The sequence below is a fragment of the Geotrypetes seraphini genome, chromosome 4, assembly GCF_902459505.1.
Source record: "Geotrypetes seraphini chromosome 4, aGeoSer1.1, whole genome shotgun sequence".
NCBI lineage: Eukaryota > Metazoa > Chordata > Amphibia > Gymnophiona > Dermophiidae > Geotrypetes > Geotrypetes seraphini.
The window spans coordinates 325,591,345-326,016,549 of record NC_047087.1 but is presented as its reverse complement, the minus strand read 5'-3'; the positions used below and the strand labels follow the sequence as shown (position 1 = coordinate 326,016,549).

The 425,205-nt window shown below is 44.9% G+C and overlaps 1 protein-coding gene across 3 annotated transcripts; it reads right to left on the bottom strand.

Annotated features, from left to right (window-relative positions):
- Positions 1–49,447: 49,447 nt before the first annotated feature.
- ZRANB1 (zinc finger RANBP2-type containing 1) lies at positions 49,448–383,135 on the bottom strand. 3 transcript variants are annotated; one of them, XM_033941145.1, is made up of 11 exons: positions 382,961–383,135; positions 346,075–346,168; positions 340,635–341,488; positions 297,639–297,826; positions 278,787–278,940; positions 249,221–249,292; positions 134,608–134,806; positions 92,681–92,801; positions 78,137–78,266; positions 61,390–61,619; positions 49,448–50,311 (listed from the first exon to the last, which is right to left on the bottom strand). In XM_033941145.1, the coding sequence occupies exons 3-11, from the start codon at positions 341,449–341,451 to the stop codon at positions 50,093–50,095; spliced, it is 2,130 nt and encodes a 709-aa protein (XP_033797036.1). In that variant the 5' UTR covers positions 341,452–341,488; positions 346,075–346,168; positions 382,961–383,135; the 3' UTR covers positions 49,448–50,092. The 3 variants fall into 3 exon arrangements, with proteins under 3 accessions (XP_033797036.1, XP_033797035.1, XP_033797037.1); XM_033941144.1 differs by lacking the exon at positions 346,075–346,168; XM_033941146.1 differs by lacking the exons at positions 346,075–346,168; positions 382,961–383,135 and adding an exon at positions 342,938–342,961.
- Between the last annotated feature and the right edge of the window lie 42,070 nt (positions 383,136–425,205).

Genomic DNA, 425,205 nt, shown 5'->3' with positions numbered 1-425,205 from the left:
TCTCTATCATATCCCCTCTAAGTCTCCTCTTCTCCAGGGAAAAGAGTCCCAGTTTCTCCAATCTTTCTCTATCTATCTATCTCTCTCTCCCTTTCTCTCCCTCTCTCTATTTCTGTCTCTCCCTTTCTCTCTCTCTCTCTCTCTATTTCTCTCTGTCTCCCTTTCTCTCTCTCTTTCTGTCCCTCTCTACTCTCTCTATGCCCTTCATTATCTTGTAAGTCTCTATCATATCCCCTCTAAGTCTTCTCTTCTCCAGGGAAAAGAGACCCAGTTTCTCCAATCTCTCAGCGTATGAAAGGTTTTCCATCCCCTTAATCAGTCGTGTCGCTCTCCTCTGAACTCTCTCGAGTAACACCATATCCTCCTATGAAAATTATTCTCGAAGAAATAATTTAAGGGTCTTAGGAATTAAGGAAGGGGCTGAGGGAAAAGACTGTATTTCCTTTCTTGAAAACTTGATTCCTAAATTACTCCCCCTTTCAGCTGGGCACCCAATAGAAAGTGCCCATAGGATTCCTACACATCATATACCTAACGGTCAGACAAGACCCAGACCTTTAATATTTCGTGTGCTCTGCTTTCAAAAGGCACTTGAGATCCTGCAACTTGCTAAATCAAACAGGCAATTAAAGTTTCAGGGATCCAATATAATCTTTGTGCCAGATTTTGCAAGAAAAACTGCTAAACTACGTAAGGAATTTTTATCACTTCGCCCACAGCTTAAGGAAATGGGAGCTACTTATGGACTTTTTTACCCAGCGATCGTGAGGGTAACTCATGAAAACCGGAATGTAAAATATGAAGACCCAAATAAACAAAAACGTTACATTTCTCAGCAAACTGAACCCATGTGTTAAAAGTTAAATGTCTCCTGTGCAGATCTGTTTCAAGCAGTAACGGCTACAGGGAATGTTGCAGTTTAATAGTATGGCATGAGCTGCTGTTATATTTGAAACTGAATTGGTAGCTTTCCTTCTTCATATATCATTTGAAATACTGGTGTCTTATTAATAGAAGGACTGATGTTGTTCGCTGTACGCTAATCCTGCCTCTTTTGGCTGTCATGTTCTGCGCTTAGCAGTTTAATCTTTACTATTTAATATGCATCTTGAGTTTTTTGACATCTTGTCACATTTTTCTACAGCTGACTTTGATATAGCCTCAGAATCCATTACAGTGGTTTTATGTTTATTTTTCTTGTTTACAAAATGGAGAACAGCTTTTTGTGACGAATTGGGTTGGAAAGCCTGTATAACTCGGACAACATCAGGTTTCCTTCAAGTTCACATACTTAGCTTTCTTATACAGATTGTACAGAGGTTACTGAACTTTGAAAAATTTGAAAAGATCTTTGCTTCCATACAGAATAATTGAAAGTTACTCTTACAATGAAAAACTTTGGAGTGGTACATTGGAGACAATTTTGCTACAGCAATCTTGGAGGTTCTAGTGTTTGAGCTCTGAAACATGCTTGTGGGATTCTGACATAAGATCTGGAAGATAGACTTGTTTGCATTCCATTCAAGACCTTTTTATCTCTGTGGATTTATTGTATATTTGAGCTAATGGCATCCCAGTGTCTGAATCTGAGAAAGTTTTTTGCAACTTTTCAAAGAGTGTAATTAGTAACAGCAAGATTGATTAGAATGTTAGATATATTTAGATTCATAACGGAAGTAATAGAAGGAACATGACAGTACTAACTTAAATCAGATGTTTTTTTAGATGGTTTATAACAAGTATACACCAATAATTCCCTGATATTATATATTAATATACAGGATGGGTACAGCAATTGATTTCTGTAGTTGGACAGTGGTCTAGCGTTTCAGACTATATTTGTTAGATGCCTTACAATACAATTGCTTAATTTGGTATAATGCTTCAATTGATTTTAGATAAATTTAGATGAATTTACTAATATGTGTTATTTTAAACTATTTAAAAAAAAAGTTTTAGGAAGAAGTTTGAGTTTCATAATATATTATATGATAAAAGACATTTTTTCATGATGACAGTAGTTTATGAGGATTGGGGGGATATTATAAAATGATTAGCAAATGAATTTTTAAAGATTGATATAATGGGTAGGATTTTATTAGATTAAATTTGCCTGCACCGAGAGCCAGCAGGAAGGCAGGAAAAAAAACAGAGAGAGGAGCCCAATCCTGCGGGGGAGCGCGAGGCAGTACGCCCCTCCCCTGAAACCAGCGGGGTCTCCTTGATTTAGAGCCCTCCAACGGCGCACTGCCTTGCCTGCACCGAGAGCCAGCAGGAAGGCAGGAAAAAAAACAGAGAGAGGAGCCCGATCCTGCGGGGGAGCGCGAGGCAGTACGCCCCTCCCCCGAAACCAGCGGGGTCTCCTTGATTTAGAGCCCTCCAATGGCGCACTGCCTTGCCTGCACCGAGAGCCAGCAGGAAGGCAGGAAAAAAACAGAGAGAGGAGCCCGATCCTGCGGGGAAGCGCGAGGCAGTCCACCCCTCCCCCGAAACCAGTGGGGTCTCCTTACATTTTGAACCCTCCAACGGCGCACTGCCTTGCCTGCAGTATACCTTGTTATTCTTAATAGTTGTTCAGTATACCTTGCCTGCAGTATACCTTATTATTCTTAATAGTTAGAATACCTGCAGTATACCTTGTTAATCTTAATAGTTGTTCAGTATACCTTGCCTGCAGTATACCTTGTTATTCATAATAGTTGGTATACCTTGTTATACCTTGTTATACTTAACTGCTGGCTATATCTAACCGTTGGTATACCTTGTTTTATTTAACTACTAGCTGATGCCCCGGCGTTGCACGGGTATTTAATTATAGCAATAACACTGTAAATGGATTCAAATAAAGATACTTTATAGTGGTGAAAGAAATTATTTTTTTACAGCTTTATAAAAAGTACAATATTCAAATAATAATGTGAAATATTTGACAAAATGAATACAATACAACTAACACAAAACTTGATTATAAACAACATTTTTAGTTTCACCTCCAGGAGCAAGAACATATACATTCTTGGGAGAACCCACCCTTGAGCAAGCAACATAGAGTTGTCCATGGGAAAAACAGGGGGATCTTAAATCCACTCCACAGTATGCAATAGTCTGTCCTTGTGATTTGTTGATTGTGATAGAGAATGCAAGTCTCACTGGAATTTGCAATCTCTTAAACTGAAAAGGAAGATCTGTTGGAATAAGTGGTATCCGCGGGATAAATACGGTTTCACCTTGTCCCTTTCCGGTTAAGATAGTCGCTTCAATTACATTGGACAGTAACCTCTTTACACAAAGCCTTGTGCCATTGCAAAGTTTTGGTGGGTCAAGGTTGCTAAGTAAAATAACTGGAGATCCCACAGCTTTTTACATTTTTTCCATTGACATGAATGGGTGAAATATGATTTTATGTTTGTAGCTCCGCCCACGTGTGCAGGTGGGCCGCGAGACCCCCAGAACATATCACCCCAGGTAGTGAGGGATCTGCATATCAAGTTTCGTTCAAATCGGTCCCACAGCTTTTTACATTTTTCCCATTGACTTGAATGGGTGAAATCTGATTTTCTGTTTGTAGCTCCGCCCACGTGTGCAGGTGGGCAGCGAGACCCCCAGAACATATCACCCCAGGTAGTGAGGGATCTGCATACCAAGTTTCGTTCAAATCGGTCCCAGAGCTTTTTACATTTTTTCCATTGACATGAATGGGTGAAATCTGATTTTCTGTTTGTAGCTCCGCCCACATGTGCAGGTGGGCTGCGAGACCCCCAGAACATATCACCCCAGGTAGTGAGGGATCTGCATACCAATTTGCGTTCAAATCGGTCCCACAGCTTTTTACATTTTTTCCACTGACTTGAATGGGTGAAATCTGATTTTCTACTTGTAGCTCCGCCCACGTGTGCAGGTGGGCAGCGAGACCCCCAGAACATATCACCCCAGGTAGTGAGGGATCTGCATACCAAGTTTCGTTCAAATCGGTCCCACAGCTTTTTACATTTTTTCCATTGACTTGAATGGGTGAAATCTGATTTTCTGTTTGTAGCTCCGCCCACGTGTGCAGGTGGGCAGCGAGACCCCCAGAACATATCACCCCAGGTAGTGAGGGATCTGCATACCAAGTTTCGTTCAAATCGGTCCCAGAGCTTTTTACATTTTTTCCATTGACATGAATGGGTGAAATCTGATTTTCTGTTTGTAGCTCCGCCCACATGTGCAGGTGGGCTGCGAGACCCCCAGAACATATCACCCCAGGTAGTGAGGGATCTGCATACCAATTTGCGTTCAAATCGGTCCCACAGCTTTTTACATTTTTTCCATTGACTTGAATGGGTGAAATATGATTTTCTGTTTGTAGCTCCGCCCATGTGTGCAGGTGGGCCACGAGACCCCCAGAACATATCACCCCAGGTAGTGAGGGATCTGCATACCAAGTTTCGTTCAAATAGGTCCCACAGCTTTTTACATTTTTTCCATTGACTTGAATGGGTGAAATCAGATTTTCTGTTTGTAGCTCCGCCCACGTGTGCAGGTGGGCTGCGAGACCCACAGAACATATCACCCCAGGTAGTGAGGAATCAGCATACCAAGTTTCGTTCAAATCGGGCAAGCCGTTTTTGCGTGATCGCGGCACATACACACATACACACACACACATACATACCTCCGATTTTATATATATAGATTGAATATATTTAATGGTTGATAGACAACGTGTTGATAGACATCCTGCCCTATCCTATTTAAACATACATTAGCACCTAGAACAAGTCCCAACACCCACTCACACATCTTCTCAAAACTCCCACACGAACCCTACTTATAGGCATAGGCCCTCCAAAAAGACAGCTAACACCTACAGAGCAAAGAACTCCAGAACCAATTCCCCTATTCACGCATAAAAAAATGGCAACACTCACAACCAAATTCTGCCTAGTCCTACTACTGCTCTCCCTTCTCACAGATAAATGGAAAACAGCAGGATACCACACTCATTCTATACCCATCCTCACAACAACACACAGACTGGTTCTACCCAATAGGAAACTTCAAACCCCCAGAACCCTAATACCTTGTCCATCATCCAATCACGAAAATATTCCCGCAATTTGGGGAAAAAGACCACCAACAAAAACTAAGGCAAGCTCTCAAAAACATCAAACACCATCCAGAACACTTATCAATACACACACTACTCACTCCCCCACTAAACTCACATCAATTGCATGCGCATATTTGAATATACGATCTATCAGCCCAAAGACAGAATTAATCAAAGACTGGCTGATCAAAGATAATTTAGGCTGCCTCTTCCTAGACGACTCAGATCCTCGCATTACTGAATTCTGCCCAAACAGATACAAACTAGAGCTAGTTTGCAGAGAAAACAGAAGAGGTGGAGGTCTAGCAATCATTGTAAAAAACAACCTCAACATTAAAGTCCTAACCAAGCACTCCACCCCTCACCTAGACCTTCTAGCCTGCCAACTCTCTGCCAACTCTCTCACAGGAACTCTCAACTGCCTTCTATGCTATGTCACACCAGGAAAATGGAACACCTCCAAACAAGAACTTGAAGAATTTATCTTCTAGAATTCCCTATCTTCCACACATAACCTGATCCTAGGAGACATTAATCTCCACCTAGAAGACCACACCTCCAAACAAGTAGCAGATATTCTTTCATTCCTCAACACCCTATCTTACCAGATACTCAATCCTGAACCCACGCATGAAAAGGGCCATCAACTTGATATTGCCGCTTACACATCTCCCAACCTCAACACACAAAACATCCACATCACCAACGGCTCTTGGCAGCCTACCTTATGGTCCGACCACTACAAGTACACCTTCACCATCAACTGGGAGCATAATAACATCAAACCTATTCCAAGCATAACTAGCTTCAAGTCCAGACAGAAAATCAAACCTACCACCTTCTGGGACACAGTAGACCCAGCAATAGATTTAAACAACCCCAAGGAATTCATAAACACATGGCGTTCCATTAGTGAATCCACTTTGAACAAACTAGCACCACTAAAAACAAAGAACAAAATATGCAGACCATCAGACAAATGGTTTGACGCCGAACTCCTACACCTAAAAAGGCAATGCAGACAACTAGAAAGGACATGGAAAAAAACAGAAACAAGACCACAATAAAACAGAATGGAGATCCCAAATCAAACAATACAAAATCAAACTGAAGGAAAAAAGAAAAGACTACTACTCCAAACTCATTGGCACCGAAAAACAGACACCAAAAAACTTTTCGACATTGTAAAAAACCTCACAGATACCAAACCCTTCCTTGCCACCCAAGGAACCCAGACTCCAACAGCTTCACAACTATCGGACCACTTCAAAAATAAAATCATCACAATCAGAGCCACATTCAACAACTCACAAAATATCATAGAAGAGATACTAATAAAACCCACAATAGACGAAGCCATCTCAGCAGATAGGACCTGGACCAACTTCCCAATGACACAATGGTCAGACCTGGACCGGCTGTACAAAAAATACAGCAAATCCTCCTGTGATTTGAACAACTGTCCTCCTTACCTTCTAGCTACAGCATCCACTAAATTCATAGCTTGTCTCACGCTATGGTTGCAAACCACCCTCAGGGAAGGTCAGTTCCCTCTGGAACTTGGTGAAATCATAATCACCCCCATACTAAAAGACCCCAAAGGCCCAATAGACAACCCAACAAATTATAGACCAATTGCTTCTATCCCACTATACATCAAACTCACAGAGGGTCTAGTAGCACAATATCTATCCAATTACCTAGAAGACCACCACATTCTGCATCCAACTCAATCTGGTTTCAGAGCTAATCACAGCACAGAAACACTACTGGTATCTTTACTAGACATAGCCCGACAGCACCTTAACAAAGGAAACAAGTTACTAATCATCCAACTCGATCTCTCAGCAGCATTTGATTTTGCAGACCATCCCATACTACTCCAGATACTAGATGCCATAGGAATATCAGGTAAAGTTCACAACTGGTTCCAAGGATTCCTTCAAACAAGATCATACAGAGTTAAGTTAAAAGATCTTTTATCCGACCCTTGGACAAACCCCTGCGGAGTACCACAAGGATCCCCACTATCGCCCATACTATTTAACCTCTTCATAGCTTCCTTAGGCACTGCCCTAGACGCCCTAAATATAACTTCTTTCAGCTACGCAGATGACATAACCATCATCCTCCCCTTTGACATCCAAGACCCCATCTCCAATGGACGCCTGAAAACAACACTGGAAACTGTGGAAAAATGGATGATGAACCATAAGCTGAAACTGAATGCGAAGAAAACCAAATTCCTACTACTAGAGAAGGAACAAAAACCATCACTAACAGAACTGGAAGTAAACGCAATCAAATATCCTATAAAGAGCACTCTCAAAATTCTGGGAATACAATTAGACAGACGCTGCACAATGCAGACACAAATACACAAAATCATACAAAAAGCATTCTTCACCATGCAAAACCTAAGAAAAATAAGAAAATTCTTTACCAAAGAATTTTACACTATAAGATCATTGTACAATCCCTCACACTCAGTACCTTAGATTACTGCAACAGCCTCTACCTACCATGCCCAAACAACATGATAAAACAACTACAGACCGTTCAGAACACAGCCATCAGACTCATCTACTGTCTCAGCAAATTTGACCACATCACCCCCGCCTATGTAGACTCTCACTGGCTTCCGATAAAAGCAAGAACTCAATTCAAGTTCTATTGTCTACTATTTAAAGTAACCCATGGTACTGCCCCCTGTTACCTAAACAACCGCCTATACCGCTACCATTCACCCAGAGCAAGGAGAACTCAAAACCTATTCACCTTCCCCCCTCATAATGGTACCCGACGAAAGAAACTATACGACAGCCTTCTAGTGACACAGGCAGTGAAAATTGACCCCACCATCACCAAACTGATGATCAAAACAACAGACATCAAAGTGTTTCGAAAAGAAATCAAAACATTTCTATTCAAAAAACACGTCCCCACTAACTAATCTCCTCCCCTTCGCACAAGCTCTCCCTCTTGTGAATCAGTCAGCTCCTAGAACCTCATCTTCCAAAATTATTCTTTCATTGTTTGGTAATCTTTCTTCTGTAACCCGTATATACTGATATTCTCCACTGTATCCTGTTATCACTTGATTCTCTGCTATGTAATTCTTTTGGAAAAATCCAGATATCTTATAATTTATAATCCTCTACCAGACCATGTAAAGTACATGAATCACTGTTATGTAATTCTCTCGGTAATCATTGTTACATAATTCTCTCGGTAATAATTGTTACATAATTTTTTTGAATATAGTGACGTCTTTTTCGTTTCTAATATATTGTGGCAGGGCATTCCACCATTGAGGTCCCATCACAGAGAACATGTCAGATCTTCTTGTTCCAATAATTTTCAGAAAGGGAACTGTAAGGAGATTTTGACCAGATGAACGGAGTGGGCGTTGAGTACTGTGTGGTATTAATAATCTAGATATAAATTGAGGTTCATTGAAGGCTAGAGTTTTAAAGATAAGCAACATTATTTTAAAAGTGATCCTATGACCAATTGGAAGCCAATGGCCGTCTATTAACAATGGTGAAACATGGTCGTATTTCCTAGCATTGTATATTAATTTAATAGCAGTGTTTTGTATCAACTGAAGTCTCCTTTTTTCTTTCTGAGTAAATGTTAAGGAGAAATGCATTGCAGTAGTTGAGTTTTGCTATGATTAAAGAATGAATTAGTATCTTGATAGAATTAGAACTCAGAAATTTGGCGATTCCTTGAGTTTTGCCAGGTATTTGTGACATGGACTGGCTACCGTGAGGATGGGCTACTGGGCTAGATGGACCACCATCTGATCCAGTAAGGTTATTCTTATGTTTATTAAAAACTTTAACGTTACTCATTTGTTAAGAAACAGGAGCAAAACGTAAAGGGCCCCCTGTTAAGTCTGGGAATAGAACAGGATGGTCAGTTAGAGAAATCCAATGTAAAAGGTAACAAAACTGTCACAGCTATACTTTAATTGTTACCAAGCCAATACGTGGAAGGAACCAACCCGGCCCATGTGCCTAAGGCCCCTCCCACAGGAGGGGCCTAAGGTAACTGGGCCAATTCTGGATGGCCCAGATGCCTCAGGCCCCACATGTGGGTGGGGTTTGAGGTGCCTGGGCCAATCGGGTCCTAAGGCCCACCATTCGATGGATGGTGGGCCTGCCGGATGGGCTTGGGACCCGTCCGTCCATCCGTTTTTACAGGTATGGGGAGGGGGGTGTGCCGAGGGCAGGTGGACCTGGGTTCCTCCTGCCCGGATCTTAGTGGGGGTGGGGGGGTCGCCTGGGAAGGAGGGCTTGGGCTCCCTCCTGGCCCGATCGTAGTCGGCGGGGTGGGGGTGTCGGCAGCCTAAAAGCCCTTGTTTGGGACTTAGGCTTTTTTAGGTTGATTATATGGTGTAAGTTTAGTGGTGGTCTGGGGTTTAAATAGCTGAACATAAAGGCAGACCATTCTCAAAACAAACCTCATTTTGGACATTTGTTTTGAAAATGGATATTTTTCCTGCTTATACTTTCAGGCCCTGATTCTGTATAGGATGCCCAGGAGAGGTGTCCTATACAGAATTGGTCCTACACTAAACCCCGATTCTGTAACCGGCGTCCATGGTACAGACGCCGGTTAGAGAATCAGGTTAAATTAGACGCGGACGCTATACTTATGGCAGCAAGGGATCTCCCCTCCCCCCCAAACTGGTAATCGCCGGCAGGAGGATGCCCAATCCTCCTGCCGGAAAGCCCGACAACCCCCCCCCAAACTAACCTCCCTCCAACTAACCTTTAAATGTTGGTCGGCTGGACAGGTCTTGCTGCCGTCCAGCCGACAGGCCCGCCTCGTGGAAATGAGATGGACCCGCCCCTTCCCGGCTAAATCTAAGGCCTGATTGGCCCAGGCTCTAGAAGCCTGGACCAATCAGGCCTTAGGCATAGCGGGCCGCCCATCCCCACTAATCCTAAGGCCTGATTGGCCCAGGCTAAGCACTTGGATCAATTAGGCCTTAGGACTAGTGGCCCGCTATGCCTAAGGCCTGATTGGTCCAGGCTTCTGGAGCTTGGGCCAATCGGGCCTTAGATTTAGCGGGGATGGGCCAGGAAGGGGCGTGCCCGTCTCATTTCCACGAGGCGGGTTTGTCGGCTGGACGGCAGCAAGACCCGTCCAGCCGACCAACATTTAAAGGTTAGTTGGGGGAGGGAGGTTAGTTTGGGGGGGGGTCGTCGGGCTTTCTGGCAGGAGGATTGGGCATCCTCCTGCCGGTGATTACCAGTTTGGGGGGAGGGGGGTTCCGGCAGGAGGATTGGGCATCCTCCTGCCGGCAATAGGACAGGCGGCCGCAGCCGCGGCCACTATACTTATTGCAGCAGGGAGATCCCTTGCTGCCATAAGTATAGTGGCCGCGTCTATTTACAATGTAGACCAGCATTTTGCTGGCCTACATTTTAAGCATTTCTTCCTCTACTAGGAAGACGCGTAGGGCCGCCTAGGTTCGCCTAAGGCCCTTAGGCGAGCTTAGGCATCTTGCGGACCTCCCTAGGCTCCCGGAGGCGCCTTCAATATAGGCGGCCTGCCTGGGGAGCATTTTTAAAAAAAACGTGCATCCCGATTGGCTGCTTAGACAGCTGTAGGACGCCTACAGCTGCCTAAAATCGGGATGCACTTTGTAGAATCAGGGCCTCAATGTTTAGGCCTTAAATGTTTTTTTTTATTATGCCCCTCCATGCATATGCATGATCAGTTGCAGCACGGTAGGTCAGATATCCATTGTTTCAAGACTTCTGATCTTGATTTAGTAGTTGTGACCAGAAGGTGTGTGCATCTTCATACAATATATGGTAGCTTGATATACTCGTTGAAGACTCATAAGACTCCTGAGGCAGGCCAGGTAGGCCAAAACATGTGCATGTCGGGTCATAGAGTCACTAGATGAATTTATGAGAGTTTGGAAGAATAAAGGCATTTGAATCTATCAGATGAGTTGAAGGACACTTTTTTGGTGCGCACCATTCTGATTAGGACAATTCCACTTTGTTTTTGTGCTTTTGTACTATGTGGTTTTGTTTCCCCTGTTCTATTCAGTGACTACTTGCGTCACAATACTATTGCTGTTCATGCAATTTTGAGGAAGCTTATTCTGCATCTGAAGGAAGTCTTGTCTGTCTTAAGCCATATTCACTACTTTAGTGATGGTTCTGCTGCACAATATAAAATCTTCAAGAATTTCATTAACCTCTACAGCCATGATACTGACTTTCAAATTACTGCTGAATGGAACTTTATTGGCACCAGCCATGGCAAATATCCATGTGATGGGATTGGGGGAACAGCCAAGCATTTAGCACCCCATGCTAGCTTACAACGCCCTCTCAATAACCAAATTTTGACACCAAGGGATCTATTTGAATTCTGTGATAAATCTGTCTTGGGAATCAAATTTTTCTTCATTGCTAAGGAAGATATTGAAGCAACAAGAGGAAATCACTACTTTAAGCCCATAGACACTGCTAAACTCTGCATTAGCAAAATTTCAAGTAACACCAGCTCATTCATTGCCAGTGTCTTAGGGTCTGATACTTATCTTGAACATGTCCCTACCTTTCAAGCATCCAGCTTTCAACCTGGACAATACTTAGCTTGCATATATGACAATTCTTGGTGAATTGGTCATGTATGTGAAATTTCAATGGAAGAATGCGACATCCTGGTTAATTTTTTGCATCCACAAGATCCTGCACGATCATTTCACTGGCCTCCCTGCAGAGACATATGCTGGACCCCTGAACAGCATATTATTGCAGACCTTAATGCACCTATGACCACTTCATCAGGCAGACAGTACACTTATCCACAAGCTATTTTGGCAAACATTGACCAGACTTTCAAAACCATGCACAAGAAACTGAGTTAAAAGTTGAATTTATGTGATTTCCTGATTTTTGTCAGTATGTATAATAATAATAACTTTATTTTTCTATACCGCCATAGTCAAACTGACTTCTAGGTGTTTCACATAGAAAGAAGGCTGGACAATCAGCGAATTGCAAAATGCAAGAAGAAGGATGTTACATAGTAAATTGGAGAAGCATGAATATATGAGAGAAGAAAGATGATACATAATACATTGGGGAAGAAATGGGGAAGAATACCTGAGAGAGGTCATCTGATTAAGCAAGGAGTTTGCCAAATAGAGCGGTTTTAATTGATTTTCGGAATGTGTTGTAGGTCTGTCTGGCTTTATTTATGTGGTTTCCCAGCCATGATTTCTGTCTGTTTGCTTGGAACATGAAGGTTCTGTCTAGGAAGGATTTGTATTTGTAGCCTGTGATCTTTGGGTATGCAAAGATATTTTTGTTTCTGGTTGTTCGTGTGGGGTTGTGTAGAGTGAAGTGAGTTTGCAGGTAGGAAGGTGCAAGGCCCCAGACTTGTTTGTAGCAGATACAGGCGAATTTGAACAGTATTCGCGCCTCCACAGGCAGCCAGTGTAATTTCTTGTAATAGGGGCTAATGTGGTCTTTTTTTCTCAGTCCGAAGATCAAGCGAACTGCAGAGTTTTGCACTAATCTTAATTTTTGTACTGTTTTATTTGGGATACCCAGGTAGGCGATGTTGCAGTAATCTAGTGTGGATAGGATCAGCGACTGCACCAGTAATCTGAAGGATGTTGTGTCAAAGTATTTTCTTATAGTCCTTAGCTTCCACAGCGTGTAAAAACATTTCTTCACCAGTAGGTTTGTGTGGTCAGCCATGGTTAAGTGAGTATCTAGAGTGATGCCCAGTATTTTTATGGTTTTGGCGATTGGATATTCATGGCCGTTTATTTTTATTGATGTTTTAGTTATTTTGTTGTTGGGGCTTGCCAAAAAGACTTTGTTTTCTCTGCGTTTAGTTTTAGTTTGAAGTTGGTGGTCCAATTTTCAATTTCTGTCATTGTGTGTGAGAGGTTATCTGTAGTTTCATTTGTGATGTCATTTAAGGGGATTAGGATGGATATATCATCTGCGTATATATAGTGTATTAAGTTTAATTTTTGTAATAGGTGACCTAGGGATGCGAGGTAGATGCTGAATAATGTGGGAGAAAGAGGGGAGCCTTGGGGCACCCCTGACGGGGTTTTTGCATGTTTCTTTTTTGTCTTTAATAAAGCTTAGAAATTTATATGGTATTATCTGACTATTGGGAATGTCTTTCAGACAATGTTTCAATAACTGATAAATATGTGATCTCTGTGTACTCTGTGTATAATATACTTGTCATGATCTTCACGACCAGTGGCAGTGGGTATATGAAAATGCATGGATACAGGGAAGGGGATCATAAAACAGTAACAATCTGAATTTAACTGTGAAACTTCATGTACCTTGTTCATTTGCATACAACAAGGTTTGTGTTAAACATGCCTCTTTTCAATATTAAACATTCGTGCGCATATCAGTGGCGTACCTAGGGTATGTGGCACCCGGGGCCCATCATTTTTTGACACCCCCCCCCCCCCCTCATGTAAAATTTTTTTTTTTTTTTTTTTTTTTGCAATAACCATGAAATGGAATAAATGGTCAGAATAGAAACAGGCAGTGAAAATTTTCTTTTTTTTATTTTTTTTTTTTTCCAAAGTATTTTTATTGAGAATGGCAAAAGGTCCAGACAAGCAACCATGGTCTGTACAGAAACTTATACATTATCAAAAAGAACACAGAATGAGAGTAACAGCAACAACAAGCATGAACAAGCCTCTCCCAAGAGAAAATTGCCAATGAGAGGCATAGCAATACACAACAAAAGGCCAAAACTTGGGGCAAGCAAACAAATCCCACCCCAGAACCCACAAGAATAATAAGCCGGACTAGACCCTCAGCCATATTTTATAATGAAAAAAACCCCCACAAGCAACAACACCCAGACCGCTCACCAGACACACCAATCCGCACAACAAGCACCCAAGAAACACCCAGCCACCACCCAGACAAAACTACCAGACACACCTACCCCACCAAGCCCAGACCCAACCCCCCCTCCCCAGAGAGTGCAAGCGCAAAGTGGACCGTGAAAAGGGCAGCTGCAGAAGTGGAAAGCCCCAGATAAGTAGGTTAGCTAAAGAAAGCCCACAGATAGAAGAAATCAGGATAACAGAAGTTCCAACAAATGCTCCCACAGAAAATTTTCTTTTATTGAACCTCATTTATGTAACCATTATTCCAAACATAACATAACATAAATTATGTCTGAATTGTCATGACATCAGAAGTACATATGGAGTAGTTGCAGTTGATGCTTGGGACAGTTCTGATTATGTTAGTTTGGTTTTATGTGTTTTTTTAATAGAAGGGTTTTTATTTCTTTTTTTAAGGTTTTGTAGTTTGTGGTCGAGGTCAATAGGTTGTAGAGTTGGGGGTCAAGTGTTGCAGCTCGAATGGCTAGGAGGTTGTCGAACAGTTTTTTTCTTTTGACGTTTTTGGTTGGAGGGTGTGTGAATGGTGCGTGAGTTCTCCTATGTCTGTTTGAAGTGGATTGAATTATTTAGCTGAAGAAATTAGTTACCCCCCCCCATTCCACACACATTAATTCTCTTCCATTTTTGTTCCCATTATAAAAAAAACACTGATAAGTTCCCAGGAAAAAAATACATTAAAATAAGAAGTGAAAACAAAGGCCCCTACAGATGAGAACATAACATAAGAATAGCCTAACTGGGTCACACCAATGGTCCATCATGCCCAGTAGCCCATTCTCATGGTAGCCAATAGTGCTGCCCGATTCAGAGAAAAATATTTCATTCGATCCGATTCACCCTGTTGAATCGATTTTTCGATTAGATTCACTGTTAATGACACCGCTTTTTAAGTTTAAACAAAGTATAACAATAAATTTCACAACAACAATAAATTTCACAAAGTACTTAAAAAAAAAAAAAATCACATTTTTCCATTAAAGCAGTTCTGGAGACATTTGCTTGAACAGTCTTTTTTCCCAGTCCATAAGCAAGCAATATGAAAAAGATTTCCTTAATTATCTACTCAAACATTTTTGCTATTTACTTTCATTGTACCTATACTATTATTCAGTAGAAAAAATGGACTTAACTGTGCAGGAAATGAATCTCCTCATACACCCACCATATAGTGCAAAAATGTGCAAAGGTCTGTTTTTTTCTTTCGATCACTACATAGCCTAATGCCACACAAGCAGCGCTGTTACAAACATATTCTGAAGGTCAATGCTAAGGTTGACAAAGTTTCCTTCCTTGGACCAGAAGGAGATACTGACAAACCACTGGAAGAGATTCTAAAACAACTACCCAGAAATAACACCCAAAGACCCACTCAGTGTGTGAACCAGTTGAGTGGAGTGGACTAACTGGGGGTGGAAATGGGCCCAGAGTTTGCTCAGCAGAATTTCCCAGACTACCTCTTCCTCTCAACACACTGACATGCTACCACCACCACCAACACTAGGAACACCTCACCGAGTATGCCAGCAATGCTTATAAACTTTATAAAACACATTATTATATTTTCTTATAAAGCATATATTTTAACTGAACTCAGCCTTGCCATTCACAAAAATAGAAAAGTTCCCATTTCAAGCTGTCTCATGTACACTTTTCAAATCTAACATATTGTAATCACAAAACAGAAAATAAAATTATTTTTTCTACTTTTTGTTCTCTGATCAATATTCAAATCTTGTTGGTCCCAGGCTCTTGTTGTCTTGCTTGCCAGGGTCTCCTTTCTCCGTGCTAACCATCCGTCTGCCATCTCTGTTCTCCCCTTCCGTTTCCCTTCCCTCTCCCGGAGATCTGGCATCTTTCCTTTTTTTTGTCTCCATCCACAGATTCACCTTTTCTCAACTCCCCACCACCCCAGGATCCACCATCTCTCCCTTTCTGTTCCCAACTATCCTCCTATCCAGTATCTCTATCCCCCCTCCACACCATCCCCTGTTTCCAAGTTCTCTCCCTTTCTGTTCCTTCCCTCCCTAAATCCCATTATGCACCATCTCTCTCCCACTCCTCTGTTTTTAGACCCATTATTTCTAACCCCCAAAGTCTGGCATATGCATGTATCTTTGAACCCCCCCTTCCCTCTCTCCCTCTGTGTACTTTTACACCAAGACCCCCCTCCCCCGAAGGTCTGTCCCCCCTCCGAAGGGCTACACCCCACCCCTGAAGACCTGCACCCCCCGAAGGACTTTACCTCCCACCCGAAGGTCTGTCCCCCTCTGAAGGCCTAAACCCCACCCCTGAAGGACTGCACCCCCCCCCGAAGGCCTGCACTCCCTTGAAGGTCTGCACCCCCCCCGAAGGCCTGTCCCCCCCCTTGAAGGCCTGTCCCACCCCCTTGTAGGCCTGTCCCCCCTTTAAGGCCTGCCTGCCTGCCTTTCCCCCCCTTGAAGGCCTGCACCCCCCTTGAAGGCCTGCACCCCCCCTTGAAGGCCTGCACCCCCCCTTGAAGGCCTGTCCCCCCCCCTTGTAGGCCTGCCCCCCCCTTGTAGGCCTGTCCCCCCCCTTGTAGGCCTGTCCCCCCCCCCTTGTAGGCCTGTCCCCCCCCCTTGAAGGCCTGCCTGCCTTTCCCCCCTTGAAGGCCTGCACCCCCCTTGAAGGCCTGCACCCCCCCTTGAAGGCCTGCACCCCCCCTTGTAGGCCTGCCCCCCCCCCTTGTAGGCCTGTCCCCCCCCTTGAAGGCCTGCCTGCCTTTCCCCCCTTGAAGGCCTGCACCCCCCTTGAAGGCCTGCACCCCCCCTTGAAGGCCTGCACCCCCCCTTGAAGGCCTGCCTGCCTTTCCCCCCTTGAAGGCCTGCACCCCCTTGAAGGTCTGCACCCCCCCAAAGGCCTACACCCCCCCCCGAAGGTCTGCACCCCCCTGAAGGCCTGCCTGCCCCCCTTGAAGGCCTGCACCCCTTGAATGTCTGCACCCCCCCCCGAAGGCCTGTCCCCCCTTGAAGGCCTGCCTGCCTGCCTGTCACCCCCTCCCCCTTGAAAGCCTGCTTGCCTGCCCGCCCGCCCCACCCTGAAGGCCTGATGCCCCGACCCACCCCGAAGGACCGCTCGCCCCCCTGGCCTCCCCGCACCACCTATGAACAGCCGCAGCAGGATCGCGAAGTCAGCGTCGGGTACCAGCCCTAAGGGGGTGTTCCCGGTCTTGCCGTTCAGTCCCCCGCCACCCCCGAAGGACCGCTCGCCCCCCTGGCCTCCCCGCACCACCTATGAACAGCCGCAGCAGGATCGCGAAGTCAGCGTCAGCGATCCCTGCTGCTTCCTGCGCCACGGTCCCCGCCCCTCCTCTGACGTCAGAGGAGGGGCGGGATCGCGTCGTAGGAAGCAGCGCAGGGATGCTGACGCTGACTTCGCGATCCTGCTGCGGCTGTTCATAGGTGGTGCGGGGAGGCCAGGGGGGCGAGCGGTCCTTCGGGGGTGGCGGGGGACTGAACGGCAAGGCCGGGAACACCCCCTTAGGGCTGGTACCCGGGGCGGCCCGCCCCCCCCGCCCCCCCCCTAGGTACGCCACTGGCGCATATACAACTAATGCTTATCTTTGAAGCTTTAATTCTCACCAAAGAAAGGTCGGGTCCAAGATGAAACAGGATAGCTTCTGTAGCAAAAAAACATAGTAATATAGTAGATGACGTCAGATAAAGACCCGAATGGTCCATCCAGTCTGCCCAACCTGATTCAATTTTAATTTTTTAATTTTTTTCTTCTTAGCTATTTCTGGGCAAGAATCCAAAGCTTTACCCTGTACTGTGCTTGGGTTCCAACTGCCGAAATCTCTGTTAAGACTTACTCCAGCCCATCTACACCCCCTCAGCCATTGAAGCCCTCCCCTGCCCATCCTCCACCAAACGGCCATACACAGACACAGACCGTGCAAGTCTGCCCAGTAACTGGCCTAGTTCAATATTTAATATTATTTTCTGATTCTAAATCTTCTGTGTTCATCCCACGCTTCTTTGAACTCAGTCACAGTTTTACACAGTTTTACACCACCTCTCTCGGGAGCGCATTCCAGGCATCCACTACTCTCTCCGTAAAGTAGAATTTCCTAACATTGCCCCTGAATCTACCACCCCTCAACCTCAAATTATGTCCTCTGGTTTTACCATTTTCCTTTTTCTGGAAAAGATTTTGTTCTACGTTAATACCCTTCAAGTATTTGAACGTCTGAATCATATCTCCCCTGTCTCTCCTTTCCTCTAGGGTATACATATTCAGGGCTTCCAGTCTCTCCTCATACGTCTTCTGGCGCAAGCCTCCTATCATTTTCGTCACCCTCCTCTGGACCGCCTCAAGTCTTCTTACGTCTTTTGCCAGATACGGTCTCCAAAACTGAACTCAATACTCCAAGTGGGGCCTCACCAATGACCTGTACAGGGACATCAAAACCTTCTTCCTTCTACTGACTACGCCTCTCTTTATACAGCCCAGCATCCTTCTGGCAGTAGCCACTGCCTTGTCACACTGTTTTTTCGCCTTTAGATCTTCGGACACTATCACCCCAAGGTCCCTCTCCCCGTCCGTGCATATCAGCTTCTCTCCTCCCAGCATATACGGTTCCTTCCTATTATTAATCCCCAAATGCATTACTCTGCATTTCTTTGCATTGAATTTTAGTTGCCAGGCATTAGACCATTCCTCTAACTTTTGCAGATCCTTTTTCATATTTTCCACTCCCTCTTCGGTGTCTACTCTGTTACAAATCTTGGTATCATCTGCAAAAAGACACTTTTCCTGCTAACCCTTCAGCAATGTCACTCACATACATATTGAACAGGATTGGCCCCAGCACCGAACCCTGAGGGACTCCACTAGTCACCTTTCCTTCCTTCGAGCGACTTCCATTAACCACCACCCTCTGGCGTCTGTCCGACAGCCAGTTTCTGACCCAGTTCACCACTTTGGGTCCTAACTTCAGCCCTTCAAGTTTGTTCAACAGCCTCCTATGAGGAACTGTATCAAAGGCTTTGCTGAAATCCAAGTAAATTACATCTAGCATATGTCCTCGATCCAGCTCTCTGGTCACCCAATCAATAAATTCAATCAGGTTCGTTTGGCACGATTTACCTTTTGTAAAGCCATGTTGCCTCGGATCCTTTAACCCATTAGATTCAAGGAAGTACACTATCCTTTCTTTCAGCAACACTTCCATTATTTTTCCAACAACTGAAATGAGGCTCACCGGCCTGTAGTTTCCTGCTTCATCCCTGTGACCACTTTTATGAATAGGGACCACATCCGCTCTTCTCCAATCCCCAGGAATCACTCCCGTCTCCAGAGATTTGTTGAACAAGTCTTTAATGGGACTCGCCAGAACCTCTCTGAGCTCCCTTAGTATCCTGGGATGGATCCTATCTGGTCCCATCGCTTTGTCCACCTTCAGTTTTTCAAGTTGCTCATAAACACCCTCCTCCGTGAACGGCACAGAATCTACTCCATTTTCTCGTGTAACTTTGCCAGAAAATCTCGGTCCTTCTCCAGGATTTTCTTCTGTGAACACAGAACAGAAGTATTTGTTTAGCACATTTGCTTTCTCCTCATCACTCTCCACATATTTGTTCCCAGCATCTTTTAGCCTAGCAATTCCATTTTTTATCTTCCTCCTTTCACTAATATATCTGAAAAGATTTTTATCTCCCTTTTTTACATTTTTAGCCATTTGTTCTTCCGCCTGTGCCTTCGCCAAACATACCTCTCTCTTGGCTTCTTTCAGTTTCACCCTGTAGTCCTTTCTGCTCTCCTCTTCTTGGGTTTTTTTATATTTCATGAACATCAACTCTTTCGCCAACTCTTGAACGCCATGAACATCATTGAAAGAGCATGTTTTTTTAGCTACAGAAGCTATCCTGTTTCATATTGGACCAGATATTTCTTTGATGAGAATTGATGGTTTAAAGATAAGCATTACTTGCTTGCATAAACATGTTTCAAGTTCAAGTTTCAAGTTTATTAGGTTTTAATATACCGACCATCAAATAAATATCTGGCCGGTTTACATTACAATAAAAAAAATATAGGTAAGAAAGAAAAATTAATATAATAAATATTTAGAAGTACGTATAGTGTATATTAAAACGTAAACAAGACAAACTTGATAGTGAGGAGAGAGGTTGATGGGAGGGTAAAGTTACATTGTAGAGAGAAAAGGGAGAAAGAGGGAATGGGAATGTTATGTTGAAGGGTCATTGGCACTTCATTATGAATGTGCAGTGGAACTATATTGATTTGAAAACTCATAACTAAGCTTTGCCAATATAAGTGCTCATCTTGCACTATGCTCAGTGTTTGACAAACTTACTGTGCACTTTTGCAAGATGACAGTCAAAACATGCATTGGCGTGCACAAACTACTTATTGCGTGCAAGCTCAAACGTATAATCATGTGATTCACAAGAATGTACGCATAGCTGTAGTAGTATGTCTGATACATGGAGCTTTACTGAACATGTTCTGACTTGCAACTATCACAGCACAGTGGTTGTATGAACAAGTCTGGCTTTAAGGTTCATCATGACCTTATAACACACCATGCGCGCCTTTGTGTAGCGACTGGCTGAAATGACAGATTTATCCTCTAAGTCAGGACTGGAAGATTGGACATTTGTTCCAGTGGCTTAGTTGTATTACCTGGTCTTGGCCTCGCAGACTGGGCTTACAGACTGATAAGTATTTTGAACTCTCTTCCATTTTACTTTAGACTGTTATGAACTTTACATTATGGTTAAGACCTATTAATGGATTTAAATTTGCTGATAGATATGAATTAGTGATGGAAATGAAGCTTCCGATGGATAAGTATTTAAGTATTGGATATGAAGTTATTTTTGAATTTTTAGTGGATACATAGGTATCAGTGTGTATGAATTTATGATTTTAATTGATGGACTATTATAGATTAATTCATTCTTAAACTAATTGGTAATTTTAGTCAATATTTTAACTTTTTAACTGAAGGAATTGCATCATGGCCCTGCCAAACTCTCAATTTTACTTGATTAGTTCTAGAAGTTGTGCAATCAATTCATTTTATTCTGCTCCAATCCCAGTTCATTATTCTACATTTAGTACAGTGAAGACAATATTTTCAACAATTTCACACCGTGTTTTATATGATTACATGGAGACTGGTCCATTCCCAATACCAATTTACCACCTTTGCGTAGACTAACTAAGCCTTACATTAAAAAAACAACGTTCACTAAAAAATTTATCCTACTCCTATTATTTTCCAATTGATCCTTCTAGCTACCAGAATTTATATGGTTTCTATTTAAATGTAAGATCCATGAGGAACAAGTCTAGATTGATTAAGGACTGGTTGAAAGAAATTAACCCTGACTTTGTTCTACTCACAGAAACATGGTTATCATCAGATAATGATATTATTATCCATGACTGCCTTCCCCCAGGTTTTAAAATTCTATCATTAACAAGAGCTTGGGGAAGGGGGGGAGGACTAGCAATAATTTTTAGAGACTACTTAAATTGTTCAATCTTAAACTCTAGATCTACTTCCAATCTAGAAATTCTATCACTTACATTAACATCTAAAGCCCTAGCGGCTGCCTTAACAACTATTCTGTTTTATGTTCCACCAAAAAATGGAATTTAGCCAAGGAGGACTTTTCTGAATTTTTCTAACTAATTCGTTATTAGGTCCATACAACTTATTATGTGGGGATATTAACATCCATCTTGAACAAGTAGACCAACCAGAAATTAACGAATTCTGGTCTCTCATCTCTCTATTAGGTTATTTTAAACCTTCTCCAGTTAAAACCCATCAAAGAGGTCACCAATTAGATCTAATTATGTTCTCTTCTAGAGAATTGACTAATTAAAAAATTAATTGGAAACAAGAAACAGGACAGATTCTTTATGGTCTGATCATAGACTATGCAATTTTGAAACTGACTGGCAACTAAAGACAACTAAATCAATAAATAAAAACCACAAAACAAGAAACAAAAAATTTCATGCTAGTAGAGGTAAAATAAATCCTGTAGAATTTTGGTCTCATTATGAGATAGTTTCAAAACAAAACGAAGAAACTGAACAATTTATGGATTCTTGGATTAATGACAGCACATATATTTTAAATGAGATGGCTCCCATTAAAACTCGTAGAAAGAGACTTAGAAATTTAGAGGGATGGTTTAATACAGAGCTGCTAATGGTAAAGAGGGATCTAAGAAAATCGGAAAGACAATGGTTAAAATCAGGAACTCAAGAGCATAGAGCTGCTTGGAGATTAAAATTGAAAAACTATAAAATTTTGTCTAAGGAAAAACGTAAAAATTTCTACGCCCAAAAAATTGGTAATGTATCAAATAGCAGCAGCCTTTTTAAATTGATTAATGATTTATATGATATAGAGACATTCACTGACACCCTTGAAGACTCTACTTTAAGTGCAAATAGTTTGGCTGACTTTTTTAATTCCAAAATACAAAAATTAAGATCTTCGTTAATTGTACTTGCCAAGCCTCATTGGTGTTATCCTATTCGGCAGGATTTTGACAATTCCAGAGTTGATCTGAGTTGAAATAAATTTACAACCATAGACTGGCAAACATTCAGTAAATTTTATTTATTTATTTATTTAGATTTTTATCCCGTCCTCCCAGTAGCTCAGAACGGTTTACAAGTAAACATTTACAATGGAGTGAATTGGACATACAAGATTATACAGTAGATTTAAATATTTGGACATACAAGACTGTGCAGCAGTTTAGATATAGGGACTATACAGCAAATTAAGAACAGTAGTTTAAATATAAGTAGTTTAGTTTAGATACAAGTTATTTGAGTATAGGCTGAGAGTGGACTATACAGAAATTTAGGCAGATTAGAATGAAGAAAGAAGGGTAGAGGTGGGGTTTAAGGGGGTTGGGTGTAGACTGAGGATGACCTTTAGTTGAAGAGGAGGGTCTTTACCATTTTCTGGAATGTCATTACTGAGTTCTGTAGTCTGAGTTGAGGGGGGAGTTGGTTCCAGAGTTGGGGAATGAAGTGGCTGTAGGAGCGTTTGCGGGCGGTTTCTGAGAGGAGGGACCTTCCGGGGGGAATGCATAGGTGTATCTCCGTTTCTGAGCGGAGGGTGCGGGTGGGGATATAGATGGGTAGCTTGGATTTTATGTAGGAGGGGGTGGTGGCATAAATTCTTTTGTGTGCTATTGCCAGGGCCTTGAATGCACAGCGTTGGTTAATTGGGAGCCAGTGTTCAGCGCGGAGTGCTGGGTAGATGGGATCATGGTAGTTGAAGCTGTGTAGGAGGCGGATAGCTGCATTTTGGACCCGTTGGAGGCACTTGAGATCTTTTTTGGTTATTCCATTAAATAGGGAGTTGCAGTAATCCATTCTGGAGAGGACATATGCGTAGAGGAGTTGGGCTAGGTCAGGTGTGGAGATGTAGGGTTTGATCCTTCTCAGTTGGCGGAGGTAGTAGAAGGAGGTAGAGACTACTTGGGATATGTGGGTGGATAGGGATAGGTGTCATAAGAACATAAGAACATAAGCAGTGCCTCCGCTGGGTCAGACCACAGGTCCATCTTGCCCAGCAGTCCGCTCCCGCGGCGGCCCGAACAGGTCACGGCCTGTCTAAGTCACCAGAAGGGGCCCCCTTGCCACCTTGGTTTCCCATTGAGTCTTATCTTCCCATCGAAGTCCTAACCCTCTGGTCTTGCACATGCACGACCTGGTTGGATTTCTATACTTATTACTTGGTTTGCTTTCTATACCTGTGTTACATCTATACCTGTGTCCATCTAAGGTTACTCCTAGGCTGTGTTCTTGATCTGTTGCTGTTAGTAGAGTGTAGTCCCATGATAGTGTTGGGCTTGCGTATTTGGTGGTTTTTTCCCTGATCCATAAGAGTTTGATCTTAGAGGCGTTCAGTTGTAGTTTGTTGTTTGTCATCCAGGTTTTCATGTCAGAGAGGCAGTGTTGGAGGTTAGCAATTTGGGACGATCGGTTTTCGCCTAGAGGGAGGAGCAGCTGGATGTCATCGGCATAGGAGTGGATTTTAATGTTGTACTTCTGCGCTATATCAATGACAGGTCTGATATAGAGGTTGAATAGGAGGGGGGATAGAAGGGCGCCTTGGGGAACGCCATATTTGATAGGCTTAGGGTTAGATTTGTGCGTCCCTAGTAGGACAGTTTGGGTCCTTTGGTGGAGGAAGGAGGTGAACCATTGGAGGGCAGAGTCCTTGATTCCAAGGTCATAGAGTCTGGATATGAGGAGCTGGTGGTCGACCGTGTCAAAGGCAGCACTGAGGTCAAGTAGGACTAGTAGGGCATTGCTGCCTTTGTCGAGTATTGACCAGCTGTCATCAATGATATCTAGGAGTACTGACTCTGTGCTGTGGCCTGTTCGGAAGCTGGAATGAGCAGGGGACAGGGCCGCTTGTTCTTCTATGAAAAGGTGTAGTCGGTGGAGCACAATTCGTTCTAGGAGTTTGGAGACAAATGGGAGGTTGGAGACCGGGTGATAGTTGCCGGGTTCGTTAGGATCAAGGGTGGGTTTTTTGAGAGTGGGTTTGATAATAGCTGATTTCCAGCTGAGGATAACTGACCCTGTGGAGAGGGAGGTGTTAATGATGGAGAGGATGGATTCTGCCATGGTGTCTTCTGTGGACAGCAGGAGGCTGGATGCGCAGGGATCGAGGATGGTGTTGGAGGGTTTGAGTTCTCAGGGTTTCGAGAACCTTGGCATGGGTGGCCATATCAAATTGGGGGAGAGTGGTAGAGGATGGGGTATTTGGGTTAGGCTGGGGGTGTGCAGGAGTGGGGTTGGTGTTGGTGTCAAGATTGTTGCGAATGGTTTGTACTTTTGACTGGAAGAAGTTCGAGAGAGTCTCACTATCAAGTTCTGTTTGGTTGTTGTGGCTTTTTCCTTGGGTACTGGTGAAGAGTTGGTTTGTGAGGGTGAATAGTTGTTTGGATCTAGCAAGGGCTAATTGTAGGAGGCGAGAGTAGTAGGCTTTCTTCGCTTCTAGGATAGCAGCTTTGTAGGTGATGGGTGTGCTTTTCCAGAGGGCTTTGGTTTCTGAATTTGGGTGTTTGATTCAATTCCTTTCTGCTTTCCTCAGAGATTGTTTTATGGATCGGAGGTCACTGGTATACCAGGGAGCAGGTGTTTTATTTGTGGTTATTCGAGTTGTTTTTGTCTGGGCAAGGCTGTTATAGAGGGATTGGATGTTGGAGTGCCACGTGGAGGTTGCTAGGTCGATGGAGTGGGGATGTTGGGTGCAAGTTTCATTCAGGATGCGAATGCCTGCGGCCATGGCTGGAGGGCTGACTGAGTTAGGGAGTTGGCGTAGGGTGGTAGGGTTAGGGTCTTTACGCGGGGCTAGGGTAGTTTTGAGAGTGAGTTGGAATTCAATGAGGTGGTGGTCTGACCATGGGACAGGTGTGGTGGTGTAGATTGTTTGTTGGTGCTCTGCAGTTGGGCCTCTGAGGGTGATTAAGTCTAAGATGTTGCCTGCTGAGTGTGTAGGGGAGGTTATAGCTTGATGAAATCCCAGGTCGGTGAGGGAGGAGAGGAAGCTGTCTCTTTGTCCTGAGGTATTGGGGTAGTCTGAAAAATTGAAATCTCTCAGGATGGTCACGTTTGTGGGAAATGGAGAGTTTGGTGATGAATTCGAGGAGGGTCTCTAGGGTATCTTTTGGGGAGTTGGGGGCTCTGTAGAGGAGTATGAGGGCGATTTTGTGTCTGTGGCCTATGGTGAAGGCAAGAGCTTCTAGGGAGGGAATGTTGATAGAGTTTATCAGTTTTGATGTGGTACTGTCTTGATGATGGTAGTCACTCCACCTCCTTTCCCAGAGGTATGTGAGCAGGTTAGGGCCTGGTAGCCTGGAGGACATAGTTCACCTAGTGCTATCCCATCATTGTCTTGGAGCCAGGTTTCAGTGATCATGAGGGCATCCCAAGTCTTGTTACGGATGAGGTCGTGTAGGAGGAAGGTCTTGTTAACTGATCTTGCATTGATGAGTGCCAGTTTGAGAGTATTGCTGGTGGGGGCTGGTGGGGAGGGTAGAATGGGGATGAGGTTGTCAGGGTTCCTGGTGTGGTTTTTTGTGCTGGGAGGTAAGATCACCGTATCTGCCTTGGCCTGTAATGATGGGGATGGTGAAGTATAGTGTCGTAAGGAGTGTTGGGGATGTGGTAGGAATGGAGGCGGGGAAGAGGGTGGTTTGAAAAGTGGTGGGAAAGGGGGTGGCTTGGAGAGTTGGGGGCATGATAGGATGGGGGAATTGAGGAGCTGGGCTGGAAGAGTTTCAAGAGGGTCTCACTATCAGGTCCTGGGCAGTCCTACCGTTGCAGCTGGAGCCTAATTGAGGGTCAAGTATGACAGAGCTAAGATGGGAGCTTGGTGCCAAATTGCTACTAGTGAGACAACTGGAGGAGAGAAAAGAAATCCCCCTCCAGAAAACAAGCAAGCTAGGTTGGATGAAGACTGAGCACCAATTGCTGCTAGTGAGATAAGAGCAAAGAGGGGTTAGACAATTACTTTCAGTTTAACAGCTTAACAGGTGTTAGTTTCATGCAAAACTTGGTTAGAGGTAGACAATAGTTTCTAGTGTTGTCTTTTTTTTTTTTTTGTTCCAAGTGCTGCTGAGATGTCAGGAGGCAGAGTTCGTCTCCCACACCGTCCCGATTGAGATCCCTGCAGTGAGGAGGTGTGCTGAGGCGTCAGGCAGCTCCCGTTGGTAGTGGAACTGTTCTGAAGCAGGAGATTCAAGTTTAGAGTCCTGCTAGGGATGTCAGGAGGCAGAGTTCATCTCCCACACCGTCCCGATTGAGATCCCTGCAGTGAGGAGGTGTGCTGAGGTGTCAGGCAGCTCCCGTTGGTAGTGGAACTGTTCTGAAGCAGGAGATTCAAGTTTAGAGTCCTGCTAGGGATGTCAGGAGGCAGAGTTCGTCTCCCACACCGTCCCGATTCAGATCCCTGCAGTGAGGAGGTGTGCTGAGGCGTCGGGCAGCTCCCGTTGGCAGTGGAGCTGCCCAACGTAAATCCTACTGCAGACTGGACACTTGCTCTCCAAATGTCATGAAAACCACCCCGATCAATTTTAAGGTTAAGCTGTTGACTTGGGTAAATTTTTATTATCTGTAGGAAAGTTCCCAGTGGAATAAGGTCATATTATGATTACAACAATCAAAAAAACGCAAAAGAACCATCTAATATTGCATCTAATTTTAGACCTATCGCCAGTATCCCTTTGGCCACTAAATTAGCAGGAGTGGCAAATGCTGAACTTACTACATATTTGGAGAAAATTAACATTTTACATGACAACCAATCTGGCTTTCGGTCAGGTTACAGTACCCAAACAATCATAGCTTCATTGTTTGATTACCTGCACTTACTTTTCAGCCAAGGTTCAAGTGCTATGATTTTGCAATTTAATCTGAATAGTGCATTCGATTTGATCATACCATTCTTCTGGATTGTTTGGAATCCATTGGAATCTCAGGTTATGTCCTGAATTGGTTCTGTGGGTTCCTGGGAAATAGATCCTATAAGGTGTTTAAGGATGATACTTTCTCCTATGGTTGGGGCAATTCTTGTGGGGTTCCACAGGGCTCCTCTTTGTCCCCCACCCTATTTAACATCTATCTTGTTTCCTTAGGTAATCTCTTGCAGAGTTTAAAGCTCAAATTTTTTATCTATGCAGATGACATTACTATAGTCATTCCGCTAACTTGTTTTACATCAGAGTTTACAAATTCTCTTATCAATTATTTTAAATCAAGTTTAACTTTGGATGTCTGCTTTTAGATTAAAGTTAAACTCAGAAAAAACTAAATTTTTCTTAGCAGCTCCTAATGATAAAATCAAGGAAACTATGATACATATGAATGGAATGGATTATTATATTTAACAATCCTTAAAAATATTAGGAGTATCTCGGTGCTTTTGGAAACTCCACACCATAAAAAAGTACTTTGACAATGCCTCCTTTCGTCTGTTAGTACAATCTTCCATTCTGAGTATTCTTGATTACTGCAACATCATATATCTGGGCGCTTTTAAGAAAATTATCAGGAAATTGAGGATGGTTCAGAATACGGCCGTCTTGTCTTATTTTCGGCATGAAGAAATGGGAACATGTTACCCCTTTTTATCAAAAGCTACATTGGCTGCCATTGGAATTCAGATTTCTGTTCAAGTTCTCATGCATCTGCTACAAAACAGTATTTAGTATGTTACCGGGTTATCTCAACCCCCACTTTACTTTGAGTTATAACAATAAGAGCTCTCGAAGAATACACTTGTTTGCTTTTCCCTCATTAAAATTATGTCATTATAAAAGGTTCTTTGAAAGAACCTTTTCTTTTCAGTCGGCCAAACTGAATTCATGGCTTGCCAAAATTGTGCTGGATGCCTCTTCTTATCTTGATTTTAGAAAGCAGATAAAAACTCAATTATTTAACAGGCTGGCTTCTTAACATATTTTATCATTATAACTTTTTTATTCTTCTTTAAGATTGTTGTACCCTTTTTATGTGGCATGTATGTATTTTTCTCAACGATTTGCATTGTTTGTATTACAATTAACTGTTATGAACCGCCTAGAACTTTTTGGGTATGGCGGTATATAAAATTAAATTATTATTATATGACTTCATTATTTGACAACCTTGCCTTTGGCGTGTTGCTTTCCGTCTATTCTTTCTGTGCAGCATCGGGTTCTTTCTCTAATAATAACAACAATAATAACAGTTTAAATACCGCAGGACTGTGAAGTTCTATGCAGTTTACAATGATTAATAGGTATTACAGATTGAGTGGAATGAACATAGTTCAGAGTTTGTGATTAACAGTTCTAAAGATCATTTGTTGTGGACTAAGATTGTATAGGTCAGTTACCTAAGTACTTCAGGAACAGATGTGTTTTTAGGCGTTTCCTGAATTCCCTATAAGAACATAAGAACTGCCATCTCCGGATCAGACCCATGGTCCATCGAGTCCGGCGATCCGCACACGTGGAGGCCCAGTCAGGTATACACCTGATGTAGTTTTAGTCACCCATATCCCTCTATGCCTCTCGTAAGGAGATGTGCATCTAATTTGCCTTTGAATCCTAGCACAGTGGATTCCTTAATAACCTCCTTTGGGAGAGCATTCCAGGCGTCTACCACTCGCTGTGTAAAGCAGAACTTCCTGACATTTGTCCTGGACTTGTCCCCCCTTAGCTTCAAACCATGTCCTCTTGTCCGTGTCGCGTTGGACAATGTAAATAATTTATTTTCCTGCTCTATTTTATCGATGCCTTTCAGCATTTTGAACATCTCGATCATGTCCCCTCGCAGCCTCCTCTTCTCAAGGGAGAACAGTCCCAGTTTCTTGAGTCATTCCTCATATTCCAAGTTCTCCATACCTCTTACTATCTTCGTTGCTCGTCTCTGCACCCTCTCCAGCAGTTTTATATCCTTCTTTAGGTAGGGAGACCAATGTTGGACACAGTATTCCAAGTGTGGTCTGACCATTGCTCTATAAAGCGGCATTATGACTTTCTCCGATCTACTCGTGATTCCTTTCTTTATCATGCCTAACATTCTGTTTGCTTTCTTTGCTGCTGCCACGCATTGTGCCGACGGCTTCAGGGTCCTATCTATCAGTACACCCAGGTCCTTTTCTTGTTCGCTCTTACCCAGAGTTGCGCCTGACATTCTATACTCATGTTCCTTATTCTTACTACCTAAATGCATTACTTTGCATTTCTCCACGTTGAACTTCATCTGCCATTGCTCTGCCCATTTCTCTAACTGATACAAGTCACTCTGGAGTTCCTCGCTATCCTCCTGCGATCTGATTGCCCGGCATAGCTTTGTGTCGTCTGCAAACTTAATGATCTCACTGGATACTCCTTCTTCCAGGTCATTGATGTAAATATTAAATAGGATCGGCCCAAGAACTGAGCCCTGGGGCACACCACTAGTCACTTTCTCCCAGTCTGAGAACTTCCCATTAATGCCCACTCTCTGCTTTCTGTTTTCCAGCCATTTGCCTATCCACCTGTGTATATCTCCCTCTATTCCATGGCTTTGTAGTTTGCTGAGAAGTCTTTCATGTGGAACTTTGTCGAACGCACGAGCAGTTGTTCCAGGTCTTTACCCCATAATGCTGCTTGATGTGAGAAAAGATGTTGGTGAAGACTTTTAAATTTACAACCTTTAACTGGCGGAGATACAAAGTTAGTGTGTGAGCTTCTCCTATGTCGGTTGGTTGGTTGGAAAAGAGAAAAGGTCTGTTATATATTTAGGGGCTAAGCCATAAAGTACCTTGAAGCAAAAACAACCAAACTTAAATTTCACAAGTGCCTCCATCGGCAGCCAGTGTAGAAGTCGATAGGAAGGTGTTACATGATCAAACTTCTGCAGTCCACAAAGTAGTCTAACCGCTGCATTTTGTACCAGTTGCAATCACCGCATATTCTTCTGGGAGAGTGCCAAGTAGGCGATGTTAGAGTAATCAAGTTGACTCAGTATAAGTGATTGTACCAGGATTCTAAATGATGGGATATCAAAATAAGCTTTAATGGACCAAAGCTTCCAAAGGGTAAGAAAAATCTTTCTAATCAAGGAGTCTACCTGGTCTTTCATGGTCAGACTCTGGTCCAGTGTTACTACCAATACCTTCATAGTGGGTTGAATGGGATAACTAAGGTTATCGATGCACACTGATGCTTTAGTATTAAGTGGGTGTGGCGATGCTATAAAAATTTTGTTTTCTCTGAGTTTAGCTTCAATTTGAATTCATTCATCCATTGCTCCATCCGATTTAGAACTTCTGTTGCTTTGGGGGTGACTTCTGAGATAGAGGTAGTAAATGGGATAATTATTGTGATGTCATCAGCGTAGCTGAATAGTTTTATCCCCCAGCTGGGACAATTGCGCACCCAATGAGGACATGTAAACATTGAAGAGCAGAGGGGATAATGGTGACCCCTGTGGCACGCCAGATGAGTTGCACCATATATCAGAGAGATCGTAATTAAAACAGACTTGGTAGGTGCAGGATATAAGGAAACATCAAAACCAGTTAACTACCTCTCCTCTGATTCCAATTGCATCTAGGCATTGTAACGGTTTCCCATGGTCCACCAAGTCAAAGGCAGAGCTCATGTCGAATTGCATGATCAGGGCATTGAGGCTTTTACTAAACAAGTAGCGCAGGTTATCCAGGATAGCAGCAATTACTGTCTTTGTGCTAAACAGAGGTCTAAAACCAGATTGAGTTTCATGCAAAAGAGAGAACTGGTCGAGATATTCCATCAGTTGGGTGTGTACCAATCCTTCCATGATTTTTACAATGAATGGGATGGAAGCTACTGGTCTATAGTTGGTTACTGATGTTGGTGATTCTTTGCGGTTTTTTGGAATTGGGGTTATTATGAGGTGACCATTATTAGTGAGGAATTTTCCATTGGTTAGGTTATTGGTTAAATAATTCAACAAAGATAGTTTAAAGTCAAGTGGAGCTGCTTTCAAAATTTCTGGGGGGCATGAGTCCAGGACACAGTATGATTTAGAGTATTTGTTATATAACTTGATGTAGTTATTCCATTCTAAATTATGGAAGGAACTCCAAATCATGTTCGCTGGTATTTCATTTCCATCTATATCAATTGATTGATGTTTGTGTGTGACAATTGTCGAGTAGTTATTTCCTAGGTTTTTAATTTTTGAATCGAAATGTTGTGCTAGATCATTTGGTGAGGGTAGCTTGATATTCTGCATGGGTTGAGTGTGGCATGTGGTGTCAAATAAATTTGTAACTATGTTAAACAGTTCTTTTGTATTAGCTCCTTTTGAGCTAGTGTCTGACGAGTTAATTTTGGATGAGTAAAATGTTTTAAGTTTTTCTTTTATTTGTTGTTAGTAGAGTTTCATGTTGGATCTCCAGTTGTTTCGGTCTGACAGTTTTCCCGTTCTTTTCCAGATTCTTTCTAATCTTCTTACTGATTGTTTCATTGTTATGAGTTCGATGTCGAACCATCTGTTGTATTTATTTGAGCAGCTTATACTCTTTCGTTTAGGGGCAATTTTATCTAAAATGGATGTGCTAGTTTTCATCCAGTGATCATAGAAATCAACTCCTTCTTCTATCTTCGCTTGTAAATCATACTGTGACCAATATTCCTCTGGATTGATATGGCCCCTTGTAAGGTGTTCTCTTTTTGTCCGTGGATGAGTCTTACATTATAGCTGAATCCAGGTTAGATTGAAATAAGTGAAATGGTCAGACCAGATATCGTGACACCAGGTACCATCCGAAAGAGAGATGGGTGGGTCTAAGAGCTCTTTTATGGACATCGCTACTACATCTAGATAATGGCTTTTTTCACGTGTTTGTGTGGGTAAAGGGAGATTGTAATTGAGTAGAGATAGAAAGTTTTTAAAGTCTTTTGCTTCTGGATTGTCCACTTCATCTAACTGTAGGTGTATGTATTCTGCAATTAAATTATGAGATGAAGTGATTGAGTTATGTAGGACAAATTCGCAAAAGTCCTCTTTAGCTTTTGACCAGTTTTTTGGCGGAACATAGAATAATATACAAGAAAGGAAATCTTCTAGTTCCTTATTGCTAATATTTCTAAATGATTGGTCATTTTGGAATCCAATAATTCTACTACAAATCCTTCCTTAGAAACAATTGCTAATCCTCCCCCTCTTCTTTCATCCCAATTTAGCATGTGAATTTTAAAATTATCTGGTAGGAGATCATTTATTATTGGGTCATCTTCAGTTAGTAGCCATGTTTCCATTAGGAAAAGACACACTATTTGCTTGGTGATGATCCAATCTTTAATTAAAAATGCTTTATTCCTGACAGATCTGGTGTTAAGGTATGCACAGGGAATAGAAGTGAATGTGATAGGTTTGGTAAATGTAGTGGTTCTGATAGGTTTTATTTCCCTTATCCTCTTTTTTTTTTTTTTAAGGGTATGTTGATGTCTACCGTTGCTCGAGATTACATTAATATGGTTTGCTCTGTCTTCCTGTTGGTTAATTATAAGCCTGAAGGGTAGGTCAGGATAATGGGTTGAGAGTAGTTGTGGATTGAATGACTTAACATCCTTAATGTTGTCGCATATTAAATAGATTAGTAAAATCAGTAGGAAATTCATGCTTGCTGATTGGAATACATAGTAACATAATAGATGACGGCAGATAAAGACCCGAATGGTCCATCCAGTCTGCCCAACCTGATTCAATTTAAATTTTTTCTTCTATTTCTGGGCAAGAATCCAAAGCTTTACCCGGTACTGTGCTTGGGTTCCAACTGCCGAAATCTCTGTTCAGACTTACTCCAGTCCATCTACACCCTCCCAGCCATTGAAGACCTCCCCAGCCCATCCTTCACCAAACGGCCATCTACAGACACAGACCGTGCAAGTCTGCCCAGTACTGGCCTTAGTTCAATATTTATTATTTTCTGATTCTAAATCCTCTGTGTTCATCCCACGCTTCTTTGAACTCAGTCACAGTTTTACTCTCCACCACCTCTCTCGGGAGCGCATTCCAGGCATCCACTACTCTCTCCGTAAAGTAGAATTTCCTAACATTGCCCCTGAATTTACCACCCCTCAACCTCAAATTATGTCCTCTGGTTTTACCATTTTCCTTTCTCTGGAAAAGATTTTGTTCTACGTTAATACCTTCACGTCTGAATCATATCTCCCCTGTCTCTCCTTTCCTCTAAGGTATACATATTCAGGGCTTCCAGTCTCTCCTCAAACGTCTTCTGGCGTAAGCCTCCTATCATTTTCATCGCCCTCCTCTGGACCGTCTCAAGTCTTCTTATGTCCTTCGCCAGATACGGTCTCCAAAACTGAACACAATACTCCAAGTGGGGCCTTACCAATGACCTGTAAAGGGCCATCAACACCTTCTTCTTTCTACTGACTATGCCTCTCTTTATACAGCCCAGCATCCTTCTGGCAGCAGCCACTGCATTGTCACACTGTTTTTTCGCCTTTAGATCTTCGGACACTATCACCCCAAGGTCCCTCTCTCCGTCTGTACATATCAGCTTCTCTCCTCCCAGCATATATGGTTCCTTCCTATTATTAATTCACAAATGCATTTCTTTGCATTGAATTTTAGTTGCCAGGCATTAGACCATTCCTCTAACTTTTGCAGATCCTTTTTCATATTTTCCATTCCCTCTTCGGTGTCTACTCTGTTACAAATATTGGTTTCATCTGCAAAGAAGGCACACTTTTCCTTCTAACCCTTCAGCAATGTCACTCACAAACATATTGAACAGGACTGGCCCCAGCACCGAACCCTGAGGGACTCCACTACTCACCTTTCCTTCCTTCGAGCGACTTCCATTAATCACCACCCTCTGGCGTCTGTCCGACAGCCAGTTTCTGACCCAGTTCACCACTTTGGGTCCTAACTTCAGCCCTTCAAGTTTGTTCAACAGCTTTTGTTCAACAGGAAACAGAGGGTTGGAGTAAAGGGTCATTACTCAGACTGGCAATGGGTCATGAGTGGAGTTCCACAGGGGTCGGTGCTGGGACCGCTCCTGTTCAATATATTTATTAATGACCTGGAGGCAGGAACAAAATGTGAGGTTATTAAATTTGCGGATGACACCAAACTATACAGCAGGGTTGAAAACACGGAGGACTGCAAAGATCTCCAACAAGATCTGACAGCGCTGGAAGAGTGGGCCAAAAAGTGGCAAATGAGCTTCAACATAGAGAAATGCAAGGTCATGCATGTAGGAAAAAAGAACCCGATGTTCACTTACCAAATGGGGGATCACCGCTAGGGGTGAGTAACCTTGAAAGAGACCTGGGAGTGATGGTAGACACATCATTGAAGGCGTCGGCGCAGTGCGCCACAGCCTCAAGGAAGGCAAACAAAATGTTGGGCATCATTAAGAAGGGTATCACGACCAGGACGAAGGAAGTCATCCTGCCACTGTATCGTGCAATGGTGCGCCCGCACCTGGAGTACTGTGTCCAATACCGGTCGCCGTACCTCAAGAAGGACATGGCGGTACTTGAGGGAGTCCAGAGAAGAGCAACTAAGCTAATAAAGGGTATGGAGGACCTCTCATATACTGACAGACTGAAAAAGCTGGGGCTTTTCTCCCTGGAAAAGCGGAGACTTAGAGGAGACATGATAGAAACCTTCAAGATCATAAAGGACATCGAAAGAGTAGACAGGGACAGATTTTTCCAATTATGGGGAACCACAAGTACAAGGGGGCACTCAGAGAAATCGAAAGAGAGGTGTAGTCAGTAGAAGGAAGAAGGTGTTGATGCCCCTGTACAGGTCATTGGTGAGGCCCCACTTGGAGTATTGTGTTCAGTTTTGGAGACCGTATCTGGCGAAAGACGTAAGAAGACTTGAGGCGGTCCAGAGGAGGGCGACGAAAATGATAGGAGGCTTGCGCCAGAAGACGTATGAGGAGAGACTGGAAGCCCTGAATATGTATACCCTAGAGGAAAGGAGAGACAGGGGAGATATGATTCAGACGTTCAAATACTTAAAGGGTATTAACGTAGAACAAAATCTTTTCCAGAGAAAGGAAAATGGTAAAACCAGAGGACATAATTTGAGGTTGAGGGGTGGTAGATTCAGGGGCAATGTTAGGAAATTCTACTTTACGGAGAGGGTGGTGGATGCCTGGAATGCGCTCCCGAGAGAGGTGGTGGAGAGTAAAACTGTGACTGAGTTCAAAGAAGCGTGGGATGAACACAGAAGATTTAGAATCAGAAAATAATATTAAAGATTGAACTAGGCCAGTTACTGGGCAGACTTGTACGGTCTGTGTCTGTGCATGGCCGTTTGGAGGAGGATGGGCAGGAGAGGGCTTCTATGGCTGGGAGGGTGTAGATGGGCTGGGGTAAGTCTTAACAGAGATTTCGGCAGTTGGAACCCAAGCACAGTACCGGGTAAAGCTTTGGATTCTCGCCTAGAAATAGCTAAGAAGAAAAAAATAAAAAAAATTTAAATTGAATCAGGTTGGGCAGACTGGATGGACCATTCGGGTCTTATCTGCCGTCATCTACTATGTTACTATGTTACTATGAAAGGGGGAAGGTTTAGAACAAACGCCAGGAAGTTCTTTTTCACCCAGAGGGTGGTGGATACATGGAACGCGCTACCGGAGGATGTGATAAGCAGGAGCACGATACAGGGCTTCAAAGAAGGGTTGGATAGGTACCTGGAGGACAAAGGGATTGAGGGGTACAGATAGGAGTAGAGGTAGGTTATAGGGATAGGATTAGAGGCAGTTACAAAATTAGTCAGGGACACTGTTCAGGCAATTAGGCCTGATTGGGCGCCGGGGGAGCGGACCGCTGGGCAGGATGGACCTCTGGTCTGCCTCAGCGGAGGCAACTTCTTATGTTCCTATGAGGAACTGTATCAAAGGCTTTGCTGAAATCCAAGTAAATTACATCTAGCATATGTCCTCGATCCAGCTCTCTGGTCACCCAATCAAAAAATTCAATCAGGTTCGTTTGGCACGATTTACCTTTTGTAAAGCCATGTTGCCTCGGATCCTGTAACCCATTAGATTCAAGGAAGTACACTATCCTTTCTTTCAGCAACACTTCCATTATTTTTCCAACAACTGAAGTGAGGCTCACTGGCCTGTAGTTTCCTGCTTCACCCCTGTGACTTTTATGAATAGGGACCACATCCGCTCTTCTCCAATCCCCAGGAATCACTCCCGTCTCCAGAGATTTGTTGAACAAGTCTTTAATAGGACTCGCTAGAACCTCTTTGAGCTCCCTTAGTATCCTGGGATGGATCCCGTCTGGTCCCATCGCTTTGTCCACCTTCAGTTTTTCAAGTTGCTCATAAACACCCTCCTCCGTGAACGGCGCAGAATCTACTCCATTTTCTCGTGTAATTTTGCCAGACAATCTCGGTCCTTCTCCAGGATTTTCTTCTGTGAACACAGAACAGAAGTATTTGTTTAGCACATTTGCTTCCTCCTCATCACTCTCCTCATATTGGTTCCCATCATCTTTTAGCCTAGGAATTCCATTTTTAATCTTCCTCCTTTCACTAATATATCTGAAAAAATTTTTGTCTCCCTTTTTTACATTTTTAGCCATTTGTTCTTCCGCCTGTGCTTTAATCAGACGTATCTCTCTCTTGGCTTCTTTCAGTTTCACCCTGTAGTCCTATCTGCTCTTCTCTTCTTGTGTGTTTTTATATTTCACGAACGACAACTCTTTCGCCTTTATTTTCTCAGCCACTATGTTGGAGAACCATATCGTCTTCCTTTTTCTCTTGTTTTTATTGATTTTCTTCACATAAAGGTCCTTAGCCATTTTTTATCGCTCCTTTCAGCTTAGACCACTGTCTTTCCACTTCTCTTATGTCCTCCTATCCTAACAGCTCTTTCTTCAGGTACTCTCCCATTGCATTAAAGTGTGTACGTTTGAAATCTAGGACTTTAAGTATCGTGCGGCCGCTCTCCACTTTAGCCATTATATCAAACCAAATCGTTTGATGATCGCTACTTCCCAGGTGAGCACCCACTCGAACATTAGAGATACTCTCTCCGTTTGTGAGGACCAGATCCAATATCGCTTTTTCCCTTGTGGGTTCCTTCACCATTTGTCTGAGCAGAGCCTCTTGAAAGGCACCCACAATCTCCCTACTTCTTTCCGATTCCACAGACGGAACATTCCAGTCCGCAACAGCAGAACCTCCTCTTTCCTTCCAAACTTTTGGATATCCACAATCAGATCCTTATCAATTTGCTGCGATTGAGTCGGAGGTCTGTAGACTACACCCATGTAGATAGAAGTTCCATCTTCTCTTTTTAGAGCGATCCATATCGCTTCTTCCTCTCCCCAGGTCCCTTGCATTTCAGTCGCTTGGATATTGATCTTTACATCTCTGTCCTTCCTAAAAAGATTATATCCTGGTATGTTTGCATCCCATCCATGTGATTCACTGAACCATATCTCTGTGATAGCGACAATATCTAGATCTGCCTCTAGCATCAGGGCTTGCAGATCATGAACTTTGTTGCTTAGACTGCGAGCATTTGTGGTCATCGCTTTCCAGCTATTTTTCAGCGATAATCTCCTTTTTCGTATAGATTTTTGTGTCGTTTCACTTTCCGTTGCAATACTAAGAAATGAGTTGCTGATATTGCTTATGTTGCAGCCTTTACTACTATCACATCTTTTCTTTTGCCGGGGGTGGTCTCTATAATTGTCCTTCGTACATACACCACCCCCACCTTCTAGTTTAAATATTGTCTAAATTTCTCTGCAAGGTTTCTTTTTCCTGCTGTAGTAATATGTAGCCCATCAGTGCAATATAGCTTCTTGTCCTTCCATGTATTTCCCCATCCTCCTATGTACCTGAAGCCTTCTTGATGACACCAGGCTTTGAGCCATCTATTAAAGGCCTCTGTGTTTTTCATTCTTTGCTCTCCCTTTACATATGCAGGCAGTATTTCAGAAAAAGCTAAAGTCTTTACAAAAGGTTTCACGCCCTCACCAAGCTCTCGAAAAGCTTTCTGTGCTGCAAGTGTGGAGTTGTTGGCCAGGTCATTTGTTCCCAGATGGATAACATCAGTATTAAAATCCTTAGTTTCTTCCTTAATTATAGTCTGTATTTGCCTGGAAGTCCTGATAGCTGAGGATCCTGGAAAACATTTCACTATTTTGGTCTCCTCGCCTTGTGTTCCAAGGTTAATGCCTCTGATGATGGAATCCCCCAACAGTAATAGTTTTCTGTTTTTGGCTTTTTTATTTGTGCTTAAGGTGTGCATTAGAGAATGACACGGGGAAAAAATCTGTCCCCGTCACCGCCCCACCATCCTCTGCACCGCCCCGTCACCGCCGTTCCCTTCACCGCCCCGTCACCGTCACCGCCATCCCTTTCACCGCCACTGCCATCCCATTCACCGCCCCGTCACCATCCCTGCTGCATCCATATAAGCCTTAGTACTGTAATATTTAGCTTATTCCTTTCTTATAAATCAAAGTTCCTGCTGCTGAACTAGAGAAAGAGATGTTCAGCTGGCAGGGCTTTGTTTATAAATTTTTATCAACACAACTAAAGCAAAAAATAAATAGAATTTTTTTTCTACCTTTGTTGTCTGGTTTCTGCTTTCCACATCTTCTCATTCAATTCCTTCCATCCACTGTGTGTCTTCTCTCTGCGTCTTCCATTTGCTGTTACTGTGCCTCTCCCTTCACTCCCCCCCCCCAATTGGTCTAGCACCCATCTTCTTCCCTCCGCTCCCCCATAGTCTGGCATCTGTCTTCTTCCCATTCTGTCTTCCACATTTCCCTTCAGGGTCTGTTCCTCTCCACCCTCCTTCAATGTCTGTCCTATTCCTTTCCACCACCACCCTTCCCTCCCTCCTTTACCATCTGTTCCTTTCTACCACCCTTCAGCTCCTCTCGCGTGGCCTATCTATCTACCTTCCTCCCTCTTATTTTCATGGCACGTTACAATGTAATTTGTGCAAGCCACTGGAGCCTGCGAGCTCGGTCCCTGTCCCATCCCCACAAACCATCTCGCTTCTGTGCTCCTATTTTCCCCATTTCTAATATCTCCCCTATGTATCTGCCATTGCCCCCCCCCCCCTGTGTCCATATACCATCCCCATGGCATGTCCCCTTTATGTCTCTGTCCCTATGCCCCATGCACATAATTTCCCCTCTTTCTGTTACCTTCCTGTGTCCAGATTTCCCCTATCTTCCTCTTCCATACCAGTGTGTCTCTTCTTTTCAACCCCATCTAGCTTTTTTCCCTCTTTCTTCCCCCCCCCTGCTTCTAGCATCTGGCTCACCTGCCAGTCCTTCCCTTTCTTTCCTGCTGTGGATTTTTCTTCCGTTTTCATCCCCTTGGCCCAGAATCCTTTTCCCTTTCACTCCCTCCTTCCAATTTGAGCCGGGAACACTAGCGATCACACGGTCCCCGCAGCCACTACCTGCCTGCCCAATCGATCCTAGTGTTTAGCCAGCTCTCTCCCTTCTCCTCACCTTAGTTTGTAGATTTTCTTTTTTGGCGACCCGCACGCGCGGCTGCTCAGTGTTCAATCTTCTGCTCTGCTGCAACTTCCTGTTTCCGGTTGCATCAGAGCAGAAGATTGAACACTAAGCAGCCGCGCGTGCGCGGCTCTCTGATAGCGTGCGGGTCGCCGAAAAAGAAAATCTACAAACTAAGGTGAGGAAAAGGGAGAGAGCTGGCTAAACACTAGAATCGATTGGGCAGGTGGGTGTGAGCTGCGGGGACCGCGCGATCCTTCATGCCTCACTGCGGGGGACAAGACCATTCACCGCCCCGCGGGCGGTGAATGGCCTTGTCCCCGTCGCCGCAGCGACTGCTAGTTTTCTTCCCCGTTTTCGGCGGGTGACCCGCGGCTAAAATGCGGTGGCCGCGGGTAAACCGCCACCGTGTCATTCTCTAGTGTGCATGTTCTCTTGAGTTACCTTCATTGGTTCCAGTCCCACCTCCCTTCTGTTTTCTTGAGTATCGCAGTGCATTAGTGGAGCGAAGGAATGACTCCTTCTTGTCCTAGTGGATGTTTGGTGTTTTAGTTACTCCCAATTTCTAGATTAATTAATTAGCAGTGAACCAGATAGAAAGACAGCAGTTAAATAATCAGTTAAATTAATAGTTAAGTTAGCGATGTCAGCCCTAGCATTGCTAGCAATCAGCAGTTTTGGTTGCCCTAACCAATGTCAGCAAAGGCCTATGGGAAATTATATCAATCTGACTCTGGAATGTTGATGCAGAATTCTTTGCTCCTGCATAGAATTCACATACATTAAGCATCCAGCAGACTGGATTGTTTTATCAAGAGGATAGGCTGCTTGAATGGGACAAAGAAGCCAGAGACTAATCCCATCTACCACACCTACAAGTATCACAACTTCCTTAATCATTGTTTCAAACAGTTTACAAATTCTAAGAAAGATACTGGGAAATACAATAGTTTCTATATTTAAAATAAGATTCCAGGCTATAAAAGGCTCCTCTCTACAACACCCCCCTCTCTTGCTCCTCTTGCTCTGTCTATCTCTGGGACCCGAAGCTTAGACCATCACCCCCCATCCTCCTTTCTCTCTCTGCCTCTCCCTGGAACTTCATGCTTCTCTCTTGACTCTGTAAGGCAGGGAAGATGCTTTGCTCTCTCCTTAATTGTAATGCTTATATTACTTTTCTGTAAGCCTATTTCTATAAAATATTCTTTATGCAATCACCTCTGGCTGTGCTCCTCATTTGAGTCTACTTCCTTGTGAATCTTCTGTGAAGGTATTGAACTCGGGACCTGGCGTTTGTAAGGGCGCCTAACATAACCCCTACAACCTAACATTGTGGGGGCGCTACAATCCTTACAAACAGTAAATTAGATAGCACTAAATTGGATTCAATAGCAGATAAATCAACAGTTAAATTAGCAGTAAATCAGGTGGCACTAAATCAGATTTAGTGGCAGCGGGTTAAAAGTTAACTATCCTTACAAGCATAATTCTTCAATGAAAAGGTCTCTACCCTGAGATGTTCCTTCCCACCTTCAGTCTCCTACAACTCTCTGATACCCACCGACCCCAATTCTTCCCAAACGGTCTCCAACCCTATCCCAGTCGACAGATCTTGACCACCTTTGAGCACGTATCTGAATCCCTGGTTTTCAAACTGAAATCCTGTAACTGTTCCTTGGACCCATTCCCCTCCTACCTATACGATAAAATTCCCACACCGGCCATCTGTGCTATTACCAAACTAATAAACTCCGCCCTACATTCGGGCCTTTTTTCCCCTGAAATGGGTCATAGTGCCCTGACCCCACTGTTGAAAAAATCTGACCTAGACCCTTCCACACCATCCAGCTATCGCCCAATAGCAAATATCCCTCTCTTAACCAAGATGCTAGAGTCTATCATATCTACCCAACTCTCATCATACTTAGATAGATTCTCTATTCTTCTTCCCTAACAATTTGGCTTTCGTCCCAACTTCAGCACCGAATCCCTATTGACCTCCTTGATCTCAAAGGTTCAACAACTTCATTCTCGAAATAAGTTTGCCGTCCTTCTACAATTCGACCTTTCCGCCGCTTTCGACGTTGTCCATTATGATATTCTCTTTAACCAACTCTCTGAGATAGACATTAACTCCACAGTCCTAGACTGGTTCTCAAAATTCCTACGTTCTCGTTCTTACTCTGTCAACATGAATGGCACCTCATCCTCCCCCTGGAAACCGATATGCAGAGTCCCGCAAGGCTCACCTCTATCCCCCATCCTTTTCAACATTTATATGACCTCCCTAAAACTTCTCCGCCTATCCCCCCTTGAAGCAATCTACACTTATGCTGATGACATCCTCATCCTCCTCGAGACTGATTCGAACCTCTTCAACCTTTCAGAGAACATAGCCTCCTGTATAATGAACCTTCAATCCTGGGCCCACATTGTTCAAATGAAACTAAATGAGTCCAAAACAAGATTCCTTTGGCTTGGTCCAAAACTAGACCAACTACCCTCCTCCATCTCTCTGCCCTCTTGCTCCACTTTGCAGCTTGAGTTCTCAAGCAAAGTTCTGGGGCGTCATTATTGATTCTACACTGTCCTTCAACGACCTCAATTCCCTGGTAAAAAAATGCTTTTTTCAGCCTTCACATGCTGAGGAAAGTTAGATCATGTTTCCATCAAAATCATTTTACCGTCCTTGTCCAATCCATCATCCTTTCCAGATTGGACTATTGCAATTCTATCTACTTAAGCCTAAGAAAAACCTTCATAGACTCCAGCGAATACAGAATGCCGCGGCCAAGCTGATTTTTGGAAAAAGTAAATTTGACCATGTCTCTCCGCTTCTGTCCAAGCTTCACTGGCTACCAATAATTGCCAGGGTCCACTTCAAATGCGCCTGTCTAGCTTTCAAAATCCTACATGGAATCCTCCTCCATGTATCCCTCTTTCTTGGAACTCCTCAAACCCTAATACCACCAGATCCACCCACAAATTAAAACTATCCTTCCCCTCATTAAGAGGTATTTCCCATAAAGGAAAACTAGGGATCTCCCTTCCCTTCAGAATCACCGAGCTCTGGAATAACCTTTCCTCCCCTCTTCGGAATCTGAGCTCTCTCCAACTTTTCCGGAAACATCTGAAGACCTGGCTATTCTCAAAAATCTGATACTTACTCCATCTCTGGCATTCTAAGCCCTCTAAAAACTCTTCATACTTGGATCTCTAACCCCTCATTGTAGTTCCTTTCTATCCCATCTCCTGAAAACCTCTACCTTTCATTGTAGTTCCTTTCCATCCCATCTCCTGTAAACCGTGCCGAGCTCTACGAATGTGGAGATGATGCGGTATACAAACCTAAGATTTAGTTTAGTTTAGTTTAAATAGGCTATGCCTGTGTGGATTTTGGAAACTTACTCTGCACTTGTTGACATGTCCAACTTGCTTTGCTCTATTTTCATTGTGTTCTCACACTATTTTTCTCCTTACTTTTATTCTGTATTTTTAGGTGACTCTTATCTTATGGAGATTAATAATAAGCTAGAGCCCTGCAGTATTGGAATCTATGATAGTTCTGAGTGCCAGAAACCATCTACTTTCTATTCTGGAGAAAGCTGCTTGAAGCTTATTTCTGATTTCTCTTTGCCTGACCAAGAATTAATTAAAAGATGCTCTGGATTGTCTACTTTGTCTGTGGAATCTAATATCTGTATTCATCATGAAGTCTTGATTCTGACTAACTTTGAATTTCAACCAACACAAAAGAGGACTAAAACAGAAGTCAATCCTTGCTGGTTATAATACCGCTCTCAGAAATCTGTGCTGTCCTCACACTACAGTGTTCGGGACCATTCTCACAGGTAAGAGATATCTTTCATTGAGTCGGTATTTTTTATGCAAAAACCATAGCCACGCAAGCTCATATAAAGTGCTGAGTGCAATAAATAAATGACTTATTTTAAAAATAGATATCAAAAAACTTTATGCACTTATCTTATAAAGAGCTGGCTTGTGGTTCTTGGTTGTTCATTATATGGCTGAACGCCATATGAAAGATATCTCTTACCTGTGAGAATGGTCCCAAACACTGTAGTGTGAGGACAGCACAGATTTCTGAGAGCGGTATTATAACCAGCAAGGATTGACTTGTTTTAGTCCTCTTTTGTGTTGGTTGGATTTGATTTTCATTTGAGGACTTGTTTGCCTATTATAGTGATTGAGTACAATAACTTTGAATTTCAACAGAAAAACTGCTGTACTCCATTCAGAAAACAGAATCACAGCAATATGAAAGGTCTATGCCCAACTGATCTTCCTTCAGCTAATCATTTAAAAGCTATCACAAAACACAAGTTTAAACCAGGCCAAAAGCTTTGCCCAAGATGCAGGCAAGACGTGTGTCAAACTGCAAGATCTAAGTAGCCCTAAGTTTGATTCTGACAGTGATGACCCTACCAATGCATCTGAAAACCTCAATGCCAGCTTTTCACCACTAGGAATCTCTCCTCTAAAGATTCAACGGATTAGCAAGAAAAATTGCTTAAATTATGCTAAACGCAAACTCTCTGAAGCCCATTTGGAAACTCCGTACTAAGAAATATTACCTCGATTTTTCTTCTTTCAAATTATTGGTTCAATCTCTGATCTTAAGTATCTTAGATTATTGTAATATTACATATCTGGGATCTTTCAAGAAAACCATCAAGCGACTGAGAATTGTTCACAATGCAGCAGTCCGTCTCTTTTTTGGCCTGAAAAAAATCTGACCTTGTAAGTCCTTACTATAAAAAAAATTTACACTAGCTACCTGTGGAAGCAAGGCTCATTTTTAAATTTGTTCACTTTTTCTTCAAAACTATAATAGGATAATCTCTAATTTATCTTTCATATCATTTTGATTTTGCCGGTACTACTCATACACGTAGTGCTTATCCGTATTCTTTTCCTTCTTTGAAGGGTTGTATGTATAAGAGATTCCTAGATAAACATTATCATTCCAAGCTGGTAAATGGAATAAATGTTTAACTGAGTATATCTCAAATGTAGTTTCTTACCAAACCTTTAGAAAGTAAATTAAAACTTACCTTTTTAATGAATTTGTTTGATTATATATCTACAATGATGTTTTTCTGAACTTTTCCTGATGTATTTGTCTGAATCCTATTATGTTGTCATAATTTTGGAAATCTTTGTAATATTGCTGTCTGTATACAGTCTCTTCCTTTGTAAACTGCTTAGAACTGTTTGTGTAATTGCGGTATACAAAAATGTTATTAAAAACTGAGATACAGGCAGACCATTCTTCAATTGAACAGGGTGCATGCTGGAGTAATCAAGCAGAGCATTTCTATCAGTAGGTTTGGTGTAAACTGTGGTGTGAAATTGTCTTCTCTTTATAACTGTAACGTCCAAAAATTAATAGTAGTCACATTATCTGTGTAAATCGGATGTTTGGACTGTAAGGAAACAAGGGCGGGTAGGACATTTCTGTTGTAGCACGTGTGATATTATGCAAGAAGGAATTGAAGTGTAGATAGACTGGGCAGCTAAATCCTTTACCACATGCACTTCCACAAATATAATTTTTCTTTTAGTATGTCCCTGTCAACTTTGTTATGTGGGTCATACTTTGAGACCGTTGAAAATGCAGCTTTATAAACATCACAATAACACTGAGCATAGGCAGAAAGTGGATCCTCTTACTCAACATTGTACCAATAAAAAACTCTTTTTAAAGACTTTTATTGCACTTAGACTGTTTGCCATTATCTCCATGTCAAGGTAATAAGCAGACTAAATCAACTGGAACAGAAATGGAATTGCTCTTTAAATACAATACGACCTTTTGAATCAAAAAGTAGAATGGTTCGCTTTCTTTTAAAACATGGTGCATTTGGGGACTTTTCAGGGTATGGTGCATTCTGGGAACTTCCTGATGTGAAGTAGATCCCCTGGAAGAAAATACAATGGTGTTCTTTTTATGGCTTGCCATACTGAGTGCCATTAGTGCACGAATTTGAATGATTTTCCCTGATGCAGCCAGGTAATTTGACGAAACAAGGACCCTTGTCAGGATTATATAATTTCCTGCTGGAGAATGAAGATGTTGAGTTTTGGAATAAATGGAGGCTTCTCTGAAGAATTTGTGAACAATTGGGGACTATCAGGGCAGGATTAATTCTTCGAGGCCCCCTAGGTACCCAAGTACACTGGGCCCCCATGGCCTTGCCCCGCCCCTACCCTACCCATGTCCCGCCCCCATTTATCTGTTTTCTTATTTACTTCTTTATTTCCACTTGTATTTTTTTTTTAATTCAAAACAATTATTAGCATACCAGTGCACAGTTTTTCTTCTATGCAACCCCCAAACATCTCTGAACAAATCCCCCTTCCTTCCCTTCCGACCTACTTACCCAGGACTTTAACTCGGAACCCTTTCCATGCATATATAAAAGTGTTCAAATATTTGTAAAGCAGTAATACTATCCAAAATATAAGTCTATATTAATAACCAAGTTTACAATGCCTCTCAACTGCCTCACTCTACATCAACTTACTGTAACCCATATGTATAAACAACCAAATCAGTAACTCCTATAGTACGTTCCACTCCATGTATGTTAACTTGCAATGAAACAAGGCAAGCAGTCCAGCAAAGAATCCAACATGAAACAAAAGAAGATTGGCAGAAAATAAGGAGATTCAAAGCAGGTTAATTCAAGGTGCTCCCAAGAACCATGCCTGATGCATTTCGCCAAACAAGGCTAGTCAACGCTAACAAAAACAATGTCTTTCATACAAACAGAACACAGAAAACACCTTCACCTAGTATGGAATATGTAATCACAAACTAACCTCTCCCCCTTTTACAAAACTGTAGTATGGATTTTAGTCACGGCCAGCGCTAAAAAATGCTCTACAGTTTTGTAAAAGTGGGGATAAAATAGAAATATATAGACAAAGGTTAAATAAGACCACCAAGAAGCTGGACTCTGCATACAATACAACACCACGGAAACAGTGATGTATGTCCCCTAAAGCAAAATAATAAATATATTAAAAAATTTTTCTACGTTTGTCTTCTCTGGTTTCTGCTCTCCTCATCTTCTTGTCACTCTCTTCCTTTCATCTTCTGTCCTGTGCCTCTTCCAGCAATTGTCTGCCTCTCCCTTCCATCTCTTCTTTCCTCCCCCCCATTGGTGTGGCATCTATCATCTTCCCTTCCCTCCTCCAATGATCTGGCATCTCTCTCCTCTGCTCTCCTCCCCTTCCCTCTCCCACACCCCCATGGTCGGGCATTTCACTCTCTCCTCTCCCTTCCTCCCACTTCCATCAGCATCTGCCCCCTTTCTCTCCCTCCAACCCAATTCCATCCAGGATCCTTCCACCATATGTCTCTCTCCCCTTTCCTTGCACCCCAATTCCATCAGCATCTGCCCCCTTTCTTTCCCAATTCCATCCAGTATCCTTCCCCTTATATCTCTCTCCTTCCCCTGCACACCAATTCCAACAGTCCCTTTCTCTCCTTCCACCACCCTTCCATACCACCCTGCCCCCTTTCTCTTTCTCCACCGCCCTTCCATACCATCCTTCTCACAACCCTTCCATACCACCCTGCCCCCTTTCTCTCCCTCCACCACCCTTCCATGCTCCTTTCTCTCTCCACCTCCAAACATTGCAGCTGCTGGCTCTGCCCACTGAGCTCCTTTGCCCAAAAGCAGCATTAGACGTTCAAATATATCACGGGCTGTATCGAGGTGGAAGATGATATCTTTTTTCTTAAAGGACCCACGGCCAAAAGAGGGCATCCGCTGAAAATCAGGGGTGGGAAATTTCATGGCGACACCAGGAAGTATTTCTTCACCGAAAGGTTGGTTGATCATTGGAATGAACTTCCACTGCAGGTAATTGAGGCCAGCAGCATGCCAGATTTTAAGAAAAAATGGGATAGGCATGTGGGATCTCTTAGGGGAAGAAGTTACGGGGTGAGTCATTAGAGTGGGCAGACTTGATGGGCCGTGGCCCTTTTCTGCCATCATTTTCTATGTTTCTAGAACAGCTGATAGCAATGCCCCCTTCCCCTCTTCTTAAGTGGCCTTGGTCCCTCTACTATCATTGATAACCATCAGTACCACTTTTTTCTTTCCTCAACTAGTCTTTCTGTACCTCCTTCTCCTCTTCAAATCTAATTTGCTTTTCCAGTAGATGGACTTATTCAGTAGGCCAGTAATAAGGGCAAAGAAGGTAAACAAAGTGGGACAAAAACTCTTAGATGTCCAGTTGCGTGAGAGCCTAAAAATTGGTCTTGACTTAGGAACTTCTGCAGCAGGCTTGGGGCTGTTCTTAACCTTACAGAAAAGCAATAGGGAGCCAGATTATACAACAACAAAAAAATCTAAAAGTAAAACAAGCATGAAATACAGGAGAGCTAAAAGGGGAAAAAAATTGAGGATTTCCCCTTTATATGTTACCCCCCCCCCCCCCACAGCAACGGCAACGGGCACCCCGCAGCAACGTGACCGAATCTGTTACAGGAAGGTCCCGCTATGATTGCCAGTCCATCCCCCTCCAATGTCACTTACTTGCTCCAGAAGAAGTGACGTCGGAGGGGGATGGAACAGCAGAAGCAGTCATCGCAGGACCTTCCTGTAACAGATTCGGTTGCGATGCTGTTGCTGCGGGGTGGGGGCCCGTTGCCGTTGCTGTGGGGGGGAGGGGTCATTGGCATTGCTGCGGGGGGGGGGGGGGGCCCATTGCCATTGATGCCCAGAGGGGGATGCTGCTGTTTTAAAAAATATCAAGGTGAGTCATCCTCCTTCAGCAGGCTCCCCCTCACAGTTTCGGGTCCTAGGCACCTGCCTACTGTGCCTATTGATTAATCCGGCCCTGGGGACTATAGACTGTGTGATTGTTTCTCCAGTTAAAGATAAGTGATATACGAGTTTATTATCCTGCGCACAGACAGTGGTTTGGATCTTTTTGGGACATTTGGAGCAAGTTTCATATGCCAGTGATAAAATTAAAGGCTGCTACTTAAGTTTGAGGCTTTTTTCTCCACATGTTTGTGACTCCTGGAAACTCTGTAGTTTCCTTCCACAGACTGGTTTGGTAACAATTAAGAGTTAGAGAAATATCATTGCAGAGTACACCACCATTCTGTCAAAGGGATTGAGGGGTACAGATAGCAGCAGAGGTAGGTTATAGAAGTAGAGGTAGATTATAAAGGTCAAGAATTCACTTCACAGGTCAAGGACCTGGTGGGCCGCTGCGGGAGCGGGCTGCTGGGCGAGATGGACCTCCGGTCTGACCCAGTGGAGGCAACTTCTTATGTTCTAAGAAAATAGTTTATATAAGGAAAAAATGCAACCACCTTCCATTGTTTGTTCCTTAAAGATTTGATTTTATTATAATGGGCACAACATAAGATAAAATATTTATAAAGTAAGGAACCCATTCATACTGGCAAACGCAACTACTCTGTGCAAATAAAACAGAAGAGAGTTCAGTGCCCTATCCCTCACCTCAGGGCTGCAGTGCATGAGATAAGCACCATACTGTATGGGCAAATGTCAGGAGATGCAAAAGGTGCTGGAGAATTCCATGTTCTGCAAAAAAAAAAAAAAATAATAAATCTGAAAGGAACAAACCTCCACTGAATGTGTGCTTCTGGAAGTGCCCTATTTCTGTCAATAATTGTATGATGCTGGTATACTTGCTTTCTTATTATACAATGTCTTGCACAGCCACATGCACTATGTTTATAGACAGATTTTCAATTGGAAAGAAAAAACAACAAACTGTATCTGTCTTGATATTAAGATTAGCTTTGAACAGACTGGAGAGCAGTCAGCAGCACTTTTCACATTGCAGCAAACATCCTCTTCATGCTGCTCTGGTGAATCAAGTTCGTGGGTCAGTTCTTACAGGAAGCAGGCCACGTCCATACACCAAGCCTTACTGCAATACCACTTCGGGGGTTGCAGGTATTGTGCATTGCTAGCTTTTCTTTCAAATCCATCACTCATCGTCCTCATCCTCATCTTCTTCACCGTCAGAAAGTGATGTGCAAGCCCGGATCTGGCGGTAACGATCAAGCCACTTCTCTACCATTTGTGTAACAAGAGGGTGATTGCGACGTCGAGAACTTTTCTGCATAGCAACTAAGACACCTCCTTCTGTCACACAGCAGTCCAGCCATGCCCGCAACAATTTCTCCTGCTGCTCCTCGTTACCCATCTGTTAAGAGATAGCAGAATAGTGAACAATTCAAAGAAATACACTAATGAAAAACAAGGCACAAAGTTTCACAAGTTTACACTGAACCAAGACACATGCTCTTTGATCATGCCCTACTCCCATAAACAAAGACTGAACAAAGGGGCACAGATCATATACAGTATATTTATGGATACCGAACAGAGGAACACCTCCTTTCCCTTATAAAAAACATCACAGAACAAGTTAGGAATGCTCTTTCATCACAAGTGCACTGTGGTGAGATGGATATGATTCCTCTTAGACACATGCTCCCATTCCTTATATGAAGACTGCACTTAAGTCTGAGGAATTCTTCCCCTCTCCCTTACACAGTGATTGAGGGCACAGCTCTCTCCCTAAAGATCTGTGTTTGGATAGAGATCGACTAGTGGCCTACTCTCCTCTTATACAGAAAGCATTATACTCACCCCAAACATAGGCATGCACTACACCAAGGCATGTCCCCCAATCCCTTCCTCACAAAGTGGCATCGAGGCATGTTCCACCACCTTAAACATATACTTTACTTATACATAAGTTGGACAGAACCATACTCCCTGCTATATAAATACTGTACCATGGCCAAAGGACATACTATTCCTTAAAAACACAATGAAGTGAAGCATCCTTCCATTATATATTGGATACTGACAGACCTTCTTTAAAGAAGTACTGCACGGAGGCACACACTGAAACTATGACCAACAACTCTCATCCTCTACACCAGAGGTGTCAAACTCAAATCACATAAGGGGCCGAAATCTAAAATGCAGGCTAAGTCGTGGGCCAGATTTTTTATTAAGATACTTGCCCCCTTCTTTGCTGATGTGCAGTGTGGGCCCCAGCGCCGGTGGTGGCTCCGATGCTCACAGGACTTCTGTGAGCGTTGGATCAATCACTGGCACCAAAAAGTACTGTTACTTACCGTAACAGGTGTTATCCAGGGACAGCAGGCAGATATTCTCACATGTGGGTGACGTCATCCACGGAGCCCCGACGCGGACAGCTTTTCAATTAAACTTGATTGAAGATTTCAAGTTTGCTAATGCTGCACCACGCATGTGTGTGCCTTCCTGTTCCACTAGAGGGCGCATACCCTCCACATGGTCCTCAGTTCAGATAGCTAGCAAAGAAACCAACCTCGGGGAGGCGGGCGGGTTGTGAGAATATCTGCCTGCTGTCCCTGGATAACACCTGTTACGGTAAGTAACAGTGCTTTATCCCAGGACAAGCAGGCAGCATATTCTCACATGTGGGTGACCTCCAAGCTAACCAAAAAAGGGATGGAGGGAAGTTGGCAATTCAAGAAAACAGATTACTCAAAACCGACTGGCCCAACTGGCCATCGCTCCTGGACAGAGTATCCAGGCAGTAGTGGGAGGTGACAGTATGAACCGAAGACCAAGGGGCAGCCTTGCAAATCTCCTCGATAGGCGTCGACCTGAGGAAAGCTACAGAAGCCGCCATCGCTCGGACATACATCCCGCAACTTGACCATGCAGCGCGAGACCAGCCTGAGCGTAGCAAAAGGAAATACAAGCAGCCAACCAGTTGGACAAGTTGCGCTTGGAAACTGGGCGTCCCAACCGATTAGGGTCGAGGGACAAAAACAATTGAGGAACCGTCTGAGGAGACTGAGCGCGTTGAAGATAAAAAGTCAACGCCCTCTTTACAGTCAAGTGTGAAAAGCGCCACCTCGCCCGAAGGTGAGTGGGGCTACAGGAAAGAGACCAAAAGAACAATGAAATGAGGGAGAGGAAAGTCCGAAACCACCTTGGGCAAGAACTGGGGTTGAGTACACAGGACCACCGTGCATGAAAAAATACAGGAAAAGACGGGTCCGCAAGCAAAGCTTGTAGCTCACTGACTCGCGAGCAGACCAGGAATACCACCTGCCTGGTGAAATAATTCAAAGAGCTCTAGCAATGGAATCAATAGAGGTAGCACCAATTGAGTCAGGACACACAAAGATCCCAAACCACCGGAGGAGCTTTGAGCGGAGGATGTACATTGAAGAGATCCTTCATAAAGCGGGGAACCGTCGGATGGACGGAGAGCAGCGTCCCATCAAGCGGCCGATGACCGGCAGCAAAAGCACAGAGGTGGGCTCGAATAGATGTCGATTCGAGACCAGACCGAGACAAGTGAAACAGATAAACCAGCACTGAAGGCAAGGAGACAAAGAGCGGATCCATGCGGTGCTCAGCACACCACGCAGCAAATCAGGACCATTTCTGGGAATAGCATTGCCGAGTGGAGATCTTTCGAGAGGCCTCGAAAACACCCCCACCGACTTGAAACAGAAGGAGGGAGGCACGTTGCGAGGAACGAAGCTGATAAGAGTAGAGACTGCAGAATGGAATGCAATAGAAACCTCAACTCTGAGACAGCAGAGAAGGGAGCAGAGGTAGGAACAGAGGCTCCCTGACATGCTGGAGGAGCCGGGAGAACCGCAGCTGCCAGGGCCACCGAGGAGCCCTCAAGATCATGGTGGCGCAGACCGACAGGAGGAGTAACAAAGACCTGAGAATCAGAGTAAGGGAAGGGAACACATAGAGGAACCTGCCCATCCAATCGAGAAGGAAAGCATCCACCTCGATGCGAACCCTGGGAGAACATCCTCGAGCAAGATCGAGGCAACCAGTGAGTGAGGGGCAAAGCGAACAGAACTACCTGTGGGGTTCCCCACCAGGCAACCACATGCCGCAGAGTCTGAGAATGGAGCGACCATTCATGCGGCTAAAAGGGGTGACGCAACGTGTCCACCAGACAATTCTGCACGCCCCGGAAACACACCGCCCAAAGAAAGAAGTAGCGGGGTGACGCTCCCTGCCAAAGACGAAGGGCTCGCCTGCAAAGTAACAGGGAACCTTGTCCACCCTGGCTTGGTCACAGAATACATCGCCCCCGGGATGACGGGACTCACCAGGACCCCGCAATCCATTGACCAATAACGAAAATCCGTCCCGGCATTGGAAATGGCCCGGAGCTGCAGCAGATTGATGCGGCTGCGACGGTCCGCACCCGACCAAAGAAGCCGAGTCCGAAGGCCGTAGTGTCGCGCCCCTAAGTCGATGCCGAGGAGTCCATCGGCAGAACCTCCCGATGCAGGGATACGAAGAGGTGGCCCACCAACGAAACCCGCACACCACCCAAGCGCTGGGAAGCGGGATCCCTATCCTGCCATCACTGAAATGCTCGGGTGCAGTGGGGAACAGAAAGAGGAAACCAGGCGAACATCGGGACATGAACCGTGGAGACCCAAGATCCCAAAGCATCAGCTTGGCCGAGGTCGAAAACCGCTGAGTCACCAGCTGCCGAGGCAGTGGCCGAAAAGACCGGAGGCGGACCGAGGACAGAGGGGCCATCGTCCGGTATAAACAGACAAGGCCCTCTCCCTGAGGTCGAGACAAGAAGGAGCGCAGACAAACTGGGTCCAGGTCCGCCCAGACGGACTCCCGAGACTGGGGCGGACAGAGACTGAAACGCTCCCAGATTAGAAACTAGTGCAGGTCCCGAAGGGCCCGGACCAGACGTAGCCCGGAGGATGGGAAAGCCCAACCGACAGAGGCGAGGCTAAACTCCCAGTGCGGAGACACGGTGACACCCCTCCCGAAGGGAGGGGAGGAATCCCCAGAAGAGAGCAGCCCGGAGGCTATGCGAGAATAGTCAAAAAAACGGCCAGGAGTCGCCGAAGCCGGCTGGACCCCAACCCGGAGCTGCTGCAGCTATAGCGACTGCTGCGCAGGAGGCCGAGATAACCCAAGAAAGGTATCCGGAGGGCCCCTCCGGAGAAGGAGTCAAAACCATCAAGGCAGAAGGGATTCAGCTGAAGGCGTCCCGATAGGCGAAGGACCGGTCGCGGTCTGAAAGGTGGTTAGTGGCTGCCGCCAGAGAGGCCTCAAGCAACGCAGTACTCACGCAAGGAAAGGTGGTGAGACGAACCTGGAGGGTCAGGTCCCCAGCCCCACACTGCCCCAAGCGAGATGACGCATGGCGGGAGCAATAGAGCGGGAGCAGGGAGAGAGTCTCCTCCAGGAAACCAAACTCCGCACCACAACCAAATAGGAGCCGGAGACGCCGAGGCACAGAGCCACAGACGAAGTCGAGGCACGAAGCCCCCGTCGAAACCGGGGCGCAAACCCGCAGTCTACGCCGAGGCCCAAAACCCCAGTCGACTCCGAGGCACAAGGCCACAGTCAACCCAAGGGCACAACGCCCCAAGCGACGCCCAGTCACAAAGCTTCAGTTAACGGCGAGGCACGAAGCCTCGGTCGACGCCGAGGCACAGAGCTCCAGCCGACGATGAGGCCCCCCAGCCTCAGTCGACGTCGAAGCACAAGCATCAGGCGACGTCGCGCCGGCGCACAAGCCTCCGACGACGCCGAGATACAAAGCCTCAGACGACGTCGAGGCACCAAGCCTCAGACGACTTAGAGGCACAAAGCCTCAGTTGACGCCGAGGCACCAAGCCTCAGTCGACGCCGAGGCACCCAGCCTCAGTCGACGGTGAGGCACAAAGCCTCAGTCGACCTCGAGGCACAAGCCTCAGGAGACGTCGAGGCAGAAAGCCTTAGTCGACGGTGAGGCACAAAGCCTCAGTCGACCTCGAGGCACAAGCCTCAGGCGATGTCGAGGCAGAAAGCCTCAGTCGACGTCGAGGCACAAAGCCTCAGTCGACGTCGAGGCACAAAGCCTCAGACGACGTCGGGGCACAAAGCCTCAGACGACGTCGGGGCACCAAGCCTCAGTCGACGTCCAGGCACAAGGCCTCCGTCGACGTCGAGGCACACGGCCTCAGACGACGTCGAGGCACAAAGCCTCAGTCGACGTCGAGGCAGAAGACTCAGTCGACGTCGAGGCACAAAGCCTCCGTCGACGTCGAGGCACAAAGCCTCCGTCGACGTCGAGGCACAAAGCCCCAGTCGACGTCTAGGCACAAAGCCCCAGTCGACGTAGCGGCAAAAAGCCTCAGCCGACGTCGAGGCACAAAGCCTCGGTCGACGTCGCGGCACAAAGCCTCGGTCGACGTCGCGGCACAAAGCCTCCGTCGACGTCGAGGCACAAAGCCCCCGTCGACGTCGAGGCACAAAGCCGACGTCGACGTCGAGGCAGAAAGACTCAGTCGACGTCGAGGCACAAAGCCTCAGTCGACGTCGAGGCACAAAGCCTCAGTCGACGTCGAGGCACAAGGCCCCAGTCGACGTCTAGGCACAAAGCCGCAGCCGACGCCGAGGCACGAAGCCTCAGTCTACGTCGAGGCACGAAGCCTCAGTCGACGTCGAGGCACAAAGCCTCCGTCGACGTCGAGGCACAAAGCCTCCGTCGACGTCGAGGCACAAAGCCTCCGTCGACGTCGAGGCACAAAGCCTCCGTCGACGTCGAGGCACAAAGCCTCCGTCGACGTCGAGGCACAAAGCCTCCGTCGACGTCGAGGCACAAAGCCTCCGTCGACATCGAGGCACAAAGCCTCCGTCGACGTACGCAGCCTCAGTCGACGTCGAGGCACGAAGCCCCCGTCGACGTCGAGGCACACCGAAGTCGAGGTTCAGAAGTCGGCACCGTACCAATGAAACTGGTAAGAAAGGTGCAGCAGTACACTCCATAAGGGCAACCTCGTGAAGAGTATTCCCATGAAAGGAGGCACGCATCGGAGGTCTCGTAGAGGCGGGCACGATCGCACTCGATGCCTGGAATGCCTGAGACTCAGCCGGTGGCGTTACCAAGGTAACGCACCTAGAAGAAGGAAAGAAAGAAAAACTTACCGGGGATCGAAGCTGCACAGTCCGATTCCAACGAAGGAAGAGGGTCCCGGCCATTCTGCTCACACGAGGTGAGCCCAGAGAGAGGCCAGGGAAGAAGAAAATACAGCTGCAGGCAAATGAGGCCTAGCCACATGGCTGAGGCCCAAGAAAGGCCTGCCGGAGGAAAAACACAATAAAAAGTCCTTTTTTTTTTAAAACAAAGAAATACACGATCAATTAACAAACGCACAGCGACTCCCTAACAAAATAAAGAAGCCGCGGTGCCAGAAAGGCACTTAGAAGAATGCAGAGAAGAGAGACAGGGTCTTTCTGGCTCAGCGGAAAACTAAGAACTGAGGACCATGTGGAGGGTATGCGCCCTCTAGTGGATCAGGAAGGCACACACATGCGTGGTGCAGCATTAGCAAACTTGAAATCTTCAATCAAGTTTGCTTGAAAAGCTTTCCGCGTCGGGGCTCCGTGGATGACGTCACTCACATGTGAGAATATGCTGCCTGCTTGTCCTGGGATAACCTATGCTGTGTGCCAGCAAAGGAGGGGGTTAGTCTTAATAGAAGTATAGGGATGCAACCTCTCCAACCCCATGCCAGCTACAAAATAAATAAAAAAGACTTTTCCTCTCTTTTGGGTCCTAGTTCACACTTGGTGTCTAACACCAGTTCTGGCAGGATACATATTTCAAATCTGACATATTGCAATCACAAAATAGAAAATAAAATTATTTTTCTACCTTTTGTTGTCTGGTCGTTTTGCTTTTGGTCCCAGTTTCTCTTTCTGATTTTGTCTATCTTCTAATTCTCTTTCCAGTGTCAGCTATCCATTTTTTTCTCCCCTTCTCTCTTGCTTCAGTCCCTGTCTCCAACATATTGATTTTTCCTTTTCAACTTTTCTCTTTTCTGCCTCTGTCCATTCAAATCTTTCCCTCTTTCTCATCCTTCTCCTTTTTAAATTTTCAGCTACTTATCAATTTTCCATCTTCTTTTATTCTGTAGCTCTCCTATTTCCCATCCCACTCCTTTCCTAGCCTATTTGGTGGTGACACCAGGAAGTATTTCTTTACAGAAAGGGTGGTGGATCACTGGAACAAACTACCGGTGCAAGTGATCAAGGCCACTAGCGTGCTCGACTTTAAGAATAAATGGGACATCCACGTGGGATCTCTACGTGGGTCAAGCAGCACTCTGACTTAATGGGGTGGGACAGTAGAGTGGGCAGACTTGATGGGCTATAGCCCTTTTCTGCCGTCATCTTTCTATGTTTCTATTTCCTTCTATCTCTCCTCCTCTCTCCTCTTGGTCCAACATTTTGCTCCATCTCTTTCCTGTTGTTCTTCTTCCCCTCCCCCTTGATGCTGAACAATGAGATGGAAGGGAAAAAAAAAGAGATGCTACATCTCTCTCTCCCTTCCACCCCCAGGCCTATAACATTTCTCCATCCCCTTCCATCTCCAGATTCAACTTCTCTCCCTTTCTCTTCCCAACTGCCCCCATCCCATCTCTCCCCCTGTCTGCCTGCCTGCCTCCCTCCCCCCAGGTCCACCATTTCTCTTTTTCTCTTTCCAATGGTTCTCCCTGTTTCTCCACACTACCCCAGGTCTAACCTCTCTCCCTTCATCTCACTCTCTTCACAGCCCATCGTGCCTTTCCCTCCGGCACCGGTCCAATGTCGCTGCCAGGTCGGGAAATCTGCTGGCCTCGGCAATTCAGGAGTGCTGCGCGTGGCTCCTCCTCCTGCTTTTTGCCTGCCGCAGTCTGTCTCCAATGACACTCAACTTCCTGTTACCGCCCAAAGTCCCGCTCTTCTGTCGTGCACATAAGTTCTTCACCCCCTAAACTGTACCGTTCCCTCTGGTTTATGCAGCCCAAATGCATGTAACATTAAGGAATACTCACAACCACCAAGGCATCGAGCAGTGTTGAGCAGTAATATATTACTGGAAATAACCATAATATATTACATTTTTCAGTATTGAGCAATATATCTAGTTACTTTATACAGTTATTTTTTAGTGACATCCATCCAATTTTCTTTGTTTCATTAGGCTACTTCTGGATTCCAGAAAACTTCCTTTTGAGTGAAATTGTTCAAGTGTACAGCACAAGGTGATAAAGAAGGCTGGGTCTTTTATGTTTAAACACTCCATGTCAAATTTGTCAATTTTGTAAGAGAAAGATAAAATTTATGTTAGGTGCAAGTTTCTTTATTTTTGATATACCGTTTATCATACAGGTATCTAAACAGTTTACTATAAAATGAAATATATATTTAAAAAATATTAAAAAATTAAAAACTTATCTAAACTAAGAAAAAGGGAAGCATTTAAGCATTGACATACATGATATATTATGAGAGAATGGGAAGGAGATATTAATAAATACATCGAGAGGAAAATAAAAATAATAAGAGGAAAATGGGAAAGGGAAGTACAATTAGGATGGGGAGATCGCTTCAAAAGAAGGGTTTTGTTTGTTTTAAGATTTCTGCAAAAGATGACCAGTTCTCATAGATGAAAGAGTTTACAGTGTGAAGGTGTCTTTAAAGAGGAACGTTTTAAGTTTGGATTTAAATCTATCTAAAGAGTTTTCTAAATGAAGATCAGTGGGAAGGGCATTCCACAGTGTGGGAGCTGTGACAGAGAAGATGGATTTGTGAGTGGTAAGCCACAAACTTGAGAGCGATGAAGTAATGTCAATGCTAGCAAAGAAATATTAACTGTTGATTTTAACCAGACAGTATGAAGTCATTTTTCTGGGCAAATACTGCTGTCATTTGAATACACTAGCAGGTGCTCTAGAGTCTAGACATCCTTCAAAGTGAAGCTACCGTATTTTTCGCTCCATAAGATGCACTTTCCTCCCCCCCCAAAAAAAGTGGGTGGAAATAAGGGTGTGTCTTATGGAGTGAAACCCCCCCCGGTACCTTTAAAAAAATCCTGCCGTCCAGTGCTGTATGGCAGGAGCTTTCAGCGCTCCTGCCCTTCCCTCCGCGGGAGCCGAACTACCTGAGTATGGAGAGCAAACCGAGTGCGCGGGGTTCCCCCCCTCTTTGAGAGAGAGCGGTCCCAACCCCCTTGGCAAGTCTGGGAGGCAAGACATGAACGGATTCAGCACGGAATAGAACAGCCGGGATGGGCCACCCGCTGCCGCCGCCACCACTGCCATAGCCCCGTCAGCTCCCTCTGCGTCCTTCTTCAGCCAGAGCTGCTGCCTGATTGACGATGTGGAATGCAGCTTGCGGCTGGCCAGCAACGCGTCCTTCAGCACACGCATCCAGAAGAGCATCTCTCAGAAGCTGAAGCTCGACATCGACAAGAGTGTGAGTGGGGTGGAAGGAGGGGGGAATTGGAAATGTTTATTACATATTTGTGAACTCCAACCGACCTGCTCTGATTGTCTACGGGGGAGGGGGAGGGCGCGGCTGTTTCAAATTGAGATCCAGCGTGGCCAGTGCTAACAACTTTCAGTTTCAAATGTTTATTAAATTCTAAGTAGTTGTCTTAAAAAAAAATAAAAAAAAAGACTCCTAAACAGAGAGAGAACAATGAACCTAGAACAATTATCCTTTATTACCTGGAAGCATGTATAAAGACTTCTATTTTATAATTCTTAGTAATTTGAAGAATTGTAAGAAAGATTATCTTTATACTTTTGTTATGTATCTATATATAACAGAACCCAATTCCAGCACCTTTCAGTGGCAATCTGCATGCTGGGCCTGCGAGAGTTTGGAAGTCAGCTGAGGGAAGGACAGGAGCACTGAAAGCTCCTGCCATACAGCACTGGAAAGCAAGATTTTTAAAAATGTACGGGTGGCCTGCCTGCTTGCTTGCCTTGGGGTGGGGGGCCCTGTCTGTCTGCCACTAGGCCTGCATGCCCTGTCCCAGCCTGCCACTAGACCTGCTCTGTGTCTTGTCCCTGCCTACCACTAGACCACCAGAGGGGGGACAGGGTACAGGGCAGGGCGGTGGGACAGGGTACAATATTTGGTTCAAAATTTTTTTTTCTTGGATTTTCCTCCTCTAAATGTAGGTACGTCTTATGGTCAGGTGCGTCTAATAGAGCGAAAAATACGGTAAATGTTATTTACCACTTTGGTCCTGTTGCAAATGAAGCAAATTAAAGTTGGTACAGACCTTAAATGTGCCTCACTGTGGGCTTGATGAATATTGGGTCATTATCTTGACAGCAATTTGATTCTGGCTGCAGTTATGCCGCCCTAGTTTCATCTCCATTAGGTTGAAGGCAATGAATGCAGATGAAATACATAGACCTGAATCATCTTCATCCATTATTGATTGCGGTGATGAAGATGACTTCTGTTTTCAGAATGTTGATGGCAGTGACAGAAGTGATATTGTTGTTGGATTGGAGCTATTTCTAAATGACAATTCTCGTGAAGTAATCAGTGTATCACAGTTTCCTAATATCAAGACACTGTTTTTGAAATAAAATGGGCCTGCCTTCAAGTGCTTTTGTTGAAAGGCTTTTCAGCTTGGATAGACAAATGACTCCAAAAAGATGCAGAATTAGTGAAACATTTTGAAATGCAATTGCTCCTTCATTGTAATGGGAATTGTTTAGCTGAAGCATTAGCAAGTGTATACTTTAAAAAGAGTGCTCTCTTATGAGGAAACTGTCATTAAACCTATTTCTACTATTAATGACACTTCAAACCTAGAAGTCCTATGATCAACTATTCTGACTGAACAAGTTTTTTGTTTCTTTGCTGGAACTGACACCAGAAAGTAAGGCCTGATGCTGCCTTACCAAAGACTCCTGAATATAGATAATGTTTGATTTCTGTACTGCTCATATGCTAGCTCACTGGTTCACAAACTTGTCCTGTTTGTCCCAGCCAGTTGGGTTTTCAAGATTTCCCTAATGACTATGTATGAGAGAGATCTGCATATAATGAAAGTGGGAGGCATGCAAATCTGTCTCATACATATTCATTAGGGATAATCTGAAAACCCGACTGGCTGGGGGTCCCTCACTGTGCTATTTTCATTGTTTTTTCTCTTATTTGATTTACATATCTAATTGTATTGGATATTTGAGGGGCTTGAGCATTTTCTGTTTTCTTTGATAACGGATGAATTTTCAATTGCTAGAATTAATCTTATGTAATGCCAAACAACTGTTTATATCTAAGAATTTAAAAGTTAACTAAAAGTAGCATATTACTTTCATTATACAAGTAACTTGTCTAACACTGGCATCAAGCTATACTCTTTCATCCTTTCTTACACACTGTGCCAAAATCCAGCGTATGAGCCCTTTCCCAATTCCTCACCTCCTGTGCAGAAAGGAAGTGAATGTGCAGCAGCTTCCTTTCACTGTCCACTAATGGTAAAAAGGTTATAGTCACATCATCATCTGTGTTGAGGTTAGCACCAGCACCACGATTGTCAAAGCCATCATTCTCCATAGCAACCAGAGCTGAGAAATGACCCCTTGTATATCCCAAAGCTATGGGACTCTTCCAGCAAAAGGTCTGTTCCCAAAGCAGAGGCAAATAGACACCTACAAAAGCAGAGAAGGGAAAGAGCACATCAAATCTGTACATATATGATTCCTTATCTAATCCATGCCAAGATTTTGCCATCTTTTTCCATCAGATGGACTTTTTTTTTTTTGACAAACATGTAAAACAAACTCTTAATAGTCTCAGCTTTCTCTCTCATACCACTTTCCTCCAGACAGGCTTCCTAGTAATTGGTGCCTTGGTGCCCTCAACAGAACTGTTCTTTTAGTCACTAATTATGCTACATACAGAAGAGGAGCTGAGTATTATTAGCAAGGAGAACCTGTAAATGAGAAATTATACTCTTCAGTAGCTTCTAAAACTGAACATGTCTGCTAAAGGAACTGATGCAGAGTTATAAAGTTTCTCATCTTTAGGTCTGAGTTTCAAAATTTGGCTGAAGTTGGTATTTAACACACATTATTATGTGAAATGAACAAGAAATGTCATGCAAGCTACCAAGTGGCACTAGAAATTGACAGAAAAAAAAGACCTAACAACCCAGTCTGCCCAGTTTTCTCACTTGCACTTCTAAGGATATATCCCACTTGCCAAACATAGCGTGGGAAACCAACAGCAAAGGTCCAACTGTTCCACAGCGATGAAGGCAAATCAAAGCAAAAAGGAAATTGTGGATTGCAATGTATCTTGAAATATGTTTACTGGTAATTGAGAACGATGAATGATGTCAAATCAAACACATCCACGTGTAAGGGTGCTGACCCTATCCGGGTGCAATAGACCCAAAACAGTTTATGTTTCGGCTAAAACAAGCCTTCCTCAGGGGTCCAGGTCAGTTTCAACAACTAAAGATACCTGGATGATGGATTTCAAAGCTAAAACACTGCTTACTTAAGTTTCAAGTTCAAGTTTATTAGGATTTTATATACCGCCTATCAAGGTTATCTAAGCGGTTTTTACAATCAGGTACTCAAGCATTTTCCCTCTCTGTCCCGGTGGGCTCACAATCTATCTAACGTACCTGGGGCTATGGAGGATTAAGCGACTTGCCCAGGAAATCAACTGAAAAGCAACGTTCTCCTGCGCAGCTACTGTGGAAGTACTTGATTTGTTCTCAATTAAACACTTGTAGAACCTTCACTCTTCCTCATTTGTACAATACCGTCTTTAACAGATAAATATAAGAATCTTATTTAGGACACATCCAGAAACTTTTTGATAACCTAAAGAGCTACCAATACTATTACAGATATTCCCCTGCACAGGTCGACAGCAGCTGCATTTCAGCTAGGAGACAACATGCCCTCTATGCTTCTGACAAAACGTCTAATACAGTGCTGGAAATTCCAGCCTTCAAAGGCCAGAAACTGGTCATTTTTTCAAGATATCTAAACCAAATATGCATCTGCATACACTTTCTCCACTATATATATATATACATCTCATAAATTTCATTTGATAAATTTGGCAATTTGCCTTTTCATTTTCTTCTAAGCATATTCATTGTGGAAAGAAAAGCAAAAGAGCAACCAAACCATAGGAAACAAAATAAAAGCAGTAGCCAAAATTAAAACCAGGAATGAGAGCACATGTTATTCAAACTTAATAAATATAAAAATATACTATTTTTATAGAAAAATCTAACCTCCCCTTTTATGAAGCTGCGTTAGGCTTTTAAAAATTTTTTATTGCCGGCTGTGGTGGTATTATATCCGACGCTCATAGAATTTCTATGAGCTTCGGAGCTAATATCACCACAGCAGTTGATAAAAAAAAAAAAAAAAAAGCTTAACGTGGCATTGTATAAGATTTTTATCCTAGCTATAAGGCAAACTAATGTATCTAAATCACACTTTGTAAAAGGTTTAGGTATGACAAGGCTGACTGCTCCATCTGCCTCCTTGATTCTCCCTCTACATTCTAATGCTCTGACCAGTTGCAGAGCCAGGATTGAGGACCAGGGCTTCCAGGTGTTGCATCCAGTACAACAAAGTATGTAGAGCTCTAGGCCATGCAAACCCTCCAGATCATGTTGGATCCTGCCTCTCCAGAACAGGTGGGATGTGGCAATCCAATACAATCTTTAGTTTTATATATCGCTTCATCCCTTACAAGAAGGGCTCGACTTGGTTAACAAATTTCCTAAATTCAACTAGAGAGTAAAGATAATTTCTACTCCAAATATTAACTTGGAACAGAAGAATCGATCAGAGATTTTTGAAATAAATGGGTTTTTACCATTTTCTGAAATTGAGAAAGTAACATAATCTCAGATGGAAGCTCATTCCAAATTTTTGCTGATAGAAAAGCAAAAGATTTGCAAAAATTGGATATAGTTTTGATTCTCTTAACAGATGGAAAGCTGAGTTTATATTTCTGAATATTTCTTGAATGAGATGGTAAACAGGAGAACATAAGAGCATAAGAATTGCCGCTGCTGGGTCAGACCAATGGTCCATCGTGCCCAGCAGTCCGCTCCCGTGGTGGCCCTTAGGTCAAAGACCATTGCCCTAACAGACTAGCCTTACCTGCGTATGTTCCGATTTAGCAGGAACTTGTCTAACCTTGTCTTGAATCCCTGGAGGGTGTTTTCCCCTATAACAGCCTTAAAAACTTTTCAATTTCTCTCATGATGTTGCTTGCAAGTAGCCTTGTTCCATCTCTGCAGAGGTGGAGTCCATCCTTCCTGAATAGCTTGCTCTTCCCCCAGAACATAGTAGATGACGGCAGATAAAGACCCGAATGGTCCATCCAGTCTGCCCAACCTGATTCAATTTAAATTTTTTAATTTTTTCTTTTTAGCTATTTCTGAGCAAGAATCCAAAGCTTTACCCGGTACTGTGCTTGGGTTCCAACTGCCGAAATCTCTGTTAAGAGTTACTCCAGCCCATCTACACCCTCCCAGCCATTGAAGCCCTCCCCAGCCCATCCTCCACCAAACGGCCATATACAGACACAGACCGTGCAAGTCTGCCCAGTATTGGCCCTAGTTCAATATTTAATCTTATTTTCTGATTCTAGATCCTTTGTGTTCATCCCACGCTTCTTTGAACTCAGTCACAGTTTTACTCTCCCGGGAGCACATTCCAGGCATCCACCACCCTCTCCGTAAAGTAGAATTTCCTAACATTGCCTTTGAATCTACCACCCCTCAACCTCAAATTATGTCCTCTGGTTTTACCATTTTCCTTTCTCTTGAAAAGATTTTGTTCTACGTTAATACCCTTCAAGTATTTGAACATCTGAATCATATCTCCCCTGTCTGTCCTTTCCTCTAGGGTATACATATTCAGGGCTTCCAGTCTCTCCTCATACGTCTTCTGGTGCAAGCCTTCTATCATTTTCATCGCCCTCCTCTGGACTGCCTCAAATCTTCTTACATCCTTCGCCAGATACGGTCTCCAAAACTGAACACAATACTCCAAGTGGGGCCTTACCAATGACCTGTACAGGGGCATCAACACCTTCTTCATTCTACTGACTACGCCTCTCTTTATACAGCCCAGCATCCTTCTGGCAGCAGCCACTGTCTTGTCACACTGTTTTTTCACCTTTAGATCTTCGGACACTATCACCCCAAGGTCCCTCTCCCCGTCCGTGCATATCAGCTTCTCTCCTCCCAGCATATACGGTTCCTTCCTATTATTAATCCCCAAATGCATTACTCTGCATTTCTTTGCATTGAATTTTAGTTGCCAGGCATTAGTCCCACACTTATAACAATAACTACAAAGGGATTATGTACTTACCCTGGTAAGCTCTTTTCCAGTAGATAAGTGAGACATTCTAGAGACAGATGGGATGTACAAAAGTAGTTCCCAAAAAAGCTAGAGCAAGCTAGCTGCACCAGCCCATAAGACCAAGGACCCAAAGGCAGAGTCCTGTCTTCCCACCATATCCATTCTATAGAGAGGACCACATTACCACACTGCAGATCTCCTGAGGGGATAGAGTTCTAGCTTTGGCCCACAAAGAAGCCACACTCCTGGTAGAATGTGCCTTGATAGAAACGGGAGACTGTTTCCCAGAAAAAAATATAGGTTGACAAAATGACCCTATAGGTCCATCTGGAAATTGTGGTCTTGGAAGTGGGAGCACCTCACTTAATAAAATGAGTCAGCACAAAAAGATGGTCAGAGAGACAAAATTAATTAGTGACTTCCAGGTAGCAAAGAAGCACTCTGCACACATCAAGTTTCTTCAAAAGGTGATCTTGTGTTCTGGAACCAGTAGGCTGAAAAACAGACAGACACACTTCCTGATTAACATGGAAAGCTGAAATCAACTTCGGCAGGAAGGAAGGAACCATACGTAGGGAAATCCCCATCTTCGAGATGAAGAGGAATGGTAGGGAAATCCCCATCTTCGAGATGAAGAGGAATGGTTCCCTACATGAAAGAGCCTGGAGCTCTGAGATATGCCGCGCTGAGGTAACAGCGACCAGAAATACGATCTTGAGTGTCAAGTCCAAGAGGGAAGCATCCCAAAGGGATTCAAAGGGAGCCTTGGTGAAGTTAGATAGCACCAGGTTGAGGTCCCAGGAAGGGAATGGTGACTTAACTGGTGGTCTGATGCGAAGAGCCCCCTTCAGAAATCAAGCAACAACAGGATGAGACACCAAAGAGGAACGACGATCTTGGGCTATATAACAGGAGAGCGCAGCTACCTGGACCTGGAGATATTACAGTGAGGCCTTTATCAAGTCCATCCTGAAGAAAGGCAAGAATCACCAAGATCGGAGCCAAATAAGGGTCTACCTGGTACTGAGTGCACCGGTACCACAATACTTTATCCTGAAAAATTAGATAAATTTTTTTTTCTACCTTTATGTATTGGCCATTCACTTTTCTGGTTTCTGCTTTCCTCCGTCTTAAGTCTCTTTCCAGGATTTTTCTTTCCAACTTTTCCTTTCGACTTTCTTCTATATATATTTCTACCTATATATCCAGGTTTAACTCACTCTTACTAGTCTTCCAAGATCTCTCCTTTTTACAGTCTACTGGCAACTTTCCATCTCTTTCCCTCACCCTGGCTCTCCTATTTTGCTTCCCCTTATTCCCAGTATTTCACTATCTCTGTCCTCTTTCTTTCTCCCTTCTAAACAGTGTTTGCCCCTAAATCTGCCCTTTCTTTCCCCTCCCATCATTATCTTCCTCCTTTCTGTCTCTCCCCTCCCAAATATCTGCTCATTTTTCTTCCCTCTTCCATCAAGCATCTACCCCCTTCTATAAAGTGTCTGTCGCCTCTCCCCCTTTCCAGCGTCTCCACACTCTCTCTCCCTTTCCATCAGTATCTCCCTCAATTGTCTCCTCCCCCTTCCAGTTTGCTCCCCCTCTTCCCTTTCACTTCCACTTTCCATCATCTCCCTCCTGTCTCTCCCCTCTTTTACTCAGGCTTCAGTCTCCCTCCTTGCAATGAAGCTAAGTAGTAGATTTAAAACAAACTGGAGTCATTATTTCTTCATACAACGTGTAATTAGATTCTGGAATTCGTTGTCGGAGAACGTGGTGAAATCAGTTAGCTTAGCAGAGTTTTAAAAAGGTTTGGATAAATTACTAACAGAGAAGTCCATAGGACATTATTGAGATGGCTTGGAGAAATTCACTGGTTATTCTTAGGATAAGAAGCATAAAATCCGGTTTATTATTTGGGACCTGGGTTGGCCACTGTTGGAAATAGAATACTGGGCTTGATAGACCTTCGGTCTGCCCAGTATGCCAATTCTTATTTTCCAATGTTGGAAAGCCTTCCACGCATTAGCGTAAGCAAACACTGTACATAAGAACAGCCTTACTGGGTCAGTCCATCAAGCCCAGTAGTCTGTTCTCACGGTGGCCAATCTAGGTCCCTAGAACCTGGCCAAACACAACAAGTAGCAACATTCCATGTTACCGATCCAGGATAAGCAGTGTGGCTTCCCCCAGGTCTTTCTTAATAACAGACTATTGACTTTTCCTCCAGGAAATTGTCCAAAGTTTCAAGTTTATTAAAAGTTTGTTATACATGCAATATCGAATCATTTCAATGCGTATGACAATAAAAATTTTTGGGAGACAAAATAAAACAATTTGTACAAGTAAACATACAATGTATGTACACAAATAATTAGTGATACATAAGGGAAGAGGGGTGAACTACAATTTTTATGGAAAGTAAAGATACATTTAAGGAAAAAACAACATCAAGAAGGTAATGAAAAAATGTTTACAAATATGGCTAAGCCTAAAAAGAGAATGGGGGAGGTTGTGACCTATACATAAGATCTGGTTAAATTTAGGTATTTGAGCCTGGGTTTGATGATAGAAGAATTATCCAAACCTTTCTTAAAACCAGCTATGCTATCCGCTCTTACCACAACCTCTGACAACGTGTTCCAGAGCTTAACAATTCTCTGAGTGAAAAAATATTTCCTCCTATTGGTTTTAAAACTATTTCCCTGTAACTTCATCGAGGGTCCTCTAGTCTTCGTAATTTTTGATGGAGTGAAAAATTGATTCACTTGTACTCGTTCTACTCCACTCAGGATTTTGTAGACTTCAATCATATCTCCCATCAGCCGTCTCTTTCCAAGCTGAAGAGCCCTAACTTTTTAAATCTTTCCTCATATGAGAGGAATTCCATTCCTTTTATCATCTTGGTCACTCTTCTTTCAACCTTTTCTAGTGCCACTATATCTTTCTTGAGATAAGGAGACCAGAATTGAATGCAGATGAGGTCACACCATGGAGCGATACAGGGGCATTATAACATTCTTAGTCTTGCTAACCATCCCTTATTAAATAATTCCTAGCATCCTTGTTTGCTTTTTTTGGCCGCAGCCGCACATTGGGCAGGTTTCATCGTATTGTCTAGATCCTTTTCTCGGGCGCTAACCCCCAAGGTGGACCCTAGCATCCGGTAACTATGATCTGGGTTATTCTTCCCAATGTGCATCACTTTGCATTTGTCCACATTAAATTTCATCTGCCACTTGGATGCTCAGTCATTCAATTTCCTAAGGTCTGCCTGCAATTTTTCACAATCCGTATGCGTTTTAACAACTTTGAACAGTTTAGTGTCATCTGAAAATTTAATCACCTCACTCGTCGTTCCAATTTCCAGATCATTTATAAATAAGTTAAATAGCACCAGTCCCAGTACAGACCCCTGCAGCACTCCACTGTTTACTCTCCTCCATTGAGAAAAATGACCCTTTAACCCTACCCTCTGTTTTCTATCTGATAACCAATTCCTAATCCACAACTGAACTTTGCCACCTATCCCATGACTCTTTAATTTTCTCAGGAGCCTCTCATGAGGAACTTTATCAAAAGCTTTCTGAAAATCGTGATACACTACATCAACTGGCTCACCTTTATCCACATGTTTATTCACACCTTCAAAGAAGTAAAGCAAATTAGTGAGGCAAGATCTCCTTCGGCTGAACCCATGCTGACCCTGTCTCATTAAATTATGTCTGTCTATGTGTTTCACAATTTTATTTTTTATAATTGCTCAGCACTGAAGTGAGGTTTACCAGTCTTCAATTTCCCAAATGTCCCCTGGAGCCCTTTTTTAAAATCAGTGTAACATTGACCACCTTCCAATCTTCTTCAGGTACTATAGATGATTTTAGAGACAGGTTACAGATCACTAACAGCAGGTCAGCAATTTCATGTTTGAGTTCTTTTAGTACCTTGGGATGTATACCATTTGGTCCAGGTAATTTATCACTTTTTAACTTGTCGATTTGGCTTAGTACATATTCCAGATTTACCAAGATTTCTTTCAGTTCCTCCGCATCATCACCCTTGAAAACCATATCCGGTTCAGGTAGATCTTTTACATCTTCTTCCATAAAGACTAAAGCAAAAAATTCATTCAGTCTTTCCACTGTGGCCTTATCCTCCCTGAGCGCCCCTTTTGCTCCTTGATGATCTAACGGTCCCACAGATTCCCCTCACAAGTTTTCTACTTCTGATGTACCTAAAAAAAATTGTTATGTTTTTGCCTCTTTTGCAAGTTTCTCTTCATATTCTTTCTTATCTGAGCTTATCAATGCTATGCATCTAACTTGCCAGTGCTTGTGTTTCTTATTTTCTTCATTTAGATCCTTTTTCCATTCTTCAAAGGATGTTTTTTTTGGCTCTAATAGACTCTTTCACTTCACCTTTTAGCCACGCCGGCTCTTGTTTCCTCTTCTTTCCACCTTTGCTGATACGTGGAATACATCTGGTTTGGGCTTTCACGATGGTAGTTTTAAATAACATCCATGCCTGATTTACAATCCTAACCTTTCCAAATGATCCTGTTAACTTCTTTTTAACCATTTTCCTCATTTTATCATAGTGTCCCTTTCGAAAATTAAACACCTCTACAGTAGATTTCTTTTGCGACGTCACTCCTGATATAAGCTCAAATTTGATCATGTTATGATCACTGTTTCCCAGCAGACCCAACACAGTTAACTCCTGTACTATGCCTTGCATTCCACTAAGGACCAAATTCTAAGGCTATGTGGTGCCCTTAAGGGGAAAATCACACAGAACTACAGTAGCTGTTTCTCTGTCTCCATCCACTAGTCAACTGATATAACCCAGAGGATATGATCTGGTTTGGTCAGGATGCTAAGGAAATTCTTTTTCATAGGAGAGGAGAGTGGATGCTTGAATACTCTCTTGATGGGAGGTAGTAAGGACAAATATAGTAAAAGAATTCAAAAATGATAGAGAAAGCAGATGGATCAAAACAGAACTTAAATGACCTGGTGTGTTATGATGGGCAGGATGGGCAGGAGTGGTGCTTAGATGGTGTTAGGCCTAGGGCCCGGGGGTAAATAAACTTAGCATACATGTCTCCTCAAGTCTGTTTACCTAACCTCCTTAACCTTAGTGTTACCTTGACAACATCAAAAGGATAGTAAAGACAGATGGCCTCTGTAACACCTTCTTGATAGCATCAAAGAGACAGTGCAACACCTATCCTGACTTCCTTTATTTGAGTAACAACTGGATAGCATCAAAGAGACAATAGATCCTGACCTCTTTGACCTCCTTGCCGCTCAAATAACATCAGTAAAGACAGATGGGAAACTACATCAAAAAGAAAGGGACGATGACAAGTATTTGCTATCTTGACCTCTTTTGATCTGGGTGTTGTCAAAACAGATAACAAAAGAGGCCCGTAACATCAAAAGAACTGAGATCTGCTATCTTGACCTCTTTGACCTAAATATTGTCCAAACAACTTCAAAGGGACCGACAAAGGACGCTGTTACTGCAGGACCAGCTGTTTAACTCAGCAGCTTATAAGGACGGAATTCTGCTCCTAGAATCCAGAATCCTAGCCGGCTACAGGAACAGAAGCCACGAGGCTAAAGGGTCAGTCTCCCGTGTCCACTCACCTATCAATTGTATGGATTCTCCAATTGGGAAGGGAGTGTTTGCTTGGGATACGGTGAAGGTATTTAATTCTTATCATATATATATATGTATAATAAAGTGTTATTGTTTATGCTTTATATTGTCTGGGTGCTTTCCTGAGTGTTACTGATCATCCCACCTGTCAGAAATTAGTGGCAGAACAAATTGGTACCAGGAGTGGGGTAATCATGTGGTCAGGAAAGCTAACTAGAAAACAAGGGGTGGAGGAGCAGGCTCCCAATCCCTCCATTCCAAATGGGAATGAAATTATGGGAAAATTAATGGCCACTGAGTGGTCTGTAGAAGCAGGATTGTGTGAATTCTGTACTTTTGGAAGTGGGGATCCACATGAATTATGTGCCTCCTTACAAAAGGTGAAAATCTCAAAAGGAGAAGAGCAAGAAGTAATTTCTAGACAAGGAAGGATGATTTTGTCAGACTGGAGGAATTTGCATGAAGCTAAACAGGAATTACAATTGAAATTAGAAGAGCTGGAAAAGAAAAGGAATAAACAACAACATGCCATTACAATGCTACAATGTCAGAATGAGTTGTTAATGGATAAGGTAGAAACCTATCAAAATGTAATAGAACAGTCAGCTATGCAATATGCACGATATAAATACAAGAAACACAGGTGGAAAGTGAGTTACAGAAAAGTTAAAATCTTAATTTATCATCTGCCGAATGATTGGAATCCAAACAAACGGGATGGGAATATTTGGGATTCAAATTCTAATAACAGTGAGGAGGATATATGTGTTAAAGGAGAACAGGCAGAAAGTTTAGAAGCAGAGCCTGTGAGGAGACAAAGATTACAGGGAAATCTGCAAACAGGAGAAAATCTAGTTAGGGAGGATGTTACTCCACATGAAATCATGGATATGATGGCACGCTTTACACAGCAGCCTGGGGAACCACTAATACAGTGGGTAGTTCGGGTGCAGGAGCTGGGTGCAGCAGGGATTATGTTAGATGCCACAGATGCCCCTAAATTTGTTCAAATTAGTCAAGAAGTAGCAATGCAACATGCGTTGCGGGAGGATCCTTATCCTGCAAAAAATGCCCAATGGTCTTTATTAGAGATAATTAGTAGGGGTGTCACGAGGCGATATCCACTTGAATCTGATTGGCCCTCAAATGATAAAATTTGGTATACATTAAAAGATGCTCAAATGAGAATTAAGGAGGAGTCTATGAAGGCAGCCTTAGTAATAGGTCACGCTGACACATATATGTCATTACCTTTTACTGAGTCCATGAGAAATAAAATTATTAAGCATGCTGCACCGGCATACAAACAGATAATGATAACTTTGTTGATCAATCAAATAGACAGGACTATTTTGGAAGCCTTAGAAGCGGTCCGACAGTTAGGAGATCGGGGGGACTGGGGACCTCAAAATACTTTTGACAAAAAGAGAACAGGACAATCCAATTCAAACAGGGCTAAGAGGGTGTCTCGGAGGAATATGTTTTTGGCATTAATAAAAGATGGTGTAAAGAGGGAAGAAATAGATGGAAAAGATACAAGGACATTATGGGGAATGTACAAAAGTAGAGGACTGGGAAAGAAATCTATGCCTCAAGCACAAGTGAACAAAGGAGAGAGGGTGCCAACGGCTCCCCCTGAGGAAACTGCTTCCATTCTTTATCCTGATTTAAAAGGATGGAAGTGTTGGGATGATCAATAATGTGAATGCCGAGCCTCAGTGTGTGCCTGGACCAAATTAGAACAGTGTCCGCAGGTAGAGATAAATATTTAGTAGAAACCTGGGGAGCAACAGGTACAAGCTGTAGTGGACGCTGGGGTGTAGGAATATAAATATCAGGATTGGGGGGGAAATTATACAAGCAGGAAGAAAAAATTTTACAAATTTTAAAATTGGACAATTACCAATTTGGGATTAATCTATGGGATTCCTTGCCAGATATCCAAAAAGGGTTAACATGACAGCTTTCCGATGGAAACATGAACCAATGCATTTTTACTATCCCTATAGTGGAGCAATGTCCAGAACAATTTGCATTCACTTGGCAAGGGAGGCAATATACATATACCAGACTACCACAAAAATACTTACATAGTCCCACTTTCTATCACAAGATTAAAGCAGAAAATGGGCAAAAGGATGCCGAGAGGTGATAGGGAAAGCTAAACTTCTCTTCTCCCCAAAATAAAAAAAACAGACTTGGGCCTTTTTGGATTTTGGAGGCAACATATTTCACATCTGGGGTAACATATGGGGTAGGTTGGACAATAAAAAAGTAGAAGTTGGACAATAAAAAAGTAGACCTTTATAATGAATAAAGTTTTGTAAGATAGTATAAGGAAGTTGCACTCCAAGTAATTTTGCAAATGTGTCTTTTACCTCAAACACTAACATTGTGAACCACTGTACCTGCACGTAAACCTCTCTTATATGTTTTATAGATTAAAGCGTCCCTGCTTGAATTTTTATGAATGTGTGACAGAACTTTGAAATGGAAGAAAATAGAAAAGAAGACCAGTAAAACTATATAGAGCAATTAACTTAAATTTCTATCTCTCTTTCTTTTAGAAGCTTATTATCTAGACATGGTCCGGAGAACCAATTTCACTGTGCCACATTTAAAATACTTCCAGCAATGTGACCTGATAGTGGGAATCCAATGGATACCACATTTGTTTGTGACTCTTTTGATTAATAGTGTGCTTATTTACAGATTAAATTCAACCCTGAATCATTTCTGATGGAAGAAAGCATGCCGGAGCTCTGTGTTTGTCTGTTTCTGTTATGTGTTGTCTGTTTTAGCTTATGGGGTACCCCAACATTGCACATTGGCCATTTCCAGAGTTTATTCCACCCCTTCTATTAGTCCAAATGGTACCATATCCCTTTCCAAAAAAGATTCCCCCACATACCAGAAAGTATCTTATGAAAACCATGCTCACAATGATTTTATGCTAGGGCTCACAGGTAATCGAGGCCAGCAGCGTGCCAGATTTTAGGAATAAAGGGGACGCCCATCTGGGATCCCTACGTGGGTCAGGGCAAAGGGTCTATAGAGTGGGCAGACTTGATGGGCCTTGGCCCTTTTCTGCCGTCATCTTTCTATACAGCCCAACGATAATTTAATTAGCGGTTATATTATAAAAGGATATCTGAAGAGAAATAATTAGAAAGCTTTATACCTGGTAAAATGGTGTTCATTGGTATTTGATATTTGCTAAATAAAATAAAAAATGGTCTCTCTTTATTTAACTTACCAAGTATAAACAGTGCAGTGCACATCTCTGACATAAGTTATTTTGGTATCACATTCTGTACGTGTGTATGGTCTCTCTTAAATGACATAATAATTATGTCCAGAACATAAAAAGGTGTATTTTCTGAATGTCCTACAGAATACCTTTAAGTGCATTAGTGTTGTTTCTCTTATCTCACACAAATACTACCTTACACACAAGTATTGTGTCAAATGTTATCACATTCTGTACATGTGTATGGTCTCTCTTAAATGACATAATAATTATGTCCAGAACATAAAAAGGTGTATTTTCTGAATGTCCTACAGAATACCTTTAAGTGCATTAGTGTTGTTTCTCTTATCTCACACAAATACTACCTTACACACAAGTATTGTGTCAAATGTTATCACATTCTGTACGTGTGTATGGTCTCTCTTAACCCTTTCAGGACCATAAGGATCGTAGGCCAATTTTTGTGGTTTTGACGACATTTTTATGGTAAAAGGGGCTTGCAGATGCCAAAAAGTTGATTTTTTTTGTGAAATATCATTTTTTAAAAAAAAAAATCACACTTCTGGCTTATGGACAGTGTGGCAAGTGAATCTTCTCGTCAATCTGGCAACGACGCTAATGAATGAATGTCGGAACCAGTTTGTTTACATAAAGGCAGTATCCTATGGAATCCGTACATATCAAATTTAGAACTGTAGACTATCCCAATCAAAATTTATAGGATTTTAAAGTTATGGGACAAATATGTCCCTTGGTCCTGAAAGGGTTAAATGACATAATAATTATGTCCAGAACATAAAAAGGTGTATTTTCTGAATGTCCTACAGAATACCTTTAAGTGCATTAGTGTTGTTTCTCTTATCTCACACAAATACTACCTTACACACAATATTGTGTCAAATGTTATCACCTTCTGTACAGAAAGTGGTTTTTCTCCTTTTTCTCTTATACTCTCTTTTACCACTAGGGGGGTTTAATGTAACTAAAGCATTGAAGTTAAACAGTCATGAGGAAATATTTTCCTTGAAAAATCACGTACTGGGAAATGTTATTCCATATAGACTTTCATCCTTTTGTGATAAAATTGGTCAGCTCTGCTCTCTCATTCTGATGATTTAGCTAACATGCTGGGTTAAGAGAAAATTTCACCAGACCGAGAAGATGATGACGCAACCAGACATACAGTGCCGTGCCATGAGGCTGTTATGTGGCACCAACTGGGGAATAGAAGTGAGCCTATATCCTGCCACTTCACATTAGGGCTGGTCTCTGGAGGTGGTGCCTGAGACTTACATGAGTGAAGGCATGTGAGTGGCATAGCAAGCCTATTGAAACCGGAGCATAGCCAGACCCTAACCAAAGATGCTAAGAAAAACGGGATACCAGATAACTGCGGTGATCGATGGTGAATATGAAGCTACCCTAAATGTATGCCATGAGTAAGAGCACAAATATAATATTAATAAGATTATTAATTTTCATGATTCCCGATACATGATACTTTCAAGTGAAAGGCCTAATTAGCAAGAAATATTAGGGAATGAAAGAATACCACATAAGGAAATAATTTATGAAGGGAAAAATAATTTTCCCATTTTAATAAATACTATTGTTTCTGAAATACTGGCTGGCAAACAAGCATATTTTGGCTCCAGAGTAGCAGATGTATTTAGATGGGAAGGTGAATGGGTGCCAAATGCTGTACATAATTATGAACTAACGCTACGATATGATCAGTTAATGTTACATGTCGTTAATGATATCACAAAAAATTAACTTTATCGCATTGATTTAAAACCACATCACATTCTGTAAATGAAACAATGTGTCCTTTTACGGTGATGCCTTTGGTATTAGGACCCCAATTATGGTTTCCTACTTACTATGGGCAACAAATAGATGATCTATGAACCATGTTCTCTACAACATACCTACAATCTGTGCCAATGGACCGTTCAACCTCAAGGTTACACTTTTATACAAGAAATATTACATAAATATGTCTGTGTTGCTAGCAATACTGTTGAACTTGTGATTCCTGCTATTCAAGCTCCCTTTTCAGTATGTTTACAGAATGTTAGTGTGTTGCAGTGGGCAAATAATGCAACTTATCATTTTTATGAACCCTGGATATCAAATGTATATCCTTATGTTAACATTTCTTAATTGTGGATTTACCTATTGTGTATACAAACGAACACTCTCTCCCTCTATTCGGATGACTTCTTATTCGGAAATACAAACTTGAGGATCCAGGGGTGGAATGTTAGGCCTAGGGCCCGGGGGTAAATAAACTTAGCATACATGTCTCCTCAAGTCTGTTTACCTAACCTCCTTAACCTTAGTGTTACCTTGACAACACCAAAAGGATAGTAAAGACAGATGGCCTCTGTAACACCTTCTTGATAGCATCAAAGAGACAGTGCAACACCTATCCTGACTTCCTTTATTTGAGTAACAACTGGATAGCATCAAAGAGACAATAGATCCTGACCTCTTTGACCTCCTTGCCGCTCAAATAACATCAGTAAAGACAGATGGGAAACTACATCAAAAAGATAGGGACGATGACAAGTATTTGCTATCTTGACCTCTTTTGATCTGGGTGTTGTCAAAACAGATAACAAAAGAGGCCCGTAACATCAAAAGAACTGAGATCTGCTATCTTGACCTCTTTGACCTAAATATTGTCCAAACAACTTCAAAGGGACCGACAAAGGACGCTGTTACTGCAGGACCAGCTGTTTAACTCAGCAGCTTATAAGGACGGAATTCTGCTCCTAGAATCCAGAATCCTAGCCGGCTACAGGAACAGAAGCCACGAGGCTAAAGGGTCAGTCTCCCGTGTCCACTCACCTATCAATTGTATGGATTCTCCAATTGGGAAGGGAGTGTTTGCTTGGGATACGGTGAAAGTATTTAATTCTTATCATATATATATATGTATAATAAAGTGTTATTGTTTATGCTTTATATTGTCTGGGTGCTTTCCTGAGTGTTACTGATCATCCCACCTGTCAGAAATTAGTGGCAGAACAGATGGCAACTCCAGTACTTCTACAGATTATGTTCTATAAATGGCAAAGACAAATCAGGATCAAATATGAGAATTATTTTTATCACACGCATATCATATGCTATGAGTAAGGGTCTTTTATAATAAGGTTAAAACTTACTCCCTCCTTTACAAAGCTGCGCTAGTGTTTTTAACACCGGCTGTGGCAGTAACAGCTCAGATGCTCAAAGGAATTCTATGAGTGTTGGAGCTGTTACCTTGGCAGCCAGTGCTAAAAACACTAGTGCGGCTTTGTAAAGGACGGGGTTAGTGACTAAAATGGAAAGATTAGGTCCTTACCTCAGTAATCTTCTTTCTAGTAGACGGGCATATTATTCCTGAACCTGTGGGTAGTCAATCTTTTCCCACTGGTGTTCAAATCCCATTGGCACAACGTTTTAACCTTTTGTAAGTCACTGAAGTTGATACCACCTCAGGTATAAATTTAGACTAGCACAATGGAGACAGGGAATGAGGAACTATAGTACTTTCAACTCACCTTTATCTACTACTGAAAAAGTGGGAAATAAATCCTAAATGCCAGAAATATTTAAGTCCTTAAGTCTCAACTTGAAGAGCTTTTGGTGTAGTATCTGCAAGTTCCTCAGGTTCTTCAATGCCTTAGAAACTTAGAGTGACTCAATTTCTTATGTGAAAACAGATTTCAGTTTTGTTCCCGTCACCTGCTCCATGAAGTTAAGTGTGAGAAAATATTGCAGCTGATAGCATTTTAACTATAGTATCAGAGGGGTTCTTGCTCTATCAGCTAACGCAGAGAAGGTAATGAGCTCCCCATTTTTATCAGGAGATACTGCTCACACATCCTAGACAAAAAAGGCTATGCAAGCATTTTACCTTGAAAACGTGTGTATCCTAATGTTTCTCCACGAAAACTCTTGTAATATTTTACACCGTAAACTATAATTGGTCTCCTAAGAATATGTGCAAGCACAAAAATGTGAGTCTGCTCCAAACTGGCTCCTGGCTGTAAGAAAACAAAAACAAAAAGTTATCTTAATACACCAAAAAATGTGACCAGCTGAGCAAAAATGTAGCAAAAGTAGGGCACATGACTTATTTCTACCACAAGATAGAGGGATATCAGCTGCAAAATCCCAGCCACACATATGGACTATTTACATCTTTAAAAAATGAGAAATGTGTATCAATAAAAAAGTAACTAACCCCAGAAATCACATACCCCACGTTAAGTATCTGCAGTTTAGGCAGTACAATACAAAAAATGTCAGAGTAGAGGAAAAATGGCATTGTCCCATTCTACTGATCCTACAGCAGTACATAAAACTTTAAAAAATTTTGAAAGTTGCCCCTCCAAACTTTTATAGCCTTTATCTCAGTGTATCGCAAACTGAGTGCCACACACTGGGGACGAGGAGAGGTGTCGGCGCTGGCTGACTGCCTACAGGACGTGCCTCTCACGGCAATTGGCTGGCGCCAGTGCCTCTTTGGCCCTGCATATAGTACAGCCAGACAGAACTACATGCAGTGGTTTCTCCACCCATTTTTGCTTTGGCTATGATTGCTGTGTGTGGATCCAATCAGTAGGCTATTCAGTCATGATTGGCCCCGCCCCCAACATTGAAGAACACTGAGACGCCATGTTTAGAGTGTCTTTGTGGGATACAGAGAATTTGCACATTGAACTGTGGACCTGAGTACAGTTTATTTTTTGTAGGTTATGGTGCTATTTGCACGAGGATGGCCCTGAGGAAGTAGTGTCTAGGCTAGAAAATTATTGTAGGCTGACTTGTGACAGATAATTTCATGTGCTACTTTTTTGTGTGCGGATTAGAAACATGTTGTTCCTCTGGTTTTGGATTTAAACATAATGAAAGATTAGGTTTCTTACCTCTGCTAATCTTCCTTCTTGTATAGCTGCTCGGGATGCTGAATGGATGGGATCTTGTATCTCTATTAGCTTTAGATGCAGGGCAACTAAAAGATCCCTCCCCTTTGGGCTACCTGCCCGGGAGCTTCCTGTCTTGCTTCAGTTAGTTGAAAAGCCACATAGACCTATGACAACAGGAAACAGAAGAAAAGAGAGAGGGCGCGGGAACTCCCGCTACCAGTTAAATTCTGCTCAATATTGTATAATACCAAAAACTATGGCCAACTGGAAACAAACAGAGAATGCAAACAACATAAACTGCAAAACCCAGGAAAATCCTAGAACAGGGACAGCCTGAAGATCAGAAGGGGCACCTTCCCTCCGGCAAACCCCCACCTACTCATAGTCAAAGACAGAAATCCAGCTTACCAGGTACTGAAGAGGCGACCTGCGAATCGGACAAAAAAACAGAAGGGAGGGTGTTCAGCATCCCAAGCAGATATACAAGAAGGAAGATTAGCAGAGATAAGAAACCTAATCTTTCATTCTTGTACAAGCTCTCGGAATGCTGAACAGATGGGACGTATCAAAGCTGTCCTAAAACTCAGGGAGGGCCCAATGAGCCCACCGCAAGAACAGAAACGCCAAAGACCATATCACCCATAGCCACCACATCAAGCCTGGAAACCCTGCAAAAGGTATAAGGGAAGCCCACAGGGCCTCCTGACAAGTCTCCACAGGCGAGACCGCGTGAGATTCAGCCCACAAGGAAGCCATTCCTCAGGAGAGTGAGCCTCCACCTCAAGGGGAGGCTTCTTCTGTATCGCCACATAGGCTGAGGAGTTAGCCACTTGCATCCATAGAAACATAGAAAATGACGGCAGAAAAAGGGCCACAGCACATCCAGTCTGCCCACACTAATGACCCATCCCATAACTACCTCCACGAAGAGATCCCACATACCTATCGCATCTTTTCTTAAAATCAGGCATGCTGCTGGCCTCAATTACCTGTTGTGGAAGATTATTCCATTGGTCAACCACCCTTTCGTTGAAGAAATATTTTCTGGAGTCGCCATGAAATTTCCCACCCCTGATTTTCAGTGGATGCCCTCTTGTTGCTGTGGGACCTTTAAGAAGAAAGAGATCTTCTAGCCCCTCGATACGGCCCGTGACGTATTTGAACGTCTCGATCATGTCTCCCCTCTCTCTGCATTCTTCGAGTGAGTATAGCTGCAACTTACCCAGCCGTTCCTCATATGGGAGATCCTTGAGTCCTGAGACCATCCTGGTGACCATTCGCTGAACCAACTCAACTCTTTGCACGTCTTTTTGATAATGCGGCATCAAGAATTGCACACAGTATTCCAGATGGGGCCTCACCATGGATCTGTACAACAGCATTATGACCTCGGGCTTATGGCTGATGAAACTTCTGCAGATACAGCCCATGATTTGTCTAGCCCTGGATGAAGCTTTTTCCACTTGGTTGGCAGTCTACATGTCTTCGTTAATGATAATAATAATAACTTTATTCTTCTATACCGCCACAATCTTGCGACTTCTAGGCGGTTTACAATCAAGAGTGCTGGACATTCAGCGAAATACAATACGTAGATATTCAGAGGAAATACAGAGATCAGAGACCTCAGGAGGCAATAGTATAGAAATACAATTTGCTGAGCGAAAATGTAATACGTACATTTTAGTAGGTAATGTCCGACAGGACCTGTTGGGGATAAAAGCAACGTAAAATTACGATAAGATGAAGATAACAGATTATATTTATAACAGTGCTATAAGTTCAGGTGGAATAGGGAGGGGGGAGAGAGAGGGAGAGCGGGTCAATTGTTTAGGTATTTCTGGAACAGGTATGTTTTTAGGCGTTTCCTGAATTCCCCGTATGTAGTGGGCGAAAGTCACGTTCTACTACAGTCCTATCTAGGATCTCACCATTTAGGGTGTAAGTCCTGCATGGATTTTTGCCGCCAAGGTGGATGACCTTACATTTTTTAGCATTAAAACTTAGTTGCCAAGTCTTCGACCAATGCTCCAGCAGGAGAAGGTCCTGCATCATACTGTCGGGCACTGAGCTTTTGTCGGGTACTGTGTTTTCATCTGTTGTGCTTTCGCCTACTATGTTGCATAGGTTGGCGTCATCGGCGAATAATGTAACTTTACCTTGAAGCCCTTCTGCCAAGTCCCTTATGAAGATGTTAAATAGGATCGGTCCCAAGACCGAGCCCTGCGGCACTCCGCTGATCACCTCCGTCACATCGGAGAGGGTACCGTTCACCACGACCCTCTGAAGTCTACCACTAAGCCAGTCCTTAATCCATGCGGTTAATGTTTCACCCAGTCCCATCGAACCCATCTTGTTCAATAACCTGCGGTGTGGGACGCTATCAAACACTTTGCTGAAGTCCAAGTACACAACGTCCAGGGACTCCCCTACATCCAGCTTCCTTGTTACCCAGTCAAAGAAGCTGATCAGATTCGATTGGCAGGACCTTCCCTTTGTAAAACCATGTGGATGGGGATCACGTAGATCCTTCTCATTCAGGATTATATCCAGTTGGTGTTTGATTAGTGTTTCCATAAGTTTACTCACTATCGATGTGAGACTCACCGGTCTATAATTCGCAGCCTCCGTCCTGCATCCCTTTTTGTGGAGTGGAATAACGTTAGCCGTTTTCCAATCCAACGGGACTCTTTCTGTACTCAGGGAAAGATTGAAGAGTGTGGATTACGGTTCCGCCAAGACGTCACTCAACTCCCTGAGCACCGTGGGGTGTGGTTTGTCCGGTCCCATAGCTTTGTTCACCTTGAGTCTTGATAGCTCATCATAGACACTGCTGGGCGTAAACTCGAAATTTTGAAATGGGTCTTCCGAGCTTTCCCTGGTCGACAGCTGAGGGCCGGATCCCGGAGCCTCGCAAGTGAAGACCGAGCAGAAATATTCATTTAAAAGTTTGGCTTTATTGGAGTCCGATTCTGCATAGTTCCCGTCGGGTTTCCTAAGGCGTACTAATCCATCTGTGTTTCTTTTTCTGTCACTAATGTACCTGAAGAAGGATTTATCGCCCTTCTTGATGCTTTTTGCAAGGTTCTCCTCCATTCGGAGTTTGGCCTCCCTGACTGCCGTTTTGACCGCTTTTGACTTGGCCAGATAGTCTTCCTTGGATTCTTGCTTCCCTGATTGCTTGTAGAAGATGAACGCTCTTTTCTTCTTTTTTATGAGGTCTGAGATCTCCCAAGAAAACCACTGTGGTCCATCCATGCGAAAGAGAAGTCTCAGAAGCAGGCCGACCCCAACGTGCGGGGCCCACCAGGACAAACAGATGTAAGTCAGTAGTGGCCCCAAGGTATCTCAAAAGACGATGCCAGATAGCCAGAGACCGCAGAACATGGACCAGAGACGTGGAATCTGAAGGAATAGAAGGCCGGCAACCGAACTCCACTTTCGGAAGAAAAGAAGGCACAGTCCTCAAAATCACCGCCGACTCTGCGATGTGGAGAAAAGGATCTCTGCATGACAAAGCCAGAAGCTCCGACACTCGCTATGCAGAAGTGACGCCACCAGGAAGACTGTCTTAATGGTAAGATCTTTCAGAGAGATCTCATCCAGGGGTTCATAGGGCGGACGAGTCAGGGAGCGTAGGACCGAATTCAGACTCGACGGCAAGGCCATCGTAAGGGAGGCCCCAGCCTCCCTGCCCCCCGCAAGAACCGGACAACAGCCGGGTGAGAAGCTAGAGAACCCCTGAATGAAGAGGGACCCAAACAGAAGAGGCCCACAAACTGAACACGTAGAAGGAGAATGTCAGACCCTTCCTGAGGCCAGCCTACAGGAAGTCCAGAACCGGAGCCACCGAAGGAACCCAAAGGGTCCACCTGGAGCCCCGCACGCCAAGCCGAAAACACCCCCAGGCGTTCGTGTAGGCCGAGACCGGCGACTTCCGCTTGCATTGCAGGAACATGACAATAACCGCAGAGGACTAACCCCTTGTCATTAAGGCTGCCCACTCAAGCGCTAGACCGCAGGACCAAAGTGGTCCAGATCTTGAAGTGCCACCCATGGAAAGAGCATCCGAGCCTCCAATCCCAGTCGGGGACTCTTCGCACTCCCTGAAGGCAGACATAGGCAACAGCCGTTGCATTGGCTGAGAACACACAAACAGCCATCCTGTGGAAATACACTTGGAACCGTAGCGGAGCTAACCAATCGCTCGTAGCTCCAGCCGATCGATCGACCATCGGCTCTCTCTGACTCAGACCTGTACCGGGATGGACATGCAAACTGCTCCCCAACTGGAGAGACTCTTGACCTTAGTTAGGGTCACCCAATCCAAGACCTGAAGAGGAAGCCCTGTAAACAGAGTGACTGGGTTCAACCACCACAGCATACTGCTGTGCGCCAACCCAGGCAGCAGCATCCCCATCGCAGCTCTCAGAGGATTCCACTTTTACAGAAGAGAAAACTGAAGAGGACGCAGGCGAGCTCTCACCCACGGATGGCGTCCATGGTTGCCACCATGAGACCCAACACCTGCAGGTACCGCCAGGCCGGCAGAGCCGGGACCGCCAAAATGTTCTGAATCGCACTCTAGAGGTTCAGAATTTGGGATTCTGAAAGAAACGCCCGGTTCAACCCTGTGTTGAACCAGATACCTAGGTACTCCAATACCTAGGTTGGCACGAAGCGACCTTCTTCAGATAGATCACGTTCCAGCCAAGACACCATTAGGCGAACCACCAAGTGGCCCTGCTCCCATGAGGGAGCTCTGACCAGCCAGTCGGTGAGGAATGGATGCACTAACACACCCAGAGATCGCAGAAGGGCAGCCACCACCACCATGAACTAGGTAAAGGTTCAGGGCGCCGATGCCAAACCGAAAGGGAGCACAGCCAACTGGAAATGCCTCCCTTGGAACACGAAACCCACAGGAATCTCCGATGTTCTGGGAAAATCGGGATGTGTAGATACCCTTCCGTGAGACCCAAGGAAGCCAAAAACTCCTTGGGTGCCACCGCTGTAAACACAGCATGCAACGATACTATCCGGAAACGTGGAACTCGCAAGAATGCATGCACCTCCATGAGGTCCAGAATTGGTCTGCAATCGATGGAGTCCTTCTTTGGCACAACAAAGTAAATCGAGTATCTCCAGAGCCCAAGTCGCCCTGTGGAACCGGCTCTATAGCCGCCAGATCCAGCAACTGGCGCACCCAGTCCGGTTTGTCCTCAGGAGAGGACATGAAGAAGACCGCTGCCAGCCAGAAGAAAGGCAGTGGAAGACCTTCGCTGAGTACCTCCAGAACCCACTGGTCCGAGGTTATATTCAGCCATTCCAGAAGGAAGGCCGACAACCGCCCCGCGATCCGGGGAGGCCTTGCCAGAACCTTGGCATCATAATTCTCTTTTGGAAAGCACCGAAGGTCGAGAGTTGGGAGACTGCGGGTGCACTGTACCTCCAAGCGAGGCCTGTAGGAGGCTCTGAAACGCCATCCCACCACAGAGGATACAGCGTACTGCGAGGTACTCCTGAAATGAAAAAATTAAGCCGTCCTAGCCTCCTGGGCGGACAAGAACCAGGGCCAGGAAGCACCTGAGGCTAACGGTCTTGCACACTTGCCATAAGGTCATCCAAACCCTGGCTAAATAAAAGCAAACCTTTGAATGGCAGCTTGATCAGAGTAGCCTTGAATGAAGAATCCCCCGACCACTGGGAAAGTCATAACAATCTCTTAGCAGAAACTGAATAAGCTCCCAGCGTAGCGAAAACCGTCAAAATATGACAGAGGTTTAGTATGACATGCCCGGGCCACAAAGGAAGCGTCCGCTGCAGCTCGCACCCCTGTTGCAGCAGAATCAAAAGGGTACTTCAAGACAAAATCCAGCTTATGGTCCTAAACATCCGGCAGGACCATCCCTCCATCTGAGGGCAAGAAGGTACGTTTGGGGACCTGAGCCACCGCCGAATCCACCCATGGCGGGACTAGGAGCATGGAAAATGCCGAAGCCATGGGATACAATTTAGCCATGGCTCTAGCGTACTTCAGGAGACCCTCAAGGGCATCCCAACCTCCAAGAGCATTTCTGCTGAGTCCTCTTGATCCGGAAATTCAGCGAAAACGGGCATGTGGAACACATGATCTAACACTCCGCCTGAACTGCAGTCGGAATCAAGTCCCAATGTCTGCAGGGATTCAGAGATAAAATCAGGAAGGCAACTGGACTTAGCCTGCGCACCATTTGATACTCTCCCACAGCGTGAGAATTAGTGTTCTGGGAATCCCCAAGATCCGCTAGGCTAGTCACGCAGCGGGACCCGCTGAGAGAAAGCAACAGCTTAGAAAGTGATGCAGGTACCATGACAATAGCGGGAAGTTGCTGCTGATGTTCAGGCATACCAGCAAGGATCAGAATGACATGCTGGAATCCAAAGGCTGTACAGACTGCCGCACCGCAGTCTGAAAGGGAGACACAGGCATAGCCCACTTTCTCATGAAGGCCTGAGACAACATATCCACAATTTCCGGCTGAAAATAGTCCTTGGTGGCCTGAGCCGATCAACAGGACTCAGATTTGAAATTGTCTAAAGATCGATGAGACTTTCCCTGGAACTGCGCCTGCATTTATGCGAAAACGTCCTCCTCGCACAATTGCGGCATCCCGGATGCTGGAATTGCAACTCTGGCGGCAACGGAGGAAAGCAGGTCCTCTCCAGAGGAGGAAAGTGCAGAATCCACACACCAGATACGTCCCCGACGGGCTGCGGCACATAGAATACGCGGCTATGCAACCGCAAGCCATCTGCCAGATTTACGACATGAATCCATGCCATCCTGTCCTGAGGTGGCCATCTGTGAAGTTTGGAGCAAAAACGAAGCTTCTAAGTCCAAAAAATAAAGTTTTAAAAACTTTAAAGAAAATCCAAGATGGCCGCCACAGGTGCCGATTTTGACATAAAAACGGCCGTTAAAAACGTAGGAAAATGCTAAAAACTGTGATTTTAGGATTTTACTGGTGGGGGACCAGGGCATACAGGGAAACCTCCTAAAACCCCGAATTGAGAACCCCCCAAAATCGGTAAACTCTATGACTCACCTACCCCACAGATACATGTGCTGCAATGTATTTCAATGGCAGCCAGCATTACACAGTGCAAGCAAAGGGAGATCATACCTCAGGAGCTGATTAAACTGGATATTTCAGATCTTCTGGCTGCCTCAACTTCCCTGCCACCTCAGACCCCGCAGGGAAATCAGGGAAGACACGCGGCACGGTTGCGATCCCGGCGTACCTCCTTAGAACCACAGCAGCCTGCATTCTACCCCTTTGCGGACGAACCAGGGGAGAGATGGCTCCCGAACATGGAGACCCGATTCAATCCGCAGGCTGTCCAGAGGGCTTACTGCAGTTTCAGGCTTACAGAGCACCCTCCAGAAGCAGACAAACGTTAACATGTCTGCGATCTCCCGCCAAAGGATCACTCGCAAGGAGTTGATCCGCAGCACGTGGGCAAACCCACAAAAAAATCAAAATAAGACTAGAAAGTGAAAATAAATCACGAGCAGAATTAAACTGAAGCAAGACAGGAATCCCAAAGGGGAGGGATCTTTTAGTTGCCCTGCAGCTGAAGCTAATAGGGATACAAGATCCCATCCGTTCAGCATCCCGAGAGCTTGTACAAGAAGTATATTTTGCAGAGGATGGATGGATGGTGGAGAGGGTTACCCCACCTATATAACTGAGGCTTTTTCTTTCGTTTTGCTAAGAAATCAGCACTGCCCTGGTAGCTTGTGTGCTTGGTAGTTCCTAATATTCCTGGTGGGAGTTTTAGTTTTGTTTGGATGGTATTTATTACCCCCAGCCTCTTTTTTCAATATTATTGTAGATCACAAATAATCAATACATCTCATTGTGTACTTAAACCCCAGAAATAATCTCTACATTTTATTTTAAAAATCCTGCTGGATTCTCCAGCGTTAATATGAGCATCTCCCACTATCTGATGCACCCGTCTCACACAAAAAACACTGTCTTTCTGCTTTCCCTGACCCTGATCTATTTAAAATTTGATATACACGCATTGTCAAAATTTCAAAGCTTATTACAATCTAAAATAGGGAAAACAATACTATTCATAGACACCATATTAGACAAACATGTAAGTGGCAGGACTGCTACAAAATGGAAGAGGGGAGGAACTACAATAGTTATAGTAAAGAAAGAACATACTGTATAAGGAAAAACATAACCGGGTTGTTTGAGGGTAAGATTAAAAAAGCAAAGAGCCTGATAGTTTTCAGTGACAAATACTTCCAAAATATTTGACTACTGGAGCTTCACTATTGAGATTGTAGCTCCTGTTAAAAGTAAAGTAATGAGATCTACTAAATTTAATCCTTGGTATATTGAACAGCTATGAAAAGAAAACAACATTCTAGACAATAAAGGGATGATTCTATAAATGGGCATCCTGTCTGCAGGTGGTGGTAGGCGTCCTACCACCGTCTGTCAGCCAATTGGGATGCTTATTTACCCCCCTCCCCCCCCCCCCCGAGAAAGGCCGCCTACACAGTAGGTGTTTGTCACGGGTGCAGAGAGAGGCCTAGGGACACTTAAGCTCACGACTTTCAGAACTATAGACATAATAAATAGTAGTAGTAGTACTTTTTAAAAGAAGACTTAATATCGTTATTAAAAAAGTTTTCTTCTAAAAATTGTCATTCATCTCTTTTTGTTTCTACAAAAATGGGCAATATTTTTATTATGCCTATTCCAAAACAACAAAACAGTGATCTTTCTCAACCATCTAATTTTAGACCGGTAGCCAATATTCATCTGTTAACTAACCCCACCCCCCCCTTTTATAAAACTGTAGCATGGTTTTTAGCGCCAGCTATGGCGGTAATAGCTCCAACACTCTCAGAATTCCTATGAGCATCAGAGCTGTTACAGTCGTGGCTGTACCCGGTTTTGTAAAAAAAAAAAAAAAAAAAGGGGGGGGGAGGGGGTAAAATTACTAGAGTGTCTGGTAAATAAACAGCTAACAGAATACATACAACAATTCTCTTGTTTATAATAATAATAATAACTTTATTTTTCTATACCGCCATAGTCAGGTGACTTCTAGGCGGTTCACACTGTAAGAAGGCTGGACATTCAGCGAATAACAAGGTCACAATACAATACAATAAGTCAACATACAATACAAGACAAAACAAAACAATACAATACAATACAATGAGTGTATACAACACCGTATAATATAATACAACGAGTCTAAATATAATACAATACAATAAGTCTAAAGACAACACCATATATAAGTCTAATACAGTATCGTACAATGAGTCTAAATATAATACAATAGTGAAGAGGGGAAAGTTACAGATTGGGGTTCAATGGGTAATGAGTAACTGAGTATTTCTTTAGAACTTCCATTTGAATTGGAGTACTATGGATAGCGAATATCTGAGTACATGAGGGGCATCTTGAGAAAGAAAGAAAGGCGTTTAAAGGGAGGGGAGTCCTAGTGTGGGAGGGGACGATTTTAGTCCGTGAATTTTTCGAATAGGGCGGTTTTGATCGATTTGCGGAATGCACTGTAAGACAGGTTGGGTTCGTTTATGTAGTTTTTCAGCCAAACTTGCTGTCTGTTCGCTTGGAACTTAAAGGTTCTATCCAGGAATGATTTGTATCTGCAGCCCGTAATCTTTGGGTATGCAAATATGTTTTTGTTTCTGGTCGCTCGTGTGGGGTTGTGTAGGATGAAGTGAGTTTGTAGGTATGAAGGTGCTAGTCCCCAGACTTGCTTGAAACAGGTGCAAGCAAATTTGAATAGTATTCGCGCTTCAATTGGAAGCCAGTGCAGCTTTTTATAGTAGGGGCTGATGTGGTCGTTTTTTCTTAGTCCGAAGATTAGTCGAACGGCGGTGTTTTGTATTAATCTCAGTTTTTTTATTGTTTTTTGTGGGATGCCCAGGTAGATGATGTTGCAGTAGTCAAGAATGGATAAGATCAGTGCCTGTACCAGTAACCTGAATGATGTTGGGTCAAAGTATTTTTTTATGGTCCTTAGTTTCCATAGCGTGTAAAAACATTTTTTCACTAGTGAGTTTGTGTGGTCAGTCATAGTTAGGTGTGTGTCTAGGGTGATACCAAGTATTTTTATGTTATTAGAAATTGGGTATTCGTGATTGTTTATTTTTATCGATGTTCTCGTAATTTTGTCATTAGGACTAGCCAGAAAGACTTTTGTTTTTTCTGCGTTTAATTTTAGTTTGAAATTGGTGGTCCATTTATCGATTTCGGTCATTACGTTTGAGAGATTGTCTACAATTTCTTTTGTGATGTCGTTTAAGGGGATTAGGATGGATATGTCGTCTGCGTAAATGTAGTGTATTAAGTTTAGTTTTTGTAGGAGGTGGCCTAAGGAGGCGATATAGATGTTGAAAAGTGTGGGCGATAGGGGGGAACCTTGAGGCACGCCTGATGGGTTTTTCCATGGTTTGGAATAATTTCCATTGCTGATTACTCGGTAGGATCTGTTTGATAGAAATTCTTGGAACCATTTCTTTGCCTTTCCAGAAATTCCTATTATTTCAAGGCACAGTAGCATGATATCATGGTCTACCAGGTCGAACGCGCTGCTGAGGTCTAATTGTAGAATTAGTGCGCTTTTGCCTTTGCTAAAGAGATCATAAAGGTGGTTTAGTAGGGAGGCTAAGACAGTTTCTGTGTTGTATCCTTTCCTGAATCCTGATTGGTGTTCACTAAGGATGTTAAATTTGTCCAGGTAGTTTACTAGTTGAAGGTTGACCAATCCTTCTTGTAACTTTGTGAAAAGGGGAATGTTTGCTATGGGTCTGAAATTGGATGTCAGAGCAGAAGAGGTTTTCTGATCTTTGGGGATTGGAGTGATTAGTATGTGTCCCAATTTTTTGTTTAGTGTTCCGCTTGTGAGGGCGGATGTTAGCCATTCAAATAGTTCTTTTTTAAATTCTAGAGGGGCAGCTGACATGATTTTAGGGGGACATGCATCAAGTAGACAGTTAGATTTGGTGTATTTGTTGAAGAGATTTAGGAATTGATGCCAATTTGGATATTCGAGGTGGTCCCATATCATGTCTACTCTGGTGTCTTGGTCGTGAGGTTCGAGGTATTGAAGAGCATTTGTTATGGTAGTGGGTTTCGACCTAAACACATTACTGAATTGTTATTGTTAACGTTAACATCAAGATTAAAATATTTGGTTGAGATTGGGTCAATCTATATTACTACAATTTGATTCAGTAGATCATTCACTATTAATAAGTAGATTAAGTGATTTGGGTTTGTGTGGATGAGTTATTAAATAGTTTAAGGAATTTCTTACAAATCGGAGCTAATGCGTAATCAAGAATGGAATTTACTTTAAAATTGGAGTTCCACAGGGGTCTTCTATTTCTCCTGTACTTTTTAATATCTTTATGAATTCTGTGCAGACATTGGCTCTGTCGGGTGAAAATCCTGGGATATTGGAAATTTATTTATTTAGTCATTCAATTTTTTATACTGTTCTCCCAAGCGAGCTCAGAACAGTTTACATGAATTTATTCAGGTACTCAAAAAATGTCAATATTAAAATCAAGGATTGTATTGAATAAAAGGATGTCATGGATACAGTTAAGGGGAATGGTTAATCTGATGGCTGGGTTGATGGGCAGTGGAGAGCAGGGTTATGGACTGAAGACTATATCAAAAAGGTGGGTTTTCAGTCTGCTTTTAAACAAGGGAAGGGAAGGAGGGACTTGGCGGACAAACTCGGGTAATTTATTTCAGGAATAGGGGCAGCTAGAGGAAAGGAACGAAGTCTGGAATTGGCAGTGGAGGAGAAGGGTACAGCTAAGAGCAGTTTATCTGAGGAACGGAGTTCTCAGGGAGGTTTATAAGGAGAGAGAAGAGAGGAGAGATATTGAGAGGCAGCAGAATGAACACACTTGTAGGTCAGAAATAGGACATAGGATATAGCAACACTAGAAAAGATTCAAAGAGCTACTAAGATGATAAAAGGGATGGAACTCCTCTTGTGTGAGGAAAAACTAAAGAGGTTAGGGCTCTTCAGCTTGGAAAAGAGACAGCTGAGGGGAAGTATGATTGAAGTCTACAAAATCCTGAGTGGTGTAGAATGGGTACAAGTGGATTGATTTTTTTACTGCATCAATATTTACAAAGACTAGGGAACACTCAAAAGTAACAGAGAAATACTTTTTCACTCAGAGAACACATTGCTAAAAGATGTGGTAAGAGCAGTTAATGTAGCTAGTTTTGAAAAAGATTTGAACAATTCCTAGAGGAAAAGTCCATTGTCTGCTGTTGAGATAGACTTGAGGGAAGACACTGCTTGCCCTGGATGGAATGCTGATACTATTTGGGGTTTTCCCAGCTGCTTCCGACCTGGATTGGCCTAAGTGAAGATGAAATACTGGGCTGGATTGTCCATTGGTCTGACACAGTAAAGCTATTCTTATGTTCCTAAGTTCTTACCTGATAGACCCAATGAATCCAGACAGTGCAATAAAATACAGTGAACAATTAAATCAAAGGCACAACTCTAATCTAATTGTAAAACCAAGGCATTTCATCTCTAAGATAGAAAACATACAAACATGATGGCAGATAAAGGCCAAATGGCACATCCAGTCTGCCCATCCGCAGTAACCATTATCTCATCCTTTCTCTAAGATAGTGTTTCTCAACATGTGGTAAGCGTACCCTTGGGGGAACACGCCTGTTGGGATATGTGGCCTGTCAAAGTACCCCAAAAGGCTCGCCAAATGCGTTTAAATTGACGCCCCTGGGGAGAGTCCAAATCCTGTACGTGCAGACATTCCAGCTTGAGCAACGTAAACATTTGCATTCTCCATTGAGAAAGGAAGGGGGAATTCTGAGAAAGCCGATTAAGTAAGATAACTTTTTCCCCCATCAATACTGTATGTTGCAAAAAGGAATGGTAGCCACGAAGAACAGTGAATAAAAATCAAAGGATCTAGTTTTAGTCCACAAGTCCAGATGGAAGATACAAAAGTAAGTAGACCTCTCCAAAAAACATATGACCCAAAGTGGCCAGAACAGATCCACATTTAGGGTATGCTCCAGTCGGAGAAAGTACACGGATAACTTATAGCAACAAGCTACTATTTACAGCTTGCTGGCATTTTTCAAACTCAGCTTCAACATATAGGTCTCCTTTTACAAAGCCGCGCTAGGGCCTTAATGTGCAGAATAGAGCGCACTAAATTGCCGCACACACTAGTCTTTGGAACATGCGGTAGATTTCTGGCTAGCGTGCTTTAATCCGGTGCGTGTGTTAAAACTGCTAGCGTGGCTTTGTAAAAGGAGCCCATAGTCTAGTTGAAAATTTGCTTAAGGTATTACTATGTATTGATGATTCCACTGAATATATATTGGTCTCTCTAATTTTTAATATAATTTAAAAACATATTCAAATGCTATTTAACCATCATTGGCATACTAAAACAAAATTTTAATGCAGGTTACCTGACTAGCCAGTGAGAGTATAAATGCCCAGTCTTCCTGCCATTGTTCTTCCCGCAAAGAGAAATGCAAACCAAAGCTCTGGGAGTACCAGGACTCCCACTCTTTCCAGCGAGTGTAGAACCTGTGCAAAGATGAGAAATTCATTAAATTTTAAGAAAAGACTCCAGGAACCACACTAACTGCACAGTAAAAGAGGGAAACCAGCAAGAAGACAAGTGATCCATTATGAAGCTTAAGAATTATGGAAAATTTATGTTTCTTACCTGATAATTCTTTTTCCTTTACAGTGTTCTCCCTAGCGTGTTTTAGCCGGACGCTCTGCCCGGCTAATTTAGGTGAGCGCCCGGCTGTCATCTTGCATCTGCAGATTTACAAGCATTCCTGCTCATCCCACCATCAGCATCGAAGCTGCGTGCCAACCCTCTTCCCTGCCCCTACTCCTTCACCGTAAGTAGGGAGGGATAATTTAAATAGCGTTTGTGGTGCACGGCCTCGAACGCTATGCAAATTACCCCTCCCTGCTGACAGTGAAGGAGTAGGGGTGGGGAAGCAGCGGAGGTAAGGCCCCGCCCATTGCGAGGGCCCCGTGTGGAATAATGCTCTGGTCTAGTACAAATGGGAAGCTCAGCAAAACAGATTTTCAAGTTTTCAGCAATATCATTAGGATTCAGCATTCTGGAGGGCACAATTAGCCTCTGCGTTAACATTTGTGAATCCCAGAGCCTATAAAAGTAGAGAATGGGAAATGCACCAGGAAGATGGATATGTAGGGAATGTTCATCTTAAACCATTAAACTGGATTTGACAAAAAAAGCACAATTCTTCCTGATACATTGTGAAACGGTATTGGCGCAAGTAATTAACCCTTTTGCATTTATTGGTCTACAAGAGAGACTACTGTGATTGTGAGTATAGCGCTCCCCCAAAATAAAAAATCAATCAAAAGCTATCAAATGGAAAACTCATAGAGACACTGGATCTGGACACCAGGGGCAGGGACAGAAATTGACCTTGAGGAATGGTGGGAAAGCAGACTTGAAACAATAGGGAGGAGGACGACAGGGCAGATGCTGGACCAGAGGGGGTAGAGAGTGGAAACACCCTGAACCGAGGAGAGAGAGATGCCAGGCCCTGAGGAGGAGGAAGACAGAGAGTGAGAGAGACAGAAAGACCTGGATCAAAGGTGGGAGGACTCAAATGTTAGCAGAAGAAAGATAGAAAGGAGAGGCAGAAGAGAGGGGGCGGATGTTGGACTTGGGGGTGTATAGAAGGAAGAGAAAGAGAGACAGAGACTGCAGAGAGGTGAAAAGATTCTGGACAAGAAAGGGAGAAAGAGAGAGGTAGAGAAAGACCTGGAAGAAAGGAGAACAAATGCTGAACATGGGATGGGGGAGGGGGAAGTTGTAAGCAGAAGAAAGGCAGAAAGAGAGAGGCCTGGACCAAAGGGGAAAGACAGGAGGCAGATGCTGGACTATGGGAGGTGCAGACTGAAGAGGCAGGCGGGGGAGAGAGATCCTTGCAGGAGAGAACGATCCTGAGGAAGAACAGAGAAATGCAAGATCATAACAGAGGAGGGAGAGAGGAGACATGTTGCCAATAAGGGTGGAGAAGAGAGGAAGAAAAGTTGAACTCATGGAGGGACAGAGAGAGATGTTGGTTGAAGAAGGGAATGAGGTCTGGAGGAGAGGAAACATGCAAGAAAAAAATGTTGGATGCACAGTCAGAAGAAAGTCCAACCAGAAATTAATTAAATCACCAGACAACAAAGGTAGGAAAAATTATTTTATTTTCTATCTAGTGATCAAAATGTGTCAGTTTTGAGAATTTATAATCTGCTGTCTATAATTTGCACTATATTTATCTACTTTTCTAAACTAAACCAAAACATAGCCTTATATACCGGGTTTTCAACCATGGGAAGCTCGACACAGTTAACAATAAGTTAATTTAAAAAAATGCTAAAGTAAACAAAGATTAATTTTCAAAGTGTTTAGCAAATAGAAAAGTTTTCAAGGATTTATGAAAAAATTGGAAGGAACTGAGACACCTCAAAAATAAAGGAAGATCATTCCATAATTGGGAAAATTTTAAAGCCAAAGAAAGGCTGAAATTCTTGACTCCTTTAATTCCTTTCTTGGAAGTTCTACAGTTGTTACTGAGGTGACATTGCATACTTTACAGTCATCTGCCTTGACCTCTTTGAAAAATAAAACAAATATAAATGACAATTAACATTTTCTCTGCATACAGTGTGTTTTTAAAAAAAATTTTGTGCTTACCATTATGAATTAATAAGAAATTGCATTACAATTACTACTATTATAATGGGAGTGGCGTCAGGGATGGAGCTTGAGCTGGGATACTCAGTTGGTATTTGTTAGACTTAGGGGGATGTTGGCTTGAAGAAGTTGAAAAACATTGGTCTCTAGGTGACTATGGAGTTCACTCAGTAAGGGTCCCTTTTACAAAGCCACAGTGGTGATTCTCCCATGGCAAATGCACCAAAGTCCATTCAATTCCTATGGGCTTCAGTGTATTTGCTGTGGCAGAATTGCTATCACAGCTTTGTATAAGGAGCCCTAAGGCAGGAACTACTGTGTCTGTGCTATGTCTTGAAAAACAGATTGCCGGGGATGCAAACATGAGTTTGAAGTTGGTTGAATACCACTCTCTCAAGTACAGTAGTTTTGAAAGAAATGGAAGGTTTGATACTGGCCAATAGTTATTTGGAATAAGGATCTGCATTACATTTTATCAAGGGTGGCTTAAATGCTACTGGAACACTGCCTAAGTGTCAAACCTTAAAAAAAGAAAGTCATATTGAGCATTGGAAAATAATTAATTACAATTAACTAAATTAGTGCACATTTAGGGATCTTTTTACTAAGGCGTGCCAGCCGTTTTAGCGCATGCTAAACGCTAACGTGTCCATAGACTATAATGGACACGTTAGCGTTTAGAATGCACTAAAATGGCTAGCACGCCTTAGTAAAAGGACCTTTTCATTTTCCCCACCACCAAATTTCCCCGGCTGGAAAAATTTCTGGGAGAACACTGCTTTAGTCCCAAAAGATCTGTCAAGAACGTGTGGGTTAAGTCTATTGACCAGTGGATGGAGAAAGAGAATGAAAGTAGTTCCTTGTGATTTGCTCCAAGACTATCATGAACTCTGGAACTTTCAATATTTCACATGTCAAAACATACAGAAAAGAAAGCATGTAATAAGCCTTGAAAAAATAAAGAGCTGCCTAATTCTTGTGAAGCACCTGTTCAAAGTACAGAAGATGAAGCCGGGGAAAAAGAGGATTGGCACCTTATACACTATTTTAGAGTGTATATTTTCTACAACTACTGGCCACAGGTAAGGTAGCAGGAATAAAACCCATTAATAAGATGGTCTAAGCAACAGCTGAAGAAAGGTCAGATATGAGGTGTTCAGTTGTGAGAAGGTACTAGGGTCTGCAAATCATTTTCCATGATGTAGAGAAGTTGTAACCAAGGTGAGAAATATATTAAACTAGTCTTTAAGCCCGTTACATTAACTGGTGCTAGAATATGTGTGTGTGTCTGAATTTATTTATTTCTCTCTCTCTCCTTAGCCTATTTCTGTATTTCTTTCTTTCTGTCTTTATTTTTCCTCAGCTGTCCACCACCACCCCTTGTCTGCTCCCGCTGTCCATTCTCCCTTCCTTTTTCTTCCCCTGTGTCCACCACCACCCCTTCACTGCTCCCTTATCCAGCAGCAGCGCTTCTCTCTTTGTTTAACTCCCCCCGTCCAGCAGCACCTCTTTCCTGCTCCCCTTGTCCAGCAGTAGGCCTCCCTTCCTTTTTCTGCCGCCACTGTCCATCAGCACCTCTTTTCTACTCCCCCTGTCCAGCAGTAGGCCTCCCTTCCTTTTTTTGCCTCCCTCCGTCCATCAGCACCTCTTCCCCTGTCCAGCAGTACCTCTTTTCTGTTCCCCCGCTCAGCAGTAGGCCTCCCTTCCTTTTTTTGCCCCCCTGTCCATCAGCACCTCTTCCCCTGTCCAGCAGTACCTCTTTTCTTCTCCCCCTGTCCAGCAGTAGGCCTCCCTTCCTTTTTTTGCCCCCCCCATCCATCAGCCCCTCTTCCCCTGTCCAGCAGTACCTCTTTTCTACTTCCCCTGTCCAGCAGTAGGCCTCTCTTCCTCTTCCCCCCCATCCATCAGCACCTCTTCCCCTGTCCAACAGTACCTCTTTTCTACTTCTCCTGTCCAGCAGTAGGCCTCTCTTCCTCTTCCCCCCCATCCATCAGCACCTCTTCCCCTGTCCAGCAGTACCTCTTTTCTGTTCCCCCTGTCCAGCAGTAGGCCCCCCTGTCCAGCAGTAGGCCTCCCTTCCTTTTTTTGCCCCCCCCGTCCATCAGCATCTCTTCCTCTGTCCAGCAGTACCTCTTTTCTACTTCCCCTGTCCAGCAGTAGGCCTCCCTTCCTTTTTTTGCCCCCCCCCCATCCATCAGCACCTCTTCCTCTGTCTAGCAGTACCTCTTTTCTACTTCCCCTGTCCAGCAGTAGGCCTTTCTTCCTTCCCCCCCCGGTCCATCAGTACCTCTTCCCCTGTCCAGCAGTACCTCTTTTATATTCTCCCTGTCCAGCAGTAGGCCTCCCTGTCCAGCAGTACCTCTTTTCTACTTCCCCTGTCCAGCAGGCCTCCCTTCCTTTTTTTGTCCCCCTTCCCGTCCATCAGCACCTCTTCCCCTGTCCAGAAATACCTCTTTTCTACTTCCCCTGTCCAGCAGGCCTCCCTTCCTTTTTTTGCCCCCCCATCCATCAGCACCTCTTCCCCTGTCCAGCAGTACCTCTTTTCTGTTCCCCCTGTCCAGCAGTAGGCCCCCCTTCCTTTATCTGCCCCCCCTGTCCAGCAGCACCTCTTTTCTTCTCCCCCTGTCCAGTAGGCCTCCCTTCCTTTTTTTGCCCCCCCCATCCATCAGCACCTCTTCCCCTGTCCAGCAGCAACCCTTACCTCCACTGACATCCGCTTGAAGCCGCGGCCTGCAGGCACCGACAGTTTCTGCGGCCTGCTCCGACTCCCTCCTCGCTTGCCATCCCCCCCTCCCACCCGGGGAAGATTGATGCGTTTCGGCAGCCTCCTGTCTGTGAGCCGCCCGCCCGTGGTCCCCGGCCCGTTCGAGAGAGGAGCTGCGGCGGGCGGGTGAGCAGGCAAGAAGGTAGATCCTGGCAGGTGAGCCTGTGCCCCCCCTCTCCGAATCAGCGGCAGCAGTGAGGAACTCTGGCGGTGAGTGACAGCGAGGGGGGAGTTGCTCCGTGTTCTGGCCTGCCTTCGTGTTCGAAAATTGAATTCGGCACGGAGGCACACCTCACGGCGCCAGGAATCACGGAGTTTCAAGAGAGCATGCGCGCTCTAGGGTTTTATTATTTAAGATTCCTGTAAACCAATGAAGGACGTGTGGTTTTAGATCCATGAGGTCTGTCAGGGTCCATGAGGTCCGTGTTTTATCCCTTCCCAAATAAGACAGTCATAACTAGGTTTCGAATAACATAGCTGGTTTGATCTCCTCTAGAACTGATTTGTTAGTTCTTCTGGTGGTTCAAGGCACACATAAAATCCTTCTCCAACACCAAAGCTCAAATGAATCAATCTTCTTTCTGTCTTGTTTACTTAGTGTCCAGCTTTCGCATCCGTAAATGACTACTGAGAAAATGAGTGCATGGACAAGTCTGATCTTCATTTGGAGTGTTATTTCCTTGCCTTTGAATACTTTGTCTAGAGCAGTGGTTCCCAACCCTGTCTTGGAGGATCACCAGGCCAATCGGGTTTTCAGGATAGCCCTAATGAATATGCATGGAGCAGGTTTGCATGCCTGTCACTTCCATTATATGCAAATCTCTCTCATGCATATTTATTAGGGCTATCCTGAAAACCTGATTGGCCTGGTGGTCCTCCAGGACAGGGTTGGGAACCACTGGTCTAGAGCATATGTGTCAAACAGAAGGCCCGCGGTGCAAATGCGGCCCTCAGTGACTGTGTGCCTTATACTAGACCAGGGGTGTCCAACCCGCGGACCGCAGGCGGCTGGCTTGAGGGCTAAGCAGCGCTTTGCTAATTGTCGCCCCCAGGTATTTACCTTAAGAACATAAGAAGTTGCCTCCGCTGAGTCAGACCAGGGGTCCATCGTGTCCAGCAATCCGCTCCCGCGGCGGCCCATCAGGTCCATGACCTGTAAGTGATCCTTTGTCTAAAACCTTCAGGCGGCTCCCTCCTCCACACTGCCGCAGTCATTTCTGTGAAATAAAAGGGACAGGCTAAGTGACTGTCCATTTTGTTTCACTGTCTTCAGTGAGTAGATTCAAGCGTGCTTTTTGCTTTTATTTATCTTCAAGAACTCTTAATGTAACATCATGTTGAGTGCATTCAATTTACACGATAACACTAGGGCTGCTGAACAAGATATTGACTTCTGTTAAGACTCCTGATGCAGGCTGTATATGCTGAGACACATATGTGTTGAGTCTTCGTGTGAATAAAATCTGTAGAACATAGAGTCCGCCTTCGCTGTTTTTTCTTTCTTCTCAATTGTCAGAAGGGTTTTTCTCCTGCATTTGTTTTTTTCTATATAAAACAATTTATCATGATCTTACTTATCATTTCTGAGATATTGAACCTAAAGTTCACCAGCACTTTCCTCATTAGGTTCCAACTACAGGAGTTGCCATTGAAGCCCACTCCAGACCATATGAATCTATCTTGTAATTTGTGGGACACAGAATGTAAAAGTTTGCTCAGCACTATCCTCATGTTCAAGTTACTGGAGTTGCTATCAAAGCCCTCTCAAGCCCATCCTAAAATGGACTGCCATATACAAAGCACAGAATGTATAACTCTGTCTAGCACTGGCCTTAGTTAAGAACATAAGAATCGCCATACTGGGACAGACTAAAGGTCAATCAAGCCCAGTATCCTGTTTCCAATAGTGACCAACCCAGGTTCCAAGTACCTACCTAAATTCTAAATAGTAAAACAGATTTTAAGCTGCTTATCCTAGGAATAAGAAGTGGATTTCCCCAAACCATCTCAATAATGGCCTATGGACTACTCTTTTAGGAAATTATCCAAACCTTTTTTAAACCCCGCTAAGCTAACTAATTTCACCACAGAATGGGTTCAGCCGGGTGAGAGCTTGCCTCACTAATTTGCTTGACTTCTTTGAAGGTATGAACAAACATGTGGATAAAGGTGAGCAGGTTGATATAGTATATCTAGATTTTCAGAAAGCTTTTGATAAAGTTCCTCACGAAAAGCTCCTGAGAAAATTAAAGTGTCATGGGATAGGTGGCAAAGTTAAGATGTGGATTAGAAATTGGTTATCGGATAGAAAACAGAGGATAGGGATAAATAGGAATAGGGATTTTTCTCAATGGAGGAGAGTAAACAGTAGAGTGCCGCAGGGGTCTGTACTGGGACCGGTGCTATTTAACTTATTTATAAATGATCTGGAAATTGGAACGATGAGTGAGGTGATTAAAGTTTCAGATGACACTAAACTGTTCAAAGTTGTTAAAACGCATGCAGATTGTGAAAAATTGCAGGCAGACCTTAGGAAATTGAAAGACTGCATGTCCAAATGACAGATGAAATTTAATGTGGACAAATGCAAAGTGATGCACATTGGGAAGAATAACCTGAATCACAGTTACCAGATGCTAAGGTCTACCTTGGGGATTAGCGCCCAAGAAAAGGATCTGGGTGTCATCGTAGACAATACGATGAAATCTTCCACCCAATGTGCGGTGATGGCCAAAAAAGCAAATAGGATGCTAGGAATATTAAAAAAGGGATGGTTAACAAAACCGGTTAGAGGTTGTAAATTTAAAAGTCATCACCAATATCTTTTCTCACATCAAGCAGCACTATGGGGTAAAGACCTAGAACAATTACTTGTGCCTATTACCTATAGGGAATTCAGGAAACGCCTAAAAACACATCTGTTCCTGAAATACTTAGGAAATCAACCTATACAATCTTAGTCCTCAACAAACGATCTCTTGAACTATCAATCACTAAGTCTGTACTTTGTTTATTCCATTCAATCTGTAACATTTCTAATCATTGTAAACCGCATAGAACTTCACGGGCCTGCGGTATATAAATTGTTATTATTATTCAGTGTTCTCCCCAGAAATTTTTTCCAGCCGGGTGGCATGAAAAAGTAGCTGGGTGGGGCGGGATGGGGAAATTTGGTGGTGGGGAAAATTAACCCCCTCTTTTACTAAGGTGCGCTAGCATTTTTAGTGCGCGCAAACCCCTGCGCTATGTGGGAAAACTAACACCAACTCAATGCTGGCGTTAGCATCTAGCGCGCATGGCAATTCCTCCGCGCGCTAAGCGAACACTAAAACCACTATCGTAACTTAGTAAATGGAACCCTAAATGTGTAATATTTTTATTAGTTAATTATTATTATTATTTTCCAATGCTCAATATGACTTCCTTTTTTAACGTTTGACACTTGTGCCAGAATATTTTTACTAAATTTAAGAAGTATTTGCCCTCTTTCAAATGGTATAGAGGTTTAAAAAAGGGAAAGGCATTAATTGAAGTCATTAGGTTCAATCTAGCCATTTATTTCTGCATGAATTTAAACAACTAAAATAAAGATAAATATAGCTCATCCAGTCATACAAGAAAAGGCTCTACAGCAGGGGTGCCCATACTTTTTGGGCTTGCATGCTACTTTAAAATGACCAAGTCAAAATGATCTACCATCAATAAAAATGTTTTAAAAACACAAAGCACACTGTACGCAGAGAAAATGTTCATTATCATTTATATTCTGCACGTTTTCAAAGAGGTCAAGGCAGACGATTCTATGCAATGTCACCTCAGGAACAACTATACAAAAATAGACAAATATACCCCCTCCCTTTTTACTAAATCACAATACTGGTTTTTAGAGCAGGGAGATGCACTGAATGCCCTGCACTGCTCTCGATGCTCATAGGCTCCCTGCGCTAAAAACCGCTATTGCGGTTTAGTAAAAGGGGGCCATAGTGCAAAATATAGACAGTGGATATAAATTCTTAAAACAGACACATTTTGATCACTAAACTGAAAATAAAATCATTTTTCCTACCTTTTTATCTAGTGATTTCATGAGTCTGTTTGCACTTCCTTCTTCTGACTATAAATCCAATATTTTTTCTTTCTGCCCCTCCCCTTTTCTTTCTGTCTCTCTTTCTTTCTCTCTCCCCCTGCCTCCCCAAGCCATCGCGCCAATTTCTCCACTTCCCCAATTCTTTCCCTACCCCCTAAGCCACCATGCCAATTTCTCTCTGCTTCCACGAGCCAGGCTAGGAATGTACAAGCGCCGGACTCAAGACTTCACCTCTGATGTCAATTCTTACGTCGGAGAGGAAGTTCCAGGCCAGCCAGGCAGCGATTGGCTGGCCCAAAACTTCGTCTCTGACGTCAAAATTGATGTCGGAGGTGAAATCTTGTGAATCCGGCGCTTGTACGCGCCTGGCCAGGCTCCGGGAGGCAGGAAGAAAAAGACTGCCAAGGCAACGCGATCAACTCACATTGCTTTTGCGATCTACTGGTCGATCGCGCTCGACCATTTGGGCACCCCTGCTGTTATGGTATCCTGTCCTGACCTGAGGAAAGGGGTTTAGTCCCCAAAACACTGCCTTATTTCCATTTCCTATTTATAAACTTTAATCAATAGATAGAATACTACTTGATTCTACATAAAGCAACAAAAAAATTTTTTTCTACCTTTTGTCTTTTCTGCTTTAATCATCTTGTCTTCACTCTTCTTTCTAGCCAGCATCTGTCCACTCTGTCTTCCATGCAGCATCAGCCCCTTCCATCCACTGTCCGCCCTCTCCCTGTTCCATATGGCATCTTCCCTCTTTTTATGCTCCTTCAATAAACTGTCTATCCTGTGCCTTCTCTTCTCCTTTGTATATGTTTGATTTCAGCTCTGCCACCTCTCCATTTTTCTCTCTCTGTCAACACCCAGTCCCCTATGCTCTGGCAACTCTCTCTTCTCCTTTCTTTCCTTCGCACCCGACAGTACTGTTCATGTAAACAATGTAACCTCTTAACATAAGAACATAAGAACATAAGAACTGCCATCTCCGGATCAGACCTTTGGTCCATCAAGTCCGGCGATCCGCGCACGCGGAGGCCCTGCCAGGTGTACCCTGGTGTAATTTATAGTCCATCATATCTTTATATGCCTCTCTTAAGGAGATATGCATCTAGTTTGCTCTTGAAGCCTAGGACGGTCGATTCCGCAATAATCTCCTCTGGGAGGGCATTCCAGGCGTCAACCACTCTCTGAGTGAAGCAGAACTTCCTGACATTAGTCCTGAACCTGTCCCCCCTTAGCTTCATTTCATGTCCTCTAGTCCGTGTCAAATTGGACAATGTAAATAATCTTCTCTGCTCTATTTTGTCGATTCCTTTCAGTATTTTGAAGGTCTCGATCATATCCCCACGCAGTCTCCTTTTCTCTAGGGAGAACAATCCTAGTGTTATAAGTCTATCCTCGTATTCCAGTTTCTCCATACCCTTCACCAGTTTTGTTGCTCGTCTCTGCACCCTCTCCAGCAGTTTTATATCCTTCTTTAGGTAGGGAGACCAATGTTGGACGCAGTATTCCAAGTGTGGTCTGACCATTGCCCTATAAAGCGGCATTATAACTTTCTCCGATCTACTCGAGATTCCTTTCTTTATCATGCCCAACATTCTATTTGCCTTCTTTGCCGCTGCCGCGCATTGTGCCGACGGCTTCAGGGTCCTATCTATCAGTACACCCAGGTCCTTTTCTTGTTCACTCTTCCCCAGAGTTGCACCTGACATTGTATACTCGTATTCCTTATTCTTATTGCCTAAATGCATTACCTTGCATTTCTCCACATTGAAGTTCATCTGCCATTTCTCCGCCCATGTTTCTAACCGACACAAGTCGCTCTGGAGTTCCTCTCTATCCTCCTGCGATCTGATTGCCCGGCATAGTTTTGTATCATCTGCAAACTTGATGATCTCACTGGTTGTTCCTTCCTCCAGGTCATTGATATAAATATTAAAAAGGATCGGCCCAAGTACCGAGCCCTGTGGTACACCACTAGTCACTTTCTCCCAGTCGGAGAACTTCCCATTTATGCCCACTCTCTGCTTTCGGTTTTCCAGCCATTTGCCTATCCACCTTTGTATATCCCCCTCTATGCCATGGCTTTGTAGTTTCCTGAGAAGTCTTTCATGTGGAACTTTGTCGAACGCTTTCTGGAAGTCCAAGTATATTATGTCCACCGGCTTCCCACTATCAATTTGCTCGTTCACAGTCTCAAAAAATTGGAGTAAATTCGTCAAACATGATTTCCCTTTCCTGAATCCATGTTGACTGGGTTTCATCAAGTCGTGTGCGTCCAAGTGCCAGACTATGCTATCCTTGATCAGTGCTTCAACCATCTTGCCGGGGACAGACGTAAGACTCACAGGCCTATAGTTGCCCGGTTCCCCTCTCGATCCTTTTTTAAAAATTGGCGTGACGTTCGCTATCCTCCAGTCGTCCGGTATCTGTCCAGTTCTGATTGTCAGGTTTGCAAGTTTTTGCAATAACTCTCCGATTTCAACCTTCAATTCCTTTAAGACTCTCGGGTGAATTCCATCCGGTCCAGGGGATTTGTCACTTTTAAGTTTGTCGATCTGATAGTATATCTGGTCTAAGTCCACTTCAACTGTGGTGAGGCTGTCTTCTATTTCTCCTGCAAACACTTTCTCCGCTTCAGGTATTGTTGAGGTGTCCTCCTTCGTAAAGACGGACGCAAAGAAGGAATTTAGTTTGTCTGTGGTACGAAAAGCCAAAAGAGAGTATGAAGAGACACTAGCCAGGGAAGCACGAAATTTCAAACCGTTCTTTAGATATGTTAAAGGGAAACAGCCGGCTAGGGAGGAGGTGGGACAACTGGATGACGGAGACAGGAAGGGAGCGGTGAAGGAAGAGAAAGAGGTCGCAGAAAGACTTAACATGTTCTTTTCATCTGTATTCACAAACGAAGACACAACCAACATACCGGAACCTGAGCAATTCTTCAATGGAAATCAAGCACAAAAGTTAACATCCATAGAAGTGAGCCTTGATGATGTGCGCAGACAGATAGAAAAACTAAAAACTGACAAATCCCCGGGTCCGGATGGAATCCATCCAAGGGTCCTGCTCCTTTATGCGCTCCTTTATGCGCTCCTTCATGCAGCTACTTCATTACTTCAATAAAATCTCTCCCTTTAACACACTTTATCATTTTATCCTTATTTCTATACTATCACTACTGCTATTTACTTATATCCTCTCAACTTCCTCTACCTCTCTTAATTACTCCACACTCCAATTTCCTAACTTCACAACTATGTCTTCAATTTCTACTATTTGGGGGCGTCGACCTCCTAAGATAAACCCTTCTCCATCTACTTCTGAACCTAAAGCTAGATTTTATATTACTATCCCAACCCTCCCCTCTTCCTCTTTATTCTCCACTCCAATTCATTCTTCCTTACAACTAAACATTGGTTTACTTAACGTACGATCACTTAAAAATAAACATCATCTCATACAAGACACTATTACTCAACAAAAACTTCAGATCCTCTGTCTTACAGAAATTTGGCTATCATCTGGGGAAGAAGCTTACCTAACCCAAGCCTGCCCTCCTAACTTCAAAGCTTTCTTTCACCCACGCTCAGGGAAAAGAGGAGGAGGTTTAGCTGTTATTTTTCACACTTCTATTCTTTGCCAAGCAAACACTTCAAACTCGCCCCCCACCTCCTCTGTCGAAACCTTTCAATTTTGCATTAAATCCCCTTCCTCTATTAACTATAACTTTCTTCTTGTCTATCTTCCACCTCCCGTATCAAAAACTTCACTCTCAAACCTAATTTCCATTATATCTGACTTCAACATAACGTATCCCGACTCCATAATACTCGGTGATTTTAATATCCACTTCAATTCCCCTAACCATCATAACACCTCTGAACTTTTAACACTGATTTCTGATCTTTCATTAACCTCTCTCATTTCTTCGCCTACCCATGAAGCCGGTAATACCTTAGATATGATCTTCTGCCCTATCTCCGCTACCCATCTTTTCAAAAACTTTCAGTTTCATCCACTACCCTGGTCTGACCACTTTCTAATTAGTTGGTACTTCGAATCCCCCTCTAAACCATTAAATCTCCAAAAACAAAACATAAAAAATACTCACTTTACTCGCAATATCCAAAAAATTACTCTTACAGATATTCAGAACTCCTTCAACTTAAACCTTACAGACTTTTCTTCCCTCTCTCTTGACGAACAAACCTCTCTCTGGAACACTTCTACAACATCCCTCTTAAACTCCCTGGCACCCCAACAGGAAAAAAAGAAATCCAGTCCAAACCTAACCCCCAAAAATAAACAACAACCATGGTATAACGAGAATCTCATTCTTCTTCGCAAACAACTACGCTCTACAGAACAAAAATGGCGAAAAACACCCTCTAACAATCTTCTTATTCTATACAAAGAAAATGCAACTCATTATAAAAACGCAATTCAACAAGCAAAAAAAGACTATTACACTAAACTTATTTCAACCACCCGTAACTCTTCCACTCTCTTTAATCTTGCTCAATCCCTCTCTAAATACTCAAAAAAAAAACTACCCATAACTTCCACTCCTTCAGCTAACGAATTAATTCTTTTTTTCGATACAAAAATTAAAGATATCAGAACTCTTCTCGGACCAACCCCCCCCCCTCTCTCAACCCATACACAAAATGATTCTTTACATCTCCCATTTAGCTCGATTTCAACCTTTAAAATGCCATCTCTAACAAACTTACTCCTCATCCTGCAATCTTTAAATACTTCTAATACTCCTCTAGAGAGTATTCCTCCCTTTCTTCTTAAAAAATTTTTTTCCCACTTTGGGCCATATATCTGGGAAATGATTTCTAAATCTCTCTCTGACTGTTCTGTTCCTTCGGGTTGGAAAGCTGCTCTTGTCTTTCCAAAAATTAAACAACATAACTCTGATTCCTCTCTTCCCGCAAATTATCGTCCAATTGCTAATCTTCCGTTATTATCGAAGCTAACAGAAAAAATCGTTCATACTCAACTATCTGACTTCATCGAAAAAACTCACGCTTTACACCCCTGTCAAACCGGTTTTCGCTCATCACATTCAACTGAACTGTCACTGCTAGGCCTCATATCAACTATACACTACTATCACGAACACCAAAAATCTGTCCTTCTTATATCTCTCGACCTCTCAGCAGCCTTTGATACTATTGACCATTCTCTCCTTCTAAATAGACTTAAAAACTGCGGTATTTCTGGATCTGCACTTTCATGGTTTATATCTTACTTCACAGAACGCAGCTTCAAAGTTCAGGCAATGAACGAAACTTCAACTTCTTTAGTTCAAACCTATGGGGTTCCACAAGGTTCTATCCTATCACCTTTACTATTTAATATCTTTCTATCTCCACTTCTAACTATAGCTCAATCTATTGGATTTACTATTTTCGCCTATGCAGATGACATTCAACTCCTTCATCCAATTGACACTTCTAATACTTCTGACATTAAAAATATCAACAATAAACTGGATTCCATAAACGACTGGCTCTACACTAACAAACTTTCTCTTAATGTTAACAAATCTCGTGGACTTATATTCTCAACTAAAAATTTTGAAACCTTACCTGAAAAAATAGCCATCAAATCTGTTCCAATCCAAATGGAAACAAAAATAAAACTTCTAGGGGTTATTATCGATAAAGATCTGTCATTTCACGATCACATCAGTTCCATAGTAAAAACTTGTTTCTTTAAACTTCGTATCATCCGCTCTTTGACTTCAATCCTACCGACCGAATCTATTACAATTCTAGTCCATTCCTTGATCATTTCTCACCTTGACTACTGTAATTCCCTCTTTAACGGTCTTCCACAAAAAGAAATCCGACGTCTTCAATTGATTCAAAATACAGCAATAAAACTCATTTATAAATTAGGAAAATATGATCACGTTACCCCAATTCTGAAAGATGCCCACTGGCTTCCTGTGGCCCATCGAATTACTTACAAAATTATCCTCCTGACCTTCAAAATAAAATCCTCCCATCTGCCTTCATTTCTACATAAACTTCTCATCCCTCAATGTTCATCTCGTACCTTAAGATCCACAAATCAAAATCTTCTTCTGATCCCCTCCATCAAAAGTTATTATTACACACGGAAAATAAATTTCTCTGTTACTGCCCCAATGCTATGGAATTCTTTACCACAACTTCTTCGTGATGAACAACAATTAGATAAATTTAAAACAGGCTTAAAGACTTTCCTATTCCGTGATGCTTTTATTTCTGTTTAGTAGCTAACTCTCAGTCATCTTCACTCGCTCCACATCACAAATTTTATTCTAATGACTTTTCCCTTTCCAAATGTTGTTTTCCCATCCCCTCTTTCTCCCATTTCTCTCTACATTGTAACTTTACCCCTCCCTAAACCTCTTCCCTCACAATCAAGTTTGTCTAGTCTATGTCTTAACATACACTACTTGTACCTCTAAATGTAGAATATTTTAACTCCCCTTCCCTATTTAATTTATATTTTTATTGTAATGTACACCGGCCAGATATTTATTTGATGGTCGGTATAGTAAAACCAAATAAACTTGAAACTTGAAACTTGAAGGAACTAAAAGAGGAAATAGCGGAACTACTACAGCAAATTTGCAACCTGTCTCTGAAAACAGGTGTGATTCCGGAGGATTGGAAGATAGCCAACGTTACGCCCATCTTTAAAAAGGGATCAAGAGGAGACCCGGGAAACTACAGACCGCTGAGTCTGACCTCTGTTCCGGGGAAAATGGCGGAAGCACTAATAAAAGAAAAAATTGATGAACATTTTGAAAAACACGAACTTCTGATAACCAGCCAACATGGTTTCTGCAGGGGGAGATCGTGTCTGACCAACTTATTGCACTTCTTCGAGGGAATTAACAAACAGATGGACAAAGGAGACCCCATAGACATCATATACCTAGATTTCCAGAAAGCCTTTGACAAGGTGCCTCATGAACGTCTACTCCGGAAACTGAAGAACCATGGGGTGGACGGAGCCGTGCATAGATGGATCAGAAACTGGTTAGCGGGTAGGAAACAGAGGGTAGGGGTGAAGGGACACTACTCAGACTGGAGGAAAGTCACGAGTGGTGTCCCGCAGGGCTCAGTGCTCGGGCCACTGCTATTTAATATATTCATAAATGATCTAGAAACAGGAACAAAGAGTGAGATAATAAAATTTGCGGATGACACCAAACTATTTAGTGGAGCTCGGACAAAGGAAGATTGTGAAAAATTGCAAAGGGACTTGGACAAATTGGGAGAATGGGCAGAGAGATGGCAGATGAAGTTCAATGTTGAGAAATGTAAAGTATTGCATGTGGGAATCAGAAACCCGAGGCACAGCTATACGATGGGAGGGATGTTATTGAATGAGAGTACCCAAGAAAGGGACTTGGGGGTAATGGTGGACATGACAATGAAGCCGACGGCACAGTGCGCAGCGGCCGCCAAGAGAGCGAATAAAATGCTGGGGATAATCAAGAAGGGTATTACAACAAGAACGAAAGAAGTTATCCTGCCGCTGTACCGGGCGATGGTGCGTCCGCATCTTGAGTACTGCGTCCAGTATTGGTCACCATACCTTAAGAAGGATATGGTGTTACTCGAGAGAGTTCAGAGGAGAGCGACACGACTGATTAAGGGGATGGAAAACCTTTCATACGCTGAGAGATTGGAGAAACTGGGTCTCTTTTCCCTGGAGAAGAGAAGACTTAGAGGGGATATGATAGAGACTTACAAGATCATGAAGGGCATAGAGAGAGTAGAGAGGGACAGATTCTTCAAACTTTCAGAACATAAAAAAACAAGAGGGCATTCGGAAAAGTTGAAAGGGGACAGATTCAAAACAAATGCTAGGAAGTTCTTCTTTACCCAACGTGTGGTGGACACCTGGAATGCGCTTCCAGAGGACGTTATAGGGCAGCGAACGGTACTGGGGTTTAAGAAAGGATTGGACAATTTCCTGCTGGAAAAGGAGATAGAGGGGTATAGATAAAAGATTACTGCACAGGTCCTGGACCTGATGGGCCGCCGCGTGAGCGGACTGCTGGGCGCGATGGACCTTAGGTCTGACCCAGCGGAGGCATTTCTTATGTTCTTATGTTCTTATGTCTGCGATTTGTTTATCTTCCTTGATGTACCCTTTTCTTCCCTGGTCGTCCAGGGGTCCCACTGCCTCTTTTGCAGGTTTTTTCCCTTTCACGTATCTAAAGAAGGGCTTGAAGTTTTTGGCCTCCTGGGCTATTTTTTCCTCATACTCCTGTTTGGCATCCCTCACCGCCTTGTGACATTTCTTCTGATCATCTTTATGTTTGTTCCAGGCTTCGGTTGTCTTTATGCATTTCCATTTTTTGAAAGAGTCCTTCTTTTCTTTTATGGCTTCCTTCACCTGTATGGTAAGCCATGCCGGTTCTCTTTTGCTCTTTGTTCTCCGATCTTTGGAAATCCTCGGAATGTAGAGATCTTGTGCTTCTGTGATAGTATTTTTCAGTAGGGACCATGCCTGATCTACCGTTTCAAGTTTGTCCACCATCTTCTCGAGTCGTTTTTCTACCATGGCTCTCATGCGATCGTATTTACCCTTTTTAAAGTTTAAGGTGGTGGTTAAGGTTTTGGCATGTTTCCCTTTCCTGATGTCAAGTTTAAAGTTGATTACATTGTGATCACTCGTTCCCAGTGGAACCACGACTTCCACTTCTGTTATCGGTCCCGTGAGGCCATTTAGGACCAAATCCAAGGTGGCGTTGCCTCTTGTCGGCTCTTTTACCATTTGTTCCAGGAAGCAATCCCCTAGCACCTCCAGGAACTTGGCCTCCTTGCCGCAGTTGGAGGTTGCTAGTTTCCAGTCTATCCCTGGGAAATTGAAGTCTCCCAATATAATTACATTTCCTGTCTTGCATTCTTGTTTGATTTCCTCCATCATTTCTGAGTCAGTTTCCTCCGCCTGTCCTGGGGGACGATAGTAAAGGCCAATTTTCGTATCTGCGCCATATTGACCAGGAATTTTGATCCAGAGTGACTCAAGCTTCTCTTTCATTTCTGTTGTAACCATTTCAACAGAATCTATTCCCTCCTTAACATATAGAGCAATACCTCCACCTTTCTGCCCTACTCGATCTCTTCTATACAGTTTGTATCCTTGTAGTACTGTGTCCCATTTGTTTTCTTCATTCCACCATGTTTCTGTTATGCCAATGATATCCAATATGTCATGTCTTGCTATTGTCTCTAGTTCTCCCATTTTGTTACCTAGACTTCTAGCATTCGTATACATACATCTAAGTTCCCTTCGTGTTACCTTTTTGGACCTTCTACTCTTCAACTACAACCCATTCTTACGGTGTCCCCCAAGGTTCGATCCTATCCCCCTTATTATTTAATATCTTTCTTTCTCCTCTTCTAACATTAGCCCAATCTATCGGATTTACAATCTTCGCATACGCAGACGACATACAACTTCTTCATCCAGTTAACACATCAAACATTACCGACATAAAAGATATAAATAACAAACTGGACATTATAAATGATTGGCTGTTTACAAATAAACTCTCCCTCAACTTAGATAAATCCCGAGGCCTCCTCCTTCCAATCAAAACTTCAGAATCCTTACTGGAAAAAATTTCAATTAAATCTATCCCAATTCAAATGGAAACAAAAATAAAACTACTAGGCATCATTATTGATAGGGATCTTACCTTCCACGATCATATAAGTTCAGTTGTAAAAATCTGTTTTTTCAAACTACGTATCATCCGGTCCTTACTTGCTGTCCTGGAGACCGATTCAATCATTATTCTGATACACTCCTTAGTTATCTCACATTTAGATTATTGCAACTCACTTTTCAATGGTCTCCCCCAAAAGGAAATTCGACGCCTACAACTAATACAAAACTCTGCAATAAAACTCATTTATAAAATAGGTAAAATACGATCATGTCACTCCTCTTCTAAAAAGAGCACATTGGCTCCCCATCACACACCGTATTACCTATAAAATCATTTTACTTTCCTTTAAAATAAAACTCTCTCACCAGCCCTCCTTTCTTGATAAACTTCTTATACCCCAATGTTCCCCACGCACTTTAAGGTCAACTGATCAAAAACTTCTTTTTATTCCCTCCATAAAAGATTTTTACTATACACGAAAAGTAAATTTTGCAGTAACTGCTCCATCTTTATGGAACTCTCTACCACAGCAACTCCGCGATGAACAACGCCTAGATAAATTTAAGATAGGCTTAAAAACCTTCTTATTTCGTGACGCATTTGTCAGTGCTTAGACTTATTCTCTCTCCTCTTCTCTCTAAGCAACCAACCGCTTTAATAAAGCGACCCCACCCCATATGTTTTATCCCAATCCCTCTTATCTCCTATTTCTTCTTAAATATGTAACCTTTCCCCTCCCTCCCCATTTATCTTCACTCTCTAGTTTGTCCTGTCAATATTATCTATGTCAATACCATATATTTAATGCACCAATTATTATACCTTCAAGTTCTTAGTCTTCCTATCTTTTAAATTTTATTGTTAACTGGCCAGATATTTGTTTGATGGTCGGTATATTAAAACTAATAAACTTGAAACTTCCCTTCCCTAATTCTCTGGTATCTCACTCCTTTCCTTTTCTTCCATCTCTCACTCCCCCTCCATGCTCTGATATCTTCTCCTTCCTTTCCCCCTGGTCTGGCATACTTTCCTCCTTCCCTCAAATCCCTGGCATCTCGTTTCATTCCCTCCCTCATCTTCTTTCTCCCTCCAGTTGGGTGCAACAAGTCTCTCCCCCTCTGCTCCCTTTCCTCCTTCTGTCAACCAAGGTCTGGCATCATGAACTTCTTCAGGCAACAGCATTCACAATTCGCTGCTGTTGCCAGCTTCGGGCCTTCTTCTCTGTCGGGTCCTGCCTTCATGGAAACAGAAGTAGGCAGGACCCGGCAGAGAGGAAGGCCTGAAGCTGTGAATTGTAAATGCTGTTGCTAGCCGAAGAATTTCATGACACCAGTCCAAGCACCCAGGGAAGACTGCTACTATCCCCCCCGACCCTCCTATCTCTCCCACCCTCCCATGACGAGACTCTAAACAGCACTGCTCTACTCTAAGCAGGCTGCTTCAGGACTTTCTCCTGCCGTGATTCCCTTTGGCACGTCACTGATGAGGGAAGGAGGGAGAGATAGGAGGGTCAGATCGGGTTGGGGGGGGCGCCCGGGATGATGATGAGGCTGCTGCTGCCAGCGAATCCAGCAAGGGTGAGGCCCCAAAGCACAGCACTGGTGGGCCCCCCCTGACCATTTCAGGACCTAGGCCTGTGCCTACTGGGTCTATCCTTTAATCCGGCCCTGCTTCCCCCCCCATATGCCCTGACATCTCTCTCTTCCACTCCATGGTATGGTATCTCCTTTCCCTCCCTCCCATGGTCTTTGTATCTCTTTCCTCCTTTTCCTGATCTTCCTTCTCCTTCCTTCCCTCTCTCTCCTCAGTTGGGTGCAGCAGCATTTCTCTTCCCCCTTCCCCATCCCCTCTCACTCTCCTCCTCCACTACTCTTCCCCTTCCCCTATCCACTCTCCTCCTCCACTGCTCTTCCCTCAGTCCTGCTGCAGCTTTCCCTCTTCCATTTTAAATCCAGCAGCACTCTCTTCTGTCCCCAATCCAGCAGCACCTCTCCCTCTCACCTCCGTCCACCACTCAGCTCCAATAGCACCTCTCCCTCCCCTCTACTTCCGTTTCCCCCACTGACTAGCTGCAGCACCTCTCCTTTCCACCCCCAGGGCCAGCAGCACCTCTCCTCTCTGACTAGCAGGGCTACTCTCCCTTCCCTTACCCACTCACCTCCCAGGTCTCCCTCCTCTCCTCTTTTCCTCTCCTTCTATCAGTATCCCTCCCTCTTATCTCCCAGGTCCATTGGCACCACTCCCCCCTCCCGATTAACAGGCTCTCTATTGTAGCTTTAGCGAGTAAATTTCCTCCAGCAGCCTCGGGGCCTCCGAGGAAGAGTTACATCATTGGAGGTGGAGCGGCCTAGCAAAATCCCCGAGGCTGCAGAAGGGAATCGATTCAATAACACTACTACAGCTGTCAGGCAAATAAAGGAGAGAGCGGTGCTGCTGCTAGTCAGTACTGCTATAGAGAATAGAAAATGACAGCGGCAGCAGAAAGGCAGGAAGCATGCCGGCGCTGCGTTTCCCCAAAGCAATTTTTTACCTCCCCAGGCCCGTCTTCCTGATCGGAAAGCCGCCCATCGCATACACACACCAAATACAAATTGCAGGCTAGTGCCGCCTTAGCCCATAGTGAACGCATACTCCGGGGCTCTAACATGTGCGTGCTGGCTTCCCTTCTCTCTCCCCCCCCCCCCCCCCGGGACATAACTTCCGGTTTCGGAGGGAAGAGAAAGGAAGCCGGCACGCACACATTAGAGCCCCAGAGCATAAATTCGCTATGGGCTAAGGCGTCAAATCTCAAAGCCGGGTTTTTTTGCTTTGGGTTTTTTTTTAATGTTGAGCAGCAGGCAGCAGCAGAATTCACCAGCGGATGATAGCTGGGCGGTCATCTAAATTAGCTGGGCGGACCGCCCAGTTAAAAGGCCCTAGGGAGAACACTGTTATTATTATTATAATGCCCCTGTATCGCTCCTTGGTGCGACCTAATCTGGAGTATTGTGTTCAATTCTGGTCTCCTTATCTTAAGGAAGATATAGAGGCGCTAGAAAAGGTTCAAAGAGCGACCAAGATGGTAAAGGGGATGGAACGCCTATCATATGAGGAAAGATTAAAATGGTTTGGGCTCTTTAGCTTGGAAATGAGACGGCTGAGGGGAGATATGATTGAAGTCTACAAAATCCTGAGTGGAGTAGAACTGGTATAAGTGGATGCTCTTGCCTGGCTTTTAAGATTATTCACGGCATCCTTCCTTCCCTAATCCCACTTTCCTTCAACTCCTCATGCCCTGACTCCACCAGGACCGCCCATAAATTAAAACTATCCTTCCCCTCACTACATGGTATTCTCCACGCAGGTAAACTGGGAAAATCACTTCTATTCAAAATCACAGGTCTCTGGAATGACCTTACTATCCCGCTGCGGAACCTGTGCTCCCTCCATTTATTCCGCAAGCAACTAAAAACCTGGCTCTTCTCTAACATGTAATTTCTTTTTTCCCTTACTTTTCCACTCGATTTATAAACTTATGTAAACCTTTCCCTACCCTTTCTCATTTTTAAGTTCTATTTCCGTGGAGATGATGTGGTATATAAACTTAAGGTTTAGTTTAGTTTAGATTGATTTTTCACTCCGTCAAAAATTACAAAGACTAGGGGACACTTGACGTTACAGGGAAATACTTTTAAAACCAATTGGAGGAAATGTTTTTTCACTCAGAGAATAGTTAAGCTCTGGAACGCATTGCTTGCACAGAAAAATTGCTGATTCCAAGCATTTACAGAGAAAATTGCTGATTCCCAGCACTTTCTTCACCGTGTTTTGCCTCTCCTTCAGAACAGGCCAGGTCTCCCACCATGTTATTCGCAGTTTCACCATATTCACAATGGTTTTTAATAGAAAACAGCGAATAACATATGAAAAAGTTATTCGCGGGTTTTCTGTATTCACGGGTCTGTTAATTCCCTATCACAGCGAATACAGAGGGAGAAGTGTAAATACTGGCAGCACGCATCTGCACTACCAGATGAATCGGCTAGAAAAGAAGAGACAGTGATGCTGAAACTGAGGATAGTTGGCCAATATCACGAGTCATGCCAGAACAAGCTTATGCAGGTCAGATTAAAACAGCTAACGAAGGGTCTAACATCTATACAAAGAAATAGAGCCAGTTGTTGGCAGAATTTAGCAGCAAATTTAAAGGCCAGGTAAATCCATGGCCACGAACAAGTTCTTTATTTGAATACTGCTAGATTGTTAATAAGGCAGAAATATGCTAATCCACAATGGAACTTTGAGTACATGAATAATAGTTTGGATGTGTGGGAGAAATATGGGGGCATAATATTTCTAGTCCAATAATAAAAGCTTTTTCATTAATGTGTAATACAAAAGGAAATGCAAAGTATGTGCCCTGGAGTTTTATGGATATGAATACAGTGTTAGGACAGTTACCACCTCTGTCCTGAGGAGCAAGAGGTTGGATAACTTTGAAAAAAATCACAGCAGGAATGACTCTGTTTAGGTGATATTAAAGCACTTTTGGCTAGAAGTATTGGAATGGAGGCTTGTAATCAATTATTTGGTGATGCAGGTATTGGTAGGGTAACCGCTACCTCCTCCGATTATGATGAAGTGTCCTTTAATAGATGCAGAGCTGCATAGGGGCTTCTTTGAAAAGATATGAATGGACTTATGGCAATCAGATTTAAAGATAGTGAAGACATTTTTGCTTATCTTACTAAGTTTCAGGAGAAGTGGGAACAGCAGACTGAAAAGCAGTTTGATGAGCCAACTATGTTTGTTTATTTTATTTATTTATACCCGCCCTTATCCAGGGCGAGTTACACACTTACATACAAAAATGTAAAATTACATATAACAGACAAGTCGAATAAACGGCAAACAAAACAGGAAGAACAAGCCAGACAATAAAATACATCAGTGACCAGCACCCTACTATTATCAATCTCTAATCTTCCTCATTCATTCAATCTCAGACCCGTTATATGTTGCTGTTATATTTTAACGCACTAAAACAGACATTACCTATGTCAGTGCAAACTAAGCTAGATGCAGTTGTGGGACTTGAAGGTCGTACTTGGTCTGCTATTCAAACTCATTTGTTGCATTATATGCGTCAATGAGGAAGATAAGAGGAGAGAGAAAAAACATTTGCAAAATAAATTAATGGGACTGCAAGTTAAAATTTTTTAGATGATAAAGACAAATTGCCCAATGAGAAAGAGAAAGCTTCAGAGACAAAGACTGTCTCTGGGAAAAAGACATTTAAACTAGTGCTTAAGGATGGAGACCAGGATTTAGGCAAATTAGATGAGGAAATGTTTCGCTGTGAATACTGGCCAGAAATAAAAGATATATTTTATTCATGGCAATCACAGGACCCACGTAACAGGGGATATGGCATAGGGGCTTCTAGAGGTACAGGTTATGGACAAGGCAGAGGCTTACGGATCTGATCTGTTGGACCTGTAATCATGTATGTCAGGGGTATCAAAGTCCCTCCTCGAGGGCTGCAATCCAGTGGGATTTTCAGGATTTCCTCAGTGAATATGCATGAGATCTATTTGCATGCACTGCTTTCACTGTATGCTAATAGATCTCATGCATATTCTATTGGGGAAATCCTGAAAATCTGACTGGATTGCGGCCCTCGAGGACGGACTTTGACACCCCTGGTGTAGAAACATAGAAATAGACGGCAGATAAGGGCCACGGCCCATCAAGTCTGCCCACTCCAGTGACCCTCCCTATCTATCTTTGCGGATGGATCCCACATGTCTATCCCATATGGCCTTAAAATCCGGCACACTGCTGGCTTCAATAACCTGAAGTGGAAGACTATTCCAGCAATCAACCACCCTTTCAGTGAAGAAGAACTTCCTAGTGTCACTGTGCAGTTTCTCACCCCTGATTTTCCATGAATGCCCCCTTGTTGCCGCGGGACCCTTGAAGAAGAAGATGTCTTCTTCCACCCTGATGCGGCCCGTGAGATATTTGAATGTCTCGATCATATCTCCCCTCTCTCGACGTTCCTCGAGTGAGTAGAGCTGCAATTTCCCCAACCGCTCCTCGTACGGGAGCTCCTTGAGTCCCGAGACCATCCTGGTGGCCATTCTCTGGACCGATTCCAGTCTCAGCACATCCTTGCGGTAATGCGGCCTCCAGAATTGCACACAGTACTCCAGGTGCGGTCTCACCATGGATCTATACAGTGGCATAATGACTTCAGGTTTATGGCTGACGAAACTCCTGCGTATGCAACCTATGATTTGCCTTGCTTTGGATGAAGCTTGCTCCACTTGGTTTGCAGACTTCATGTCTTCCCTGACAATCACCCCTAAGTCTCTTTCTGCTTCAGTTCTTGTCAGGATCTCGCCATTTAGGGTGTAAATCTTGCATGGATTTTGGCTTCCCAGGTGCATGACTTTGCATTTTTTGGCATTGAAACTGAGTTGCCAGGACCTAGACCAGTGCTCCAGCAGAAGTAAGTCATGCACCATATCGTCTGCCATTGCAGTTTTTTCTGTTGTGCTTTTGCTCACTACATTGCTCAGTTTGGCATCATCGGCGAATAATGTTATTCTACCTCGGAGCCCTTCTGTCAAGTCTCTTATATAGATGCTGAACAAGATCAGGCCCAGGACAGAGCCTTGTGGCACTCCACTTATCACCTCTGACATTTCGGAGGGGGTGCCTTCACCATCACCCTCTGAAGCCTACCTCCAAGCCAGTTCCCAACCCATTTGGTTAATGTGTCGCCCAAACCTAAAGAACTCATCTTGTTCAGCAACCTGCGGTGTGGCACGCTATCAAATGCTTTGCTGAAATCCAGGTAGACGATGTCCAGGGACTCACCAACATCCAGCTTCCTCGTCACCCAGTCAAAGAAGCTGATCAGGTTGGATTGGCAGGATCTCCCCTTAGTAAATCCATGTTGGCGGGGATCCTGTAGATTCTCCTCGTCCATGATCCTATCCAATTGGCGTTTGATTAGGGTTTCCATTAGTTTGCTCACTATTGAAGTGAGACTCACTGGTCTGTAGTTTGCCATCTCCATCCTGGAGCCTTTCTTGTGTAGTGGAATGACGTTAGCCGTCTTCCAGCCAATCGGGACGTTACCTGTACTAAGGGAGAGATTGAAGAGCGCGGATAGTGGTTCTGCCAAGACATCACCCAACTCCCTGAGTACCCTAGGGTGTAGGTTGTCAGGCCCCATTGCCTTGTTGACCTTGATTTTTGACAGCTCGCAGTAGACGCTGCTGGGTGTAAATTTGAAATTACTAAACGGGTCTACTGATTTAATCCTTGTCTGTGGCTGAGGGCCGATTCCCGGCGCCTCGCGGGTGAAGACTGAACAGAAGTATTCATTTAACAGTTGGGCTTTTTCCGAGTCCGTCTCTACATAGTCTCCATCTGGTTTTCTGAGTCGTACTATCCCGCCCGAGTTCTTTTTTCTGTCACTAATATACCTGAAGAAGGATTTATCTCCCTTCTGGATGTTCTTTGCTAGAGACTCCTCCATGTGGAATTTGGCCTCTCTAACTGCCGCTTTGACGGCTCTTGATTTGGTCAGATAATCTACTCTGGAGTCCTGTGTCCCTGATTGTTTGAAGAGATGAATGCTTTTTTCTTCTCTTTGATGAGGTCCGAGATCTCCATAGAGAACCACTGTGGCTTGTTGTTCCTACTCCGTCATTATTCCCGAAATTGCAGACAAAGGCAACAGATGAGATTTTCACAGGAACTCCAGTGTTTTCCCGTCGGGCAGCCCAGATCCCAAAATCCATTTGAAAATATCCAGTGATTGCCGCTGGTAGCTTTAGAAGCTTGGTTAGGCAAATATGAACCACATGTAAACATTAAAGTGAATGATTATCCAATTGAATATCTCATAGATACAGGTGCCACATGCACAGTATTTAAAAAATTGCCTCCAGGAGTGAAATTATCCCCAGATTCACTACATTCACAACTGGGTTTGATGGTACTACCAGGAAAACTCAGATGACATATCAGGGATCTCAAAGTCCCTCCTCGAGGGCCGCAATCCAGTCGGGTTTTCAGGATTTCCCCAGTGAAAGCAGTGCTTGCACATAGATCTCATGCATATTCATTGGGGAAATCCTGAAAACCCGACTGGATTGCGGCCCTCAAGGAGGGACTTCGAGACCCCTGACTTATATGCACCACAATGTCCAGTAAACCTTTTAGGCAAAGATCCGATGTCCCAAATGGAGTTGAGAATTAATTTTTCTTAAGAATACCTGTTAGTTACTGAAGAAAATGAACCATCACCTTTCGAATTACAATCCTTACCAGATACTGTCTGGGCCAAACCGGATGATCCCTATGGTCTTATTTTTACTAGCTTGCCAGTTAAAGTACAAACGCCTCTTTCTGACCTACAAATACACTCACTCAGCTGCCCCTCACTATCTCTCTTCACTTATCTCCCCCTATGATTCCACCCCCCCATGAGATCCGCTCATCAGGTAAGTCCCTCTTATCTGTCCCCTTCTCTTCAACTGCCATCTCCAGACTCCGTTCTTTCTGCCTTGCTGAACCATATCCTTAGAACAAGCTGCCCGAATCCCTACGGCAGGCTATGTGTCTGGCAGTGTTCAAGGCCCAGTTAAAAGCCCACCTCTTTGAGAGTGCTTTCAACTCCTAATTCCTTTCACCTTAGGTTCTGCATCTCCAACCCTATATGTCATGTCTGTCTGTCCAAATTAGATTGTAAGCTCTTCCAAGCAAGGTGTACCGTGCTGCGTATGCCTTTCAGCGCTATATAAGTGATAAGTAGTAGTTGCTTAAAGGGTGGAGATACTTTGCATCCTTTACTCTGCTCTCCCCTAAAGCACCCTGGCTTCCTTTCATCATTGCTGAAATCTCTCTATTGGGATTCCCTAAATGTCTGAGTTCAATGGTATCCCTTCAAGGATACCCCACACCGAACCAAGCACTCCTGAGTGACTGTTGGTGCACCCCCCCCCCTACCATTTTAAATTTAAAAGCTGCTCTATCTTTTTTTTAAATGTTAGTGCCAGCAGCCTGGTTCCATCCCAGTTAAGTAGAATTCATCTTTTCAGAAGAGGATCCCCTTTCCCAGAATGCTGACCAGTTCCTAACAAATCTAAATCTCTCATTCTTGCATTATTGTCTCAACCATGCACTGAGACTAAACTCTGCCTGCCTCTTGGGATCTGCACATGGAATGGGAAGCACTTCCAAAAACCCTGGAGAATCTAGATTTCAGCTTTCTACTTAAGAGACTAAATTTTTCTTCCACATTTTACTGTCATTGGTACCCATATCTACTAAGACAACAGGCTCCTCCCTAGCACTATCTAAAATCCTATTCAGGTGATGAAGTGAGTTCTGTCACTTTCACGCATTCTTCATGCCCATCATCTACCCAGCTATCCACATGCCTAGTGATTGAATCACCAGCTACAACAGCTGTCCTAATCCTTTTTTCATAGGCAGAATCCACTGAAGACATCCTCAGTGGAAGAGGATATTGCATCCACTGGTGAACAAGTCACAGCTACAGGATTACTTCCTACTTTACCATGAGGAGATTTTTCATTAGATTCATTGCTTGCTGAAAAGCAAACACTAAATAAATTGCACAATATACCATACAATCTTAAGCTTTTTATATTAGTCTAATACTGTAACAAGACTTCAATAAATTACCACTGGAAGAGCAAACCCTTTAGGACTCATACCTCCAGTTACTTATAGACACATGTTTTGCATCTGTATTTACCAAAGAGGATATACACAACATACCAGAACCCATCAGGCTATATGCTGGAAAAAAAGATGGGAAATTGACAGGGTTGATGAGATATGCAGGCAGATTGATAGGCTTAAGAGCAATAAATCCTCGGGACTGAATGGCATCCATCCAAGGGTCATCAAGGAACTGAAAGGGATTATAGCTGAACTGCTTCAACTAATAGCCAATCTGTCGATCAAACTGGGAAAGGTTCCAGAAGACTGGAAGGTGGCGAATGTTACGCCGATCTTCAAAAAAGGTTCGAGGGGAGATCCGGGAAACTACAGATCAGTGAGTCTGATTTCGGTACCGGAAAAGATAGTAGAGGCGCTGATAAAGGACCGCATCATTGACCACCTTGATGGACACGATCTGATGAGGACCAGCCAGCACGGCTTCAGCAAAGGCAGATCCTGTTTGACGAACTTGCTGCACTTCTTCGAGGGAGTAAACAGGCAGATAGACAAGGATGACCTGGTCAACATTGTATATCTGGATTTTCAGAAGGCATTTGACAAGGTTCCACATGAACGATTACTTCAGAAAATTGCGAGCCATGGAATCGAGGGTGAAGTACTCACATGGATTAAAAGGAAGAAGGTGTTGATGCCCCTGTACAGGTCATTGGTAAGGCCCCACTTGGAATATTGTGTTCAGTTTTGGAGACCGTATCTGGCGAAGGACGTAAGAAGACTTGAGGCAGTCCAGAGTAGGGCGACGAAAATGATAGGAGGTTTGCGCCAGAAGACGTATGAGGAGAGACTGGAAGCCCTGAATATGTATACCCTAGAGCACAGTTCTTCAACCTCCGGTCCACGGACCGGTGCCGGTCCGCAGAAAATTCCTGCCGGTCCGCACAGGACCGGCGAGATGGACGCCGTTAAATTTCCTGCCCCGGTGGTGTTCGCAGAAATCTTCTGTTCCTCCCAGCCTCGGGCGATCAAGACAGGCTGCCGACATCGGCCATTCCCTCTATGAGTCTCGCCTATGCAGAAACAGGAAGTTGAAACAAAATAGGCGGAACTCAGAGAGGGAAGGTCCCGACGTTGGCAGCCTATCTTGATCGCTGCCCCTGCTGAGTCACCGAAGAGGGCCGCGGGGAAAGTGCAGGCGGAGAGGAGATGGTCAGCGTGCGCGGGGAGGTCAGCGTGTCGATTGGGGCCATCAGCAGCGTTTGTGCTGAGAGTCTGCCCACGTTCAGGATGCGGTGGGTAGGGGCCTCCGGCTTGTCTTGGGTGGCAGGGCCTGCGGTGCAAAGCTGTTTTTGCCGGCTTGGGGGGGGGGTCGCGAATGTGCAGGGCATAGCAGGAGTAAGATCATGGGGAGCCTTCAACAGTGGCTGTCTCCTCTCCTAGCAGCTCTGTACTTACCAGGGCAGTGATTCACTTTGGCAACTTCCCCTTTCCTCAGAGGCGGCAACGGACCCAAGGCTGCCTAAGGAAATCACTGCTGCAGGCAAGTACTGAGAGCTGCTGGAAGGAGAGGAAGCCACTGTTGGAGGCTGGGAAGCTGCTGGATAAAGGGAGAGCTGCTACTGCACCTGGAGGGAGGTAGAAAAAGAGATGCTGCTGGGAGGGAAAGAGATGGGAAGAGAGCTACTGTTGGATAGGGGGGAGGAGGGAAGGGAGAAGGTAAAAAGGAAGGAAACAGCTGGCAGGGAGATTAGAGGAGGGAAAGGGGAGAGACAGGAATGAGAAAGTACAGAGAGATTGATGCTGGAAAGGGGGTCAGCAGAGAAATGAGAGAGGGATAAAGATGCTAGATCTGGTGTAGGAGAGATAAAAATGAAGAAAGCCGTGAAACTGGAATGAATAATGTAAAAAGGAGAGAGGAGGCACAGATTGGATGGAAAGGGGAGAGGGGCATAGAAAGAAGTCAGATACATATGGAAGGGGGAGAGGCCAGACAGTGGATGGAATGGGCAGATGCTGGTAGGAAGAGTGGAAAGACGATGAAATCAGAGACCACAAAAGGTAGAAAAAAATCATTTTATTTCTATTTTGTCATTACAATATATCAGATTTGAAATATATATGCTGCTAGAGACATAACTGGGGACTGCAAAGCCTAACACTATTCCTATCATGTGTGACTGCAGTATTCTGTTAGCATGATATTTCTGTGTAGCATTCTGTAATAATTTGGCTTGTTCAGTTTTCTTGATAGTAGAGGGGATATATGTGAAGGGGAGGGGAGACAGGGGTTTTGTTGGTCCTTGCTCTGAATATTTATATTTATAAAATGACAATTGTACAGAATATTGTTTCTTTTTATACTTTAATAAAATACGTTCAATATAAAATCATAACTGAGGCTTGTGCAGATGGGATCAGATGGTTTGTGGGGACCGAGCTTGCGGAGATGGGGCGAAAATGTGTTTTTTTATTTCGGTCTTAGTAGTTTGCCGGTCCACGGGTGTAAAAAGGTTGAAGAACACTGCCCTAGAGAAAAGGAGAGACAGGGGAGATATGATTCAGACGTTCAAATACTTGAAGGGTATTAACTTAGAACAAAAACTTTTCCAGAGAAAGGAAAATGGTAAAACCAGAGGACATAATTTGAGGTTGAGGGGTGGTAGATTCAAGGGCAATGTTAGGAAATTCTACTTTACGGAGAGGGGTAGTGGATGCCTGGAATACGCTCCCGAGAGAGGTGGTGGAGAGTAAAACTGTGACTGAATTCAAAAAGCGTGGGATGAACACAGAGGATTTAGAATCAGAAAATAATATTAAATATTGAACTAAGGCCAGTACTGGGCAGACTTGCACGGTTTGTGTCTGTATATGGCCATTTGGTGGAGGATGGGCTGGGGAGGGCTTCAATGGCTGGGAGGGTGTAGATGGGCTGGAGTAAGTCTTAACAGAGATTTTGGCAGTTGGAACCCAAGCACAGTACCGGGTAAAGCTTTGGATTCTTGCCCAGAAATAGCTAAGAAGAAAAAATTAAAAAATTTAAATTGAATCAGGTTGGGCAGACTGGATGGACCATTTGGGTCTTTATCTGCCGTCATCTACTATGTTACTATGTAAAAACTGGCTGGAGGATAGGAAACAGAGAGTGGAGGTAAATGGATAATACTCAGACTGGAACAGAGTTACCAGTGGGGTGCTGCAGGGCTCAGTGCTTGGACTTGTGCTCTTCAACATCTTTATAAATGACCTGGACATTGGTATGAGCGAGGTGATTAAATTTGCGGATGATACGAAGTTATTCAGAGTAGTGAAGACACAGGGGAATTGCAAAGATCTGCAATGTGACATAATCAAGCTTGAGAAATGGGCAGCAACATGGCAAATGAGGTTCAACGTGGATAAGTGTAAAGTGATGCATGTCGGTAACAAAAATCTCATGCAAGAATACAGGATATCCGGGGAGGTACTTGGAGAGACCTCCCAGGAAAGAGACTTGGGAGTTCTGATCGACAAATTGATTAAGCCGTCTGCGCAATGTGCGGTGGCGATGAAAAGGGCGAACAGAATGCTAGGAATGATTGAGAAGGGGATCACGAACAGATTGGAGAAGGTTATCATGCTGCTGTACCGGGCCATGGTGCGCCCTCACCTGAAGTACTGCGTCCAGCACTGGTCGCCATACATGAAGAAGGACACAGTACTACTCGAAAGGGTCCAGAGGAGAGCGACTAAAATGGTTAAGGGCTGGAGGAGTTGCCATACAGTGAGAGATTGGAGAAACTGGGCCTCTTCTCCCTTGAAAAGAGGAGACTGAGAGGGGACATGATCAAAACATCCAAAATACTGAAGGGAATAGACTTAGTAGATAAAGACCCTCTCCAACGTAGGGAGAATGAGAGGGCACTTTCTAAAGTTAAAGGGGATAGATTCCGTACAAACATAAGAAAATTCTTCTTCACCCAGAGAGTGGTGGAAAACTGGAACACTCTTCCGGAGTCTGTTATAGGGGAAAACACCCTCCAGGGATTCAAGACAAAGTTGGACAAGTTCCTGCTAAACCGGAACGTTCACAGGTAAGGCTGGACTCATTTAGAGCACTGGTCTTTGACTAAAGGGCCACGTGTGAGCAGACTGCTGGGCATGATGGACCACTGGTCTGACCCTGCAGCGGCAATTCTTATGTTTCTAGCCCCTCTACTACTCGCTCAATATCAACCAAAAAGCAGAGAGAGTCATGGCTCAGACCAGAGCAACTGTTAAATAACAACACCTACGTAACACAGAATGTAAATGGAGGCGATGCCACACATACTCCATATACTCATTCTATAAAACCTGCACCTCTCAACAGACACTTGTTTCAGACAGCTAAGAAGAAATCTTACACCAATTGTATTACAAAGACCAGTACTCCTCTACCTTATACTCGATTCTTAAATCCCTCACTACTTCATCACATTCATCGGATCAAACACCATTTGAACAAGATTTAACCAATTCTTTTACTGACAAAACTGTTTCCATCCACGTGATCTTCCCTAGCACCAATACCGTCTCTCCCTTCCAACCCCCAGGTATTGAGCACATACAGTCATGTGAAAAAAATTAGGATACCCCATGAAATATTCAGTTCTTTCATAAGTAATGTTCACATATCTATGTCAAATCCTTTTTTTTTTTTTTAATCTCTGGAAAAGAAAGTGATATAATTGCAGTTAAACAACAAAACGTTTCCTTGATTTACTCATAAAACAAGAGATATCCACAAAAATGTATATTCTAACTGAGGAATAAATTAGGACAGCCTATACCCTATTAGCTGAAATAACTGCAGCAAGACGCTTCTTGTAGCCATCTACCAGTCTCTGACATCGGTCTGAGGAAAGTTTAGCCTACTCCTCATGCAGAATTCTTCCAGCTGTGAGATGTTTGAGGGGTTTCTTGTATGTACAGCCCGTTTCAAATCACCCACAGCATTTCAATGGGATGAGTGGGGGAGAGTGTGGCGCAGTGGTTAAAGTTACAGCTTCAGCACTCTGATGTTGTGGGTTCAAACCCATGCTGCTCCTTGTGACCTTGGGCAATTTACCTAATCCCCCCATTGCCCACAGGTACATTAGATAGATTGTGAGCCCACCACAACAGACAAGGAAAAATGCTTGAGTACCTAAATAAATTCATGTAAATCATTCTGAGCTCCCCTGGGAGAATGATAGACAGTACTCCCCTGAAATTTGCGGGGGTTCCGTTCCAGGAGCACCTGTAAATTTTGAAAAACCGCAAATGCGGTTTAGGAGCAGATCGGAGGCGGGAAAGGGCTGCAGGGGCGGCAGGTGCTGAAAACAAGGCTGATGTCCTGCAGGATCGTTCTTAGTGTTTTCTGACTGCCTCTTCCGGGAACTAAAGTCAGGCTACAACAATCAGGAGCTGCTTTGACAAGCTATCTGGCACGTCAAACCAGCTCCTGATTGGTGTAGCCTGACTTTAGTTCCTGGAAGAGGCGGTCAAAAAATACCACGAATGACTGATTCTGTGATTTGCGAACCATGAATTTGCAGGGGTTTACTGTAGACAATTGACTAAATAAATTAAAATCAGGGCTTTGACTCGGCCACTCCAAGACTCTCCATTTCTTAGTTTTCAGCCAGACTTTAGTGGATTTACTGGTATGTTTTGGGTCACTGTCGTGTTGCAGTTGCAGTTCTGCTTTAGCTTTAATTTTCTTACAGATGGTCTCACATGTTCCTCAAGAACCTTATGATACACGGTAGAATTCATGGTGGATTCTATGATGGTGAGCTGGCCAGGTCCTGCTGCAACAAAGCATCCCCAAACTATGACACTTCCACTTCCATGCTTCACAGTTGGTATGAGGTTCTTTTCTTGGAATGCTGTATTTGGTGTACGCCAATCATGTCCTCTTCTGGTGTCTAAATATTTCAATTTTAGACTCATCTGTCCTTAGAACACTATTCCAGAAGCCCTGGTGTTTGTCTACGTTTTCTCTGGCAAACTTTAGTCTGGCCTTAATGTTTCTTTTAGAGAGCAAAGGTTTCCTCCTTGCACACCTCCTATGCAAGTTAAATTTGTGCAGTCTCTTTCTGTTTGTAGAGGCATACACTTTCACATCAACAATAGCAAGAGCCTGCTGTAGGTCCCGTGATGACATTTTAGGGTTTTTGGAGACTTCTTTTAGCATTTTGTGGTCTGCTCTGGGGGGTCACCTTGCTTGGACAGCCAAACCTGGGCATGTTGGCAGCAGTGTTCCCTCTAAGCGGGCGGGTGTTGTGAGCAAACTTTTTTCACCGTGAGCCAAAAATATCGGGCGCCAGCAAGTTATGAGCCAACTCGCCCGATTCTCCTCTCGCCGCCCTGCCATCTGCCGTACGCCTCTTCCGATCGTGCGCTGTGACGAGAAACGTGTGCGCTGCGATGTAATATTTTGTGCGCCAGCGCACGCCAGCGCAGCTTAGCGGGAACACTGGTTCAAATGGTTTTATTTATTTCCCCAAATTTATTTTTGTTATACGCATTGAAAATATTTGATATTGCGTTTAAATCAAAATCTCAATAAACTTGAAACGAGTGCCCGTGAGATTGTGGGAGGGTTAAATACTCAAAACTTAGAAGTTTTTGCTACGCCAGCTTTCTGGTATCTTTACATACAGTGGCGTACCTAGCATATGTAACATCCGGGGCCCATCATTTTTTGGCACCCCCCCCATCTGTAAGAAAAACATGATTTTTAGTAACAAACCACACGTCACACATGAGTACCTAGGAAAAGGCAGCATCTTACATATTGCAGTGAGCAGTACATCAATACACCCATTGTAAAACTAAACAAGCCAGACCAGCACAGATCAATCCTACACCGTCAATCCTAACAGAAAACCATGTCTTTCGAACACACAGAACACAGAAAACACCTTCGCCTAGTAAGGAATATGTAATCACATACTAACCCCTCCCTCTTTTACAAAACTGTAGTGTGGATTTTAGCTACGGAGGTAACAGCTCTGATGCTCATAAAATTCTGAGCATCAGAGCTGCTACCACCAAGGCTGGTGCTAAAAACGCTTCACAGTTTTGTAAAAGGGGGGATAAAATAAAAATACATAGACAAAGGTTAAATTGAACCAGCAAGAAGCTGGACTCTGCATACAATGCTTCACAGAAACAGTGACACATGTCTCCTAAAGCAATAAATAAATAGAAATTTTTTTCTACCTTTGTCTTCTGTGGTTTCTCCTTTCCTCATCTTCTTGTAACTCTCTTCCTTCCATTCACTGTCTGCCGTCTCTCTTCCCCTATATGGCATCTTCTCTCCTTCTATGCCCCTTCCAGAAACTGTATGCCTCCCCCTTCCATCTCTCCTTTCACCCCATTGGTCTGGCATCTCTCTCCTCGCCTTCCCTCTCCCACACCTCTCCTCATAGTCTGGTATCTCCCCTTCCCTGATTCTCTGGCATCTCTCTCCTTTCCTTTTCTTCCATCTTTCGTTCCCCCTCCATGCTCTCACATCTCCCCCTTCCTTTTCCCTTAGACTGGCATACCTTCCTCCTATGCTCCAAGCCCTGGCATCTCCTTTAATTCCCTCCCTCATCTTCCTTCTCCCTCCAGCTGGGTACCGCAACACTCTTCCCTGCAGCTCTGCACTTCCCCACAATTGCCATGCTTCGGTTCCTCTTCTTCCTTCCTTCCTCCCCCCCCCCCCCCCCCGCGGGACCCTGCGGCACCATCAACTCTTACTCCCTCTAATGTCGGCCCTGCAGCTCCAGACTTCCTCGCACCTTCTCCCCTCCCCCTTTGGATCGCTATTATTTTAAATGTTATAGCCGCGGAGCTGTATCCATCAGTGGAGATGTCTAACCTCGGCCTGCCCCGGAACTCTTACTGCAACAGTGACTTCCTGTTCCTGCCTAGACGGGCGGCTGCTGCAGTAAGAGTTCCGGGGCAGGCCGAGGTTAGACATCTCCACTGATGGATACAGCTCCGCGGCTATAACATTTAAAATAATAGCGATCCAAAGGGGGAGGGGAGAAGGTGCGAGGAAGTCTGGAGCTGCAGGGCCGACATTAGAGGGAGTAAGAGTTGATGGTGCCGCAGGGTCCCGCGGGGGGGGGGGGGGGGGGGAGGAAGGAAGGAAGAAGAGGAACCGAAGCATGGCAATTGTGGGGAAGTGCAATCCCCCCAATGCGTCCCCTTACCTTACCTCCCCTTACCTTTGCGACGCGTGTGTGCGCTGTGAAGAGAAACTTTGCGCTGCGATGTAATATTTTGTGCGCGCGCGCAGGCCAGCGCACCTTAGCGGGAACACTGGTTGGCAGTTGTCTGCAAAGTCCTCCACTTGTACACTATTTTCCAGACAGTGGAATGGCTAATGTCAAATTATTTCGAGATCTTTTTAAATCCCTTACCAGACTTATAAGCTGCTACAATCTTCTTTCTGAAGGCCTCAGACAGCTCTTGTGATCTACTCTCACTGCAGCAGTGATGAGCACACTAAACTAAGGGTCTGATTCTCCAAAGTGCGTCCCGATTTTAGGCAGCTGTAGACGTCCTACAGCTGTCTAATCAGCCAATTGGGATGCACGTTTTTTTAAAAAAATGCTCCCCAGGCAGGCCGCCTATATTGAAGGCGAGGCCCGCAAGACACCTAGGCCCTGATTCTGTATAGGACGCCCGGGAGAGGCGTCCTATTCAGAATCGGCCTACACTAAACACCGATTCTGTAACCGGCGACCATGTTACAGACGCTGGTTAGAGAATCGAGTTAAATTAGACACGGCCCGCTACACTTATCGCGGCAAGGGATCTCTCTGCCGTTATAAGTATAGCGGGCCGCGGCCTGTCCGATCGCTGGCAGGAAGGGTGCCCAATCCCTCCTGTCCGAAGACGCAATCAGGCCAATCAGGCCTTAGATTAAGTGGGGATGGGCGGACCCTCTATGCCTAAAGCCTGATTGGTCCAGGCTTCTAGAGCCTGGGCCAATCAGGCCTTAGACTTCGGCGGGATGGGCCGGGACCGCCTCATTTCGACCAGGCGTGCCTGCCGGCTGGACGGACAAGTCCCATCTGGCTGTAAGAACAGGTTAGTTTGGTGGGGTGGAGGCTTGGGGGTTGTTAGCGCCGGGGGGGAGGGGAGGGTGCGTCTTCAGGCAGGAGGGATTGGGCACCCTCCTGCCAGCGATTGATATTGTCGGGGGGGGAGGGTGCGTCTTCGGGCAGGAGGGATTGGGCACCCTCCTGCCAGCGATCGATATTGTCGGGGGGGGGAGGGTGCGTCTTCGGGCAGGAGGGATTGGGCACCCTTCCTGCCAGCGATCAGACAGACCGCGGCCCGCTATACTTATCGCGGCAGAGAGATCCCTTGCCGCGATAAGTATAGCGGCCGCGTCTACTTACAATGTAGACCAGCATTTTGCTGGCCTACATTTTAAGCTTCTCCTCTACTAGGGAGACGCGTAGGGCCGCCTAGGTTCGCCTAAGGCCCTTAGGTGAGCTTAGGCATCTTGCGGGTCTCCCTAGGCTCCCGGAGGTGGCTTCAGGCCTGCCTGGGGAGCATTTTTTTTTAAAAAAACGTGCATCCCGATTGGCTGATTAGACAGCTGTAGGACGCCTACAGCTGCCTAAAATCGGGACACACTTTGGAGAATCAGGGCCTAAATGTCTGCAATTTTTTCTGTTAGCTCCCCCTCTCTTTGGAACAGTATTCCAAACTACCTACGCGAAAAACTTACACTAACAGACTTTAAGTCAAAATTAAAGACATTTCTTTCCTGATAAAGGTGAATGGGTTGGATTACAATATAGAACAATCCACAAAAATATTGGGGGTAACATTGGATAAACACCTTACATTGGAAAAACATACTGATCTATTGATTAAGAAATGTTTTTCGGAGCTCTGGAAGCTTAGTACCATCAAGAAGTATTTTGATGAAGCCTCTTTTCGGTTGTTGGTGCAATCTTCCATTTTAAGTATTCTGGACTACTGTAACATTGTATATGTAGGGGCTTATATGGAAATTCTAAAGAGATTAAGGGTAGTCCAGAATACTGCTGTTCGCCTCATTTTTTTTTTTAAACCAAAGGGAGCATATTACCCCTTTCTATCACAAACAGCATTGGTTGCCGGTGAAGTCTAGAGTACTGTTTAAGTTTTCTTGCATCTGTTACAAAGTTACTTTTGGTCTGTCACCAGGTTATCTTACTCATTTTTCTTGGAGTCATTCTAATAAAAATACACGGAAAAAGCAGTTATTTACATATCCTTCCATAAAATACTGCCTTTATAAGAAGTTCCTTGAGAAAACCTTTTCTTTTCAGGCTGCCAAATTGAATATATAACTCAGAAAAATGATGTTAGAAGCTTCTTCTTACTTAGATTTTAGGAAATTACTAAAGACTCATTTATTTAACAGGCTGGTATCGTAATGTTTTTTTCTCTTAATTTTAACTATGTTTGCATTTTATCCTCACGTTTTTACTCACACGGTCTGCACTTTCATTTTGATCAATTCTACTGAAATGTAGGCACTTCCATTTTGATCAATCTTATTGAAATGTATGTACTACCTTTTTTTTTTGCTGTATTTTATCAAGATGTTTTTTATTGAAATGTATGTATTATTCTTCATGCTGTGAGCCGCTTAGAACCTCCCTGGTATGGCGGCATATAAATTATTATTATTATTATTCCTTGATGCTTTTGAAATCTAACTGTCTTTTTAAGGACGACCTAGTACCTGGAAGGATGCTTAATACCTGCTCTCCTCCCTATTGTTTTTTTCCCCTTACATGTTCTTACTGTGGACCTCAAAACTCAAATTAAAATTGAACTCTGAAAAAACCAAAATCTTCCTAGCGAGTCCCAACCATAAATTAACAAACACTTCCCTCAGATTGAATGGGCTAGATTACCCTATCCTACCCACCATAAAAATCCTTGGAGTCATCCTGGACCGCACCCTGACCTTCGATGACCATACCAGTGCCCAGGTGAAAAAATGTTTCTGTACCCTCTGGAAACTGCGCACCATCAAACGTTACTTCAACCACCAAGCCTTCCGCCTACTCGTTCAATCTCTGGTATTAAGCATATTAGACTACTGCAACATTATTTACCTGGGATCCTATAAAATACCATCAAACGTCTTAGAACAGTCCAAAATGCGGCCGTCCGCCTCATCTATGATCTCAAAAAATACGACCATGTTAGCCCCTACTACACCAAACTCCATTGGCTCCCAGTAGAGGCAAGGATCATCTTTAAGTTCGCCTGCCTCTGTTTCAAAACTCTAACAGGATCTTCCCCAATCTACTTGTCTGAGCACCTTGAAATAGCAGGCCCCTCTCGCACACGAAATGACCACTTATTCACCTTTCCCTCCCTAAAAGGCTGCCTCTACAAGAGATTCATTGATAGAACCCTAGCATTCCAAGCGGGCAAATGGAACAATTGCCTTACCGCCCTCATCTCCAACTCCCCGCCCTACCACCTGTTTAGGAAGTCACTAAAAACCTACCTCTTCGACAAATTCCGCTAACGCTGCCTTCCCTCCTTCCCTGCACCCTCCTGACCTCGATATGCCTCCATTCCCACTGAATTTGCCCCCCTCCCAAGCCACTATGGCCTCTCTTACTCAATCTCTGTCTTATCTAATTGCCCTGCCTTTTCATAGCCTCATATTTAACATCTCTGTAAATGTATCACCGCTACAACATGTAACATCGCTGTATACGTACAGTCTCTCCTTTAGTATATGCCTTTTTATTACTGCCATTTATGTAACATCTCTGTAAATGTAACAACACTGTAATATGTATCATCGCTGTAAATGTACAGTCTCTTCTATTGTTAACCGCATTGAACTTCCATGGTATTGCGGTATACAAGAATAAAGTTATTATTATTATTATTATTATTCTCTTTTGTAAAAGATTTTTTTTAAAAAGTTTATTAGTCTTTTAAAGTTAGTATTTGCCCTAGTGTTGTTGTGTGTTTTTAAACTGTATTTTAGTTAATAGACGGTTTTAACATTATTGTACACCGCCTAGAAGGTTTGATTAGGCGGTATAAGAAATTTTAAATAAACTTGAAACTTGAGAAGATGCTGAAGGGAAAAAATGGGGAAGGCAGAGTGGGGAGAAGATGCTGAAGGGAAATGGGGAACAGAGAGTGGGGAAAAGATGCTGAAGGGAAATGGGGAACAGAGAGTGGGGAGAAGGCGCTGGAAGGGAAGAAGACAGAGATGCCAGACTATGGGGGGAGCAGAGGGAAGAATATGGGTGCCAGACCAATTGGGGGGGGGGGTGAAGGGAGAGGCACAGTAACAGAGCAAATGGAAGACACAGAGAGAAGACAGACAGTGGACAGAAGGAACTGAATGAGAAGATGAAGAGATGAAGAAAGCAGAAACCAGACAACAAAGGTAGAAAAAAAATTATATTTATTTCCTTTTTTTCTTGCTTTAGTATAAAGTAGTATATTAGTTGTGTTGATAAAAATTTATAAACAAAGCCCTGCCAACTGAACATCTCTTTCTCTAGTTCAGCAGCCAGAACTTTGATTTATAAGGAAGGAATAAAGCTAAATATTGCAGTATTGAGGCTTGTATGGATGCTGCGGAGATAGTAATCGCAGGGACAGTGGTTGCGGGGATGGGGACGGGGCGGTGACAGGAATGGTGGTCGCGGGGACGGGGCCAAATTTCTTCCCCGTGTTATTCTCTATTGGCCACTGTTAGGAACAGGATACTGGGCTTGATGTATCTTTGGTCTTTCCCAGTGTGGTAATTCTTATGTTATTAAGGAGTGGAATCTGATTTTGAATTCTTGCCTGAAATCAGTAAGCCAACAACGATAGGTAAGATTGAGAACAAAAATAAAAGCGCCAGTTTGCCCTGGTTCAGTAGCATGGAATGTTGCTACTGCTTGGGTTTTGGCCAGGTACTAGTGACCTGGATTGGCCAGAGTGAGAACGGGCTACTTGGCTTGATGGACCTTTGGGTCTAACCCAGTAAGGCTATTCTTATGTTCTCATAATTACAGTAATTGAAGGAATCTTACTAAGGATTTCAAGAGCCATGGGATTACGTGTCTATGCTCTTCAGAACTTACCAGTGCCAATTCTCTTTTAGCCTTCTTTACCAATGCTTTCCATTTATCTTGCCAGTGCTTATCTTCCTACTTGTGGGGTTTTTTTTCATTTTAATCATTTTTCAATTTTTGGAAGTAAATTCTTTTGGCTTTAAATAGCCTCTTTCACCTTATCTTTTAACCATTTATGTAAGCAAACATCTATGTATGATAGTCAACATGCAAAGTTCTACATTACCATAATAAAAGACATCTACCACTCCTCAATACATTAGTGACAGATACTCACCAGTGAGAACAGTCATGCAAGCAGTCGTGTAGTGCCTTCCGCAGAACTGAGTCTTTGTCATAAATACCCCAGGTGGCTTGTAGTACTGAATCGAGGAGGCAGTCTCCAGCTGTCCGATTCCAAAGTGCATAAAGTCTGCTGTCCAAACGTGTGCCTAACTCCAAAGACCAGTTTATAATTGGAGATTCCTCTTCCAGTTCTGGAATGGAAAGATGTATAAACTGTCAAATTAATTCTTTAGATGCAGAAATGTTTAATTTCAAAAGTCAGTGGAAATTTAATAGGACATTCCAATAAAAAATTTTTTATTAAAATTATCTTGTACTTCACCTAAAGCAAGTTAGAGACCAAAATATCAACAAAACACAGGTCTTCCTTCATATTTGTAGGGGTTAGGGGTAAAGCTCCCTTGTGAATATTAAAAAACCGTGATTAATTTAGAGCCCCACCCTGACTCTTTCTCACCCCAGGGACCCCTTCACAGCTTAACTTTAAAGCCCTGGTGGTTTAGTGGTGAAGTGGGACAAGAGTGATCTTCCTATACTCCTGTCCTGTGCAGATCTACTATCAAAAATGGCTGCCTCAAGTTATCACAGCAGTCTCACGAGACCGTGAGAACTTGCAGCAGCCGGTTTTGATCATGGATCTTCACAGGGCAAGAGGATCTTCACAGGGATGATCACTCTTGCCCCACTTCACTGCAACACCACCAGGGCTTTAAAGGCAAACTGTGGAGGCGGGAGAGGAGGCTGCTTGTTTGGAGACTTACAAATAACTGAATTTGTGAATCCCAAAACCATGAATATGGAAAGAGACCTGTACAGTTTTCACCCAAACACCATCACAAGTATGTTTATGAAGCTAAATCAAATAAATCACAATTTCCAAAATCCAGGGCCTCAAAACTACAATTTATAGTTATTCCTTAATGGTGGGTCACATGACCATGCACAAGATGGGGTGGGTCACGTGACCGTGCACAAGATGGCAGCCTAGCTAACTCCTCTGCTCCAGCCTTCTTCTAAAACCTTGATTTCAATCCGTTCAAACCGTCTAAGAGGTCAGTACTTATATCTAGCACGATCGCTATGTCTTCTCCATCTAATAAACCTGACGGTTCACCGCCAACTACTACCACCGCTACGCATAATGCGTCAAAGCGCTCCAAACATGAACCTCCGTCACCTGAAAAGGCGTGCTCAGCCGCTACTAAAGATCAGGGAGCTTCGATCGCTGCTGACTTACAAATCTTGCGTATCCTCATGTAGGATAATCTTGCGGCTACCGAAGACATCCGATCGGAAATTAACAATCTTACCCTTCAGCTCAAACAATATAGCGCTCACCTAGACCTCACCGAGGAGCACATGGCGGCTCACGATATTCAACTTCAGGAACGGGGCCTACACAAGATTGATCTTATTCAGCGCGACATTGAAGACATGTCTAACCGTATGCACAGAAATAACGTGCGCCTTATTGGCCTACCTGAAACCTTGGAGGGTAAGGATATTATCTTATATTTACAAGATTTCCTTCTGAAAATATTAAATATACAATTTTCACCGCCTCTGGAGATAGAAAGGGCCCATCAGGTACCTTCTGGCCCTCCATATCAATTTAAATATGCAAGACCAATAGTTATGAAGATCCTTCGATACCAAAAAACCTTACAAATATTGCAAATTGCAAAATCTAAACCCCCCCTGTTGGTGGAGACTACAAAAGTTTTGTTCGTTCCAGATTTATTGAAATCCTCTGCTCAAAAAAGGAAAACTTTCCTCTCCATGCGCTCTCATCTCAAAAGTATTGGCGCACAATATGGCCTATTCTATCCAGCCAAAATGAGAGTAACTTACCGCAACACCACCAAAAACTTTGAAGATCCTAAAGATCTGCAAAAATTCTTGGATGAAAACGTCTGTGAAATGACCTAAATCTCTTACTGAACTGTTCATATTTACGGATTGATCTCACCTTTGCCTCTCTCTTATGATAGCTTCTTTTGGGCCGAGGAGCTGTATGCTGGGCACATTTTGTCGGCCTGCAACCCTATCACTGGTCTTCTTTTTCCACCTTCTTCGTATTTGGCACCATCATGAGTCATGTTTATTTTTCTTTTTGTTTTTTCCCATCTTCAAAAATTTGCTTGTGCTTTTTTCACGTTTTTCTTTCACATTACTCTCTCTCAAGCTGGAGGCCGATCTTACCGGATATCCCAGCGCAGTATAAGTCCAGTAGCAGTTTTTTCCATAAGGATCCTCTACATATTTTCTTCCCATGACTTCTAATGACTAGAATTAACTCAGTTTCTTTGAATGTTAAAGACATCTCAAACCCTATTAAACGAAAAAAAAAATCCTTCAATATTTCAAACATCTGAATGCTGATATATGCCTGATTCAAGAATCCCATCTAACTATTGCAGAAGCTCAAAAATTATCTGGTGGTTGGATCCAACATTGTTTTGCAGCTCTGGCCGATGGTAAAAAAAATGGAACCATTATTCTCATCAGCAAAAACATCAATTTTCAACTTTCTCTTCATAAATTTGATCCCACTGGTCGCTGGTCATATATTGAGGGGACCATTGATGGTATGCCACTAAATTTACTGAACATATATGCCCCTAATTCAGATGATCTGGATTTTTTTCAGTTCTTTCAATACTATAACCATCTCCTCTCTTATCTGAACACACCATTATTGCTGGGGACTTCAACTTTCCTATTGATTCTTTCATAGATAGATCATCTCTCTGTCGTCCCTCCAAACTTCGTTCCAGATCTACACTTTCCAGTGCAATGAACAATTATGGATGGTCTGACATTTTGAGAATATTATACCCCACTACAAAAGATTTCACATTTTACTCTGCTCCTCATAAAACCTATTCCAGAATCGACTATATCCTAGGGTCCAAAGACATTCTTAATATGACTGAAACTGCTAAAATTCATGATATTTGTCATCTCAGACCATGCCACTGTTTCCTGCTCTCTCCTGTGGATGTCACCAAAGACAAAATTTTGGAGAATGAATAATATTCTGCTACATGACGAAGATTTTTTTATCTCATCTTACTCATGAATCTAAAATGTTCTTCACCACTAACCAGAATTCAGTTACTGACTACTCTATCTTATGGGAAGCCTACAAAGCATGGATACGTGGTGAAACGATTAGCTATTCCGCATTTCGTCTCAAGCAAAAAAAGGCTGACTTACTTTGGCTAGAAGCAGAAATCCACTCTCATGAAACCAGTCTGTATGACAAATTTGATCCACACCTCTACAAAACCTTGCAAACTCTCAAATTTCAATACAATGAAATATTTAGCAACTTTGCCTCCCATTCAATGTTTAGACAATCTACCATGTACTATGCTCACTCGAATAAGGCTGGTCGTCTCTTGGCTTTCTACTTGAAAGGCCGCAGAATGAAGCATAGAATGTCTCATATAACTTCCTCCTCTGGAACCATTCATACCACTACCAAAGACATTCTTGAAGATTTCCGTGTCTTCTATGAATCCCTGTATGCTTCTGAAATATCCTGCCCGGACCTTCAAATATTGGAATTTCTACAATCCTTAACCCTACCCTCTGTGACTGAATATCAGCGTGACTCTCTACAACACCCTAGTTCACCGGAAGAGATTACCAAAGCCATTTCCTCCATGGCCTCAGCCAAAGCACCTGGACCGGATGGCCTTTCATCTGAATTCTACAAATCATTATCTTCTTTTTTGACTCCACATCTCCTTGCTTATTACCAATCTCTCATTTCTTCCCCGAGCAACCTCCATCGTTTTCATGAAGCTAATATCGTACTCCCAAAACCGAACAGAGATACTTATCTGGTAAAAAACTACCGCCCCATATCTCTATTGAACTTGGACTATAAGATCTTTGCTAAAATACTTTTGTTTCGCTTAGAGAAGATCATGCCATGTTCAATTCACAGGGATCAGGTTGGATTTCTCAAGGGCCAGTATGGAGCAGACAATACCAGGTTACTTTGTCATGTACTCCACTCTGCCCTGTCTGATTAGCATCCTCTGATGATAGCTTCTCTTGATGCGGAGAAGGCTTTTGACAGGGTAGAGTGGAGATACTTATTCAAGGTACTTGCTCATTTTGGCCTTCCTGCAGAATTTATTCATATGGTGTCACTTTTATATAATGATCCCATTGCCAAATTAGTAGTTAATGATGAAATTTCCCATCCCTTTACACTCCAGAGGCACTAGGCAGGGATGCCCTATGTCCCCACTTCTATTTAATTTAGCCCTTGAACCATTATTATCCGCTGTTAGACAATCCAACTCCATCGAAGGTATTACTATTGCTAACATTGAATTCAAATTATAAGTCTATGCAGATGACATATTACTTTACCTATCGAATCCACAATCTTCTCTCATGTCCCTGGTCAATCTTATTTCATCATTCTCCAACATGTCAGGTTACAGAGTAAATTGGGATAAAATAGAGCTTATGCCACTTAACGAAGCCTGCATTCCCTTCCACATTCCCCTTTATCCATTCACATGGGTTAGTTCAGGTATGAAATACTTAGGCATACCTTTTGATAGAGATATTAAATCTACAGCAGCCTTGCTTATCGCTAAATCTGTCTCCACAACTAAAAATATTCTATCCTCCTGGTCTCTCTTACACCTCTCCTGGTGGGGTAGACTTGATACCTTAAAAATGATGGTAGTCCCTAAACTAACATACATGCTAAACATGTTTCCAATAATGCTTCCTCCTTTTACCGTCAATTGGAAACTTTGATGCTTAACTTCCTTTGGAACAATAAACCTCATCGTATATCGCTCCAAAAATTAAAAGCTCCCAAACTTTTAGGAGGGGTTAATTTCCCAGACCTTAGTCTCTACCATAGGGCTTCATAAAACGGAACTAGATGATATCCCCAATTGGTTATGCTTAGAAATCTCGCTTATGCTGGGCTCATCTTATTTACAATCTTGCCTTGGCAATCCATTAATACGCACTACTCATAAAACATTGATGGATCTAGATAAATGTTTAGAGCACCCTTGGCTTCAGTCTACCTTTTGCCCTATATGGCATAACCGCCTATTTCAGATTGGAAAGAAACACATTTCCTGGCCATTATGGCAACGTCAACAACTTTGGGATACTGCATCCCTATGTCATTCTGATGGATCGTGGAATACCTTTAGAGCTACAAACTAAATTCTCCATTCCTGATGCCCAATTTTATCAATGGCTGCAGCTTCATTCCTCAATTAGAAAATTTGGCTTCAATACAACATTTGCTACTCACGTCCCCACTCTCTATATCCTCTCTAAACACTTTTTAATTTTAGGCCACACAGCTTCAAAATTCTATAATTTTTTTAAACAACTTCCCTCTACTCTAACCTCTACTCTGAAAAAGACATGGGAAGAAAACCTTGGCATATCCATTTCTGATACTGATTGGGATACTGTTCTAAAATCCACTTTTCGCACTTTTAGATCTGCCTCCCTTACGCAAAGTCTTTATTTTCTCCTACGTCGAGCACAGGAAAAAGGTCTGGACAAGGGTAGCGAGGACACCCTTACGATTTCTAGAGGAACGGAAGCAGAGATAAGGGGCAATCGCACACCAGAAGCAAGAGGGAGACTGCGGGGGGACGTCCCCCCACCCAAAGAACAGAAAGCAGCCTCACGAGTACCACAGGAGGAAGATTGGTCCTATACCATGGATGTCAACCTATGACCCCTCAAGGAACCTGCGAATAAAGAAGATGGGGATCATCGTGAGAGACTCCATCGTACGTCATGTGGACAGCCACACCGCAGGAGGGAGAGAGGATAGAATCGTTACCTGCCTGCCTGGAGAAAGAGTGAAGGATGTGGCCAACAGGATCTCCAGGATCATAGACAAGGCTGAGGGAGAGGACACTGCTGTGCTTATCCACGTGGGAACCAACGATGTGAGCGGACGGGAAGTATGACAGGGAAGAGATGAAGGGACAGCTCCGCTCACTCGGAAGAAAATTGAAGATCAGGGAGGTGAAGGTGGCCTTCTCCAAGATCCTCTCGGTACCAAGAGAGCATGCAAAGAGACAGGGGGAGCTGCAAGAAATCAATGCCTGGATGAGACAATGGTGCGCAGAGGAACACTTTGACTTCGTGCGCAAATGGATGGCGTTCTGGGGAAAAAAGCAAGTACTGCAGAAAAGACGGACTGCACCTCAACAAGGAAGGAGTGAGAGTACTGGCAGGCAACATGAAGAGGGCCATAGAGAAGGCTTTAAACTGAAGGATAGGGGAAAGCTGACAGTCGATCACCAGTCGATGGCCCAGGCGAAAGGATGCTCCGTAGAAGGAACTACAGGAAACGATTTAGACACGGGAGGGGTCAACCACAGAACGAATGAGGGAGACAACACAGCAGCAGAGAAGGATACCGTGTAAGGAACAATAGATACTGCTAGGCCTAGAAAGTCCAAGAAGGTAACACAAGGAGAACTCAAATGTATGTATACCAATGCTAGAAGTCTAGGGAACAAGATAGGAGAGTTAGAAGCAATAGCGAAAAACGATGAACTGGAAATCATTGGCATAACAGAAACATGGTGGAATGACGAAAACAACTGGGACACAGTACTGCAGGGATACAAACTGTACAGAAAGGATAGAGTGGGGCAGAAAGATGGAGGCATTGGATTCGGTGAGAGAAGCTATGACGGAAGAGAAGGAGAAGCTGGAATCCCTCTGGATCAGAATTCCCAGACACAACGATGCTGACATAAAGATTGGCCTTTACTACCGACCGCCGGGACAGAGGGAGGAGACTGACTCGGAAATGATAGAAGAAATTAAACAAAAATGTAAGACAGGTAATGTCATAATCTTGGGGGACTTCAATTTCCCAGGAATAGACTGGGACCTAGAAACCTCTAGCTGTGGCACAGAGGCAAAATTCCTGGAAGTGCTAGGGGACTGCTTCCTGGAACAGATGGTAGGAGAACCGATGAGAGGAAACACCACCTTGGACTTGATCATAACTGGCATTATGGGTCCAGCAAAGGAAATACAAGTCACAGTCCCACTGGGGACGAGCGATCACAACATGATCAACTTCAAACTTGATGCCCGAAAAGGGAAAAGTACCAAAACCTCAACCATGACTTTAAACTTTAAAAAGGGAAGATACAACAGCATGAGAGCCATGGTAAAAGGGCGGATCAAGAAAAAATTGGGCAAAGTCACAACGGTGGAACAGGCACGGTCCCTACTGAAAAATACTATCACGGAAGCACAAAACCTCTACATTCCGCAGATGTCCAAAGTCAAGAAAACCAAAGGCAAAAGAGAACCGGCGTGGCTTACCAAAGAGGTGAAGGAAGCCATAAATGAAAAGAAGGACTCGTTTAAGACGTGGAAACACACAAGAACATCTGAAGCTTGGATCAAACAGAGATGATCAGAAAAAATGTCACAAGTCGGTGAGGGTTGCCAAAAAGGTCTACGAGGAGAAAATAGCGCAAGAGGCCAAAACTTTTAAGCTCTTTTTTAGATACATAAAAGGGAAAAAACCTGCACGGGAGGCGGTGGGACCGCTGGACGACCTGGGAGAAAAAAGGTGCGTCAAGGATGACAAATTGCAGACAGACTGAATTCCTTCTTTGCGTCTGTCTTTACAAAGGAAGACACCGCAACAATACCGGACACAGTGAAAGTGTTCAAGGGAGTTGCAGAACACTTTCACTGCGACTCACCACAGCAGAAGTGGATTTGGACCAGATTTACCACCAGATAGACAAACTTAAAAGTGATAAATCTCCTGGACCGGACGGAATTCATCCAAGAGTCCTAAAAGAAGTGAAATTTGAAATCGGAGAACTATTGCAAAAACTTGCCAACTTATCAATCAAAACAGGACAAATACTTGACGACTGGAAGATAGCGAACGTTACGCCAATATTTAAGAAAGGATCAAGAGGTGTGCCAGGCAACTACAGAACTGTGAGCCTCATGTCTGTCCATGGAAAGATGGTTGAGGCGCTGATCAAAGATAGCATAGTCCGGCATCTAGACACACACGACCTGATGGGAGCCAGTCAACATGGGTCCAGGAAAGGGAAATCATGTTTGACGAACCTACTCCAATTTTTTGAGACAGTGAACAGACAAATTGATAGTGGAGAACCGGTGGATATTGTATACTTGGACTTTCAGAAAGCGTTCGACAATGTTCCACATGTAAGACTTCTCAGGAAACTACAAGGCCATGGAATAGGGGGAGATGTACTAAGATGGATAGGCAAATGGCTGGAGAACAGAAAACAGAGAGTGGGCATAAATGGGAAGTTCTCAGAATGGGAAAAAGTGACTAGTGGTGTACCTCAGGGCTCAGTGCTTGGACCCATCTTATTTAATATTTTCATAAATGACCTAGAAGAAGGAATATCCAGTGAAATCATCAAGTTCGCAGACGACACAAAGCTATGCCAGGCAATCAGATCACAGAAAGACAGCAAAGAACTCCAGAGCGACTTAAATCAATTGGAGAAGTGGGCAGACAAAGTTTAGTGTGGAAAAATGCAAAGTGATGCATCTGGGCAGAAAAAATAAAGATCACAAGTATAGTATGTCAGGTGTAACCCTGGAAAAGACCGAACAGGAAAGGGACCTGGGTGTACTGATAGATAGGACCCTGAAGCCGTCGGCGCAATGTGTGGCGGCAGTGAAGAAAGCAAATAGAATGCTAGGCGTGATAAAGAAGGGTATCACAAGGAGATCAGAGAAAGTTATAGTACCGCTCTACAGAGCCATGGTCAGACCGCACCTGGAATACTGCATCCAGCATTGGTCCCCATACCTAAAGAAGGATATAAAACTGCTAGAGAGGGTGCAGAGATGAGCAACAAATCTAGTGAATGGTATGGAGAACCTGAACTACGAGGAATGACTTAGGAGACTGGGATTGTTCTCCCTCGAGAAGAGGAGACTGCGAGGGGATCTGAACGAGACCTTCAAAATACTGAAAGGATTCAACATAATAGAGCAGGGTAAGCAGCTATTTACAATGTCCAATGTGACACAGACTGAAGCTAAGGGGAGACAGGTCCAGGATGAATATCAGGAAGTTCTGTTACACACAGCGAGTGGTGGACGCCTGGATATGCTCTCCCGGAGGAAATAATTGCAGAATCCACTGTTCTAGGATTTAAGGGTAAACTAGATGCACATCTTCCTAGGAGTGGCATAAAGTCTTCCTTGTATGTCCCTTTAACTTTTAAATAATTTGTAGTTCTTATCCCTTCCCTCCCTTATGTTCTTAGTTCTGTTAAGTTTGTCAATAGTCCTGTTGGACCTTGTTTTTGTTATCCATTGTATTGTTCCCCATACTTTGTGATTTTATTATTATGTGCATCGCTTAGAATTGTGATTAAGCGATTAATCAAATCTCTATTAAACTTCAAACTTGATATTAGGTGCACATCTCCCTTGGAAAGCATACAGTGACATGGGGACTTAATCTGACGTAGGCAGCTGTCCAGGCCTACCTCGGTAATGAGACCTCGCACGCTATATACTGGTTTCAATAAGTATATATTTATTTAGTCAATCAGTAACAACCCTTTTCAAACCTGGCTACACTAATCGCTGTTACCACATCCTCTGATGAGGTCCAAAGCTTAACTATTCTTTGAGTGAAAAATATTTCCTCCTAGAAAGAGAAAGGTGCTCATATTAGTTGTCTGTGCAAGACCACATCAAAGGCTTCGCTAAAATGAGCATTCCACATCTAGAACGCTAGTGAAATATTGCTGCCTCTGGTCCTGCAATCCAGTGGATACCAGAAAATTCACTAGTCTGTTTAAAAAGTATTTTCATTAATTTACTGAGTAAAAGAGCCAGACTTATCAGTCTGTAGGTTCCAGATTTGGGGGAAGGCTATGAGATTGCTCATTTGTGTGAAGAGCGCTGGGAGATGTGTTAAATTGGGTTAATATAGGTGGAATTGTTAATTGGAATAAATGGTTTTCTGTAGGTAGTTTATTTAAATTTCTTATATACAACATGCTCACTCAAACGCTATCATAGTTATATAGTAAATGATGGCCAATGTCTGTCCAATAGTCATACTCCTTATTAATTCATGATTAAATTGTATTTTCTTTGGCATTTCTGGGACATAAAATCCGCTAGGAACTGTCCTTAGGTTTTAACTACTAGAGTTGTTGTCAAAGCCCACTCCAGTCTATCTAAACCACCTTACCATTTGCGGGGCACTGTCCTCACATTCTAAATTATTAGAGTTTTCACTGAAGCCCTCTCCAGATCATCCTAAACTAAATTGCCATACATATACCATGTAGATGCTTCAATACTTTAGAGTATACTTAAACACTGTATCTGGGACTCCCCGGGCAGTTTGTATAGACTTATATGGGACAGATTTTTACAATCTGTGTCCTGCAAACGGCAAAAGACAGATGAAGATTTGCCAACTCTAGTAGTCTGAAAGTAAGACCAGACTTCTATGGTTATGTGTCCAAATAGTCAAGTTTGCATATTGTATTAACATTTTATCATTGTTTGATGTAAGTGAGGGTGCTCAAGAGGAAGGGGTTGAAATTAGCAATTAAATACTGCTAGCAATACTTTTGGTTTTATCATATGTGGTTGTAAGCCAGTGTTTCATCATGAATGACTATGACTTGCGCATACAATAGCGACAGGTGCACTTCTGGCCGCTTTGTCAGGCAGACTGGATGGACCATGAAGGTCTTTATGTGCTGTCATATACTGTGTTCTTATATATAACCAGAATATCACTACGCCTTCACAGAGAAGTCTGCTAAATAGGATGGATGATGTGCTTGAAGGTGTGTAAATTTCCAACTTATTTTTATATAAAGCGTGCTTAACAGCAAAGCTGTGTATTTTGCTGCAAAGGATCGCACAAGGTTTTTGTGCATGGAAAAGAATGTCTCTTGAACATGAAGTATATTGTCTAAGATGTGCTTTGTTATATAAATTTGTTATATAAATTTTTTTTTTTTTTTTTTTTTGGAGGGGGTAGGAGATCAGGGTAGGAGAGAGAACTTTATGGGGAAAACTGATGTCACTCATGTTTCATTTCTGTTCAATGGACAAATCATTAATATTTTTATATACAGTAATGTGAAAAAATTAGGACACCCCATGAAATATTCATTTCTTTCTTAAGAAATGTTCACTAGGATGGATGTCAAATCTTTTTTTTTATTTTTCTCTGGAAAAGGAAGTGATGTAATTGCAGGTAAACAACAAAAATTTTCCTTGATTTAGTCATGAAACAAAAGATATCCACAAAAATGTGTATTCTAAACAAGGAATAAATTAGGACCACCCCCCCACACACACATATATCCTCCCACTTAAAGTGTCTCAAAAAAAATCACACTCAGGTGTATCACAGTTGCACATAATTAGATCATTACTCAGCATTTTGAAGCAGATTTGTCCTACTTAAACCTCAGACATTTAGGCCTAGATTCACTAAGCAAACCGATCGTATACCGATCGGTTTGCGACCCCTTAGCGACCAAATTCCCTCCGGCCTGATTCACTAACCTCTCCTATGATCCGCTTCCAATCCGTGCATGCAAATGAGGGGACGCGATTCAATAAACAAATTTCCTATCCAACTAGGCTGGCCAATCAACTCCAAAAGCGACTGCTGGGGACCAGTCGTTCAGTGGTTTCCAACTGCATATCCTGCTCTCTGCCCCGAAGTTCTGCCGCCCTGCACTGCCCCGAAGTCCTGCTCGCTGCCCCAAAGTCCTGCTGCCCTGCACTGCCCCGAAGTCCTGCTGCCCTGCACTGCCCCGAATCTCCCTGAAGTCCTGCCACCCTGCACTGCCATTCCCCACCCTGCGAGCCTTGGTTTTAACCCACGAGTTTAAAGCTACTAAAAACTACTTTAAAAAAAAAGAAACTACTTTGCCTAAGGCCCAGGCAGACGCGTCGCTGGATCCGGAGGAGCAGGAGGAACTGAGCACTCCTCCTGCTCACAACTTGGAGGTGGGGGAGGGGAGGGGGGGGGGCGGGTTGGGCCCGGCCAAGGGGTTGGTGAGCCTAAGAAGCAGGAGGGACTGAGCACCCCTCCTGCTCCCAACTTGGATGTCGGGGGGGGGGGGGGGGGGTCGGGCAGGGCCGGTGTGTGGGGCTAGTGTAAGTTCTCCTGCCTGCCCTGATCTCTCCTGCCTGCTCACTGGACTTTCCTGCTCTCTGCTGTATTTCCCCGCAGTGCAGGCCTGCTTTAAAACCACGGGCTTGCACTGCAGGGAACGGCGGCAGAGAGCAGGAGAGTCCGGCGAGCAGGCAAGAGATATCAGGGCAGAGCAGGGCAGGCAAGAGAGATTGGGGCTGAGCCCTGACAACAGTGACAGGAGGCTGCTTCTCCTGTCACTACTGTCAGGGTTTGTGCATGAGCGGGGATCGCTCTCTAGTGATCCTGGCCGTGGGTAGGGGGCGTGTTAACGATCGTCCCCATTTGCATGCAGGCCTTTAGTGAATTCGTCGGCCTGCATGCAAACGGAAACGGATCACACACGGATTGGGAGGGTTAGTGAATCTAGGCCTAAAAGAAGTCTCCAAAACCCCTAAAATGTCATCACGGGACCTACAGCAGACTCTTGCTATTGTTGGTGTGAAAGTGCATGCCTCTACAATCAGAAAGAGACTGCACAAATTTAAATTGCATAGGAGGTGTGTAAGGAGGAAACCTTTGCTCTCTAAGAGAAAAATCAAGGCCTGACTGAAGTTTGCCAGAGAGAACGTAGACAAACACCAGGACTTCTGGAATAGTGTTCTATGGACAGATGAGTCTAAAATTGAATTATCTGGACACCAGAAAAGAGGACATGTTTGGCATACACCAAATACAGCATTCCAGGAAAAGAACCTCATACCAACTGTAAAGCATGGAGATGGAAGTGTCATGGTTTGGGAATGCTTTGCTGCAGCAGGACCTGGCCAGCTCACCTTCATAGAATCCACCATGAATTTTACTGTGTATCAGAGGATGCTTGAGGAACATGTGAGACCGTCCTGATTGCAGAAGTTGTCCTGCTGTGGAGACCAAGCTGCCTTAATGACAGATTTTAAATTACTCCCCGTTATCTTTCTATTATACTTGTTTTTGTTATTATTGATTGATTGATCTGTTCAGTTTATGAGAAAATCTTATTAATATTTTATTTATTTATTTATTTTTCCCTACGCTCTGATTCTCTTTCTGCTCTTCTGCTCCTCTCTTTCTTTCAATTTGAACTCAAGATTGTCTGCTCTTGATTGTCTGTTCTTTTTTCTCTTATTTGTACAAAGTTCTCATTATTGTTATTATTATTTAATATAATTTAGAATGTAAACCGCTGAAGTCTCTAATATGGTGATTGCGGTATAACAAATGATAAAAAACAAAAAAAAATTGCACTGGCTACCAATAGAAGCGCAAATACTATTCAAATTTGCATGTATCTGTTTCAAACAAGTCTGGGAGCTAGCACCTTCCTACCTGCAAACTCACTTCATTCTGCATAACCCCACACGAACGACCAGAAACAAAAATATCTTTGCATACCCAAAGATCACAGGCTGCAGATACAAATCCTTCCTGGACTTCAGTCTTGACTGTTTTGTTTTTATTTTTCACTTTCTTTTTAGTTTATGATATTTTTTTTTTAAATCTCATTCATTGTTTTGCCACTTGTTTTTTTTTGGTTTTTATTTTAATATTTAAATTTCATTTAAATTTCCCCAGAATTCTATAGTTTCAACGGTTCTCCCTTCTGCATCTATTTCCTATCTCCCCTCTTTTTTTTTTTTTTTCAACCTTTCAAAGTCCTTTAGATCATTGTAGTCTTATTAGAATGTTTATTTTCTTATTTTTCTCATCTATCTCTATTTTATTTCTTCATTACTCTACTAATTGTCATTTTTCCAGGTACTTTAGTTAGATTGTGAGCCTTCGGGACAGTAAGGGAATTTCTAAGTACCTATATTATTTATAATTTTAATGCACCCTATTGTCTAGTTTCTGTAAACCGCTTAGAATCCTAACGGAATTTAGCGGTATATCTAATATAATAAAATGGTAAGCTGCGCATGCGCACTTCCTATGTATGCGCCGGTTTTCTGTGAGCTGTAGCGACACATAGGTATGCGCGGCTTACGGTTCTTTGCAAGACGCGGCGGTGGCTCCTCTCACGATCCCCCGCCGCGTCATTCAACAACAACAACAAAAATGTCAAGACGGATGTCGCCGCCGCGACTGTCGGCGGCTGCAGGCTGCGAAAGCTGTAGCCCGCCGCGGCCGAGCACGGAGACGGGCCGAAGTTTTTTTCAACTTCAGAGACGCTGCAGCGGCTCTCTCTATATCCGGTCGTCGGCGTCGTCTTTGTTCATCTCCCCGGCACACCCGAACCCCTGTTCAGCCTCCCATCCGACCCTCCCTTCGGCTCCCTTAGTTCCTTGCCACCGCTCCTCTTCTCTTCCCGCCCCGCGGTCCCAACAAACGTCCTTACTCCAGCAGGGGCCGCAGCACTCTAAACACGCTGCTTCGCGGCCTGCTACTGCCCTGATTTGCTCTGCCCGACACAGGCAGAGCAAATCAGGGCAGTAGCAGGCCGCGAAGCAGCGTGTTTAGAGTGCTGTGGCCCTTGCTGGAGTAAGGACGTTTGTTGGGACTGCGGGAAAGGGGCGGCAAGGGACTGCTGGCCGGTAGTACTGTTTTTCCGTGATGGAGGAACACGCGAAAAGAAAAGAAAACAAAATAAAGAAAACGTTGGCCCCCGCCGAAGAAGCGGAAGGTGGAGGAGGGGCGTGAGGAGCCGGAGAGCTTTATGTAAGTGTGTGTGTGCGTGTGTATAGCCGAGGAGGAAGTGCAGCAAGAGCAAGGAGATGGGGAGAGTGGATTTCCCCTATTTGGATGTCAGACATCAAGAGGATTGGAGTAAAAGCTTTGGTCCTGTGATCCTCACTCTTTTCCTGGGGCTACTGCTGGACAGGGGGGGGAGCAGGACATAAAGGAGAAGAGCTACTGCTGGACAGGGGGAGGAGGGAATGGGAGGGGTGCTGCTGGACAGGGGGAGATAAAAGGAGAAGGGCTACTGCTATATGGGGGGAGCAGGGAAAGGGGGAGAGGTGTTGCTGGACAGGGAGGAGGTAAAAATAAGGGAGAAGGGCTGCTAGCACCCGTTAATGTAACAGGATAAACAACTAGTAAGAAATAAATTACATTACATTACATTTATGTTCCAAGCAAATAGACAGCAAGTCTGGCTGAGAAGCTGCATAAATGAACTCAAACTGACTTACAATACATTCTTAAAATCTATTAAAACCGCCCTATTCGACAAATTCATTGACTAAAACAGACCACCCTCTCTCACTATGATACTCCCCTCTATAAACGCTATTTCAATCTCTCAGGAAGCTCCAATTTTCATGTATTCTTTACCCATGGAACTCCTATTAATATGTATCTTTTCTATTCCAGCCTTCTTTCAATGTGAACCGCCTAGAAGTCGCTGACTATGGCGGTATAGAAAAATAAAGTTATTATTATTATAAAATTAAAACTGAAGCGGAACTAGACCCTGTAACACAATAATAATAATAATATTTTATTTTGTATACTGCCATACCCAGGGAGTTCAAGGCGGTTCACAACAGATAGATGAATTACATACAGTGCGATTAGAAAAAAGAAGAACATAACAAAGCAATCGTAGGGTCAAACTCGTTTACATTAACAATTTAGATGAGGGAAGGGCCAAATATGGGGTACATACAGAGTGTGCTGTAGTAGGATACAATTAAGTTTAAGAGAGGGGGGGAACAAAGCATATTAGCTGGAAAAAAAGGGAGGGGGGGAGCAACAAACTTAGAAGGGGGGCGGGCGGAAAAGTAAGGAAGAGGAGAGGGGGGGTGAGATGGGGGGAAGGGGGGCATTGAGGGGTAGGTCTGTTGCAAAGAGGGGTTTTAATCTGTTTTCTAAGGTGGAGAAGGGGAAACGTTATGGCGGAAGAGGGGAGCGTTAGGGATTTGGTCCGTTAAATGACCCAAAGCATACCAAAAAACTAAGAAATGGAGAGTCCTGGAGTGGCCAAGTCAAAGCCCTGATATTAATCCCACTGAGATACTGTGGGGTGATTTGAAACAGGATGTACATGCAAGAAACCCCTCAAACATCTCACACCTGAAAGAATTCTGCATTGAGGAGTGGGATAAACTTTCCTCAGACCGATGTCAGAGATTGGTAGAAAGCTACAAGAAGCATCTCACTGCAGTTATTTCAGCCAAAGGGGGTAACACTAGATATTAGGGTATAGGGCATCTTAATTTATTCCTCAGTTAGAATACACATTTTTGTGGATATCTTTTGTTTCATGAGTAAATCAAGGAAAATTTTTATTGTTTACCTGCAATTACATCACTTTTTCCCCCAAGATAAATAAATAAATAAATAAAAAAAGATTTTACACTGATATGTGAACATTTCTTAAGAAAGAACTGAATATTTCATGGGGTGTCCTAATTTTTTCACATGACTGTAGTTGCAAAGTTGTGTGACTTAAGAGATATTTTCCATAAAATACACAGATAGGGAAGTTATATTTATCAGCGGCCAAAAATTTTTCTAATCAATCTACCACTATCCATACATTGAAGGGGCAGATGGATGGCAGAGAGATTATATGGAAAGTGGATGTGAAGTGCCATTTTCCAGATAATCTACAAGACAATCTATAATCCCATATACTGTACATTCACTTTAGGCCTGCTGAAGAGAACAAACAGCATGACTCAACTAAATAGATAGCAGCAAATAGCCAATATGAACATTCAGCACCATTCAGGCACAGAGGTTAGAGCTGCTCCTTGTGACCCTGGGCAAGTCACTTAATCCTCCCTTGCTCCAGGTACATAAGATAGATTGTGAGCCCACCAGAAGCCCAAGGAAAAATGCTTGAGTATCTGAATAATTCAAGTAAACCGTTCAACGTTCCCCTGGGAGAATGGTATAGAAAATTGAATAAATAAATATATTTGCACTAAATATGCATGTGAATTAAAAGGCTGCCACAAATTAAGCTGCTTGCCACTCACACTGAAAATTACCCATACACAGCAATATGCATGCACACGCAGGCCTCAGCTGCCTTTTTAGTCAAACTTGGTTCTCTACCACCTTTGCGTTTCCTGAACCCACTGAGTTTATTACTCTTCAAACCCAGACTGGTCCTGATTGTCAACATTTTGTGTGTCCAGTTGCACCCCCTAGGCACTGACCTTGTGCAGCCATGGCCTGGTGGATGCCAACACCTTAGCGCTCAACCCAAGGAGAAGGTGGCTGTGTCAGGGGGAGGGGGGCCTGTCCTTTGGTTCTTCCTGCCTCATCCTTTGACTTCGGCCAGTTGCCAAGCCCAGGATCCTTCCTATTAAAAAAAATTGTCACATCAGACTTTGGCTAAATGGATAACACCAAGCTGACTAAGGTCCTAACTGCTCAGAGCATCAGGGACAGATCAATGCATTTATTTTGATCCTCACACTAGATGCACCTGTTGAATTACAGCTACAATAATTAGCTTCTATAGCTTTCATGCCTGCAGCAATATTGTGTTTTACTGGAATCAAATTCTTTCAAGGGTTTTAAACTAATGCTCAATTTTATTTACCCTACAACCACAAATCCATGGTGGTTCACATTATCTTTCCTATTTGAAGTAAAGATCCTGTTGTCTTAAGTTATGGTGCCACACATACCTTTTAAGCATGTATCTGGCTACTAAAGCCATTTGGCTTCAGCATTCTTTGTAGTATACTTTGAATAAAATGGGCTTATGGGGCCAGAATGCTATGACGTTTTGAAACATCTCTCAAAGATGGACTGTAACAATGAGGCTTTAATGGCTGCCTTTTTGGTCTGTCAAACTGGATTAGGATCTGGCAAGATTTGCCTCTGGAATTTGATTCTTATTTGTTTATACCTGAATGCTTGTATCCAGGAATATCCGTTTGAGCTCCACCTCTTCCTAGGACTTCCATTCCTACCTTTTAATCCCTTGCCTGCTTGCTTCTTTTTGGGCCATGAATTCTGTGCAGGTGGGCCATACTGGACTTAGATTGTCTCTAATGAAGAAAGACCAAACAAGGAACCTGGGTTATGGTGTTGCTGTGAATTGCCTTCATAATCTTAAGTCTAGTACTGTGAATGCCCCAACAGAGAACAATCTTCTGGGTCTCAGTAATTCATGAAGTGTGTCTGAATCAGGAGTTATAGGAAACTTTAACCACCATGATTTTTTCACACACATGAGATAACCCTTAAACCTAAAATCTTGCCACTTCTCACTGTGGATACCGTTTGCCAACCTCTAGGCCAAAGGACATGGAAGAAGCTATGGTAGATGTGAGTTTAAACTGTGGGCACTGGCATTCAAAGACCATTTCTTTTGGATCCTTAAGGTTCTGTCTTGCAGTCATAGGAATAGCTTTACTGGGTCAAACTAATGGTTCTCACGGTAGCCAATCTAGGTCACTAGTACCTGGCCAAAACCCAAGGAGTAGCAATATTCCATGCTACTGATTCAGGGCAAGCAGTGGCTTCCCCCATAACAGACTATGGACTTTTCCTCCAGGAAATTGTCCAAACCTTTCTTAAAACCAGCTACTCTATCCGCTCTTACCACAACCTCTGGCAATGTGTTCTCGAGCTTAACTTTCTCTGAGTGAAAACATTTTTCCTCCTATTGGTTTTAAAAGTATTTCCCTGTAACTTCATCGAATGTCCTCTTGTCTTTGTAATTTTAGACAGAGTGAAAAATCGATCCACTTATACCCATTCTACTCCATTCAGGATTTTGTAGATTTTAATCATATCTTCCCTCAGCCGTCTCTTCCAAGCTGAAGAGCCCTAACCGTTTAAGTCTTTCCTCATACGAGAGGAGTTCCATCCCCTTTATCATCTTGGTCGCTCTTCTTTAAACATTTTCTAGTGCCACTATATCTTTCTTCAGATAAGGAGGCTAGAATTGAACGCAGTACTCCAGATGAGGTCAAACCATGGAGCGATAGAGGGGCATTATAACATTCTTAGTCTTGTTAACCATCCCTTTTTTAATAATTCTTAGCATCCTGTTTGTTTTTTGGCCGCCACTGCACATTGTCTATGATGACACCCAGATCCTTTTCTTGGGCGCTTGTTTTGGGTTTTAGATTTGCCTTATGATCTGAGCTCAAAGTAAGCAAGTATATGGTTAATTCCCTGTTTAAGTAGATTTACAATCTAATTTGTACTTGAGGCAATGGAATGTAAAGTGACTAGCTCAAGGTCACAAAGAACATCAATGGGAGAAGCAGAATTTTGAACTTGGCTTCTCTGGTTCTCAACCTGCTACTCTAACTATTACACTATCCCAACCCTCCTTTCACAACAGTCTCTCTTATTTGACTGACAGTAGGACAAATCATTTCCAATTCTCCTTCATGCTTTTGTCTGGAGTGATCTCATAGCCTCCGCTTAAAAGGTTCCCCAGCAGAAAACCATTCATTTACTGATTTTTCTGTAAGAAAACAGACTGAAACATTTCCTAGGTATAGTTACCTAGGTACCTGCTGCCTTGGAGTCATATCTGCTAACTCTAACTGAAACCAAGGCCATGTCTGAACACATTAAAAATAATCTAGCATAAAGACAATTTACTCCTAATAGGCCTTGTACTGGATTGGTAGCATGGAATGTTGCTACTATTTGGGTTTTTGCAGGTACTTGTGACCTGGATTGGTCACTGTTGGAAACAGGTTACTGGGCTAGATGGACCACTTGTCTGACCCAATAAGGCTATTCTTATGTAATATTAAGATCAGACAAAGAAGAGCAAGTTATTTAATGGGTATAACTAAAGGGCAGACTGGATGGACCATTTAGGTCTTTATCTGACGTCATTTACTAAATTACTATATTCTGTCCGATATGCTCTAAGTTGTCTACTATCCACTAAGTCAATCTTCTTGGAGCCTACAACCTTGCACTCGTTGCTATGTTTGATGGAAACAGAAAATTGACTTCAATATTATGGATGGATACTATGAGTAAACAGTAATTGCTTTTTGATTTCTGCAATGATCCGACCATCTTCGGAGCCTTTGTAAATGATTTTTCCCAAGAACCATTTTCACAATACACAACTCTATGCTTGCTATGCTCAAACTATGCCCTAGAATACCTATGAACAGAAAATCCATATGTTATAGGGAGTAAAGGTGAGGATTGAGAAGAGACATTAAGATTCTAACAAAAATTAAAGGTAGCTAATAAATTTGGTACTCAACACATATATCCCCTAGATCTTCTTAATTTAATTTTTTAATTTTTTAAATCTCTTAGATCCTCAGCAGACTCATTTATAAATTTTTTGATGGTAAAATGTTTACCACATCAACTCCATTTGTCATCAGATGTGTTTTTAACTTTTTTTCAAAATTTCACTATTTAATACTTTCATAAGAACATAAGAATAGCCTTACTGGGTCAGACCAATGGTCCATCAAGCCCAGTAGCCCATTCTCACGGTGGCCAATCCAGGTCACTAGTAACTGGCCAAAACCCAAGGAGTAGCAATATTCCATGTTACCGATCCAGGACAAGCAGTGGCTTCCCTTTCTCAATAACAGACTATGGACTTTTTCTCCATGAACTTAGTAATTATTTATAACACTGTATAATAAAAGCCAATTATCTACTCAGGCTCAATGAAAGGAGCGCCACTCTCGACACGATCATGTTTCAATTTAAACTTCCTCAGGGTCGAGACTCCTCCATTGTTACAGAAAATAATGTAGTTTAAAATTCATGCCATGTCCCAAGATCAAATAATTTTAATACATCTTCTTACATGCTATCCCAAGAGATATTATCATATTTAATTTTATACTAATTTCCAAAAACACTTTTCATTTGTGTTTTTTCTGCTTTCCAATGTCTTGGTAATTTAAACCACACTCCACAGTATCTATCAGTATCCATTCCTTCATTCAGTGGTGTCTGACGTCAGATCCTTTTTGTATTTTCCTTCAATGGCATGCACCGATCAGATACTGAATTCCATTTGGTCAGAATTTCCCACCTTGGGAGTTCAATCTTTGGCACAGTTATTCTTAAGCTGCTGCAAACTATTCATTACATTAGTGCATGTTCACCCCTGATCCACTGGGGAAGATACAGCAGGGTTTAACAGTACACTTCTCCCTCTGTATTCGCGGGGGATACGTTCCAGCTATATGAATTGCATATGTTAATTGCGTATATGAATTGCATATGTTAATTACCACGAATATGAATTGCATATGTTAATTTGTAAACGACAGCGGTTTTGTTATTAAAACCACGAATAACATAAAATTCATATTCGCGATTTATGGAAAGGACTACAACTAAATACTATACAGTAAATATTCACAATGTTGGTGGAATAATGATACAGTACTGTATGTATTAACTGTATTTATTGAATAATGTAACAATATTTATTGAACAATACAAGTATTGTAATAATCTCAGGGTAAACAAAAAAGTTCAATACATTACAGTACTGCTTTCCCAACAAGGAAAAAAAAAGAAATGTTCAATACTTAAAGTGCAATACTGGAATACCTGTACAATACTGTACAGTAATTAGGCAGTGTCTTCATCCTCATCGTCCTGTACAACTACCGCAGGAGAAGGAGACAAAGCTGATAATTGTGCAACAGGGGCAGTGTCTTCATCCTCATCGTCCAATACAAGCACTGCAGGAGGAGGAGACGAAGAGGGTAAGCAAGCACCAGGGGCCTCCTCAGGCAGTGGAAGTGGGTCTTCAGTATGAGGAAGACGAAGAGACGAAGGTGATGCCTCCTCATAGGTGGAAGAGGTGGATTGTGAGGTAGTGGATGGAGAGGCATTCCCTCTCGGTATCTTTTGAAAATACATTGTGATTTCCGTCTGGCTTTCTCCTTAAGCATTTCTTTATATATATTTTTGTATGTCAAAATCGTCGCTTCTGCTAACTCCCTCACCTTTAACGCACGTACCATGGATGGGTCAATGTCATAGAATAAGTCAATAGCACCATTAAACCTGCGTATGCCCTCTGCAATATTATCAAGTGTAAACTTGTCTTTAGGCACCTCTTCTTCTACTCCTCTCTTCCTCTTCATCTGGTATTGCCTCTCCTTCAGGAGCGGTCAGGTCAATGAGATCATCTTCCGTTAGTTCATTTGATCTGGTGTCTATTAAGTCTTGAATATCCTCCATATGCATATCTTCAAAGCCTTCCCCACCCACCTGCTTTGCCAAGTTAATGATGCCTTCCATAATTTCTTGGCCTGGCTCTGTGATATTTACATTGATATCCCTTTTTACACATTCAGGCCAAAGATTCTTCCAAAACAAGTTCACTGTCTCTGGCTTGACAGCTTTACCGCTCTTTCAATAATATTGATTGCATCCGCAATAGTGAATTCCTTCCAATTTTTCATGATGTTCTCAACGTTGTGGCCTTCATCCATAGTGTGGACAATCCTCTCTAATGAATACCGTGTTTAGTGTGCTTTGAAGGTCCTTATTACCCCCCTGGTTGAGAGGCTGGATGACAGATGTTGTGTTGGGGGGCAAGTAGACGATCTCAACACCCTCTATGTGGAACTCATGTGAGTCTGGGTGTCCAGGGGCATTGTCCAATGCCAACAGAACCTTAAATTCCATTCCTTTATTGGCCAGGTATTTTTTTTACTTCTGGCACAAAACACTGATGAAACCACTCTAGGAACAGAGCTCTTGTTGTCCAAGTCTTCTTGTTGCTCATCCAGTAAACAGGCAGCTGGAACTTATCGTTTTCCTTCAAGGCTCGGGGGTTTGCGGCTTTATAAATCAGGGTTGGCTTTATCATATGGCCTACTGCATTTGCGCAAAGCAGCATGGTCAATCTATCCCTTGCAGCCTTGAAACCTGGTGCTCGCTTATCCTCTTTGCTAATGAAAGTCCTCTGTGGCATTTTCTTCCAAAAGAGAGCAGTTTCATCTGCATTGAATGTCTGCTCAGGTTCATATCCCTTATCTTCAATAATTTGCTTAAAGGTAGCAGGGAACTCTCTAGCTGCCTCCTGGTTGGCAGATGCTGCTTCTCCTGTCACTCTAACATTACGTAGGCCATACCTGTGACGGAATTTATCAAACCACCCTTTACTGGCCAGAAAGTCGGTGGATTGTGACATTCCACCTTCCCTGCTCTTCAAGTTTTCATACAAAGACCTTGCCTTTCCTCTTATCATCACAGAGTCTATCGGTATTCTCTTTTTGTAGCAATCCTGCACCCACAGAAATGTTCCAGCTTCCGTGCAAGAGAGATTGGCATCTCGCACAACATGTAATCTCTTTGCACCTGCTGGTGCAGCTGCCGCAACAGCTTCATGGATTTGTTTTTCATTCTTTTTTATGTACCTAACGGTTGACTCATTAATGCCATAGTGTCGAGCAACAGCGGAGGAGGACTTTACTCTGTGAAGCATATCCAATAATTCTACCTTTTCTTGTAAGGTTTTCACCTTTTTCTCCCTTTTGGGAGCACTTTCAGTAGCACTTGAACTTTTGCGCTTTGTAGCCATGGTGGGAGACCTGACCTGTTCCTGAAGGAGAGGCAATATCCCAGATATATTTTTGGCAGGCAAGCAGCGATTCAACAATGCTTTTGGACAGGCAAGCAGAAATTCAGAATGCTTAGGGCAGGCAAGCAGCGATTCAGAAAGCTTTTGGGCAGGCAAGCAGCGATTCACAATGCTTTTAAGCAGGCAAGTGATTTTCTCTATGCATGCTGGGAAGCAGCATTTCACTCTATGGATGCTGGGAAGCAGCATTTTTCTCTGTGCACGATGTGAACCGGCGATTTTCAGGGTGAAAGTTTTGAAACTTCTATTTTGTAGGAGAAACATGGAAGCAGAGTGAATATTGGTAAAAGTTAAACTTTTTTACATTACAGCAAAAAGAAAGGAACATTTTGGGGGGCAGAATCACCCGTTGAAAAATTGCGATTCTATGAAACCGCGAATACGGAGGGAGAAGTGTATTACCGCTATATGCAAAGACCTAATCATAGCACATAACCTCAAAAAATAATCATATAATAGACATCCAGTCTATTTCTTCATTTAAGCCTTCAGGGGCCATTGAATTTAATCTAAATATCCACTGTTGTTCTTTAAGATTCAGGAGTTTAAAAAAAAATAATTTCCGCCCTCCCTCCCTACTTGTACGGTATCTATAACCCTCCAATTGATGTCCAGCAAAGTATGGCCCATCCTCTTCCAATGATTGACAATAGGGGCTGTATCAGTTTCAGTATTGACTCTTGATTTGTGCTCTGTCAGTCGAATTTTAATGGAACAAAATGTATGTCCCACATACGGACACTGTATAAGGCATGTTTAGAAAATTACTTAAGCCGCAGTTATTTGTAGATGCCTTTTTCTAGCCAATAATTTCCTCTCTGGCAGAGCTGATGAATTATTCAAGATCTTACTATGCAAGCTATGGTATTTTGTAGAAATGATTTCTGAGGATTGTTTGTATGTTTAGTTTATCATGTTTTTGTTTTAAAATTATGTATGTAAACTATATAAACCGTTTAGTTTTAAACGGTATAGAAATTTTTTAAATAAATAAGTATATTACATTCATTGTAGTACAAGATGTATCTTCCCAAGCATAGATTTGTTGACCTGTCTTCAGGTGACTCCATACTTTGCCAGTCATTGCCAAAGGACATCATTGGCACTGTCCACATTCTCAATGACATCGTTTGTTCTCACAATCAGACATTTTCAGCATTTCACCAATATTTTGATTCCTCTGATAAGCAAACATCATTCGTTCAGGCATAACTTCAAACAATTGTATTACGTGTCAATGGTGTAAAATTATTCATGTGATTTTCTTAGATAGGGGGGGGGATAACCTTGTACATACGTATATTAACCCCTGTTCTTTCTCCCTCTGATATGAGATTAATAATAATTCCTGTTGGGCATATTTAGCTCTTACGTAAGCTAAATGAACATAAGAACATAAGCAGTGCCTCCGCCGGGTCAGACCATAGGTCCATCCTGCCCAGCAGTCCGCTCCCGCGGCGGCCCAAACAGGTCACGACCTGTCTGAATCTCCAGAAGGGGTCCCCTTGCCACCTTGGTTTCCCATTTAAGTCCTAGCTTCCCATCGAAGTCCTAACCCTCCGGTCTTGCACATGCACGACCTGGTTGGGTTTCTATACTTATTACCTGGTTAGCTTTCTATACCTGTGATACATCCCAGCACCTCTCTCAGTATCCCACGATCCCTTTATCCCTCAGGAATCAGTCCAATCCCTGTTTGAATCCCTGTACTGTACTCTGCCTGATCACTTCCTCCGGTAGCGCATTCCAAGTGTCCACGACCCTTTGGTGAAAAAAAACTTCCTTGCATTTGTTTTGAACCTATCTCCCTTCAGTTTCTCCGAATGCCCCCTCGTACCTGTTGTCCCCTTCAGTCTGAAGAATCTGTCCCTATCCACCCTCTCCATGCCCCTCATGATCTTGAAGGTCTCTATCATATCTCCCCTGAGCCTCCTTTTTTCCAGAGAGAAGAGCCCCAGCCTATCCAACCTCTCGGCGTATGGGCAGAGTTCCAGCCCTCTTACCAGTTTAGTTGCTCTCCTTTGGACTCTCTCAAGTACCGCCATGTCCTTCTTGAGATACGGCGACCAATATTGAATGCAGTATTCCAGATGTGGATGCACCATCGCTCGATACAATGGCATGATGACTTCCCGCGTCCTGGTTGTTATGCCCCTCTTTATGATGCCCAGCATCCTGTTGGCTCTCTTCGAGGCTGCCGCGCACTGTGCAGATGGCTTCAGTGATGCATCCACCAGCACACCCAAGTCCCTCTCAAGACCGCTGTCTCCCAACAATGCCCCCCCCAATTTGTAGTTGAACAACGGATTCTTTTTCCCTATATGCATGACCTTACATTTTTCCACGTTAAAGCGCATTTGCCATTTGTTTGCCCAGTCTTCCAGCTTGTCCAGGTCCCTTTGCAGGTCCTCACACTCCTCCCTGGACCTAACTCTGCCACACAGTTTGGTATCGTCTGCAAATTTTATAACCTCGCACTTTGCCTCCTTTTCTAGGTCATTGATGAATATGTTGAAGAGTAACGGCCCCAGCACCGATCCCTGTGGCACACTGCTCGTGACTCCCCACCAGTCAGAATATTGGCCCTTTACTCCGACCCTCTGCAGTCTACCCGACAACCAGTGCTTGATCCATCTGTGCACATCCCCTCCCACCCCGTGGTTCCACAGCTTCCTAAGCAGCCTTTCATGTGGCACCTTGTCGAAAGCCTTTTGAAAATCGAGGTAAATGATGTCTATGGGTTCCCCATTGACATTATATGACATTATATGATTAGGATATCCCCTCTGTTTAAAACTCCCTTTAAGTATTTTCGCCTGTTTTTTTAAATCCTTTGTGGAGGAACAGAGTCTCCCTTAGGGGGAGAAACTGACTCTCCCTTAGGGGGAGAAACTGACTAATGGGGAAACTTTCTTTAAGGTGATATGGGTGGAAGCTATGGAAGCAAAGAAAACTTGTTCTATCAGTTAATTTCTGAAATAAAGATACTTGGAGCTGATTCCCATCTTTGGTAATATGGGAGGATGTGATAAGCAGGAGCACGCTACAGGGCTTCAAAGAAGGTTTGGATAGGTACCTGGAAGACAAAGGGATTGAGGGGTACAGATAGGAGTAGAGGTAGGAGTAGAGGTAGATTATAGGGATGGGATTAGAGGTAAGTTATAAAATTAATCAGGGACCACTGTTCAGGCACTAGGCCTGATGGGCCGCCGCAGGAGCGGACCGCTGAGCAAGATGGACCTCTGACTCAGCGGGGGCAACTTCTTATGTTCTTAATATGAGGCAGTGAATTGTATGCATATATCCACGGTATTTAACCATTGTATAAATTCCAGAAGATCTTGTTCAGAAGCTGACCAATAGTACAGTATTACCGTAACGGGTGTTATCCAGGGACAGCAGACAGATATTCTTACACATGAATTACGTCACCAACGGAGCCCCGGTACGGACATTTTTAAAAGTACTTCGCCACTTTAAGACTTTCAAAAAGTTCACGATAGCCCGCACTGCACATGTGCCTTCCCGCCCAACGCCGGCAAGCAGTCCCTCAGTTCAGACAAGCCAGCTAAAAAGCCAACCCAGGGAGGTGGATGGGTTGTGAGAATATCTGCCTGCTGTCCCTGGATAACACCCACTATGGTAACTACTTTATCCCAGGACAAGCAGGCAGCATATTCTCACACATGGGTGACCTCCAAGCTAACCAGAATGGCATAGTGAGAGTGTTGGCTTTTAAGAAAATAAATTTTGTAAAACTGACTGGCTGAAGTGCCCATCTCTTGTGGAAAAAGTTTCCAGTCAGTAATACGAAGTGAATGTATGAACCGAGGATCAGGTGGCAGCTTTACAGATTTCCTCAATAGGAGTAGATCTGAGGAAACCTACAGAAGCTGCCATAGCTCGGATTTTGTGGGATGTGACACGACTCTCCAGTTGCAGTCCAGTCTGAGCATAACAGAACAATATACAGGCAGCCAACCAGTTGGAAATTGTTCTCTTGGAAACAGGATGCCCCAACTTATTAGGATCAAAGTTGGGGAGATGTTTGGTGGGGCTTTGTCCTGTCGATGTAATAGGCCAAAGCACATTTACAGTCCAGAGTGTGAAGTGCTGTTTCTCCTGTATGAGAATGAGGCTTAGGGAAAAAAACTGGAAGAACAATTGACTGAGATAAAACTCAGTAATAACTTTCGGCAGAAACTTTGGATGTGTGCGCAGAACCACTTTGTCATGGTGAAAAACTGTGAACGGTGGATCTGCCACTAACTCTTGCAGCTCACTGACTCTCCTTACAGAAGTGAGAGAGATGAGAAAAACAACTTTTCAAGTGAGACACTTGAGATGAACCATGGCCATTGGTTCAAAAGGAGGTTTCATTAACCTGGAAAGAACCATATTAAGGTCCCAGACTACTGGAGGAGGCTTGGTAGATGGTTTCACATTGAAAAGTCCCTTCATGAATCTGGAGACCAAACGATAAGCAGTGAGAGGTTTACCCTGGCCTGGAAGGTGAAAAGCTGTACTAGAACTAAGATGGACTCTAATAGATGTAAATTTGAGTTCAGAGTCAGACAGATGAAATAGATAATCCAACACGAGCTCCACTGACAAGGAAGTTGGATCGTAATGTTGAAGACACCAGGAAAAAAACCAAGTCCACTTTTGATAACATTGTTGAGTGGCTGGTTTCCTGGAGGCATCAATAATAATGCAGACAGGCTGAGAGAGATGTAATTCAGATGGATTCAGCCTGAGAGAAACCAAGCTGTCAGGTGTAATGATTGCAGGTTGGGATGTAGCAGAGATCCATGATTCTGTGTGAGCAGAGTAGGAAAGATTGGTAGAGGTATTGGCTCCCTGGTACTGAGCTGAAGTAGAAGGGGGAACCAATGAAGTCTGGGACACCGAGGAGCTATGAGAATCATGATGGCTGACTCTTGTTTGAGTTTGAAAAGATTCTTCAGCATGAGAGGAGTAAGAGGAAATGCATAAAGAAACAGGTTGTCCAGTCCAAAAGAAACACATCAGCTTCCAGATGGTGAGGTGAGTAAAGTCTGGAGCAGAACTGGGGCAACTTGTGATTGTGGGGAGCTGCAAACAAGTCCATTTGTGGAGTGCCCCATTGTACAAAAATGGGATGAAAAGCTGCAGAGCTGATTGTCCACTCGTGAGGTTGAAGAATTCTGCTGAGGTTGTCTGCCAAGGAATTCTGCTCCCCTTGAATGTAGACTGCCTTCAAGAAAATGTTGTGGGTGGTCACCCAAAGCCAGATTTTCTGGACTTCTTGACAAAACGTGAGAGATTCCGTGTCTCCTTGCTTGTTGATGTAGTACATTGCTACTTGATTGTCCGTGCAAAGGAGGAGAACTTGAGGGCTCAAGAGATGTTTGAAAGCTTTGAGGTCATAATACATTGTTCTGAGCTCAGGTTTATGTGAAGTTTGCACTCTCTGTATGACCAATGACCTAGTGTTTGAAGACCATCCAGACGTGTTCCCCAGGCATAAGGAAACGCGTCTGTTGTGAAAAAGAAGACCTCTGGATAGATCGGAGGTCATCCACCAATGAAGCGACTGTAGAAGAGACAAAGTTACAGAAATATGCTATGAGAGCTGATCTGTTGCTTGAGACCACTGAGAAGCGAGAGTCCATTGAGGCATGCGAAGATGTAGCCTGGCCAGTGGTGTAACATGGACTGTGGAAACAAAGTGGCCGAGAATAATAATAATAATAACTTTATTTTTGTATACCGCCATACCCAAGGAGTTCTAGGCGGTTTACATTTGATTAACAAAAAAAATTACAAGTGGTTTAAAAACAATTGAACACTATTGGAAGCAAGCAATAAATTATAAGTGGTTCGAAACAATTGAACAATATTAGGAGCAAGGAAGTAGTTGAAGTTAGAGAGAGAGGGGGGAGTGTAGGTCAGGGGGGGTTGGAGGTGGGTAGGTTGGGAAAAGAGAGGTGGAAGGGGGCAGGAGGAGATTGTTGTTCATTGGAGAGGGACCATTATGCACCTCGCTGATATTGTCTTGAGGTGAAACAGCTGCTGACACAGGTGAAGAAGAACAGGTTGACGATCCTGAGGGAGAAATTGCAGGCATTGAGTCGGAAGGAGGTTGGATTTTGGAAAATTGATATCGAAGCCAAAGGCTTGAAGAAAACAGATAGTATGAGTCGTCGCCAGAGCAACAGCCTGAGACGAATGAGCCTTGCTTAACCAATCATCCTGATAAGGGAAAACTTGAAGACCATGAGATCGTAAAGCTGCCGCTACTACAATCAGGCACTTTGTGAAGACTCTTGGAGAAGAAGCCAGGCCGAACAGTAGTACTCTGTTTATAATGACGGCGATTTACTTGGAAGCTGAGATACTTGTGGTAAGCCAGATGAATCGGTATATGAGTATAGGCTTCTTTTAGATCCAGAGAACATAGCCATTCATTCTGAGCGAGGAGGAGGATAGAGGAAGGATAGAGAAAGCATTCAAAAATTTCTCTTTGACTAAAAATTTGTTGAGGGCTTTTAGATCCAAAATTGGGTGGTCCTCTTGTCTTCTTTGGAATTAAAAAGTAGCGGGAGTAAAATCCCTGATTTTGCTGAGAGGAAGGAACTTCCATGATCGCATTGAGGAGAAGGAGGGATTGGACCTCCTGAAAAGGAGGAGAATGCGCAGGGTTGGAAGCAGACTCTTGGAGGATGATCTGGAGGAAGGGTGTTGATATGAAGAATGTAACCCTGACAAATGATGTTTAACACCCAGAGATTGGAGGTGATGAGCTCCCAATGATTGATATAATACTGAAACCTGCCTCCTATAGGCTGAGGAAGAGATTGTAGCAGTGGTACTATGGCTATGCTCTGGAGAAACATGTTAAAAGGACTGGGCCGGTTTTTGTTGTGGGGCCGCTTGGGTGCTTGCTGGAGGACGAGAGGGAGCAGAAATCTTGGCCCTCTCATTCTCCCTACTTTGGAGAGGGTGAACAACAGACCGGTGAGTTTGACTTCAGTGCCAGGCAAGATGGTAGAAGCAATATAAAAGACAGTATCTGTGAGCATATAGAAAGAAATGGGCTAATGAAAGCGAGCCAACATGGCTTCCGCAAAGGAAGATCATGCCAAACGAACTTATTACACTTCTTTGAAGGGATAAACAACCAGATGGACAAAGGGGACCCCATTGATATCATATATCTCGACTTCCAAAAAGCCTTTGACAAGGCACATAGAAACATAGAAAAAAGCAGCAGAAAAGGGCTATAGCCCACCAAGTCTGCCCATTCCAAGTATCCCCTCCCCTGAATTTACTCCCTTAAAGATCCCACGTGAGTATCCCATTTTCTCTTAAAATCCGTCACGCTGCTGGCCTTTATCACCTGGAGTGGGAGTCTGTTCCAATGATCCACTACTCTTTCGGTGAAGAAGTACTTCCTGGAGTCGCCATGAAACTTCCCTCCCCTGATTTTCAGCGGATGCCCTCTGGTGGTCGAGGGTCCCATGAGCCAGAAGATATCATCTTCTGACTCGATGCGTCCCGTGATGTACTTATATGTTTCAATCATATCTCCCCGTGAGTACAGCCGCAATTTTTTAAATCTTTCTTCATATGTGAGATCCTTGAGCCCCAAGACCATCCTGGTGGCCGTTCGCTGAACCGACTCTATCCTCAGCACGTCCTTTCGGTAGTGTGGTCTCCAAAACTGAACACAGTACTCCAAGTGAGGTACCTCATGAGCGGCTACTTAAGAAACTGTGGAACCACAGGGTGGGAGGGGACGTACATAGATGGATTAAACACTGGTTGGCAGGCAGAAAGCAGAGGGTTGCAGTGAAGGGCCACTACTCGGGCTGGAGAAGAGTAACGAGTGGTGTCCCACAGGGGTCTGTGCTCGGGCCGCTGCTGTTCAATGTGTTTATAAATGACCTGGAAGTGGGGACAAAGTGCGAAGTTATAAAGTTTGCAGACGACAATAAACTCTGTAGTAGGGATAAAACTATAGGGGAATGTGAAGAACTGCAAAGAGACCTGACAACATTGGAGGAGTGGGCGAATAAATGGCAGATGAACTTCAATACAGAAAAAAACAAGGTCATGCACATAGGGAAAAAGAACCCGATGTTCAGCTACAAAATGGGGGGATTGGCTCTGGGGGTAAGTAACCTCGAAAAGGACTTGGGAGTGTTGGTGGATACAACAATGAAACCAACGGCGCAATGCGTGGCAGCCTCAAAGAAAACGAACAGAATGTTGGGTACTATCAAGAAGGGTATTACAACAAGAACAAAAGAAGTTATCCTGCCGTTGTATCGGGCAATGGTGCACCCGCATCTGGAGTACTGTGTCCAGTATTGATCACCGTACCTTAAGAAGGATATGGCAATACTTGAGAGGGTCCAGAGAAGACCGACACGAATGATTAAGGGCATGGAAAACCTTTCATACACTGAAAGGTTGGAGAGATTGGGGCTCTTCTCCTTGGAAAAGCGGAGACTCAGAGGAGACATGATAGAGACCTACAAGATCATGAAGGGCATAGAGAGAGTAGAGAGGGACAGGTTCTTCAAACTTTCAAAACATAAAAGAACAAGAGGGCATTCGAAAAAGTTGAAAGGGGACAGATTCAAAACGAATGCTAGGAAGTTTTTCTTTACCCAGCGTGTGGTGGACACCTGGAATGCGCTTCCAGAGGGCATAATAGGGCAGAGTACAGTACTGAGGTTCAAGAAAGGATTGAACAATTTCCTGCTGGAAAAAGGGATAGAGGGGTATAGATAGAGGGTTACTGCACAGGTCCTGGACCTGTTGGGCCACCGCGTGAACGGACTGCTGGGCACGATGGAACTCAGGTCTGACCCAGTGGAGGCATTGCTTATGTTCTTATGTTTATCTACTAACTCTATTCCCTTCAGTATTTTAAATGTTTCGACCATGTTCCCTCTCAGTCTCTTTTCAAGGGAGAAGAGGCCCAGTTTCTCCAATCTCTCACTGAACGGCAACTCCTCTAGCCCCTTAACCATTTTAGTCGCTCTTCTCTGGACCCTTTCAAGTAGTACTGTATCTTTCTTCATGTACGGCGACCAGTGCTGGAGGCAGTACTCCAGGTGAAGGAGCACCAAGGCCCAGTACAGCGGGCCATGGTGATCCCCTTCTTAATAATTCCTAGCATTCTGTTTGCCTTTTTTGCTGCCGCCACGCATTGCGCGGACGGCTTCATCGACTTGTCGATCAAAACTCCCAAGTTTCTTTCCTGCCCCGGACATCCTGTATTCGTATATGAGATTTTTGTTAGCAACCTGCATCACTTTACTCTTACCATGTTGAACTTCATTTGCCATGTCGCTGCCCATTTCTCGAGCTTGATTATGTCACGTTGCAGATCTTCGCAATCCCCCTGTATCTTCACTACTCTGAATAACTTCGTATCGTCCGCACATTTAATCACCTCACTCGTCGTACCAATGTCCCGATCGTTTATAAATATGTAGAAGTGCATGGGTCCAAGCACCGAGCCCTGCGTTACCCCACTGGTGACGCTCTTCCAGTCCGAGTATTGTCCATTTACCCCCACTCTCTTTTCCTATCCTCCAGTCAGTTTTTAATCCACGTGAGTATTTCACCCTCGATTCCATGGCTCGCAATTTTCCGAAGTAGTCATTCATGCGGAACCTTGTCGAACACCTTCTGGAAATCCAGATATACAATGTTGACCGGGTCACCCCTGTCTATCTGCCTGTTTACTCCCTCAAAGAAGTACAGCAAGTTCGTCGAACAGGATCTGCATTTGCTGAAGCCGTGCTGGCTGGTCCTCATCAGATCGTGTCCGTCAAGGTGATCAATGATGCGGTCCTTTATCAGTGCCTCTACCATCTTTCCCGGTACTGAGGTCAGATTTACCGGTCTGTAATTTCCAGGATCCCCCCTCGAATCTCTTTTGAAGATCGGCGTAACATTTGCCACCTTCCAGTCTTCCGGAATCTTTCCCGATTTGATCGACAGATTGGCTATTAGTTGAAGCAGTTCAGCTATAGTCCCTTTCAGTTCCTTGATGACCCTAAGATGGATGCCATCCGGTCCCGGGGATTTATCGCTCTTAAGCCTATCAATCTGCCTGCATACCTCTTCTAGACTGGCCGACCCTGTCAGTTTCCCGTCTTCATTTCCAAATTTATCCATGGTGCATCCCTCTCTGCCCGGAGGGATGGATGCATAAACACTTGTGGAGGATGATTTTTTCCAAAGTGGATTCCACCACAAGAGATTCATGAGGCAACTGAGGTTTGTCAAAACCAGGAAGTGCCACTATTTTGTAAAGATACTCAAGGTTCTTAGGTGCCATTGGAATAAAAAGTGAAGTCTCGAAGTTCTTATAAAAAGTCTCCCTCAAAATGCCATGGAGTAGTAACTTAAACATAGAAACATAGAATATGATGGCAGAAAAAGGCCACGGCCCATCAAGTCTGCCCAATCTAATGACCCTCCCCCCTAAGTTCTTCCTTGAAGTGATCTCACATGCTTATCCCATTTTCTTAAAATCTAGCACGCTGTTGGCCTCAATTACCTACAGTGGAAGATCATTCCAATGATCAAACACCCTTTCGGTGAAGAAATACTTCCTGGTGTCGCTATGAAATCTCCCACCCTGATTTTCAACGGGTGCCCTCTTGTTGCCGTAGGTCCTTTAAGGAAAAAGATATCTTCTTCTACCTCAATTTGGCCCATGACATAGTTGAATGTCTCAATCATGTCTCCCCTCTCTCTGCGTTCCTCAAGTGAGTATAGCTGTAACTCATCTAGCCGTTCCTCATATGGGAGATCCTTGAGTCCTGAGACCATCCTGGTGGCCATTCGTTGAACCAACTCAACTCTCAGAACATCTTTTTGATAATGTGGCCTCCAGAATTGTACACAATATTCCAGATGAGGTCTCACCATGGATCTGTACAATGGCATTATAACTTTGGGCTTACGGCTGACGAAACTTCTTCGGATACAACCCATCATTTGTCTAGCCTTGGATGAAGCTTTCTCCACTTGATTGGCAGTCTTCATATCTTCACTAATGATCACTCCTAAGTCCCTTTCTGCTGCAGTTCTTGCTAAGGTCTCACCATGTAGGGTATAAGTTCTGCATGGATTTCTGCTGCCAAGGTGCATGACCTTACACTTTTTGGCATTAAAACTTAGTTGCCAAGTTGTGGACCGATGTTCCAGTAAGAGTATGTCCTGAGCCATACTGTCGGGCACTGTTCTTTTGCCTACTATGTTGCATAGTTTAGCGTCATCGGCGAATAATGTAATTTTACCTCAAAGCCCCTGAGCCAGGTCCCTTACTGAAGTCTAAGTACACGACGTCCAGGGACTCTCCCATATCCAGCTTTTTCATTACCCAGTCAAAGAAACTGATTAGACTGGATTGGCAGGACCTTCCCTTTGTGAATCCATGTTGATGGGGATCTCGTAGATTCTCATCATTCAGGATCGTCTCTAATTTGTGTTTGATTAGCGTTTCCATAAGTTTACTCACTATCGATGTGAGAATTACCGGTCTGTAATTTGCAGCCTCTGTCCTGCAACCCTTTTTGTGGAGTGGAATAACGTTAGCTGTTTTCCAGTCCAAAGGGACTCTTCCTGTACTTAGGAAAGAGGTTGCTCAGCCTAAAGTTTCCAAAAATTCTTTACTGTATTTGGAATCAGCCTCCAGAGGGATGGAAAGATCTTTCTCCATCTGACAAATAAATTTTGAAAATGAAATACGTTCTGACAGAGAGGAAGCTCTGGTAGGAGACCGATGTGGAGAGGCTGAGGCAGAAGAGGTCGCTTCAGTAGAAGATGGTGATGGAGGGTCAGAATCCCCAAACAGATCTGAATCCTGTAGCAGTGAAGAAGAGTGGTGCTGACAATCCAGTCAAAGTCTCAAGGTGTTTACTCTTATGTGAGATCTTTTGAGATGGTACCGGAATCACTAGTCTGGAAGACAAACAAACTACAAACTGCAGCTGAACGCCTCCAAGACCGAACTTTTATGGATCAGGAAAAAAAGTACCAAATACACACATCCAACACTATCTTGGGACTCCACCTTACTAACTGCAGCAGATCAAATACGCAGCCTAGGAGTAACGTTAGATGGCCACCTGTCCCTGTCCACCCACATATCTCAAGTAGTCTCTGCCTCCTTCTACTACCTCTGCTAACTGAGAAGGATAAAACCTTACATCTCCACACCTGACCTAGCCCAACTCCTCTACGCCTATGTCCTCTCCAGGATGGATTACTGCAACCCCCTATTTAATGGAGTAGCCAAAAAAGATCTCAAGCACCTTCAGCGGGTACAAAATGCAGCAATCTGCCTCCTACACAGCCTCAACTACCATGATCCCATCTCCCCAGCCCTCTGCGCTGAACACTGGCTTCCAATTAACCAACGCTGTGCATTCAAGGCCCTGGTAACAGCGCATAAAATAATTTACGCCACCACCCCTACCTACATAAAATCCAAGTTAACCCTGTACACCCCCACCTGCCCCCTCCGCTCAGAAATGGAGAAACACCCAGGAAGGTACCTTCTGTCAGAAACTGCCCGCAAACGCTCCTACAGCCACTTCATCCCCCAACTCTGGAACCAACTCCCTCCACAAGTCAGACTACAGAACTCATTGATGACCTTCTGGAAAGCGGTAAAGACCCTCCTCTTCAACTAAAATTCAACCACAGTCTACGCCTCACCCCCTTAAACCCCCCCCCTCTACCCTCTCTTCTCCATTCGAAACTTCTATTTAAATTACTGTACAGTCCATTCTTAACCTGTACTTAAATTACTGTATAGTCCTTGTATTTAAACTACTGTATAGTCTTTGTATTGTCCAAATGTATTCCACTGTTAATGTTTGCTTGTAGACCGTTCTGAGCTACTGGGAGGAAGGGATAAAAATCTAAATAAATAAATAAGAGAGAGAGACCGGTGCCGGAAAGACATATGCTTCGACCCCTGTGTCAAAGACCTGGAACGTCAATCCTTAGTGCAAAACCGGTGTTTCAGAGGTACGTGGAGTTGGTTTTGAGAGATACTCAGTCTGGACCTGCACCAGGAGAGTCAGTGTCGACACTGGAACCAATTGTGTCAGTGTTAGTAATTGAAGATGCTCCCCCAATTCGCCCCGAAGCAGGGCATCAATCTTTTGCTTCAGGGACAGCACTGGTACCTTAGGTTTCTTAGCCGGTACCATGGGTATAGTGACATGGACCGGTGAGGTGGATGCCAATGAAGAGGCACTCACTGAAATTGGGACCGTGCACTTTCGGGACTTGTGCGAGGTCAACATGACTTGGCTCAATGCAGATTTGACCTATGTCCCTGAGGGGGTAAGGGAAGGCTTCTTAGCTGGCTTACCTAAGGGCAAGGAATGTGCCAGAGTCAACACTGCCGCTTCCGTCATCGATACCGGAGCCTTCAGTGCCGAGGCCACAGCCGATGTTGACGATGGTTCTGCTTCCATAGTAGCACTGAACAGTTTCTGATACTGAAGAAGGCAATTTCAAAGAGTTCTTCTCTGTAAGGAAGAGCAGCACCTGCACTTCTCGATACAGTGCTTGGGCCTGAGACACTTTAGGCACCAAGAATGGGGGTCTGAAACCGAAATGGGCAGAGCACAGCGACCACACTTTTTAAAACCCATCAGCGGGCATGACATGGATGGAAATATCGCTTGGACAAAATCAGATTCGATAAGGAAGTGGCAAGGAGAACCTGCTGGGCCAAAAATCCCGCAGATGATAAAAATAATTTAAAAAAAAAAAGAAAAGAAAAGAAAAGAAACGGAAATAAAAAAGAATATGACTAAAAAGTCACAAACTGCAAGGGCGGGAAGGCAGCAAAAAAATTCAACAGCTGTTGAACGTGTCTTCTTAGCTCTGTGGAAACTAAGGGACCGTGCACTAGCATCAGGCGGTAAGGCACTCGCTCATGTGCAGTGCGAGCTAACACAAACTTTCTGAAAGTCTTAAAGTGGCAATGCACTTTTAAAGTGTCCGTATCAGGGCTCCGTCGGTGACGTCACTCATGTGTGAAAATATGCTGCCTGTTTGTCCTGGGATAAGAACAAGATATCATCCAGGAACCGCTTCCAAAATTTCACGTTAAAATTGAGAGCTAACATAAATAAATCGCTCTTCCATGATGGCAACATATATAGTAGCCAAAGAAGGTGCTAAAGATATTCCCATTGCTATCCCATAGGTCTGTAGAAAATAATGTCCATTGAACCAAAATAAATTTTTCTGTAGAAGATTGGCAGCTAATTCCATTAGAAAAGTTTGTGTTATTCTTGGTACTATGTTCTCCCAACTCGAACGTTTCAGCTAATATTAATAATGCTTTTTCCACAGGAATCATCGTATACAGCGATGTAATATCCATTGGTCACAAATCAATCTTCATCTCCTAACTCCTCAATGTCATTCAATAAGTTCAGGTACTAGTGACCTGGATTGGTCACCATGAGAACAGGCTACTGGGCTTGATGGACCATTGGTTTGACCCAGTAAGGCTATTCTTATGTTCAATATATATAAGGCTATTCTTATGTTCAATATATATAAGATTTTACCTTTCTTGCAGCTTTTTAAATAAAAATATCCAAATATTTTGATAGAGGTTCCAGTAAAGACACTATAGGTCGTCTTGGCGGGTGGGTTCAGCTCTAGTGATGATTAAATTTGGATTCTGACATAACGCGCGGAGAGCTTTCCATTGAGAGAATGTCATGTTATAACTAGTTTTGAGGTCAACTTTTTCCATCGTCTACAAATCATTCAATACTAAATCTCAACATACAGATATGTTTTGATGCATGGGGCCTGGTGGGCACCATATCAATTTCAAAGAGATAAGGGAGCCATCCGAAGGATACTGATGTTCTCTAAAATAGATTCTAAGTTGTAATTTACATAAGAATTTATACAATTCCCTATGGGTCTGAAATGGACCATATTTTGGCGTAGGCACAAATCCAAGACCAAACTTCAATACTTGTAACTGCTCATCTGTTAATTCAATTGTAGATATATCGATTACAGAAGGGTCCATTATTATTGCTAGGATCGTGTGTTCAGATGGTTGTTTTCCTATTGTTTCACTTGGAACCCTACTCTGTTTGTACCTCTTTGTCTGTATCTGCCTCTCTGACTTCAGTTTAAAAAACTCCCTGGAGATCTATTTCTTCCTTGTAAACCACCATCACTCCTCGAGCTTGAATCTGTAACAGAAGAATCATCCTCAAATGGTTTATTAACTTGATTTTTGATTGAACCTAGTACGTTTAAATGTGCAAGTATATATTTTATTTTGACTATAGTCTTGCTCGTCCCGTTTTAGTTTTTTTTAATTTTTGTTTAACTGAATCATGGAATGCATCCAATCTCTGTTGTACCTCATCTTTCAATTTGGGTAAATTTAAATTGAAAGATGATCGTGTCAGAAGAGGCGCTCCTTTCATTGAGCCTGAGTATTTATGTGGCCCTACATGGGCTATGTTTCAGCAACAGAATTGCCTTCCTCAGGGGTCCTTGGGAAGAACATAAATAAGATATAAATAGAATGAAGACTGGCAATAAACTGGCAATGGTTCCGTAGAAATTTTAGAAGCTCCTATTCCAACCTAGAGCCTCAAGCAAAGGTTGCCAGCTCTATGTCGGAACAAGAGCTTCTAAAATTTCTATGGAACCATTGTCAATTTGTTGTCAGATAAAGTCTTCATTCTGTTTATGTCTTTTATTTCTGTTCTTCCCAAGGATCCCTGAGGAAGGCAATTCCTTTGCCGAAACACAACCACTGTAGGGTCCAGGTTCCAGTTTGTGTGTATTGCTCATTGTACTGCTTGATTGAGATTGTTGAACTTTATATTAAACAAACATTATTTCATAATTCATCTCCTGGGTCCAGGGACTGGTCCCACTTGTGTCTCAATAATAGACTATGGACTTTTCCTCCAGGAAATTGTCCAAACCTTTCTTAAAACCAGCTATGCTATCCACTCTTACCACAACCTCTAGCAACATGTTCCAGAGTTTAACTAACATAAATACTCGAATATAAACTGAGGTATCCTTTTCTCCCTCCAAAAAGGGGGGGGAAAAGGTTGACTTGAATATAAACCAAGGTTAGAAATTTGGATTATCAAATCTACAAAGCCTGTTCAACCTCCTTCTCCATCAGCTATCTCATAAGTCACTAAACAGAATACAAATATCTGTGATGCATATATCTCAAAGCTCACAATATTATAATTATTCCAAGTGTACACCACTTTATTTCAACTTATGAACATATAACTTCGGGCCTCAGCACCACCATTCCACCGCTCTAATAATTTTGCATAGCGGGAAGAATTACGTGTAAAATAGTCATTGGTCCTTTGATTTTAAACTTTTCATAAAACTTACTTTTCTAAATGTGTATTTCAATGATTAAATCATGTATGTCAATATTATTTTAAAGCCACTTATCTTTTTTAGCTAATTTGACCCGAGAGAGGTAGACCCAACATATTTTGCAACAAATGCTGTTTCAGGGGTCCCCCTATAAAAAAGAGAAACACTAGAAATAACCTTCTTATCAAACGTTCCTCCCTCTAAACAGTAAAGGTAAGAACGAACTTACAGTGGCCGCTTTAGTCATCAGACTCCCATAAATTTAAAGAGCAAGATAGCGGTGGCATTTTAACCAGCCCTTAAATATTCAAATTTCATAACATAGCTGACTTCCCCTGTGCCTCATTGGGTTAATGCTATCAAATCAAGAGAAGCCCACTTACCTCTGCATCCAACCCCCTTGGTTCTACGATGTCCAGCTGATCATCTTAAAGAACAATATTGGTCGCTGTACCTAAAGAAGGATATGGCGATACTCGAGAGTGTTCAGAGGAGAGCGACACGTTTGATAAATGGTATGGAAAACCTTTCATATACTGAAAGACTGGAGAAACTGGGGCTCTTTTCCCTGGAGAAGAGGAGAATTAGAGGGGATATGATAAAGACTTACAAGATCATGAAGGGCATAGAGAAAGTGGAGAGGGACAGATTCTTTAAACTTTCAAAAACTACAAGAACGAGAGGACATTCGGAAAAGTTGAAAAGGGATAGATTCAAAACCAATGCTAGGAAGTTTTTCTTCACCCAACGCCCTATCACCAGAGGGCGTGATAGGACAGAGTACGGTATTAGGGTTCAAGAAGGGATTGGACAATTTTCTGAAGGAAAAGGGAATAGAGGGGTTTAGATAAGAAGAAGAAGAAGTTGCCCCCGCTGAGTCAGACCAGAGGTCCATCTTGCTCAGCGGTCCGCTCCCGCAGCGGCCCATCAGGCCTAGTGCCTGAACAGTGGTCCCTGATTAATTTTGTAACTTACCTCTAATCCCATCCCTATAATCTACCTTTACTCTTATCTGTACCCCTCAATCCTTTTGTCTTCCAAGTACAATCCCTTTGTCTTCCAAGTACAATCCCTTTGTCTTCCAGGACTACTACACAGGTTTCCCACTTCAATCTGGCAAATTATCTTAGGCCCACACGAAGAATTCATCTGTTCACCTATCCGACAATAAAAGCCTGCCACTACAAAAGATTCTTGGACAGAACTCTTGCCTTTCAGGCAGGCAAATGGAACGACTGGCTTAGTAACGTTTTCGCGCACTCTTCATCCTACTTCAATTTTAGAAAACTATTCAAAACAAGTCTGTTCAATCAATTTGTTAACTAAGTATCTAATCACCACTTCTTATTCAATCCTGTAACCCTATGAACCTTTTAGCTTTCATATTCTTTATTATGTAAGATTGTATTGCTGACTTTGATTGTAACCTCTTCGCTGATTGTCCAGTGCCTCTTGCTGTAAACTGCCTCGAACTTATATGGCTTTGGCGGTATATAAGAATAAAATTATTATTTTTATTATTACTATTAACAACAATGGATATAAGTGCCTTCTTTAAATTTCCACCCACCCTCCCTTGCTCAAGATTATCAATAATTCACCACCATAACTCTCCTATCACATGATGTTTGGAAACCCAAATCTGCACCAATTTGCAACATTGGGTTTCCAAACATCATAGAAGATGACGGCAGAAAAGGACAAAGCCCATCAAATCTGCCCACTCTGCTTACCCACCCCCTGTCTAGGCCCTAATGATCCAATTTCCTTATCTTGACCCTCGTAGGGATCCCACATGGGTATCCCATTTATTCTTAAAGTCTGGCACGCTGTCTGCCTCGATCACCTGCACTGGAAGCTTGTTCCAATGATCAACCACTCTCTCTGTGAAGAAATACTTTCTGGTGTCGCCATGAAATTTTCCGCCCCTGAGTTTGAGCGGGTGCCCTCTTGTGGCCGAGGGTCCCTTGAGAAAGAAAATATCATCTTCCACTTCGACACGTCCCGTGAGGTACTTAAATGTTTCAATCATGTCTCCCCTCTCCCTACGTTCCTCGAGAGTGTAGAGCTGCAATTTGTTCAGTCTCTCTTCATACGAGAGACCCTTGAGCCCCGAGATCATCCTGGTGGCTGTCCGCTAAACCAATTCAATTCTGCGCACATCTTTACTGTAATGTGGCCTCCAGAATTGCACACAGTACTCCAGATGAGGTCTCACCATGGCCCTGTACAACGGTATTATTGTGATAGAGTTACGGTGGCAAATTATTGATAATCTTGAGCAAGGGAGGGTGGGTGGAAATTTAGAGAAGGCACTTAATCTTAAAGAACAACGGTAGATTTATCAGCTGGACACCGTAGAACCAAGGGGGTTGAATGTGGAGGTAGAGTGGGCTTCTCTGATTTGATAGTTTTAAACCCAATGAGACGCAGAGGAAGTCAGCTGTGTTATGAAATTTGAATATTTAAGGGCTGGTTAAAACGCCGCCGCTATCTTGCTCTTTAAATTTATGGAAGTTGGATGACAAAAGCGGCCGCGATAAGTTTGTTCTTACCTTTTCTGTTTAGAGGGAGGAACGTTTTGATAAGAAGGTTATTTCTAATGTTTCCCTTTTTTATAGGGGGGACCCTTAATATAGCATTTGTTGTGAAACATATCGGGTCTACCTCTCCCAAGTCAAATTAGCTAAAAAAGCTTAGTGGCTTTAAAATAATATTGAAATGCATGATTTAATCACTGAAATACACATTTAGAAAAGTAAGTTTTATAAGAAGTTTAAAATCAAAGGGCCAGTGACATTTTTACACGTAATTCTTCCCGCTATGCAAAATTATTGGAGTGGTAGAATTTATGGGAGTCGGACGACAAAAGCAGCCACAGTAAGTTTGTGCTGAGGCCCGAAATTATATGTTCACTACTGAAGTAAAGTGGTGAAAGTTTGTGCTGAGGCCTGAAGTTATATGTTCACAAGCTGAAATAAAGTGGTATACACTTGGAATAATTATAATATTGTGATATTTGGTAGATTTCCAAGTACAGTGGAACCTTGGTTTATGAGCATAATTCATTCCAGAAGCATGCTCGTAAACCAAAGTGCTCGTATATCAAAGCGAGTTTCCCCATAGGAAGTAAGGGAAACTCAATTGATTTGTTCCCCCTCTCCCGCCGAGGCCACTGGCGCTGCTCCACCTCACCCCCCCACCCCCCTGGTCACCAGCGCTGCTCCACCTCACCCCGCCCCCCCCCCCAAGGCCACTGGTGCGCTCCCCCCCCCCATGAGAACCGGCATCATCCTCCCCGCTCAAACACCCCCCCCTGAACCTGCATCCCTCGCCCGCCCAAACAAAAGCCCTTAACCCGATCTGGCACCGGCACGCAGCACCAACCCACAGAACGTGCCAGTGCCCGAAGATCCTGCCTCTTGCCTGGGCTGGGCCTTGAGCATCTGTGCATGCTGGCTCCCGCTCTCTCCGGAGCCAGAAGGCCTTGAGCATGCGCAGATGCTCAAGGCCCAGCCCAGGCAAGAGGCAGGATCTTCGGGCACCGGCACATCCTGCTTGTTGGTGCTGCGTGCTAATGCCAGATCGTGGTAAGGGCTTATGTTTGGGCGGGTGGGGGATGCCGGTTCTCCAGGGGGGGAGGGGCAATGCCCGCAAATCGAGTCAACGCCCGGTTTGCAAAGCACAATTTGCTCAAGTGTTTTGCTTTTCTTGCAAAACACTTGCAAACCGAGGTTTTTATTGTATATCTAAAAATAAAATCATTACTTTGGAGTTACTGTATATCTCAAAGCTAACATATTCACAACCCTACATAGTTAAAACACAAATACAAGTAACCACAAACTTAAATGTAGACAAAAATCAGATTTAAACCTCAAGAAGTCATATGCAGCTTGACACCAGAGAAAGAGAAACAGCACTATACACTTTGGAATATAAAAAGCAGTGCAAATTTACAGCAACCTGCATTTTCTCTACCTTTGTTGTCTGCCCATTTTAGTCATGTTTATCCCAGTTTCTGCTTTCTTCTATCTTTTCTTAATTTTCTTTCCAGTGTCTGCAGTCTATCTGCCTCTTCTTTCATTCCTGTCTTCACTTCCTCTCCTACATCCAATCTCTGATTTTAACCTTTTCCTTTCAGTTTTCCTACATTTATTTTTCTGCATCTCTATTTATTTCTTACTTTTTCCTCTCATCCCCCTTCCAGCATTTTCTCTCTCTCTTTCCCCTTTATTTTTACTCTTCTAACCAGTATCTACTGTCTTGCCCCCTCCATCCCTCTATTCCTATTTAGAATGGTGGGTAATCAGGTTGAAAGTCTATTGGGGTCAATTGACCTCTATATGAAGTTAAAATTTTTTTGTGCAGATGTACCCTCAGTGCAAAGAGTCAAAGCTACCAGGACTCAGGGAAACCCAGAGTTCTAGGTTTAAACCTATATTTTGGAGGCTCTATCTCAAGCCTCTCTAGCACCATCATGGAGGTACATTACATTACATTAGTGATTTCTATTCCGCCATTACCTTGCGGTTCAAGGCAGATTATATAAGAATTGTCATGAAGTTACAAGATATATAGGCGGATTACATAAGAATTGTCGAGAAATTAAGGTAATACATGTTGGGTAATTTGAACATTTTAGATTTGATAGGAGTAGACAGTGTGATAGGTGGAGCTTGGGAAGGAACTTGTCGTGTTAAATAGGTTTAATGTATTTTTTGAAAAGTAGAGTTTTTGTTTCTTTTTTGAAGGTTTTGTAGTCTGTGCTCGAAGACAGCAGATTGGTGATTTGTCTGTCTAGTTTTGCTATCTGGTAGCCATTAGGTTGTCATATAGTTTTCTTCATTTGACATTTTTGGTTGGCGGGTGTGTGAATAGTGAGTGGGTTCTTCTGTGTCTGGTTGAGGTGGCTTGAACTAGTTGGGTGTTCCAGTAGGTTGGGCTGTCTCCGTTAATAGCTTTGAATAGTAAGCAGTAGAATTTGAAGTGTACTCTTGCTTGTTTTGGGAGCCAGTGTGAGTCGTGGTATGCCTCTGTGATGTGGTCACATTTTTTCAATGAGTAGATGAGTCTTAGGGCTGTATTTTGTATTGTCTGTAGTTGCTTTATCATGGCCGCTAGGCAGAGGAGGTATAATATGTTGTAGTAGTCTATTAGTCCAAGGATAAGAAATTGTACCAAAAGATGGAATTGTTTCCTGTCGAAGAATTTTCAAATTTGTCTTAGGTTTCTCATAGTTGCGAATGATGCTTTTATTATTTTGTGCTACAAATAATATAGTGAACCCACTAATAAGTGTTTCAGTGATTTAATAACCATACATGAAATCCACCAAACTAAATAAGTGCTCAAACCAGCGAATTCATAGTACTTATCTCAGGCATTCCTCAAATTAATGGCGTTCTTTAAATGGAGACTTTTCCTGTGCTTGTACTTTTTCCTGGCCTAAGTAGCAGCCAGGAGCTGTGGCTCTACTGTGCCCTGTTTCAGGATGATTCCCTTCTTCAAGAGCCTCTACAGGAACAACTGAGGAAGGAGTGCCTCAGAGAAAATCGGTGGCACCGCCAGCGAGTCAGGGCGGCAGAGACACAATCGCATTATAACAGCAAGACCAAATGCTGATGTAAGACGCCTGACATATGGATCTAAATAACTTTATCAAAAGCAGGACACAAACACACAACTAGAAACTGGATGACAGGGCTGCTCTCATAATAAAGCATTCCATTCTAGATAATCGTTGAGTCCCCCAGGTACTATAGTGTCCAGTTCGAGGAATGCCTAAAATAAGTACTATGAATTTGTTGGTTTGAGCACTTATTTAGTTTGGTGGATTTCAATTCTGTATGGTTATTAAATCACTGAAACACTTATTAGTGGGTTCACTATATTATTTGTAGCACAAGATGTACTCCATGATGGTGCTAGAGCAGCGATGGCGAACCTATGGCACGCGTGCCAGCTGTGGCACGCGAAGGCCTTGCAGCTGGCACGCGGGAAGGTCCGCAATAGAGAGCAGCACGGGACGCCCCCTAGGGTCGCAGGAATCCCATGGGGACGCCCTCTAGGGTCGCAGGGATCCCATGGGGACGCCTCCGAGGGTCATGGGGTTCCTGCGGGGCTGGATGTACTAAGTCGCGCGGCTTTTCTCCCTACCTGCTCTGCTTGTAGCACAGAGCCGAACGGAAGTCTTGCTGACGTCGGGAAGACTTCCGTTCGGCTCTGTGCTGCAGGCAGGGTAGGTAAGGAGGAGTAGCCTCGCGGCTCCAGTGGCTACCAAGGGAGGGGGGCGGTCCGCCCTGCCCCACCCCGGGTGCAGCACAGCCGGCCAGTTCCCCTTACTTTTGTGGCGCTAACCCAACCGACCGACAACAACCCTGGTCCGACAAACCTCCCTGCCCTTAAACGCGAATCTAAATTACCTTCTTACAGCAGCTGTAAGAAGGAAATTTAGATTCGCGGTTAAGGGCAGGGAGGTTTGTCAGACCGGGGCTGTTGTCGGTCTGTCGGTCGGGGAAGCCCCACAAAAGTAAGGGGACCTGGCCGGCTGTGCTGCACCCGGGGCGGGAGAGGAGGGGGGAGAAGGACGCTGAAAGCACTGGGGAAGACAAAGGGGTGGAGAAGGACGCTGAAAGGCCATGGGGAAGACGGGGTGGGGGGGGGGAAGGGCACTGAAAGCATTTGTGGAAGACAGAAGGGGGAGAAGGACGCTGACAGGACATGGGGAAGACGGTGGGGGGGGAGAAGGACGCTGAAAGGACATGGGGAAGACGGGGGGGGTGGAGAAGGACGCTGAAAGGCCATGGGGAAGACAGAAGGGGGAGAAGGACGCTGACAGGACATGGGGAAGATGGGGGGGGAGAAGGATGCTGAAAGGAAATGGGGAAGAGAGAGTGGGGAGAAGACGCTGGCAGGGAAGAAGACAGAGATGCCAGACTATGGGGGGAGCGGAGGGAAGAAGATGGGTGCCAGACCAATTTGGAAGGGGGGAGACAGGGAGAGGCACAGTAACAGAGCAAATGGAAGACGCAGAAGGAAGAGAGACAGTGGATGGAAGGAACTGAATGAGAACATGAGGAAAGCAGAAACCAGGCAGCAAAGGTAGGAAAACAATTCTATTTCTTTTTTTCTGCTTCAGGATAAAGTAGTATATTAGTTGTGTTGATAAAAATTTATAAACAAAAGAGGCTCTGGTAGAAACCCGTTTACAAATTGTGTATTCTTCCCAATTAATATTTCCAAATTAATAAAGTCTTTTTGCTTATTTGTAAATGGGTTTCTACCAGAGCCTTTAATTCAGTAGCATAATTAAATGAAATAACTATTTCTGAAGTTTATAGGGACGGGCGGGGACGGAGGACATTCCTCGGGGGAACGGGTGGGGACGGAGGGATTCCTCACGGGGACGGGTGGGATTCCTCATGGGGACGGGTGTGGACGGGTGAGACTTTGGCGGGGACGGGTGGGATTTCTGTCCCCGCGCAACTCTCTAGTCCGCAATTAAGATATGCGGCGCGGCAGGAGGCGAGTGTGCCGGTGTCTGCTTTGCAGCTCACCTGGCAACAAGGCCGGACTAGCCATTGGGAGGACCGGGCCGCGGCCCATCCTCCTGTGCTGGCTGCAGTCCTGTGAGTGGATGTTTAGCCTGCCTGTCTTCCCCTTAGTATCCTATGAGCCAGGCAGTGTGTGAGGGGGAAGTGGGGGGAGGAAGAGAAGCTTCACACTGAGTCTGTCACAGGAACTCAGTGAGGCTGTAGTGTGACTCCACATGTGACATCTGTAATCAGGAACAGTTCCTAGTGCTCCCATGCTAGAGAGGTGAGGATATGGGGGGATGTTAATGTGTCTAATAATGTGCTCCTCTGTAAAAACCTCTGTATCTTCCATGGGGGACATGCTAAATTCAAGGAAATAAAAAAGCTGCTTATGATGATTGCATAGAGAAGTTCAGTAAGCTGAGAGGAGGGCTGGGCTCTCTGTAAACAACCAACACACTAATCCTCTGCGCTGTACCTTATGGAAAACTCAATATAGCAAAAAACAGTAAAGTGTATATGTGGCCCTTCACAGTGCTTTTGTAAACATCATAATAAAATAACAAAGGCTCCAATAATGAAAAATAAAAGTCCTTTTCCCATACACTCAGGTTGCACAAGTCCGGTTTTCACCCGGACAGTATATTTTTTGACCAAAACGGATGTCTACAATTAGTAAAATTCCCCAATCACATATTTTTTTTATGGGGACGGATTTGTATACAGCACTTCATTAGATTTTTTTTTTTATTATACAAATTTTATCTTTTTGTAGACTTGAAGTCTTGAACAAAGAAAATGAGTACAGCAAAAAAAGCAAAAACAGATAGTGGAAGACCATTCCAAGAGGCCTGGACAGAGACATATGGAGTGATTGAACGCAGTGGGAAAGCATTGTGTATTATGTGTAATGAAAGTGTTGTGTCTCGCACATCAAGTGTCAAACGTCACTTTGAGACCAACCATAACAGTGTTGCTGAACTTGGTTTAGCTCAAAGAAAAGAGTTCCTTGTAGGAAAATTAAAGAAATATCACTCCCAGTCTCTTAGTTTTAGCAACTATCTTTCAAAAACTAATCATCTTACAGTTGCCAGCTTTCAAATTTCACTGTGCATGGCAAAACATGGTAAGCCCCTCTCTGATGGAGATTTTATCAAAAAGGCAATTTTGGCTGGGATTTCCAAAACAAGGATAAAATTGTGCAGCGCATCTCTGAGATGCCGCTAAGCAGAAATACTGCAAAAGATAGGGTTCTGCGAATGGTTGCTGATGTTAGTCAACAGCTTACTTGCGACTTACAAAAAGCTTGGATGAAAGTACAGATATTACTAACCATGCAAGACTAGCGCTCATTTTGCGTTATGCTACTGGTGACATCATGAGAGAAGAGCTGGTAAAACTGCTGTCTTTGCCTGGAAGAACACAAGGGATAGATATCCACAATGCTGTGATGGAGGCTTTTTCATCACTAGACATAAGTCCAGAAAAAGTGGTTTCAGTTACTAGCGATGGAGCACCTAGCATGGTGGGGACAACATCAGGATTCATTCATTTCTTTGCTAAGGAAGCAAACATCCACTGATTCAATTTCACTGCATAATACATCAAGAGGCTTTCTGCGCCAAAGAAAGCAGCAAAAAACTTGACGATGTCCTCAAAGATGTAACAAAAATGGTGAACTTCATCATGGCGCGTGCTCTTAATTTTCGACAATTTCAAGCCCTTCTTGATGAGGTTCAGGCACAATATAACACTTTACTGATGTACAATAATGTCCGGTGGCTGAGCAGAGGACGAGTGTTAGAGAGATTTGTGGCCTGCTTGGAAGAAGTTAGGCTATTTATGAACGAAAAGGGGGAAGACTATCCTCAACTCACCAACATGGCCTGGCTTACCAACCTCATGTTCTTTACAGATTTTACTAACCACTTTAATGTACTAAACAAAAAATTACAAGGCATGGGAAAAACAGCAGAAAGCATGTTTAGTGACATCAAAGCTTTTGAGAGAAAATTGTATGTTTTTGAAAAAGACCTTGAGAGTGGACAGCTAAAATATTTTCCCAACCTAAAAATACATTTGGATAATTCTACAACATTTGTGGACAGTCATAAAAAACACCAGGAAATCCACAAAGCATATTCCACCATTGTAGCCAAAGCAAAGGAGAATTTTAGTAAAAGATTTTCTCAGTTCCGTAAGATGGAGACAACCCTTTCATTTATAACTTCCCCAGAAAAGTCCACATTTGAAGATCTTGATCTTTCCTGCTTACAGTGGTTGGATAGTCAAAATTTGGAAATGGAGATACTGGAATTTCAAGAAAGCTCTATCTGGAAAAGTAAATTCAATGACCTGCGTGCGGCTCTTGAACGTATTGAGTGTGAAAGGGTGACAAATGAAATCACTGCTAGCAGTTCTGAAAATGAAATCCTAAAAGCGTGGAATTCTCTGCCAGACAATTTTAAGTCCATGAAAGCACTTGGGATTGCTCTTCTTACTTTGTTTGGGTCATCCTATGCTTGTGAGCAGCTGTTTTCGGCTTTGAATCATATAAAATCTGATGCTAGAAACAGATTAACGGATGACATGAGTGCTGCATGTGTTGCTCTGAAATTAACGCACTATGAGCCAAGGATTGACAAGTTATCAGCATGCATGCAACAACAAAAATCACATTAATTTTTTTCAGAGCATGCCCAATGCATATGTTTACATGAAGCAGTGTTTTCAGTTTGCAGTTAAGACACTTTCTAAGTTATTTAAATATTATTTAAAGATGTTATTTAAAAAAGGGACTTTACATGGCCCTGTTGTATTCCAATCTGGAATTTCCAATAAAAACGGTTGGTTTAATTGAAAGCTCTTTTGTTTTCTTTACATCATATTATTAGAAATGTAATGATTTAACTATTTTCTAATTTGATTGTAAATTTTACAAAAAAACATGTATAGACTCTTTGGGAATACACACCGAGTCTTGACACAGTTAACAGTTTTAAGAAGTTTATCTTTTTTTTTACTCAGGATACATTTGACATGTTATGTGAATAATACATTTAAAATATATTGTGTAACTGAATCAAATTCTTCCTAAATTCATTAAATTGAATGAAATCATTAAAACATTATAAATTGCCAATAAATTGAAATGAAAACCAAAGGATTGTGAATCAAATTGATTCTCTGACAATACAAAGATTCCAACCTTTAAAAATGATGTTACATAGTTCAGGCAACTTTATAAAGAGTTTTTAGATACTAAAATCTTGTTATTAAGGTTTAATTGACGTGCTGGCACTTTGAGGAAATTCTTTGGTTTTGTGCGGCAGTTTGGGCACTCGGGCTCAAAAAGGTTAGCCATCACTGTGCTAGAGGCTTGAGATAGAGCCTCCGAAATATAGGTTTAAGCCTGGAACTCTGGGTTTCCCTGAGTCCCGTTAGCTTTGACTCTATGCACTGAGGGTACATCTACACAAAAAAATTTTAACTTCATATAGGGGGTCAATTGACCCCGATAGACTTTCAACTTTGTTACCCACCATTCTAAATAGGAATAGAGGAATTGTTTTTGTTTTATTGATTTATTACCCTCTGGGATTTTGGTATTGGTGTGAAATTACCCCCTCCATTCAGCATATCCTCTCCCCTCTTTCCTCCAGCACCTCATCTCTCTCTCTCTCTCCACCTACATCCAAGATCTTTCCCCATCACCTTTTACCCTTTGCATCTTCCAAAATAGTCATGGATCAGAGGCAGGCCCAAAATGTGAGGCAGACAGCTGATTCCTCCTGGCAGTGGCCCCTGCAGTCCTCCATGCTGCTTGCAGGCAGCCGGGAGGAGGGGAAGTGAGTCAGCAGCACATTCGGATTGTGAACAGCCCTGCTTTTGGTCCTGTCCTGGTCCCGCTAAACTGGTTGTCAATAATTAAGCCAGATGTCGGGAGTGCCTTCCCTCTTGCTAAATTATTATACGCTCTGCCGGTCTCAATCCTGCCCCTCAGGAAGTAACTTCAGATGGGGGCGGGATCAACACCGATTTGGTAAGAGGGAAGGCCCCTGTGGCAACTAGCTTCACTATTACCAGCCATTTTAGGACTGAAGGCAAGAGATGCTCACAATCTAGATGTGCCGCTGACTCCTCACTCCCCCCTCCTCCTGGTGGCTGGCAAACAGCATGGAGGACTGCCATAGCCAGTGATGGAAGGAATCTGTCTGCCTCACATGCTGGGCCTGCCCCTGCCCTGCAACTCCATTCCCCACAGCCCGTTAGGCTTAAATTTGGATTTATTTATTTTTAAACTATGGTAGTAGATTCACATATAAACTGAGACCCCCATTTTTGTGCCTTTTTTTGGCCCCAAAATCTCGGTTTATATTCGAGTATATACGGTATTCTCTGAGTGAAAAATATTTCCTCCTATTGATTTTAAAAGTATTTCCCTGTAACTTCATTGAGTGCCCCCTAGTCTTTGTAAATTTTTTTTCCACATTCCATACAGAATACTGGATATGGAAATCCAAAAGAAATGAATACAATGGAAAATATCTCTAAATAATACAGTATTCCATCAAGTCTACATCTAGAGAGGTGGTAAACCTAAAGGAAAATAATTGGAAATAAATCCCAATATACCGCAGTGTTCTCCCTAGCATGTTTTTGCCGGGCGCTCCGCCCGGCTACTTTAGGTGAGCACCCAGCTGTCATCTCACATGACATTGCGAAATGACAACCACAGATCTACCTTTTCCACTCTCTGTAGGCTAGATTGCATGGAGACAGGAAGGCCGGTTTGCTAAGGGACTTGGTGATTGCTGAGTTTTTCTCTCCGATCCTAGGCTAATGGATTTCCTGTTTCCAACCACTTCGTGTGAAAGTCCATTCTGACCGTGCGTGGGTAGGCAAGCCCACGCAGGAGGTTCGGTGTGCGCAGTCGCAGTGCTCTTTATTTATTAGTATGCGGGAGCCGCACAGATGGCGGCGTCCTCGCTGGAGCAGCAAACTTTCCACCTGGAGGCGAAGCTGAAACAGGAGAACCGCGAGGATCAACCTGAACCTGGAGATCAGCCCACAACGACCCCGGCCTAGTAAGGAAGGAGGAGCCGGGAGGCCCCAGAGTGGGGGAGGGGAGGAGGAAGGAAAGAATGTTGGAGGCTTCATTTACTTCCTGTCATGGCACGTATACAGATGCCTTGGGGAGAGCTGGAGGCAAGGTGTGAAGAGCTGCCAAGGTCTCCCAGGTCCAGGGGGTGGGGGAAATGGCCTGTGCCTAGTTTTCACTCCAGAGCACCCCCGGGGAGGTGTTCTCGTGCCTCTGGAGCACATAGTGCAGCAGGCAAGGGGTTCGGGGCATTCAGAAGTTTTCTAAGTTCTCCTCTCTGCAACTGGGGGGCTTGGCCTTGTTACAGTCGGAGAAGTGTTTAAATGCCTCCCCCCCCCCCGCAAAGATTTTAGAAAGGTGGCTTTTTATAAAAATTCCTTTCTGCTGTATTTGTGGAGGGGGGCTGTTTGGGGTGGGAGTGCAGTGGGAATGGAGAGGGACAGTGTTAATGGGAATGGATAGCTCCTTCCTTTTTGGGACCCACACACAAAATATTTCTGATGACCGGTGCAGTTCACTTTTGTATAGTGTGATGATGTCTGTTTTCTGCTCACTTTGATGGTTTTGTATCTTTGCTTTGGTTATCAATAAAAAAATGTTCAGTGGGGGTAAGTGGCTTCTGGCCATGGATGTGTCTAACTGCCAGAAAGAAGAACAGAATGCTCAAATATACCTGTCAAATGTGAAACTTCTACCAGTCCCTAAACAATCCAACCAAATAGCCATCTTGTAATCTTACTGGATATGACCACAATGCCTCTTTTGTAATCTGCCTAGAACCGCAAGGTATTGGCGAAATAAGACGCCAATGTAATAATGTAATGTAATACTGTGTGTCTTGGCTTCTTGGGTAAGGGAAAAGTGTCCACGAAATCTCCTCTGGGGGTAGCAATATAGATGCCTCAAGTGGTGGCATTCTCTGATTTTTTCCTTGTGTCCTGTATGGCCGGGTTTATGGTGGTCTCGGCCTCCATAAAGTGGTCAGATTCAGGGTGTTGGGTATGTTGGGTTTAATATTTGGCCACCTCTCCCTTGGGGTGAGGGAAGGGGGGAACTTGATACCATGATACGCATATGGTATTATCCTGTTCCAGTCTTGATTAGCCAGAAGCATTTTATTAAGGTGTAGAGAAGCCCTCCCTATTGTATCTCAACGGAGATAAGAGCTACAAGGAAATGCGAGCTAAATCTACAAGCGGTTCATTGCCAGGGTTAAAAATGAGTCTTGAGAGAAACTTTATAGGTATGATACTTACCCCCTCCTTTACGAACCCATAGTATGGGTTTTAGCGCCGGCAGCAGTGGTAACTGCTCTGATGCTCATAGGAATTCTAAAACCCACACTAAGGGTTCGCAAAGGAGGAGGGTAGTGTATATGTCACTAACGTAATACATAAAAAGAGTTAAAATCAAACAAAAATAATTTGCCAACTTTGATGGTTGGTTACAGGCTTTAGGGATATTTACTTCAATTGAGCATTGGAAAATAATTAATAATTAACTAATAAAAATAGTGCACATTTAATTTTTCCCATCACCAAATTTCCCCATTTCGCCCCACCCGGCTACTTTTTCATGCCACCCGGCTGGAAAAAATTTCTGGGGAGAACACTGTACCTTATATACTGGAGTATAAATCGAGGTAACCATTTTCCACAAAAAAAATGAGGAAAAAAGGGTTTACTTGAATATAAACAGGGCGGGGGGGGGTGTTTAATATTCAAGTGCCTTGCCTTGCCCTCATCCTGTTTCCCCTCCCTCGCTACTCTGCATCCAGCCCCCTCATTCCTTTCCCTGCCCTGCCAGTCTTTGCACCCAGCCCCCTCCCTCCCTGGTTTTGGACCCTTTTCCCCCTCCCTCCCGATGTCTTGCAGGCCTCCACCGAGCCTGCAGTGAGACCAGATAGTCCTGCAGTGGCCAGGACAGAAGGGATCCCTCCCACCTCCTGTCCCAGCCCGATAATAATTATTTTTATCTCCCTCCCGCCTCCCCCACATACCTTAAGTATCCTTGGTGGTCCAGCAGTGAATTGCAACAGGAGCGATCTTCCCATGCTCCTGCCCATGCAGGGCCACTAGCTGATTGGCTGCTGTGAACTCGCAGCAGCCAATCAGCTAGCGGCTCTAAACAGGCAGAAGTGACCTTCCTTCGCTCCTGCCTGTGCAGAGCCGCTAGCTGATTGGATGCTACAAGTTCTTGCAGTCCCGCAAGAACGTGCGGCAGCCAATTCGGTAGCAGCTCTGCACGTGCAGAAGCAAAGGAAGGCTGCAATTCATCGCTGGACCACCAGGCAAGAGGGAGATAAAAATAATTAGAATCGGGCTGGGACAGGAGGGATCCTATTAAATTGGGAGGCGGCCAAAGCGGTCTTGAGAGGGGAAACCCTTGCTTTTTCCAGCAGAAAAAAGAAAAAGAGGGACTGTCAGTTGTTACATTTGGAGCGTCAGGTTCAGGAAGATCGTAAACGGTACGGGGGATCACCCCACTGGTGTTAACAAAGCCCTATGGTTAGTGTCCCAACAGGCACTACAAGAATTTTTTAATGAACGCACTGTAAAATCTATGGCATTCTATAAGTATCAATTATATTTACATGATAATAATAATAATAAAAAATTTATTTTTATATAACGCCATACTCGAGAGTTCTAGGCAGTTCACAACAATTAAGCATGATACAGACAATGCAAGTCATTTAAGATTCAGCAAATTAAAATGCATACAGAAGGAAGAAATATATACAATGTAAAAGAATGCAAACAATTTTAAAAAGAATAAAAGATTAAAACTATAAAAAAAAAATTTAAGACCCTAGCCTATTAAATAATTGAGTTTTTATCTGTTTTCTAAACTCGACATAAGAAGGGGCTTCTAACACAAATTTGGCGAGCAATGTGTTCGATTTAGCCACCTGAAATGAAAAGGCTTTTTCAAAGAACCTTTTATACTGGCATAATTTTATTGAGGGATACACAAACAAATGTATTCTTCGAGAACTCTTATTAGTATAATTCAGAGTAAAATGAGGGTTAAGGTAACTCGGTAACATACCAAATACTGTTTTGTAACAAAAACATGAAAACTGAAAACGTCCTCCATGGACGAGATCCAAGATGGCTGCGAGTTGCTGAGGGTGTGTGAGACGCCAGCAAAAATTCGGCAATAATTACTTGCTAACTTTTTCCGATGCTGAAGAGGAGAGGGAAAGGTGCCTCTGGAGCCTCGAGGCGCCTGGAGACTCCTCTCCAGACGACCATGGAGGACTTTTTGCTGCGCCTAAGGCAAGGGTCAGTTTCATCGGGGAATCGCCCGCTGGAACCGCTAGCAATGAGTGAGGCTGCAGCGAGTTTCCTTGGGCTAGAGTCGACGCTGAGCCCCGACGCCAGGACCCCCCCCCCTCAACCGCAGTGTGCTAGCTCTCCACAGGAAAGTAGCTAGTCCGAAGAGGCAGACTCAGTTTCTCGGGAGGCTGAAGTGGGCAAAGCACTCGAGGAGAACGAATCTGTGGTGGCACACAAATTGGAGCAAAGCTTACAGGGAGAGAGGATCGCTAAACCTGTGGAAGCTGGAACAATACCTGCAACTATATTCTCTGTTCCTAAACCTATTAATGTCACCCTAGGCTCCATATGGGATTTGGTAGTTACTCTGGGACAGACATTGTCATCACAAATTAAGGACTTAGAAAAGAAATTTTTAGAACAAAGAGATGAATTAAATGGACTTAAACAGGAAAATTGTTTGGTAAAAACTAATGTGGAAATAATTGAAAAAAAGATAATTGAAGTAAATCAAGTGCAAACTACATTGATTAGAGATAATCTTAATCTAAGGAGAAAGATGGAAATGATGGAAAATAATATGGGGTTCATAATAATAAATAAAATAAAAAAGTCTAAAAAGTGTCCTAAATGGCTACTTGGACGATCAAAAAGCCTGATCGTCCAAGTACCCATAACCAAAGCTGTTTTTTAGATGTATCTAAAACCAGCTTGGGCCTTTCCCCTGCCTCTAAACGCACAGAGAGAAAATAGGCATGTTTAGAGGAGGGGAAAGGGCGGGCGGTGGGCAGGAGGTGGGCCGACCTACAACTAGGCGTGCAGTAAGTATAACCAAAACCTTAGGCAGGTTGCCTACTCGGCACTTATACCTTTTTGACTTAGACGAAGTCAAACCAGCTCTAAGTGCCGAAAAAGGGGTCGTTGAGCCGATGGCCACTAGTGCGATCAGTTCAGCGGCCCAGCAACCTACCCACCCACTGCAACCATTGCGGTAGGAAAGATGGCTCATCTCCCCTACCGCGATGCCATCACTCCTCTACCCGAAGTGCCGCAACTCACGGCAGGAGAGATACCCTATCTCTCCTGCTGCGGGTCGCAGCAGTTCGGGTAGAGGAGTGATGGCATCGCGGTAGGGGAGAGGAGGCATCTCTCCTGCCGCGATACATCACCCCCCCCCCCCCCCCGACAACCACGGGGCAAGAGGGAGCCCAAGCCCTCCTGCCCCGGCGATCGTGCCCTCCCCCCCGCCAAGTACGATCGGGCCAGGAGGGAGCAAAGCCCTCCTGGCCCCGGCGACACCCCCCGGACTCGATATGGCCAGGAGGGAACCCAAGCCCTCCTAGCCCCGGCGACCCTCTACCCCCCACTACAATACGGGCAGGAGGGATCCCAGGCCCTCCTGCCCTCAACATAACCCCCCTCCCCACAATGACCGCCCCCCCTGAACCCCTGATCGCCCCCCCCCCGACAAACTACGACCCCCTGGCTGACCCCACGACCCCCCACCTTCCCCGTACCTTCAACGTTGGCCAGACAGACGGGTGCCAAGCCCGCCCGTCCGGCAGGCCAGCCGGGTCCAGAATGGGGCCGGATTGGCCCAGGCAGCAGAAACTCCACCCACAGGTGGGGCCTGAGGCGCCTGGGCCAATCAGAATAGGCCCTGGAGCCTTAGGCTCCTCCTGTGGGTGGGGCCTTAAGCACATGGGCCGGGTTGGGCCCATGTGCCTAAGGGGGGAGGGCGGTCATTGGGGGGAGGGGGGTTGTGTTGAGGGCAGGAGGGCCTGGGATCCCTCCTGCCCGTATTATAGTGGGGGGGTCGCCGGGGCCAGGAGGGCTTGGGCTCCCTCCTGGCCATATCAAGTCGGGGGGGGGGGGGGGTGCTGGGGCCAGGAGGGCTTGGGCTCCCTCCTGGCCCGATCGTACTCGGCGGGGGGGGGAGGGGTACGTTCTCCGGGGCAAGAGGGCTTGGGCTCCCCTCTTGCCCCGATATCGTCAGGGGTGCCGCGGCTGCCGCAGGGCAGGAGGGCTTGGGTTCCCTCCTGCCCAGATGTTGTGTGTGTGTGTGTGGGGGGGGGGAGATTGGTGTGGATTCTGTAACCGGTGTTATTTTTGACAGACACCGGTTACAAAATTCAGCTTTTAGGCGAAGGACCGGCTCCTCCTTTGCCTAAAAGCCTTGTGTTGGACGTTTGGGGCTTAGGCGTTTTTTTGGTTTATTATGGGGTATAAGTGTAGACGTCGTTTGGGTACAAGTGTAGACGTAGTGGTTGGCTGGGCGTTTAAACAGCTGAATGTAGAGGCAGGCCATTATCAAAACAAGGACGTCTGTTTTGGTTATGGACACTTTCCCTGCTTCTGCTTTCAACGTTTAAGGCCTTAGGCCCAAAAGGGACTTAGACGGTTTTTTTTGATTATGCCCCTCCACGCGTCTAAATAATCTTAGATTTTTGAACTTCCCAAAAATACCTTCACTATCAGCAAAAGAAGTCCTAAAAAAAAATATTTTCTTGAAGTTCTTAATGTTCCACATGATACCTTCCCCCCTTTCTCAAAAATATATTATTTACCAACAAAAAGATTGGAAGAACAATATCTATCAGAACAACAAGGACAGGGTGAACAGATGGACTTAACAATGATGTTGGAATCTTCAATGAAAGAGATATACTCCAGCTACCTTATTAGCTACGGTGGTTTTATCACCGGATAAGAATTGGATATTAAAGTTGTACTTCAAGAATAGACAAAGAATTTCTTCGACTCAAAGTTCAAATATTTCCTGATGTGACAAAAGAATCTCAGAAACGAAGGAAAGAATTTTTGCTTCTTAATCCAGGGGTCACTGCAATGGGGGCATTATTTTTATTACGATACCCTTGCAAATGTATTGTAAAGTATAAGTCCTGTACCTATATTTTCTTTGAACCTTCTCAATTGATGGGATTTCCCTCCAGGAAACACCTTGAAGGGGAGATAGTAACAACTTAATTTACCAGATTACTCTTGTATCATTCTCAGCTAACCACCTAATTGGTAATTCAATATTCTTTTTTTCTTTATTTTGTTTTCTCACTCATGATTGCATCTTGGATCTCTATATTTGGGACTTTAAAATGATTAAGTGAATAGTCTTGTATTTAATTATTATTTTCTTTGGTTGATATTAATGATGTCTTAATCATATTCTGTACAAGAAGTTTATACTTGATAATTTGTTTAAATAAAAATAAATAATTAAAAAAAAAACAAAAAACTCTAGATTCCAATGGCAGCCAGTGAAGTTTTTGATAAGAGGGAGTAACACGTTTCCATTTCTTTAGGCCAAAAATAAGACGAACGGCTGTATTCTGGACCACCCTCAATTTTCTGATAGTTTTCTTATAGGCGCCTAAATATATAATGTTGCAATAATCAAGGATACTCAGAATGGAGGACTGTACTAGCAGACAAAAAGAAGCTTCGTCAAAGTACTTTTTAATAGTGCGTAATTTCCAAAGCACTGAAATACTTTTCTTAAACACTAAGTCAGAATGTTTTTCCAGTGTGAGATGTTTGTCCAAAGTTACTCCCAATATTTTTAAAGATTGTTCAATATTATAGTCCATCCCATTCACATGTATCATAGTTTGTGATACATGTGAATGGGATGGACTATAATATTGAACAATCTTTAAAAATACTGGGAGTAACTTTGAACAAACATCTCACACTGGAAAAACATTCTGACTTGGTGTAATAAGAGTAGGAAGCTGATGGCAAATTTGGTTCGGCGGGCGAAAGAGTTTTCACCTATACTCCAACTGTGGGCAGATGGTGGGAAGACAGTACGTCAGGACAATGAGATGGCTGCTGCTTTCCAGCAATATTATCAGGCTCTTTACGCTGCTCCGCATGTTCCACCGATGGTGGGAGATATGTATTTGGATCAAATTGATCACCCTGTGATACCACCAGAGCAATATACCCAGTTGCACTCCCCTTTTATAAGAACATAAGAACATAAGAAGTTGCCTCCACTGGGTCAGACCAGAGGTCCATCGCGCCCAGTGGTCCGCTGTGACCTGTGAAGTGGTTTCTGACTATTTCTTTAACCTATGGAAGAGGAACTTGCATATGTTATTGGACAGACTCCACTTGGCAAGGCCGCAGGGCCTGATGGGTTCAGGAATGAGTTTTACGGATTCTGCAGCCTGACATAACGGCTGCACTGATGAACATGTTCAATCAGATAGTAGAAGAGGAGTCCCTTCCCTTCTCGCTACAAATGGCTCAGACCATGGTGTTACTTAAACTGGGGAAGGACCCTCTATTGCCTTCTTCATATAGGCCCATTTCGTTGTTGATTGCAGAGGCGAAGCTCTTTGCTAAATTATTAGCTAATCGCCTTGCTCGTATTCTACCTTTGTTGATAGAGGCCACACAGATGGGCTTTGTCAAGAGCCAGACTACGACTAGGAATCTGCGTACTATTTTGACATCTTTAGAGTGGGTGGAGCAGGAAAGTATCCCTTCCTTACTTGTAAGCTTCGATGCAAATAAGGCCTTTGACAGAGTGAAGTGGGCTTTTTTGTTCAGAATCTTACAGCACTATGAATTGCGTGGTTTTTTTTTCAGCAAAGCTGTGGCGGCGTTATATAGTCAGCCTCAGGCTACAGTACTAGTTAATGGTGTTCATTCTTCGGCCTTTCCCATTTGGTGGGGTATGTGGCAAGGCTGTCCTCTATCGCCTCTTCTTTTCATGTTAGATCCTTTGATGTGAGAAATTACATCTAATTCGGAGGTTTGGGGTGTACTAATTAGAGGACACGACTTTAAAATCTCGGTCTTCGCAGACAACTTACTAGTACATTTAACAACGTCTTGGGACTCCTTCCTGGTTCTCTTGTCGCTTATAGAGGAATATGGAGACTTTTCTGGTTTCCGGATTAACTATGATGAATCTTTGGCTATGGCAACTGCAGCCTCTGTTAGACTGGAGTGGCCTGGGGACTTCCCATTATGTTAGGTGGATGATTTGTTCCGATATCTGGGGGGGGGGGGGGGGGGGGGCGGGTTTGCACACTTGCTCTGTTGGGTCACTTCAAAGAACCAATGTTAATGCGTTACTGGCCTCAACAAAACAATGTCTGGTGCAATGGATGAATTTGCCTATTTCTTTTTATGGCAGGGTCCAATTGTATAAAATTATTATTTTTCTCCGGTGGCTCTATATGCTCCACTACTGCCTTTATGTCTTCGGCGAGTGAATGTCCGTTTCCTGTGGCAGGGGAAGAAATTTAAGATCTCACTCAAATTCTTGCTTGGCCCCTTGCGGTTCAGGGGTTTGGGCCTCCCAAATATCGACAAATGCAATGTGGCATGCTTGCTCCATTATTTGGGTGACTGGTATTTGTTGAGTGAAGATTATACTTATTAGGCTTTCGAGTGCCTTTTTTCATCCGTGGCATCTTTCCTCCCTGCTACAGATACCTGTGAGATTGTTACCATCTGCCTTGAAATCAAGTATTGTTCTTCTATCATGGCGTATTAGCTGGAGGGAGTTGGTCAGTTTACTAGGGGGAGATTTTCGGGAGTCAGATCAGTTGTCTATTCAAGGTAATCCCCAATTTCAATCTGGACTTGATAACCCTTATTTTGTACTCTGGACCCAGATAGGGCTGCTTCTTCTCGAACATCTCCTGGATTTGAATGGAAGCTCAAACTCTGGGCTTCTTTACCAGAATTACACAGCTCCAGCGAGGGAGGGATATTCACTTACAAACAGATTCAACATTATGTGGGTTCTTTATCGCCAAACGACCTGAAGTTTCAGATGGGTCATAAGCTACGTATATTATTTAATAGTTCCAGGATGGAGGGCTGTCGGTATCTGCGTTGCATGGCGCTATGAGTGTCTTATACCCCGTTGGGTCCTACAAGGCTTTGGGTCCACGATGGGGAGAGACCTGGATATATCTATTGAATCTCTGGATTTTTCTTCTCTTATTAACCGTGTCTTGAATATTTCTCTCAGGGCCCACCTGGAATACTGTGTGCAATTCTGGAGGCCGCATTATCGCAAGGATGTGCTGAGACTGGAGTCGGTGCAAAGAATGGCCACCCAGATGGTCTCAGGACTCAAGGATCTACCATACGAAAAACGGCTTGACAAATTACAGCTATACTCGCTCGAGGAGCGCAGAGAGAGGGGGGACATGATCGAGACGTTCAAGTATCTTACGGGCCGCATAGAAGCGGAGGAAGATATCTTCTTTTTCAAGGGTCCCACGACAACAAGAGGGCATCCGTTGAAAATCAGGGGCGGGAAACTACGAGGTGACACCAGGAAATTCTTTTTCACTGAAAGAGTGGTTGATCGCTGGAATAGTCTTCCACTACAGGTGATTGATGCCAGCAGCGTGCCTGATTTTAAGGCCAAATGGGATCGGCACATGGGATCTATTCACAGGGCAAAGGTAGGGGAGGGACATTAAGGTGGGCAGACTAGATGGGCCGTGGGCCCTTATCTGCCGTCTATTTCTATGTTTCTATGTTTATCACACTTATTTTTCTCAAGAGCAAGTATATAAGGCAGGAGGTTTCCTTCTCCGGTTTGCCCTAAGTGCCAACAGGGTGTTAACTCATTTTTTTCATACTTTTTGGGCTTGCCTGAAGGTAAAAGCTTTTTGGAGAGCTATCCTTAGATTTTTAGAGCGCTTCTTTGGACAATCTCTTCCGATGTCCCAGGTGGGGTTCCTTCTGGACCGCTACAAATCTTTTCACATATCTAATAGGGGACATTGGATGTTGACAGAGAAGGCTGCAGTGCTGGGTAAGCAAACTATTCTCAATGTTTGGATGCAATCGACCACACCTGCTTTCTGGGTCTGGCGAAATCGTTTCCATGGGTTAATGACCTTAGAACAAAGACATGCACGTCTTACCTTTAAACGAAAACATAGACATCATACATCTAGATTTCCAAAAAGCCTTTGACAAGGTGCCCCATGAACGCCTACTCCGGAAAATGAAGAACCATGGGGTGGAAGGAAACTTACATAGATGGATTAGAAACTGGTTGGCGGATAGGAAACAGAGGGTAGGAGTGAAGGGCCACTACTCGGACTGGAGGAGGGTCACGAGTGGGGTCCCGCAGGGCTCAGTGCTTGGGCCGCTGCTATTTAATATATTCATAAATGATCTAGAAACAGGGACGAAGTGTGAGATAATAAAATTTGTGGACGACACCAAACTATTTAGTGGAGCTCGGACTAAAGAGGACTGCAAAGGGACTTGAACAAACTAGGGGAATGGGCGACAAGATGGCAGATGAAGTTCAACGTTGAGAAATGTAAAGTATTACATGTGGGAAACAGAAACCTGAGGTACAACTATATGATGGGAGGGATGTTATTGAATGAGAATATCCAAGAAAGGGACTTGGGGGTAATGGTGGACATGACAATGAAGCCGATGGCACAGTGCACAGCGGCCGCTAAGAAGGCAAAGAGAATGCTAGGCATAATCAAGAAGGGTATTACAACCAGAACGAAAGAAGTTATCCTGCCATTGTATCAGGAGATGGTGCGTCCGCATCTGGAGTACTGCGTCCAATATTGGTCACCTTACCTTAAGAAGGATATGGCGATACTCGAGAGGGTTCAGAGGAGAGCGACACGTCTGATAAAAGGTTTGGAAAACCTTTCATACGCTGAGAGATTGGGAAAACTGGGACTCTTTTCCCTGAAGAAGAGGAGTCTTAGAGGGGATATGATAGAGACTTACAAGATCATGAAGGGCATAGAGAGAGTAGAGAGGGACAGGTTCTTCAAACTTTCGAAAAATAAAAGAACAAGAAGGCATTCGGAAAAGTTGAAAGGGGACAGATTCAAAACAAATGCTAGGAAGTTCTTCTTTACCCAACGTGTGGTGGACACGTGGAATGCGCTTCCAGAGGGCGTAATAGGGCAGAGTATAGTACTGGGGTTCAAGAAAGGATTAGACAATTTCCTGTTGGAAAAGGGGATAGAGGGGTATAGATAGAGGATTACTGCACAGGTCCTGGACCTGTTGGACCACCGCGTGAGCGGACTGTTGGGCACGATGGACCTCAGGTCTGACCCAGCAGAGGCATTGCTTATGTTCTTAGATCTGGGATGCTTATATTCAGTCCTTGTCATCTAGGGCTAGGAGTTTAGTTCTGAATTCATTATAATTTGGCTCTTTTCTTTGAATTTTGGGTACTCACCTTGGTTTGTTTGTTTGTATGTGGATATGGTATGGGTGATGGTGTATGTCTGTTGGTGTGCATGGATTTTTTGGGGGGATGGGGTAGGGGGAGATTTGGAATTTGGGTGAGGGGAGGTAGTTATCTACTGTTATTTGGGGGGGAGGAAGGTTGGTATTTGACTGTTGGATATTGGAGAGTATAAGAATACAGCTCTCTGACATCTATATCTGTTTCGCTTCCTTGCTATTTAGGGCTGCGAGTTTGGGGAGAGGGGGTGATTAGATTTGGGAAGGACTGTTTGTCATCAGAAACCCCTCATATCTATTGAAGGATTGTAGTACAGAGCAAATATTTGTTATTTTTTTCTATTTAGTGCTTTCCTATAATGGAGTTCCTTTCATAATTTAATTGTATTTTACTGTAAACCGCTTAGGTCTGTAATATGCTGATGTGGTATAACAAATGCTAATAAAACAAACAGAGATTTATGCAGTATAGCAAAATGAAACTACTGATGGGGAAGGGGTTGGGGGGACTGGGGAGATGTAATTACTTTATGGGAACTTGATGACATTCTGGCTGTTGTATCTCTATGTATATTGTACTACACCTCTTGTGTATTCACTGTATTATGGTTTTGGAGGGTTTTCTGTCATCAATAAAAAATGATTTAAACTAAATCAGTTTTCAACAACCAACCATATAAAATTTAAACTGTATACAATACACATAATACAAAAATATGATAATACAAAATATTATAAACAAAATAAATAAACAAAAAGGCCTAAAAACTTGAAATACTACAAACTCTGAAAAATAGAGTCCAATTAAACAAATTAAGCAACAATTAAAACAAAGTTTCTCACAACCTTGGGGTAAGCTTTGATTCCTCTCTCTCCTCCACTCAGATTCAACAAACTGCTAAAGCCTGTTGCGGATATCGAAAAGTTTGGAAAGAATGAGGAGGTGCTGCTGTTGGGAGATTGCAACCTGCCGGATAAAGACTGAAAATTTCCATCTGCGGAATCGGAAAGAAGTAGGGAGATTGTGGATGCTTTTCAAGAGGCTCTGCTCAGACAAATGGTGACAGAACCCACGAGGGAAAAAGCGATATTGGAACTGGTCCTCACAAATGGGGAGAGTATGTCTAATGTATGAGTGAGTGCTCACCTGGGAAGTAGCAATCATCAAATGGTTTGGTTTGATATAACAACTAAAGTGGAGGGCGGCCGCACAATACTAAAATTCCGAGATTTCAAACATACGAACTTTAATAAAATGGGAGAGCACCTGAAGAAAGAGATGTTAGGATGGGAGGACATAAGAGAAGTGGAAAAACAGTGGTCTAGGCTGAAAGGAGCAATAAAAATAGCTACGGAATTTTATGTGAAGAAAATAAATAAAACCAAGAGAAAAAGGAAACTGACATGGTTCTCCAAACTAGTGGCGGAGAAAATAAAGGTAAAAGAGTTGGCGTTCCTGAAATATTAAAAAACCCATGAAGAGGAGTGCAGAAAGGACTACCGGGTAAAACTGAAAGAAGCCAAGAGAGAGATATGTCAGGCGAAAGCGCAGGTGGAAGAGCAAGTGGCTAAAATGTAAAAAAAGGAGACAAAAATTTTTTCAGATATATCAGTGAAAGAAGGAAGATGAAAAATGGAATTGCTAAACTAAAAAATACTAGGAACCGATGGCAAACATGCTAAACAAATACTTCTGTTCTATGTTCACAGAAGAAAATCCTGGAGAAGGACCAAGGTTGTCCGGCAAAGTTACATGGGAAAATGGAGTAGATTTACATGGCTTTACAAAAGGTAAATCGTGCCAAACGAACCTGATTGAATTTTTTGATTGGGTGACCAGAGAGCTGGATTGAGGACATATGCTAGATGTAATTTAATTGGATTTCAGCAAAGCCTTTGATACAGTTCATCATAGGAGGCTGTTGAACAAACTTGAAGGGCTGAAGTTAGGACCCATAGTGGTGAACTGGGTCAGAAACTGGCTGTCGGACAGACGCCAGAGGGTGGTGGTTAATGGAAGTCGCTCGAAGGAAGGAAAGGTGACTAGTGGAGTCCCTCAGGGTTCGGTGCTGGGGCCAATCCTGTTCAATATGTATGTAAGTGACATTGCTGAAGGGTTAGAAGGAAAAGTGTGCCTTTTTGCAGATGATACCAAGATTTGTAACAGAGTAGACACCGAAGAGGGAGTGGAAAATATGAAAAAGGATCTGCAAAAGTTAGAGGAATGGTCTAATGCCTGGCAACTAAAATTCAATGCAAAGAAATGCAGAGTAATGCATTTGGGGATTAATAATAGGAAGGAACCGTATATGCTGGGAGGAGAGAAGCTGATATGCACGGACGGGGAGAGGGACCTTGGGGTGATAGTGTCCGAAGATCTAAAGGCGAAAAAACAGTGTGACAAGGCAGTGGCTGCTGCCAGAAGGATTCTGGGCTGTATAAAGAGAGGCGTAGTCAGTAGAAGGAAGAAGGTGTTGATGCCCCTGTACAGGTCATTGGTGAGGTCCCACTTGGAGTATTGTGTTCAGTTTTGGAGACCGTATCTGGCGAAAGACATAAGAAGACTTGAGGTGGTCCAGAGGAGGGCGACGAAAATGATAGGAGGCTTGCGCCAGAAGAAGTATGAGGAGAGACTGGAAGCCCTGAATATGTATACCCTAGAGGAAAGGAGAGACAGGGGAGATATGATTCAGACGTTCAAATACTTAAAGGGTATTAACGTAGAACAAAATCTTTTCCAGAGAAAGGAAAATGGTAAAACCAGAGGACATAATTTGAGGTTGAGGGGTGGTAGATTCAGGGGCAATGTTAGGAAATTCTACTTTACGGAGAGGGTGGTGGATGCCTGGAATGCGCTCCCGAGAGAGGTGGTGGAGAGTAAAACTGTGACTGAGTTCAAAGAAGCGTGGGATGAACACAGAAGATTTAGAATCAGAAAATAATATTAAAGATTGAACTAGGCCAGTTACTGGGCAGACTTGTACGGTCTGCGTCTGTGTATGGCCATTTGGAGGAGGATGGGCAGGGGAGGGCTTCAATGGCTGGGAGGGTGTAGATGGGCTGGAGTAAGTCTTAACAGAGATTTCGGCAGTTGGAACCCAAGCACAGTACCGGGTAAAGCTTTGGATTCTCGCCCAGAAATAGCTAAGAAGAAAAAAAAAAGTCAGGTTGGGCAGACTGGATGGACCATTCGGGTCTTTATCTGCCGTCATCTACTATGTTACTATATTCTGCGCCGTTCATGGAGGAAAGTGTTTATGAACAACTGAAGGTAGACAAAGCGATGGGACCGGAAGGGATCCATCCCAGGATACTGAGGAAGCTCAGAGAGGTTCTGGTGGGTCCTATTAAGACTTGTTCAACAAATCTCTGGAGACGGGAGTGGTTCCTAGAGATTGGAGAAGAGCGGATATTGTCCCTATTCATAAAAGTAATCACAGAGCTGAATCAGGAAACTACAAGCCGGTAAGCCTCACTTCTGTTGTTGGAAAAATAATGGAAGTATTGCTGAAAGAAATGACAGTGAACTTCCTAGAATCTAATGAGTTACAAGATCCAAGGAAACATGGCTTTACTAAAGGTAAATCATGTTAAATTAACCTGATTTAATTTTTTGATTGGGTGTCCAAAGAGCTGGATCGAGGATATATGCTAGATGTCATTTATTTAGATTTCAGCAAAGCCTTTGACACAGTTCCTCATAGGAGGCTCATGAACAAACTTGAATGGCTGAAGAGAAGGCGGTAGCGGCTAGCACGGCCAGCGGTTTAGCACGCACTATTATGCGCATTAAACCGCTAGCGCAGCTTTGTAAAAGGAGCCCAAAATTTATTACAAGCCATTCTCCAAGTGTAAAACATGCCTTAAACAAAGAAAACATGTGATAAAATTATTGGAAAAATATGCACATAGATAGATATAAAGGTAGATATAGATATATTACATAGTAACATAGTAACCTAGTTTAGGGGTCCTTTTACTAAGGCATGCTAAAGATTAGCGTGTGCTACATGCTAAGGCACCCATAGAATATAATGGCCACCTGGAGTACTGCGTCCAGCACTGGTCGCCATACATGAAGGACACAGTACTACTCGAAAGGGTCCAGAGAAGAGTGACTAAGATGGTTCAGGTGTTAGAGGAGCTGCCGTACAGCGAAAGATTAGTGAAACTGGGCCTCTTCTCCCTCAAACAGAGGAGATTGAGAGGGGACATGATCAAAACATTCAAGGTACTGAAGGGGATAGACTTAGTAGACAAGGACAGGTTGTTCACCCTCTCCAAGGTAGGGAGAATGAGAGGGCACTCTCTAAAATTGAAAGGGGATAGATTCCATACGAACGAAAGAAAGTTCTTCTTCACCCAAAGAGTGGTAGAAACCTGGAACGCTCTTCCGGAGGCTGTTATAGGGGAAAACACCCTCCAGGGATTCAAGACGAAGTTAGACAAGTTCCTGCTGAACAAGAACGGGCGCAGGTAGGGCTAGTCTCGGTTAGGGTGCTGGTCTTTGATCAGAAGGCCACCGTGTGAGCGGACTGCTGGGCAGGATGGACCACTGGTCTGACCCAGCAGCGACAATTCTTATGTTCTTAAGTTAGGACTCAAAGTGGTGAAATGGATTAGAAACTGGTTGATGGACAGATGTAGTTAATGGAAATCGCTCGGAGGAAGGAAAGGTGGGTAGCTGAGTCCCTCAGGGTTTGGTGCTGGGGCCGATCCTGTTCAATATGTTTGTGAGTGACATTGCTGAAGGGTTAGAAGGAAAGGTTGGACTTTTTTCTGATGATACACTACATTACATTAGAGATTTCTATTCCGCCATTGCCTTGCGGTTCAAGGCGGATTACAAAAGAATTACTAAAAAGGTATTACATGAAGAAGATATCTGGTAATTTCTAGAGGAGATACGGAGTAGATGAGGTTGCTTTGGAGAATCGGGAAGGTATTAGGGAGTGGTATTGGGAAGTGGGAAGGAGCTAACGGTATTAAGTCGTTTGCAGGAATTTGTAACAGAGTAGACACCGAGGAGGGAGTGGAAAACATGAAAAATGATCTACAAAAGTTAGAGGAATGGTCTTATATCTGGCAACTAAAACGTAATGCAAAGAAATGCAGAGTAATGCATTTGGGGATTAATAATCGGAAGAAGCTATATATGCAGGGAGGGGAGAGGCTGATATGCACGGACGGGGAGAGGGACATTGGGGTGATAGTGTCTGAAGTTCTAAAGGTGAAAAAACAGTGCGACAAGGTGGTGGCTGCTGCCAGAAGGATGCTAGGCTGTATACATTGAAGCCGGCAGCACAATGTGCAGCGGCCTCAAAAAAAGCGAACAGAATGTTGGGCATTATCAAAAAAGGTATCACTACCAGAACAAAAGTAGTTATCCTGCCACTGTATCGAGCAATGGTGCGCCCACATCTGGAATACTGCGTCCAATACTGGTCGCCATACCTCAAGAAGGACATGGCAATACTCGAGAGGGTCCAGAGGAGGGCAACGAGGATGATAAAGGGTATGGAGAACCTTTCATATGCCGAACGGTTAGACAGGCTGGAGCTCTTTACCTGGAGAAGCGGAGACTGAGAGGGGACATGATAGAAACTTATAAAATCATGAAAGGCATAGAGAAGGTGGAGAGGGACAGATTCTTTAGACTAGCAGGGACAACTAAAACAAGAGGTCATTCAGAAAAACTGAGAGGAGACAGATTCATAACGAATGCAAGGAGGTTCTTCTTCACTCAGAGGGTGGTGGACACCTGGAACGCGCTTCCCGGAGAGGTAATAAGACAGAGTACAATTCTGGGGTTCAAAAAGGGACTGGATGACTTCCTGGAAGCGAAGGGGATAACAGGGTACAGATAGAGGTTTACCTTACAGGACATTGAGCGAATAGGGTATGGATATTTTAGGTTAGGTAGGGAACACTTTCAGGTCATGGACCTGGGGGGCCGCCGCGGGAGCAGACTGCCGGGCACGATGGACCCCTGGTCTGACCCGGCAGAGGCAACGCTTATGTTCTTATAAAGAGAGGAGTAGCCAGTAGAAGGAAGGAGGTGTTGATGCCCCTGTACAGGTCATTGGTGAGGCCCCACTTGGAGTATTTTGTTCAGTTTTGGAGACCGTATCTGGCGAAGGATGTAAGAAGACTTGAAGCTGTCCAGAGGAGGGTGATGAAAATGATAGGAGGCTTGCGCCAGAAGACGTATGAGGAGAGACTGGAAGCCCTGAATATGTATACCCTAGAGGAAAGGAGGGACAGGGGAGATATGATTCAGACGTTCAAATACTTGAAGGGTATTAACGTAGAACAAAATCTTTTCCAGAGAAAGGAAAATGGTAAAACCAGAGGACATAATTTAAGGTTGAGAGTGGTAGATTCAAGAGCAATGTTAGGAAATTCTATTTTACAGAGAGGGTGGTGGATGCCTGGAATGTGCTCCCAAAAGAGGTGGTGGAGATGAAAACAATAGTAAGAATTATTAATAGAAGAACTAAGGTCAGTACTGGGAAGACCTGCACGGCCTATGTCTGTACATGGCCTTTTGGTGGAGGATGGGCTGGGGAGGGCTTCAATGGCTGGGATAGTGTAGATCAGGGGTGTCCAATGTCGGTCCTCGAGGGCCGCAATCCAGTCGGGTTTTCAGGATTTCCCCAATGAATATGCACGAGATCTATTAGCATACAATGAAAGCAGTGCATGCAAATAGATCTCATGAATATTCATTGGGGAAATCTTGAAAACCCGACTGGACTGCGGCCCTCGAGGACCGACATTGGACACCCCTGGTGTAGATGGACTGGAGTGAGCTTTGACGGAGACTTCTGTAGTTGGAACCATAAGAACTGTACTGGGCAGAGCTTTGGATTCTTGCCCAGAAATAGCTAAGAAGAAGAACACCCCTCCAACAAATTTTTAGATTGAATCAGGTTGGGCAGACTGGATGGACCATTCGGGTCTTTATCTGCTATCATCTACTATGTTACTATGTTCTTCCTCTATAATAGTATCAAAATCTGACCTCTCCCTTCTGAGCACATTACCAAACCTGTGCTCTTATCATCTCTTGATTAGACTATTGCAACACACATCGCATGTCTTCCGCTCATCCATCTCTCTCTTTCAATCCATTCAAAATGCTGCTGCATGACTCATATTCCGTGAGAGTTGCCATACTCAGATTTCCCTTCCCCTCAAGTCACTTCATTGGCTCCCTATCCGTTTCCAAATACAGTTCAAACTCCTCTTATTAACTCCTTCTGCATTCACTCTGTAGCCCCTCAATCTCTCTCCTCACTTATAACAAATATTTAGTTATATATATCACAAAAGCTTTTCGGTTCTACGCAGTTTACAAAAGAGAAAAGACTGACTAAAGAGCTTGGCAAAGCGGTTACCAATGGAGTTTACAAGGAGGTAGCAATTGGAGATTTACAAAGAGGTAGAAACTGGCCAATTTTAGTGTATCTCATAGCTTGGCATGAGTGGTTGAATAAGAGAAATTTACAAAGAGGTAAAACTGATTAGTATCAATCAAATCCAAGGTGTCTTAGGAAGGACTGCTGAATTTAGAAAAGAAGTGGGTTTTTAGGAGCTTTCTAAAGTGCTTGTAAGAGGCTGATACTTTAACCAGTTGGTTCAATTCTGGGTCTCTGGAAGTCTTTTAATGAATCTTTTCTGAGTGCAGCCTTTGACTGAGGGGAAGGTGAAGAATGATTAATGATGTGTGGATTGGCCAGGTCTGGGGAATAGGAAATGGTTAGTAAGGTATTAATTTCCCCTCCCAGGAACTTGGCAGAAGGGCTCCGAGGTAAAATAACATTATTCGCCGATGACGCCAAACTAAGCAATGTAGTGGCCAAGAGTACAACAGACAAAAATTCAATGCCCGACAACATGATGCACGACCTACTACTACTGGAGCGCTGGTCTAGGTCCTGGCAACTCAGCTTCAATGCCAAAAAATGCAAAGTCATGCACCTGGGCAGCCAAAATCCATGCAAGACTTACACCCTAAATGGCGAGATCCTAACAAGAACTGAAGCAGAACGTGACTTAGGGGTGATAATCAGTGAGGACATGAAGGCTGCCAATCAAGTGGAGCAAGCTTCCTCCAAAGCAAGGGAAATCATAGGTTGCATACGCAGGAGTTTCTTCAGCCGTAAGCCTGAAGTCATTATGCCATTGTATAGATCCATGGTGAGACCACACCTGGAGTACTGTGTGCAATTCTGGAGGCTGCATTACCGAAAGGATGTGCTGAGACTAGAGTCGGTCCAGAGAATGGCCACCTGGATGATCGCGGGTCTCAAGGATCTCCCGTACGAGGAAAGGCTGGATAAATTACAGCTCTACTCACTCAAGGAACGCAGAGAGGGGAGACATGATCGAGACGTTCAAGTATCTCACGGGCCGCATCAAAGTGGAAGAAGATATCTTCCTTCTCAAGGGTCCCACGGCAACTAGGGGGCACCCGTGGAAAATCAGGGGAGGGAAACTGCACGGTGACACCAGGAAATTCTTTTTCACTGAAAGAGTGGTTGACCGCTGGAATAGTCTTCCACTACAGGTCACTGAAGCCAGCAGCGTGCCTGATTTTAAGGCCAAATGGGATAGACACGTGAGATCTATTCACTGAGTTAGGTGGGGGAGGGTCATTGCGGTGGGCAGACTAGATGGGCCGTGGCCCTTATCTGCCGTCTATTTCTATGTTACCTGGAGATGTCCATGAGGGTCTAAGGGGAAATTGGTCAGGTATGAAGTATACATTACCACGAGGCTGCTGCTAGAGGTTGCAACAGTCATTTTGGAATGGAGGCCAAAGCCTAGTAGGAGAAACCGGGCATTTCTCTTGCCTTATTTCCCCCTGGACCAGAAGGGACTTCTCCAGGTAGGCCTGGGGATAGGGACTTGGAAAGCCTTCTATTTCTTTCAGGGAGTGGGAGGATGAGTTGCAAGGGGTGGAGGGTCTGCCAGACCCTAAGCGAGTTTAACCAGGCACTCACCAATAATCAGACAGGTGCCTGGTTAAACTTGATGCATAAAGTAAGGGCTGGTTTTTTTTTTTCTATCCTAATTTTCTGTGATTTCCTAGCTGGTTGCTTTCCTAACTGTTTCCGCTAACTAGCTAGGTCCATATTTCACCGTGTCTGCTTCTCCCCATCCCTAACCTTGCTGATTATGTGTTGGCTGTTCAGCAGCAATATCCATGACATCCTGTTTGTCTGTCTTGTCTGTTTAGATTGTAAGCTCTTTTGAGCAGGGACTGTCTTTGTGACTCTGTACAGCACTGTGCATGTCTGGTAGCGCTATAGAAATAGTAGTAGGCCATGTAATGTCTTATAAAAGAGACAGCCGAATTTGAAAAGCACTCTTCCCTCTATCGTCTCCCCTTATGCTCATCCGTGTGAACTCTGTTCACTGGGTAAGTACCTCTTAGCTGTACCCTTCTCCTCCACTGCCAAACTCCAAACTCCAACCCTTCTTTCTTGCCACACCATATGTCTGGAACAGGCTACTAGAGTCAATATGTCATGCTCCGTCTCTTGCAGTATTCATATCCAAGCTTTCAACTCTTACCTTCCAATCACTGTCAGATACCTATACCCATTGTATTATTCCTTCTACCAGAAATTCCCCAACTCTGAGATGTCCTGTCTGTCCAAATTAGATTGCAAACTCTTCTGAGCAGGGACCATCTATTGAATGTTAAATGTAAAGCACTGTGTACACCCTTCAGCACTATAGAAATGATAAATAGTAGTAGTAGTAAATAACAAGGTCTTTAGGGATTTATGAAACTCTGCTTAAGTAGGAATACTCCTAAATTCAGCTGGCAAAGAGTTAGATCCATAAAGATGATCCAATGTAACAAAACACTCTGTTTCTGATAGATGTTAATGTAACTAAGCCGAAAGAAGAAAGTTGAAGCAAACAATGCTGAAATTATAGACTATGTAGTTAACATTTATGTACTCAAGTATTTCCCCCTATCGGTCTTGGTGGGCTCACAATCTGACGATTGATAGAGTGTAGATTGGGGGAGGATTGTTGGAGTGGGCAGACTTGATGGGCTATGGCCCTTTTCTGCCGTCATTTTCTATGTTTCTAATGTACCTGGGGCAATGAAGTGTTACGTGACTTGCCCAGGGTCACAAGGAGCAGCACAGATTTTGAACCTGCAGCCCTAATCACTAGGCCACTCCTCCACTTCATGCAATGAGCATTGAGATACTCAGTGTTCTCCCTAGTGTCTTTTAGCAGGGCACTCCTCCCGGCTAATATAGGTTTGCGCCCGGCTGTCATCTCGCATGACATTGTGAGATGACAGCCACAGATCTACAGACACAGGCAGATCTAATGATTTGCAGAGATGGCAAGGGACAAGCGGGCGGGTGTGCAAATATTTTAGAAACAGGATCGCAAGTGGCAAGGGAAGAGGCGGGGCGGGATGTTGCCAATCACTGGATGCTGAACAAGCTAATAGCGGGGACGAGGTGGAGCAAAGTTCACAAGCAAAGAGGGAGTGGAGGACTGCTGTGATATGTTAATAGCAGGTGTTACAAACCTATAACATCTTCTATTAGCATTCAGGATTACAGTGTATGCAGAGTCAGTGTAAATAATAAAATAAAAAAAGACTAGTGGAACCAGCCTATCAGATATCAGAAAAAGGGTGTCAGGAAATGATGTCCCTGTTCTCAGTGTAGAGGTGCTAGGCATACAGCTACTCTCTTCTTGTTCAGTACATAGCAAACCGATATATATACAGCTGTTTAAGCATTAGGTGTGTTCTGTGTGCAAAAATCCTTATAGAACTCACTGTGGTTCCTGTTAAAGTGACCCCATCTGCTGTTCTTATATTTGGACCTGCGTCCATATTGCAAGTGTGCAGAAACTCTTGCAGCACATACTGTGTCCTGAGCAAAAGTTTTGTCACTGAATTGCTGAGGGTTTTGTAAAAGTGACCCATCTGCCATTCCTTTTTTTGTTCTTATCTTGCCCTGCCATACTGCAAGTGCGCATTGAATATTCAACAGGCTCCTACTTTCCCACTCAAAAGTCTTATTCATAGGTATTTTTAATTTTTTCCAAATGTTTTACCAACATGAGTAAAAAAAAGTGTTCATAAAAACAACATTGCACAGTTATTTCAGAAAAGAGACGCCACAACCTAATGAAGGTACAGCATCAACTCCTGATGTTGCATTTCAGACAAAGACATTACAGAGGCTGGTCCACCAGGGGAAATCTCTTCATCACACACTCTGCCAATTGATAAATCTAAGCACCGCTTATCTGGCATAAACAAACAAGTGAGTCTGCTGAAATTCTTTTCGATCATTACACCAAAAAATTGTAGCCCTTCAATTTTAAAATATGAAAGTAGCAGGCAAGAATGGACAGAAGTCAATCATACAAAGACTTCAGTCCAAAACAGATTTTACTAAAAATGGCAACAACATCAGAGCTCAAAGAGTCGTTTCCAAATTTAGCCAAACTAGCTCATATTGGGCTAGTGATCCCAGTGAGAACAACTGAATGTGAAAGGAGTTTTTTCTGCCATTAAAAGGATCAAGACATGTTTGAGAAATTGTATGAATCAAAGCACGCTAAATAATCTCATGCTGATTTCCTTGGAGGGCCCAGATCATGGGGACTTTGATTATGGGACAGCTGCAGACAACTGGGCTTCTAGGAAGAAAAGAAAAATAAATACAGTGGTACCTTGGTTTACGAGCATTATTCGTTCCAGAAGCATGCTCGTAAACCAAAATACTCGTATATCAAAGCGAGTTTCCCCATAGGAAATAATGGAAACTCGCTTTGATACGTTCCCACCCCCCGAGGCAAGCGGCGCTGCTCTATCCCCCCCCTCGAAAACCGGCATTGCTCCCCCCGAAGGCCCCCCCCCCCCGCGATCCGGCACCCTCCCCCCCGCCGCGGCCTGAAGTCCCCCAGACCCATCCGAACCCGCTTCTTACTTTCATTTCGGCCTCGGCACTGGCACCGGCATGTCCTGTGCGAGTTCTTGCTCTCTCCAAGATTCTCGGAGATCTCGGAGAGAACGTGAATTCGCAGGCCTTGAGCATGCGCAGATGCTCAAGGCCCAGCACAGAAGAAGAGGCCGATCTTCAGGCACCGGAACCAATGCACAGGGCATGCTGGTGCCGAGGCCGAGATGAAAGTAAGAAGCGGGTTCGAGTGGGTCTAGGGGTCTTCAGGTTGCTGCGGGGTGCTACCGGATCGCGGCGGGGTGGTGCCTGATCACGGGGGAGAGGGTGCTGGATCGCGGGAAAGAGGGTGCCGGATCACGGGGAGACGCTCGTAAATCGAGGCACGCTCGGTTTCCGAGGCGCTGATTTTGCGAATGTTTTGCTCGTCTTGCAAAACACTCGCAAACCCTTGTAAACCAAGGTACCACTGTATTTAACTGAAGACACCTTCTGCATATGCAAGTTGGCTTTGAAGAATTTTTTTATTTTTCTTCATTAGGTTTCCCAATCCTTTTTTTCCCTAATGTTTTCACTTTTCTTCCCGACAGCAACAAAACTTGTACCTCTTGGTTTATATCAGAACAATACCACTGCAGTCTCCAGCTGATCGCGTCAAACACTGCCACGGAGGTACACATCATGGAGGCAGGGATCACGCCGATGTAAGTGTGTATGTGCACTTAGGGTTTTATTATAGAGGATTATTTTCCAGTGCTCAATATGATTTCCTTTTTTAAGGTTTGACACTTGTGCCAGCATATTTTTATTAAATTTAAGAAATATCCAATTCAGGATCCTGCAACCTTAACAAAAATTGTAAATAACATTGTGTGTGGGGGACCCTTTTCTTTTGGTTTCATTTCGGAGGGCAGCAGTGGACCGGGGGGGGGGGGTGTTTGAAGCGGCAGTAGGCCAGATGGTAGGTAGCAGCAGCGGGGGCTGGTACGGGAGGGGGGGGGGGCTGGAGGGAGGCAGGTAGGCTTTAGCGCAGCAGATAGGGAGGGAAGTAGGCTGGCTAGCTTTGGGGGAGGGGTTGGGACAAAGGCTGGAAGACAGTGAGGGGGGACATAGGAAATAGCACTGGGGGCACTAAGGATATGGGAAGGGGCACAGGGGACACTAAAGACATGGGAAGGGGCACTAAGGATATAGAAGGAGGCACTGGGGCACTAAGGACATGGGAAGGGACACTAAGGACATAGGAAGAAGGCACTGGGGCACTAAGGACATGGGAAGGGGCACCAAGGACATAGGAAGGAGGCACTGGGGGCACTAAGCACATGGGAAGGGGCACTAAGGACATAGGAAGGAGGCACTGGGGGCACTAAGGACATAGGAAGGAGGCACTGGGGCACTAAGGACATGGGAAGGAGGGGAAGGAGGCACTGGGGGCACTAAGGACATAGGAAGGGGCACTGGGGGCATTAAGGACATAGAAAGGAAGGAGGGAGGGAATAGAAAGGGATAATTGTTCAGCCTGAGTGTAGAAAGTGGCCAAGGGGAGAGAGAGACAGAAAGAAAGACGGACAGCGGAAAAGGAGAGAGAAAGAAAGACAGACAGACACATCTACTCTAGCACCCATTAATGTAACGGGCTTAAACACTTGTTAATAATAATTAACTAATAAAAATAGTGCACATTTAATTTTCCCACCACCAAATTTCCCGTCCCGCCCGGCTACTTTTTCATGCCACCTGGCTGGAAAAAATTTCAGGGGAGAGCACCAATACTGTATGCCTGTGTAACTTGTCTAAAAAATATTTTAGGGTGCCCTTACAGAAAGCTTTATAAATAAGAAACTGTAAATTAAAAGTAATTCTTGCAGTAATACAATAACAATTATTTATTATTTCTATAGTGCTACCGGGCGTACGCAGGGCTTTACATTGCACATGCAAGTAATAGGCAACCAATACATGTTAGCAGAATGGAAAATGTGTTCAAACTTATTCCCCCCTGTTATTAGATGAGCTGTACTGTTTTGTACCAGTTGTAATCTCTTCAGATTGACCTAAGTCAATCCCTGAAAGAGTAAATTACAGTGGTGACAAAAGCATGCACAAATTGACAAATCATACAAATTAGAAAAGAATAAGTGTGTGGCAGAGTGGTTAGAGCTACAGCCTCGGTACCCTGAGGTTGTAGGTTCAAATTCCATGCTGCTTCTTGTCACTTAATCCCCATTGCCCCAGGTACATCAGATAAGAGTGTGAGCCCACCGGGACAGATAGGGAAAAATGTATATCACTTAGGCTATAACTGGTATATAAATACTAAAATAAACAAACATTTTCAATTTGTAAATCAAACCTCAATTATTATAGTGAAGACCAAGTCACCCTTTCATGATATTAAATGGGGGAGGGGGGGTTATTGTACACCACTCTGATTTTATTTTGAAAAGGGTAGTATATCAAAACAAACTAAACTAAACCCTGTACTTCAAGGTTTAATAGACAGAGACTGATTTATGTGACAGTCACATAGCAGAGAATTTTTCCAACATTCAAATTTAAAGCATGACTTTGAAGCCAAGCATTTAACATGTTTACGTTTCTAAATAAAGTCAGGCAAGACATCAAGTGGGTCATCAACCAAATGAAAAAAAGAAAAGAAAATTAACATTTCAAGTTTCCAACAATCCAGCCAATAGTGCTAGATACAAGTTAAAAAGCATTGATGAAAGAAGTGACCCTTGCCTCACGATTCTGGCACACAAACTGCATATGGTTTGAGAGAGAGGAATTGAACAAATTCAAAACAGTGGAATCAATGCTTTGCAACTGATCAAGCAGTCTTGAATGAGATAATTTCATAATTTCAAAAACAGAAGTTAAATCTAACTGAACCCATTGTGCATCAAAACTGAATTTGTCTAAAAAAATAAGGCAGATAATTGCTGATAACCGTCATTGGAAGATTAGGTTTATGCCTTCGATAATCTTCTTTCTGTTAGTCCCTGGAGGATTCCATACGTTAGGTGTTCAATCCCAACCTGCAGTCCAGGTGTTGCAGAAATCTACATCTTTTCTGACACATGCTGCACTCCTCCTAATGAGAGAATCAGTTCAGTCTCAAAGCCAAGCATATACATGTACCTGCAAATCCAGGGGGTAAGGGGGAGAATCTCCATCAACATAACTCACAAACTGGTCTGCTCTGCAAAATATTAACAAGTAATAAACAGGCACAATGGCAACTCAGAAAAACATTGAGGAACAATGCTGTACTAACCTGCTGTGTGCAATGAGCACCCCAAGAAAGGCCTTCGGTAATATGTATACTCAGAGAAACTCACCCCAGGATCTGGCAACTGGCTGGAAAATCTTCAAGCCTGCAATGAGAGTAACCGAGGCTACTCCAAACTGAGGACAGGATTCTCAAAAACCCGCGTGAAAAAGTGACTGTCTGCTAATGCAGCAGTTTTGATAGCGAATTGCAAAAAGCAAGACATTCTTAAAAAAAAAAAAAATCACACATGCAAATGAGGTTGGTGGACAGCAGCGAAGATTCACTAAATTTGCATGTGCTCAATACTGGTGATAGCAATGGGCACATGCACAAAAAAAATACTGTCAAGAAAACAAAAAACATAACAACAGTGGAAGAGATGCCCACACTGTCCCGCTGCCCTGAAATCCCAGCCACCTGCCACCCCTTTAACCCTCACACCAAGAATTCCCGGCCGCATACCTCCCCCGCAGCAGGAGAGATGCCCACTCTCTCCCGATGCCAAAAAACCCGGCCGTGCACCCCACCCCACAGTGGGAGAGATGTCCACTCTCCCCTGCTGGCAAATAACACCCACCCCCGGCCATAGAACACCTATCCCCATCTTTGATGCCCCTAGAGAATGACACGGGGAAAAAATCTGTCCCCGTCACTGCACCGTCCCCGGCCCACCATCCTCTGCACCGCCCCGTCACCGCCATTCACTTCACCGCCCCCGCCATCCCGTTCACCGCCCCCTCACCGCCACTGCCATCCCATTCACCGCCCCGTCTAGCACCCATCTTCTTCCCTCCACTCCCCCATAGTCTGGCATCTGTCTTCTTCCCTTCCAGCGTCTTCTCCCCACTCTGCCTTCCACATTTCTTTTCAGGGTCTGTTCCTCTCTACCCTCTTTCAATGTCTGTTCTATTCCTTTCTACCATCCTTCTTTCATATCTTCTATCAGTCTCCCCACCATCACTTGCAGTCTCTCTTCTCCCTTACCATGAGCAAATAGAACTTCTGAAAATTGTATTGCTGAGGCATTATTTCTAGTACGCCTTTTTTTCCAGATGGATAATGACATCAATTTTATAATTCTTACTGTCTGCTCTGATTTCATTCACAATTTGGTTTGTGTTTTGTACCTGAGGATTCCATGAGGCATTTAACCTTTTCCTGTCTCTTCTGTGATTTCAAGTTGATTCCTTCAATAATGGAGTCTCAAGGCAGTAGCAGTTTTCTATTTTGGGCTCTTTTGACATTGTTTAAGGGATTTCTTGTACATTTAGTGCTGGTCTTCTTTGATGAGGTCACTTCAGAATCTATTTCCAAGGAAGAGAAACTTTTTCCCTTTCACCCCCTCCTTCCTTGTGTGAGCCGGAACACGCGGTCCCCGCAAGCAAGTAATTTTATATCATTTTCATTCTATTCATTCATAGAAATTAAAGTCTAGATAATGCCAGTCACATAACAAAACATGATTTTACAAAAATAATTCCCTGCACAGTCAAGCCTGCAAGGACTACTAGATGTCTTTCAGCAGCTCCCCTCCCTCCCTCCCCCTTACCTTTGTGGCCAAGTCAAAATGATCTACCAACAATAAAATTTTAAAAACACAAACCACGCCATACGCAGAGAAAATGTTAATTATCATTTATATTCCGCGGGTTTTCAAAGAGGTCAAGGCAGATGACTTTATGCAATGTCACCTCAGTAACAACTATACAAAAATAGACAAATATTCCCCCTCCCTTTTTACTAAACTGCGATAGCGGTTTTTAGTGCAGGGAGCTGCGCTGAATGCCCCACGCTGCTCTTGACGCTCATAGGCTCCCTGCGCTAAAAACCGCTATTGCGTTTTAGTAAAAGGGGGCCATACTGCAAAATATAGACAGCAGATATAAATTCTCAAAACGGACACATTTTGATCACTAAGTTGAAAATAAAATAATTTTTCCTACCTTTTTGTCTGGTGATTTCATGAGTCTCTGGTCCTTCTTCTGATCCTTCTTCTTTCTTCTCCTGCCCCCCCCCCTCTTTCTTTCTCTCTCCCCCTGGCTCCCCTCTTTATTTCTGCCTTTCTTTCTCTCTCCCCCTGACCCCTCTTTATTTCTGCCTTTCTTTCTCTCTCCCCCTGCCCCCCCTCTTTATTTTTTCCTTTCTTTCTCTCTCCCCCTAGCCCCCACAAAGCCATCGTGCCAATTTCTCCACTTCCACGATTCTTTCCCTACCCTCACCCCCAAGCCAGCAGCCGATTTCTCCCTGCTCCTTCCCCGATGTCCTGAACTTCATCGGGCAGCAGCAACATTCACAATTCACTGCTGTTGCCCACTTCAGGCCTTCCTCTCTGTCGGGTCCTGTCTTCATGAAAACAGGAAGTAGGCAGGACCCGGCAGAGAACAAGGCCTGAAGCCGGCAACAGCAGCGAATTGTAAATGCTGCTGCTGCCCGAAGAAGGTAATGGAGCACCGAGGCAGACCGATTCTCCCCCCTCCCAGCCGAACCCCCGCTGACCCTCCTATCTCCCCCCCCGTGAACCTTTCCGACCCTCCCAGCGAGAGCAGTAAACCTCCTTCGCGGCTTTCTCCTCCCTCTGCCGCGTCACTGATGACATCATCAGTGATGCGGCAGAGGGAGGAGAAAGCCGACGCTACTGGAGGGAGGTTTGCTGCTTTCGCTGGGAGGGTCGGAAAGGTTCAGGGGGGGAGTTGGAGGGTCAGCGGGGGTTTGGCTGGGAGGGGGGAAAAACGGTCTGCCTCGGTGCTCCAAGGCCTGGCGCCATTACCTTTTTCGCCCCTCCCCCCCCCCCCCCTTGGTACGCTACTGCTCTCCAGCTCTCCTTAGTTTGCCGGTTTTCTTTTTCGGCGACCGGCACGCTTTTAAAGAGCCGCACGCGCGGCTGCTCAAAGTTCAATCTTTTGCTCTGCTGCAACTTCCTGTTTCCGGTTGGGTCAGAGCAGAAGATTGAATACTGAGCAGCCGCGCGTGCGCGGCTCTTTTGAAAGCGTTCCGGTCGCCGAAAAAGAAAGCCGGCAAACTAAGGTGAGGTGGAGAGAGGAAGCTGGTTAAACAATCGAGCCGACGTGCGGGTGGGCGCTGCGGGGACCGCACGATCCTTTATGCCTCACTGCGGTGACAAGACCATTCACCGCTCCACGGGGCGGTGATGGCCTTGTCCCCGTCCCCGCAGAGGCTGCTAATTTTCATTCCCCGATTTTGGCGGGTTACCCGCAGCTAAACGCAGTAGCCGCGGGTAAACCGCCACCGTGTCATTCTCTAGATGCCCCTTTCCCTTACTTCCATATTGATGCACAGAGGGACGTATACTTCCTCCTCCCATAAGTCCTGTGTCTTCGAAAATGGGCCTTTCCCTTCCCTGTGCATCTTGGGAGGGCCTAAGGCTCTGATTAGCCTAGACGCCCCACAGGAGGGGCCTTAGGGCCTTCCCGGTGCATCTGGTGTACAGCTGGGATTTCTTGACAGTGGGAGAGTATGGGCATCTCTCACACTTCAGGAAGGGGTGTTGGTGTTGTTCTGGGGGGGGGGGGGGGGTTGTCGCCACTGCAGGGGAGAGGTGTTGTGGTGTAGTGGGAGAGAATGGGCATCTCTCTTGCTGCATCACAACACAGGCTTCCTAGCAGTCTCTGACACCGACCGGCACCCCTGAATCAGTCGCTTATTTTTGTTGCCAAAAGCTGATGCTGCTTTTAGAAAATGGCATTTTTAAATCGCTTTTTGACTTTATTTAGAATATTCTTTTAATGTGTTGTTTTGAATAAAGCATTAATTCGTTTAATTTTTTCTTTTCAGAATCTCCCATCGCATGAGTGTTTCTCTTTATATTTTTCCTGTGTGTTCCCTGAGGCAGGACCGAAACATGCATGTCGGAACTCGCAAGCTGCAAGCTATGTTTGCCTAAGTTCTTTGACTATAAGCTATAGTAAACCGTAGTTTTTTCACAATGTAAAAACATATATGAATTGATATAACCTCTGGTTTACTTGTCCATGCGATGATTGGGCTGTGAGGTGGTTTTTCCTCTGGGGTTCGCCCCAGTTTTCCTCTCCATGATTCTGAGCAAGCCTGTGAACTCTGTTATATCATTCATATAATACTTTGAACAGGTCCACGGAGTGATTTTCCTTCAGTTCAACATTTAGAAAATGGCTCAGCATTTTTAAAGAATCCACCGGAGGGCTCATTTCAATGTTGAAGAGCCCATTTGCATGTCATTGTCAGAGACTGCTAGAAAGCTCACTATTGACAGAGATAATCTAAAATAGTCTAAAATCGACTTTTGCAATTCTCTATTTAAAGGAATTGCTTTACATGAAATAAAACGTCTTCAAATTATACAAAATGCATCAATTAAACTAATAACCAAATCCAGAAAATTTGACCATGTAACACCACTTCTTAAAAATGCTCACTGGCTTCCAGTTATTCACAGAATAACTTATAAACTTTGTATAATCACCTTCAAAACCCTATATAATATGACCCCCGCTTTTTTATTTAAGTTATTAATTCCATATTCTGCAAGGAGAATTTTAAGATCTAACAAACAAAACTTATTGTCTATTCCTTCGCTGAAAATTATAAACACGAGACGACAATTTATTTTTTCATGTACTGCGCCACAGACTTGGAATGCCCTCCCTATTTCTTTAAGGGAGGAGAAGGAATTTGGAAAATTTAAAAGTAACTTAAAAACTTTTCTTTTTAAAGATGCCTTTGCAAACTAATTTTATTATCTTACTACTCCACTTTACTTTATTATATTTTTTATTTATTACCCTCTTGTATTTTCCCTTAATGTCTCTTCTTTACTTTAATGAATTGTATTTCATCCCTCCTTACCTAATGTTAAGAATATGTTAAACAGAGTGTAATTTAGTCTTTTTTAAGTATTCGTATGTATTGTACTGTCACCTAACAAATGTAAATTTTAATGTGTACATCGCTTAGAAGTTTGATTAAGCGATTAATCAAGACACCTAATAAACTTGAATCCGTTTTGATAATCCGCCAGTAAAATACTTACAGGCTAAACCATTGGTAAACAGTTTAGCAACAGTGTTAAAGTTTTTAGAATCTGGCCCTGAGTGAATACAGAGAGGGCGGGTCATATGGAATCCTCCAGGGACAAACAGAAAGAAGATTATTGAAGGTATAAACCTAATCTTCCATTCTCTTATGTCCCTTCCGGATTCCATATGCTAGGTGACGTACAAAAGCCACAGTAGCTAGGGAGGGACAGAAGAGCCTGCCAACAAAACCAAGGTCCCAAAAAGTGGTATCAGAACGTGCCGCCACATCCATTCGGTAAAACCAGGTAAAAGTATGAAGAGAGGACTAAGTAGCTGCCCTGCAAATTTCATCAGGATGAATCGTGCAAGATACTGCCCACGCCATGGCCCCACTTCTCGTCAAAAGTGCAGTAAGCGAAATTAGCAGCTGCATGCCAAGGGCGATATACTTCATGGAAATAGCCCTTCAAATCCACTGAGTGATCGAGGACTTGGACATCAGCCTACCATGGTGAGGCGCAGCAGTGAGAACAAAGAAAGTGATCAGACAGCCCAGAACTCAAGTAATTTGTTCCAAATAAAGGAGCAAGATCCTCTGGACATCTACTTTGCGGAAGATCTGATCTTCACACTCCGAATCTGCTGTATGAAATGCAGGCAATCTAACCTCCTGATTGACTCAGAAAGCCGAGACCACTGTCAACCAGAAGGAAGGTACAGTACAGAGGAAAACACTCGCGTCTGTAATACGGAAAAAAGGTTCTCTGCACGAAATAGCAGAAACCCCAAAAAGCAGTTACTTACCGTAACAGGTGTTATTCAGGGACAGCAGGCAGATATTCTCTACATGTGGGTGACGTCACCGACGGAGCCCCCTAGCGGACGTTTTCGCAAGCAGACTTGCTTGAAGACCTTCAAGCTTGCGAATGTACCGCGCATACGCAAGTGCCCCTCCCGCCCGACTTGAGGGACTGACCCCGAGCAACCGCGGGGGAACGCCCAAACTGGTCATACAGAGGCCGGGCTGAGGACGGAGCTAGTTGACACAGAACCCAGGAAATCTGCGTCGTAAGGATAGCCTTAAGCATGTCCTCGAACATAGGCACCGAAACCATAGGATGCTGGAGTTGAGGTGCAGCAGTGCGCTCCTTCAGGGGCGACTTCGAGGAAGAGTATTCCCTATGTGAGGAGGCACGCTTTGAATGATGTCTCGACGAGGCATTCGCAAGAGACTCCAAGGTTGGCTTCTTCGCCGGCACACCTGAGGAGGGAAGGAGACTTAACCGAAGCCGAGGCGGCAGGTCAACGTCTTCGAGGTCGAGGGAGACTACATCGAGGTCGAGGCCTTCGAAGCCGAGGCCCCGACAACCAGGGCCGAGGTCGACCCCTCGGGTTCCATGGGGCCAAAAAATTGAAGAATCTTGGCCACACGCCGACAAAGAGCCTGCGGTTGAAGGGTAGCACAACGCGGGCAAGACTCGGCTCGATGTTCAGCACCCAGGCACTCCACGCACCAACGATGGGGGTCGGTGATGGAGATCACCCGGTTGCACTTAGTGCAGTTCTTAAACCCGGTGAGAGGCCGGGACATAGGACAAAATACAGCCGTGGCCCCGCAAGGCCAGGCAGCCTGACAAAAACTGACAAAACAAAGACGCGCAGCACAGCGACTCACCTGAAAACAAAAAAGCAAGCCGCAGTGCAAAGAGGCACTACGAATTCGCGCAGAGCAAGGGAGCAGGGCTTCTGGCTCAGCGGAAAACTTAGAATTGAGGACATGCTGAGGAGACACATGCCCTGAGTCGGGCGGGATGGGCATTCGCAAGCTTGAAGATCTTCAAGCAAGTTTGCTTGCGAAAACGTCCGCTAGGGGGCTCCGTCACCCACATGTAGAGAATTTGCTGCCTGCTTGTCCTGGGATAATACACTGTGTTGAGACAACAGTGACCAGAAAAACCATTGTGAATGCCAGGACCAGAAGAAATACATGCTATAGTGGTTCAAAGGGAGCCTCTTCAAGACCCTGTAAAATGACGTCAAGAGTCCACAAAGGGAAAGGAGGACTAAGAGAGGACACGGATGAAGCGTCCCCCTCATACACCTGGTCAGATCTGAAAGAGCAGTAAACGAACTAGCTCCTCTACACGCTCAAAAACACGTAAAGCCTGAAACCTGAACTTTCAGAGAGGCCACTGACCGACTTCTGACTAAAACCTCCTGAAGGAAAACCAGACTACCTAACTGGTAGGTTGCTCCTGATCCACCTAATTCCTAGCACCCCCCTGCTAGGCTTTAGCAGAAGAAGCCAAAGTAGAGGGTACTTCGAGTACAAAAGTGTCAAGATAACTACCTCCAAATAACTGCTCAGCATCAAGGCTGAGTGCTCAAGAGCCATGCCATAAGATCAAACGCTGGGAGTTCTCCATGGACACCAGTCCCTGACAGAGAAGATATTGATAAAAAGGGAACTGGAGCTTCATGTCCTGCTAAAGACATACAAGAACTGCATACCATGGGCGACGAGGCCAATCCGGAGCAACTAAAAACACCAAGCTAGGATGTCACTACCCGGTGGATGACCCGACCAACCAGAGGCTCTGGGGGGAATATCATACAGGAACCCATGAGCCAGCCTGGGCCAAACCAAGACAACCAGCCCTATGTTCCTCACTGTTTGTCCACTGAAAAGGAGAATTCGCAAGAAGTGGGTGACTGACTGTAGAACCAGAATATGTCTCCAAATCTCTGTCCTTCTGGCACAAGGAAGTATAAGGAGCATCCGCCTAAGCCCCCATTTGTGGACAGGAACAGGTTCAAGCATCCCAAAGACTAAGAGGCGCTGCAGAATATCGTAGACAGTGGACTCTTGCTGTTGACTTGCCGGAGTTCAGAAACAAAGCTGGAGGCAGGCAAAGTAGGATTAACAAGTGTCCGATGAAAGTCGAGTCCACTCCTGACAAAACAGTAGAAGACAGACTGTGAGTGAGGAAGTCCCGCCCGCCCCAGGTAACATCGGAGCTTTCTTCTTTTTTGTGTGTGGCATAGCCACTGCACAGAAACCTGAGGACACCTGGAATCAGAACCGTGGTAACGGAGGTGTAGCCCTGGGAATGTCTCTAGGAGGAAAAATCTGAATACCCCTGACGACACCTGTGGGAGGAATGAAGAGAACTACCAGGATCTGGATTACAGGTACTTCTAGCTTATCTACTGAAGCTCCCACTTCACAATCAACCAATTCAACTTCTGGAAAATATGAGATATTTGGGATGTTTCTCTATCGTTCAAATTTCAGTTAACTTCTGTCGCCAGGTCTTGTTTTGCATTGTTACATCAAATTCGACTGATACATCCTTACATAGACAGAACTTGCTGTGAATCTTTGATACAAACTTTGGTTATCTAAAAACTGGATTACTGCAATATTATTTAAACTGGTCTTCCGAAAATAGCTCTTAAATTGCAGACTATCCAAAATACTGCCATTAGAGTATTAACAAACGCCTGTAGATATGACCACATCACTCTGCTTCTGAAAGATTTTCATTGGCTTCCAATAAAGTCAAGATTAATGCATAAAGTTTTGACTCTAACTTTCAAAGCATTATGGACAGGGCAACCAGAATATTTAGCTAATCTTTTGATCTCATATAGACCAGGCAGAAACTTACATTCAACTAATGGTCATCAACATCCCCCAAGTTGAAGCCTACAGAACAGGCACACTGAATAGAGCAGGGGTCTCAAAGTCCCTCCTTGAGGGCCGCAATCCAGTCAGATTTTCAGGATTTCCCCAATGAGTATGCATGAGATCAATGTGCATGCACTGCTTTTAATGCATATTCATTGGGGAAATCCTGAAGACCCGACTGGATGGCGGCCCTCAAGGAGGGACTTTAAGATCCCTGGTATAGAGAATCCCCAATTTTTTCATCGTCACATTAGCCACTTTTGCACTCACCCAGAATTACTTTATCTTTCAGGATCAGTTCTACCAACAAATAAAAGGAACTGCCATGGAGGCAACAATGGCACCTGATGTCGCTAATCTGTACGTTGCACGCTTTGAACAGCAGCAGCTTGATAATTCACATCCATAAGCAGTCAATAAGCCTTTTGCTATGGGAGGGCAAAATTGTGGAACTGGAACACTTCTTTGCATGATTAAACACCAGAGATGAGAATCTGTCTTTTAAAATTTCATATGATCCTGTAGACATCAACCTTTTGGATCTTCATATAAGCAAGTCCGGCAACACAGTTAGCACCAAAGTGTACAAGAAACCCACTGACAGGAATTCTTATTTAGATTTTAGTAGTCATCATCCACGTTCTCTCAAAGAAAATTTGACTTACAACCAATTCATCCGCACAAAACGCATCTGTACAAATGATAGTGAACAATCCAAACAGTTGGCTAGAAAATTCATCCATCGAGGATATCTGAGAAGATCTAATCTAATCTAAACCTTAAGTTTATATACCGCATCATCTCCATGAGAATGGAGCTCGACACGGTTTACAAGAACTTAAAATAGTGGATAGAGAAGAAGAAAAAGGATTACATGAACTTATGTGTAGAAGGGGGGAGAGAAAGGGGGGAAGGATAGAGCTACAATTTGCTGAAAAGCCAGGTTTTCAGTTGTTTGTGGAATAACTGAAGGGAGCTCAGGTTCCGCAGCGGGGTGGTGAGGTCGTTCCAAAGACCTGTGATTTTGAAGAGAAGGGATTTTCCCAGTTTGCCTGAATAGTGGATGCCGCATGGAGAGGGGAAGGCTAGTTTAAGCCTTTGGGCAGTTCTGGAGGAGTTGGGACTGGAGGAGTTGAAAGACAGTGGGATAAGAGGAGGCAGGATTCCGTGAATGATCTTGAAAGCCAGGCAGGAACATTTGAAATGGATTCTGGAGATTATTGGGAGCCAATGAAGTTTGGCAAGGAGTGGGGAGGCATGGTCAGACTTGCGTTTTGAGAAGATCAGTTTGGCTGCAGTATTCTGGATTAGCTGGAGTCTTAGAATACTTTTTTTTGATAGATTTAAGTAGATGGCGTTGCAGTAATCTAGTTTGGAGAGGATGATGGATTGGATGTATCCAGAAGGGTTTTCAGAAAGCTGATTCCCATGCGACAACAGATTTGTTACAATCCAGAAAAGATAAGGACACACCTAATCTTGTCTGCACTTTGAGATATTCCTTTATGGCATATGACATAAGGAAGATTATCAGTACCCACTGGCATATACTTGAAAAGCATTCATGTTTTAGAAGTATACATCCAACAATAGCCTTCAGTAGAAACAGAAATCTGAAAGAGAAACTTGTTCTATCCTTTCTGGGCCCCATTCCCCCACAGTATCCTCCACATATGAAGGACACCGGATGTCTGGTGCGGTGCTCTGAGAGACCTCCCAGGAAAGAGACCTGGGAGTACTGGTTGACAAGTCGATGAAGTCATCAGCGCAATGTGCAGCGGTGGTGAAAAGGGCGAACAGAATGCTAAGAAGATTAAGAAGAGGATCACGAGCAGATCAGAGAAGGTTATCATTCCGCTGTACCAGGCAATGGTACGCCCCCACCTGGAATACTGTGTCCAGCACTGGTCACCGTACATGAAGGACACGGTACTACTCGAAAGGGTCCAGAGAAGAGCGACTAAAATGGTTAAAGGGCTGGAGGAGCTGCCGTATAGTGAGAGATTAGAGAAACTGTGCCTCTTCTCCCTTGAAAAGCGGAGACTGAGATGGGGACATGATCGAAACATTTAAGATAATGAAGGGAATAGACTTAGTTGATAGAAAGATTGTTCACCCTCTCTAAGGTAGAGAGAATGAGAGGGCACTCTCTAAAGTTAAAAGGAGATAAATTCCGTACAAATGTAAGGAAGTTCTTCTTCACCCAGAGAGTGGTGGAAAACTGGAATGCTCTTCCGGAGGCTTTCATATGAGAAAACCCCCTCCAGGGATTCAAAATAAAGTTAGACAAGTACACAGGTAAAACTAGGCTCGGTTAGGGCACTGGTCTATAAACCAAGGGCCGTCATGTGTGCGGACTACTGGGCATGATGGACCACTGGTCTGATCCAGCAGCAGCGTTTCTTATGTTCTTATGCTATAATCACAGACCATTTCATAAATCCTAGAAATGGACACAATTTTTTTCTTAAACCACAACTCTAACTGCAACTCAACCCATGAGGTGTACCTAATAAAGTGTCCATGTAACAAGATCTATATAGAAAAAAGAAATATACGTATTAGAATGATCGAACATAGAAGTTGTTTAAATAGAGGCACTATTTCTGCACATCTAGTACAACAGTGGCAGGAAATGGTCCACACCACTGGAGATCTGAAGTTTTCTGTACTCAAATTGTTTATACCAAGTATAAGTGGTGGTGATATTGATAATGCTCTGGTCCACAGTTCTTCAACCGCTGGTCCGCGGACCGGTGCCAGTCCGCAGGAAATTTTTGCCGGTCCATGCAGGGCCGGCAAGATTGACTCACTTCAACTTCCTGCCGGTCCGCGCAGGGCCGGCAAGATCAACATGTGAAGCGTGCGCTGGGCCGGACCGATCTTGGGGAGCCTCCGACAGTGGCTTTCTCCCCTCTCTGCAGTTCTCCTTTACTTCCCAGCGCAGCGATTAACAAAGGCAGCCTCGGAGCTTTTGCTGAGTCGCGGCTGCCTCTGATGATGCAACTTCCTCTTTCCTCAGAGGCGGCGCGACCCAACAAAGGACCCGAGGCTGCCTTCGTGAATCATTGCGCTGGGAAGTAAGAAGAGCTGCTGGGAGGGGAGAAAACCACTATCAGAGTCTGGGAAGCTGCTGGGCAGGGGAAAAAAGGGACAGCTGCTACTGGAGAGGGAGAAGTAGAGATGCTGCTGGGAGGGGAGGAGGGAAAGGAATCTGGGAAGCTGCTGGGCAAAGAAAAAAAGGAACAGCTGCTACTGGAGAGGGAGAAGGAGAGATGCTGCTGGGAGGGGAGGAGGGAAAGGAATCTGGGAAGCTGCTGGGCAAGGAAAAAAAGGAACAGCTGCTACTGGAGAGGGAGAAGGAGAGATGCTGCTGGGAGGGGAGGAGGGAAAGGAATCTGGGAAGCTGCTGGGCAAGGAAAAAAAGGGACAGCTGCTACTGGAGAGGGAGAAGGAGAGATGCTGCTGGGAGGGGAGGAGGGAAAGGAATCTGGGAAGCTGCTGGGCAAGGAAAAAAAGGAACAGCTGCTATTGGAGAGGGAGAAGGAGAGATGCTGCTGGGAGGGGAGGAGGGAAATGAATCTGGGAAGCTGCTGGGCAAGGAAAAAAGGGACAGCTGCTACTGGAGAGGGAGAAGGAGAGATGCTTCTGGGTGGGGAGGAGGGAAAGGAATCTGGGAAGTTGCTGGGCAAGGAAAAAAAGGGACAGCTGCTACTGGAGAGGGAGAAGGAGAGATGCTGCTGGGAGGGGAGGAGGGAAATGAATCTGGGAAGCTGCTGGGCAAAGAAAAAAGGGACAGCTGCTACTGGAGAGGGAGAAGGAGAGATGCTTCTGGGTGGGGAGGAGGAAAAGGAATCTGGGAAGTTGCTGGGCAAGGAAAAAAAAGGGACAGCTGCTACTGGAGAGGGAGAAGGAGAGATGCTGCTGGGAGGGGAGGGAAGAGAATTACTGCTGGACAGGAGGAGGAGGAGGGAAGGGAGAATGAAAAAAGGAAGGAAACAGCTGGCAGAGAGATTAGAGGAGGGGAAGGGGAGACAGTAGAGAGATTGATGATAGGAAGGGTCAGCAGAAAAATAAGCAGAGAGGGACAGCGATGATAGATCTGGTGTAGGATAGATAAAAATGAAGAGAGCAGTGAAGCTGAAATGAATCATGTAAAAAGGAGAGAGGGGGCACAAGCTGGATGGAAAGGGGAGAGGGGCATAGAAAGAAGACAGATACCATATGGGAGGGGGAGAGGACAGACAGTGGATGGAAGGGGCAGATGCTGGATTGAAGAGACAGAGAGGGCAGATGCTGGAAGGAAGAGAGTGAAAAGAAGATTGAAAGCAGAAACCAGAGACGACAAAAGCTAGAAAAAAATAATTTTATTTCTATTTTGTGATTAGAATATATCAGATTTGAAACATATATCTTGCTAGAGCTGGTGTTAGACTTAACTGGTGACTGCAAAGCCCAGGCAGTGCTTCTTTAGCTTCCAGCTGGCTTAGGGCGCTCTCTGACCAGGGGGCAGTTGCCCTAGTTGCACTCCCCTAAAACTATTCCTGTCATGTGTTAGCATGATATTTCCGTGTAGCGTTCTGTAATAATTTGGCTTGTTCAGTTTTCTTGATAGTAGAGGGGATATATGTGAAGGGGAGGGGAGACAGGGGTTTTGTTGATCCTGCTCTGAATTATTTGTATTTATAAAATGACAATTGTACAGAATATTGTTTCTTTTTATACTTTAATAAAATACATTCAATATAAAATCATAACTGAGGCTTGTGTGGATGGGATCAGATGATTTGTGGGGACCGACTCGCGGAGATGGGGCGGAAATGGGGTTTTTAAATTTTAGTCCTAGTAGTTTGCTGGTCCACAAAATAGTTCAAGATTCTGGGAAGGAAGTTGAAGATGAGGACTCAGAAGATTGCATTTTCGGAGATCCTACCAGTACCAAGGGCAGATGTGAAGAGGCAGACGGAACTACAATCAATAAATGCATGGATGAGGAGATGGTGCGAGGAAGAGGGGTTCCACTTCGTGAGGAACTGGACAACGTTTTGGGGAAAGAGCAAGCTCTTCAGGAGAGATGGACTGCACCTGAGCGCTGCGGGAACAAGACCTCTAGCAAACAACGTGAGGAGAGGAATAGAGCAGGCTTTAAACTAAGAAGAAGAGGAAAGCCGACAGTCGACCAAGTGTTGACGATTCGGAAGAAGATATCCCATGAAGATACTAAATGGATAAAATGCTGGGAAGAAACAACAGGCAATACGGAGGAGTTGACTAATCCAGAAGAGGAGGATAAGAGGATCGTAGCACAGGAGAAGAAAACAAAGATCGAAGCACAGGGAAAGGAAATGAAGATGAAAAAATACCAGGACTTAAATTGCAAGGAGCCTAAGGAACAAAATAGGGGAATTAGAAGTCATGGCCAAAACTGAGAACTTAGACATCATTGGAGTATCCGAAACATGGTGGAATAAAGAAAACAAATGAGACATAGCACTGCCGGGTTACAAATTCTATCGTGAAGACAGGTCAGGTCAGAAAGGAGGAGGAATAGCCCTATACGTAAAAGAAAGCATACACTCGATCAGAGTGGACACAGCAGAGACGACCAACAAACTGGAATCACTATGGATTAAAATACCGGGAAGGAAAGAGTCCGAGATAAAGATGGGCCTGTACTATCGCACACCTGGGCAAACTGAAGCTGCTGATGAAGAAATGGAAGCCGAGATGAAACGGGAATGCAAAAGCGGTAGCATGATTATTATGGGAGACTTCAACTATCCTGGGATAGACTGGAGTCTTGGAAACTCAAAATGCGCTAGGGAGACCAGATTCCTGGAGGACTGCTTCATGGATCAGCTTGTCAGAGAACTGACAAGAGGGAATGCCACTCTGGATCTAATCCTCAATGGGCTAAGAGGACCTGCAAAGGAAGTGAAAGTAGTGGGTCCATTGGTAAACAGCGACCACAATATAATCAAGTTCAAAGTTGAACTAGGAATATCAAAGGGAAAGAGAACCACAGCGACAACTCTTAACTTCAAGAAAGGTAACTACAAAGCGATGAGGGTAATGATAAGGAAGAAACTTACGTACAGCTCAAAGAGATAGAAGACTGTAGAGCAAGCCTGGTCTTTATTCAAGGATACGGTGAGCGAGGCGCAAAATCTGTATATTCCCAGATTCAGAAAAGGGTGCAAAAAGAGCCGGACGAAAGACCCAGCGTGGATAACTAAAGAAGTGAAGAAAGCGATAGATGATAAGAATTCTTTCAAGAAATGGAAAAAGGGTAAAACTGAAGAGAACTGGAAAGAACACATGAAGTATCAAAAAGAATGTCACCTTGTAGTTAGAAAAGCAAAAAGAGAATATGAAGAGAGGCTAGCCAGGGAAGAACAAAATTTCAAACCGTTCTTTAGGTACGTTAAAGGGAAGCAGCCGGCTAAGGATGAGGTGGGACGGTTGGATAATGGAGATAGGAAGGGTGTGGTGAAGGAGGAGAAAGAAGTGGCAGAAAGATTAAACACGTTCTTTTCGTCAGTATTTACAAATGAGGACACATCTAACATACCGGAATCTGAACAATTCTTCAAAGGAGAACAAAAAGAAAAATTAACATCCATGGAAGTAAACTTTGAAGACGTACACAGGCAGTTAGAAAAATTAAAAACTGACAAATCACCAGGCCCAGACGGAATCCACCCTAGGGTGCTGAAAGAGCTTAAGGAGGAAATAGCGGAACTACTACAGCAAGTTTGTAATCTATACCTGAAAACAGGCATGATCCCGGAGGATTGGAAGATAGCCAACGTTACGCCCATCTTTAAAAAGGGATCAAGAGGTGACCCGGGGAACTACAGACCAGTAAGTCTGAACTCGGTTCCGGGGAAAATGGCGGAAGCACTGATAAAAGATACCATCGAGGAGCATCTAGAAAGGAATAAACTTATGAAAACAAGCCAACATGGCTTCTGCAAGGGAAGGTCGTGCCTGACGAATTTATTGCACTTCTTCGAAGGAATTAACAAATGGATGGACAAAGGGGACCCCATTGACATCGTATACTTAGACTTCCAAAAAGCCTTTGACAAGGTACCCCATGAACGCCTACTTCGGAAATTGAAGAGCCATGGGGTGGAAGGAGATGTACACAGGTGGATCAAGAATTGGTTGGCAGGTAGGAAACAGAGGGTAGGAGTGAAGGGCCACTATTTGGACTGGAGGAGTGTCACGAGTAGTGTTCCGCAGGGTGCTCGGACCGCTGCTACTCAATGTATTCATAAATGATCTAGAAACAGGGACGAAGTGCGAAGTAATAAAATTTGCAGACGACACCAAACTATTTAGTGGGGCTAGGACTATAGAGGACTGCGAAGGCCTACAAAGGGACCTAAACGAACTAGGGGAGTAGGCGATGAGATGGCAGATGAAGTTCAATGTAGAGAAATGTAAAGTCCTGCACATAGGAAATAGAAACCCGAGATACATCTACACAATGGGAGGGCTGTTATTGAGTGAGAGTACCCAAGAAAAGGACTTGGGAGTAATAGTGGATAAGACAATGAAGCCGTCGGCGCAATGCACAGTGGCCACTAAGAAAGCAAATAGAATGCTAGGTATAATCAAGAAGGGTATTACAACCAGAACGAAAGAAGTTATCCTGCCGTTGTATCGGGCGATGGTGCGCCCGCATCTGGAGTACTGCGTCCAATATTGGTCGCCATACCTAAAGAAGGATATGGCGATACTCGAGAGGTTTCAGAAGAGAGTGATACGTTTGATAAAAGGTATGGAAAACCTTTCATACGCTGAAAGATTGGAGAAACTGGGGCTCTTTTCCCTGGAGAAGCGAAGACTTAGAAGGGACATGATAGAGACTTACAAGATCATGAAGAGCATAGAGAAAGTGGAGAGGGACAGATTCTTCAAACTTTCAAAAACTACAAGAACGAGAGGCCATTCAGAAAAATTAAGAGGGGACAGATTCAGAACCAATGCTAGGAAGTTCTTCTTCACCCAAAGGGTGGTGGACACCTGGAATGCGCTTCCAGAGGGTGTGATAGGGCAACGTACGGTATTGGAGTTCAAGAAGGATTTGGACAATTTTCTGAAGGAAAAGGGGATAGAGGGGTATAGGTAGAGGATTACTATACAGGTCCTGGACCTGGTGGGCCCCCGCGTGAGCGGACTGCTGAGCATGATGGACCTCTGGTCTGACCCAGCAGAGGCACTTCTTATGTTACTGCGCATGGGCAGACTAGATGGACCGTTTAGCCTTCATCTGCCTTCATGTTTCTATGTTCCTAAATAATACAGGTACTCACAGTATCTGCAGTGCTTTTACCTGTCAGCATTTTTAAAGCAGCTCAGTGGAGAAAATAACTTTCTGCCTCAGAAACAGCTCCAAATTCACTTGAATTGAAGATCTTCGGACTGCCAGTCAGCCAGAGACCGACTACACCCTCCATCCTCACGGATCATCTGCCACGCACTGCGCCTTGAAACCAGGGCTGTGGAGTCGGTAGATAAATGTTCCGACTCCTCAGTTTTTTGTACTTCAGACTCCGACTCCAGGTACCTGAAATTTCCTCCGACTCCGACTCCACAGCACTGGTTAATTTTCAGATCATTAAAATGGAATGTCAAGTTGAGAGAAATGAGCATTTTCGACACCACCTTCTTTTTGCTTTTAATCAAGGTTCTAAGGCCGCAGAAGCTGCTCACAACATTTGTGCTGTGTATATAGTGGGTGCTATAGCTGAAAGAATCGCTCGTGATTGGTATGCTAAGTTCAAAAATGGAGTCGGTAGATAAATGTTCCGACTCCGACTCCTCAGTTTTTTGTACTTCTGACTCCGACTCCAGGTACCCGAAATTTCCTCCGACTCCTTGACTCCGACTCCACAGCCCTGCTTGAAACCCAGGTGGGTTTTTGTCCAGACAAACACAGCCTGCACTTGGAACCTGTGACAGGGTCACCAGCAGGCAAACTCCATGGGAAGGGACCCCAGGTACTTCCAGAAGGTGGCACACAACAGGCTGGCTTCACAGATCCACCAGAGTTTCTCTGTGAAGCTGCAGACCAGCAATGCAGGACTGTGTCCTTTTCTCAAACAGTGTACAACCAGGGAGGAGTCTCAAGGCACTGAAACCACCAAGAAACAAAGTTTAAGCAAAAAAGTAAGAAACAGAAGCAGTGCAACAGCAAAAGACTTCTGCTCGGACTGCTTGCAGAAATTGAAACTGATTCTAACACTAGTGGGAATGCAACATGTGTTCACAAAAGATGTAGAATTCTGCAACACCTGGACTGCGGGTTGGGACTGAACACCTGGTGTATGGAATCTGGAAGGGAGAAACAGAATCAAAATTAACTCTTATTCAAAAATGAAGTAATAATACCCTTTGAGATTATTATGGACATTTCCACTGGGAAGAAATAGATTAATCAAGCAAATCAATGGTTCCCATGAATCATGAAGATTAACAGAATAGCATCAGCATTACATGTTCAAATAAATCCACAATCACAACATTTGGAAAAATAGATTTTTCAAAAGAACTAAAAAGAAAATCAGCAAAACCAGTGCAAGTTAATAACTTAGAGAAAACAGAATATTAAGATGAGAGAGAAAAATGAAGACAGATAAAGACCATATAACCTATCCAGTTTGCCCAACCATGCCATATACTCTCCTTTTCACTTCCTTAGAGAATATACTCATCCCCTAGGTTTTCTGAATTCAGATATAGTTCTCGTCTTCACTCCCTCCACCAGGAGGAAGTTCAACAAATTCACTACACTTTCTGTGAAGTAGTATTTCCTCAGGATACTTCTGAGTCTATTCCCCTTTCATCTTCATCCTATTAACTCTCACTCCAGAGCTTCCTTAAAGATTAGTCTCTTGCGAATTTAGGTCATGTAGTTATTTAAACGTCTGAAATCCAGAACCACCAGGGTAGAATTTTCAGAAGTGCTTCCTATTCTATGGATAAGAACATAAGAATTCCCATACAGGGACAGAATGAAGGTCCATTAAGCCCAGTATCCTGTTTTCAACAGTGGCCAAGCACCTAAAAATGATGCAGGGAGGAAGGTTTTAGATTTGTTAGGAATAACGATGCCGTTAGATAATGTCTTCTTGAAACATGTTTACATTACATTACATTAGTGATTTCTATTGCACCATTACCTTGCGGTTCAAGGCGGATTACATAAGAATTGTTGTGAAATTAGGTAATACATGTTGGGTAATTTGAACATTTTAGATTTGATAAGAAATAGACAATGTAGTAGGTGGAGTTTGGGAAGGAACTGGTAGTGTTAAATAGGTTTTATGTATTTTTTGAAGAGCATAGTTTTAGCATTTCTTAATTATGTATGCATGTAATTTTGTAAACCGCATAATTATTATGCAGTATAAAAATTTTAATAAATAAATAAATTCTGGGTAATGGGGAGCCTATTCCAACAAGATGGGCTCCACCATAACCATGGTGGAAACTGGCTGCTGGCATTTAAAAAGGAAATAGAGCAGCTTTTAAACTAGAAACTGGAGGAAGGCCGACAGTTGCTCAAAAGTGCATCGCTTGGGACAAGATATCTTTAAAAGATATCACCAAAACAGGGAAGTTAGGTCATCTCATTAGCAAGATTACAATAGAGAAAATAGTTCACCAGATGTCCTTAAATACAGAGCAGATAGATTTTAAAGATTGCAAATTATCCACGTCAACTACTAAGCAAGTTGTAAATAGGAATGACAAACATTGTTTGAAATATCTATATATAAATGCCAGAAGCCCAGAAACAAGATGGGAGAGTTAGAATATATTGCACTAAGTGAAAGGACAGACATAATAGGCACCTCTGAGACCTGGAAGGAAGATGACCAATGGAAACACTTACCAGGGTGCAAATTATATCACAATGACAGCAGGAGGATTGCGAAGATCTGAAACATGACAAACACGCTCGAGAAATGGGCCGCGACATAGCAAATGAGGTTCAACGTGGATAAGTGTAAGGTGATGCATGTCGGTAACAAAAATCTTATACACTAATACAGGATGTCCGGGGCGGTTCTCAGAGAGACTCCCCAGGAAAGAGACTTGGGAGTACTGGTCAACAAGTTGATGAAGCTGTCCGCGCAATGTGCGGTGACAGCAAAAAGGGCTAACAGAACGCTAGGAATGATTAAGAAGGGGATCACGAACAGATCGGAGAAGGATATCATGCCGCTGTACCGGGCCATGGTACGCCCTCATCTGGAATACTGCGTCCAGCACTGGTCACCATACATGAAGAAGGACATGGTACTACTCAAAAGGGTCCAGAGAAGAGCGACTAAAATGGTTAAGTGGCTGGAGGAGTTGCCGTATAGCGAGAGATTAGAGAAACTGAGCCTCTTCTCCCTTGAAAAGAGGAGACTGAGAGGGGACATGATAGAAACATTCAAGATACTGAAAGGAATAGACTTAGTAGATAAAGACAGGTTGTTCACCCTCTCCAAGATAGGGAGAATGAGAGGGCACTCTCTAAAGTTAAAAGGGAATAGATTCCGTACAAACATAAGGAAGTTCTTCTTCACCCAGAGTGGTGGAAAATTGGAACGCTCTTCCGGAAGCTGTTATAGAGGAAATCACCCCCCCCCCCAGGGATTCAAGACAAAGTTAGACAAGTTCTTGCTGAACCAGAACGTATGCAGGTAGGGCTGGTCTCAGTTAGGGCACTGGTCTTTGACCAAGGGCCACCGCAGGAGCAGACTGCTGGGCACGATGGACCACTGGTCTGACCCAGCAGCGGTAATTCTTATTTTCTTAGATCTTTTTGCGCAAACCACCTACCATTTTCATCGCCTTTCTCTGGACCGCTTCAAGTCTTCTTATATCGTATGCCAAATACGCTCTCCAAAATTGAACACAATACTACAAGTGGGGCCTCACCTGTATAGGTTCATCAACACCTTCTTTCTTCTACTGGTTATGCCTCTCTCTATATAGCCTAGCATACTTCTGGCAACAGCCACTGCCATGTCACACTATTTCTTTGCCTTTAGATCTTCATACACTATCAACCCAAGGTCCCTCTGCCCATCTTTGCATATCTGTGCATATCAGCCTCTCACCTCCCAGCACATATACCTCCTTCTGATTTCTAATCCCCAAATGCATTACTCTGCACTTCTTTGCATTGAATTTTAGTTAAGCGAACAAAAAAGAGGCACTGGAGATGTCAAATTCAACCTACGGTGACAAATGCTTTATTGACAATTCGTATCAAAGTTCAATATTGAGTTCAATAAATACTACTACTATCAAAGTCCCGACAAAGATCCTAATTTCGGCGATTCCTTCGCCTTCTTCTGGGGACAACTGAATACTAAAAAATGTTAAAAGTAGATATTACCAAGTAATATTGCAACATGTAAACATTTTGACATCAATATTACAAAAACTTGTGCATTTGCATACATAAATTAATAAATACACTGGAATAACGAAAAGGAAAATAAAAAGGATGTGGGAAGAATAAGACAACAGAAATTTGGACATGTGATTAATAAAAGAAGAAGAGATTCCAATTAGTGAAGATTGCTCTTGGCAATGCCACCTTTCTGCCAATATAAAGCCTTTTTAAAGAATGGTCTAAAAAAATTTTGAAAACCAATTATGGCTACATGACAAACCACATCAGAACTGTGAAAAGTGATACATGTATGTCAAATAATCTGTGGAATACATCATCAATATGCCAATGACGATGTCCTAATAAAAAGTATCTTAAAAACCAGACGGCAAAAAGTAAAAGAAATAACAAAAATAGATCTGTATTTACAACAAACTCAAAGACTAAGGGGCTCATTAAAAAAAAAATAAATAGATAAAAAAAACGCCTCAAAAAGTGGCCTAAATGGGTACTTGGACGATCAAAAAGCCTGATCGTCCAAGTACCCATAATCAAAGCTGGTTTTAGACGCATAGAGCGAAAAGAGGCACTTTTAGAGGAGGGGAAAGGGCGGGAGGTAGGCCGACCTAGACCTAGGTGTGCAGCAGGTATAACCAAAACTTTAGGCAGGTTGCCTAGTCGGCACTTATACGTTTTGACTTAGACCAAGTCAAAACAGATATAAGTGCTGAAAAGGGGCCGCTGAGCTGATCGAGAGACTACGGAAACTCCCCACAGTCATTTCCTAATGGCTATCTGCACGGGGCAGGAGCATAGGAAGATCGCTCCAGCCCCGAAAACCAGCACTCCCAAACGGCAAAGCGCACTATCCCGCAGGCTGGAATTCAGCTCCTGCGCACTACTACGGACAGGCGCACGCCTGATGCCCAAACTCAAACGCCCAGAAAACAATTGCTCCCTCATTCCCCGTGCCGCCGATGCCTCTGTGTCTACAGCGGAGTGACTGTCCCAAACAACGAGGCCTGCACAAAATGGAACATAAAGCCCAAATGACTCATCCAGCTATCCTGCACGACACAGCCAGGTAAGGCCGGGATGCTGGGGGGAAGACAAAAATATGTTGTTGTTGTTTTCCTCCTCCCCCTCTCCCCCCAAAAAAAAATCGTGATTATGTGAAATCGCGAGTAGGGAAACCGCAAATGGTGAGGGGGAAGTGTATTCCTTTCTGAGCATACCACCAAAACCCTCACTAATATCTTTATCATCTTTCGCCTAGACTATGTGTGTGCTCACTGCAAAGAGCTCCTAGCTCTCTGAGAATGAGTATGTTCCCTTGAGGCTAGAGTATCAGACTTGGAGGAACTGAGGGAGACAGAGAAGTATATAGAAAAGACCTACAGGGATGTTGTAGAGAAGTCCTACCTCCAGTCTGGTAGCCCCTGTGCTGTCTTGGAGAAGAGAGGTCTCCTAAATAATCCTGTAGCTAGGACCTGCCCACCAGGGGGATGCAATATCCTCTCACACCGAGGATGTGTCTCCAGGGGCTTCTACCCAGAGGTAAATGTTAGGACAGTGGTTGTAGTTGGTGATTCGATTATTGGGCATGTAGATAGCTGGGTGGTGTGAGGATCACCTGGTTACTTGCCTGCCTGATGAGAAAGTGGTGGACCTCACGCGTCACAGATAGGATTTTAGATAAAGCACAGTTACTTACCGTAACAGGTGTTATCCAGGGACAGCAGGCATATATTCTCACATGTGGGTGACGTCATCTACAGAGCCTCAGCGCGGACAGCTTTTCAAGCAAACTTGATTGAAGTTTCAAGTTTGCACACTGCACCACGCATGTGCATGCCTTCTCGCCCACTAGAGGGCGCATCCCACCTCGTGGTCCTCAGTTCCATCACTAGCAAAGAAGCCATCCCCGGGGAGGCGGGCGGGTTGTGAGAATATATGCCTGCTGTCCCTGGATAACACCTGTTACGGTAAGTAACTGTGCTTTATCCCAGGACAAGCAGGCATGATATTCTCACATGTGGGTGATCTCCAAGCCAACCAAAAAAGAGCAGGTGGGAGGATGGCAATTTAGGAAAACAGGTTACGTAACACCGACTGGCCAAACCGGCCGTCACTTCTGGACAAAGTATCCAGACAGTAGTGGGAGGTGAACGTATGAACCGAAGACCAAGTGGCAGCCTTGCATATGTCCTCCACAGGTGTAGAACGGAGGAAAGCCACAGAGGCTGCCATCGCTCTGACCTTATGCCCCGTGACTCGACCCGGGGGCGGAAGACCAGCCTGAGCATAGCAAAATGAAATACAAGCAGCCAACCAGTTGGACAAGGTGCGCTTGGAAACAGGATGTCCCAACCGATTAGGATCAAAGGACAAAAACAATTGAGGAACCTTCCGATGAGACCTGGTGCGTTGGAGGTAAAAAGCTAACGCCCTCTTACAGTCAAGCGTGTGAAGCGCCGTCTCGCCAGGATGGGAGTGGGGCTTCGGAAAGAACACAGGAAGGACAATGGACTGATTGAGGTGAAAATCAGACACAACCTTTGGTAAAAATTTCGGATGGGTGCGGAGAACCACCTTATCATGATGAAACACAGTAAAAGGGGGGTCCGCCACCAAAGCTTGCAACTCACCAATCCGTCGTGCGGATGTGAGAGCAATCAGAAAAATTACCTTCCAAGTCAGAAATTTCAAAAGAGATTTGTCGATTGGCTCAAAGGGAGGTTTCATCAGTTGAGCCAAAACCACATTCAGATCCCACACGACGGGAGGAGGTTTCAGAGGGGGACAAACCCTGAGTAGTCCTTTCATGAAGCGTGTCACCAAAGGATGGAGCGAAAGAGCGCGTCCATCCAGGTGTCGATGGAAGGCCGAAATGGCACTGAGATGAACACGCACAGATGTCGTCTTCAGACCAGAATTAGACAGGTGCAACAAGTAATCCAGAACCGAGGACACCGGAACCGAAACAGGATCCAGGTGAGAAGATGAACACCAGGAGGAAAACCTGGTCCATTTCTGAGAATAACAAAGCCTGGTCGAAATCTTGCGGGAGGCTTCCAACACTTCCCTCACGGATTGAGAAACCCGGGGCGAAGTCAAGGGGCAAGGAACCAAGCGGACAGGTGTAACGACTGAAGATTGGGATGCAACATCGAACCCTGACTCTGAAACAGCAGAGAAGGAAACACAGGCAGAAGTAGAGGCTCCCTGGTACTGAGTTGAAGCAGCAGGGAGAACCAGTGCTGACGCGGCCACCGAGGCGCAATGAGAATCATAGTGGCTGTGGATGATTTGAGACGCACCAACGTTCTCATGATCAGAGGAAAAGGAGGGAACGCATACAGGAACCTCCCTCCCCAGTCGAGAAGGAAGGCATCTGCTTCTAGACGGTCCAGGGAGTACATCCGAGAACAATACAGGGGCAGTTTGCGAATTTCCGGAGAGGCAAACAGATCCACCTGCGGGGTCCCCCAGCGATCGAAGACTTCGCGCAGGACTCTGGCGTTGAGCGACCACTCGTGCGGCTGCAGAAGCCGACTGAGCTTGTCTGCTAAGCAGTTCTGTTCTCCCTGAATATAGACCGCCTGTAGGAAGATGTTCCGGGAGATCGCCCACTCCCAAAGGCGAAGTGCCTCCGAGCAGAGGGGCCAAGAACCCGTCCCACCTTGCTTGTTCACATAGTACATCGCCACTTGGTTGTCCGTGCGTACGAGGACTACCTGATCTTGGAGTAAGTGGTCGAACGCTCGAATCGCCAGAAAGATGGCACGAAGTTCCAGCACGTTGATGTGACAGCGACGGTCTTCCGCCGACCACAGACCCTGTGTCCGTAGACCGTCGAGGTGGGCCCCCCACGCGTACTCCGAGGAGTCCGTGGTCAGAACCTTGCGATATGGAGGGACGAGAAATAGCAAACCCCCGGAAAGATTGGAAGAGTTGGTCCACCAACGGAGCGATCGTCGCAAAGAAGGAGTCACCGTAATGAGACGAGACACCGGATCGCAATCTTGGCGCCACTGAGAGGCCAGGGTCCACTGAGGAATTCTCAGGTGTAGCCTGGCGAATGGAGTGACGTGGACCGTCGATGCCATGTGGCCCAGAAGCATCATCATGCGCTGGGCCGACACCACAGGAAGTTGAGAGACCAGACGGCCCAGCCGAACCAAGGCTTCCAACCGAGGAGGCGGGAGGTACGAACGTAGGCGCACAGTGTCCAGCACTGCGCCTATAAACTGAAGTGACTGGGCCGGGGACAACTGCGACTTGGGAAAATTTACTTCGAACCCCAGTCTTTGCAGGAAGATGATAGACTGTCGGGTCGCTGAGATAACCCCCTCCCTGGTCGGGGCTTTGATCAGCCAATCGTCCAGGTACGGGAAAACATGAAGCCCACGAGATCTCAGGGCTGCCGCGACCACTACCATACACTTCGTGAAGACTCGAGGGGACGAGGCCAGGCCGAAGGGTAGGACCCTGTACTGAAGGTGCAGATCTCCCACCTGGAACCGTAAAAATTTCCGGAAGGCGGGATGCACCGGCACATGGGTGTATGCGTCCTTCAGGTCGAGGGAGCACATCCAGTCCCCTTCCTCCAAGAGAGGATATAAAATCGGGAGAGACAGCATTCGGAACTTCTCCCGGACCAGGAATTTGTTGAGCTTCCTGAGGTCCAGTATGGGGCGTAAGTCCCCGGTCTTTTTTGGGACCAAAAAGTAACGGGAATAAAAACCCGTCCCCAGCTGATCTTTGGGGACCCGTTCCACCGCCCGTAGCTTCAGCAGGGCCCTGGCTTCGGCCAGAAGGATGGGAAGTTGTGCCCGATTGTAAGAGGAAGCCCCCGGAAGTTGATCCGGCGGCGCTGACAAAAAGTTGAGCGAGTAGCCCTCGGAGACGGTCCGGAGCACCCAAGCGTCTGATGTTATCTCGGTCCAAGCCGCATAGAAGGACCGGAGACGCCCCCCTATGGGAAGAGGTTCCTGTGAGATCGCGGAGGGGAACCTGCCCCATCCGCTCAGCCCGTCAAAAGGAGGGCGCGGGTTTGGAAGGACCCTGCGCCGGGGCTTGCGTCTGTCCCCCTCTGCCTCGCTGAGATGGGCGCCTAGGCGGCGGCCTAGAAAAAGCCGGGGTAGACTTCTGGGGATACCGCCTCGGAGGAGGACGGAAGGGTTTCTGTGGCGGGGGCCTAGGTTTGGGACGGACCAAGGAGGCCAACGAGCGCTCCTGTTCCGACAACCGTTTGGTCGCCGCCTCTAAAAACTCGTCAAACAACTCGGACCCCACACAAGGCAAGTCTGCAAGACGTTCCTGCAGGTTTGGGTCCATATCGAGGGTGCGAAGCCAGGCCAGACGGCGCATGGCCACTGCGAAGGCCGACACCCTCGAAACCAGCTCAAATGCATCGTACACAGCATGGAAAAGGTACAACCGCAGTTGAGACAGGTTGGACATAAATTTGTCAAATCCAGCCTTTTGGGAGTCCGGTAAGGAGTCACGATATTGAGGGAGGTCCTTCACCATGCCACGCAGATATGAGGAGAAGGTGAAGGCATAATTTAGCACCCTGGTGGCCATCAGGGAATTAGAGTAGAGGCGACGGCCAAACTTGTCCAGGGTCCGACCCTCCCTGCCTGGTGGAACCGCCGCAGAAACCCGGGAGGGTTGTGTCTTTTTCAGGGCAGATTCAACCAGTAAGGACTGGTGGGAGAGTTGCGCCTTCTCAAACCCCTTGGGAGGCACCGTCCTGTATTTCGCCTCCATCTTGGACGGGACAGACGTGACTGTAAGAGGGTTAGCCAGATTTTTCAACCAGGTCTGCAAAAGGATTTTATTTAAGGGGAGTCGAGGGGACTCCCTAGGTGGAGTGGGGAGGTCCTGCTCCTCCAGGAATTCCTGCGAATACTGGGAACCCGCCATGAGGTCCAATCCCAGGGCTCGGGCCATGTCCTGAACAAAGGTAGAAAAAGAGGACGGCCTGGCAGGCGGTGAAGGGGTTCTCGACCTCACCGCCGAGGAAAGGGGAGAAGCCTCGTGAGAATACTGGGGTTCCCTGCCGGACCCCGAGCCCCACGAATCCAGCTCCAAAGGCCTCGAGGGAGTAGGAGAACGTCTCCGCCTCGAAGAGCCTCTAGGCGAGGAACCCGGAGTCCGGGGAAGGAGGGCACTCTCCCTTTTCCTCGGCGAGGAGTCACGGGAAACCTTTGTAGCAGGGGACCGGAGAAGCCTCGGGTTATCGAGGCACAACTCCGACACCTGCAATGCCTCGCCCCCGAGCGGCGAGGAACGATCACGCCGCCGAGGAGAGCCCCGCGAACGCTTCGGCTTCCTCGGCCGGCACCTCGTCCGAGGTCGCGTCGAGGGCGAGGAGCCCCGGGAGGACCTCGAGGAGGAGGAGGAGGAAATGCGTCGCACCCGCCGCATCTTGTCCCGGGGCCGCACGCTGCACTCAGGCGGTGCCCCCGAGGTCGAGGTCGAGGGTAAGACCGAGGCCGAGGTCGGTGGAGCCCCGATACCCGAGGCCGAGGTCGCCGAGGTCGGGGCCTCCGATGTCGAAGCAGTCGGGGTCGAAGCCCGCTGCAGCTGTTCCAGGGCCCCCGACAGCTCCGAAGAAATTAGAGCTCGGAGGAGGTCCTGAAAGGCCGGGATCCCGACGAAAGTCGGGAGGTCCGAGTCCGGGGCATGCTCCCTGGAGGGCGACCTCGGTCTCGAGTATTCCCTCGGGGCGTGCGAGGTCGGAGCCTTAGGCGGGGCCGAGGACGACCCACCCGCCTTGGCCGGAGCAGAGGATGGCTTCTTAGCAGACCCTGTAGGGGATGGAAAGGAGGACTTACCCGAGGCAGGTTTTGTTCCCGAGGTCGCCGAGGCCGAGGTCAAGGCCGGGGCCGAAGCCGAGGCCGACGTCGAAGCCTTCACAGGCGTGGGGTCAACGACAAACAACTCCGCCATTCTCGCCCGTCGGCGGCAGAGAGCTCTGGGCTGGAAGGTGGAACAGCGGTCACAAGAGGCCGTAGGATGATCTGGGCCCAGGCAAATTATGCACCACCGGTGGGGGTCAGTTATGGAGAGCAACCTCTCACACCGGCTGCATTTTTTAAAACCTGTCACAGGACGGGACATGTACAATGAAACAGGCCGGGAACGAGCGACGTCCCACGGCCACGGCTGCCGGGAGCCCCCGGAGCCCAACGAAAAGAAAAATATATATATTTTTTTTTTTTATAAAAAACGAATCAATACGACACGAAAAACAAAAATAGAGAGCACAGCGACCGAATGGAATCCAGACGCGGTGCAGAAAGGCAGGCAAAGGGAGCTCAAAATCCACAGGACCACGAGGTGGGATGCGCCCTCTAGTGGGCGAGAAGGCATGCACATGCGTGTGCAGTGTGCAAACTTGAAACTTCAATCAAGTTTGCTTGAAAAGCTGTCCGCGCTGGGGCTCCGTAGATGACGTCACCCACATGTGAGAATATCATGCCTGCTTGTCCTGGGATAATGCTGGGGAGGAGTCAGCTATCCTTGTACATGAGATAACAATGACATAGGAAAATGTGGGAGGGAGATTCTGGAAGCCAAATTTAGGCTCTAAGGTAGAAAGTTGAAATTAAGATCCTCCAGGATTGCATTTTCAGAAATGCTCCCAGTTCCACGTGCACGACCCAAGAGGCAGGTAGAGCTCCAAAGTCTCAATGCTTGGTTGAGACGATGGTGCAAGGATGAGGGATTTAGATTTGTTAGGAACTGGACAACCTTCTGGGAAAGGGGGATGCAACCAGGCTGCTGGCGCTAACATTTAAAAAGGAGATAGAGCAGCTTTTAAACTGAGTTGTGGGGGAAAGCCAACAGTCGCCCAGCAGCAGATGGTTCGGTGTGAGGTATCCTTGAAGGATACTATTGAAAACAGGATATTTAGGGAGTCCCAGTAGAGAGGTTCCAATAATGATGAAAGAAAGACAGGAGGGTTTAAGAAGAAGGCAGAGTAAAAGACTCAAATTTTCCCTGTCTCCTCAGCAGCCTATAGCTGCAAGGAAAACATACAATTTGAAGTGTCTGTATACAAATGATAGAAGCCTAAATAATTAAATAGGAGAGTTAGAATATATAGCACTGAATGACGAGATAGATATAATAGGCATCTCAGAGACCTGGTAGAAGTAGGACAATCAATGGGACACTACGTTACCTGGGTACAAATTATATCGCAAGGATAAAGTAGATCAAATTGGAAGCTGGGGGGGGAAGAAGTTGTGCTATATGTTAAAGAGGGAACTGAATCAAATAAAATAAACATTCTGCATGACATAGATAGCAGTGTGGAATCCTTATGGATAGAAATTCTATGTGTGAAGGAAAGGAATATAAAGGTAGGGTTATACTACCGTCCCCTGGGACACAATGAGCAGACAGATGAAGAAATGTTTTCCGAGATTAGGAAAGCTGGAGAAATGGGCAACAGTATAACAGGTGATTTAAATTACTTTAGAAAATTGAGAGGCATATGGTGTTCCACTCAAACATATTTCAAAAATCATATGCTAGACACAACACAGTATTGATATAACACAGTGAAGATATAACAATACTTTCCAACTCAGAGGAGCACCCAAAGAAATAAATTTTTGGAGAAAAAGAGTTGAAAGGGTGCTACCACTTTTGGAGTTTTTTTAGACCCATGAAGCCTTTCAACTGAGGTCTTTTTTTTCTCCAAAAATGTATTTCTTTGGATGCTCCTCTGAGTTGGAAAGTATTGTTATAGCTTTGAAATAATTTTCTTGTCCCTCTGGGGATTATACTTACCAGTTAGACTATGTTGTGCCTCTAGTGCAGGGGTATCAAAAGTCCCTCATCGAGGGCCACAATCCAGTTGGATTTTCACAATGAATATGCATGAGATCTATTTGCATACACTGTTTTCAATACATATTCAGTGGGGAAATCCTGAAAACCCGATTGGATTGCAGCCCTCAAGGACCGACACATGTGCTCTAGCATATGATTTTTGATTTATGTATGATTTCAATTACTCCAACATTGACTGGTTAAATGTTACATCGGGGAGTGCTAGGGAGGTAAAATTCCTAGATGTCATAAATCTAATCTAATCTAATCTAATCCTTAGGTTTGTATACCGCATCATCTCCACGTTCGTAGAGCTCGACGCGGTTTACAGTAGGAGAAATAGGAAGGAACTACAACAGAGGGTTAGAGGTCGAAGTGTGAAGAAAATTTAGAGGACTTGGGATGCCAAGATATAAGAGTTTCCTTGATTCCTAAGTTGGAGGGAGACTTACATTTTTTGAGAAAAGCCAGGTTTTCAGATGTTTGCGGAAAACTTGGAGAGAGCTCAAGTTCCGAAGAGGGGAGGTAAGGATGTTCCAGAGCTCAGTGATTTTGAAGTGGAGGGAGGTCCCTAGCTTTCCTGTGTGGGAAATGCCTTTTAGCGAGGGGAAGGATAGTTTTAATCCCCTTTTACTAAATGACTGCTTCTTGGAGCAACTAATCTGGGAACCGACAAGAGGGGGTGCTATTTTAGATTTGGTACTTAGTAGAATGCAAGACATAGTACAGGAGTTAACTGTGTTGGGTCCGCTGGGAAACAGTGATCATAACACGATCAAATTTGTGCCGATGCCAGGAGTAACGTCGCAAAAGAAATCTACTGTAGGGGTGTTTAATTTTCAAAAGGGTGACTATGATAAAATGAGGAAAATTATTAAAAAGAAGCTAAAAGGATCAGTTGCAAAGGTTAGGACTGTAAACCAGACATGAATGTTATTTAAAAATAACATCGTGGAAGTCCAGACCAGATGTATTCCACATATCAGCAAAAGTGGAAAGAGGAAAGAAGAGCCGGCGTGGTTAAAAGGTGAAGTGAAAGAGGCTATAGAGCCAAAAAAACATCCTTTAAAGAATGGAAAAAGGATCTGAATGAAGAAATAAGAAGAAACATCAACACTTCTCTCATCCACAAACTACAACTCATCCAAAACACAGCAGTTAGACTAATCTACAAATTAAAGAAATTTGACTCAATCACAACCTTCATCAGGCAATTGCATGGTTGGCTAGGTTGGAGTGAGCTTGGACAGCAACTTCAGCATTTGGAACCTAGGACAATACCAGGTGGACTTTACAGTCTGTGACCCAGAAATATCAAAGAAGAGCAAGTTAAATTAATCATGTATTTAATGGGTATAACTAACGGGCAGACTAGATGGACTGTTTAGGTCTTTATCTGTCATCATTTACTATGTTACTATGTTACATTGGCTCCCAATATCATCCCGAATAATTTTCAAATCGTCTTGAATCCTACACCAGATCCTATACGGAAGCTCAGCAGCTCCTCTCATCCAATTATTATCTAATGTTTGATCGACATCAAAAAGAATCCTTAAGATTCCAACTAAATTTAGCATCCACAAAAAACCTCCACTACAAGCAAATTTTCCACTCTATGCTATTTATCTGGGTGTAAAAACCTGGAATGACCTACCAGAAAAAAATCTGAAGACTCACCTCTTTGACATTTAACATTCTTAGTTTCTGTATAACTCCCCTAACTTCTGGGTCCCTTCTCTTATTTCGCCATACCCCCTTCCCTACTACTTTCCCCCTTCCCTCCTTGATCTGTCGCTTTGAGCCTGTATAGGTATGTATGACACACAAATGGAAGTTTAGATTAGATATAGAAACACAAGAACTGGCAAGTCAGATGCAAAGCATTGATAAAGATAGCCAAGAAAGAATATGAAGAGAAACTTGCAAAAGAGGCAAAAACTCATAACAATTTTTTTTAAGTACATAAGAAGCAGAAAACTTATGAGGGAATCTGTGGGACCATTGGATGATCAAGGAGCAAAAGGAGCACTCAGGAAGGATAAGGCCATAGTGGAAAGACTGAATGAATTCTTTGCTTCGGTCTTTATGGAAGAAGATGTAAAAGATCTACCTGAACCGGATATGGTTTTCAAGGTTGATGATGCGGAGGAACTGAAAGAAATCTTGGTGAATCTGGAAGAAGTACTAAGTCAAATCGACAAGTTAAAAAGTGATAAATTGCCTGGACCAGATGGTATACATCCCAGGGTACTAAAAGAACTCAAACATGAAATTGCTGACCTGCTGTTAGTGATCTGTAACCTGTCATTAAAAATCGTCTCTAGTACCTGAAGATTGGAAGGTGGCCAATGTTACGCCAATTTTAAAAAAGGGCTTCGGGGAGATTCGGGAAATTATAGATCAGTAAGCCTCACTTTAGTGCCGGGCAAAATAGTAGAAGCAATTATAAAAAATAAAATTGTGGAACACATAGACAAACATGATTTAATGTGACGGAGTCAGCATGGGTTCAGCCGAGGGAGATCTTGCCTCACAAATTTGCTTGACTTCTTTGAAGGTGTGAATAAACATGTGGATAAAGGTGAGCCAGTTGATATAGCTTTTGATAAAGTTTCTCACGAGAGGCTCCTGAGAAAATTGAAGTGTTTTGGGATAGGTGGCAAAGCTCAGTTGTGGATTAAGAATTGGTTATTGGATAGAAAACAGAGGGTAGGGATAAATGGTCATTTTTCTCAATGGAGGAGAGTAAACAGTGGAGTGCCGCAGGGGTCTGTACTGGGACCGGTGCTATTTAACTTATTTATAAATGATCTGGAAACTGGAACGACAAGTGAAGTGATTAAATTTGCAGATGACACTAAACTGTTCAAAGTTGTTAAAACGCATGCGGATTGTGAAAAATTGCAGGTGGACCTTAGGAAATTGGGCGTTCAAATGACAGATGAAATTTAATGTGGGAAAATGCAAAGTGATGCACATTGGGAAGAATAATCTGAATTACAGTTATCAGTTACCTGATGGGCCGCCGCGGGAGCGGACCGCTGGGCAATATGGACCTCTGGTCTGCCTCAGCGGAGGCAACTTCTTATGTTCTTATGTTAGGGTCCACCTTGGGGATTAGCATTCAAGAAAAGGATCTGGGAATCATCATAGACAATACGATGAAACCTTCTGCCCAATGTGTGGTGGCAGCCAAGAAAGCAAACAGGATGCTGGGAATTATTTAAAAAAGGGATGGTTAACAAGACTAAGAATGTTATAATGCCCCTGGTTCGTTCCATGGTGCGACCTCTTCTGGAGTACTGCGTTCAATTCTGGTCTCCTTATCTCAAGAAAGACATAGAGGCGCTAGAAAAGGTTCAAAGAAGAGCAACCAAGATGATAAAGGGGATGGAACTCCTCTCATTTGAGGTTAGGGCTCTTCAGCTTGGAAAAGAGACGGCTGAGGGGAGATATGACTGAAGTCTACAATATCCTGAGTGGAGTATAACGGGTACAAGTGGATTGATTTTTCACTCCATTAAAAATTACAAAGACTAGGGGACACTGGATGAAGTTACAGGGAAATACTTTTAAAACCAATAGGAGGAAATTTTTTTTCACTCAGAGAATAGTTAAGCTCTGGAACGCATTGCCAGAGGTTGTGGTAAGAACTGATAGCATAGCTGGTTTTAAGAAAGGTCTGGACAAATTCCTGGAGGAAAAGTCCATAGTCTGTTATTAAGACATGGGGGAAGCCACTGCTTACCCGAATTAGTACATGGAATATTGCTACTCCTTGAATTTTGGCCAGGTACTAGTGACCTGGATTGGTACTAGTGAACTGGCTTGATGCTCCATTGGTCTGACCCAGTAAGCCTATTCTTATGTTCTTATGACTACTGCAACTTGCTTCTCACATGTCTCCCGATAACATAACATAAGAACATAAGCAATGCCTCTGCTGGGTCAGACCTGAGGTCCATCGTGCCCAGCAGTCCGCTCACGCAGCAGCCCAACAGGTCCAGAACCTGTGTAGTAATCCTCTATCTATACCCCTCTATCCCCTTTTTCAGCAGGAAATTGTCCAATCCTTTCTTAAACTCCAGTACCGTACTCTGCCCTATTACGTCTCTGGAAGCGCATTCCAGGTGTCCACCACACGTTGGGTAAAGAAGAACTTTCTAGCATTCGTTTTGAATCTGTTCCCTTTCAACTTTTCCGAATGCCCTCTTGTTCTTTTATTTTTTGAAAGTTTGAAGATAAACCACCTCTCTCTCCTTCAATTCATTGAAAATGCTGCTGCACGCTTTATATTCTCTCATATCATCCCCCTCCTCAAGCCACTTCATTGGCTCACCAGTTCAAACTTCTCTTATTGACCTAAAAGTGCATTTACACTGTAGCTCCTCAACCTCTCTCCTCCCTTATCTCTCCCTATACGCCTCCCACGGAACTACAATCATCGAGCAAGTCTCTCTCCTCCACTACTAACTCCAGACTACATCCCTTCTCTCTTGCTGTGCATTACGCCTTGAACAGACTGCTTGAGTCGGTATGTCAAGCCCCATCCCTGGCAGTAATCAAGTCCAGACTAAAAGCCCACTTTTTCAAGGTTGCTTTTAACTTTTAACACCCTCATCCTAAAGCAAGCACCCACTGTAGCCTCCTTGTGACCCTGTGCAGGCCACTTGGCACTCCATTGCCCACCTGTTAGGGACAGAGATAGTACCTGCATATAATGTGTACAGCTCTGCGTATGCCTAGTAGTGCTGTAGAAATGATGACTAGTAATAGTAGTAGAGCCTCATAACAAAAATAGCTATAAAGCAAAAAATATTTGTGAAAAAGACAAGAGAAACGCAAACAGGGGAAAAAACCCCCAGACTGAAGAAAGGCTTGTATAATGTTGATAACACACACCTTTCTGCATATTGTAAAAGAGAATACATATTTAGTTCTATAAACATCAAAAGAAAAATATCTTTCTTGAAGCTCCACTGGCAACATTGCCGACTTATGGGGATTGCTATCCTGCTTGTTCTTGGAGAACAACAATGAAGACTAAGGCGAGCAAGCTATGTAAAATCCAACACTTACCTTTTTGAACATCCCTATCAAGAACCTCATCAAACAGCTTTTCTTGGACAGCTGGAGGTAAATCTTCAATATCTGCAAAATCAAAACCAAAACACTGTCACTCTTCTCACAGTGATGCTGTATACGCAGTGTCTTTCACAACACAAGAAAATTAATGATGTCAAAAATATTCAGAAACCTCTTCCACATTGCCTTAATCTTAACCCTGACTTTGACAGAAGCAAGGCTTACAGGCCCATAGTGTAATTAGATTTGGCCCGTGAGAAAATACCCTTTCTGTTCCTTCCCTCCCTCCATCCCATTGTCCACTATCTCTTTCCCGGCTTCACCTTCAAAGCAGCCTGCAGAGGATCACCGGTCGGCTGTAATGATCCTAGGAGGCTGCCGTCGGCCTCCGCAGCACGCTTCCTCTGCCGTGGTCCCGTACGTCAGAGGAGGGGCGGGACCGCAGCAGAGGAACATGATGCGGAGACCGATGGCAGCCTGCTAGGATCGTTACAGCACTGGCAATCCTCTGCAGGTTGCTTTGAAGGTGAGACCGGGAAGCTGGAAGATGCAAGAAAGAAGGGGGGAAACATGCAGGCCTTCGAGGGGGGACTAAGCCCTCATGTAAAAGTACATGGAGGGAAGGGACAGTCCAAAGAGATGTACATATGCTGGACAGAGGGTGGGGTAAGGGATGAAATAATGAGTCTAAAAACAGAGGAGAGGGGAGGAAGTGACGTCATCTAACTCAATGGCAGTTTGAATCGAGAGCTCTCCAGGACTCCTTTCTAAATAGCCTATTTTCACTTGTTTCTCAGTGGAGTTTGGCGATTGAAATGCTTTATAAAAGTGGTTCTCAGCAGAATTTGGCGAAGGAAATGAAAAAGAAAAGCTCGGGGCGAGCGGATTTAACCGCTTTTGCTTACCACCCTGTAGCGCCACGGCTCCGAATAATATGGCGGCGGTTCCCGTATCTGCGACTCACATTTTGCAGGAAGAACCCGAGGCATCAGTGATTACTGTAGTGGATCCGATGCTGGCCTTTCGCTCACTGTTGGAAGAGATTAAAAGTGATCTGAAGGCAGTGCATTCGGACCTGACCACACTAGCTAGCGATCTACGGAGAAAAATCTCTGAATTAGGGAATCGCCTGATGGAATCGGAATCAAGGTTGGATGAACACCATGAGGCCATTACTGCGCTCGAGGGTTCTCTTCAGCAACAAAGTGGATCATAATTATTTGATTGATAAACTGGAGGATCTCGAGAATAGATCACGCAGGAATAATCTCCAATTTCGTAGCATCCCTGAGACACATAAGAACATAAGAAGTTGCCTCCGCTGAGTTAGACCAGGGGTCCATCGTGCCCAGCAGTCCGCTCCCGCGGCGCCCCATCAGGTCCATGACCTGTAAGTGATCCTTTGTCTAAAACATTTCAATCCCCATTTTTCTTCTATCTATACCCTTCCATAATCCTATCTCTATCTCTATCCCTCAATCCCCTTATCCTTCAGGAACTTGTCTAATCCCTCTTTGAATCCCCTTAATGTACTCTGACCTAACACATCCTCCGGAAGCGCATTCCAGATGTCCACCACCCTCTGAGTGAAGAAAAATTTCCTAGCATTGGTTCTAAACCTGTCCCCTTTCAATTTCTCAGAGTGCCCCCTTGTTCTTGTAGTTCCCAATAGGCTGAAGAACCTGTCCCTTTCCACCTTCTCTATGCCCTTCATGATCTTGTAAGTCTCTATCGTGTCTCCTCTGAGTCTCCGCTTCTCTAGGGTGAAGAGCCCCAGCCTTTCCAGCCTGTCTACATATGAAAGGTTTTCCATACCTTTTATCATTTTTGTTGCTCTTCTCTGAACCCTCTCAAGTATCTCCATGTCCTTCTTTAGGTACGGCGACCAATATTGGACACAGTATTCCAGATGCTGGCGCACCATCGCGCAATACAGCGGCATGATGACTTCCTTCGTTCTGGCTGTAATACCCTTCTTAATTATACCCAACATTCTGTTTGCTTTCTTTGAGGCTGCTGCGCATTGTGCTGTTGACTTCATTGTTGTGTCCACCAGCACACCCAAGTCCTTTTCAAGGTTACTTGCCTCTAGTATTAATCCCCCCATTTGGTAGCTGAACATTGGGTTCTTTTTCCCTTGACCTTGCATTTCCCTACATTGAAGTTCATTTGCCATTTAATCACCCACTCCTCCAATTTGTTCAGGTCCCTTTGTAGGTCCTCACATTCTTTCACAGTTCTAACCCTGCTACAGAGTTTAGTGTCATCCGCAAATTTTATAACTTCACACTTCGTCCCTGTTTCTAGGTCGTTGATAAATATATTGAACAGCAGCGGTCCGAGTTCCGACCCCTGCGGAACTCTGCTCGTGACCCTCCTCCAGTCCGAGTAGTGGCCCTTCACTCCAACCCTTTGCTTCCTGTCTGCCAACCAGTGTTTAACCCATCTGTGTATGTCCCCTTCCACCCCGTGGTTCCAGAGCTTCCTAAGTAGCCGCTCATAGGGTACCTTGTCAAAGGCTTTTTGGAAGTCGAGATAAATGATGTCTATGGGTTCCCCTTTGTCCATCTGGCTGTTTACCCCCTCAAAGAAGTGCAGTAAGTTTGTTTGGCACGATCTTCCTTTGCAGAAGCCATGTTGGCTCGCTTTCATTAGTCCATTTTTTTCAATGTCCTTTATCAGTGCCTCTACCATCTTGCCCGGAACCGATGTCAAACTTACCGGCCTGTAGTTTCCCGGGTCACCTCTCGATCCCTTTTTAAAGATAGGTGTAACATTTGCTATCCTCCAGTCCTCCGGGATCTCACCAGTTTTCAAGGATAGGTTGCAAACTCGGAGTATTTCCGCTATTTCATTTCTTAGTTCTTATAGTGGGTGGATTCCATCCAGGCCTGGTGATTTGTCGCTCTTCAATCTATCTATCTGTTGCAGGACATTCTCATGGCTCACCTCTATTGTCGACAGTTTTTCTTCTTGGAGAGAACGTGAACTTGCAGGCCTTGAGCATGCGCAGATGCTCAAGGCCCAGCAAGAAGAGGAGGCCGATCTTCGGACACGGGCACCAACGCACAGGACATACAGGTGCCGGTGCCGAGGCCGAGGCCCAGATGACAGTCAGAAGCGGCGGGGAGGGGGGGGTGCCAGATCGCAGGGGGGGCCTTCGGGGGGAACATATCAAAGCGAGTTTCCATTATTTCCTATGGGGAAACTTGCTTTGATATACGAGTATTTTGGTTTACCTTCAACGCAGCTAACACTAACAAACAGGCCACCGCCAAAAAGGAAAAACAGCCTGGAGAAGAACCACCGACAGCGCAGGAAAAGAAGCGCACGGCTCCCGTGCACAGGAAATAACCGTGCCTTCCACTCTCCGGTAAATACATCCTCAGAGCTCCCGCAGCAAACATGCACCTGAATTTACAAATTGTGAGCAATCCATACAAAAACTGGTGAGCGATTTATTACATGATCAAGACCAGGCCCTTCAGCCCAAAGCTATTCTGATTAAGCGGGCTCCACGAGATGTAGCAGTATGTTTTGCAACCTACAAATTAAATGAACTTATATTTGCAGCAGCTCAGAAGAAAGCGCCTTTTGTATGGGATTCTTTTTTTTTTTAAGTTCAATAATTTTTATTAAGTATTTTAAAGGATACAAGAATCATTTAAAGTACATAGAAACAAAATAAAGCTTTCTGTATATAAAATATATAAATCTATGTTTAACTGTATAGGAGCAAAGGCTCCAATTATTAAAAATGTATGTAAGGGATATATAAGATAAAGATGAGAGAGAGCAGTAAAGAAAAAGGAAAGAGAGAAGAGAGGAGAAGAAAAGGATAACAGGAGTGTCTAAGAAGATGAGCGTACATAGGAATCTAAGAATGACCATGGAGATTTGTTGTATTTCAAGTTCATGCAGGTTCGGAATGTAACTCTCTTCTCATATGCGTAGGATTCAAATCTATGATACATACTCAGAGAGTTCCACCAAAAGGTATAATCTAATAGCGAGGGTGATTTCCAATTTTTTAGAATGTGCATGAGGGCAGTCACCAACATGGTATCAATGAGTTTAGGTGGACAATTTGATTGTGTGAAACATGGGTGTTGAGAGCGAAGGATTACAATGTCTATAGAGATTTCTTCTGAGCAGTTAGTAATAGATTGTATGGTGTTCCAGACGTAGATCCAAAAAGAGCAGACTAGAGTACAATGAAATAACATATGATCAAGAGTTCCTTCCTCTTTCAAACAGTTCCAACAAACAGTCTTGCTTTAAGTTAGCTTTCCACATGCGAAGTGGGGTCCATATTGCCTGCCACATAAGGAAGTACATTGATTGTGATACTCTAGAAGATAAAAGCGGGCGATTTGTTGATGACCAGAAAAGCTCCCAATCAATGTCAGAAAGCGGAGTGGTAAGTATAGCGTCCCAGTGCTTCATAGATTGAGGTGAAAAAGTGAAGGAGTGATCTCTTAAAATACTGTAGAAGGATGATATCGCCTTGCCTTTTAGTAGAGACAGAGAAGACCAGTTGTAAATAGTATTTTTGGAAGTCATATAGTCAAATCGTATATGTAAAGACGGCAACACTCCAGTGAGAGAACGCCATTGTGAATAAGTAGAAGAAGGCAGCGAGTATGTAGAGCACAGTATATCGAATGGAATTAACGAGTTGAGGGTAGACAATTTATGGACAAACTGCCACCTTTTCCATGATAGAGATTTGTCGTGATTTTGAATTTTGGGATTGTTCCAAAGGGACATGAGTGGACTAACCTTAACTGAGATTTCAGTCAATGTATCTATAAGAAAAAGAGCATGCTGCGTTGCACCCAATAAAGAGTATCTCTTTAAGTGCCTTGGTTTGTATGGGATTCTTATACCGTGGAAATCTATCAGAATTGAGGTGAAGGGGGGAGCTTAAACCGTGTACATCAAATACAAATGGCTATACCCTTTTGCCTTGGTCTTTTATCTGGATGGCAAGTTGTGGTGCTGTTCCCAGGCTGCTGTTGCGAATCCAGTGGTCACCCAAACATCGGGATCACAGCCCCAGAGATTGTTTTCCCATCGAATGAAGTGGCAACGGGTCACCAAGGGCAAAGGAATGTCTTACCCGACAATCGTTGGCTGGTCCAGGTCCTGGGGGATCTTCTGTGGATAAGGGTTGATTCTGGTGGCCTTTATTTTGGTGATCTTCTTTTGCCTACCCTTGGCATGTTCAGGGACTGTAGGCCTGCAGGAGTCCATAGGTGACTTTCTAGGAATATGCTTCTGGGGCATAGACTGTTTATTTTCTATGGTTCTGGAAAGTTTATGCATTTTTTTGTATTTGTTATATTATATCTCACTATCATATTATATTATTCTTGCAGGGCGTTTGAAAATGAGTCCCGGGCTCCGGGTTCCACTTTGGGACACCCTTGATGGGAGTTTCCTTTTTCATTTGGGGGAGAGGGAGGTTTTTATTTTTTCTTATGGGGTGTCCTCTTTTTGAGTAAGACACGTCCCCCTCATGATGTAGAGAAGGGGGTGCAGAGGTCATTCTGGGAGATTGCTACTGAAGTTAGTGGGTTCTACAGGTAGTTTGGGGACAGGGGAAGAGTGTGATAGATAGGGGAAGAATGAGAGGGGAGAGAGTTCGGGTTTATGTATTAAGTTTTTTTAGGGGATATGGGAGTAGGGAGGGAGGTTTGGCGTTTGTGTTTTATATTAGCTGTTTTTAACTTAATCACTTTGTCCCTGGCTCAAGACTGATTAGGCTGGTTTTCTCTTATTTGATTATGGTGTGATGTCAACTTTAAAAATCATGTTCTTGAATGTGAGAGGGTTGAACATGTCTGTGAAACACCACATATTATTTCATGAGGCCTCTCGTTTGAAGACTGATGTTATTTTCATTCAGGAATCCCACTTGCTACCTCGCCATAATAAATTGCTTACCCATAAGCGTTTTTCTCATATTCGTTTGGCATCTAATCGGGGGGGGGGGGCAGTTTCGCTTTTACGAGAAGATAGCGTCCTTCCTTATCAACACAAACTTGTAGGATCTGCCAAGGGTGTTTTCCAGAAAACAGAATCCCAACCCTCTAGTCTTGGCTCCCCCCCCCCCCCCCCGATTGGATGCCTTGTCTCCCTAGTTAAGGGAGGGAACGCGAGTAGTCATGATCGCGTGCAGCCCCCTCCCTCCTTCCTAATGATCACCGCCGCTGCCGGGGTCCTGAGGTCGCGTGTGGCTGTCGGAAAGTTCTCCTCTGATGCAACTTCCTGTTTCCAGTTGCGTCGGAGAACTTCCCGACAGCCGCATGTGACTTCGAGGCTCTGGCGGATGCTTGTCAGAAAATTAAACATCGGCATGAAGGTAAGGGGAAAGGAGGGAGAGAGAATAGATTGGTTAGTAACTGTTGAAACCCAATTAGCAATGTCACTTACCGTAACAGTTGTTATCCAGGGACAGCAGGCAGCTATTCTCACTAGTGGGTGATGTCATCCAACAGAGCCCCGATGCGGACATCTCACAAGCATACTTGCTTGAAGAAACTTCAGAAGTTTCGAGATGCCCGCACCACACATGCGCGAGTGCCTTCCCGCCCGATGCACCAGGCGTGTCTCCTCAGTTCAGGTAGCTAGCAGAGAAGCCAACCCAGGGGAGGTGGGTGGGATGTGAGAATAGCTGCCTGCTGTCCCTGGATAACAACTGTTACGGTAAGTAACATTGCTTTATCCCAGGACAAGCAGGTAGGTATTCTCACTAGTGGGTGACCTCCAAGCTAACCTCAATGGGATGGTGGGAGAGTTGGCAACTTAGGAGAATAAATTTTGTAAAACTGTTTGGCCAAACTGTCCATCCCGTCTGGAGAAAGTATCCAGACAATAATGAGAGGTGAACCGAGGACCAAGTGGCAGCCTTACAAATCTCCCCAATCGGTTTCGATCTGAGGAAGGCTACAGAGGCCGCCATTGCTCTGACCTTATGGGTTGTGACCTTACAGGGAAGGGGTAATCCAGCCTGGGCATAGTAGAAAGAGATGCAAGCCACCATCCAGTTGGAGATGGTACGCTTCGAGACAGGGCGTCCCAACTTGTTCGGATCAAAGGAGACGAAAAGTTCTGTGTGGTTTGGTGCAATCCAGGTAGAAATCCAAAGCACGTTTACAGTCCAGAGTGTGAAGAGCTGATTCTACAGGATGAGAATGAGGCTTTGGAAAAAACACAGGGAGAACTATGGATTGGTTGAGATGAAATTCAGAGACCACTTTAGGCAGGAATTTCGGATGAGTGCGAAGGACCACCTTGTCATGATGGAATACTGTGAAAGGTGGGTCCGCCACTAAGGCCTGAAGCTCACTGACTCTGCGGGCAGAAGTGAGGGCAACAAGAAAAAACACTTTCCAAGTGAGAAACTTCAGCGGAGCCTTGTTGAGAGGCTCAAAAGGAGGTTTCATAAGTTGGGAAAGGACAACATTGAGGTCCCAAACCACTGGAGGAGGTTTGAGAGGAGGATTGACATGGAAAAGTCCTTTCATAAATCTGGAAACCACAGGATGAGCAGAGAGAGGTTTCCCTTGCAGAGGCTGATGAAAAGCCGCAATTGCACTCAGATGGACTCGTAGCGATGTAGACTTGAGGCCAGAATGAGATAGGTGCAGAATATAGTTCAAAACAGAAGATAGGGAGGCTCGTTGAGGCTCCTTACGATTAGAAATTTACCAGGTAGAAAATCTAGTCCATTTTTGGGAGTAGCATTGTCTAGTAGCAGGCTTCCTGGAAGCCTCCAACATATCCCTCACCGCTTTGGAAAACTGGCGGGGAGTCACATTGAGAGGAACCAAGCTGTCAGGTGGAGAGACTTCAGGTTGGGATGGAGCAGAGATCCTTGATGCTGAGTAAGCAGTGAAGGAAACACTGGAAGAAGGAATGGCTCCCTGCTGCTGAGTTGAAGTAGAAGGGAGTACCAAGGTTGTCTGGGCCACCGAGGAGCTATCAGAATCATGGTGGAATGGTCTGACTTCAGCTTGACGAGAGTCTTTTGAATGAGAGGAAACGGAGGAAATGCATATAGAAAGAGATTCCTCCAATCCACAAGAAAGGCATCTGCCTCGAGGCGATGAGGAGTGTAGATCCTGGAGCAGAATTAAGGCAGTTTGAAGTTGTGGGGAGCTGCAAAGAGGTCGATCTGAGGCGTCCCCCACTGAGAGAAGATCTGATGAAGGGGCTTGGAATGGAGAGTCCATTCGTGAGGCTGGAGGAGACGACTTAAGTTGTCCGCCAAGGCATTGTCTGCCCCCTGAATGTAGGCAGCTTTGAGGAAGGTGTTGTGGCGAATCGCCCAATCCCAGACTCTGAGAGCTTCCTGGCAGAGGGAGGCCGATCCCGTGCCCCCCTGCTTGTTGACATAATACATTGCGACCTGATTGTCCGTGCGAATGAGGTCGTGAAGCATATGTTGAAAAGCCTGAAGAGCATTGAAAATCGCCCTGAGTTCCAGAAGATTGATATGGCACAGCCGGTCCGCACTGGTCCAGAAGCCTTGAGTGCGAAGACTGTCCAGATGAGCCCCCCATGCATAGGTCGAGGAATCGGTCGTGAGAACCTTCTAGTGGGGAGGAGTGTGAAACAGCAAACCTCTGTATAGATTTGAAGAGATCATCCACCAATGTAGAGTCTGCTGAAGAGCAGGAGTGACCAGGATGTGACAAGTCAAAGGGTCTGACACCTGTGTCCATTGAGAAGCCAGGGTCCACTGAGGAATTCTGAGGTGAAGTCTGGCAAAAGGAGTCACATGAACTGTAGAGGCCATGTGGCCCAGAAGAACCATCATGTGTCTCGCTGAGATGGACTGGCGAGAAGACACTGACTGGCAGAGATGAAGTAGAGCATCCAGGTGCTGAGGAGGAAGGAATGCTCTGAGCTGAATAGTATCGAGAACCGTCCCAATGAAGGGCAGAGACTGGGTCGGTTGCAGATGAGATTTTGGGAGGTTGATCTCGAACCCCAAACTCTGCAGGAACCAAATAGTCCTTTGGGTTGCCAAGATGACCCCTGGAGCCGAGGCGGCTTTGATGAGCCAGTCGTCGAGGTAGGGAAACACCTGAAGACCATGGTTCCGGAGTGCAGCGGCCACCACCACCAGACACTTTGTGAAGACTCTGGGAGACGAGGACAGGCCGAAGGGAAGCACTCGATACTGCAGATGCAGATGTCCCACCTGAAATCTGAGGAATTTGCGAGAGGCCGGATGAATGGGAATGTGAGTGTAGGCCTCCTTGAGATCCAGAGAGCATAACCAGTCATTCTGCTCGAGGAGGAGGTAGAGAGAAGCTAGGGTCAGCATGCAAAATCTCTCCTTGACCAGGAACTTGTTGAGGACCCTGAGGTCCAGAATAGGACGCAGGTCGCCCGTCTTCTTCGGAACAAGGAAGTACCAGGAGTAAAACCCCCGGTTGTGTTGGTCCACAGGGACCGGCTCGACGGCCCGAAGCCGGAGCAAAGCCTGAGCTTCCTGAAGAAGAAGGGCGGTCTGGGTCAAGCTGGAAGGATACTCTCTTGGAGGGTGGTCCGGGGGGACCCAATGGAACTGAAGAGAATATCCTTCCCTGATGATGGTAAGGACCCAAAGGTCGGTAGTAATAGCCATCCATCGATGATAAAAATGATGGAGGCGATCCCCAATTGGAAAAACAGGGGATAGCAGAACGGTGTTGGTTATGCTCCCTACCAGAGAGTCAAAAAGGCTGAGGAGCCTTGGAAACAGCAGAAGGCTGAGGTTTTTGTTGAGCCTTCTGTGGCGGCTGTCTCTTCGCTGGTTGTCTCGCAGCAGGAGCCTGCCTGGGAGTATAACACCGCTGATAGATCAAGGGCGGTCGAGAAGGTCGAGACTGAGCAAGTTTAGGCTTGGGACGAAGGATGGACTGGAAAGATTTTTCATGGTCCGACAGCTTCTTCGTCACGGTCTCAATAGATTCATCAAACAAATCTGCACCCGCACAGGGGACATTGGCAAGCCTGTCCTGGAGGTTCGGGTCCATGTCAATGGTTCGAAGCCAGGCTAAGCGACGCATGGCCACGGAACAGGCGGCAGCTCGTGCCGAGAGCTCAAAGGCATCATAGGAGGATTGCATCAGTTGAAGATGCAGCTGGGACAGCGAGGCGACGACCTCCTCGAATTCAAAACGAGCTTGAGATTCGATATAAGGTGTAAACTTCCGAAGCACAGGCAGGAAGAACTCCAAATAGGTGGCAAAATGGAAGGTGTAATTGAGAACTCGGGACGCCATCATCAGGAGACTTAAGTAGGCACCGGAGCAGGAGGCGGGGTCGAAGCCGGGACGAAGGAGGCCGGCTTCAAAAGACCCGATGCAGCAGGAGTAGAAGACGACTTCGCAGGTATAGGCGAAGCACTTGTCGAAGTTGAAGCCGAAGGATCCTTAGAAGCTTCCATCTTGAACATCGACTCCCACAGGATACAGCGACACTTAAAAGCACGTGCTGTTAGAGTGGAACAAGGCCGGCACGATTTCGGAAGATGTTCTGGACTAAGACACTGCAGACAGCGTCGATGTGGGTCCGTCAACGAAATCGCATGCTGGCACTTGATACACTTTTTAAAACCGGTAATCGGCCGGGACATAGGCCGAAAAAGCTCCGCCGCTAGATTGAAGGAGCGGGGCCTCAGCCACGAGGCCGACCCGGTCGAATCTCCGGAAGAAATTTTTTTTTTTTTTAAATAATAAAACAACAGAATGAAAACACACGATTACGAGAAAACAAACTCAAAACCGTGGTACTAGAAGGCAAGAACACGGGTTCACTCAGCGCAGAGAGTTGAAGCAAACTTCTCAGCTCCGCGGAAAGAAAAGAACTGAGGAGACACGCCCGGTGCATCGGGCGGGAAGGCACTCGCGCATGCGCGGTGCGGGCATCTCGAAACTTCTGAAGTTTCTTCAAGCAAGTATGCTTGTGAGACGTCCGCATCGGGGCTCTGTTGGATGACATCACCCACTAGTGAGAATACCTGTCTGCTTGTCCTGGGATAAATACAAATTATAATCATGCTCGTTAATCAAAAGCAAAAAAGGAAAAAAAAGTTGAGCATGCTCTCCATCATTACAGGCAGCCAAGAAAAAATACTATGCTAACCATATAGCTACTGCAAAAAACTCCTCAGCATTATATACCATTGTTTGCTCACTCTCTCCTTACATCAAAAGACCTGGCTCTACCTCAAACCAACCTACAGCTCAAGCCCTTGCCGAACATTTTGACCAAAAGATTAAAAGTGTACGAACAACACTTGTTAGCACTTCAATATCTAACTCACCTATTTCCCCTTTACCCAAATACTCACTTCCTTTCAGTTCACTCTCTGCTTTCTGTCTACCCACATTAGATTAACTGCAGGCCATAACTCAGAGCCTGAATCCAAGGAATAGCTCTTTAGAAAATCTGCCCCCTACCATTCTTAGAAATCACTTCAGCATCTTCAGTCCATTCCTACTTGACATGATCATCAAAAGCCTCTCTACCGGCAACATACCATCTTCTTGGAAATCCGCTATTGTATTCCCAAAACTTAAACAAATAAACATATCTGAAAAACAAATCAATAACTACCGTCCCATCGCTAACTTGCCCTTCCTAGCAAAAATAATTGAAAAACTGGTTTTTAATCAACTATCCAATTTTGCTGAAAAAACTAATGCCTTACCAAACAGGTTTTCGGAAAAATTACTCCACTGAACTCTTGCTCATTGGACTAACTACTTCAATTCATTATTTTAAAGATCACCGTAAATCCTCTGTTCTAATTTCTTTAGATCTCACTTCTGCTTTTGACACAATTGATCATTCTCTATTTCTTACACGACTAGAATCTATCAATATTTTTGGTACAGTTTTGCAATGGTTCTCTTCTTACTTTCAGGATCGAAACTATAAAATCAATTTCAATGACTATCTCCTCCACTATTTATCAAAACTATGGGATCCCTTAGGACTCGATTCTTTCTCCTCTTCTCTTTAATATATTTCTGGCACCACTACTCATTCTGGCTCAATCTATAGGTTTCACTGTATTTACATATGCCGATGATATCCAATTACTTCACCCCTTAAATCCTACATCCCCTGAAGAAATGACTGAAATTAATCAAAAACGTAATGAAATCAGTCTGGCTTCGGCATAATAAACTTCCACTAAACATTCTAAAAACTACTTGTGTCCTTTTCGCGCCCTCTCCAGATGAACACTTATGTCTACCCATCTGTATCGACTTCTCGCCAATTCAAACAGATAGTAAAGTTAAATTTCTCGGAGTCATTCTAGACAAGGACCTCACTTTCATCAACAAGTTAGTGCAGTTATGCAGAAATGTTTTCATAAGCTTAGGCTCATCCGTTCTATCTCTTCTTTCCTTGATCCCTCCTCAATTAATATCCTGATTCACATAAGAACATAAGAAACGCCTTCACCGGATCAGACCGAGGTCCATCTAGTCCGGTGATCCGCACACGCGGAGGCCCATTTAGGTGCTCCTTTTTGGAGACCCGGATTTCCCGTATCCTTCAATATGATCTGCAAGAAGGTGTGCATCCAACTTGCGTTTGAAACCCAGCACAGTATTTTCTGCCACCACCTCCTCCGGGAGAGCATTCCAAGCGCCCACCATTCTCTGTGTGAAACAGAACTTCCTGACATCTGTCCTGAACCTGCTGCCATTCAGTTTTAGGCTATGACCTCTTGTCCGTGTCACATCTGAAAATGTCAGTAATGCTGCTTCCTGGTCAATTTGATCAAATCCCTTTAATATTTTAAAAGTCTCTATTAGATCCCCACGCAGTCTTCTCTTTTCGAGGGTGAACAGTCCCAGTTTTCCGAGGCGTTCCATGTAGCTTAAATTCTCCATGCCTTTGACTAATTTCGTGGCTTGCCTCTGTACCCTTTCCAACAGAATTTTATCCTTCTTAAGGTATGGAGACCAGTGTTGGACACAGTATTCTAAGTGTGGTCTGACCATTGTTCTGTAAAGTGGCATTATAACATCTTTCGACCTACTCGTGATCCCCTTCTTAATCATGCCCAACATCCTATTTGCTTTCTTCGCTGCCGCCGCACATTGAGCCGATGGCTTTAGGGTTCTGTCTATCAGCAACCCAAATCCCTTTCTTGTTCGCATTTGGCTAATGTCACCCCCGACATCTTGTAATTTATACTATAGATTACTGTAATGCCCTTTATCACGGCATAACCCGGAAAGAAATCCGTCGCCTACAACTATTGCAAAATATTGCTGTTAAACTAATCTATCATGCAAAAAAATTTGAGTATGTCACACCTCTCCTCCGCAAAGCGCATTGACTACCTATTACTCATCGTCTCTCCTATAAAATACTCCTCCTCACTTTTAAAACAAACAACTCTAACCAACCGGTGTTCATAAATAAACTTTTGATCCCTTATTCATTATCAAGGACCCTCCAATCAAATAATCAAAATCTACTCTCCATACCATCAATATAGGAGCTATTTTACGATACTACTCGCAAAACCATCTTTTCAGTTACTGCCCCCTCTCTGTGGAATGCGCTCCCATTAGACGTTCGATTAGAGAACTCGCCTGAAAAATTTTAATCCAAACTTAAAACCTTCTTTTTTAAAGATGCCTTTAATCTTTAGTATCAGCTTCAGTCTCTCAGTTTCTTCATTCATGTGAAGCTATGAAACATCTAATACTTCTTTTGAAATGATTCCCCTCCCAATGTTTTTTCCACTTCCAATTCCCGTCCTTGAGTACCTGATTGTAAAAACCGCTTAGATAACCTTGATAGGCGGTATATAAAATCCTAATAATAATAAACTTGAAACTAATTTTACTTCGATGTATTTTAAATATCCTTGCCCTCCCCTACTCTCCTTCCGTCTCATGTATGTTAATCCGAATCCGTCTAATATTTTTTTTAATATATGAAAATATTTATTTATTTTAACTGTCCCTCATAATCTTTTTATATTGTACACCGTCTAGACATTTGTTTTGATAGATGGTATATCAAAAATAAAGAAACTTGAATAGAAGTTCAAGGCTACTGTGACCCGCTGAAAGCAATGAGAAGAATGCTATATCAAAGCTAAAGGTGGTCAAACTCTTTTTTTAGGTCTAAGTTGTAGAGTTGTTTTATATAACTGTATTTTTAAAGCTGCTTAGAAAACTATGAAAGCATACAGTTCTCTGCCAGTACAAAACAGCTTTAAAAATACAGTTTTAGTTCATTATAGAAAACTAGCTTTATAGCCCGTTACATTAACGGGTGCTAGAATATATGCGTGTGTCTGTCTTTATTTCTTTCTCTCTCTGTCTCCTTAGCCGCTTTCTGTATTTCTGTCTTTCTTTGTTTTGGCTTCCACCACCACCCCTTGCGTGTTCCCCCTGTCCTTTCTCCCTTCTTTTTACCTCCCCTGTGTCCATCACCACCCCTTCACTGCTCCCCTTATCCAGCAGCAGCCCTTCTCCCTTTGTTTTACCTCCTCCCTGTCCATCAGCACCTCTTCCTGCTCCCCCTGTCCAGCAGTAGGCCTCCCTTCATTTCCCCCCCTGTCCATCAGCACCTCTTCCTGCTCCCCCTGTCAAGCAGTAGGCCTCCCTTCCTTTTTTCCCCCCTGTCCATCAGCACCTCTTCCTGCTCCCTCTGCCAAGCAGTATGCCTGCCTTCATTTTTTTCCTCCCCTATCAGAGGATCCTAGCATCTGCCAGCTATGATTTGGATTTTTCTTCCCACTTTGCATTTGTCCACAGTGTTCTCCCCAGAAATTTTTCCAGCCGGGTGACACGAAAAAGTAGCCGGGTAGGGCGGGACGGGGAAATTTGGTGGTTCAAATTTGGTTCTATGCAAATTACCCCTCTCTGCTTATGGTGAAGGAGTAGGAGTGGGGAATAGGGTTGGTGCATGGCCTGGAACACTTTGAAAATTACCTCTCCCTGCTCATGGTGAAGGAATAGGGCAGCAGTGTCCAACCTTTTGGCTTCCCTGGGTCACATGGGACGAAAAAAATCTGGGGCCGTACAAACACTAACACTAGCTGATGAGCCAAAAAAAAAAAAAAAAAAAGGCTGAGCAGGTCCCAAATTTGCAATCATTAATATAGAAGATGTACGTATCTAATAATAAACCTTCATTAAAGGGACACTGTGGAGAGGAACCCAAAAAAGCAATAATGCTTACCCTGACTGAGTGATCCTCCATGTGCACCGCTGATAGTGGGGGCAGCCACAGGCTTCCGCATCCCGACTCTAATGAACAGGGATGCCTGCTCGTGGTTTTCCTATTCACTTCTATTACAGCTACGGTGAACCTCTTCAGAGCGGGGATTCTACATCAGTTGTCAGCGGTGCAGGTGGAGGATCGTTCAGTCAGGGTAAATATTACTGCTTTTTTGGGCCTCCCACTTTGAGCTTAGGCTCCCTCAAAATGAACATCTCCCTGCTATAGCTAGTAGAGATCCCCAAGCCTCACCAACTGATGGCCACCTCCTCCCCTCCAACTTCCCAAGTTCTGCAGCTGGCAGCAATATTGCAGAGCTGCTGCCTTCCCTCCTCCCTGCCCTCCCCCCATCACCTTGGCTTTCCTGCATGCATAAAAGCAGTGGCAGCTTGAGGATATTGCCATTGGCTGCAAAGCTTGGAGATTTTGGGTTGCCAGACTGGAAGAAGATGTCTTCAGGTGGCAGGGCTTGGGAATCCCCAATAGCTCAAGTATTTGTAAATTGCACTCAGGTGGGAAGAAACTTTGGTGCCCATCCACTAATTTTGGGCTCCAATCCCTCCCCCAAATCAGCTGTATATGACTACAAGTTTCAAGTTTAATATTTTTCTTGATTGATCGCTTAATCGAATTCTAAGCGATGAACAGATTAAAATACATTCAAAATAGAGGCAAAACAGTACAAACTTTAAATAATAACATTGGGTAGATAACTAGTACATTATTCTCATTACATAAGGTAAGATAGGGGTTTGAAATACAATTAATAAAGAAAAGCAAAACAAAGGAAAAGCACAGTAGGGAAACAAACAACAACAAAACATAATAAAATAAAATAAAATCACTGGTCTAAGAATTGTTAAATTAAATATTAAAAGCATCTTTAAAAAGAAATGTTTTTAGATTACTTTTAAATTTTCCTAAGTCCTGCTCATTTCGTAAGTAAATTGGGAGAGCGTTCCAAGTCTGAGGAGCAGTTACCGAAAAGATAAACTGCCGTCTAGTTGACCATTCCTTAAGTGAAGGAATGGTCAACAAATTTTGCTCATTGCCACTGACTACAAAAATAATTGTGATGCACATATCACAAAGCTAACATATTCTAGTTAATAAATTCAAAATAAAACAATTTTTTCCATCTTGTCTGGATATTTTGTTTTTCATCATCTTGGTCCCAGTTTCTCTTTTTGCTTTTTGTCTATCTTCAACTACCGTATTTTCACGCAAATAACGCGCACCCGTATAAAACGCGCACACGGGTATAGCGCGCAGAAATCACGATGATATGTACAAAAACTTTGGTATACCACGCTCACGGGTATACCGCGCATGCTGCCCGACGCTCCTTTCGCCCGCCCTGACTTTCCGACTCTCCGTTCACCCCCCCTGACTTCCGTGCACTGTCCCCCCTTGAAGGTCTGTCCCCATCCTGAAAGCCTGATGCCCCCCCCCCCCCGACGTCCGATACATCCCTCCCCCCGAAGGACCGCCGACTCCCCAACAATATCGGGCCAGGAGGGAGCCCAAATCCTCCTGGCCACGGCGACCCCCTAACCCCACCCCGCACTACATTACGGGCAGGAGGGATCCCAGGCCCTCCTGCCCTCGACGCAAACCCCCCTCCCCCCAACGACCGCCCCCCCCCCCAAGAACCTCCGACCGCCCCCCCAGCCGACCCGCGACCCCCCCTGGCGACCCCCACGACCCCCCCACCCCCCTTCCCCGTACCTTTGGTAGTTGGGCCAGAAGGGAGCCCAAACCCTCCTGGCCACGGCGACCCCCTAACCCCACCCCGCACTACATTACGGGCAGGAGGGATCCCAGGTCCTCCTGCCCTCGACGCAAACCCCCCTCCCCCCCAATGACCGCCCCCCCCAAAAACCTCCGACCGCTCCCCCAGCCGACCCGCGACCCCCCTGGCGACCCCCACGACCCCCCCACCCCCCTTCCCCGTACCTTTGGTAGTTGGCCGGACAGACGGGAGCCAAACCCGCCTGTCCGGCAGGCAGCCAACGAAGGAATGAGGCCGGATTGGCCCATCCATCCTAAAGCTCCGCCTACTGGTGGGGCCTAAGGCGCGTGGGCCAATCAGAATAGGCCCTGGAGCCTTAGGTCCCACCTGGGGGCGCGGCCTGAGGCACATGGTCGGGTTGGGCCCATGTGCCTCAGGCCGCGCCCCCAGGTGGGACCTAAGGCTCCAGGGCCTATTCTGATTGGCCCACGCGCCTTAGGCCCCACCAGTAGGCGGAGCTTTAGGATGGATGGGCCAATCCGGCCTCATTCCTTCGTTGGCTGCCTGCCGGACAGGCGGGTTTGGCTCCCGTCTGTCCGGCCAACTACCAAAGGTACGGGGAAGGGGGGTGGGGGGGTCGTGGGGGTCGCCAGGGGGATCGCGGGTCGGCTGGGGGGCGGTCGGAGGTTCTTGGGGGGGGGGGCGGTCGTTGGGGGGGAGGGGGGTTTGCGTCGAGGGCAGGAGGGCCTGGGATCCCTCCTGCCCGTAATGTAGTGCGGGGTGGGGTTAGGGGGTCGCCGTGGCCAGGAGGGTTTGGGCTCCCTTCTGGCCCGATATTGTCGGGAAGTCGGCAGTCCTTCGGGGTGGGGGTGCGAGTGGTCCTGCCGGGGGGGGGATGTATCGGACGTCGGGGAGTCGGCCGGGCAAGAGGGCTTGGGCTCCCTCTTGCTCCGATCGTGGATGCGTGTGCGAGCGCGTGTGAGCGGTCGTTCGGGGTGGGGGTGCGAGTGGTCCTGCCGGGGGGGGGGATGTATCGGACGTCGGGGAGTCGGCCGGGCAAGAGGGCTTGGGCTCCCTCTTGCTCCGATCGTGGATGCGGGTGCGGGTGGGAGCGCGTGCGAGCGGTCGTTCGGGGTGGGGGTGCGAGCGGTCCTGCTGGGGGGGGTGAATCGGGCGTCGGGCGGGGTGGGAACTATGTTTTAAAACTTTTGTATACCGCGCTCACGCATATAACGCGCGAGGGGTATGCGCGGTAGGTAAATACGCGTATAACGCGCGCGTTATATGCGTGAAAATACGGTAATTCTCTTTCCAGTGGCTGCTGTTCAATTTTTTTCTCCTCTTGTTCCATTTCCTCCTTAAGCTTGTCTCCAACATATTGATTTTCCCTTTCAGCTTTAACTTTCTCTTTTCTTTTTTGCCTCTGTCCATTCAAATTTTGCTTTCTTTCTCACCCTTCTTCTTTTTAAATGTTCAGCTACCTCTCAATTCTCAATCTTCTCTGTCCCTAGCTCTCCTATTTCCCATCTCACTCCTTTCCCAGCCTCTTATTTCCTGCTATCTACTCCCCATTACATTTCTACTACGTACTCACTTCTCTCTCACTCATCTTGTCATCATCTTTCTTTTGACCTCATTCACGTGGTTCACCACTTTCAGAATCCCCTTCCCTCTCTCTACTGGTCAGGCTATAACTCCCTGTCCCTTTCTTTCCATCCCCTTTCTTATCCTAGCTCTCTTCCCTCCTGCCCTCCCATGGGTCCATCTTTCTTCCTTATCCCCATGGTCCAACATTTTGCTCCCTCTCTTTTCTGTTTTTCTTCTTCCCTCCCCCTTGATGCTGAACAATGAAATGAAGGGGGGTCATTCCATGTCAAGTGATCAGATTCTTGGAAAGTGCCCTGCATGACCATCACGGATTTTGATGAAACTTCATATGCAGAGTCCACCATGTCTCAAACGAACTTTGGTAAAGTTTTAGTTTCGCCTGTGGAATATTTGTGGAGATATAGCCATTTGTTTGACCCCATACCACAATGAAATACAGTACGACAATGACATTCTGACAACTTTGAGACACAATATCTCCCGAGCTGTGTTTCCAAAAAAACTGAAACTTAGCTACCCTGCACAACTTTTTGAGCTCTGTTCATTGCTACCAATAACAATTTTTGCCGAGCACTGATTGAATGCCTGAATTACAGTAAACTTGGCCGAAAAAATTAGTGCTCCAAAAAAAGTCAAAGTTTGACATTACTTAGCTCCTACAATAATTGAGTAATAAATGCGAAATTTGGCGCATGTCTCAGTACAACGTTGCTTTCAAAAGTACAATTTCAACCTCCAAGCTCTTTCCATTAGTTTACAAATTAAGTGTAAAGTTGCTAATTTGTGTAAAAAGGCCCAAAATAGGGTATTTTCAGCCTGCTTTTACAGAAAAATACCTTTTAGAAACTCTTTCAAATCAGTCTCATTAGAAAGAGCATATTTCAAACCCCCTAGAAAAGTGTGCGTGCCGGCTTCCCTTCTCTTCCCCTCCCCCCGGACATAACTTCCAGTTTCGGAGGGAAGAGAAGGGAAGCTGGCAAGCACACTTTACAGCCTCGGAGCACGAGTTTGCTACGGGCTAAAGTGGGAATATTCAAGCCGGTGAGGTTTTTTTAATTTTTTTTAAGTTGAGCAGCAGCTGGATTCGCGATCGGATGACAGCTGGGCGGTCATCTAAATTAGCTGGGCAGAGCGCCCAGCTAAAAGGCCCTAGGGATAACACTGTGTCCACATTAAATTTTAACTTGAATTTGGATGCCCAGTCTTCCCATTTCCTAAGATCGTCGTGCAATTTTTCATATGCCACATTCGTTTTAAGAACTTTGAATAGTTTTTTTTTTCATTTAGTTCTTTACTTTTTTATGGCCAGACGCGATGAGGGAGCTGGATGCGCGACAGAAGGCCGGGGCTCGCTACGCCCTCTTTTTCTCTCACCACTGAGGGCGCCGGGGGCTCGGAGGAGAAACGCTAGCAGGTAATGTACTCCTGCTGCTGGGGGTTTGTCAGCGGCAGCGGGGGACAACTTCCCTCAGACAGCGCTCGCACCTTACCGCACGTGCACCGCCGCCGCACACGCTCTCTGCCATTCACGTGTTCAAGTATGGCTCTGGAGAGTTTGCAGCAGTTTTGTCGCGAGCGTGGGTTCTGGGGAAGGACAGCAACGGCGGCGGCAAACTTACAGGTTTATCCTTGAGATGGCAAGAGCCGCAGCAGCCGACAGCCTCCATGCCCCTAGAAGTCAAAATGAGATCTTAAGTGCTTGAATCGGCGGCTCCTCTCAAGATCTCCGACTGCATCGGACTTCCGACGCAGGTGGGGATCCTGAGAAGAGCTGCTGGCAAGGAGCAGGGCATATCGAAGAACAGCAAGGCTGACAGCCGCCGCGTCCGACATCCTCCTCGGGGGAGGAGAGAGAGTGTTTCGCGCGCATGCACATTCCTATCTGTGGTGCCCTACAGCGCATGGAAAATGGAACACACGATGGGAATGCGCATGCGCAGCTTAGCCTTTTATTATATTAGATGCAAAACTAGGCGCTAAAAGTTATTTTAAGACATGTGGTTTCCTCTGTGTTTGGAGGCAGGGGTGGAGGGGGCAGAATTGTTAGGCACTGCTTGGACCGCGGGAAGGGTGCTGAAGGGAAATGGGGACGAGAGAGAGGGGGAGAAGACGCTGAAGGGAAATGGTGACGAGAGAGAGGGGGAAGAAGACGCTGAAGGGAAATGGAGACGAGAGAGGGGGAAAAGATGCTGGGGAGAAACGCCGAAATGAAATGGAGACGAGAGAGAGGAGGAAGAAGACGCTGAAGGGAAATGGAGACGGGAGAAGGGAAGAAGACGCTGAAGGGAAATGGGGACGAGAGAGGGGGAGAAGACACTGAAGGGAAATGGGGACAGGGAGAAGATGCTGAAGGGAAATGGAGATGAGAGAGGGGGGAGAAGACGCTGAAGGGAAATGGGGACGAGAGAGAGGGGGGGAGAAGACGCTGAAGGAAAATGGGGACGAGAGAGAGGGGGGAGAAGACGCTGAAGGGAAATGGGGACGGAGAGAATATGCTGAAGGGAAATGGAGATGAGAGAGAGGGGGGAGAAGACGCTGAAGGGAAATGGGGACGAGAGAGAGGGGGAAGAAAACACTGAAGGAAAATGGGGACGAGAGAGAGTGGGAAGAAGACGCTGAAGGAAAATAGGGATGAGAGAGAGTGGAAAGAAGACGCTGAAGGAAAATGGGGACGAGAGAGAGTGGGAAAAAGACGCTGAAGGAAAATGGGGACGAGAGAGAGTGGGAAGAAGACGCTGAAGGGAAATGGGGACAAGAGAGAGGGTGAAGAAGACGCTGAAGGGAAATGGGGACGAGAGAGAGGGTGAAGAAGACGCTGAAGGGAAATGGGGACAAGAGAGAGGGTGAAGAAGACGCTGAAGGGAAATGGGGACAAGAGAGAGGGGGGAGAAGATGCTGAAGGGAAATGGGAACAAGAGAGAGGGGGAGAAGACGCTGAAGGGGACAAGAGAGAGGGGGAAGAAGACAAAGGGAAATGGGGACGAGAGAGAGGGGAGAGAAGACGCTGAAGGGAAATGGGGACGAAAGAGAGGGGGGAGAAGACGATGAAGGGAAATGGGGACCAGAGAGAGGGAGAAGACGCTGAAGCGAAATGGAGGAGATAGAGAGAGAGGGGGGGGGAGAAGACGCTGAAGTGAAATGTGGACAAGAGGTGGGAAGAAGACGCTGAAGGGAAATGGGGACGAGAAAGAGGGGGAAGAAGACGCTGAAGTGAAATGGGGATGAGAGAGAGGGGGAAGAAGACGCTGAAGTGAAATGGGGACAAGAGAGAGGGGGAGAAGACGCTGAAGGGAAATGGGGACAATAGAGAGGGGGGATAAGACGCTGAAGGGAAATGGGGACAAGAAAGAGGGGGGAGAAGATGCTGAAGGGAAATGGGGACAAGAGAGAGGGGGGAAGAAGACATTGAAGGGAAATGGGGACAAGAGAGAGGGGGAAGAAGACATTGAAGGGAAATGGGGACAAGAGAGAGGGAGAAGACATTGAAGGGAAATGGGGACGAGAGAGGGGGGAAGAAAATGCTGAAGGGAAATGCGAACGAGAGAGAGGGGGAGAAGACGCTGAAGGGAAATGGGGACGAGAGAGAGGGGGAGAAGACGCTGAAGGAAATGGGGAAGACAGAGAGGGGGGAGAAGACACTGAAGGAAATGGGGAAGACAGAGAGGGGGGAGAAGACACTGAAGGAAATGGGGAAGACAGAGAGGGGGGAGAAGACACTGAAGGAAATGGGGAAGACAGAGAGGGGGAGAAGACGCTGAAGGAAATGGGGAAGACAGAGAGGGGGAGAAGACGCTGACAGAAAGGGGAAGACAGAGATGGGGGAGAAGACACTGAAGGAAATGGAGAAGACAGAGAGGGGGCAGAAGACACTTAAGGAAATGGGGAAGACAGAGAGGGGGGTGAAGGCACTGAAGGAAATGGGGAAGACAAAGAGGGGGGAGAAGACACTGAAGGAAATGGGGAAGACAGAGAAGGGGGAGAAGACGCTGAAGGGAACTGGATGGAGGAGGGGATAAAGAAAAAAAAGAAAACACATGCTAGATTGAGGAGACAGATCTGAGGGGAGAAAAGGAGGAGAGAGATGCTAAAAACCACCTGAGGGAGCGAAGGAAAGATGGAAGTGAAGAAGACAGAGATGCCAGACTATGGAGGGAGCGGAAGGAAGAAGATGGGTGCCAGACCAATTGGGGGAGGGGGAGAGAGATGGAAGGGAGAGGCACAGTAACGGAGCAGGCAAAGAGAAAACAAACAATGGATGGAAGGAACTGAATGAGGAAAGTAGAAACTAACCAAAAGTAGAAAAAAAAAATTCTATTTCTTTTCTTTTTTTTGCTTTAGGATAAAGTAGTTTATTAGTTGTGTTGATAAACATTTATAAATAAGCCCTGCCAGCTGAAGATTTCTTTATTTAGGTCAGAAGCCAGAATTTTGATTTATAAAATGACAATTGTACAGAATATTGTTTCTTTTTATCTATAATAATAAAATGCTAAGTGCGCATGCGCTCTCTCGCCGCGTGTTCCCTGAGATCTGATCTGTCGGGATGTGGCTGGTAGGAGTGCGCATGCGCGCTAGACAAGTCTGCCTGCAAGACACAGACCAGAACGAAGCTCCGATACCAGCAGCGCCACTGCCCACCCACCACCGCCCCCTCCTACAGCTCACACGGCAGCTCCAGCTCCAGCAGTCCCCGGTGATTCGTGTAGCTGCCCGCCTCGCACAGTCCATCCGCGGACGTCTCGGTTCTCTGCCCCCAGCAGCTCAGCGTCGACCGACCGTGCCAGGAGGGCAGGGCCGCGTTCAGGAGCTGCCTTAGGGCGCCCGGCAGCTTCGCCCCCGGGAGGCTGCCGGGCTGGAGCGACATCGGCCAGGTCAGAGCTGCTGGGCGGAATCCGGGGGCCGCTCGGAGTTCCGGATGCTCATCCTCAGCTCCCTGCCAGCCAGTGATAGGTGTATGTGAGGGATGATCCTGGATGGCGGCTCCGGGTAGCTCTCGCGGCTGCCAACGCTAGAGGGAGCTTTGTTGTTAAGGCCTGGCTTTTTCGGGCAGCAGCAGCATTTGAAATTCGCTGCTGTTGCCAGCTTCAGGCCTTCCTCTCTCTGGCGGGTCCTGCTTACTTCCTGTTTTCATTAAAACAGGACCCGCTAGAGAGGAAGACCTGAAGCCGGCAACAGCAATTAATTGCGAATGCTGCTGCCCGAACGGCCTAACACACACAGGAAAAAAACAAACACACATACAGCGGGCAAAGAGACAAACACCAAAACAAACACAGACAGACCACATGGAAGTGGGGGGGGGGGAGGGAAATGCTGAAGCACAGGGAAATGGAGGGGGAGGGAATGCTGATGTAGCTACTGCACAGGGAAGTGGAGGGGGGAGAGAAATGCTGCTGCATAGGGGACAGGGAGAGAGACAGATAGAAAGAAAGATAGATAGTGGGAGGGAGGGAGACAGAAAGAAAAGAAGAAAGAGACAGGGGCAGGGAGAGAGACAGAAAGAAAGACAGCGGCAGAGAGAGACAGAAATAAAAAAAGACAGACAAATATATATTCTAGCACACGTTAATGTAACAGGCTTAAAGATTAGTACTTTAATAAAATAAGTTCAGTAAAAAACTCTTTGAGGCTTGTGTGGATGGGATCAGATGGTTTACGGGGACAGAGACAGGGACCAATTTTCCCCTCTGTTTCATTCTCTACCATGAGATATTGCGGTATATAAATAAATGTATTATTAATAAATGTAGTTTGTGACATTCTCTTTTTAAGTTTTTAAGGTCTGCAGAGAACCATGGTTATATTTTAAAAAGTGCTTGCTTTGTGTAAAAGAAACCTTTCTAATAAATGAATAAGTACAAAAATATGGAATTTATTACTCAAGTTGTACTTCTTGTTCATTGGATTCCTCTCCAATTATATAAACTTTGCTATCTCAAGGGTGACAAACTTAAACCTTTATTTTATGGCTGATACTAGTCTTTAAGCCCGTTACATTAATGGGTGCTAGAATAGATGTGTGTCTCTGTATTTCTTTTTTTCTTTTCTTGGCTGCTTTCTTTCTGTCTCTCTCTCTTTCCTTGGCTGTCCACCACCACCCCTTGCCTCTCCCCCTGTCCAGCAGTAGCCCTTCTTCCTTCCTTTTACCTCCCCCTTCCCCCTGTTCAGCAGTAGGCCTCCCTGCCTGTTACCTTCCACCCCATCCCCGTCTAACAGCACCTCTTCCCTGCTCCCCCTGTCCAGCAGTAGGCCTCCCTTCCTGTTACTTCCCCGTCTAACAGCACTTCTTCTCTGCTCCCCCTGCCCAGCAGTAAGCCTCCCTTCCTGTTACCTCCCACCTCCTGTCTAACAGCACTTCTTCCCTGCTCCCCCTGTCCAGCAGTAGGACTCCCTGCCTCTTACCTCCCCCCTGTCTAACAGCACCTTTTCCCTGCTCCCCCTGTCCAGCAGTAGGTCTCCCTGCCTGTTACCTTCCCACCCACCTGTCTAACAGCACCTCATCCCTGCTCCCCCTGTCCAGCAGTAGGCCTCGCTGCCTGTTCTGTCCCCCCTGTCTAACAGCACCTCTTCCCTGCTCCCCCTGTCTAGCAGTAGGCCTCCCTGCCTGTTACGTCCCCCCCTGTCTAACAGCACCTCTTCTCTGCTCCCCCTGTCCAGCAGCAGGTCTCCCTGCCTGTTATCTCCCCCGTCTAACAGTACCTCTTCCCTGTTCCCCTGTCCAGCAGGCCTCCCTGCTTGCTACTTCCCCCATCTAACAGTACCTCTTCCCTGCTCCCCCTGTCCAGCAGTAGGCCTCCCTGCCTCTTCCGTCTCCCCTGTCTGACAGCACCTCTTCCCTGCTCCCCGTGTCCAGCAGTAGGCCTCCCTGCCTGTTACCTACTGCCCAATCTAACAGCACCTCTCCCTGCTCCCCCTGTCCAGCAGTAGATCTCCCTTCCTGTTACCTCCCCCCCACCCGTCTAACAGAACCTCTTCCCTGCTCCCCCTGTCCAGCAGTAGGCCTCCCTGCCTGTTCTGTCCCCCCTGTTTAACAGCACCTCTTCCCTGCTCCCCCTGTCCAGCAGTAGGCCTCCCTGCCTGTTACCTTCCCACCCCCGTCTAACAGCACCTCTTCCCTGCTCCCCCTGTCCAGCAGTAAGCATCCCTGACTGTTACATCCCCCCCGTCTAACAGCACCTCATCCCTGCTCCCCCTGTCTAGCAGTAGGCCTCCCTGCCTGTTACCTCCCCCCTGTCTAACAGCACCTCTTCCCTGCTCCCCCTGTCCAGCAGTAGGTCTCCCTGTCTATTACGTGTCCAGCCCCCCCGTCTAACAGCACCTCTTCCCTGCTCCCCCTGTCCAGCAGTAGGCCTCCCTGCCTGTTACCTCCCCCGTCTAACAGCACCTCTTCCCTTCTCCCCCTATCCAGCAGTAGGCCTCCCTTCCTTTTACCTCCACCCAACTGTCTAACAGCACCTCTTCCCTGCTCCCACTGTCCAGCAGTAGGCCTCCCTTCCTGTTACCTCCCCCCGTCTAACAGCACCTCTTCCTTGCTCCCCCTGTCCAGCAGTAGGCCTCCCTGCCTGTTAGATTCCCCCCATCTAACAGCACCTCTTCCCTGCTCCCCCTGTCCAGCAGTAGGCCTCCCTTCCTGTTACCTCCCACCCCTGTCTAACAGCACCTCTTCTCTGCTCCCCCTGTCCAGCAGCAGGCCTCCCTGCCTGTTATCTCCCCCATCTAACAGTACCTCTTCCCTGCTCCCCTGTCCAGCAGAAGGCCTCCCTGCTTGCTACTTCCCCCATCTAACAGTACCTCTTCCCTACTCCCCCTGTCCAGCAGTAGGCCTCCCTGCCTGTTACCTCACCCCCATCTAATAGCACCTCTTCCCTGCTCCCCCTGTCCAGCAGTAGGCCTCCCTGCCTGTTACGTCCGCCCCCCCCATCTAACAACACCACTTTCCTGCTCCCCCTGTCCAGCAGTAGACCTCCCTTCCTGTTACCACCCCCCTATCTAAGAGCATCTCTTCCCTGCTCCCCCTGTCCAGCAATAGGCCTCCCTGCCTGATACCTCCCCCCCGTCTAACAGCACCTCTTCCCTGCTCCCCCTGTCCAGCAATAGGCCTCCCTGCCTGTTACCTCCCCCCCTTGTCTAACAGCACTTCTTCCCTGCTCCTCCTGTCCAACAGTAGGCCTCCCTGCCTGTTACGTCCTCCCCTGTCTAACAGCACCTCTTCTCTGCTTCCTTCTGTCCAGCAGTAGGCCTCCCTACCTGTTACCTCCCCCGTCTAACAGCACCTCTTCCCTGCTCTCCCTGTCCAGCAGTAGGCCTCCCTGCCTGTTACGTCCTCCCCTGTCTAACAGCACCTCTTCTCTGCTTCCTTCTGTCCAGCAGTAGGCCTCCCTACCTGGTACCTCCCCCGTCTAACAGCACCTCTTCCCTGCTCTCCCTGTCCAGCAGTAGGCCTCCCTGCCTGTTATGTCCCCCCCTGTCTAACAGCACCTCTTCTCTGCTTCCTCCTGTCCAGCAGTAGGCCTCCCTACCTGTTACCTCCCCCGTCTAACAGTACCTCTTCCCTGCTCCTCCTGTCCAGCAGTGGGCCTCCCTGCCTGTTACGTCCCCCGTCCCCCCCCCCCGTCTAACAGCACCTCTTCCCTGCTCCCCCTGTCAAGCAGTAGGCCTCCCTCTGTGCCTGTTATGTCCCCGTCCCCCCGTCTAACAGCCCTTTTCCCTTCTTCCCCTGTCCAGCAGTAGGCCTCCCTGCCTGTTACCTCCCCCCCTGTCTAACAGCACTTCTTCCCTACTCTCCCTGTCCAGCAGTAGGCCTCCCTGCCTGTTACATCCCCCCCCCCCGTCTAACAGCACCTCTTCCCTGCTCCCCCTGTCCAGCAGTAGACCTCCATTCCTGTTACCTCCCCCCCTGTCTAACATCACCTCTTCTCTGCTCCCCCTGTCCAGCAGTAGGCTTCCCTTCCTGTTACCTCCCCCCCTTGTCTAACAGCAACTCTTCCCTGCTCTCCCTGTCCAGCAGTAGGCCTCCCTTCCTGTTACCTCCCCCCCTGTCTAATAGCACTTCGTTCTTTCTCCCCCTGTTCAGCTTCTGGCTGTTTAGAAGAGGAAGGCAGACAGAAGAGCAGCAGAGGGCCTTACAGTGCTCATTGGCTATGGAGAGGTCTGCAGCTGCCTGGAGGAGCTGAAGAGCAGGAAGGCCTGCGCTTAGAGGGTGCTCGGGTGCATGGAAAGCTGCTTTGCGGGCTAATTGGGTGTGAGGATCTGCCGGGATCGCAAGAAATGCCCGACGTTCTGTTGCCGACCATTTAGTTCTGAGTCGGAGGTATTTTTAAGTTTAAAGCTGCCGCCGCGGTTCCTCTCCCAATCCCCGCCTGCGTCGGAAGCCTTCTCCGACGCAAGTGCGGCTCATGAGAAGAGCCGCGGCGGCGGCTTTGAACTTAATAATAACTTTGGCCATAACTTACCGCTGAACATAAAAATTACTACGGCGAGAACATCCTTGGAGTCCGCGAGTGTGGTGCCGTTTTTCCTCCCAAGCTCATAGAACCGTAAGTGTGCATGTGCACTCCTTCCTGCCATGGACATACGGATCACTGAACACGCAGGTTGGAGTGCGCATGTGGGCTTAACATTTTATTATAGTAGATTAATTTTCATTTAGACCTTGCATTGTGATGCCTGCACTATGGTCAGCATAAAGTGCGTCTTGGATTTGACGGAGAATTCCATGGAGGAAGAGACTTTATGAACTTTTTTGCTAACCTTTCTGCTGGAATCTGATCAAATTAGAACATAAGAATAACCATACTGGGTCAGAAGAGTGGTCAATCTAGCCCAGTTTCCTATTTCCATTAGTGGCCAATTTAAGTCACAAGTACCTGGCAGAAACACAAATAGTAGCAACATTCCAGCAGTGGCTTCCCCCATGTCTGTCTCAACACTAGACTTTGGCTTTTCCTCCAAGAATTTGTTTAAACCTTTCTTAAAACCCAGCTACGCTTGTCATAGTGTAGAAAGTAGTGTTTGGACAGAAAGCCCTACATCTATTTTCCAAGGCTCCTTTCCGAGCACACTAACAAAATCTCTTATCACCTCTTGCTTCTCCCAGGTCTTCTGCTCAACCATCTCTTTCCCCTCCAATCTGTGCAAAATTCTGCTGTATGACTTACATTCCATGAAAGCCTCCATACTCACCTTATCCCTCTTCTAAAGTTACTTCATTGGCTCCCCATCCATTTCCAAACACAATTCAAACTCCTCTTACTGACCTACAAGTGCATTCACTCTCCTCACTTATCTCTCCCCTATGTTGCTCCCCCCTCCAATTAACACTGTTCATCAGGCAAGTCCCTCCTATCCACATCCTTCTCCTCCAATGCTAAATTAAGACTCTGTCCCTTCTATCTTGCTGTGCTGTATGCATGGAACAGACTGCCCAAGTCATTACATCAGGTTCCGTCTCTAGCAGTACTCAAATCCAAGCTAAAAGCCCACTCTTTTGAGGCTGCTTTCTCTTAACTCTCACTCACTATAAAATGATCTATAATCATACTATCCTTATCTCTGCAAGAAACTCCCCAACCTTATATGTCATGTCCTTCTGTCCAAATTAGATTGTAAGCTCTTCAAAGCAGGGACTGTCTATTACATGTCAAATGTGCAGCGCTACGCATGTCTTTCAGCACTATAGAAATGATAACAGTAGTAGTAGTAGTAGTAGTAGTAGTAGTAGTACTGACATTGTCCATCAAGCCTGCTCAAGAAAGTTGCTGGGGTTGTACCTCCCACACAGTGCAGATTATTACCCCACAATTTCTTACAAATGCAAAATGTAATATTCATAGACAAAGTGCTCTGTGCTCGATTTATTCTCTTGCCTTATCACTAAATTTAATGTTGGATTGAAAAGAAACCAGCATAACTTACAAAGAAGCTATCTTGGTAAATTCATGTCATTTCTGCACTGACCTGCAGGCAAAGTGAAGGTTACGAGATCTGTCAGGAAATAACAAGCAAAATCTCCTTTGCGTTGATGGATGGAGGCAGCAATCTCCCGGCGAATCTGCTCCGTAAGTTCTGGACATGCCATGGCAGGAATGCATTTTGCTGCATGCTGGGATACCTACCAGAAAATATATAATTTATTTTTCTCGAGGGATTTCACTATTATATTCCATATTAACATTTTTTTCTCTAGCATGTGATAGTCAATTAAAAATCACAGAAATAGATCAAACTATGTTATTCAGCTTCATGCCACTGGCTACAAAAAGCAAACAGAAAATAACTTCTCAATTGTATACATTAACAGAAAAGAGTAAAGCAAACTCTTATGTAATAGTTATTACACACAGTTCTCCAAGGACAGCCCAAGTGGTACATTAAGCACAGTTACTTACCGTAACAGGTGTTATCCAGGGACAGCAGGCAGATATTCTTGACTGATGGGTGACGGCACCGACGGAGCCCCGGTACGGACAATTTTAGAGTGATTGCACTCTAAGAACTTAGAAAGTTCCAGTAGGCCGCACCGCGCACGCGCGAGTGCCTTCCCGCCCGACAGAGGCGCGCGGTCCCCAGTTAAGATAAGCCAGCTAAGAAGCCAACCCGGGGAGGTGGGTGGGACGCAAGAATATCTGCCTGCTGTCCCTGGATAACACCTGTTACGGTAAGTAACTGTGCTTTATCCCAGGACAAGCAGGCAGCATATTCTTGACTGATGGGTGACCTCCAAGCTAACAAAAAGAGGGATGGAGGGAAGGTTGGCCATTAGGAAAATAAATTTTGCAAAACAGATTGGCCGAAGTGTCCATCCCGTCTGGAGAATGCATCCAGACAATAATGAGATGTAAAAGTATGAACTGAGGACCAAGTAGCAGCCTTGCAGATTTCCTCAATAGGAGTGGAACGGAGGAAAGCTACAGATGCTGCCATTGCTCGGACTCTATGGGCCGTGACAGAACCTTCCAGTGTCAGTCCGGTCTGAGCATAACAGAATGAAATGCACGCTGCCAGCCAATTAGACAACGTACGTTTAGAAACAGGACGTCCCAATTTATTCGGATCAAAGGACAGAAAGAGTTGGGGAACTGATCTGTGGGGTTTCGTACGCTCTAGATAGTAAGCTAGAGCCCTTTTACAATCCAAAGTATGCAGAGCTTGTTCCCCAGAATGAGAATGAGGTTTTGGAAAGAAAACAGGCAGAACAATGGATTGGTTGAGATGGAATTCAGAGACAACCTTAGGGAGAAACTTTGGATGTGTACGCAGAACCACCTTGTCATGGTGAAAGACAGTAAAAGGTGGATCTGCAACCAGTGCATGAAGCTCACTGACCCTCCTGGCAGAGGTAAGAGCAATAAGGAAAAGTACCTTCCAAGTGAGAAACTTGAAAGGAGAGGTAGCCAAAGGTTCAAATGGAGGCTTCATTAAGACGGAAAGAACCACATTGAGATCCCAGATAACAGGAGGGGCTTTAAGAGGTGGTTTCACATTGAAAAGACCCCGCATGAACCTGGACACCAGGGGATGAGCTGAGAGAAGTTTTCCATGGACCGGCTCATGAAAAGCAGCAATGGCACTGAGGTGGACTCTGATGGAAGAAGACTTAAGGCCAGAGTCAGACAAGGAAAGCAAATAATCCAACAACGTCTCCACTGCCAGGGAAGTGGGATCAAGATGATGAAGAAGACACCAGGAAGAAAATCTCGTCCACTTCTGATGGTAACATTGCAGAGTGGCTGGTTTCCTGGAGGCATCTAGAATGGAACAAACAGGCTGAGACAAAAGAGTATCATGAGATGTCAGCCCGAGAGATACATTACATTACATTACATTACGGATTTCTATTCCGCCTATACCTTGCAGTTCAAGGCGGATTACAAAAGATTTGACTGGACATTTTTTTTTTTTTTTTTTTTTCTTGGGGATCTTATGGGTTGGATAGAAAACTGAACAGTGCCTAGCAGTGTGATATTAGCAAATGGAAATGGGACACAGTTAGAGTAGGCAAGATTACAATCTTTTTATGGTCTGTTTATATGAAGGGTGATTAGGTGTGATATTTGGGGGAGGATTGTCTGGTGGTAGATGAGTTCAGTCGAGGTAGGTGAATTTTCTGGAGGTAGGTGAACTTGGCTGGAGGTAGGTGAAGTGGTTTAAGGTTTTTGGATGAATTTTTTAAAAAGCAGGGTTTTGATTTCTTTACGGAATGTTTTGAAGTCGTCCGATGTTGTCAGCAGGTTGGAGATGGAATGGTTGAGTTTTGCTGCTTGTGTTGCCAGAAGGTTGTCAAACATTTTCTTGCGTTGTGTGCCTTTGAGTGGAGGGAAGGCAAAAGGATTTGGGGTTCTTCTTTGTCTTGTGGTGGAGATCTGGTTTAAGCGATTGTTTAGGTAGGATGGGGAAGAGCCTTGTATTGCTTTGAATAATAGGCAAAGGAATTTGAATTGAATTCGTGCTTGTATGGGTAGCCAGTGGGAGTCTAAGAAGGCGGTTGTTATGTGATCATATTTTCTAAGTGAGTAGATCAGTCTGAGGGCGGTGTTTTGTATGGTCTGGAGTTGCTTTATCATAATGGCTGGACAAGGAAGATATAGGGAGTTGCAATAGTCCAGCAGACCTAAGACTAGGGATTGTACGACTAGTCTGAATTGTGTTTGGTTGAAGAATTTTCTGATTTTGCGTAGGTTTCTCATGGTTAGGAAAGCTTTCTGGGTCGTCTTGTTGATTTGGGACTGCATTGTGCAACATCTGTCTATGGTGACTCCTAGTAGTTTTAGTTCGGGTTGTATTGGGTATTTGGTATTTTTGATTGTCAGTTCTGTGATGGTAGGAGATTTGGCTTTTTCGAGCAGGAGGAATTTTGTTTTTTCTGAGTTTAGTTTTAGTTTATGATCCATCATCCATTTTTCTACTGTATCTAGGGTTGTTTCCAGTTTTGCGGTGGTGGTGGGCTCTGAAGGGTCGAAGGGGAGGAGTATGGTGATGTCGTCTGCGTAGCTAAAGGATGTGACATTTAGGTTATCTAAGGTGGCTCCTAGGGAGGAGATAAAGAGGTTGAAGAGTGTAGGTGAGAGAGGTGATCCTTGTGGAACTCCGCAGGGATTTGCCCATGGCTCTGATTTGATATCATTGTATTTTACCCTATAGGTTCTTGATTTGAGGAACCCTTGAAACCAGTTGTAAACTTTGCCAGAGATCCCTATGGCGTCGAGTATCTGTAGTAATATGGTGTGGTCAACTAGGTCAAATGCAGCAGAGAGGTCAAGTTGTATTAGTATCATCTTTTTTCCTTTACTGATGTGTTGCCGGGCTGTATCTAGAAGAGAGACAAGTAGTGTTTCTGTACTATGGTTGGTTCGAAATCCTGATTGTGAGGGGTGGAGTAGGTTATGTTTTTCCAGGTAGATTGTGAGGTATTGTGTGACTAGGCCTTCTATTATTTTGACGTATATTGGAATTGAAGCGATAGGTCTGTAGTTGGAGGGGCTATCTATTGGGCCTTTGTGATCTTTCATGATTGGGGTGATTAAGATCTCTCCTAAGTCCTGTGGGAATTGGCCTTCTGTTAGTGTGGTTTGAATCCATAACATAAAGTTGGTTTTGAATGTGGTGGAGGCGTTTGATAACAGGTAGGTGGGGCAATTATTTAGTTCGCTGGAGGCATGGCTGTATTTGTTGTAGAGTCGGTTCATATCCGACCAAAGTAGGATTGGGAAGTTGGACCAGCTTCTGTCTGCTACGATGGCTTCGCCTGTTATTGGGTTTGTTGTTATCTTTTCGAGATGGGTGGGTGTATCGATGAATGCGGTTCTGATATTGGTGATTTTGTTTTTGAAGTTTTTGAAGATACCAAGCTGTCAGGTGCAGAGACTGTAGGTTGGGATGTAGAAGGGTCTCCTGATGCTGTGTAAGCAGAGAAGGAAACAGAGGAAGAAGAAAAGGTTCCCTGGAACTGAGTTGAAGTAGAAGGGAGAACCAATGTTGCCTGGGCCACCTCGGAGCAATTAGAATCATGGTGGCTCGTTCCCTCTTGAGCTTGAACAAGGTTCTCAACATGAGAGGCAGAGGAGGGAAAGCGTACAGGAACAGATTGGACCAGTCGAGGAGAAATGCATCCGCTGCCAGACGGTGAGGAGAGTAGAGTCTGGAGCAGAATAGGGGCAGCTGGTGATTGTGAGGAGCTGCAAAGAGGTCTATCTGAGGAGTGCCCCATTGAGTGAAGATAGACTGTAGAGTTACAGGATCGAGTGTCCACTCGTGAGGCTGGAGAATTCTGCTGAGTTTGTCTGCTAAGGAATTCTGTTCTCCCTGAATGTAGATAGCTTTCAGGAAGAGATGGTGATCTATGGCCCAAGTCCAGATCTTCTGGGCTTCTTGGCATAAGAGGCGAGAGCCTGTCCCACCTTGTTTGTTGATGTAGTACATCGCAACTTGATTGTCTGTGCACAGCAGAAGGACCTGAGGAAAGAGAAGATGTTGGAAGGCCTTGAGGGCATAAAACATCGCTCTGAGTTCCAGGAAATTGATGTGATGCTTCTTTTCCTGGGCTGTCCAAAGACCTTGAGTCTGGAACTCGTTCAAATGAGCTCCCCATGCATAAGGAGAGGCGTCGGTGGTGATGACTAGTTGATGAGGAGGTTGATGGAACAGAAGACCTCTGGATAGATTTGAGGATACCAACCACCATTGTAGAGACTGACGAAGAGATGATGTCACAGATATGTGTCGTGAGCAAGGATCCGTCGCTTGGGACCACTGAGTAGCAAGGGTCCATTGAGGAGTGCGCAGGTGAAGACGTGCGAGGGGTGTGACATGAACTGTGGATGCCATGTGACCCAAGAGTACCATCATTTGTCTGGCTGAGATGGAATGTTGTGGAAGCACCTGCTGACATAGAGACTGAAGGGTCTGAAGACGATTGGATGGTAGGAATGCTCTCATGAGGAGTGTGTCCAGCATCGCTCCAATGAATTGAAGTCTCTGAGTGGGGATGAGATGAGATTTGGGTAGATTGATCTCGAATCCCAGTATTCGTAGAAACAGGATGGTTTGGTTGGTGGCCAGGAGAACTGCTTGAGCGGATGTGGCCTTGATTAACCAGTCGTCCAGGTAAGGGAATACCTGAAGGTGGTGAGAGCGTAGAAATGCAGCTACCACAATAAGACATTTGGTGAACACCCTTGGAGAGGAGGCAAGACCGAAGGGCAGCACCTTGTATTGGTAATGACAATGATTGATCATGAATCGGAGATACCGTCTGGAGGTTATATTGACTGGTATGTGAGTGTATGCCTCTTTGAGATCGAGGGAGCATAGCCAGTCGTCTTGATTGAGAAGAGGATAAAGGATGGATAAGGAAAGCATCTTGAATTTTTCCTTTACCAGATGTTTGTTGAGATCTCGAAGATCCAGAATTGGTCTGAGATCTCCTGTTTTTTTGGGAACTAGAAAATAACGGGAGTAGAACCCCTGCCCCTTTTGATCTAAAGGAACTTCTTCTATAGCGTTCAGAAGGAGGAGGGATTGGACTTCCTGAATAAGAAGGGCAGATTGAGGACTGTTCTGAAAGTTGAGAGAGTAGCCGTGGCGGATGATGTTGAGGACCCATTGGTCCGAAGTGATAACTTCCCACCGGCTGAGGAACAGAGAAAGACGACCTCCTATAGGTTGAGGCAGGAAAGCAGATATAGGAGTACTGGCTATACTTTGGAGAAGTAAGTCAAAAGGGCTGTGTCTTTTGCTGTGGAGGTGGCTTCACAGGCTGCTGTTGCTGCTGTTGTCTGGGAGGCTGACGTTGTTGCTGCCGCTGACGCCTGGGTTGCTGAGCTGTTGTTGGCAATGGCCGAGCTGTGAAGCGGCGTTGATAGGCTGACTGTTGTCTAAAAGGCCTTGTTGGGGGAGGCTTTTTCTTATTTTTAAGTAGGGTATCCCAACGTGTCTCATGAGCAGATAGCTTTTGAGTAGTCGAGTCCATGGATTCCCCAAAAAGCTCATCCCCTAGGCACGGGGCGTTGGCTAACCGATCTTGATGATTAACATCAAGTTCAGATACCCGAAGCCAGGCCAGGCGACGCATTGCCACAGACATTGCTGTCGCTCTGGATGTAAGTTCGAAGGTGTCGTAAATGGACCTAACCATGAACTTACGCAGCTGAAACAGAGATGACAAGCAATGGTGGAAAGATTGTTGTTTCCGTTGAGGAAGGTACTTCTCAAATGAAGCCATGTTGGTAAGGAGATGTTTAAGGTAGAAAGAAAAATGAAAAGCATAATTACCAGCTCTATTTGCCAACATTGCATTTTGGTAGAGCCTCTTACCAAATTTGTCCATGGCTTTACCCTCTCTACCAGGAGGTACAGAAGCATATACTGACTCCTGAAGATTTTTTAAGGGTGGATTCGACAAGTACAGATTCGTGTGGAAGTTGAGGTTTGTCGAACCCAGGAATGGGAATTACTTTATATAGAGAGTCTAACTTACGTGGGGCCCCTGGAACCGTTAAGGGAGTCTCTAAATTCTTGTAGAAAGTCTCCCTCAAGATGTCGTGAAGAGGGAGCTTCAAAAATTCCTTTGGAGGTTGGTCAAAGTCAAGGGCATCCAAAAAAGCTTTAGACTTTTTGGACTCAGCCTCCAAAGGAATGGACAAAGAATCACACATATCTTTCAGGAAACTGGAGAAAGATGAAGTGTCATGTCTAGAGGACGGGTCATGTACAGCAGACTCCTCCTCATCTGAGGAACATTCTCCTTCAGAGAGAAAGGGTTCCTCTGAATCTCCCCACAGATCAGGATCCCTGACATGGGGAGAACGGTCCCGAGACTCTGGGGTAGATGGTTCTACATGTCGGGTTTTGCGCACCGATTTACCCGATCTCATCGATACCGAACCAGGCGATGTAATCGGTGGCACCGGTGCCGAAGTCTGCACCGACTGATGTTGAGCTCTCGGCTCCGGTGCAAGGACTGGCATCGATACCGATGAGGTGGAGTGAATCGGTACCGAGGGAGTGGATACCGACAGCACAGGTTGTTCCACTATCGGTACCAGCTCAGTGCGGACCGGCACCGGAAGGTTCGGTGCCAGGATAGCTGGAAGGAGTTGTTGTAATTGCTCCTTGAGCTGTGCCTGGAGAATGGCCGTAATACGGTCATCAAGGGATGGCACCGGTACCGCTTTTTTCTTCTGCGGTACCTGCGGTGCCGCTCGACGCCCCGGAGATGAGGAGCCCGATGTCGAGGGACTCACCTCGATAGGGGCGGAGCGCTTCCGCTGGCGCCTCACAGTCGGCAGGATTGGACTCACTGCACTCGAGACCGGAGGACGCTCCAGCGGGGAAGGCTTCTTAGCCGGCTTACCTGCATGCTGGGACGCCGGTGCGGTGTCGAAGAAGAGGGTGCCAACTGAATCGGTGCCGAAGCCGGAGTCGATGGAACGGGATCGGACATCTCGGCACCGAACAATAATCGCTGTTGTATTTGGCGATTTTTTAATGTTCTTTTTTTAAGTGTGGCACAGCGGGTGCAGGTGGAGGCCTGATGCTCAGGACCCAAACACTGTAAGCACCAGTTGTGTGGGTCCGTGAGAGATATAGGCCGAGCACACCGCTGGCACTTTTTAAACCCTGGCTGAGGGGGCATGAACGTGAAGACGGCTTCAGCCAAATCGAAGGCCGAGGCCTCGATGGTGGCAGAAGGCCCCGCAGGGGAAAAGCCAAATTGACTAAAAAAGAAAAGTTTTTTTTTTTTTTTTTTTTACACAAAAAGAAAAGAAAAAGGAAACAGGCAAAAGCCAAAAAGGTTTACGCGAGCGGGAAGGCAAGTCAAAAAAATTTTCAACAGCCGTTGAAAAAACGTGTCTTCTTAGCTCCGCGGAAACTAAGAAACTGGGGACCGCGCGCCTCTGTCGGGCGGGAAGGCACTCGCGCGTGCGCGGTGCGGCATGCCAGAACTTTCCAAGTTCTTAGAGTGCAATCACTCTAAAATTGTCCGTACCGGGGCTCCGTCGGTGCCGTCACCCATCAGTCAAGAATATGCTGCCTGCTTGTCCTGGGATAATACTCTTTATGTCCCCTCATTAAAAATTATTGGGACACGCCGCACTTCCATTTTTTCAGTTACATCTCCTACTATTTGGAATTCCCTTCCATTACACATTAGAGCAGAAAAAAATCTAGATAAATTTGAGGGCAATTTAAAATGATTTTTTTCTTTATAGATGCTTACGAGTGAGCTACCATTTGGATATTTTATCACTTTTTAACTTACCTCCCTCCCTCCTTGATGTTCCTTTTTTGTTCTCTTTTCTTTAATTAATGGAGTTCTCCCCCTTTCCTCTTGTTTGTACTAAGTCATGTTTGTTTTAATATTAATTCCCCCATTTATTTTAATGTACAACGCTTTGAATTCTATGTTTAGCATTCAATCAAAATTTTAATAAACTATGAAACTATTCTCAAAAAGTGGAGTTTACACATCTTAAAACTTATTTTAAAAATACCCTCCCCCTCCCCCCTTTTACAAAACTGCACAAGAGGTTTTTAGCGCCAGCCAGCACACTGAATGCTCTGATGCTCATAGGAACTCTATGACTGTTGGAGCAGCGCTAAAAACCTTTTATGCGGTTCTGTAAAGGGGGGGAAAGTTGAGGCAGCTAAAAGATGGCCTTATTTTACATTTTGTATAGAGGCAGGATACATTCAGAAGCTGTTAGGATATCAGATCATCAATTTGATGCTGTTAAAACAGAATCTAGTTTTAAATATGTGAATATTGTTTGTTAATTTTATCTTGAATATGTTTTATATATCTTATATAAAGCATTTTTCAAATGCAGAATTTGATACATTTACAGGGAAATTCTTGAATGAAACCCCCCAATAAGCTGAGTCGGCAGGCCTCCCTGAAGCCAGTATCCCCCCAGCATAGATAGGCGCTGGAAATGTAGACCAGGGTTTTCCAGGCCTACATTTCTGGCACCTATCTTTGTATGAATTGTGCCTACTTAGGCACTTGAGGCATGATTCTCTAACCTGCACTGTCAAGTGATTGACACGTGATCAGCGATTAGAGAATCTAGGCATTTTTGTTTTATATATTGTTCTATGCTTTAGGCATCTGATGGTCCCAGATAGCAGTTACTTACTGTAACAGGTATTATCCAGGGACAGCAGGCAGATATTCTCACATGTAGGTGGCATCATCCTAAGAGCCTGATATGGGCAGTGGTAAAAGTGTATTGCCACTTTAAGTTTTTAGAAACTTCACGAATGCCCGTAAGCAAGCTAAGCAGCCAACCAGAAGAGGTGGGAGGGAAACAGACAGCATATTCTCACATGTGGGACTCCCTAGCTTACTGCAATGGAATGGAGGGAAAGTTGGTCATTAAAAAGATAATAAATTCTGTAATACTGCTTGGCCAAAATGGACAAGATATCTTTAAAAGATATCACCAAAACAGTGAAGATAGATCATCTCATTAGTAAGGTTACAATAGAGAAAATAGTTCACCAGATGTCCTTAAATACAAAGCAGATAGATTTTAAAGATTGCAAATTATTCACGTCAACTACTAAGCAAATTGTAAATAGGATTGACAAACATTGTTTGAAATATCTGTATGTAAATGCCAGAAGCCCAGAAACAAGATGGGAGAGTTAGAATATATTGCACTAAGTGAAAGGATAGACATAATAGGCACCTCTGAGACCTGGAAGGAAGATAACCAATGGAAACACTTACCAGGGTGCAAATTATATTACAATGACAGCAGGAGGATTGCGAAGATCTGAAACATGACAAACACGCTCGAGAAATGGGTCGCGACATAGCAAATGAGGTTCAACGTGGATAAGTGTAAGGTGATGCATGTTGGTAACAAAAATCTTATACACGAATACAGGATGTCCGGGGCGGTACTCAGAGAGACTCCCCCAGGAAAGAGACTTGGGAGTACAGAAACTACTAGTCGACAAGTCGATAAAGCTGTCCGCACAATGTGCGGTGACGACAAAAAGGGCGAACAGAATGCTAGAAATGATTAAGAAGGGGAACACGAACAGATCGGAGGTTATTATGCCGCTGTACTGGGCCATGGAATAGGATTCTAGACAGTAGTGAGATATGAATGTGTGAACTGAGGACCAAGTAGCTGCTATGCAAATTTCATCAACGGGAGTGGAACGTAAGAAAGCCACGGATGCTGCCATAGATCGGACCTAGAGTGCTGTAACACATCCCTAAAGCTGCAGCCCAGCCTGAACATAGCACAAGGAAATACAGGCCACTAGCCATGTGGAAATAGTTCTCTTGATTACAGGCTGGCCCAATCTATTAGGATCAGATTATTCAAGTCTGCCCAGTACTAGCCTTAGTGCTTCAATATATACCATTATTTTCTGATTAGAGATCCTCTGTGTTCATCCCATGCTTATTCTTCCTCACTGTCTTCACTAGACCTCTCAGCTGCTTTCAACACCGTGAACCACCAACTTCTACTCAATAGACTAACATCCATGGGAGTAACCGACACTGTCCTGGAATGGTTTACATCCTTCTTCTGTAACTGAACTTACAATGTGCATACTAACCAAACCAAATCTGAGAAACTTCAAACTAGATCATGGCATACCACAAGGATCGATTCTGTCTCCCCTTCTCTTTAATATTATCACCTCTCCGTTACTCACAATTGCTCAAACAATCGGTTTCACAGTATATGAGTACAGTTATGCTGACGATATCCAACTAAAGCACCCAATTGGTTCAAATGACCCCAAAGATATTCATCAACAACAAACTAGAAAAAATTACTCACTGGCTCACCACAAACATGTTATTCTTAAACCCATCCAAATCAAATGAAATGACCTTCTCTGAGTATAATAATAAAAACCTAGCCTCCCCCATTTCTAAGTATTTCAGAAATAAATGTGTTTCCAGGTGTTTCCTGAATTCTCCCATAGGTAGTAGGAACAAGCAATTGTTCAAGGTCTTTACCCCATAATCAAGTTTCAAGTTTAATAGATCTCTTGATTGATCGCTTAGTCAAATTTCAAAGCGATGAACAATTTAAAATACATTCATTAAAAAATACAGAATGAACAATACAATACAAACTTAAATAATAACATTGGGTTAAAAACTAAGACATCATTGAAGGAACATAGGGAAGGAAGGGATTTCAAAATACAACTAGGAATAGTAAAGCAATACAAAGGAAAAGTACAATAGGAAGACAAATTAAAACATAGTTTAATAATATGTAATCTATGGCCTAGGAGTTACTAAAAGCATCTTTAAAAAGAACGGTTTTTAAATTACTTTTAAATTTTCCTAGGTCCTGCTCCATTCGTAAATAAATTGGGAGGGAATTCCAAGTCTGTGGGGCGGTCACAGAAAAGATGAACTGCCATCTAGTATTAATGATCTTAAGCGAGGGAATGGTTAAAAGATGTTGTTCATTGGATCTTAATGTTCTAGATGGATGAAACGGAATTAATGATTTATATATAAATGCTGGGGTTTTGTTCAAAAGAGTTTTAAAGGTAAGTAAACAGAGTTTGTATGTTATCCGGTGAATAACTGGGAGCCAATGCGCATTTTTCAAAAGTGGTGTAACGTGGTCAAATTTTCTCGATTTGGTTATGAGTTTAATGGAGATATTTTGGATAATTTGGAGACGTTTAATTTCGTTTAATGATATTCCTTTAAAGAGAGAATTACAATAATCTATTTTTGAAATTACCAAAGAATGGATAAGAATATTTAGTGATTTTGGGCATAAGAATTTTGAAATAGATCGAATCCTACGTAATCTATAAAAAGTAGATTTAACAATATTACTGATGTGATAATGCTGCTTGATGTGCGAGAAGATGTTGATGATGACTTTTAAATTTACAACCTCTAACCGGTGGAGAAACAAAGTTCAGGTGTGAGCTTCACTTGTGTTTGTTGGTTGAGAAAGAGAAAAAGTCTGTTATGTATTTAGGGGCTAAGCCATAGAGTACCTTGAAGCAAAAACAACCAAACTTGAATTTCCATCGGTAGCCAGTGTAAAAGTCGATAGGAAGGTGTCGCATGATCAAACTTCTTCAATCCACAAAGTAGTCTAACCGCTGTATTTTGAACCAGTTGCAATCGCCGCATGTATTTCTGGGGGAGTGCCAAGTAGGCAATGTTACAATAATCGAGTTGACTCAGAATAAGGGATTGTACTAGAATTCGAAATGATGAGGCATCGAAGTAAGCTCTGATGGACCGAAGTTTCCAGAGGGTATGAAAGATTTTTCTGATCAAGGAGTCCACCTGGTCTTTCATGGTTAGGTTTTGGTCCAGTGTTACACCCAGTATCTTCATAGTGGGTTGAATTGGATAGCTGAGGTTGTTGATGCACATTGGTGCTTTAGTGTCGAGTGGGTATGGCGCTGCTATGAAAAATTTTGTTTTCTCTGAGTTTAGTTTTAGTCTGAATTTGGTCATCCATTGCTCCATCCGATTTAATACTTCTGTTGCTTTGGGGGTGACTTCCGAGACAGAGTTGGTGAATGGGATGATTATCGTGAAGTCGTCAGCGTAGCTAAATAGTTTTATCCCCAGCTGGGATAGTTGTGCACCCAGTGAGGACATGTAAACTTTGAAGAGCAAAGGGGATAGCAGTGATCCTTGTGGCATGCCAGATGGATTGCTCCATGTATCTGAGAGATCGTGATTAAAACGGACTTGGTATGTGCGTGATATAAGGAAACCTCGAAACCAGTTCAGTACTTCTCCTCTGATTCCGATTGCGTCTAGGCATTGTAACAGTTTTCCATGGTCCACCAAGTCAAAGGCGGAACTCATGTCAAATTGCATGATTAGGGCATTGAGGCCCTTACTGAACAAGTAGCACAAATTGTCCAAAATGGCCGCAATTAGCGTTTCAGTGCTAAATAGAGGCCTAAAACCAGATTGAGTTTCGTGCAGGAGGGAGAATTGATCAAGGTATTTCATTAGTTGGGTGTGTACCAGTCCTTCCATGATTTTTACCATAAATGGAATAGATGCTACAGGTCTATAGTTGGTTATTGATGTTGCTGGTTCTTTACAATTTTTTGGGATTGGGGTTATTATAATATGAACATTGTTGGTGAGGAAATTTCCATTATATAGGTTATTGGTTAGATAATTCAATAGGAATAATTTAAAGCCTAATGGAGCTGCTTTCATAATCTCTGGGGGACATGAGTCCAAGACACAGTATGAATTAGAGTATTTGTTATATAATTTGATGTAGTTGTTCCAATCTGAGTTGTGGAAGGAACTCCAGATCATATCCGCTGGTATTTCATTTCTTGGTATATCAATTGATTAATGTTCGTAGAGAATCCAGAATCTCCCTACTTCTAAAAGACACCGCAACAGGGATTTCCCAATCAACATCCGATAAGTTAAAATCACCTATTAGTAATACTTCCCCTTTTTTACATATATTCTGAATGTCTACTATTAAATCTCTATCTACTTCTTCCGCCTGTGAAGGAGGCCTGTATATCACACCAATGTAAATATATTCACCATTCTCTCTTTCTAAATTGATCCACTGTGCCTCTTCCTTGCCCTGCAGATCCTGCAATTGTGTGGCTTTAATATGATCTTTAACATATAACGCTACTCCCCCTCCTTTTCTTCCTACGCTGTCTTTCCTGAACAGATTATAGCCCAGTATAACTACACCCCAGTCATTGTTCTCTGTGAACCATGTCTCTGTGATCACCACTATATCTTACTCCTCTTCTTCCATCACAGCTTCTTGATCCAGAATCTTGTTTCCCATACTTCGAGCATTAGTATATACTGCTTTACAGATATTTCCCCCTTTTTCCATCTGTGTAGAGGTATTCAGTGATTTACCTGAGGGCTTATACTCACCCTGGAGTTTTGATCACCCTGCCCCATCACTTCTAGTTTAAAGCCCTCTTCAGTAGATTAGCCAGCCTGCTGGCGAAGACGCTTCTTTCCTTTGATAGATGCACACCATCTCTGCTCAGTAGCCCATGGAAAATCATCCCATGGTCCAGGAAGCCAAAACGCTCTCGATAACACCATCCATGCTTATGTTCTTATAAATACCTTCTTTTTCCTACTAGCCATACCTCTCCCTATGCACCCTAACATCTTTCTAGCTTTTGCTGTCATCTTTTCAACCTGTTTGGCCACCTTAAGATTATCTTTATAATAAATTTTTGCATTGAATAATTGCATATCAGGCTGATAGTTGGGATTCGGAAACATAGAAACATAGAAATAGACGGCAGATAAGGGCCCACGGCCCATCTAGTCTGCCCACCTTAATGTCCCTCCCCTACCTTTGCCCTGTGAATAGATCCCATGTACCGATCCCATTTGGCCTTAAAATCAGGCACGCTGCTGGCCTCAATCACCTGTAGTGGAAGACTATTCCAGCGATCAACCACTCTTTCAGTGAAAAAGAATTTCCTGGTGTCACCTCGTAGTTTCCCGCCCCTGATTTTCAACGGATGCCCTCTTGTTGTCGTGGGACCCTTGAAAAAGAAGATATCTTCCTCCGCCTCGATGCGGCCCGTAAGATACTTGAACGTCTCAATCATGTCCCCCCTCTCTCTGCGCTCCTCGAGCGAGTATAGCTGTAATTTGTCAAGACGTTTTTCGTATGGTAGATCCTTGAGTCCCGAGACCATCCGGGTGGCCATTCTTTGCACCGACTCCAGTCTCAGCACATCCTTGCGATAATGCGGCCTCCAGAATTGCACACAGTATTCCAGGTGGGGCCTCACCATGGATCTATACAATGGCATAATGACTTCCGCCTTACGACTGATGAAACCCCTTCGTATGCAGCCCATGATTTGTCTTGCCTTGGACGAAGCCTGCTCCACTTGATTGGCAGACTTCATGTCCTCACTGACGATTACCCCCAAGTCTCGTTCTGCTACCGTTTTTGCTAGGATCTCGCCATTAAGGGTATAAGACTTGCATGGATTCTGGCTGCCCAGGTGCATAACTTTACATTTTTTGGCATTGAAGTTGAGTTGCCATGTCCTAGACCATCGCTCCAGTAGGAGTAGGTCGTGCATCATGTTGTCGGGCACTGAATCTTCGTCTGTTGTGCATTTGCCCACTACATTACAAAGTTTGGCGTCATCGGCGAATAATGTTATTTTACCTCGAAGCCCTTCTGCCAAGTCTCTTATAAAGATGTTGAATAGGATTGGGCCCAAGACTGAGCCCTGTGGTACTCCACTAATCACCTCCGTCATTTCGGAGGGGGTGCCGTTCACCACCACCCTTTGGAGCCTACCTCCAAGCCAGCTCCCAACCCATTTCGTCAATGTGTTACCTAATCCTATAGAACTCATCTCAGTAACCTGCGGTGTGGTACGCTATCGAATGCTTTGCTAAAGTCCAGGTACACGATATTCAGGGACTCCCCAATATCCAGCTTCCCCGTTACCCAGTCAAAGAAGCTGATCAGGTTGGATTGGCAGCACGAGGAAGATGGATGTTGGTGAGTCCCTGGACATCGTCTACCTGGATTTCAGCAAAGCATTTGATAGCGTACCACACCGCAGGTTGCTAAGCAAGATGAGTTCTTTAGGTTTGGGCGACACATTGACCAATTGGGTTGGGAACTGGCTTGGAGGTAGGCTTCAGAGGGTAGTGGTGAATGGCACCCCCTCCGAAATGTCAGAGGTGATAAGTGGAGTGCCACAGGGCTCCATCCTGGGCCCGATCTTGTTCAACATCTACATAAGAGACTTGACAGAAGGGCTCCGAGGAAGAATAACATTATTCGCCGATGATGCCAAACTAAGCAATGTAGTGAACAAAAGCACAACAGACAAAAATTCAATGGCAGACGATATGATGCATGACCTACTTCTACTGGAGCACTGGTCTAGGTCCTGGCAACTCAGTTTCAATGCCAAAAAATGCAAAGTCATGCACCTGGGAAGCCGAAATCCATGCAGGATTTACAACCTAAATGGCGAGATCTTGACAAAAACTGAAACAGAAAGAGACTTAGGGGTGATTGTCAGGGAAGACATGAAGTCTGCAAATCAAGTATAGCAAGCTTCATCCAAAGCAAGGCAAATCATAGGTTGCATACGCAGGAGTTTCGTCAGCCGTAAACCTGAAGTCATTATGCCACTGTATAGATCCATGGTGAGACCGCACCTGGAGTACTGTGTGCAATTTTGGAGGCCACATTACCGCAAAGATGTGCTGAGACTGGAATCGGTCCAGAGAATGGCCACCAGGATGGTCTCGGGACTCAAGGAGCTCCAATACGAGGAGCGGTTAGGGAAGTTGCAGCTCTACTCACTCGAGGAACGTAGAGAGAGGGGAGATATGATCGAGACATTCAAGTACCTCACAGGTCGCATCGAGGTGGAAGAGGATATCTTCTTTTTCAAGGGTCCCGCGGCAACAAGGGGGCATCAGTGGAAAATCAGGGGCGGGAAACTGCACGGTGACACTAGGAAGTTTTTCTTCACCGAAAGGGTGGTTGATCGCTGGAATAGTCTTCCACTTCAGGTTATTGAGGCCAGCAGCGTGCCAGATTTTAAGGCCAGATGGGACAGACATGTGGGATCTATCCACAAAGATAGATAGGGAGGGTCATTGGAGTGGGAAGACTTGATGGGCCGTAGCCCTTATCTGCTGTCTATTTCTATGTTTCTAAGGTTTCTGTACCTTCAACGTGGCCAACACTAACAAACAGGCCACCGCCAAAAAGGAAAAACAGCCTGGAGAAGAACCGCCGACAGCGTAGGAAAAGAAGCGCACGGCTCCCGCGCAAGGGAAATAACCGTGCCTTCCACTCTCCAGTAAATACATCCCCAGAGCTCCCGCAGCAAACATGCACTGCCCTGACAACATAGGCCGCCGCAAAAGTGGAGGAAAAACAGCCTGGGGGAGAATTGCTTGAACGCTGCAGCATTGCCGACAGCGCAAGAAAGAATAATGTACAAACTTTGTCTGCTCACATTTAAATCTCTTCTGTTTAAAACTCCGGCCTTTATTCATAAACTATTAATTCCTTATTCCTCCAATAGAACCCTAAGATCTGACCAACAGCATTTATTAATGATTCCCTCATTAAAAATAATAAATACGCGCCGTCAGTATATTTTCTCGGTGACGGCACCCCAAACTTGGAATTCTCTCCCCATCTATTTACGTGAAGAAATCAATCTAGACAAATTTAAAAATAAACTGAAAACTTTCTTATTTAACGATGCATTTGTTATCTGATTTTATTGGTTTCTTTTAATCAATATTCAACAAAATTTTGATTCTAATTCTCTTTTCTTCACACATTCAACCATTTTTTATCCCATCCTTTTGTGTTTTCCTTATTTGGCTTCCCACTCTGCTCAATTACATTGTAACTTCTTCCCCTACCTTCCTCTTGTTTCCAGTTTGTCTAGTTATCGTCTGTGTCTAGTTAGTTTTTAATTATTTTAAAATTCTTTTCATTTTGTAACTTTTATCCATGTGTAAATCGCCTTGAATATTGATAAGGCGATTAATCAAATAAATATTAAACTTGAAACTTGAACTTGAAGCGCACGGCTCCAGCGCGCAGGAAATAACCGTTGCTTCCATGCTCTGGTAAATACATACCCGTAGCTCCCCACAGCAAATAGACACTCCTGTACCGAAAATAGGTAGGCATTGAATACCACCCAAAACCCGGCCTCACAACGTATGCAGCTAGAAATAAAATTGCTCACATCAAAGTCACTCACCCATGCCGCCGGAACCCATAGAGTAAAGGTTCCACAAACACGCACCCGCAGCGAACAAGAAGCCTAACTAAAACAAACTTTGAGTTTGGGCTTGCAGATGACGGCAAGTGCCGGTTGCTCAGCACTAGCAGGGCAAATATGGTATATATTTTTTTAAATTAGAGAGAGAGAGAGAGATACCCAGTCAGACCCTGTATCACTGGAGGGAGGGTGAGGCAGGGACCTGGGGGCCCAGGTGTAACCCCTAAAGCCAGCACCGTTCAGCTGGACACCCCTGTCTCACTGAAGAGAAAACCTCAACAGGAGAAATAAGGTTCCAGACACAGCCAGAATCCAGAGATGACTGGGAACTAATGTGATTTTCCTTAGCACCAGCAGCAGATGAATCCAGAGATCAGTGGAATAGCACACATCTATCAGCAGGTGGAGATAGAGAAACTGATTAACAGGTGGTCCAATTGGCTGGCATGCCTCTTGCATCTTCAGTATGCTCTATCTCCCAGCAGGTGATGGCCGCTATTCAACTAGCTCCTGGATTCTAGTTGAATAGCGGCCATCACCTGCTGGGAGATAGAGCATACTGAAGATGCAAGAGGCATGCCAGCCAATTGGACCACCTGTTAATCAGTTTCTCTATCTCCACCTGCTGATAGATGTGTGCTATTCCACTGATCTCTGGATTCATCTGCTGCTGGTGCTAAGGAAAATCACATTAGTTCCCAGTCATCTCTGAACATTTGAACAATGCACAATAAATCATTAAGCCTAATTTCAGCTGTAACACAGTTATGCATTTTAACTTCTTTTCATATGCATTTGCTCATAATTCAGGTTTAGATGGAAAATTAATATTCTGTACTTGCATTTTTATGTATTAAATTAATAATCATTGAGTGACCTCTAAATATTCACCAAAAGGCTTATAATTTGACATAATTAACAGCGGCCAGACATAGAACAGACAGACTTGTGGAGGTCATGTTCCATGAACTTGATTTTTTTGAACCACACTAGTGGACAAAGTCCTAAACAGATAGAACTCACCTCTGTGAGAAGTACTGTCAGCATATCCTGTCTCTGAAAGCGTATAGCCAGATGTACCAAAGTGTAACCAATATCAAACGCAGAAGGACGATTCAGCAAGCGAACTTCATCTGTAGTTAGCTGGCGAGCAATGTCACCTCCTGAAGACTTGTATGCTTCAACTGCAGACAAATCTCCTTCTACAACACCTAACATAGAAAACATAGATGGTATATTAAGAATTTCTATAAAAAAGAGATTACGTACTTACCCTGGTAAGCTCTTTTCCAGTAGACAGGAGAGACATTCAAGACAGCTGGGTTACTTCCCCATACCTACATGCTGCAGAAGGAATCCACACCGGATTGTTCACTCTACCTCTGGTCTACATCACTTTGCAGTTTAACACTCTCTATAGTTAGTACCCAAGCACTGAGAAGCATGAGGTAGAGGCACCTGTAGCAACAGGAGAAACAAATTGTTCTGCTCAAATTAACTAAATGGTACAACAACCCCACGAGATGTTCCAATGACTATCACAGGAGAAGAGCGTTCTTTGGGAAGACACCTGAATTAACTGGACGAGGAAGGATGTACCTGAGTCCCCCTTTTGCGATGAAATGCCACAACCACTACCATCACTTTTGAACCGGTTCTTGGAGCCATGGCTAGGACAAATGATATCTGCTGAAAGTGATATTGCCTGGCCAAGGGTGTCAAAGCGAAGATACCGCTGATGCGGTGCCCAAATGGGAATATGTAAGCAATCTTATTTGAGATTGAGCGTTGGAAAGAACTCCCCCAGTTGAACCAATGGATGAACCTCAAAATATACGGTGCCCCCAGAAAAGAATCTGTAAGAGGAAAAGAGGATTCAAAGCAGCTATCATCCTGAATAATGTCCAAAGTCCATTTTTGAGAAGTCCTAAGGAGCTAGCAGAAGGAGACAAGAAAATAACTCTCCTGCGCAAAATATAGCTTTAGCAGTGAAAGAATTGATACAACTAGGAGAATAAAATGGCCTACCCGGTCTATACCTAACGTGACCATTTATTTTTTTCATCAAAAAGGGACATCTATTAATTGTCAGTCCCGCCCCAATCCAGCCCTAGCCCCGCCTCAACCCTGCCCTAGCCCTGCCCCCAATCCCGCCCCAAATTTCTTCCATTCATTTTTCATGTACACATATCTTCATATTAATTCATAATGGTAACCTCAAAATTAAAAAAAACTACAAAGCACACTATACGCAGAGAAAATGTTAATTATCATTTGGGGTTTTCAAAGATGTCAAGGCAAATGACTTTAAAATATGCAATGTCACCTCAGTAACTATAGAAAAATAGACAAATATAGTGCAAAATATAGACAGCAGATATAAATTCTCAAAACTGACAGGTTTTGATCACTAAAGGAAAAATTATGTTCTTACCTGTTAATTTTCTTTCCCTTAGATGCAGCAGATGAATCCAGAGACCAATGGGATAGCACACATCTACCAGCAGGCGGAGATAGAGAAACTGATTAACAGGTGGTCCTATTGGCTGGCACTCCTCATGTATCTCCAGTATAGCTCCTTGCCCAAGCATCCATAGCCATCAATAGAAACATAGAAAGTGACGGCAGAAAAAAGCCGAGGCCCATCGAGTCTGCCCACTCCATTGACCCACCCCACTAGATAATTGCTCTCTGATGACCTTTCCCTCGCAGAGATTCGACATGAGCATCCCATCTGTTCTTAAAATCTGGCACGCTGCTGGCCTCGATCACCTGTACCGGGAGCTTATTCCAGCTGTCAACCATTGTTTGCTTTCCTTGAGGCTGTGGCGCACTGTGCCGACGCCTTCAATGTTGTGTCTACCATCATTCCCAGGTCTCTTTCAAGGTTACTTACCCCTAGCAGTGATCCCCCCATTTTGTAAGTGAACATTGGGTTCTTTTTCCCTACATGCATGACCTTGCATTTCCCTATGTTGAAGCTCATTTGCCACTTTTTGGCCCATTCTTCCAGTGTCGTCAGATCCTTTTGGAGATCTTCGCAGTCTGCCGTGGTTTTAACTCTGCTGTATAGTTTAGTGTCATCTGCAAATTTAATGACCTCACATTTTGTTCCCGCCTCCAGGTCGTTAATGAATATATTGAACAGGAGCGGTCCCAGCACCGACCCCTGCGGAACTCCGCTCGTGACCCATTGCCAGTCTGAGTAATGGCCCTTTACTCCAACCCTCTGTTTCCTGTCTGCCAGCCAGTTTTTGATCCATCGGTGGACCTCCCCTTGCACCCCGTGGTTCCATAGCTTCTTAAGCAGTCTTTCGTGTGGTACCTTGTCGAAGGCTTTTTGGAAGTCAAGGTAAATGATGTCTATGGATTCCCCTTTATCCACCTGGCTGTTTACCCCCTCAAAGAAGTACAATAAGTTTGTGAGGCATGACCTACCCTTGCAGAAGCCATGCTGACTCGACTTTAGCTGTCCATTGTTTTCGATGTGTTCACAGATGCTGTCCTTAATCAGCGCTTCCATCATCTTTCCCGGGACCGAGGTCAAGCTCACCGACCTGTAGTTTCCTGGGTCACCCCTTGAACCTTTCTTGAAGATGGGCGTGACATTTGCTATTTTCCAGTCCTCCGGGATCTCTCCAGTTTTTAACGATAGGTTGCATATTTGTCGAAGTGGCTCTGCTATTTCGTTCCTTAGTTTCTTGAGTACCCTTGGGTGAATGCCGTCTGGACCTGGCGATATGTCGCTCTTTAACCTGTCTATCTGCCTGAGGACATTCTCTTGGCTTACCTCTAGTTGGACCAGCTTATCATCCTGATCTCCATTTACGATCTCTTCGGGTTCCGGAATGTTTGTTGTGTCTTCCCTCGTGAAGACTAACGTGAAGAACTCATTTAACTTGTCAACTATCTCTTTTTCCTCTTTTACCACTCCCTTTCTGTCTCCATCATCCAAGGGTCCCACTTCCTCCCTTGCTGGTTGCTTCCCCTTAACGTACCTGAAGAATGATTTGAAGTTTGTTGCTTCCCCCGCCAGTCTCTCTTCATATTCTCTTTTTGCTTTCCTAACCACTCGGTGACACTCCCTTTGGTGTTCTTTGTTCTCCTTTTGGTTGTCCTTTGTTTGGTCCTTTTTCCATTTTTTGAACGATGCTTTCTTGTCATTTATTGCCTTTTTCACTGCATTTGCTATCCACACTGGGTTTTTTGTTCTATTTTTTTTGCACCCTTTCCTGAACTTGGGGACGCACAGGTTCTGTGCTTCGTGCACAGTGCCCTTGAGTAGGGTCCAGGCTTTTTCTACGGACTCCATCTTCCTTGTGTTGCCATTGAGTTTCTTTCTCACCATTTTCCTCATGGCATCATAATTCCCTTTTTTGAAGTTGAGTGCCGTCGTTGTGGTTCTTTTCACCTTTGATAATCCAATTTCTAGCCTGCACTGGATCGTGTTGTGATCGCTGTTTCCTAGTGGGGCTAGTACTGCCACCTCCTTTGCTGGTCCCCCTAGTCCATTGAACATTAGGTCAAGAGTGGCATCTCCCCGTGTTGGTTCCGTGACCAGCTGTTCCATGAAACAGTCCCTTGTGCCTCCAGGAATTTGGTCTCCCTCGTGCAGTTTGAGTGCCCGATATTCCAGTCTATCCCAGGGTAGTTGAAGTCCCCCATCACCACCACACTTCCACTTTTGCATACCTGCCTCAGTTCAGCCTCCAGGTCCTGGTCGATTTCTTCCGGTTGTCCAGGTGGGCGATAGTACAGACCCAATTTTATGTCTGCTCCAGTTCCTCCCGGTAGCTTAATCCATAGTGATTCCAAGCCATCCGCCCTTACTGTTGTTTCCATCCTGGTTGAGGGTATGGAGTCTTTTATATATAGCGCTATTCCTCCACCCTTTTTGTGTGTCCTGTCTCTCCTGTAGAGTTTGTACCCTGGTATGGCCACATCCCATTTATTGTCATCAGTCCACCACGTTTCTGTGACTCCAATTATGTCTAGGTCCTTTTTTGCTGGCTATGACTTCCAGCTCTCCCATTTTGGCCCTTAGGCTCCTAGCATTAGTGTATAGGCAATGTAAGTCCCGGTTGTTTGCCCTCTCTGCTGGTTTTCCTCGTGGTTTGGCACTCCTGCCGACCCCCTCATGGGTTGCCAGTCCCCGAGTCTCATCTCGGTCATCCTCCTCCTGCGGTGTGTCTGTTTCGTCCTCAGCCTGTTTCCCCATTTTTGGTTTCTCCTCTGGCTCCCGTTGTTCTCTGTTGATCCTGCTTGCTAGTTTCATTTGTGCTCTGGGCCCCTGCATTGCATCCTTAGGTCCTTTTTCCAAAAATTCCCACTCAGTCCCGAGCCCACTTTTACAATGTCCTTGCCCCTCTGGCTCTCGTTGTTCTCTGTTGATCCTGCTTGCTAGTTTCATTTGTGCCCTGGGCCCCTGCATTGCGTCCTTAGGTCCTTTTTCCAAAAATTCCCACTCAGTCCCGAGCCCTCTTTTACAATGTCCTTGCTCAGTATCCTTATTTGATACTATTGTCCGATGTGTCGAGGTCAGATCGACTATCGGCTTTCCCCTTCTCCTCCTGCCCATTTCCACCAGAATCTCCTCCATGCCCAACCATCCCCTTGAGGAATCCCTCTGTCCTCCCATAAAAATTACCTGCTCCACAAAAAGCAGCAATTACTTCTGATAGTTTTGATTTTAGTTTTGAGTTTTACAGAAAATTCAAAACAACGTCAGACATCTGCCAGAACAGGCATAAAACCAATACCCCTTCTCCCTCCCTCTCCCCAGTCGAGTGGGATTGGCATATCAACAAAATGCTATCCCAAAGAAGTAGATTTAAGGCAGAATTTGATGAATAGAAATATGCCCAGTGCAGCAATTCTCTCCCCCTCTGCTCTTCTTTATTTTTATTAAAGTTATATATTTAACATTGGTACCTGCTGGGCTGAAGCAGTTTAATGTAGGGTAGTCTGGCTCTGGAGCTGCACAGTTATGCTGCGGAGGGCACTTGGGTGAGGCTGGGCACCTGGGTGCGGGACTTGATTATTACTTGCTGTATGTTGCACTTGTTAGAGGCTCCTGGGTGACAGCACACTCCGTATTGTTTCCTGGAACGTGTCTGGGATTACATCCCCGGTTAAACATTCAAAGCTGCTAAAACAGTTGAAACACCATCGAGCTGATTTAGCTTGCTTGCAGGAAACTAAATTGACCATTGAGGAGCATAAAAACTACAGCGGGGATGGGTTGGATCTGTGTTTTATGCCTCTTTTTCGGGCAAAAGGGCTGGGGTATGCTTGCTGATCCGAAAGGGTCTGAAGTGTGTTGTTACAGTTTGTCATCAGGACCCTCAGGGTAGAAACTTATTGTTGCATATATCTTTGCAGGGTACGGAATTCCGCTTATTGATTACCTATGGGCCTAATTTCTATTCTCAATCCTATTTTAATACTCTGGTCTCTTTGGGCCTCTTGGATTCTTCCTTTCCCCTTATTGTGGCTGGGGACCTTAACCAAGTGTTAGATGCATCTCTTGATCGATCTACTGTCTCACCCTCACCAGCCAGTGCCTCTACCAAGGGAGTGTCATTTCTTTGTAAGTCCCTGGGTTTGGTCGATCCCTGGTGGCTTCTCCACCCTTTTGAGAGGGACTATACTCACCAGTCTAGAGCACATGGGTCTTTTTCTCGCTTAGATTATCTTTTGGTTTCGGAACCCTTCTTCTCTCGTGTCACTGAAGCCACTATCGGGCCCTTGGAGGTATCTGACCACTGCCCTATATGGATAGATGTGGCTTGGGGTGTTCCTCCCCTGGGATCCCTCCGGTGGCGCTTTCCTTCTTATTTACAGGACGATCCTGACTTTTTGACCTATTTACGTAATCGATGAGACGACTTTCTAATTACTAATGGTCAGCATCAATCTACCCCTGACCTCTTTTGGGAGACGGCCAAAGTAGTTCTTCGGGGGGAAATTATATCGTATGTCACAGCTCGTCATAAACGGATTTCGTCTGGCATCCTCCGATTGGAAAAGCAGTATTCCCAATTGAAAGCTAAATACATACATCACCACACGTGCACTACGGGAGGAACTCCACGCAGCTCAGGTGGCCCTCAATGCTTTATTGCACGCTCGTACCAAACGTTCGCTCTTTTATAGGAAATATCGGTTTTATCGGTATGGTAATCGGACGGGTAAAATGTTAGCTACCCTGACTAAGAATTGGCAGGATGATCGCTATATCTCTAAGATTAGGACGGACAACGGTTCTTATCATACCAAGACAGCGGATATAGCGGACGCCTTTTACCGGCATTTCTCCACTTTCTATGCCAGTCCTGGACCCTATAGTGGTCCCGATATCCTTGATTATTTAGAGGACGCTGGTATGCCTCAGTTCACTGATCTGCAGAGGTCTGCTTTGAGTGGACCCTTTCGGGGCACGGAGATCCAAAAAGCGATCAAAAACTTGCGCTCTTGCATGGCTCCGGGCCCCGATGGGTTCTCCTCCGAATTTTATAAGATGTTATCTCTGCAGGTGTGTGAGCCTCTTTTAGGTTATTTTGTCACAGCGTTGGAAAAAGGAGCGTTTCCTTCCCGTACTAATTCTGCCACTATTACTTTATTGCCAAAACCGGGTAAGCCGCGGGATGAAGTCGACTCCTACCGTCCAATTTCCCTTATTAATGTTGATTTGAAGATTTTGGCTCGTCTGCTAGCAAATCGGCTGACCCCTCTCTTGCCCCATGTGATCTCTTCGGCGCAGGTGGGGTTTGTGCAGGGACGACACTCTGTGGTTAACGTTTGAAGGGTGTTGTTGGCTGTTTCCAGAGCTCAGCCTACTTCTACGCTAGGTCTTTTGGTGAGCCTGGATGCAGCCAAGGCTTTTGATCAAGTCCGTTGGCCATATCTTTTCCAGGTCCTAGATCATGTAGATTTGGGGGGCTGGTTCTGGTCTGCCTTGCGAGCGCTCTATTCTGCACCATCAGCTACAGTTTTAGTCAATGGGATTCTAACCAATTCCTTTGAAGTGGGTCGAGGGACTCGTCAGGGTTGCCCTCTTTCCCCATTGCTTTTCCTTCTTTATTTAGAATCCCTGCTTCGCACGATTCAAAGAGATGATGAGCTGGTTGGCTTGCCAGAGGGCTCTTCTCAATTACGTGTTGGCTTTTGCTGATGATTTGTTGTTTACCCTGGCTCACCCGCACCGTTCTCTGGTGCGCGCTCTGGAGCTCTTAGATGAGTTTCATTTGTTCTCTGGGTTGACTCTAAATAAGCAGAAGTCTTTAGTGCTACCCTTGCAGCTCTCAGTCCGTGAATCCTGGACGGGTACCTTTCCTTTAGTATGGGCTGACTCCTCGATTCGATATTTAGGTATTCTTATACCCAGGGACCTGGCTACGCTTTACTCTATCAATGTATTTCCTTTGTTGGCTGGGACCGAATGGTGGCTGCGGGCTTGGCACTCTTATCCGTTATCCCTTCTGGGGAAAATTGCCTTGTACAACATGATGGTGGTCCCCCAGTGGTTTTACCTTTTTCAGACTTTACCTCTTCTTTTACAGCGTTGTCACTTGCGGCTGCATCATCGTTCCCTCCGTTCTTTTTTGTGGGGAGGCAAGCGGTCTCGCATTCCCTTACATTCTTTATCTTTACCTACTACACAGGGGGGTCTCGGACTGTTACACTTGGGTAGATTTAATGTGGCTTGTCAACTTCGGCATTTGAATGATTGGTTCTGTGCTACTTTTCTGCTGCAGGGGTGGAATGCATTTCCTTTGCTCCTTACCATTTTAGTTATTTACTTCATGTGAAATGCTTACTCTCCCGGAAGCAATCTTATGGGGATTATTTCTTCTCCCCTTATGAAAAATTTGGAAGCAGCTTTGCACTCAATTGGCTCTTCGGTTTGATGTGACACCGTGCTTACCTATTACTGGCAATGGAGACTTTCTCCCTGGTATGGGCTTGGACGCTCATCCCAGGTGGCCGGGGAGGGGAATGCATTACTTATTTCATATTTTACAATCTGATGGCACTCTCCAGCCTTTCCAGACGCTTTGTGATTCCTCTGCCTTGGTGGCTGGGGATTGGTTTTCCTATGGACAATTGCAACATTATGTTCATTCCCTTACGCACAGGAAAAGTCCCCTTGGACTGGAAAACCGCCAACGTAATCCCACTCCACAAAAAAGGCTGCAAAACAGAGACAGCAAACTACAGGCCAGTGAGTCTCACGTCTATAGTGTGTAAGCTCATGGAAACTCTGATCAAACAGAATCTTGACATAATCCTGGATGAAGGAAACCTACGTGATCCCCACCAACACGGGTTCACCCAGGGTAGATCCTGCCAGTCCAAACTCATTAGCTTTTTTGACTGGGTTACTAGACAACTGGATGCCGGAGAGTCACTGGACGTGGTATATTTGGACTTCAGCAAAGCATTTGATAGCGTCCCACATCGAAGGTTATTGAACAAGCTGAAATCGACAGGATCGGGGGACACTCTAACTACATGGGTTGGAGACTGGCTAAGAGGGGGTGGTGAACGGTACCCCATCAGAAGCGTCGGGTGTCCTCAGTGGAGTGCCGCAGGGCTCGGTCTTGGGCCCGATTCTATTCAACTTATTCATAAGTGATATGACGCATGGACTTAGAGGAAAGGTATCACTGTTCGACGCCGCCGCCAAAATTTGCAACATAGTAGGCAAAAGCTTGTTACCTGATAATATGACACAGGACCTACTGCTGCTGGAACGATGGTCAACGACTTGGCAGCTGGGCTTCAATGCTAAAAAATGCAAGGTAATGCACCTGGGCAAGAGAAATCCACACAGAACTTATGCACTAAATGGTGAGACCTTAGCTGCGACCACGGCAGAGCGTGATCTAGGGGTGATCATTAGTGACGACTTGAAAGCTGCCAATCAGGTGGAGAAGGCTTCCTCCAAGGCAAGACAAATGATGGGTTGTATCCGTAGAGGTTTTGTCAGCAGGAGACCTGAAGTCATCATGCCGTTATACAGATCCATGGTGCGGCCTCACTTGGAGTACTGTGTCCATTTCTGGAGACCACACTACCATAAGGACATACTGAGGATCGAGTCGGTTCAGCGAATGGCCACCAGGATGGTCTTGGGACTCAAGGATCTGACATACGAAGAAAGACTAAAAGAATTGCGGCTGTACTCACTTGAGGAACGAAGAGAGAGGGGAGATATGATTGAAACGTTCAAGTACATCACGGGTCGCATCGAGTCGGAAGATGATATCTTCTGTCTCGTGGGACCCTTGACCACCAGAGGGCACCCGCTGAAAATCAGGGGAGGGAAGTTTCATAGCGACTCCAGAAAGTACTTCTTCACCGAAAGAGTGGTGGATCATTGGAACAGACTCCCACGGCAGGTAATTGAGGCAAGCAGCGTGACGGATTTTAAGAGAAAATGGGATGCTCACGTGGGATCTTTAGGGGAGTAAATTCAGGGGGGGGCGGGTACTTGGAATGGGCAGACTCGATGGGCTATGGCCCTTTTCTGCCACCATTTTCTATGTTTCTATGTTTCCTTGTTCGGCCCTGCGAGGGGATGTTCAGGAGAAGCTGTCCGAGGCATTCAGTCTCACTGCTCAGGTGCTCATCCCTCTGCGTTTTCATCATCGCTCTCTACAGGAGATGGCTGGAGAATTGGACTATGCAGCTCTGGCTACTAAGTGGTCCTCGGACTTACAGTTTCCCATCTCTGCGGATATGTTAAAGCGGAGCATCCTTCAAGGGACGAAATCCTTGGTTGCTGCGACAGAAAGAGAGCGTTATTATAAATTTTTAGTCCGGGCCTACTTTGCTCCTATCAGAGCCTTTCATGAACACATCTGTTTAACTGATGCTTGCCCCAAGTGTGCGGCTCCTCGAGCTTCATTGGGTCATATGTTCTGGTTATGTCCAGGAATTCGGGCTTTTTGGAAACATCTTTGTCTCCATCTTGCAACTTTCTGGAATTGTACCTGGTTACCTACGAACACCTTTCTTTTCACCTTGAAGTTATCTCTGCATCCGATTCGTCCTGGCGCAGCGGCGTTTGATCGGAAGGCCATCCTGGTGGGTATCAAAATCATCCTTCAGTGCTGGCTGTCACCTCACACGCCTACCGTTTCGCATTGGCGAACCCAGATGATCCAACTTGCGGGATGTGAACGTTTAGACATTTCTGATATGGACTCTAGACGTGGTGCCCTGCATCTCAGATGTTGGTTGCCCTTTTGTTCTACTTTAACACCGATGGTGTGCAGCAGACTGTTGAACTGATATGTTGGAATTTGGAGTAGCTGTTCCCATGGGGGGGGTAAGTTGGGGGGGTGGGATTCTGTTGGGAACTCTTGATTGTATTTGGTGGATGTTTTTTCTTGTATTTTAGAAAACTAATAAACAGATTTAAACATATTGTAATTCCCAATTATTGACACTGTCATTCACTTTACGGATGGAAAGAACATAAGAATGATATACCCACTTAGTTAAAACAAAGCCCAAGTCATCTCTCCAGGCCTGGGATGATAATGCAGTTCAACTGTGGACACTTGCAGTTCTTTGTGATGGTAGGATAGGGGCACCCTGTTTTGCACTCCCAAAGTATAAAAAGATGCCAACTTTTCTGGCATTTTAAAGTACAGTACAAAAATACAAACTGGGCCAGTCGGGATTTTCTGGATTCTGAGTCAGTGCTTTGATTTATAGGCTCTCCAACCAACAAGGAACAGGAAATTAATTTGGTAGGATTTTTCTGCCCTTTCTTTTTTTTTTCTTCCAGGTGTAAGTACTCTGCACTACAGTATGGCTGGGAAACATCTTATCACCAAAGCTGCTGCTCCGGTTACAACTTCTGTCTCTGTGCAGACAGACAGTGTTACCCAGGCAGAGGGAGTAGTTCCATGTACAAGCTGTCTTCAGCTTGAATTTCTCATGAAGGAAGTAAAAGAACAGAGAGGAGATGGCAAGACTAAGAAGCATCCACGAGAATGAGAGGTACATCAATGAAATGGTTCATGAGGTGTCAAAAATTTCCAGCAGTGGGGAAGAGGCTGTGCTGAGGGAAGGCAGCTGGATTCAGATTACGGAACACTACAAGATTGGTACTGTGACTCCTCCTGCCCTTGAACTGAAGAACTGGTATGCTGTCCTGGAAGTGGAGGAGATGAGAGCATCCCAAGGAAAGGAAGGACCAAAGCTTGAGATCCCCAAAATTACTGGATCTTTGACCACTAGGAGGTGTAAGGTAGTTGTAGTTGGCGATTCCCTTCTAAGAGGTACAGAAGAATCCATCTGCAGACTAGACAAGATGTCACAAGAGGTATGCTGGTGCCAAAATCCAAGATGTTACGGAGAGCTTGTCGAGACTCATCAAGCCTGATGACTCTACTATCTGATGCTGCTCATCCACATTGGCAATAACGATACTGCCAGGTACCCCTGAGAACGTGGACCTAAGCACTGCCTTTGACACCATTGTACCAAACTGATATGACTCACTTCAAGTTATAAATAAGTATCCAAAATAATAAATACGCCCAAAACAACTTGTACAATCCAATGGGAATTCTGATTCCACTTCCTCAAAACGAGTCAGTGGTGTTGGAATTCTTCATCATTCCCAATAACTGGAAAGTACTCAAAATATAGAATAAACGTTTATAAAACTTTTTAAAAAGATATATTTTGAGTACTTTCTAGTTATTGGGAATGATGAAGAATTCTAACACCACTGACTCGTTTTGAAGACGTGGAATCAGAATTCCCATTGGATTGTACGAGTTGTTTTGAGCGTATTTATTATTTTGACACCATTGACCATCAACTCCTATTGCACAGGCTCTAGGAATCAAGGACTCCACACTTCAATGGGTCACCTCCTTCCTTCAACAGACAACTCAATCAGTACTACTAGGCCCAAAAAAATCAGAACCCAAACCCATCAAATATGGAGTCCCCCAGGGTGCCCTGTCTTTTCTCCTCTTCAACCTATACATTAGACCAGTTATCGACATCACCCAAAAATACATCATCAAAATCCACTCCTATGCGGATGACACTCAGCTTCTCCTCCCACTAGATAAAGACCGATCTACCCAACCCAACAACCTTCAACACTGCCTCACTGACATGAAGAACTGGATGACAGACAACTCCAGCTGAATGCTGCCAAAACTGAGCTACTTTGGATCACGAAGAAGGAAAAATTATGTTCTTACCTGTTAATTTTCTTTCCTTTAGACTCAGCAGATGAATCCAGAGACCAATCGGATAGCACACATCTACCAGTAGGCGGAGATAGAGAAACTGATTAACAGGTGGTCCCAGTGTTCTCCCTAGGGCCTTTTAGCTGGGCGGTCCGCCCAGCTAATTTAGACAAGCGCCTGGCTATCATCTGCTGCTGCCGCCGCTGCTGAACATTAAAAAAACAAACAAAAAAAAACCGGCTTGGAGGTTTCAGCCCGTAGCGAGCTTATGCTCCGGGGCTCTATTGGGCGAAATGCTGCCGGGTCCTGCCTTCGCGGAAACCGAAAGTAGGCAGGACCTGGCAGCAAGAAGAGCAAATGCTTCACTAACCTGTCTCCCGCCTTAGCCCATAGTGAACGCTTGCTTCAGGGCTCTCAACATGTGCGTGCCGGCTTCCCTTCTCTTCCCTCCGAAACCGGAAGTTATGTCCGGGGAGGGGAGGGGGGAAGAGAAGGGAAACCGGCACACACGTCAGAGCCCTGGAGCATGAGTTCGCTACGGGCTAAGGCGGGAAACTTACAATTTGTTGCTCTTGCTGCTGGGTCCTGCCTACTTTCTGTTTCCGCGAAGGCAGGACCCGGTAGCATTTCTCTACATCATTCTAACCTCCATCCTACTCGCACATGCATACTCCATCATAAATACCACCCCTTTAGTATTTCCTAGCCAAATCTTCAAACCTTACCCCCAAAATCATGATCAGAAACATAAACAATCTATCTCCAAATGTAACCAGACTATTTCTCCCTTCAACGCTATGTAAGCAACCTCCATCTGTAACCAGAATGTTTCTTCCCTCAACGTTATGTAATAATCTTCCTAACCTGAATGTATTGCTATTCTTACCAAATATGTAAACTTGATATGTAAACTTGTTATGTACCTGACATGTAAACTTCCTGGAAATGTCCAGTTTTCTTCTAATTTGTAATCCGCTTAGAACCGCAAGGCACAGGCGGAATAGAAATCTCTAATGTAATGTAACAAACTGGACTTTGGTGAGACCGGCGTGCTCAATCACTTCTACAACGCAGGTGCACGGGAAGCGCGAGAGTGGGGGTAGAAAGTGGCCAGAGTGAGAAGGTATCAGGCCCCGTGAGGTTGTTGGGGGTGTATATGGGGTTTTTATTACTTATAACCAGCTGAATTTCAAAATAAAAGTGTGAGCAGAGTGGCTGTATTGCTATAAATAATTCGTTTAAAAAGTGCACTAACGAATTGCCATCTTAATGGAAATTCTTGCAAGCCCCCTTGTTAATACTGCTGTTTTCTTGGTAGTTATTTCAGCTGGGGTTTTTTTTTTGGCAGCTCAGAAGAGCCAAACTGAGCAGTCTTTTACCTCTCCTTTACTGTCACTACAGAATTTGCTTTTTCTTCATTGTCATTTTCAGAGCCCCCCCACTCCCTTTTTCCTGCTCCTCCTTTTCACAGCTGGGCCTTCCTCCCACAAAAGGACAAACGGTGAGTGAGAAGTGTCACCATCACATTGTCCTGTCCAAGAAGGCTGAGCCAATCTTCCATGTCTGCTTTCAAAGGCTGTTCAGAAAAATCTAAAGTTGGAAAAACTGAATTGAAGTTTTCCCCATGAATTTGATTGTACTTGATCAGAAAATAATTTTTTTTTTTAATTTGAAAGCCTTTCCTGGGGTCCCTCAAAGTCACTGATTACAAAGCTCCATTTTTCTTAAAATTTGCTATTATTTTTTATTAATGAAGCAATTTTCTTGGTATTATAGCTATAACTGTTTAGATTGCTGCAGCTGCCAATGCTCCTGGAGGGAGGTTTGTCGGTCATCTCACGGTGGGGTTCGCATGGAAGGGAGAGATAGGAGGGTCAGCGGGGTGGGGGGGGGGGAGAAGTGGGCTGCTCTGGTTGCTCCAAGGCCTAGCGTCATTAACTTCTTTGGGCAGTGTTTACAATTTGCTGCTGTTGCCAACTTCAGGCCTTCCTCTCTGCCGAGTCCTGCCTAATTCCTGTTTCCATGAAAGCAGAATCCAACAGAGAAGGCCCGAAGCCAGCAACAGCAGCAAATTGTGAATGCTGCTGCTGCTGCCCGAAGAAGTTCATGACCGGGGATGGGGTGACAGGAGAAAAGGGAGCAGAGGGTGGAGAGAATTGCTGCACGCAACTGGAGGGAGAAAGAAAGGGAGAAGGAAGATGGGGGAGGGTGGGAAAGGAAGGAATGAAAGGAGATGCCAGGGCATGGAGGGGGAGGGAGAGATGGAAAAAAAGGAGAGAGATGCCAGGGAATCAGGGAAGGGAAGGAGACAGAGATGCCAGTCCGTGGGATGGGAAGGAAAGAAAGGAGAAGAGAGAGATGCCAGAGGAGGTGGTGACAGAGAGAAAAATGGAGAGCTGGCAGAGCTGAAATCAATCATGTACAAAGGAGAGATGGGGCACAGGATAGACAGTTTATGGAAGGAGCATAGAAAGAGGGAAGATACCATATGGAACAGGGAGAGGGCAGACAGTGAATGGAAAGGGCTGATGCTGCATGGAAGACAGAGAGAGGACAGATGCTGGCTAGAAAGAAGAGAGTGAAGACAAGATGATTAAAGCAGAAACGACAAAAGATAGAAAAAAGATTTTTTGTTGCTTTAGAATAAAATAATATTGTAGTTGTATTGATAAAACTTTTAGAAACAGAAAATAAGGTAATCTTTTTACTGGACTTATTTTAATACATTTTTTACTAACTTTTAGAGACCAAAACCCCCTTTCTCAGGTCAGGACAGTATAATGTAACAGCAGTATATTATATTGACCTGAAGAAGGAGGCTGTGGCCTCTGAAAGTTAATTGATTAGCCCAATAAAATGGTATATTCTTATCTTCAATTTATGTTTTATTTTTATTTGTTAATTTGTAAAGTGGTGATTGTTATGTATCAGTTTTTTCAAATTTACATTTACTGTCTTTATATTTTGCACAGTATTAGGGGACAAGTGTCACTGTTTCTGGGGTGGCAGATTCTGGTTTCTTGGTGGTTCAGTTTAATTTTTGTCTACATATTTTTATTTTTAGTTTGTGATTATTCCATATTGGGCAAGGGTGTATCTGTGTGCTGTGTGTATGAAAAGGACATGGTTTTCTGTTAGCATCGACTGTACAGGATCAATTGATTGTGCAGGATCTGGTTTGTTTAGTTTTACAGTGTGTGTGTTGGTGTTCTAGTGCTCACTGCAGTGTTAAGATGCTGCCTTGTCCTAGGTGTACCCTTGTGTGACTCATGGATTATTACTAAAAAATAACTTTTTTATATAGAGGAGAGGGTTGTTAAAATGATTAGCACTGGCTGTCATATATACTAGGTATGCCACTGGATTTAATGACCCAATTCTAACCACCAAATTTCCCCGTCCCGCCCCACCCGACGACTTTTTCATGCCACCCGGCTGAAAAAAATTTCTGGGGAGAACACTGGGTGGTCCTATTGGCTGACACTCCTCCTGTATCTTCAGTATAGCTCCTTGCCCAAGCATCCATAACCATCAATAGGCATGTAAAAAATCTTCTTTCCCATAACAAATCTCAAAAGGCAATAATACAGAATACAACCATCAATAATAACAAACTTCGAAAGTTGCCAAAGAAAAAACCGACAGACAATATCCAGAAAGGGTGGAGCTCTGGATTCATCTGCTGCGTCTAAAGCAGGGGTCTCAAAGTCCCTCCATGAGGGCTGCAATCCAGTCGGGTTTTCAGGATTTCCCCAATGAATATGCATTGACAGCAGTGCATGCACAGAGATCTCATGCATATTCATTGGGGAAATCCTGAAAACCCGACTGGATTGCGGCCCTCAAGGAGGGACTTTGAGATCCCTGGTCTAAAGGAAAGAAAATTAACAGGTAAGAACGTCATTTTTCCTTCCTTAGCAACAGCAGCAGATGAATCCAGAGACCAATGGATGTGTGCAAAAATGGCATTGTGAGACTCAAAGGTGAAGAGGAGGAATATGTAGAAGCTGATAAAGAAAAGGCCGAATTGCTTAACAAATATTTCTATTCTGTGTTCACAGCTGAAGTGCCCAGGAGCGAGACCGCAAAAGACAAACGTGACTAGGGATGGAGGAGTAATAGACCCTGATCAATTTTCAGAGGGTTGTGTTCATGAGGAGCTAGCTAAAATAAAGGTAGACAGAGCGATGGGGCCAGATGGTGTACATCTGAGGGTGCTGGAGGAACTTAGGGAAGTTCTGGCAGCTCCGCTGACTGACCTTTTCAACGAGTCTCTAGAGTCTGGAGTGGTACCGAAGGATTGGAGAAGGGTGGATGTGGCCCCTTCCACAAAAGTGGAAGTAAGGAAGAAGTAGGGAATTACAGGCCAGTAAGTCTGACTTCTGTGGTAAGCAAATTAATGGAAACGCTTTTAAAACAGAGAATAGTCAAGTTTCTGGAATCCTGTGGATAATAATATGCTAGATGCCATAGGAATATCAGGTAATGTTCTCAACTGGTTCCAAGGATTCCTCAAAACAAGATCATACAGAGTCAAGTCAAATGATCTTCTATCCGACTCATGGTCAAACCCCTGCGGAGTTCCACAAGGATCCCCTCTATCGCCCATACTTTTCAACCTCTTCATAGCATCCCTAGGCACGGCCCTAGACGCCCTAAACATTACATCCTTCAGCTACGCGGATGATATAACCATCCTCCTCCCCTTCGACATCCAAGACCCCACCTCCAACGGACGCCTGAAAACAACATTGGAAACTGTAGAAAAATGGATGACGAACCACAAGTTAAAACTGAATGCGGAGAAAACCAAATTCCTACTACTAGAGAAGGAACAAAAACCATCCCTAATAGAACTAGATGTAAACACAATCAAATATCCAATACAGAATACTCTAAAAATTCTGGGAACACACCTAGACAGAGGCTGCACAATGCAAACACAAATACACAAAACCATAAAAAAAGCATTCTTCACCATGCGAAACCTAAGAAAAATAAGAAAATTCTTTTCCAAAGAACACTTCAAGATCATTGTACAATCCCTCATACTCAGCTCCTTAGATTACTGCAACAGCCTCTACCTACCTTGCCCAAATACTATGATAAAACAACTACAGACCGTTCAGATCACAGCTATCAGACTCATCTACTCGCTCAGCAAATTCAACCACGTCACACCCGCCTATGTAGACTCTCACTGGCTTCCGATAAAAGCAAGAACTCAATTCAAACTCTACTGCTTACTTTTCAAAGTAACCCATGGTATGGCCCCCAATTACCTGAACAACCGTCTTTGCCGCTACCGACTACCCAGATCAAGAAGAACTCAGAATCTTTTCACCTTCCCCCCTCATAATGATACCCGACGTAAGAAACTTTACGACAGCCTTCTAGCAACTCAGGCAGCGAAAATTGACCCCACCATCACCAAACTGATGATCAAAACAACAGACATCAAAGTGTTTCGGAAAGAAATAAAACATTTCTTTTCAAAAAACACGTCCTTACTTAATATTCCCCTCCCCAATCGCACATGCACTCTCCCCAGCAAATAACACACTAGTCATCCCCTTGAACCTCATTTACGAAAACTATCCAAACTCCTAAATAAGCATCTCCCTTAGGTATCCATTTAACCTTCTCCTAAATAAGCATCTCCCTTAGGTATCCACTTAACTGATTCCTTCAAAGTTAGGTATCTTTCTTCAGTTGCCTATATTGTTTTCCCCACTGAACCTTGTAACTACTTGAACCCTGTCAAGTTATTCTATCGATAAATCCAGATATCTTATACTTGTATTTCTATACCACAACATGTAATTTACTTAAATCGTTGTAATGTAATTCTCTCGGTAATGTCCTGATCTCTTTTAACTGTAATCCGCTTAGAACCGCAAGGCACAGGCGGAATAGAAATCACAAATGTAATGTAATGTAATGTAATAATAATAATTTTATTCTTATATACCGCCATACCGAAAAAGTTCTAGGCGGTTCACAACAAGGTGAGCTAATACATGGGATCAAGTTCAAGTTCATTAATATTTGATGAATCGCTTAATCGGTTTACTAAGCGATGTACAAATTTATAAAAAAAAGAATAGAAATACAAGAAAGGACAAACCAAATGACAAATGTTTAACAATAAGACAAATTACAAATATTTAACAAGACAAACTTGAGTTGGGAGGAGAGAGGTGGAAAGTTACAAGTTTTTCATTGTGAAGAAAAAACAAAGAAGGAGAAAAACAGAGGGGACGGGGGAGTTAAAAATCAAAGTATAAAAAAGAGGTCTAAAATTTAAATGTTAAAAGAATCTTTAAAAAGATGAGTTTTTAGACATTTTTTAAAAGAAGTGGGGTCTTTATCATTTTTAATATATTGTGGTAATGAATTCCACCATTGGGGACCTATTGTAAGTTAGGGTTTTAAATGTTAAAAATATGACTTTAAAGAAGATGCGGTGACAGATGGGAAGCCAGTGCGAGTCGATCAAGAGTGGCGTAACGTGGTCATATTTTTTGGCGTTATGGATTAATTTTATGGCTGTGTTTTGGATAATTTGAAGTCTTCTTTTTTCTTTTAGAGAGATATTAAGGAAAAATTATGTTAGGAGGAGGAGTGTGGCGCAGTGGTTGGATCTACAGCCTCAGCACCCTGGGGTTGTGGGTTCAAACCCCGCGCTGCTCCTTGTGACCCTGGGAAAGTCACTTAATCCTCCATAACCCCAGGTACGTTAGATAGATTGTGAGCCCACCGGGACAGAGAGGGAAAATGCTTGAGTACCTGATTGTAAAAACCGCTTAGATAACCTCGATAGGCGGTATATAAAATCCTAATAAACTTGAAACTTCTTACCTGTTAATTTTCTTTCCTTTAGACGCAGCAGATGAATCCAGAGACCAATGGGATAGCACACATCTACCAGCAGGCGTAGATAGAGAAACTGATTAACAGGTGGTCCTATTGGCTAGCACTCCTCCTGTATCTCCAGTATAGCTCCTTGCCCAAGCATCCGGAACCATCAATAGGCACAGCATGTAAAAAACTTCTTTCCCATAACAAATCTCAAAAGGCAATAATACAGAATACAACCATCAATAATAACAAAGTTGGAAAAGAAAAACCGACAGACAATATCCAGAAAGGGTGGGGCTCTGGATTCATCTGCTGTGTCTAAAGGAAAGAAAATTAACAGGTAAGAACATAATTTTTCCTTCCTTAGCAACAGCAGCAGATGAATCCAGAGACCAATGGGATGTAGCAAAGCAATCCTCAATCTGGGTGGGAAGCAAACGCCGCCTCCGCAACAACCGAAGCACTAAATGCATCTACTGCATGTGCCCCCACATCCAACCAGTAATGCTGAGAGAAAGCACTCTCGGAAGACCAAGTAGCCGCGAGACAAAACTCCTCCAAGGAAAAAACCTCTGGACCGAGTCCAAAAAGTAGCCATCACTCTGGCGGAATGGTCATGAAGTTCTTTCGCCAATCGCTTTTCTGCCATCAAGCAAGCGTAAAGAATGTCCTCCTGGACCCATCGAGCGATGACGGCTTTGGACGCCGTCATACGTTTGAGGCGTCCCGTGAAGAATACAAAAAGGTGATCTAAACAACTAAAAGTCGTTAGAAACCTAGCTCGCAGAGAACGCTACGCACTTTCAAAAAAATGCACTGAATAAAGCACGTCTCTCCATTTCTCCTCCCAGGAAGAAGGAAGGAAAAGTGAGAGTGTCATAAATGAAAGGATGTGGAGGAGTGTGTGGCGCAGTGGTTGGATCTACAGCCTCAGCACCCTGGGGTTGTGGGTTCAAACCCCGCGCTGCTCCTTGTGACCCTGGGCAAGTCACTTAATCCTCCATACCCCCAGGTACGTTAGATAGATTGTGAGCCCACCGGGACAGAGAGGGAAAAATGCTTGAGTACCTGATTGTAAAAACCGCTTAGATAACCTTGATAGGCGGTATATAAAATCCTAATAAAACTTGATAAACTTGATGACACCTCCTTAGAAAGAAATCGCGTTACCGTCCGAATTGACATCCCTGATTTTGTAAATCAGAAATAGGAATCCCCACCAAACAAGGCCTGCAACTCAGAAAACCACCAGGCTGAAGCCATGGCCACAGGAAACCCTGTGTTCAACGACACAGCCCCTTCGAGTCTCAAAAGACAAGGATGAAATGAAGCCATCGGTTAACTGCAAAGAAGTACCTTAAGTCTGTACTCTGGACAGGGCTTTCTAAGAGGTATACGAATATACCATACTCCGTTTAGGAACCAAACTACAGTGGACCGATAAGCAAGACATAGAAGCATAGAAGAAGTATAGAAGGGCTAAATACCAGGAGAACTGCCTAGGACTCAAAAGAGCCTCTCCAGATACAAGCGTAAGCCGCAGATACAGACATCAGGTTCGCCTGGAGCAAAGGAGAAATAATTTGTATGCCTCTGCTGAGACGAAGAGCTAAGCCTGAACAAATGGTCATGTCGATGAATCCCTGGGTAAACAAATCCGAAGATACTGAGAACTACAACGGCTCGCTCACCAACAAACCCCTCCGACCTGCATACCAATGACGGCGTGGCAAAACCGGAGCTACGAATATCAACATGTCGTGAAAGCGAGCCATGAAAAGGAAGTATGCAAGCATTGTTCAAGGGAAACACGTAAAGAAGAGTACCCACAGGTCAGAAAAGAGCAAACGCAGCTACGCACTCCGACTCCCTTGGACTCCCACTCACTGAGCCCGCTGAAGAAGTGAAAAGCTGGCAGTTCAATATAAGGTGAGGAAGTATAGCTCAAGGAGGTGTCATCTCTACACAAGAAGCTGGAGCTCCTGAGCGGAAAGATCGCAAAGTCCGGGATGTAGAAGACCCTTACTGAGTAAGTATGTGTAACATGTGGGTTTGTTTGTTTTTGTTTTTTTTTATCTCGCAATGTGAGTCACTGAGAGAAGAGAAAGATAAGGTACCATCTACCGAAACAGGATCATTGCTTTGACCAGCAACCGAAGGATCCGCACACCTCTGCGGCGGCTGAAAAAAAAAAAAAAAAAAATGCAACCGCCAAGACGCTATCCTACAATTCCCTCATTGAAGGATGACCTGAAACTCCGGAAATGCTAGACTGAACGTCCACAACTTCTGAAGAGCTAGCGAACACTGAGCTTCTTACTGAGACCAGATGCCTAACGCTGAGCCAGGAAGAAAGCGAGCCTCCTAACCACCAAGACTGAAAACCTTGGCAACTAAAAGAGGGCCCATTGATAATTGTGGCACGCTTTTGAAAAAAATCATTTTGCCACCCACTTATATTGAACTATGGATAAGGAGTCCATTAGACACTATGGGTGCAGCCTCCTACACCGGGCACTATCGGCACAGAAGCCACAGCTGCAGCATGCTGACGTGAAATCCAAAAACGCCACCATGGATTCCAGAACCTGCATATAAACCTACACTCCCGGTCTGAGTGACTGAAGAAAAAAGACAAACCTGAGACTGGAAGTGGTCACCCTGCATGTTGAACAACCCTACGAGATGGTCCAATGACTACCAGAGGTCAAGAGAGTTCTGTAGGGAATCCAAAGATTGAAATAGATAAATCACTCGTATGTGTCACCGCCAAACTGACACGCCAGGAAGGTACCTGAATTAACGGGACGATGAAGGATGAAAGATGTATTTGAGTCCCCTGGTTGCGACGAAACGCCACAATCACTACCAGGAGCCATTGCTATGACAAATGGCATCCACCGAAAGCAATACAGCCTGGCCAAGGGGTTCAAAGCGAAGATACCGCAGATACGGCGACCACACAGGAATATGGAAACAATCTTACTTGAGACTGAGTGTTGAAGAGAACTCTCCCAGTTGAACCAATGTAGGAATCTTGAAAGATAACAAATGTCTTGAATAGAAACCGGAAAAGAGGCCATCCGGGACACCGCTACAATGACAGGTTGTCCAGAGTGAGGCGTTATCAATCCAATGGAGATATATCGAATACAATATTCGTCAGCAATGCCACTAGACCGTCCCACTTATGGGCCAGATTTGAAAAGAGAGCCTGCATGCTGCTCGGATACAGAAAGAATCGGAGCGGAGTAGCCTTTACCATGAAATAGGGGAACGCCGGAAAGGCCTGTTCAACAGCGTAGAAACATGAAAAGCATAGGAAAGGAAAAAAGGTATTCCCCCTACCATAAGCGGACAAGTTCCGCCAGGGCACCTTGCACTGCCGCCCCAAAACTGTTCCAATCCCAAACTCCTACTAGTACCACTAGTAACTAAGTCTATAGCGCCACCAGACCCATGCAGTGCTGCACAAATGCACAAAGAAGCATGAAAATATGCAATGCTGTATATCCTCGCCATGCATGGACCCCGGGAGGGAGGAAGAGATACCCCTGAATAGAAGACACGCTTACCTCTGATCGCACTCTGCAGCGCTCAGCCTTCTACTGACACAGTCCAGAATAAGCAGTAACTGGAAGCAGGGAACAATACCGAGTTCTCCTCTAAAACGCCCTCATGCAGATCAGAATGGGCCACAATGAAGAGGAAGTGGCTGCAACTCAAATGCCAACTCATGAGAACCAAAGAACCCACAGAGTCCGCCTGCAGCACGAACAGCAAAGCCTTCCCGATTGATTACAACAAGAGGGACGCGAGAGATCCCGCGGTACCCTGAACCAAGGCCGCGCTAGAGAAGAAGAAGAAGAAGAGCGCCAATGCAACGGCATTCTGCAGGGAAATAACACCCTGCGCACCTCCCGCACGTGGGTAAGGCCCAGGGCTGCCGATCCTGTGCCAAAAGAGCCGCGGATCAGCCAAAACACACTGCCCCAAAGTGCAGATGTCTGTAACTACAGCGCCCCGCCTCACATGAAGAGGAGCTGGGTGGTGCGGACAGTTGTGCGGGAAAAGGCAGCAGCAACGGCCGAGACTAGAAATATCTACCCCGTAGATGTTGTTCAACGGCCCGCATGGAGGTCAGAAGGTGTTCAGTGCCTCCCACAGCACGAACACCCTTGTACTACCTCTGCTGCCTTGATTACAACTTAAACTTGCACAGCCCACATAAAGCGCCCCACTAAAAAGATAACATCCTTCTGCCCTGAAATCTGACCCACAAAGGAAGGAGCCGAAGCAAAACCGCTGACCGCTGGCGTGGCTGCCGACGTGCAACCGAAGCGGAATGGCAGCTGCCGCAAGCACGGGAGAAGCAGGCCCAACTTCAATAGCGCGGGAAACTACCAACGCATCCGGCGCGATCTGCACGTTCTTTCAACCCGCTGAACATAGGCCCGCCGGTGTTCGCCGCTTCCCACAGCGGGAACATTTCTGAACCGCCCTGCTGCCATTACACACCAGCCGAGCAACCTCTAAAATGAAAACCCCCGCGGCACAAAAGCCCAGCGACCAAATGGCAGATCTAAGAAGCAACCACAAGCAAAAACTAAATAAAGCAAATGCACTCTCACCCAAGTCCACCGCTTGCTAAGGCTGGTAGTTGTTGGCTGGGACTGATAGCAAAGCACTGTCCCACAGCAGCACAGTGGTCTTTTTTTATTTTTATTTTTTTTTAAGTCTTGTTCAGGGAAAGAAGAAAATGCAGACCAATAAGAAATCTCAATCCACTGGAGAGGAGGGTGGAGCAGGGACCTGGGGGGGGCCATGTGTGACTCCCAAAGTTGGCACCGCTCAGCCAAGCACCCCAATCTAACTGAAGAGAAAAATTCTCAACAGTAGAAGAAATAGAAAACCAGCTAGAATCCAGGAGCTCGTGAAACAGCGACCATCACCTGCTGGGAGATAGAGAATACTGGAGATACAGGAGGAGTGCTAGCCAATAGGACCACCTGTTAATCAGTTTCTCTATCTCCGCCTGCTGGTAGATGTGTGCTATCCCATTGGTCTCTGGATTCATCTGCTGTTGTTGCTAAGGAAATACAAATTAGAATAATGGACTTAAAAACAGATAAAGACAGAAAGCATTTACAATATAATGCAGAAAATACCGGCATGGCAGGGAAAGAAGTAATACATAGAACAGATAAAATACATCAAGTTGAATATGGAAAAATTATGTTCTTACCTGTTAATTTTCTTTCCCTTAGACGCAGCAAATGAATCCAGAGACCAATGGGATAGCTCACATCTACCAGCAGGCAGAGATAGAGAAACTGATTAACAGGTGGTCCTATTGGCTGGCACTCCTCCTATTTATCCAGTATAGCTCCTTGCTCAAGCATCCGTAACCATCAATAGGCATAGCATGTAAAAAACTTCTTTCCCAGGAGATCACGTGATGCTGTGAGCTGAGCGGCTGCACTTCCGTTCGGCTCCGGAGCCCTGCGCTTCATGCCGCTAAAATTTGAACATCGGCACGAGTATTTTTGACCCCCCCTTACCAGCGGAAATAGCGCTCCTTGTATGGACAGGTTTCTCGCTCACTCGGCACCTCAAATGGCTTCAAAATCAGCGAAGAAAGACCGGGAGAAGGTGCGGCCCAGCGAAGACAAAATGGCGGCTGCACCTCAAGTGGACGCTCCGGCAACAGCATTTACTCCTGACATGATCACGGAGCTGCAACAGGTGATATTGCAGGCGTTGGGGCCGCGCATGGAAACTATTTCCAAACAGCTGACTAAACTAGAATCTTTATTAGAGGACAATGCAAAACGAGTGACGGAGTTGGAGGGACGGGTTTCGGCAGTGGAAGACGGGGCTACGGCGATAGATTCCACAGTGTCCACCTTAACTACCTAGCTCCGCTTTTGTCAAGACAAAATTGAAGATTTGGAAAATAGGTCTCGTCGAGGAAACCTGCGCTTCATTGGCTTACCTGAGACCATTTCTGACTCGGTACTTCTATCGGTGGTGGAATCCTGGCTGGCAAGTGAGCTCCCTATGCCGTCCTCTTTGGGCCCAGCTCGTTTTGAGCGCGTACACAGAGTGGGCCCTCGCACAGGTTCTGATCAGAGACCCAGTTGTAATTGGTAAACTTCATAATTACAGACATAAAGTAGAGCTGCTGTGGGCATTTCGCTCCAAAAGAGAGCCTCTGACATATGAAACTTTACCAGTACGCATAGGTCAGGATTACTCTGCAGCACTGACCAAAAAGCGTAAGATTTTCTATCCTCTCTGCTCTAAACTCGTGGACCAAAAGAGAAGGTTTATGTTTCTTTATCCTGCAGTCCTCAAAATACATCATAATGGGAAGTGGCATGTATTTGATTCTGCGGACTCAGCGGGAGAGTTTATTAATCGTTCTGAATTTCCTTCTGGAGCTACTTGACTAACATGACTGGCTGTTACTGTATAGCTGGTATTGGGGGTTTCTCCTTTAAGATTAAGAGTTGAAAGTTGTATGTGCATCTATTATACCAAGATTAAAGAAGGCAGGGTTCTGATAGCCTCTAAGATGTGATCTGCTTTCCTAGAACCTGAAGGGTTTTAGGTCAGTGTAGTTTCTAGATGGGTGGGGATTAGAGGGGGAAGGGGATAGTAGGGGGGTTGGGGCAGATTGGGTAGGGGTAGAGGGGATTGGGGGTTTGATGCTGAGAAACTGGGATTATTTGTATTCTTTTATGTTTTTCCTTCCAGTGTAGTCTCTGAGCTTGTTACATGTGAACCTTTCTGTTTAGCATTTCTGCCTTGTTTATTTGCTACTTCTCCCCGGTATGGCTGGGAGCCGGGGGGTATGTGTCAGAGGTATTATGCAATGTACAGTTTGAATGTTTCCACGTGAGCCCTAAAACTTTCCGTATTTTATCCTGGAATGTATGTGGGATTACCTCTCCTGTCAAGCGCAGTAAAATTCTACAGCGTCTTCAACACCACAAAGCTGATTTGGCCTGTCTTCAGGAGACTAGACTTTCGGATGTTGAACAAGCTAAGCTCTTGCGAGGTTGGGTGGGTCAGGTTTGTTATTCCTCTTCCTCTAATGGGAAGGCGGTTGTGGTTCTGTTGGTTAGAAGGGGATTTCCGGGAAAAGTAGAACAAATCTACAAGGATACTTTGGGGAGGACATTACTGTGTAAGGTTACCATGTCGGGCTCTATATTTAACTTGCTAATGATTTATGCTCCCAACCAATATGATCACACATTTTTTACCACATTGGCGGGGCTAGGTGTCTGGGATTCCACCAACCCTTTGATACTTTTGGGAGATTTTAACCAGGTGCTGGACCCTAGCATGGACAGAACGGGCCCGGGTCCTTCTCAGTCTTTTGGTCCTACTAAGGGTATACCCTATTTATGTGATACTTTAGATCTTATTGATCCTTGGCATCTGTTGCACCCTACGGACCGGGACTTTACACAACAATCTCGCGCACATCAAACATTTTCTCGCATAGATTACATATTGACATCGTCTGCTTATTTACCTAAAATTCAGGTTTCAGAGGTGGGTCCTCTTTCTGTGTCTGATCACTATCCTATTTGGCTTGACATTTTGACTGGTACTGACTCAGTGCCTGGGGGAGCTTGGAGGTTTCCGTCCTATTTATTTAATAATTTGAATTTTCAGAAATATCTTACACAGAAATGGGACGATTACGTGGCTTTCAACTCTCAGCATCAGGCTCAACCATTATTATTTTGGGAGGCGGCTAAGTCAGTGCTTAGGGGGGATATTATTTCCTATGTCAGTGCACACAGAACCCGTCTCTCTCGGGGAATTTTACATTTGGAGAGTGAATATAAACGTCTTAAGAGGGCTCATATTGCACATCCGTCACCACGGTCGCAGGAGGCCTTGGCGGCAGCACAGCACGCCTTAAATACTTTATTACATGAACGCACCCAACATTATTTTCATTATTGCAGGTTTAAATTTTACAGATTTGGGAATAGAGCAGGGCCTCTGTTAGCTAACTTGACCAAACCCAACCGTTCAAATCGTCACATTTCCCGTATTCTACTTAGTTCTGGTAAGGAACTCACCACCACGCCTGATATCGTGGATAGTTTTCTACAGTACTATAAAGACTTTTATGCTTCAAGAGATGGCCAGGGGGGGCCTGAGGTGGAGGATTATTTGATGGATGCAGGGGTGCCCAGATTAACATCACCAGATCGTTTACTATTGAATCGTCCCATTCAGGGTAAGGAACTGCAGGGAGCGGTTAACCAGCTTAAGGGGGGTACATCACCGGGTCCTGATGGATTTTCCCCGGAGTTCTATAAACTTCTTTTTCCATCCCTTTGTGGACCTCTGGAGGCATACTATAACGCTGCTCTAGAGGGTGGCTCTTTCTCCCAGGGGGCTAATCAGGCCTTCATAACTTTACTACCTAAACCGGGACATTGAATCCTATAGGCCAATATCCTTAATTAATGTGGATATCAAAATTTTGGACAAAATATTGGCTAATAGACTGGCTACTTTATTGCCCCATCTGATAGTACTGGAACAAGTTGGCTTTGTACAACATCGTCATTCAGTTCTCAATGTTCGCAGACTACTCACCGCACTACAGCGTTCTAAAGACTCTGCATATCCGGGGATATTGATGGGATTGGATGCAGCCAAGGCCTTTGACCAAGTTAATTGGGAGTACCTTTTTCACGTGCTTACATACATGGGTTTTGAAGGGTGGTTCCTTGATATGCTTCACTTGCTATATAATGATCCCACGGCTTGTATTTTGGTTAACGGTACACGTTCCTCTGTATTTCAGATAGCGCGTGGGACGCGACAGGGCAGCCCGCTTTCCCCTCTCCTTTTTTTACTGTATTTGGACCCCTTCCTGCGCACCATAATGCAGGATGATATACTAACAGGACTACCGGAAAGGGATTCCCACTTACGAGTATTGGCTTAAGCAGATGACCTTTTATTAACTTTGGGATTTCCTGCAATCTCTCTCCCTAGGGCCCTAGAGTTGTTGGATGAATTCAGTATATATTCGGGAATGATGTTGAACAAATCAAAATCCATGGTATTGCCTTTGACCCTGGAGGTGCAGACGCAATGGCAGGGTACTTTTCCTCTTGTTTGGGCGTCGGGTCACCTTAAATATTTGGGTATCATTATCTCTCCTGATCCTGCAGAATTGTATACACTTAACATAAACCCTCTGGTTCTTACTACGGTCCAAAAATTGGAGAATTGGAGGGTTTATCCACTCTCTTTAATGGGTAAAATAGCATTGTATAACATGGTGCTGGTGCCTCAATGGCTTTATGTATTTCAAATGATCCCTGTTTTATTAACTGCACGGCATGACAAACAACTTGGGCGAAGCATATAACGCTTCCTGTGGAATGGGAAGAGAGCACGAATAACTTTGTCTGGATTGGCACGTCCTAGAGATCGCGGTGGCTTTGGTCTCCGTAATCTCCGCCTGCTGTCTTGGGCATGTCAGATGAGACATTTGAATGACTGGTTCAGGGGCACAAGACCATTTTTCGGCATCCTCTCAGAAACTCTTACTTTGTTCTCCATATCATTTTAGCTATTTACTCCATGTTCCACATTTGCCACGAAAAACTTCCTCTGCAAGGGACTTATTTTTAATGCCTTTACGACGTCTCTGGAAGTTACTATGTAATCAACTTCATATCTCCTTCAAGGCGACTCCTTATTTGCCACTGCGAGGCAATGGTGCCTTTACAGCGGGACTGGACCCGGTGTCCTCTGAGGTGTGGAACTTACAAACTAATCAATACATGTTTCAACTAGTACATTCCTCAGGCGCACTGAAGACGTTTGAGGAACTGCAACGTGATCATGGTTGGCGACCTACTGACTGGCTCTCTTACCTTCAACTGTCCTCCTATGTGAACTCTTTACCCCGCGACTCTATCACTGACCGCTGTATGGAGTCCCTTTCGGACGCGTTGAGTTTAACGGCTCAAGTTCAGATTCCATTGCGATTTCATCATCGTCACCTTCAGGAACATTTGGGAGAGCCCCCTTATGATACTATTACTCTTAAATGGACTCAGGAACTTTCCTGCAAGGTGACTTCCTTCATGATACGTAGGGGCGCCTTTCGGGCGTCTCGGGTGACACATAGTGTGACACTGATTGAAATGAACTACAAATTTCTACACCGGCTCTACAGGTCTACTTCTTACCAGTTTCAGGCAAAAATGTGTCCGTCTGACCAATGCCTCAAATGTTCTCACTCTCCATCTACATTGGGTCATCAGTTCTGGACATGCACTAGGATCTCTACCTTTTGGCAGCAGCTTTGCACTCATATTCAAACCATGTGGAATTACAAATTTACACTGAATCCGGTGATGCTGTTTACATTGAATCATATTCCTTTGTCTGCACCGAAGGGATTTCGTAGCTTCCTGTCTAGAGCGGTGTTGATAGGGAAGAAGGCAATATTGCTCTGCTGGATCTCTGCTGCGTCCCCGACGCTATCTCGGTGGCGAACGTTGATGATTCACCAAGCCTCCATGGAGAGACTGTGTTTTTCTTCCTTGGACTCTGTACAGGGCCGATTATTTTGTCTTTGCTGGACACCATTTTGTGACACTTTAACGCATAGAGCTCGTAGCAACTTATTGAATGTCTGAGATTCATGTAGAGACTGCACTGGAATGGACTTTGTGTTTTTCTTATGGTTTGGTTGAGGTTGGGGAAGGGGGGTGGGGGTGAGGGGGGGATTTTTCAGATGTTAGGTGAAGTTGAGATGTGTTTTGGTGCTCATTCTTTCTGATGTACACCTTGCATTCTGGAATGTTTGTACTATTTTCTGAAAATGCAATAAAACATATTATTTAAAAAAAAAAAAAAAAACTTCTTTCCCATAACAAATCTCAAAATGCAATAATACAGAAAACAACCTGCCATAATAACAAACTGCGAAAGTTGCAAAAGAAAAAACCAAGAGACAATATTCAGAAAGGGTGGGGCTCTGGATTCATCTGCTGCGTCTAAGGGAAAGAAAATTAACAGGTAAGAACATAATTTTTTCTTCCCTAGCAACAGCAGCAGATGAATCCAGAGACCAATGGAATGTAGCAAAGCAATCCTCAATCTGGGTGGGAAACAAACACCGCCTCTGCAACAACCGAAGCACAAAACGCCCCTACCACATGCGCCCACACATCCAAGCAGAAATGCAAAGAGAAAGCACTCTCGGAAGACCAAGTAGCTGTAAGACAAATCTCCTCTAAGGAAAAATCCTCTGGGCCGAGCCCAAAAAGTAGCCATCGCTCCAGTGGAATGGTCATGAAGTTCTTTCGCCAACCGCTTCCCTGCCAGCAAGCAAGCATAAAGAATGTCCTTCTGGACCCATCGAGCGATGGATGCTTCAGACGCCGCCATACGTTTGAGGCGTCCCTTGAAGAATACAAAAAGGAGATATAGACAACTAAAAGTCGTTAGAACCCGAGCTCGCGGATGCTACATACATACCAAAAAATGCAGTGAATAAAAGCACTGCTCCCAAGTTCTCCTCCCAGGAAGAAGGAAGGAAAAGTGAGCGTGACATAAAAGAAAGGATGACACCCCCCCTAGAAGGAAAAGTGTTACCATCCGAACTGATACCTCATATTTCAGAAATCAGAAATAGGAATTCCCGCTGAACAAGGCCTGCAACATAGAAAACCACAGAGCTGAAGCCATGGCCACAAGAAACCCCGTATTCAACGGCACAGCCCTTCAGAGTCCCAAAAGACAAGGATGAAATGAAGCCTTCGGTAAATTGAAAAGTACGTGAAGATTGTACTCCAAACCGTGCTTTCCAAGAGGTGCATGAATATACCGCACTCTGTGTAGGAACTGAACCACATGAAGCTGAGAAGTAAGCGAAGAGCAATATACCTAGCCCTCGTAACAAGCCACGAATGGCACTAGAAGCTGAAGGGAACTGAACGCTAAGCCCTCGGCAATACACTCGTGCCCAAAAAGGAACTCTGGAGTGGTTCAAACGCTAAGAAGCACCCAAGAAAGGAAAAACCTCCAAAAGGAAGCAGAAGCCACAGGAGAAGATGTCCGTAGCACCTGGATAAAAGAAGAAACAACCTGCTTCGCATAACCCTTACACGTCAGCCAAGACCTTTCCCAAAAGCTAGGTCGTAATACTAAAGTAGTACAAATATGTAGATCGGACCCTAGGCGAGCAAAGCCAGAGATACCAGGAAACTTCTTAGTCCGGCTGTCGAAAGACTCATCAAATCCGTATAGTAAGGATGGCACCGCCAATCCAGAGATTCTACAAATACTGTGCCCGGAAGGCGAACTCGAGATGGCAAATCCAAGCCATCATCAGCCAGCGGAAAATACTGAAAAGGAGAAGGCAAAGGCGAAAAAGGAGCCACGCAGCAACCCCCTCTAACTCCCACTCCCTGGACCCGCTGAAGAAGCTAGGAAGCTTAGAATTGAGAGGCGAGGCCATGAGGTCTAGTTCCAGGAGATCTCACGTCCATAAAAAGAGCTAGAACGCCTGAGCCACAAATCTCAACATCCAGGATGCAGAAGATTACACTATTACTAACATGCACACTTTCCCGAGCGCATACAGCACTGTACACTGTTAACATACAAGAAATGGGCCATGCTCAGATTCCGCGGAGAGAAAGTCTAGCCAAACTCACATCCTGATCCATAAAAGGATCTGCCAACAGAAGATGAAGATGAGATGGCCATTGAAGTAGAACAACTTCACCTGCCAACTGAGTACAACACCTACTGCCCAAGCTGTAGAGAAATACCCCCATCCTAATAATGACCAAAATGACCCTCAGCGGCATTCCGGAAGTATGATCTGAAGCTCCAGAAAGGTAGCCTGACCCTGCTCAAGAGTAGAAGAATGAACAAGAACTGAGTTGCCTCTGAAGACCAGACTCCTGGAGCTGAGGATGGAAGCTATTGAGCCCCCAACCAGACAGCCCGGGATGTTTGGTGGCCACGAGCTAGTCCAGCAAGGACCGAGGCATGCTTTTGAAAAGAGAAATCTCGTTGAGTCACCAAATCATACAGAGCGATGCATGAGGAGCCTACCAAATAATTGGAGCCCTGAGGTACCAGGAACCACCGGAACAAAAGCGACTGCTGTAGCATAATAATGGGAAAGCAAGCCGAAGTTCCCCGTGGAGTCAGCAACAGGGATCCTGTAACCTGTACAGAATCCCATACTCTTGGTCATGATGACTGAAGAAGAAAGCAAACCTGAGACTGAGACCCATCGCCCTAGTCTCTGGGCAGAAACACATTTCTCTCCTATAGGAATAAAAACATCTCCCCGATATACCTATAAACAGCACAGGAGAAAAGAGCGCTGTGCAAATTCGAAGAGCCATGTCCAAAGAACTGAGGAAAGGAAACCACCCTTTTCGTGTCAGTCAAATGGCCCGACCAGAAGACGTCCGAATCAATCAGTCAGTCAAGTAGAAATTAGGTGAATCACCTGGTAGCGCCAAAACGGTACCCCTGCCCACAATTTCCAAAAAGTCCTTGAAGCCTTGGGTAGATGAAATGGCATGTGCCAAAACCAAAAGCGCAGCTCAAAGAGAGGCAAGCAAACCTAGTGCCGATTCGGAGTCCATAGGGACAATGTAAATATTCTCCCAGGTTTTCCGCAGAATGTGTAACCCAAAGAAACTAATTCAGCAGAATGGGATCCAGCCTGCCCAAAGCCCCTGGGCACCATGCAGTATGTGGAACCACGTCCCTTAGTTCCCGAAGAACTAGAAGAACTGCCCTGAGGACCAGTAACACTGAAAAGGGAAACCCAAAACACAAAGACCCCAAGAACGAATGGAAACCGGAGGAGGATGCAAAGTTGCAAGCATCCAGAAAAATCATCACAGTCCCCTGACCTGACATTATAGCGTCTTCTCACTCAGGAGAAAGCCTGAAGAGTCATTGGAAGAAGTCAAGATCCCCTCAGAATGAAGAGCAAAAGGTCAGGGAATGCAGGATGAGAACTGTAGGAACTGCAAGAAGAAATAAAGTCTCCTAGGAAAAATCCAGTTTCGCAATGTAAAGAGAAGTATACTGGAACCATGAAAGCAGTACTAACTAAAAGAACTGTCCCGAGAAAACTCCAGTATGGCCGGGCAAAAAAGAAGAGAAAAAGGAAGCAAACGGCCAATTTGTACCCCACAGAGTTGAATTCTGAAAACAGGGTCGTGACGGCCAGGAGTGTAAACAATTCCACATAAGCTTCACTTCAATACCCTAAGGGAAAAGTAGGAACCAAATAAAGTGCCCTTTGGCAAAGTACATGAACCTGGCTGACAGAAAGATCAGACATCCAGTCCAAAAGAGAAACTGCAGGGAAGATGCAAACCTACATATAGCCACATAGCCGCCCAGTGCATGGCTACAAGGGAACTGAACCCACGCATAACAATGCGAACAAGGAAAAATATGGGGGCTGCTTATCATACATCTGGAAAAGACGGTAGCCTCATAAATCTATGGAGTGTCCCAGAAAATAGAACCTAGTCCAGCCCGCTGATAAAGGCAAGATGCCCCCAGGCAACCCTAGTCTACCATCAGAGTGCAGCCCCAACAGGAAATCTAGCACCCTAGGACAATGAAAAAATGCTATAGCAGTATCCCACACCAGCAGCGCAGCCCCAGGGCACAAGAAGGGGAAAAAAACAGACAAAGGCAAAAAACTTCATCATATGGGGATCCCGGAAGGTAGCAGGAGAGATCCGAACCAAGACCCGGGTAGCTCCCCCCCCCCCCCCCCCCGCAGCGGTAATGTGCCCTCTGCTGACATTGTGCCTGAAAAACCGCAACGGAGGAACTAAGCCCATAATGGTCTGCAAGTCAGGACGGCCCCCGTGTGTGTCCAAACAACAGCCCCGGGAGCGAGTCTCACCACTGAGAGAGAGGTCACTGCAGCTGCAACTCACAGACGCAGCTATGACTATAACAGGGAGACCGCGGCAGGCACAGGAATAAGGCAGGTGCCGAAACAGACTCCAATAACGCTGCGGGGCTCCCGCCAGCGTCGGTGTACGAGCGCGCGCCTCCTAGCTTGCGGAGAGGCACAGGCACCACAAACAGCGTCCCTCTTGGCAACGTGGACACCGCCACGGCACACGCTGTACCAAGGGCAGCCTCAGCGAACAGGCCGCAAACAGTAGGACTCTCCCGCCCACGCATCAGAAGACGCTTGCGCTTCCCGCACGCGGGAAAGCACAGATTCATTCAACCGCGCCCAAATACCGAGCAGGAGCCCTCCAGAGAAACATTCATACATTCCACAATTGTTTTTGGGTTGTTTTTTTTATACTTCAATAATTCCATAACCTAACACCGTTTAGCAGTTAAGAAATAATCATCTAGCAGGTGAAGCACGCGACCGGGGTGCAAGGGGAGGTCTACCGATGGATCAAAAACTGGCTGGCGGACAGGAAACAGAGGGTTGGAGAAAAAGACCATTACTCAGACTGGCAATGGGTCAAGAGCGGAGTTCCACAGGGGTCGGTGCTGGGACCGCTCCTGTTCAATATATTTATTAACGACCTAGAGGCAGGAACAAAATGTGAGGTTATTAAATTTGCGGATGACACCAAACTATACAGCAGGGTTGGAAACACGGAGGACTGCAAAGATCTCCAAAAGGATCTAACAGCGCTGGAAGAGTGGGCCAAAAAGTGGCAAATGAGCTTCAACATAGGGAAATGCAAAGTCATGCATGTAGGGAAAAAGAACCCGATGTTCACTTACAAAATGGGGGGATCACCGCTAGGGGTGAGTAACCTTTTTTTTTTTTTTTTTTTTAATCAATAAATGTTTATTGAAAAGTTTTGAAAATATACAAACCATACCATGAATATCATAGACAACAGAACATACAGCCATCAATCAGAGAGCACTGCAATCAATGTACAAATCACAGAAGTACCCCCACCAATACAGTTAAGCCCCTGATACCCAGCAACAACCAGAACTCCACAATTCCCTCCCTCCCACCCCCAAGCTTTACCACCAGCAAAGAGGGCCCCCAGTTGGTTCTTCAGGAGAGCCCCCTCAGTCCTCAACCCCCCCCCTCCACAGAAATAAGCTCAAGACAAAGATGTAATTTTATCAAGGATTCGTGTCCAAGTCCGGGTATAAGTATAATAATAACCATGACGCTTTGCTATAGACAGTTCCATATTACAAATAAACTGAAGTTTAACAGTCCATTCCAATTGGGTGGGCGCTTGCCCCTGTTTCCAACGAGCAGCTATCAAGCATTTAGCCGCTGCCAGGCCCCAACGTCTGATCTTAGTTTGCCATGAATATAAACATACATTGTAAAGGCCTAGCAAGCACCCCTGCGGAGAAAAAGGTAACAATATTTGTAACAATTGTGATAAACACCCCACCACCTGCCTCCACAAAGGCTGTAGGATGGGACAGGCCCACCAGATATGCAAAAAGGTCCCCAAGGCTAACCCACATCTCCAACACAAAGCTGAAACCCCGGGATACATACGGTGAAGACGTTCCGGCGTATAGTACCACCTCATAACCACTTTGTAAGCATTTTCCTTAATGAGAGCACACGAGGTGGCCTTGCCTACCTCAGTGGTGATCCGGGCCCACTCCTGAACAGAAAATGTACAATTGAAATCCAACTCCCAAGCTCGCTGATAAAGAGACGGAAAGGAATAGGAGCCTCGAATATATTGGTAAAGAGCAGAGATAGGCTTAGGAAGGCTCCTAAGAGTGAACCACATGTGAGCAAAGGGATCAGTAGACTGAAAGGATCCCCGATCCCACTCCCGAGAATGAAGAAAATGACGTATTTGAGAATAGGCTAGAAAGTCTCCTCTGGGCAAGGCAGCACTAAGCCGGAAGGTCTCAAAAGACATCAGGACCCCTTTTTGAAGCACATCCCGAAAAGTATGCATCCCTAAATGTGCCCACCTCACAAATGCAGAACTCTCCCTTCCAACAGGGAACAGGGGCTCCTCCCGCACCGCCACCAACATCGACGGAACCACCCCCCCCCCCAACGGCGACGGGAATCACACCACACTTTCAAAAGGTGTACCAGAAATGGGTTTCCCGGAACCTCGAACCTCCTAGTACCAATAGAAGATGACCAAAGTAAATGTTTCAAACAGGGGCACCCCACAAAGTGTTGTTCCAGACGGACCGCCAATTTATAATCTGCAATCTCCCAATCCAATAAAAGTCGCAATTGAGCTGCTCGAAAATACCAAAATTAATTCGGTACCGCCCGCCCCCCACTAGCCCTGGCCGCCCACAGCGCTGCCCTAGAGATACGAGAAGGCCGCCCCTGCCAAATAAAGCGAAAAAACAGAGTATGCAACTGTTTCAAAACTAGAGTAGGGACCGAAATCGGCAATGTTTGGAAAAGAAAAAGCAAGCGGGGCAAAACATTCATTTTAAGAACTGCTATGCGACCCCACCATGACAACCAAAACCCATTCCAGCGTTGAATATCGGTCCTAATCTGTTGTATAAGCCGCGCATAATTAACAGTAAACAATTGGGATAAGTCCGCAGGTAACCGAATCTCCAAATAACGAATAACCCCGGGCGCCCAGCGGAAAGGAAACTGAGCAGCCAAACGACGTTGGTCTTCTTCACCCAAGGTAACACTCAACAGTTCAGATTTATCCATATTCACCGTAAATCCCGAAACCCTCCCATACTCCAAGAAAAGGGCAACAAGAATCGGCAATGAAACCTCCGGGTCCCGAACATACAACAACACATTGTCGGCAAACAGTGCTAAACGATGTTCAAGATCTCCCACCTTCACCCCCAATAAATCCCCATGCTCCCGTATGCGAATGGCTAAGGGTTCCATAGAGAGAGCAAACAACAAGGGAGATAAAGGACAGCCCTGTCGAGTGCCTCTCCCTATGGAAAAGAAATCACTATAAATCCCATTAATACGCACAGTAGCCTTAGGAGCCCTATAAAAGGCTTGCACCCAAGCCAAAAAGAAAGAGCCCAGCCCCATCCGATGCATCACCTGCCATAAAAATTCCCACGCCACTTGATCGAAAGCCTTTTCCGCATCAATCGCCAAAAAGACAACTTTTGCCGAAGTCCGTTGTGCCGCCCACAAAAGATGCAACGTTCGTCTAATATTATCACAAACCTGTCTCTTTTGAACAAAACCAGATTGATCCAAATGTACCAGAGAGGGTAGAACCTTTCCCAGACGAAGAGCCAAAACTTTCGCTAAAATTTTTGCATCAGTATTTAATAACGAAATCGGTCTATACGACCCGCACCCAATAGGATCTCTGCCCGGCTTGAGCAAGACCGAAATCCCTGCCTCCCCCATTGAATTGGGCAACGGGGAACCTCCCCGTACTCCATTCGCTACGCGGACCAATAATGGAGCCAAAATCTCCCGAAAAAGTTTATAAAATTGATTAGTATACCCATCTAGCCCAGGCGATTTACCCAACTTCAAATTAGCTATGACTCCCAGAATTTCCCCTAATTCAATAGGCTCATTAAGCAAATCTCTATCAGCGTCCGAAAGCTGCGGCAGCCGCAACTCAGAAAGTTACCCCTCAATGGCAGTGGAATCGTGCCCTCCCGATGGCCGATACAAGTCTGAATAAAAATCGAGGAACACAGCACTAATAGCCGAATCGGTACGATGCTCAGTGCCCGCGGTATCCCTAATCTTTGTAATATTCGCTCTCGCCTGCTTCAGCTTAATAAGTCGAGCTAAGCGAGATCCAGGTGTGTTATTATACTCATAAACAGTGTGGCGTAGGCACAACCTCAAGAACTCGTACTCCTCCATCTGTAGTAAGGAGAGCTCCGCACGAACCCTAACAAGATGGTCATATACTAAGGGGTCCTGATGTCTCTGATGCAACTTCGTCAATCGCTCCAGCTGTTCATGAAGCGCTAAAGAACGCTGCGCCCGCAAACGCTTTCGGCGAGCACCCCATTTAATAAAAACGCCCCGCACCACCACCTTCAGTGCATCCCACAGAGTCGCATCAGTGACCGTATTGTTATCATTATGTTGAAGGTACTGGGCCACGGTCGCACCCACCTCTCGAATTACAGCTGGATCTTTCAATAAAGACTCATTAAGTCGCCAAAAACGACGTCCCACCCCCTCCCAATAACCCGCGCAGGCTACCCACACTGGCGCGTGATCAGAAATTTGGATAGCTCCAATTTCAGCCTGTCGAATCCCACCCCAGGAATTACGATGAACCCAAACCCCATCAATACGCGCATACGATCTATGCGCATGAGAGTAGTGAGTATAAGAGTGCTGCGCAGGGTGAGACAACCTCCAACTGTCTACCAAGCCCAGAGAAGAAAACAAAGATAGAAGAGCCTTTCTAGCGGTCCTAGTCGGAGAACGAGTCCCTCCCACAGAGTGATCCAGATGAACATCCGGGGTAACATTAAAATCTCCACCCAGATACACAGAGCCTTTCACAAAACCCACCAATTCAGTTCTAAGGGACCCAAAATATGCTGCTTGACCAGTGTTGGGACCATACAGATTTATAATAGTGATAGAACGGCCCTGTAAGGTAGCCACTAGAGCCAAACATCTCCCTGCCCCATCCCGAAAGACTTGTTGAACCTCTAGACCCAGTCCCTTTCTAACCAAAATGGCCACCCCTCCCACCCTCTTCCCCGGCACCGACCCCTGGTGGGTCCAGATTTGATCAAAATATGGAGATTGTAGGACTGCTACATCTCGAGGCCTTAAATGTGTTTCTTGGAGTAAACAAACATCCCATTGCAAGCGTGTCAACTCTTTAAATACAATACTGCGCTTACCCGGACTATTAAGTCCATTAACATTCCACGAACCTATAATGAAAAGCTTATCACCCTCCTTCCCTGCCCTTCTTCCCCCCCTAGCCCCCCCCAGAGCCCTCCCCCCTCCCCCCACCCCTTTGCTGATTCGAATCCCGAGCCTCAGGATTCGCCAGCGTGTAGAAAGTGCAATCCTCCCCCAAAGGCAATCATCCCTCATCCATAAAGTCAATGAAACTTCCAGCAAATGAATACCCCCACTGTCACTATATGCCACTCCACCCCTCTCCATCCTGCACTCATCCACCAAGCACTCCCCCAACCTCACACACCCCATACGTGCAAACACCGAACCCCCCGGATCCCAGACCCCACCAACCAGAGAACCATCCAACTTCAAACTTACACTATGAGAACAGTACATAATAATGAACCACCAAGCCCCATTCAAAGGGAGCAGTGTCAAACCAATGTCTCCAAGTCTCCCCCCCAGTTCCAAGGGCCTGCGCTAAACAAGTCCAGGCAAAGCCCCGCAACGAGGCAGATCAAAATGGTTTTACCAGTGTCCAAACATGTTCAGGTCTGGGATTTTGCAGATTTCTTGCCAGAACGCAACGCTGTTCTCCAAGGCTCACTTTGCGCAGAAGTAGATGCTATTGCCGGAGGTCTGTCCCCTTCCATCGGAATCCCGCAGCCCAGAGCTCTCATCTCCGCCCAAGCTTCAGACACTGTAGTTACTCGACGAGATGTGCCGTTAATGGTCATCCATATGCCAAAGGGGAATAGCCATCGATATTTATGGCCCCCAGAGCGCAGCGCTTGTGTGACATCTTTAAACGCTCTGCGCTTCTGCAAAGTAGACCACGCCAAATCTTGGAAAACCCCCACTGCCAGATCTTTCCATCGGAGAGCTGCTTGTCTGCGGCCAGCCAATAAAATACGTTCCTTCAATGTAAACTCTCCAAAGCAGGCTATTATATCTCGTGTGCCATGGGCCCTGGGAGCTCCCAGACTGCGGTGGGCCCGTACCAAAACGATAGACTCAGGAACTTCAGCTCCATCAGCCCTCAATAGATGTGCACAAAAGGCTCTCACCACCTCTTTACTGTCCCGAAATGCTTCCGTTTCCGGAATACCTTTGAACCGCAGGTTGCATCTCCGAGAGCGGTTCTCCAAGTCTTCAACTTGTGCCTGTAAGTCCCGGAGTTCAGATGATAGGCGACCTGTAACATCAGAGGTAGTGGAGACAGTGGTAGTTAGAGCCGCCACGGTGTCTTCGGAAGCCGAAACCCGAGCTCCCAGCTCACTGACCTCCGTACGGAGCTCTGCAATCGCCGCCCGCACATCTCCCCTCACTCCAATTATTTCAGCCTTCAGCTCTGTAAACCAGGCAGCCATCGATTTTTTCGGTGCCTCTCCAGCCTCCCCCCGCTGGTCAGAGATGCCTTCATCCTCCGACTCAGACTGAGTCGCCGGCCCGGCCGCCATCTTTTTTTTCTCTCCCATGCCACTCACCACCTCCGGGCCTGATTTTTCCGGCGGATCACCGAAAAATTTAAACTTGTCCAGGCGTTTTCGAGTCGCCATCAGCAGGGGAACCCCGGCAGCCAAAAATAACGGCGAAGAAACAACGCTGTGGAAGCGCCACTCGCAAATTTTCACAAAAGCCCGACGGAGCTTCTGCTTCACGCTGCCATTCAGCGAGGTGACGTCACTTCCTCCTAGGGGTGAGTAACCTTGAAAGAGACCTGGGAGTGATGGTAGACACATCATTGAAGGCGTCGGCGCAGTGCGCAACAGCTTCAAGGAAGGCAAACAAAATGTTGGGCATCATTAAGAAAGGTATAACGTCCAGGACGAAGGAAGTCATCCTGCCACTGTACCGTGCAATGGTACGCCTGCACCTGGAGTACTGCGTCCAATACTGGTCGCCGTACCTCAAGAAGGACATGGCGGTACTTGAGAGAGTCCAGAGAAGAGCAACTAAGCTAATAAAGGGTATGGAGGACCTCTCATATGCTGACAGACTGAAGAAGCTGGGGCTTTTCTCCCTGGAAAAGCGGAGACTTAGAGGGGACATGATAGAAACCTTCAAGATCATGAAGGGCATAGAAAAGAGTGGACAGGGACAGATTTTTTAAATTATGGGGAACCACAAGTACAAGGGGGCACTCGGAGAAATTGAAAGGGGGAAGGTTTAGAACAAACGCCAGGAAGTTCTTTTTCACCCAGAGGGTGGTGGACACATGGAACGCGCTACTGGAAGAAGTGATAAGCAGGAGCATTCTACAGGGCTTCAAAGAAGGTTTGGATAGGTACCTGGAGGACAAAGGGATAGAGGGGTACAGATAGGAGTAGAAGTAGGTTATAAGGATAGGATTAGAGGCAGTTACAAAATTAGTCAGGGGCACTGCTCAGGCAATTAAGCCTGATGGGCCGCCACGGGTGCGGACCGCTGGGCAAGATGGACCTCTGGTCTGCCTCAGCGGAGGCAACTTCTTATGTTCTTATGCAGGTTCCTCAGACTGAGGAAACATAATACCATTAACAAACCCCGCAGTCCTAAGACAACTCCAAACCAAAATCCACAGCTCCAACACCACTAGAAAACATAACCGCAGATGCAATGTAAAAAAGGAATACTCACAACCTGGCTGACAGAGCTGACAGACGCCGGTATGCACCAGTGGAGCACCCCTGATAGGGCACAAGCAGAAATAGCCAGTAAGGGCTCTGGTTTTTTTTTGTTGTTTTTTTTAAGAGAAAGAAGAAAAACTAGAGACCCAGTTAGACCCTCTATCACTGGAGGGAGGGTGAGGCAGGGACCTGGAGGAGCCCAGGTGTAACCCCTAAAGCCGGCACCGTTCAGCTGAACACTGAAGAGAAAATCTCAACAGGAGAAATAGCACTGCCAGCTCACTGAAGAGAAACCTCAACAGGAGAAAATAATTTTCCAGTCACAGCCAGAATTCAAGAACTAGTTGAACAGCGACCTTTTCCTGCTGGGAGATAGAGAATACTGGATAAACAGGAGGAGTGCCAGCCAATAGGACCACCTGTTAATCAGTTTCTCTATCTCCGCCTGCTGGTAGATGTGGGCTATCCCATTGGTCTCTGGATTCATCTGCTGCTGTTGCTAGAGAAAAGAAATTTGACCATGTCTCACCACTCCTGTCCAAGCTTCACTGGCTTCCAGTAATCTCCAGGGTCCACTTTAAATGTGCCTGCCTAACTTTCAAGATCCTAAACGGCATCCTTCCTCCCTTTATTCCACTTTCTTGGAATTCCTCAAATCCTAATACCAACAGATCCACCCAAAAATTAAAACTATCCTTCCCCTCATTAAAAGGCATTTCCCATGCAGGAAAACTAGGGACCTCCCTCCCCTTCAAAATCACTGAGCTCTGGAACAACCTTACCTCCCCACTTCGGAATCTGAGCTCTCTCCAACTTTTCTGTAAACATCTGAAAACTTGGCTATTCTCAAAAATGTAATACTTCCTTCCTCTCTAAGCCCCTATAAACATTCTTTATACCAAGGCCTATAACCCTTCATTAGAGTTCCTTTTCTATCCCAGCTCCTGTAAACCGTGACGAGCTCTACGATTGTGGAGAGGATGCGGTATACAAACCTAAGGTTTAGTTTAGTTTAAAACTCCCAACATCTCTACAAACATACTTCAGCTTCTGGAAGACACTTAAGACATATCTTCTCCTTATAGATAAGATAACCCTAGCCAATACATCTGTCTCTACTGATCTCTCTTACCTCATTCACTGTTCCTATTGTAACACTGTACAAAATCTTTTGTTAGCTGCATTGAATCCTTATTGAAAAATTGCGGGATATAAGACCTGTATAGTACATTATAGTTTTAGTTATCTGACCACCTGTCAGTCTTGTATGTATTGGATAAATTGAAATTAGCATAGATCACATACAAATAATCTCAAATCAGTAGAAGACATGCAAAGCAGAGTTAAAAATTAGGTGGGCAGTTGAATAAGATAATTAACACTGCCAATATGCTTCAGCAATAAGGAGGATATGTAAAAAAACACGACTTACCCACACATGCATTCAGGAAGAGCCAATCTCTCTTTCGCAAGCGATTTTTTATTTGCTTTAATTTTTTTAAATCAACTTCAAGTTCCTCTTTGCTACCAACAGCACCAGCCAGTTCAATCCTTTGAAAATCCAATTTCATTTCTGATTCATGTTTAGAGGTGGTAGGTGATCTTCTTTGGCTGTTGCTACTGCTAGAGCTACCCCTCCAGCGAGCACGATCTTGCTCATTAATAATTGAGGAAGCTTCCTGAGTCTCAGCCAGTTCAATAGCCTCCAAATTGTTGGGCCTGGGATGATCACATACCATACATTTTTTGGCCTTGACCCAGTTTTCATATGTGCAAGCAGAGCAAGTCCAGTGCTGGGCTTTAGTGTTGAGTTTATTTCTATCATTGTATTCCTCACAAGGGTCAACAGGAAAAGAGGAAGGTCTAGAACCAGATCCTGAGGACTGAGGCAATTCTGTGGGGCTCCTGGTGCGGCGCTGGGACAAACACTGAGTACAACGGATTGCCCTTGGCCAGTTCAAGTATGTGCACATGTGGCATGACCACTTACTTGTACCCTCCACACCAAAAGATGATTTAACTCTAGGCCTAGCACTGGAATCCGGGCATATTAAGGGACTACTGCCGCCACTCTCCACACCTGTGGGATCCCAATCACGGCCCACGTCATTTGAGCCGCTTTTGAAGGGCTCCTCGGTGATGATAGCTCCACTTGGTTTCTGTGCACGGCACATAGTACACTTAATGGCAGATGGCCAGTTCTCATAGGTACAATATTCACAGGCCCATTTAATTCCATGTTCTGTCATTGTGAACCTCTTGGAATGAGTCACATCAGGCAGAAAGCTAGAAGCAATAAGACAGACATTAGTACTGGAATATCAAAACCACAAGTTTGCTTTCTACTACATCAACACTTACCACCAACTGTGCTACCACTTCACTAGGGTTGCTATAACAATTGATACTTAGCACCCTAATATTTCATCTTATCTCTAGATGATCTGCCATTATCCCCATATCACATTGTTGCTTTCTCAACATACGAATTTGTCTTTACAAACATATATAGCACATAAAAATAAAACTCACCATCACTTCTTGGTTGTAATCTTATTTTGTCCATTTTCACTACTATATAACTGAGTAGTCACTCCTTAGTGGTCTAAGACCCAACATGTTTCACTATTTAATCGTCATCTTCACCATCCACAACGGATGCAACATATGTAAGGATTAGATTCTTACCTTGATAACCCTCTTTCTTATAGAACAGCATATGATTCCTTACAGATGAGTTATACACCCAAACTCGCGAGTTACTTGCAGAAGACAACAATTATTTTCTTCTCTCCACCCCCTTGTCTCTCTGGGCAGTGCCCCCTCCCCTCAGTCTGTACCAAAGCAAGTGAGAACCTCTAGGAGAGGAAATGCAAAATGGGGGACTCGGGGAACTCCCCAATCCAAACAAGTTTGATCCACTCTGCAATGGTAAACAAGGGTTAGTATACAACTACCCGAAAGGTCAACAAACAATAGTGGAGAAAGAAACCACCTACCTGTGTCCACACGGCACTAACCCTTATACAGCTCTTAGCAAAACAAAATGTACTGATATCGATTTTGGCACTAATATGCCAGCATTCAAAGAACTCTGTTTTTCTTCCTTGGCTGTCTCAAGCCAAGCCACTGAATACTCTTCCAAGCCTACAAGTCAACACAAGCATAACAGACATCTGACAGGGCAGGATGTTAACGAATCGTATGCTTTTCTACAGGAAAAGAGGATTTCCAGTTCAAAGTTTCTCTCATTCCAGTGCCTGTCTACATCTCCCACATATTTTAACATCAAACGCAGGTTGAAACCTTGGTGAACTTTCAGGCCTATTTTAAGCTATTAGGAATAGCGGGTCAAAAATGTGGCTTGGTGAATTTTGTAGCCAAAGAGTTGCTCTTTTGGATGGTGCAAGAAAGGAGATTGCAGAATGTATTGTTGAGATATACAATATTAAATACAGCTAAAAAAATTGCATACATTTTTTCATCAATCTTAAAGATTTATCTCAGAAAAGTGCAGTGCACCTAAAAGTTCACTGACAGTATCTGGCCATAATCTCTTCCAGTTCCTAAAATCTGAGCCCTATTGTGCTTTCTGTTCAGCAGCTATGCTGTGTCAAATATTTGTCTGTGCATTCCACGACAAGCTTTTCATCAACTTTGAGGTCCCCCAGTGAGGTCCCAACAGTGAGGTCCACCAATGATCTGAGTGGTACAATGGAAAAATTATGTTCTTACCTGTTAATTTTCTTTCCTTTAGACACAGCAGATGAATCCAGAGACCAATGGGATAGCACACATCTACCAGCAGGTGGAGATAGAGAAACTGATTAACAGGTGGTCCTATTGGCTGGCACACCTCCTGCATCTTCAGTTTTGATCCTTGCCCAAGCATCTGTAATCATTAACATGATTAGCATGTAAAAAACTTATTTCCCATAACAAATTTCAAAAGGTAATAATACAGAATACAACTATCAATAATAACAGACTTCGAAAGTTGCAAAAGAAAAAAAACGGCAGTCAATATCCAGAAAGGGTGGGGCTCTGGATTCTTCTGCTGCGTCTAAAGGAAAGAAAATTAACAGGTAAGAACATAATTTTTCCTTCCTAAGCAACAGCAGCAGATGAACCCATAGACCAATGGGATGTAGCAAAGCAATCCTCAATCTGGGTGGGAAGCAAACGCCGCCTCTGCAACAACTGAAGCAGTAAACACAGCCTCCGCATGCGCCCCCACATTCAATCGGTAGTGGGTTATTTATTCCATGTCAAGTGATCAAGGGCTCCCTGCATGACCATCACGGATTTTGATAAAACTTTATGCACAAAGTCCCACATGTATCAAATGAACTTTGGTAAAGTTTTAGTTTCGCCTGTGGAATATTCATGGAGATATAGCCATTTGTTTGACCCCCATACTGCAATGACATACAGTACGACAGTGACATTCTGACAACTTTGAGACACAATATCTCACGAGCTATGTTTCCAAAAAAACTGAAACTTAGCTACCCTGCACAACTTTTGGAGCTCTATTCAGTGCTACCAATAATAATTTTTGTCGAGCACTGAGTGAATGACTGAATTACAGTAAACTTGGCCGAAAAAATTAGTGCTCCAAAAAAAGTCAAAGTTTGACATTACTTAGCTCCCACAATAATTGAGTAATAAATGCGAAATTTGGCGCATGTCTCAGTACAACGTTGTTTTCAAAAGTACAATTTCAACCTCCAAGCTCTTTCCATTAGTTTACAAATTAAGTGTAAAGTTGCTAATTTGTGTAAAAAGGCCAAAAATAGGGTATTTTCAGCCTGCTTTTACAGAAAAATACCTTTCAGAAACTCTTTCAAATCAGTCTCATTAGAAAGAGCATATTTCAAACCCCCTAGAAAAGTGGGCTTCATTTTTCAACGCAGGTTAACAATGCCCGAAAAAGGGGGACAAAGTTGGGAGATGTCACCATGGCAACGGCCTACGTTTCAACTTACAATTATGTCACTTTTCACACTGTTTTTCCCTGTTTATTTTTACTCAAGCTTTGGGTACAATTATAGTGTTCTTAATTAATGATTATTCCTAACTAGAAATTGAGGTGATAATTTTGTTGCATGCAGATCACAAATTACAACTTGTTTTCTTTTTCAGATCCACATTATTATTAATTCAGTTTAAAATGGATACCAACGAATCGATGCCAACAAAGTGGACTTCACTTCGGCTTGGGAACTATATAAGATACCCAATTTAGGCTTGGGAACCTAGGATAAGACACCCTAATCATTGGCTTTGGAACCAGAAAGATACCAACAAAAGGCTTTGGAACCTTGACAAAGAAACCAAATGCGAGGCTTGGGAACCTGGACGAAGTGGCCCACCCGTGGCTGGTATTGCACAGCTATCGGGCGTGACCCCTATGGCGATGGGGTTGCCAGTTCAAACTCTTGAACTGGTAGTGACAATGTCACCATGGACCAACGCAATAGAGTAGTAGTAATACTATGTCAATACAAAACTGTAACTTTAAAAATGACAGAACTATGTTGAAATAGAGGTTGTTGCCGTGGCAACGTCTCCCAACTTTGTCCCCCTTTTTCAGCCATTGTTAACCTGCGTTGAAAAATGAAGTCCACTTTTCTAGGGGGTTTGAAATATGCTCTTTCTAATGAGACTGATTTGAAAGAGTTTCTAAAAGGTATTTTTCTGTAAAAGCAGGCTGAAAATACCCTATTTTTGGCCTTTTTACACAAATTAGCAACTTTACACTTAATTTGTAAACTAATGGAAAGAGCTTGGAGGTTGAAATTGTACTTTTGAAAACAACGTACTGAGACATTATGCACCAAATTTCGCATTTATTACTCAATTATTGTGGGAGCTAAGTAATGTCAAACTTTGACTTTTTTTGGAGCACTAATTTTTTCGGCCAAGTTTACTGTAATTCAGCCATTCACTCAGTGCTCAACAAAAATTATTATTGGTAGCACTGAATAGAGCTCCAAAAGTTGTGCAGGGTAGCTAAGTTTCAGTTTTTTTGGAAACATAGCTCGTGAGATATTGTGTCTCAAAGTTGTCAGAATGTCATCGTCGTACTGTATTTCATTGTGGTATGGGGTCAAACAAATGGCTATATCTCCACAAATATTCCACAGGCGAAACTAAAACTTTACCAAAGTTCGTTTGAGACATGGTGGACTCTGCATATGAAGTTTCATCAAAATCCGCGAAGGTCATGCAGGGCACTTTCCAAGAATCTGATCACTTGACATGGAATGACCCTAATGCTGAAATAAAGAATTCTTGGAAGACCAAGTAGCCGCATGACAAAACTCCTTTAAGGAAAAAACCTCTGGACTGAGTCCAAGAAGTAGCCATCGCTCTGGCTGAATGGTCATGAAGTTCTTCCGCCAGCCGCTTCCCTGCCATCAAGTAAGCGTAAAGAAAGTCCTCCTGGACACTTTGAGCAATGAAGGCTTTGGACGCTGCCATACGTTTGTCTCGTCCCTTGAAGAATACAAAGCCCAAACCACTGTTCATCAACCGCTGGTCCGTGGACTGGTGCCGATCCGCAGAAAATTTCTGCTGGTCTATGCAGGGCCAGAGAGATTGATGGTCTTTACAGGTATGGTGCAGAAAATCTGTTGCTTTTACACTGGTGCCGAGTTAAATTCAGCTGGTGGCAGCAGAGCAGACCCCTTCCTAACCCTCACCCAGCCTTATAGAGAGAGTTGGAGTAGATCGATAAGGCATAGAACCTGGGGGTTTTTTTTTTGGGGGGGGGGAGTGGGGAAATCAAGGGGCCCATAGTAGTTTTCTGGTTAATAACACCACACATTGCACTGCTGATTACAGCAAAGGCAGTAGGAATCACTTACACAGGGTGCAGGTTGATGAAGGGGCTACCATCGTATCGCCTCTTGACCCCTCGGCTAGACCCGGCGCTGGGAGGCTGCGATCCACTGGACAGGACTGGAGAGAGAGGGACAGCAATGAAACAAAGCCAGATAGCACGAGTACGAGAAGCAGGTCATGGCTGGCTTGGCAGGCAACTTTGGTTATTTTTGGTGCAGAGAGGAAGGATCTGGATGACCATATAACTGAAAGTGGAAGGCTGGGGAGAGGGTGCTGCCCTCCTGCCTCCCCCTAGGGGAATGCTCCCAGCAGTGCCCCGGGAAGAGGACCTGAGCTTTTAGGATGCTGCTAAATGAGCGTAGGGCTCTCTCTGGGCTTCAGAAAGAGAGACCTCGCAGCTTACACCTTGACGAAAATCCTTAAGCCAAAAGACACTTTCTTTGAACAAGGAGCCCTTCTAGATTACCCATCACAAGGTGCACGAGACCAGGGGGGGGGGTGCCTCTCTACCCCACCCCTAGCAATAGGAGGAATTTCTGAAGAACACCCGAATCCCCCTTTGAATCCTCACGAGCAGGCTATTCTGCGCGTCAGCCTCATCCCTCCTTCTGATATCACTTCTTTTTTGCGGGACCAGGAAGTGATATTAGAAGGAAGGCGCAGCCAACGCGAGCTGCGGCTAGGATAATCTGTACGTTGGTGGCGAAGAGGTTCAGGTACGGGGGATGCCTGGTATCTGCATTAACCTGTGGTGCTTTTCAAAAATATTTAATTACTGCCTCAGTTTTGGAAACCGGGCCTGATGAAAAGTTTTCAGCGTAGTTTCCTGAGCTCGACTTTGATGCGGCCAAATTAGAAGGGAAGGGAAGAGAATTACATAAGAAATTGCCTCCGCTGGGTCAGATCAGAGGTCCATCGCGCCCAGCAGTCCGCACCCGCGGCAGCCCATCAGGTCCATGACCTGTCAAGTGGTCCCTGAACTCATCCTATAACCTATCACTACTTCTATCCGTACCCCTCAATCCCCTTATCCTTCAGGAATTTATCCAAACCCGCTTTGAATCCCTGTATTGTGTTCTGTCCAATCACAACCTCCGGGAGTGCGTTCCATGTGTTCACTACTCTCTGGGTGAAGAAGAACTTCCTGGCATTGGTTCTAAACCTGTCCCCTTTCAGTTTCTCCGAGTGCCCCCTTGTACTTGCTGTTCCCCACAGTCTGAAGAATCTGTCCCTGTCTACCTTATCTTTGCCTTTCAGGATCTTAAAAGTTTCTATCATGTCTCCTCTAAGTCTCCGCTTTTCCAGGGAGAACAGCCCCAGATGGACAGGAGGAGGAGGGAAGGGAGAAGGAAAAAAAGAAGGAAACAGCTGGCAAGGAAATTAGAGGATGGGAAGGGGAGAGACAGACATGGGAAAGTAGAGAGATTGATGATGGGAAGGGGGTCAGCAGAGAAGGACAAAGATGCCAGATGTGGTGTAGGAGAGATAAAAATGGAGAGCAGTGAAGCTGGAATGAATCATGTAAAAAAGAGAGAGATGTGAGCGCAGGCTGGATGGAAAGAAGAGAGGAGCATAGAAAGAAGACAGATACCATAAGGAAGGGGGAGTTGCTGGATTGAAGAGACAGAGAAGGCAGATGCTGGAAGGAAGAGAGTGATAAGAAGATGAAAGCAGAAACGAGAGATGACAAAAGGTAGAAAAAAATAATTTTATTTCTATTTTGCGATTGGAATACATCAGATTTAAAATATGTATCCTGCTAGAGCTGGTGTTCGACATAACTGGGGACTGCAAAGCCGAGGCTGTGCTTCTTTAGCTTCCAACTGGCTTAGGGGTCTCTCTGACTAGGGGGCAGTTATCCTAGTTCACTCCCCTAACACTATTCCTGTCATGTGTGACTGCAGTATTCTGTTAGCATGATATTTCTGTGTAGCATTCTGTAATAATTTGGCTTATTCCGTTTTCTTGATAGTAGAGGGGATATATGTGAAGGGGAGGGGAGACAGGAGTTTTGTTGATCCTGCTCTGAATTATTTGTATTTATAAAATGACAATTGTACAGAATATTGTTTCTTTTTATACTTTAATAAAATATATTCAATATAAAATTATAACTGAGGCTTGTGCGGATGGGATCAGATGGTTTGCGGGGACCAAGCTCGCAGAGACGGGGTTGAAACGGGGTTTTTAAATTTCAGTCCTAGTAGTTTGCCGGTCCACAAAATTATTATTTTATTTCCGCCAGTCCATAGGTGTAAAAAGGTTGAAGAACACTGATCTAAACAACTAAAAGTTGTTAAAAACCTACAGATTGCGGAGAACACAGTGAAGAAAAGCTCGCCTCCCCATTCCTCCTACCAGGAAGAAGGAATTAACTGACACCCCAGAATTTGTAAATCAGAAATAAGAATCCCCGGCGTACAACTCAGAAAACCGCTGCAACTCAGAAAACCGCTGAGCTGAAGCCATTGCCACAAAAAACACCGTATTCAACGTCACAGCCTTTTAGAGTCTCAAAAGACAAGGTTGAAACTGAGCCTTCTGTAAACTGCAAAGAAGTACCTTAACACTGTACTCCAGACAGGGCTTCTTAAGAGGTGTAAAAATATACTGTACTCCTTTTAAGAACTGAACTACGTGAAGCTGAGAAGTAAGCGAAGAGCGAGAAACCTAGCCTAGTCCAGGGATTCAAGACAAAGTTAGACAAGTTCCTGCTTAACAGGAACATGCGCTGTTAGGACTAGTCTCGGTTAGGGTGCTGGTCTTTGACCAGAGGGCCGCTGCGTGAGCGGACTGCTGGGCATGATGGACCACTGGTCTGACCCAGCAGTGGCAATTCTTATGTTCTTATGTTGTAACAAGCTATGATTGCCATTTGAAGCTGAAGGTACTTAAACGCTAAGCCCCTGGCAATATGCTTGTGCCAAAAAAGAAAGAATATAAAACATAGAAGTCTGGAAGGGTGCCAATGTTGAGAAGTACCCAAGAAAGTAAAAGCCTCCAAATGGTAGCATAAGCCACAGGTGAAGACGTCTGTTTCGTCTGGAGAAGAGAAGAAATAACCTGCTTCGCATAACCCTTACATGTCAGTCATGTCCTAGCCAGTTTTTCTCCCCACGATCAAAGCTACCACACCTCATCCGAATTCTTTATTCCTCATAATAGGAACCCTATATTCTCTGTCTGCTATAATGTCCTCCTTACAATTGTACCCAGCTTCCCGCTGGTGCCCGATCATTTTCAATGTAATATGAAAATAAGTTAATTCTTATTCTGTAACCTATGTATATTTTTCTTCTAACCATTTTGCACCTTGTAATCTCTGACCGCTCAATGTTCTCTTATCTATTTAAACACTGTAATTCACTGACTGTACAGCTTTTCTTCATTGTGAACCGCCTAGAAGTCGCAAGACTATGGCGGTATAGAAAAATAAAGTTATTATTATTATTTTCAAAAGCTAGGTCGTAATATCAAAGTAGGACGAATATCCATGTTGATTGGACCCTAGGTGAGTAAAGAAAGAGCTCTTGGAAATTTGAAGATTCACATCCAAAGAATTGAAGAGAAGAAGTTCAAATAAAAGAAATCACCCGTTTGTGTCTGACAAATTGACCTTGCTGGAAGACATCTGAATCAAGCAGTCATCTAAGAAAGAATCTCCTGTTTGCGCCAAAACGCCACTACTGCCCTCATTTTCTAAATTGTTCATGGAGTTGTGGCTAGGCCAAATGGCATCTGCCAAAACTGATAGTGCTGCTCAATGTGAGCCAAGCGAAGATAGTGCTAATTCAGAGTCCATAGGGAAATTGTAAATTTTTCTCCGGAAATGTCTAACTCTGAGAAACTAATTTACCAGAAAGAGATCCAGCTCCCATCTGAACAATTTCCCCATCTTAGGCACTATGAAGTAAATGGAATAACTTCCCTTAGTTCCGGAAGAACTAAAACTATTGCCCCGAGTACCAGTAACACTTAAAAGGGGTCTTGCACGAATGTAACCTTTGGAAGCTTAATACATGGCAACTCCAAGAAAGAATCTGAAATGGGAGGAGGATTCAAAGTTGCAAGCATCCTAAAAAATGCCCAAAGCCCTCTGACCTGACATCATAACGTCTCCTCCCTCACGAGAAAGCATAAAGAGTTACCAGAGGAAGTGAAGACCCCTTCAGAATGAAGAGCAGACAGTCGGGGAACAGCTGGACCAGAGCTGTAACTTCTGGAAGAAGAAAGGAACTTTCCCACAAAAAGTATGTTGGAATTCTGAAAACAGTACAAACTCTATGCAATGTTAGCCAAAAACTTACTGCCTTTAAAGTGAAGATGTACTAGACGTAATCTAGAAGCTGCATTGACCAACCCATGGTGAACAATCTGCACCCTAATTGTTATCAGACAATCACATAGTGTTTGCTATTCTGTGGGTTTGGGAGAATAGGTAACTTGTCCTTGGTTAGAAGGAGCCACACAGCTCTTCCTGCCGGTGTGAGGGACTGTCTAGCAGGTGCCATGAAAAGATGGCGACATGAGAAATCTGTGCGAGAAGCTTTGAAACTTACAGTCCCTGGCACCCTAGAAATAGAAAAGACAGTTCTGCCCACAGAAAGATGTGAAGTGCCATTATGACCCTAGACACTGTCCCAATTCGTAATTTATTCGTACTACGTTCAGGAATCAATTCTATAGAGCTACCAGACACACATAGCGCTTTAGTGCTACCAGACACACACAGCACTGCAGAGAGGCACAAAGAATAAGAAAACCTCTAATCCTCCATAGACTCACCCTTCAGGGACCCTGAGAGAGACCAGAAGATACCCATATGAAACACAGGGAACTCTCATGCCGCTGATATCACTATACAGCAATTTGCCTTCTGCCGACCCATAACGGCAAAAAAACGAAGATTGGGCGACTGATAACAGGGCAGAATCTCTTTCTTAAGCACCGTGAGGCATAACAGTACAGTCCCAATTAAAGTACCGTATTTTCACGCATATAATGCGCGCGTTATACACGATTTTACAAACCGTGCATAACCATGCGCGTTATAGGCGTGAGCGCGTTTTACAACTTTTTTTTACATAGTTCCCCCCCCCCCAGACATCCGATTCACCCCACAGGACCGCTCGCACCCCCACCCCGAAGGACCGCTCGCACTCCGAAGGACCGCTCGCACCCCCACAGCCTCCCCACCCACCCCCATCATGGAGAAGCTCCTACCGTTGTCCTGCTGCTTCCTCTGCCAGCGGTCCCGGCCCTTCTGTGAGCCCTGCGTCTGCTGCTTCTTCTTCCGGCGGTCCCGGCCCTTCTGTGAGCCCTGCGTCTGCTGCTTCCTCTTCCGGCGGTCCCGGCCCTTCTGTGAGCCCTGCGCCTGCGCTGCTTCTTCTTCCGGCGGTCCCGCCCTTTCTCTGACGTTCCCAGTGGAGTCAGCAATATGGATCCTAGAAACTTTACAGAATCCCATACTCATGGTCATGGTAAGCGAAGAAGAATGCCAATCTGAAACCGAGACCCCACACCCAAGTCTCCAGAAAGAAACACCTTTGTCTCCTATATGAATAAAAACATCACCCCGATATACATATCAATAGTACAGGAGAAAAGAGCGCTGCAAATTCGAAGATGCATGTGTAAAGAACTGAGGAAAAGAAACCACCCTTTTTGTGTCAGTCAAATGGCCCGACTGGAAATCGTCCGAAACAAACAGGCAGTCAAAAAGAAATTAGATGAATCGCCTGGTAGCACCAAAACGGTACCACCGCCCACCTCAACTAAACGTTCGTGAAGCCTCGGGTAGGCGAAAAGGCATGTGCCAAAACCGAAAGCACTGCTCCAAGAGAGGTAGGCAAACCTAGTGCCGATTCGGAGTTCATAGAGAAAAGGTAAATAGACTCCCAGGTAGTCAGCAGAAATGTGTAACCCTGAGAAACTAATTCAGCAGAATGGGATCCAGCCTGCCCAATGCCCCCGTCTTGGCCACCATGCAGGAAGTAGTTCCCCAAGAACTACAAGAACTGTCCTGAGGACCAGTAACACTTCAAAGAGAAACACAAAACATAGAGACTCCATGAACGAACAGGAAACCTGAGGAGGAGGCAAAGGTGCAAGCATCCTGAAAAATGTACACAGCCTGACCTGGCAGGATAGCGACTACTCCCCCATGAGAAAGCCTGTGAAGGCCTTGGAAGAAGTCAAAATCCCCTCAGAATGCAGTGCAAAAGATCAGTAAACGGCAGGATGAGCAATGGAGAAACTTTAAGAAGAAAGAAATTCTCCTAGGAAAAAAATCAAGGTTCGTAATGTAACCCATGAAAACAGTACTAACTCCATGCAACGTGAGCGAAATATATATGGCCTTTAACGGGAATATGTACTAGATGCAATCAAGATGCTGTATCTACCGCCCTTTGAAAAACAACAGCATCGTAACAGGTATCAGACAAAAGCGTCGTGACCTGCCCATATGACAGCTCCTTGTCCACGAGAAAGCTTAAAGAGCTGACAGCGGAAGAAAGGATCCTCACAAAGTGCAGCGGCGGTCATAAAAACGAGCTGGAGGACAAACACAATTTCAGCAAAGAAGAAAGGAACATTCCTGAAACCCAACTGTACTTGCAATGTATCAATGACCAAGACGGAAGACTGAAAAATAATAGGAAACTGCGGCAGCCTGCAGTAACTTAAACTGCATGCAAGGTGCTCCAAAAACCAACCGCACCCAAAGGGCAACCTTGTTTTGGGTGGGTTTTTTTTGTTTTTTGTGGGGGTTTTTTTCCACAGTAACCAAGGCGGCTCATGCCCCTAGAACCACACCATAGGGACAGAAAGCAGTTCCGCAGCACTACCAGACACACTGCGCTCCCAAACTGCACCCCAACAGATAAACTTAACAGCAGATCCGGAATGAATGCTATAATGCAACCACACACACAAAGCACTGCACAGGGAAGCGAAAAGAAAACATACAAGTATGCATATGCTCTCTTTAAGGAGATCCAAAGAGAAAGAAAGAAAGAGAAACCCCCACCAAGTGCCGGGTAATCTCAAGCTGCAAACAGCATCCTGCAGCAATGCACCTTCTGGCCCCCCTGTGCAGTGAAAGCTGAACTAGGCAGAGGAGCAGAAACTGAAGTCTCCCTTCAATATGCTCCCAGGCCTAAGATGCATGGTCACCCAGTAACTAGAAGTGCAGCAAATAAACACTCATCAAGGCCCCAAGCGCTGCATCACATCCAATGGGGCTGCATCACCTCCATGTGTGAAATTCAAACACTAGGGAGGCCTTGTGAAAGAAGAGACTACACGCTGCAGCGCAGCTGATAACGGGGAGGCTGCGGCACCCGCTCAAAGCAGTCAGGAAAAATAACAGGCGACCCGCTGTGGCGCCGCCAACAATGGAGGACTCCAAGTGCGCTTCACCCGAGCGTGGGAAAACTGATCCCCTCAACTGTCGGAAAATTACATATCCAGCGCCCCGCCACCTCCAGAACACAACAGAAACCGCGGCGGAGCTTCCCCAGCAGAAGAAAACACGCTTGCGTCTAACTTCTGCAAACTGAAAACCCTTTTACCTTCAGAGCCAATGTGAGAGCCGCAACCACCGCGAAGCCACCGCCCGGGGAACCAACCAACAAGCACGCCTTCCTCGAGCGGGAATGGCCTAGGTCCTCCGACCCTATTCACTCTCCAACTTAGAGGTGCCTCCACCAGCGCCAAGGAAAAAGTGTGTGCCCCTAGCACGCGGTAAAAGCATAGCCACTACTACCTCCAGCCACACACCCGGAGGATCCCGAGCTACTGTAAATTCCCGTTCCAAAAATAGCATGGAGGTCACCAGCACCCGAACACAGCCTCACCACCGCGACAGCTCACAAGCCCCAGCGCGCCAAATAAAAATATCACCGCACAGGACACCAAACGTCCCTAACAAACACACATCCGCGACTGAAGCACCCCCAAACCAAAAGAAGCATACTCACATACAGTGGTCAGAGCCCGTAAGTGCTGGTATATGCCGGTTGCTCAGCATCATGAGGACAGAATAACCATTCAGAAACTGTAGAGTCCTTTTTTTTTTTTAAGGGAAAGAAGAAAAATAGGGACTCGGTCAAACCCTCTATCATCGGAGGGAGGGTGAGGCAGGGACCTGGGGAGCCCAGGTGTAACCCCTAAAGCCGGCACCGTTCAGCTGGACACCCCTGTCTCACTGAAGAGGAAATCTCAACAGGAGAAAAAAAGCACTGATAACTCACTGAAGAGAAAATCTCAACAGGAGAAATAAGATTTCAGTCACAGCCAGAATCCAGGAGCTAGGTGAATAGCGACCTTCCCCTGCTGGGAGATAGAGCATACTGGATAAACAGGAGGCGCCAATAGGACCACCTGTTAATCAGTTTCTCTATCTCCGCCTGCTGGTAGATGTGGGATATCCCATTGGTCCCTGGATTCATCTGCTGCTGTTGCTAGGGAATGAATTCTTTGCTTCAGTCTTTACGGAAGAAGATCTACCTGAACTGGAAATGGTTTTCAAGGGTGATGATGCGGAGGAACTGAAAGAAATCTTGGTGAATCTGGAAGATGTACTAAGCCAAATCGACAAGTTAAAATCGTCTGGACCAGATAGTATACATCCCATTGTACAAAAAACTTAAACATGAAATTGCTGACATGCTATTAACCTGTCACTAAAATCATCTGTAGCACCTGAAGACTAGAGGGTGGCCAATGTTACGCCGATTTTTAAAAAGGGTTCCAGGGGAGATTCAGGAAATTACAGACCGGTAAGCCTGACTTCACTGTGGCAAAATGGTGGAAACAAATATAAAAAATAACATTGTGGAACATGTAGACAAACATGATTTAATGAGACGGAGTCAGCATGGGTTTAGCAGAGGGAGATCTTGCCTCACCAAGTTGCTTGACTTCTTTGAAGGTGTGAATAAACATGCAGATAAAGGTGAGCCGGTTGATGTAGTGTATCTAGATTTTCAGAGTTACCAGTGGGTATGTTACCAGTGTTTTTTCAGGGGTCTTTTTACAAGAAATTAAATAGTATCCTTATCAAATTTGTCTGGCTGGGTAAAACTGCAAGAATTGCTTTAGTATCTTTACAAAATCCAATTGCGGCAGGTGGGGTATCATCAGGTCTATATATTGCGTCAGGGCATGTATTGGATCCTTCCTGAGCTCAAGGAACATCTCCCCGATTGGTTCTATTTAGAGTGGCAACTTATGTCCCCATTACGTTTGTTTCATGTGTTGAGTATCAAGTTACCTAGATATGTTACGGACAATAGTATTTTATTCGATACTTGGAAAACCTTGAAATTTATTAACAAATTAACAGATATCCCAATAAAGAAATCCACTTATCGATCCTTATGGCTAAACTCCAAGATTCAAATTGGCAAGTCTGGGATCTTCTGGAAGCAATGGATGCAGGCGGGTATATGCACATTAGATGATGTTTTATCAAATGGGAAAATGCTTGATTTTTCACAACTGCAACAATCATTCGGTATTTTAAAGTCTCAAAATTATAAGTGGCTGCATATGAAGCAGGCCATTCAGAAGGGGTTTCCTGATTGGTGAAATCAAAAAAATCATTATAGCTTGCAGGTCCTATGCTTCCAGACAGATTTGCTAGGACATCAGGCTGCCTGGTGGTATAAATTAATATCTGAATTTTTGAATAAAAAAAACAAAATCTAGTCTTAGAGAAATTTGGAGCATTGAGATAAAGCAGTACATTTCTGCGTCTCAATGGCCACAAATTTGGTCTTGGAGGATGAGATGTACAGCGTTAGCATCTATGAGACAAACAGCACAGTTACTTACTGTAACAGGTGTTATCCAGGGACAGCAGGCATATATTCTCACATGTGGGTGACGTCATCTATGGAGCCCCGATGCGGAAGCATTTTCAAGCAAACTTGATTGAAGATTTAAGTTTGTTCTGCTGCTCCACGCATGCGTGTCTTCCTGCTCCACTAGGGGGCGCATCCCCTCGTGGTCTCCAGTTCACTTAACTAGCAAAGAAGCCAACCTCGGGGAGGTGGGCGGGTTGTGAGAATATATGCCTGCTGTCCCTGGATAACACCTGTTATGGTAAGTAACTGTGCTTTATCCCAGGACAAGCAGGCATGATATTCTCACATGTGGGTGACCTCCAAGCTAACTGAAAAGGGATGGAGGGAAGTTGGCAATTTAAGCAAATAGATTTCGCAATACCGATTGGCCGAACCAGCCATCGCTTCTGGACAGTGAGTCCAGACAGTAGTGGGAGGTGAAAGTATGAACCGAAGACCACGTGGCAGCCTTGCAGACTTCCTCAATAGGTGTGGACCTGAGTAACGTTACGGAGGCTGCCATCGCTCGGACCTTGTATCCCGTTACTCGACCATGCAGCGCGAGACCAGCCTGAGCGTAGCAAAAGGTGATGCAATCGGCCAACCAGTTGGACAAGGTGCGCTTGGAAACTGGGAGGCCTAACCGGTTTGGGTCGAAGGACAAAAACAATTGTGGGACTTTCCGGTGTGGTTGAGTGCGTTGGAGGTAAAAGGCCAACGCTCTTTTACAGTCAAGAGTGTGAAGCGCCACCTCTCCGGGGTGAGAGTGGGGCTTGGGAAAAAACACGGGCAAGACGATGGACTGATTGAGGTGAAAATCAGACACTACTTTAGGCAAGAACTTTGGATGTGTGCGGAGTACCACCTTGTCATGGTGGAATACAGTGAAGGGTGGGTCCACTACCAAAGCCTGTAGCTCACTAACTCGCCGAGCGGAAGTGAGTGCAAGCAGGAAAATCACCTTCCAAGTGAGGAATTTAGGATGGCATTTGTCTAGGGGCTCAAATGGAGGTTTCATTAGTTGAGCCAGAACCACGTTAAGGTCCCAAACCACCGGAGGGGGTTTGAGAGAAGGGTGGACATTCAGAAGACCCTTCATGAAGCGAGAGACTAAGGGGTGGAGCGAGAGGGCTTTTCCTTCCTGGGGCTGATGAAAGGCCGCAATCGCACTGAGATGTACTCGAATGGAGTTGGTCTTTAGGCCGGAGTGAGATAATTGAAGTAAATAGTCAAGGACCAGAGGGACGGGGACCGACACCGGGTCCTGGTTGTGAGAGGAGCACCAGGCTGAGAATCTGGTCCACTTTTGGGAATAGCAGGTTCTCGTCAAGGTCTTTCTAGAGGCCTCCAATATCTCCTTGACTGATTGAGACACGGGGAGAGAAGTCAGCGGAAAGAAACCAAGCATTCAGATGAAGAGATTGAAGATTGGGATGTAACAGCGAACCCTGACTCTGTGATAGTAGAGAGGGAAACCGAGGCAGAGGCAGTGGATCTCTGACACTGAGTTGAAGTAGAAGGGAAAACCAAGGCTGGCATGGCCAGCGAGGAGCAATCAGGATCAGGGTGGCTTTCACCGTTTTCAGGTGGACCAGCGTCCGCAGGATCAGAGGAAACGGCGGAAACGCGTACAGAAACCTTCCCTCCCAGTCGAGGAGGAAGGCGTCGGCCTCGAGTCGGTCCGGGGAGTGTATCCGGGAGCAGAAGAGGGGCACTTTGTGATTGTGGAGGGATGCGAACAGATCTATTTGAGGCGTCCCCCACTTTTCGAACACCTGTCGTAGGGTCTGAGTGCAGTGACCATTCGTGTGGCTGGAGGAGGCGGCTGAGTCTGTCCGCCAGACAGTTTTGTTCTCCTCGTATGTACACCGCTCGAAGGAAGGTGTTGTTGGAGATTGCCCATTTCCAGAGGCACATGGCTTCCCGACAGAGGGACCAAGACCCTGTCCCCCCTTGTTTGTTTACGTAGTACATTGCTACCTGGTTGTCGGTTCGGATGAGGACCACCCGGTCGTGAAGCAGATGTTGAAAGGCTACAGCTGCGAGATAGATGGCCCGGAGCTCTAGCACGTTGATGTGACAGCGGCGGTCTTCTGCTGACCACATCCCCTGAGTGCAGAGGCCGTCCAGGTGGGCTCACCAAGCGTACTCCGACGAGTCCGTGGTGAGTACCTTGCTGTGAGGAGGGGCGAGGAAGAGCAAACCTTTGGAAAGATTTGAAGAGTCGGCCCACCAGCGGAGCGATCGTTGCAAGGAAGGAGTCACTGTCACGGGACGATCGATCAGGTCCCGGTCTTGACGCCATTGAGAGGCCAGGGTCCATTGAGGGATTCTCAGATGGAGACGGGCGAACGGTGTGACATGGACGGTGGAGGCCATATGGCCCAGGAGAGTCATCATCTGTCGAGCTGATACCGAGGTCAGCCGTGAGATCCTTCGGCTCAGACTTACTAACGCCTCTAGACGCGGAGGGGGGAGGAAGGAACGGAGGCGAACCGTGTCCAGCGTGGCCCCGATGAATTATAGGGACTGCGAGGGGCGTAGTTGGGATTTTGGGAAGTTTATCTCGAACCCCAGACTCTGTAGGTAGATAATAGTCTGTTGGGTCGCTGAGATAACCCCTTCCCTGGACGGGGCTTTGATCAGCCAGTCGTCCAGGTAGGGGAATACCTGAAGACCTTGGGAGCGTAAGGTAGTTGCGACCACCACGAGGCACTTGGTGAAGACCCGAGGTGACGATGCTAGGCCGAAGGGGAGGACTCGGTATTGCAGGTGCAGGTCTCCCACCTGAAAACGCAAGAACTTGCGGTGAGCGGGGTGCACTGGAACATGTGTGTACGCCTCCTTCAGATCGAGGGAGCAGAGCCAGTCGCCCTCGTCGATCAGGGGGTAGAGGGTCGGTAGGGAAAGCATCCAAAATTTTTCCCGTACCAGAAATTTGTTGAGGTGTCTCAAATCTAGTATTGGGCGAAGGTCTCCCGTTTTTTTCAGTACCAGGAAGTAACGGGAGTAGAAGCCCTTCCCCCATTGGCCGGGGGGAACCTCCTCCACTGCTCTCAGGTGAAGCAGATCTCGAGCTTCGGAGAGGAGTAGGGGTAGCTGCGTCCGGTTGGGAGGGCAATTCCTTGGGGGGTTGTCTGGAGGAATGGCCCGAAAGTTGAGAGAGTATCCTGATGAGATCACGCCAAGGACCCATGCGTCCGACGTGACTTGTTCCCAGCGAGGGTAAAAGGCTTTGAGGCGACCTCCGATGGGAAGGAGGCCTGGGACTATGGCGGAGGGGGCCCGCCCCCTTCCGCGTATCCCGTCAAAAGGACGGAGATGGTTTGGTAGTCGCAGGCAGTTGGGACTTGGGCAGAGCCCGATGGTGGGCTTGCGGACGCCTGGGCGGAGGCCGCGAGAAGGCAGGAGTGGATTTTTGTAGGTAGCGGCGCGGAGGGGCCCTGAACGGCCTGGACGCAGGCGGTTTAGGCTTTTGCCGCACGAGGGAGGCAAACGAGCGTTCGTGTTCGGAGAGGCGTTTTGTAGTCACCTCGATAGTGTCATCGAACAGTTCTTTACCCACGCAGGGGAGGTTAGCCAACCGGTCCTGTAAGTTGGGGTCCATGTCGACCAGGCGCAGCCAAGCTAGTCAGCGCATGGCGATAGCAAAGGCTGCCTCTCTGGAGGAGAGTTCGAAGCCATTGTAGGCCGCGTGGAATAGATGGAGGCGTAGGTTGGAGAGGGACTCTGAAAGCAGGCTAAACGCTCCTTGGTGGGAGGCCGGTAAGTCAGTCTCAAAGGCTCTCAGTAGTCCAATGAGGTGTTTGAGGTAGGATGTGAAGGTGAAAGTGTAGCTTTGCACCCTAGAGGCCATCATCGCATTTTGATATAGTCTCCTGCCGAACTTGTCCAGGGTTCGGCCTTCTCGGCCTGGGGGGACCGCCGCTGAGACCCTGGAGGGGTAAGCCTTTTTCAAGGAGGATTCTACTAACAGCGATTGGTGGGAGAGCTGCGGTTGTTCAAATCCCGGGAAGGGTACTGTACGGTACTTGGCCTCCATTTTGGAGGGTACTGCTGTGACCATATAGGGGGTCTCCAGGTTCCTGAAGAAAGCCTGTTGGAGTACCGGGTTAGGCGGTAAGCGAAGGGACTCTCTGGGCAGTGATGGCATATCTAGCTCCGCTAGGTACTCCTTAGAGTATCTGGAGTCGGACTGGAGGTCTAAGTCCAAAGCGTGGCCCATGTCTTGGACAAAGCGAGAGAAGGACGGGCGGGATGTTCCCGAGGCCCCGTGCAGGGTCGGTGAACGAGACCTCCGTCGGGTGGAGAAGGATGGGGAGGCTTCCCTCGAGTATCAAGGTTCCTGCTCCGATCTACGTTCCGAGACCGATGAAGCACTGTGAAAGTGTTCCGGGGTCGTGGATCTCCGACGTCTCGAGGAGCCCCTCGGAGACGATGCCGGGGTTCGGGGTACCGATCGATGTCGAATCGGTGACCTCGACCCGGATTCCCTCGGTGAAAGCCTGAAACCTCGGATCGGAGCCCCGGTCCGAGGGGGAGTTCGGAGGATGCGCGGGTTGGAGAGTGATAGCTCTGTCACCCTCAGCGGTCCCGTACGAGGTGTAGGTGAACGGCCTCGTAGAGTGGGGGAACCCCGGGCCTTCTTGGAGGTACGGCGGTTCGAGGTTTCCGTCGGTTTAGCACGACATTTTGCCCTGCGGCGGTCTGTGGAGGGAGAGCGCCTCGGGTGTCTCGGCGAGGAGTCCGAGGAGGATGGGATAGAAACATAGAAACACTAGTGTTTAAGCCCGTTACATTAACGGGTGCTAGAATATATGGCTGGCTGTCTTTCTTTCTTTATGTCTCTCTCCCTGCTCCTGTTTCTTTCTTCCTTTCTTTCTGTCTTTCTCCCTCCTGCAATTTTTTTCTCTCTCTCCCTGGCACCCTTTGCCTGTCTGTCTTTATTTCTGTGTCTCTCTGGTCCCCTGTCTGTCTTTATTTCTGTCTGTCTCTCTCCCTAGCCTCCTTTGTCTGTCTGTATTTCTTTCTGTGTCTCCCCCCCCCCACTTTCCTTTGCAGAAGCAGCAGTGCTATTTCCCTTCCCCTCCAGATCCCTGTGAAGTAGTAGCAGCATTTCCCCCTACCCACCCCCATTCCCTTCCCTCCCCCCCCCACTTTCCTTTGCAGAAGCAGCAGCGGTATTTCTCTTTCCCTCCAGGTCCTTGCTGAAGCAGTAGCAGCATTTTCCCCCACCCCCCATTCCCTTCTCTCCCCCCCACTTTATTTTGCAGAAGCAGCTGTGATATTTCCCTTCCCCTCCAGATCTCTGAGAAGTAGTAGCAGCATTTTCCCCCACCCACCCCCCATTCCCTTCTCTCCCCTACCACCACTTTCCTTTGCAGAAGCAGCAGCGGTTTTCCCTTCCCCTCCAGGTCCCTGCTGAGTAGTAGAAACATTTTCCCCCACCCCCCATTCCCTTCTTACCTTGAGCTGCCTTGCTCCGTTCGGCCCCTCCCCCTTCCCTTCCCGTGTGCTGGCCTGCTGCGGCTGAAGGTTTTTTTCGGCGACTCCTCCTGTTAAAACTCCCCCCCCCTCCCTCCCGCAACCGCTCCTGTTCAAAACGGCCTGCTGAGGTTCGCGGCCGCTGTAACGAACCTCGCAGGCCGCTCTCCAACTCGGTAGCATGTTCCCTCTGACGCGATTGCGTCAGAGGGAACGTGCTACCATGTGGAGAGCGGCCTGCGAGGTTCGTTACAGCGGCCGCGAACCTCAGCAGGCCGCTTTGAACAGGAGCGGTAGCGGCTGTTGCAGGAGGATTGGGGGGGGGGGGAATTCGTGAGCGGCGGCAGGACCATGAGGCGGGATTGAGTTTTTCGGCTTCCCCTATCTGGGGAAACCGCCGTGCCGAACTGAGCTGCGCGTGGGGCCGTAGTAAGCGCGGGGCATGCTGCAGTCTTGGCGGCCACGGACATACGGATCATGGAAGCACGCTGATAAGACTGCGCATGCGCCGCCTACGGTTTTATTATATAGATAGAAAAAAGCAGCAGAAAAGGGCTATAGCCCACCAAGTCTGCCCATTCCAAGTATCCCCTCTCCTGAATTTACTCCCTTAAAGATCCCACGTGAGTATCCCATTTTCTCTTAAAATCCGTCACGCTGCTGGCCTTTATCACCTGGAGTGGGAGTCTGTTCCAATGATCCACTACTCTTTCGGTGAAGAAGTACTTCCTGGAGTCGCCATGAAACTTCCCTCCCCTGATTTTCAGCGGATGTACTTATATGTTTCAATCATATCTCCCCGTTCTCTTCTTTCCTCAAGTGAGTACAGCCGCAATTTTTTAAATCTTTCTTCATACGTGAGATCCTTGAGCCCCAAGACCATCCTGGTGGCCGTTCGCTGAACCGACTCGATCCTCAGCACGTCCTTTCGGTAGTGTGGTCTCCAAAACTGAACACAGTACTCCAAGTGAGGCCTCACCATGGCTCTGTACAACGGCATCATAACTTCAGGTCTCCTGCTGACGAAACCTCTGCGGATACACCCCATCATTTGTCTTGCCCTGGAGGAAGCCTTCTCCACTTGATTGGCAACCTTCATGTCCTCACTAATGATCACCCCTAGGTCGCGTTCCGCCGTGGTCCTAACCAAGGTCTCACCATTTAGTACATAAGTTCTACGCGGGTTTCTCTTACCCAGATGCATTATCTTGCATTTTTTAGCATTGAAGCCTAGGTGCCAAGTAGTTGACCATTGTTCCAGCAACAGTAGGTCGTGTGTCATATTATCAGGTAATAAGCTTTTGCCTACTATGATGCGGCGAAGCTTGCGCGCTTTTCCCCGAGGTGGCTTGACGCGAGGCTCAGGCTGGTCTGGCACATGCGGGGTCGAGGTCGAGGCCGGTTGTAGATGGGCCATTGCAGCGGACAGCTCAGACGAGATCATTGCTCGGAGTAGGTCCTGGAAGACAGGCACGGACAGCATCGAAGGCATGTCCACTGCCTCGGTGCACTCCACCGGGGGAGACCTCGTATCAGAGTATTCCCGTGTGGTGGAGGCACGGCCCGAAGGCTTGGAGGGCTTCGCCGGGGCTGTAAGCATGGGGCTTCCGCCATGCGTCGCCGGTGTCCCCGAGGTTGGTTTCTTTGCTGGTAAAGAACCTGAAGAGAGAAGAGGGGACTTACCCGGAGCCGAGGCTTTCTGTTGTCCCGAGGACTTCGGAGTCGAGTCTCGAGGCGATGTCGAGGTATTCAGGGCCGAGGTCAAGGCCGGGGCCGACCTCGAGGCCGAGGTAGAGGGTTGGTCTGGGGCAAAAAGATCCGCCATGCGGGCTTTCCTTCGACAGAGGGCCCGGTTCTGGAAGGTAGCGCACTGGGAGCAGGAGTCGGTTGGATGAGCGGCCCCCAGGCAGAGGATGCACCGGCGATGCGGGTCTGTGATGGAAAGAAGCCGCTCGCACCGGGTGCACTTTTTAAAGCCGGTCAAAGGCCGGGACATAGAATCGAAAGTGGCCGCGGCTCGAGTAGCCACGCGGCCACGGGGACCCAGAAGCTTCCGGGTCGGTCAAAAACGAAGCAGGAATCAAGTTGAAAAGGAAAAATTCGCGCACAGCGACTTAATCAAGAAAAAACAAGAAAAAATCGCGGTGCTAGAAGGCAGTTGGGGCAGAGCCTGAAAAAACACGACTTCTAGGCTCAGCGGAAAATTTTGAACTGGAGACCACTAGGGGATGCGCCCCCTAGTGGAGCAGGAAGGCACGCATGCGTGGAGCAGCAGAGCAAACTTAAATCTTCAATCAAGTTTGCTTGAAAATGCTTCCGCATCGGGGCTCCGTAGATGACGTCACCCACATGTGAGAATATCATGCCTGCTTGCCTGGGATAATGACCATTGTTTCAAACTGTAGACATGTGCAATGGCAAGGAGACTACCTCTTCAAGTTAGTGGATCCATCCACTAATGACTACCTTACAGGTATATACATGTACCTACATTTTCTCCACCCAGTCTGCTGAATAGCAGTGGATGGAGTCTTTATTTAAGTAAGCAGATTGGCTTAGAAGCCCAACTTTGGAAAAAGTTATCTTGCTCAGGACATTTTTTTATAAGACTTAGGATAGTGTATTTTAGGTTGGAGTTATTTTTTGCAGGCTTTTTACATTGGTCTGCTAAATATGTTATGTAAGATAGGGCTTATGGGTATTTAATGGGACCAAAAATCGATACTGGCAAAATTTTGAAAATTTTTGCCCCTCTTTTTACAAAAAAAAAAGTCGAGACAACAATGAATACATTTTTCCTACAAATTCTTTTTTTGTTTTAATTTTGTCTAAAATACACTATTTATTTTTTTTACTTGCACTTTACCATATTCTACTGAAAATGTTGTAGAGTAGATGTTCAACTTCCTAGTTGCATATGTTGATTTGCGATCCATAAAGGCACTAATTGTTTTACTCTTCTGACCGAAAGATTTAACCAAATGACTCTTAATTATTGAAGAGAGCTGTTATATGGTAGGATTAGAGAGAGAGAAGTAGGCTACGCTGCTACTCAATAGAATAGCAATATCCCTTTTTTTTCAGATGTGTAGTTTTTTCTGATATATTTATTAAGCTTACAGTATTTATAAAAACACATTTAATACTTGTTACAAAAAATATTGTGCAATTGTGATCTACTTCTGGCCTACAAAGGTCAAAAGAAATCCTTAACTGAGATTTTACATTCAAAAGTGAATTATAGCTACTAGCACTATTATTTATTAGTTATTTATTATGCAGATGTTTGTTAGTTTGTTATTAGTTCAGTATTAGACATATGTTAGTTTAGAATAGATAGGTATAGATTAGTTTAGTTTAGGTTAGGTTAGGGCCCTGCTGAAAGAGTCTACCTTGACGCGGTTGCAGGCTTACAAATCTTTTGGTCAAAGAGTGCGGCGACAGAGAAAAGTATGTGTGTATTCGGCCCATGGAAGAAGGGGGGGGCGTCGGGGGGGGGAAGGGGTGCGTGGGGGGGACCAATAGGATTGCTCAGTAAGGGGCCCAGAAATTTCTGATGGCAGCCCTGCTTGGAGGACCAAGGGCCTACCCCACTCCCCGAGCTTGCTCCCTAAGCCTGTGGAGGAGCCGGGGAACTTGCTGCAAGGGAATGCAAGGACCCACCACCTGGAGTACCCATCTCCTTGGGAATGAATGGACCCCCTGGTGGGCCCACAACACCCTGGAAGGGAGCCCCAGGCCTTTCTGACCATAAAGAACCAGAACTCCCGGCCCGAAAGCTCACCACAGGGACGCCCAGAAAGAATCTGCGCCTGGAAAAAAAGCAATCTCAACCATGACCTTCGCTCTCTACACAGAAGACCTCCGAGCCTTATGGAAGCTTGGCCCATTCCGCCAGTAATGAGGCCAGATACCCTCTCATTCACTTGACGGAAGGAGCCAAAACTCTGTCATTGTGGAGGGTGTGAGGACTGAGGAGGATCCTCCCTCAAGGCCGAGGATTTGGCAGGGCGAGAATGTCGCCGCTGCATAACCCTGGACCTGGCACTATAAGCTGCTGAATAGGAGGCCCTATATGCTGATTTCTCCAGGCTATACCTCCTGGTATCCCGAAAACGCAGTCTAGATAAGGGAGACCTATGTGCCCCTCTGGACCTATCCTCTGGCAACCTTTGAGACTTAAGTCTCCAAATTCCTTCACCAGTTTTTCCAAATCATCCCCAAACAGCAACCTGGTCCCTAAAGAGAAGACGCACCAGGCGCAATTTGGAGGCGGCTTTCGCTGCCCAATGCCGCAGCCATAGGTGCAGCCTAGAAACTACTGCCAGAGCTATCTGCTTAGCTGAAGCTCTAATCATATCATACAAGGCATCCACCAGATACACTAGCCTTTATTTCACATCTGGAAAATCTGGGGGCAGAGCCCCACCGGCCTCCACCACCCCATCAGTAAATAGCTAGATCCACTGAAGACAGGCACATGCTGCATAAGAACTGCAGATCGCCCCTTGCAGAATCAGGGCTGCCACATCAAATGAAGACCTTAAAGAAGGACTCTTATCTTCCTATCCTGAGGGTCTTTCAGATTAACACCTCCCTCAATCGGAAGAGTAGTCTTCCTAGTAACTGCTGCTACTAAGGCGTCTACCTTAGGAAGCTTAAACTTATCCTGCTCCTCAAGCACCACTGGTTACAATGAACGCATAGCCCGTGCCACCTTTGAGGCCAGACTCAGGCGTAGTCCATTGCTCAGAAATCAACTCCTGCATGGCCTCATGAACAGGAAAAGTCTTAGGTGGCTGCCTAGTGCCCACCAAAGGGGATTGGACACCGCCCCCCCCCCTTCTGTATCTGCCAGGGAAATGTGCAGACATTCAATAGCTTTAGAAATGAAGGCCGCCAGTTCCTCCCTATGAAATAGGCATAGCGCTGAGGGATCATCCCTACCAGCCTCTTCTATATCCATGTCCAGCACCCCGGCCTCCTCCCCCAGAACTGAACACAGCTAGAGGGCTCTCTGGGTAGGCCAAAACCTCAGCCTCAGTCACCCTGCGCCTCTTGGCCCCTTTGAGACCCAATTGTGGCTGAAAAGCCACCCCCTGGGCTAGGCCACCCTCACAAAACCCTCTCCCTACGTCCTGGCTTGTCTTCTGAGCAGAAAAAGCAGCACTGCGAAAACACCTTGTGCAGCAGAAGCACAAACTCCGGCGAAAGGAAACCGAAGGCCACAAGTCCTTCTGGTGCTGCTGCTCCTGGCAGTAGAATGTCCCCTGCCACCGCAGCTAATGTGCTCGGCCGCACCTCCAAAGCCGCAGTAAATCCAGTTCTGCCTTCTTCTTTCCAAGTGCCTCTGGCGCAGGGAGGAGGCACACTTTCCAGTGCAAAAACTCCCAGTAAGGAAACACAGGGGTACTCATGTGCTCCTGTCCCGAAAGACCAACTCCAGCACAAATCCCCAACGCTGTGCCGGTAAACTTGGTCCAAAGCAAAACAGCAAGGTTTTCTTTTTTTTTCTTCTTATGGGAAAGAAGCCCTCCAGACCAGGAAACTATCTTCACGGGCGGTGAGGGTGGGGAAGGGACCAACTGAAACCTGTCAACACCCCTAAGCTCAAATGGAGCCGAAGCAGCAGGAGCAACAGCCTTCTACACAGGAGCCTCAGAGATCCAGGAACTATCGGAACAGCAATCATCCAACCTGCTGGAGATAGAGCATGCTGGCTGGCAAGAGGGACTCCATCTAAGATATACACCTGAGAATCAGTTCTCTATCTCCACCTGCTGGTAGATGTGTGCTATCCCACTAGTCTCTGGATTCATCTGCTGACGGCGCTAAGGAAGGGATGGTTAACAAGACTAAGAATGTTATAATGCCTCTGTATCACTCCATGGTGCAACCTCATCTGGAGTATTGCATTCAATTCTGGTCTCCTTATCTCAAGAAAGATATAGTCGCGCCAGAAAAGGTTCAAAGAAGAGCAACCAAGATGATAAAGGGAATGGAACACCTCTTGTATGAGGAAAGACAAAAAAAAAGTTAGGGTTCTTCAGCTTGGAAAAGAGATGGCTGAGGGGAGATATGATTGAAGTCTACAAAACCCTGAGTGGAGTAGAACGGGTACAAGTAGATCGATTTTTCACTCTGTCAAAAATTAAAGACTAGGGGACCCTCAATGAAGCTAGGATCTAGTGCCTTGGTGATGCAATTTGATATGTGCTCTGCTTTTAATTAATACATTAAGAACAACTGTCCTGACATCCAAAAACTTCAACACTTTGTCCTGTCTCTTCTTGCTAGTGAGCTGATAGGCGAGAGGCCACACTTCTTGGTTGACCTGAAATGTCGAAACCATCTTTGACAGAAAGAAGGCGCGGTGTACAAAAAACATGAGAACATAAGAATAGCCTTACTAGGTCAGACCAATGGCACACTAACCCGTTCTCACAGTGGCCAATCCAGGTCCCTAGAACATGGCCAAAACCCAAGAAGTAGCTACATTCAAGCAGTGGCTTCCCCCACATCTTTCTCAATAACAGACTATGAACTTTTCCTCCAGGAAATTGTCTAAACCTTTCTTAAAACCAGCTACGCTATCCACTCTTACCACATCCTCTGGCAACGCATTCCAGAACTTAACTATTCTCTGAGTGAAAAAAAATTTCCTCCTATTGGTTTTAAAAGTATTCCCCTGTAACTTCGAATATCCCCTAGTCTTTGTAATTTTTGACGGAGTGAAAAATTGATCCACTTGTACCCGTTCTACTTCACTCAGGATTTTGTAGACTTAAATCATATCTCCCCTCAGCCGTCTCGTTTCCAAGCTGAAGAGCTCTAATCATTTTAGTCTTTCCTCATATGAGAGGAGTTCCATCCCCTTTACGATCTTGGTCGCTCTTCTTTTAACCTTTTCTAGTGCCACTATATCTTTCTTGAGATATGGAGACCAGAACTAAACGCAATACTCCAAATGAGGTTGCACCATGGAGCGATACAGGGGCATTATGACATTCTTAGTCTTGTTAACCATCCCTTTTTTAATAATTCCCAGCATCCTGTTTGCTTTTTTGGCCACCGTCGCACATTGGGCGGAAGGTTTCATCGTATTGTCTAAAATAATACCCAGATTCATTTCTTGGGCGCTAACCCCCAAGGTGGACCCTAGCATCTGGTAACTGTGATTCAGGTTATTCTTCCCAATGTGCATCACTTTGCATTTGTCCACATTAAATTTCATCTGCCTCTTGGACGCCCAGTCTTATTTCCTAAGGTCCGCCTACAATTTTTCACAATCTGCATGCATTTTAACAACTTTGAACAGTTTAGTGTCATCTGCAAATTTAATCACCTCACTCGTCGTTCCAATTTCCAGATCATTTATAAATAAGTTAAATAAATAGCACTGGGCCCAGTACAGACCCCTGCGCACTCCATTGTTTACTCTCCTCCATTGAGAAAAATGACCATTTAACCCTACCCTCTGTATTCTATCCAATAACCAATTCCTTATGCACAACTTTCTGCCTCTAGACCTCATTCCATTCCCCAACCAACATCTCTCTCTGTCCCTCCATGAGTCCAACTTTTTCTTTCTCTCTTCCTGTCCCTTCCCCTTTCGTTCTTTTTTTAATTTTTATTTTAACAAGTTTTATTGAATTTTCACAATGGCAAATACACCAAATAGTCAAATCCCCACCCCAAAACATAAACAGTCATACTGGTACTCTTCAATATAAAGCAATACTATCCAACCCAAAATTTCCCCCTCCCTCTTTCTTTCTTTCACTGTCTCCCTGCCCCCTCCTTTCTTTCTCTCTCCCTACCCCCTCTTTCTTTCTGTCTTTCTTTCTCTCTCCCTGCTCCCAAGCCACCACCGCCGATTTCTCTCTGCTTCTCCGATGCCAGGCCAGGCGCATACAAGCGCCAGGCTCATAGCCTTCCCTCCCCCCCCCCCCCGATGTCAATTCTGACGTTGGAGATGAAGTTCCGGGGGGAAGGCTGTGGGCCCGGCGCTTGTATATGCCGGGCCTGGTGTCGGGGAAGCAAGAACAGAACGCAAAGGCAATGCGAGTCTATTGTGGAGCCCAGGATGGGCTCCGCGATTGATTTGCGTTGCCTTTGCGATCTACTGGTCAATCGCGATTGACCTTTTGAGCACCTCTGCTATACGCCATATTTACCATACTGTGTCTGCCACACTATGTCTGCCATGCCACGATCTTTCATGCCATGTTTTGTCACACAATGTTTGGTGTTCCATGACTTCCATGCTGTTTTGTCATTTTGCCAAGTCGTGTCATAGTACATTAACCATGCTTTGTAATATTATGTTTGCTGTGCTGTTTTGCCGTATTATACTCACCATGCTATAATAATAATAATAACAGCTTATATACCGCAATACCGTGTAGTTCTAAGCGGTTTACAAAGATTAAGCAAAGGTACAAATTGATTGACTTTAAGAGGGGAGGAAGAAAGAGGGTTAATAGGATAGGAAATCCATTTTTGAGGAGAGAGTGATCAATAGAACAAGTTAATCGCTGTAGAGGGGAGAGAGAAGAGAGGATCAGTTGTCTAGATATTTTAGGAACAGGTGTGTTTTCAGACGTTTCCTAAATTCCTCATAAGTCTCACCATATCACGTTTTATCATATTATGTTTTACCATTCTTTGTTAGCTGTGTTTTGCCATCTCTGTCAATGTTTGCCATGCTATCTTTTACCATACTATGAGAATGTAGCACCATGGTTAGAGCTGCAGCCTCAGTACCCTAAAACTGTCACAAGCCCACGCTGCTCCTTATGACCCTGGGCAAGTCACCTGCTCCCCTATTGCCCCAGGTACATTAGATAAGACTGTGAGCCAACCAGGACGGGATAAAATACTGCTTGAGTATCTGAATAAATTCATGCAAACCATTCTGAGCTCCCCTGGGAGAACAGTATAGAAAACTGAATAAATAAGTTAGTAAGATAGATCTATCAACTTCTTAGGAGGGAGATCTAAGGTTAGAGTTAGATTGTCAACAGCCCTGTCTAATACATTGAGGACTAACAGTACTGACTGCAATGGAAAAATTCCAGCATCACAAATAAAATACTGCTTTGGAATGTAAGTTTAAAAGCAAAATTGGCCAAAAGTTTCCATCGCAAAACTGGGAAAATCAGGCTGTTTGAAGAAGGGTCAAGGGACAGTTGTGTCTAGGGATTAGGGTGTAGCTTAGGATGGGGAGGGGAGGAGGGGTATCAAGATCATGGGGATGGGAAGAGGGATTCACTTCAGTGAGAGGATGGAGAGAAAAACAGTGTGCAAAATAATTAAGGAGGTGGTGTGGTTTGGGGCTACATACAAAGGTCATAGGGAGGGAGAAGGATTAAGGCCAGTGATGGAATAGGGAGAGGTATCAAGGGATAGGGATGGGAAGAGTTGGCAACAGGGATTATGATCCATGGAAGAATGGAAAAAGTATAAGGATATGGATAAAGTGAGAGGGGAAGGTAAGGTATTAACTTTGGTGGAGGAATGGGAGAAGAAATGACTGGGAAAAAGTATCAAGGTCTTAAGGATGGGAAGGGATGTGGAGAGGAATAAAGATTGTGAGAATGAGTATAAAGTTGGGGTGAGGGATGAAGGAAATGGAGATAGGGAAGAGTTAAAGTTAGTGAAGGAGAGAGGGATAATATGGGGAAGGGATAGCTGAGAAGAGAGGTGGAGAATGTGGATGTTTATTAAAGTCAGTGAAGTGATGTGGTGATGGATAAAAGTGGGGGAGGAATAGAACAAGAGATCTCATCTCTATCTCAATAGACACCCTTGATGGTGTGAATAACGTGAAGATGGATCTAGAGAAGCTTGAAGAAAGTTCTGAAATTTGACAGTTAACATTTAATGCTAAGAAAAGCAAGGTTATAAGCTGCAAAAACCAAAGAGAACAGTGAGATCCTTATAAGTTAAGGAGAATCTAGGGGTTGGGGTATTATACTGGATTGTGGTTTGATTTTTCAGAACCAAGTTAATGAATTACGAGGGATTTTTTCCCCCAATTACGTCAACTATGTGAAATATGTTCTATCCTTTCTACTAATAGTTTTCAAACAACAGTCAGGGCAATTTTACCCCGGTTAGATTATCGTAATTCACTGTATTGTAGTATTACATTGAAGTTGAAATATAGGTTGCAATTGCTTGAGAACACAGGGCGCGTCTGATATTCAAAGCTAAGAAATATGATCGGGTGACTCCATTTTTAAACCAACTGCATTGGTTGATGATTGAGAAGAGAATACCGTATTTTTCGCTCCATAAGACGTACTCTAAATTTAGAGGAGGAAGACAAGAAAAAAAACATTCTGAACCAAATTCTCCCTGCCAGGCTCTACACCCAACCCCACACTCCTTGCCAGGCTCTGCACACTGCCCTCCCTCCTTTCAAGGCTTTGTACCCTGTCCCCCCTCTGGTGGTCTAGTGGTAGACAGGGACAGGGCACAGATGTCAAGGTAGATGATTTTTTACAATATGCAATGCCACCTCAGTAACAACTATAGAAAAATAGGCAAATAGAAACACAGAAATAGACGGCAGATAAGGGCCACGGCCCATCTAGTCTGCCCACCCCAATGACCCTCCCCTACCTTTCTCTGTGAATAGATCCCACATGTCTATCCCATTTGGCCTTAAAATCAGGCACGCTGCTGGCCTCAATAACCTGAAGTGGAAGACTATTCCAGCGATCAACCACCCTTTCAGTGAAAAAGAATTTCCTGGTGTCCCCGTGCAGTTTCCCACCCCTGATTTTCCACAGATGCCCCCTTGTTGCCGCGGGACCCTTGAAAAAGAAGATATCTTCTTCCACCTCGATGCGGCCCGTGAAATACTTGAATGTCTCGATCATGTCACCCCTCTCTCTGCGTTCCTCGAGTGAGTACAGCTGCAACTTATCTAGCCGTTCCTCGTATGGGAGATCCTTGAGTCCCGAGACCATCCGGGTGGCCATTCTCTGGACCGACTCCAGTCTCAGCACAATCTTACGGTAATGCGGCCTCCAGAATTGCACACAGTATTCCAGGTGGGGCCTCACCATGGATCTATACAATGGCATAATGACTTCAGGCTTACAGCTGACGAAACTCCTGCGTATGCAACCTATGATTTGCCTTGCCTTGGATGAAGCTTGCTCCACTTGATTGGCAGTCTTCATGTTCTCACTGACGATCACCCCTAAGTCTCGTTCTGCTTCAGTTTTTGTTAGGATCTCGCCATTAAGGGTGTAAGTCTTGCATGGATTTTGGCTGCCCAGGTGCATGACTTTGCATTTTTTGGCATTGAAGTTGCCAGGACCTAGACCAGCGCTCCAGTAGGAGTAGGTCGTGCATCATGTTGTCGGACATTGAATTTATGTCTGTTGTGTTTTTGCCCACTACATTGCTTAGTTTGGCGTCATCAGTGAATAATGTTATTTTACCTCGCAGCCCTTCTGCCAAGTCTCTTATAAAGATGTTGAATGATGGTCACGTGATGTCATGAGCGTGTGAGGATGTCTCCTTGCTCGCTCCGGGGCTGCCCTGCAGAGTTTGTGCCGATTGTTGACATTTAACCCACCTTTTTAGCGGGCTCACTGCCGATTGGGACTCTTCACTTGCATGGACAGATATATCACCCGGTCCCGGGATCTCATGCAGGCAAAACCGGCGCGTAAGGAGCGAGAGCGGGCGCGGCCTGGTGATCTCAAAATGGCGACGAGCCCCGCGGCGGCGGTCTCGCACTTAACTGAGACCGCACTGAGCGACATCAAAGACGCCCTCGCCCAGGTACTGGGACCTAAACTAGAAGTGCTAACGGCACAAATTACTAACATTGAGACGTTGTTAGCGGCGGCGGCGGCGCGCACGACTGAACTAGAACAACGAGTCTCCACGTTGGAGGATGCAAGCACGACCCAGGGTGCTGATATAACTGCATTACAAGCGCAGGTTCGAGCTCAAGCTGACAAGTTGGATGATTTGGAAAACCATTCTCGTCGCTCGAACCTGCACTTGATGGGCGTCCCGGAAACGATAACAGACCGTTTATTGCTGGAGGTGCTGGAGCGTTGGCTACGAGAGGAATTGCCGCTCCCTTCTTCTATGGGGCCCCTGCGCATAGAACGGGCACATCGTTTGGGCCCTCGCCCTGGCCTGGAAACACAACCACGGGTGGTCATTTTAAAACTCTTAAATTTCAGGCATAAAGTGGAGATCTTACAACAATATAGAGTTAAGAAGGATGCTTTGAAATATAATGGCTCATTGATTCGCATTAGCCAGGATTTTTCTATGGCTCTGCAGGAGAGGAGGAGGCCCTTTTACCCTCTTTGTGCGCAACTATCTGAGCTCAAGCAAAGATTTCAATTCAACTACCCAGCTCTATTGCGGATCCAACGTAATGGAGTTTGGAAATCCTTTCAATCTCCTGAAGCGGCGGCTGACTTTATCCAGCTTCTTGGTAAACCCAATCCGGGAGAGGACTGATTAAGCAGACTTTACCTATTTTATGAGGCTTGATCCTGATACCTGTATATTGTTGTTTTCTACTTACAGGGGGAAAATGTCTTATGGGCTCTTAGGGGCTTGATATTTTCGTGGGTCAGGGTGGCCCTGGACGAGGCGTCTTAAGTGACCTTTTTGCTCCCACATGTGGGGGAATTTTGGGGCTGTTTGGGGGAATTGGGGGGACGGGGGGTGCCTGAGTGGCAACAGTGGCATTATTGGGGCAGTATGTGTTTTTCTTTAGGGGTTGTCTGGGGTTCATTTTTTTGAGGTTGGTTACATTGTTTGTATGGAGTATGTATGTGGAGTCTTGGGGTGAGGCTGGGCGCCCTGGGACATTGTTTACTGGAGAGTTTAATTGCTGTGGTGTGAATGGTAGGGGTCCCTATGGGTGACCGGAAGCTACGTATACTCTCCTGGAATGTATCGGGAATTACATCCCCTGCTAAACGCACAAAAATCTTGTCCCAATTGAAACATCATTCGGCTGATATAGCTTGCTTACAGGAGACTAGACTTACGGATTTAGAACACCAGAAATTGTGACGAGGTTGGGTTGGGGATTTACATTTCGCTTCTTCCCCGGGAAGGAGGGCGGGGGTGGCCATCTTAATCTGTAAGGGTCTGCAGTGTTCGGTCCAGGTTCTGAGGCGTGACCCACAGGGCCGCTATCTCTTGGTGAAGGTGGACGGACCGGGGGGGCCCTTTAGGTTATTAGTGGGTTATGGCCCTAATGGCTATCAGCATTCATTTTTTCAGAACTTGGTTAATATCTGCCTACAGGACTCGGATTGTCCCCTAATTCTAGTGGGTGATTTGAATCAAGTATTGGATTCGGGCATGGACCGTTCTGGGGGATCCGGGGTGGCGTCTGTGAAACAAACTAAGGGTATTCCCTATCTTTGTCGAGCCCTGGGGCTGGTGGATCCTTGGAGGTTACTCCACCCCACTGAGAGAGATTACACGCACCAGTCTAGGGCTCATGGCTCTTTCTCCAGAATTGATTATACGTTAGTATCTGAGACGATATTTGCTCGGGTCTCGGAGGCGACCATAGGCCCTCTTGAGGTATCGGACCATCATATGATCTGGTTAGATGTTGCAGTGGGGGGTCCTGTAAGCCCGGGGACAGGATGGAGATTTCCCGCGTATCTGCATGAGGACGTACATTTTCAGGAATTTTTATTGAATAAATGGGATGCTTATTGTTCTTTTAATGCACAACATACAGATCAACCTATACTATTTTGGGACACAGCAAAAGCAGTGTTACGCGGGGATATTATTGCTTATGTTGCTTCTAGGACCAGACGCATAGCGCATCGTATAGTACAACTTGAACGTCAATCGATGCAGTTAAAACGTGATTTGTTGAACTCCCCATCAGTGGCTGCTAAAGACATGTATAAAACGGTTTTGGCCGAGTTAAATTCCCTTATATATGAACGTACAAAAAAATTGCTATTTTATAGGAAGTTTCGATTTTACAAATTTGGTAATAAGGCGGGGAAATTGTTAGTGTCTGTAACTAAGAGCTGGACGGGATCTAGATATATTCCTATGATACGAGAGAATTCGGGAAAGATATTGACTTCTGCGGTGGATATTGCGGAATGTTTTAAAAATTATTTTGAGGCTTTTTATGCTTCACCGGGTCCTTATATGGGTCCTGATGTGGACTATTTAGAGGATGCGGGGATGCCCTGATTATCGACAGCCCAGGTATCCCGTTTAGATAGGCCTTTGCAATTACAAGAGGTGTTACAGGCGATACAGAACTTGAAGTCCTGTACAGCCCCTGGGCCGGATGGTTATTCTCCGGAGTTTTTTAAGATCTTATCTTCCGTCATAGGGGGGCCCCTCCTGGATTACTATACGGCAGTTCAGACCCGCGGTGCATTCCCCCGCTATGCGAATGATGCCCTGATTACCTTGATTCCGAAACCATCTAAATCGCCCACTGACATCGAATCTTATCGGCCGATATCCTTACTGAATGTGGATATAAAAATTTTGGCTCGTGTGTTGGCGGACAGGCTGGCGCCCTTGTTGCCCACCATTATTGTGCCCGAGCAGGTGGGCTTTGTTCGGACGCGGCATTCTGTACTTAATGTTCGAAGAGTGTTGATGGCATTTTCCCGGGCACAGCAGACTCAATATCCTGGTTTATTAGTTGGGTTGGACGCGGCAAAAGCTTTTGACAAGGTTCATTGGCATTATTTGTTTCAGGTATTACAGCATATAGGGCTTCCAGATAGTTATTTGGCTTTAATTCGTACACTTTACTCGGGACCCACTGCCTCGGTATTGGTTAATGGGGTGAGATCTCCCGCTTTTCCCGTGGGCAGGGGAACACGACAGGGATGCCTGCTATCCCCCTTACTTTTTCTGTTGTATTTGGACCCATTGTTACGCACCCTTCAGAGAGATGATGAGATTGTGGGATTGCCGGAAGGTTCTTCTCAGTTGCGGGTACTGGCATTTGCGGACGATCTTTTACTAACTTTGGGTAACCCTCGCCGGTCCCTGTCCCGAGCCTTGGACCTTCTAGACGAGTTCCATCTATACTCGGGTTTAGTTCTTAATAAGCAGAAATCTTTGACACTACCGACTTCGTATGAGGTACGTCAGAATTGGCTGGGGGATTTTCCTGTACAGTGGGCCTCCTCTTACTTGCTTTATTTAGGGGTGGTTATCCCTCAGAATCTGGGCCGGCTCTACACTGCAAATGTTTTACCTTTACTCCACCGTACAGCGACTACTCTTTCTAATTGGCGGAGATTCCCCCTGTCCCTTTCTGGTCGCATTGCCCTTTATAATATGATGATACTACCTCAATGGCTTTATATACTGCAAATGCTTCCTATAATGTTGACTCCCACTCATTTATCTCAACATAATTCACATCTTTCTGCATATTTATGGCAGGGGAAGCGGGCTAGGATTTCTTTATTTAAGTTGCAGTTACCACGTACGCAAGGGGGGTTGGGTCTTTTGAGTGTTTCTAGATTTAATCTTGCATGTCAGTTACGACATATACATGATTGGTTTTGTAATACTAATTGTTTTTCTTTACCTGAGATTGAATGTTTTCATTTTAGACCATACCATTTTAGCTACTTATTACATGCTCTCCATTTGCCGGACTTGCCTCTGCTTCACTCACATCCCCTTTTACCTGCCATGCGCAGGGCTTGGAAATTGCTGTGTAAGATGTTGAAGATCTCATCCAGGGTAACGCCATACTTACCCATTGCTGGTAATGGAGAATTCTTACCTGGCTTGGACTCTGGGCCCTTTCGCCATTGGATTTCAGTGGGGCTTCAATACATTTCACAAGCGGTACTTCACACGGGATTTCCTGTTCCCTTTGCTGAACTACAAGCACAGTTTCATCTCACCGCTGCAGATTGGTTTGCGTACAGGCAACTTCAGCATTACTTGCGGATCTTGACTCCGGTGGTGCTGAGAGAGGATGTTCAAACTAGACTACAAGAAGTTCTTGGACTTACAGCACAGGAACCCATACCGTTGAAAATCTATCATGGGTTGTTACAAAACCTTTTGGGAGAAATAGACTTTTCTACTTTGGCCCGGAAATGGTCGGTCGACCTACAGGTGCCTATCTCTGAAGATATGATCCGTAAAGGAATTCGCCTGGGGAATGCTTTGCGTTTATCGTCGGTGGAGAAGGAGCGTAATTATAAGTTTCTCCTGCGAGCCTTTTATCCACCTAAGAGAGCTCATGTGATGGGGATTAGTACGGACCATGGCTGTGGCAAATGTAAGCAACCTATGGCATCTTTTGGACATATGTTTTGGACTTGCCCACTGGTGTCCGTCTTTTGGTTACAACTGGTGTCTGCTGTGGCTCAGATTTGGGGTTGTTCCTGGAGATTGCATCCAAGTTTTCTCATCACTTTACAGATTCGTTTTCATCCACCCAGACCAGGCTGTGCGGCCTTCCTCAAGAGAACCATATTACTGGGTAGGAAATGTGTTCTGTTGCAGTGGCTCTCATCTCAACCTCCTTCTATCCAGCAGTGGAGAGCATTGATGTTGCAGCAAATGTTGCTGGAACGTAAGGACATAGTGGACATGTCTGCTAAGGCAGGTCGATTATTTCGTCAATGTTGGTATTCTTTTAGTTTGACCTTTGCTTCTTTTGTTCACAGACAACTCTGGGATACTTGATTTACTCACTGTCCATATATTGCTTGTGTTTCTCATTGGGAATATGTCACCGCTGCTGCTGCCCGGGAGGGGTGGGTGGGGGGGATAGGGGTTTGTAGTGGTATTGTGAAAACAGTTACGACTTTCTGTATGCTGTGTGATTTTTCACTGGTTTAATAAACATGATTTACACATAAAGATGTTGAATAGGATCGGGCTCAGGACCGAGCCCTGCAGCACTCCACTGATTACCTCCGTCATTTCGGAGGGGGTGCTGTTCACCACTACCCTCTGAAGCCTACCTCCAAGCCAGTCCCCAACCCATTTCGTCAATATGTCGACCAATCCTATAGAACTCATCTTGCTCAGCAACCTTCGGTGTGGTACGCTATCGAATGCTTTACTGAAGTCCAGGTATATGATGTCCAGGGACTCCCCAACATCCAGCTTCCTCATCACCCAGTCAAAGAAGCTGATCAGGTTGGATTTGCAGGATCCCCCCTTAGTAAATCCATGTTGACAGGGATCCCATAGATTCTCCTCGTTCAGGATCGTATCCAATTGGCGTTTGATTAGAGTTTCCATTAGTTTGCACACTATTGATGTGAGACTCACCGGTCTGTAGTTTGCTGTCTCCATCTTGGAGCCTTTCTTGTGGAGTGGAATGACGTTAGCCGTCTTCCAGTCCAACGGGACGTTACCCGTACTAAGGGAGAGATTGAAGAGCGCAGATAGCGGTTCCGCCAAGACATCACACAACTCCCTGAGCACCCTGGGGTGTAGGTTGTCAGGCCCCATTGCCTTGTTAACCTTAAGCTTTGACAGCTCGCAGTAAACACCGCTGGGTGTAAACTCGAAATTACTAAACGGGTCATCTGCGTCAACCCTTGTCTGTAGCTGAGGGCCGAGTCCTGGCGCCTCACGGGTGAAGACTGAGCAGAAGTATTCATTTAACAGTTGGGCTTTTTCCGAGTCCGCTTCTACATAGTCTCCGTCTGGTTTCCTAAGACGTACTATCCCGCCTGAGTTCTTATTTCTGTCACTGATATACCTTCCTCTCTTCCTTCTATGTTCCCCTCACAGCCTTCCAGCCTTTGTCCTCTTTTCCCCCCCACTCAGGCCCAACAATTACCGGTATCCCTTCCTCCCTCCCTCCTATGTTTCCTTCACTGCTTTCCAGCCTTTGTCCTCTTTCTCTCCCCCAACCCCACCAACTCAGGCCCAACAATTATCGGTATTCCTTCCTCCCTCCCTCCTGTTTCCCTTGCTACCTTCCAGCCTTTGACCTCTTCTGCCACCCCCAAGCCCGCCCACTGAATTCAATTACTTCCCGCTGCTGCCGCTGTGAGGATACATCAACAAAGCAGCAGCAGCGGGGGGTTTGGACTCCTGACTCAACAGCGGATCGAGGGAGCCGGCACGGAGCTAATCCTCATATTAGTACAGTTGTTCAGAAATACTTCTATCGACTAAGAACGATACGTTCTCTCGCCAAGTTACTAGAACCGGCCTCCCTTAATACATTAATTCACTCCTTGGTAATTTCCTGCATAGATTACTGTAACGCCCTCTACAAGGGCATCACAAAAAAAGAAATAAGACGGCTTCAGATTGTGCAAAACACGGCTATTAAGATCATTTGCGGTGCAAAAAAATATGATCACATTTCTCCCCTTTTGTTTAACGCACATTGGTAACCAGTAGAACACAGAATTAGTTACAAAATTTTACTTCTAACACTCACAACGAAACTAAATAATCAACCAGATTTTATCAACAAACTCTTAATTCCATATAACACATCAAAAACTCTTCGTTCAACTTCTCAGAATCTCTTAGTTGTACCCTCTTTAAAATCGATTAATACATTACGTTCTAATAATTTTGCCGTTACTGCCCCCACTCTATGGAACTTGTTGCCTAATTATCTGCGCTATGAATCCGATATAAAACAATTTAAAGCTAAACTAAAGACATTTTTGTTTCAAGACGCCATTTGTTAACAATTGTCTTTCTAAGGGCTAAATCTAAATCTTATAATTTAAACTACTGCCGTTTTAATCCTAACCTATTGTTTTACCCTTTTATGTTTTATCTTTTCTATAATTATTGTAGTTCTTCCCCACTATCCTCGTTCTTCCCCACTATCCATGTTCAGATCAAAATTGTTTGTTACGTTTGGTTGTTATTTGTACCCCCCCATTTTACGTGTTTTTATGTACTTTTATAATCAGTTTTTATGTAATTTTATATTGTAAACCGCTTAGAAATTTGAATAGGCGGTCTAAAAAATCTTTTAATAAACTAATAATAAACTTGATAAAGGCCAGGCAGGTGCAGCAATTGCACGCGCCACCGGCCCAGAAGTCTTACCCCTGATGTGAATTCCGACGTCGGACTGAAGGTCCGGGCCAGCCATTCACTGGTCCGGACCTTCAGTCCGACATCAGAATTTAAGTCGGGGATAAGGCTTCTGGGCCGGCGGCGTTTAATCGCTGCATCCGCCTGGCCTTTTCTCTACTTATGCGAGCAGAGGCAGGAGCAGAGCCCAGGAGCAGCAGCATCCTGTGGCGGTCAAAACATGGTAACAGCCACAGGGGGGGGTGTATTCACTCCATATGAAGCACCTTTTTTCCACCCACTTTTTTGGGGGGAAAAAGTGCGACCTATGGAGCGAAAAATACGGTACATTTTAAAGCAGTTACATCGATATATAAAATGTTATATGGTAGGGGACCTGACTGTTTATTAAGATATTTATCCTTTCCAGTAAGTAGGATTGCTTCTCATTTCCAGCATTCTTTGAAGCTCAGTTATTCAACAAGTAAATACTGTATATTCGTTTAAAGTCTTTGATGAGTAAATCTTTTGAATGTGTAGGAACCAAACTTTAGAACGATCTTCCTACTGAATTATGGAAAGTTTCTTCCTATCATATCTTTTGAAAACTTTTAAAATTTATAATTTTTATTGATTTATTGTAAATTTGCTGAGAATTTTGATGTATTATTTTTAAATATTGTTATCTGTCCAGATGTAGCTTTTTGTGGTGCAGTGGTTAAAGCTAAAGCCTCAGCACCCTGAGATTGTGGGTTCAAGTCTCACACTGCTCCTTGTGACCCTGGGCAAGTCACTTAATCCTCCACTATCACAGGTACATTAGATAGATTGTAAGCCCATCAGGACAGATAGGGAAAATGCTCGAGTACCAATATGTAAACTGTTTTAAACGTAGTTGTGTAACTAAAAAAAGTTGGTATTCAAGTCCCTATCCCTTTTAAATATTGTTATCTGCCTAGAATCTGATTGGAGATTAATGGCCTCTTTTACAAAGCCACGCTAGCGGCTGCTGCGCAGCAACAGCCCCAAAGCCCTTTAAATCTCTATGGGCTTCGGGGTCGTTAGCACAGCGCAGCCGCTAGTGCGGCTTTGTAAAAGAGGCCACAAGAGTGGACTATAAATGTTATAGAGAATAGAATAATTTAGGTAGTGAAGAACTTTTGTGCACGAGAGAGGAACGGGGCTTGGGTGTGATAGTATTTGATGATCTTAAGGTGGCCAAACAGGTTGAAAAGGTGACAGTCAAAGCTAGAAGGATGCTAGAGTGCATAGGGAGAGATATGGTCAGTAGTTAAAAGGCGGTATTGATGCCCCTACATAAGACTCTGGTGAGACATTTAGAAAATTGTGTCTAATTTTGGAGGCTGCACCTTCAAAAAGCTATAAAAAGGATGGAGTCGGTCCACAGGAAGGCTACTAAAATGGTGTGTGGTCTTCGTCATATGGTGTAAGGGGACAGACTTAAAGATCTCAATGTTTATACTTTGGAGGAAAGGCGGAAGAGGAGAGATATGATAGAGATATTTAAAGATCTACGTGGTGTAAATGTGCACGAGTCGAGTCTCTTTCATTTGAAAGGAAGCTCTGGAATGAGAGGATGATGTTAAAAGGTGATAAACTCAGGAGTAATCTACAGGAAATATTTTTTTACAGAAAGGGTGGTAGATGCATAGAATAGTCACCCAGAAGAGGTGGTGGAGAAAGAGACTGTGTCTGAATTCAAGAAAGTCTGGAATAGGCATGTGGCATCTAAGAAGAGGAGATAGTGGATGCTGCTGAAGGACAGACTGGATGGGCCATTTGGTCTTGCTATCATGTTTCTATGAAAAGATGAGGAGAAGGATAACGGTTAAGGAAGGACCAACTGGGTAAAGAATAGTGTCTGTGAAGAGAGAAATGACAGTGGGGAAGGGGAACTATTATGATTGTTATCTTGCGCACATTTGACCTGTCACCGATCTCCTCTCCTATGAGCAAAAAATAAAAATCAGTGGAGGAATGGAGAGAGGGATAAGACTGGGGACAACTGGCAGTAAGAAATATTAAGGTCAAGGGGATAGGGCGAAGGATAAAGGAGTGGGGGGATTAAAATCAGCGGGGCAGAGGCATTAAGGTCCCAGGAATGGAGAGAAAGAGAAGGAGAAGAGAGAGGAAAAGATTCAAGTGATGGACACATGAAGAAAGATGAAAAATCTGTGGAAGAATTGGGGGGGGCAGTTAAGATTGGGGGAGATATTAAGGTCGCAGGAAAGGGACGAAGGATAAAGCAAGGGTTATATTAAAATGAATAGAGAGGAGAAATAAGACGGGGGGGGGGGGGCGAGAAAGGTCGCCGGGATCGGGAGGAGAAGAGATTAAAATCAGTGGAGGAATGGAGCGAGGGATAAGACAGGGGCATAGGCAAGGAGTAGGAAGAGAGGAAGAAGGCTGGGGCCAAGGGATTAAGGTCACAGGGAAGAGAGAGGGATTGAAATCGGAGGAGGCCTGGAGAGAGGGGAGAGCAATTCGTGCCAGCGAGCAGGTCCCTCGTGCCCAGTACCTGCAGCAGTGGCCGCCGCTCCCCCTTCACAACGCAGAAATCCGCCGCCGCCCGGCCATTTCCCCGGCCCGCTCCGCTTTCCTTTAATGGCGGCCGCGGGCACCGGAGCAAAATAAACGAGACAGCGGCCGCCGACGTCACACGCCACCCCGGCCCGAGCACAACGCCCATTGGCGGAGCGCCGACAACCCGGCAACCAACCGCCAGCCGCCTTCTTACGCGCCAAGGAGAAGCTGACGTCATCTCAACTTCAGTGTTTACCCGCTTTCAACGCGAAAGTGACGAGGACGGTCGCTGAGAGACACCCTGAATGTCACAGAGACTCTTGGAAATACCCAGAGAGAGACTGACAGTCACAGGGAGGAGATGAGACACTCACGGAGTTACCCAGAGAAACACCCTGACAGGCTCAGGGAGGAGATGAGAGACTCTCAGAAATACCCAGAGAGACACCCTGAATATCACAGAGATGAGATGAGAGACTCGCGGAGTCCTCCAGAGAGACAGCTTGACAGTCACAGGGAGGAGATGAGAGACTCACGGAGATACACAGAGAGACAGCCTGACAGTAACAGGGAGGAAATGAGAGACTCACTTGAGTACCCAGAGAGACACCCTGAATGTCACAGAGATGAGATGAGAGACTCGCGTAATTACCCAGAGAGACACCCTGACAGGCTCAGGGAAGAGATGAGAGACTCTCAGAAATACCCAGAGAGACACCCTGAATATCACAGAGATGAGATGAGAGACTCGCAGAGTCCTCCAGAGAGACAGCTTGACAGTCACAGGGAGGAGATGAGAGACTCACGGAGATACACAGAGAGACAGCCTGACAGTAACAGGGAGGAAATGAGAGACTCACGGAAGTACCCAGAGAGACACCCTGAATGTCACAGAGATGAGATGAGAGACTCGCGTAATTACCCAGAGAGACACCCTGACAGGCTCAGGGAGGAGATGAGAGACTCTCAGAAATACACAGAGAGACACCCTGAATATCACAGAGATGAGATGAGAGACTCGCGGAGTTCTCCAGAGAGACAGCTTGACAGTCACAGGGAGGAGATGAGAGACTCACGGAGATACACAGAGAGACAGCCTGACAGTAACAGGGAGGAGATGAGAGACTCGCTGAAATACCCAGACAGACAGCCTGACAGGCACAGGGAGGAGATGAGAGACTCTCAGAAATACCCAGAGAGATACCCTGAATGTCACAGAAATGAGATGAGAGACTCATGGAGATACCCAGAGAGACACCCTGAATATTACAGAGATGAGATGAGAGACTCGCGGAGTCCTCCAGAGAGACAGCTTGACAGTCACAGGGAGGAGATGAGAGACTCACGGAGATACACAGAGAGACAGCCTGACAGTAACAGGGAGGAAATGAGAGACTCACGGAAGTACCCAGAGAGACACCCTGAATGTCACAGAGATGAGATGAGAGACTCGCGTAATTACCCAGAGAGACACCCTGACAGGCACAGGGAGTAGATGAGAGACTCACGGAGATACCCAGAGAGACACCCTGAATGTCACAGAGATGAGATGAGAGACTCACTGAAACACTCAGAGAGACAGCCTGACAGTCACAGGGAGGAGATGAGAGACTCACGGAAATACCCAGAAACACACCCTGAATGTCACAGAGACGAGATGAGAGACTCACGGAGATACCCAGAGAGACACCCTGACAGTCACAGGGAGGAGAAAAGAGAGACTCTCCGAAATACCCAGAGACACCCTGACAGTCAGAGAGAGGAGATAAGAGAGACTTGGAAATACCTGAGGGACACACCGACAATCACAGAAATACCCAGAGAACAGGTCAGAGAGACACCCTGACAGTCACAGGGAGGAGATAAGAGATTCATGGAGATACTCAGAGATAAACCCCGACAGTAACAAAAATACCATGAGAGGAGGTCAATGAGACACCCTGACAATCAGAGGGAGGAGATTAAAGAGACTCTCGTAAATATCTGAGGGACACACCGACAATCATAGAAATACCCATAGAAGAGGTCAGAGAGACAACCGGACAGTCACAGGGAGATGAGAGACCCACAGAGACACCATGTCACAGGAAGGAGATAAGAGAGACTCACAGAGATACCCAGAGAGACACCCTGACTGTCACAGGGAGGAGATGAGAGACTCACCAAGATACCCAGAAAAACACCCTGTCACAGCAAGGAGATGAGATACCCTGAGAGTTAATCAGAGAGAAACCCCAACAGTAACCAAAATACTATGAGAGGAGATCAAAGAGACACCCCTGACTGTCACAGGGAGGAGATAAGACATTCATAGAAATACCCAGAGACTTAGAGAGACAATTAAAAAAATACCATGAGAGGAAGTTAGAGACACCCCCAACAGTCAAAGGAAGGAGATGAGACACTAACAGAGATACCCAGAGAATTAGAGAGAAACCCTGACAGTCCCAAAAATACCATGAGAGGAGGTGAAAGAGATACCCCGACAGTCGCAGGGAGGAAATAAGAATGACTCAGAAATACCAAGAGGGACACGCCGACAATCACAGAAATACCCAGAGAGGAGGTCATAGAGACACCCCAACAGTCACAGGGAGTAGATAAGAGATTCACGGAGATACCCAGAGAGACACGCTGGCAGTCACAGGGAAGAGATAAGAGACTCACGGAGATACCCAGAGAGACACCCCGACAGTCACACGCAGGAGATAGATTCCCGGAGATACCCTCACAGTCACAGGGAGGAGATAAGAGAGATTCACAGAAATACCAGAGTGTCAGGTAGAGTGAAAGTCACAGGGAGGTGATAAGAGGAACTTACAGAAATACCCATAGAGATGATCAGAGAGAGACCCCCAACAGTCACATGGAGGAGACAACAGAGACTCACAGAAATACCCAGAGAGATGGGCAGAATGACACCCTGCTGGTCACAGTAAAGAGAAAAGAGAGAGACACAGAAATACCAAGTGTCAAACAGAGTGACACCCAAACACTCACAGGGAGGAGATAAGAGAAACTCACAAAAATAGCTTCAGAGAGAGAGAGAAACCACAAGGTTATTTATTTAGATTTTTATCCCGTCCTCCCAGTAGCTCAGAACGGTCTACAAGCAAAGTTCAAGTTCAAGTTTATTGGTATTTGATGAATCGCTAAATCAGTCTGCAAAGCGATGTACAAAAATATAAAAGAAGGTAAAAATACAAAAGGACAAACCCAATAACAAAGAAATTTTTAAAGACAGGACAAACTTGAATTGGGAGGAAAGGGGGAAAAGTTACAACTCTTTTTAGAGGAAAAACAATAATGGAAAGAAACAAAAGGGAACGGGGTAGTTAAAAGTCTGTAAATGATTAAACGAGTAAAATTTATCTTTAAAAAGATGAGATTTTAAAGATTTTTTTAAAAGAGGAGAGATCTTTTTCATTTTTAACATATTGGGGTAATGAGTTCCACCATTGGGGGCCCATTACAGAGAACATGTCCGATCTTGTGCCTATTATTTTCAGAGAGGGTATAGATAAGAGATTTGGGAAGGATGATCTAAGTGGACGTATAGTGTTGTGGGGTATTAACATTCTAGCTATAAATTGAGGTTCATTATAGGTTAGAGTTTTAAATATCAGCAGCATAACTTTTAAAAAAAATATGAAGACTGATAGGGAGCCAGTGAGAATCAATCAATAGTGGCGTAATGTGGTCATATTTCCTGGCGTTGTGGATCAGTTTAATAGCAGTATTTTGGATAAGTTGGAGTCGTCTTTTTTCTTTTTGGGAGATGTTAAGTAGTAAAGAGTTGCAGTAGTCCATTTTGGCTATTACCAACGAATAAACCAGAATATTAAGTGATTTGGGCTCAAGAAATTTGGCAATTGATCGTATTAAATGCAATTTATAAAAACATGTTTTGACTATGTTATTGATGTGTTCATGGAAAAGTAGTTTATCGTCGATTATGACCCCAAGAATTTTTAAGGAGGGGACAATCTCTAATGAGATATTATTAAGGACAAATGGGATCTTCAAGCCTATATCTTTTTCCAAGTAAAGATCATGGATTTTGTTTTATTTATGTTTAATGCTAGTTTGTTTAAATTAAGCCAATTTTGTATTGTTTCGAGTTTTTTATTTATGGACAGAATATCGTTGTGATTTTCTGGATCAAGAGGGTGAATAAGTTGAATATTGTCCGCATAAGAGAAAGAAGTGAAACCGATTGACTGGCAAAGACTCAACAGTGGAGAGAGCAAGATGTTGAACAGCAGCGGCGACAGAATAGATCCTTGGGGAATCCCAAAGGTTGAGGAATAGGCATTAGAATATTCGTTATTAAACTTAACAAGGGAGGTGCGGTTGGAAAGGTATGAGGTAAACCAGTTTAGCACTTGGTCGCCAATGCCTATTGACTCAAGCCGATTAAGAAGTAGATCATGGTCTATTGTGTCGAACGCAGCAGAGTACTTTTGGACAATACAAAGACTATACAGTAGTTTAAATACAAGGACTATACAGTAATTTAAGTACAGGTTAAGAATGGACTGTACAGCAATTTAAGTAGAAGTTTCAAATGGGAAGAGAGGTTAGGGGGAGGGGGATTTAAGGGGGGTGAGGCGTAGACTGTGGTTGAATTTTAGTTGAAGAGGAGGGGCTTTACTGCTTTCCGGAAGGATAGAACCTAATTTTTCCTTCTAATGCATCAACCATCAAAGCAGGCGGTACAGATGAGTCTGCTGACAGAATGGATGATCTGAATGCGGAGTCTATTTTGGCCGCCACAGCCACCCTGTAAAATTTCATGAACGTATAGAGAGAGGACCGTGTGGTTGTTCTACAGATTTAGTTTAGGGACATCGCAAAAGATTCTGCTCATGAGGAAGCCATGCTTCTAGTGGAATGTGCTTTGATGGATAGAGGAGGACACTTTCCAATTCTGATATAGGCTGAAGAAACAGTCATATGGATCTATCTTTAAATTATCTATTTTAAGGCTGGTCAGCCTTTACAGGCAGCCCCTGCCAGTATAAAAATATGATCCGACAGCTGAAATTTATAACCTCCAGATACCACAGCAATACTCTGTGCACCTCCAACAATTTCAGCACCTTATCACTCTTCCTCAATCCTGAGGGAATGAATGCAGAGAAGTGCACTTGGTTGATATGGAAGCTAGAAACCATCCTAAGAAAGATGGACTGTGCAAAAAAACACGCCTGAATCCGAAATTCTGAGTAAGGGATCTCTGCATGGCAAAGCATGCAGTTCTGACATTTGTTGGGCTCAGGTAATCGCCATCAAAACACTGTTTTGATTGTAAGATCCATCAAAGAAGCTTGCTCTCTAGAGGTTCATAGGGTGCTCTAGCCACCATCCATAGGACTAGATTAAGACTCCATGCCAGAAAAGGCTGTTACACTGGAGGATGGAGGTGCAAAGTGCTCTTCCAAAACCTGGCCACATCTGGATATGCAGTTACGATGCTCTTATTAAACCTATTAAATTCTAGGCCCAAAAGACGAGATATATGGCTATGATGCTCTTATTAAACCCTGTGCCCAAAACACAAGAGTCCCACAATCTGAACTTTCAGGGAACCAACCGCTAGGCCTTTTTCCAGACCTTCCTTCAGGAAAGCGAGCACATAACATAAAAAATAGCCCTACTGGGTCAGACCAATGGTCAATCTAGCCTAGTATCCTGTCTTCAAGGAGGCCAATCTTAAATCACAAGTACCTGGCAAAAACCCAAATAGTAGCAGCATTCCATGCCACCGATCCAGGGCAAGCAGTGGTTTCCCCCATGTCTGTCTCAAGAGCAGACTATGGACTTTTCCTCTTGGAACTTGTCCAAACCTTTTTTAAAACCAGCTACAAATGACTGAGAATCGTTCAGAACGCTGCAGTTCGTCTCATCTACAGTCTCAAGAAATCGGATCATGTAAGCCCATATTACAAAAAACTACACTGCCTGCCCATGGAGCAAGGGTTATTTTTAAGTCTGCTTGCCTTTGTTTCAAAACCATAACAGGTTCATCCTCAATCTATCTCATCATTTCAATTTTCCAGGCACAACTTGTACACGTAGGCCCAGATTCTCTAAAAGTGCGTCCCGATTTTAGGCAGCTGTAAGCGTCCTACAGCTGTCTAATCAGCCAATCGGGATGCACGTTTTTTTTAAAAAAATGCTCCCCAGGCAGGCCGCCTATATTGAAGGCGAGGCCTGCAAGACACCTAGGCCCTGATTCTGTATAGGACGCCCGGGAGAGCCAATCAGACCTTAGACTTAGTAGGGATGGGCGGACCCGCTATTCCTAAGGCCTGATTGGTCCAGGCTTCTAGAGCCTGGGCCAATCAGACCTTAGGCTTCGGCGGGATGGGCCGGGAAGGGGCGGGCCCGCCTCATTTCGACGAGGCGTGCCTGCTTGCTCGACGTGCAAGACCCATCTGTAAGAACAGGTTTGGCGGAGTGGGGGTTGTTAGCGCCGGGGGGGTGCATCTTCGGGCAGGAGGGATTGGGCACCCTCCTGCCAGCGACTGATATTGTCGGGGGGGATCGGTAATGTCGGGGGGGGCGGTCGGTAGTGTCGGGGGGGGGTGCGTCTTCGGGCAGGAGGGATTGGGCACCCTCCTGCCAGCGACCGATATTGTCGGGGGGGATCGGTAATGTCGGGGGGGGGGCGGTCGGTAGTGTCGGGGGGGGGTGCGTCTTCGGGCAGGAGGGTTTGGGCACCCTCCTGCCAGTGATCGGTCAGGGGCCACGGCCCGCTATACTTATAGCGGCAGAGAGATCCCTTGCCGCGATAAGTATAGCGGCCGCGTTTACTTACAATGTAGACCAGCATTTTGCTGGCCTACATTTTTAAGCTTCTCATCTACTAGGGAGACGCGTAGGGCCGCCTAGGTTCAGCCTAAGGCCCTTAGACGAGCTTAGGCATCTTGCGGGTCTCCCTAGGCTCCCGGAGGCGCCTTCAGGCCTGCCTGGGGAGCATTTTTTTTTTTTAAACGTGCATCCCGATTGGCTGATTAGACAGCTGTAGGACGCCTACAGCTGCTTAAAATCGGGACGCACTTTTAGAGAATCTGGGCCGTAGTGCCTACTTATTCGCTTTCCTATCCTTAATGGGCTGAATCTACCTATACAAGAGATTCCTCAATAGAACATTATCATTCCAAGCAAGCAAATGAAATAAATGTTTAACCAACTTTATCTCAAACACTCTTTCTTACCAAACTTTTAGGAAGTCAATCAAAACTTATCTCTGACAAATTTCTCTGACTCCATTTCTACCATGATGTACGTCCAAAACACTTCCAGGAAAAATATGATTAATCTTACTATGCTAATGTAATTTTGAAAGTTTTTTGTAATATCGCTGTCTGTAAACTGCTCTGAACTGTTTGTAGTATTGTGGTATACAAATTTTAGGGCTCCTTTTACGAAGCCGCGTTAGTGGTTTAATGTGTGTAATAGTGCGCGCTAATTTGCCAGCCGCGCTAGCCACTATCGCCTCCTCTTGAGCAGGCGGTAGTTTTTCAGCTAGCGCAGGGGTTAGCGCATGCTAAAAAGTTGCGTGTGATAAAGCCGCTAACGCGGCTTTGTAAAAGGAGCCCTTAGTTTAAATTTTATGTCAAGTACAGATTATATGAAATGTTTAGTCTCAAGCGACAATGTGGTGATAGGAATAATAATAGTAATATCATCTGCATAGCTGTATGTTTGCAATTTCAACTTAGATAATTCATACCCCAGTGATGCCATATAAAGGTTGAAAAGGGAGGGAGGAAACAGAGCCATATATGCAAAAGCCTGGAAGTGCTTCCAAGCTTGATGCACTCATAATAATAAAAAACAAAGGTTTTTCTGGCAAATCTGTCTAATAAAATCAAGGAATCTGTTGTAAATTTGAATGGGAGAGATTTTCCTATTAATCGCACTATAAAAATCTTAGGAGTTACCTTCGAGCAGTGGGTCTCAAACTCGCGGCCTGGGGACCACATGCGGCCCGCCAGGTCCTATTTTGAGGCCCTCGGTATGTTTCTCATAATCACAAAAGTAAAATAAAATAGTTTCTTGATCATATGTTGAAGCTACAGCCTCTATAAAGCAGTACTCTATTCAACATCTGGCGCTCCCTAACCTCCAAAAGAGACCCCACCGTGCTCCCCTCCTCTCCCTCAGCCGATGTTCTAGCAAAATTCTTCAACGATAAGGTTTCTTCCTTGAGATGCTCCTTCCCTCCTTCAGTCTCTTACAACTCCCTAGTGCCCACTGATTCCACTCCCACCCTAATGGTCTCCAACCCTATCTCAGCTGACAGATCCTGGACCACCTTTGAGCGCGTATCTGAATCCCTGGTCCTCAATCTCTGCCTCAAACTGAAATCCTGTAATTGCTCCTTGGACCCATTCCCCTCCTACCTATACGAGAACATTCCCGCTCAGGCTATTTCTTCTATCACCATTCTCATAAACTCCGCCCTTCAGTCGGGCCATTTCTCCCCAGAAATGGGTCATATCGCCTTAACCCCACTACACGGAACAGCACCCAGCTACCTAAACAAAAGACTACACCGTAATCTCTCTCACAGATTAAGGAGAACTCAAAAACTATTCGCTTACCCTCCTCTCAAAGGTATACGACGCAAGAAACTATACGACAGCCTTTTAGCTACACAGGCAGCAAAAATTGACACCAACCTACTGATCAATTCAATAGACATAAAAGAATTCCGAAAAGAAATCAAAACTCATCTCTTCAAAAAATACTTTCCATCATCTTAACCTCAACATAGCACTAGAAAATACACACACGAACACCACCACCATAACTATACCTAAACATTGTACAACCCACTTCAACAACCTACTATTTATCTACTATGTACTCTAAATTTCTCCTGGAAACTTCCAGACTAATCAATTGTAACTTGATACATTCCTGATTCTATGTACTGTAATATTCCTGAAATTATACAGTCTCCTAATTTGTAATCCGCTTAGAACCGCAAGGCACAAGCGGAATAGAAATCTGTAATGTAATGTAATGCAATGTACTGAAAAAATCTGACCTTGACCCTTCCATACCATCCAGCTATCGCCCAATTGCAAATATCCTTCTCCTAACCAAGATGCTAGAGTCCATCATTTCTTCCCAACTCTCATCATACTTAGAGAGATTCTCTATTCTTTTACCCTATCAATATGGCTTTCATCCTAACTTCAGCACCGAATCCCTACTGTCTTCCCTGATTTCAAGGGTTCAACAACTTCACTCTCAAAACAAGTTCGCTGTTCTCCTACAATTTGACCTTTCTGCTGCTTTCGACGTTGTTCACCATGATATTCTTGTTTACCAACTCTCTGAGATAGGTATCAACTCCACAGTCCTAGGTTGGTTCTCTAAATTCCTCCGCTCTCATTCTTACATTGTTAACATGAATGGCACCTCATCCTCCCCCTGGAAACTGAATTGTGGAGTCCCGCAAGGCTCTCCACTATCCCCTATCCTTTTCAACATCTATATGTCCTCCCTAAAACTCCTCCACCTATCCCGCCTTGAAACAATTTACACTTATGCAGACGACATCCTCGTCCTCGAGACCGATTCGAACCTCACCAATCTGTCTAAGAACATATCCTCTTGTATAATGAACCTACAATCCTGGGCCCACACTGTGCAAATGAAATTGAATGAGTCCAAAACAAGACTTCTTTGGCTCGGTCCAAAACTAGATCACCTACCCACCTCCATCCCACTACCCTCTGGCTCCTCTCTGCAGCTTGAGTTCTCGAGCAAGGTCTTGGGCATCATAATTGATTCCACATTGTCTTTCAATGACCACCTCCAATCCTTGGTAAAAAATGCTTTTTCAGCCTTCACATGCTGAGGAAAGTTAGATCCTGCTTCCATCAAAAACATTTTACCCTCCTTGTCCAATCCATCATCCTCTCCAGATTGGACTATTGCAACTCTATCTACTTAAGCCTAACTAATAAAAACCTCCACAGACTCTAACGGATTCAGAATGCCTTGGCCAAGCTCATCTTCGCTAAAAGTAAATTTGACCATGTCTCCCCGCTCCTGGCCAAGCTCCACTGGCTTCCGATAATCGCCAGGGTCCACTATAAATGCGCCTGTTTAACTTTAAAAATCCTATATGGTATCCTCCCTCCCTTTATCCCTCTTTCTTGGAATTCCTCAAACCCTAATACCACCAGATCCTCCCACAAATTAAAATTTATCCTTCCCCTCGCTAAAAGGCATTTCCCACACAGGAAAGCTAGGGACCTCCCTCCACTTCAAAATCACTGAGCTCTGGAACAACCTTACCTCCCCTCTTCAGAACTTGAGCTCTCTCCAAGTTTTCCGCAAACATCTGAAAACCTGGCTTTTCTCAAAAAATGTAAGTCTCCCTCCAACTTAGGAATCAAGGAAACTCTTATATCTTGGCATCCCAAGTCCTCTAAATTTTCTTCACACTTCTACCTCTAACCCTATGTTGTAGTTCCTTCCTATTTCTCCTACTGTAAACCGTGTTGAGCTCTACGAACGTGGAGATGATGTGGTATACAAACCTAAGGATTAGATTAGATTAGATTCAAACCCCGTGCTGCTCCTTGTGACCCTGGGCAAGTCACTCAGTCCTCCATAGCCCCAGGTACGTTAGATAGATTATGAGTCCACCGGGACAGAGGGAAAAATACTCAAGTACCTGATTGTAAAACCGCTTAGATAACCTTGATAGGCGGTATATAAAAACATAATAAACTTGAAACTTTAGCTATAAATTACAGTATTATTATTATTAAAACTTATCCAAAAGGAATTAAACAAATTAGTAAGTCTTCAATGATCCACCAAACAAAAAAATTCACTTGGTCTTAATGGAGCATCTCCAAGTTCTCCTGACAGCACTGAAGCCTTGTGGTCTTCTGACATGGCATCAGCGTTCTTGGAACTCATCTTGTACTAACCTTGGACATGCGTAATTTTTCATGAATTATTTTCTAAACTGTACCTGCTGATGTGCCCATTTCTTCAGCTATTCGGGCAATCTTAATTTGTCTGACAAAATTAAATCCTCCACTTTCTTGCACATTTCTGTGGAAGTTGCTTCAAAAGGCCATCCAGTGTGAGGGTCATCTTCAATGGACTCTCTACCCTACTCAAACTGCTTGCTCCAAAATTTTACTTTGTAGGATGATGGGGCAGATTCACCATAAACTGCAGTCATGCGTTCATGGCTTTCCTTTGGCTTTTTCCCTTCTTTTATGAAACATTTTATCACTGAACAGTGCTCCAAATCTAGCAGTTTCTTGATTTGCACGAGGACTCTCCTGGCATCTTGTCTCTTGGAATGTTAGACTTGCACTGAGCTACAATTGTGCTTGAGTAACCTTGAGACATGTCATAACATACACTGATATATTTCAACACGCTAACATTGGATCAGAGCCTAACCATGAAAGACCAGGTTGACTCCTTAATCAAAAAGAGTTTTTTCACTCTATGGAAGTTTTGGTCTATTAGAGCATATTTTGACATGTCAGCTTTTAGAATTCTGGTACAGTCCCTTGTTTTAAGTCAACTTGATTACTGTAATATCGCCTATTTGGCAATTGCCCAAAAGAATATGCGACAATTACAACTGGTGCAAAATGCAGCGTTTAAACTGATCTTCGGCCTGAAGAAGTCCGATCATGTAACACCTTACTACCGACTACTACATTGGCTGCCGATGGAGGCGCTTATGAAGTTTAAGTTTGGTTGTTTTTGCTTTAAGGCACTATTCGGTCTAGCCCCTAAATATATAACTGACCTTTTTTCTTCCTCAGCCAACAGACATAAGAGAAGCTCACACTTGAACTTTGTTTCCCCTCCAGTTAGAGGATGTAAACTTAAAAGACATCATAAGAACATAAGCAGTGCCTCCGCCGGGTCAGACCATAGGTCCATCCTGCCCGGCAGTCCGCTCCCGTGGCGGCCCAAACAGGTCACGACCTGTCTGAATCACCAGAAAGGGCTCCCTTGCCACCTTGGTTTCTCATTGAAGTCCTATCTTCCCATCGAAGTCCTAACCCTCCGGTCTTGCACATGCACGACCTGGTTGGGTTTCTATACTTATTACCTGGTTAGCTTTCTATACTTGTGTTATATCCCAGCTCCTCCCTCAGTATCCCACGATCCCTTTATCCCTCAGGAATCCGTTCAATCCCGGTTCACATCTTATTTCAAAGATAGATCTTCGAAAGTAGTTTTCAATAACACTTCATCTGAATACATGTCTTGCAATTACGGAATCCCGCAAGGATCTATACTATCTCCTTTACTTTTCAATATTTTTTTATTACCTCTTCTGACAGTTTCACAATCTATTGGTTTCTCTACATTTGCCTACACGGATGATGTCCAACTTCTTCACTCTATCGACTTAAATAATAAGGAAGAAATTGCCCTCATTAATCAAAAATTGGAAAAAATTAAATCATGGTTGGACGTCAATAAACTTTCATTGAATATCAATAAAACCAAACTAATGATCTTTCCGTTAAAAGTAGGTACAACACTTCTGGCTCCATTGAAATTTGAATCTACTCCCATTAAAACTGTTTCAACTTTAAAACTTTTAGGCGTTACTCTAGACAGCGTTACTCTAGACAAATTTTCATATCATTCCCATATCAGCACAGTCGTCCAGAAATGTTTTTATAGATTAAGAATGATTTGTTCCCTTTCTAATTTACTGGAAGCTGCCGCATTGAAAACTTTAATTCATTCATTGGTTATTTCGTGTTTAGATTACTGTAATGCCCTCTATAAGGGAATCACAAAAAAGGAGATCAGGCGATTACAGATCATTCAAAATACCGCTATTAAAATCATTAGCGGGGCAAAGAAATATGATCATGTCACCCCACTTTTAGTTGATGCTCATTGGCTGCCAATCGAACACAGAATCAATTCTAAAATTATACTTTTAACATTTACCACTAAAATGAATAACCAACCTGATTTCATTAACAGTCTTTTAATCCCGTATGTAACAACTAAATCCCTACGTTCCACTTCTCAAAATCTTTTAGTTATACCATCATTAAAATCAATAAATACTTTACGTACCAACAACTTTGCTGTCACTGCCCCTTCTCTTTGGAATTTCCTGCCAATAAATTTCCGCAATGAATTAGATATAAAACAATTTAAAATAGCATTAAAAACATTTCTATTCCGAGACGCCTTTTGTTAAATTGCCACTCTTCTTTCTTTTCCTTTTTTTCAATTTTTACCTAACCTACTGTTTTAGCCTTATGACTTATCTATCCTATACTTATTGTAGTTCCTCCCCATCTGCCCTACTATTGCAGTATGTTTTGAGTAAGTCATTTGTCTCCCCTGTTTTAATATGTTTAATTTATTTTTGTGTAATTTTATTATGTTAACAGCTTAGAAGTTGGATTAAGCGGTCAAACAAATTTTTAATAAACTTGAAACTTTGAATCCCTGTACCGTACTCTGCCTGATCACTTCCTCCAGTAGCGCATTCCAAGTGTCCACGACCCTTTGGGTGAAAAAAAACTTCCTTGCATTTGTTTTGAACCTATCTCCCTTCAGTTTCTCCGAATGCCCCCTCGTACTTGTTGTCCCCTTCAGTCTGAAGAATCTGTCCCTATCCACCCTCTCTATGCCCCTCATGATCTTGAAGGTCTCTATCATATCTCCCCTGAGTCTCCTTTTTTCCAGAGAGAAGAGCCCCAGCCTATCCAACCTCTCGGCGTATGGGCAGTGTTCCAGCCCTTTTACCAGTTTCGTTGCTCTCCTTTGGACTCTCTCAAGTATCGCCATGTCCTTCTTGAGGTGCGGCGACCAATACTGAACGCAGTATTCCAGATGTGGACGCACCATCGCTCGATACAATGGCATGATGACTTCCCGCATCCTGGTTGTTATGCCCCTCTTTATGATGCCCAGCATCCTGTTGGCTTTTTTCGAGGCTGCTGCGCACTGTGCAGATGGCTTCAGTGATGCATCCACCAGCACACACAAGTCTCTCTCAAGACTGCTGTCTCCCAACAATGCCCCCCCCCCAATTTGTAGTTGAACAACGGGTTCTTTTTCCCTATATGCATGACCTTGCATTTTTCCACGTTAAAGCGCATTTGCCATTTGTTTGCCCAGTCTTCCAGCTTGTCCAGGTCCCTTTGCAGGTCCTCACACTCCTCCCTGGACCTAACTCTGCCGCACAGTTTGGTATCGTCTGCAAATTTTATAACCTCGCACTTTGCCTCCTTTTCCAGGTCATTGATAAATATGTTGAAGAGTAACGGCCCCAGCACCGATCCCTGTGGCACACCTTCTCTCACATCAGGCAGCATTATGGGGTAAAGATCTAGATCAATTGCTTACGCCTACTACGTATGGGGAATTTAGGAAACGCCTAAAAACATATCTGTTCCTGAAGTATTTAAGCAGCTGACCTGTACAATTCTTACTCCAAAATAACTGTTAATATATACCTGTTAATCACTAGCTCTTAACTGTTTATTCCACTCAAGTTGTACTATCTTTTAATCATTGTAAACCGCATAGAACTTCATTGTCCTGCGGTATATAAACTGTTATTATTATTACTTTTCTTTCATACTTAGGTAGATAAATTATTGAACACCCTTCATAGGCTGGCGTCCGTCGTGGAGATGCGAAAGGGAAGTCCTCTGGTTAGAGGCTGAGGCTCCAAACACCAGTCTAGACTGTGATGTGCTTCCGCTGTCCAAGGCATGCTGCTGGAACGCATCCTTCTGTGGACAACAGTGGAAGAGGAGCACCTCCTGGAGTGGATACAAGTGCGCCTTTGCCCAAGGAACCTCATCCTTGGTCACAACCATTGGATTTAAATCCAATCTTAAAACATTTCTGTTTAAAGATGCCTTCACTGCATAATTCCAATTATCAAGACTTACTCTTAATATCTCCTCCCTTCTGTGTTGCCTTTTTTTCTTATTTTAAATTTTTTTAATAAAAATATATAATTAATCTCCCTTCTTTCCTCTCATAGCAAGTATTTGTTTAATGTGTATATGTATCTGTCTTCATTATCAATTTCTTTTTACTTAATTTTATTTTAACTCTGTATGTACACTGCTTAGACTATTAGATAGGCGGTATATCAAATTAAAATTAAACTTGAACTTGAAACTTGATCCCAGAACCTGCAAATAATGCCAGTCCTTCAGAGCAATCTCACTCCGAAACTCCCATATCCAACGATTAAACTTCTCTCTGCGGGCTTCTGGGAGAAACATCTTGTTCTCCCTTAAGAACATACAATAAGAATTGCCATACTGGAACAGACCGATGGTCCATCAAGCCCACTATCATGTTTCCAACAGTGGTCAACCCAGGGCACAGGTACCTGGCAAGATCCTAAGGCAGCGATGGCGAACCTATGGCACGCGTGCCAGCTGTGGCACGCGAAGGCCTTGCAGCTGGCACGCGGGAAGGTCCGCAATAGAGAGCTGCACGGGACGCCCGCTAGGGTCGCGGGAATCCCATGGGGACACCCCTAGGGTCGCGGGGATCCCGTGGGGACGCCTCCGAGGGTCGTGGGGTTCCTGCGGGGCTGGATGTACTAAGTCGCGCGGCTTTTCTCCCTACCTGCTCTGCTTGCAGCACAGAGCCGAACCGAAGTCTTCTCGACATCAGCACTGATGTCGGAGGGAGGGAGGGCTGATGTCGGGAAGACTTCCGTTCGGCTCTGTACTGCAGGCAGGGTAGGTAAGGAGGAGTAGCCTCGCGGCTCGAGTGGCTACCAAGGGAGGGGGGCGGTCCACCCCGCTCCGTGTGCAGCACAGCCGGCCAGGTCCCCTTACTTTTGTGGCGCTAACCCGACCGACCGACAACAGCCCTGGTCCGACAAAACTCCTGCCCTTAACCGCGAATCTAAATTACCTTCTTACAGCAGCTGTAAGAAGGAAATTTAGATTCGCGGTTAAGGGCAGGGAGGTTTGTCAGAGCGGGGCTGTTGTCGGTCTGTCGGTCGGGGAAGCGCCACAAAAGTAAGGGGACCTGGCCAGCTGTGCTGCACCCGGGGCGGGAGAGAAGGAGGGGGGAGAAGGACCCTGAAAGTACTGGGGAAGACAAAGGGGTGGAGAAGGACGCTGAAAGGCCATAGGGGAAGACGGGGGTGGGGGGAGAAGGACACAAAGCATTTGTGGAAGACAGAAGGGGGAGAAGGACGCTGACAGGACATGGGGAAGACGGGGGGGAGAAGGACGCTGAAAGGCCATGGGGAAGACAGGGGGGAGAAGGACGCTGACAGGACATGGGGAAGATGGGGGGGGGGGAGAAGGACACTGAAAGGAAATGGGGAAGAGAGAGTGGGGAGAAGACGCTGGCAGGGAAGAAGACAGAGATGCCAGACTATGGGGGGAGCGGAGGGAAGAAGACCGTGCCAGACCAATTTGGAAGGGGGGAGAAAGGGAGAGGCACAGTAACAGAGCAAATGGAAGACGCAGAAGGAAGAGAGACAGTGGATGGAAGGAACTGAATGAGAACATGAGGAAAGCAGAAACCAGATAACAAAGGTAGGAAAAGAATTCTATTTCTTTTTTTCTTTTTTTTTGCTTCAGGATAAAGTAGTATATTAGTTGTGTTGATAAAAATTTATAAACAAAAGAGGCTCTGGTAGAAACCCGTTTACAAAGTGTGTATTCTTCCCAATTAATATTTCCAAATTAATAAAGTCTTTTTGCTTATTTGTAAATGGGTTTCTACCAGAGCCTTTAATTCAGTAGCATAATTAAATGAAATAACTATTTTTGAAGTTTATAGGGACGGGCGGGGACGGATGGGATTCCTCACGGGGACGGAGGACATTCCTCGTGGGGACGGGTGGGGACGGAGGGATTCCTCATGGGGACGGATGGGGACGGGTGGGATTCCTCACGGGGACGGGTGAGACTTTGGCGGGGACGGGTAGGATTTCTGTCCCCACGCAACTCTCTAGTCCGCAATTAAGATATGCGGCGCGGCGGGAGGCGAGTGTGCGGTGTCTGCTTTGCAGCTCATCTGGCAACAGGGCCGGACTGGCCATTGGGAGGACCGGGCATTGTCCCAGTGGGCCGCGGCCCATCCTCCTGTGCTGGCTGCAGTCCTGTGAGTGGATGTTTAGCCTGCCTGTCTTCCCCTTAGTATCCTATGAGCCAGGCAGTGTGTGAGGGGGAAGTGGGGGGAGGAAGAGAAGCTTCACACTGAGTCTGTCACAGGAACTCAGTGAGGCTGTAGTGTGACTCCACATGTGACATCTGTAATCAGGAACAGTTCCTAGTGCTCCCATGCTAGAGAGGTGAGGATATGGGGGGATGTTAATGTGTCTAATAATGTGCTCCTCTGTAAAAACCTCTATCTTCCATGGGGGACATGCTAAATTCGAGGAAATAAAAAAGCTGCTTATGATGATTGCATAGAGAAGTTCAGTAAGCTGAGAGGAGGGCTGGGCTCTCTGTGAACAACCAACACACTAATCCTATGTACCTTATGTGCTGTACCTTATGGAAAACTCAATATAGCAAAAAACAGTAAAGTGTATATGTGGCCCTTCACAGTGCTTTTGTAAACATCATAATAAAATAACAAAGGCTCCAATAATGAAAAATAAAAGTCCTTTTCCCATACACTCAGTTGCACAAGTCCGGTTTTCACCCGGACAGTATATTTTTTGACCAAAACGGATGTCTACAATTAGTAAAATTCCCCAATCACATATTTTTTTATGGGGACGGATTTGTATACAGCACTTCATTAGATTTTTTTTTTTATTATACAAATTTTATCTTTTTGTAGACTTGAAGTCTTGAACAAAGAAAATGAGTACAGCAAAAAAAGCAAAAACAGATAGTGGAAGACCATTCCAAGAGGCCTGGACAGAGACATATGGAGTGATTGAACGCAGTGGGAAAGCATTGTGTATTATGTGTAATGAAAGTGTTGTGTCTCGCACATCAAGTGTCAAACGTCACTTTGAGACCAGCCATAACAGTGTTGCTGAACTTGGTTTAGCTCAAAGAAAAGAGTTCCTTGTAGGAAAATTAAAGAAATATCACTCCCAGTCTCTTAGTTTTAGCAAACTATCTTTCAAAAACTAATCATCTTACAGTTGCCAGCTTTCAAATTTCACTGTGCATGGCAAAACATGGTAAGCCCCTCTCTGATGGAGATTTTATCAAAAAGGCAATTTTGGCTGGGAGTAATTCACTCTTTCATGATTTCCAAAACAAGGATAAAATTGTGCAGCGCATCTCTGAGATGTCGCTAAGCAGAAATACTGCAAAAGATAGGGTTCTGCGAATGGCTGCTGATGTTAGTCAACAGCTTACTTGCGACTTACAAAAAGCACCCTTCTACTCCATGTGCTTGGATGAAAGTACAGATATTACTAACCATGCAAGACTAGCGCTCATTTTGCGTTATGCTACTGGTGACATCATGAGAGAAGAGCTGGTAAAACTGTTGTCTTTGCCTGGAAGAACTCAAGGGATAGATATCCACAATGCTGTGATGCAGGCTTTTTCATCACTAGACATAAGTCCAGAAAAAGTGGTTTCAGTTACTAGCGATGGAGCACCTAGCATGGTGGGGACAACATCGGGATTCATTAATTTCTTTGCTAAGGAAGCAAAACATCCACTGATTCAATTTCACTGCATAATACATCAAGAGGCTCTCTGCGCCAAAGAAAGCAGCAAAAAACTTGACGATGTCCTCAAAGATGTAACAAAAATGGTGAACTTCATCATGGCGCGTGCTCTTAATTTTCGACAATTTCAAGCCCTTCTTGATGAGGTTCAGGCACAATATAACACTTTACTGATGTACAATAATGTCCGGTGGCTGAGCAGAGGATGAGTGTTAGAGAGATTTGTGGCCTGCTTGGAAGAAGTTAGGCTATTTATGAATGAAAAGGGGGAAGACTATCCTCAACTCACCAACATGGCCTGGCTTACCAACCTCATGTTCTTTACAGATTTTACTAACCACTTTAATGTACTAAACAAAAAATTACAAGGCATGGGAAAAACAGCAGAAAGCATGTTTAGTGACATCAAAGCTTTTGAGAGAAAATTGCATGTTTTTGAAAAAGACCTTGAGAGTGGACAGCTAAAATATTTTCCCAACCTAAAAATACATTTGGATAATTCTACAACATTTGTGGACAGTCATAAAAAACACCAGGAAATCCACAAAGCATATTCCACCATTGTAGCTGAAGCAAAGGAGAATTTTAGTAAAAGATTTTCTCAGTTCCGTAAGATGGAGACAACCCTTTCATTTATAACTTCCCCAGAAAAGTCCACATTTGAAGATCTTGATCTTTCCTGCTTACAGTGGTTGGATAGTCAAAATTTGGAAATGGAGCTACTGGAATTTCAAGAAAGCTCTATCTGGAAAAGTAAATTCAATGACCTGCATGCGGCTCTTGAACGTATTGAGTGTGAAAGGGTGACAAATGAAATCACTGCTAGCAGTTCTGAAAATGAAATCCTAAAAGCGTGGAATTCTCTGCCAGACAATTTTAAGTCCATGAAAGCACTTGGGATTGCTCTTTTTACTTTGTTTGGGTCATCCTATGCTTGTGAGCAGCTGTTTTTGGCTTTGAATCATATAAAATCTGATGCTAGAAACAGATTAACGGATGACATGAGTGCTGCATGTGTTGCTCTGAAATTAACGCACTATGAGCCAAGGATTGACAAGTTATCAGCATGCATGCAACAACAAAAATCACATTAATTTTTTTCAGAGCATGCCCAATGCATATGTTTACATGAAGCAGTGTTTTCAGTTTGCAGTTAAGACACTTTCTAAGTTATTTAAATATTATTTAAAGATGTTATTTAAAAAGGGACTTTACATGGCCCTGTTGTATTCCAATCTGGAATTTCCAATAAAAACGGTTGGTTTAATTGAAAGCTCTTTTGTTTTCTTTACATCATATTATTAGAAATGTAATGATTTAACTATTTTCTAATTTGATTGTAAATTTTACAAAAAAACATGTATAGACTCTTTGGGAATACACACCGAGTCTTGACACAGTTAACAGTTTTAAGAAGTTTATCTTTTTTTTTACTCAGGATACATTTGACATATTATGTGAATAATACATTTAAAATATATTGTGTAACTGAATCAAATTCTTCCTAAATTCATTAAATTGAATGAATTCATTAAAACATTATAAATTGCCAATAAATTGAAATGAAAACCAAAGGATTGTGAATCAAATTGATTCTCTGACAATACAAAGATTCCAACCTTTAAAAATGATGTTACATAGTTCAGGCAACTTTATAAAAAGTTTTTAGATACTAAAATCTTGTTATTAAGGTTTAATTGACGTGCTGGCACTTTGAGGAAATTCTTTGGTTTTGTGCGGCAGTTTGGGCACTCGGGCTCAAAAAGGTTAGCCATCACTGTCCTAAGGAGTAAAACAGATTTTATGCTGCTTATCCTAGGAATACCATAAATACTCGAATATAAAGTTAGATTTTGGGGCCAAAAAATGGTTAAAAAATGGGGGTCTCGGTTTATATTCGAGCTAACCCCATTCCGCACCTATTGCAGGCCTCCAAATACTGCCCTGATGCTCCAATGGAGCGGGGAACCAGAGCTGCCATCAATCCCTCCCTCCTGGCGACTTTGTGCAACTAAAAAGGACTACCGGATAAAACCGAAAGAAGCCAAGAGGGAGATACGTGTGGCGAAAGCGCAGGCGGAAGAGCAAATGGCTAAAAATGTAAAAAAGGGAGACAAAATTTTTTTTAGACATAAGAAGATGAAAAATGGAATTACTAAACTAAAAGATGCTAGTAACCGATATGTGGAGAGTGATGTGGAAAAAGCAAACGTGCTAAACAAATACTTCTGCTCTGTGTTCATGGAAGAAAATCCTGGAGAAGGACCGAGATTGTCTGGCAAAGTTACACGGGAAAAGAGTAGATTTTGCGCCGTTCACGGAGGAAAGTGTTTATGAACAACTTGAAAAACTGAAGGTGGACAAAACGATGGGACCGGACGGGATCCATCCCAGGATACTAAGGGAACACAGAGGGATTCTGGCGGGTCCTATTAAAGATTTGTTCAACAAATGGGAGTGGTTCTTGGGGATTGGAGAAGAGCGCATGTGGTCCCTATTCACAAAAGTGGTCACAGGACTGAAGCCAGCCTTCAAGATCGAGGAACCAAACAAACCGCTCAGCAGCCGGGGAAGCCTCGTGGAGAGAGAGGCGAGCGAGGCACCAGCAGCAGGAAGCGGAGGAGAAAGGCAGCGGCGGGGAGACCAGCAAGCCTAGGGGTAGCGGCGAGAGGTAGCTCCGCCCCCCCTCAGTGTCATCAGCCGAACTCCCCCTTAAAAGGGAGAGGAGCCACGGCACACAGCCCAAACAAACCGCTCAGCAGCTGGGGAACCCTCGTGGAGAGAGAGGCGAGCGAGGCACCAGCAGCAGGAAACGGAGGAGAAAGGCAGCGGCGGGGAGACCAGCAAGCCTAGGGGTAGCGGCGAGAGGTAGCTCTGCCCCCCCTCAGCGTCATCAGCCGAACTCCCCCTTAAAAGGGGGAGGAGACAACGGCGCACAGCTGTTCAGCGCGCGGCGAAGGCGAGCAGCAAAGGCGCTCGCCTTAGCGAGAGTGCCTTTGCAAAGGAGCCTTTGCGAAGGACCCAAGAGCCCTGGCTGCCCAGCAGCAAATTCATATTCATACTACAAAAAACAAAAACACAGCTACTTTTCTTCTTTCTCATTCTCATTCTTTTCTTCTCTCTCTCTCTTCTTTTTCAGCTAGCTGCACGCCGGGCACACTCCAACACACCGAGGACCCTTAGGTACGAGACAGGAGAGAAATGGAGGCAGCAGAAACCCAGCAAGCTTTCCAGTATACTGCATCGAGTGTCATATGTATGACTATCTCCCCTCCGGGAGGCAGGCGTACATATGCGGTCGATGTCAGGAACTGGACAGCCTGAAGAAAGAGGTCGGGAGACTGCAGATTAAGGTCCAGGAGCTGGAGGGACTCCACACCATAGAGGAACCATGGGCAATTGAGGCAACTGAGGATACCACCAGAGAGCGCCACATCAACGAGCAGGTTAGAGAGCTCGAGAGATTCATCGAGGAGGCCTGCAAGATGGTAGAGGAACAGGATCACCAGCAATTCAAAAGGGAACCAACAGATGGAGGACAGAACCCACCAGATGCCAGGGGAAAAAGACCTTGCGGAGGAACTGAGCGGGCAGAGGAGGCAGAGACCCATCAGAACCCGGAGGAAGGACTGGAGGATCGAGTCACTGATACGGACCTGAGACCCAAGAGGAAGCTGAGAGAAGGGAAGTCTGTGATCGTGGTGGGAGACTCGATCCTGAGAGAGGTGGACAGTCACATAGCAGGAGGCTGGTGACATGTCTCCCGGGGGCGAGGACAAAGGACATCTCCGACAGAATCGAGAGAATCCTGGAAGGAGCTGAGATGGAGGAGACAGCAGTGATAATCCATGTTGGAACCAACGACGTCAGCAGAAGGAACTACAACAGGACTACACTGACCGAGCAGCTTAAGATCCTGGGGAGGAAACTGAAGCTGAGGACAAGGAAGATAGCCTTCTCAGAGATCCTGCCAGTACCAAGGGCGGATGCAAGGAGGCAGACCGAGCTGCAAGCAATAAACGGGTGGCTGAGGAGATGGTGCGAAGAGGAGGGTTTCCACTTTGTACAGAACTGGACAACCTTCCTGGGGAAAAACAAGCTCTACAGGAGGGACGGACTGCACCTGAGCACGGCGGGGACAAGGATGCTGGCACGAAACATCCAGACCAGCATAGACATGGCTTTAAACTGAGGACAAGGGGAAAGTCGATAGTCGATCTGACATCGACACATCAGACCAGAGTATCAAACAAGGATACTGACCAGGGAATAGGTGATAGAGGGCTCGAGACTGAGTGGACATTAAAAAAAAACAAAAAACCCAAGGACGCAATGCAGGGGCCTAAGGAACTAATGAAGCTAAAGAGCGGAAAAAGGAGGAAACAGCCGGAGCCAGAGGGACATCCAAAAATGGGGAAGCAGACTGAGGAAGAGAACAAAACTACGTTGAATTAAAAATAATAAATGTGGGAGAGCAGAACTCTAACACCTGCAGTCATGCATGCAGAAGAGAAAGACTGGCGGAAGGAGCTAAGCTTGCCGGTGAAGTACTCTAGAGGCGAAGTGGAAAACCTGGAATGGTTCTCTTCTGCACTCCATGCGGGTAAAGGAAAATAATCCTATGGTCTGTCTCATCTATTGCACTGGAAGATAATTTCTGTTTTTAAGATTTTGCTTAAATCTGATTTTATTATGTGTGTATATTGTATCCTGCTTAGTTAATAGGCAGGATATAAATAGGAAATAAATTTGACATTTGTGGTCTAAGGTGATAAAGAGTATGAGACAATGGGCAGTACTCCCTCTTACTGTAGATTAGAGAATGACATGGTGAGTGTTACTCGCGGCTGAAATGGGGCCGAAAAAAAATTGGTCACTGCAGGGACAGAGAGGCCATTCACCGCCTCGTGGAGTGGTGAATGGCCTTGTCCCCGCAGTTAACCGAGGATTGTATGGTCCAGCAGCCTCCTTCTTCCAAATCACGGTCCAGACATCTCCCTCCCTCCTTCCCTTCCACTCCTCTGGCTTACTTTAATTTAAATCTTAACAAGCCGCCGGAGCCTTGAAGTCACGTGCGGCTGCCGGAAAGTCTTCCTCTAATGCAACTTCCTGTTTCCGATTGCATCAGAGCAGGACTTTCCAGCAGCTGCAAGCATCTTCAAGGCTCTGGCAGGAATAGAGAGAGAGCTGAGAGGTTCGGCGTTTGGCTTCTGTGCTGGGCTCAATGGGTGACTAGTTCAGCCACTCTGGAACAGAAGCAGGCAGTGAGCACGGTTCAGCAGACTCTGGAGCCAGCCCAGGGCTAGCCATGGCGTTACAGCTCCTGGATCACTGTGTGCAGCTGGGGACAAGTGTTGAAAATAATGGCCTGACTATACACCCACTCACTCATCAAGTTCCTCTTCCTGTGCCAGCGCAGCAGATGCAAATTCTTCAGCTTGACAGAAACTTCAGAGGACTACACAGTCATGGTGGACGAGGAGGGTTTTAAAGGTACAATGCACACACATGCATATTTTGGTAGGTTGACCTGGTGGCAAGTGCTGTGCAGAGGATCTGGATTTGGTACCTGGTATCAGGACTCTGCTTCATGGATTGGCTGGGGCTAGGAAAGCAATAGAGCAGCTCATATAGTGCTTTTAAGCTTGGGAACCTTAGAAACCTAGCAAATATCAGGATACAAAAGGGAATTGGGTAGCTAGTTGTAAGAAAGGTTTGGACAATTTCCTGGAGGAAAAGTCCATAGTCTGTTATTGAGAAATACACGGAGAAAGCCACTACTTGCCCTGGATCAGTAGCATGGAATGTTGCTACTCTTTGGGTTCCAGAATCTTGATACTCTTTTAGATTCTGGAATCTTGCTACTCTTTGGGGATTCCGCATGGAATGTTGTTACTCCTTGGGTTTTGGCCAGGTACTAGGGACCTGGATAGGCCACTATGAGAACGGGCTACTGGGCTTGATGGACCATCGGTCTGACCCAGTAAGGCTATTCTTATGTTCTTAAAATTAAAGTAAGCTTGTGTAGCTAAGGAGAAGGAAGGAAGGGAGGGAGCTGCTGGACAGCAGTGGGCAGGCAGGAGCAATGAGGAGGCTGCTGGACCAGGAAAAAGGGGGGTGGAGAGGAACAGATGCTGTACGCTTTGTAGAGGAATATATGTGGGGACGGGGATGGAGCTCGCGGGGACGGGACGGGGACAAATTTTTCCCCCGTGTCATTCTCTCCCTGGATGCTTGTCACAGTGGGTTTGCTCAGGGTGAGAGAGATGTCATCTTGCAAATATTATCAGCAATCTAAAGAAGGGAATAATTAGTGAGATTATTACATAAGTACATAAGAATTGTCACTGCTGGGTCAGACCAGTGGGCCATTGTGCCCAGCAGTCTGCTCCCACAGCAGCCCTTAGGTCAAAGACCGGTGCTCTGAGACTAGCCTTACCTGCATACGTTCGAGTTCACACCTGGCGACGTCTACTACGAACTGGCAAGACTCAAGGTGAACAAAGCCATGGGACCGGACAATCTACACCCCAGGGTGCTCAGTGAGCTGCGTGATGTCTATCAGGACTCTTCAATCTCTCCCTAAGTTCGGGGAGAGTCCCCATAGACTGGAAAACAGCTAACGTCGTTCCACTGCACTAAAAGGGTTGCAGGGCAGAGGCTGCAAACTACAGACCGGTGAGTCTCACATCAATAGTATGCAAACTCATGGAAACACTAATCAAACGTAAATTAGACGCAATCTTGGATGAGGAGAATCTATGGGATCCCAGTCAAAACGGATTCACCAAGGGTAGGTCCTGCCAATCCAATCTCATCAACTTCTTTGACTGGGTAACAAAACAGCTAGACTTGGGAGAATCCGTGGACGTCGTATACCTAGACTTCAGCAAAGCTTTCGATAGTGTCCCGCATCGCAGGCTGTTGAGCAAGATGAAATCAATGGGGCTGGGAGAAACACTAACTACATTGGTCAATGACTGGCTGAGTGGCAGACTTCAGAGGGTGGTAATTAACGGTACCTTCTAAACATCGGAGGTGACCAGTGGAGTACCGCAGGGCCCGCTCCTTTTCAACATATTTATAGGGGACCTAACTCAGGGGCTTCAAGGTAAGATAATGCTATTCGCTGACGACGCCAAACTATGCAATATAGTGAGAGACGGCAATTCACCCGATAGTGTGACACAGGACCTACTTTTGTTGGAGCTTTGGTCCTCGACCTGGCAGCTGGGCTTCAATGCTAAGAAATGCAAAATCATGCACCTCGGCAGCAGAAATCCGTGCAGAACTTACACCTTGAATGGTGAGACCTTAGCTAGAACTTCAACAGAACGAGACTTGGGAGTGATCATCAGTGCAGACATGAAAACTGCTGATCATGCGGAGAAGGCTTCATCTAAGGCAAGACATAGTAACTATAGTAGATGACGGCAGATAAGGACCCAAATGGTCCATCCAGTCTGCCCAACCTGATTCAATTTAAATTTTTTAATTTTTTCTTCTTAGCTATTTCTGGGCAAGAATCCAAAGCTTTACCCTGTACTGTGCTTGGGTTCCAACTGCCGAAATCTCTGTTAACTTACTCCAGCCCACCTACACCCTCCCAGCCATTGAAGCCCTCCCCAGCCCATCCTCCACCAAACGGCCATATAAAGACACAGACCGTGCAAGTCTGCCCAGTACTGGCCTTAGTTCAATATTTAATCTTATTTTCTGATTCTAGATCCTTTGTGTTCATCCCACGCTTCTTTGAACTCAGTCACAGTTTTACTCTCCACCACCTCTCTCGGGAGCGCATTCCAGGCATCCACCACCCTCTCCGTAAAGTAGAATTTCCTAACATTGCCTTTGAATCTACCACCCCTCAACCTCAAATTATGTCCTATACCAGTTACTGGGCAGACTTGTACGGTCTGTGTCTGTGTATGGCCGTTTGGTGGAGGATGGGCAGGGGAGGGCTTCAATGGCTGGGAGGGTGTAGATGGGCTGGAGTAAGTCTTAACAGAGATTTCGGCAGTTGGAACCCAAGCATAGTACCAGGTAAAGCTTTGGATTCTCGCCCAGAAATAGCTAAGAAGAAAAAAAATAAAATTAAAAAAATAAAAAAATTTAAATTGAATCAGGTTGGGCAGACTGGATGGACCATTCGGGTCTTTATCTGCCGTCATCTACTTTGTTACTATGTCACTATGTCCTCTGGTTTTACCATTTTCCTTTCTTTGAAAAAGATTTTGTTCTACTTTAATACCCTTCAAGTATTTGAACGTCTGAATCATATCTCCCCTGTCTCTCCTTTCCTCTAGGGTATACATATTCAGGGCTTCCAGTCTCTCCTCATACGTCTTCTGGCGCAAGCCTCCTATCATTTTCGTCACCCTCCTCTGGACCGCCTCAAGTCTTCTTACGTCCTTCGCCAGATACGGTCTCCATAATTGAACACAATACTCCAAGTGGGGCCTTACCAATGACCTGTACAGGGGCATCAACACCTTCTTCCTTCTACTGACTACGCCTCTCTTTATACAGCCCAGCATCCTTCTGGCAGCAGCCACTGCCTTGTCACACTGTTTTTTCACCTTTAGATCTTCGGAAACTATCACCCCAAGGTCCCTCTCCCCGTCCGTGCATATCAGCTTCTCTCCTCCCAGCATATACGGTTCCTTCCTATTATTAATCCCCAAATGCATTACTCTGTATTTCTTTGCATTGAATTTTAGTTGCCAGGCATTAGACCATTCCTCTAACTTTTGCAGATCCTTTTTCATATTTTCCACTCCCTCTTCGGTGTCTACTCTGTTACAAATCTTGGTATCATCTGCAAAAAGGCACACTTTTCCTTCTAACCCTTCAGCAATGTCACTCACAAACATATTGAACAGGATTGGCCCCAGCACTGATCCCTGAGGGACTCCACTACTCACCTTTCCTTCCTTCGAGCGACTTCCATTAACCACCACCCTCTGGCGTCTGTCCAACAGCCAGTTTCTGACTCAGTTCACCACTTTGGGTCCTAACTTCAGCCCTTCAATTTTGTTCAACAGCCTCCTATGAGGAACTGTATCAAAGGCTTTGCTGAAATCCAAGTAAATTACATCTAGCATATGTCCTTGATCCAGCTCTCTGGTCACCCAATCAAAAAATTCAATCAGGTTCATTTGGCACGATTTACCTTTTGTAAAACCAATTTGCCTCGGATCCTGTAACCCATTAGATTCAAGGAAGTACACTATCCTTTCTTTCAGCAAAACTTCCATTATTTTTCCAACAACTGAAGTGAGGCTCACTGGCCTGTAGTTTCCTGCTTCACCCCTGTGACCACTTTTATGAATAGGGACCACATCCGCTCTCCTCCAATCCCCAGGAATCACTCCCGTCTCCAAAGATTTGTTGAACAAGTCTTTAATAGGACTCGCCAGAACCTCTCTGAACTCCCTTAGTATCCTGGGATGGATCCCGTCTGGTTTCATCGCTTTGTCCACCTTCAGTTTTTCAAGTTGCTCATAAACACTCTCCTCCGTGAACGGCACAGAATCTACTCCATTTTCTCGTGTAACTTTGCTAGACAATCCTGGTCCTTCTCCAGGATTTTCTTCTGTGAACACAGAACAGAAGTATTTGTTTAGCACATTCGCTTTCTCCTCATCACTTTCCACATATTGGTTCCCAGCATCTTTTAGCCTAGCAATTCCATTTTTCATCTTCCTCCTTTCACTAATATATCTGAAAAAATTTTTGTCTCCCTTTTTTACATTTTTAGCCATTTGTTCTTCCGCCTGTGCTTTCGCTAGATGTATTTCTCTCTTGGCTTCTTTCAGTTTCACCCTGAAGTCCTTTCTGCTCTCCTCTTCTTGGTTTTTTTTATATTTCACGAACGCCAACTCTTTCGCCTTTATTTTCTCAGCCACTAGGGTTGGAGAACCATATCGGCTTCCTTTTTCTCTTGTTTTTATTGATTTTCTTCACATAAAGGTCCATAGCCGTTTTTATCGCTCCTTTCAGCTTATACCACTGTCTTTCCACTTCTCTTATGTCCTCCCATCCTAACATCTCTTTCTTCAGGTACTCTCCTATAGCATTAAAGTCTGTACGTTTGAAATCTAGGACTTTAAGTATCGTGCGGCCGCTCTCCACTTTAGTCGTTATATCAAACCAAACCGTTTGATGATCGCTACTTCCCAGGTGAGCACCCACTCGAACATTAGAGATACTCTCTCCATTTGTGAGGACCAGAAACAATATCGCTTTTTCCCTTGTGGGTTCCGTCACCATTTGTCTGAGCAGAGCATCTTGAAAGGCATCCACAAGCTCCCTACTTCTTTCCGATTCTGCTGATGGAACATTCCAGTCTGCATCCGGCAGGTTGAAATCTCCCAACAGCAGAACCTCCTCTTTCCTTCCAAACTTTTGGATATCCACAATCAGATCCTTATCAATTTGCTGTGATTGAGTTGGAGGTCTGTAGACCACACCCACAAAGATAGAAGTTCCATCTTCTCTTTTCAGAGCAATCCATATCGCTTCTTCCTCCCCAGGTCCCTTGCATTTCGGTCGCTTGGATATTGATCTTTACATAGAGAGCTACTCCTCCACCTTTTTGACCATCTCTGTCCTTCCTAAAAAGATTATATCCTGGTATGTTTGCATGCCATCCATGTGATTCACTGAACCATGTCTCTGTGATAGCGACAATATCTAGATCTGCCTCTAACATCAGAGCTTGCAGATCATGAACTTTGTTGCTTAGACTGCGAGCATTTGTGGTCATCGCTTTCCAGCTATTTTTCAGTGATAATCTCCTTTTTCATATGGATTTTTGTTTCGTTTCACTTTCCGTTGCAATACTAAGAAATAAGTTGCTGATATTGCTTATGTTGCAGTCTTTACTACTATCACATCTTTTCTTTTGCGGGGGTGGTCTCTATAATTGTCCTTCGTACATACACCACCCCCACCTTCTAGTTTAAATGCCTAGAAAAATATTGTCTAAATTTCTCTGCAAGGTTTCTTTTTCCTGCTGTAGTAATATGTAGCCCATCAGTGCAATATAGCTTCTTGTCCTTCCATGTATTTCCCCATCCTCCTATGTACCTGAAGTCTTCTTGATGACACCAGGCTTTGAGCCATCTATTAAAGTCCTCTGTGGTTTTCACTCTTTGCTCTCCCTTTCCATATGCAGGCAGTATTTCAGAAAAAGCTAAAGTGTTTACAAAAGGTTTCACGCCCTCACCAAGCTCCTGAAAAGCTTTCTGTGCTGCAAGTGTGGAGTTGTTGGCCAGGTCATTTGTTCCCAGATGGATGACAACATCAGTGTTAAAATCCTTAGTTTCTTCCTTAATTATAGTCTGTATTTGCCTGGAACTCCTGGTAGCTGAGGATCTTGGAAGACATTTCACTATTTTGGTCTCCTCGCCTTGTGTTCCAAGGTTAATGCCTCTGATGATGGAATCCCCCAACAGTAATTGTTTTCTGCTTTTGGCTTTTTTATTTGTGCTTAGGGTGCGCTTGCTCTCTTGAGTTACCTTCATTGGTTCCAGTCCCACCTCCCTTCTGTTTTCTTGAGTATCGCAGTGCACTAGTGGAGCAAAGGAATTCTGTAGAGGTAATATTTGTGAAGGTGGATGTTTGTGTTACATGTCGCAGTCTTCCTGAGCCTATTGTGACCCATTTATTCCTGGGCTGTTTTATTCTTTGAGGTAGAGGTGGTAAGTTGGTGTGATTTTGTGGAGTGATGGAAGCTGCTTTAATTGTATTCAATTCCTGTTTAAGTTTGCAGAGCTCCTCCTTAATACTAGCAAGTTGAAGACAGATGGGGCAGGCCTTAAGCCTCCAAATAGTATGTCTTGGAATTAAAAACCATAGTGATTGCATAGAATAAAGGTCATCTTGATTGGTTGGGAAGTGACTTGATTTGAGTAGTCCTGATTATTTGGGTCTCTATATATGAACAGTGGTCCCTGGGGTGGGTGGAACTATAAGTCTTACCCTTAGTCCTATGAAGAGGAAGAGGAAATAAGATTTAACAGAGGAAAGAGAAGGGTTTATTTTTTTGTGCTTTTTTGTTGTTTTTTTTAAGTAAGAAATAGGGAGAAGAGAAATTAAGCAGATATAATGCTGAAAACCAGTAAAGAGCAGAATATGAAATGTTGAGCAACTTATCTTATTGAAGTTCACAGGGGAGCCTTGTTCACAGCACTGTCCCAAAGATAATGCAGTTAACCTTAGAAGTAAAACAGAGCCCATCCCTTCTCCACCTAATCGGCAGACACAATGGCTAAAAACTAGTAAGTCAGAAATATAGGCTCTATACCACCTAAAACACAGTATTTTAAACAGAAATGCAGGTTCTATAACAAATCAGTGGCTACCCTAAAACACAGGATTTATAACAGGATTTTCCCTACTTTAGTCACCCTGAGCCACAGGCACCAGGATTTAATTAGAGTTAATAAAGTCTTACCCTTATTCCTATGAAGAGGAAGAGGAAATAAAATTTAACAGAGGAAAGAGAAGGGTTTATTTTTTTGTTGTTTTTTTAGTAAGAAACAGGAAGGAGAAGAGAAATTAAGCAGATATAATGCTGAAAACCAGTGAAAAGAGCAGAATATGAAATGTAGATCAACTTATCTTATTGAAGTTCACAGGGCAGCCTTGTTCACAGTTGTTAGGTTGCATTCGCAGGAGTTTCATCAGCCGGAAGCCTGAAGTCATAATGCCATTATACAGAACCATGGTGAGACCTCATTTGGAATACTGTGCAATTCTGGAGGCCACACTACCGAAAAGATGTGTTGAGAGTAGAGTCGGTGCAACAGATGGCCACCAGGATGGTCTCGGGGCTCAAGGATCTATCATATGAGGAAAGGCTGAAAAATTTGCGGCTGTACTCACTCGAGGAACGTAGGGAGAGAGGAGACATGATCGAGACATTTAAGTATATTACCGGCTGTATCGAGATGGAAGAAAAGATTCTCTTTCTCAAAGGACCCTCAGCCACAAGAGGGCATCCGCTCAAACTCAGGGGCGGGAAATTTCATGGCAACACCAGGAAATATTTCTTCACCGAGAGAGTGGTTGATCCTTGGAATGAACTCCCGGTGCAGGTGATCGAGGCAAACAGCGTGCAAGAATTTAAGAGCAAATGGGATGCCCATGTGGGATCCCTTAGAGGGTTAAGCCAAGAGAACCTGTCACCAGGAGTGGGATCCCTAGGATAGTAGACTTGGGGGTGGGTCAGTAGAGTGGGCAGACCTGATGGGCTATGGCCCTTATCTGCCGTCATCTTCTATGTTTCTATGTTCTGGTTCAGCAGAAACTTGTCTAACTTTGTCTTGAAGACATGGAGGGTGTTTTCCCCTATAACAGCCTCCAGAAGAGTGTTTCAATTTTCTACCGCTCTCTGAAGAACTTCCTTACGTTTGTACGTAATCTGTCCCCTTTTAACTTTAGAGAGTGCCCTCTCGTTCTCTCTTTCTTGGAGAGGGTGAACAACCCATCTTTAGCTACTAAGTCTATTCCTTCATTATCTTGAATATTTCGATCATGTCCCCTCTCAGTCTCCTCTTTTCAAGGGAGAAGAGGCCAGTTTCTCTAATCTCTCACTGTACGGCAACTCCTCAAGCCCCTTAACCATTTTAGTCGCTCTTCTCTGGACCCTTTCGAGTAGTACTGTGTCCTTCTTCATGTATGGCGACCAGTGGTGGATGCAGTATTCCAGGTTGGGGGGGGGGGTCCATGGCCCAGTACATCAGAATAATAACTTTCTTAATCGTGATCCCTTTAATCATTCCTAGCATTCTGTTTTGCCCTTTTCGCAGTCACTGCGCATTGCACGGACTTTATCGACTTGTGGACCAGTACTCCCAAGTCTCTTTTCTGGGAGTACTGGTCCGCATCAAACATCCTGTATTCGTGTATAAGAATTTTGTTACCGACATGCATCACCTTACACTTATCTACGTTAAACCTCATTTGCCATGTTGCGGCCCATTTCTCGAGCATGTTTATGTCACGTTGTAGATCTTCGCAATCCTTCTGTGTCTTCACTACTATGAATAGCTTTGTATCATCTAAAAATTTAATCACCTCGCTCATCATACCAATTTCCAGGTCGTTTATAAATATGTTGAAGAGCACAGGTCCAAGCACCAAACCCTGCCGCACTCCACTCATGACACTTTTCCAGTCTGACTATTGTCCATTTACCCCCGCTCTCTGTTTCTATCCGCCAAACAGTTTTTAATCCACATGAGTATTTCACCCTCGATTCCATGGCTTGCAATTTTTCAAAGTAGTCATTCATGCGGGACCTTGTTGAACATCTTATGAAAATCCAGATATACAATTTCGACTGGGTCGCCCTTTTCTATCTGCCTGTTTACTCCCTCGAAGAAGTGCAGCAAATTTGTCAAGCAAGATCTTCCCTTGCATCTCGATGACTGTGTCCTTAAAAAGGGACCATGTTTGCTCTAGCGTTTTTACAGTGCTTATTCTCTTCTTAATCTTCTTCCCCACCATGAGTCTCATCCCTTCGTAATTCCCTTTTTGGAAGTTCAGTGCCATGGCCGTCGTTCTGGATCAATGTTTTGCCCCTGTGTCCATGTTGAAGCGGATCATATTGTGATCACTGCTTCCCAGCGTCCCTTCTACTTCTATAACTTGCGCCGGTCCTCGTGGTCCATTTAGAATTAAGTCCAGAATTGCATTTCCTCTCGTATTTTCCTCGACAAGTTGTTCCAGGAAGCAATCGCCTTCAGCATCCAGTAACTTGGTTTCCCTACTGCAGCCAGAGGTGCCTAGGTTCCAGTCTATCCCCACATAATTGAAGTCGCCCATGATAACTGCGTTGCCTCCCTTGCAGTTGTGTTTAATCTCGTCTGTCATTTCTCCATCAGTTTTTTCGGACTGCCCTGGGGGTCGGTAGTAGATGCCAATCTTTGTTTCCGTTCCATTTGTTTCCGGAATTTTGGCCCAAAGAGACTCCACCTTATTTTTCGTTTCTGGCATGTTCTCTCCGGTAGACTGAATTCCCTCTTTGATGAATAGGGCAATACCCCCATCTTTTTGACCTACTCTGTCTCTGTGGTATAGTTTGTATCCCGGTAACACAGTGTCCCAGGCATTTTCCTTGTTCCACCATGTTTCCGTGATGCCGATAAAGTCAAGGTTATCTTTTTGTGCCATAGCTTCCAATTCCCCCATCTTGTTTCTTAGGCTTCTTGCATTCATGTACATACACTTGAGTTCACAGCCAGTTACTTTCTTACAATTCCTTCCCTTTTGAGTCCCTTTTGATACGTCAGGATTTCTGTCTTGCATATGATCCAATGAGTTGTCCCCGCTATCTTCCTGCACGGTATCCTCTGGGTATACCAGTTCCCGAACCATCAATTCTTGGTCAACTGTCGGCTTTCCCCTTCTTCCTAGTTTAAAAAAATCTCAATTTCTCTCTTGATGTGGTTTGCAAGTAGCCTCGTTCCGTCTCCGCTGAGGTGGAGTCCATCCTTCCTGAATAGCTTGCTCTTCCCCCAAAATGTTGTCCAGTTGCACACGAAGTGGAATCCTTCTTCTTCACACCAGTGCCTCATTCATGCATTTACTGCTTGCAACTCTGTCTGCCTCTTCTCGTCGGCCCTGGGTACTGGCAGAATCTCTGAGAATGCTACCGTCTGCGTTCTGGTCTTCAGTTTTCCTCCTAGCATTTGGAACTGGTCCTTCAGTCCTTCCCTGCTGTAGTTCCTGTTGCTCACATTGTTCGTCCCCACGTGGATCACCACTGCCATATCTTCCTCTTCCACGCTGTCGATGATCCTGTCGATGCGGCTCACTATATCTTCTACCTTGGCTCCCAGTAGGCAGGTCACCAGCTGATCCTGCCTTCCTCCTGCTATGTGGCTGTCGAGTTGTCTGATGATGCAGTCCCCCACGATGATTGCTGTCCTATCTTCTCTTGCCTTTCTAGCCGCTGGTCCGTGTCCCTGGTGTATGACCATCTCTCCAGCAGTAGGTCCGTGTCCTCTGTGCACTTCTATCTTCCCTCATCCTGGCATTGGCTTGCACCGTACTCGTCTTCTTGTGGGTTCCCTCTGCTGTTTCCAGGTCTCGCTGATGTATCACCCATTTCTTACTTGTGGTTGTCCTCTAGATGGTCCTCACTCCCTGTAGGTGGATCTTGGAAGTTCCACTCTTGCTGGTGATTTTCCACAGCCTCCCTGAATGCCTCCTTGATGAACTTCTCTAACTCCCGGACTTCTTCCTCAATGGTTTCCTCTGTGTTGACGTTTTCTGCCTCTCTATCCTCTTCCTCCATTGCTCAAAGTGCTTTTAGTTCCAGTATTCTGCCTTCCAGGAGTCTGACTTGTTTCTTCAGGCTCTCTAATGCCTCGCATCGAGTGTATACATAAGACCACCTTCCAGAGGGGAGGTAGTCATACATATGGCAGACGGTGCAGAAAACTGGATAGCTCAACTGCCTGCTTCTGTCTGTTGCTTCCATTGCTGTCCGCTTGCCAGTCTGCCATCTGAAGTGGCTTCTCCCTGTTTCCTTATGCAGCGTCCTTGGTGATAATGTGAGATCCCTCACCTGATTTTAAACCTGCTACCCTTGCTTGCCCATTGCTTATGTGTCCTCTGTGTCTGCTGTATTTGTCCTGCTCTTCTTGCAGTGACTCGTCCCTTAAGGCCTTTCGCAAAGGCGCTCTTGCTAAGGCGAGCACCTTTAACGCTCGCCTTTGACGCACGCCGAAAGGCTGAGCGTGTTGGCTCCTCCCCTTTTAAGGGGGAGCTCCGGTGGATGATGTCAGGATGGGCAGAGCTAACTCTCGCCACTGCCCCTTGCTCTCTCTGCTTTCTTCTGCTCTTTATCCCCTCGCGTTTGCCTGCTTTCCTCCCCTGTAGTCTCCTTCTCCTGCCCGAGCCTTTAGTTTGCTGTTGGCTCCTCCCTTTTTAAGGGGGAGCTCCGGCGGATGATGTCAGGGTGGGCGGAGCTAACTCTCACTGCTGCCCCTTGCTCTCTCTCTCTGCTTCCTTCTGCTCTTTTACCCCTTCTTCTCTCCTCTTGTGTTGCCTGCTTTCCTCCCCTGTAGTCTCCTTCTCCTGCCTTCTGCTCGCCTGCCCAATGACACATAGCTGTTCAAAGTTGTTAAATTACAAGAAAATTGTGAAAATTGCAAGATGACCTTGCGAGATTGGGCATCAAAATGGCAAATGACGTTTAATGTGAGCAGGTGCAGGGAAAGAGGACCTGAACTACAGCTACATAATAATACAAGGTTCCACTTTAGGAGACACCACCCAGGAAAAGAACATAAGAACATAAGCAGTGCCTCCGCCGGGTCAGACCATAGGTCCATCCTGCCCGGCAGTCCGCTCCCGCGGCGACCCAAACAGGTCACGACCTGTCTGAATCACCAGAAGGGGCTCCCTTGCCATCTTGGTTTCTCATTGAAGTCCTATCTTCCCATCATAGCCCTAACCCTCCGGTCTTGCACATGCACGACCTGTTGGGTTTCTATACTTATTACCTGGGTAGCTTTCTATACCTGTGTTACATCCCAGCACCTCTCTCAGTATCCCACGATCCCTTTATCCCTCAGGAATCCGTCCAATCCCTGTTTGAATCCCTGCACCGTACTCTGTCTGATCACTTCCTCCGGTAGCGCATTCCAAGTGTCCACGACCCTTTGGGTGAAAAAAAACTTCCTTGCATTTGTTTTGAACCTATCTCCCTTCAGTTTCTCCGAATGCCCCCTCGTACTTGTTGTCCCCTTCAGTCTGAAGAATCTGTCCCTATCCACCCTCTCTATGCCCCTCATGATCTTGAAGGTCTCTATCATATCTCCCCTGAGCCTCCTTTTTTCCAGAGAGAAGAGCCCCAGCCTATCCAACCTCTCGGCGTATGGGCAGTGTTCCAGCCCTTTTACCAGTTTCGTTGCTCTCCTTTGGACTCTCTCAAGTACCGCCATGACCTTCTTGAGGTGTGGCGACCAATACTGAACGCAGTATTCCAGATGTGGACGCACCATCGCTCGATACAATGGCATGATGACTTCCCGCGTCCTGGTTGTTATGCCCCTCTTTATGATGCCCAGCATCCTGTTGGCTTTTTTCGAGGCTGCTGCGCACTGTGCAGATGGCTTCAGTGATGCATCCACTAGCACACCCAAGTCTCTCTCGTCTGCTGTCTCCCAACAATGCCCCCCCCCCCAATTTGTAGTTGAACAACGGGTTCTTTTTCCCTATATGCATGACCTTGCATTTTTCCACGTTAAAGCGCATTTGCCATTTGTTTGCCCAGTCTTCCAGGATCAAGGTATCATTGTTGATGATATGTTGAAACCCTTTGCGCAGTGCAGTAGTGGCTAGAAATGAAAAAGAATGTTAGGAATTATCAGGAAAGGAAAACAAAGATGATAATGTTATAATGCTTTTGTATATAGCTCCATGGTGTGGCCACATCTTGAATACTGTCACTGAATTCTGGTCACCATATCTCAAAAAAGATATGACAGAATTAGAAAAGATACAGAGAAGGGTGATAAAAATAATAAAGGAATGGAACAACTTCCCTATGAGGAAAGGCTAAAGTGGCTAGGGCTCTCCAGCTTGGAGAACAGATGGCTCAGGGGATATATGACAAGAGGTCTATAAAATACTGAGTGGAGTGGAATGGATAGATGTAAATCACTTGTTTACTCTTTCTAAAAATTACTAGGAGTAGGGAGCATGCAATGATGCTACTAAGTAGTAGATTTAAAACAAATAGGAGAAAATATTTCTTTACTCAACGTGTAATTAAACTCTGGCATTCACTGCCAGAGAATGGTGACAGCAGTTAACTTATCAGGTTTTGAAAAGTTCATAAGCCATTATTGAGATGGACATGGGAAAATCCACTGATTATTCCTAGGATAAGCAGCATAAAATCTGTTTTACATTTTGGGATCTTGCCAGGTACTTGTGATCTGGGTTGGCCACTGTTGGAAACAGGATACTGGATTTGATGGACCTGTGATCTGTTTCAGTACAGCAACTCTTATGTTCTGTGTGTAATGGAGTTTGGACTTCTTCCCACTCAGGGGTCTTTAAAACTTTGGTACATCTTACTAATCTGATCTGGTTTAGCAGGATAATAAGGAAGATCAGCATTTGTTCTTACCTGCTAATTTCCTTTCTTTGAATGCTGCTACATCAGTCCAAGACATTTCACAAAAAGTCCAGCAGAAGACAAACCCACGATGAAAACAGGAGATAAGCGAGAAGTGGGATGGGACAACAGACTTTCCATAGTAGAAAGAGCCAAAAGGATCATGTAAAATAAGCATTTATTTTACCCATCCACAATAGTCTCAACCCAACACAGCACACCTGCCTCAGGAGTCATATATACTGCGTGAAAATGTAATGAATAGATGGATATAATAAATGCTTATTTTACATGATCCTATCCCACTTCTTGCTTATCTCCCGTATATCATTCCAAGACCCATCAAATAAGACTTTCTCTTTTGGCTTCCTCCAGCAGTTTAGTGAGGTTCTCTCTCTCCTTGGGTCAACCATGTGGATGTGAACTGATATATTTAAGTGCCTTTCAGATATGCTTTGTCTATACTATACTGGTGAGTTCCAGGCATATTAGTGGCATCACTGAAAGCTCAGTGCTTTCTGCTTCCAATCTGCTGACTGGGGAACATAGTCCATTTGTCTGGACTAGGCTAATAGGATGCAGGGACATTTTTATTTTTGAAAATGGCCAAAAAAGATAGACGTACTAAGGACCAAAATGTCTACATAGGTCATTTTCAAAAATAAAAGATTATGGACATTTTCTCTACTGGATTTCTGGATGTTTTTTTTCCAAAACGTCCAAATTAGACAGATATCCTATCGAAAATGCCCCTCTCAATGATATGTTTTATTTCCTGTGAGTCATCACCTACAGAAGATAGTTTCAGGGAGGGTTTCTCTCCCCATTTCCTGTGAAAGACTGAAGCAAAAATATCATTTACATTTTCTGCTATAACCTCTTTCCTGAATGGCTCGTTTACCACCTGGTCATCTAGTGGTTTAACTGACTCATCTTGGTTTTTGTGTATTTAGAACATTTTTATTATCAACATCTTTAACAACTTTCTCCACAACTATTTTTCTTGGCCTTCCCTCTTCCTTCCTTTATCAATGCCTGATATGTATGAAAATAATTGTTTATTTATTCCTTTTCATAGGTACTACAGTTAGATTGTGAATCCATTGGGACATAGAGGGAAATTACATTGTATAAGTCAAATTTTATTTGTTTGTGTAAACTGCTTCGAAGCCAATGTGATGATTTAGGGGTATATAAGCACTGCATCAAACTAAACTAAATTATTGTTTTATATATAATTTGCCAGTGGCCTAAGCTTTCCTCCCTGTTCTTGATTGGGACCTGCTTTCCATTTGATGCCTTGATCGCCTCTTTTACACAACTAGGGGGACAGGTTTAAAACAAACGCAAGGAAGTTCTTTTTCACACAGAGGGTGGTGGACACATGGAACACCCTTCCGGAGGCCGTGATAAGAAATAGCACAGTACAGGGTTTCAAGGATGACCTGGATAGGTTCCTGGAAGACAAAGGGATTGAGGGGTACAGATAAGAGCAGTGGAAGGTTTAGAGATAAGTGTAGAGGTAGGCATAAAATTAGTCAGGGACCGCTGATCAGGCAATATGTCTGATGGGCCGCCGCGTGAGCGGACCGCTGGGCTGGATGGACCTCTGGTCTGCCCCAGCGGAGGCGACTACTTATGTACTTAGTTAGAGCCATGGTTCCATTGGCCCTTTTATAAACCTCTAGAATATCTTTTAGCTGGGCTTTGAAGATGGTATATTTAAACAATATCAAATGCCTCCTGCAGATGTTTACCCCTCTCAACTGTTCCCTCTTAATTTTCTTCTAATTCTCTTATTTTATCAGTATCCCATTTTAAATACAGTATTTACTTACAATTTTCCCCTCTTGTGATTTCATTAAATTTGATTGCATCATATTTTATTTTGTTCTTGCGAGGCTTATTGCCAAATTATTCCACTATGGTTACCCTCCTGTCCCAGGTCTACATTTTAGTGTGAATGGGCTCAAATGCAGCTGCCTCTCTCACCAGTTTCTGAACCACTTATTCCATCAGTCACTCATTTATGGTATCTAGAAACTTACCTTCTCTTTTATTAATGCGTAGCGTGGGTTTTAGCGCCGGCAGCGGTGGTAACTGCTCAGATGCTCATAGAATTCCTATAAGTGTCGGAGCCGTTACCACCGCTGCTGGTGCTAAAACCCGCGTTACACATTAGTAAAGGAGGGGGTTAATCTCATTTATGTGATGAGACATTCACACAAATATTAGAATAATTGGAATCTCCCAATATTAGTTGTTTCTAATCTTTGGAATTATTCACAGTCTTTCACCAAGTGTTCAGTAATAAAACCCCCGGCTCCCCATCACACATAGAATTTCTATCAAGATTGAAGAATATAGTTTATTTCTTGCAGAAATTTTATCCTACTTGCCTCCATACCACCCTTAACATGCAGTGCCACCCCACCACCAGTTTGATCTGCTTTGTCATTTCAATATGTTTTCCACCTTAGAATCACAGTTTCTCTTTTAATTTCCTCTTTGGAATACCTGTCTATATCTTCGTTTAGGGCCACAGGGCCCATTTAATGCCTACAGGCCATGTGGTACATACACATCATGCATCAATTGTTAGTAGATTCCACAACAGGGCAGGAGGAGATCCTATGATAGTGGTACCCACATATAACCTGATAGATTTTAGTGCTAGGAAGGAGCCAGCTCTCTAGGCCAGTGTTTTTCAACCTTTTTTGGGCAAAGGCACACTTGTTTCATGAAAAAAATCACGAGGCACACCACCATTAGAAAATGTTAAAAAATTTAACTCTGTGCCTATATTGACTATATATAAAGTAATTCTCTTGAATAGGAATCAAATAAACACAAAGAAAGTATTTTATAATGCTGCCACCGCCAACAACACCGTTGGCGGCGGTGGCACCCAAGTGGCTAAAGAGCCGCAGTTTGCCGGCCTAGGGACAACACTGGAGGGTGGCCAGCTGTGCACCCCCTTGGGATGTAAACCCGGGGTGGGGCAGACCGCCCCCCCCACCCTGGTATGCCACTATCTGTACCTCACTCCCTCCCTATGACCAAAAATTCTCCTTTCTTCTATTCCCCGTGTACACAACCATCTCTTTCCCTCCCTTCCTCTCTCCAAAGTCCATGCCTTCTGTGTCCAAACACTCATTCCCTCCCCCACCTCAGCATCTCTTTCCCTCCCTTCCTCTCTCCCAAGTCCATTTCTTCTGTGTCCAAAAACGCATTCCCTCCCCCACCTCAGCATCTCTTTCCCTCCCTTCCTCTCTCCCAACTCCATTTCTTCTGTGTCCAAAAACGCATTCCCTCCCCCACCTCAGCATCTCTTTCCCTCCCTTCCTCTCTCCCAAGTCCATGCCTTCTGTGTCCAAAAACACATTCCCTCCCCCACCTCAGCATCTCTTTCCCTCCCTTCCTCTCTCCCAAGTTCATGCCTTGTGTCCAAAACGCACTCCCTCCCCCCTTTTGTGTTCCGTGTTTGCCTACCAGCCCATCTTTGCAACTATCTCAGCAAAACGAAGCTCAAGCCGCGAGGCTTGTCTTCTGCTTCCTGTCTGCCCTGCCGCACACAAATAGCCGAATGGAAGTATTCTCCGACGTCAGCGCTGACGTCGGAGGGCAGGCTTTGCTTAAGCCCTCCCTCCGACGTCAGCGCTGACATCGGGGAACGCTTGCGATCGGCTATATGTTAGCTGCAGGGCAGGCAGGAACAGAAGACGAGCCTCCCGGCTCGAGATGTATTGAACTCAGCAGGTCCCCCGTTCAGCTCTCTCCTGTCCACGTGGGGCGGATCGCCCCTCTCCCTAGACTGGTGGTACTGCCCTGATGGCGGCCCTGACCGTACGGCACACCAGGCAACATCTCGCGGCACACTAGTGTGCCGCGGAACAGCAGTTGAAAAACACTGCTCTAGGCGATGAATGGTCTGCTATCTTTGTATCACATATATCAGGCGAGCAATTATTTACTAATAGAGGCCATAAACGAAACAGTTTCTCAAAGAATAGTAAGACATCCCATACGCAAAGAAAATAATTAAAAAAATAATTGCATATCAACATCTAGATTTTCAAAGAATAAGGCGCCGATTTTTTAGGTGCCAGTAGGCACCCAAGCACAGTAAAAAAAAAAAAAAAAAAAGCTGTTCAATGTTTTTAACTGAGTTTCAAGGCCCCTAAAAAAATCAGTGCTGGAATCATGCCTCGGTAGGTGCTTTAGGTCACCTAACGCCACTATGGCTATGGCTAATGCCGGAAGTGGGGTTAGTTGGCGCAATTTATGACAAAGACTGGCGTCAAATCCTGGCCTACATTTCTGGCGCCTATCTTGCTTGGTGGCGCGATTCTTTATATGGTACCGTTGCGTGATTGACACATGAGCGGTGGCCGCTTTTTCAGTGCCA

Bases quoted from the DNA above. Each gene is read 5' to 3' on its own strand.
- ZRANB1 (XM_033941145.1), bottom strand. From the start codon at position 341,451: ATGACAGAACATGGAATTAAATGGGCCTGTGAATATTGTACCTATGAG. The intron at 297,827-340,634 runs GTAAGTCGTGTT...TTTCTATGTTAG, and splicing joins CTTCCTGAATGCATGTGTGG to GTGTTGTAGAAGGAGATTTG. The intron at 278,941-297,638 runs GTGAGTTCTATC...ATTTTCTGGTAG, and splicing joins TGACAGTACTTCTCACAGAG to GTATCCCAGCATGCAGCAAA.